Raw genomic sequence first — 554,812 nt, forward strand, 5'->3', positions numbered from 1 at the left:
TCTGTGAAAATCATTGTCTTGCTACAGAAATCAATAATGAGATGTTCCAGACTCTTCCAGCTCAGAAATAATTGAATTGTACCCATTCCATGTAGTGCTGGCAGCAGCTACACCATTTAGTTCTAAATTAAAATTACCCTGAGTGTATTATGTTAATATGAAAGCTCTGAGATGTACTGCCACTGGTTTTCATTCTAAAATATGTAAATACTGGGGCAAAGCAAGAAGGGCATAAAAGTGTTTTAAAAATCAAAGTGACTTCTACCAGATTGTCCTGTCACAATTTATTTTGACTGAAAAATATACCAAAACTGTGAGGATCTTTTACAACTTAATTACATGGATTTGAGACAAAGGTTCATTTAAAGTAAAAAGAACCGAGTGCCTAAAATTTAAGTAACACAAGTGGATGAGTTAACCATAGTTTTTAAACAAGCAAACAATTCATACCTAACTGTGAATTCTGTAGTAGCAATATATTATAAGTTAATATACCTACAATTTAGATGTGGTGAGGAGGTGCCGTTGTTGGACTGCAGTAGACAAAGTTAGAAGTCACACAACACCAGGTCATAGTCCAAGATAATAAAATGTGAGGATGGATGAACACAGCAGGCCAAGCAGCATCTCAGGAGCACAAAAGCTGACGTTTCGGGCCTAGACCCTTCATCAGAGAGGGGGATGGGGAAAGGGAACTGGAATAAATAGGGAGAGAGGGGGAGGCGGACCGAAGATGGAGAGTAAAGAAGATAGGTGGAGAGAGTGTAGGTGGGGAGGTAGGGAGGGGATAGGTCAGTCCAGGGAAAACGGACAGGTCAAGGAGGTGGGATGAGGTTAGTAGGTAGCTGGGGGTGCGGCTTGGGGTGGGAGGAAGGGATGGGTGAGAGGAAGAACCGGTTAGGGAGGCAGAGACAGGTTGGACTGGTTTTGGGATGCAGTGGGTGGGGGGGAAGAGCTGGGCTGGTTGTGTGGTGCAGTGGGGGGAGGGGACGAACTGGGCTGGTTTAGGGATGCAGTAGGGGAAGGGGAGATTTTGAAACTGGTGAAGTCCACATTGATACCATATGGCTGCAGGGTTCCCAGGCGGAATATGCGTTGCTGTTCCTGCAGCCTTCGGGTGGCATCATTGTGGCACTGCAGGAGGCCCATGATGGACATGTCATCTAGAGAATGGGAGGGGGAGTGGAAATGGTTTGCGACTGGGAGGTGCAGTTGTTTGTTGCGAGCTGAGCGGAGGTGTTCTGCAAAGCGGTCCCCAAGCCTCCGCTTGGTTTCCCCAATGTAGAGGAAGCCGCACCGGGTACAGTGGATGCAGTATACCACATTGGCAGATGTGCAGGTGAACCTCTGCTTAATGTGGAATGTCATCTTGGGGCCTGGGATGGGGGTGAGGGAGGAGGTGTGGGGGCAAGTGTAGCATTTCCTGCGGTTGCAGGGGAAGGTGCCGGGTGTGGTGGGGTTGGAGGGCAGTGTGGAGCGAACAAGGGAGTCACGGAGAGAGTAGTCTCTCCGGAAAGCTGACAGGGGAGGGGATGGAAAAATGTCTTGGGTGGTGGGGTCGGATTGTAAATGGCGGAAGTGTCGGAGGATAATGCATTGTATCCGGAGGTTGGTAGGGTGGTGTGTGAGAACGAGGGGGAACCTCCTCCCTCACCCCCATCCCAGGCCCCAAGATGACATTGCAGTGCCACAATGATGCCACCCGAAGGTTGCCGGAACAGCAACTCATATTCCGCCTGGGAACCCTGCAGCCATATGGTATCAATGTGGACTTCACCAGTTTCAAAATCTCCCCTTCCCCTACTGCATCCCTAAACCAGCCCAGTTCGTCCCCTCCCCCCACTGCACCACACAACCAGCCCAGCTCTTCCCCCTCACCCACTGCATCCCAAAACCAGTCCAACCTGTTTCTGCCTCCCTAACCGGTTCTTCCTCTCACCCATCCCTTCCTCCCACCCTAAGCCGCACCCCCAGCTACCTACTAACCTCATCCCACCTCCTTGACCTGTCCGTTTTCCCTGGACTGACCTATCCCCTCCCTACCTCCCCACCTACACTCTCTCCACCTATCTTCTTTACTCTCCATCTTCAGTCCGCCTCCCCCTCTCTCCATATTTATTCCAGTTCCCTCTCCCCATCCCCCTCTCTGATGAAGGGTCTAGGCCCGAAACGTCAGCTTTTGTGCTCCTGAGATGCTGCTTGGCCTGCTGTGTTCATCCAGCCTCACATTTTATTATCTTGGAATTCTCCAGCATCTGCAGTTCCCATTATCTCTGATATTATTTTAACCAGGTCATAGTCCAACAGGTTTATTTGAAATCACGACGTTTCGGACGAACTCTACCTGATGAAGGGGAGCACTCTAAAAGCTTGTGGTATCAAATAAACCTGGACTATAATCTGGTGTTGTGTGACTTCTGACCTGCAGTTTAGGTAGGCATGTTTATAATCTTTGTTACACAGAATATTGCACAGTATATTTTTAGTGCTCAAAAAATAGGAACTGAGAGTATCTAGGATTACTAGTACTCCCATACACTTTTGATGATCCGCGAAATTCAATTCAATGAAATATCAAAATTCAAGAAATTGAACTACTGCACAATAACCACTAGGTGGAGCCACTAACTTCACTTGTGACGTGCACACACAACTTCCTTCCCCAATAATGTCTGATATCATCCTGTAGCGTTTCTAAATGGGCACAATAACAGGCCCTTGCCTGCCTGGTTGTTAAACATCTATCACCCTGGGCTCTTATTCTTTTATCTTTAAGTTGTTGTTACAGATTAACATATATTCAGTACATTTTTTCACTTCTTTTTGCGTCTTCTTTTCTGTCCCTCTCTTAATCCAGCCTTTCTTTCCCTCCATTTATTTCTTTATCTGTAACTGATCTGACATTAAAGTCACTATGCCAACTTCCACTCCTGGTTCAGTCTATGCACTGTTCATTTCACAGTATTTCACAATTGCTTACACTGTTCGAATGGTACCTGATCCACATATTGACAACATTGTGCTATTTTGAACTCCCACCTACAGCATTGCTACTCCTTCACCAGTTACAATAAATTCTAGATCCTTATTTTTACATTAGATTTCTTCACAAATTCATGCTGAAACAGAACCAGTAACATTAAAAGTAGGCACAAACGTAATCAGCAGAATAAACACTGGAATATCTAGTCAATTGTATATTTGGGTTTCACACTGTGACATAAATAAGCAAGCCAAGTCTGTCACATGGGTTGTAGATCAGGTCTGAACATGCTCAGTTCAAATTCTTAATGTTATTAAAACTGATGTTGCAATTTTAAATCATTCATTTTCTTAAATTTTTAGGCTGGAATTTGCTGCCAAAATAGCTGTGAGGCTCACTACTATTTTTGCCTGAATGATTCAACAAGTTGAAACAAGCAACACATACACAGTAAGATGCAAGCATCCAAAACGTTGCTCCTGCGCTTCAGCCGTCACCCCTGCTCTTGTCTCCGACAACAGCAATAGGGTCCCCTTTCTCTTCACCTGTCATCTCACCAGCATTTACTTCCAGAGGATCATTAGCTGCCATATCTGCCACTTCCAGCAGGATGCCATCACCAGTCACATATTCCCCTGCCCTCCCTTGTCAGCCTTCTGCATGGACTAGGTGTTAGCAATTCTGGAAAGTGTGAAAATAGGTAAATCCCCTGGGTCAGATGGGATTTATCCCAGGATTCTCTGGGAAGCTAGGGATGAGATTGCAGAGCCTTTGGCTTTGATCTTTATGTTGTCATTGTCTACAGGAATAGTCCAGAAGACTGGAGGATAGCAAATGTTGTCCCCGTGTTCAAGAAGGGGAATAGAGACAACCCTGGTAATTAGAGACCAATGAGCCTTACTTCGGTTGTGGGTAACATGTTGGAAAGCATTATAAGATAGGATTTATAATAATCTAGAAAGGAAAAATTTGATTAGAGTAAACCAACACAGCTTTGTGAAGGGTAGGTCGTGCCTCACAAACCTTACTGAGTTCTTTGAGAAGGTGACCAAACAGGTGGATGAGGATAAAGCGGTTGATGTGGTGCGTATGGATTTCAGTAAAGCATTTGATAAGGGTCCCCACGTTAGGCTATTGCAGAAAATACAGAGGCATGGGATTAAGGTTGGTTTCGCGGTTTGGAACAGAACTTGGCTAGCTGTAGGAAGACAGAGGGTGGTGGTTGATGGGAAATGTTCATCCTGGAGTTCAGTTACTAGTGGTGAAACGCAAGGATGTGTTTTAGGGCCACTGCTATTTGTCATTTTTATAAATTACCTGGATGAGGGCATAGAAGGATGGGTTAGTAAATTTGTGGATGAGACTAAAGTCGGTGGAGTTGTGAATAGTGCGATTGCATGTTGCAGGTTACAGACGGACATAGAAAAGCTGCAGAGCTGGGCTGAGAGGTGGCAAATGGAGTTTAATGTGGAAAAGTGTGAGGTGATTCACTTTGGAAGGAGTAACAGGAATACAGAATATTGGGCTAATGGTAAAGATTCCTGGTAGTGTGGATGAGCAGAGAGATCTCGGTTCTCCTTGTGCATAGATCCCTGAAAGTTGCCACCCAGATTGATAGGGTTGTTAGGAAGGCATACGGTGTGTTAGATTTTATTGGTAGAGGAACTGAGTTTTGGAACCATGAGGTCATGTTGCAGCTGTACAAAACTCCAGTGCGGCCGCACTTGGAGTATTGCGTACAGTTCTGGTTGCCCCATTATAGGAAGGATGTGGAAGCATTGGAAAGGGTGCAGAGGAGATTTACCAGGATATCACCTGATATGGAGGGAAGGTCTTATGAAGAAAGGCTGAGGGACTTGAGGCTGTTTTCGTTAGAGAGAAGAAGGTTAAGAGGTGACTTAATAGAGACATACAAGATGATCAGAGGATTAGATAGGGTGGACAGTGAGAGCCTTTTTCCTTGATTGGTGATGGCCAGCACAAGGGGACATAGCTTTAAACTGAGGGGTGACAGATATAGGACCGATGTCAGAGGTAGGTTCTTTACTCAGAGAGTAGTAAGGCTGTGGAATGTCCTGCCTGCAACAGTAGTAGACTCGCCAGCTTTAAGGGCATTTAAATGGTCATTAGATAAACACATGGATGATAATGGAATAGTGTAGGTTAGATGGGCTTCAGTTTGGTTTCACAGGTCGGCGCAACATCGAGGGCCAAAGGGCCTGTACTGCGTTGTAACGTTCTATGTTCTATTCCCTCTGGGACACCCTTGTACACCCCTCCTTCACTCCCAACACCGTCCACTGATAGACCGATGGCACCCTCCCCTGCAAATATAGAAGGTGTAACAACTGCCTGTTTACTTCCTCCCTCCCTAGTATCCAAGGGCCCAAACACACCTTCCAAGTGAAGCAGTACTTTACATGCACTTCACTCGATCTAATCTGCTGCAATCACTACTTGCACTTTGGTCTGCTCTACGTTGGGGAAATGAAGCATAGACTGGGTGACTGCTTCACAGAACGTCTACATTCTGTCCGTTAAAAAATCCCTGAGCTACCAGTTGTCTGCCACTTCAAGACACCACCTTGTTCCCTGGCCAACATCTCTGTATCAGATTTCCTGCAATGCTCTGGTGAAACTCAGTGCAAACTGGAAGATCAGCACCTCATTTTCTGCTTGGGAACTAAATAGCCTTCTGAACTCAATAGTGAGTTCAACAATTTTAGGGCTTGAGACACCTTCTTCCACGTCTTTACCCCAACCCTGACGCACCAGGCCTTGTTATCTCATGGTCTCCTATTACAACAACCTATTATTACCAGTAAAAGTCTCCATTAGTAGCTATTCATTCCCTTATGCTGACTGTTATCCACTCCTTTGTCTATCCAATGATTCCTAGAGTCATAGAGTTAAACAGCAGGGAAACAGGACCTTTGGTCTAACTTGTCCATACCAAACAGATATCCTATATAAATCTAGTCCCATTTGCCAGCATTTGGCCCATATCCATCTAAACCCTTTCTATTCATATACTCATCCAGATGCCTTTTAAATGTTGTAATTGTATCAGCCTCCTTCATTTCCTCTGGAAGCTCATTCTATACACACACCACCCTCTACATGAAAAATACGACTGTCCTTTAGGTCCTCTTTATATTTTCCCCCTCTCACCTTAAACCTATGCCCTCTAGCTTTGGACTCCCCCACCCTGGGAAAAAGACCTTGGCTAGTCACCCTCTCCATGCCCCTCATGATTTTAGAGACCTTTATAATGTTACCCATCAGCCTCTGACAGTCTGGGGAAAACAGTCCTCTCAGCCTCACCCTGTAGCTCGAACTCTCCAATTCCAGAAACATTCTTTAAATCTTTTCTGAACCCATTCAATTTTCACAACATCCTCCCTATAGCAGGGAGACAAGAACAGAATGCAATATTCCAAAAGTGGCCTCATCAATGCCCTGCATTGCCACGACATGACATCCTAACTTATATACTCAGTGCAATGACCAGTGAAGACAAGTGTGCCAAATGCCTTCTTCACCACCCTGTGAAGATGCAAACTGCATTCCCTGAGAGCAGATTTATTTCAAAGATAATTAATTTTCAGGGTATGTAAAGAAAAGCTAGATTGTGGAACTGAATTGGGCAGCTCTTTCAGAGGATCAGTTTGAGCTGAATATCCTCCTTCTATACCATAATATCCTGAAATTCCATGGAGCAGAATCTTGTGGGGGCCTGAACAATGTGTACCAAGGCAAGAAATGTGGCAGAATTATACAAGGAGTCCAGTGATTTCTGTCTTGACATCAGGAAAATCTCACTGCATCTTTTATGCTTTTGACAAGCATCAAGGTGTGCTTCTTGCCATCGAGCAATGAGTAAACAAAACCATTAAACCATTAGACATAGGAGCACAATTAGGCCGTTTGGCTCATCAAGCCGGTTCTACAATTAGATCATGGCTGATATGGTTCTCAATCCCATTCTCCTGCCTTCTCCTCATAATGTTTGATTCCTTTGCCAATCAAGAACCTATTTCTGTCTTAAATGCACTCAATGACTTGGCCTCTAAACCTCTCTGGCAAAGATTTCCACAGAGTCACCACCCTCTGGCTGAAAAAATTCCTCGTCATCTCAGTTCTAAGGTGTCATCCCTTCACTCTGAGATTTTGCCTCAGGACCTAGTCTCTCCTACTATTGGAAACATCTTCTCCATGTCCACTCTATCCAGTACTCTCAATATTCTGTAAGTTTCAATGAAATCCCCCTCATCCACCTAATGTTGAGTACAGACCCATAGTCCTCAACTGCTCCTCATATGACAAGCCCTTCATCCTGGGATCATGCTTGTAAACCTCCTCTGGATCTCCTTCCAACGACATTTTAAATACGAGATCCAAAACTGCTTACAATATTGTAATTGCGGTCTGACTAGAGCCTTACACAGCCTCAGCAGCACATCTTTGATCTTGTATTCTAGCCCTCTTGAAATGAATGCTAACATTACAGTTGACTTCTGAACCATCAACTGAACCTGCATGTTAACCTTAAGAGAATCCTGGACTAGGATTCCCAAGTCCCTTTGTGCTTCAATTTCTAAAGCCGTTCCCCATTTAAAAATAGTCTATGTCCCTATTCTTCCTACCAATGTGCATAACCTCACACTTTCTCACACTGTATTCCAACTGCCATTTCTTTGCCCACTCTCCCAGCCTGTCCAAGTCCTTCTGCAGCCTCGCCACTTCCTCAACATTTCTTGACCCTCCACCTATGTTTATGTCATTTGCAAACTTACCAACAATACCTTTAGTTCCTTCATCCAGTTAGTTAATGTATAATGTGAATAGTTGCGGCCCCAACACTGACTCTTGTGGAACCTCACTGGTCACCGGCTGCCATCCTGAAAAACACCCCTTTATCCCTACCTTCTGCTGGCTGTCACTCAGCCGATCCTCCATCCATGCCAGTACCTTGACCCTAACATCATGGGCTCTTGTCTTATTTATCAGCCTTCTCAGTTAGTCCCTTGTAAATTTGTTCCACTATACCCATTGTGTTATGTCCCATGGTCAGTGTGTCAGTATACTTGTAAAAGACAAGCCCATGATCTCATGACAGTATCATAGCATGTGGCCTGAGGGTACAAAGGTCTTATACTCCACCTCACCTTATCTTTTGAAGTTCTGAATAAGGATTACTGGATCCGAAATAGTAACTCTACTTTCTCTCCGCAGTTAGTGCCAGGCTTGCTGAGTTTTTCCAGCAATTTCTGTTTTTGTTTCCGATTTTCTGCATCCACTGTTCTTTGGTCCTTTTTTTAAACATTAAAGTTCTGGTAAAAATCTGTAGCTTGGGATGTGGATGAGGTTGTTGACTTGCTCACCGAGCTGGTTTGTTTTTGTTCAGACGTTCCGTCACCGTACTAGGTGACATCATCAGCGTAGACCCCGATAAAGCGATGTTATTCTAAGCCATTTTTAATTTATATAGTCCGGTCCTTATTTTATAACCACTTGTGGAATGTGGGTGTCACTGACTCTTACCAGCACTTATTGCCTGCCCCTGGAGAAGGTGGCGCTGGGCTGCATTCTTGAACTGCTGCAGTATGTTGTAGGTAGACCCACAATGCCATTAGGGAGGATATTCCACCATTTCACACAGCCACAGTGAAGAAACAGCAACATATTTCCAAGATGGTGAGTGGTTTGAAGGGGGATTTGTAGGTGCTGGTGTTCCCATGTATCTGCTGCCCTTGTCCTTCCAAATGGAAGTGGTTGCGGGTTTGGAACATCCTAAGGATCATTCGCGATTTTCTGCAGTGGTAGAGTGACTGATTATTTATGCATTTCATGCCAATCAAGTGGGTCGCTTTGTTCTAGATGGTGTCAGGCTTCTTGAATCTTGTTGAAGCTGCACCAAACTTAGCAAATGGGGAGTATTCCATCACACTCCTGATTTGCACCTCGTAGTTTAGTGGACAGACTTTGGAATATCAGGAGATGAATTACTCACAAAGCCATGTACCAAACCAGTGCCCAACGGCCCATGTTCCTTGATATGGAATGCGACATTCCTGGCAGGTTTCCCGTTGTACCCATCAGCATTCTTCGGTAAACTGCCCCATTAAAATCTTCATCTGAGTACATCGCAACCAAACTTGCAACTGACTTCACCCTCAGCAAACTGCTCTCCTGATCTCTTTTGCTGGTTCCAGCCCATCTGTACCAAATGTCTCTCCACATGCAAGCCCCACCTCTAATCTCAGCTGTATTGTATCGGAGGTGTAAGGAGCTGAGCTGGAGGCTGTGTGGATGAATTGAAGTGTCACTGGGACATCCCCATTACACTCATCTTGATATTGCTCCACTGTCTGGTGATGTTGAAGCTCAGGAGTGTCCGAAAGCTAAATGATACAAGGGTAGATTGTAATGAGGGAAGGAGAGAAAGGTGAGAGATCCACACTTCCACAATATACAAATTGTAAGGTGGAAGAGATTCGGGCTGAGGATGAAGTGAGCTGTGAAAAGGAGGATTAGGTATGAGGAAATTGACAACATCATTAAATTCAGCCCGTCTGCTGAGCAAAACCTTGGCAGTGCTGTTGTGATAATGGCCAGCAGTGCCTCCTCCTGTTGAGCAAGAACATGACACTATTCCTGTCACCCCCCCACCCCAACCCCCCCACTCAGTTCTAGCCATTCCCACTCATGTGTCACCTTATGTTCTCAAGAGACAAGGAAGTGTGCAGCTGAATGTCGCACAATCTGTTTGGGTGATGCAAGTGTCATGGTTGAAAAGTTGACATTGTATGAAGACTGTGAGGTGTGGGTGTAAGGCTTGCGATAGTGCTAACTGTGTGAGAGAGAGGTGGAGCATATGAACGTTACTAATGAGTAAGATTAAAAATGTTGAAGAACGAGAGAGGATATGGTGTTTGAGGATTAAGTGAGGCTACTGTACAATTGGAAAGATATGGCAGTTAAAGTTACATTAGTTAGCCTTCATCATTCTTGTTGATCATTGAAGGTCTTGCAGGAGTATATCCAGGTCCTTGAGACTTGACTCCAGCCACTGACCTTCTCCCATTGACTGTGTGTCTGAAGACCCTCCAGGCTCCTTGCAGGCACAGGCCATTTCTTCACCTTTCTCCTCCCTCCAAGCTCTTCAATCAGATTTGGAAAACTTTGGCATCAACTTGATCCAATGTTGCGTCTGTTTCATTCCTTCTCGAGTCAGCTTCTTGCATCACTTCCCCCAGCACATGTTCTAGTCATGGTACACCTCCCCTCGACCAGCTGTAAACTAGTTGTAAGAAATGCAAGGAAGCTGTACCGTGAGTCCTGCTGCATGCCAAAATCATACCAACTTAGCGGGCAGCTTTGCTATGCTGCCTATGTTTCAGACAATAGGCACAGGTTAATCGCATGTCATGTACTGCACCCATTTTGGGAATGATTCAGTTGATAACTGAAATAACTACACAGAGGCCTGGTCCCATTACTAAGCCTCCCTTTATTTACTAATGCCAGCCAGCTGAGAGTCAATTTTCAACTCAGGAGATTCTAATCTTCTGGTTATATTTTTTTTCTTGCTCAACTGAGGGGATTCTAATTGTTTGTTTTATTTTCTTAAGTGAGGAGATTCTAAGTCTCCAGGTTATATTTTCTTTTGTCTTTATATTATTTTTTAACCCCCCCTCACTACTGCTGTACAGAAGTAGCGCTTATTTTTCCCAGCACCACTGTGTAAGTGCGAGACACAGTGAAAACACCAAGAGTACAAATCACTATTAAAAAGCCATCACCAGAAAAGACAACCATGTGACCAGAGAATTGGTAGCAAACAGATCCCCCCCCCCCACCACCAGGGGCAATGCTCACATGAACTAAAAAATGAAGGGGAGAGCAGGGATTAAATCACAATAGAGTTACAGGGGGAAATAAAACACTCCACTCCCAGTGTTGCCTACCTCTCCCTAAAGGGATCGAGAGTGTTGGTAGGGATGGCATGCTCCATCTCCAGGGACACCCGGGCCTGAACATAGCCGCCGAAGAGAGGCAGGCCATCAGCCATAGTGACCCCCTCCACAGCCCGCTGCCATCGACCTATTCATGGCCAGTTTGGCCAAGCCCAGGGGCAGACCCACGAGTAGATCCTCCGACCTGCCTGCTTCCCCCCCCCCCCCCCCCCCCCCCCCACTGCACCGGGTGCCCAAAGATCAGGAGCGTGGGGCTGAAGTGCAACCAAAAACATGAACAAAGATTCTGAAGATAACTGTAAAGGGAGCGCAACACCCACACGCAATTATGTACATGGTTCACAGCATCCACAGCACTGCAAAATAAATAGCTGGGTCAGGGGTGTGTGAACCACTGCAATCTGCAGTTACAAGGTCCTGCTGCGTGCAATGCCCTCCACCCCAGAACCCCGAGAGAAAGAGAAAGGACTCCCGTGTAGCAAGCCCTCCACTGGGGATCCCTGGCGTATCTGGGCAGTGGCTGAAGGAGAAAGGTGGATGGTATACGGGAGCAGTCCACACAGGGCCCTGCCCTTTCACATTTTTAACAGACACAATGGTGAAAGTCCAGAGGCAGCTCATGTTGGGGGGTAGAGGCTGCCAGGCGAAGGTTTAGGACCCTGGGGCCAATGTGAAATGCCATCCAAGCAGGGCCACGCGCAGACAGGATTCCACTGCACCGCTGAGCATCCTCCAACTGGTGCATAATGTCACCTCCGAACACTGCCGTTTTAAAAAAATGCTGTAAATCAGGAACGAAAACAAAGTTGCTGGAAAAGCTCAGCAGATCTGGCAGCATCTGTGGAGGAGAAAACGGAGTTAACATTTCAAGTCCGGTGACCCTTCCTCAGAACTGATGGTGGCTGGGAAAACGTCGGTTTAGATGCAGAAAATAGGGAGGTGGGTGGGCTGGGGAGTAAACGAGAGGATAGAGCCCGAAGAGAGAGAAATACAGTTGTACAGATAAAGGAGTAGCTAACAGTCAGGCTGGGAGGGTGAATAGTTGTTAATGGGGACTGCCATTTTAAGGCGCATCTTCTGGTTATATTTGTTTTCATTGTTTCTCTAAATTGACAGTCCACTACCAGGAAAAAACACCCAGGTGACCAAAAAACCAGGAGCACGCAGAACCTCTCACAGGTTTTCTGGTTATATATGTCTTGTTACCCGAATTGAGGAGATTCTCCTCTTTTGGTTATATATTTTTGTGTGTGCAGGTGTGAGACACAGTTTAAATCAAAACACCAGGTGTATACCACCACCACCAGGAAAAGAAAACACCTACGTAACCAAAGAGTCAGTATCAAGCAGAGCCCCTTAGGGACAAAGCCTACATGAAAGAAAAAGGGTGGGCTGAGGGAATCAAATCAAAATGGAATCAGAGGGAAATAAGGCACAACAAGCCCCACAGTGCTCATCTTTCCCAAGCGGCTTTGAGAGTTTAAGTGGACACTGTACGCTCCTTCTCCAGGGGCACCCAAGCACAAACATGGCCACAAAAAAAGGGCAGGACTTCTGGTTATATTGGTTAGCCAAGGCTTTCCTGATTGGCACACGTTAACAACCCCAATCAAGCCCTTTGTTATTAACAAGGTCAACCTGATCCCAATCACTACCAGAACCGAAGATAATAAAATGTGAAGCTGGATGAACACAGCATGCCAAGCAGCATCTCAGGAGCACAAAAGCTGATGTTTTGGGCCCAGACCCTTCATCAGAGAGGGGGATGGGGAGAGGGAACTGGATTAAATAGGAAGAGAGGGGGAGGTGGACTGAAGATGGAGAGTAAAGAAGATAGGTGGAGAGAGTATAGGTGGAGAGGTAGGGAGGGGATAGGTCAGTCCAGGGAAGACGGACAGGTCAAGGAGGTGGGATGAGGTTAGTAGGTAGATGGGGGTGCGGCTTGGGGTGGGAGGAAGGGATGGGTGAGAGGAAGAACTGGTTAGGGAGGCAGAGACAGGTTGGACTGGTTTTGGGATGCAGTGGGTGGGGGGGAAGAGCTGGGCTGGGCTGGTTGTGTGGTGCAGTGGGGGGAGGGGATGAACTGGGCTGGTTTAGGGATGCAGTAGGGGAAGGGGAGATTTTGAAACTGGTGAAGTCCACATTGATACCGTTAGGCTGCAGGGTTCCCAGGTGGAATATGAGTTGCTGTTCCTGCAACCTTCGGGTGGCATCATTGTGGCACTGCAGGAGGCCCATGATGGACATGCCATCTAAAGAATGGGAGGGGGAGTGGAAATGGTTTGCGACTGGGAGGTGCAGTTGTTAGTTCGGAACTGAGCGGAGGTGTTCTGCAAAGCGGTCTCCAAGCCTCTGCTTGGTTTCCCCAATGTAGAGGAAGCCGCACCGGGTACAGTGGATGCAGTATACCACATTGGCAGATGTGCAGGTGAACCTCTGCTTAATGTGGAAAGTCATCTTGGGGCCTGGGATAGGGGTGAGGGAGGAGGTGTGGGGGCAAGTGTAGCATTTCCTGCGGTTGCAGGGGAAGGTGCCGGGTGTGGTGGGGTTAGAGGGCAGTGTGGAGCGAACAAGGGAGTCACGGAGAGAGTGGTCTCTCCAGAAAGCAGATGGGTGGGGATGGAAAAATGTCTTGGGTGGTGGGGTCGGATTGTAAATGGCGGAAGTGTCGGAGGATGAAGCGTTCATCCACCGAAGAGTTCATCCACTTCACCAACACCTTCCACCCCAACCTTCAGTTCACCTGGGCCATCTCCAGCACATCCCTCACCTTCCTGGACCTCTCAGTCTCCATCTCAGGCAACCAGCTTGTAACTGATGTCCATTTCAAGCCCACCGACTCCCACAGCTACCTAGAATACACCTCCTCCCACCCACCCTCCTGCAAAAATTCCATCCCCTATTCCCAATTCCTCCGCCTCTGCCGCATCTGCTCCCACGATAAGACATTCCGCTCCCACGATAAGACATTCCACTCCCGCACATCCCAGATGTCCAAGTTCTTCAAGGACCGCAACTTTCCCTCCAGAGTGATCGAGAACGCCCTTGACCGCGTCTCCCGTATTTCCCGCAACACATCCCTCACACCCCGCCCCCACCACAACTGCCCAAAGAGGATCCCCCTCGTTCTCACACACCACCCTACCAACCTCCGGATACAGCGCATCATCCTCCGACACTTTCGCCATTTACAATCTGACCCCACCACCCAAGACATTTTTCCATCCCCACCCCTGTCTGCTTTCCGGAGAGACCACTCTCTCTGTGACTCCCTTGTTCGCTCCACACTGCCCTCCAACTCCACCACACCCGGCACCTTCCCCTGCAACCGCAGGAAATGCTACACTTGCCCCCACACCTCCTCCCTCACCCCTATCCCAGGCCCCAAGATGACATTCCACATTAAGCAGAGGTTCACCTGCACATCTGCCAAGGTGGTATACTGCATCCACTGTACCCGGTGTGGCTTCCTCTACATTGGGGAAACCAAGCAGAGGCTTGGAGACCGCTTTGCAGAACACCTCCGCTCAGTTCGCAACAAACAACTGCACCTCACATTCGCAAACCATTTCCACTCCCCCTCCCATTCTTTAGATGACATGTCCATCATGGGCCTCCTGCAGTGCCACAATGATGCCACCTGAATGTTGCAGGAACAGCAACTCATATTCCGCCTGGGACCCCTGCAGCCTAATGGAATCAATGTGGACTTCACCAGTTCCAAAATCTCCCCTTCCCCAACTGCATCCCTAAACCAGCCCAGTTCGTCCCCTCCCCCCACTGCACCACACAACCAGCCCAGCTCTTCCCCCCCACCCACTGCATCCCAAAACCAGTCCAACCTGTCTCTGCCTCCCTAACCGGTTCTTCCTCTCACCCATCCCTTCCTCCCACCCCAAGCCGCACCCCCATCTACCTACTAACCTCATCCCACCTCCTTGACCTGTCCGTCTTCCCTGGACTGACCTATCCCCTCCCTACCTCTCCACCTATACTCTCTCCACCTATCTTCTTTACTCTCCATCTTCAGTCCGCCTCCCCCTCTCTCCCTATTTATTCCAGTTCCCTCTCCCCATCCCCCTCTCTGATGAAGGGTCTAGGCCCGAAACGTCAGCTTTTGTGCTCCTGAGATGCTCCTTGGCCTGCTGTGTTCATCCAGCCTCACATTTTATTATCTTCGAATTCTCCAGCATCTGCTGTTCCCATTATCTCTCTCCCCACTACCAGAACCGCTTGACTTCATGACAAAGAGCGAATCAGCGTACACAACGAACATGTCACAAGCAGTGAGCATGCCGCACACAGTTCCACTAGATGGAGCCCTTGCACCAATGCTGAAGCAATTGTCTGCATAATTTATTTAGGATGAATTAAAATGTTTCCTCAGCATTTCCTGTCATTCATCACTGTTTCATGTTGTTCAGATGTACAAACATTTGCTTTACTCGGTGAAATCTCCTCTCTCATCTATAGGTACAAGGTGTGGAACTGGGTGAACACAGCAAGGCCAGGTAGCATCAGATGAGCCGGAAAGCTGACGTTTCTGGCCTGCTGTGTTCATCCAGCTCTCCACCTTGTTATCTCAGACTCCAGCATCGGCAGTTCCTACTAACTCCTCTGTCATCTGATGCTTTAGCCAATCCTTTTAAAGATGTGCTGCATTATTACCAATGGAATGGTCATTTTATTCACTAGATCCAGAGCTTGATACTTTTGAGCATCTATATGAAATCTCCCATCCAGCCTTTCTAGTCAAAGGGGAAAAATCCCAGTTTCTTTACATTTCTCACAAAACTCTAGAGCCCTGTTCAGTTTATCTGGGAAATGTCCTGTCACTTCCTGCCAAACCTATGATATCCTTCTGAAAGTTTGGTCCCCTGAATTTCATGTAATATTCTTCCCTAGGCTAACTGGTGATTGTAAATTGTCAATGCAACTTGATTTTGCATTCATGAAGTTAAATGAGCCTGCATTGTTCCTTTTACACCCTCCATCAACTTGCACTGCAGCTATCAAGTACTTGAGTATGTGAACATTTGAGTCTCTTTAAAATAGCACTATTTAGATATATTTCCTCTCTTTCCTCCTCAATAAGAATAAATCATTGCACACCTCTTGATTACATTTCAACTTCATGTCTTCCCACTTAACCAATCTGTCTGTGAGCTCCAGAACTTTAGTGCTATCCTGTTAGTTGTTGATCACATTTCCAAGTTTTGTCATCCACAAAGCTATGAAACTTTTCTCACTATACCCAACTCTGAGCCCTTGAAGAGCAAGCAATGGCCCAGTGATATTATTGCTGCACTGTTAATCCAGAGACCCAGATAATGTTTTTGGACCTGGGTTCGAATCCCGCCACAACAATGATGGAATTTGAATTCAACGAAAAATCTGGAATTAAGATACTAATGATTACCACAAACCCATTGTCAAAGGTTGGAAAAACCCATCTGGTTCACTGATGTCCTTTACGGAAGGAAACTACCATTCTTACTTGGTCTGGCCTACATGTGACTCCAGGCCCACAACAATGTGATTGACTTTGAACTGCCCTCTGAGCAATTGGGCAATAGGGCAATAAATGCTGCCTAGCCAGCAATGCCCTCATCCCATTAATGAATAAAAGCAAGTTCTGTTTAAAAGAAACAATAATTCACGACTAACCCCTGCTTTCTGTCTCTCAGCTACTGATTAGAATTTATCTATGTTTGACTTCCTCGGAGGTGTCCTTTGTGAGGTTCGAGGTTTGGAAAGAATAGCCTTTTCTCTGAAACAGCCAGTGTCAAGAGAGCAGGGATGAAGCCATTGTAACAGCTGCCAGGAAAGCTGGCACCGCCTGCTATCTGTTGCGCACACACTGGACTGTCAGCGTTATATATTGCTGTGGGCAATGTCTGATCAGGATTGGAGGGTTTGAGTTGTAAGCAGAGGCTGGTTAGGCTGGGATTTTTTTTTCACTGGAGTGGAAGAGGTTTATAAACGTTGTAGGGTTTTATACCATCATGAGAGGCTTGGATAGGATGAATAGCTAAGGTCATTTCCCCAGAATAGGGGAGGTCAAAACCAGAGAATATAGATTTAAGGCAAGAAGGGAAAGACTTAAGAGGGATCCAGTGGACAACATGTTGGTCAGAGTGTAGTTTGTGTGTGTAGTAAACTGTCAGAGGAAGTGGTAGCTGTGGGTGCAGTTATAACAATTAAACGATATTTGGACAGGTACATGAATAGGAAAGGTTGGGAGCAATATGGACCAAACGTAGGCAAATGGGACCTGCACTGTTCTGGAAACCTGGTTGGCTTGGATGAGTTAGACCGGAGGATCTGTTTCCATGCTGTGTGACTCAATGGCATGTTCTGTCATGACCCGTAGTCACAGATGGAAATGCTGGAATGGAATAATGGAATTCAGGAATCAGAGGCCTGAGTTATTTCAATCCTACATTGAGGATGAGTGACAGTGTGAGAGTGAGGTGTAAGGGAACAGGCGCAGCTACATCCCCAACTACAGGCATGGTCTGCTGGGTTAGGTTTAGGGTTAACCCTAAGAAAAACTAACTCTAATCCTAACGCTAACTCGAATGCTAACCCTAATCCTAAATCTAACCCTAACCCTAACCCTACCTATCCCTAACCCTAACCCAAACCCTAACCCTAACCCTAACCCTAACCCTAAGCCTAAATCTAACCCTAACCCTAACCCTACCTAACCCTAACCCTAACCCTCATCTAGCCGCACAGACAGACAGTGAGAGAATGGCGGCTGGAGAGAGCTGGGCTGGTGCTGGAGCTGGGACTGGAGCACGTCGGGCCTGTAGAGGGCTTTGTTGTGCCTGTTGAGGCCTGGGCTGTGAGATAGTGGTGACTGGAGATGGTGGGCAGACATGGTTGTGGTGGGTGGACAGGACAGACACAGTGACCATCCCAGTGTACGCCTACACCCATACCTGCGCCGATGCCACTCTGGGAGGAAAGCAGTGACACTAGAAGGGCACACACATGTATTTCCTGAAGCCTGTCATGACCAACAAGTGCTACATCTACACATTCTGACGGAGCAGTTTGATATTTGGAATAAGCACTACAATTGCTATATTGTAAGTTAACAGCTATTTCACATCGAAGTATTCCAGGGGACCACATTCCAGCTTGATATAGTGTAAACAACACTGGCTGAGGTACAACGTCCTAGCCAGCTACACAGCAAGGACTGGGAGGGGGACTTCAGATGGTTCGTGACTGGGAGGTGTAGTTGTTTGTTGCAACTCCTCCTAGTCACGAACCATTTCAACACCCCCTCCCACTCCTTAGATGACATGTCCATCCAGGGCCTCCTGCATTGCCACCCAAAAGCTGCAGGAACAGGATCTCATATTTCGCTTGGGAACCCTGCAGCCCAAGGGTATCAATGTGGACTTCACAAGCTTCAAAATCTCCCCTACCTCGACTGCATCCCAAAACCAGCTCAGCTCACCCCGGCCTCCCTAACCATTCCTGCCAACTCAAGCCCCACCCCCATTTCTTACCCTCTAACCTTATCCCGCCTCCTTGACCTGCCGTCCTCTCTGGACTGACCTATCCCCTCCCCACCTCCCCACCTACATTCACCTTTACTGGCACCACCCCTGCCTGTTTGACCTGTCTATCTCCTCTCTACATATCTTCTACTTTATCCATCTTCTATCCGCCTCCCCTTCTCTCCCTATTTATTTCAGAACCCCCTTCCTCTCCCCCATTTCTGAAGAAGCGTGCCAACCCGAAACGTCAGCTCTCCTGCTCCTCTGATGCTGTTTGCCCTGCTGTGTTCACCCAGCTCTACACATTGTTATTGCAGAAAGGCGGGGTTTACATTCTTTCATTGTGGGTAGAACTGGTGCTAAACCAGTGACTGAGGTCTGTCACAGTCTCCATGATAAGGTGGAACTCCCCTATACCTCTCTGTGAACCAAGGGTAGGCCATTCTAGGCCTGCACTCTGTTGCGCATTAAGGCCATCTATGAACTACTGTGTTCTCGTTTTAAAGTTCCAGCTTCATGGAGTCCAGTTTGCTTCATCTCCTCTTGCAGCTGACCATGGATGTGCCAGCATCAAGGCTATTAAAATGAAGCACACTTTTGTCAGTGGCCCAAAGAGAATTTCTGACTAACATCACTTCCACTTTCATCACAAACAGTTATCGCTGTCAAAGTTTCAGAAACACTCAAAAGCAGTACTCTGGAAATCCAAATAAAGTCACCAATGATTCTCCTAATAGCAGCTGATGTTTCCTTTAATCTGAAAGGCATTCCAATCCCACAGAACCATAGGTTGCTCTCTAATTAGAGAAAGATAGACAACTGCAGCCTTATCTTTCTGCAGCTGTACAGGGCCCTGGTGAGACTGCATCTGGAGTATTGTGTGCAGTTTTGGTCTCCAAATTTGAGGAAGGACATTCTTGCTATTGAGGGAGGGCAGCGTAGGTTCACGAGGTCAATTCCTGGAATGGCAGGACTATCATATGTTGAAAGATTGGAGCGACTGGGCTTGTATACACTTGAGTTTAGAAGGATGAGGGGGGCTCTGATTGAGACATTTAAGACTAAAGGGATTGGACACTCTGGAGGCAGGAAGCATGTTTCCACTGATGGGTGAGTCCAGAACCAGAAGACACAGTTTAAAAATAAGGGGTAGGCCATTTAGAACAGAGTTGAGGAAAAACTTTTTCACCCAAAGAGTGGTGGATATATGGAATGCTCTGCCCCAGAAGGCAGTGGAGGCCAACTCTCTGGATACTTTCAAGAAAGAGATAGAGAGAGCTCTTAAAGATAGAGGAATCAAGGGTTATGGGGATAAGGCAGGAACAGGATGCTCATTGTGGATGATCAGCCATGATCATAATGAATGGTGGTGCTGGCTCGAAGGGCCAAATGGTCTACTCCAGCACCTATTGTCTATTGTCTTAACTGTGGTGACTGGAGTGTCACCATACCTCAAGTAAAGACCTAGCTTAAGAAGACAGAGATTTTGTGATGACTTTGGTGACCTTTGTGGTGCCCTCTATCCTGGCCATAGCTATGATTTTTTGTAACTGATTTAGAATTGACAATTATGACACTATGTCTATCAAATCAGGCATTTGGTTTCCATTGTGATACTAGAAAAAGGACTTTTTGATTTCCTTTGAAACTGCTGGACACCAAAAAGAAATCTCAGTTCAATATCTTAGTGATTTGTCTTTTTGAAGGAGAAACACAATTTCTAAATTGAAGTTCTGAATATACAAAAGATTAAATGAGAAATAACATGTACTTGTGAAATTTTGGTGATGTCATACAAATGTAGCTATTATATTTCCGACAAGTCAACTTGTTCTGTTGTGACAGCATTGTCAAATCTGTCAAAAGTCTTTCATATATATGCATGAAAATGTCATCAGATTGTAATTAATCCTTTCTTAAACCCATATTCCACAAAAGCTACATCATTCCTGGCTTAATTCCCATCAATGATGGGAACTATCAATGGAAATGTATCTCCATAAAGCCAAATGAAGGATGAGCAGATACATTCTTTCTTCTTGTCTTTATGTGTGTCTTGCATTTTTTGATCATCCATAAATATTCCTGGCACATCTTGATGAATCAGAGACTGCATATCCTGCTGTAATTCAGCCTTTTAGCAAACAATATTAGTGCTAAAATTGTATCATATTACTGTACTGCACTCATGCAGGCATTGTACTTATCAGTTTGAAATGTTGTTCAAATTCAGTCATATCTGAAATGAAATTGGCTCACATATGAACTGATATAAAAGATTACTTAATTGACACAATAAAACCAAAATATGTGGTGTAGTTTTCCATTGTTTAAATGTTTCTTTGGGTCGCTATGTATGTGGGAATTTTATCTGTAACCCTTTCCAATGTGACTATCAAAGCATTCTAAGAGAATGGATCTTGCTAGAAATCAGGGCCTGAGGAAATCCTCCAATTGTGTTTAGCACAGAGCAGTTAACAAAAGGAAGATATCCACCTCCGGTACTGTACTTTTATTTGAAAAGATTTTCAGTGTTCAGTGATGATTCCATTACAATCAAATTGACATGAAGATGGATTATAATCTGTTGCTGGATTGCTGCAAAAGATAAATTATATGAACATGGAACAAATGAAAAGCAAAGCTATTGGCGCCTTTCTTTTTGAGGATTGATCAAAATCATTCTTTTTGGCAGCGCCTCAGCAACAAATGTGATGTTCTTCCACACTGGAGTTGTGGGCCTTGGGGTAACTATGTAGTCCAGTTCCAGAACCATGATCCCTGCTACTGGAGGGGCAGGTGGTGTCTGAGGGACTGGATAGGTGGGATGGTCAGGTTTCTACAAAGCTCTCCCATTGTTTGTGCTTGGTTCTGCCTTGGCCAGTAGGAGACATTCAAAACTACACGGGTGCATCTTCTGATATAATGGGAACTGCAGATGCTGGAGAATCTGAGGTAACAAAGTGTGGAGCTGGATGAACACAGCAGGCCAAGCAGCATCTTAGGAGTGCTCCTAAGATGCTGCTTGGCCTGCTGCGTTCATCCAACTCCACACTTTGTTATCTCGGGTACATCTTCTCTAGTTTTGGTGGTTTTGTGCAAGAGATTCTCATGCGTCAATGTGAACGTTGTTCTTTTTAGGGAGGCTTTGAGAAAGTCCTACAAGTGTTTATTCCACCCTCCTAGCAACTGCTTGCAGTGATGAAGCTCAGGGTAGTGTTTGTTTTGGGAGATTTGTCCAGGGCGTGTGAAGAAGTCATCTCATCCAGCTCAGCTGACTGACTGTAACCAGAGACCAAATGCTGTCGCTGTTGACCTGAGCGGGTCAACAAATCCTGTTGGATTTGCATGAATTTGTGCTTTCATCACTTTTAATCTTCCCTAGTGATCAGAACTCTCTGTTGCACATTATCCTAAACCCTTGGTGCATACAGGACGACTTTAACACTCCTGCACTTTGGCCATGAGCCCAGTGTGGAATCTGAGATCTTTGTCAAACTCTGTGTGCACCAACACACAGAGGGTCAATGTACACTTTCATTGTCAATGACTGCCCCACTGAAAGAAAGCTGCCAAGTAATGAGAAATAACTAATGTTGCCCAGCAACTTGTTATTTTGGTTCCTGACAGTCCATGGGCAGTGTCGTGTGGCAGAAGCAGGCTGGTAAAGGACCTTAGTCTTCTGGATGTTTCGTCTAAAGCAAATTGTTTCTTATGCCTCTATGAATGCATTGGCCTGAGTGTGTACACACGTAAACATAGAATTATAGAAACCCCAGTGTGGAAGCAGGCCGTTGGCCCATCAAGTCCACTGGACCCAACCCCCTACCCTATCTCCATAACCCTGTATTTCCCATGGCCAAACCACCTAACCTATACATATTATGGGAGGAAGTCGGAGCAACCAGAGGAACCAACACTAACAGGGGAGAGAATGTGTAAACTCTACACAGACGGTTTCCTGAAGTTGGAATGGAGCCAGGTCCCTGGCGCTGTGAGGTAGCAGTGCTAACCACTGAGCCACCATGCCACCCTACATGGCACTATGCCATCTGCTTACTGCAACTCAATGACAGAAGTTAGGGTGTGATGTTGGCTGAAAAGTCATCAGCTTGTTTCATTCCATCGGGTCCTTCATGCCTCTGGGGTGAAATGCTGCAGTAAGGAAGATGAAGTAGAGCATTGCTGTGATCGCACAGACATGCTTGACGCTAATTTGCACACACATTGCACCCATGATGAGGATCAGGGCTTGCATGCCGTCATTCAACAGGTAGAAGATGGAGACCGGTTTCTGTCAGCAGCCACATTTGAAGAAGATGCTCCGAAATCCCTTTCAAAAGAGGCCATATGCAGAGGTCACAGATGCTTTTGTATTTCTCATGCAATTGCCTTGCCGTGAAAACCATGTCCACTCTGCCTCTTGATAGGCACCATATGGATTTTGACTCTGGGAGGTGTCAGTGGAGATAATAATTCCTTATATTTCCTTATAATTGATAAAGATTCTTGCAATGACCTTCCGGAGCAAGAAAGAAATTTAGAATCGCCTCATGAGAGCAGCTTCTGACAGATTTAAGGACAGCACAGGCACTGTGGAAATTCGGTGATTTCCATTCATGGAATATCACCAGATAGATTGTGCAGTGTTGAGGGAAAAAGTCTATCGTCCCAGCATCCTTGAGCCTATTAATATTGAATTTCCTGCGGCAGTGTTTCTGCTGTTTGTCACTTTATCATGAGGCTAACGGTGATTATAGACCAGCTTAAGTGATGGTTGGTCTAGCATTCATCAGCACCAGCCATGCGGTGGGTGGCGTAGACATCCTTGCATTTCCTCACTCAAATGATGACGATGTCAAGCACACATCGATGTCTGAGGTAAGGGTGCTACCATCATGTCATGTCTTTGACTCTCTGAATAACCCTGCTGTTTGATATGACTGGGTCATGCTCCAGGCATTTGATCAAGGTCAATTAGAAATGGGCAATAAATGCTGGCTCATCTAGCAATACCCACATCCCACAGATTAAAAAGTTGAATGCTTCACAAGCAGCCAATCTGATCGTTCCCCTGTGCTGACACCACATTTTAATTTCTGACATTGAGGTTCTGAGCTGTGGGACTGCGGCCGTCCCCCAGCCCATTGTTATCAGTGGCCTGATCCAGCTGGGAACGAAGGGACTGCTCTAAAACTTGAAGGAATTGAACAGTCTTCCAATCATGTATCAGATAAAATCAGAGGAACCAATAGGTCATTGTCAAGATGGAATCTGTATCATTCACTACACTTTGATCTACTTGAACCACAAAGCAAGAGCAAAAGTAAGCGAGAGATACTGGGAACTGCAGATGCTGGAGAATTCCAAGATAATAAAATGTGAGGCTGGATGAACACAGCAGGCCAAGCAGCATCTCAGGAGCACAAAAGCTGACATTTTGGGCCTAGACCCTTCATCAGAGAGGGGGATGGGGAGAGGGAACTGGAATAAATAGGGAGAGAGGGGGAGGCGGACCGAAGATGGAGAGTAAAGAAGATAGGTGGAGAGAGTATAGGTGGGGAGGTAGGGAGGGGATAGGTCAGTCCAGGGAAGACGGACAGGTCAAGGAGGTAGGATGAGGTTAGTAGGTAGATGGGGGTGCGGCTTGGGGTGGGAGGAAGGGATGGGTGAGAGGAAGAACCGGTTAGGGAGGCAGAGACAGGTTGGACTGGTTTTGGGATGCAGTGGGTGGGGGGAAGAGCTGGGCTGGTTGTGTGGTGCAGTGGGGGGAGGGGTCGAACTGGGCTGGTTTAGGGATGCAGAAGGGGAAGGGGAGATTTTGAAACTGGTGAAGTCACCCTGCAGCCATATGGTATCAATGTGGACTTCACCAGTTTCAAAATCTCCCCTCCCCCCACTGCATCCCTAAACCAGCCCAGTTCTAACCCCCCACCCACTGCATCCCAAAACCAGTCCAACCTGTCTCTGCCTCCCTAACCGGTTCTTCCTCTCACCCATCCCTTCCTCCCACCCCAAGCCGCACCCCCATCTACCTACTAACCTCATCCCACCTCCTTGACCTGTCCGTCTTCCCTGGACTGACCTATCCCCTCCCTACCTCCCCACCTATACTCTCTCCACCTATCTTCTTTACTCTCCATCTTCGGTCCGCCTCCCCCTCTCTCCCTATTTATTCCAGTTGCCTCTCCCCATCCCCCTCTCTGATGAAGGGTCTAGGCCCGAAATGTCAGCTTTTGTGCTCCTGAGATGCTGCTTGGCCTGCTGTGTTCATCCAGCCTCACATTTTATTATCTAGCAAAAGTAAGCTGTTCATTTTTCCAAGAGTCTCTTTCTCTCAAAAGTTTACACTAATCTTGTAAATTTATTTAAATCACGAAATTGTTGCCTAGAGCACATTTAATTTATTCAAGATTTGAAAGTGAGGCTATTAAGGGCAAATCACTGCTGTGTGTAAACTCATCACTGATTGGTAATTCTACTATTTTCTGTCTGGATGAAACAATATGAAAGGCAATGAAAACAGTTGCAGTTTTGATGTAATTAAGTCATTAACTGTGTTAAAGGGCGAAGAGGAATTTTCTTCACTTCACTGATTAATGGTTCACTGGAGTTCTTTGCTCACCAGTTGGTCACTGGCATCATTCACTGTTGGCAGAATCACAAGAGTAAAGAAGTGGGAATAGTTCCCATATACTGGGAATAAATTAATACCACAAACGGAACAAATGAACGGTCTGCCTGATGTTTTCAGTGAATGTCTAGAACCATTAGATGGATGAAGTGATTTTTTTTGACTTTGCAGCCATGTGTAAATTTATCAAACCCTAGGCCAACCCTATTTATGTATCATATTAACCCAACTACTGCTCCATCTGCTGTTGTCATTACAATCCCAATCATATGTGGCACAAGAAAATCTAGACTGGTTCAGATGACCTCTGTGATTTCTCAGTTGTGCTCCCACAAATGCATCAAAGCAGTGACTGCTGCCATCTGTGCACGATCACACTGGTTCATTTCGATCCCTGATGATGGGGTCAGTGCTGCAGCCTGGCCAATAGGACTTGGTAACATGACTGTGCTTCCCCCAGGTGCAGGGTGACATTGATTGCTCTCATGTGGTACTGAGAGGCCCATATCACGCTACAGAATTCATCGACAGAAAGGGGATCCAGTCAATTAATATTCAGGTAATCACTGACGCCCTGTTTGGCTTCCGCAGGGGCCACTCAGCTTGATTCAAACATGGACAAGAGAACTGAATTCCAGAGGTGAGGTGAGAGTGACAGCCCTTGACATCAAGGCTGCGTTTGATTAAATGTGGAATCAAGGAGTCCCAGCAAAATTGGAAGCAATGGGCTTCAGAGGCAAAGTTTCTGCTGGTTGGAGTCATACCTGGGATGCAGGCAGATGGCTGTCATTGTTAGAGGTCAGTCATCTCAGCTCCAGGACATCTCTGCAGGACTTCCTCAGGGTAGTGTCCTCTGCCCAACCGTCTTCAGCTGCTTCATCAATGACCTTCCCTCCATCATAAGATCAGAAGTGGGGATGGTGTTGATGATCCAACAATGCTAAGAAGCAGCGTTCGTGACTCCTTAGATATTGAGCAGTCCATGATCAAATGAAACAAGATCTGGATAATCTCCAGGTTTGGGCTAACAAGTGGAAAGAAACATCTGCACTGCACAAATACCAAGCAAAGACCATTTCCAATAAGAGACAATCTAAATACCGCCCCTTGACATTCAATGATTTTACATCACTGAATCCCCTACAATCAACACCCTGGGGGTTACCATTGATCAGAAACTCAACTGAACTCACCACATTAACACAGTGGCTACAAGAGCAGGTCAGAGGCTAGGAATACTGCAATGAATAACTCACCTTCTGACTCTCTAAAGCATATCTTCCATCTACAAGGCATACATCAGGAGTGTGATGGAATACTCCTCATTTGCCTAGATGGGTGCAGCTTCAACAACATGCAAGAAGCTTGACACCATTCAGAATGCAGCAGACCATTTGACTGGTACCACATCCACAAGCATCCACTCCCTTCACCATTATCACTTAGTAGTAGCAATATGCACTGCCACAAGATGCACTGCAGAAATTCACCAAAGATCCTTAGACAGCCTTCCAAACCTATTACTACTTCCAAATAGAAGGACTGAGGAACACCACCATCTGCAAGTTCCTCTCCAGGGCACTCATCATCCCTGACTTGGAAATATATTGCCGTTCCTTCACTGTTGCTGAGTCAAAATCCTGGAATTCCCTCCACAAGGTCAAACTACAGCAGGTGAACTGCAATAGTTCAAGAAGGCAGCTCACCACCACTTCTTTTGAGAGGTGAACAGAGTAAACGGGCTGTGCTTATGGCCAAACAGTGGTGTATTTGAAGTTGGGATCATGTAAAATAAAGTTGGTGACAAGCAGTCCTACCTTCCTTACATTCTGTACCTTAGAGTGGGAAGGCGTCAGGCACCAAATTAGATAATTAGAAACCTGACCTCCACTGTGATAAAACAATCTTTGGGAACGTGAAGGGAAGGGGAACAGCCCAGGAGCTATTACAGTGTTGTATTGAAGAGAATGTGGCTGGCATCCTTTGGGGTAATTTCAAGATGGTACCCATTTCTTTTTGCCTCCTGCCCTGATGCTAAAGCCCACTCCGACCAAAACTGCTCCCCATCCAATGCCCCACCAACTTCATTGTGGTCTCTGAACTCGGTACAACCAAATGTCGAAACTTGCCATCAAATCCAGAAGACATCTTCCTCCTTCCTGAAGACAGCCTACATTTCCAGCATTGGCCAGTACCCACCTCTGGTGCGTGGAGGCAGGACATCCTGGCTGCATAAGCTCACTATCAAAGAATGAAGCCGCCTCCAATGTATTATTGGTGCAGCGCCTTGAACCTTCTGGTTGCCATGGCACCAAAAGTCTTTTGGACTGGTGCAGCCATATATCCCAAGTGAGAATTCATACACAACATTACAGGTTGAAAACCCACTGAGTATTGTCGGCTTTTATTTCTAGCATTTGCAGTAATTTGCTTTTATAAAATTAGGCAAACTGGATTATAGTAACCAATGAAGAAAAATTCTGCCTATACTCCCTTAATTATGGGATCATTGCTGACCATTTAGGATCAAATTCCATGAAGCCAGCAATTTTCTAATTTGGTTTTTATTTTCTGTCCTTAGAAAATGCATATTCTAGTTCAGAAGTCCAAATTATTTCTCTTTCCCTAACCAATGCCAGGCTGGAGCTTATTGTAATTGTTTCATCTGCTTCTCAGTCTTTTATCATCTACTTTTGTAGGAACTGGAAATTGAATATGAACCTTGTAGTCTAACTGGCTTTGTGTTTGACTGAACAGCGCTGATGTGTAACCTAGGGAGCTGGAGGACATTGAGGGTGGAAATTCCGATGAATGCTATATTTAGATCCCTATTTAAAGTATTTGAATCAAATTCCTGCAGGCTCAACTTTAACTAAATCATTAATTTGTTTTATTTAAAACTGATTAACAACTTTGTTGCACAGGAATTTGACATACGTTCATTTGGCATGAGTATCTTGATCACCATGGAGAAATCACCGATTATTTTAACAAATTGATTTTTACACTGCAGTGATTCATATTGTGAATGATACTTAAAATCAGTGCAATTTGAGGGGAAATTCCTGGTAAAGTGAAATTTGTATTCTTTGTCAAGTTCATAAACAATAAGATAAATAGCTAAATGATTTTTTTAAAAGATAGAACATCATAAAAAATTCCTTTTAGTGATTCATAATGCAGCAGATGTGAAATATAACCATGCTTTCCTTGTGACCTTTGCCAGCAGCCTTTGTGGCATCCATGAAATTGAATTTTTGGAGCAATTCCAAGACGTGAGACTGTTCTATAAAGTGATTCATTAATGCGACAACATTTGTCCTGTACAATCTTCAGATATACATTACCAAAGGCAAATGATTTTCCTGCATACATCTGAATCTGAAAGTGATGTGTTTAAACCTCTATTTATGTCCCAAATGTGTAATCTATTCTGACCTATCAATACACCACTTAGGGAGTACTTCATCAAGAAGAACATTACAATGAACTCCTGACTTTCTGTTCCACAGATTCAGTGAGTGTTAAAAATTTAATGCTATTATTTTATTTTATAAACAGCAGGTGGCTTGGTAGGTATCCTGGGCAACATTTCTTCTTTGATCAATGCCACTAAAGCAATTAACTGGCCACCTACCACCTACTGCTTGAAGGACCTTGCTGTGTACAATATGAACAGTGGCAACATTTCAATAATTAATTGTCTGTGAAGTGCTTTGGGATGTTTCTGAGAGTAATAATTAGATGGAATATCGCAATAAACATTTATTTTCCTGCTACATTAACCATATGCAACTTGTCAAACCATCAGCATAATATGAGTGATAGAGCCAAATTGTATTATGTCTTGTCATGTCCAAAACTGATGTAACTGTGGGATGATGCAGATAAAACTGATGTTAAATTTATTCTGATGCCACTTCTGTTCGCTGTCTTTATATATCAATGATTTGGACATAGGCATAGAGGAAGTGATATTGAAGTATGCAGATTTTATGAAAGCACACATTATTTCAAATGTACACTCAGTAGTTACGCAGAAAATATTGGAATAGCTTGGTTCAACTAAAGATCAGCTAACCGTAAGATGCTTTCTAACATTCAATTAGTCTTCTTAATAGCTTTGCATTGAATGCAACCTTCTAGTGAATAGTCAATATTTAAACACATCATTTTCTCTTTCAGCTTTGCTAATGGACATCTCTTTATGTACACAAACATTGCTGCAATTATATTATAGTTATGTTATAATTAAACAGTATTAATCTGTTGTTTCTTAACCTATTTATTGATTCAGTCTCTTTAACTGTTTTAACTGCTGATATACATGTCACTTGGTAAGTTAACATCATGGCTTTTGCAACTTGTTACTCTATTATAACATTAACATAGTGCATCTTCCTCAGTCATTATAGAATCCATTCAGTGCAGAAAGAGGCCATTCAACCCATCAAGTCTGTCCTTACCCTCTAAAGAGCACTCCACCCAAACCCACCTTATCCCCATGGTTACCATGGCTAGTCCACCAAGTCATCACATCCCTAGACACTACGGGGTTGTTTAGCATGGTTAATCCTCCTAACCGGCACATCTTTGGACTGTGGGAGGAAAGCAGAACATCTAGCAGAAGCCCACGCAGACACAAGGACGTAACTTCCACATAGACAATCACCTAATGCTGGAATCAAACCCAAGTCCCTGGTGCTGAGAGACAGCAGGGCTAACTGCTATAACCACCATGATGTCCAATTCATAATATTGTGAATAGAACACAAAAAATAGCTTTGTTTACCTATTCCTTCTCTCTCTCTCTCTCTCTCTCTCTCTCTCTCTCTCTCTGTCTCTCTCTCTCTCTGGGCACCATCTCCATTCCCTCCTTCCCTCTACCTACCATCAATATAAAAACCACCCTTTCCCAATTAATTACCAATTCTGACGAAGAATTGCCAGATTTGAAACACTAGCTCTACTTTGCACTCTGCAGATACTACCCAACATGCTGAGTTCCTCCAGCACTTTCTGTTGGCATTTTAGATTTCCAACATCTGCAGTTCTTTGTTTTTATTTGCATAAAATGGACACTACATGCTCCATCATTATTTCCCCATCCCACTGAGAGCTTTTATTCATTGATTATCATCTTCTGCTTTCTACCGCTATGATCTAATGAGCTAATTTACTATTAATTCCATAGGCCTGCCTCTCGAGTCTGCTCCTGGGCCTGGCCAAAGTAGCTATTAACACGTGCAGGCAGTGGGCTGTGGAGGACATCATGTTTTCTGTCAGCATTGCCCTTTTCTGCAGCTATGTTTGTACCAAGCTGTGCTAAAGACTGAGCAAACAGAATCCTCCAATATGGTGGCACAATAGCTCAGTAGTTAGCACAGCTGCCTCATAGTACCAAGGACCTGGGTTTGATTCCAACCTTGGGTGACTGTCAATGTGGAGTTTGCACATTCTCATTGTATCTGTGTGGGTTTCCACCAGGGACTCCCACAGTCCAAAGATGTGCAGGTTAGTTGGATGGGCCATGTTAACTTTCCTGATTGTGTCTGAAGTTGAGCAGACTAGGTGAATTGGCTGCAGGAAATGCAAAGTTACAGGGATAGGGCAAGTGTTTGGATCTCAGTTGAATGCTGTTTAGAGGGTTGGTGAGGACTCAATGGGCCAAATTGCTGCTTCTACGCTATAGGGTTCTATGATTCTATGAATACTCTCAATGACTTTAAAAGCAGGTTGTGGATTGCCTCATCTCCAATCCCAACTCCATTTTGACTTCATCCCCTCCCTCTCTCTGCACTTTTGCTCTCATTGCATTACCCTGAAGGAGCACTGCAATGTAAATTTATTACTAACTGGAATCGCGGGTGATTTGTTGGTGGGGAAAATAATTCAGTTGTACATGAAAGCAGTTTTGGATATAATGAAAAAAAAAGAAAATAATTCCATGGGTCAGTGCTCTTGTGGTGTAGCAGCAGTGTCCCTACCTTTCGATCAGGAGGTCAAGGTTCAAGTTCAACTTGCTCCAAAAATCTCTAATAACATTTCTAAACAGGTTGATTAGAAAGTATCTTAATTCCACGTGCTAGATTTTCTCTGGGGTAACTTCTCCATACAAAGTGCATTAGGATAGGACCTACGTTCATCTCTCCAACTCTTCTATAATCCTAACCACTTTTCTTGGGGCAGGGAAGGTGAGCCAAGCACACGGCATCCGAACATTATCCTAACTTCTAAGAGACAGCCTGCCATTGAAGGGACAAAAACATAGCAGTGCTACGTATCATCACTGGAGCACCAGAAAAGGAGGGGCAAGCCAATGAGCTTCTAAGATCTGAAGACATTTCTTAGACTGATTGCCTTTGACCAAGAGATTGGTCTTTTTGCAGGCGGGTACTCCTGCCAATGTTCCTGCTATGCTGTACGGCCACTAAGATGTTCTACCCACGCCAATCAGTGTGCTGACACATTACTTCTGTTTTTGGAAGTCGCTGCTGCATATGGACATTGCAGTTGGCACAGCACGAAAATATAATTGGAGGGGAAGTTGGTCCTGCCCCCAATTCAGACACTCCAGCTCCCTCTCTGCAAGACCCTCAATCCAAGAGATCCCACCCTCACAAATCATTTGCCTGGGTCCTGCTTTCTCCAGCATCCTGGGACTGTAGTGGGGAGGGTATAGGGTGCTCTTCCAGCACAGCCACAGCCTCCTCCATGGCTGTCAGTGGGACGTTGCCCCTAGGGATCTGATTCCAAGTGAAGATTTGCCAATGGCCTCTCCAGTGCCTACTCTGTGCATAATATAGCAGGCCTCTTTCGCTGAATGAGGTACAGAAGGCTGACTATCCCCCTGCTTCCTCCACAAGCTCCGGCCACAGATTTCAAATCCAGAAATTGTTATTAATATAATTGAAATTCCACTAGCTACGATTATGTGCATGCCTGTATCTCTGGATTACAAGTCTACTAACTTTACCATTTCACCAGCATCTCCCTCATGCAGTTCAGAGTGACCTGGGCAGCATGTCTTGACCATGCAAATGATTAGAGAGGACAAGTACTACCTCACTCCAATGTGACTGGCCTCAGGCAGGTTGTAAATCATGGCTTCACAACCAAAACAACAGGGTGATCTAATATAATACAATGTGAGGCTAGATGAACACAGCAGGCCAAGCAGCATCTCAGGAGCACAAAAGCTGACGTTTCGGGCCTAGACCCTTCATCAGAGAGGGGGATGGGGAGAGGGAACTGGAATAAATAGGGAGAGAGGGGGAGGCAGACCGAAGATGGAGAGTAAAGAAGATAGGTGGAGAGAGTATAGGTGGGGAGGTAGGGAGGGGATAGGTCAGTCCAGGGAAGACGGACAGGTCAAGGAGGTGGGATGAGGTTAGTAGGTAGATGGGGGTGCGGCTTGGGGTGGGAGGAAGGGATGGGTGAGAGGAAGAACCGGTTAGGGAGGCAGAGACAGGTTGGACTGGTTTTGGGATGCAGTGGGTGGGGGGTTAGAACTGGGCTGGTTTAGGGATGCAGTGGGGGGAGGGGAGATTTTGAAACTGGTGAAGTCCACATTGATACCATATGGCTGCAGGGTGACTTCACCAGTTTCAAAATCTCCCCTTCCCCTTCTGCATCCCTAAACCAGCCCAGTTCGACCCCTCCCCCCACTGCACCACACAACCAGCCCAGCTCTTCCCCCCACCCACTGCATCCCAAAACCAGTCCAACCTGTCTCTGCCTCCCTAACCGGTTCTTCCTCTCACCCATCCCTTCCTCCCACCCCAAGCCGCACCCCCATCTACCTACTAACCTCATCCTACCTCCTTGACCTGTCCGTCTTCCCTGGACTGACCTATCCCCTCCCTACCTCCCCACCTATACTCTCTCCACCTATCTTCTTTACTCTCCATCTTCGGTCCGCCTCCCCCTCTCTCCCTATTTATTCCAGTTCCCTCTCCCCATCCCCCTCTCTGATGAAGGGTCTAGGCCCGAAACGTCAGCTTTTGTGCTCCTGAGCTGCTGCTTGGCCTGCTGTGTTCATCCAGCCTCACATTGTATTATCTTGGAATTCTCCAGCATCTGCAGTTCCCATTATCTCTGAGGGTGATCTAATTATTATGCTTTTGTGTTATTTTAGTTAGTGACAAAAATGCCTGTTTCTTTCTGATCCATAACTTTTTAAATTCCATTTAACCTGTCCCGAAAATGGAATACCACTAAATGGCCCATTATTTACTGTCAAAATAATGACAAGGCTATTAATCTTTTTGTATACAAGTAAGAATCAAACAATCCAAAAGGTACAGTTTGCATTACAACCCTTCACCTTCATGAAAACACCATTTTGCTGCCTAGTTCACTATTAAACTGCAGTGAGCAACATGAAATTACAATATTATGTCAGGCATTATGAAGAAAATTCATCACAGAAAATTAGAGCTGGCCTAAGCTGGCACAAGGAGGCTGTTTTAGAGTCAATTAAGGTCTGCACCTATTTAATTAAACCTGTAATAGCTGTCAGAGATTCCTTTAATGATATGTTAACTGTTAATTACCTACAATGAACCATACTGGTAACAAAAAAAAATTATTACAAGAATGAAGCCACATTCCTTTAAGTTTTAATTGTTATTAGACATTTTTACAATGTGAAAATTTAAATTACAATTCAAAAACTTCCTTTTCTGTCTCATTGTTCTCTTTTTTAAAAATTCAATCTTTGTTATCCTCTCCTTACTTACATTTCTATACCTGGTTCAACATTGAATTCACCTAATCTAATTTACTCTTCCATCTCAATCCTTGCACTAATTTCTCAATTTTTCAATCTGATTGGTTAAGGAGAACTATTATCCTGCTCACTCAGATCCCAGACGTAACTTCATTCTTGCCGCAGCTTGCATATTTATCAAACTGCTATGCAAAATGTTATCGCAATTAAATAGCCAAGGGTAAGTCTAACTGATGGTAGATATTGTTAGATTCAAACTTAAGCAAATAATGAGTCATTGCATTTAACAGAAACAAAAGCATTTCAAGTAACTTAAATGCTAATATATATCAAGAGTTGACAGTGGTATGGTGGACTTAGATGACAGAATTTCCATGCAGAAATTAGATACTTATTCTTGTTGAATTAATAGTTTGACATGGAATAGATTCAATAATAGCTGTTTTTTGGACAGCTCCCTCAGTTCCCCTTAATGTGCTGCCTGGTAATAGTGACTTTGAAAACAGTATGGGATATAAATGTTCTTGATATATTATTTCCTCTTCAACTGATGTAAATAATATCAGTTATTGCTTGGTTTTAATTACTAGAACACATTGTTGGAATTACCCACTACCTTGGGCAGTGTGGGCAATGGCTCAAAAGTGGGGACAATGCAGCAAAAATGAAAGAAAATCAAAATCTTTACATGAAGACAAAAACTTGTGATTTCCAGTTCAAGGCTTAAACAGTGTGTTCAGAATCTCGCTAATAAGCAGTGACTGTCTCCTTTCTATGCATTTGTGTCGTGTGGTTGTTGATGATCAGTCAACTCAGTACCAGGGCATCTCTACACAAATTTCTCAGACTGGCATCTTGGGGCCAACCATCTTCAGCTGTTTCATCCATGGCTTTCCTTCCAGCATTCGGCCAGAAGTGGGGTTTTTGGCCAATGTTTGCACTCCTTTGCAATTCCTCAGATACTGAAACAGTTCATGTTCAAATGCAGAAAGAGCTGTACAAATCCAGGCCTGGGCTAACAAGTGTCAAGTGACATTCTCACAGACTGCCACACAATAACCATCTCCAATAAGAGACAATCTGACCACCACCCAATGGCACCACTGAATTCCCCACTATTAACAACCTGGGCGTTACCATTGACAACAATCTCACTGGAGTTGCCACATAAACACAGTGGTTGCAAGAGCAAGTAAGAGTCTATGAATGCTACAGCAAGTAACTCACCTCTTGACTGCCCACAGCCAATCCACCAACTACAAAGCACAAGTCAGCAGTGTGATGAAAAAGTCCCCACTTTTCTGAATGAGTGCATCTCCAACAACACTCAGGAAGCCTAATACCATCCGGGATAAAACTGCCCGCTTGATTGGCACAGCTACAATAAAACATCCATTCCCCTTGACTCTCAGTAGCAGTAGTGTCTGCTATTTACAAAGTGCGCTGCAGAAATTCATTGCATCTTCTTGGACAGCATCATCCAAACCACAACTACTGCCATCTGGATGGAGAAGGGTAGCATATACATGGGAACACCACCGCATGCAAGTTCTCTTCCAAGCCATTCTCCGTACAGATTTGGAAATGCATTGCCATTCCTTCAGCGTTGCTAGGTCAAAATCTTAGAACTCCCTTTCTCATGGCATTGTGGGAATTCCTACACTAAATGTACTGCTGTAGTTCAAGGACTCTACTCACCATCTTCTCATAGGAATTAGGCATGCACAATAAATGTTGACTGAGCCAGAGACACCCATATTCCATGAGTGAATTTTGTTTTAAAAATTGTGATTCATTATGAGCTCAATTTTCCTCATTTCAATGCAATTCCTATCTCTCCTCCTTCACCAAGAAACTAAATAGTGCAAATTCCCAACATGAAAGTCAGAGTGAATGCCAGCAACAGCTCACCACTTGTTTCTCTAAACCATGCAACTTTGTCTTCACCACAATGTCTCGTCTTACTCTGTGGTCACCTCCTCTGTCAATCTTCATCTACACAGGTTGGTATCCGAAAACTACAAACTTTCTCATGTCTTCACAATCAACTCACATTCCATTTCAGCTCTTCAGGGGTTTACTGTGGAGCGCAGAGACACCTCAGACTTGCATGCTTCTGCCAGGTTGTTTTGCACACAGGGTCACACATACATCTCTTGCATTAACACAGGATAGATCTTAAGGGTCTTAGCTTGCTTCCTGAGTGCTCACTCACTTGCACTTAGTTGTACACTGTCAGGCTCTGTGGTTAGCATTGCCTTTTTGTGTATCAGGAAAGGTGACAGCTTGTTAGAGGGTTTGGGGGACTGAATAGTCGAGGGAGTGGATTTGTTGATGTACATCCCCATGCTACATCAATGTCACAGCTACAACACATACCAAAAACCTATACAGCAAATGTATTGCATGTGCCACAATCAAATGGCCACATATGAAAGTCAAAGTGGACCAGTTACTCGTGGGGTTAAGGGGGAATACATTTGTTAGTGAGCATTGACACAGTTGGTCAAGAATTTTGTCCATTTCAAGTCTGGAGGTTAGTTACAGTCAGATCTGCAGGTCAAGTGCAACCAGCCCACAGATTCCAAGTGCATCATTGGGATGCTGTGGAGATATCATGAGCAAAGGAAGGGTTTGGATGTGCATGAAAGAGCATTTGTTGCTGATACATGAGTAGGAAAGATAAAGGCTCCCCTGTGAGTGAGTAGAAGCTCAGAGGGTAGGAAAAGTTATTAGATTGGGGGAATGAGGTAGGTAAAAGCCATTGAGTGGACATGAAGCATGTAATAGTGAGGGTTTTGGTCCATGTACTTTGGTTTGATGAATATGAGTTGAAATGAATTGTGGCTCTGAGACAGTATGGTAGGAGAGAGAGGATGGTGGCACTTAAGCCTGCACAGTGCAGAAAACCATTATCTTTCTTCCTGCACTGCTGGACACTGTGTTTCACCTGGAGCACTTCACTGACCTGGGTCACTGCTTCAGTCCGGGCTGGCTGAGATTGGTACTACAGCCTACCTTCCTGTTTAGCAGGAAGAGGCACAGCGCTACTTACCATCCTCCCATCCATCAGAATCTCCAGGTCCTTGAGGGCAAACCCAAGAGATACCTTACCCTTGGTGACAACGTTGTGTAGGGTAGTTCCTGGCTTGCAGCTGCTGAGGTGCTGTGGAGCTGGCATTTATATATAGCACTGATGGCACAAATGTTTGTATGTTCCAGCAGTAATGAGCACCTCTGTCTTTCTTACTGTGTGATTCCATGACATATGCACCCAAGAGACTGGTTGTATAATTAATGAGACGAAGACCAGAAGAGCGCATATGAGGGCAGTACGGTACTCAGTGGTTAGCGCTGCTGCTTCACAGTACCAGCAACCTGTGTTCTATTTCACCCTCCGGCGACTACTTGTGTGCATTTTATACATTTTCCCTGTGTCTGCATTGGTTTCCTCTGGGTGCTCTGGTTTCCTTCCACAGTCCAAAGATGAGCAGGTTGGGTGGATTGGCCGTAATAAATAGCCCATAGTGTCCAGGGATGTGTTGTCTAGGTAGATTAGCCATGGGAAATGAAGGGTTATGGGAATAGCGTGGGGGTGGGCCTGGGTGGGATGCTCTTTGGAGAGTAGGTGTGGACTCAATGGGCCAAATGGCCTGCTTCCACACGATAGGGATTCTATGATTCTATGTAAACCAACATGAGTCATGATGGTTTGACCACCATGAATTTCACCTATAATGCTGAAAGTTGGATAAATTCAGCCCTATGGTATATTTCTAGCATTTGGATTTGAAAAGCAGGAAGCAGAGACATTGAAAAAATGGAATTTGCTTGTCAATTTTTATTTGCCATTGTTTTCAAGGTCTGACTGTCATTTATTTTGGTTACCATGGCAGCATTATGATACACTTGTCTATATTGACTTTCAATTCAGTCAGCCTGTTGTATCATGATGACGGTTCCAATATTTGGGACTTGTAAAATCAAACAACTCATATAAAAACATGTATTTTAGTTCAAAAAGATATAAATGATTCTGAAATTTGAATATATTAAAACATTTAAGTAGTAGAGGGTAATGTAGTGATAATGTCACTGGACAAAGAACTTCAGAGTAATTCTCTATGGATGTGAATTCAAGTCCCATCACTCCAGGTTGTGGAATTTAAATTCAGTTAACTAATCTGGAACATAAACTTAGTATCAGTTATGTTAACTATGACAATTATCATCATTTGTCATTAAATCCCATTGGGCCAAAAAAGGTCCTTTTAGAGATGGAAACTGCTATCCTTACCCGGTTTGGCCTGCATGTGACTCCAGAGCCACAGCAATCCTGATTTTGGACTGCCCTTTGAAATGGCCTAGTGAACTCACTCAGATCAACAGCATTCAGGGATGGACAACAAATTCCAGCCTTGCGAGTGACACCCACGCCCCATGCAAGAAGGGAAAAAAAATTCTGACAGTGTTACAGGTCTTAAGTATTAGGCTTTGAAATAATTTGCAAAAGTCTGTCATTCTCTTAATACCAAACTGGGGTCCTGATTTTGTCCTGATTATTGAATGACTGTGTGAGTGTGCATTTAAATGTGGGTGAATCAGCAGATGTACAAGCATCTGCACTGCAAAGTAGAAGTGAATTTAAAGAAAGAAAATGCTCCAAATAAGAGTATCAAATTCTTTTACATGGCATAATCTTACAGCACAGTGTCAAGTAGTGACTGATGCAAAGAATGGGAGGAAAGCAGTAAGAGGGTATCTGAAGTGAAGCCCAGTGGACGTATGGTGCAGTAAAGGATGAGGGAAAACCACAGAACAGAAGCAACCAGCTCCCTGTGACTCTGAAAAGGGGAAAGAAAATGAAAGGTTTTAGCTACCAAACTTCGATTAGCATTAGTAACCGATGATGGAAAAAGTCTTCCATTTAATTGAACTTCTGGGCGATGTGAGAGGGACCTGAGCAGAGTGTGAATTGGACCAAGTAAAGCTGGCCGTTTAATAGATGCAGCTCTGCTTCAGGCTTCAATCAAAAACCCAGCAAGGACAAGGTCTGTATCACTGTGCACTATCAGCGGCTGTATCAACAGCATTGTCATCAGGAAAGGAATAGAAAAAGATCTGCTAGAAATAATTTTGTTAAGGACTTTGATTCTTATTCAACTTTAAGGCATATCACTATCATGGACAAAAACCATGGGGGTCTAATTATACTTTCACAAATAATTTTTGTTGCCTCATTAATAATTGCAATTATGAAACATTACGAGAACAGCTCATATGGACTGCATCATAATCAGGCAGGTGGACAAGCATCTACCAGAATTTCTATGTGTAAAGAAGACCTTACAATAGCCAAAGCACTACATTCAACAAACAGGCTGCATTTCATAAACAATACCAGCCTTCTGTTGTTAGGAGCAGAAACCTTAACTGTGGTCAGACGCAGTCTGGTTCATTACTCACATTGTTCATGTGACCTACCAGCGAGGCGACAGTCAACATGGAAAGAGGGTGGCATTTCTGTCATTGGTTCTGGTCCAGGTAAAATGGAAAAGTTCCATATTGTTGCCAGCTTGGTATAGCCAGCAATGCTGAGTGCCCTGCACATTATAAGAAAGACTATTCTACAGGTGGTTCGTCAAAGCAGCGAAACAAAAATTCTATCTGCAACTGTCCAAGAAGTAGATGCTACTGTAAAACAAGGCACATATTCTTTGGGGGATGTGCCACTGAAGAACAGGATACTAACTTTTTCATGGAAATTGTGGTTGCACAAGGCAATTTCAGATATGCAGGTAACCTGGTTACTAGTGAGGAAACTAATTTTAAAATGGATAGAGGACAAGCATATTCATTCTTTCAGATTCAACTCAGTAATTAAAGTTATGGTTTTTTCAGGTATCTTTAATCAAGCTACAAGGTGCAGAAGGTATCATCATAAGATCATGAATACAAACATAGTCTAGCAAATACTACAATGGGACAGAAATCAGAAATACTTAAATGTCAATCCAAAACAGCTACATTAAACAAAAATACCTTTGTGGTTTTGGACCTTCTCTATTCACCAGCTGCAGCAGAAACTGAAGTTAAATAATTACATGGGTCAATCTTCTTTGGAGAAACAGCATCCTGAGGACCACAGAGGGATATCACTGACCTTTCACGTCTGTTTGAGGAAAGGCTAGACAAAGCAGGGACAGGTTGCACCAGCAATGTTGGTCACCTACCTTAAATTTATATTCCAGATCTTAATTTCAAATTTTCAGATTTTGTGTAAGAGAATGGCTACAGACGCAGATAATCTTTTGGATGAAGAAAACCTAGATCTTTGTTTTTTAATCAATTCACAGTTCACCAAAAGAAGATGTTTTAATTCACATAAGACATAAAATGCTCAAAATGGTTACCTTGTCTTTCAGTTCCCTAAGTAATAAGTCATTCTTATGGTTCCTGTTTATTGTTTTTCTTTGCAGTCTTACTTGATGTGCTCCTAATTATATTTGAAATTCCCAGTTTGCCAAAAGAATAAGGAAGTGAATACAGACTGCTATGATGTTTGTACTAATTTATGGTCTTATCAGGGAACTATTTACAATTTCAAGGCATGTTGATTATTTTAGGCCATAGTGTTATTATACTTATAAAGAATAGATTTGCAAGCAAGGCACAAATCTTGGGGAACTAAACCACCAACCCCAAATGTTTTCAATGATCTTAAAACTCCAATGCTTTGTTATGTTATTTCATGAAAGCTTTTTCTATTTTTATGACTTCTGTTTTCCTCTATTGCTGTATGACCAGATGTTGACAAGTCCATTTGAGTGGCTTAGGGTGCCCTTACCTTTCAATTTTCCCTTCTCTGTTGAGAAGAAACTGGTTTTCACTGGGTGTCACTTTTATTGTCGTGATTGAAAACACAGCTTGAGAGATTTTGAAGCTATCTATTTCATCATCTCAACCAGAAGAGGAAGTGCTAACAGATTTTATCACACAATAGTTTGGACACCTGCCAATTTGGGCTGGAGTTAACCTGCCAATTTGATGGCTTTCCACATTAGTTTTGAATTTCCTCCCATAAATTTCCTGCTATCACAAACATCTACCATGAAATTGCGTGCTTTAACATTTCCCTATTTTGTTTTATGAAAAGATCCCCTGGATTTTTTTTCTTATTTGAATGTGTTTTCCAATAAGTGTGGCTCACATTTTTGATTCTTGACACAGCAGGCTGGTCAGTTTTGATCATTCAGTGTAAGTTAATGTTGCCAAGGTGTTCCATGACAGGAAGCAAAAATAATCAAGGAACAAGTTATTCCTAAACTTCTAATAAATACCCCTGTCATGATCACATAACATTGAATTTCTTCAAAGTGGCTCATAAACTAAGAAATTAGCCGCTTTTAAAATTTATGAATGATTCAATTGTTTAAAAAAAGCCTCTGGTTTAAATAAAATAAAAGTTAACTTAATACTAATCACTGCTTTAAGTTACCCACGCAAAAGTGATAAACTTATTCATTAAAAACCCACAGTGATGAAATGCAGAAAAGGATAAAAGATACTTGTAATGATGAAATTTTGTTCAGTTTTTTTCAATGATGTGTGAGCAAGCCCATAGTTTACTTGTTGAAGCATTAGTTGTCCCAAGTGAATAGTTGTATTCTGAAGCTGTGATGGATTCTTTAGTTAAATTTTTGTCATGACTATAGTAAACTACCTGGATTCCTTTTCCACAAAACCAGAATAATTTACAGGCATCTTCCTCTGCAGCTCTTGGTTTGCAGAGAGAAAAGCCCAACTCTTGGATGTTATTTATGGTAAAGTCAGCTCAGAGCAGAGCCAGGACCTGTCGTCACAGAGTCTCCTGAGATCTTTGCAGAAAATTGCTGTATTCAATTGGACTTCTTTTGAAGCCGGTCATTGTGTTTGATGCCTGTTCTTAGTGCAATATTGCCCAATTGCATTTGGTACATAACTTGCATAAGTAATGAATTAGAAAAAGACAATGCATTAAAAATCGGTTGCCATGATTCTTGAGTGCAGAGATCAAGTTATATGACCAGCTCACCTGCATGATTGTGGCATTGACACAAGTGGCTCCAGCGTTCTGCTTCTCTGTCCTCCAAGGTGCCTTTGACCCCAATACATAGCAGGCGCCCCAACCATGTCAATCATATGGTACTGCAGTTTGTTTTCTTAAAGGAATGTTCTCCCTTCCTGAAGAGGGGTCCTGACCTGAAACATCAGCTTTCCTGCTTTTCTGATGCTGCTTGGCCTGCTGTGTTATCTCCCTAAAGGGAGGTTGTTTTAAAATATTCCTGCAGTGCAGATTATTTGAACATGAACAGCAGGGCAGGCAGTAGATAATAATCTGTCACAGAGGCCATTAGTAGTGGGGGTGGGCATGAGGAGACATTCTTACACCTACCCCTCACTATATGACATACCTCCAGTTCTTCATCCATGACAAACTCTTCACTCAGAACACAGTGTTGCACAATTGCTAATATTTTCCTCTCCTCTTTGTGTACAAGATGGTTATACAATAGAAAGAAGCAGGTTGCACCTGAAAGGAGTGAATAAGAATGTATGTAGCTCTTAAGCCCTATGGTGGAGATGGTTATCGACTTCAATAAGCCGAATGCATTGGGGCACCTGGTATCTGACGCTGTTCAGAACATTGAGGAGGTAAATTTATTCCTACTTCTTCTCAACTTCTTCTACAGCCTTGTCCTGATGAACAAGCCATAGATTGTGATTCTCACCTTCTACCCGTCAACCTTCCATTTCGGAGTTCCTACTTTTAGAAACTAAAAGCTGCTTCCTGCCCTTCCTCAGAAAGAGAGGAAAGATCCACACTCAGGAGCAATAAAGAGGCCCTATCAATTGCTGTGATCCTGGTGCCATGCATAAGCAAGTAAAGATCAGAAAGATGCCACCCGAAGGTTGCAGGAACAGCAACTCATATTCCGCCTGGGAACCCTGCAGCCCAATGGTATCAATGTGGACTTCACCAGTTTCAAAATCTCCCTTCCCCCACCGCATCCCTAAACCAGCCCAGTTCGTCTCCTCCCCCCACTGCACCACACAACCAGCCCAGCTCTTCCCCCTCACCCACTGCATCCCAAAACCAGTCCAACCTGTCTCTGCCTCCCTAACCGGTTCTTCCTCTCACCCATCCCTTCCTCCCACCCCAAGCCGCACCCCCAGCCACCTACTAACCTCATCCCACCTCCTTGACCTGTCCGTCTTCCCTGGACTGACCTATCCCCTCCCTACCTCCCCACCTATACTCTCTCCACCTATCTTCTTTACTCTCCTTCTTCGGTCTGCCTCCCCCTCTCCCCCTATTTATTCCAGTTCCCTCTCCCCATCCCCCTCTCTGATGAAGGGTCTAGGCCCGAAACGTCAGCTTTTGTGGTCCTGAGATGCTGCTTGGCCTGCTGTGTTCATCCAGCCTCACATTTTATTATCTTGGAATTCTCCAGCATTTGCAGTTCCCATTATCTCTGATCTCTATCAAAGATCAGAAAGTGATGAGTCACCGAGCATGAATGATCTGCAACAGGTCAGAGATAATGAATAGTTCATCTGTCAGCTCATTGGAGGATTCAGGGACATATACATGAGGGCCAAGTACTCTGACATTCCCTGTAGTACTAAATAAATGCAAGTTTTTATAGGCTGACGTGCAAGCCACACATGAGAAGTCACCCCCCACCCAGGACCTTGTGGAACACTGTGAGGCAACTTCCTGCCTGATAATGTTTGACTCAGCCAATCTATCATTACAGCTTATTGCTGGTTGGGTTTTTGAAATTATGTCCTTTTTAAAAATATCTTACTCCACCCTTGTTAGTTTAACTTTACCTGAAAATGTGAAGATTTTTCCAATAATTATGTTGCAATGACATTTTCAGAGTGCTGGTCAACACTGGTGCATTGACTCTGCGGTTTGCTTTCAGATCTTAGGAATATGGAGGAGTCAGATTCCAACTTAGCAGAGGAGGGAACCTACCCACTCTGCAGCCTTTTGCTCCATCACCAAGTGGTCCTGCACACCTGACAACAGTACCACTGTTATCCACTCTCTTTTTATAAAGATTGTTTGAACCACTTGCATGTTCCTCTGCAACCATGTAAAGATGAGCCTATGCTTTGTGACAAATAAAGTGCTTTTGACCCGAGCCCCAAGAAGACTTTCCACATCAAGCAGATGTTCACCTGCACATCTGCCAATGTGGCATACTGTATCCACTGTTCCCGTTGTGGCCTCCTCTACGTCGGAGAAACCAAGCAGAGGCTCAGGGACTGCTTTGCAGAACACCTATGCTCGGTTCGCAATAAACAATTGCACCTCCCAGTCAGAAACCATTTCAACTCCCCCTCCCTTTACTCAGATGACATGTCCATCCTGGGCCTCCTGCAGTGCCACAACGATGCCGCCTGAAGGTTGCAGGAACAGCAACTCATATTCCGCTTGGGAACCCTGCAGCCCAATGGTATCAATGTGGATTTCACAAGCTTCAAAATCTCCCCTCCCTCTACTGCATCCCAAAACCGGCCCAGCTCGTCCCTGCCTCCCTAACCTGTTCTTCCTCTCACCCATCCCTCCTCCCACCTCAAGCTGCACCCCCATTTCCTACCTACTAACCTCATCCCGCTCCCTTGACCTGTCCGTCCTCCCCGGACTGACCGATCCCCTCCCTACTTCCCCACCTACACTCACCTCTACTGGCTCCATCACAGCCTCTTTAACTTGTCTGTCTCCTCTCCACCTATCTTCTCCTCTATCTATCTTCGATCCGCCTCCCCCTCTCTCCCTATTTATTCCAGCACCCTCTCCCCCCATTTCTGATGAAGGGTCTTGGCCCGAAACGTCAGCTTTTGTGCTCCTAAGATGCTGTTTGCCTGCTGTGTTCATCCAGCTCTACACTTTGCTATCTCCGATTCTCCAACATCTGCAGTTCCTATTATCTCTGCTTTCGAAGTATTTCCATATATTGCAATACAAACAGCCTTCCTGATCACCTGTGACACTTTTGCACTAGCTTCCTGTGTTTTATGCACAAGTATTCCCAAGTCCCTTTGTGCTGTACCTTTCTGCAATTACTCTTCATTTAAAGAATACTCTTCTCCTTCCTTCTCCCTTCCAAAATGAACAAATGGACTGACCAGAATAGATTTACATTCCACCTCCAGCCTTTCATATTTAGCTGATCTCAGCCAGAGAGATAATTACAACTAACATTAGCTCACTTCCCAACTTCCTACATGAAGGAGTCAAAAATCATCTAATGTTCTTCATTGAGAGTTTTATGTGAGGATGGGATGACTTGCTCAGCAAAGAAAACATGTTGGTGATCAAGCTTCAGACTCTCACATAAGAAAGGGTCAGTGTCGTATTACCAGACAGTGACAATGTCTACAAAATTCTACTCCCAAGTCTGTTACTGACTTCAGGGAACTGAAAAAAAATTCCTGCTTGAACACAGGCATGTATGATAGCTTTAATTGAGTATTTTACTTTGAAATAGCGAGAAAGTAAGGGATATGAAGAGCATTTGTCTGCCACATAATGCTACTGCTGCTTATTCATTAACAGTAACTCGTGTAAGAGCCCTAGAAATGGTATTTTCCTTGTCTTTTTCTTTTATGGCCATACTGTAAATAATATCACCTTATAATGAAGTATGATGGTATCAGGATATATGTATTTTCACACCTGAATTGCTAATAATCATATATCTCTAAATTATTTATAAGTTGAGTATCAAAGGGATTTTTCTGTGCGAGAAAACAATAACTCAATTCTATGGAGATATGAAAGCTAAAAATAAAAATTATTCAAACTTTGTAGGTACTGTGACTATATTTGAAAGCATATTCATAAACAACTGAGTTCTTAGAGACTTCAGCTGCAGAAATTTTTTTCCTTTTGTTTGCTTATCAAAACATCCTGGGTTTAAACTGCAACATGTTTATGATGACACAATAGAACATATTGTTAAACATTATGAGTTGAATTGGCCAATTAAGCATCACAAACCATAAAAATTATTATTGAAAGAGAAAAAAGGACTGTTGACATTGCTTTGAATTCAATAGTCTGACGATAGATTAGAGATAATAACATAAATCATGGGAGAGTGTTTGAGCAATTTATATATTCTGAATTCCATCATGAAATTATTTCACTTAGATTGTCTACACTCGAGTATTTGTTGCCTTGTAATGTTAGCTGTACAGTCTCTTAGATGAGATCAACTTTTCAACTGGATGTGAATTTGCTGCCACGCACCTTCCGTCACCCATTTGGTCACTGATGATCAGGAAACCGGGGTGGGGGGGCGGGGTTTGTCAATTAACTTATCATGTATCTTTTTGATGTTTGTGGAGCCTTGCTATGCATATTACTCATTAGCTGCCACATTGCCATACTGTACTATAATGACTAGATTTCAAATGTATTAAACAGTAGCAAAGTGCATTCAACATTGAGTTTATGAAAGGTCCTACATAAATGCAGGTATTTTCTTTTTTTCTGAATCTATTAACATATTAAATGTGGCATTCCTTGCAATACAAGGTTGAGAGGTTGATGTAAGACAAAGTGGGAAAAGAATAGCAATTAATGATCAAGGTCTGTAAGAGAGCGGGAGGCCTTGGAAAACAAGTGAGAGAAAGTAAAGGACATTAGGAGAAGCTAAAGGCTAAGTAACATGAGGCAAGTGTGCAGGAGAGCCAAAGAAAATAGAGTAACAAAAACAAGGAACCGTATAGACCGAGGCAATTCTTGTACTGCTGGTGTATGATACTCTTGGAGGTAAGTCAGAGCTTGCTTTTGTCTTTTCACATGTTCACATGGCTGGTTCTGCAGATAGAAATGTGAAATTCACCGCAATTAAAAGGAAGATTATTTTCCACATTACAGTGCAATCTAATTGATTGCTTTTTGCAATGAAAATACTGAACCAGTTGAATTTCAGATAAAAGTCAACGCTAAACTAATCGGAAAACACAAACATAATCCTAGAGCCAAATGGTCATTTTGGATGTAAGAAAATTAAGTATGTTAACAAAGTGGTTTCTGTCTGATGTTTTGTTCTTGTTGCCAAGAGTTAGCTACACTGAAGATAGAGGTTATTGTGACATGAAATTGTTTCACAAAGTACCAACTGTAGCGACACAAAGGAGGCTTTTGTGCCAATTTCTATGTGTGACTTGTTGATATGACCCAAATGGTGTAGTATAATGGCTTACATCTGTATGTTTGATATGCTAATAAGACAGTATGCATCTACACAGGAAGTGATGTTAAATATCACATAATCTTGTCCTCATTCAACGTCATGGTAAGTTGAAACCACAGTAATTATGAGGTGCATACCTCAATTTTCACAGTCCCAGCAAGTTGTAAGTCATGGTCCTCATGTGCAAAACCTGGGAAATTCAATTTTTAGCCCTATTAGTTTTGACATGAATGTATGATTATATTTTTATACAATTTGAAAGAAGCTGATCTGTCTTTAAAATGGAAACTATGTGTCTTACAAAATGGCTCCCAGAAGCGAAGGAGGACCTTTGTGGATTCAGCTGTTTTTGGTACCAGAATGTACTTCCTTCAAGAAGAATCTCAAGGGACATTTGAAATTTTCCACGGATAGATAAAAGCATATTGACAGTGGCATCTGTGGAGGTGTGGACATCTTTTCCTGTCTCACTGAAGAATCTGAAAGAATGGTAGCAATTCAAGTTAATGATAAAACATAGAAAATGCTGCGGGAATCTCAGCAGGTTTGGCAGTATCTGTGGACAGAAATAGAGTTTTTGCTTCAGTCTAAGGTACGACTCTTTTCTAGGACTGCTGTAATACCAAAAAACCTCCCCTTTTTCTCCACGATTCCAATGTATACAGTTGAGCTGAGACATTTGAAATACTTACTAAGTTGCTTACTGAGTACTGTGTTTAACCCGTCTCTTCCGAATATTTGGGAAATCTACATATACTCTTCATTAAATGTGAAGAAGGTAGTATCACACATGTCTCTATCATGGAAAGCACAAGGTGGAAGCATTTGCAAACATATTCAGCCAGGAGTGCCAAATGGACAATCCATCTCAGTCTTGTCCAGTGAACCCCAGCCCCACAGATACCAGCCTTCAGCCAATTTGATTTACACTATACGATGTAAAGAAGCAACTGAAGACACTAGATGCTGTAAAGACTATGGGCCCTGAAAACATTTTGGGAATTGTGATCCAGAACCAACAGCACCTGCGACAAAGCTTTTCCAGGACAGTTACAAAACTAACATCTTTCCAACAACGTGGAAAGTTCTTGGGAAAAAAAAAGAACAAATTCGACCAGGCTAATTACCACCCCATCAGTTTATTCTTTTAGTCAGCAGCAAACTGTTGGAAGATATCTTTGACAGTGTTATCAAACAGCATTTACTCAACATTAATTTACACACACGCATAAAACCCATACAACACACACAACCACAGAAACACACATACACAATTTATCTCATTTCGGACTTGATCAAAACATTGACAAAACAGCCGAATTCAAGAGGAAGTATGAGGTTGATTGCTTTTGACATCAATGAAACATTTGATCAATTGTAACGTCAAGGAGCTCTAACAAAGCTGGAGTCCATTGGAATATGCTCTGTGGACTGGAGTATACTTAGCACAAAGGAAGATAATTATGGCTGTTGGAAGGTGACCATCTCAGTCCCAGGACATCTCCACAGAGGTTCCTAAGGATAGAGCCAACAATCTTCAACTGCTTTGTGATTGAACTATCATCAGGTTACACATTGGATATTTGCAAATGATTGCATCATGTTCAGCATCATTGCAACTTCATAGGCTACAAGATATAGGTACAGAATTAGACTATTTGGCCCATGAAGCTTACACTACCATTCAATCATGGCTGATACATTTCTCAGCCTTGTTTTCCTGTCTTCTTCCCATAATCCTCAATCCCCCTATGATTCAAGAACCTATCTATCTTTGTCTTAAATACACTCAATGATTTGGCCTCCACAACCCTCTGTGGCAATGAGTTCTGCAGATTGACCACCCGCTGGCTGAAGAAATTCCTCTTCTTCTCAGTTCTAAAGCACTGTCTCTTCACTCTGAGACTGTGCTGTTGGGTTAGTCTCTCCCACTAATGGAAACATCTTCTCCACCTTTACTCTATCCAGGCCTTTGGGTATTCTGTAAGTTTCCAGCTGATCTCCCTTCATCCTTCTAAGCTCCACCTTGTACAGACCCAGAGTCCTCAACAACTGACGAACCCTTCACCCCGGGATCATTCTTGTAAATCCTGTCTGGATCCCCTCCAAGGCCAGCACATCCTTCCTTAGATATGGGGCCGAAGACTGCTCACTATATTCCACCAAGAGATTTATACAGCCTCAGAAGTACTATTCTGCTCTTGTATATTCGGCTTCCGATTCTAGCATTATATTTGCCTTGTGAACGCCTACTGAACCTGCATCTAAACCTTGAGAATCCTGAAAAAAGGGCTTCTAAGTCTCTCTGTGCTTCAGATTTCTGAAGCCTTTGCCCATTAAGGAGATAATCTATGCATTCTTTCTTCCTACCAATGTCCATAACCTCATACTTGCCCGCGCTGTATTCCAGCTGCTACTTCTTTCTCCACTCTCCTAGCCTGACCAAATCCATTTGTAGTGTTCCTGCTTCCTCAACATCACCTGTCCCTCTACCTATGTTTGTGTCATCTTTAAGCCTGCAATAATGCTCTCAATTTCTTTGTTCAGATCGTTAATATATTATATGAATACTTATGGTCCCAACACAGATCTCTGTGGAACTTCACTAGTCACCAGGTGCCATTCTAAAAAGTAGCTTTTATCTCCCCTCTCTTCTTACTGCCAGTCAGCCACACCTCTATCCGTGCTACAGAAACAGAAGTTGCTGGAAAAACTCAGCAGGTCTGGCAGCATCTGCAAAGAAAAATTCAGAGTTAACGTTTCGGGTCTGGTGACCCTTCCTCAGGACTGACAGTAGCTGGGAAAATATAGGTTTATATGTGAAAGTAGGGAGCAAACTATAGGATAGAGCCTAAAGAGAGAGAAGAGCCGTTGGACAGGGGATTCCAACTGTGTCACATCCACTGGGTCTTCTTTGTCTAACCTGCTTGTTACCTCCTCAAAGAATTCTAACAGATTTATCAAACAAGTCTTCCCCTTGACGAAGCCATGCTGACTCTGTTCTATTTTGCCATGCACTTCCAAACGCTTTGCAATCTCATCCTTAATAATGGACTCTAAAATCTTACCAATAACTGGGGTCAGGCTCAACTCAAGACCTTCTCAATGCTGAAGCAATTCATGTTCAAATGCAGCAAGACTCGGACAATATTCAGGCTTGTTTTGGTAAGTGGCAAGTAATGTTTACACCATGCAAGTGTTAGGCAGATGCCCGCCTCTAATAACACAGAATATAACCATTACCCATTGACAGAATAGAATCACGGGGTACAGAAGTGGCCCTTTGACACATTGAGTCTGTGCTGAGAAAACTACTTTAAATCTATACTAGTCCCATGGCCACGGCCTTGAATGTTATGACATTTCAAATGCTCATAATGGTACTTTCTAAGCATTTTGCGGTTTCCTGCCTCAATTACTCTCCCACGAAAGCATTCCAGATCCCTACCACCCACTGGGTGAAAAACCTTTTCCTCACATTTCCTGCCTCACACCTTAAAATCGTGAGCCCTTGTTATTGACCCTTCAACTAAGGGGAACAGCTGCTTCCGATCCACCCTGTGCCCATGCCCCTCAAAATGTTATGCACCTCAATCAGGTCCCTCCTTTGCTTTTTCTGCTTTGTAAAAGAAAACTGGATCCTATCCAACTTTCCTTCATAGCTAAAATAGTCCATCCCATGTTACATCCTGGTGAATCTCCTGTGCACCCTCTCCAGTGAAATTACATTCTTCTAGTGGTGCAGTGACCAGAACTGCACACAGTACTCGTGCAGTGACCTAACCAAAGTTTTGTAGAGTTCCAACATTACCTCTCTGCTCTTAGTGTCCTGTGCAGCTTCTTAACTACCCCATTAACCTGGCCTCCCTCCTTCAGGGATCTGTGACTATTCCTGATCAGCCGTTTCCTCTCCAAGTGGACATTAATTTACTCTTTCAGAAATTTTTCCAACAAATTTCCTCACGTGATGTGCAACTCATTGGCCTGTAATTCCCTGGTTTATCACTGGGAACCTTATTGAAAGATGGAACAGCATTGATTGCCCTCCAATCTTCTGGCACCTCCCCTGCATCTGGAGAGGAATTAAACATTTGGTGAGGGCCTCTGTAATTTCCTCCCTCATTTCCCACAGCTAACTGGGTTACAACTCCTCCAGCTCCTGGAAATTTGTCCACTGTTGTGGCTATTACATTTCACCGAAAGAGAACATGTTGGGCCTGTACTGTCCCCAGATTCTTTTGAATGCCCCTCTACCCCCTTACTGTTCTGCTGTGTATTTACCCACAAATAGCAATTCCCAGCCTACTTTGGCCAGGTGCTGCCTTATTTTACCAAATTCTGACTCCACTCAAAACCCTTTTTTGTAGACCGTTTTGTTCCTTTCCATAACAGACTTAAAATGTACCATGTTGTGGCTACTGTTACTAAAATGCTCCGCGCTGCCACCTCAAACACGTATCTGGCTTTGTTTCCCCAGAATTCAGGCTCATACTGCACTATCCCTTGCCATACCTCCTACATGTTGATGTAAAAAACTGTCTCGAGTACATTTCAAGAAACCCACCCTCTATAAACCCAGTATACCATGACGATTCCACTTAATTTTGGGGAAGTTGAAAACCCCAAAAATTACATTATTATTATTTTCTTACACACATCAGTGAATTGCCTCCATATCTATTGCCTGTTGACTGGGGGCCTATAATACATTCCCAGCAGTGTGACCTCCCCTTTTTATTCCTAAGGCCTACCCACAAAGCTTCAATTGAAAATCCTGCAAAATGTCATCCCTCCTTATTGCAGTAACTGACTCATTAATTAATAAGGTGAGGCCATCTTCTTTTACACCATCCTTCATCCTCCCTGAAGATCCCATATCCCAGAATGTTGAGTTGCCAGTCTTGCCACTTCCTCAATCATGCCTCCATGATTGCATCAACATCAATTCCACATGTCAATCCCTAGCCTTAACTCATCTATCTTACTTATAATGCACCTAGCATTAAATCTTAGCCTCACCTTACTTCCATGGAAGTCAGCATGGCTGAATATCATTCGATTTGTCTCCTTTACTAATGTATGCTGTGACCTATTAAACTAGTGTTCTGTGTTCACTCCCCTCTGCTGACCTAATTTAAACTCCTCTAAACAGCACCAGCAAATCTAACCAAAGGATGTTGTTTACAGTGTGGTTCAGGTGTACACCATGCTTCTTGGACAGGTCCCACCTCCTCCAGAATTGACCAAAGGATCCAGGAGTCTGAAAAGCACCAACTCCTGATCTATGCATTCACTTGCCCTAGTCTCCTATCTCCGTGCTTACTAGCATATAGTGCTGGGATTTAACCAGAGATTATAACCTTTGAGTGCATACTGCTCCAAGAGCTGTCAAGAAGCTCAACACCATCCAGCTAAAGCAGCCCATTTGATTAGCACACCAACTAATACCTTCAACTTTCATTACCTCCATCACTGATGCACATTGGAAGTAGTCTGCACCAGTCTTGAAAATACACTACAGCAATTCACCAAGGCCCCTTAGACAGCTACTTCTAAATCCATGATATCTTCATTCTAGACGGAAAAGGCAGCACGGACATGACAACAAAATCACCTGCAAAAGCCTTCAAAGACACAAACCATCCTGACTTGGATTGACACTGCTGTTCCTTCACAGTCATTGGGTCAAATTCCTGGAATTCCCCTCCCTAATGGTATTGTGGGTGCATGTAGGCACATAGACATTCAGTGGTTCAAGAAGGCAGCTCACCACCACCTTCATCGGTTATCAGAAAATGCTTGCTCAGCCAGCAATACCAACATCCCATTATTTAAATTTAAAAATGCAGTTCTATTCATATTTTAATAATTATGACAAAATTCATGGGGTAATCTGTAGCTTAATTTTAAAACATTTGTTCATGGGATTGGGGCTAGGCCAGCAGCTATTGCTCATCCTTAATTGCCTATGAACCGAATACCTCCCGTGGCCGTTTCAGAGGGCACTTAAGAATTGCCTACATTGCTGTTAACCTGGGTGGCAGATTTCTTTTCCTGAAGAATTTTAGTGGGCCAGAGGTGTTTTTAACAACAATCAACAGTGGTTACAGTTCCAGATATTCATTGATTCAAATTTCATTAGCTGGCTGCATTTGAACCCATGTCCCCACATTGTTAGCCTGGGTCTCTGGATTACAAATCTTTTGACAATATCACTGTACCAACATCTCCCCTAAACTGACAATGAGTGTAACATATAATAATACTATCCGTGATATATACAAAGTTTATACAAAACCATCTTTTCAACTCATACTTGTAATACACCCTGCAGAAAAGCAGCCGAGAGGTGAATTAATGTTGAAATTGTTGTTTCAACCTTCATTGACCATGTGGTTTTGAATCCAAAGATTTTGAAAGAAATCGAATGGCAAAAAGATAAACTTCAGCAGAAATTCAGCAGAGCGTGAAACCAAGCACGCAGCTGTGTAAAAAAATACAAGATAAGGAATCTATTAGAAACCCAATGTCGCGTACTTAAAGGCGTGACGAAATAACTGAATACAATTCATCTGAGGTTATGATCTGATTGGAACCTGCCCTGGGGTGGGCACATGACATCTTTTGTCATTAGGCTGTTCAAATACTAGAAGGCTATTAGTTGCATTAAATGTGTCTCCCTAGGGTTTGCTGCAATGCTAAAATAAATGGGGGCAGCCAAATCTTCTGCTGGAATACTTCCAGTAGGACTGCAAAATCTCGAGATAAGGAGACTTTCCTTGAATTTCTTGACTTCATTCTGAAGTTGCGTTTTTATTTCCTCACACTTTACCACATTGTATTCCACCTGCCACATTTTTGCCCACTCTTTTAGCCTGTCCCAGCTCTTTTTGCAGCCTTCCCACCTCCTCAACACTACCTGTCCTTCCACCAACTTTTGTGTCACCTGCGAACCTAGGAACAATGCCCTCAGTTCCTTCGTCCAGACAGTGAATGCATAAGATGGTTAGTTATGGTCCCAACACTGATCCCTGTGGAATTCCACTAACGACTGGCTGCCGTTTTGAAAGTGCCCCTTTTATCCCTACTCGCTGCCTTCTCACAGTCAGTCAATCCTTTTGTCATGCCAGTACCTTACCTCTAACACCATGCACTCTTATTTTATTTAGCAGCCTCCTGTATGGCATCTTGTCAAAAGTCTTCTGGAAATTCAAATAGATCACGTCCACTAACAACTTGCTTGCTTCTTCCTCAAAGAATTCGAATAGAATTGTCAGGCATGACCTCCCCTTGACAAAACCATGCAGACTCAGCTCTATTTTACCAGGTACTTCCATGTACTCTGCAAATTCATCCTTAATAATGGATTCTAAAATTTTACCAATAACTAAGGTCAGGCTAACCGGCCTATAATTTCCCTCACTACAATCTACCTCCCTGCCTTCTACAATGAGGGCATTATATTAGCCACTTATTAGAATCCTGGGTTATGGGCTATCTGGTCTGTGTGATTTATCCACCTTCAAACCTTTCAGCTTCTCCCAACACCTTCTCCTTCACGATGGCCACTGAACTCACCAGCACCTCCTTCTGTCTTGAAATCTGGTACACTACTGTTGTCTTCCACTGTGAAGATTGATGCAAAGTACCGATTCAGTTCCTCTGTCATTTCTTTGTCACCCAATACCACTTCTCCACCCTCATTTTTTTGTGGTACAATGTCCACTCTTACCTCTCTTTTACCTTTTATACCTCTAAAAATACCCATGTAATCTTTTATATTACTAGCTAGCCTATCCTTATATTTAATCCCCCTCCACGCCCATCCCATTGCATTTTTACTTCTGTGCTGGTTTTTCAAGGCTTCCCGAATCTTTGGTTTTCCATTAATCTTGGCCATTTTGTATGCATTCTCTTTTGCTCTTATGCTGTCCCTGATTTCCCTCGACAGCCACGGTTAGCTCATCCTCCCCTTAGTATGTTTCTTCTTCCTTGATATGAATTTCTGCTTTGCCTCCTGAATTACCCCCAGCAACCCCTGCCATTGCTACTTCACCATCTTCCCTGCTGGGCTCCCCTCCCAATCAATTCTGGCCAGCTCCTCCCTCATGTCTTTGTAGTTGCCTTTACTCAATTGTAATACCATTATATCAGATTCAAGCTTCCCCTTCTCAAACTGCAGGTTGAATTCTATCATATTATGATCACCTGCCCCCAGGGGTTCCTTCAGCTTAAACTTGCTATTCAAATCTGCCTCGTTACACATCACCACACTCAGAAATGATTGTTCCCTCAGGGAATCTACTGTAATCTGCTCCAAAAAAGTTCTCATAGATATTCCAGGAATTCTTTTTCTTGGGATCCACTACCAATCTGATTTTTTCAGTCCACTTGCATGTTAAAGACCCCATGATTTCTGCAATAGTGCCTTCCTTTCATGTCTTTTCTATCTCCTAAATTATTTTCTGCCCACATCTTGACTACTGCTATGAGACCTGTACATAACTCCCATCAGGGTCTTTTTTCCCTCTGCAGTTCTTTAACTCTACCCACATAGATTCTACGCCTTCAGAATCTGTATCACTTGATGCTATTGAATTAATTCAATTTCTTACTAAAAAGGATACCCTTCCACATCTCCCTGTCCTTTCAGTAGGAACTGTGTCCTTGTATACTTAGTTCCCAGCCCTGATTCCCTTGCAGCAACACCCAAGTGATACCCACAACATTGTATCTGTCAATTTCCATCTCCGCCACGGCTCACCTACCTTGTTTTGCATACAACATTCATCAAAGTACAATGTCCTCAGTCCTCCCCTACTTATAGTTGTCCACTTATCTGCTGTGCGTGAAGTTGTGTTGCTGAGCCTGTCCATATTCCCTGTCCTTTCATTTCTTCTGGAAACTTTAATAATCTCTGCTGAGTCCCCCTCCCCTTTAACTTTTTCCATAATTTTCCACACAACTGATCCCACAGCCCCTACTGTTTAGTTTAAAGTCCTATCTACAGGCCCAGTTATGCAATTCATCAGGCCCCTGGGAACAACGCTGTGGGCCAAGTATCCAAACGCAACCATTAAATTGAGTCCTTCCCTGCTTTAATTAGTTTAAAGTCCTTGTGACCACTCTATGTAGCCTTTCTGCAAGGATCTTGGTCTCAGTTCGGTCAGGGGGTGTCCGTCTTGATAGTACAGTTCCATCTTATCCCAAAACTAATGACAGTGTCCCCCCAAATGGAACATCTCCCTGTTCCCACACCTTTCCTTTAGCCACGTGTTTGATCCACTAATCTTCATATCTCTTTGCCAATTTGTACATGGCTCAGCTACCAATCCAGAGATTACAACCTTTGAGGTTGTGTTTTTAATTTTTTCCTTAATTTGTAATGTTGTCCCATTAGAATCTATTGCCTATGTTGTTGGTACTAATATGGACAGCAACAACTGGACCTGCCCCTTGGTCTCCAGTATTCTTTCAAGCCTCCAACACAATGCTGCTACCAGACCCATCTTCTCCTTCCTATGAGTTAAAATGCAAATCTCTTCACCCTGGTCCATTCCTTTGTCATGTCCTACAATTCAGCCCCTGCCACAGTGCCTTCCAATCCAATTATAGGAGCTATTATACTTGCCCTTTACTTCCTCACTGCCCAAGGCCCACACAGTCCTTCCAGGTGAAGCGGCAATTTACTTGTCAACTGAATCCATTGCTCCAAATATGTTCTGCTTCACACTGGAGAAACCAAATGTAGACAGGATTCCCTCTTTGCAGAACACCTTCCCACAGTCTGCAAGCATGACCCTGACCTTCAGGTCACTTGATCTTGCCCTCGAGTTTGTATATCTGCCCTAGGCCTGATACAATGTTCTAAAGAAGCCCAAGACAAACTTGAGGAACAACATCTCATTTTCTGTTTAGCAATGTATAGCCAGCTAGAGTCACATCGAGTTCAACAACTTCAGACTCAGTTTGATTTCACCCACCTCTTATTATTGCCTGTTTTTGTTTAATCAGCGGAGTTGGCCTTTACTCTGCTATTAACATCTACAGTGGGTGTATCTCGCCTCTTTTCTCTCCTTTCTGAAGAAGAGTTATACTTAACAAAAATCCCTCTATTTCTCTCTTCACATGTGTTGCCAGATCTACTGAGCTTCTCCATCACTTTCTGTTTTTGTTTTGGATTTCTAGCATTCACTGTGTTTTGTTCTATCAAGTGGGTTATTATGACTCACTGATGTAGCAAGCCCTGCTATTCCCGAAGCTGCAAATGAAGAAACCCTCAATAGTAAATAAGTGATGCTACAACATAAACACATGCTTCACATAAGAAAATTGACTATTGGGTTTAGCAGCTATCACCTCCAGTTTCATTTGTTGCTCACTATATCTGTTGTTACACTATTTAATATTTAGAAACAAAATTTACCTGTCCTCATAATGAAATGTCCTGAACTATTTGCTTTTCTCACCAAAAAAAATTGGTATGTTTAAAATGACTTAAGCTGTCAAATACTGGAAAACTGTCTTTTATATGGAACATGGAACATCGAACAGTACAGGCCCTTCAGGCCATAATAATGTGCCAAACATTTAACCTAAACCTAAGGTCTATCTAACCTCCGCCCTGACCTTATACTACCATACATATGCCTAACTAATAGGTTCTTAAATGCCCCTAATGAGGCCGACTCCACTACCCTCTCTGGCAATGGATTCCACGCCCCTACCATTCTCTGAGTAAAGAGCCTACCTCTGACATCTCACCTATATCTACCTCCACTCACTTTAAAACTATACCCCCTCATAATAGCTAGCTCCGCCCTAGAAAAAAGTCTCTGGCTGTCCACTCTATCTATACTTCTGATCATTTTGTACACCTCTATCAAGTCACCTCTCATCCTTCGTTGTTCTAAAGAGAAAAGCCTGAGCTCTATCAACCTTTCCTCTCATGACCTTCTCTCCATTCCAGGCAACATCGTGGTAAATCTCCTCTGCACCTTTTCCATTGCTTCCACATCTTTCCTGGAATGAGGCGGCCAGAACTGGACGTGATACTCCTGATGTGGCCAAACCAGGGTTTTGTATAGCTGGAGCATAACTTCACAGCTCTTGAACTCAATCCCTCTAATGAAAGCTAAGACACCATACACCTTCTTAACAACTCTATCCACCAGGGTGGCAGCTTTCAGGGAACTGTGGACATGAAGCTCAAGATCCCTCTGCCCCTCCACACTGCCAAGAATCTTTCTGTTAACCCTGTATTCTGCTTTCAATTTTGTCCTTCCAAAATGAATCAGCTCACACTTTTCACGGTTAAACTCCATCTGCCACTTCTCAGCCCAGCTCTGCATCCTATCAATGTCCCTTTGTAACCTAGAACAACCCTCCGCACTGTTCACAACTCGACCCACCTTTGTATCATCTGCCAACTTACTAATCTACACTTCCACTCCTACATTCAAATCATTTACAAAAATCACAAATGGAAGAGGACCCAGAACAGATCCTTATGGTGTACCACTCGTAACTGAGCACCATGTTGAATATTTTCTGTCCACTACTACCCTTTGTCTTCTAAGGTCAGCCAATTCTGAATCCAATCTGCCACATTTCCCCCTATCCCATGCTCTCCTTACTTTCTGCATGAGTCTACCATGGGGAACCTTAACAAACGCCTTACTTAAAGCCATGTACACCACATCCACTGCTCTACGTTCATCCACCTGCTTGGTCACCTCTTCAAAGAATTGAATAAGGTTTGTGAGGCATGATCTACCCTGCACAAATCCTTGCTGACTATCACGAATCAAACTGTGCCTTTCCAAGTGATCGTAAATCCTATCTCTCAAAGCCCTTTCCAATAATTTGCCCACCAATGAAGTAAGACTAACTGGCCTTTAATTTCCGGGGTTATCCCTATTTCCTTTTTTGAACAAGGGAATGACGTTTGCCTCTCTCCAATCTTCCGGCACTATACCCATGGACAGTGAAGACGAAAAGATCACTGCCAAAGGCCCTACGATCTCTTCCCTTGCTTCCCATAGAATCCATCAGACCCAGAGGACTTAGCTATCTTCAAGTTCCTCAAAATTCCTAGTACATCTTCCTTACTAATATCTACTTCCTCTAGCCTATCAGCCTGTTCCACACTGTCCTGCCCTACAACTAGGTCCCTCTCAGTTGTGAATTCCAAAGAAAAGTATTCATTAAGGATCTGTCCTATCTCTTTAAGCTCCATGCACAAATTCTCTTTACAATCCTTGATCAGCCCTACGCTTTCTCTGGTCATTCTTTCATTCCTCGCATATGTGTAAAAAGCCTTGGAGTTTTCCTTGATCCGCTCTGCCAAGGTTTTCTCATTCCCTCTTATAGCTCTCCTAAGCACTTTCTTCAGGTCTTTCCTGGCTAACTTGTATCCCTCTAGAATCTTTTCCATTCCTTAAACCTTATAAGCATCCTTCATCCTTTTAACCAGTCGTTTGACCTGTCTTGAGAACCAAGGCTCCCTCACTTGACTGCATCTTCCCTACCTGTTAGGGACAAACATATCGAGCACACGCAGTATGCAATCCTTAAACAATCTCCACATTTCAATCATGCTTTTCCCTGACAGCATCTGTTCCCATTTTATGTTACCTAGTTCTTGCCTAACAGAATTATAATTACCCTTCCCCCAATTATAAACCTTACCCTGCTGTATGCATCTATCCTTTTCCATGGCTACTGTAAAAGTAACAGAGTTATATGAGATATATAAGATTATCATGTATATATCTTATATATAAGAGTATCTTTTTAATCCTTTCTGAATAACAGCTTATTTTGTGCACTATTGTTATTTTGTTCATTATCTAACAAAAATGCACATGTCAGATTTATAACAAAATGTCATAACCAAGAGCTATTGGTACATTCAATGCCACATAAAGTTATTAAAGTGATAAATTGAAGCAATTTAGTCATTTTCTATAAGACAGGTTGACTGGATAAATCATTAGCGAGAAAGTCATGAGTGACTTATGTTCCACATCACCAGTAGAAAAAAAATGTTACTTCAATTCTGATCTTGTATTCATGACACACATCTGGCTTTACAAAATTTCTAGTTTGCAGTTTTCAAAAATGAGAAAGAACTCACATGTTCTGCTGCATAGGATGGCTTAACCAACAAATTATGCAGACCTACACTCATTGCAAAGATAGCTTTATAACACCTGACAGTACTGTTCCCAGTGGCATCCTCTTGCTTATAGCAAGGTTTCAAGATAAACGAGACGGTGTAGTTTTCTAACCACTGGTTTGTGTGGATTTCCTTTATCTATCAGAGACAATTTGGCAGGTAAAAATTAATTGTGGCTTTCAAACAACTGTACATGCACAAGATTGGGCATACATTGTTACTTTATTTGTTGCTCCAGTGCTATGCAATCTTCCTCAGAATATAAACAATGTAAATTACGCGCCACTTGAGTTGTTGATGTGGTCAAGTTTACAACTGTAACACAGATGTTGATGAGGCTCACTATAAAACATCTTGTCAAGACAAACCTCAACAATTTCAGAGCCAGGTTTTATTAATTTAGAAAAGGCTTGCAGTTATGAAGTATCCAATGAAACTGTTAAGCCAACTCAAAATATTTTGCAGCCATTAAAGTACTTCTGAATTGCAGATAAAATGCAGCAGGCGAAACAGTTCACAGCAAAGATCCACAAAGAGAAATTTTTCTTTACAGTGCTGCTCTTCAATATCAAGAAAATGTTATGTCCGCAACAATAAACAGATAAGAGGCAGATTTAATGTGTAACCTGAAATACAGCAACTGCTTTAACTTTCTGACTTGCCGGAGTAGGGCCTCCATGGTTTGGGTTTCAGTGAGTCAGGATTTTACCTTTTGTGTGTCTGATGTAATTGGCAGGTTACCCATCTGAAAGTTTGCCAGCTTGCTCAGCCAACAAAGCCTACATCCCATGAATCAATAAAAAATTGACAGGATTGACATACAGTTGCATGAGAAACCCTGAGAAAGAGGTTGTGGGGCCAGCTAAATCTGGGCCTCGTAACTGTAGGTAGTCAGGTTGTGGTGAAGTTGAGGACAGAGTGTAAATTGGAGGAATGCCCTACCATGCGGTCAGTTGGTCAGGCAAGTACGCTGATCCAGAAAGTAAGTGGATAGGCGTGTATGTGCCAGATGCAACAGTCCTTCCCTCTCTGAGACTGCTCTGATTATAGAGGCATACGCAGCTCAGTATCCAGAATGAAATTTAAAATAACCAAAAGAAGTAGGTCACATGTACTAATTATAATGTTTAATTCTTCAATCCACCATCCCCCCTTTAAAACCAGAGGTGAGTGCGGTAGCGGTTGGGGTCAGGATTCAGATTTTTAAACATTTAATTTCCTGCCCAATCACAATGTGCATTTTTTTGGGATATAAAATTCATCCCCAAAATTGTGAGCAGTTTTGGCCCTATATCTAAAGAAGGATGCATTGGTTTTGGAAGACGCCTAAAAGAGGTTTACAAGAATGATCCTGGATGAAGTGCCTGTCATATAAGGAGTAGTTGAAGGCTCTGGATCTGCACTTGATGGAATATAGAAGGATGAGGTGTCTTCTGACTGAAACTTACAGAATATTGAGAGTTGATATGGAGAAAATATTTCCACTGGTAGGAGAGACTAGGACCTGCATTCAAAGCCTCAGAGTGAAGGGAACTAAGATGAGGAGGGCTTCCCTTTGTAAGATGCTGGTGAATCGTGGTACTCATTTCCTCGGAAGGCTGTGCAAGTCATTGAGTGAATTGAAGACAGATCTGGATAGGTTTTTGATTAGTGCAGGGGTCAAGGGTTACAGGGAGAAGCCAGGAGAATGGGATGAGAAACATAACAGCCATGATCAGGTGGTGAAGCAGACTTGAGGGCAGAATGGCCTAATTCTGCTCCTATACCTATGATCCCAGCCTCTCCAACAATGAAGCATTACCAGAGTGTTAAGTTGGATTATAAAAGTAAAGTCTGCAGTCAAATGTGAACCGATGTAAAGGTAATAGAAACACAAGTGAAACAATCTAGTATTTAAAAAGAAACATTAATTCATTTATTTGCTTTATCAGCTTTTCAAAATAAAGAACAGAGAAGCATCATAGGATTGAATTAAATGTTTGCACATTGTCAGTAACTGAAATCTGTGCCACACAAAACTATATGATGTAAAAACAAAAGTAGGCCATTCAGCTCATCAATCTGCTCTGCCATTTAATGAGATCATAGCTGATCTGACCCAAAGTATTCACTGTATTCCCTCTGTGCTGCACCATTCTGCATTCCTTGAACATTTAAATAATATTTAGCTTTTCCATTCTTCCAGCCAAAATGCATAAGCTCTCATTTTCTGACAATGTACTATATCACCTAAGTTTTTGCCCACTGACTTAACCTGTTTATTTCACCTGCAGATTATTTGATTCATCATCATCACTTGCCTTTCCATCCAGTTTTATATCATCTGCAAACTTGGACAACGTCCCTTCACTCCCCTCATAAAAAGTATTAATATATTGTAAATAATTATGGGCCAGCACAGATCTCTGTGGCACTTTACTAGTTACACATTGCGATCTGAAAATTGTTTTAAACTAAAGGTTGACTCCTTCTCTGAGAACTAACACTGAAAACACCTTAAGAGGGTAAAACGATGGTAAAAAGTGAGCAACTTCTGGTGGTTAAATAAAATAATTCCCTGATACTCACATTAAAATCAACAAGTGACAATTTACTTATCTAACTCTAACGGTGAACAAATGAACTAAACTAATGACAAACATAATAAATCCCTTTTAACTACTAACTATCCCATATACAGCAAGATTCTAATGGTATGTAGTTCCAATAAAAACAAGTCCTACATATGAAATAGAATTTAATCTCTCAAAATCACAGCTAGTTTAAGTGTCTTCTGAAATTTTCTGTGCTTCTTCATCAATTCTTCTGTCAAACATGCCTTCTTTGTCGATTCTTCTGTCAAGACGACTAGCTAGATGTATCGTTGGTGCTTTCTCTAAGACATAGAGGAAACTGAGAACCTACAATTCTCTCTTCAGAGCTGAGGGCTGTTAGCTCTGGGGATGGCAACTAGCTCTAGGGTCTTTGTCTAACTGCCATCTTCTTTTATATCCTTGATGACATATCAATATTTCGTATAATAGGATCGGTCCTGTGTTGTCAAAACCATCAGATTTAAATTTAATTAGTTTTTGGCATCAAAGTGTCTGGTTCAAATTGATTAGCTAAATTCAAAAGCTTGTTGATTTGGTAAAATTTGCTGCTTGGCCTGCTAACCGTACAATGATTCAATACAAGTGTTTCAATTTAGGGCTCTCTGTGTACTTGCAAACTTTCAAGCTGCTGCTTACAGACATCCATTTGAATCTCTAAGCTCAGAAAAAAAAACACATTATCTTCTAAAGGGATGATGCAATGCTCCCCCGCCACCACCAAGCATTTTGCAAACACCAAATTCTCACTTCCCACCTCCCAATCAAGAAATACCTTACCCAATTTCACTACACCTTCCTCTTAAGAAAACGATGAGCTATCATTATGAAAAGATGGCTTCATTTTTTTCTTTCTTTTAAAATCTTAACTGCTTTTTATTACTAGGTCCATAGCTCATTAATCTAGCGTTACACATGTTATACTAATTCTCTATATATAACATTGGACATTACCATTTCTATCTGATACAAACATTTTTGTTCTAAACTTGCGCTAAAGCATCCACGATAGCATTTTGACAATCCGCAACATGTACTATATGTACATTGAATGTTTATAACATGATATACCAATAAAATAATTGGGTGTTCTTGTCCTTTTATCTTACCAGAAATGTCAAAAGATTGCGATTGGTATACGCAATTGTCTGATGCATTCTTCGCAACATAAACATTGAAATGTTGTAAAGCCATTACCAAACTAATAACTCTTTTTCATTCATTGAATTTTTTTGGGTGGATTTTGAATATTTTTCAAAAATAATTGATTGGTCTTTAAATTCCTCAATCATCCTCCTGTAACAACACAGCTCCAATACCTACATTGCTTGTATCAATGGCAACTTTGAAAGATTTCAAGAAATTTGGTGTGGCTAAAACTGATGCAGTGGTTAGCACTGCTTTTAAATTCTCAAATGCCTCCTAGCATTTTTCTGTCCACTGAAATGTCGTGTTATTTTTTAACAAATCTGTCAATGGTGCCACTACACTGTTAAAGTTTGGTACAAATTTCCTGGAGAATCCGCTCAATCCTAAAAATCCTAGCAATTCCTTCTTCAAGGATGTTCTTGGAAATTCCTCAGTGGCCTTTGTCTTCATGTTCTTCAGTGTCATCTGTCCATGTCCGAAGTTGTGCCCTAAGAATGTCACTTCTGCCTTCGCAAATTCTGTTTTTGCCATGTTTATGACCAACTTTGCCTTCCATTGAGCCTCCAAGAGCTCTGTCAAATCCTCCATATGATCTTTTCATGAATTCCTAAAGATCACAAAGTCATCTATGTAGACGGCACCATTAGGCAGTCTGGCAACAACTCTGTTCATAAGCCTTTGAAAATTGGTTGATGCATCTTTCGTTCCAAAGGGCATTGCTTTAAAATGATACAGCCCATTTGGGGATACAAAAGCAGAAACTTCTTTCACTCTCTCTAACAAAGGTACTTGCTAGTAACCGTGAAGTAAGCCCAACTTTGTGATGTAAGTGGCCTGTCCTACTTTTTCCACACAAACCTCCAGCCTTGGAATTGGGTATAAGTCAGATTTGGTCAGATTTCTAATAATTCATACAGAATCTTTGAATACCATCAGTTTTGGGAATCAAAATGAGTGGCGAGCTCCACTGGCTTTGACTTGGCTCTATGATGTCTTCTTGGACCATCACTTCCACTTCCTTCTGTGTCTTTGCAGCATTGAGAGGAGTAAGTCTGTAGAGTTATTGTTTTATCGGAACAGCATTCCCTACATTAACCTCATGTACGATGGCAATAGAACCCCATTCTATTTCTATATATGACCTCGTGGCACCGTATCAAGTCTTTCAATTCAGTTCTCTGTTCCTAGGGCAGATAGCTCACTACCCTATCCTATTCTTTAAGAACTTCCTCATTATTCAGTTTATTCTGCGATGCATCAAAATTCATATCATCTTGGTTTGATTCCTCCCTCTGAGTGGCAGTAACTAGCATCTGTTTCTCCAGTTCCCTTTCCCTGTCATAGTAATGTTTCAAGACATACCCGATAAAACTCTTTCTTATCTGACACGTTTACCAGATAATTCATCTGCCTTTTATGTATTGAAGTGGCTCTGTTTAATTCTTTCAGATTTGATATAAGTCTGACTAGGTTCCTTTCTTACATTTCTGAACTGTTGCCTATATGCTTCTAATACCAATTTGTAAGTATGCAAAAATAGCCTGTTTTACTTCATCATATTCTCCTGATACCTCCTCTGACAGCACTGCAAATACCTCACTAGCCCTGCCTGCCAACTCGGTCTGAATTAACATTACCTACACAATCTCTGACCAGTTCATCTGTTTAGCCAATTTCTCAAAGGAAATGAAAAAGGCTTCTATGCCTTTTTCATTGAAGTTTGGCAATATTTGGACAAATTTGTATATATCCCTAACAGGCTTTTGGCTATAACGGGTTTGCTCATCATCACTATCTTCCTAAATAAGGCTACCGTCTACTTTCAACTCCATTCTGTTATATCAACTTTCCTGTCCAATTGCCAACTTCTAAAGTTCAAACTCTCTCTCTTTCTCCCTTTCTTCTCTTATTCTTTTTGTTCTGCAAAACTCTTCTTTCACTTTCTTTTCCTTCAGCTAAGACAATTCTTTCCTTTCTTTCCCTTTGGCTATCTTTCTTTTTCTTCATCCTCTAACTCCAGCCTTATGAGTTCACCCTCTAACTGCAATTGTCCCATTTGCGATTTATTTTTTTCTAACTCCACTGCACTTGACCATTTCTCTGATATACCTAACCACTTGGCTAACTCCGTTACAATTTCCTCTTTCTTATCAACCCTAGTTAAACCCAATTTTAGCCTGTCTACTAATTCTGAAAGTGTCACCTTTTTCTGTCTTTCTAAACATTCTTGGCAAACTTGGGAAGCATCTTCAACTGCCAGAACCTCTTTAGCACTGTTAAGAGCCATTTCTCCATTTTTCATTTAACTACCAACAAGCAATAAGGCCCCAATCTGTTGCAAAACAAAGGTTGACATCCTCCATGAGAACTAACACCAAAGCACCCAAAGAAGGGCACTTCGCTCCATAATTTGTAAAAGGAGTGTGAAAAGTGACGTAACCTGCCTTTCAGCAACTTCTAGTGGTTAAATATAACAAATCCCTGACACTTAGAATAAAATCAACAAGTAACAGTTTATTCATCTAACAGTGAGGAAATGAACTCAACAATTAATAGGCATAATAAATTCCTTCCAACTACTAACTATTCCTGAATACAGCAAGATTCTAAAGGTATGATGCTGCAAGAAAAGCATTTCCCTCTCATAGATATAAGAAAAAAATTTTTCTCCAAATTACAGCCTGTTTACATGTCTTCGGGAATGTTCTGTGCCTTCTACATTAATTCTTCTGTCAGGAATATTAACTATCCGTGCCCTTGGATCCTCTTAATTTAGGTGGTGCTTCCTCTAAAACATAGAGGAAGTTCAGAACTGAGGGCTGCTAGCTCTGGCGGATGGCAGTTAGCTCTGGGGTTTATGTTCAGCTGCTCCCTTCTTTCATACCCTTGATGACATATAAATATTTCTTACAATAGGATTGGTCCTATGTTGTCAAAACCATCTGATTTAAATTTAAAGATAATAAAATGTGAGGCTGGATGAACACAGCAGGCCAAGCAGCATCTCAGGAGCACAAAAGCTGACGTTTCGGGCCTAGACCCTTCATCAGAGAGGGGGATGGGGGGAGGGAACTGGAATAAATACGGAGAGAGGGGGAGGCGGACCAAAGATGGAGAGTTAAGAAGATAGGTGGAGAGAGTGTAGGTGGGGAGGTAGGGAGGGGATAGGTCAGTCCAGGGAAGACAGACAGGTCAAGGAGGTGGGATGAGGTTAGTAGGTAGATGGGGGTGCGGCTTGGGGTGGGAGGAAGGGATGGGTGAGAGGAAGAACCGGTTAGGGAGGCAGAGACAGGTTGGACTGGTTTTGGGATGCAGTGGGTGGGTGGGGGGGAAGAGCTGGGCTGGTTGTGTGGTGCAGTGGGGGGAGGGGATGAACTGGGCTGGTTTAGGGATGCAGTAGGGGAAGGCGAGATTTTGAAACTGGTGAAGTCCACATTGATACCATATGGCTGCAGGGTTCCCAGGCGGAATATGAGTTGCTGTTCCTGCAACCTTCGGGTGGCATCATTGTGGCAGTGCAGGAGGCCCATGATGGGCATGTCATCAAGAGAATGGGAGGGGGAGTGGAAATGGTTTGCGACTGGGAGGTGCAGTTGTTTGTTGCGAACTGAGCGGAGGTGTTCTGCAAAGCGGTCCCCAAGCCTCCGCTTGGTTTCCCCAATGTAGAGGAAGCCGCACCGGGTACAGTGGATGCAGTATACCACATTGGCAGATGTGCAGGTGAACCTCTGCTTAATGTGGAATGTCATCTTGGGGCCTGGGATGGGGGTGAGGGAGAAGGTGTGGGAACAAGTGTAGCATTTAAATTTAAATTTAATTGGATTTTTGCTATCTAAGTGAATGGTTTGAATTGATTGGCTAAATTAAAAAAACTTGCTGTTTTAGTAAAAATTGCTGCTTGGCCTGCTGACTATATGGTCTTATGATATGAATGTTTCAATTCAGGTGCTCTCTGTGTACTTGCAAACATTCAAGCAGCTGCTCACGGAGATTCATTTTAAATTTCTAAGCACATCATCTTTTAATGGGACGACACAATGTTTTCCTCCCTAATATTTTACAAACTCAAATTCTAAGTTCTTGCCTCCCAAGTACTTGTGGTTCCATAAGTACTCTACTCAAATTTGCAACAAAATGCCCACCTTATCCCAACTCCATATTTTATATTGGTTAATTAATCCTTAACCATGTTAATATTGTTCCTCCAACACCAAAGATTATTCTCCTGTTAAAAAGCCTAATATATGGTACCTTATCCAACATCTTAAAAAATCCAAATATATTAAGCCCACTGCTTCTTTTTTATCTATGCTGCATGTTATTCCCCTTCATGAAGGTAACTAACTCTGCTTGATCATAATATATTTTTAAATGCTCAGTTGTCACATCTTTTATAATAAACTTTAATATTTTTCACAATAATAGATGTTACACTAACTGGCCTATAATTAACTTGTTTTGTTTCTTTCCCTTGTTATGTAATGGTGTTACATTTGTTGGTTTCTTTATTTATCTGGGATTTCTCTTGAATCTGAAGATTCTTGTAGATTATTTCCAACACCTGCACCATCTCTGGAAAAAAAACCCTGAAAATATTAGAAATATCCAGCAAGTCTTGCCTGATCCGCACAGCATTTCTAGAATTTTCTGTTTCTACTCCTGTCTGTCTTCTCTCTTTTCAGTAAAACAATCCTTGCTTCTCCAATCCTGCCACATAGCCACACTTCTTCACTTCTGCAGCGCTTGTAAATCCATATCCTCTCCAAAGCCTTAACATTTTTCCTCAACTGTTAGTTGGCATTTTACAGACCCTAGGAGGTGAGATGACTGTAGGGGAAGGCCTTAGCAGTGGCACTTTTCCTGCTCCCTATCCACCCCATGTTGAAATTTTACCAGTAGCAGAGGAGGTAAAGGATAGCTTGCTCACCCATGGGCTAATTCCACTCATCATGGCTTGGGATTATACTGGTGGGAGAGGTAAAGTGTGAAACCCACCAGGTGCAATCCTCCTCAGTAACTACTCCCATTCATGTTTCTTCTCTTTCTGATTTGTGTTATGCCCTGTTCATCCTGTCATCCCCATCCCACTGTCTGGGTGCAGTAAGACCCAGACTTAAATTAATCTGAGCTTCTAGGTTCTCTTCTTCAGTGGACTTCCTGCAGTCCCAGCAATGACCATTGCTCCCAGTGTCAGTACTGAGCACAATAGCTGAAGGCCATTTGATTGACTGCTCAGTGGCAGGACTTTTTTGTCTTCTTTTGGGGTTGGAAGGTATGTCTCAATTCAATTCATGGCCTGAGGAAGGGTCACCAGGCCCGAAACTTTGAGTCTGATTTTTCTTCACAGATGCTGCCGTGCCTGCTGAGCTTTTCCAGCAATTTTTGTTTTTGATCCTAATTTACAGTTCTTTTGGTTTTGCAATGTTGTTTTTCATTCCCAGAGAGCAGAATTTCATATTTATCTCTATTAAATTTAATTTGCTTTGTGTCTGTTTCCATCATCAGCCTGCTTTTATTCCTTTGAAGTCTGCTGCTACCCTGTTCACCATAGATGGTATGTAGGAGAGGTAGGCTGCAGAGATTCAAGAGTTTAAAGGAAACAAAGTCATGGGTTGGTAGTTGAGAACATGTTCAAGGACTTTGGAGAAGAACAGAAATTGTATTATGAGATTGCAATTGCCAAAGACAGGTGGGTTGGCTGTTTGAAGGTGTTGTTGACAGCAGTTTTGAAAGGATGCAGTAACTGAGGAGACAGAACAATTTACAGTATTGAAGGTATTGATTTAGCAAAGGAAGTTCAGTGGTCAGCTGTTGGGATGAAATAGGTTGACAGGATCAGGAGAAGAGTCTTATAGACAAAATATGCTTGAAGAGAGGATAGGGGGAACTGACCTAGAAACTCAAAAGAAATGCAGCTTTAGGATTAGGTGTGTAGATCGGTAAGGGAGAAACACCCACTGGGAGTTGGAAGCCTGCCGGAAACCAGGTACTTGCTTGGTCCATGGGAGGAAAGGGACCTGTGGTCTCTCAGATGAGGCCTTCATCCAAATGCACAGGGAGGGGTAAGCAGGCATATAGGAGGCACTTTCCCTCATTGTTGAGAGGCTAGAGGGTAATAACCAGTCCCAAAACTCACTGCTTCTCATCGATCAGGCTCTGCAGCAGTGCAACCAGTCCTGCGACTGCCTGTCAGACTCCATGGGTAGGTTGGCAGCTGTCAGGGAACAATAGGCCTCAGAGTCTGCAATCCATTACCCCATGCATTGGTCCTCCAGATTAAAGGAAGGGGAGGAGTCGGGTGGGTAGCCTTGATCTTCCTCGAGGTGTCGCCTCCTCACAAGATGGTTCCAGGAAGCATCCAGTCACAGGAGACCCTTCAACAGTCTCCAGTCAGGAGACTACAGCAGTGATTGGGCCCTTCATCTCCATCCAGCTTGCCCCTTCTGACTGTTGGAAGTTCAGCCAAGAAGGATAAACATGCCTCTGGGAAGAGGATCCTTTGCATATCTGGTTCATCCAGACCTATTTACTCCTGTGGTTGCCTGCCCAAATATCCAGGACCAACAGGTTTCACCCCATCTGCAGACCTGGAATAAATTTCTGCTGACTTAATGCAAACCTGCGTAAATGTCTGTTGCTGCTCATCTATTGACCTTCCCCTTAGTCAATTTTCTCAGTCCATTGTGAACAACACTTTCTTCATACCTCTGTAATTACCATTGATTAAGTTGAAGACATTGGTCTGTGTGGCTCTCCCTCGACCTTCATTTGAAATTTTGCTAAGTTGCAATTGCAACTCTTTGGGGATGCATAGCAATGGGAATTCTGATTATTGTTATGTTATTGCACATTTTAAAATTTAAAATAGCCTGTTCCTAGTTTGGCTCTGCAACGTATTGTTCCAAGGAACAATCCCCGAAGCATTACATAAATGTGTCTTCCATTCTACCCTTGCCCATCTGATTTATTCAGTAAACGTGCAGATCAAAATCATCCATGACAATATTAGTGCCCTTCCAAACGCTTCCATTTTTTCCTGACCTATTTAAACAGTGAGGCAACTTTTCTGGAGGAGCTATAGACAACTTATGGTAAGGTGAAGATGTAAAAAATGTTAGGATGTTGTTGCACTAGAGCTTCATGGTACAGACTTTTCCCAACTTAGTGCCTGCAGAAATAACAATTTGCAGGTCAGTAATCAATTAGAACCATCTTCGGCTTGGTCTGAGCTATAGAACTAGAATTCCACTTATGTGTTTGCTGGTCAATCAGAGACAGGAAGTGAGATATCAAAGAAAGGAAATCTAGTTGAATGGATTTCAGGTGGGGTTAGAATAACTGAAATGGGAATGGAATTGTGAGGTTGCAACAACCACACGAATGGAAAAGGGAATTAGGAAGGCTGCCTCCTGGATTTTTCATACACATACCTGCTGGTCCTACTGCAGGACAATCTGAAGAACTGCAGAAAGGTGAGCTCTCCCAAGAATGGGAGGAAGAGGACAACCTTGCCAAATAAGCAGATATGGATGCAAGCGACTGTAAATGTCAACAACAGCAGAAGTATATTCTCCCCAGTCTTGAGGCAGAGCAGCAAAAGAATTCAGAAGATCATGAGGGTAGAAAGGGAGAGAGGCATAACAATTTCAGGTGTCCAACCCCAAATTGTGACTTTAACATTGTATTGCAGCACAGCATAGGACAATGTACCTTGCAACTCAATTAATTTCTATAGTGTTTATTAATGTTTTTAAATGTCATTTTAAGTGATCTAAATCAGAGTACTCTCTGATGGAGTTCAAGATACACAACTTTTTTTTGATAACAATCCTGGTTTCAGCTATATTGATAAAACTGAATCAGAAACATTCTTATTGATATGTACAGGATCTTGAGGGGACTTGACAATGTTGGAAGGATGGTTCCCCTTGTTGGAGAGAATGGAACTAGGGACATTGTTTAAAAGTAAGAGATTTCCCATTTAAGATGGAGATGATAATAGTTTTCTTTCCAAGAGTTGAGACTCTGTGGCATTCTCTTCTCCAGACAGCAGTGGAGGCTGTGTCATTTAAAACATTTAAGGCAGAAGGAGTCAAAGGTTATCAGGCTAGGCAGAAAAGTAGAAATGAAGCCTCAATGAGATCAGCCATGATTTTATTGAATAGCAGAGCAGGCACAAGGGGCCAAATGGCCTCCTCCTACGCTATTTTGGATAGTCATACAATTAGACACATGTTTTCATCTTTGCAACATTCTTAAAAACGTCAAGGAGTACTTTCTAAACAGAATACAAAATAGCTGTTTTAGTATTATGTTGCCTGTTGTTACGTTTATACAGTAATTCTGTTAATAAAATTTAGTGAAATCTTAAATGCAACCTAACTAGCACAATTTCTGATTAGTACATAATTCTTCATTTTTCATTTTACATCAGCAGATGGCATAAAGGTAATTATACAGTTTTAAACAACCTCTGTATTTTGTTACTTTAATGCCATTTGGGTTTTGTACTGGTGCAAAATATTTGTGGTTTCAACACCTTTATGCAAAGTCAGACCACCAATTATTAACTAATGTAGTATTTCCAATCTTTCACAGTCACTTGAGTGGTGGTTGTGGGAACCTCACTTACATTCTGAGCTTTTCCTTTCCTGTCAAACTGTGTTATACTGACATAAGTGAATTTGGTTTGCATAAGTCAGTTGGGTAATTTAATTAGACAGGCAAATATCATTCTGAAAATGTTACAATAGGAATAGAAATTACTTTTTTGAAACAATGTGTGGCGACACACATGAGACTGAAAACCTGAATGAAGGTTCACAGTGGGTGTGCTGAGCAGCAGAGATATGAAATTGCATTTCAATCATTTTGATATAACTATTGGCATCACATGGGCCAATGCCTTGCAATTGGTTGGAACCTGGCACATTCTGTCTCAGCAGAATTTCATTCTGTACTTTAATTGTGGCAGACATTGATCGACTGACATACCAATGAGGCTGCAGATTATTCTTTAATGTATGTAATTCGAAGAATGTGAATGTTAAGAGGATGAAATAGCATCGTAACTGAGAGGAACTACCGTATTTCAAGGGAACTACAGTATTTTCAAGGGATACAAAGTATTATGTTTAACATTTTTGACTTGTTTTCTAATTTTTAAAAGGGAATTGTCAAGAATTTTAGGGCTGAGTTAATCTACAAAATCTTGCTTATTGGTTCTGATATACAATCAGCATTTAGATCATATATATATATATATATATATCAATTATATTTTTTGAATGGGTTGTTAAGCAAAATACTAAAAACACTACATACTGATTTCTCATATTAGCTGATAACTGAAAACTAAAATTGTACTTCTACAACTGTCATACCATTCCCAGGGTCAAATCACGAACACAGAGGCATTTTGGAAACCAGGCAGTTGACTTGCAATGATGATATCATATGTCTTCAGTTGATGGTTGAAATCATTTGTATGCTGCTGCAGTAACAATAGTGGCTGCTGGGAAAAGTCACGTGGCTGTCAGTGCTTGGTGCTTTCTCAATTCATGGACACAGTCTGTGCAACAATCTATTACATCTACAATTCTGTAGTGCATGTTAAATTGAGTTCTTATCCCTTGACTTTTTTTCATCAGTTTAAGGTGTTTTATGTATTGTTGATTAAAGACAGCCAATGCTGTGGGAGGGAGATCTCAGACAATTCTGTGCATGACTGACTTTGACCCAGCTTAAATAACATCATCTACAACAGACAGAAATCTGCTGATAACAAATAAGTACACTGTTATTACTATGTGCACCAGTCTGAACAGTTGAAATGGATCAGAATTTGACTGTAAAAACTGAAAGAACTGTAGATGCTATAAATCAGAACCAAATACAGATGTTCGGGCAGCATCTGTAAAGAAAAAATCAGAGTTAATGTTTCGGGTTTGGTGACCCGAAACTGAGGAAGGGTCACTGGGCTCGAAACGCTAACTCTGATTTTGTCTTTGCAGATGCTGCCAGATCTGCTGAGCATTTCCAGCGACTTCTATTTTTGTTCCAGAACGTAATTGTGAAGTTTTAAAAGTGCATCGAGCTGTGATATAAAATATTTCTATCCTTTCTATAAAGACTTTTTTTTTAAAATGTAGGATGTTCTGATGCATCTGAAATGGAGAAGCAACCACAATCTTCTGAGGACAAAGATGCTACTCTGAAGTTATAATAGATGGAGGCCATGACTAATACTTCATCATCAAGCACAGAACATTAGCTGAGTTTCTGGACTCACAATTCAGAGATAATGCCATTAGGCCATTGCCTCCCCAGTAATAGAATTGTTTAATGGGGTAACTGGGAAGCTGTGTGGTATCATCCAATCTTTGATCCACAAATGCATTCAGGATTTCTCTGATGCAATATTCTCCAGATCATAACTGTCCATATCTGTACCCCAAGATTAGGAGTGTCAAGCAACCCAGACAGTGAGATTCTCAACCACTGCTAGCTTCCAACAGGGCAGAATGCTATGTACTACACCCATGTTACTTTGACCATCATCAACGTGCAGAGTTTGACAATAGAAAAGGCTTATATTACATTAATATTCATATTAACTCTGGCCACCAGTGCCGTATTCTTGAGGTTCATGCCAGATATCCTGAATCTGTCATGATTCTTACACACTTGAGAGCTCACAGCTTCCTGCGTCTTTCCTAAGTATTTAGGCAATGCAAGGCTGGCTGCCGGGAGGTGAGGGCTCCCCCATTCAAACATGGCAATTGATGTTGACCAGGAGAGTATAACAAGGCATCATCGAATCCGAGAGACTGAAGATAAACTAACTGAAACCTGCTTCCTGGATTAATGACAACAACAACAACAAAAACAAAGTCACTGGTAAAGCTCAGCTGGTCTGGCAGCATCTGTGAAGAAAGAAACAGAATTAATGTTTCAGGTTCTGAGGAAGGGCCACCGGACCTGAAACGTTAACTCTCATTTTTGTCATCACAGATGTTGCCAGACTTGCTGAGCTTTTCCAGAAACTTCTGTTTGTGTTCCTGATTTACAGCATCCGCAGTTGTTTTGGTTGTTATCCCAGGATTAATGAGCTGGGTTTGGACTTCATATAATTGTTTAACATTGTGTTGGTAATACAGAAAACTGGCACTATGTAGTGCAAAGGTGGCATGAACCTTGTTACTTTTTTTCAATCCTTGATCCTTTGTGCTCTGAGTAAATGCGTCGTTATCCATCTGTTGGTACACTAGAAATCTTTGGGTGATCCCACTTTAAAGTATCTACATAATTCATGTTCTACTGGCTGTCAAGGTTCAAGCAACAGTCTATGAGACAGTAAATAATATTACATAGTGCTAGTGTTAAGCAGCGCTTAAGAATCTGGTAGGATATCATATCAGAACTTTGTGTAGTGAAGTGTCTCATGACAGGCAGCAGATTCAAAGGAATCTCCTTTTGCCTCTTCAGTAAGTAACCCTTCAATGTTTCACAGTGTGTGTAGACTGCTAGGTTGTTCTGAAATGCTTGAACATCCTGTAGAACAGAGGTGAATCTGAGAGAGGCAACACTTTGTGCACCTTTTCTCAATGGAACAATGTGCAATGAGCCAGGATGACCACGTGAGCTCCGCATTGTACAATTCCCAGCCTTGAATGGCAATGTATTCCCTTCAAATGCTGATAAACAGCAGTTTTATTCCTTGCAAAGATCTATAGAATTATCACTGATTCCATTCTGTCTCTCACAAGGTTGGTGTAAGTGTGGAGTGAGGTCCAAGCACATTCACCGGTACATTCCCTGCACATTGCATTTAGCCTCGGCATTGTCCTCATGAAAGTGGCAATGCCTTGGATGCAGTCCTCAATATCACACTTTAAGGATCCACAGTGTCTGAGACAATCTTTGCTGATAATGAGTTGGTTGATTGTGAGAGATCAATTGTTAAAACTTCTTACATCCTTGGGATGTTTGAAGAGAAGGTCATCTCTGACTTCGGTGTGATGTAATCTGGTCTCAAAGCAAGAAGAAGGGCCCAGACTCGAAACATCAGCTTTCCTGCTCCTCTCATGCTGCTCGGCCTGCTGTGTTCATCCAGCTCTATACCTTGTTATCGCAGATTCTCCAGCATCAGCAGTTCCTACTATCTCTTATATCACAGCAGATATTTTAACAGTGGACATGTATTTATAAAGTTTTAAGTATGATGCCAGAGGCATAAAATTCAGAAGTTCCCCACAGAGAGGAGTAGCTCAATTACGTAATTTCCCAAGAAAGGACCAGTTGTATAATTACTGAAGTGAAAAGCAGAAGATTGTGTGAGAACTGTCACTCTGAGCCATAATGGGCTGGTGACATGGATCTCACTTGACAAAATATCTTACCTGAAAATGGGTACATTTCACCCACAGTCTTTTATAACTCTTCACAGCAACTGCACTTTCTCTCCCAAAGTCCCTGCATTCAAAGAATCAGTTGTCCCTTTACTCTGACAAATTTTAAAAAACTGTCATTTGATTTACAATCAGATTCTTGGATTTTTCTTCTCCCATCACCACAGGTTTGTCTCCACAAAGAACTTTGGTACGCTCACCATTTATCTGTGCAGAACATTTTGTTTCACCTTAAGCTAAAGGAGACATTTTAAAACATAATCATCTTGTAAAGTCTCACATTTATGTTTAAAGAATTACTATGAACATTGTGGCAGATTGTGTTGTCTTTCTACAAATGATCTCCCATCAAATTGACTCTTGTTACTACACAAGGCAGTCCTTGCTTTACAAGAAAGAAATACCTTATGTCCATCCCTGTACATAAATTAAAACTCTAAAGTAATACTTATGAAGAAATATATTGAATGTGTTACATTAGCAGAATTAGAAATACAAATACATTACAAACATGTGCATTAACTGCATAAAAGAGACAGAAAAATTGCAAACTATGTTTTGACAAATGCAAGGATAACTTCCCTTGAATATTTGATGTTGAAATGTATTTAACAGAACAAGCAATATCTTTTTGTGCTAAAATTTTGCAAATACGATCTTTAAAGTGATCTTACATTTTTTTTGATAAAATAATTCAGTCATATCTTTGAATCACATCTGATCTTCTGCATAATCAGCTACTCATTCATTTGCTATTTATTGTAGTACATGTGAAGTCTACTTTTCTGCTTATATCTCTTGCCAAGAGAAAACATAATTTCCAAGTTGAATGTAATCTCTCTTTAGGATTGAACTGAAGAAAGCTCATATTATGGGAATCTTAAATCTGTCTTATTCTGGTTACTTGCAGTGTCAACTAATAACTGACAGAGTCTCAAATCTCTCATGGTGGGAAGTTGGTGTAGAGGGAAGATTTTTATTTCACACAATTGTTAAGTATTGAAAAGTTGGAATTATTTTTGTTGTGCAAAATATCTAGGTATTTATAACAAATTGGAGTTCTATGCACTTCAGTTTTGATCTGTATAACATTTGAGACAAAATTTAATCTATTCCAAACACAAGTAAAATATCTAAAAATGCTTTACAATTTATTGTATATGCAGTAATGATTTGTCGGCCAATAAGTTAAATATATGATATTGTTCCTGAACATTTACTTAACCAAATATTGTAAGGAGCAATTTAGGTTCTTTACCAAAGTGCAGGATAAATGATTAAATGAAATAGTTTTTAATTTGGTGAAAAATATGCTTCAGTCTTCAACATGTCAACTGAATCATTACTGACATTAGCCAGGTGTTGTTTAGAAAATGAGGTTAGGCTGCAGACAGGACGGTTATAGTGGCAGATCCACACTCTGGCACAAATCCATTAGTATGCATCTGGCAAAGGAAAATTATTTCCTCTACTATTTTTCCTTGAAATTTTGCCAATATCTGTGATTCAGAGTCAAACAGATCCTACAGTCCATACCTTTGTAATGTACAATGTTTTTCAATGTTTTATCCAACAGATTTTAGGAATCTTTATGTTTAAGTGTCAGCCATTTCTGTATTGCTGGCCTTTAATATTCTCCTAATCATTATTTATCAAAAACCTCTTGAACATTCCTCAGTATTATCAAAGAACTGAGCTCCAGCACTGTCAATGTCCCAGATTATGCCCAAATGTTGCTTGCACGCTTCTTTTTTCGAGTATTGCTAATTATTTGGGCTCAGTTTCCCCGTGGGACATTCTTTTGCTGCAAGTGTAGTGATGACCTTCTGCAGCCATGCTTCTGACTGTGGACAATTGCCATGATCAGTTCATTTGTATGTTATTTGGTCCCATCATGCTAGAGACCCACAGGAGACTGCAATACACATGACTAGCATGTTCATTGTCAGCTGTCTCTTTGTTAAAGCCATGCGAAGGATCCAGAGCCATTGAAACATAGGCTGAGAAGACATTACAAATGTCTCCTTTGAATGTAGATCACTAACGTGGATACGGTCACAAAGTCATAGAATCCTTACAACATGGAAGAGGCCATTTGTCCTATCAGGTCCACACTGACCCTCTGAAAAGCATCCCACCTGGCACCATCCCTCAGCCCTATCCCTGTAATCCTGCAATTTCCATGGCTAATCTACCTAGCCTGCACATCTCTGGACGCCATGGGTAATTTAGCATTGTCAATCCACCCACGCTAGACAATAGGAGGAAACCGGAGCACCTGGAGGAAACTCACTTGGACTCAGGAGAATGTGCAAACTCTACTCAGACAGTCACCCGAGGCTTCAATTGACCCTGGGTGTCTGGCTTTATGAAGCAGCAATGTTAACAACTGAACCATCATGCCACCCATCCATTTTACTCATTCAGATGACACCAAGAAATTATTCATGGTTTGTGATGAGTAATTAAATATAAAAGATATACATTATGGTATAGACCCATTGATTATGAATAGGTCCAGAGCCTATTGCTGGACTTGGATATCTAAAAAGTCATGGTGGCTGTCATGTAAGATGCTCCCCTACATTTCTACCACAATTCTAAGAGGAAATCATTAGACTTGGCATTGCACGTCCAGAAAAGCATGAACAGGTCTTTATACGTTGAGTCCTCAGAATCCACCCTTAGATTGTAAAGGAGTTCCATCACTTAGAGTCATAGGGCTGCACAGCAGAGAAACATACCCTTCAGTCCAACTCATCCATACCAACCACATATCCTAAATTAATCTAGTCACATTTGCCAGGATTTGGACTATATCCCTCTAAATCTATCCTATTCATTTACGCATCCAGATGTCTCTTAAATGTTGTAATTGTACGTACCTCCACCAGTTCCTTTCATTCTGTACACGCACCACCCTCTGCGTGGAAAAGTTGCCCCTTAGTTCCTGTTTAAATCTTGCCCCTCTCAACATAAACCTATGCCCTCTAGTTTTGGACTCCTCTACCCGGGAAAAGACATTGACTATTCACCATATCAATGCCCCTCATGATTTTATCACATTCTATCAGGTCATCCCTCAGCCTCTGATGGTCCAGAGAAAATAGCCCCAGTCTATTCAGCCTCTCCCTGTAGCTTACACAACAACACTTGCTGAAATATGTGCAGTCCATTTTTTGGTAAGAGCAATGTAATTCATTTATGAACTTGATGATCAGATTTGTTGCCGTACCGCTTTCATGAACAGCTTTTGGTAATTGCTGTCCACCAAGGAGTTCAAACCAAAGTTCAAGATTGTGGTGGTTTTCCATCACCAGCCATTGTCACTATTGTTTAAGGAATGGAGAGCATAAAACAATATCTCTTTTTACCAAGGATGACACGTCTGGCATTGAAAGTTTGAAACTAAGTTAACATTTGGTAGTAGACTTAGAAATCTTAAACCTCAACCATTACTTTGGTAAAACTTATTAAGTAATTTTGCGCATGATCCTCTGAGGCCGAATTTTGCTTAAGTTCACTGGGTTTAAAATTGTGAGCAGACTACAAATGACTAAGCAGAAATTCTGCAAGTTGGTTTTGTTTGGTTTAGCATTTTTAAAAGATGATTGTAGAATTTTCTTGTCATATTTGCCTTAAATACCATATATATGAGAAATGAGGGACAGTCCATATCCCTTCCCAGAAGCGGAGATGGATTAAATGGATTTCTATTAACAAAAGACTTTAAAGAAGTTATTCTAAACGTTGACTGAAGCGCATGAACAAAATATCAGAGAAAAGCATGAGACATTTAATAAATTATTTTGCAGGGATTTATTGCACTCACAACAAATAAACTCTCGGAAAGAAAATAGCTCCAATCAGCTCCGAGCTACTGCAGAAGCCGAGTTGCGATCGCGGTGTATGACGGAAGTTGTAGTTCGTCAGTGCCTCTTTCTGTTTCACGTGCCATAGAGCTGCCGGAAACAGGGGAACTACAAGTTCCAGCAGGCGCTGTGAGCGAGTAGACTGTCCAGCAAATTCCACTGTTTGCAGCCTCCGGTCAGGCTGGCGACAATGTTTCTCTGCTTTGGGTTTTACACATGGTAACGTGTGGCCACAGTGTTGTGAAACTGTTGGAAATGGCGATTGGTTGCAACCTTCGCATTTCAAAAAGACCTTCCTCATATTTGTAAGAGTCTTTGTGACTGCAGTGTTTGTGGTTCATTTGGTGTGCGCGTTGTTTTCTCTGTCCTGGGGTTTTATTTTGCCAAGTGGTTCTTAGTGCCTGTGTTGGATATGAACCGCCCTGCCACAGTTTTTAATCAACAGTTAAATAGGCAAACAGCTCTGTCACAGTGATTACAGCGCTCCCTACTTTGCTACACCGATCATCGAGTTGGAGACGTTGTATCGCAACCTCCCTGTCTCTGTTGGAGACGTTGTATCGCAGTGTCTGTCCACGACTTGCACAGAAGGTCTGCTCCAAGAGGGGGGAGTTTGAAGAAAAACGCGTTCAGGCAACACACTTCGAATTTGACAGTTCAGGAAGTGGTTTGAAATGGGTAATACCGCCACAACATGTAGAAGACTATCGATCTGTCAGCATTAAATTCTATTAAAATTTAGAAGAAACACCTCGAAAATGGCATCAAGTAACTCGAGTTTGTCTGGCTCATCGGTTTCGTCAGGTAAGGAAGGAAAAAGCAAAATGACAGGTTAAGATGTTCAAGTAGATGACACGCAAATTGAGTGCGTTAAAACACATTGGTAGGGATGCTTGCTGAGGACGTCTGACATTTTTGTTTAAAGATCCAATCCATGGTAACGTTATTGCCTGGAATGATACTTTTAAAAAATAACTTAAATATCATATTCAGAAAAACATTGAGATCACTCCTTTAGTAATAACTGCTTTTTGGCCTAGTTTCACATTGTTTTGATCATTTATGTTAAAAGTCACTGATCACTTCCTACGTGACCCCACCCTCTTCACCCCCTTACCCTCTTCACCCCATAAAGCATGACTTGTGTCAGCAACATTTATAACCATATGTACATACTTTAGTGTAGTGGCAATAAATGGTTATTTTAGAAGTAATTCTAGTCTGGCGTACACAGCTGCAATTCTTCATTTAAGTCTTTCTCAAACAATAATCATAGGTGACTATCAAATGAGTTTCATGAGTTGTATTATGTATTCATTCAAATCTTCTTACTAGTGTTAAATTAAACCTTTTTTAATGCAAATGTTCTGATAACAATAATTATCACATTTTAAAAAATAAAGTTTGAAATGCTTTGATTTGAGTGATACAATGATATTTTAATATCATTCATCAGTGCATTGTGATTGAAATGACCATACAGATGTGAGTAAATGCATAGCTTCTGATTAAGATTGAAGTTCTTCTCAAGTGATGAATACTAAACACTTCTCAAGGTGCTTGGTCACAACTTCAGACAAAAAAATTAAAATTTTGAAATTTATCAATAGCTGGCAACTTATTAGAATAATCAGAAAATATTACAGCCATAGTAAATTATTGCAAAATTTTTGTGCTGTAGTTAATATTATGCACAAATGAGTTTTTTAAAATGTGGAAGAGGTGTTGAAGTGGAGTGTAGATAAGCTAATTTTAATTAAAATGCTCCAAGTTACTGCCTTAATGTTGATCACCCTCCTACTCACTTGATTTGTATGAAAAATGATTAATAATAGAGAAAATGGCCTAATTTAGTGATTTCTGTTTGAAGTTGAAGCTGTAGCATGGTTCCTAACTATTTAAAATCAATTTTTATCGTATAATGAAGAATTAATGCCTAGTATGTCGAAATGTAAAGCTTGAATTGCTTTTTAAATTAGGAGTATAACAATAAATCTAATAGTGTTAATATGACGTGAAATGTGCTTTATTTTTTCTTACACTCTCATCTTGCCCTATTTTTATTTGTAGACTCTGAGTATAGTTTGTAGCCTATGATTGACCAGTTGTTTCAAACACGTCACTTCTCTTGGAAAGAAAAAAATGTCTCAACCTAATATTGCAAATCTCAAAAAAAAAATTGGTATGTTGGTTCATGCATTTATCAGGAAGTAATTTTGTGAATTTATGGACTCTGTCTCTGAAGCTTTGAGCATTTCTGAAGCTTGCTTACTTTATTATTTCTAGGAAGTGAGTAAGAGTTTGGCACCTAGCCATGATAACAGCATGGATTGGCAACTTGATGTGTTAGGGTCGTACCAGCGGCACAAATTTATGTTTGGGATTTATTCTAAAAATATAATAAAGAACTGCATGAAGTTCCATTTTATGTTGACCAAAATAATTTGTATATGTTCACATATTCTTTAAAACATCTCCAGTCTGTAGCTGGGGTCACTGCATGTTTATATTAAAAATTGAACTGAGCCTGCAGTGTAGTTTTGCTTCTTATAGAAAATGCAATTTTACTGTTATTTCTGTAAGCAAGACATAACTGCTTTATTACCACTGAGCTTTGCGTCAAAGGAAATTCTGATTGCTCCAAACTTTATCTTTGAATGTGAATAAATAAATAGATTGCAAAATTTTACAGTCTGACACCTCAATGAGTCAATTGGGAGTGTATTTTGGCACATTGAGAGAAACTATTATTTCTCACACTTATCCACATTCAACTTTTTTGTATAGATATGTTTTGTTTTATTTTAATAATGCTTTAGCTAAATTAACAGTGCAGCACTGCTTGGTTAAAATATCTTTTTAAAATAAAATTCTGCCCAGGTAGCCATAATTGAATACTATTTTCCCAGAAGTGACAGTACAAAAGATGTTGTAATAACAGTTGACTATCCATCTGCACCTTTTTTGGTGGAAGACTCCAATTCACACAGCACTTACACACAATTTTGTGAAGTGGAGGGGCATAATCAATCCAAGACTTAAAGTAATTGGTGTCTCTCGAGTCATCCATGGTACAGAGGCAATAAACAACAAGGTATGCTGAATTCACAAGGCAAAGGCCAAGAATTATGGATTCAGATGTGTTCTTGTGAGTGCACTGTTCACATGGTGTATAGGAATTATACATGACGGTTTAAAATCATTGCATCATTTTTACTGTAATAACAATGTCTACTTCAAAAAGAATTTTGCTCCCTTGTGTGCGCGCTCTTTCTCTTTTTCTTACCCCCCACACCCCCTCACAAACACACACTTTCAAACAGTTGTACGGTTTGGAAATAGGCTCTCTGTCCCACACACTCTCTGTCTTCAAGGTATGTTTTACATATATATAGCATAATGTAAAATGGTCAAAGTTATCTATGGCAAATGGGTCAACGTTCAGAGTTTCATTATTTTGATTTGAGATATAAGTATTTAGCTATGATCTGTAAATTGTAATATGATAGTAACTTGATACTACTTTTGTTGCAATGCCTTTTCATATACAATCTCAATGTGCAAAAAGAGTTTTTTTTTGTATCGACTGCATTCTTGCTGATCAATACAAATGCAATTTCTTTTCCATATCTGGAATGATTTTCTGCACAAGGAGCCTAGGTCTCTGCCAATACCTATCATGAACTATGCAATAGGAAAAAAAACAAAATATGGCAATGCTTGAAATCTAAAAGAAAGACAAGAAGTGTTGAATGCATTTAACAAGTCAGTCAAAATCTGTGGAAAGGCAAACAGAACTAAAGTTTAAGGTGTTTAAGCTTCATCGAAATTGGAAAATATACAGCAATGAAATTGATTTGATTTAAAGAAATACAGAGAAGGAATGATGGATGTTTACATTTGGTAGATGTTATGATCTGCAATTGTCGAACTGATTGTTGAGTTCAGAAGGCTGTACTGTTTCCTGAAAGCCTACTCTTGCCCTTGCCCTCCCTCCCAGAAACAAGATAGTCTTCTCCTTGTCTTCATTTTGTAGCCACCGATCTTCACATTCAATAGATCACTGTCCTGCATACTCTTTTGAGTATGATACCACTAACAAGCACATCTTTCCTTTCACTTGCCTATCAGCATTCTGAAGGGACTCTTCTCTCTGGCACACCCCAATCCACCCCTTGATTACCTCCCAAAACCACATCCCTATCACTGCAAACACAACGGAAATGTTTGACTTTTTCCCCTCTCTCTTCCCAGTGTCCACCGTACAAACAATCCTTGCAGTAACTGTGACTTTATTTGTAGTTCAATTTAGCACAATCTATTCTTTTGCTGCCAAAGCTGTATGCGATCTTCCAAATGTCAAGACAGATTGTATGACTGCTTTCCAGAACCTTTTTGTCTATTTCACCTGACCCTTGAGCTTCGAGTTGCTTGTCATTTTAATTTTTCACTCCTTCCATTATGACTTGTCTTTTTCCCCCCTCCCACAGTTGCACTGACGCTCAACAGATACTCCTAGAGCAGCATTTACATTGTTTGATTTGGCATCTACAATCTTCCAAATTTAACATTGATTCAAAATAGTTGTACTCATAACTTAGGCTCCCATTTTGTGTTTCTTGGCCAGCAGCTGTAAATAATAATTTCCAATGGCCAGCTACTCTCGACCCATTTTTAGATTTATTTTTTAAAAAATCTTTATTAATGTAGTTCCCATCATTTGACCACTTTTGGTTTCCACATTATCAAAGGCCTTCACTTTTTTTTTGTTCTTTTGCCTGCTCCACCTTTTCCTGTTTCTGTACTTGTTAAAATCTAGTTTCATTTCTTAACCTTTACCAGCCAAGAAACGGTCATCAACTTGAAATGTTAGCCTGGTGTCTGTCTCTGCTTTTACTTCCAGACTTCCTGAGTATTTCCAGCATCTTCTGTTTCAATCCAATAGGAACAGTTGGTCATAGAATTACAGCACATGGCACCAACACCATTTGGTCGTTGTTACCTGGGCTAGGAAGATATATAAAATCTCAAATGTATAATTTTGTCAGGAGTAAGGGCATTTATTTGTGGTCCTTGTGAGTGATGATAGATTTGAGAATCCTACATGCTGTTTGATGGGAAAGCAAAGTTTGAAGTAGGAGGTTGCATAGTGCTAATTTTCTCTTAGTGCAACTATCAAGTAGAAGTATCTTAGTTTTATTAAGGGTTGCATAGATTGAGCATTTTCTTTTTTCTTCCACTCAGCCCTTCCTGGAAGAGCTTGACTGAGATCAGAAACTTATTACATGGGAACGCTGATAAGAACAAACAGATCACTTAGTTGTAAATTGCATCATCGTAGTAAGCTATTGCATGACTGAATCATAAATAATGTCTTCAGAGCTATCTATTTTTAAAAAGTGTGTACTACCTCAATATTTTAGTCTTTGCTGCTTCATAGCTTTTTTTACTTTCCCTTTGTAAGCATGGTGTCTTCATTTAAAGGAAGAAAATGGGACAAACTCTTTGTAACGTCCTCTCAACTACCTTTCCTGATCACAAAGTAACTTGACTGTAGTGGTAAAGACCTGTAGCCAGAGCTAGCTGCTTCCAAAACACACATTACCCTACTAATGTGGAACAGTGTGCCCAGGTATGTTCCACACAAAAACTGCATGCAGTAATTGACTGGATTAGATTTATCCAATAAGCTTCCTGTCAATTGACAGCAAAGCAATGGAAGGACCCATCATTTGATCGTTGCTGAAACATGTGCTAACCATTAGCCTTGTTATTGCTGTGTTTGGATTCTGCCAGACCAAAGCAACTTTAGATTGCAGCACAGTTTTGATGTTGAAATGACAACAAAATGCCGAATATCAGAAAAGGGGAAGGTAGCTTCTGCCCATATCAAATCATTTTAAAATCAAACGTGACACCAAGAACCCCAACAAAACTGCAAATGGAAGATTGTTTCAGTTACTGGAGTTGTACCTGATGTAATGGAAGACGATCGTTGGTTGTTTTGAGGCCTTTTGGCACAGTATTGGGGGAAAAAAAATCTGCTGAAGTTCTTCACAGAATTCTTCTTGGCTCAGTTATCTTCAGCTGCTTTTATAAAAAAAAATGAATTGTGTACATGCTGTAAATCGGAAAGAAAAACAGAAATTGCTGGCAAAATCGGCAGGTCCGGCAGCATCTGTGGAGAGAAAGCAGAGTAATGTTTTGGGTCCAATAACCCTTCAGTGTCAATTCTGAACTCTGCTTTCTCTCCACAAATGAATGCTGAGTTTTTCCAGAAATTTCTGTTTTTTTTTTAGTATCTTCATCTACTTTGGCCTTTTTTCATTTTGTTTAAGATCGTTTGTGGGACTGATTACTATGTTTCTTGAGTGCACAACTCTGGCTTTAAATCATCTGTGATGAAGTAGTTTATGCCAGACTACAGATACAGCAAAATCTTGAAAAGATCCAGGCTTGTGCTGAGAAATGCTAACTGGCCAGTAGTAACCATCTGGAGCAAACAAGAGATTATCCATTTCTCTTTGATTTTCAACGGCATCAGCAATATTAATTAATAATTAATATTAATTAATAATTAATAATTAATAATTAATAATTAATTATCACCAACAACATCTTGCATGTGAGGAGAGGGGTCACCATTAACCAGAAACTGAACTTCACCATCTTTATCATCAACATAGGTGGAAATTGGATACTTTCAGTCAATGATTTGTTGACCAGTCATTGGTTCTCTCTTGGTTCTTTCCAAAATTTAGTAGATCTGAACTAGGCCATATTTGAGAATACTGACTCATGGCTTAGACTGGCCAGTTTCACAAATAAAATGTGCAACACTATCTCAGAGCACTTTGTTCAATCAGTGTCCCAGCACCGATCTCTGTTCGCCTGTTGGAACCATTGGTGCGCTGTGCTGGCAGCGTGCAAGATCGAGAGGACACTCTGCAAAAAGTCACTGAGGTGACTTTAATGGTTTCATCCCCTAGAATTCTTTACTAGCAAAAAAGGCAAGAGGCATGATGTTGTGGGAATACCTTCACCTTTGAATTCATCCTACTTGAGCAACATCTTTTGGGTATTCAGTACTTTTTTTCGTCATTGCTTAATTGATCGTCTGGCTTTAGTTCTCTTCAGTCAAAGAACAGAGCTGTCCATTCACCTCTAACATCCCGAGAATTTTTGTTTGCCTACAGTGGAAATTTCTTCTACTCATTGTCTTATTCTGCATGATACCATTGACAGGGAGTCTGTGGCATGTGGAACAGAACAAAAATGTGATGCTTCAAACAATTGGAGTCAAACCAGATGGTAGAAAGGCACTATTAACCTGATTATACAGAATATGAACTAATTATTGAAAATACAAATAGAATTAAGGCAAAGAGAAAATTCAAAAAGTATTTCCTTTGTTTTGTTTTAAAGGAAACCCAAACTAAGTTTCTTTGGAAGAAATAAGATTCCCAGGGTTGGAACAACTAGCTTAAAGCCAGAGAGGTTATGCAGCTGAAATTATTGCTTGTCATAATTTTTAAAATTCTCAATTCTAAATTTTTTAGTGTGGACCATATGGACTAAGACATTATTTTCACTAAGTTTGACGTGAGAAATATAACTAGAAAGAAATAGCAGCTGCCCAGATTTCTATAAATATTTCAGTGTTCTCTTTCTTTTAATTAAAAACAATTGTAAAATGGCGACTTTTACCGTTGAAATTTTTCAAATTCAGTTGTAGTATTTATCATTTAAGCTTTGAGCCCTAAAAAATGTATTTCATCAGCATTGGCATATTCTTTGAAGATACAGTTATTTGCATCATGCAAATTGACCATTTTCTTCAACTAGTCCATGCTGATATTTATTTGCTGATGAGCCACTTCGCATCCTGTTTAATTTTACTGCACCATTCTCTGTTCCTTTCTCTCTCATGTTTCAAAAACATTTTCTAAATATGTTTATGCCAGTTGCTTTAACAACTATTCCCATAACGCATTGCACTTTGTGTTCACTCCTGAGATAAAGAGGTATCTCCTGAATTCTCTACTAATTTATTGATGACTATCTTAGATTGTGCCCACAGTTGCCCTCTTCTCAGCAAAAGGAAATATTGTTCCCATATCAGCCGTGCTAAGCCATTCATAACCTTAATTCTTGAATATTTCAAAAATGTTAAGGCTTGTATCAGTTCAACCATCAGTTTTTACCAGAGTCCACACTTCAAAAGTATTTAATTCGTTTGTAAAGCATATTAGAATATCCAGTAGTCCTGAAAGGCATGATATAACTGCATGATTTTCTAATTTCTGGAGTGAAGAGCTCAGCCTGTATGACCTCTCAGTTCTGATATAGTTCTCGTAAATTATCCTTGCTCTTTCTCCGTTATCTATATGTCTTCTTTATTATACAGGAAACGGAACTGTTCAGATTGATGCAGTTTGGTCTAACCTGGGTTCTTTTTAACATAATCACTATGCTTTCAGTTAAGCTTTGAGAAAGGAACATTAGTGCTTCATATGCCTTTTTAAAATGACCATAGTAACTGCTGTTGCTATTTTTAATGACTGTATTTGTGTTCTAAGATCCTAGTATCCATCCACTCCATTTAGACACTTTTTCTTTTCTATGGAATATCTTTTTTTTCCCTTCTGCTAAAATGTACCATTACACACAGATTTGTAATGAAGCTCATTTTCCATTTGCATGCTCATTTTGCAAATATGTTACTATCTATTTTTTCATAGACTTCTTCATTAGCTAAACTTCTTCATTTGGTGTCGTCTGTAAATGTTGGAACTCCATTTCTGAATTCCAAATCTAAATTGTTCATTATAAATAGTGAATAATGGTCATCTCTGCACCTTCCCCGAAGAATACTGCTTCCTGTCTTTGCTGTGTGAGTAAATACCTTTAACTCTCTAGTTTGTTTTCTGTTTGGTTGAGAGCTTGCTATGTTTTCTACTATATGTCCTCAGAGCTCACATGTTCTGACAATAGTCATGGATGCATTATGTAGTACCTTATCAAAAACCTCTTGGAAACCCAAATATATGACACCTTGTATGTTACCTTATTTATCTGATGTAACAGTTTTTTTCATGTACAGTAGAGATACTGCCCTTATTTTTGGTCTGTAAATAATAATGGTTATGAACCATATTTATTTTTGTACTAAAAAGTCATATTAAAAAATGTATTATACATGGAACATCCGGCAGGTACTCCGAAATCATTCAGAAAGTAAACAGTAATGCTCCCATAATATGTCTGAATCCTAGTTTTAAAATAGCTTCACCTTTACACCAGGCTCATTCACTTTGCTTTGTTATGATAAATTCTGAATCACTTTGTTTTATCTGTTTGGGCTATTCTTGATGTGAATTAGATTAGAATTGCCCAAAGTATTGTCATGTAGGATCTGAAATGGCTAGCAAAGAAAGTGTAGAGTGTCTGCAGTATTAACTGAGTCTAGATTTGAATGAGGTTCCGTTAACCAAATAAGTAGCACATTTTCTTCTTGTTAAGTTGCTAATTGTTGATGAAGTGTGCTGGTTATATTTGATCTGGTTTGATTTAAAAATGGCGTGTAAAATGTTTGGAAAAGGATAAGTAGGTATTTGTCAGTAGGTGGGTTGAAATCTGTTTCAAACATATTCAAAAAAATATAGTCGCAGAATTCCATCGTCCTTTTTGTTCTATTACAGTTTTGCATTTTAAATAAACAGTACCAGGAAGGCTGTAATTGGAAGGAGCATACTACTGCAAATGCTGGAATCTGTTCTGAAAACAAATGCGAGTGATTGCAGTGGGCCAGTCAGCATCCATGGAGAGAGAATAAGCTAACATTTTCAGTCTAGATAACTCTTACCAGAGTCAAAATTGGAATGTTGATTGAATGTTTAATAGGTTTGCTGGTATTAGAGGCCAGATTTGTCTCTGAGGAATGTAGTTATTTAGCCAAGAGTTAACTTGTTGGACTTGCTAGTGCCAGGTGAGGTCAAGAATCCAATTCAAGCTTCAGTGTTCAATTTTTCAAACAAACCCAGATCATCTGTGATATTACTAATAGACATGCAAGTTTTGTCTTTTTCACTGGCAATGTAAAATAATGTTAGGTGTGTTCTGTCCAATTTAAATTGAAGATTTAAAAAAACATAATTAATACTGAATGAAATAATCAAGCGACAACAGAAAGCAAATAAAGGTGAGCACAGAAATGCAATGCAAATGACTGTGTGCATCTGCACTAAATAGGGCCTCAGGCAATCAAGGTGCAATCAAATTCAATGTATTTGCAAGGAGAAAAATGTGCTTCAGGCAGATAGCAGCTCTGAAAATGAACAGCTGTTTTGAAATGTGAAATAACATGCATAAACTGGACATATTTAATAATTTCAGAAGGAATTAATACCAGCATCTTTATTATGAATAGTAAATGCACAATTGTTTTTATTTATAATGGTTGGGACACATTGGAAAATGAAATAAACTCAGAATTGTTTTGTTTTGTGGTAAGTGAAGTTCAGTGAGTTGGTCTTGTTATGGTGCTTCTTTAGAATAAGAAAAGCATGCCACTTCTGCTATAGACAGACCAAATGTGGTAATTCACAGATTTAATACCTGACTTACTGCAGTATTGCTAATTATAATGATATTTAGTTAATTAGACACTGTAACAAAAGGAAAATATATTTGCGTTAAATATTCTATTTAATAAAGCTGTAAAAGGACACCTGGTGAAATTTTTTTCAGGACATTTTGTCACACAAAAGGTATTCAACTAAAGCTGTTCGCATTCGCATCTCTGAAGTTCAATGAATCTGCCTGTTTTTGCTAGTCAATTTGCATATACGGTTCAGAGTAGCTGAAAGCTTAAAACTTTGGTTTTAAAAGAGTGAGAATAAACTCTCTGTTTTCGGGTCTGCCTTAGATTTTAAGACCAACCTGTAAAAGCGATGTCATTTTAAAAAAAATATTCTAGCATGCAGCACTGTGCAGCTAATTCTGGAATTTCTGTGTATCTTTTCATCTAAAAAATGTTGTCACAGGTTGTAGAAACCTGGAATATTGTTCTTCTAAAGGATTTTAGATATGGGATAATCGACCTTTCAAGACTGAGATCAGTTGACTTTGTAAATTATACCCTCAAACGATATGGAACTAAGAAGGTTATGTGGTGTTAAGTACACACTGATCATGAACTAATTGGATGCTGAAACAGGTATGCTAGGCCAAATAGTCTACATATTTCCTGTGTCTCAAAAACTGTTTTACGTGATATTATAAGAAGTGTGTATTTTTATGTAGACTGTGGTATTGTGTTCAGTTACTGAAAGCTTGCTTGTTGCTCTGAGGTTATGTTGACTTCTTAGAAATTACTAAAAGAGGTAAGTATGTTGCTCATAACCGGAGATGCAATATTAGCTTTTGTTGGTGAAAAGAATAGTACTAAAAATAGATTCGCGTGATAAGGATGGGGAAAGTGCAGTTTAGTGTTGGAAATTCTAAGTCCCCTTTTTAAGTATGTGGGGAAAACTTGAGAGCTCATGGTCTCCCAAATACTTTTCAGTGGTCATGAGGAGTTGATTTGCTGTAACCGGAGATAATACTCTTGCAACAGTGCAGAAGAGATTTGAAATTAGTTGGATAATTACAGCTGTGAGCTAATGTTTCACCATTTGGGCTGGAATGCATAGCTGCTGTACCATGCTACTTTTCTCAATATTTCATATTTTTTGGGTATTTGTTTTTGTTCATTCTGCAGCATCAGTATGAGGGAGATTACTTTTCCCCTTTAGTTTTAACTCGTAGAAGTATTCTTACTAAGCTACAACATCAGTTTATGCCTGTTAGGCCCATAGTAGATGACTCTAGGAACACGAAAAGGCTGCAAGGAGCAGAGTTGGACTATGCACAAAGCTGGCCTTAATGAATAACATGTAAATTATCCTCTGGCTATCACCCTATAATGCCATCCATGTTATCCCATGCCAATCATGCACGCTACCAACAATGCACCCCCACCCCTGCGGCTCCTTGTGTTGTCCATGCCTTCACCCTAGTCACTGTACTAACACAGTGCCATTCATGTCAACTCTTGCCTCACCATTCATCCCCCTTTGCTGTTACATCTACCATGGACAGAACTCTGAACCAACAGTGAGATTAAAATACTTAAGTGTATGCTGAAGAATTCACAATGAAGGAAAAAGTGACTCCAATTAACTTAAAATAAAACAGTTCATTATTTTCAAAAACAAGCATTGGAGTTTGTTTGAAACAGGACAATAATGTGTTAGCACTTGGAGCTAGCAATAAGATTGTGAATTGAGAGATGCACAACTGTGATAATAGAAGGTTGTGAAAGTAATTTGTGCAGCACTAACAATGAGGACCAGTAATGACTGACTGTATAAAAAAGACAGTGTGAAATAGCAAGCTCTGATTTTTCTATGAACCCTTTGGAGCTTTCTCCAAAATAATTTATGACCAGGAGTTTTAAATGTCTTAATGGCTCCCTTTGGTGGTTGCTTTATGATGGGATAGTACAAATAAGCTTCTGAAAGCTTTTTATAAACTTTGATGTTTACCTTTAACAACTCCAAAGGGCACATTACTTCCTGCAAAAGTGTTCTGGGACTATATTGAAAAAGGTACCACCTTATCTGTGCAACACCACAAAGCGGGGACCTTATCCTACTCGGTGTAATTAACTTTTTTGTCATGTTCTCCAAGGCTAGCTGACGAAAATCAAAGGGGACTGATGACAACTACTGCTATATGTGAGCAGTTGCTTCCAGGAACTAGTGTTGTGCAATTTGGAATTGACAGCAACGCCCGCTACCCCCTCACCCCCCCAACCTCACCTACCTTGTGAAAATTGCAGGTGCTGTTTTTGGTAGAAGTAATTTGGACTTTTGGAACTATCTTTGCATTTTCTCATGGTTGAGATTCGTCACTAATTGAGAAAAGGTGCACTGTGATGAATGACTCGGTTGTGGTGGAAGATTGAAGTAGCGCTAGTAAAAATGAAATAATTCACATCTTAATTATTAATTTGTAAACTGTAATTACAGCAATGGTTTCACTTGTCAGTCCCAAACTGGTTTGCAAGAATTATGAAAAATGTGTATGTGTAGCTGTATTGTTTCTACCTGTTTTGCTGTGCACAAGTTTAAATGGTGACGCTTTTTAAAGTTACTGTGTTGTACGTACGCGCTCATTGGTGTCTCCTTTCTATTTTAATTTGCTTGTAGTCAAGTAGTGAAAGTATTTTATTTGCTGCTTTTAATACTGATTCTATTGTCGATGTGTAAATTAAACCTGGACACGTTTTGCCATTTTTTTTCAATAGAAAATTCAAATGTCAATATAGTAGTTTGTAATATTGAAGTCAAAAGAAACCATGCTAGCATAATAGTCCACTACTACTAAGGGAGATTCTGTTTCAGCTGAAAGATCATGGTCTGCCATAATTTGGCTAGGGAATATTAGGGCTAGTAAGTTATTGGCAATGATGTGTGTGTTAACTTAAAATATTAATAAGACTCCTGAAAACATCCAGAATGTAAAGATACCATAGAAATAATTGCAGATTGTTTGGTACTCAGATAGGACAGTGCAAGTGATTGCAATTCTTCTGTTAGCCTCAGGTAGCGCAATGCAAATGTCAAAAAGCTTCTTGTCCTTTCATCAATTCTGCTTAAGGCTTGTTTCTTAAAATCAAATGCAGAGGTTGAAAGTTCATGATGAAATATGTGATTGCTACTGGAAAAAGTATGTGCATTGAATCTAATACATTATTGATTGCTGATAATACTAAATCTGAAAAAGTATATTCCTTGAACAAATGTCTCCAGGGTGAAGTATCCTGATTACCAATTCAAATTCTGTACAACAGCAAAGGATGTACATTGCTTAAAAAAAACTTTGTCTGTGATGTTTGGGATTTTGAACCACCAATGCCCTGCTCATCATGTGAATGTGTGGCATTGTGCTTGACAGTGAAGGCACCTGACTGCATAAACTGCCCCTTAGCTGCTTATAAACTAAGTATACTTAGAGTGGCTGTTCCTGCAATTTTTTTTCCCCTGCATAGGAAAGGACTTCCCTCTATTCAGTGCTCCCTTTTAGAAGTGTGTGTGAAATTAATGGTTCACAATTTGTTAGAATAATTCAGGTGCAAATTTTTGTCACTCTCTTTGTCCTTACGAATTTGTATTTAAAAACATAGGAAGAGGAGAAGGCATTATAACCTCTCAAGCTTGTTCCAGTGACATTCAGTGTGTTTTTGGCTGATTTGCATACTAACTGCACATTCCTGTCTATGTTCCAAATATATTTTGTTGCAGTGTTAAATGCCCTCAATGGCATTTGTGCCACTGTTTGCGTACATAGTGTTTTCCAACTTTTCCCTGAAAAGCAAGGCTGTGATTTTTTTTTAAGAGTATTAAATATTTTTGTTACTTAATAATACAAATACAAAATAATGGTAAAGGAACAAATAAAGAAACCTAGACACGTACAACTAAGGAGCAAGCGTAAGCCACTTAGCCTTTCCGCCTACTCCACTCGGGAAGATGATGGCTGATCTTAACCCCAACTCTACATTCCTGCTTACACCTTATTATCACTTATCCCCATGGTAATCAGGAATCTGTCTACCTCAAAAAATATTTAAAGATTCTGCATCCTTTGTCTTTTGTGTCAGGGAATTCCAATGATTCGGAATCCTTTCAGAGAGGAAAAAAAAATAATTCCTCACCTCTGTCTCAGATTGGTGATCCCTTTATATTTTATACTGTGGCCGCTAGAGTTAGATTCCCCCATAAGAGGGAGCATGGTTTTGACATGCAGCTGGCCAAGCCCCTCACAATCCTGTGTTTCAATGAAGTCACATTTGGCTCTTCTAAATTCCAGAGGATGCAAGCCCAACGTGTTTAGCCTTTCCTCAAGGCATTCTGCTCATTCCAGGTATTGGTCTAGTGAACGTCTTCCCATACGTCAACTTTCATCTGTAAGTGTGGTGACTGTTACTGAATACGGTATGCTAGATGCAACCTCACCAGTGCCCTTTTTAACTGAAGCATAGCCTTCCTACTTTTGAATTAATTCCCCTTGAAATAAAACATAACATGTTATTAGCTTTCCTGATTAATGTCCTTGCATACTGACCAAATAAAGACAAATCTTGGGGAATTGTGAATGGAAAATTTTGAATATTTGTCTTAAGGAAGTGGAGAAAAGGAAATGGAGAAAATAAAGAGTGAAATAGCTAAACTGTCAAGACAAAATAAACAAAATTGAGGGGAGAAGTGGGAGTTGGTTGGGAACAAAGATTATGCTAATTTCAACAATTTTAAAACATAGTGCCCAGTTGAAAGATGAGGTGCTGTTAATCTATCATCAACAGAGAGTTGGCTTCTGCTAAATAGAGATTAATGTGCCAGACAAAACAGCACCAATCTTATCAGAGACAGCAAGAACTGCCAGTGCTGGAGTCAGATCTAACGCAGTGTGGAGCTGGAGAAACACAGCAGGTCAGGCAGCATCAGAGGAGCAGGAAAGTTGATGTTTAAGTTCTGGACCCTCCTTCAGAAATGGGGTGGGAGAAGGCAGCTGGGAAATAAATCGAGAAGGGGTGGAGCTGGGCAAGATAGTTGGGATGGTGCTAGTTGAGTCCAGGTAGGGAATGGTGGGGATTGATCAGTGGGGTGGGAGGGGCAGATAGGAGGAAGAAAAGCTGGACAGGTTGTGTCAAGTCGAGGAGGCAGGAATGAGTGAGAGGGTTGGACGTGGGGAAATTTTAAAACTGTGAATTCCATGTTTAGGACATTGGGTTGTTGGCTCCTGAGGTACAATCGGAGGTCTTGTTCCTCCAGTTTGTAGATGGTGTAATTGTGATACTAGAGGAGGCCCAGGATGGACATGTCACCCAGGGAGTGGGAGGGAAATTTAAAATGGTTGGCGACCGGAAGGTGTTATCAGCTGTCATGTACAGAGTATAGATGCTCTGTGAAATAGTCTGAGTCTACGCCTGGTGTCACTGATGTAGAGGAGGCCACATTGGGAGCAGTGGATACAGTAGGCAGATGTGCAAGTGAATTTCTGTCTGATATGAAAGGTTTGTTTTGTGCCCTGAATGGAGGTGAGGGGAGAGGAGTAGGGGCAGGTGTAGCACTGCCTGTGGTTGCAGGGAAAGCTGCCAGGTGTGGTGGGATTAGTGGCGAGTGTGGAGCAGATGGCGGAGTTGCGTAGGGAGTGGTCCTGTTGAAAGGCAGATAAGGCGTGGGGAGGGAAGTATCTCTTTTGTTGTGGGGTTGGGTTGTAGGTGATGGAAGTGGCAGAGAATGATATGTAGGATGCGGAGGTTGGTGAGGTGATAGGAGAGGACAAGGGAGATTCTGTATTTTGTTGGCATGTGAGGGCAGGAGCCCGGGAAATGCAACAGACACGGTTGAGGGCATTTTCAATCACCAGAGGGGTGATGTTACAGCCCTTGAATTTTGTACAGAAAGCCATTTTTGGGGCTTTTCCAGTGCTGGGGTTGGATTTAAAAGAATGGTTGCCCTGCATGTTTGTATATGAATCAGGGAAGAAGAGATGTTGGGATGATGTTTGGAGTATCGTCAGTTCTCAGTAAAAAGTTGTAGAGAGGGTAAAAGTTCTGATGAAGGTGCCCAAACAGAGGGAGAACATTGGAGGCATATAAGTAGGTCCCCTGAGTAGGGAGGTGAGGGGGTAATTTTTGGCCAAATAAGTGGGCAGTGAGATGAATGAGATGGATGAAGAGATCAGTGTCGTGTCAAGCTCAAAATATTTTGTTGTGGTGTAACAAGTAAAGGACTTTCTCAGCACAGATTGACTTCCCTTTCTGACCAGGAATAGAGAAGTGTGAAGATACAGCAAAGATTGAGCTTGGATGAAGGGATGGTGTCAGAGGGAAGTGATGGGAAAGATGATTTCAGATGCTATCCATGAATTGTTGAGCTTGCAGTCCTTCATACTTGAAAGGAAGAAAATAAGTTTTTTTTTTGTTAAAGCACTGGAGAGGTTGAATGATGATATCGAACTGTGAGTCAGGATAATTTTTAACTACAGTTAGTATTGCTGAAGAGATAGCTTGAGGGCACTTATCTGACAACACTTGATGTTGAGTGAATGTGGCTTACAGGAAAGGGTGAGGGCAGTCATTTAATGAATGCGAAATATCTAGGCATGATCAAAAACTCGTGTATCAACACACCTCTGGATTCTTTCATCCTTTCACTTAGATTTGATTGCATCTGATCCTATCGCTACTTCCAATTTTACTACTTGCTGTAGCAAACTTGCTGTAGCAAACTTCCTAGCACATCAATTAAAATGTCCTGAAGAGGTAAAGGGAATAATCGGAACAGGTGAAGCTATGCTGCCTGTTATGTCTACAGAATTGTAATAGAAATCCTGCCACAACTGTGCAAAATGCAGGTTAGACGACTTCTGGACTACTGTGAGCAGCTGTCATACCACATCTTAGCAAGGGATATATTGAGCTTGGAGAGACTGTAATGTTTAATCACCAAAATGATACTTGAACTCCAAGGGTTAAATTATGAAGAGAGATTGTACAAACCCTGTGATTAAGAAGGTTAACAGTGCTTTGATGGAAGCTTCCAGGTTATAAAGAGGAACTAAAAGAAAAGGGATTTGTACAGAAAAAATAGTAAGGGGCAATTTCTAAAACTTAGATCCTGAACTTTCAGGTGTGGCATGAGGGAACTCTCTTCCCAGAGTATTGGTAGTTCGACATTCTCCTTTTAATTTTTGAGTTGAAATTGAAATTTTATCGCTGATCAAGAATATTATCAATTACAGGGCAAAATAATGTATTTAGAGTCAGATTATGGATCTGCTGTGATCTCATTTGAATGTGAAATTGACTCAATGGACAAAATATCCTCTTCCTGTTCCTGTATTTCTGACATTTGGAATTTTATCAATGGGTAGGTCTTCCATTTTAAAAGCATTTTATTATCATATTAGTTAATTTTGTCACTACTGTATTAAGCCTTAATTACAGTTGAAGTGTTAATTTCACAGCTCTTAAATGCTGTTATTTTAAGATGTCTTTAACTCATTTATTTCTTCTTTCATGAATTTGTTCTGCAACTTTTTAGTTTAGCAGACATGGCTGTTGCTCTTGCAATTAATGTTATCATTAAAGTGAAGTTAGCAGTTGGTGTAAGCAAAGCCAAACAAAATCACATGCAAGATAATAAAATGTGAGGCTGGATGAACACAGCAGGCCCAGCAGCATCTCAGGAGCACAAAAGCTGATGTTTCGGGCCTAGACCCTTCATCAGAGAGGAGGATGGGGTGAGTGTTCTGGAATAAATAGGGAGAGAGGGGGAGGCGGACTGAAGATGGAGAGAAAACAAGATAGGTGGAGAGGAGAGTATAGGCGAGGAGGTAGGGAGGGGATAGGTCAGTCCAGGGAAGACTGACAGGTCAAGGAGGTGGGATGAGGTTAGTAGGTAGATGGTGGTGCGGCTTGGGGTGGGAGGAAGGGATGGGTGAGAGGAAGAACAGGTTAGGGAGGCAGAGACAGGCTGGACTGGTTTTGGGATGCAGTGGGTGGATGGGAAGAGCTGGGCTGGTTGTGTGGTGCAGTGGGGGGAGGGGATGAACTGGGCTGGTTTTGGGATGCGGTTGGGGAAGGGGAGATTTTGAAGCTGGTGAAGTCCACATTGATACCATTGGGTTGCAGGGTTCCCAGGTGGAATATGAGTTGCTGTTCCTGCAACCTTCAGGTGGCATCATTGTGGCACTGCAGGAGGCCCGTGATGGACATGTCATCTAAAGAATGGGAGGGGGAGTGGAAATAGTTCGCGACTGGGAGGTGCAGTTGTTTATTGCGAACCGAGCGGAGGTGTTCTGCAAAGCAATTCCTCCCACTTCCTACAGACAAAGGGGGTGGCCATGGGCCCTAGCTATGCCTGCCTCTTTGTAGGTTACGTGGAACAGTCCCTCTTCTGCACATACACAGGCCCCAAACCCTACCTCCTCCTCCGTTACATTGATGACTGTATTGGCGCCGCCTCTTGCTCCCCAGAGCAGCTCGAACAGTTCATCCACTTCACCAACACCTTCCACCCCAACCTTCAGTTCACCTGGGCCATCTCCAGCACATCCCTCACCTTCCTAAACCTCTTAGTCTCCATCTCAGGCAACCAGCTTGTAACTGATGTCCATTTCAAGGTCACCGACTCCCACAGCTACCTAGAATACACCTCCTCCCACCCACCCTCCTGCAAAAATTCCATCCCCGATTCCCAATTCCTCCACCTCCGCCGCATCTGCTCCCACGATGAGGCATTCCATTCCCGCACATCCCAGATGTCCAAGTTCTTCAAGAACCGCAACTTTTCCCCCCCACAGTGGTCGAGAATGCCCTTGACCACGTCTCCCGCATTTCCCGCAACACATCCCTCACACCCCGCCCCCGCCACAACCGCCCAAAGAGGATCCCCCTTGTTCTCTCACACCACCCCACCAACCTCCGGATACAACGCATCATCCTCCGACACTTCCGCCATCTACAATCCAACCCCACCACCCAAGACATTTTTCCATCCCCACCCTTGTCTGCTTTCCGGAGTGACCATTTTCTCCATGACTCACTTGTTCGCTCCTCACTGCCCTCCAACCCCACCACACCCGGCACCTTCCCCTGCAACCGCAGGAAATGCTACACTTGCTCCCACACCACCTCCCTTACCTCTATCCCAGGCCCCAAGATGACTTTCCATATTAAGCAGAGGTTCACGTGCACATCTGCCAATGTGGTATACTGTATCCGTTGTACCCGGTGTGGCTTCCTCTACGTTGGGGAAACCAAGCGGAGGCTTGGGGACCGCTTTGCAGAACACCTCTGCTCTGTTTGCAATAAACGACTGCACCTCCCAGTCGCGAACCATTTCCACTCCCCCTCCCATTCTTTAGATGATATGTCCATCATGGGCCTCCTGCAGTGCCACAATGATGCCACCCGAAGGTTGCAGGAACAGCAACTCCTATTCCGCTTGGGAACCCTGCAACCCAATGGTATCAATGTGGACTTGACCAGCTTCAAAATCTCCCCTTCCCCCACTGCATCCCAAAACCAGCCCCATTCATCCCCTCCCCCCACTGCACCACACAACCAGCCCAGCTCTTCCTTTCCACCCACTGCATCCCAAAACCAGTCCAGCCTGTCTTTGCCTCCCTAACCTGTTCTTCCTCTCACCCATCCCTTCCTCCCACCCCAAGCCGCACCTCCATCTCCTACCTACCAACCTCATCCCACCTCCTTGACCTGTCCGTCTTCCCTGGACTGACCTATCCCCTCCCTACCTCCCCACCCATACTCTCCTCTCTACCTATCTTGTTTTCTCTCCATCTTCGGACCGCCTCCCCCTCTCTCCCTATTTATTCCAGTTCCCTCTCCCCATCCCCCTCTTTGATGAAGGGTCTAGGCCTGAAACTTCAGCTTTTGTGCTCTTGCGATGCTGCTTGGCCTGCTGTGTTCATCCAGCCTCACATTTTATTATCTTGGAATTCTCCAGCATCTGCAGTTCCCATTGTCTCTGATACAAAATCACATGCAGTCTAGATTCTGGATCACACTGACACAGTTCAGTTTATTTAATATAGCAGACACAGTAAATATTAACATTTAATGATACTGTACTATTCAGGTGAAGCAATATTTGTAGGATCCCAAGGTGAGGGCAGGATACTCAAAGGTGACAAAATCAAAAGAGGCAAAGAGAGCTGATTACATGCTTGATCAAATGGATGTTTAACAGGCTTTAGAAGTCAAAGCTGTGGCAAAGCTCAGTTGGTCACGAAGAAAGCCAACATTTTGTGGAGAGGAAGGAACAGCGATCTGGAGTTTGAATAGTGAAGGACATATGCTTGAATATACCAAGAGAACTGCCTCAGATAATTTTGGTACCAGGCTATGCATGACGTGGAAGAGGGACATCTTTAAAATAAGGAAAATGACCTTGAAGTTGATGTTCTGGGAAACAGGAAGCTAGTGGAATGTGGCAAAGATAATGAATGATTAACTTTGTCTTGCGACACTAGTCTAGGGCACTGGAAATCAAGCCCTGCTATTCCTCGAGTCATCACAAAAGTAAAAGATTTTATCAAAGTATGCAAGTATAATTTTCTTTTAGGTCCTAACAATGCAGGCAAGTTTAACAAAGATTACTGTTTGTTTTTATTAGAAATAAAAATAAGAGTTTCTAGATACAGGTGAGCAATTATGAACTGTTGGTATTTAAATCTGCTAGCTAAAACTCTAAGCTGTTTATAAAATTCCACCTACACATACAATTTTTTTTCTCTGTCTGTCTATTATGGGTGGAGGAGGAAAACAACTGGGAAGAGTTTGCTGATCTCTGCCCTCAGGCTGGCCAGTTTTTGCAGTTCATCAATATCCCAGTTCTCCAGGTGTTTTCTTCTTCCTTGCAAGAGGCACAGAACGACTAGTTCACAAATTTAGAAGGTTCCTGACTGATTTAAAGGCTACAGCTTGCAGCAACTGGTGAGGGAAAGTAAACTGGCTTTTTTTTACTGCAGAGGGATGGGATTATCAGTGGGCCAGAAAGCGGTGAGAAGGCTATTGTCATCAGCAACTTATCATCACTCCACAGACCATTCAACTTCTTGTTGCTGGTTGAAGCGGCTTTTGTACATACCTCCCAGCGTCACCTCTTCTGCAGTAATCTGTTCCTTATAGTTTGAGCAAATACAGTGTAAACAACTCTGAAACAACAATAACAAAATGGAAAAATTGGAATAATGTATATTTTCAACATGTTGGAACTTGTGGGAGAGCATTTGAAACCATCAGTGTGTGAAAAATATTTTGGCATATGGTAGGCTGAGGTAGGTACCATAACAGAGTCATTCTAATCTAGTAAAATGCAAATCAAATGTCACACGGCTATTTATAAATGCCAGTATTATCATGAATTTGCAAAAGATACTATTGGGCAGTGGGGTAGAGTAATTAAGTTGTATTAACACAATAATAGCATTCTTGCCAGAAACTGAATATTTGGAGCTCAAGCTGAATTCTGGAAATTTGAACATGAGGCCTAGACTACTTAGACGCAAATAAAATATTTATGGCATTATTTTGAAGAAGAGCAGGGAAGTTCTCATTGTGTCCTAGACAACATTTATACCTAAACTAACACCAGTTATGCAGTTTATTTGGCTCATGATCTCCTTGTGGTTTTTAGGACATTTTATTCACCAATATTTCCTCACATTTGAAAACCAGCTACACGTCCATAATACTTCAATAGTCTTGAAACATTTGATGGTATCTTCAGGATTATAAAAGGACCACACATGCAAGTTTTTTTTTCCTCGGGCTATGACATTACATTAAATTTACATAAAACAAGACATCTATGATGATGCAGTGCAAAGAATTAAAGGAGATATTAAGTTGGAGATAACCATAGTGTTACGTAGTGCAATATTCCAAAATTAAAAGCAATATGGATAGTAATTTATTGGCACGTGTCTGGGTATGCATAGACGAGTCTCATAGCCACAGCAGCAATTATATCTGAACTGTAAAACCTAACTACATATCATAAGTAAATAAAGGACAGTTAAAATGTATTGTAATGTATACATTACATTCTGAGCCATGCTAACTGCAGATAGTATACTAGATTTCATACAGTTGGACATGATTAGAACTGTGGGTGTATGTTAGAGATATTGCAACTAAATTGGGGTTTCCTCTCAGGATCTGAAAGGAGATTTGTTCATATTTCATATTTATAACAGACTTTATTCTTATGCTTTCACACAATAATCACCTAGTCAAAAGTTAATAATTCAATTTGAAAAGAAAGTGGAAGTTAGTTTCTCCTAATGGCAAAATTTTGAGCTAGTTTATGTTTCATTACATTGTTTACACCTTTTTGGTATTCTCCCATAGGACAAGGACATTGTTGGCTCGGTCAACATTTGTTACCCATCCCTGATTGCTTAAAGGGCAGTTAAGAGTAATTGTTTTGGTCTGGAGTCACATGTAAGCCAAACTGGGTAAGAATGATAGACTTTCTTTCCTGAAGGATGTTGGTAAATGTGAGAGGTTTTTACAATAGCAAATAATCAATGGTTATTTCTTGATCATCATTGGGTTAGGTTTTTTTTAATTGTAGGCTTTTTTTAAATGGAATTCAGATTCAAATTTCATTATTTGCCCTGCTGAGGTTTAAGCCTGTATCCCTAGAATATTAGCCAGGCACTCTAGATCAGTAATGATGCCACCCGAAGGTTGCAGGAACAGCAACTCATATTCCGCCTGGGAACCCTGCAGCCATGTGGTATCAATGTGGACTTCACCAGTTTCAAAATCTCCCCTTCCCCCACTGCATCCCTAAACCAGCCCAGTTCATCCCCTCCCCCCACTGCACCACACAACCAGCCCAGCTCTTCCCCCCCCACCCACTGCATCCCAAAACCAGTCCAACCTGTCTCTGCCTCCCTAACCGGTTCTTCCTCTCACCCATCCCTTCCTCCCACCCCAAGCCGCACCCCCAGCTACCTACTAACCTCATCCCACCTCCTTGACCTGTCCGTCTTCCCTGGACTGACCTATCCCCTCCCTACCTCCCCACCCACACCTTCTCCACCTATCTTCTTTACTCTCCATCTTCGGTCCGCCTCCCCCTCTCTCCCTATTTATTCCAGTTCCCTCCCCCCATCCCCCTCTCTGATGAAGGGTCTAGGCCCGAAACGTCAGCTTTTGTGCTCCTGAGATGCTGCTTGGCCTGCTGTGTTCATCCAGCCTCACATTTTATTATCTTATACTCTAGATCAGTAGTCCAGTGACATAACCTTGGTGACACCTCTTCTCCCCAGGTGCACCATGAGAAGTTGCAAAGTATCTTATGTTAAATTATGTTTATTTGTTTGCAGGATGTGGTCTTTCTTTCCTTTTGAACTGCTCAAGCCCTTGGGTGTACGTATATCTGTAGTAATGTTAAATACAGAGTGCAGAATTTTGATTCCTAGAGCAATCACTCTCGTTCCACCTCCTGGAGTTCAGCTCTTTTTGACCGTGTTTGGGCCAAGTTTGTAATAAGGTCAGGAGCTGAGTGGCCCTGGCAGAACTCAAGCTAAACAAGAGAGAAGGTCTGTTCTGTTATACTGCTGATGATTGAGAGTAAGCTGATAGGCAGGTAACTGGTCAGGTTGATATGTCCTGACTTTTGTGGACAATCCACACTTGGGCTAATTTTCCATTTTAGCCGGTTAGATGTCAGTGTTATAACAGGAGAAGAACAGCATACTATTGTTAGAATCTTGTCAGGGCTGGGACCTTTTGAAGTATCAAGTGCTTGCAGCCATTTCTTGGTATTGTGTGGAATGAGATGAATTGGCATCTGTAATGCTGTAGGGGCTGAGATGGAACATCCAATCTGCAGTTCTGGCTGAATATTGCAGTGATGCTACTGCAGTGCAATGGATGGTATTCTTAATGTGAAGGCAAGATTTGGTCTCTACAAGGATTGAGCAGTGGTCATTCCCTTCCAATATTCTAATTCATCTGTGATAGTTTGATGAGATTGAGATCAAGAAGGTTTTCTTATTAGTTTTCTCACCACCTGCCACAGGCTCAGTCGAGTAGCTATGTTCTTTAGGACTTTGCTAGGTCAGGCACTACTACTAAACTACTCTTGGTGATCAAAATGAAGTTCCTCACCAGTATACATTCTGTGCACTTTCCACCTCCCCAGTACTTATTTCCATTAGTGTTCAACATGGAGGAATACTGATTCTTCAGCCAAGGGGTGGCAGTAGATGATGGTGAACGTACTTCATGGATTCGGAAGTCGAATGTTGAGGACTCCCAGGGTAATTGCATCCTGATTGTGCAGCACTGTGCTATCATTTCCAATGGGCCCCTCTTGCTAGGGGACAGCATATATCTATGGATATATGGTGTTGGTGGATTCTGGAACTTCTTTTTTCTTCCCTTTTGTATCATGTCTGCATTTGGTTCAGTTGTGGCAGACTGTAGCAAACTTAAGCTACCAACTTATTTTCTAGATTTTTAGCTTTTATTTCAGCACACCCAGTGCTGCTACTGGTCAATTGTTAAACAGCTCCTAGTGGCATGGGATGCTAGCACCCATTCTAGCTGATCTGCAGCACTTGGTACCACACTTAAAGTGGGATGAGGTTCTAGGAGGAAGGAACTGCTGCAGGCTGTAAGCTCGCACCCAATTGCAGAAGAGTAACTGAATGGATAGAATATTTCCCAAATGACACAATAGAGGCCTTCGTATTGAAACTACATTAGAGGCCCTGTGAGCATAGCAACAGCGCCCGCATGCCTTGTGTGGGTCACTGACAGGTGAGATCATCCTCAGAGAACATTTCATACCTTTCATGCCACTCTGAGTATGCTGCTAAATCCTTCCCATAGTACATTCATATATTAATCATTTAATGTGTTTGTGGGAGGGGAAAAATGCTATGAAAGATGTTTCTTGGTGTCTCTCGCTGCAGGATCTTGGCTAAGAGGACGTTTTGATGGAAGAAAATGTTTGGAATGAAATCAGGCAGAGATAGCAAGAACTGCAGATACTGGAGTCGGAGATAACACAGTGTGGAGCTGGAGGAAGACAGCAGGCCAGGCAGCATCAGAAAGTTGACGTTTTGGGTTGGGACACTTCAGAAATCTGAATGCTACCTGGCCTGCTGTGTTCCTCCAGCTCCACACCGTGTATTCTTGGAATGGTTGGAAAGGAATGGTTTTGTGATCACATGAGTGTTATAATAGGTATGTTTAGCTACGTGCTTATGACAGTGATTTTCTAGCTAACATTTCAGACTACCACTAACTGCAGAGATAACTGTAGGTGCACAAAAGGACTCCATTGGCCTGTTCCATTAAGTTTCTGGTTTAGTTTGTGATGGTAACTTAGCCCTCACTGCATGTTTTTTGTCCTCACATTGTTACAGTAGCTATCAGCCAATTGTAGTGTTTCTTGTCCTACATCTGGTGGTTTTTGGTGGCTTGAAGATAGCAGGACTGGCAGACTGCCTGAGAGGGAAGGCATTTAGATAAAGGGAACTTGCAGTCCTAATGTTTCAGACACTCTTAAATGCCAACTAGACATTAATGAACTTGATCGCCCTTGCAGTTGCCTTCCGACCTCTCTTTCCTCCTTTAAAATGCTCCTTAAAATATTATCACTGACCAATTTTTTCATTATCCACTTTAATATCTCAAGTGGCTTGGTGTCAGATTATTTCATAACATTCCTGTAAGGTACTTTTTATTAAAAAGTTTGTGGTCATTTGAACCTATTCTTGTAAATGGGAATTGAGAGATTTGCATTGGCTATTCTTTATACCTGCTCAATATTCCTCTCCTGACTTAACTAAAAAATTTGATTTTTAAAACGGATGCATTTTGCTGGGGAAAAAAAAAACATGCTACTGAGCCTTTCCATCTTGCACTCTTGAGAATAGAATCACATGAATACAAAATCTCAAAGGGAATAGCAATATTCATTCTACATGAAAAGAATGTGTTGATTGATTGGCAAGCGGACTTTGTCTTGTAGTTGTTATTGTGAATGCACCAAGGAACAGATAACTGATAAGGTTTTTTTTGTTTGAATGCAAACCAGGCATATTGATTGATCAAGACATTGCTATGGGGCTCCCATGTGTCAACCTGTCAGCATCCCTTCACATGTAATATAAAGTGCTGTTCTTTCGGACATTTGGTATTCTTGCCATTCTGTACCGATGAGTGCAAGATGAAAGCCAGCATCTAGGTGCAGCAAGCACATAGGACAGCAGATGCTATGTTGGCTTCCATGCAAGGGGATTTTGTTAATTGGTGGTTCCTGATTACTCTTACCTAGACAGTGAATAATTTGTGATCAATTTTCTGCTGGTTGAGTTTAAGAAGCAGCGATTTAGAAATGATACATTAGTTAAAGAGACAAAATATGAGACAAGAGACCATGACAGATGACAACCCCTCACTGATCCCAAAGCTGTTCTGCAGAATGAAGGAGAAGTGGTGGCAATTGTAAAGTTCACTGAGCCTGTACTCATTGGACTTTCAGGCTGGACAGACTGAATGCTCAGCTGGAGGGGACTAGATCAACGGGTCACAGTCTCAGAGTACACGGTAGGACTGAAATGATACATTTCTTTGCTTAGATGGTGGTGATCCTTTAGATCTTTGTATCAGCTAAGGCAGTGGAGCTCAATACACTGAATAAATATAAGAAAGAAATACATTTCTAGACACTGAAGGTATTAAGGGCCGTAGAGAGTATGCTACTGAGAGAGGATTAACCATGATCTCACTGCATGGCAGAGCAGGCTTGATTAAATCAAATGACCTATGCTCACTCCCATTTTCAATTTTTTTACAATGAAAAACTTCAACAGCATGTCACGTAAACAATTGTCAGGTTCTGTACTGTCTAGTGATTATGAAATATGTATCCTCAGTTCAGGGTGTAGGGACATTCAGTGTTGTTAGGAACAACATTCCAGTCTTTTGAAGCAGCAATAGTCAATGAGTGATGATAACATCCTGATTTGGATTTGTGTGCCTTGGAGGGAACTTGCAGATAGTTGTGTTCCTACGCACCTGCTGCCCTTGACTTTCAAGGTGATAGAAGTCACAGGTGTGGAAGGTGTCATTGGAGCACTTTTGATGAGTTACTGCAGTGCATCATGTAGATTGTTGGCATTTTCCAAGTGTAACATAAGTAAATTTGATTAAACTCTTTACATGGAGCATTCAATTATGACTACAAATATATTAGTTAGTACTTATCTCAATACATTTCATTTTTATTGTGAAATTTCCAATACGGCAACTTATAATTTGATTATGCAATAAAATATTCCAGGGCATACCCGAGAAGTGTTATAAAGCAGAATATGGTATTGAGGTATTTAAACTAAATTAAATCTTTTAATGTGTGTCCTAAAGGTCAAAGAGATTGAGAAGCTTATGCAGGAAATTCCAAAGTATAAGCAGTTACTCGGCAGCTGAAGACATGGCTACTAATGCCAGAGCACTGAAAGTTAGGGATACTCAATTGGCTAGAATTAGAAAAACATGGATATGCCTGAGGGTTGAGAGACTGGACGAGATTAGAGGAGGGTGTGACAATGGAGAGATTTGAGGAAAATATGAGAAAAGTAAAATTGATGCCAGTCATGGATGATCTTTAGTTTACGCATGGTAAAATGTGGGAAATGAGCCAGGAATACCTTGGACCTGTGAAGCTTAGAGATGGTAAAGGCATGGGCTTGCATTTTCAAGGTGGATGAACTGAGGCCGAGGAGAAGTTGATCGATGCTAGAGTCAGATTGGAGGAATTCAACCATGGAGTTCTGAGGAAGATGGGCATGGATTTCAGAATTGCTAACATGTTCAAGGACTTTGGTGAGGGTAGAGGTGGAGCTGTAACTTGGAAGGATTGTTGGCTCAAGGGGTTGGTTTCTTTGTAGAGGGGATGATGATGACACATATAAAAGGACAGTGCCTGAAGAAAGAGAACTATTGAATAACGTGAAGACCAGGAAGGAGTTTTGTGTTGTTAACGGTGCAGGGGGAATGGAGTTAAAGGAGCAGGAGTTAGATCATGTAGACTAGCTCGCATTGGGAATGCACTGTAATGAGATAGGGAAGTAACTTGATATTTTAGGTACAAAGCTAGGAGCGGGAGTCAGCTTTCTGGAAAGCATGTCCTAAAGGGCTTGCAGAAGGGTTGAAGCTAATATCTTAGTGACAAAGAAGCCCCTGAACTCCACATACTTATTGTTTGAAACGAAGATGGAAGATGCAGGGGAAAGGATGAATGTGAACGTGAAGAAGAGACACTGCACTAAATTTGAACTCTGTGTTCTCTCTACAGGTGCTGCCAAAGCTGCTGAGTTTATCCAGCAGTTTCTGTTTTTGTTTTATTACAGTGGAAAGGTATTTAAGCTGATGTACACGAGGAAGGGAAAGAAACTGGCTTTTATCTTTGCTTCCTAGGATGTTCCTGACATAATGAGCATCTTTAGCATCTTATGGTCCATTCTTATTGGGCAGTAAATGGCTAAGCTGGCCGTGTCCCATATACTTTCAAGTTTGTATCTCTTAATTTTAAAGGAGTTGAGATGAGAACTGCATTGGATAGTTGACAATTATCATTAAATAGAAATGTTTTTAGTAGAAACTATGGCATCAAAGGTAGAGATGAAGGAATAGTTTTGGATCTACAGTTGTGGAAATGTCTAAATGAGTGCAAGGCCAAAGGCTAGACTGAAATTTTAAAAGTGTAGTTCTAAGTGAATTAGGGAATTGTTTTTCCACAGGTGGACACCAAATGAGATGGTATTGGGGCATGGAAGGGAAGTGATGCAGGGAAGCAATCGGGCGTGGACTTATTGTGATTGATATGGGAGTAAAAATGTCCAATGAGATGCTAAGAGGATAGTAGCGTGGAATACGTGGAGGGAGAGATTAAGGGAGGAAAGGCAGGTAAAGTTTGTCGGTGTAGTGCAGAGAGAGGGATGTATGGAACAAAAAGTTTGAATATTCCACACCTCTCATTGTGAAATGTTCAAAGGAGGAAAATGGGACAGAGGAATGCACGATTCGGTCAAGGAATCATATGGTGATGAAAGCTGCTGTACCACCACTGGAATGTATAGCTAGCAGGAAGGTTAGTTTTCAGACATTTCGTCACCATTCTAGGTAACATCATCAGTGAGCCTCCGACGAAGTGCTGGTGTTATGTCCCGCTTTCTAGTGTGTTATGTCCAGCGCTTCATTGGAGGCTCACTGATGATGTTACCTAAAGTGGTGACGAAATGTCTGAAAACTAACCTTCTAGCTCAGCGAGCAAACTCACATCCAGAACCTCAACCTGAGCTACAAATCTTCTCAAAACTCGCTAGCAGGAAGGTGTCGTCCCTCCTTTGATTATTTTCCATCAAGGCTTTCAAGTTGGTCAATTTATTCACAAACAAAGTAATGATAATAAAGACATTATGCAAGGAAATTCACACTGTGAAGAAAATAGGGAGTGCTTGTTAGCTGTCAAGTCTGTGGGTCAACAGCCAAAATAGATGGGAAGGAGATGGGCAGTAATTACCCCAGCAGATATACTGGATGGAATGTTTAACAAGAGAATGGAGCAATTGGAGTTGTCTCTGAATTAAAGCTCCTGAGCCTGCCAAGCAAAGGTTTTCTAGGTTTATCTAGAACCTAAATAATTGAATAAATTGATTAATTGATGTAGTGAGTATCTTAATGTAAAGTAAATCAAAATATGGAGTGTTTTGCAAAAATAATAATTATTAACATTGTGAAGTATATTATTGATATTGTTGATGAGGGGTCAAATGAATTCTTTTTCTCAAAGGCTTGGTTTTGTGGTGTTCCTTTTCATGCTCAATAACTAACTTATTAACTAACTAACATATTAGTTGATGCAGTTATGTCATAATAATACCTTCTGCATTTGTATTGATATCAGGGTTATTTAGACTTGCATCAAAGTAGAATTGGAAGAATTCATCCATGTCCTCATCAATTCTGAACATTGCATTAAATTTTAAGCTCTAACATGCAAAGCATTACTTTGAGATAGCACAGTATTTGAATTGGCAACAGACATCAGAAATAAGTTAGCAACGGTTTTTTGTTAAAAGTAGTTTGCACATGTCTGGTCACAGAAACCACCCCCCCCCCCCCACCCCCCCACTCCCCACCAAACATAGTTTCCACAGATTATTGATGAGGTTCTAACTCACGTGCACAAAGCTAAAAGGATTTAATCAAGCAGTTATTTTTCCTACTGAATCTCAAACCTTAGCCTTGGATACAATTCAGCCTTTGACAAAGTGTAAATTTATGACAGCATCAACACCTTTAACCGCCCCCCCCCCCCCATATTGTAAGTTCTGAACATATGCAGCCAAAACTAGAAATTTCACATTCATATGCAAGGAATTCATTATCTCATTGATTTTAAGTTTTTTTTTGCTGTCATGTTAGCTGAGTATATACCTTCTTGTGGACAGATCTACAAGTCATCTGCTCATTTGCAATCTTTCTTGCCCCGCCCCTTGTTCCCTGAAGCCTATTTCTTGTCCTCTTGAAGTTGCCTTCTCCCCTTACCCCCGCCTTGAAATTACTCCTCCTCATCACACCCACCCCACCCAGCCTCCTTCTCTACATGGTGCCTTCCCACCATAGAATTTGGCAGATTGACCTCTTGTTAATGAAGCTGCAGCCCTGTCAAATGGCCCCACAACAGCAGATGGCCCAACCCAGCCCTTTCACCAGGTCCAAGCAGATAGTTCATGCCCCATTTTCCAATGATCCATCCCCAGAAAATTGGCAAATTGGTCTCTCTTCCTGCACCTCGCTACCCCCAGCAAAAGACTCCTACCTGGTGACTCGCTCACCAAAACAACTTCGAGCTACTTTTATTTGCCGGTTGATTCTTTTTCTGTATAAATCAGAGAGAAGCCCAGCCATGACTTGTGGTCAACTCTTCAACAATTCTGTTTATTCTACATTTTTTCCTGGTCAACCCTGTGATTGAATATTTGAGAGGTTTTTTTGGGGGGGATGGGTGGATTTGTTTGTAGCCACCATATTTTAAACAGTTGTTACTTAATGACAGGTAGCAAATTGGATTTTTTCGAAATGTGGTACACAATGTGTACTTTGTTTCAGTTACTTCTGATCCAAGGATCATGGTAAGCGATGTTGATCGAATAAAGATAGATATGAAGTCACACTGAAATCTGATTGAGTTGCTTGTTGACACCATTTCACTGTAACTTGTCTAGTTGCTGATGCCTAATTCACAGTGGACGTATACTTGATCACATTTACCCTTTCAAAAGGTAAGGTGTTAGGCTACCTGTTGATACTATAACTTCTAAAAGCAGAGAAGCGTCCCAGTAATGATTGAAATAACTGAAGAATAAGATTTTGTATTTTAAAACTTTTACTGACACAAACAAATTCAAATCAAGACAGAGTTAGTGTTACTTAACAAGCAACTAACATATCAGGCTAAACAAGAGGAGCTTTTGCAATAACTAATACAAACAAAATACATCTTACAACTCCTTTTAACTGTGCACTGCATATGTGGTGATGTGTAGCCTTACAAATATATGTCTAAATTTACTCAGAGCTGTTCAGTAGTCTCCCTTCTCGGAGCTGCACTAGGCACACTCTCTCTGTGTCTTGGCGCCGCCCTCGCCCTCACCCTCCGTCTCTGTTGGCGTGCGAGCCCTCGCCCTCCCTCGCTTGCACCTTCTATCTGTCTAACTGCCCGAGGTGTGAAAACTGTCCCCTGATATTTCAATACATGTCTATATGAATTGCTTCCCTCATCACAACCATATTACATCAGCGTGTTTTCAGGCAACTTGTTTAGTATGACATTACTGTCAGAATTTCTGTTTCATCTGAAATTAAAGGAGACATGTGAAAACATATATTGGAAATTCTAATGTCCGTAACTCAGAAGGAAAGTAATGCCTTGATCAAACAAGCCTCTGTGGAGAACCTCTTGACTTGACTGATCTAAGTTCAGTCACACAGTGTTGGGAATCATAGGTGTCAGCTCTAATCATGCTACTGTACTGAAGCTGAAGGAGTTCTTCTGTTACTGCTTAATAATCTTTTCCAATGTTGGAGGGATTAAGACTTTACGAGAAGCCTTAACTTCTTTCTGAAATCCATAACTCTATATTATTGGGATTGAAACATGGTGGTAGTGAAGAAAAGTTTAGTTACCTCGTATTAATGGTAGATTTTCTGTCGTCTCTAGTTGTAGTTTATAAAGAATATGTCGAAAACATTGTTACACAAATGCACAAATGAAATCTTATAACTTGCATATGCAGCCCTCCTCCACCAAAGGAGGGATAAAAGTTTTAAGATATCAGGAAAGGAAAACCTATGACAATTTATTTTTGCAATATTAATAGTCAGAAAACATCAACTTAATTTAAAATTGCCATAAAAATACTTCTGGCTGCAGCAAATCTCAAAGGAGTTGTATATTTTTAAACCTATGTTCTGTCCTTGGCGATTTGACAATTGCTGTACCGTGCATATTTTACTAGGTAGGATGTCACAGTATATGGGCATATGGCAGCACTTGACATTATAAAACATCATGATTTTAAAGCAAAATCAGTAAGTGTAGATTCCACTGAATAGAAATATCACACTTCATTTGCTTTGGTTGTTTCGTGCTATATAATTTAATACAACTTGCAAGAATAATGAGATTTTTTTTGTGTATCTGTCCTGTTCAAAATGACCACAATTGACCTAGGTTGATCTCAAAATAATTGATTTTTATAGTAGGGATATGGTTCAGTGCTCCATAACAGTACACAAATATAAATGCTTGCACTGACCAATTGTCAAACGTCCTAGTTTATGTGCATTGGACTGTTATATAGCTGCAGTGTTTAATGCAGTACGTGCATGTATATATTCTCCTATCTTCCTTTATGCCTTTTATTTAAATGCAAATGTTTGCACAAAGATAAACCATTATAATCACCATAGCCATAGTTTCTGAGGAAGGGTCTAGACCCGAAATGTCAGCTTTCCTGCTCCTCTGCTGCTTGGCCTGCTGTGTTCATCCAGCTCTACACCTTGTTATATCATAATCACCAAAGGGCCCAGATATAAAATGGAGTTGTGCATTGTTGTGTGATGCAACTTCTTTCTTTAATAACTGAATTGTATTTGAATTGAAAAGTCTGCACGTGAACATGTCTTTTTCTTTGTACAGATTGAAGTAAGGGGTGGCGTCTCTGGCAGTGCTACGTATAATTTAGTTTTTTTAAGCCCGAGAATTTTACAATGGCAAAGCAGCATGCAAGTGAAGACCTTAAATAGTACTTTGCTCATAAATGCTGTTCATTCAAAGTGAATTAAACCCTAGGATTAATATTTCTGATTTATTTTGCATCATAAGCTGTAACTGTTGAAAATACGACCTCATACTTTTGACTAGTATACTTTACCTTTCACTTTATTCTTACTGTATTTTTGTTATATCACCTAATGGGGATGTGAGCCAATGTCATTGTTCTTTTATTTCTCAAACTACACAAGCCTCGTAATGATGAGTTTCTATTGGGCATAGAGCACAATTTTTTTGGGGGTAGTTTAAGGGTACCCAACATCCAATCCCCCATTGCTTCATGTTGGCTCTCAGAACTAAGATGATTCTAACACGTTTATACCTCTATTTCATATTTCCTACTGGTGAATTTTTGTATACTATCAATTTTCTGATGGAATTGGTCTTTAACAGTAATGTTGAGTTATTGTAAGGAATATTTTTCGTAAGAGATCAGATGTTATGTGGCATAGACAAAATTCACTTTCTTCCATTTCTTGGGGAAAAAAAACCTCCAAGGGTAATTTTTACTGTGCATGTTTGCTGACTGTTGTAAGTTGTATCTATAAATATACAGGTCGGCACAACATCGAGGGCCGAAGGGCCTGTACTGTGCTGTAATGTTCTATGTTCTATGTTTCTATATACATGCACTGCAATAAGAAGTGGCACAGTGAAGGAGAGATCTTATTAATGATTTTTAATGTAGCAATTATAATGGAAAGAAGGTTACTGCTTGCAGCATTAATTATAACTTTTAAATATTTTGTCATTGAAGGAGTTTTCTAGTTGAAGTGAGTTGTGTTGTATTTGTACTTGCTCATAATAGAAAAATGTCTTGACAGTTTTGTAACTTTATAAAAAATGTTAATGTTGGTTAGGCATTCAAAGTGAGGTACTGGGAACTGAATGTTATTTCTATTTGTGGTTTCCTGTATGAATGACCGTCTTTGTTGGTAGTTCAAACTTTTGGCAGTCTGTTATCTTGATGACTGTCACATTGGGCCAGGGTTGGAAATATTGTCTTTTAAAAGTGACCTTATGCTTTTTAAGTCGACTGCTCTAAATTAATGTTTAAGTACACGATAAAGGAAATGTTTCAAATACAAATATTTAATAAGTTAGCCAGTGGTTCTGGGTTTTTAAGACTACAGAGGCTTAAAAAAATTGAACAAGTGAAGTGTCAATTGAATTTAATAAGAGTGGAGAAGCCTTTTGTTGTTAATAGCAGGAAATAAGTATTACCATTTCCTAAGATTAAACTTTGAATGTCCTGAATTAAAAACAAAAAATACTGGAATTACTCAGCAGATCAGGCAGAATTTGTGGAGATAACCTTTCAATTTGATCACCTTGCATCAGAACATTTTTTGATTTCCAGCATCCAAAGTGTTTTCCTTTTGTATTAGTTTTCTGGAATTGAGAGTTCTGTTCCAGTCAGCATTATTCAGCTGATTTTCCAGACATCTTCCTTTTTGGCACGAGTCCAGAATGCAAAAATCAAAGATCTTGCTGCAAGTTATGTTTACGGAATGAAATTGATCAACTTGTCTAGTGTAGACAAGGGTCATGGCAGATCATTTTACGCTGTCCAATTTTCTTTTCTATTGATTTCAGTGATTTTCAAAGAAAATGAATGCACTGGAAAAGAGGCTGCTGATTTGTATGTTGCCTGATTTATGAAACTGGCATTGATCAAGTTCATCCCTCTTAGACTTAAAAATAAATTGCATATGACAACATGCTCTTAACATGCTAAATAAATGAATAGAAACTACAAATTTCCCAAGTCAAAGAGAATACCTATAAATTGGTATGATTTTCACTTTTTGTTTGAAAAAAATAACAACTGTCTATGATTTACAGTTGGTCTATTTTATATTTGTACATCCTTCCACTGTCCCATACACCCACATTGCAACATTCCACTCCAAAATATGTGCCTGCATAAATTTCCATTTAACCCAGTGAATAATAGGATACTGTAAGAGTTGGTTAAAACCTGACGGAAATAGTTCTGTCTAGTGATTTACTTCATATGTAAATATAGAGTCATAGACATGAATAGCTTGAAACAGACCCTTTGGTCCTACTCATCCATGCTGACCAGATGTGCTACATAAATCTAGACCCATTGGCTAGCATTTGGCCCATACCCCTGTAAACTCTTCCTGTTGACATATTCATTCAGATGCCTTTAAAATGTTGTAATCATACCAGCCTCTATCAATTCCTTTGACAACTCATTCCCTCTGCGTGAAAGAGTTGCCCCGTAGGTCCCTTTTATATCTTTCCCTTTTCACATTAAACATATGCCCTCTAGTTTTGGATTCACCCACCCCAGGAAAAAGACCTTGTCTATTTACCCTATCCTTGATTCTCGTGATTTCACAAACCTCAGCCTCTGACACTCGAGGAAAATGGCCCAGGCTATTGTCCTCTCCCTATAGCTCAAGCACACCAACCCTGGCAACATCCTTGTAAACCTTTTCTGATCCCTTTCAAGTTGCACAAGATCCTTCCTGTAGGAGAGAAACGTATGCAATACTCTAACAGTAGCCTAACCAATGTCCTGTGTAGCTGCAAGATGACTTCCCAATTCCTATACTTGATGCACTGACCAATAAAGGCAAGCGTGCCAAATGCCTTATTCACTATCCTATCTACCTGTGACTCTACTTAGAAAGAACTATGAACCTGTACCCCAGGGACTCTTTGTTCAACACCACTCCCCAGGACCTTACCTTTAAGTGTATAAGTCCAGCCCTGATTTGCCTTTCCAAAATGCAGTCCCTCATATTTATCTAAATTAGAATCCATCTAGTATTACCATTTTCTAAGATTAAACTTTGGATGTCCTGAATTAAAAACAAAAAATACTGGAATGACTCAGCATGTCTATGGGCCCATGTGATCGAGATCCCGTTGTTCTGAGGTAACTTTCTTCACTGGCCACCACACCTCCAATTTTAGTGTCATCTGCAAAATTACTGACCATACCTAAATATGTTACACATAGAACCAGAGAGATGTAAAGCAGAGAATCAGACCCTTCAGTGCAACTCGTCCATGCCACCCAGATATCCTCAATTAATCTACTCCCATTTGCCAGCGTTTGGCCCATATCCCCCCTCAGCTCTTCCTATTTATATAGTCATCCAGATACCTTTTTAAATGTCATAATTGTACCAGCCTCCACCACATCCTCTGGCGGTTCAAAGGAATTGTCTGGTGCATCTGTTGTAAGCCGTGCACAAATTATCTGGTGCTTGCTCACCTAAGTGAAATTATAGTTAATTCCACTTTTTGCAGGGTATTGCCCCTTGGAAACCTCACTGGTGTTGATTTTTGCAAACAGAAAACATGGTTCAGTGTGTGTGGCCATTTTTCCTCTGTGACCATGAATTGAGTGTCATTAGATTATTTTAACATAATATGGAAGAAATTTCAGGCAAGCCTGTGAAAGGTTTGTGGTATGATGGCTAGCATTCTGCCCTGATGTTTGAGTAAGCAGGCAAGCCCAGTCCTGCTCTTGAAGCAGATTCATTTTGCTGTGTGATAATCTAATCTCATCAGATTTCTATATAAGCATTTTAATAATGTTAAATTATGAGCGGGTGCATAACAGTTTTATTTGAAACATTTTGTCGAATTAATTTTATTTCGTTCTTTAGATCTACATTCTTCAGTTTCACCTGTTCAGTTTGCCCTTGATACTTGGCTAACAATAGTGGATTTAGTAACAGTCAGAAATAATAAGAATCATTCCTGCTGAGAAGCATTGCCAGCACATATGGCATTTTGTTGGTTCAGCTGGTATAAAGTATGTTTGTTACTAGAAACCTCCAATCTGTATTGAAATACATTTTACCTGAACAATTTGTCTAATAAATTACAATTTCCTGATGTGCGAAGGTGTGTATTGCTTTTGGTTTTGATCCAAAACTACATATCCCAGCATTTTGTTTTCATTGGGAGCAGGGAAAAAAAGTGGAATAATCAGAAGTATTAAATTCAATGCTTGATGCACAGTATGCCATTTTGACATTTGGCATGTAGTCTGAAGTTGTTAGATTTTTATGTAAGGGAATGGAGGCAGGAAGAGTGACACATTCAAATGCATCACTGATTGAGTAATGCTGCTGTAACCGCAATGTACACTGTAATTGCAAGCAGATGGATTTGGAAAGGAGCAATCCAACTGGCTGAGATATTGTATAAACTGGAATTGTATGTCTCTGGAATAATTCTCATTACCACAGCTCAGATTTCTCTTCAAAATAATATTTTATCTTGCAGTGGACAAAACAGTGAATTTTGTAGTGAAAGTCAGCCTCCATGACTTGAAAATATTAATTCTCGCATCATTTCTGAAATTGAAACAGATGCTTTGTACATTAGCGCATTTGAACTAAGAAAAAGAGCATCAAGACATTCAGCTAAGTATCACAGCAATGGTTCCTAATATTTTCAGAACTGAAAAGAAATTTGATGGAGCACAACGATTGGGTTTCATCTATGCATGAATTCTTTGAAAACAGAAATAGTCTGCAGTACCAAATTACTTTTGGAACATAGTCATTTACACAACCAGAAGTAAAGAAAATGCTAAATTTAAAATTAAAAATAAGAAAATACTATTAGGACAAAATTTAGCCATATGTTGATTTCACAATGACATTCAGTTTGCAAACATTGTGGAGACTTTCATGTATTTCTCAGAACTCAGCTGTGCATGTATTGCACTTTCCTTCTGAACAGATGGTCTTCCATACTGGTACATAAAGTCATGCAGTTCAGAAGAGACCCTTTGGCCCTTTGAGTCAATATCACCAAAAATACACTGCAGCTTAAACTAGTCTCACTTTCCCACACTAGGCTCATAGTCTTGTATGTTATGAGACTTCAAGAGTTCCTCCAAGTACGTTATGAATTGTAATAATAATTGTTTTCCTTCAATTTAGTTTTAATTCAGTAGTTACACGAAGGCTGATTTTTCGCAGACCTCCAAGACCAAATTAAGGTCCTGGTATTACTCATGCCGCTGTCCCCAGAGATGGTCTCTTCATTGGCAGCCTCTAGCCTTGTTAAACCATTTGAGGGGAAATAACAGAGACCCTGCCCCATCAGAGGGCCACCAGGCTGGGGACATTTGACAGTGCCTCAATACGGAGCTCCTCTCAGAGCAAAGGATGCAAACTTAGCTCCTTTGGATAGCGGGAAGCCCAATATTGCCATTCCCTCTGACCTTGATTGTTTGAGATAAATGTGGCCATTCCAATGGGGCATAAAGTCTCTGGCAGTAATGGTCCCCTAGCCTGTCACACAAGCAGGGAGGATACCACCATTGCAATTGCAGATTCTGCATGTGCTGGGGCTGCTCTGTGAATTGCAAAATATCCGTGTGTCTGTGAGATCGCTTCTAACTGGAACCTTAACAATAATTGTTCCACCACCTCTATCGACATCTCAAATTCCTGCTTGACCCTGATGGGAGTAAATTGATATGGAGCTTCCCTATTTTCTTAGTTGAACCCCCACCTCTAACACCACTGCCATGGGCTAGAAAAAGTTGTTACATAGTTGAAATTCTGATCATGAGTTTGAAAAATTCCTTTCCATTTGGGTAATGCACTTGCCTTCAGTAATTATAGCAGTAAATATTTTGAGAATTTTGTACCATTTTTAATGCCCTGGATTTTCAGGTGGCTCCTTTGTGTAAAGATCTGCATTTGCCTTCGTGTTTTTGTTAGCTATATGTTATACAACGCATATACAATAAATGGTTTTCTTCCATGTTTACTACCTAGATAGCATGACAAACTGTAGGTTTTGAATGGCTTATTAATGTCTTCATGCTTTGCAGACCAAAAAAAAACAACGGAGGTTATTCCATTGGAGATGATGGCATAGTGGTTATTGTCACTGGACTAGTAATCAAGAGATCCAGGTTAATATTCAGGAATGTGGGTTGAACCCCACTACGTTAATTGGTAAAATTTCAATAAAATCTGTAACTCAGAGCTGATCTAATGGCAACCATGTAACCATTATAAGTGATCATTAAAACACATCTGGTTCGCTAATCTGCTTTAAGAGTGGAAACCTGCTGTCCTTGTCTAATATGGCCTAAACGTGATTTCAGACCCACAGCAATAACTCCTTAATTGTCCTTTGAATTGGCCTAGGGGACAACTAGAGATGGGTATCAAATGCCCACTTTGCCAATGATGCCCCCTTTCCATACAAGAATTTTTAAAAATTGGGGCTAACCAGTGTGGGCAGCACCAGAGGAATAGGAAAACTTGACGTTTTGGGTCGGGACCCTTCTTCAGAAATGCATTAACTTTCCTGCTCCTGTAATGCTTGGCCTGCTGTGTTCCTCCAGCTCCACACTGTACTGTCTCTGACTCCAGCATCTGCAGTTCTTCCTATCTCTTAAAAATTGGGGCAGACTTTTCCTATAAGCCACTGTACGTCAGTTGTTTTTTCCAACTACAAGTTTATTCATTTTGGTATTAAAAATAAAATGTTTTGAAAGGAATGAAAGTAAAATGTTGAGTTCAGAAAGAAATGGCTGTACTTGTACAAGGAACACAAAATTAATATATAAGGTATTTTTAAAATTTACTCGTTTTCAGGATTGGGCAGTCGCTGACTGGGACAGCAGTTATTTCCGTTCTCTATTTGCCCTTGAGAAGGTGGAGGTGAGATGCCTTCCTGAACTGCCACTGTCTGTGTTATGTGGGACCACTGACTGTTAGGAGGGACGTCCCAGGATTTTGTCACAGTGACAATGGAAGTGTGATGCAATAATGATATAGCTACAAGTCAAGATGATGTGTGGCTTTTGGGGAACTTCCCAGTGCAATGCATTCTTGTCCTTCTAAATGGTAGAGTGCATGTATTTAGAAGGTGCTGTTATAGGAGTGTTGATGAGTTACTGCATTGTTTCTTGTAGATGGTACACACTGTCATTGTGCATTTATAGTGATGAGTTGCCAACGAGGCAGGTGGCTTTTTCTTAGATAGTGTTGATCTTTTCAAATGTTGGAGCCACGCCACTCCTAGGTAAGTGGGAGTATTCCATTACATTCCTGACTTGTGCTTTATAGATGGTGGGCAAGCTCTGGGGAGTCTGCAGGTGACTTATTCACTACTGAATTCACAGCTTTTGACCTGTCTTTGTATTGACATGACTGGTCCAGCACAATTTTGAATCAATAGTAATGTTGCTGTTGACACTGGGGAATTCAAAAATGGTAATGCCACTGAATGTCATGGGAGGGTGGTTAGTTTCTGTTTTATTGGAGGTGGTCATTGCCTAGAATTTTGGTATGCTTGTTTGCTTCAATTGCAAGAATATGGAGTATATGAATGAAGATGTTTTGCTACAACTGTATAGGGTTTCATGGATGTCAGATTTGGAATTCAGTGTATAGATTTATTTTCCATGTTCAAGGAAGTGTTATTATTCCAGCTGATGGTACTGCTGAGGCTTAAGTCAGATCTCAGAATAAAACCTGGCCTAACCTGTCATGAGTTTAATTTGTTTAGTTAATTTACATGTTAATCATTGAAACATATTCACATGAGGCTGCAGATGTTCTTTAACAACACAACATTTTATTACAAACACAAAACAAAGTTGTTTGTGTGTGAATACGGTTAGAGAGATCTTTAGACCAATATCAAAGTCAAGTTTCAACTTGCTTCCCAATAACATCCATTGTAGAGACTGCAGTCAGGAGAAGTTACGACCATATATCAATTCTACAGGTTTCTACTTGACTGATTCTTTCCAAGTTCTTTTCCTTGGGCTGTGGAAGCAATTAGATGATTTTTTAAAAAATTCTGATGTCATTAACATGTCAACAATCTGACAGTTTAAATTTTTTTTTTGCTCAAACAACTTTCAGAGTTCTATTCAAACTGTCCCTGCCCCAAAGCTTCTCAATGTAGGGGCAGCTGGCTTCCCTAAACTGTCTTGCCCTCCTGCTAGAAGAGAAGTTAAATTATGTTTCTGACCTCAAGTCTGGTGTTGTCTGAATTGAGCTCTCAACAGAACTATTTGCCTTAATGTGATTACACTGCCTATCATAACCTAACAATCATAAACATCTTTCCATTGACACCAGTTATATGCTTTCTGGACAAAGTGGGATTTGGCTTATTGTTTCAGATCAATTGCTTAACTTTTTTCAAATAAAATCTTTTCAAACAGTTGTCTACGTCTTTGTTCTTAGAACAATCCAGATTCTGAAAGTGATAATATGTATTACATGCTGTTCATCACAAAAGGATGTATTTGCCCTTGGAAGTGATATAAATGAAGGTTCACTCGGCTTCTTCCTGGGATAAGAAACTGAGTAGATTAGGCGTCTGGAGTTGTTATTCTCTTGAGTTGAGAAGAATTTGATGTACTAAGAAGAATAAGAGGTGATCTCATTAATGCTGAAGGGAGTTGATAGGGTTGACATTGGGAGGTTGTTTCCTTTAATTTGGAAAACTAGAATGCTGCGACAGGATCCGGATAAGATTTTGGACTGAGAAATTTGTTCACTAAGTGGGCTTAATACGGAAAATGTAGATTAATTTGATAAGATAGATGGCACATACACCAAACCAGCAGTTATGATTTTGCACAGCATTTGATTTTAATAAGAATCCAGTTCTTGAAGTGGATCTCTGACAGCATTTGCCATTCCTTGTGCAGTGTAAACTGACCTGCAAATGTCATTGATCAGTTTCTTCAGCAGCTGAATTCACTCAACATGTTTCTAGATACAAAAAATAACTAAATTTAATAACGAATCCTATATAGTGTCAGAATTGGAATTAATTGACTTTGAATGGACTAGTCTGTTTAAACATGCTACAGAGGGCAAAATTATTGAAATTTGAAGCCAGAAAAAGCAACTTCTTGGATCTCCATGTTGCTTTTTGGCTAAGTAACTTTAAACTGAACAAGTACTGATCCTGTACCAGATGACTATAAGTTGAGCAATATTTTAAAGCCAAAAAGACACAAGTTGAAATGGAAATCGGGGAATGTTGAGATTGTATATGCATCTATGACTGCTAGAAGTTTGGCTACTGGACCTGAGAATAGTTGAGGGGATGTGTGAATGAGGTGTCATGGGAAAAGAACAGTGACTAAAAGGTAAGAGTGGGAGTAGATATAATATTTAGGCATTATAAATATTGCAAATTGTGGAATTAAAGAACTTTTATATGTCACGGTTGTCTGGGAGATGAGCAAAGTTGATTTCTTTAAAAGAATAATGTGTTACAGACCCCTAGCTAGCAGAGGAATGGAGGCAGTCTGCTTTATAATGAGTTAAAATTTTAAAAAGTGAACATATAAAAGTGAGTCATGAACGTTAACAGCATTTGAGAGAAAGAACTAAAGCAGATATCGATCTGTAACATAAGGGGAAGGAATTGTTGGAAGGTTTGAGCTTTAGGGAGAGGCTGAATAGACTGAGGATATTTTCTCTGGAGTGTCAGAGGCTGAGGGGTGATCTAATAAGGGTTTATGAAATCATGAAGTTGGTAAAATAACAGCATTTAAAAGGCATCTGGATGGGTATATGAATAGGAAGGGTTTAGAGGGATATGGAACAAATGCTGGCAAATGGGATGAGATTTATTTAGGATGTCTGGTCAGCCTGGACAAATTGGATTGTGCTATATATCTCTGACTCCATTATATTTTAGATTTGTGGTATCTGCAGTACTTTCCTTTTCTGCAACATTGAGGTATCAAATTTTGTTATAAAACACAAGTAAGCCTGTAATCATATCAGTAACACTGCTTATAAATATCACAATAGCAAATTAGCATGTGAAGAACTTTCACAACTAAGTACAAGTACTTAGAGTCATAGAGCTGTACAGCATGAAAACAGACCTTTTGGTCTTCAGGCTGCTCATTCAATCTATGCACTGCACTCTGCATGAAAAAGTTGCCCCTTAGGCCCCTTTTTAAATCTTTCCCCTGTCACCTTAAATCTGTGCCCATGAGTTTTGGACTCCTCTGCCCAAGGGAAAAGACCATGTCTATTCATCCTGTCCATGCCCTCCATGATTTTACAACCTCTAAAAGGTCACCCCTCAGCTTTCGACTCTCCAGGGAAAATAGCCCCAGCATATTCAGCCTGTCTCTATGGTTCAAACTCGCCAATTCTGGCAACATCTTTGTAAATCTTTTCTGAACCCTCAAGGTTTCACAACATGATCTCCCAACTCCTACACTCAATGCACTGATCAATAAAGACAAGCATACCAAACACGATCCAGTCCACCTATGACTCCACTTTCAAGGAACTATGAACCTGCACTCCAATGTCTTTTTGCTCAGCAACACCCCGAGGACCTTCCCAGTAAGTGTACAAGTGCTGCCCTGATTGACATGTTGATTTCAAAAATTGCTGGGTCTCAGACCTGTTAAGATGGAAGAGATCTTGAAACATTATGAATTCATTATGAGGAAAAGAAAGGTGATAAGAAGAAAACAATTCAATACAATGCAAATTTCTGAACTTATTGAGTATTTGAAAAATTTAGTTCTTTAACAGTAGAAGTTATAATTAATGTGAAAGGAATATCTTCTTTGCTTTTGTTAGCGATATAAGAGTGGTTCACTGTTTAAACAATGGGCAGGATTTTTATTTCCAAATGGAGATCAGAATCTTATTGCAAGAAGATGGTTTTGTTTTTTTTTCTTTTCTGCATGTGCTGTTTCCATGCAATCTCCACATCGGTCACCACCTCTGAGGTTGAGGTTCCCAATGTGAGCACCACAGTTACATAGTATTTCCTTTGGTGATTTTTCCCTGTGCTCTAGAAACACTAAAATCCATAGAATATCTCAGAAGGTTCAAGACCATCAATGGAGAAAGCCCTGATGAAGAATTGGAAAGGAATTGTAAAGGCCTTCAAACCTTCCAGATTGCTGTTTTTATAGTTCAAGAGCTGGCATTTGATGTTTGTTTCTGAAAACCATAAAGAATAGAATCAATGGATCTGCTGCTGGTAAGAGACTGGAATTTAATGCTGTGATGCAGGGAGCTGGCTTGTGAACTGTAGTTCTCTTGTACTCCAAACTAAACCAGCTACAATACAAAAATTACCTCCATGGTCATTTGAAATAGAACCTTGTAGCACAGAAGGGGGCCCTTACTCCCACTGTTTGTGTTCCTGCTCTTACAAAGTGTTAATTCTACCTGTGAGTTCTGATGAAAAGTGATTTTGAACCATTAACTCTATTTCTCCTTCCATGGGTGATACTTGACCATCTGCCTTTTCACATCATTTTTTGGTTTTATTTCAGATTTCACTTTTTTGTATTTGTTCCATTCACCTGCTGTTTCTCTGTCATTTGAAAAACTTGCCAGTGTGTGTACTCAGTTCCCTTTTGAAAGCTACACTGACAAAATCTGCATTTAACACCCTTTCATATTGTGCATTCTAGATCATAGCCACTACTGTGTCTTGTTTTATTTAAAAAAAAGCTCCTCCTTATATTATTATAGAAATAAAATCATGCTCCCTTCCCCAACAGCATACCACCCGGATCCACACCCCTACCCTATCCCTGTAACCCTGCAATTCCCATTGTGCAGGCTAGGTGTATTAGCAATCTAGGATACTATGAGCAATTTAGCATGGCCAATCCACCTAACCTGCTCATCTTTAGACTGTGAGACAAAACCGGAGCACACGCAGGAAACCCACGCAGACAAGGGGAGAATGTGCAAACTCCACACGTACAATTGCTCAAGGCTTGAATTGAACCTGTGCCCCTGGCACTGTGAGGTAGCAGTGCTAACCATGCTGCCCCAATACCACTAATGGTGGGTTCTGCCACTTCTACCACTGATGGTGGGGTTTTGCCCATGTTTGTTATTCTCTTTTGTCTGTAAATCAAAAACAAATGGATGAAAATGGAAAATAGGCATATAGGTCATGCCCTCCACGTCAAGGCATGTCCCCCCACTTCATAAAGATTTTCAAGGAAGTGAATCCCAATGAATGTCGCACAGTTGGCAGCAATCTCACATAAATCTTGCCAGTTATACTGTGACCAACTACACGGAGATCCGGTTTTTACTTGGTCATGTTTACTGCTGGATGTAGCAAATCCACAGTTTTGAGCTTGGTCCCTGGAGCAATCAGATTTGTGTATCAGAAGATGGCAATGCTTAAGTCTGACTAAGCCAGATGTAAAATCCACTAAGGAAAAATATGCAAATTAGGTGGCTAGCTAGTGTGCTGGGATTGTTTGCTGATTTAAATTTAAAAACGCTGTTGCAAGTAATCAAAGCTATGCTTTCGCACGATGCGCAATTGCTAAGTGTAAGGTATTGCAGGTGAATCTAAATGACAGCAATTTCCAAAAAATGGAATAGAGATTTGATTTCTTTTGTGGGATCATGTGATTGTACGTGAAATTACAAATGCTGGTAAAATAACCTACTTGATTTCACGGAATTAGACTATATAAGCTCATAACATGTTAACCTTTTTCTTGGCAAGAATATTTTGTGTTCAGTATTCAGTGGCTATTTAAAATCTGGTTTTCAGTTTTCCCTTTTGCTAGCCGCTAAACACACTGCTTGTGTTGTACCCGTGAAAGTTTCAAGTTCTTTTCTGAAATTAAATAGAGAAAATACTTTTCATTTTCTTTGTCATTCTTAAAGACACTAGCTGCCTCCTACTGTAACATGATTCTGTTTATGTAAGTAGTATGATAGTAGTTATGTGCGAATCATATCAAGTGAGAAGTAGGAGACGACTGTTGCATACCTCATGCAGTATTCAATGTTAAATTGTTCCAACACCTTTTGGAACTCTGTTTCTTTCTGCAAGCTATTACTTATTGAAGAATTGCATCATAATAGTTGACCACTGGTAGCTTTGCACATGGTGAATAAAGAATGTAGACTTAAATCTGAATGAATAGTTGACATGGTCTATTCATTAGCTGGTTGCAGTATGATTTTTTTTTACCTAGTAAGCCTTATCTGGAATTAGACCCTATTGCTCAATGACGAGTAGCTTAAAATAAGAAGCTAAATTATGTCGAGAACAGAAGTTTTAAAAAAAACGCAAATATCAACATAGAGTTGCATCATTACCCAGCATTTGCAACAATATTTAAATGTGTCTTGAATTCCAAAGCTTACTCTACATTCAAGTAATCATACAATTTTTCAAGAATTTCTGCTGTTTGCTATTTCTATTTTTCAGTTATCTTGAAGATATATTTAAAGAAATGCTAAGATAATAAAATGTGAGGCTGGATGAACACAGCAGGCCAAGCAGCATCTCAGGAGCACAAAGAAATGCTGCTGGGTTAACCAGTACACATACATGACCAATTTAAAGATTTTGATGTATGTCACGATTTCTCAATTTTTACCCTATGTGGTTTTGTCTCAGCGACTCAAAGTGTATGTTTAATGAAATTGTAAAGCGTATGAATGACCAAGCTCAATTTTTGAAATTAACTATTGTAATTTTATTCATGATTTAGATGAGAGAACTAAATGTAATATCTCCCAGGTTTTCAGACAAAACAAAGATAGTTGGGAGGATGAGCTTTGAGGAGAGCACTGACATACTTCATTGTCATTAGGACAAGTTAAGAAAGTGGACAAATACATGGCAGAAGAAGTATAATGTAGATAAATGTGAGGTTATCCCATTAACAAAAACATTACCTGAATGGTCGTAGATTAGGATGACAGGGGAGACTGGAATCAGGGGTCACAGTTTAAGTATATGGAGCATGCCCTTTAGGACTGTGATGTGGAGGAATTCCTTTACCTGGAGAATGGTGGGCGTATGGAATTCTCTGACAACAGAAGGCGGCGGTTGAGGCCAAAACATTGAATATTTTCAAGAAGAATTTAGGCCTAGTTCTTGGGATCAAAGGTTATTTGGAGAAAGTGGGAACAGGGTACTCAGTTGGATTATTGCTATGATCATATTAAATGGTGGATTAGGCTTGATGGGCCAAATGACCTACTTCTGCTTTCTTTTTCCTCTGTTTCTCTGTTATTTTGAGCATTTTTACAACTGAACTGGATGAATCTTTCATTGTTTCCGTGATTCTGCAGGGTTATGAAATGTATATGCATTGTGGATTTAATGCTTCCTATGCTAAATATTCCTCTATATCATTTTGACAAGTAAATATCAGTTTTGGGTATGTGAGCATTTCGCCTATTGAGGGAAATGGTGATTATAGAAAACTAAATGCTGCTGTCTTGGCGTAGGAGTCAAAATGAAATTGAGTTTGAAGAGAATACATTATTTCTTAGCAGTATATCACAAATGACAACTTCCTGGGAGATTAGGTTAGTATAGAGAATAGTTGACTATCAAGACTGGACGTTATAGTATAGGATGAACACAGGCCAAGCAGCATCAGAGGAGTGGGAAAGCTTGACCACAAGACCAATAGACATCGGAGTGGAAGTAAGGCCATTCGGCCCATCGAGTCCACTCTGCCATTTAATCATGACTGATCGGCATTTCAACTCCACTTACCTTTTGATGTTTTGGGTCTTTTTCTGAAGAATGGTCTCAACTTGAAACGCCAAACTTTCCTGCTCCTCTGATGCTGCTTGGCCTGTTGTGTTCATCCAGCTTCACATCATGTTATCTCAGATTCTCCAGCATCGCAGTTCCTACTGTCTCTGGAAGTTATATTAGGTTGGAGAATGATGTTTGGCCTCTGAGACAGAAGACCAAATCCAGCAAGGACTCTTGTGCATTGTTTTCTGCAAGGAAATTCCAAAGATCTCAACATGGCTATTTCTTTACAGTTCTCTGTACTCTCCATGCACATAAAGATTTGGCTTCTCTTTTATAAAACCTTCCTGGTATCAACCTAGAGATCAGCTAATTCAGTGATTAAGGAAATATGTGGGTTTGTGCTGTACTATGCAGCATAGTAGTACACCATGCAATGCATTTATCCATTGAGTTACTCTCCGATGTAAGTTTGTTGGGACAATGTACATGGCACTTTTAAAATAGAATATCAAATGTTGTTATTTACCAATATAGCAAGTAATACTGCAGTCCTGAAAGGTTCAGCATAAATTCCTAGATGGAGCGGCCTGTTTTTAATGTTAGCTTCTCAAAAGCAGCGATAATCCTTTTGCTTTATTGTTGCAATTGACCAATAGATTTATTTGTCTGAAGTAGCAAAAATATGCACACCCTTTGGATTTTGTCATTTCAAAGATGTACGTACTTATTTGTTACCATGCCTACGTGTTTTTTTTTGTTGTTCTCAGACATGTAAACCAAATGCTCAGGAGAATTGGACGAGCTATTTGCCATATTAGGCAATTAGCTTATTGCATTTACTGGAATGGTCACTTTTTTATGAATATAAAGATTATACAACATTATTCCAGTAAACTATTTGGTAGATTTTACAAAATATAGTATTTTCGTCTTGCACAATATCCTTTTTATAATAATGCCTAAAATGCATGACTCTTCTTTACCTCATTTATAAGGACATACAACATAAGTGACTTTATTTGAAATGCTCTAATATTTTTGATGTCTGTTTCTTATGATGCTATCAAAGACAGCACAATGAAAGGAGTCTGATGGTTAATGACCCTTTCTTGTCACATCTTGTTTTGTTCAAAAAGTTCCCAAAAACCAAGAGCGCTGAATGTAATCAGAGCAGATGGTCTTTTATGCTTGTACAGATTCAACATGTACTTAATGTTTTAAGCTAATTTTCTTTCTCCTGGAGATGATGGGTCTCCCAGTGAAAGACATTTTGAGTGCCAGCAGCTCTCTGGTACTTTATACAAGGAGCTGTAGAATCAGTGTTTGCAGATTATCATAACAAAATGATATGCAAGACTTCTTGTTTCAGCTTTCAGGGGAGTAGGATGGAGAGGCTTAAGAAAAAAATAATTGGACATAAAATTGTTCTGTAAATGACTTGAAATGAAAGTAAAGCATTTGGGAAATATTTACAGTCTCCCAGTGGTGTTGATGCAAATAGTTTAGCCGGAAGAGGGTTTAATTTGCTTTTGTAGCCTAAGAATTTCTGATAACATTTAGCCTGCTACAGTGAGGTTAGGTCTATATTTTATTACTCAGTGTGCACAACATTAATATAGGATGACATAAAAACAGAACTATGGATGCTGTAAATCAGAAACAGAAACCAAGCTGTTGGAAAAGCTCAGTAGGTCTGGCAGCATCTGTAAAGGAAAGAACGGAGTTTGTTTTGGGTCTGGTTACCCTTCCTTAGAACAAATTTTGTTGACGTGACTTTTTTTCTCTATTCTAACCAACCTCCAACAGCCCTTCCTATCCTTCATGCCAAAAACATGTCCCCAGGGTCTCTTGTAGCCCCCATGCCAAATCATGCTAACCCACACACCACTCACCTTTCATCTCTGTCATGGGTAGGACTCATTGAACTGATTTCAAATTAAGTCTAAGTATCTTTATAAATCTATTACTTAAAAAAAACCCATTCAGGACAATTAAATGTCTTTAAATAATGAATATTTAATCCTTTACGAAAGGGAAAAAAAAGTCATGTAATTGTAACCCACATCCAAGACAACTAATCTTTTGTTAGCTCAACAAGGTATTAATTAAACTGTGAACATAAGATCTCAATATGATTGTAAACTGTGGAAAATAGCTAAACATTTTCAGTGACAAACTATGTTTTGGTTGTACAGTAAACAAATGGCTTTTGTGACACTTGAAATATTTTTTTTTGAGCTCTCTCTAATGTGGATAGCTTATTATTTTTTATCTTTTAATAGCTAGGAATTTAGATAACTTAGCTTGAATTTTTTTTGTTCATGTGATGTGGGCATTGTTGGCTAGATTTATCATTTATTGCCCGTCCCTAACTGCCTTGAACTGCTGCAGTCCACGCAGTGCTGCTAGGACTAGTTTCACAATATTTATCTTCTGACAATGAAGTAATGGCAAAATAGCTCCAAGTCAGTCTATGGAGAACAGGCAAGTGATGGTTCACTCATGCATCTGTCCTTGTCCTTTAACATGGTAGAAATTGCAAGTTTGGAAGGTACTAGCAAACGAGCTTAGAGTTGCAGGTGATATACCCTGATGGCAATGTGCTATAGTGGTGAAATAGAGGTGAGTATTGAAGATGGTGGATAGGGTAGCAGTCATTTTGGTTACTTTGTGCTGGATGGTGTTGAGCTTTGTGAGTGTTAGAGCTACACTTTTTAAAGGGCTGGGGATTGAAATAACCTGAGGCCATGACAGTTCTACAAACTTCATCTAGTCTTCAAGAGCATTTATGACTTTTTTTTAAGAAAAACATCAACTCTGACTGTAGTTTAACGCCCTTTTTTGTAGTGAACAAGGGATCTGTTTGAACTTAGCACTGAGTTCTGATGGCCCTGCTGTTTGTTTGAGTTTGCCCCATTTGTGTTATGCCCTGCCTCCTTCTATCAGTAAAATTCGAATCTACTGCAAAAAGGGTTGGAAATTTTGGGTCTGTGTCCCACTTGCTGTTTTGGAAGCTCTGAAGAGTTTATACAGCTCCTAGAAAATCTGTGTCCCTTAATGTAAGAAAATAACTTTGCATCTGTTTTCCCTTCTGGGTAGAGGGGGGGAGCAATAATATATATTGGACTAAAGTTAATCTGAAGAGTAGCCCGTCAACAAGTGTTAAATAACTTGTACATGCATTATTTAATGCTTAATTACTGTTGTTTTGATATACATTCTTTACTTGTACAAGGATGCAATTCAAGACTAAAATGTAGTGTACCTTTTTTATTTACTCATGCATGGATATGAGCCTCACTGGCTGGGCCTGCATTTATTGCCCACCTCAAGTTGACCTTGAGGTGGTGGGAGCTGCCTCCTTGAACCATAGCAGTTTGTTTGCTGAAGGTAGGCACATGATGCTGTTAGGGAGAGAGTTTCAGGAATTTGTTCCAGTGACACTGAAGGAGTGGCAAATATTTTCAAGTTAGGATGATGAGAGGCTTGAAGGGGAGCATGGAGGTAACCATATTCCTACGTAGCCGCTGCCCATGTCTTTCTAGCTGGCAGTGTTTCTGGGTTGGAAGGTGCTGCCCAAGCAGCCATGGTGAGTTTCTGCAGTGCATTTTGTAAATAGTATACACTGTTGCCACTTACTGTTAGTGGTGGAACAAGTGAATGTCTGTGGATGTGGTGCTAATCAAGTGAGCAGTTTCGTGCTGGATGGTATCAGAGATAATGGGAACTGCAGATGCTGGAGAATTCCAAGATAATAAAATGTGAGGCTGGATGAACACAGCAGGCCAAGCAGCATCTCAGGAGCACAAAAGCTGACGTTTCGGGCCTAGACCCTTCATCAGAGAGGGGGATGGGGAGAGGGAACTGGAATAAATAGGGAGAGAGGGGGAGGCGGACCGAAGATGGAGAGTAAAGAAGATAGGTGGAGAGAGTATAGGTGGGGAGATAGGGAGGGGATAGGTCAGTCCAGGGAAGACGGACAGGTCAAGGAGGTGGGATGAGGTTAGTAGGTAGCTGGGGGTGCAGCTTGGGGTGGAAGGAAGGGATGGGTGAGAGGAAGAACCGGTTAGGGAGGCAGAGACAGGTTGGACTGGTTTTGGGATGCAGTGGGTGGGTGGGGGGGGGAAGAGCTGGGCTGGTTGTGGGGTGCAGTGGGGGGAGGGGACGAACTGGGCTGGTTTAGGGATGCAGTAGGGGAAGGGGAGATTTTGAAACTGGTGAAGTCCACATTGATACCATATGGCTGCAGGGTTCCCAGGCGGAATATGAGTTGCTGTTCCTGCAACCTTCGGGTGGCATCATTGTGGCAGTGCAGGAGGCCCATGATGGACATGTCATCTAGAGAATGGGAGGGGGAGTGGAAATGGTTTGCGACTGGGAGGTGCAGTTGTTTGTTGCGAACTGAGCGGAGGTGTTCTGCAAAGCGGTCCCCAAGCCTCCGCTTGGTTTCCCCAATGTAGAGGAAGCCGCACCGGGTACAGTGGATGCAGTATACCACATTGGCAGATGTGCAGGTGAACCTCTGCTTAATGTGGAAAGTCATCTTGGGGCCTGGGATAGGTGTGAGGGAGGAGGTGTGGGGACAAGTGTAGCATTTCCTGCGGTTGCAGGGGAAGGTGCCGGGTGTGGTGGGGTTGGAGGGCAGTGTGGAGCAAACAAGGGAGTCACGGAGAGAGTGGTCTCTCCGGAAGGCAGACAGGGGAGGGGATGGAAAAATGTCTTGGGTGGTGGGGTCGGATTGTAAATGGCGGAAGTGTCGGAGGATGATGCGTTGTATCCGGAGGTTGGTAGGGTGGTGTGTGAGAACGAGGGGGATCCTCTTTGGGCGGTTGTGGCGGGGGCGGGGTGTGAGGGATGTGTTGCGGGAAATACGGGAGACGCGGTCAAGGGCGTTCTCGATCACTGTGGGGGGAAAGTTGCGGTCCTTAAAGAACTTGGACATCTGGGATGTGCGGGAGTGGAATGTCTTATCGTGGGAGCAGATGCGGCGGAGGCGGAGGAATTGGGAAAAGGGGATGGAATTTTTGCAGGAGGGTGGGTGGGAGGAGGTGTATTCCCTGTAGCTGTGGGAGTCGGTGGGCTTGAAATGGACATCAGTTACAAGCTGGTTGCCTGAGATGGAGACTGAGAGGTCCAGGAAGGTGAGGGATGTGCTGGAGATGGCCCAGGTGAACTGAAGGTTGGGGTGGAAGGTGTTGGTGAAGTGGATGAACTGTTCGAGCTCCTCTGGGGAGCAAGAGGCGGCGCCCATACAGTCATCAATGTACGGGAGGAAGAGGTGGGGTCTGGGGCCTGTGTAGGTGCGGAAGAGGGACTGTTCCACGTAACCTACAAAGAGGCAGGCATAGCTGGGGCCCATGCGGGTGCCCATGGCCACCCCCTTAGTCTGTAGGAAGTGGGAGGAGTCAAAAGAGAAGTTGTTGAGTGTGAGGATGAGTTCAGCTAGGCGGATGAGAGTGTCGGTGGAGGGGGACTGGTCGGGCCTGCGGGACAGGAAGAAGCGGAGGGCCTTGAGGCCATCTCCATGCGAAATGCAGGTGTACAGGGACTGGACGTCCATGGTGAATATGAGGTGTTGGGGGCCAGGGAATTGGAAGTCCTGGAGGAAGTGGAGGGTGTGGGTGGTGTCACGGACGTAGGTGGGGAGTTCCTGGACCAAAGGGGAGAAAATGGAGTCCAGATAGGTGGAGATGAGTTCGGTGGGGCAGGAGCAGGCTGAGACGATGGGTCGAGCAGGGCAGGCAGGTTTGTGGATTTTGGGAAGGAGATAGAAACGGGCCGTGCGGGGTTGGGGAACAGTGAGGTTGGAGGCTGTGCGTGGGAGGTCCCCTGAGGTGATGAGGTCGTGAATGGTGTTGGAGATGATGGTTTGGTGCTCGGGTGTGGGGTCATGATCGAGGAGGCGGTAGGTGGTGGTGTCGGAGAGTTGGCGTCTGGCCTCGGCGATGTAGAGGTCAGTGCGCCATACTACCACTGCGCCACCCTTGTCTGCGGGTTTGATGGTGAGGTTGGGTTTGGAGCGGAGGGAGCAGAGGGCTGCCCGTTCTGCGGGGGAGAGGTTGGAGTGGGTGAGAGGGGTGGAGAGGTTGAGGCGGTTAATGTCTCGACGGCAGTTGGAGATGAAGAGGTCAAGGGAAGGTAGGAGGCCTGGGGGTGGTGTCCAGGAGGAGGACTTGTGTTGGAAGCGGGTGAAGGGGTCAGTGGAAGGAGGGTTAGGTTCCCGGTTGAAGAAGTAGGCATGGAGGCGAAGACGGCGGAAAAACTGCTCTATGTCCAACCGTGACTGGTATTCGTTGATGTGTGGGTGTAGGGGGACAAAGGTGAGCCCCTTGCTAAGGACTGACCGTTCGTCCTCAGTCAGTGGGAGGTCTGGAGGGATGGTGAAGATGCGGCAGGGCTCAGTGCGGCTGTCTCCTCTGGGGTTGCTGGCTGTGGAGGTTGTGGGCGGAGCGATGAGGTCGTCGGCCGTGGGCGGGGTTCCATCGGCCGTGGGCGGGGTTCCGTCGGCGTCGGCCGTGGGCGGGGCTCCGGCGGTTGGAGGATCGGGGTGGGCGGCAGCAGCTGCGGTGAGGGTGGCATGTGAGGTGTTGTACCTGGACGTGGAAGTGGTGACTGCAGCAGCGGTTCCGGAAGTTCTGTGGCCGGCGGAGGCGGATGTGACGTCATCGGTGGGGTCTCCGGCCGTGTCCTCATGGTCAATGGCGGCGGGTGCATGGTGGGGGAGGGGCAGGGACAGAGTCGGGATTTGGGAGGCGCAGGAATCCTCTTGTGGGTGGCAGGGGCCCGTGAGTTGGTTGTACTTACGATTTTTGGTGTCCAGTAAAGCTGAGTGGAACTGGGTGTTCAGTCTGTGGATCCTGCGGAGGATGAAAAACAGCAGAGGTCCTTTGCAGGCCTGGGAGAGGGAGGCTCTGAGCTGGGGCAGGCTGGATTGCAGTGCCTGGAGGTGCCGGCGCATGGCTGCAAGTGTCTGTTTCAGGACTCGCAGGGAGAAACGCGTCTGAATATTCTGGGTGTAGAGGTGGTCACGGTTGGGGCCAAATTGGGAAGGCTGAAATGTGGACTGTAGTCCCTTGGGGATGATCTGGTTCCGTAGGCAGGTGCTGAGGAAGGTGATGTGGCTGTGGTACCTAGTTTGCTTCAGGACATGGTCGAGCAGTTTCAATTTTTTCATCCCCTCACCTGTCTGCTTTCCGGAGAGACCACTCTCTCCGTGACTCCCTTGTTCGCTCCACACTGCCCTCCAACCCCACCACACCCGGCACCTTCCCCTGCAACCGCAGGAAATGCTACACTTGTCCCCACACCTCCTCCTCCCTCACCCCTATCCCAGGCCCCAAGATGACATTCCACATTAAAGCAGAGGTTCACCTGCACATCTGCCAATGTGGTATACTGCATCCACTGTACCCGGTGCGGCTTCCTCTACATTGGGGAAACCAAGCGGAGGCTTGGGGACCGCTTTGCAGAACACCTCCGCTCAGTTCGCAACAAACAACTGCACCTCCCAGTCGCAAACCATTTCCACTCCCCCTCCCATTCTCTAGATGACATGTCCATCATGGGCCTCCTGCACTGCCACAATGATGCCACCCGAAGGTTGCAGGAACAGCAACTCATATTCCGCCTGGGAACCCTGCAGCCCAATGGTATCAATGTGGACTTCACCAGTTTCAAAATCTCCCCTTCCCCTACTGCATCCCTAAACCAGCCCAGTTCATCCCCTCCCCCCACTGCACCACACAACCAGCCCAGCTCCCCCCCCCCCCCCCCCCCCCCCTACCCACTGCATCCCAAAACCAGTCCAACCTGTCTCTGCCTCCCTAACCGGTTCTTCCTCTCACCCACCCCTTCCTCCCACCCCAAGCCGCACCCCCAGCTACCTACTAACCTCATCCCACCTCCTTGACCTGTCTGTCTTCCCTGGACTGACCTATCCCCTCCCTACCTCTCCACCTATACTCTCTCCGCCTATCTTCTTTACTCTCCATCTTCGGTCCGCCTCCCCCTCTCTCCCTATTTATTCCAGTTCCCTCTCCCCATTCCCCTCCCTGATGAAGGGTCTAGGCCCGAAATGTCAGCTTTTGTGCTCCTGAGATGCTGCTTGGCCTGCTGTGTTCATGCAGCCTCACATTTTATTATCGTGCTGGATGGTGTCAGGCTTCTTGAGTGTTGTTGGAATTGCATGCATCCAGGCAAGTGCAGGGTATTCCATCACACTCCTGACTAGTACCTTTAAGATAGTGGACACGTTGTGGGGAGTCAGGAGGTCGGTTACTTACTAAGGGATTCTGAGACTTTGACCTGCTCTTGTAGACATAGTACTTATAGGACTAGTACAGTTCTGTTTCTGGTTAATGGTAACACCTAGGGTTTTGATACTGGGGGAATTCAGTGATGGTAAACACCATTGAATGTCAAGGGACATTGGTTAGATTCTTTTTTGTTGGAGATGATCATTGACTGGCAATTGTCTGGTGAGAATATTACAGGTATGGTTTTAGGGAATTGTGATACAGTTGTGTCTTTAAAGTGTAAGGAAAAGAGCGGTATAAATCAGACTCAGTTACTGCAACTGGAAGAATCATCTTTGTACTAAAGTCTGCTTCAGAGATGCTGTGGTAAATGCTGTAACTAGCTTCACCTTATATTGTAACGGTTAACATATCATTATATTTGAAGCCAAATATTTGTTACAGTGCTGTTTTAAAGTCTTCTCTTAGATCATGTCTAATACTTCATTTTCCTTGGCGATAATACTTTCAGAAGAATGAAAGAATTATTGTATTGATGGTAATGTCATTCTTTATGCATGAACATAACTAGGAACTTTGTGTAGCACTATTGTGGTAACATTATTTCTTTAGTAATGAACATATGGTAGTGAACATATTGTTGACTGATTGCGGTAATATTTGTTCATTTTTGCAGTCAGCTATCATAAAATGCCTTTGATATAATTTATATTGTACATGGTTGAGAGAGAAACAGACTTACTGGATGAAATGAGTTTTCCTTATTCAGTGTTTCTGACGCTCAGTTCAGAGTTTCAGGCACACATCAATTTTGCTTATGTTTTTGTAGTGTGTGATTAGTTTACAAGACAAATTCAGGCTGAAATATGTTGATCTTGTAGCATAATTATTTGGCAGTGCAACAACTGACTTGTTGCTGGCTTGGCGAGTGTTAGTGCACAAAACAAATCCGGTAAAGGAGCTGTAGGAACATACAGATTAAGAGCAGGAATAGGCTATTTGCTCCTTCAAGGGAGTCTGGTTTTTCAACAAGGCCGTGGCTGATCTGATTGTGGCCTCAACTCCACATTCCCGTCTACCCAATATCCTCTGACTCTCTCGTTAGTCAAGAATACATCTACCTCTTGCCTTCAAATGTTCAGTGACCTTGTCTCTGCTGCTTGCTGTTAAAGACGGCTCCAAAGACTCATGACCTGTTGAAAGAAGGATAATTCCCCTTGTCTTTGTCTTAGATGGGAGATTCCTTATTTTAATATGTAGTCCTTAATCCTAGCCTCTTCCATAAAGGAAAGTATTCTCTCAGCATTGACCATGTCAAGTTCTCTTTATAAGATCACCCCTCATTCTGCTAACCTCCAAGGGATGCAAGTCAAGCTTCTCCAACATTTCATCAATTAATTCGCCAACTACCACCACTCATGGTATATGTTCTTTTGAATTGTTCATAAAGCTTGTCATTCTAGTTATTTTAATCACATATGCAGGCATATCACGATACACCCCTTTGGGAAGTTGAACCCAAGCCAGGTCTTTCTGAGCCAGAGTTAGGGGAGGTACCACTGTGCAACAAGACCTATTTCTAAAGAGTCTATATCCTTAAATAAGGAGATCAAAACTGTACACAGTGCTCTAACACCCTGTATGACAGTTTATATTCTGTTCCCTTTGCAATACTACATAATATTCCGTTTACCTTCCTAATCACTTGTACATACGTGATACTAATACATTACTATGCATCAGTACACCCAGATCCTTATATACCTTTAGAGGTCTGCAATCTCTTTTTTTCATTTGAATAATACGCTGCTTTTAATTCTTCCTGTCAAAGTAGACAGGTTTAATGTGAATTAAAAACAAAACTGTAAATTAACATTACACTCCATTTGGCAATTCTTTTGCTCACCCTCATCGTCTATCTACGTTCCTTTGTGAATTTCTAATAGATTGTTCAAAGCTTACTTCCCTTCCTTTCTTTGTATCATCAGCAAACTTGATAGCCATAAATTCAGTCCTTTTTTCCCCTAAATCTTTGATATTAATTTTAAGTAGTTAAGGGCCCAACACTGATCCCTGTGATGTACCACTTGTTACAGTTTACTGACCTCTAAATGGACAATATATTTACTTTGTTTCCTGTTATACTAACCAATCTTCAGTCCAAGCTAATTTGTTAACTGCAGCACTGTGATCTTTTAGTTTACACATTAACCTGTTATGTGACCCTTGTCAAAGGCCTTGTAGAAATCCAAGTATAGAACATCCACTAAATGACCCATGCCTATGTTGCATGTTATTTCCTCAAAGAACTTTAGTAAATTAGTCAAATATGTCTTTTCTGTTCACAAAACTGTATTATTTCTGCTGGATTTGATTTAAGGTTCTATCAGTGTTTTGTTATGACCTCTTTAATATTAGATTCTTGAATTTTCCTGGTACCGATGTTAGTCTAACTGGCCTGCAGTTTCTCACTTTGTTTAGTGCAAGAAGTCAACATTTACTTTTGAGTCTAAAGGCATCTACAGTGTCGAGGGACTTTTGGAAATTGAAAACCATTGCTTCAGCTATCTCAACCATTACTTCTTTTAACACTCTGGGATGAAATGGCCCAGTCATATTCGACTCAACATATTAACTCTGTTTCTGTCACCACAAATGCTGCCATACCTGCTGATTTTCTTCAACAACTTCTGTTCTCACTTTTGATGTAACATTTCTGTTCTGTTCATCCTTCAAAGTCTTATCTTTTGGATTCTAATCACCTAGTTTAGGGGAAAAACTTACAATTTAATAATCATAAATTTAAATTGGTGCTGGTGATCTGAAAATATGTGTGTGGTCCAGGACCTGCTTAGAAAAATTTGAGAATTGCAATGCTGAGTTGCAATTAAATAGATGTGGACTGGGGTGGACAAATTCAGAAATCGCACAACACCAGGTTACAGTCCAGCAGGTTTATTTGAAATCACAAGCTTTTGGAGTGTAGCCCCTTCATCAGATGAAGTGAGAGGAGAGCACACACAACATAGAATTTACAGGTAGAGAGACATCAAGGACAGAGAGATCAAAAGACTGTACGATTGGTGTGAGTGGAGTGCCAAATAATAATAAGCCCCTGCAGGTGATCCAAAGTGTTAGATGGTGTGAGTAAAGTGTCAACAATCTCTCATTCTTGGATACACGCATCTCTAACAGGGACGGACGCCTCAATACCTCACTCTACTACAAGTCCACAGATAACCTCACAAAACTGCACTTCACTCGCTTCCACCTTAAACATGTTAAAGAAGCCACCCCCTATGGACAGGCCCTGTGTATACACAGGATCTGCTCAGATGGGAGGAATGTGATGGACACCTGAAGGTTTTGAAGGCCACCGCCATAAGAATGGGATATGATATTCAACTCATTAATCGCCAGTTTGAACATTCTGCAGTGAGAAACTGCAACAACCTCCTCAGAAGACAAACACTGGATACGACCTGTAAAATACCCTTAGTCGTCCAGTGCTTTTCCAGAGCGGAGAGACTACACCATGTTCTTCACAGCCTTCAGTGTCATTGATGATGTACGTCTCACCAAGATCGTCCATACGCCTCCTCTTCTCTCCTTCAAACAACTACCACACCTTTAAACAGACTACTGTTCACAGAAAATAACCCAGACGTCAAGACAACGTCAACCATAATACCACACAATCCTGCCATGGCAACCTCTGCAAGACATGTCAGATTGTCAACGTAGATACTATCATCATTCATGGGAACGCCACCCACCACGTACACGGCAGATACTCGTGTGACTTGGCCGATGTCGTCTATTCCATACGCTGCAGGCACAAATGCCCTGAGGCATGGTATAATGGTGAGACTGTGCAAATGCTTCAACAATGGATGAATGGACGTTGTGCAACAATTGCCAGACAGGAATGTTCCCTCCCAGTGGGGCAACATTTCAGTCGTCAAGGGCATTCAGCTTCCACTGTCCAGGTAAACGTCCTGTGAAGGTAAACGGCCTTTGAGATATACAACAACACAGAATCGCCAAACAAAAACTGATAGCCAAGTTCCATACCCATGAAGACAGCCTTAACGGTGATCCTGGATTCATGTCACGCTGCACGGTACCTCACCGTACTGTATCTGTAAAAACTTCCTTACTGTCCTGTTTTGTCACCATCACCTGGATAAATTGTTATGATCTTTCTATCTTAATTAGCTTTGTATGGTTTTGGATAACTTATGACTTTGTTTAAGCCCTTGGCATGCGACTGTTATACCTATTGTGTTATTCTAGTTTGTCTCCAGCACTATCTTATTTTCAATATTTTGTAATTATCTGTCTGACTCATTTAATCGGATTATAGTTTATCCCTTCACTATTTATTCAGCTGTGGACACTACTTATACCATCCAACACTTCACTAGTCTCACCATTTGTACGGTTTTTGATCTTTCTGCCTATAAATTCTGTGTTTTGTACGCTCCTCACTTATTTCATCTGACAAAGAGGCTGTGCTGTGAAAGTTTATGATTTCAAATAAATCTAGTGTTGTTTAACTTGTGACATCATTAAATTGATTCATTTATTTATTCTGCAGACTATTGTTATTATATTACAGGTGAAACTCTTAATATCTGTTTCTGTTTTTCTAGTGAGCTTCCTTTTGTCCTTTTTACATTCTTCATTAACATCTTGGTCATACTATCCTGTGTTCTTTATATTTTGTCTGAATGTCTAACCTGCTGCTCAACTTTGTGGAATTATACATGTTTTTGCACAATTTTATACAGCTTTTAATTTTGTTCGCTATTTAATGTTGCACTTGTCCTTTTGGGTCAGTCTTTCTGAGTGGAAAGTTTTTCTTTTGAGTATTCTGAAAAGTCTTTGTATATGTCTATCATTGAGTCTCTACTGAGCAACTTCTGTTTTGACTCCTTAACTTAGTTTCCCAGCTCAGGTCAGCCAGCACTGGTCCTTGTGCCCTCACCTTTTCAAATTCAGTACTTTAGTTTCAGACCCATTCTTCTCTCCCTTAAACTGGATATGAAATTCAATCAGTGTTAACATCACCTAATATGTCGGGACACTCTCACCACGAGGTTATTAATTAATCTTACCTTGTACAACACCATATCCAGCGTGGCCTGCCACTGTAAGAAACTGCCTTCCGAAACACTGCTTGAACTTTTTATTCAGGCTTCCTTTGCCAATCTGTTTTGTCCAAGTAGTAGGTAGATTAAGATCACCAATGATTATGGCTGTGCCTTTCTCAAAAGTCCCCATTATTTCTTACTGAATTTCTTAATAGTGTTGTGTATGATAGGATACCTGTAAACCACTTTTGCAAATGCTTTCTTAACTTCGCTATTTCTTATTTCTTCCCAAACTAATTTCCACATCTTGATCTCTGGAACTAATTTAATACCTCTTTATTTTATCAATACCACCCTTCATTAACAAAACTACCTTCCACGTGTTCTTAGCGTCTGGTCCTTCTGAAATGTTTTTTATCTTTTGAATATCCAAGTCTCAGTCTTTGTCTTTTTATACCTGTGTCTCTATAATGCTCCCTGATTATAAATATTTATTTCTATTTGTATTGCCAATTCATGTTTTTACGGACTCCTGGGGCACTCTCATCCTACAGTTGTAATATATTATCTGTCTTACCGTGTTTAGTTACTTGGTAACTAATGTAATTTATTTTTCCTTAATTATTTGTAATGATAAACCTTGCTGCATTCACATAAATTCAGGATTCCTGGTAAATTTTCTGATATGAATAACCGTATAACAAAATTCCCTGAATTTTAAAATCTAAAGGAGCAAAATACTCACCAACCAGTCACTTGCCTGTTTCCTTTTGACATCATGCATCTTGTGTCTCAACGCAAGGTGACTCCATAGACCGGCTGCTGTTTGTGTTTATGAAGCTCTTGACCCTTCTTCCCCTTCCACCACCACATTGCTCACCAACCCACCTCCCCAACTTTTAAAAATGAAGCTTTGTCTCTTTGCTATTCATGAAACCACTGTCCAACTTCCTTTCATTTGTGGATATTGCATTACTTCCATTTATTGTCATGTAGCATTAAAATTCTTGAGAATTTTACTGCCTTTCACTAATTGGAAGGAACTTTTGAGCAATGCATTTGATTAAAGAAGATGATGTTTGATATGCTTGCCTTTACTGATCAGTGCATTGAGTGGAGCAGTCGGGAGGTCATGTTGCAGCTGTACAGGACATTGGTTAGGCCACTTTTGGAATACTGCATGTACTTCTAGTGTCCCTGATATAGGAAGGATGTCCTGAAACTTGAAAGGGTTCAGTAAAAGTTTTACAAGGATGTTGCCAAGGCTGAAGGGTTAGAGCTTTAGGGAGAGATTGAGAGTGTGACATTGTCGAGGTTTATAAAATCATCAGGGGCATGGATAGGGTGAATAGCAAAGGTAGATAGACAGGGTCTTTTCCCTGGGTTAGGGGAGTCCAAAACTAGAGGGCATAGATTTTAAGGTGAGAGGGGAAAGGTTTAAAAGGGGCCTAATGGGCAATGTTTTCACGTACAGGGTGGTACATGTATAGAATGTGCTGCCAGAGGAAGTGATGGAGGTGGGTACAATTACAACATTTTTAAAGGGCATCTGGGCAGGTATATGAATAGGAAGGGTTTAGAGGGATATGTGCCAAATGCTGGCAAATGGGGCTAGAGTTATTCAGAATAGCTGGTTGGCGTGGATGATTTGGACTTGAAGGGTCTGCTTCCTCTGTACATTTCTGACTCTTCGACTGTAAAGCTTGATTTTCATATTTTTGTTAAAGTAAGTTGCACAATTAGAATATTTTCTTGACAGACTGGGGGATACTTTTTAAAAGCAACAATGTACATGTTTTTGACTTTGAGCCTAAATGATGCAAACTTTATATTTTTTTTGCACGTTCATTTAAACAATTACTTGAGTCTTTTGTATTAGATTGCATAGAAATGGCAGTTTCTGTTTATTTTAGGATTGTGCGTATATTTCGATTTCTTACTGAAGTGTATAAGAAACAGAATTAATGCACGTTATACACTTTATAAATTGTACCTAACCAATCCTCACTTACAAAACTTTCAACAAACACTTGATGAGATAACATTTGCAGAAGGATTACTCTGATAAATCATTTAGTCATTGGTCAGGTTCAAAATATTGTGCACTGGATACTACATATATTGGTGCACATGACCCACATACATGTTTCTTGCATTTCAGCTAGCTTTCCTCTCACCGTGAATAAACAGTTTACTTTATTTCAACTTTATGGGGATAGTAGGAATTGCCGATGCTGCAGAATCTTAGATAACATGGTTTGAAGCAGGATGAGCGCAGTAGGCCGAGCAGGAAAGTTTGACATTTCGGGTCAAGGCCCTTGTTCAGATTTGTGGGAATCTGCTATATAAAAATTAAGTGTGTTTCCTAACATTTGAAAATTTACTTCCAAGTAATGTATTGCTTCCGAACTATTTTGAGGCATTTCTAAGGTACTTGGATCATTAATTATTCTAGGTGATTTTTAAATCCTGTTTGCACGCATCGTCTGAGGTGCACAAAAGCTGACATTTCGGGCCTCGACTCTTCATCAGAAAAGGGGGAATGGGGAGAGGATTCTGAAATATGTATGGAGAGAGGGGGAGGCAGACCAAAGAAGGAGAGAGGAGAAGATAGGCGGAGAGGAGAGTATAGGTAGAGAGGGGATAGGTCAGTCCAGGGAGAACGGACTTGTCAAGGGGGTGGGATGAGGTTAGTAAGTAGAAAATGGAGGTGCGACTTGAGGTGGGAGGAGGGGATAGGTGAGCGGAAGAACAGGTTGGGGAGGCGGGGACGTGCTGGGCTGGTTTTGGGATGCAGTGTGGGGGGGGGGGGGAAGGGGAGATTTTGAAACTCGTGAAATCTACATTGATACCATTGGGCTGCAAGGTTCCCAAGCGGAATATGAGTTGCCATTCCTGCAACCTTCAGGTGGCATCATTATGGCACTGCAGAAGGCCCAGGATGGACATGTCACCTAAGGAATTGAGGGGGTGTTGAAATGGTTAGTGACTGGGAGGTGCAGTTGTTTGTTGCGAACTGGGCATAGATGTTCTGCAAAGGGGTCCCCAACCCTCTGCTCGGTTTCCCTAATGTAGAGGAAGCCACAACGGGTACAGCAGATACAGTATACCACATTGGCGGGTGTGCACGTGAACGTCTGCTTGACGTGAAAAGTCATCTTGGGGCCTGGGATGGGGGTGAGTGAGGAGGTGTGGGGGCAAGTGTAACACTTCCTGTGGTTGCAGGGGAAAGTGCCGGGTGTGGTGGGGTTGGAGGGGTGTTTGGAGCGGACAAGGAAGTCCTGGAGAGAATGGTCTCTCCGGTAGGCAGACAAGGGTGGGGATGGGAAAATTTCTTTAGTGATGGGGTTGGATTGTAGATGGCGGAAGTGTCGGAGGATGATACGTTTTATGCGGAGGTTGGTGGGGTGGTGTGAGAGGACTAGGGGGATTCTCTTTTGGCGGTTATTGCGGGGGCAGGGTGTGAGGGATGAGGTCACATCAAGCAAATGTTCACCTGCACATCCGCCAATGTAGTATACTGCATCCGCTGTACCTGTTGTGGCTACCTCTACATTGGGGAAACCAAGCGGAGGCGTGGGGACCACTTCGCAGAACATCTACGCCTGGTTTGCAATAAACAACTGCACCTCCCAGTCATGAGCCATTTTAACTCCCCCTCCCATTCCTTAGATGACATGTCCATCCTGGGCCTCCTGCAGTGCCATAATGACGCCACCTGAAGGTTGCAGGAACAGCAACTCATTTTCCGCTTGGAGACCCTGATACCATTGGGCTGCAATGTGGACTTCACAAACTTCAAAATCTAACCCCCCCCCCCCCTCCCCCCAACCACTGCATCCCAAAACCAGCCCAGCCCGTTCCCACCTCCCTAACCTGTTGTTCCTCTCACCTATCCCCTCCTCCCACCTCAAGTCGCACCTCCATTTCCCACCTACTAACCTCATCCCGCCTCCTTGGCCTGTCCATCCTCCCCGGACAGACCTATCCCCTCCCTACCTCCCCACCTAAACTCTCCTCTCCACCTATCTTCTCCTCTATCCATCCTCGGCCCGCCTCCCCCTCTCTCCCTAATTTATTTCAGAATCCTCTCTCCATTCCCCTTTTCTGATGAAGGGTCTAGGTCCAAAACGTCAGCTTTTGTGCTCCTGAGATGCTGCTTGGCCTGCTGTGTTCATCCAGCTCCACACTTTGTTATCTCGGATTCTCCTGCATCTGCAGTTTCCATTATCCTTGCACGCGTCGTCTGTTGGTTCTATATTTCAAATTAATTGGTGACCGATTGAATAACGAAGTAAATTTTGTATAACTTGAAATGTCTCCATTTTTAAGTGGTTTTATTTTTCATTTTTGTATTCCCGTGAATGGGATTATGTGGCACATCAGAATTGATATAACTCTGGAATTGGCCCCCTAACTCCCTTCAGAATTTCAATGAATTTCAGGGATAGAATTTCTCCAGTCCTTTAATGTAGTAGGATTGTTTTAAAAGTTGGGAAAATAGGGTGTGATCAACAGTAATGAGATTCTCAACATCAAGAGCAAAAAAAAGACCTATTCTTCAACCAAATTTTGAATAGTGTGGAGAGAATTTCACTGGTGAGTGACATGAGGCCTATTTGCATGTTTTACATCTCATTATTACCTAATCTTGCCTTAATTATATGCAGTTTCCCAATCTCCCACCTGCTGCTTCGAAACTAAAGAGTGACAGTTCCCAACATGAAAGGCACAGCTGTTAACCGGTGACACCAGTTCACCACTTGTTCATCTGGGCCTACGCCTTGGACGGCAGTCACTAACCTCTCGAGGCACACTCCGTGGATATTAGAATCGGACATGTATTAGCATCACTGCATCATTCATTCCACGTTTCCAATCCATTTGCAATATGCTTCTGTATTACACTGCTACACTTCGGAGCATGCATTTCATTACAATGGTGTTACAAAGGTAGTTTTGCATACTAGGACAGAATCCAGTTCATGATTGAACCAGGGTGCTCCTCAGAGTTCCTGGCTTGCTTTCTTCACGCTCACTCATTTTGCACCTAGTCAGAAACTCTCAGCGTCTCAGCCATGCTTTGCCTCTTTTTGTGTTTCACTTCATCCCCGTCAGAACTCTCATGAGATCAGTCCTTCAAACTTGTCTTGCTTTTTGGCACTGAAACAGATCCCACACTTGCAGCATTTGCCAGAAGTAATATAACAACCACAGTGCATGTGCTTCAACCAAATGCCTATGTCCCAATGTCTTTGGGAATCAGTTCTCAGGCAGTCCAGTGGAGACAGTCTTCAGTCAGGGGATTACAGTATGACAAGAACGGTATCTGGAATCAGTCCAGGTCAGTTAGCTACTTGGGATGGTCACTGTCAGGGGTCCATACTTCTGCAGCCTGGGGAGTTGGCCACAGTCAGTCCTGCAGGTTCAGTGCACCCAATCTAAGGGTTTCTGGTAAATCAGTCAGTAATGTGCAAGTGCTCAGACATGGGTCTTTTCAGTCATGATTTGGAGCATTCTGTCCGAGTTGGAGAGGGACAGAGAATCCTGGGAGTTGATTCAGTGAAAGTAAAGGGGGATTATCAAGGGTTACTGCTGTAGTAGAGAAGTTGGGGAAGTCACTTGTGGGGATTGGCAGCAGCGTGTTGGGATGCAGGGAACAATAATTGTCAAGAAGAAAAACCTGATGGATAAAGGGGACAGACAATAATACATTAGGACTTTTGACTTAATGTAGGAGGGGTGTGGCATTGTCAATAGTCACAACCACCTTGGCTTTGACAGGGGACAATGCAGCACGTGGGTTGACTAAGCTGTAGGTTTAGTGCATTTGGGGAAGAGTAGCACTCTCTTCAACAAGGTTCTTGGATGGGATGAAGCTAAAGATGAGTAACATATGTAGTTTGGTTCTTAAATAGCAGCATATTTATGAGTGTGCACTTGAATTTACAATAAAGTGATAGCTGCCTCAACTTTGTGTGCTGAAATGTGGTGTTTTTAGTTACTGTCATCCTACGTGCAAGATGAAGGGCAGCTCCTTGCCAGCAGTTCTTAAACAGAGCATGGCTAGCCTTTAAAAATGGTATTGACACTGGGTATCCCTGGGGATCGTGGCAGGTGGTTGTATTTGTACCTGTGGTGAGAGAGAAGACAGGATAAAAAGGGTGGCATAGAGACGTGGTGCACAGCTGATGAGGTGAGTTTGAGGGAACAACATGAGAAATCTTGCTCATTTCAGAAAAAAAACCCTCCATGCAACTTGCCAGTATTCACATTTGGCCGATTCAGCCCCATAAGTTGCAAGGATTTAATTTTGTGTTTTCAAAAGTTGGGCTCCCCGTTTCAGTGTATTCTAAAAGACATTACTGCGAATGGAACTCCATGTGGATTTGTGAGGCTTATATGTCTGCTCCGAACTCTTATGGCACCCAGAGTATGATTCACATCCAGAGGCAACCACAGCAAAACGTTGATGTTGCAGGCTGCAAATTTTATTGTGTAGCTGTGTTTCAGATTGTGGTCCTGATTTTTTTTTAGTATATTAGAAACAATATTTCATTATGAAGGGATGAATGAGCTATGGATATGTGCGCTAGGCTTAGGAACGTGAATCCAAATTCTACCTAGAATAGGTATGTGTTTTACCTTTACAAAATTGTGGTCAATTTTAGAGTGCTCAGAAAAGTAAAAGCATTCAGTTATTTCAAATGAATTAGTTTTCTGTGTACAAACATGTCTAATGCAAATAAGATGCCTCTTATATACTGCATTGTGCTTGAAATGTATCATATTGATGTGAAAAGTCAGCGATGACTTCTGCTGAAATGTCACTTCTTATCTGGATCGCCAGTTTTATCTGAGCACTTGCTTCATAACTATCCTGAAAGCTTGTAGTCATGTTGTGGCAAACTTGATACCCCTGACAAAATATAGACTTTTTTTCTTCCACCCCTCAGTAACTAGCTATTATGATCACCTATAGCAGATTTGTATGCACCTATTGAAAAGTGATAAGATCAAATGTGAATGTCCAGACTGTTGCATGCATGAATAAAATTGAACTGATAAAACAAGAAATTTATTGAAATACACAGCACATGAGTCAATATCTGACAGAGGAAATTAGCCCAACCATACCTGTCTGATGCAAACCTTCAGAAGATTAACATGGGAATTGCAATGTTGCATCTGTTTGCCTTGTCTGTCGTGTCCAGTAGCAATTGCCAATATAGTACACCGAAGTATGGCCATCAAGGCTCTGTCGTTGACAATGGGATGTTCTGACTTCTCCTGGATATTGAACAACTCAAAGCATGTTGTTTGTTGGAGATAGGAAATGCTTGTGTACGGGATCGTCTGTGAATATTAAGGGTCTGTTGGGTTGTTTGCACGCAAGCATGCAAGATCTTGAACCCAGACCTTCTGGCCCAGAGATAGGGACACTGCAGCTGCAATGCAAGAACCCTCAATTTTATTTTCTTTTACTTTTAATATTTTCTAATCACCCTGTTCAGAGATGCCTCTACAGCAGGTGGGACTTGAACCTGGGTCTTCCTGTTTAGAGATGGGGATGCTACCACTGAACCACAAGAACAAGGTGAAGCCATTTTGTTGATAGTTCATACCTGTTTGCTTGTGATTGGGATTTTACTTGTTTGTAATAGATATTTTCTAATCAACCTGCTCAGAGTTGTTATTACACACTTTTGAACAGGTGGGACATAAGCCCAGGCCTCCTGGCTTAGAGGTAGGGACGCTACCACTGGGCCACAAAAGCTGTCTAAAGGCTTGTATAATTAACTGATAGAGGGTAATCACTATTGAAGAGGCACTTGAATTACAATGATACCTATAGCAATTATATAACAAAATGCAAGTTACATTGACTAACTAGTTGACCATGATTACAGATGCTGCCAAAAGCCAGAGATGACATATCTCTATTGGGACTTCATGCTGGACGACGACTCTTCCTCCATCTAAAGACAGACTGGATGGGCCTTAATTCAATATCAGTTTCAACATCAACTCTTTGAGCACCATTACTTTATGCAACAGTTGACAGAATCTTACTAGCAGGAGTCTTATGTGACTAAAACGGAGGAAAATACCAAGTGTTAAAATCCAAAACTGGAATAACCTGGTTAAGTCAGTGGGCAGTAGTTGTGGGAAGGTATTTTTTTAGAATGAGTCTTTACCATACTTTTTACTGCTCTCAGTTTCTGCTGTCCACTCTGTTTTTAATGTGAAATAGTGTTCAAGATTGAACTAGGATAATAAAATGTGAGGCTGGATGAACACAGCAGGCCAAGCAGCATCTCAGGAGCACAAAAGCTGACGTTTCGGGCCTAGACCCTTCATCAGAGAGCTCTCTGATGAAGGGTCTAGGCCCGAAACGTCAGCTTTTGTGCTCCTGAGATGCTGCTTGGCCTGCTGTGTTCATCCAGCCTCACATTTTATTATCTTGGAATCTCCAGCATCTGCAGTTCCCATTATCTCTTCAAGATTGAACTTCTCTGTTTCTCATTTAGATTTAATTTGTTTATAAATAGTTTACCTAGAAAGGTTATGATAAAACTCCCTGATTTGGGTGAGTAAAATCACGACAGCTGAGCAGTTGGGATGTCTGTGGTGGCAGGTTCACTGTGTTAGCAAAAAGCTGGGAGCAGGCACAGTCACTGACCTTCGATCCCGAAACAACATCCAATCTGCACATCTGTGACCACTGTGTGTAAAGATATGTATGTTTAATGTGAGGGTATTATTGGTTTAAGCTGTGGTCAAGTAGCTTCTGGACACTCACTTGCTTATATTTGTGCACAGCCATAATAACTTATGGCACCGACTAAAGCCATTTGACTCATTGTGGTTTTTGGATACATGTAGAAGACACCATTCTCCTAGCCCTGAAAATATTTTCTCTCAGTGGAATAATGACCACAAAAATAGTGCAAGATGTTGTCTTTCGGTGTTCCTCTTAGGTCTGCGCACCTCTGAGCAGCTGTGCAGCACTCGTAAAGGTGCCTTGCATTTTCCTAAAAGATACTGCCAGTGCATTTCTGGGCAAAAAATGGTTAAATATATTTGCCATTGAAGTCAATAGGCCAAATGTAACTACGGAAAGAGCAATTGTTGGTGCTTTTTAAAAAAAAGCACAGGAAATTAGCTGATAAAATCGGATTGAGGAAAAAGTGCACTATAGGCAAGAAACGTCTATGGTAAGATTAGGTGAGCCAAAGTTGATATCCAAAGATATTTAAAACAGAAGAAGTTGGAAATGCTGAACAAGTTTGGCAGCATCTTTAGAAAGTGAAACTGAGTTAATGTTTTGGAATGAATATCTTTTATCAGAATAAGAATTGCTGAAAAGCCGTGGATTTTAAACAAATAGGGGTGTCACGGTGGCACAGTGATTGGCACTGCTGCCTCACAACGCCAGGGACCCGGGTTCAATCCCACCCTCAGGTGACTGTGTGGAGTTTGCACGTTCTCCCCATGTCTTTGTGGGTTTCCTCTAGGTGCTCCGGTTTCCTCCCACAGTCCAAAGATGTGCAGGCAATGTGGATTCGTTATTCTAAATTGGCCGTAGTATTCAGGATGTGTAGATTAGGTGGATTATACGGGGATAGGTCTGGGTGGAATGTTCTGAGGGTCAGTATGGACTTGTTGGGCCAATGAGCTTGTTTCCACACTGTAGGGATAATATGATTCTATGAAACGTGCAGAGGCAGGAAAGGTGGAGAAAGAGCAAACATGAAGCAGTGCAATGGAAAGGTGGGATTGCAAGAGAGATTAAATGACAAGGGGTCATTGGTGACAGTGAAAGGTTTGGTAATGACACAAGTAAATAATGAGAAATCTGAATGGACTGTCTTGCTCATTGGACTAAATAAAGGTGTTCACAGGGCCTGAATCTGAACTTTTTTTCTCATTTTGATGCTCACTTCCGTTACCATTCAGACCTTGACCTCTTCACTGTTTCGGTGAAGCTTAATGTAAGCTTGTGAATATCCTAAATAGTCTAAAGGGTGAACATGAACAGTGAGACCTGACTATAATTGAGCATAAGTCATTAAAGTTGGCAAGATGTTAGAGAGAGCTAATAATTAAGCACACAGTATTCTAGGCCACATTATGTGAGATATATATAGTAGTGCGAATGCTGGGAAGTTATGCTGAACTGAATTTAGGACACTGGTTAGACCATGACTGCTGTGTTGTGCACAGTTCTAAGCACTATACTTTTAGGAAGAATGTGTATTCATTGGAGGGGGAGTACGGAAAAAGTTTGAGAAGTGTTCCTGGGACTTCCATTGTGAGGAGTGATTGGAGAAGTTGGGACTATTTTTCTTAGGCATAAGAAGGCTGAAGAGAGATTTGAAAGAAGTTTTCAAAATTGAAGGATCTGGACAGAGTAGATGAGAGACTCTCCCTGTTTGCTTACAGGATAAAGAACCAGATGGTATAAAATTTGAAATGTTTTTCAACAGGAGAAGAAAATATGTCTTTCAAACATTGAGTAGTTAACTACAGAACTAACTGGTTGGCAGTGTGTTGGAGGGAGATTTAACTGAGGCATTAAAGAGAGCATTAGATAGTTATTTAAATAGAATCAGCTTGCAGAATTTTGCAGACAAAGGAGGAGATTGGCATCAAAATAAAATGTTCAGAGACAATGCTGATGCACTGATCTCTTATTGCACCCTAACAGTTTTGTGTTTCTGTAATTAATTAAGTATCTTAGATATAACCATTGCTCCCAATTTTTCCTCTTAGTTTATTTGTTTCACACAGAAGCTTTTGGCACTGATCCTCCTTTTCTTACTGCACATATAGTAGTTTCTTTTTATTGTTCAAATTACCATCCCTTTTTGCATTGCACTGCCATCCTTTTTTTTAATGATTTAATCTTACCTGAATTTCACTTTATCTCAAGACTTTCCCTTTTGTTCTAAAGCAACTCCTCACTTTTTATCCCTCTAGATTTATTTTAAAATTGGTGACCCTCGTGATGGAGTTTCATCAACCTAAATCATTATTCATTTCCTCCATTGAAACTTACTGTATCTGTTGAGTATTTCCAACAATTTTAGTTTTATTTCAGATTTACAGCATTTATTAGTGTTTTGCTCTTGTAGTATTGAAATCCAAATTTTTGTTTTGTCTGAAATAAAACATTAAGAAACATTGCTATAATCTCAGAATTCCGTGAATTGCAGAATGGTTTGGAATATCCTGAGGCTGTGAAAAGCATTGAATAAATTAAACTGTTTGCTCTGCTGATCCGTTAGAGATGTGTTTAAATTTATCATTGTAGTCTTGTTTAGAAACTGTACATTAACTCATTCTGAGGATGACTGCTATGAGTAAAGTTGCTGCTAACAGACCATAGGGCTGCTGTTTTAATGGAGAGAGACAACTGGTGGTGGTTTAACCTGAGGATCACCACACCTCAGGCGAAGGGAGAGGTGGAGAAGGAGAGTCCTTCATAGTTACCTCAGCTGATGTGAGAATTGAACCCCCAATGATGGCATTGAAATGTGTTGCAAACCAGCTGTCGAGCCAACCTGGCTAACCGACTCCACGCTGTTATGAGCGGAGTACTGCAAGGCTCAATGTTTAGATGACAGCTGTTCGCAATCTGTATAAATGATTTGGAAGTAGGGAGCAAATGTAATGTTTCCAAATTTGGGGATGATATACAACAGGTTGGAAATGTAAATTGTGAGGCGGATGCAAGAAGGCATCAAGGTATTTGAAAGGCTAAGTGAGTGGGCAGAAACATGGCAGATCGACTAAGTGTAAAGTTGTCTACTTTGGAGGGAACAAAAACAAGTGAAGTTAAACCTCAGTGGTTGCTAATTTACTGAAAAGAATTCCGATGGACAGGATGTATCTACGCCTGAACAGATTATCATAGTGATAGTCAGCATGGATTTGTCAAGGGAAAGTTATGTTGGACAAATTTGATCAGATTATTGGAGAATGTAATCAGCAGTGTTGATGAGGGTAATACATTGGATGTAGTGTACTTGGACTTTAGTGAAGCTTTTATTAAGATCCCACGTGGCAGGCCGGTGAACAAAGTAAGAGCCTAAGGGATCCAAGGCAAAATGACATGTTGGATCCAAATTGGCTGAGAGGTAGGAAGTGGAGAGTGATGATTGAGGGGTGTCTTGGTGACTAGAAGTTTGTTTCCAGAGGCGTTCACAGGGCTTGGACTCTTTCTGTATCTAGATAGTTTGAACCTAAATGTAGGGGATATGATCAAGAATTTGTGGATGACATGAAAATTTGTAGCGATAGCCATAGTGTGCAGGAGGATATTAACTGACTAGTCAGCTGGGCAGAGCAGTGGCAAATGATTTCAACTTGGAAAAGCACACACTTGGTGCGGGCTAACAAGGGAATGGTAAGACCCCGGAAAATGCAATTTATCAGTGTGACCTTGGTGCACATATCCACAGATCCCTATATAGAACATAGAACATAGAACAGTACAGCACAGAACAGGCCCTTCAGCCCACAGGTTAGGAAGGTGTTTTTCTTAAGAAAATGCTATTCACTGTGTGCGTCACTGGCTGACCAGCATTTATTGCCCATCCCTAGTTGCACTGAGGAAGGTGGTGGTGAGCTGCCATCTTGGACCACTGTAGTCTAAGTCCTGAAGGTAGACCCACAATGCCATTAAGGAAGGAGCTCCAGGATGTTGATTATATGGAATGGCGATTATATTTCTAAGACAGTGAGGGGGAAGTTTCAGGTGATGTTTCCAGGTATTTGCTACACTTGCCCATCTAGATGGAAGTGGTTGTGGATACACAGTGCTTCTAGTGGTAGTGGTATGAGTGGATACTCATGGATGTGGTGCCAGTCAAGCAGCTGCTTTGACCTGGATGGTGTTGAGTATTGTTGGAGATGCACCCATCTAGGCAAGTGGGGAGTATTCCGTCACACAGCAGACTAGTGTGTTGTAGATGGTGGACAGGTTTTGGGGAGTCATGAGTCGAGTTGTTTGTCACCATGTTCTTGGCCCCTGACCTGCTCTTGAGGCCACTATATTTATATGACAAGTTAAGTTGGTAGTGGGAGATTTGGTGATGGTAACACCTTTGAATGTCAAGGGGTGGTAGTTGGATTGTCTCTTACAGTCACTCTTGTTGGAGATGGTTATTGCCTGGCCTCTGTGTGGTGTGAATGCTACTTGCCACTTGTCAGTTCAAGCCTGGGTATTAACCAGACATTATTGGACTTGGACATGGATTGCTTCTGAATCTGAGGAGTCACGAATGGTCCAATCATCAGAGAACATCCCCACTTCTAATATTATGATTGAGGGAACAAATTATGGGATTTGTCCCTTTGTCAGCTAGGCTTAGAATGCAACAGTAATGAGGTTATCCTGGAACTATATAATATATCAGTTAGGCCATAACTGGAGTACAGAATGTAGTTCTGGTCAACACATTAGGGGAAAAATGTGATTGAACAAGAGAGGCTGAAGAGGCGATTGGCAGGAATGCCAGAGCTCTGAAGTAAAGTCATACTAGACTTGAAACATTTAGTCTATTTCTCTTCCCACTGATGTTGCCAGTTTTGTTGAATTTCTCAGCCATTTTCATTCTTGATTCTGCTACGCTGCTACCTGGGTTGAAGGGTCTCAACGATGAAGAAAAACTGGATAGGTTAGGGTTGCTTCCATCGGAGGACTGAAAGCCATGCGGGTCCTGATGGAAGGATATAAGATTATGAGGGGTACGGATAAGGAGGTACTTTTTCTAGTGGCAGAGGGTTCACTAACCAGGGGGCATAGATTGAAGATATATTGAAGGTTAAAAGACGAGTTGTGGAGAAACTTTTTTTACGTATTGGGTGATTCGAGTCTGGAACTCAGTGTCTAAGAAGGTGATTCAATCAGAAATCCTCAAATCATTTAAGCAAAATTTAAGTATTTGCTTAAGTTAACATAAGGTCCAAGGCTATGAGCCAAAAGCTGGCAAATAGGACTAACACAGTTAGACCTCTGACCAGCGCGCGCACAATGGACTGAATGGCCTCTCTCTATGGTGTAAATATCTGAGTCTGTGAAGCAAAGAATTTATTAAATGGTGATATATTGGAAAATGCTGACATTCAACATTGATGTCCTGTTGATGAATTAATAAAATCTGACATATTGGCATAGCAAGCATGAGGAAAATACGTAGTACTCTAAGCTTAATTACAATAAAATTTGACTACAGAAATGACAATGTCTTACTGTAATTGGACAGAGCCTTGGTGAGACTAGGTGTGAAAAATAGTATACAATTTTTGTTTTCTTATCTCTGGAAGGCGAATAGTTGCTGTAGAGGGAGTGCAATGGAGGTCCACCAGACCAATGCCTGGAATTGGGGAATTGTTCTGTGAGGAGAGGTTGAAAGAAGAGGGCTTGTTTCCTCTTGAGTTTTGAGGAATGAGAGGTGATTTCATTGAAGCTTTCAAAATTCTTACTCTATGGAACCGAATGGATTTAGGTAGCATGTTTCCTCTGGTTGTTGAGCTATATTATGTGACATTGAGAGGATCGGTGCAGTTGAAGCAATGCTTCAATGAGACTTTCTTCCCCAGAACATTTAACATGAGTGAACAAGGTAACTCTCCAGGCATATACATTTAAATGTATAAGTGATTTTGTTTTTAACAGTACCTATTCTTGCCCTCAATTCCCCAGTGATTATTGTGATACATGGCACATATAACTTTCTCTAAAACTCACATCAGTTAAATGACTTGTTATGCACAAGTTTCCATTCCACAACATTTGTTATTAGATCTCCTTATACATATTGTAATTGTTCCTGGCCTTATTAACAGATGCTTTTGGATTCATAAACCATCATGTTGTTTGATTCAGTCTTTTCTGGGTTTTTTTTTGGACAAGTTGCTAATTTCTCCATTTGATGCCATAGAGTAACACAGCATGGAAACAGGCCCTTACACCCAAACTGGTCCGTGCTGACCATGGTGTCCACTCAGCTGGTCCCAATTGCCTGCATTTGGTCCGTATCTCCCTCAACCCTTCTCATCCATGTACCTATCAATATGTTTTTTAAATGTTGCTACTGCACCTGCCTCAACAACTTTCTTGGGCAGCCCATTCTATATACGCACCACTCTCTGCGTGAAGAAGTTGCCCCTCAGGCCCTTCTTAAATCTTTCCGCACTCACTTAAAACTACTCCCTCTCTAGTTTTCGATTCCCCATCCCTGGGAAAAAGACTATATGCATGCAGCATATCTATGCCTCACATGATATTATGCACCTCATTAAGGTCACCCCTCATTCTCCTACGTTCCAAGGAATAAAGACCTATCCTGGCCAACCTAGTCCTGGCAACATCCTCGTAAATCATCTTTGCACACTTTTCAGTTTAGCTATAACTTTCCTAAAACAGGGTGACTAAAACTGTACTCGATACTCCAAGTGCAGCCTCACCAATGACTTATACAGCTGTAACATGTTGTCCCAATTCCTATACTCAGTGCCTCATCTAATGAACGCCAGCATGTTAAATGCCCTCTTCTTCATTCTGTACGCCAGTGATGCTGCTTTCAATGAACTATGTAATAGTACTCCTAGGTTCCTCTGTTCCACAACACTCCTGTTACCATTTACTGTATAAGCCCTACCTTGGCTTGGCTTGACTTTCCAAAATGCAACATCTCTCACTTTTCTGAATTGAATTGCATTTGCCAAATCTCAGCCCACTTCCCCATCAAGATCGCTCTGTAATTTTTGATAACCTTCCTTGCTATCATCAATACTTCCTAAATACCTCTCAAATGCACTAATCATGCCTTGTATATTCATATCCAGATCACTTATGTAAATAAAAGGTCCCAGCACCAATCCCTGTGGCACACCACTAGTCACAGGCCTCCAGTCTGAGAAACAAGCTTCAACCATCACGCTCTGCATCCTACCATCAAGCCAGTTTTGAATTCAGTTAGCTAAGCTCCCCCTGGATGCCATGCGACCTAACTTCCATGACTAACCAGCTGTGTGGGACCTTGTCAAAGGCCTCACTAAAATCCATAGAGATAACATCCATTGCCCTACCCTCATATATCCTCTTGGCTATCTCTTTCAGAAAACTGTAGTAGATTTGTCAGTCATAGGTCCTCGTGCAAAAATCCATGCTGACTATCCCTAATCAGACTCTGACTATCCAAACGTTGGTTGTTCCTGTCCTTCAGTATCATTGCCAATAATTTGCTTACCACTGATGACAGGATCACTGGCTTGTAGTTCCTTGGCATATCTTTGCTAGCTACCTTTCTTAAACAATGGAACAACATTTGCCATTGTCCAGTCTTCTCGAACTTCATCTGTGGTGTAGCGCCTATGAAATCATCATTGCACTTTTTACAAGAGATTTATCACACCCAATCTGCTGTGCATTTGCAATTTGCCATCTTAAAAATATTGTACTTCTCGGCGTAGTATTTTTATTTTCTTTCTGTAACTGATTACATGTATTGCCAGGTTTTGGCAAGCTCTGCTGGTGCAAGTATCTGTCCTTTTTATTCTGCATATTATGTACATCGGCCTGTTCTGGAGAATGTAGTATAAAAATATATTTTCTTACAACTAAGTAAATATTGCTAAAGAGTTCATTGCTGAATTTATTTGCATTCACAACAATTTTGTTAAATTGTGAATAAATCTTAGTCTATTAGAGGTCGGCATCTAGTTAAATCTTGTGGTTTATTTCATTGCTTTACAGTGTATAACTGCTTGACAAATTTTACACAATTGTATTTCACCTCTTTATTCGCCTCCTGCCTTTGAGGTTTTACCTTTTGAGATTCCATGACCTGCTGTATTCAGAAAACAATTAAATTCCACCCTTCTGTTACTTTCTATTTTGCAATTTGTCTGGTGTAATGCCTTTAAATGTCTCTGTTTATGTAACTGGATGTTTTAGGGTAAGTTTCAGTTGCTTGTGTATACAGAAAGACTGTGGTTGATATGTATGTGACGTGAGGGAAAGTTGTAATTGGTTAGTTACTCCCACGGGCTAAGTTTTCAGTTGTGCTTGTGGAAAGAATGGCAAGGTGTAGATTACACATTCAATGCAAAGAAAGTTTTTTTTTCTTATGATTTTGAAGGACAACACCCTGTTGGCAGTGCATGCAGCCAGTAAACTTAGTGATCGTAAGCCAATTGTGAAATCATGAGCCATTTTGCATACTGCATAAAACCATAGATTTATAGAGGGCGTTTCTAAGTATAGAACTTCAAACTGACTGTCTTGGAGGAAAAGTAATGTTATAACCAAAATTTGGTTGACTTTTCAAAAACAGTGTAGAGAGCAGATACTGCAGTATAATAAAAAAAAGACATCCATTTAGACAGAGCTTTTCACAACTGCCGGATGTCTTGAACTGTTTTACAGGCAGTAAAATACACCTTGAAGTGTAGTTATTGTTGTAATGAAGGAAATGTGGCAGCTACTATCAGACCATAAGAGAGAGGAGCAAGAATAAACCATTTAGCTTATCATGTCTATTCCAGCCATCATTGAAATCCTGCTGATCTGATAATTCTCAAGTCCACTTATCTGCCTTATCCCTTTTTAACCCTTGATTCTCTTAATGATTAGAAATTTGCCTATCTCTGGCTTGAATATAATTAACAACCCGGCCCTGACAGCCTCTGGAATAAAGAATTCCATGGATTCACAACCCACTTCCACTGTGTCCAATTTGGATGACACCTCACTCTAAGATATATTCCCAATGGTCCTAGACCCTCCCGTAAGAGATAACAACAACTCAACACTACCCTGTCTAACCCCCTAATAATATTGTATGTTTTGATAAGGTTTCTTGTCATTCTTCTAAACTCCATTGAGTGTAAGCCTAGCTGAATCAATCTCCTCCATTAGAAAATTCCTTTCATACTTAATGAACCTTCTCTGGATGCCTCTACTGTCAGTGTATTTTCCCTTTTGAGAAGGGCCCAAAACTGTTCAAAGTATCCCAGATGTGGTCTGTCTAGTGCCTTATGTAGTTTTAGCAAGACCTCCTTATTTTTATGCTCTATTCCATTGAAGTAAAGGCCAGTTATGTACAATGTATTAGCAAGCAGCCATCAAACTATTAATTTGATTATAATAAGGTGTGATGTGGATTGAGGGTAAATGTTGACGGGGCAACATGGATAACTCATCTATTCTTTTTTGAAATATGTATTGCAGCTGACCTTGGAGTTTTGGTTGAATGTTGCATCCAAAAGCTACCCCTCCAATAGTACGGCCCTGTCTTGCTACTGCACCAGGGCGTCATCCTTTATTTTTTTTAAAAATATGTATAATTGAACCCATGTGACAAAGGCAGTACACTGATTATGGTGATTTTAACCTTCGTGTTGACTGGGGAAAACCAAATTTGTGAAGATAACAACGAGAAAGAATTCAGAGTGTATTCAGGATAGTTTCCTGGAACGGTATGTTGTTTCTTAGGAGCATTATCTTGTTTTTATTCACAGAATGTGGGCATGGCTGGCTGATCTGGCATCTATTGTCCATCCTTTGTTTCCTTTGAGAATTTTGTGGTAATCTGCCTTCTTAAATTGCTGCAATCCATTTGTTGTCGGTACACCCACCATGCCATTAAGAAGGAGTTCCCAGTAAAACTGCAGGAATGGTGATACATTTCCAAGTCCAGGATGTTGAGTAGCTTGGAGAGGTATGTGCAGGTAGTGGGGCACCCATGTATCTGTTACCCCTGTTCTTCTAGATGCTGATAGTCATGGTACACAATGCTGCTACTGCACATTAGTGGTGGAGGGAGTGAATGTTTATGGATGCGGGTGCCAGTCAATTGGGCTGCTTTCTCCTTGATAGTGTCAAACTTCTTGATTGCTGTTCGAGGTGTAGTCATCCAGAAAAGTGAGGAGTATTCCATCAAACACCTGATTTGTGCCTTGTAGGCAATAGACCATCTTGGGGTATTAGGAAGGCAAGTTACCCACTGCAGGATTCCTAGCTTCTGACCTAGTTTTGTAAGCACAAAACATGCTTAGCCCAGTTCAGTTTCTGTTCAAAGGTAATGCCCTGGATGTTGATAATGGAGTAATCAGCGATGGATAGTGCCATTGAATGTCAAGGGGTATATGTTAAATTCTCTCCTGTTGGAGCTGGTCTTTGCTTGGCACTTATGTGGTGCAAGTGTTACTTGCCACTTGCCAACCTAAGCCTGGATAGTACCGGGGTCTTGCTGCATTTGACCAAAGATTGCTTCAGTTTCTGAGGATCCAAAATGGTAGTGGACTGTTGTTTCACATCACACAAGTTGTCACATAATATCCCTACTCCTGACCTTTTGGTGGAGGGGAGGTCTTAGACATAGCAATGAACGATAGGTGAGCAAAGGACATTACAATCAGGTACTCTTGCTGTGATGACCTATGGCTAGGTGACTGACCTGTAACAACCACAACCATCTTCCTTTGTGCCATGTATGATCAAACCAGTGAAATGTTTTCCCCTCGATTTGATTCTTATTGTTTTTTTTCTGCTGCTGCCAAATGCAGCCTTGATGTCAAAAACAGTCAATCTCTTCTCACCTCTGGAATTAACTGTTATTCATTTTTGAATCAAGACAAAATGAGGTCAAGTGCTGTGTGGTCCTGTGGCACCCCAAACTGAATATGAGTGTGTGAGTAAGTAGCTGCTGCTTAATAGCACTGTGTAAACATTCCAACACTTCACTGATGATCAAGAGTAGGTAGAGCAGTAATTGGCCTTGACTGTTTGTTTTGTTTTCCCATACTGGACATACATCGGTGGCATTGTCTATCTGAAAGTGTTATAGCTGTACTGAAACAGCTTAAGCCAGGGGTGTGGTAAATTCTGATGGTTAAGTCTTAAGTGCTTTGGTCAGAAACGGCCCATAACCTTCAAAATATTCAGCATCTTCAACTGTTTCTTCACACTAGATGGCATGAATCAATTTGGCTGAAGCCTGGGTATTTGTGATGCTGGGGGCCTGTGGCAGAAGCTGAGATGGATCATTTAACTGACGAATCTGCAATACCTTATCTTTTGCTGGGCTCGCGCGTCATTGAAGGTGGGGATATTTGTGGAGTTTTTTAAAAATTGTCCACTGCCGTTTTGATTGGATGTGGCATGACTGTAGAACTTAAATCTGATCTGTTGGTTGTAAAATTGCTTGAAACTTGTATTACTTGCTGCTTATGTTGTTGTAACTTCACCAGGTTGATAGTTGATTTTAGACTGCGCTGGTATGGCACCTGACATGCCCACTTACACCCTTCATTGAGCCAGAGTTGATCAGCTGGCATTGTGGTAATGGTGCAATGGGAGGTATGCCAGATCATATGGTTGCAGATTATAGTTGAGTACGGTTCCACTGCTCCCAGTGCTCCACAATACCTCCCAGATGTCCAGTCTTGAGTCACTGTCCAGCATACGTCATTTTAAATTGGGGACAGAAGTTGGAACTTGAATGTTCTGAGGAGGGTGGGTGGAGATCTGAGGACGGTGGGTGGAGTGTGGGGAGAAAGGGAGTGGGTGAGGGCTTCTTGCCCCTTCCCCTTCCAACCCCCCCCCCCTCCCCAACGCCATACTCCCAGTTTTGGTGACCTTTCCTCCTCGCTCTGGAGCACCCACTCCACCGCACCATGTCCCCCACCTCCACAATATTTTCCACCTCCCCAAGCCCCCCCACACCAAAGGTGAGCCGTATTTCAAAATCACATGCAGAGTACTGCATTTGCTCATGAGATCACATCTACCTACCATATTTGGAACCTTGCCCATAAACATTCCAGGATGAGTACACATTCATAGTTGTCCCCAGTCGCTGATGTCAGCAACCTCTGCCATCAGAGAAAGATGAGCAATGCACACTCACAACCACCATCGCCAGAAGAATGAGTGGGTGTCATCTTAAGATAAAGTTGTTTTTGTGTGTCGCACATTATGGTTGTTTCACAAGTCTAGTCTACTGTTCATATTCTGGCGATAGTGCTGCATTAAGCATTTCTGATAGCCATCTGGAAGATGATAGAGAATGTGACAATGCTCAAATCCCATAAACCTACATCTGTGCCAGCTGAAGTGACTTACTGAAGAAGAGCTGTTGTAAGAAAGGACAAGCTAACTTGTAGCTTCAAGAAGTCGTGATTCCCCCATGTCATAAAGTACAATCTGCCCACAACAGCGCAGTTAAGAGACTTATTATATTTGGAAGGCATAACAAATGATGCGTGTACAATGTAGTTAATAGGACAGGAAGCTGAAGAACAGGTCAGAGCAGCGATTGTGAATAGGACAGTTGTTTTAGGTGCTGTTACAGTTTTGTCAGCTGACCAACCTGTTTAATGAGTTTTATTAAAGGGGTTAAATAAAGATACCTGTGAGATTACTGTGAACGTGTCTAAGGAGGTTCTGCAAGAGTGCAAGTTTAGTTAACAACAGGGTCCAAAAGCCTCAGATGGAATAAAGGTAAAGCAGCACAGTGGCTCAGTGGTTAGTACTGCTGCCTAACGGCGCCAGGGACCCAGGTTCAATTCCACCCTTGGGTGGGTGACTGTGTCAGTTTGCACATTCTCCCCGTGTCTGTGTGGGTTTCTTCCAGGTGCTTCAGTTTCCTCTGTCAGTCTAAGATGTGCAAGCTAGTTGGATTGGCCATGCTAAATTGCCCGTAGTGTCCAGGGAGGGGAGGTAATGGCCGAGTAGTTTTGTCACGGGACCATTAAACCAAAGATCCAGATAACCTTCTGGGGACCTGGGTTTGAATCCCACCACGGCTGATGGTGGAATTTGAATTGAATAAAATATCTAGAATTAAGAAGCTAATGATGATCATGAACTCCTTGATGATAATCGGAAAAACCCATCTGATTCACTAATATCCTTTTAGGGAAGGAAACTACCATCCTCACCTGCATGTGACTCTCAACCACATTGTGGTGGATCTACTCTAAACTGCCCTCCTAGGCAATTAAGGATTGTCAATAAATACTGCCTGGTCAGCGATGGCCTTATCCTGTGAATGAATTGAAAATGCAGAGTTATAGGGATGAGGTGGTTCTGGGTGGGATGCTGTTCGGAGGGTCAGTGTGGACTTGATGGACTGAATGATCTGTTTTCAGAGATTCTACTACTTATGGTTTGAAGTTGCCATAGGCCTTCCAGACTATACGGGTACTCCATCATTAGGTAGATGAAAAGGTGTTTGTTTAACCTGCGGGTTACTGTGCCTCAGGAAAGGGGAAGAGATTGAGATTGAGAATGAGAATCCTTCATGATAACTACAACTGGTGTGGAAATTGAACCCGTGCTGTTGGTGTCCCTCTGCATTGTAAACTGCTCACCATCCTGAAAGAGCTAACTGACCCCACTAGCTGGTGAATGTAACTTGTAGGTTAAATTGATTTCATTGGGAAAGTAGAAGATCTTACATAACAGAAACCACTTGGAGAACTTTAGAACTGCATGTTGTGCTACATATCTGCCATGGGTGATGGTGATGCAGGTGGTTGTATCAGGTGTGTCTTTGTTTTGTCAGCTACTTAAAAGAGAAATGTAGCTTATTTTATTTGAATTATTATTTGGCGGTAAAATCATGTGTAATTTGTATTGTTTCTGATTCTTGTTGAAATGAAAATCTTAAAGCGTAAAGCCTTGTGCGCAATTCCTTGATTTAGGACACATTTGGGTAAACGTGGTTTACTATTTGCCCATGATGAGTGTGACAAAATTCCCTGTGAAGTGCTGAAGGCACCAAACGTTCTGGAGCTTTGTTTGTACTTTTGTACAATTGCTGTACTCAGCATTCTGTCTGTCAGCATCCGAAGGGAGGCAAAGACGGGTCATTTACCACCATGTAACAAAATTGTAGTAGCTTCACAAAATACATTTTATTCTCTACAAGATAAAATGCAAGAAAGCTAAAAGGCCAAAGCATTATTAAATAAAATATTGCTGAAAAATATGTTACTTGTGTGATACACATGTAAACTTATTTATATCCTTTCTGCACTGACAGTTAGAAAAGAATTTGCAGGAATCCGTTGTAAACCGACTTGGCGAAGAAACCTCATCCCACATAATTCCATTTGATTTTCCATTTTCATTGATCAGAAGGCCAATGGATTTTCATCTTCCTAAATCTTAGACGGATTTCCCCTATTTAACAGTATTCTATACCATCCTCTATGTGTGTACATCAAAATTATCCTTGATCCTTCTTATCTCTGAAGTATGCCTTCTTTCAAATTCACTTTTTGATCTTGGAAATTGCATAAAAGTGATCCTTCTTAGCATTTTAACCTGTGGCGCCGGTGGTTTTACATGAACATTTTAATGTAGTTGTGCAAGCTACTGCAATGCTCTAATTGTCCTTTGTGTTCAAAGTTTAGCTGTAATTGTGTGTATTTTTCAGCACAGATGTTCCTCATCTTTTGTCTGGGTGTTGCACTGTTTGTCTCAAGACTAGGTAATGTTCATACTAAAGCTACTTTTGATGCAATGTAGATTCATTTCAAATTAAACTAATGTTATACTAATGACTTGTTTGGTTAATGACCTCACTTTCGACAGCCGCCTTTCCTACAGTATTCTCCCTCATATCAGTGATCTCCATTCATGATCCACCAACAACCTTATTCATTTCACGTCCTAGAATGTCCTTCATTTTGTACGTCCACCTATACGTAATCTGGTTCATACAGCTCTCACGTGTTTACCTTGTCAACTTTCCATCTTGTGAAATAATTATCCTCACCTTGATGGTCAACTCTGTGCTAAATATTGATTGGTATTGTTTAGGAGCTCCAGTTTGGCACTCTAGCCCATGTGGAGAGTAAATAATTGATGGAGAAGTTTCAAGATTCAGTCACCTCTGATTCCTCTGGACCCTAGCGCCAGGCAGCTGAGCTTTCTGTTCCTGCTCATCCGATTCATTGCCCCTCTAAACAGTCAGGACCTAGATGAGTGTGACAATCGGCAATTGTCTCCCAGTAATCAGTATTAAAGTCTACAATCTGCATATCTTCCTTGTAAGTGTCCTTGCAGGTCATGATCCAGCAGCTAGTTTGCATACAGAAGATCTTTAGGTATAAAGCCATCATCCATCAGGTGAATGTGGCTCAGTCAGTGCAGGCATTGTTGGTTTGAGTGCATGGTGTTGGAATTGACATATTCTGAGTCTGTTGAGTTGGTGACCTTGACCTGCCAAGATGTGCCAAGGATATATCTGAGACAGTGAGGATGAAAACTTTTTGGCCTTTGTCCCTGCCTAACTAACATAGTCCAGTTTTTACCACCGTGGAGGAGTGCACTGAGGAAGCAGAGTTGGCAGACTTGCAGTTTGGTGTTCTCGGTCATATTACTATTATTCCAGAGTGAAAATTTCACGTCTGATAACATTTTAATAGAACACTTGTTAATTTGGTTTAACCCCATTGATGTTTCATGACAAGTTGGGTGTTTCAACAACTTCTGTTTTTATTTAAGATTTCCAAAATCTATGATACTTTGTTTTTCTGCTTTTTTTAAAACAATCTCTTACCTGTCTGTATAAAATGGATCAAAAACAGAGGTTGCTGAAAAAAGCTCAGCAGGTCTGACAGCATCTATGAAGAAAAAATCAGAGTTAAAATTTCGGGTCCGGTGACCCTTCATCAGAAACCGAACCTGCGGTGTTAATCCTTCTTAACATTTTAACCTATGGCACAGGTGGTTTTACACAGACATTTTTATGTAGTTGTGTGGTTTTTCTTTTTTATTCCTTTACAGATGCTGCCAGACCAGCTGAGCTTTTCCAAAAACTTCTGCTTTAGTTCCTGATTTACAGCATCTGCAGTTCTTTTGGTTTTTACTGAATAAAATGGATGTAGCTTTTGAGATGTACGTATTAATTATAGCATCTAATGGCATTGTAGAAGTTCGCTATGTGAAATCAGTGACCACCTCCAGCATTGCAATGTCACTGATGATGCACCATGACATTTGCCTTTGATTCTGATCGTCAAATCAAGTTCAGTATAAGTTTGGGAGACCCTGTCCATTTACTGCTGAAGGTGTCCTAAGTATTAAATACCAGTGTGGTATTGTAAGGTAAGAGCAGCTTTTTGAGGACTTGGTTCAATCTTGTCTTGGGGAAAACAAGGCTGAATAGCTTTCTGTCTGTTTTGATATGCAGTATTGTACTTTGTATTGATGACTTGAAGGCAAATGAAAATAACAAAGACAATATGTCGACGAATGGGGACACCAGGACACACAATTATTTGACCCCATGTGCCCTTCATAACTGACCTTTACCCATCATGTTAATGAAGAGGGGATCATATTCAGCAGTTCTGGATGCAGATGTTTTCTGTATCCAAATTGCGCAGTGTATGTTTTTTTTCACAAATATCATCATCATCATCATCATCATCATCATCATCATCAGCCAGTTGCAAGAAGTACATGCCTCCATACAACAATTCAATGTGCTAGTTTGTCAACAGAAAACATGCAATTATAAATTGATACAGAACTTAGAATGCAATTTTCAGGTGTTGTTTTCCTACTGGCCTTTATGGCTAGTGTACTTCCATTATGATGTTAGGTAGGGAGTTCCAGGATTTTGTTATGGTGATAATAAAAGAATGGTGTCATGTTTCAAAGATAAGGCAATTTGTGAAATAGAGAGCACCTTGGAAATGAGGATGTTGCAATGAACCTGCCGTCGTTTTTCTACCACGTTGCAAAGGCCACAGTTTTGGGAGGTGCTATTGAAGAAGCCTTGGCAAACTGGCAAGCTGTGCTTTTGAGAGCTGATTTTATCTGTATGGTGTCATGCATCTTGACTGTTGGAGCTGCAGTCATCCACGCAAAGGGCAACTGTTCCGTTACACTCCTGACTTGTGCCTTGCAGGTGGAGAAAGGCTCTAGGTAGTCAGGAGCTGAGCTATTCACTGCAGAATATCCAAGCTCTGATCTACTCTAATTTGTGCATTAATGCAGTGGAATTCTGTTATTACTTAATGCCACTGGTGAGTATTCCTCCTATTTCTTATTGAGTCCAAGTTAATAAGGTTTCTTACTGCCACATTCAGTCAGGCATTGCTTTGATGTCAAGACCAATCACTCCTGTTATGTTTGGAGGTTCAGCCCTCTTATTCTGGTTTGGATCAAGGTACTGATTTGGTCATGGGATGAATGACATAATCTGCACACCGTTGAGCAAATTATTTGTGGTTAAGAGTTAGTCTACGATATCTTCTATCAATTTCATGATTGAGAGTAGATTATAGGGCAATAATTGACCAGATTAGATTTCTGCTGCTGTTGCAAACAGGAAATAACTTGACCACTTTGAGTTTGTTAGGTAAATGTCAGTGTTGCACTTGTAATGGAACAATTTAGGTTGGAAAAATGTCTCATTCAAAGCACAAAACCTCAGCGCTTTGAGGCCCTGTAGTCTTTGCTTCTTCCAGTGTGTTGACCTTTCTTTGCAATTCACTGATGGATGGGTACCGCTGGCTGGGCCAGCATTATTGCCCATCACAAATGGCTCTGGAGAAAGTGGTGGTGAGTTGCATTTTTGAACCACTGCGGTCCATACAGGTAGACTGGCGTTGACATGAAGGGTGGAGTTCCAGGATTTTGTCCAGCAGTACTGAAAGAATGACAGTATATTTCCAAGTCACAATGGCAAGTGGCTTGGAGAGAAACTTGCAGGTGATGGTGTTCCTAGGTATCTGCTGCCCTTATCCTTCTCCAAAGGAATTGCTCATCGGTTTGGAAAATGTTGTGTTATCAGCCTTGGTGAATTTCTGCAATATATCTTGTAGATGGTGTACGCTTTTGCTACTGAGCACTGTAAAGGAGTGAATGAACATTTATGGATGTTGTACCAATTAAGTAGCTGTTTTGCCCTAGATAGGCGGAATGGTGGCTCAGTGGTTAGCACTACTGCATCACAGCACCAGGGACCTGGGTTCGATTCCACCCTTGGTGACTGTTTGGATTTTGCATATTCTCCCTGTGTCTGCATGGGTTTTCTCCAGGTGCTCCGGTTTCTTTGCACAGTCTAACGATGTGCAGGCAAGGTGGATTAGCCATGCTAAATTGTCCGTAGTGTTCAGTGATATGTAGATTAAGTGGGTTGTGAGGGATCAGTTTGGGTGGAATGTTCCGAGGGGAGGTGTGGACTTGTTGGGCTGACGGGCCTGTTTCCACACTGTAGGGATTCTATGTGTGAAGTCAAGCTTCTTGAGTGTTATTGAAAGTACACTTACCCAGGCAAATGTGGAGCATTCCACCACTCTTTTGACATGTATTTTTTAGATGATTTGTAATGACTTGCCTCTTGATAATACGTGGAGTGAATCAGTTTGGCTGAAACCTTTTTCTCATGGTGCTAGGAACCTCAGGTGGAGGAGGAAGATCGATTTGCCCAGTTAATACTTCGGTTGAAGATTATTACTAAAGCTTCAAGCTATTTTCAAGCTAGTACAGAAAATTTCAACCAAGCACAGAAAAATGGTTCATTGTAAAGCTAATTGGGGAACTTGCATTTTATTTTCCTGACAACTATTAACTGCAGTTTTACAGCTCGAGCACACTGATTCTATTTGAAACTATTGTAGATGGATATGGTGAGGAAACAAATGACTATCAGGTAGAATTTTTTTTTGTTATCTCTGCTTCTCATTTTGAAATCCCTTTTCCTCAGAACCTCATTGCATTGTTATCTCATTTTTGTTCCTCATAGTCACAATTCGCCTATCATTTGTGTTCATGGTGTGGTTTTGATTAAAAAGCTTTGTGTCACTTCTGGTGATTAATTTCAGAATAGGTATGCACAAGAACAATACAATAGCATTTGGTTCATTGAAAGTTTTTTTTGTGATTTGTTATATAATGTATTCATAGTAAAAAAAAATTAAATGTTTTGTATTACTTCTAATAATACCCAGACTCGCACCCGAAAACCACATTTGCCTACTTATCTGGCATCTGCTTCCCTGTTGCTTTCCTGTCCAGCAGGCAGTAAGCCAGTAAGCTGTCAAGCAAGAAACCTGCTCTAAAAGTTTAAACAATGCCCTGTAGTCAATCTTTGTAGAATATTTGGGAAATCCATGCTTTCGAGTTTTCTATACAGCAGTTCCTCTCCTCCTCTGTTCACAGTCCTGAGGAAGTTTTTAAGTCCAAAGCTTAAGCAAGGAATCAGAAGGTGCCCAGCACCTAATGATAACCAGATTCAGCCTTCCATCCCTTTGGACTGTTGCGACACTTGATAGGTGGGGGACTAATTGCTAGTCCTCAAACCCCCTACTTTACTGACAGAATGTTTCACATGCTTATCCTGAAATCAAACTGCAGCAATGCTGGTGGCTGGCTGCTTTCAGTTTGCTAGAGCTGGACATACAGTGTAATCCTACTTATTGGTGTGGGGTGGGGTAGGGAGGAGTAATTGGAGGATATGTTGAGAACACATGCTTTCAGACAAAGGAGTTGCATTTGCAATGTCATTATATGCTGGCTGTCAGTCAGAGGTTGAAGGCTACACTGTCTGTCACTTTTCACATAAAATTACACATTTTAGATCAAACACAAGGTGACTGGTGCCACTTACCCACAATGCCGAGACACTGGCGAACTTATTGTTGGTCATAAATACATCCAGAGAAATGATTTTTAAATCTTGTACTTAAAAATGTTCCTGCACCTTTTCCCTATGATAACTCTTAATAAAGCTGTTTGATGTATTGGTAATGAGTTATAGACAACAAGCAACAAAATATGAAACTAAAACATAAACAACTAAAAGTAAGGAAATGCCAGTGCACTACCTGTCAAGCACTATTTGTACACTTGACTTAATCACTTATGATGGGAACAAACAGGACTGACTTCAGGCTCTTTAAGCAGATATGGGCAGGGAGTGTTTCACAATAGTTGGCTGACGTTGTTTGATTGCCTGAAGGGCATTCAAGATACTTACAATTTCAACATTGACTGCACAGTCACTATAGTGGGTAGAAAGGAAAGAAAAATACTTTGACTTTTTCCAGTGTGGCTAAGGAAGTAGAAAATGGTTTTAATAAAAAACTTGTGCTGAAGTTCATTTTGAAGCTTTGCGAAAATTTGTAATAGACTTGATATTTTGAATATGTTGTACTTTTGAATTCTGAATCAGACTAGAAATTGAAACCACATGATGCTTTCATAACTTTCAATTCTGAACTTTGATGCATGGTGCTGTATCAATAAATAACATTTTGGAAACAAACATGAATGAGTTGGTATATTTGAGGGTGTAGTCTTCATTTTCATTTGAGTTCCCGCTTAGCCAAATATTTGCTAAGTAATTTGATGCGGTTAAGTTTAAATGAATGAGACCAACATTTGAACCCAGTTGAGAGTAACCACGTACTACCTGTAGTCAGATGTTTCTTAGATTGGTAAGAATTAACTAGACGAGTCTGTTGGCAGACCAAAATGTTTTAATGGTTATTTTTCTGTTCTAAGTCTCCATGCTACTAGGCTTACTGAAATTAATTTCAGAGGTGGGATTTTACAGCTCCAGGCTGCTGGTCCACTCTCATAATCATCAATAGGAAAGAGCAAAGGAATGCTGTAGATAATGGAAATCTTTGAAGGAAAACAAAAACACATGTGGAAAGTGCTGAACAGGTCAGGTAGTATTTGTGGAGACAACAGATTATTTAAGAGTTTTTAGTGGGTACCCTTTGCCAAATTGATTGTGATTTCCGTGACATGGCTTTGATTTGATAGAGAACTGATGCACTTGTTCTCACAAAACAAATCTTAGCTTTGGAACATTCAGCCTTTTTTTGTCTAGCTATTGAGACATTGTAAATATTGAAGAGCTTGACCTGATTTTTGTTTTATTGGTGGTTGTGTAGATCTTTTCCAGCAATAGTGAAGTTCTGGAAAGGAACTGAGAGTGCAATGAGGGTACAACACCGGTGCTGACTAGAGTATGTCCAGGCAACAAAGGCAATTAACTTCAACCTCCTCATTATGCACATGTTGCTTGGGTTTACCCCTCTGGCATCAAATTACATTTCAAAAGAAGACAAATACCAAATCTTAGCCTTTTTTTCACAGAACTGTCAGCTAATAATTTTTTTTAATGTTAATGAATTGGAAATTTTATGAGCTAGAATGGAATAGTTAGGCAACATGTGAAGTCAAATAAATGGCAAATTGTTGCGCTGTTGTCTAGTCACAAATATGCTTCACTATTCTCAGTTAGTCTGCCATCAAAACTAAAGTTTTTTTTAGAAGATTTGCAACTCGCGTTGTGGTTGAGATTGCAGACTTGCTTGCCGAGCCAGCAGATTTAATTGCAGATGTTTCGTCACCCTGCTAGGTAACATTGTCAGTGTTCCTGTGTGACGAAACATCTACAATCAAACACATTGATTCCACAAGCTAGTCTGCAACCTCGTCAAGATTTAGTTTTGCTCAATTCTGTTTTACTCAAAAGAGCAGTGTTATCACATTTATGCACTTCTTGTGATTTAGAATGTCTGTTAAAATTAATTGACTACTAATTATTTAGAGTCTATTGTATTTTTGTTTAGCGACTTCAGGTGACATGGTACAGGTAAATAACATAGTGTCACAGACCTAAAAACGTGGCTCTGTTATCTCTACATAGATGCTGTCAGGCTTGCTAAGTTTTTCTCGCTTTTCTATTTTTACTTCAAATTTTAAACATAATTTTGCTTTTGTTGTATTGTCATTTTATGAAGTACATCATATTTTCTGGGCCTGATGTGCTGAATTTCATATATTGCCATTATTAATGTGAAACCAACCAGCAGCTTGTAGAAAAGAAGTGATGCTACCTGAATTGTAAAAATCCCACAAGATGTTTGATAATTTGTAGCACATCACGCATTATGGTTGTTTTATTTGTACACTGTAGAGAAAGTTAAAGTCCAGTAGTTAATGGTGTAGGTAACGTTTAATGGAAATATGTTACTAATTAACAGCAATCAACCTTTTTGTCTCAAATGGACATTTTTTACATGGGAATTTCAGTCTTTTTTTTGAAGCATTTATTTTCTTATTTGCCTGTTCAGACTACGTTTTTCTCTCTCATATCAATCTTTCTGGTCTTCTTTATTTATTACTGTTTACCTGATTTGAAATAGAATACATTTGCTGCAATTCAGGCTCACCTTGTCTTTCTGCACCTTGCTCCTCAGTCCTTAATTCCCATTGATACTGTTGTTGCCATAGTTTTAGATACTGTGTTGTGTTTGTCATGTTCTCTTCAGCTAGAACTTCCAATAACAGTTTGAAAGCAAACAGTTTTTAGCTGAAAAAATCATAAAAATGTGACTAACTAGGTACTCAGTAACAACTGCTTCTCCAGCACGATCTGGTTCAGTAAAGATAAAATAAATGGTTGTAAAATTTTAAAGGTATAGCATCTGAAGGTAATGCTTTGAACGCAGTGGTGGTGCCCCCATCTCTGAGCCAGGAGGCCTGGGTTCATGTCCCATCTGCTCAGGCAGTGTACAGTGTCGTGTCTAAGAAGATCGATTAGAAAATATCTAATAGTAGTGATGGGCCAACCCAAATAACATGGAAAATCACCTTTTGAAATACTGCCCAAGTATGGAGTTTTATTTTCTTTGGGAAAGGGTTATTAGAAAAAAGAGATTTTATTGTTGTAGGTGTAAGGAAATGTCAAGCACTTTTTAAAAAAAGATGTAGGCAAGGTTTACCATGAAAATAAATATTGTCACATCACACATTGATTTATTCAGCACTTATTATTGTAGAATACCAAAACAACCTTGCTGAAATTATTTGGGAAGCAAAAACCACTTCTCCCCTCACTGATTAGGATAACCACTGCTGCCATGTTTTTCCTTGCCAGTTGGAATTCCCAACAGAACAACCCGCTGAAATCTAACCATTAAAGGCTAAACGTGCATCAACCCTTGACTCCTACCAAAACTGAATAAAATTCAATGCTGTATTTTTCCCTTGCTGACTGGGGCAAAAAAAGTCTTTTTGGTTGCTCAAATAACTTTTGCATACTTCGGCTGTATTATCACTCTGAGTCCAAATACGTGCCCCTTTAATGAACAGTATAGCATAGGAGAACACTGCAAAAGAAGACAAAGAAGTGGCTATTCGCTCCAAGGTCTAGCAAGCACAGTACCTCGCCTCTTGCATGTCTATTCATGCAAACGGACTTTCCACCTGCCTTGAAGGTTCTGAGAACTTAATTGCAACATTTGACTCAGGCGAGAGTTCTGCCAAATAAACCACAACTGAAACACAATGACAGCTTGTATATACTGTAGCATAGTGCATATTATGCTTCCAGTGCACTAGATGCTACACAAGTGCATTTTTGGAGGTCTTACCTTTATCTTTTTCTTATCTGTTCAAGTAGACTATAAATATTCTGCTTGATTACTTTGATGTATATAGGAACTCCCGTCAGATATGCTCAAAAATCACCTGAAAATTTGCACCACTATCATATCTGGGCAATGTTGTGACCAATGTTTCTAACCTCATTCAAATCTCATGAGTGATGGCAAGTCAGTGTCATTGTGGTTTGCAAGAGTGTGTGTACTGGCTGCGGTGTTCAACTCCACAAGTGGCTACACTTGCAGGTAAGTAATTGCAAGTGAAGTGTGTGTTTATTGAATGCTCAATAAGGGAATATTATAAACCCTGCCTTTGTATTTTATTTCTCCTCTTGATTGAAACAGAAGCTCATGTATTACTATAATTCCACCATTTTTCCTGGAAATAGTAAATTGTCACCTCAACAGCATTAAAGCACTTCACTGGATTTTAATCAAGTTAAGTATTTTTTCCTTCAGTAATCATGAATTCTGTTCATAAAAGGTTTAAAGTGTTTGAGCGTCCTGTTTAGCTATCTGTGAAATGTAATGCCACTTCATTCACTTTGCAAATTTAGGAGAGTGGTTTCTGTAATGAATTCAAGGTCAAACTTTTTGTATGAAAATATATTAATGGGACAACTGCGAATTAACCAGCTATGTTTTAAGGTCCTATGTCCTTTGACCTGCTAATTTTAATTTCTTCATTTAGAAGTACTATATCTAGGGAACATTGTTTTGTCAGGAAGTTGAAAAGCTAACAGTGTGCCCTCATGTCATTTCATGTGTTTGTTTAAATCAACCTGCTTGGATGTGTTACGAAACACCTCTGTGGACATCACTTCCTGAGGTTGGAATTGAACCCATAGTTTCTGGCTCAAAGGTAAAACATCCTTTGAGGATGTTTAACTGAGATTCACTAAAGTACTATATAATCATCTTCTAAATCTAATAAACTATGTTGATATGATATATTTCACATCAACAGATACTGACTTGTGCTCTCGGCAGTTTACACACCATAGGATTTAGAGCAAAATCAGGGGATTAACTCTCATTGACAGTGAATGCATTTCATTTTGTGGCCAGAGTATCAACTCCTTCCTCTTTCTTCTACCTCTGGTATTACACTCAATTTCCTTGATTTGGAAATGATCAAGCTTTTGGCTGTAGCTCAAAAACTTCCCAAATATTTGGAAGAAACATTTTTTTAAAGATATTTGAAGAATATAGTGAGTGGGTGCTAGGTGGAATGTATGCTGCCACTGCTTTAATTATTTAGAGCCACTTCATGTTTGTGGCTCTGTTTCATTTACATTGCTGATCGACAAGTCACCTACAGGGAGTCTATCTGGCAATGGCTGGGCTGTTGTGTTCCTTCTTCCATGCCAGAAAGCCTGAGTTTGAGTCCCAACTGCTCCTGAGGTGTGTAAGAGCAACTCTGAATGGATTGATTCTAAAATACCAATTTGGCAATGACAGCTTGCTGATTTGAAAGGCACAAAATATACTAAGCTTGGAAAAAGTCTGTCAACCTTCTCACTTGTCCTCATTTCCAAAAGTTGGGCTGTGAATATCCATTGATTTTAGTCTACACTTATAGCTTCGAGTAAAATACTGCTGAGGTTTGCTATTGCCCTCTCCAGGATGGCTGACCAGGCAGCTGGTTCATTCTTACCTCATAAATAATCAGGTTTACGGAAAAATTTACAGGCTGAAAATCAACCTTTTTGGCCATATTATAAAGGCTCCTTCCATAGTCAATAAGCCCTGTTATACATCTTTAACCCAGAGCTTCTGGCTCAGAGATAGGAATGCCACCACATCACCACAAGACCTCCTGAAAATTAAAATGAACGCCAATTTTCAAAATCTTCAAACACAGCACAAAAACTATTAATTGTGAAAGCTTTTTATCAAAAACCAAAAGCAAGCTGCATAAAATTTGCATTCAGCTTTCTATTAAGTAGTCACTAAAAATGGTTCCCACCGAATTTAAACCCACCACGATGGTGGTACAAGCTTGCAATAATTTAATGGGTAGAGACTAAAATATTTTTGGGGATATAGCCATGTTGTTTGTTTTTGTTCGACGACTTCTTTCCAACAGGAACTTTAGCCATCTTGATTGAGGCTCACTCAAAGTGTATATTTAATAAAAGGAGCGAAATGGGTGGGTTGGTCACACATCTTCCTTGCTTTTTGAAGCAAGTGAAAATGGCCTTATCATTTATAAAATTCAACAAGCGTATTCTGTATCAAATGCATAGTTAAGTTTTTTGTTTATGTTTGTGTATATATATTATGTGATTAATTTGTACAGGTTTCACTTTTTAACACTTCTATTAACTTGATTTTCTATTATACTTAAATTAATCCCCTCGTTGATATACCAATGTTTTTCAACGATATTGACAGTTGGGTATGCTGCACATCTTGTGGTTGTTGACAGTCACCCTTTATTATGCTAATGTTACTTTTTGCAGCATTTTGGATAACTTGCAGTTTGAAACCTGATGTTCACAGATTGCTTCATTTCTGACACTTATTTTATGCTAGAATTCATTTTTATTTAGCTAGGCTGGATAAAGTGATATTTTCTTCGAATTATTTATAACAGGGAGTTCTCTCGCACCAGAGACATTTAGATTTCCACGTAAGCACATGGTCATATACACCTTAGCAGTTCATATGTATCCCTTCATGATGTTTTTGTGGTTTTGTTGATCTTTCAATCAGCTCTGATGTTGAGAACCAGAAAAGTATGTTGCATTAATAACTGACTTTGCCAGTTTTTGTCTCTTAGTAACACCCTCAGACTATATTTTTAATTAAAGAGTAAAGATTTTTTTGTTGAGCCACAGCTTCAGTGAAAAGAATTAGTTAATATTATTTGGGTATTGTATTAGATAGTAATAATTGCAGAGTTAGGGAATCATTTGCCTATATTATCAAACGTAAGCTGAATTAGTTTGGCTGTTATTCTCAAGATGGCAGCAGGGTAAGCCACTCCATTGGGAGCTCCATTCTGCATGCCAGTTTGTTCTTTCTGTCTGTCTGTCTTTCTGTCTGTCTTTCTGTCTGTCTTTCTGTCTGTCTTTCTGTCTGTCTGTCTGTCTTTCTGTCTGTCTTTCTGTCTGTCTTTCTGTCTGTCTTTCTGTCTGTCTTTCTGTCTGTCCTTCTGTCTGTCCTTCTGTCCTTCTGTCTTTCTGTCTTTCTGTCTGTCTTTCTGTCTGTCTGTCTGTCTGTCTGTCTGTCTGTCTGTCTGTCTTTCTATCTTTGGCTCTCGCGCTCTCTCTATAGTAATTCTAACCCCCCGCCCCACCCCAACTGCTTGTAATCCCCTACCTAAGGAGTCGGGAAGGAGCCAGGTCGTGACCAGGAACCACATGGTGGGAGCTGAACATGTGGGTTGTGTCCTGCAGCAATGGCGGATCGAGCATGGGCCGGAGCAACGGCAGCGGATCAAAAGTGAGGCAGTGAGAGCTGGCCGGTGAAGCAGTGCCAGCGAGATTGGGCCAGTCAGACAGCCCACAGCAGAACACCAGCAGAGGCATGGCGAGGGCTGGAAAGCCCTGAGTGTGACTGCAGTGGTGGAAAGGAAGTTGGACTCTCTTGAGTTATCTTTTTTTCTTCCTATCTTATTCTAAGTTAATGTGAATGGCACCATGTATGTACAGCAAAGGTGCACACGTCACTGTATTTTAACATTAAATATGCATGACAATAAATGATTCAATTCAAAACTCAGTGAGCATGGTCAGTTTGGGGAAAAAAAAGTTGTGATGGGTTTTATTCACAGTAGCTTTACTGAGGCTGTGCTGCTCTAAATATGAAGCTATGGATAGATTGTGAGAAAACTGCTTCAAGATAAGTGGTGAAAGTTGGGTAGTGCAGGAATTATATATCTTCTGCTCTATAAACCTTTTGCCTCACTCAATGTCGAACGTATTTTGGAGATTACTTGGGACAATTTTGCCAGTAAGTGGTTCACTGTGCTATCACAACCTTTTTTGCTTTCTCTGACACCTTCAGCACCATTAATGACATAATTCCACAGTGGCTTTTTTCTTAAACTAAAACTGAGAACTGTAGAGGCTGACGAGCTGAAGCAAAAACAGAAATTTCTGAAGAAACTGAGCAGGTCCAGTAGCAAATGTGGAGATAAAGCAGTATTAATATTTTGAGCCCAGTGACCCTTCTTTAGAAAGTAGGGTCACTGGACTTGAAGATAACAAGAACTGCAGATGCTGGAGTTGGAGACAACACAGTGTGGAGTTGAAGGAACACAGCAGACTGAGCAGCACCAGAGGAGCAGGAAAACTAATGTTCCGGGTTAGGATGTCAACTTTCCTGCTCCTCTGCTGCCTGGCCTGGTGTGTTCCTCCAGCTCCAACTGTTATCACTCAACTTGAAACTCTGCTTCCTCTTAACAGATGCTGCCAGGCCTGCTGAGTTGCTCCAGCATTTGCTATTCTTGTCTTCTTTTTCTTAAGTCTGCCTCTGACACCCCTGCTTAGGATGTTATTTTGTCTGAAGAATGGGACTTTTAAAAAAACGTTAATTTACTGGACTTGGTTGTCGCTGGCCAATCCAGCATTTATTGCCCATAGCACAGTTAAATGTTGACCACGTTGTTGTGGGTTTGGAGTCACTGGTAGGCTAGACCAAATAAAGACAGCAGTTGCTTCCCTAAAGTACATTAGTGAACCAAATGGATTTTCCCTGACAATTTCATGGCCATCTTTCCTTCTTTACTGAATTCAAATTCAATCAGCCGCCAAGATAACAAAGTGTGAAGCTGGATGAACACAGCAGGCCACGCACCATCTCAGGAACACAAAAGCTGATGTTTCGGGCCTAGAACCTCCTTCAGAGCGGGGGATGGGGAGAGGGTTCTGGAATAAATAGGGAGGGGGGGAGGCGGACCGAAGATGGAGAGAAAACAAGATAGTTAGGGTGGGGAGGTAGGGAGGGGATAGGTCAGTCCAGGGAAGACGGACAGGTCAAGGAGGCGGGATGAGGTAGTAGGTAGGAAATGGAGGCGCAGCTTGAGGTGGGAGGAAGGGATGAGTGAGAGGAAGAACCGGTTAGGGAAGCAGAGACAGGCTGGGCTGGTTTTGGGATGCAGTGGGGGGAGGGGAGATTTTGAAGCTGGCGAAGTCCACATTGATACCATTGAGCTGCAGGGTTCCCAAGCAGAATATGAGTTGCTGTTCCTGCAACCTTCAGGTGGCATCATTGTAGCACTGCAGGAGGCCCATGATGGACATGTCGTCTGAGGAATGGGAGGGGGAGTTAAAATGGTTCGCGACTGGGAGGTACAGTTGTTTGTTACAGCGCACTGACCTCTACATCGCTGAGGCCAAACACCAACTCTCCGACACCACCTCCTACCGCCCCGTTGATCATGACCCCACCCCCGAGCACCAAACCATCGTCTCCAATACCATCCATGACCTCATCACCTCAGGGGACCTCCCAACCACAGCCTCCAAACTTATTGTTCCCCAACCCAGCACGGCCCGTTTCTATCTCCTTCACAAAATCCACAAACCTGCCTGTCCTGGTTGACCCATTGTCTCAGCCTGTTCCTGCCCCACCGAACTCGTCTCCACCTATCTGGATTCCATTTTCTCCCCTTTTGGTCCAGGAACTCCCTACGTACGTCTGTGACACCACCCACGCCCTCCACCTCCTCCAGAACTTTCAATTCCCTGGCCCCCAACACCCCATTTTCACCATGGACATCCAGTCCCTATACACCTGTATTCCTCATGCAGATGGCCTCAAGGCCCTCTGCTTCTTACTGTCCCGCAGGCCCGACCAATCCCCCTCCACCAACACCCTCATCCACCTAGCCGAACTCGTCCTCACCCTCAACAACTTCTCCTTCGATTCCTCCCACTTCCTACAGACAAAGGGGGTGGCCATGGGTACCCGCATGGGCCCAAGCTATACCTGCCTCTTTGTAGGTTACGTGGAACAGTCCCTTTTCCGCACCTACACAGGCCCCAAACCCCACCTCTTCCTCCGTTACATTGATGACTGTATCGGCGCCGCCTCTTGCTCCCCAGTTCATTCACATCACCAACGCCTTGCACCCCAACCTCAAGTTCACCTGGGCCATATCCAACACATCCCTCACCTTCCTGGACCTCTCAGTCTCCATCTCAGGTAACCAGCTAGAAACCGATATCCATTTTAAGTCCACCGACTCCCACAGCTACCTAGAATACACCTCCTCCCACCCACCCTCCTGCAAAAATTCCATCCGCTATTCCCAATTCCTCTGCTGGGTCTGCTCCCAGGATGAGGCGTTCCACTCCTGCACATCCCAGATGTCCACGTTCTTCAAGGACCTCAACTTTGCCCCCGCAGTGGTCGAGAACACCCTTGACCGCGTCTCCTGCATTTTCCCGCAACACATCCCTCACACCCCACCCCTGCCACAACCACCCCAAGAGGAATCCCCTTGTTCTCACATACCACCCCACCAACCTCCGGATACAACACATCATCCTCCGACACTTCCGACATCTACAATCTGACCCCACCAGCCAAGCCATTTTTCCATCCCTACCTTTTGTCTGCCTTCCGGAGAGACCGCTCTCTCTGTGACTCCCTTGTCTGCTCCACACTGCCCTCCAACCCCACCACACCCGGCACCTTCCCCTGCAACCGCAGGAAGTGCTACAGTTGCCCCCACACCACCTCCCTCACCCCCATCCCAGGCCCCAAGATGACTTTCCATATTAAGCAGATGTTCACCTGCACATCTGTCAATGTGGTATACTGTATCCATTGTACCCGATGTGGCTGCCTCTACATTGGGGAAACCAAGTGGATGCTTGGGGACGGCTTTGCAGAACACCTCCGCTCAGTTCGCAATAAACAACTGCACCTCCCAGTCGCGAACCATTTTAACTTCCCCCTTCCATTCCTTAGACGACATGTCCATCATAGGCTTCCTGCAGTGCCACAACGATGATGATCAGAATCAAAATGATTTTTTTAACCTCTTAAATAATATTCGTCTGCCTTAAAATTCCCTGATGTTTTTAACCATTCACTTACACCTCCTGCAATATTTACACCTGAAAATTATGGAAAGTCTTAATGTCTCTGACCTGATCCATGCATAGTGATATTGTTTCATTACTACATCCTTATTGGGCTCCTGCAACTCCCAATGTTGCACCAAATTGATCTATCATTAATATGTAGTCATTCATCCTGCATTCTTAGGTGCTACTTCTACCCTTGTTGACATACTGTCCACTACTGGTAACTTGTCTGTCAATCACTTTTTCCTTTTCTCCCAAACTTTCTCCTTGATCTCCTCAATTTACGAGTTTAATAAAAATTCATACAATTAGACTTGTGCTTGCACTTTACTTTCTTGCATTCATCTAATCCCTTCTTTTCATTAATTAGTGTTATTTTCTTCCTTTGTAAAATACTATGAGACCAAAACAGGTGTGGGAGATCACAGCAGGTTGGGTAGCATCACGGAGAGAAGGCAAGCTCACCTTGTGAATCTGTGATGTGGAGGTGCTGGTGTTGGACTGTCAGAAATCACATGACACTGATAAAACCTTTAGTTCTGTCAGGACTGGGACTTGAAAAGAATTTAGGGATTTACATATATATAAATATTAATCAACTAAAACCCTCTAACTGATTGAAGATTTAACAGCATCCTAGGTTTGTTTAGTACATCCTCAGCCACGTTGTGACCCTTTTGATCTTTTACTTATCAATTCTGTGTCTGATACTACCTCTCTCACTAATACCTAAAGAAGGAATGACACTCCAAAAGCCTGTGATTTCTGACCGAGTCAAAATTAGATGACTGTTCATCAGACCTGAGGTGAAGTGTGGAGGGAGGCAGCATTTATGTTACAGTTGGGGGGACGATGTTGAAATGCTGGGGGAGAAGGGATGCTGATAGTTCAGATTAAGTGATTGGAAAGTTAGAATTGCAGAAGAATGGTGTTTCTAATTGCCAGTTTGGAAAGGACAGACAGCTTCACTGGGGTGGGTGAGGACACAGGGGAGAGAGAGGGTGACAGTGAGTGTAACAAGCAAAGCTAAAAGAAAGGGAAGGAATGGGATCACAATTAGCAGGTGTTGGACTCAATATTGAGTCCAAAAGGTTGCAAACTGCCTAGTTTGAAGATGAGATGTTGTTCCTCCAATTTGTGCTGTGATTTGCTGGAGCAATCTAATGTTTCTCTATATGAAGTTTTAATTTGGTTGATTTTGTTGGTCACTTTTGACATTGTCACTTTACAGTGTTCTGCTGCATCCATATACTCTAAGTAATCAGTTTGATTCTCATTTCACTTCATGATTGTGCAGCTTTCTAAAAGGGGTGGGGTGGGAGGAAGGAAGAGTTTGATGAGTCTCAGTCAAGTTGTTCAATGGAGCAGGGAAATCAAAATCTGGCTGCCTGTAGTAGACTGAAAACCTATTGAATAAAATGTGGACACATTTGTTGGTGACTAATGATCCAGTCAGTAGTGCACGTTATAGCCCGTGCAAAGATGATGACTGTGTTTTTCAATTTAAAACTGGACAAAAAGAAAATAAAACATCATTCAAAATAAACTTGCAATCCTATATCTAATATGTCACCTGCTTTAAAGAGTTGGCATATTTCATAATTCTATTCAAGGAAATAATTTCATGCATCTAAAGGCTACATTTCCTGAGTCAGCCATATGCTCATCATAATCAGAGCTCTGCCAAACATACATTTCATAATAGAGCAATTTATGAGCTTGAGTTACAGGACATTACAGAGTACAAACTGAATAAAGAATCTCTGCAATAGCTCTTTAAAGGCACAGATCATTGCCTCTTCCATCACTTTAGTCATGATTGAGAGGAGATTGATGGGGTAGTATTTGTTTGCGTTAGATTTATCCAGTTTTTAGTGTATAGAATATACCTGGGCAATATTCCACACTGTTGGATAGATACCAGTATTATAACTGTACTGGAATAGCTTAGCTAGGGGAGTAGCAGTTCTGGAGCACAGGTCTTCAGCACCATTGCTGTATTGTCGTCAAGGCCTATAGTCTTTGTGTTATTTTGATTTTGAGGTGCTTGTGATCACAGTAACATAACATGGGCAGTTGTTGATTTTTTTGCCATATTCTCATTGTTTATGGAAAAGCAAGTTTAGATATAGTACTTCAGTTAACGTTGGTTGGCTCGTCGAGCTGGTTTGTTGTTCTGCAGACGTTTCATTACCGTGCTTAGTAACGTCCTCAGTGCAGGCTCTGATGAAGTGGCAGTGTGTATTCCCGCCTGGTTTTTAAATTCTGGGGTCCGTTGCGATGGACTGACTCACTTCCAAGTTTCCTCCATTGTGGAATGCAAATGGGGTCGAGTTCAATGTGTTTATTAATAGCCTGCTTTGTGGAGTGCCGTGCTTCCAGGAATTCTCGTGCTTGTCTCTGCCTAACCTGTCCCAGGATCTTGGTGTTGTCCCAATCAAAGTTGTGGTTCTCCTTGTCCATGGGGATTGAGATGAGTGAGTATTGGTCGTGTCTTTTTGTAGCCAGTTGGTGTTCTTGTACTCTTGTTGTTAGTTTCCTTCCTGTTTGTCTGATGTAGTGATTCATGCAGTCTCTGCAAGGGATCTTGTAGATGACATTGACCCTGTCCATGGCGTCTTTAGTTTGGGTGAGCACTTTTTGTAGGGTTGATGTGGGCGTGTGTGCCATTCTGATGCCCAGTGTTCATAGAAGTCTTGTGGTGAGTTCTGACGTGATCCTGATGTAGGGTAATATGATGAGTGTGTCGGGCCATGTAGAATCTTTTTGTGCTGTTCCTGTAGGCATCTCCTGACCCAATTCTTTAGATATCCATTATCCTTGAGCACTTGGAAGAGGTATTCTTCTTCCTCTTGACATAGTTACATGTTGCTACAGTGTGTTGTTGCCATTTTAAAAAGTGTTTGCACGCAGCTTCGTTTGTGTGTGCAGGGATGGTTACTATTCAAGTTCAATACCTGGTCTGTGTGTGTGACTTTTCGGTGCACTTTCGTTTGCAGTTTCCCGTTTGTCTTGTGCTCTACTGCAAATGAGAGATCTGTTTATATTTGCAGAAGGCTAGTTATTGCTGTAAAATTCAGGCTGCACAGTAAATATTAAATACAAAACACTGAAAGAATTTCAGTTTTAAAGAGGACCCTAATTTCCAACAAGTAGCTAGTGGCTTCAGACATTTCTTGTCATCAAAGGTAGTGAATCGAATTGGTTGAAATTTAGTTGCCAGATCACTTAAGCTATCAGCACAATGCTCCTGGGTTTCTAAATGACTAGATAGAATGGTGGAATGCATAATAAATGGTATAAAATCAAACTATAGCGAGTGATTTTCTACAAATTGGATGCAGGGGTTTTAGAAATATCACAAGGAAACAGAATATCCTTTATTGTGAATAGGTAAATGAAACAGCCTTCTGTAATCATGAATTGTCATTCTGCTTTTATATTTTCCCCATAAAAGGCCAATTGAGCATTAAAAAAAAAACTCGGTAATATTATGCCATTTGTACTTATTTCCGGTTTTTAACACACTCCAAATGCTAGGATTTCACATTTAAAATGATCAGGGCCAGTGCTGCCCTAATATCACTGCAACCACTGCTGTTAGAACAACAAGCCAAACTCTTTGCTCTGATGTGAGGACTCCTTTAGCTGTAGTAGTCGCTGCTATTGATGTAGGTTTTATCGATGGGTTTTCTGGTGTGACTGCACTGTTTCTATGTGTGAACAGATAAGGTGCATCCTAGAAAAAGTGTAAATAAAAATAAACTTTAATAACTTGATTAAATGATAATTACATCTATATTTAAGTTACAGCTGTGTATGCTTGTAATGCTGTACAATCCATTTCCTGATTAAAGTGACTACAGATTAAAAGCTTCTGTTATAAATAGAGCGCGCATTCTAGGCATGAAATTAAAACAAATATGCAAATAAACACGTGTACTTAATATCTTGATTTGTCAGTATAGAAAAATTGTAATACACTTCACATACATAATATATAAATAATACAATGACTTTAGGTGATGAAAAAAATAGATGAAGACAGAGCAGTAGCCATTGTGTACATGGATTTTAGCAAGGCCTTTAAAAACGTCCACATGGTAGACTAGTTAGTAAGGTTAGATCACATGGGATCCAGGGAGAGCTAGCCAACTGGACACAAAATTATTTGACAGTAGGAGACAGAGGTTGGTGGTAGAGGGTTGTTGTTCAGACTGGAGGCCTGTGTTGCAAGGACTGGTGCTGGGTCCACTGTTGTTTGTCATTTATACAAAAGGCTTGGATGGGAATATAGGAAGCATGATCAGTAATTCTGTGGATGACACTGAAATTGATGGCATAGTGGACAGTAAAAAAGGTTATTGAGATGTACAATGGGATCTTGACCAAATGGGTCAATGGACCAAAGAATGGCAGATGGAATTTAAATGTGAGGTGTTCAGGGATGGCATAGGGAACTTGTGTGTGGAGCCTGAGGAGGTAGGGGAAGCCCTAAATGAGTTTTTTGCTTCTGTCTTTACGAAAGAAACGAACTTTGTAGTGAATGAAACGTTTGAAGAGCAGGTGTGCATGCTGGAATGGATAGAGATAGACGAAGCTGATGTGCTGAAAATTTTGTCAAACATTAAGATTGACAAGTCGCCAGGCCCGGATCAGATTTGTCCTCGGCTGCTTTGGGAAGCGAGAAATGCAATTGCTTCGCCACTTGCGAAGATCTTTGCATCCTCGCTCTCCACTGGAGTCGTACCTGAGGACTGGAGAGAGGCAAATGTAATTCCTCTCTTCAAGAAAGGAAATAGGGAAATCCCCGGCAATTATAGACCGGTAAGTCTCACGTCTGTCGTCTGCAAGGTGTTAGAAAGGATTCTGAGGGATAAGATTTATGACCATCTGGAAGAGCATGGCTTGATCAAATACAGTCAACACGGCTTTGTGAGGGGTAGGTCATGCCTTACAAACCTTATCGAGTTTTTTGAGGATGTGACTAGAAAAGTTGATGAGGGTCGAGCTGTGGATGTGGTGTATATGGACTTCAGTAAGGCATTTGATAAGGTTCCCCATGGTAGGCTCATTCAGAAGGTCAGGAGGAATGGGATACAGGGGAACTTAGCTGCTTGGATACAGAATTGGCTGGCCAACAGAAGACAGCGAGTGGTAGTAGAAGGAAAATATTCTGCCTGGAAGTCAGTGGTGAGTGGAGTTCCACAGGGCTCTGTCCTTGGGCCTCTACTGTTTGTAATTTTTATTAATGACTTGGACGAGGGAATTGAAGGATGGGTCAGCAAGTTTGCAGACGACACAAAGGTCGGAGGTGTCGTTGACAGTGTAGAGGGCTGTTGTAGGCTGCAGCGGGACATTGACAGGATGCAGAGATGGGCTGAGAGGTGGCAGATGGAGTTCAACCTGGATAAATGCGAGGTGATGCATTTTGGAAGGTCGAATTTGAAAGCTGAGTACAGGATTAAGGATAGGATTCTTGGCAGCGTGGAGGAACAGAGGGATCTTGGTGTGCAGATACATAGATCCCTTAAAATGGCCACCCAAGTGGACAGGGTTGTTAAGAAAGCATATGGTGTTTTGGCTTTCATTAACAGGGGGATTGAGTTTAAGAGTCGTGAGATCTTGTTGCATCTCTATAAAACTTTGGTTAGACCGCACTTGGAATACTGCGTCCAGTTCTGGTCGCCCTATTATAGGAAAGATGTGGATGCTTTGGAGAGGGTTCAGAAGAGGTTTACCAGGATGCTGCCTGGACTGGAGGGCTTATCTTATGAAGAGAGGTTGACTGAGCTCGGTCTCTTTTCATTGGAGAAAAGGAGGAGGAGAGGGGACCTAATTGAGGTATACAAGATAATGAGAGGCATAGATAGAGTCGATAGCCAGAGACTATTTCCCAGGGCAGAAATGGCTAGCACGAGGGGTCATAGTTTTAAGCTGGTTGGTGGAAAGTATAGAGGGGATGTCAGAGGCGGGTTCTTTACGCAGAGAGTTGTGAGAGCATGGAATGCGTTGCCAGCAGCAGTTGTGGAAGCAAGGTCATTGGGGTCATTTAAGAGACTGCTGGACATGTATATGGTCACAGAAATTTGAGGGTGCATAGATGAGGATCAATGGTCGGCACAACATTGTGGGCTGAAGGGCCTGTTCTGTGCTGTACTGTTCTATGTTCTAAAGAGAGGACAACATAATGTATTTGAAACTAAATCCTCAGGGACAGGAGTAGCCAACTAAACTCACCAAATTTGCCTATCTTATATTGTGGTCGTATTAACTACTCAATTACAATTCACTGCCCTTCCTCTATCCTTCTCGGCTTTGGTGGCTTTTGTCAGCACAGCAAAATTGCGCCTTTTCTTAAAAGCTTCACTAAATTCTTGTGCCAACACACTTCCACAAGATATTTTTGCCCTCCAACTGGTTACATTTAGGTAAATGACATGCACCATATTCACAAGTTGCTGCACCAGAAATCCTGCTCCTTGAGCACAAACTGCACCTTCATTAAATGTGTAGAAAAGTGTGCCAAATTTCTTTTTATGTCTTAACACAATGGGATGAACCTACAGATTACCTATCAAGAGGTAGCCTTCCACAGAAGTCTGAAGTCCAAGCCTTTCCCCCAAGAATATAATGACAATGGCTATGCTATTGTAGCAAAAATGTTTAGCCCTATGTTTAGGGAGTTTTTTCATGTTGTTTTTCAGATGCATTCCTGTCAGATATTTGAGCATCTAGGGAAGGCGATGGCCTAGTGGTATTGTTGCTGGACTGTTAACTTTGAGACCTAGCTAATGTTCTGGGGACCTAGGTTTGAATCCAGCCCTGGCAGATGGTGGGATTTGAATTCATTAAATATCTGGAATTAAGAATCTAATGATGACCGTGAACCCATTGTCGATTGTCGAAAAAAAACAAATGGCTCACTAACGTCCTGTAGGGATACCTGGTTTGGCCTACATGTGACTCCAGACCCACAACAATGTGGTTGACTCTTAAATGTCTTCTGGACAATTAGGATGGGCAGTGATGCCCAAATCGTGTGAATCAATAAATGAAAAAAAATCTAGTGCAACATTCTGTCAAGTAGAAAAATGGTCAGAGAAGTGATACAAAAGATCTTGAAGAATAAGTAGCATCAGGAAGGCAAATTTTCAAGACATTCCTTAAATGTTTCTGCATCTAAGTGTTCACTGTTCAATGCAAGGACATCAAGGTATCATTTGAAACTGTCTGAGAATAGAGACTGTCCTTTATGGTTTGCCAAATTTTGTTTCAAGATGTGTCAGGTCCTTCTTCGGTAATGCTTTAAGTGTGACATTAGCTACAGCTCCTCCATGAGAATAAGGAAGCATAATGTTTGTTCAACTTCCTTTTTGGAGCAGAGCCTTGGAGTTCTGAGTCGAGACGATTGTAAGTCAGAATCTGACTCGTACAGAACATTGCCTTGGATTCAGAAGGGAACACAGTTAGATTTACTGAGGCAATCCAGTGACCTTTTTGTGAGTGATAATGGGAACTGCAGATGCTGGAGAATCCAAGATAATGAAATGAGGCTGGATGAACACAGCAGGCCCAGCAGCATCTCAGGAGCACAAAAGCTGACATTTCGGGCCTAGACCCTTCATCAGAGAGGCTCTCTGATGAAGGGTCTAGGCCCGAAACATCAGCTTTTGTGCTCCTGAGATGCTGCTGGGCCTGCTGTGTTCATCCAGCCTCTCATTTCATAACCTTGTTTATCATCTAACACTTACAAACACATCCTCACAAAAAGGTCATGTTCAGTTTAATTTCTCTTCTGTCTGGTTGAATAGCCTGCCAGCATTTGTTAAGGCTAAAACGACCAATGAGTGAAACATGAAGCTTGAAGCACAAAATCAAGGTGGTTTGGTTAAAATTTGTCTATCCCAATGCCTAGGTACTTTGTTTAGTCAACCTGTACAGGGATGTTATGACACAATTTGTTGCTAAGTTGGGTAGAGTACTTGTGGATTGGAAGGCAGAATGTTTTGAATTTGGTGTTTGTAAACAGTTGATGTTTGTAAACTGTTGGTTCTTCAATGAAAAACAACAGTAAATCACACTGGATACTGTTTACCACATGTGGAAAAAGAAACTCAAGACAGTAGAAAAGAGGTGAAAGACCTCGGATGTTTTCATTGCATAAGGTGGGCGACACAAAGTCACAGCTGATGGTTTAAGAAAGGCGCTGGGAAAAAGGATGCAGTGAAAGATGTTAAACCAGTGGGATTAGTTGAGGTAGTGAAGGAAATCCTAAGTGAATTCGAAGCTGCAGGAGAGTGCACAGTCTAGTGATGGGTTGAATAGTGAAATAGTACCTGATCTTTTCAAAAACTTCACGTGTGTGTGTGTGTGTGTGTGTGTGTGTGTGTGTGTAAGGTTTACTCCGGAAGAACAAGGCGAGAAGGTGAAGAAGTTAACATATTTAGAGAGGGGGGAAACCGGTCAGTCTGTGATAGTAAGAGATGAAAATATTTACGATACTTCTGAAATGTTGCCTCACAGTGATAGTCTGTGGAATAAGTGGAGAGAAAATTAGTGTTCCTCTGTGTAAGATAAGGCTAGAAAGCCCTATCAGGATTTGGGAAGTGACAGTGGGAATGATTGAAAGTGTGGCTATTCCAAAAATACAGTTTGTCCTTGTTAACAATATAGCTGAATCGAAGGTAGGAATGATGTCCATTGTAGCAGAGAGGCCAAAAGAAAAATAGGGAACTGAGGAATTAGAAGCAAAATACCTTGGGAAGTTTTCCAGATGGTGAGGTGACAAGATCCCTCCACCATAAGCTGAAACAAGGGAAAAGTAAAGAGAAGGATGGAGTTGAAGTCCAGTTAGCTGGCACTCTGGTTGATGAAATGGCAAAGGAAAACACCTAAGCAGGGAGAGGATCAGGCAGAGGTATTTAGTTCTGAAAGATTAATGGGCCTACAACAAAAAGATGAGATGATAAAGAATTTATATCATAAAGCCTATTTGGTGAAAGAATCAGAATGTATTCCAGAATGTTATGACCTTAAAGATAAAATCTGAAGTCAGAAATGGAGACCTTGGCAGGTTAGTGCAGATGAGAAATGGGTGGAAGTTCATCAGATTGTGTTACTGGTATGATACAGACAGGAAGTAGTGTAAGTAGCACACAGACTACCTGTAGGAGGTTAGCTAGGAATGAGGAAGCCTCGGGCGAAGATATCAGAGCATTTTTATTGGTGTGGATTACATAAAGATTTGGTTGAATTTTGCTGTACCTGTCATATATGTCGGATGGTAGAGAAGCCACAGGCTGTAATAAACCAATGCCTTTGAAGCCAATTCCTGCATTTGGAGAACCTTTCACATGGGTTATGATTGGTTGGGTAGGCCCCCCTCCCTAAAAGCCAAAAGCGGGAACCAGTGTATGCTAGCCATAATGGATCTGTCTACCAGATTTCCTGAGGCAATTCCATTATGGAATGCGAAGGTTAAAAAACGGTTGTGGGGGAGTTGCTTGCTTGCTTTACCTGTTATGGATTCAGAGAGATTCAGTCAGACCAAGGGTCCAATTTTACTGACAAATTATTTTAAGGAGGTCATGGATAGTTTAGGCATCAAACACTTCAAATTCAGTGCATACCATCCTGAATCCCAGGGAGCATTGGAAAGGTGGGATCAGATCCTAAGGACCATGCTGAAGGCTTATTGCTAGGATTAGCCAAATGATCGGGATAAAGGTATCCTATTTATGTGCTTGCTGTTAGAGATGCTCCAAAGGAATCGACTTAGTTTACTCCATTTGAATTGATATTCAGACACAGAGGGCCTTTAAAATTAATTAAGGAAAAGTTGATAGGTCTGAAGTCAGAGATTTCACTGTTGGATTATATATATGAGGTAAGTGAGAGATTAAACAGTGTAGGTAAATTAGCTAGACACCATTTGAAGGTGGTACAGCTCATTATGAAGCAAGAAGCAGATAAGAAATCTAAACCTCATACGTTTTCCTGTGGAGATAAAGTATTGGTGCTACCAATGTTATCAGTGGTAGGAGATCCCTTCAGAGCAAGATTTAGAGGGCACTTCAGGATTGAGAAGAAGTTAAGTTAGGTGATTTATCTGGTAAAGATGCCGGATAGGAAAAAATAGTTGGGTATATCATGTAAGCATATAAAAACCTTACGATAGCAGGGAAAGGAAACCGATATTAGTTAGTGCCATTGACAATGAGGAATCAAACCGAGACTGTGTGGATTTTGATGTAACTCAGAATAGATTGAGTAATGAGCAAGTTGTTAAAGAATGGGATAGGGAAGTGAGCTGCCCGCCCCAGGAACAGAGAGTTGAATTGAAAGACTTGTTACAATGTTCTGAGGACATATGTAGAAATAGGATAGGAGGACTAATGCCATAGTACATGAGGTTGACATAGGGAATGCTGTTCTGATTAAAACAACACCCTACAGGCTTAATCCTCTCAAAGCCACACAGGTTCAGAAGGACGTGGTGATGCTAGACGTCATTGAGCTGAGTCAAAATGAGTGGAGTTCACCAATCATGTTGGTTCCCAAACCTGATGGTACTCAATGATTCTGTGCAGATTATCGGAAGGATGACGCTGTGACCAAATCTGGCTCATACCTGATTCCAAGGCTGGAGGATTATGTGGAAGAAGCAGGACAAGCCACTTACATCATAAAGGACATAGTAGGAACTGCAGATGCTGGAGTCAGAGCCAATACAGTGTGGAGCTGGAGGAATCCAGCAGGTCAGGCAGCATTTAGAGTAGCAGGAAAGTCGGTGTTTCAGGTTGGGACCTTCATCAGGACTCGGGCTGTGAGCTGGGGAGGGCTGACTGTAGTGCAAGAAGATGCTGGCACATGGCTGCAAGCTTGAAGCTGAGGAACCACAGAACAAAACCATTTTAAGAGGCTCCAGTTGTACTACAGGTAACGGTTGTCGCACTTTGGGCCAAATTGAGATGGTCTGAATGTTGATTGGAGTCCATGTGGTATGAGCTAGCTGCATAGGCAGCTACTGAGAAAGGAGATGTGGATTTTTAGTCACTCGGAGATAGCAAGGACTGCAGATGTTGGAGTCAGAGTCAATACAGCGTGGAGCTGGTCCCGACCCAAAATGTTGACTTTCCTGCTCCTTTGATGCTGCCTGACCAGCTGTGTTCCTCTAGCTCCACGCTGTATTGACACTTGCATCACAAAGTTGGACTTACTTTGTGGTACGTGGCAAGTACCTTTTTCGTAGAGAGTGAAAGAAGTTTCTGTTTTGTAACTTCAAATAGGCTATATAAATTTAAAGTCATGCACTTTGGAATGAAAAATGCATCTGCCAGTCTTCAAAGACTTATGAGCAAAGTTGTTTCAGGATTGATTACTTGTACTGTCTATATAGATGACTTCGTGATCTTTAGCCATTCGTAGAAAGATCACATGGAGCATTTGGCAGAGTTCTTGGAGAGACTATGGAAGGCAAAGTTGGGCATAAACTTGGCAAAAACAGAATTCGCGAAGGTGGAAATGATGTTTTTTGGGCATAATATCAGGCAGATGGATGACACCAAGGAAAATGAAGATGAAGGCCAACCTCTCAAAGAAGGAAGTGCAATGATTTTTAAGATAGAGGGGATTCTACAGGAAATTTGTACCAAACTTTAGAAGCATGGTGACACTGCTGATGAATTTTTTAAAAAAAAAACAACTAGACATTTCAGTGGACAGAACAATGCCAGGAGGCATTTGAGAATTTAAAAGCAGTGCTAACCACTGCACCAGTTTTAGCCAAGCCAAATTTCTTGAAACTTTTCAAAGTCGTCATCGATACAAGCAATGTAGGTGTTGGAGCTGTGATGTTATAGGGGGATGATTGTGGAATTGAAAGGCTAGTTGATTATTTTTCAAGAGAAACCTCAACATGAACCAGAAATAATATTCACCATTGAAAAGACTTTATTCAGTTTGGTAATGACTTTACAACATTTTAATGCTTATGTTGCAAACGATGCATCAGAGATGGTTATATATACCGATCACAATTCTTTGACGTTCCTGGAAAGATGAAAGGACAAGAACACTAGATTATTTTGTTGGAGTCTATGTCACAAGCATTTAATTTACGGATTTGACATGTTGCACAATGTGAAAATCTTATTGCAGATGCTCTATCGCGGATTTAAAAGAAAAATGTTTATATTAGTTTGAACACTACTGTTTTAATGTATATATGTAAAATTTGTATGAGATGTGTAACTCCTAGATGAATGAGGTATAGATCTAGTACTAATGATGTTTAAGGTTTAGAAAAGGAAAAATGAAGCCATCTTTTCATAATGATGGTTATTTTTTTCTCCGAGGAGGAGGTGTTTGCGAAGTTGGGTAGAATACTTGTACATTGGAAAGAAGGACATTAGCATTTGGTGTTTGTGTAAACTGTTGGTATGTGGAAAGCAAGTGTGGTCCCTTTAAAGGATTATGTGCTTTTTCTGTGCTTAAAGATTCAAAAAGGATGTCTGTGGGTTGCAGGTGTGCAGCACACCTGAATTGAAACAGTTCTATCAAAAGGTTATATTGTTAGCAGGCAAAGCAGCATTTTTACAAAGAAACAGGTTTTTAAATTTAGCCAATTAATTTAAACATGGCCTATGGAAACCACAAACTAACTAAATTTAGATCTGATGGCTTTGTCAACCTGGAACCTATCCTACTGTAAGAAATTGATGTGTCATCAAGGGTATAAAAGATGAGGACATTTGGAAAATCAGGGGAGAGTCAACTGTTATCTGAAAAGAGTATGGCTCTTGGCTATAAAAGAATGAATCACTGAATCTCACAGAAGTCTCTAGGCCTTAGAGTAACCCCCATCTAAATTAAAAGTATCTACGCCACAAATAGTCTAAGGTTCTGACAAAAGAATTTGACAACGAAGACACAATATTCTGGAAGATGTAGCCTGTCTATGATTTCATGAGACTAAATTCTAATTGCTTTTTTGGTTTCTATAAGTGGGATTTCCATTCTTCAGAACAGCATACCATTAGAATCATGTTTATTTGTGAATAGTTAGTAGTTAGAATGGATTTATTCAGTTTGTTAATAGTTAGTTCATTTGTTCACTGTTAGGGTTTGATAAATAAATTGTTTCTGATTGACTAAAGAGTGTGTGTCAGGGGTCTATTTTGTTTAACTACTCCTTTATAACAGATTGGGGGCTCTTTTATCAGATTATAGGGCGAGGCATGCCTCTGGGTGTTTCTGGTTTAGTTATCAGAGGAGGGTCAATCTCTGCTTTATAACACTTGTAGAGCTCGTGGGACTCAAACCTGGGCTTCCTGGCTCAGAGGCATCCTGATGTTTACGTTATACACAAGTCTGCTCTCAATCTTATTTAACCATGGTGGCATTATATTCTAATTCCCTCATTTAGCATTATTGAACTAGCTTTCCCTTAAATATATCTGTGCAGATTGCCTCAAATGGGACGTGTTTTAGCAATGTATGACACTTGTCTGGGTAAAGAAATTGCTCCTGGTTTTCCTAGATAATAAAATGTGAGGCTGGATGAACACAGCAGGCCAAGCAGCATCTCAGGAGCACAAAAGCTGACGTTTCGGGCCTAGACCCTTCTTCAGAGAGGGGGATGGGGAGAGAGGGGGAGGCGGACCGAAGATGGAGAGTAAAGAAGATAGGTGGAGAGAGTATAGGTGGGGAGGTAGGGAGGGGATAGGTCAGTCCAGGGAAGACGGACAGGTCAAGGAGGTGGGATGAGGTTAGTAGGTAGCTGGGGGTGCGGCTTGGGGTGGGAGGAAGGGATGGGTGAGAGGAAGAACCGGTTAGGGAGGCAGAGACAGGTTGGACTGGTTTTGGGATGCAGTGAGGGGGGGGGGGGGGGGGGGAAAGAGCTGGGCTGATTGTGTGGTGCAGTGGGGGGAGGGGACGAACTGGGCTGGTTTAGGGATGCAGTAGGGGAAGGGGAGATTTTGAAACTGGTGTAGTCCACATTGATACCAAACTCCTGGTTTTCCTGTTGATTTTACTGGTGAGTATGCACCCCTGTTTTGGATTCCCCATAAATGGAAATACCATCTTTGGATTGACTTTTTTCAAACTCATTGATGATAATAAAAACTTGAAAGGGGACATTCTGTGGGAATGTTCAAGGAACATACTTCAGAAGAGAGTTACTGTCTTTTGGATGATAGGTTTTAAAAAAGAATTACAAGGTGAGAAGACTCTGAATGAAGTGTGGAGATGGGAGCATCTTCCGAGGCAACTAACCCCTCACCCCCGTCAGCAAGAAGGCTTGCCAGATCAATCTTTAATCATCGATCTAAGAATGAATTGGCAAATCACCTGCCTCAGTACTTATGTGGCCTGGCAAAAGCTGACAGCCAATCTGGAGCCAGCAGCTTCAGGATCTTAGGGATTGTTGCTGAAGGCACAGGTTTTTGGGTGTCAATGGGTGTGGCAAGCGTGATGGAGTAGATCGCTGAAAACCTTGCACCCTATCCCTGGCCAGGCTGGTGCTAAAGGAGGTTCCCATCAATGCAAGCAAGTCAAATCAGACACTTCCTTTTCATCTGCGAGAAAGGCAGGTGATTGGGCCAGTGGCCAGTTGATTGGGCCAGTGGCCAGTTGAAGCCTTTGTGCAGCTGTTAATTGACCACTTAAGAGGCCTAATTGGCAGCAATCTGAGAAGATTGCCTAAGGACCTTTTCATGCAGCACCGAATTACTGAGGTGGTGACAAGGGGATAAAAACTTCTTTTGGGGCCAAATGATTATTTCCCTTCTCATCAATTTCTGCACCACCTTCAGGTAGGGATAATTGTGCCCTCCATTTGTTAACTCAGATTACACAATGTCTTTAACAGTGAACTTGCTAATTTATAAAGCTAATGAACACGCACATTTCAGGCAATTATCTTGCACCTGGGGTCACTTATTTTTTATAGGGACTATTCCCTTTGTCTCTCATGTCCGTGCATTTAATTCAGGATAATGTTTGCTTAATGACGATGATTCGATGGATACAACTAAATTTTGACTATCCAAGTTGTTTGAGTGTTCTAACTTAAGTAGTTGAATAGAAATAACATGTACTTAATGAACCTTTCTAACTGTCCTGCTTGTCAGTACATGCATTGATTCCTTAAGTAACTATACCCCAAAGGGAGCATGCAGTCTTGTTAAAAGATAATTAAACTTGAAGTGAGCCTTTAGATCAGCTGAAATACCTTAATGGTAATTTCCCTTCTGACATTTGAATAAACATGGATCTTATGATATTTAAGCTCTGACGTTGACAGAGATAAGCCACGTTTGGGGTAACAGTAGATACACAAATTTTGCATACATTTCCACATGCTATGAGGTTTCAAATCCAAGGTGTGTAATTTGTTTTGCCTTCATAGATTCCCTGGCTAAAAATCAGCTTGATTGGCAGGCATGGATTGGAGGCCATTTGTTGCTACCATAATGTGGGAAGAGTCTGATCCCCAATTCTGGGGTAGGTGGTGTGGAAATTCAGCCTTGGCTTAGTCAAGAATACATTCACTCCAAACCCAGGATATGGGGGGGGGGAAAAAAACACAAGGTTGATTGTCTGTCTGGTGCGCTACTGAGCAAATGCTGTACTGTTAAAGGTGCGATGTATAGGTGGGGCATTAAATGAAAGTTCTGTCTGCCATCTCAGGTGGATGTATAGCATTGTACAACTGTGCTATGAATCGTACAAAGAAGCAGGCATAGCTCAGGCTCATGTGGGTGCCCATAGCCACCTCTTTGATTTCTCCCACTTTCTACAAAGCAAAGGAAAAGTTGTTGAGGTGAGGATCAGTTCCGCCAAGCAAATGAGAGTGTTGGTGGAAGAGGACTGGGTGGGCCTGTGGGAGAGGAAGAATCAGAGAGATTTGGGCCATCCTCACGGGGGATTCGTGGAACGCTCCTTCTTGAACAACGGCACCGACACCATCCCCCCACCTCTTTCTCTACTATATTGACAACTGTATAGGTGCTGCCTCGTGTGGCTTCAGCTGCACCAACACCTTCCACTGTCCTCCAAATTCACCCTGACCATTTTTGACACCTCTCTCCCTTTCCCGGACACCTTTGTTTCCATCTCCAGTAACTGACATCAACTTCAACTGCACTGACTCCAACAATTCCCTCAACTACACCTTCTCTCACCCGCCCTCCTGCAAAAATTCTCATCACATACTCACAATTAATCCGCCTCCACTGAATCTGCTATAAGGATGAGATGTTCTTCTCTGGACTTCCCAGGTATCCTCCTACTTTAGAGACTGTAGTTTTCCCTCCTCTGTTGTTAAGGATGCCCTCAAACCAACATCCACCCCATTTCCTGTGCTTCTGCCATCAAACCCTCTTTCTCTCCCAAACTCAGTAAGGATAGAGTTATTTGGTCTTCATGTAGCACCCTGCCAACCTCTGAATACAACACATCATCCTCTAACATTTCCGCCACCTCCAATCCAACCCCACCACCAAAAAGATATTTCTATCCCCACCCCTGTCCTCTTTTTCAGCAGGAACTTTTCACTCCATGACTCCCTCATCGGCTTCACACTCCCCACCAACCACTCCACCACACCTAGTAGCTTTCCCTGCAACTACAGGAGATGCTGTACCTTCCACTCACCTCCACCTAAGGCCCCAAACAATCCTTCCAAATCTGGAAGATAGTCATCCACGCTTCAGCTAACTTCACCTACTGTACCCTTTGCTCTCGATGTGATCCCCTCTATATCGGGGAGACCAAATGCAGACTTGAGGAGCTCTGTGTGCGCCAAACAACTGGACCTTCCAGTTGCCATCGCTATAACTCCCCCTCCCACTTCCCTGGTGACGTGCCCATCCTTGGTTTCCTCCACCGGCTCTCCTTAGGAGGTTACAGCCGAAATGCCTGAATATTGACTTCAGCAGCTTCAAAATCTGTCTGCCCCCAGCCGGTCCATCTTCTGACTCACCTATCCACTCCACCCTTCCCGGTGACCAACCACAATAACTCACTACCTGCATCCACCTATCTCCATCTCATTTACCTCACCCCAGCCCCACCCCTCCCTATATTTATTTATCTATTTCTGGGCTCTCCCTCCTCAGTCCTGACAAAGGGTTTTGGTCTGAAATGTCGGCGTTCCTGCTCCTTGGATGCCGTATGACCAGCTGTGCTTTTCCAGCTCCACATTTATTAACTCTAGCTCCTAGCATCTGCATTCCTTATAGTGTCCAAGGAGCTATGAAAGGGGTAGGTAAACATGGAAATTATGGATAGCAGGCCAGGGCGGAGAAAAGGCTGAGTGATAATAAAACCTAAGAGTGATTAAAAATGACTGAGCTGTGTTGAATGTGACCCATACAATGTGTAATGGGCCCAGGAGTATGTGAGAAATGGGTGGCCCTTAGTACAGTCACCCAGTCATAACAGAAACAGAAACAGAAATTGTTGGAAAGGCTCCACAGTTCTGGCAGCCCCTGTGAACAGCAATCAGAGTTAAAATTTCAATCCAATGACCCTTCCTCAGAACATGTCATGCCTTGCCATAATAGGACTGGGTGTGGGATGGGTTAAAAATAAAACACAAGGATGGAATCAGGCTCTGAAGATATTGAACTCTGAACTCAGAAAATGAGATAGTGTTGTTTGTGCGTGCTCTAAGGCTCGCTGGAACACAGCAACAGGCCCCTGACGCAGATGCTGGGAAAGTGGTAGTGTGTTGAAGTGGCAGGCAACTGGATTCTTGGAGTCATTTTTGTGGATAGAATGTATACGTTCTGCAAAATAGTCATTCAGACTGCGTTTTGTCTCCCGAACGTAGAGAAGTCCAGGTAATGAATCGTGTGAATACAGTACACTAGATTGAATGAAGTTTGGGTAAATTGCTGTTTCACCTGGAAGATATGTCTGTGGCTTTGAATAGTGAGGTGCGAGGAAGCGAATTGTATTTCACCTTCTGCGATTGCATGGGAAGGTGCTGTCAGGGTGGAAGGAGATGTTGTGAACTGAAGTGGACCAGGGTGTTGCAGAGGTAATAGCTGCTGTGGAAGGCTGATAAGAGAGGGGAGGGGAGGGGAATGTCTGTCTGGTCATGGCATCCTGCTGGAGTTGACAGAAATGACCACTTACAGTCCTTTGGGTTGGAGGCTGGTGAGGTGGTAGGTGAGGATGGGAGGGACCATACCATTGTGGAAGAGAAGGGAAGGGGTAAGGGCAGAAGTACAGGAGCTAGATCAAACGCAACTAAGGATGCTGTTGATCTCAATAGCGTTGAATCCATAGTTGAGGATAAAGGTGGACATGTGAGGCTCTCCTGAGGAAGGTGGCATTGTCAGATTGTGAGATGTGATGGAGACCGAGAAACTGGGAGAGTGGGATGGAGCCTTTACAGGACCCAGTGTGTGAGGTTATATGGTGTTGAGGTAATTATGAGAGTCAATGGGTTTGTGGTGTATGTCGATGTCCATCCTATCCTGAGAAATGGTAACAGAGAAGTTGGAGATGGGCCAGTGAAGATGAGGATAAGATGGAACTTGATAATTGTTTCCAAGTCCAGAAGTAGCAATGATGACAGGATCGAAGAATTTTGAGGGAGGGAGTTGAGCATGACTGGAACAAGGAATATTTCTCGTACCCCACAAAGAGACAGGCATAACTGGAGCCGTGGCAATAACCATGGCCACACCTTTGACTTGAAGAAAGTGAGAAGTGTTAGAGGAGAAATTGATCAAAATGAGAATGAGCTTGACCAGGCAGAGGGTGGTGGTGGATGGGAACAATTCAGGCCCTTCTTCCAGAAAGACGCTGAGAACCTTGAGACTAGCCTGATGGGGGATGGACATGTAAAGGAATTGCAAGTCCGGGTAAAGAGGAGGCAGCTAGAAATTTTAAAACTGATGTAAAGCATCAGATGAGTCATGGATGTAAATGGAGAGGGACTGGAGAAGGGGAGAAAAAAATCGATTGAAGGTAAGAAGAAATAACTTCTGTGGGGCGGGAACAGTCAAAAACAGTAGGTCTGCTTTAGTTGTCCTGTTTGTAGATTTTGGGGAGGTAGAAGTGGAATGTATGGGGTTGGAGGATTGAGTTTGGTAGGCTGTCACAGGGAGATCCCTCGGTGAGATGAGGTTGGTGATAGTCATAGGCACAATGCGCTGAAGCTAAATGGCAGGGTTGTGGTCCAGGGGCACAGATGGGAGGAGGCCTTTGAGACCTGGCACTCAGCCTCCACAATGTAGAGGTCAGTACACCAAACAAAAACAGCACCAATTTCCTCTACCTCCAAATGTTAACAAATTCCTTATAAAAGTTTCTGTTACTTGGATCCAGCAAGTTTGTTCATGTTTATGCATTAACTTTTGAAGGATTTTGATAATTACCAAACAAGCTTACAAATCCCAGAAATCTTATCTCTGTCATAGAAAACGGTAACAGATCATAACACCACCAGTTTGGCCAACTGACATCCCCAAACAGAAGAAAGGATTGATCACAGGAATCTGTCTCTATTTTTAACAGAACCTCTGCGTGCATTGCCTTACTGCGCTTCGTCCCCTACATCTTCCTTTTATATAGTGGGACCATAATCTCTGTTTATGGTACTGGTTCCTTGTGTTCCTTGTCTGGTTTGCGGTAGGCACAAATGTGTTTTGAAAGTGCCTGACCTACAGAGCAAGAAATAAAGCATTACACTTGTCCTGCCACTTTTGTTGTGGCTTATTTGACATGTAGCTCGGCAAAGACAAAGTTGTTGAAATATTATTTGTTCTTCTTGAAGCATAATCCTTCTTTTTCTCTGTGTTGATTACCATATAAATAAGTTGCCTCATCTAAAAGGAATTCTGATAAAGAGGTCATCTTTATGTTGAACCTCAGGAGACATATTAAATGCATATTTTGCATCAGTTTTCACTATTGAGCAAGAATTGGAGTGAGAGAACTCGAAATAAGTATTGTTGTTTTGAAAACAGTTCATTTTACAGAAGAGGAAGTGACGGAGGTCTCAGAAAACATAAAGGTAGATAAATCTTCAACACCTGATCAAGAGTGTCCCAGGATGTTGTGGGAAGTTAGGGAGGAAATTACAGAGCCCCTGGCAGAAATATTTGTACCATCTATAAACACGGGTGAAGAACCGGAGGTCTAAAGGGTGGCTACTGTTGTGCCATTATAAGGAGAAACCTGGAAACTATAGACCCATGAGTCTGACATTGGTGATGGGTAATTTGTTGGAGGTGATTTTGAAAGATCAGATTTACATGAAATTAGAGAGGTAAAGATTTATTAGGGATAGTTATCATGATTCTTTGAGGAAAATCATGTCTCTCAAACTTGATTTAAGCTGTTAAATGAAGTAATTGAAAAGATCAAGGGCAGATCCGTATACGTTGTTTATTTGGGCTTTAGTGAAGCCTTTGACAAGGTTCCACATGGTAAAGTTAGATCACATGGGATTCAGGGTGAGCTCGCCAATTAGATACAAAATTAGCTGAATGGTAGGACACAGAGGGTGGTGGTGGAAGATTGTTTTTCAGACTGGAGGCCTGAGACCAGCGGTGTTCCACTGGGATTAGTATTGGGTTCATGCTTGATTGTCATTCAGATCAATGATATGGTTGAGAGTTTTGGAGGTAAGGTTAGTAAGTTTGCAGATGACACCAAACTTAGCGATGTAGTGAAAAATGAAGAAGGTTATCGAAGATCACAAAGAAAAGTTGATCATGTAGATTGATGGGCTGAAGAGTGGCCTTGGAGTTTAATTTGGACAAATGTGAGGTATTGCATTTAGGTAATACAGATAAGGACAGGACTTACACAATTAATGGTAGGGCCCTGAGTAGTGTTGTAGAACATGGAGACGTAGGGACCTGGGTATATACTTCTTTGAAATTTGCATCACAGGTAGACAGGGTGGTTAAGAAGGCATTTAGCATACTTGCTTTCATTGCTCAGACCTTTGAACGCAGGATTTGGGAAGTCTTGGTGAAGTCATACAGGATGTTGGTGGGATTTCTTCTGGTGTACTGTGTTTAGTTCTGGTCATCCAGTTATAGGAAGAATTTTACGAAACTGGAGAGGGTACAGAAAAGGTTTACCAGATTGTTGCTGGGAATGCAGGGTTTGAGATATAAAAATAGGCTGGGAAGGCTGGGAGATTTTTCACTGGAGCATAGAAGGTTGAGAAGTGACCTTATCGAGATTTATAAAATCATGAGGGGCATAGACAAGGTGAATGACAAGGGCCTTTTTCTTAGGGTGGGAGAGTTCAAAACCAGGGGGCATATTTTTAAAGTGAGAGGAGAAAGATTTAAAAAGGACATGAGGGGCAACTCTTAATTACAGAGTTGTTCGCGTGTGACATGAACTGCCAGAAAAAATGTGGATGCATGTACAGTTACAATATTTAAAGACATTGGGTAAGTTTATGAATGGGAAAGGTTTGGAGGGATGTGGGCCAAGCACAGGCAGGTGGGACTAGTTCAGTACAGACTAGGTCTGTATATGAACTGGTTGAACTGAAGGGTCTGTTTCAGTGCTGTATGACTCTATGTTGTGTGCCATGAGTTGATACCTTAAAGGGTTGTAGCTATTCTCTTAGCTGAATGCAGTCTTAAAAAGATACAAAGCAGTTGAATTTTAAAAACCATTTAGAACCCGTGCTCTGAAATCTTCTACATATGTCCCTAGTGCCAAATACTGGCTAAGAAAATAGATTTTGACTGAGTGTTTTACGCTGTTAGAATCTCTGGAACTCTGAGCGTACTGAAGAAAATGAGTATAATCCCAAATTAAAAGCAGAAAATACTGGTGCAACTGAACAGGTCTGGCAGCATCTGTGGACAGAGAAATAGAGTTAACATTTCAAGTTCACTTACCTTCAGAAGTGCTGCCAAATCAAGCTCTTAAGGGTTTTGCTGTCAACCATTAGAAAAATCCACGAGAAAGATACATTTGCTCAGCAACGATGTTACTATGTATTCAATTCCTCTGTTACCAACTAACTTCCTAAATTTTTCTGTATCTTATCCAATTTTACTTCTGACAGTACCTTATTATGTTTTCATAGGGCCACGATTCATCTACCCCTCACATTTAAAATGATCGTTCTTGCATTGCATCCTTCCATATCCCTGTGTAATCTGCACTCCATCTGTTCCTGAAACACAATTACTCTGAATTTTGGCTTGTTGCGCCTAACCCCTACTGTTACAACCAGTCAAGGAGGTTGAGTGGCTTTTCGCCTTTCCCATTCCAAATTTGACTAAAACAGATTTTGTTTTTGAAAAGGATTTACTTGCCAATTCAGTGAGTGTTTAGCTGTTGACATGGTGTGACCATAAAATGCACAAGAAAATTTTCCTGGGTTTTCAACATGAGAAGAGGTTAGCTTTTAATGTACTTTACAGTCTGAGTAAAAAAAAATACTTTGAGTTTCATACTCACAACACTCAAAGATTGTACATTGACACAAGTAAATTGCAGAGCAGTGGAGGATAGATTAAGTAGAGTTGAGAAAAGTTCAAAAGTTTTATGATGCTAAGGTTGGTGACTTGGCTGCCTTGAAGCTCAATTCTGTTGTCCGGCTGCGTTCAATCAGTAGCCCTGTTGCTTTCACCTTTGAGGCAGAGCTAGCCAAAGTGAACTGGAATAATAGGTTAACTGGTAGGATTGGAGATGCAATGGCAGAATTTTACGGAGATATTTAATAACTCTCCACAAGATTTATTTCAGTGAGAATGAAAGACTTTGAGCAGGGTGCGTCACTTCTGCTGTAAGGAAGTGAAGCATAATGTCAAATGAAAAGTAGTAATATATAAATTGGCAGATATTATTGTGAGTCAGAAGATTGGTCAGATTTTAAGTATCAGTAAAGAATCAGTGACTGAAAAATAGTACGTATCAAATTAAACTCTCATACTTCAGTTTTGCTATTGAGTAACTAAAATGAGTGTCAGCCCTCTTGTGAGTGAGACTGGCTAATCAACAAGGGGAAATGAGAAAATGTAGGAGACAATTTTTTTGTGTGTGACTGTCTTTCTTGTAGAAGACTTGGTAAGCTTCCCGAAGAAGCATAAAAGTCAAGAGGTGAATGGGAGGGTGGAACTGAAAACAGTCATCGTTGCCACCAGTGAAAAGATGCTGGAAACATTATTATACTGGAAGGCTGACAAGTAGCAGGACCATATGCCCTGCATCCTAGGGTGTTAAAATAAGTGAGTACAGAAAAAGTAGGTGAATTGGTTGTCAGCATCTAAAATTCCTTAGACTCTGGCAGCTTTCTAGCAGGTTGGGCAAGAGTAAAGTAACACCTTTCTTCAAGAAAGAAGGGAGACAGAAAGCAGAAATTTGCAGACCACCTACAATAATATGTTGCTGAGAAATTGCTTGAATTAAGAAAGCATAAGAAATTTATTGTAGGAAATTTAGAAAATCATCATATGATCAAGCAGATGCAATATAGTTTTGCAAAAGTAAAATCACGTCATACTAACTTATGAAATAAAAGTGAAAGGTGGATATCCGTAGATGTGTTCAGAGATAATGGGAACTGCAGATGCTGGAGAATCCAAGATAACAAAGTGTGAGGCTGGATGAACACAGCAAGCCAAGCAGCATCCCAGGAGCACAAAAGCTGACGTTTCGGGCCCGAAACGTCAGCTTTTGTGCTCCTAAGATGCTACTTGGCCTGCTGTGTTCATCCAGCCCCACACTTTGTTATCCATAGACGTGTGTTCATAGATGTGTGTTTGAATTTCGTAAAGGTACTTAATCAGGTGTTCCATCAAGGCATACTACATAAAATAAGAGCTCACGTGTTACAACTATTTGAGGAGGGTATGTTAACTCCCTTCATTATGGCTAACTGAGTGGATTAAAAATATTAGATTTGTTGAAACAGGTGATTATATCGCACAAATTTGAACTGTGAATTGTATTTTAGCCCGAGTCAATTGCAAGATCTCCTTGAGTAAAAAGTGCAATTTCATTATTAACTAACGCTGAGAAAGATGATAAAATCTGATATTGACGCACACACAAACATAGGTAGAAATTTTTAAAAGGCGAGAATCTGTAGTACAAAAAGGAAGATCAAGAATAGACAGTTAAAAACAAAATCTTTAGAGTCCTTGAGGTGTTAGATTTTAACCTAGATCATGATTGTTTAGTTCATGTCTTTTATCTTCAGTAATGGTGAATTTTTTAGATAACCTTGTTCCCGGGCAGATTGATATTTCTCCATTGGCTTTATCACTGGGTGCTCTGTTGAAGAGGCTGAGGTGGAGGGAGAGACCAAGCCTTCCAGTTTTGCTGATACAGATTAATTTTCTTTTCTCTTCGGACCAGAAGTTGTTGCCTAATCTACAACCACTTATCTACTCATGTGTCTGTTTTATTTTTTCAGTCTGGATAATCTGCAGGTAATTCCTTCATTCCAATATGTGAAACTTCCAGAAAGGGACACAGAACGACTGACTGGTTTCCATTATAGTGACAGCACATCCTTTTGCGGTTTAGCCTGGGTCTTAGAACATAGAACAATACAGCGCAGAACAGGTCCTTCGGCCCTCGATGTTGCGCCGACCTGTGAAGTAATCTAAGCTCCTCCCCCTACAGTATTCCATCATTATCCATATGCTTATCCAAGGACTGTTTAAATGCCTCTAATGTGGCTGAGTTAACTATATTGGCAGGCAGGGCGTTCCACGCCCTTACCACTCTGAGTAAAGAACCTGCCTCTGACATCTGTCTTAAATCTATCACCCCTCAATTTGTAGCTATGCCCCCTTGTACAAGCTGGAGTCACCATCCTCGGAAAAAGACTCTCGCTGTCCACCATATCTAATCCTCTGATCATCTTGTATGTCTCTATTAAATCCCCTCTTAGCCTTCTTCTCTCCAATGAGAACAGACCCATGTCCCTCAGATTTTCTTCATAGGGCCTGCGCTCCAGACCAGGCAACATCCTGGTAAATCTCCTCTGCACCTTTCCCAATGCTTCCACATCCTTCCTGTAATGGGACGACCAGAACTGCACGCAAAATTCCAAATGAGGCCGCACTAGCGTTTTGTGCAGTTGCAGCATGACATCACGGCTCCGAAACTCAATCCCTCTACCAGTAAAACCTAAAACACCGTAAGCCTTCTTAACAGCACTATCAACCTGGGTGGCAACTTTCAGGGATCTATGCACGTGGACACCAAGATCCCTCTGCACATCTACATGACCTAGAATCTTTCCATTGACCTGGTATTTTGCCTTCCTATTATTCCTTCCAAAGTGAATCACCTCACATTTATCCATATTAAACTCCCATTTGCCACCTTTCAGCCCAATTCTGCAGTTTATCCAAGTCTCCCTGCAACCTGCAACATTCTTCCAAACTGTCCACCACTCCACCGACTTTAGTGTCATCTGCAAACTTACTAACCCATCCACTGATGCCTGCATCCAAGTCATTTATAAAAATGTATGTTGATCGTTTCATGAGCTCAGCTCCACTGATCTAATGATCACTGTGCTATCTGAAGCCTTTTCTTGTTGGTTTTTAAAATCATTTAAATTCATGAAAAGTCCAGGATGAAAATCAGATAATGGGAATTGAAAATGTACAGTTAATTTTTACCTTTTACTTACTGTTCATGTCACATATTAACAGGATAAGGTATTGGTTAGCTCATTTGGAGCAAAAAAAGATAATTCCGGAAACTTTCCAGAAGGCATGAAGTTAAATGCAATAGACATCCAAATAGACTTGAGGGTTTAGGTGCATAGATATTTTAAATGTCACAAACGGGTACGGAAATAATCAAGAAACCTAATGGAATGCTGGCCTTTATATCTTGAGGACTGGAGTCCAACGATGCAGAGGTTATGCTGCAGCTAAGTGCTGGCTAGACCCCATGTGGAATAGTGTGAGTGGTTTCTGAGCACCGCACATTAGGAAGGATATACTGGCCTTAGAAAGCGTCGGTTTATGAAAATGATACCAGGATTTCTGATGTTGAGGAAGCATATTATTATTAGAATTATTACACAAATTAAGCCTGTTTTCTCTTGAATTTTGAAAAATTATGGGGTGATTTGATCAAAATCTTTAAGGTATTCAAGATAAGGTGGAAATGAAAAAGTGGCTAAAGATAAACTATTTCCACTGGTTGGGGATTCTAGAACTAAAGGGCATAGTTTGAGAATTAGGACCAGATTATTTAGGTGAGACGTTGAGAAGCAGTTCTGTATACGAAGAGTGGTAGATGTATGGAACTCTCTTCCATAAAGAGCAGCTGATGCAGGATCACTTGTTTATTTTAAATCTGAGAGAAAATTTTTTTGTTAAGCAAAGATATTAAGGGATATGGCCCAGAAGCAATTATATGGAGTTAGGCCACAGATCAGTCATGATCTCGTTGAAGGTGGAACAGGCTAAAGGGATAGATAGCCTACTTCTGATCGTATAACAGAAAATAGAGATAACAGATAAATGGGTCTTTTTCAGGCTGGCAAGTGATAACTAGTGAACTTACACTAGATCATTACTGCAGCTTCAGTATTTACAGTCAGACTATTACTTGTTCAAAGACACTGAATACAAAGTAGCTAAGCCTGCTCAGGACACCAAGCTCTGTTGGAAAGTAACTTGGCAGGAACGAATGGATGATCTGCAAAGGAATATAGACAGGTCAAGTGAGTAGGCAAGGAACTGGCAGATGGACTCTAGTATGGGAAATTCTGAACTTGACCACTTTGGGAAGAATATTAACACAGCATATCATTTAAATGGAGAAAGATTTTGCAACTGCATGGCACTGAGGGGTTGAAATGCAGATAAAGCAAGTGATTAGGAAGGCCAATGGAATGTTGCAAGGGAATGGCATATAAAAGAGGTGAAGTTTTACTTCAATAGTACAGGGCCTTGGTGGGACCGCATCTGGAGTGCAGTCTTAGTCACCTTATTTGAAAAAGATACACTTGAGTTTGAAGCTGTTCATCCTTGTGTTTAAAGGGCTTATTTTATGAAGCAAACCTGAACAAGTTTAGCCTTTACCGTCGGAATTGGAAGTTTGCAAGGTGAACTTATTGAACCGTACAGAATTTTTGAAGGGACTGCTTGTTTGGATGATGCAGGAGAAGTTTCATCTTGTGGAAGCTATAACTAGGGGACACAGTTTATGAATAAGAGGCTGATCTGTTAAGGTGGTGGTAAGGATAGATATTTCCTCTCAGTAATGTCATTTGTATGTGGAATTCTCTTCCTCAGAAAAAGTGGAGGTTGGATCATTGAATTTATTTGTTGTAGAAGTGGATGTATCTTTAATTGACCAGGGAGAGAAGGTTACACACCAGATCAGCCACGACCTGAATGAATGGCGGAGCTTGCCTGAAATGCTGAATGATTTACTTCTGTCCTAAATCCTTGTTTTTTTTACATAAGCTATCCTAGACGTCTTGCGGTCTCAATACTTTTTTGAGCAGGTAGGATCTTGGTTCGTATCCCACCTACTCCAGAGTTAAGACATACCATATTAGAACACTTTGATTAAAAAGTGTCTACAAATGATTCTGTGGGATTGTGCTTAATTTCTAATTAATTGCTGTAAAATGGCTGGACTATAAAAGTAAATAAGTGTTGTTGCAATTGCATAATTGAATTAGTTTTATTGTCACATGCGCTCGAATGAGTACAGTCAAAAGCTTGCAACGTCACCATTTGTGGCACCATCTCAGGTACAAGATGCCTAGGCACAGATGCTTAAGTATTTGGCCCAAAATTGAAAGAACAATAAATAAAATTCCACCATAAAAATAAAAATGGAGAAAAGTACTTGATTTACAGCCCTTTCATCCCAGCCCATGCCAGCACTGAGCCTCCAGACTGCACCAGGCCCAGTCTCCAGACCACACCAGGTTTAAAAATTCGAGGCCTCGTGTCCATTCTGCAAGGGCCTCGTCTCCCCGCGATGGCCTCCAGTCTGGGTGTTGGTGAGACCCCATCGAGAATGTTGTGTCCGTTTTTGGTCTCCTTACTTGAGGAAGAATGTCATGGTACTGAAGGCAGTTCAGAGGAGGTTCCCCAGCTGGATTCCAGGGATGAAAGGGCTGTTGTACAAGGAGCAATTGAGTATCTTGAGCTTGTAATCATTGGCATTTTGATGAATGAGAGGGGGTCTGAATGAGCTATGTTAAATCCTAAACCATCAGGTGGATACTGAACAGATGGGCCCCCTTGTAGGACAGTCTGTAACGAGAGGTTATAGATACAGAGTGAGAGGAGGGAAGTTCAAATCTGAGATGAGGAGAAACTGTTTCTCTGAGGGTTGTGAATCTGTGGAAGTTGCTGCCTCAGAATGCATTGCAGGCAGAATCAATCAACAGATTCAAGGAAAAAAAATAGATGTGTTTCTGATGTAAAGTGGGATAAAGTGCTATGGGCAGATGATGGGAAAGTAGAGTTGAAACGAGGATAAGATCAGCTATGATCATGTGAAATGGCAGAGCGGGCACAAAGGACAGAATTGCCTACTCCCACTCCGAATTCCTGTGTTCCTATGTTAATTGAAGGGTGTGTCCTCCCAGTCTTTTTGATACTAATTTATCTCAAATGTTATTAAATTAAGCTTGCAAGGAACGGTACTACCTGAGTTCTGGTTTTTGAGCAGATCGCTTCTCTGGCCAAAGTTAGTACAAGTTATTAAAAGTGCTTGCTAACATTCTGCTTTACTCCATCTCTTTGTATTCAATAATCTAATTTGATGACCTCACTTTGATTAAGAGTGTTTTGTAAGGAAGACCATTGTGCTAATGCTAAGACACCTAAGCAAGTAATTTTATTTATTATAGCAAGGACAGATGCCAAAAGGTAGAAGCAAATGTTAAATCAACATTTAGAACTGTCAAAAGGGCACAGCACCCTTATCATGCAGTTTGACATAGCTGTTTTTCCACTTATAAAGTCTTCTATTTTTGTACAAAACTCTGAAAGGTTCATTGGAATTGTTGTATGAATGATAGGCTAATTGAAAGAGGCAGCAAGATGGGCCAGTGCCACCGAAATGAATGGACTTTCTGTAAGAGAGATCATTAAGTAGGCATGCAAAGGTGTATTTCTGTCCTGGAAGAGAAGAAGTATTTGAGAAGAAAGTTATATAGAACTACAGACAAGCATCCCCAACAACAACATTCTGGCATTTGGTATTGTGCAAATAAACAGAAATAATGAGTGCAATAAAAGCAAGATATGGAGGTATTGGTGTTGGGCTGGGGTGGACAAGGTCAGAAATCACATGACACCAGGTTACAGTCCAACAGGTTTTTTGAAAACACAAGCTTTCAGAGCCTCCCGCCTCCTTCAGGTGTTAATGAGAGAGGTAGTATCAGACATAAAATTTATAAAGAAAAATCAAATGTTCACACCACTGATGAAGATGTACTAAACAAGCCTAAGATGCTGTTGAATCTTTAATCAGTTAGAAGGTTTTAATTGAAAACCGACAGAACAGCGGATGCTGCAAATCAGGAACAAAAACAAAGTTGTTGGAAAAGCTCAGCAGATCTGGTAGCATCTGTGAAAGGGGGGGAAAAAAAAAGAGTTAACCTTTTGGGTGTGGTGACCCTTCCTCAGAACTCCGAGAAGGTTTTAATTGATTAATATATGTATGCAAATTCCCCAGTTCCTTTCAAGACACAGTCCGAGGGATTCTAAATGTTTTATCCGTGTAAAGAAGAGGTGACGTTTTAGATCAGACAGTGCATGTTAGGTGTGAAACCTTGTTTACAATGTGTTTGTGTTTTAAACTGGTTTCGAGTCAAACTAGTTCTATTTCTAAAGTAGGAATGCATAAAACACCATATTGACTGACCTGTCTACAAATTGTTTCAGAGATAGTAGGAACTGCAGATGCTGGAGAATCTGAGATAACAAGGTGTAGAGCTGGATGAACACAGCAGGCCAAGCAGCATCAGAGGAGCAGGAAAGCTGACGTTTTGGCCTAGACCCTTCAGAAATGGGGCAGGGGAAGGGGTTTCTGAAATAAGTAGGGAGAGTGGGGATGCGGATAGAAGATGGATGGAGGAGAAGATAGATGGAGAGGAGACAGACAGGTCAAAGAGGTGGGGAAGGTGAGTTGAGGTAGGGAGAAGATAGGTCAGTCCAGGGAGGACAGTCAAAGGGGCGGTCTGAGGTTAGCAGGTAGGAGATGGGGATGGGGCTTGAGGTGGGAGGAGGGGATAGGTGGGAGGAAGGACAGGTTAGGGAGGCGGGCCGAGCTGGGCTGGTTTTGGGTTGTGTTAGGGAGAGGGGAGATTTTGAAGCTTGTGAAGTCATGTTCTACTTGGGAACTCTGCAGCCCAATGGTAACAATGTGGACTTCACAAGCTTCAAAACCTCCCGTGAAAGCATATTTGTTGACAAATTCTTAAAGTTTCTGTCAATTGAGCACGATTTAAACAGCACCGTAACAGCACCGTAGATCACCAAAAGAACATCTGATTGTATATTTGATTTACTTAGAACATATAATCCCTACAGTGCAGAAACAGGCCATTCAGCACATCAGGTTCACACTGACCTCCCAAACAGCAACCCACCCAGACTCATCCCCCTACCCTATTCCTGTAACCCTGCATTTCCCTTGGCTAGCCCATACATCTTGCACATCCCTGGATGCTACGGGCAATTCGGTATGGCCAGTCCACCGAACCTGCACAACCTTTGGACTGTAGGAGGAAACCAGAGCACCCAGAAGAAGCCCACACAGACATAGGGAGAATGTGCAAACTCCACAAAGGCAGTCACCCGAGAGTGGTATTGAATTTTGGTGCCTAGCACCGTGAGGTAGCAGTGCTAACCGCTGAGTCACTGTGCTGCCGTTATGGAGTTTTTAAAAATTAAACTGTCCAGCTAGCATAAAACTTGCACTTTTGCATATGTTTCCATTGTGAATATAACTTTGTACATTTAACCTTTTAATAAATTTTCCACATCTGCACTGGAGTGAGTTCTAGTAATAAAACTATTTTAAAAAAAACTATAGTTGGGTTATTTTTTTCCATTGAGTCATACAGAGTTAAATGCATATTGAAATGGTCACGTCATCACTTTTAAAAGTTCAAACTCAGCAGAAGAAGTGGCGTAAATAGAGTTCTGAGGAAGGGCCACCGGTCCCGAAACGTCAACTCTGTTTTTCTCCTCCACAGATGCTGCCAGACCTGCTGTGTTTTTCCAGCAAATTTGTTTTTGTCCCCAGAATGTTATCTGGATTTCTGGATTAACAGTCCAGTGATAATACCACTAGGCCGTTATCTCTCCATTCCTGGTCTATTTGGGGAACCCGTATTCTATGAGGTCCACTTGGCACTGATCTCATTCCAATTTCCACAGTAATAACAGACAACATGAAAGTCAATGTGTGTATCTGGAGGCGACAACTTATTGCTTGTTCCTCTACTTCTCCAACAGTTCTTATCCAAGTGTAGCGGCAGCTTGCAGCCCCTATCCATCGTGTCAGCGTTAGACATGAGCCACGTTACCTTGGTTTAATACTGACTCATTTAGAATACAGTTCTCCAATTCTTGATACTGCCCCTTGGAGCACACCAATGTCATTACTATTGCCAAGCCACTTTATGTGCACCCATCTTTACTTGCCATACACCCTCCTTTGATGCATCAAAAGGCAGTTTTCGTTGGATGCTCACAGCACCTGCTTGGATGCTCACAACATCTTTATCTCGCCTTGTTTTAGCTTTAGGCACTTGGCTGCCTCATTCAGCACTTATAGCCTTAGAATGCTTCTGTCTTGATTTATCTTTTAGCGCAGTTATGAAGTCAGGCAGTTTGTAATGTCTCCTGGCAATGAAAAGTCAAAGGGATCCAGTGAAGTATCAGTGAACCACCTGTGTAACCTTAAATTTTCTTTATGGTTTCCACCACTGTGTGTAATGTGATGGGCTGTACATGCCTTTTGGCATTTGGTCTGGTGCACAACTGAGCTTTAAATATGTATCAGAGATAATGGGAACTGCAGATGCTGGAGAATTCCAAGATAATAAAATGTGAGGCTGGATGAACACAGCAGGCCAAGCAGCATCTCAGGAGCACAAAAGCTGACGTTTCGGGCCCAGACCCTTCATCGGAGAGGGAACTGGAATAAATAGGGAGAGAGGGGGAGGCGGACCGAAGATGGAGAGTAAAGACAGGTGGAGAGAGTATAGGTGGGGAGGTAGGGAGGGGATAGGTCAGCCCAGGGAAGATGGACAGGTCAAGGAGGTGGGATGAGGTTAGTAGGTAGATGGGGGTGCGGCTTGGGGTGGGAGGAAGGGATGGGTGAGAGGAAGAACCGGTTAGGGAGGCAGAGACAGGTTGGACTGGTATTGGGATGCAGTGGGTGTGGGGAAGAGCTGGGCTGGTTGTGTGGTGCAGTGGGGGGAGGGGATGAATGGGGCTGGTTTAGGGATGCAGTTGGGGAAGGGGAGATTTTGAAACTGGTGAAGTCCACATTGATACCATATGGCTGCAGGGTTCCCAGGCGGAATATGAGTTGCTGTTCCTGCAACCTTCGGGTGGCATCATTGTGGCACTGCAGGAGGCCCATGATGAACATGTCATCTAAAGAATGGGAGGGGGAGTGGAAATGGTTTGCGACTGGGAGGTGCAGTTGTTTGTTTGAACTGAGCGGAGGTGTTCTGCAAAGCGGTCTCCAAGCCTCCGCTTGGTTTCCCCAGTGTAGAGGAAGCCACACCGGGTACAGTGGATGCAGTATACCACATTGGCAGATGTGCAGGTGAACCTCTGCTTAATGTGGAAAGTCATCTTGGGGCCTGGGATAGGGGTGAGGGAGGAGGTGTGGGGGCAAGTGTAGCATTTCCTGCAGTTGCAGGGGAAGGTGCCGGGTGTGGTGGGGTTGGAGGGCAGTGTGGAGCGAACAAGGGAGTCACGGAGAGAGTGGTCTCTCCGGAAAGCAGACAGGGGTGGGGATGGAAAAATGTCTAGGGTGGTGGGGTCGGATTGTAAATGGCGGAAGTGTCGGAGGATGATGCGTTGTATCCGGAGGTTGGTAGGGTGGTGTGTGAGAACGAGGGGGATCCTCTTAGGGCGGTTGTGGCGGGGGCGGGGTGTGAGGGATGTGTTGCGGGAAATACGGGAGACGCGGTCAAGGGCGTTCTCGATCACTGTGGGGGGAAAGTTGCGGTCCTTGAAGAACTCGGACATCTGGGATGTGCGGGAGTGGAATGTCTTATCGTGGGAGCAGATGCGGCGGAGGCGGAGGAATTGGGAATAGGGGATGGAATTTTTGCAGGAGGGTGGGTGGGAGGAGGTGTATTCTAGGTAGCTGTGGGAGTCGGTGGGCTTGAAATGGACATCAGTTACAAGCTGGTTGCCTGAGATGGAGACTGAGGTCCAGGAAGGTGAGGGATGTGCTGGAGATGGCCCAGGTGAACTGAAGGTTGGGGTGGAAGGTGTTGGTGAAGTGGATGAACTGTTCGAGCTCCTCTGCGGAGCAAGAGGCGGCGCCGATACAGTCATCAATGTACTGGAGGAAGAGGTGGGGTTTGGGGCCTGTGTAGGTGCGGAACAGGGATTGTTCCACGTAACCTACAAAGAGGCAGGCATGGCTGGGGCCCATGCGGGTGCCCATGGCCAACCCCTTAGTCTGTAGGAAGTGGGAGGAGTCAAAAGAGAAGTTGTTGAGGGTGAGGACGAGTTCAGCTAGGCGGATGAGGGTGTTGGTGTAGGGGGACAGGTCGGGCCTGCGGGACAGGAAGAAGCGGAGGGCCTTGAGGCCATCTGCATGCGGAATGCAGGTGTATATGGACTGGACGTCCATGGTGAATATGAGGTGTTGGGGGCCAGGGAATTTGAAGTCCTGGAGGAGGTGGAGGGCGTGGGTGGTGTCACGGACGTAGGTGGGGAGTTCCTGGACCAAAGGGGAGAACATGGAGTCCAGATAGGTGGAGATGAGTTCGGTGGGGCAGGAGCAGGCTGAGACGATGGGTCGACCAAGGCAGACAGGTTTGTGGATTTCGGGAAGGAGATAGAAACATACAACCACACATCAACGAATACCAGTCATGACTGGACATAGAGCAGTTTTTCCGCCGTCTTCGCCTCCATGCCTACTTCTTCAACTGGGAGCCTAACCCTCCCTCCACTGACCCCTTCTCCCGCTTCCAACACAAGTCCTCCTCCTGGACACCACCCCCAGGCCTCCTACCCTCCCTCGACCTCTTCATCTCCAACTGCCGTCGAGACATTAACCGCCTCAACCTCTCCACCCCTCTCCACCCCTCTCACCCACTCCAACCTCTCACCCGCAGAACGGGCAGCCCTCCGCTCCAACCCCAACCTCACCATCAAACCCGCAGACAAGGGTGGCGCAGTGGTAGTATGGCGCACTGACCTCTATATCGCCGAGGCCAGACGCCAAGTCTCCGACACCACCACCTACAGCCCCCTCGATCATGACCCCACACCCAAGCACCAAACCATCATCTCCAACACCATTCATGACCTCATCACCTCAGGGGACCTCCCACCCACAGCCTCCAACCTCATTGTTCCCCAACCCCGCACGGCCCGTTTCTATCTCCTTCCCAAAATCCACAAACCTGCCTGCCCTGCTCGACCCATCGTCTCAGCCTGCTCCTGCTCCACCGAACTCATCTCCACCTATTTGGACTCCATGTTCTCCCCTTTGGTCCAGGAACTCCCCACCTACGTCCGTGACACCACCCACGCCCTCCACCTCCTCCAGGACTTCCAATTCCCTGGCCCCCAACACCTCATCTTCACCATGGACGTCCAGTCCATATACACCTGTATTCCGCATGCAGATGGCCTCAAGGCCCTCCGCTTCTTCCTGTCCCGCAGGCCCGACCAGTCCCCCTCCACCGACACCCTCATCCGCCTAGCTGAACTCGTCCTCACACTCAACAACTTCTCTTTTGACTTCTCCCACTTCCTACAGACTAAGCGGGTGGCCATGGGCACCCGCATGGGCCCCAGCCATGCCTGCCTCTTCGTGGGTTACGTGGAACAGTCCCTTTTCCGCACCTACACAGGCCCCAAACCCCACCTCTTCCTCCGTTACATTGATGACTGTATCGGCGCCGCCTTTTGCTCCCCAGAGGAGCTCGAACAGTTCATCCACTTCACCAACACCTTCCACCCCAACCTTCAGTTCACCTGGGCCATCTCCAGCACATCCCTCACCTTCCTGGACCTCTCAGTCTCCATCTCAGGCAACCAGCTTGTAACTGATGTCCATTTCAAGCCCACCGACTCCCACAGCTACCTAGAATACACGTCCTCCCACCCACCCTCCTGCAAAAATTCCATCCCCTATTCCCAATTCCTCCGCCTCCGCCGCATCTGCTCCCACGATAAGACATTCCACTCCCGCACATCCGAGATGTCCGAGTTCTTCAAGGACCGCAACTTTCCCCCCACAGTGATCGAGAACGCCCTTGACCGCGTCTCCCGTATTTCCCGCAACACATCCCTCACACCCCGCCCCCGCCACAACCGCCCAAAGAGGATCCCCCTCGTTCTCACACACCACCCTACCAACCTCCGGATACAACGCATCATCCTCCGACACTTCCGCCATTTACAATCCGACCCCACCACCCAAGACATTTTTCCATCCCCACCCCTGTCTGCTTTCCGGAGAGACCACTCTCTCCGTGACTCCCTTGTTCGCTCCACACTGCCCTCCAACCCCACCACACCCGGCACCTTCCCCTGCAACCGCAGGAAATGCTACACTTGCCCCCACACCTCCTCCCTCACCCCTATCCCAGGCCCCAAGATGACATTCCACATTAAGCAGAGGTTCACCTGCACATCTGCCAATGTGGTATACTGCATCCACTGTACCCGGTGTGGCTTCCTCTACACTGGGGAAACCAAGCGGAGGTTTGGAGACCGCTTTGCAGAACACCTCCGCTCAGTTCGCAACAAACAACTGCACCTCCCAGTCGCAAACCATTTCCACTCCCCCTCCCATTCTTTAGATGACATGTCCATCATGGGCCTCCTGCAGTGCCACAATGATGCCACCCGAAGGTTGCAGGAACAGCAACTCATATTCTACCTGGGAACCCTACAGCCTAATGGTATCAATGTGGACTTCACCAGTTTCAAAATCTCCCCTCCCCCCACTGCACCACACAACCAGCCCAGCTCTTCCCCCCCAACCCACTGCATCCCAAAACCAGTCCAACCTGTCTCTGCCTCCCTAACCTGTTCTTCCTCTCACCCATCCCTTGCTCCCACCCCAAGCCGCACCCCCATCTACCTACTAACCTCATCCCACCTTCTTGACCTGTCCGTCTTCCCTGGACTGACCTATCCCCTCCCTACCTCCCCACCTATACTCTCTCCACCTATCTTCTTTACTCTCCATCTTCGGTCCACCTCCCCCTCTCTCCCTATTTATTCCAGTTCCCTCTCCCCATCCCCCTCTCTGAAGGGTCTAGGCCCGAAACGTCAGCTTTTGTGCTCCTGAGATGCTGCTTGGCCTGCTGTGTTCATCCAGCCTCACATTTTATTATCTTGAGCTTTAAATATGGTGTTGATGGTGGAAATCCATGACGGTTGTAGAGTATTTCCACCACTAGTGAGCACATGATAATGTAAGCACGAGGCATGATGCTTTCCTAATGTGGTGAGCAACAGAGCATAACGTGCAGTAAAATGCAGCCCAACATGTTGTACGTTGTGTTTTGAGTTTTGCGAGAATGGGCTTGTTTGTTATGGTCTGTACCTTGCAGGGAGATCCTGTTTCATATGATCTGCCAGTCTTTGGGATGCACCACCTGCATTCCTAGCATCATGCAGGCACAGAAATTTAAATATCACATTTACCCATTTGTGTGATGGGCAGAATTTTTTTTTACCTCAAGAACACTTCAATCGTGTTCCACAAATGACTGATTGTAATTGCCAGTGGAGCAGTTATCTTTTTTTTATTCATTGGATATTCTAGTCAAAATTGCTGGTACTCCATCCAAGTAAATTGCTTGTCTGAATGCTAAGTAAGGAAAGGATTTGTTCTTTGGTCTTCCAGAGGTGCCTGTTGCATGACCATTGTACTAATACAGCAGCATGCCAAACAGATAAATGGAAAATGTAGAGTAGGTCAAAACAGCTAGAAATAATTACTTTACTTTTCTGAAAATAACCATTTTGATATTATTTCCCATATATTGTTTGCATTTTTGTCGCTGTCAGTTGTTATACTTCTCCTGTTTGAAAATAGGCAAAAAATGCAAATATGCAGCAAGTGCATAACACCTTGTCTTCTAAATACAGTCGGGCACAAATTAGATTCTGTTGTTTGCAGTTCAAGTGGTTTCGTATATTGCAGTGCCCCCAGGGATTCATTTAAAGCAAATGAACTGCATTGTTCTGCAGCTGCACTGAATTGTATCTGTTGCTATGGGAAGCAATATACCAGCAGGATTCTTGCATAATTAGGTATGTGCCATTGTCATGAGGTCACTATTAAGCATTTGCAATAGTCTAAAGTTCAAAAACAAAAATCAATCATACAAATTAAAACTAATGCCCCAAAATGACACCGCCATAATAAGTTTATGCTTTTTGAAAATTTTTTGGACCGTTAAATTATTCTATTCCCAAGTTGCTGTTCTTGTGTTGTTTTCTCAAACTTCACTATCATCAAGATAGTTTTGTGTATATACTCATTAACAGTAAAATTTACTTCTAATTATCTAAGCACTGATTATAACTGATATCTGATGTCACAGCTGATGCTGTTCTAGTGGTCATTATTTATGTGTAAGCTTAAATGAAATGGACCCTTGAATAGCTGACATTCCCTTCATCTGTGCTTGTACTGAAGGTAATAGAAATAATAATCTCTTGAGTATTAGAATCTTAGAACCCAGGGACACTAAATCTAATGTTTGTGTCCCCACTGTTGTCGATATTAGCCTACCTAGGATGGATCAAGTTTCAAACAGAGACATTTGTGGTGTGCATTGGTGGATAGTGTATATGTCAACTGAGGCATTGAGCAACTACAATAATCCTCAGATTTGAGTTCAATCAACCATCTGCTGATCTTCATTGATTTTCAGTAATTTTTCATTAGTATCTGGTACAAGCAGTTACATCTTGAGAATTTACTTTTAAAGTAATGACATTTTTTGTTGTATTCTGCCCACATCGCATCGACTAAAATTAGTATATTCTCTTGATGTGTTTTTTTTTGCAAGTAATTTTGGGTTGGAATAGAAATCTGAATTTAATATGAGCTTATGGATGTTGGTGAAGTAGGCAAAAACATGCTTCCACCCTTTAGCAAGACTCAGTTTCTTTTTATAAGCCATTTTATATTAATTTTCACTAAACCTTCAGTGTTCTGGATTGCTCATCCTCAGGGCCTGGTGAGTTTTCTACCTTATCTCATTTTTTAAAAAAATCGGTTTCCTTTGAAGAATATAAGAACTAGGAACCACTATTAAACTATATAGCATCTCCAGCCTGTTTTGTCATTCATTAAGATCTTAGCTAATCTTTGGTCTCAGTTCCACTTTCCCACGTGTCCACTGTATCTGTTGATTTCATGAGCCAAGAAATCTGCCTGTTTGAACCTTGAAGTATATTCAATGACTGAGTATCTGAGCCTTTGTTTTGGATAGAGAAGATTGACAAACTTCTGAGTGACAAAATGCCACCTCAACACAGCCTTAATGATCAGCTCTTAATTTCAAGAACCAAACCCTAAATGAAGAGTTTGAAACTGGAGTTTGAACCAGCCTTTCAGCATAATATTCTGTCACCATCTCCCAAATCTTCGTATTTCAATAAGACCACCTCTCATTTTTCTAAACTTCAAATTATAGTCTCACTCTATTCAATTTGTCATTGTAGGACAACTCATTCCAGGAATAATTGTAGCAAACCTTCAAGGCACTGTATGCAAAGCCAGGATATGTTTCTTTATCGAATACCAAAACCTAGCACCGTGTTACAAGTGTGGACTCACCAATGTCCTGTACAATTACATCAAAACTTTATGCTTATGCGTCAGTCTCCCTGTAATAAAAGCTATTGACCACTTCCAGTTCTAATTGCCTCCTGCATATGCATGCTAACTTGTGTTTCATATGAAAATCTCCCTGCCAACATGTGAAAATTTGTTATCAGTAAAAATGTTTCCTCGTCTTCCAACCATGTATTTTCCCACATAACAAACCATTTGCCACCACCTTAATATCCACTCACTGAACCTGTCTATAATGGCAACAAAGTGTGGAGCTGGATGAACACAGCAGGCCAAGCAGCATCTCAGAAGCACAAAAGCTGATGTTTCGGGCCTAGACCCTTCATTGGATGAATCATCAGATGACCTGATGAAGGGTCTAGGACCGTAACATCAGCTTTTGTGCTCCTGAGATGCTGCTTGGCCTGCTGTGTTCATCCAGCTCCACACTGTTATCTTGGATTCTCCAGCATCTGCAGTTCCCATTATCTCTGTCTGTAATGGTGTTATGTTACTCCTCGCAGCCTACTGTTCCATCCACTTTGTATCACCAGCTAACTTGGGTATGTTGTCCTTAGTCTGTTCCTCTAAGTCATTGATAGAGATTATAAATAACTGAGGCCCCACCAGTAATCCTGTGATTTTTTTTTTCCTTCCTTCAAGGTTCAAGTGCAGCAACAGAAGCTATGGTTGGCATGTGTGGAGCTTCCCATTGCCTTTCAGCTTACAGGGAACATTACCCAACATGGAACATTGCATTGTTACTACCTGGTACCTTGAAAATGCCCCACTTATCCTTGTTTTCTGCTTTTTATCTGTCAACCAAATCTCTTTGCTGGCAAATATATTCCCCTAATCTCATCTTTTGTCATAACTTTTTATATGACATTTATTAAATATTTCATTGAATATTTATGTCTAATAATGGCTATTTGAAGTCCTCCCTGGATGAAATCTCTTTAATTTTACGTCCCAATGTAAAAACAGATGATTCATTCTGTCTGTTATTACTTCATTCTTAAATAGATGATAGCCCTCTTCATCTACAACTAGTCCCACTCTTTCATAACTGTCTTCATACTAATTGTTTAGAAAAGCTGTTATCGTGAATATATTTCTTCTGCATTTTGCATTTCTTGTGGTTCTTTTCCTGTATAATGACAAATGTTTTGAATAACATTTTTAACCTCACATTTTTGCTTCACCTTTGCTACAACCCTTTGATTTATCTGAGGACTGCCAAGCTTTGAAACATTTCTTTTATTCTTGGTTAATTATACTTCATTATTGCTGTATCCATCACATTTAGAATTTGTCCATAACAAGTCTGTTGAACAGCAACTTTTTTCAATGAATTAATCTAGACTTGCGTACGTTTCCTGCTTCTAAAATTAAATCAACTACAGTTCCTAGATTTTGTTTTATCTAGGTTAATATCTACTTCCCAAGTATTCTTCTACCTTCAGCTTGTCATATTTTGTTACTCAGAACAATTTTCACCTCTGTGTGCCTCATTGGATACAGAAAATACACACAGATAGGAAAAGCAGAGGTAGCAGTATTCATCAGCCAGAGGGTATAGAATTATTTTGGAGATGATGAACAAGTTGAATTTATTTGTTTTGATCTGAGAACAAAAAGAATCTGGTTCCTCTTTAGGAGCTCGTTATAGTGCTGAATGATGGAGTTGAGTTTGAGGACTCTGAAAAATGTAAATAAATGAAAGTGGCATATATTGTTAGGCGGAATAACAAAGCCATTAGTGCTTGGAAATGAAGAGTCTAAATAGATTGAAGGAATAAAGGAATCTGGGGTGAAAGATTCACATAACATTAAACGTTAACAAGGCCATGTAATTGCAAAGTTCACACCTTGAAGAATAGAGCCATAAAACAGTGAGATATTAAACCTTGGTGGACAGTTCTGGTCAATGTAATGCAAAACAAAAAGGTAGAGGCAGGAAAAGGTACCAAAAGAATCCACAAGGATGACATCAGACCTGAGAAGTTCTGCATTTAAAAAAATAGCTGGACAGTCTGGAATTCTTCTCCCTCAAATAGAGAGAAGAAATTCAGAACACATGAATTAGGACTAGGCAGCAGCCTCCCAAGACTGCTGCACTGTTCAGTAAGATCATGGCTGATCTGATTTATTCTTGGCCAGGTAAGATATATACAGGACATATGTGAGGGAATCTAAAACTAAGGACCATAAATATGAGAGAGTTGTTAATAAATGCAATAAGAAAGTTGGGAAATTCATCTTTTGAAGGGGTAGTTAAAATAAGAAAGGCACAATTAAGGGGACTTTAGATTTGTACTTGAGGAAAACAATGGATAGAATGACATGCTATTAGGTTTGGAAGAAGTACTGCGCAAATAGTATGTTCATCTTTCTTGTAAGGGATTAGGAGTATAAAGAAGTGATATTACACCTACGTTTATGTGCACAGATTTAACCTACATTTATGCCTTGAAGAGTTACAAAAAAGATTCATGGGATTAACTCCTGGAATGAGAGGCCTGACTAATCTTGAAAGATTGATGAAGTGGGCCTAAAGCTTCTAGAGTTTAGAGGAATGAGATGTCAAACATATAAAAGATCGAGAGGGATGTGCAGGGTAAATACTGATCAGCTGTTTCTCTTGCCTAGAGCATCTTGAACTAGGGATCATTGTTTCAATAGAATGGTGTTACCTATTTATGCCTGAGATGAGAAGTAATATCCACCTCACAAGGTTGTGAACCTTAGGAATTATCTCAGACATGGAAGGTTGTGGATGCTCAGCTGATGAGTATATTCAAATTTGAGATTGTTAGGCTTTGCATGTTAAGGAATAGAGTCATATGAGGAGGGGTTTGAAAATTGCATTGATATAGAAATTTTGCCATGATTTTATTGATAAAGATGATGTGATAAACCAAAGGAATTACTATTGCTGCTATTTCTTATGTTTTTTAGAGCTTGTGTGAAACATGTCTGACTCAGACTGGTTGGCAGAATGCCCTGCTACTTCCTATAAATACTATGTTAAAACACCACAGCCAAATAACAGGATTTTAATATTATAACATTTGATGACTTTATATCCAGCAACATACTGAGATTAAAATCCATGTGAATGGCAATGAAGTGAAGAGATTTTTTAATGATGGGTATTTTTTAACCAATTGGCTTTAGAACAGAAAGGAGGAAGACATTGCTTAGTGTAGTTTTACGAAAGTAGTTAGGCCAAATTGGTAGCAACAGGAGAGTAGAGCATCTAGATACAGTGGCAGGAAGATTTTAAGATTATTTTAAAAATGAGGAATTAAAAAACAGTTGAAGTTATTCCACTGGAATATGGAAGTTTTGAAAAGGTTAAAGGAAAATGGGAGCAGATAAATTGGATAGAAAAATGTCAACAGAAAAGTGACAAGGATCTTTTAATTAGATTAGAACATAAAACAATACAGTGCTGAACAATCCCTTCAGCCCTCGATGTTGCGCCGACCTGTGAACTAATCTAAGCCCATCCCCCTCCACTATCCCATCATCATCCATATGCTACTCCAAGGATTGTTTAAATGCCCCAAATGTGGCTGAGTTAACTACATTGGCAGGCAGGGCATTCCACGCCCTTACCACTCTCTGAGTAGAGAACCTGCCTCTGACATCTGTCGTAAATCACTCACCCCTCAATTTGCAGCTGTGCCCCCTCGTACAAGCTGATGTCATCATCCTAGGATAAAGACTCTCACTGTCCACTCTATCTAATCCTCTGTTCATCTTGTATGTCTCTGTTAAATCCCCTCTTAGCTTTCTTCCCTCCAATGAGAACAGACCCAAGTCCCTCAGCCTTTCTTCATAAGATCTTCGCTCCAGACCAGGCAACATCCTGGTAAATCTCCTTTGTTCTTTTACCAATGCTTCCACATCCTTCCTGTAATGGGCAACACGAACTGTACGCAATATTCCAAGTGAGGCCACACTAGCGTTTTGTACACACTAGTTTTTAACGTGAAGTAAAAATTTGCAATAACGATGACGTTCAGAAAAGCAGAGAAGTTAAAATAGTGCTATAATTTCAATTCATTGATAATCTTTTGTTAATGCAATAGAATGTTCAAAGGAGTGTTGAACGGGAACAGAGTATAGAAGTGACCAGAAATATAAGGTGGGATATGAAGAAAGATCAATAAGTAACAAGGTGAAATTAGTGATTAGTTTAATAAATACAGAAAAAATAAAGAAGTAAAGAAATTATAAACTTGTTTAGAAATGATAAGGGGACATTTCTTGAGCATGACAGAATTCACACATACCAAATTAATAATTTGCAGTTTTAAGCTATATTTTCATTTTCACTATGGAATGGTTTTAATAGAAAGTAATTTAGTAATTATGTATTTTACTGATGAGGGAAATATGATAAAGCTTTTCATCTCGCTGTCATTAGTATAAACTCAAGAATGCCAAAATTCAAACAATCACAAAAACTAATACTGCAGAAAGAAAGGGTATACTTGTTAGTTGGCAAGTTAACACTGGTTGGGATATTGCCATGAAGAAAACAATGAAAGAGTGTTAGCCCCCATGTTCTTGTGTGATTTTTAAAAAAGATGTAACATTTTCCTTTAGCAGGGAAGGGGTCTACATGTATGAATGTTTCTAGGAATTGGGAATGAATGCATTTTACATGTTTGACTGATTATATTCAATGTCTTGTTACCTCAACAATTCACATATTCCAGATTGTTCAGCAAGTGCTGTATAGTGATGGACTGAGAATTGTTCAATGTGTGCAGTCCAATTATAGAATCACACCTTTAAATGGCAATCTTTTGTTTTTGTTTTGCTAGCTGGGGCCAATTGAGAATGGCTTGTCAGTTGCCTATTCCAAATAGCTGGAGGATTTTTTTTATCAGATCAGTCAATTGTTGGGGCATACAGCCAACATAACTGTCATTGCATTGTGCATGAATTTATCACCAACGTTGCTCAATTGTGTACAAGGCAGAATGTCTTTTTGAAAAAGTGACAGCATCCTGTAATGGAACATGCTAATCTCATCACCTCTGTATGCTAGCAACATCAAATGCTATGTATCACACATCTTAAGCATAGATAAGGATTATTTGCTGATGTTCTAACCTGCTAATGGAGGAAGTCAGTGAGGAAATTAAACTAACCACAAGTTTTCATGAGATAGTGGGAACTGCAGATGCTGGAGAATCCAAGATGATAATAAAATGTGAGGCTGGATGAACACAGCAGGCCAAGCAGCATCTCAGGAGCACAAAAGCTGACGTTTCGGGCCTAGACCCTTCATCAGAGAGGGGGATGGGGTGAGGGTTCTGGAATAAATAGGGAGAGAGAGGGAGGCAGGCCGAAGATGGAGAGAAAAGAAGATAGGTGGAGAGGGTATAGGTGGGGAGGTAGGGAGGGGATAGGTCAGTCCAGGGAAGACGGACAGGTTAAGGAGGTGGGATGAGGTTAGTAGGTAGGAGATGGAGGTGCGGCTTGGGGTGGGAGGAAGGGATGGGTGAGAGGAAGGACAGGTTAGGGAGGCAGAGACAGGTTGGACTGGTTTTGGGATGCAGTGGGTGGAGGGGAGGAGCTGGGCTGGTTGTGTGGTGCAGTGGGGGGAGGGGACAAACTGGGCTGGTTTAGGGATGCGGTGGGGGAAGGGGAGATTTTGAAACTGGTGAAGTCCACATTGATACCATTAGGCTGCAGGGTTCCCAGGCGGAATATGAGTTGCTGTTCCTGCAACCTTCGGGTGGCATCATTGTGGCACTGCAGGAGGCCCATGATGGACATGTCATCTAAAGAATGGGAGGGGGAGTGGAAATGGTTTGCGACTGGGAGGTGCAGTTGTTTGTTGCGAACTGAGCGGAGGTGTTCTGCAGAGCGGTCCCCAAGCCTCCGCTTGGTTTCCCCAGTGTAGAGGAAGCCACACCGGGTACAGTGGATGCGGTGTGGCTACCTCTACATTGGGGAAACCAAGCGGAGGCTTGGGGACTGCTTTGCAGAACACCTCCGCTCAGTTCAAACAAACAACTGCACCTCCCAGTCGCAAACCATTTCTACTCCCCCTCCCATCCTTTAGATGACATGTCCATCATGGGCCTCCTGCAGTGCCACAATGATGCCACCCGAAGGTTGCAGGAACAGCAACTCATATTCCGCCTGGGAACCCTGCAGCCTAATGGTATCAATGTGGACTTCACCAGTTTCAAAATCTCCCCTTCCCCCACCACATCCCTAAACCAGCCCAGTTTGTCCCCTCCCCCCCACTGCACCACACAACCAGCCCAGCTCTTCCCCTCCACCCACTGCATCCCAAAACCAGTCCAACCTGTCTCTGCCTCCCTAACCTGTTCTTACTCTCACCCATCCCTTCCTCCCACCCCAAGCCGCACCTCCATCTCCTACCTACTAACCTCATCTCACCTCCTTGACCTGTCCGTCTTCCCTGGACTGACCTATCCCCTCCCTACCTTCCCACCTATACCCTCTCCACCTATCTTCTTTTCTCTCCATTTTCGGTCCGCCTCCCCCTCTCTCCCTATTTATTCCGGAACCCTCACCCCATCCCCCTCTCTGATGAAGGGTCTAGGCCCGAAACGTCAGCTTTTGTGCTCCTGAGATGCTGCTTGGCCTGCTGTGTTCATCCAGCCTCACATTTTACAAGTTTTCATGACTTATTTTTAATGTGGAAGCTGTGCTGTGGTGATTGCATTGGTAATTTTCCAATGTTTTTGTTCAAAATATGAGGAAAGAATTAACTGAAGTAACTTTTTGCCAATTAGCTTAATAACTGTAGTGAACGTGAGGGACCAAATGGCCGCCTGCTTTTCTGTAAATGCTTTTATCAGCTGAACTCTCAAACTCTGCTTCAGTGTCCATTTCAGGGAGTTTCATGGATGATATGTCTCTGTGAGCTCTAGTGAGTTATCTCTTTCAATGCTGTGCCACTCATCTCATTAAATATGCACCATACGTCTGGTACCATTCTCATCCCTCTTTACTTGTTTCACTTAATCAGAACATGGCTTGCTAGGATTATGTGGAACATTCTAGTATGATTATACTACAGACCGCTAATCTAACCAATCCTACTGGTGGATCCTCATCTCTAGGTGCCACTGTCTGCTCTATGATTGCCCTTGTGGAAGAATATATTGTAGCGATTCTCTGTCTCTTCCAGTAATTAAATATAATTCTTAGACTTCTCAAGGAATAAAGGGATTCCAGTCTCAAGCAAGGAGCCTTTAAAAAGAAATGTCATCTGCTCTGGGGAATTTTTATATTGACAGACTTTGGAATACAAGAAGAAATGTTGTTCTTTCAGTTTCAATAATTAGATTCTGTATTATAAGTTAAATGCATTTTACTGCAAAGATAGGGATTTCTAGTGTAATAATCTAGAATGATTTCTTTGACAAGAGTCCTGAAAAATTGATTATAAATCTTCAAACTTTCGGAGTAAAATAAACACTTGCTTCTGGGCTGCTTTGATTGACAGGACATCTGATGTGGCCTTGTCAAATCTTTTTTATGTATTAGACCCCAATGTTTACATTTGCCACGATCCATTATTAACACTGAAGCCATCTATATGCCGAGCTGAGTTTCAAGCATTCCAGAACTACTTACCTCAACAGAATGCTATGTTCACGTTTTGAGTTAATTTTGAAACATTATCAAAGCACTATCCATGTTTTATATGATTCGTACTATAACTTCTTTTGCAACAGATGTACTACTTAAGGGGATTTAACTTCTTTTCAGTATCAAATGTGTTTGAGTGAGAGCCCTATTTGATCATTAGAAGTTTCTTTTTTAGTATTGAGGTGGCTTCTGATAATACACAACACATATTGAGTGAGTGATATTGGGGGGGCGAGCAGGGTGGATGGAATGAGGAATGGAGGGGAGTAATGGTTGCAAATTTAAGGATCTAGCATTCAGCATTAAAGTTTGGCCAGTGTCCCAGAAAAGAAAGGAGGCTGTTCAGCATGCTAGCCTTGATATCCTCCAGGGGTCCTGTTGTCACCTCAGGCCTGAATCTGGTATGCCCGTCTTTATTATGGATCTATCTCCACCTGCCCAGAGCACAATTAGGTCAACTGGTAGCTTTTTCAGCGAAGGTGGTCTGCTGAGTGAGGAAGTTTCCTGACCGGAGCTTTCCGCATCCTCTGAAAAGCCAGCCCATGTTATTTTAAATGCTCCAGGTGTTGATCACTTGAGTAATGAATACCTTATCCTGTGTTTTTATTCGTTTTAGTAATTTATTTTTTCTAAGCGTTGTATAGCATAAAAACTTCAACTTCATTTCAGAATGGGGAATCTTACTTAGATTGTTTAGAGTTTTTCAGGAATCGTTTTCATTTTTAAGAAAATAGAATGAAATATGCTCCCTTACATTTATCTGACAGGCAGTCACAATGTGATTTAGCCCACGGCATCAGTATTATCCAGAAAGAAAATGTTCCCTTAAACTGTCTGACTCCTTCTTCTGACTTGTACAATATTTTTGTGCCCAGAAAAGGTATTAAAAAAACACATCTTGGTTCGTAAGAGTACAATTAAATTTATCTGCCAGCATGTGTTTTCATTAGCATTTGCAATCCTCTAAGTTTTCCTCTTCTCCATTCCTCCCTTTCTGTCAAATATGACTGGAGGATTAGCTGATAATGTGAAACATATAGATGGCTGCATTTGTACCTTTTTGTGTGACACGGTGGCTCAGTGGTTAGCACTGCTGCCTCACAGAACTAGGGACCTTGGTTCAATTCCAGCCTTGGGTGACTGTGTGGAGTTTGCAAACAGTCCTCTCTCTCTTCTCTCCCCCCTCCCCCTCCCCCCACTGTGTCTGTGTGGGTTTCCTCCGGGTGCTCTGGTTTCCTCTCACAGTACAAAGATGTGCAGGCTAGGTGGAATGGCTATGCTAAATTGTCCGTAATGTTCAGGGATGTGTAGATTAGCTGGGTTATAGGGGATGGTTCTGGGTGGGATGCACTCAGGGTCAGTGCGGACTTGTTGGGCTGAAGGGCCTGTTTCCACACTGTCGGGAGTCTATGATTCTTTCACACAGCAGACCAAGCCTTGTGCAGCACAGTGAACTTCATTGATTCCGAGATAAATTAGTCATGGCATATCAGTAGAGTACTTGGACTGTGAATTACTTTCTTAAAAATTCCTCATCTGATATTAGTAGCAATTCTAAAATCCATATTAAGACTACTAGTTTTGAGATGTCAGAGGAGTAAGAAAATTAGCCCCAGTGAGGATCAGCATGTAACGATCACCCACAATACTAAGATTCATTAAACAACTAAACTGTATTTATAAGTTGCAGTATGGATATAGGGAAATTGGGATCATGGGAATTCTGTTAAAATGAAAGAATGAAGGCAGTATGACACTTTGCATAATTGTGAGAGATCTTAAGAAAACTGGGGGTGAGTTTTTTTAAGTAACCAGTTTTCAACTTGCAGAAATTGGGAGATACTAATAGTTATTGAAATGTAATGGGTGTGACAGAGCTGTACAAACAGATAAGGTGTAAAATCAGAATTGATCAAATGAAGAGCACTAACATTTCTCAATTAATTATTCTGCTGAGATAGTGAAGACACAGTTAATTATTATCAGCTGATGATGAGGTGGAGCTCATGCTGCCAGTAATATCAAGTGGAACATCATCAGCATATAAATGGATTTTTACCAGTGATGAGGGAAGAAAAATACTGAGAGGATTTGTTAAGAGATAGTAAGAAATGCCGACGCTCGAGAATCTGAGATAACAAGGTGTAGGGCTGGATGAACACAGCAGGCCAAGCAGCGTTAGAGGAACAGGACAGCTGACGTTTCGGGTCTGGACCCTTCTTCAGAAATGGGGGAGGGGAAGGGTATTCTGAAATAAGTAGGGGGAGAGGGGGATAGAGGATGGATAAAGGAGAAGATAGCTGGAGAGGAGACAGACAGGTCAAAGAGGCAGGGGCGGATCCAGTAAAGATGAGTGTAGATGGAGGGGATAGGTCAGTCCAGGGAGGATGGACACATCAAGGAGGCAGGATGAGGCTAGTAGGTAGGAGATGAGAGTGGGGCTTGAGGTGGGAGGAGTGGATAGGTGGGAGGAAGGACAGGTTAGGGAGGTGGGGATGAGCTGGGCTGATTTTGGGATGCAGTTGGGGGAGGAGAGACTTTGAAGCTTGTGAAGTCCGCATTGATACCACTGGGCTGCAGGGTTCCCAAGCGAAATATGAGATGCTGTTCCTGAAACCTTTGGGTGGCATCATTGTGGCACTACAGGAGGCCCAGGATGGAGATGTTGTCCAAGGAGTGAGAGGGGGAGTTGAAATGGTTCATGACTGGGAGGTGTAGTTGTTTGTCGTAAACTGAGCAGAGGTGTTCGCAAAGCGGTCCCCAGGCCTCTACTTGGTTTCCCCGACGTAGAGGAGGCCACAACAGGCACAGCAGATGCAATATTCCACATTAGGAGATGTACAGGTGAACATCTGCTTGATGTGGAAAGTCTTCTTGGGACCTGGGATGGGGGTGAGGGGGGAGGTGTAGGGAGAAGTGTAGCACTTGCTTTGGTTGCGTGGGTGTGGTGGGGCTGGAGGGGAGTATGGAGCGGACAAGGGAGCCACAAAGAGTGCTTCCTCCGGAAAGCAGATAAGAGTAGGGATGGAAAAATGTCTTTGGTGGTGGGGGGGGTCAGATTGCAGATGGCGGAAGTGTCAGACGATGATGCGTTGGATCCGGAGGTTGGTGGGGTGGTACGTGAGGATGAGGGGGATTCTGTTTTTCTTGTTGTTGTGAGCGGGGGTGTGAGGAATGAGTTGTGGGAAATGCGAGAGACACAGTTGAGGGCATTTTCAGCCACTGTGAAGGGGAACTTGCAGTCCTTGAAAGGATTTGTTAAGTTTTTTGATCCTGTGTTGATGATAGATTGGAGAGAAGAAAGCGCACATCTCAAAACACAATGAATCTTTTCACAACTAAATGAGACATAGCTAAATGTTCCTTATATTTGACACCATATAAGTTGTTTATGAATAAGCATCTTTTCTAGCCAGAAATTGCTCTGAGTCAGGAATCCTTACTTTTGTGACCCACATTTACTGGGTTCTTGTGCTTGCTTTCAACTCTATTTTACTAAAAAAAATGTGTGGTTAAGTTCTTATGCTTCTACTTTTTGTCCATTTTTGTTCTTTGGTTTCTCTCACAGCATTCTCTTATCAGATACCAAGTGATCTGTACCCATGTTGGGATAATTTGTCCTTATTGAATTAAGTGCACATGTGTTGTGTCTTCCTTCATTCACAACTGCCCATTTTCCTACTTCTTTCCCACCTTCACAGAATCACAGAATTATCACAATGGAATAGCCTATTGTTCACCCACTGGCCCTATTATCTATTACACTTTTCTTATCTAGCATCAATCTCCTGCCTTTCCTCATATCCCTGCACACCATTATTATCCGAGAAAATAATCCAGTGACCTCTTGTTTACCAGAGTGAACCTGCTTCCATCCCATTTCCAGACAGTGCATTCCAGACACTAACAACTCTTCTTTTTCTTTGTATTGCTCTCGCTTCATTTGCAGATCTCTTTAAATCTATGCCCTCTCATTTATGTTTCTCTTACAAGCAGAAATAGCTTCACCCTTTTTACTCTGTCTAGAATGTACATGTTTTCGAAAGCTGGAATCAGATCTCCTTGTCTCCAGGGAAATCAATCCCAACTTCTTAAATCAATTCTCACAGCTCAAGTTTCTCATTGCTGGAACCATTCTGGTAAATCATTTCTACACGATCTTCAATGCATTTGTATCTTTCCTATAATGTGGCACTTACATCTGTATGCAATACTTTTGCTGAGTTCGAACAAGTATTTTGTACATGTTCAACATCACCTCCTTGCTCAATTCTTGTCTGAAACCAGTAACTTGTATCAATTCTGGCTCAAGTTTCTAGAATTCTCCTTTCTGAATCACTCCAGGATTTGATACCAAAAAAGCAGTGATGAAACTCATGTGCAGTAGTGATGAAGTGCTGCATTGTTGGAGGTGTCATCATCTTTTGGGTGAAAAATTAAACGAAAATACCATCTGAGGTGGATGGTAGAAGTTTCCAAGGCACTATTTAAGAGAATATTAGGAAATTATCCTTAATGTTCTGGGCAGTATTTATTTCTCAGTATGAATGCATATCTGTCTTTGTTTTCCATCTCAGTTCATGTAAAAAATCAAATTGCCTGATCATAGTAAAATTGAGGTTTGTGAAAATTGTGGTGCATGAATTCGCATTTATGAGACCTACTGTACACAATGTTACCCCGTGAAGAGGGGTTAAAGAAATGTGGCCTGCATTTTTTATATTTTCAAAGAATGAAAGTGGTCTCATTGAAACTTGCAATATTTTTATAAGGTTGATGTGGGTGAGATGTTTATCCTGACCGATGAGTCTAAAACGAGAGAATGTAATCTCAAAATAAAGGACAGGTCATTTAAGCTTGAGATGTGGAGGAATTTCTCCACTTTGGTAGAATTCCAGAAGGATTTATACCAAAGACAGTTATAGAGTTGCAGAAATGAATGACACTGTATGTTATGGTGATAGTTGTTTTCTAGTCATAAGCATTGAGGGGGGAAAAAGACCCATTTTGTCAAAACTTTTTGCCTTGTACCATCAGGACAATTTACAGGAACACCACTTCTTGGGGGGGTGGGGGGGTAACCGTTTATATTGTGCAAGAGAAGAGAGCTGATTGGTTGACAAGTGGACTGCAATTGGAATTGCCATGGAGAATGCGCCCAATAATGCTGATGATAGTTAACTGCCAAATTTTGTATGAATTTGCCCTAGTTAGTTACGGTGTTGTCATGACAAATGAACTAGTGACTGGTTGTCACCAGTTTTGATGAGTTGAAATAGGTGCAGTATGCACTTTTTTCTGTTTGTAAAGCATCAGGCCCTGTGTATTAATACATGTCGCTTCTAGTACTTGCATGTTTGTCATATTTTCGAACCAAACTGACAGTCCCAAATTGGTTGTCAGCGTTAATCATTGCACATTTGGGATTATCCAAAGCTGTTTGTCTAATTTCACATGCACATTTAATTTTGGACACTGTGTTGTGGGTTTTGCAAGCATGGGCTGATTGAGTATGTTAAACATCTTTCTTGTTGTGAACTGCCAAATGGATGTGCTGTTTTGTATGATTTGCCAGTCTTTGGGACATATGGCCTACATGCTTGGCATAGCAACAGCATTGGAATTGACATGCTGAAATTACTCATTCATGTGACAGGCAGAATATCTGCTTGGTTTAATGGCAATCTTCTGTTAATGGCGAACACAACTTATGGTGAGAGATAATGGGAACTGCAGATGCTGGAGAATCCAAGACAACAAAATGTGAGGCTGGATGAACACAGCAGGCCAAGCAGCATCTCAGGAGCACAAAAGCTGACGTTTCGGGCCTAGACCCTTCATCAGAGAGGGTAATGGGGTGAGGGTTCTGGAATAAATAGGGAGAGAGGGGGAGGCGGACCGGGAGAGAATCCACTGTACCCGGTGTGGCTACCTCCTACATTGGGGAAACCAAGCGGAGGCTTGGAGACCGCTTTGCAGAACACCTCCGCTCAGTTCGCAACAAACTACTGCACCTCCCAGTCGCAAACCATTTCCACTCCCCCTCCCATTCTTTAGATGACATGTCCATCATGGGCCTCCTGCAGTGCCACAATGATGCCACCCGAAGGTTGCAGGAACAGCAACTCATATTCCGCCTGGGAACCCTGCAGCCTAATGGTATCAATGTGGACTTCACCAGTTTCAAAGTCTCCCCTTCCCCTACTGCATCCCTAAACCAGCCCAGTTCGTCCCCTCCCCCCACTGCACCACACAACCAGCCCAGCTCTTCCCCTCCACCCACTGCACCCCAAAACCAGTCCAACCTGTCTCCGCCTCCTTAACCTGTTCTTCCTCTCACCCATCCCTTCCTCCCGCCCCAAGCCGCACCCCCATCTACCTACTAACCTCATCCCACCTCCTTGACCTGTCCGTCTTCCCTGGACTGACCTATCCCCTCCCTACATCCCAACCTATACTCTCTCCACCTATCTTCTTTTCTCTCCATCTCCGGTCTGCCTCCCCCTCTCTCCCTATTTATTCCAGAACCCTCACCCCATCCCCCTCTCTGATGAAGGGTCTAGGCCCGAAACGTCAGCTTTTGTACAACTTATGGTGATACTGTTTTATAGCGCTGTGAAATAATTGGCTTCACCTATGTCTCGGACATTTGAGTTATAGAATCATAGAATCCCTATGGTGGAGAAGGAGGCCATTTGGCACAGCAAGTCCACACTGACCCTTTGAAAAGCATCCCACTCAGTCCTAGCCCCATACTCTATCTCTATTTCCCGTGGCTAATCCACCTAGCCTGCAAATCCCTGGAAACTATGGGCAATTTAGCATTGTCAATCCACATAATTTGCGCATGTTTGGACTGTGGGAGGAAACTGAACACCGGGAGGAAATCAGAGGACCACACAGACACAGGGAGAATGCGCAAACTCCACATGGACAGTCACCCAAGGCTGGTATCAAACTCTGTCCCTACTGCAGTAAGACAACAGTACTAACCACTGACTCACCATGCCACCCTGAGATTGTGCTACCAGGATAAACTAAGGTAGACTTGCCACATTCAGAGACCAAGGATTGACCACCTTAGGCCTTCTCATAAGTTTGCATGATGAACAGCGAGAAATGTATTGATCAAGGTAGCCGTTATCCCACAGGATGACTCACATGCACCAGATTACAACATCAAGGTGATATGGTGAGCAAAGTTGCTGCTAAAGCTAATATTATAGTGTATAGGATTTCTATAGTTCCAATGTATATATTCACCAGTGAAAGTAGGTTTTTGTTAAATTAGGACATTGAGGAAAGGAAACTTAGTGTATTGGTCCATTTCAAATGTCAGTTTGAGTGCAGGATGGAGCTCATTGAGACACGTAAGGACATTCTTGTATGCAGCTGCTGATTCAAGTATTACAAACATATCAAAGTATTGGAAATAGGCAAGTGGTGTCATTGCATTGAAGGCAGTTTCTGCATGAACCCAGGAAAAATGTTTGCAAGATCTGGACCTCGGAATCCGATGGCAACACCATCTGTTTGGGCGTATGTGGTGTTGCTGAAACTGAACTCAACTATGTGAGTTGCTGAGCTTATTTAATTTATGCAGTATCGCCGTATCTAGATTGCCATGACTTTGTGATGCGATGCAGGCATCTATGACACGCATGAGAAATATGGTGGTGAATAAGCTAGCAGTGACAACTGAGGACTGCATTTCTATCTATACACAAATTTTGTCTGGTCTTTGCAAATTTCTGGGAATCCTCCCACCATGCAATTGAAATATTTAATCAAAACTGGTTGTAGTAATTCACCCAACGATTTGGCCAGTTGATGTTGTCAACTGATCAGGGATAATAGGGTATGCAGGGATATCATTTCTGTGTGGTACTGGCAGTCCATTACAAATGTAGATACAGTGAAACAGGACAGACTCTGTCATACATATATGCCCTGAACTCATTGCTCTTTCAAAAGTGCAACAAATGCCTTTTTTTCTTTCTAAAAATGAAACCAACTTTATTTGTGATATCAACAAGCCAGACAGCTTCACACCCTTCAGAGAAAATCAGAGAAGAGGCTTGTACTTCATTTCAGTGAGCAGATGGGTTTTATTCGCTGGTAAGAAGAGCCCTGCATAATATCAGTGCCAGCCGCCTGAAGAGAACCAATTCACTCAATGCGCAGAAAGGTTCACTGCTTTGCAAAAATGAGGCCAAGACAAACCGTGAACTAAATTTCACAATGCTCGGGAGGAACCTGCCTGAGTTAAATTGGTTTTGAGTAAGGCTGTTTAGACATGCCCCAGTTCCAAGTCCAGTTAAGAATGGCATACACTTTGTTCATATCATTATACTACCTTCAAACTCATGAAGAAAATGTATTTCAGGCCTTCTGTCAGTTTTACTGCTGTGTATGATCATGTCCAGCCTTTGAGGCCTTGCAATGCCGTCACCCATTCGTGCTGCATGTGCGAAGCGGACAAGTTGTCCAGAATCCCTCAACCTAGACAGGACTTCAAGGATTCACCTGTATTCCGTGGGGGGCTGCCTTGTGGCAAAATATCAGGGAGTAGAGAATTTTGAACTCGCTAATAATCTCCCCGTTTGTGGGTTGAAAACGCACCGAAATCAAAGCCATGCAGAAGCACAAACCCCGCGCTTTCAGAAAGTACAGGATCAGAGAGATTTCGGTATGTTTTAGTGGCATTACTAGTTGTTGTTAATCATTGCCAAATTGCTTCTGTTTAAGTGAGTTTATGGCGCAAGCATGAGTCAAACTGGTACTGTCTATGGCGCTGTCATCTGTCGAAATAATCTAATAATATAAACGTGAAAAATGAAAGAAATTTGTATTTCAGACAAAGCATGGGATTACACAGTGCAAATTAGGAAGCCAAGATCATCATATATAAATATCCTTTGAATCTTACAACTATTTCACTTTAGTACAATCAATACATTTCAAAATGAAAATTAGTGTAGCTGGGTTTTAATGCATCCTTGAAGAAATTCAATGAAAAGATTAACTATTCTTAATTTACCTGAGAGTTCAACTGTGTATTAATTTTTTGGATTCAGACTTTATTGTATCTCTGTTTCAGTCATGCAAGTAGTCATTTGGTAGCATTGAACTTCAGTATTGTGGGAATGATGCTGGTGGAGAGTTGAGGGGAGAAACAGTGTAGACATTGGGGATTAGCATTGAATTGTTTGGTAGGCTGAGGGATCAACTTATGCTCCAATTTCCCATATTCCTATAAGTACTTATTCCATATAAGGCATTTTGAGATGTCTGATTACTGTGAGAGATATTTTGTAAGTGAACGTGCTCTCTCAGTTGTGCATCTTTCTTTCTCTCACATGAATGTGTCATCTGATTTTCATAGCTGTTTTTAAGAAAAAAAGGTAAAAGGGTTTTTCTGCCTTATCAATCTGTGTATATTGAAAATTAAATTTTAAAAGAGCAAATATCTCTCCAAGATAAACTTTGCCTGAGTGGCCTCATTTACACTGTACTGTTTCAGAGCTTGTTAAACTGGACCATTTCATTCACAACACATAGACTGGAGACATTCACATTTCACCTAACTATGGACAACACAGTGGGTCCTCCTAATGTTTTGGTGTCTGTTGAGTTCATCTTACTTTAACATTAAATGCAGCGTTTGAGAAACCAACTTCCTCAGCTGAAAGATGAGATATGAGTCTAGCTCCAAAGTCTAGACTAATCAACCCTTGTAGTTGGGAAAGATGGCTCATAATTCTGGTACAGACACCTCTACATGTTGAAATTTATGCAACTGACTGTACCCCTATCTTGGGGTGCAGAACGTCAAAAAGAAGACTTTGAGAAGCCACCCTTCAATCGAAACTGTGACAATGGAAGGACAAAGGGAGAAAGGTGTAAGGAAATCAGTATTATTCTGCTGAAGGTAAGTCTGGCAGAATATACTGAAACCACAGAACTGGTGAAGAATAAGGAAACTTCCCTCTCTTCTATATTCTGCTGACCTGAAGAACCTACCTATACAAAGTGACCTTTTCACTTGAACAATAGTGTACTCAGGTAATTGTACTCCAGTGGTGTATCATTTGAGATGTATTGGGACTCCCTTCATAAATATTCTTTTTGTCCAAGCTGTAGTTGTTTCAAAGTCGGTATCTGTAATTTCTTGTCGATGACTGACTGTATCTTCTTTATCCCGGTTGAAGCCTCATTCTAACATGTAACGTCAACATGTAACAAACTAATCTTTAACTTGCTTAAACAAAAATTTGATTTCTGATCCACTTTACCTTGAAGCATTGCAAATTATAAGGGGGCTAGTTGACCAAGTAGTGGACACGCCTGCTGGTTGTGACACTGTTTTTTCCTTCCTTGTACTCCTTCCCCCACCTTCCCCAGGTCCATTACAGTTTTTGGGATCAATGGTTGGATATCTTTTCCATTCTTTGAATGGATGTTGGCTGACCTATTGAATGTTTCTAGCGTTTTTGTTTGCACTTTCCAGCAACTGTCAAACAATGTTTTTTGTTCATCAGCTGTGCAACATCCTAGTCAAGTTATTTTATTCTTATATTTTATTTTACTTCAAGACTTCAATGTTTACTTTCTTAACCATTTAATTTTCTGTAAATTTATTGCCTTGACACACCTCAGTGATGTTCAAATAATTGTTCCTACATTTCTGGTCTCAAGGGTAAAAGTAGAACTAAAACAAGGTACAAGCTAATTTGCATTTGTTACATTATGGTGTTTACTTTCTACTTAAATTTCATTTGAATGGTATAGATACATACCTTAATATTGTTAACATAAGATATCATAAAGTCCCTCAAACTAAGGCATCATTGCAGTCACAAAGTAATAATGAGAATTAAAGTATAATTGGTTGATGTCCCATGTGAGCGTGTCACTTAAATAGCAGTTTTGAATTTCAAAGCTGTTTTCGTAGAATTGCTCTCAGACCTCAAACAATTGGAAATTGAAGCCTTTTGGATGTTGAAACCACTCCTGGAAGATTTTTGTTAAAGTTAAAATGCAAGCAGGGATTTTGGTAATAAAATGGGTAGTTATATGCCAACTAGAGACATAGAAGATTCTAACAAAAACATTTGATTGATCTAGATTGATCAGCACCTGTGAGAGTGAATAGGTAAATAATTTTTGTATAAATTTTAAGGTAATGCATTATTAATCTGTTTAATCACAGGTAATTACCAGCCTGCTGGCAAACTTTCAGCATGTTTTTATGTTTACATCTAAATTCCATTGTTTTTCCTTTTTTTTGTCAAGATATAATCAAACATAAATTGCATTTAATTTTCCTCTGCAATACTGGTTACACAAGACTTAACAAATCTAATGGAGATAAACAGCCGACTTAGTGAATACTGATAAGAAATTAAGGATCTCTCTGGGCTGTGAATATCTCATACCTGCTTGTGCTTTTCCATTCTCTGACTACATTTATGCTGATTTAAAGTACAGAACTGAAACCATTTAGAGAGAGTTATACAGCAATTCTAGCTTAGAAGTATTTTGACTTGCTATATAGAATTAATGATAACGAAATGTAAGGCTGGATGAAAACAGCAGGCCCAGCAGCATCTCAGGAGCACAAAAGCTGACGTTTCGGGCCTAGACCCTTCATCAGAGAGGGGGATGGGGTGAGGGTTCTGGAATAAATAGGGAGGGAGGGGGAGGCGGACCAAAGATGGAGAGAAAAGAAGATAGGTGGAGAGGAGAGTATAGGTTGGGAGGTAGGGAGGGGATAGGTCAGTCCAGGGTAGATGGACAGGTCAAGGAGGTGGGATGAGGTTAGTAGGTAGGAGATGGAGGTGCGGCTTGGGGTGGGAGGAAGGGATGGGTGAGAGGAAGAACAGGTTAGGGAGGCAGAGACAGGTTGGACTGGTTTTGGGATGCAGTGGGTGGAGGGGAAGAGCTGGGCTGGTTGTGTGGTGCAGTGGGGGGAGGGGACAAACTGGGCTGGTTTAGGGATGCGGTGGGGGAAGGAGAGATTTTGAAGCTGGTGAAGTCCACATTGATACCATTGGGCTGTAGGGTTCCCAAGTGGAATATGAGTTGCTGTTCCTGCAACCTTCGGGTGGCATCATTGTGGCACTGCAGGAGGTCCATCATGGACATGTTCCCAATTCCTCAGCCTCCGCCGCATCTGCTCCCACGATGAGGCATTCCACTCCCGCACATCCCAGATGTCCAAGTTCTTCAAGGACTGCAACTTGCCCCCCACAGTGGTCGAGAACGCCCTTGACCGCGTCTCCCGCATTTCCCGCAACACATCCCTCACACCCCGCCCCCGCCACAACCTCCCAAAGAGGATCCCCCTCGTTCTCACACACCACCCCACCAACCTCCGGATACAATGCGTCATCCTCCGACACTTCCGCCATCTACAATCCGACCCCACCACCCAAGACATTTTTCCATCCCCACCCTTGTCTGCTTTCCGGAGAGACCACTCTCTCCGTGACTCCCTTGTTCGCTCCACACTGCCCTCCAACCCCACCACACCCGGCACCTTCCCCTGCAACCGCAGGAAATGCTACACTTGCCCCCACACCTCCTCCCTCACCCCTATCCCAGGCCCCAAGATGACTTTCCACATTAAGCAGATGTTCACCTGCACATCTGCCAATGTGGTATACTGCATCCACTGTACCCGGTGTGGCTTCCTCTACATTGGGGAAACCAAGTGGAGGCTTGGGGACCGCTTTGCAGAACACCTCCGCTCAGTTCGCAATGAACAACTGCACCTCCCAGTCGCAAACCATTTCCACTCCCCCTCCCATTCTTTAAATGACATGTCCATCATGGGCCTCCTGCAGTGCCACAATGATGCCACCCGAAGGTTGCAGGAACAGCAACTCATATTCCGCTTGGGAACCGTGCAGCCCAATGGTATCAATGTGGACTTCACCAGCTTCAAAATCTCCCCTTCCCCCACCGCATCCCAAAACCAGCCAGTTTCTCCCCTCCCCCCACTGCACCACACAACCAGCCCAGCTCTTCCCCTCCACCCACTGCATCCCAAAACCAGTCCAACCTGTCTCTGCCTCCCTAACCTGTTCTTCCTCTCACCCATCCCTTCCGCCCACCCCAAGCCGCACCTCCATCTCCTACCTACTAACCTCATCCCACCCCCTTGACCTGTCCGTCTTCCCTGGACTGACCTATCCCCTCCCTACCTCCCCACCTATACTCTCCTCTCCACCTATCTTCTTTTCTCTCCATCTTCGGTCCGCCTCCCCCTCTCTCCCTATTTATTCCAGAACCCTCACCCCATCCCCCTCTCTGATGAAGGGTTTAGGCCCGAAACGTCAGCTTTTGTGCTCCTGAGATGCTGCTGGGCCTGCTGTGTTCATCCAGCCTCACATTTCGTTATCTTGGATTCTCCAGCATCTGCAGTTCCCATTATCACATATATAGAATTAATGTTTCTTTCAATTCCTTGTTTGATAGGAGCATAGTGGAATAAGAGCTGGGAAGTGGCAAGGTAGGATAGGTCTCGAAAGAGCTGGTGCAGATTATGTTATGCCTCACATCTAAATGCAATGAACCATTAAGAGAGATGCTGATGATATCATCATCGTAACATGTGACCTGAGGGTACAATGTTCTCAGTTTCAATTTAGCTGTGGCTTCTTGATGCCTGATATGCTGATATAAGTTTGCTGTTGTTTGTAACCAAATAGTTGAGTATTAATCTAGAAAAGCACAAATAGGGATGAAATTTTCACATTCCAAAAAGAGAGATCCTTAATTTCTTGTCAATAGTCACTAAGTAGACTGTTTGTCTCCATTAGATTTTCTAAGTCTTGTGTCACCAATGTAGCAGAGGAAAGTCAGATCACAGTTAATGATGTCTAAGATGGTGGTGGAGTAGGGGAGCTGAGCCTGGACTTGTCTGCTCCTATCAGCTTTCTTTAATTTCTTTTCCTTTCTTGTTCTTTCTATGTGTGCTCTTTTTCTTTGTTTCCTTTTTAAAGACTGGAGAATGCCATATGAAGGAGGAGGCCTCTGGTGGCAGTGGCAGCAATGACAGGGCAAGCGAGACATGGCTCTACCCCAACCCAGGGGATCCTCTTGAGCATAGAACAGACCTTGGGCTCACTTCCCTGGCTCCAAGGCACCTGCAGGAGCAGAAGCATCAGTAAAAGGGGTGGACGGGAGATTTGGTGGCAGCGTCCGAAGGAGCATTGGATGGCGAACAGGCCATCCTGACCCAGTACAAGGTGATTTACAGCGGCCTAGCATGGCGTTCTTTGGAGGTTTCTGGCCCTGTATTCCAGCAGGCTGGTGTGGTGGTCTTGTCCCGGCACGGCGATCTTATCCAGGACTGGTGGTTTCGGCCTGGCATGACGGTCTTCCATGTAAGCTTCTGGCCAGTATTCTAACAGCCTGGTGTGGTGGTTTTGTCCCAGAATGGACAGTCTCATTCCAGGTGCATCTTTAGGGTACTCCATTGTTCCTTAATCAGCTTTTCTAAATCCTGGAGCCATTAACCAAACTGTGATGAACTTAGTCTTGTTTTTTACTTTATTTTTGTGTATGTCTAATAATTTAGGTGCAGTGGTGTGGCGACTTATAAAACCTTTCACTGAATTTGCCATGTACAAGTACACATGACAATAAATTTCTATTCTACACTGGTGTGCCTGATACTGTAAAATATGTATTTACCATAAATTATAACAAATAGTGTGTAAAATCTTTTCGTACTCTTACCGGTGTCTAGTGCTTGTGTTGTTAATGGAACAAACATCAGTCGTTCCTCATCAGGTACAAATACCCTGCTGGAATGAAAAGTCCACATCCATGATTCTATGATTTTTGGGGGAGCTAGCCAATTGCTTTTGACTTCAATTACCGTCCTCCCTCACTTACAATCGTTGCTCAGTCTCATTTACAGTTGCAGGTTCTCTACATATGGAATTTACAAACTATCAAATTATATCCTTGTAAATTTCCATACAGATGTTTCATTGCATCGCTCCAAGTTCCTCCTGAAATATGGTGATGCCTTAGTCAGTGGAATCCAGCTTTCCATTAGAGCTGTTAGTGGTAACAGTGTAAGTTTTATTGTCAATCCGTCTGTATTTTGAATCTGCTAATACTACTTGTCATGCTGCATGGGTAATCTGACCAAATTATTGTGCAAAGTGCAGATGATTATCAATATAACAAGCAAAAACCTTACCAATTTTTGGCTAACCGGGGAGGATCCTAATTTTTGGACACCCGGCATCACAGCGTTTTCTTCAAGTATTTTTGGATTCTTTGTTGCACTAAAGGTGCAATATAAATGTATGCTGTTTGGATTTTCTGTTGTGTTGCATGTAATTGAATAAATCATATTCTAAAATTTGAGTAGTGATTTTCAGCAAAGGATAGTGTACAGGCTGACATTCTCTGAGATTTAAGACTGGCTGTATATGCTAATATAGTTCACTTTTTGGTCAATTGCAATGAGCAAAATTTGTTTGAAAAGCTTTAAATGTTCATAATTTCTCAATATTTTCTCCCCAAGAAAGGACAATTGAAGTGCAAATCACATATCCGTATTGATGAAGTGGAGCTTTTTTCTGTCCTCAAATGAATTGGGGAAAGATTTTCCTCATGTGCTTGGTGCCGCAAAATCATCATTTTTGAAAATAATGAATTTATGATTCTGCTATATGAGGCACTGAAAAGAAAACTTTACGGTCTGTGGTTGGAGTGGGGTTGAGGAGCTTGTCTCTGCATTTGCTCTGTGATGCCTGATAGTGAGTCATTTTGTACTAATACGGCATAGAAATTTAGAAAGTTTTATTCTTTGTACCTACATACTATTTCATCTGATGATTATCAGAAAATGGCCAGTGTTATTTTCACAGCTAGTGCTGTTCATTTACTGGTTGGTCTTTTGCTGCTTTTTAATTTCTGCTTTTTGGCCCAGAGAAGATTCCCCGTAGGTGTTCATATAAGTCACTTAACGTGAATTTCCTTCTTCATAGCTCTGAACATAGGAGGTGAAAAACATACTCCAGATGTTTATATCTTCCCTCAGTTCTTGGTATTGTTTTGCTATTTGCATGTGAGAAAAACAAAAAATTACAAATGGAGGATGAGATAATCCATTCTTACACATAATGGAAAGTTGTTGCTGGGGAAGCAAATTATTGGAAGGTAAGAAATGACATATATGCTTTCCCCTATATAAATACAGGGCACCAGTGATTTTTTTTTGAGTTATGCATTTTCTTAAAAATCTAGATGTTCTTGAACTTACAGTTCTGACACACATGCTAAACTACTTATAGTGACTAAAGTGAAGGTCCTGAGATTCTTTAGAAAAAGAAAATATTGGATTGATACATGGTTGAAGCATGGTCTGTTATGGAGGAAATTGTAGACGAGTAGTTTAACATAAGCTTCATAATTATGGAAGTCTAAAAGCAGTATTGTTCAAAGTAGAGATGTAAGTATTGAGTTATGATCATTCCAAATTACATTTGAAGAACGATTATATTTTGTGTACCAGTAGGTAGGCATCTTAATCTGCAGCGTGTGTAGGAGTTAATACAGTATTGTTGCATCCTACTTGGGAGTGGTGCATGAAACATAGAAGGCAACAATGATGCAGCGATAGCTTTTGTCTTGTAGAGCATGTATAGTAGATGGTATGTCTGCAGCCTGACCCTGCATTGTGTCATTGTCTAAGGGCCTCGTGTGGGATTTTTGACCAGATGGCCAATTAGTGACTAGGGTACGCTCCTGAGACTGGAGGAAATAATTGGAGGCTGGAAATGTTGATAAGAGAAGTGTGATAATTTTCAATTTATGTATGGAATCAGTGATACCTCAGTAGTTCTGATACAGTGTTTGGTGTGCTCGGCGCACTGGTTTGTTAGCTCGCAGATGTTTCATTACCCTGCTGGGTTACATCATCAGTGCAGCCTCCGATGAAGCGCTGTTGTGTTTTCACACCTGATATATAAACTCTGGCGTATGTTTGATTTGATTACCGTATTTCTGGTTTTCTTTCACAGTGGTGTATATATAGAGTCCGGTACTATGTGTTTGTTGATGGCCGCCTTGGTGGAAAACTAGGCCTCTAGGAATTCCCGTGCATGCCTCTGTTTGGCCTGCCCTGGGGTCCTGGTGTTGTCCCAATCGAACAAGTGGTTCCTCTGGATGATGTTACTGATGATATTACCCAACAGGGTAATGAAATGTCTGTGAACTAACAAACACCAGCTTGGCGAGCGAACCAACCACAGTGTCCACAACCCAAGCTACAAATCTACTCAAGAACCTTGGTTGGTATGCAGCTAATTTGCACAGGAGTCAGACATTAGCATTTTAAAATATCAGCGTCAGATTTGGGGGAGTTGATGGACAAATTCGCCACCAAAAGTCTCCAAAACACCTGGTCATGGAAGTGACCAATGAAGAAATAGTCATCACAGTAAATACAAAGAACTGAACCAGTCAGATGCTGTCAGAGATAATGGGAACTGCAGATGCTGGAGATTCCAAGATAATAAAATGTGAGGCTGGATGAACACAGCAGGCCAAGCAGCATCTCAGGAGCACAAAAGCTTGCTGTGTTCGGTCAGAGGCTGGTATTCTGTACAATTTCAGCTCAAAGCTTGCGATAAATGGGAGAAATAAACAAAACTATCACTAGCTCTATTTTACCTCCTAGAATGCATTACCTCATTTCTTCACACTGTATTCCATAAACCAGGTTTTTGACCGCACGCTTAACCTGTTTACGTCCCACTGCAGACTCTATCATCCTCACTACCTGCCTTTCCACCTAATTTTGCAAACTTGGCTATAGTACATTCACTTCCCTCATCCAAGACATTACTATATATTGTAAATAATTGTGGCAACAGCACTAATCGCTATGGCATGCCATAGTTACAGGTTGTCATCATAAGTGACCCCCATATCTCAATTCAGTCTTCTAATGTTAGCCAGTCCTCTTTCAATGCCAATATTCTGCCTCCAACACCAAGGGCTCTTACCTTACTAAGTACCATAATATGTGGCACCTCACCAAATATCATTTGGAAACCCAAATGTATCACAGCTATTGTTTTCCCTTTTATCCTGCTTGCTACTACCCTAAAGAATTATAATAAATTTGCTTGCATGATTTCCCCTTCATGAAGCCCTGCTGACTCTGCTTGATCATATTATGCTTTTCTAAATGCTTTGCAATTAGATCTTTTATAAAAAGACTCTACGTTTTTTCCTAATTTCAGAAATTAAGCTAGATGGCCAGTTTTTGTCTCCTCCACTCTCGAAATAAAGATGTTACATTTGTGGTTTTACAATCCTCTGAGACTTTTCCAGAATCTAAGGACTGCAAGTTTACTACCAGTGCAGCCATTATCTTCTGTGGCTGCTTTCTTCTAATGTCCTAGGATGCATCCCTTCGGGTCCAGGGGACTTAACTGTCTTTAGCCCCATTAGTTATCCATCAGTTTTCAGTAGTGATACCCTTTACGTTTATTTTGTCTGGGATTATAATGAGTATCTTCTACTGTGAAGACATGCAAAGTATTTATTCTACTCTTCTGCCATTTCCTGGCACCCTATTATTATTTCCTCAGAGTGTTGAGCTATGTTCACTTGGGCTTCCATTTTCCTTTTTTTCTATTTTTTAAAAAGGTCTTGCTGTCTGTCTTTATATTACTTGGAAGTTTGCCCTCAAAGTTTATTTTATTTTTGTTGAAAATAAATACTGCAGATGCTGGGTATTTGGAAAAGAAAATGAAAACACTGGAGAAGCTCAGCAGGTCTGGCAGCTTCCTCAGTTCTGGACTCAAAATTTTAACTGTTTTCTGTGCCAGACCTCCTGAGATTCTGCAGCATGTTGTCTTTTGGTTGTAAAATGTTGTTCATGCTTAAAACAAGTCTTCATAGCCAACCCACTGGGCCATTGGTCGAGCCAAACGTTGGTGACATATTTTTGTTCTCCTTTCTGCTCTTGCTCTATTTAGATGAGCTAATTATGAATTGCTGGCCATGGTGCTGCTGTGGACTGAGTCAATTACTCTATTTCATGAACGCACACAGTAACCTGCCTGGTGACGTTATTGACTAGCCTCCTGCACTGTGCATCCACAGTTTCCAGGTGTCTGTGTAGCATAGAAATTTTCTGATCAGCCTGGTCTGAGATTCAACCCAGGACTCCTGGCTCAGAGGTATGGACACTATTGGTAAAGTACAAGAGCCCCCTGTTTCATGGACAAATCTCATCGGCAGAGTTAATATCCCTTGGTTTATGAACGCGTGCTTGCATGTCCTTTTACATCTAGGAGGGAGACCAGCGTTTGTTATCTGTCTTTCTGACCAACTTCTTACCATAGATATAAGTCCATTTAACTGAGTAATGCTCTTTATTGATTACTTCTGCAATGTTTCTGAATTTGGTGATATCTATGATGTACAGTAGATTTTCTTTTCTTTATTCATTCACCGGATAAGGGCGTCACTGGCTAGGCCAGCATTTGTTGCCCATTCCTAATTGCGCAGAGGGCAGTTATGAGTCAGCCTCATTGCCATTGGTGTGGAGTCACATGTAGGCCAGACCAGGTAAGGATGGCAGTTTCCTTCCATCCAGATGGGTTTTTCCAACAATTGATTCATGGTCATCATTAGACTTTTATTTCCAGATATTCATTGAATTAAAATTCCACCAGCAGCTGTGGCGGGATTTGAACCCAGGTCGCCAGAACAATACCTGTGTCTCTGGACTAAGAGCCCAGCAATAATACTATTAGGCCATTGCCTTCCCCAAGATTAGTTTACAACATCCATCTGCTTGTATCTGGAAGAAGTCTGCTCCTAAGCCTGTAGTTGAAACATTGGAAAGGATGACATTTGTCGAGGCCTAGGGTGTCTGTGTGTGTTATTGGCCTGTATTTGCCATTGGCCAAGCATTAAGTTAAACCAGCATAGATGGGAATTGCACATAGGGACAATTTGGAAATGCCATCCTAGCAGATTCTGAAGGAATTGCCCAGAAAATTGAAGATTTCAAGAACCAATTCCTCCATATTTAAAACCCTCCAAAAGTCTACACCTAAATTGGAGACTTGAGAGGGTTTCGATGAAATTGAGTAAAATAGTTACTCAAGAAAAGTTGGACTATTAAATACATTGTCCAGAACCTGATTAACTATTCAAGGGACTGCATACTTACCTCTCTCATTCCCAACTATAACTCTCCTAAACCTTTAACATTCCTCGTACCTGTGCTGCAATTCCGCTGACATGCCTACTACCAGACCTGACCCAACCCTGCCATCACCTGACTGGCCACCCACCCTTCCCAGCAGAACTGGCTTCTCCCGTCTCCCTGACTTACACTAAAAGTTGTGTTACTGAGCTTGCCATTTTGGACCTTGGCACCCTACTCTTGTGTCACCCTTTCCCTCTATTCATCTGGTATTCCATGCCTAGCTCTTCACTTGGCATCCTCGCCCTAGCACACTCCCAACCTGGCACCCTGCTTAACTGGCTGTCTACTTTAGATCCATCTGTTATCCTACATACTTGGCTTCGTACTTAGCTGTGTCGCAACTCTGCCCCCATCTGGCATCTTACCCTCCCAGTACCCTACCATCACATTTGCTTTATGTACTTATACTTTGACAGTAACTGTCATTGTGATTGTCAGCGCCGTTAAATATGGCAGCTGCTGACTGCTGTGAAAAGGGCCAATGGTTTGCCTTCCTCTAACAGTTCTGCCTGTACTTTTCTGAAGCAGGCGAAAATGCAATCTCCTGTCAGTAATGCAGAGCTCTCTCTTTCCCCTTTATAAAAGGAAAGGGCAGGAGTGACGATCTGAGAGACTTCTTGGAAAATCCGGCCCAATGTCCCCACCCCTCTGAAAACCATTCTCCTGATGTTGGTTCCAACACTATCCTTGAGTCTTCCATATGACATGTCTCAAAGATTCTACTGTAGTCAAGTGAATCAAAAATTTGAGCAACTGATTTAATTTCCCAAAAAATGTTTGCAAGTGTTGAAATGAATTCAGAGTGGGATGCTGTCGAATAGCTTGGTTTTCTGTATCTGCCATTCTCCCAACACTGTTGACAGTGTGTTCCAATGAGTGAATAGAGTCTTTGGAGAATTCACATTGTTGTTAAGTACCTATGAGCGTGTGTTTTCAACCATTATTCACCGTCTGATAATACAATCACACTCGATTCTGTATGAAGCTTGAAATTAGCGAGATGTCCTTTGAGATAAATATCTTCTCATGAAAAGGCTTGGCCTGGATCACCTATTCCTTCTAAGAACACTTCAAGAATTTCTTCTATTGTAGACTGGTCGATCTCATTAATCTCTTTGTTTCGGTAGCAATATGATTGCTTTTCTGTGACTGTATGCTGCTTTGACACATGTTTTATAAGTGGCTTAAAGTGTACTAAAAAAACATTTCTTTCTAGAAGCTGGACACTATTTGTCCCTGTCAGGTTTCTCCACAGCACAAATGAGGGAAGATCTTTAGTATTACCGATGTGTCTTACACAGCGTACTACTTACACTTTTCTGTTGTAGTTTTGTAACTTAAGACTGATTGATAGGTATTGACTGATCACCTGTGATGATGTTGATTTTCTTCTTTTAGAATTGATTTGTGCAGCTTCCAGACTGCAGCTTCACTCATCATCATTATGGCTTTCTCTAGAGCCAAATCTTATTTTAATTGGAATAAATGTGATATAGACTCATCAGTAATTCAGACAATTGTTTCTCATGAACTCTGACATTAAAACAGCATAGTTGTATTTTTCACTAATCTAGAAATTATTGTTGGCATCCCAGATGCTGAACTCATTTGTTAAACATTGCTTTTTCAATGGTTTTACTTACTCTGTGGTTAATAAAAAGAAAAAAGTTGCTAAGGCCTTTTGTAATTCTTCAAAAGTACCCATTGCTTCTTTTAACCCTTAGTGAGCTGTAATGTCATCAGCGATACTCCCAGCTATGTGGAGAAGTGTATTCACTTATTCAGCTTCTGATTTACGACCTAATTTGGAAACGATGTGGCTAGTTCACTTTGATTCCTCGTCAATGGTTAGAAGTCGCCACAACATCATTTCAAATAAAAGACCGGATGAGAAGATAAATTTGAAATAGATGTTGATACATTGTGGAGGTGGAAGAACATGGCAGGTAAGGCAGCATCAGAGGAGCAGGAAAGTCACTGTTTCGGGTCAGAACCCTTAAAAATAGGTGTGCCTGGTTATAAATACGTTGCTGTTTGCTACCCCCTACTGTGTGTTTAAACATGTGACACATTGGAAGGTACTATATAATTGGAGGTTTTCCTTGTATTTATCACTCTGACCCATGACATGGGTGATCAACTTTGGGGTTTTTTGTGCAAAGTTTGAAGGAGCTGAAATATTAGTCATCAGAACTAGACCTCTAGCACAAGGGTGAACCAGAGATACATTTCTTGTTGCTTTGTATGTCTTTCACTAACTGGACTATTGTCATTGGTTTGTAATGGCAAGGACTTCAAATTCTGGAAACTAAGCACTGATTGTCAAAAGCATCAGTGTTTGTCTGAGAGAAATTATAGGATTGTCTTGTAATGAGGTTCAAATCGCTCGTGGTATACAGTGTCGATCTTCTATTTGATTCTAGTCTGAAGGGCCTGAAGAAGGGCCACTGGACCTAAAGTGTCAACTCTGCTGTCTGTCCACAGATGTTGCCAGATTGCTGAGTTTCTCCAGCTATTTCTGTTTTCATTTGATTTCCAGCATCTGCAGCATTTTTATTTAACAACTGTTGACTGTCTGTAAAGATGGGTGTTGTTTCTATATTTCATAACAATTATGCCATACTTCCACAAAACAGATTTTGAAACTAAGTTTATAAATGCCCTGTGTTCTGATAAATAGCTATTACAGAAATTTGGCTGACAGGGGGACAAGACTGACAGCTTAATGTTCTGGGTTTTTGATGCTATAGGAATGATAGAAAAGGAGGCAAGAAAGGAGGTGGCATGGCATTTTGGATTAAGGAATATATTACTGCTGTAACTAGGGAAGATATTTCTGAAAAATCATCCAGTAAAAATGTATGGGTAGAAATTACAGTTAAGAAAGGAATGGACAAGGCGGATAGAGTTAAAGCCCAGAATCAACTAGATCATAAATAATGGTGGAGAAGCCTCCACAGAATGTTAAAGGTTTGGATGGTGAAGAATTGTCAAATATGCTCACATATTCCATCACACTCCTGACCTCGGACTTGTAGACGGTGCATTGGTTTTGAGTAATCAGGATGTGACTCACTTGCCACAGTATCCCGAGCCAGTGACCTGCTCTTGTAGCCACTATAATTACGTGGCTAATTCAACTTGCTGAAAAATCAGTTAAAAATAAATGACTATTTTTGCTTAATATGATCATCTCCATAGTATGTATTACTTCAAGTTTGTGCTCTGCAGTGATGCTTTCCCAACTCAAAGGGTTGTGAATGTTAGGATGTATCCGTTGATAAATCTTCCATCATAGATTATATATTTTTGATCATTGGGGAGAATGTATAGTTCGTTCCTGATATAATCTATGGTGCTTTTGTAGTGAAAGTGGTTTACATTTTGTCGTGCAGAACAGCTTTGTTCAAGTTTTTACGTTCCTCAGGTATTTTGAGGAATTCTAGATCAGCGCTAGAATTGATGATTTGCAACTTTTCCAGAAGGCTATTCCACTTATGCAGCTTTCTTTCCTCTGCAATTGTCAATTTTTTACCCACAGTAATCTGCATTTGTTTTAATAATAGGAAAATCAGAATTGGGAGATGCAAAGATCAAATACATGTGTGCAAATGTGATGCACTTTTCCAACACAACTGAAAAGTATTATTATTCAGCTGATCAGATTGTATTGACCTATTTAGCTGAATTCAATGGACTTTTTCCCAAGACTATTAACATCCTGAGTGCTGTTGATGAGCTAATTCATAATTCATGGGCTGGAGGACACATGTTCAATTGTTGTATGCCTTCATAACCAATTAGCGTTTGTGCATAACATTGAACTGCTATCAAATGAGTATGCTGAGTCTGTGTTCTTCATTGGTTGAAAAATCAGCCTTGGGAACCCAGTTACCACTTCTGATTTTATTTTGTAAGAATCTTGCTACCAGCTTCACAGTGGAAAAATAGAGTGGAATATTGAGATGGAAGAGTTGATGATACAGCATTTTTTAAAAGGACAAAGTATTTCAAATAGTTTAAAAAGATAGACAATAGAGAAGGAAGATGGATTTTTTCGGATATGTTTCATATTGGCTGTTTGAGAATGAAAATGTTGTGAAGTAGTGTTAATGACTACACAAGCACATTAAAGAGTTATTTTTCATTGCTATAGGGTTGCATTCGTACTTTAAGATGTTCGGTAGCTTTAATATTTATATTTATCATTTACATCACTGAACTAAATGCCATAAAGAATTATTTGGCCTTATATGAGCTGGAATTTATTTGTACATACTGTTTGTATATAGATTAAAGTAGTTATCTAAATGGGAAAATGCAAAATTTAAAGTTTCTATGTATGATATGGCTGGTCAATTCAACAAGTATGAAAAGTTGAAAACCAAATTGGAAGAAACTTCTTTAATCTTTAAGATAGGTACAGCAAGAGGAAATATATTCTGTTTTGTTTATTAAAATGTACAATCAAATATGTGTAACATTTTAAAATGTTTCTGCAGGTTTGAGTATTACATTTAAGAATATATATTGTACTACAAGTGCAATTATTTAAAATTCTGGTTGATTCAGATGACGCTGTGTTATGGGTTGGGAAATTTATCTCTCATGGTATACCACCGTAATTCCACCCATTTTATGATCAATAGTTTAACCTCCTCCTGTGATCATTTATAATCAATTAGCAAAATTTGCAATTGTTTTGGAGGCAGTACGGACATACAAGTTCATCATGCAGAAAAATATATACAAACATAAGATCTGTAATATGTTATAACAATGAATATTTACACCAGAAGCAAATTAAAGATGAGTTGCGACTTCAGAAGCTTTAGTCCAAATGCTGTTGCAGCAAGAAATCTTGGACATATTGTATAATTTCAGATTGTCTTAAAATGATACCAACCATGTGCTGTATACAATTAAAATTGATTCCTTCTTCTCTTTCACAGAGACAAAAGTGTGTGAACATTGACATCTCTTCTGACCTGATAGTTTTATCTCTGGTTACTAGTATTCTTTAATCGTGTTAAATCTGGTCAAAGAGGAATGCAGTGTGTGTGCCAATTATGCTGAATTGGTCCTCTGTTTAAAATACTTGGAATATAATTTAGTCATGAATGTGTAAGCTGATCCCATAACAAAACAGAATAACGCACCTGTTCAGAATGTTGCAACTTAACTACATTGGGGTCAGGCCTGAGTACCACAATTGGACCATGGCTATTCACATTCGACAGTAACGATCTGGATGAAGGAACTGAGAACACTTGCTAAGTTTATGCAAGATACAAAGATATCTGGAGCAATAGCTCGTATTAGTGAAGCAGAGAGACTGCAGGAGGACTTCGACAGACTAGGAGACTGATCAAAACAGTAGCAGATGGAATACAATGTGGGAAAACATGAGGTTATGCACTTTGGTGGGAAGTCTAGAGGCGTAGACTATTTTCTAAATGGGGTAAGGCTTCAGAAATCTGAAGGACAAAGAGGCTAAGGACCCCTAGTTCAAGATTCTCATAAGGTAAACATGTAGGTTCAGTTGGCATTTAGGAAGACAAATGCAATTTTAGCATTGATTTCAAAGGGGCAGGAATACAAGAGCAGGGATGTATTGCTGAGGCTGTATAAGGCTTTGGTCAGACTTCATTTGGAACATTGTGAGCAGTTTGGGCAACCATACCTAAGGAAGAATGTGCTGGTGTTGGAGAGGGTCCAGAGGAGGTTTATAATACTACCATCCAGGGATGAAGAACCACTGGGCTGAGGAGTGGCAGATGGAGTTTAATTTAGATAAATGTGAGGTCCTTCATTTTGGATAGGCAAATCAGGACAGTATTTATATATTTTATGGTCAAGACTTGGGGAGTGTTGCTGAATGAAGAGACCTGAGAGTGTAGGCTCAGAGTTCCTTGAAAGTGGCATTGCAGGTAAACAAGGTAGTGAAAAAGATGTTTGGTATGCTTGTCTTTATTGATCAGTGCATCGAGTATAGGAGTTGGGAGGACATGTTGCAGCCATTCAGGATATTGGTTAGGCCACTTCTGGAATACTGCTTGCAATTCTGGTCTCCCTGCCATTGGAAAGACGTTGTGAAACTTTAAAGTGTTCAGAAAAGATTTGCAAGAATGTTACTAGGGTTGGAGGGTTTGAGCTTTAGGGAGAAGCTGAATAGACTGGGTTATTTTTCCTGGAGAGTCAGAGACTAAGGGGTGACCTTATAGAGGTTTATAAAATCATGAGGGGCATGGATAAGGTAAATAGACAAGGTCAATCCCCCAGGTTGGGGTAGTCCAAAACTTGAGGGCATAGGTTTAAGGTAAGCGGGAAAAGATTTAAAAGGGACTTAAGAGGCAATTTTTTCTCAGAAGATGGTTGCGTGTATGGAATGAGCAGCAGAGGAAGAGGTGGAGGCTGGTACAACAATGACATTTAAAAGGCATCTGGATGGGTATATGAATAGGAAAGGTTGAGAGAGATGTGGGCCAAATGCTGGCAAATGGGACTAAGTTTATTCAGGATATCTGGTCAACACGAATGAGTCAGACCAAAGGGTCTGTTTCCGTGCTGTACATTTCTATGACTCCATGACTAAATGCTAATGTAGTGTGAGAGCATCTGTTGACTCTGGCTACCAAACTTCAAAGTCATCAAACAAGCATATGGTACTATTGACTGAGATTCTGTTGTGGGAATTCCTTAAGAAATTCCCATAGCTTCCATTGGCTATATTGGTTGTCTCAAAATTTACTTGTGCCTTTGTTCTAGCCTGCTGTTGCATGACATGTAGTTTGGGTTTTTGGCTCAATTGCTTATGATTTTTCCTGCATTGCGTGGGATTTGAACTGCCCCATATAAAATGATGGGAAGAGTAGATGAAAGAGAATAGGGTGGGCCTTATACAACATGGTACAAGATTCCTCTCTTACTGTAGAAGAGCTATAGTGGAGTCGAAATACGTCTCTGTCTCTGTCTCTGTCTCTCTTTGTCTTTCCCCCCTGCCCCTCTCTCACACAACTCCCTTTCTCCCCACATGCTGCCAAATCTGCTGTTTCTCCAGCACTTGCTATTTCATTTCTGATTTCCAGCATCTTCAGTATTCTGCTGTTTTTAAAATTGGAATCCCCACAATGTGGAAACAGACCATTCGGTCCTATTAGTCCACACCGAGACCCTCCAAAGACCATCCCACCCAGACCCATCCCCCGACTCTGTCCTGTAACCCTGCATTTCCCATGGCCTACACATCTAAGTTAGCCATCCCTGAACACAATGGGAAATTTAGCATGGCCAATCCACTTAACTTGCACATCTTTGGTTTAGGGGAGGAAACCGGAGCGCTTGGCAGAAACCCATGCAGACACAGGGGGGATCATGCAAACACCACAGAGACAGATGCATAAGCGTAAGCTTAGTTCCATTTGGAAGAATCAGGATTTTGTTTTGTTTAGAGGGAAAAATGTGTAACATGGAAACCAAGATAATAAAATGTGAGGCTGGATGAACACAGCAGGCCAAGCAGCATCTCAGGAGCACAAAAGCTGACGTTTCGGGCCTAGACCCTCCTCTCTGATGAAGGGTCTAGGCCCGAAACGTCAGCTTTTGTGCTCCTGAGATGCTGCTTGGCCTGCTGTGTTCATCCAGCCTCACATTTTATTATCTTGGAATCTCCAGCATCTGCAGTTCCCATTATCTCTGATACTATTTTAACATGGAAACCTTTGTTTTCAGTTTGCAGGAGTCCTGATTAACAGTGGAAGTCTGTGAAAGATTTTTGTAGAGAAAGGAGCTAGTTCAGAGAAATCAGGAAATACATTACCTCAGGATAAGGGTTTTAGTTGAAAGTTTCAATTCAGAACTGTTTGCTGGAACAATGAAGGGGTTATTCAAAGCTGAGCAAGTCTTCAGTTCAGTTGTGTGAGTAATCAAAGAAGAAGCACTTCTAACAATATCATTACCCAGATGTTCTTTATTAAAACAAAGTACAGTATAAGATACTGCAAAATAGTAAGGCAATGGAAGTTTATCCACATTATGCTGACAATCAAAAGTGAACCAGTTTACGTGGACTTGTCTGAGAATCAGACTGAAACAGGTGACCAGCTCACACTGTTTCAACCTCCAGTTACTGATTAGATGACACCAGTCCTCAAGCTAGTGAACTGTCACTCTGAGACATGCTTGCTTGTATTTTCCCACACCAGCAGCCTGTGATCAAATCTTGACACTGTCTGGTCTTCAGCAATTGGTCAGTTTGACCACCGGTTAAAACATCACAAGTGTGACAGTTTAATCTTCTGATCATGAATGCCACTGCTTGGTTTCAATAAAACAAGACTTATCTCACTGTTTTAATGAATCTTGGCCTTAGGCCAGCTTGTTCAGGCTACTCACATAAGATATTTCCTTGCAGTTTTACTGTCTTACAAACAACCTTGTGATATTCACACAGCGCAATGTAATTAACAGCTTTCTTTGACTGACAAATGGTACAATACACAGCTTGTGTAATATATCTGATTTAACCAGACACTCTGTCCAGTCCCTATACACCTGCATTCCCCATGCAGATGGCCTTAAGGCTCTCCGCTTCTTCCTGTCCCGCAGGCCCGACCAGTCCCCTTCCACCGACACCCTCATCTGCCTAGCCGAACTAGTCCTCACCTTCAACAACTTCTCCTTCGATTCCTCCCACTTCCTACAGACAAAGGGGGTGGCCATGGGTACCCATATGGGCCCAAGCTATGCCTGCCTCTTTGTAGGTTACGTGGAACCGTCCCTCTTCCGCACCTACACAGGCCCCAAACCTCACCTCTTCCTCTGTTACATTGATGACTGTATTGGCGCCGCCTCTTGCTCCCAAGAGGAGCTCGAACAGTTCATCCACTTCACCAACACCTTCCACCCCAACCTCCAAGTTCACCTGGGCCATCTCCAACACATCCCTCACCTTCCTGGACACCTCTGCCTCCATCTCAGGCAACCAGCTAGAAACCGATGTCCACTTCAAGCCCACGAACTCCCACAGCTACCTAGAATACTCCCACCCACCCCCCTGCAAAAATTCCATCCCGTATTCCCAATTCCTTCGCCTCCGCCGCACCTGCTCCCAGGATGAGGCATTCCACTCCTGCACATTCCCAGATGTCCGGATTCTTAAAGGACCGCAACTACTCCTCCCCCCCCACCCCCCCCACCGCGCAGTGGTCGAGAACACCCTTGACCGTGTCTCCTGCATTTCTCGCAACACACATCCCTCACACCCCGCCCCCGCAATAACCACCAAAAGAGAATCCCCCTTGTCCTCACATACCAACCCACCAACCTCCGGATATAACACATCATCCTCCGACACGTTCCGACATCTACAATCCGACCCCACCACCCAAGACATTTTTCCATCCCCACCCTTGTCTGCCTTCCGGAGAGATCACTCTCTCCGTGACTCCCTTGTTCGCTCCACACTCCCCTCCAACCCCACCACACCCGGCACCTTCCCCTGCAACCACAGGAAGTGCTACACTTGCCCCACACATCCTCCCTCACCCCCACCCCAGGCCCCAAGATGACTTTCCATATTAAGCAGATGTTCACCTGCACATCTGCCAATGCGGTATACTGTATCCACTGTACCCGGTGTGGCCTCCTCTACGTTGGGGAAACCAAGCAGAGGCTTGGAGACCACTTTGCAGAACACCTCCGCTCAATTCGCAATAAACAACTGTACGTCCCAGTCACGAGCCATTTTAACTCCCCCCTCCCATTCCTTAGATGACATGCCCATCATGGGCCTCTTGCAGTGCCACAATGATGCCACCCGAAGGTTGCAGGAACAGCAACTCATATTCCGCTTGGGAACCCTGCAGCCCAATGGTATCAATGTGGACTTCACAAGCTTTAAAATCTCTCCCTCCCCCACTGCATCACAAAACCAGCCCAGCTCGTCCCCACCTCCCTAACCTGTTGTTCCTCTCACCTATCCCCTCCTCCCACCTCCAGTCGCATCTCCATTTCACACCTACCAACCTCATCCCGCCCCCTTGACCTGTCCGTCCTCCCTGGACTGACCTATCCCCTCCCCACCTATACTCTCCTCTCCACCTATCTTCTCCTCTATCCATCTTCGGTCCGCCTCCCCGTCTCTCCCTATTTATTTCAGAACCCTCTTCCCATCCCCCTCTCTCATGAAGGGTCTAGGCCCGAAACGTCAGCTTTTGTGCTCCTAAGTTGCTGCTTGACTTGCTGTGTTCATCCAGCTTCACACTTCGTTATCTTGGATTCTCCAGCATCTGAAGTTCCCACTAACTCTGTGCCATCAGTTCAGTTAATCAGCTATTGTGCTGTAACCACGCACATCCCTTCAGCAAGACATAGAAAATATTAAAGCCAGTGATCTTTCTCATTATTATGTCACTATCTGATTGACCTTTCCAATAAAGTGAGCTTCATTTTTTTTCTATTTTGGCTAATCCGCAAATTTTAGGGCTGTGATTGACATGAAGGTGTCTTTTGAGTTGATGTGGCATTATCCATACCTCCTCCAGAAATGTGTAATGCACCCTCTAAATCGCTTTATTTAAAAAAGATAAAAGTAACGAGGAGGTTGTCGGGGCATTAATATCTAAACAATGAATGTCGAAAGAAAAATGAATAGTGCAAGAAAACTAGTAAGTAGGAAATACAGTTCCTAATCTAAGATCTTTAGACTTTAACAACAGCTGGCAAACAATACCAGCTTTTGTTAAAAAAATTCAGATAGTAGCATGGCTTGAGAATGGCTTCACAAACTGGAATTAGGAATAAATGGGTCATTCACAGGTGACCAGTGAGGCACTGCAAAAATCAGTGCTGTTCACAATCTATATCATTGATTTAGATGTGGGGATCAATTGTAATACTTCCAAATTTGCTTGTAGTGCAAAACCTGGTGGGAACGTGAGTTATAAGCAGGATACAAACAGATTTCAAGGATATTTAAACAAACTGAGTGAGTGGCTAATGGCATGGAAGATGAAATGTAATGTGGATAAGTGTGAGTTAACAATAAATGTGTGTAGTATTTCTTAAGTGATGCAGTCGTGAAAAGTGCTGATGCTCAAAGGGACCTAGGTGTCCTTGTTCGTGAGTAACTGAAAGCTAACCAACTTGGAAGGCAAGAAACGTGTTTAGTCTTCGTTGCAAGAAGATCGGATAGAAAGGTAAAGAAGTCTAGCTTCACTTGTAAAGAACCCTGGTGAGTATTTGTGTAGTTCTTGCCTCCTTGTCATAGAGGGTGTACTGTCTAGGTTTGCCAGATTGATTGCTGGGAGGGTGGCATTATCCTATGACAAGAGATTTATGGAAACTGGGCCTCCACTTGCTGGAATTTAGAGGAATGAAATGCAAACTTATAGAAACTTACAACTACTGAAAGGTTTAGACTGACTGGATCCAGAAATAATTTTTCCCTGGCGTGGGGTCCACGACCAAGGCACAGTCTCAGAATACAAGATAACCCATTTAGGACTGAAGTGAACTGAGGATGAATTTCTTCACTTGGTGGGTAGTGAATCTTAGAAATCTCTGGCACAAGAGGTCTGTGGAAGCTCCGGTATTAACGGTGATAAGATTTCCAGTTACTCATGACATCAAGGGTTCTGCAGATAGCACAGGAATTCTGCTTGGAGGCGGACGATCACATATGATCTAGAATGAGAGAACAGGCTCAAGGGGCTCAATGGCCAACTGCTTCAATTTACCTATGTTCTTATGACAAACCATTTAAAATCAGAAATGTAGGTATTTGCCATGCCTTGATCTGACATTTCACGTGGGATGTTTGAGAAACCTGTAAAAGTTGACAAATTCTCAAATTTAGTTATTTTTCATTTATGTGCCTTTGAACTGTGAGAAGTGATACATCATGGGTAAGAGAAACAATTGGACACTTGAATGCATCCTGGTGACATAACTGCATTCTGAGCCTAAAAATATGCAGAAGTGGCTGTGATTAAAATAAAATACAAATTTCACTTTTTCTTCTCAAAAATAAATAAAATACTCCCCTATCCACAGCTGGAACTTAGGCAGCACCACTTGGACGCTGTGAACAAATTTTTAAAACCTGTGGAGAAGATGTGAGACGAAGATGCAGCCTTGCACTTATCACCTGGGCATGGTCCAAGTGAACTCTATGCTGGACAGAAACTCTATTATTACAATGTCCTGCAGGTTCCACTATGTGAAGGTGCTTGTGATTCTGCAAAGGACAACATGAACCTTAATTTTGGTTTGCTGGCTTTAGTCAGAAAATGCATACCACCAGGAGCAAAGCTGAAATTCTGCTCAGCATCTGCGGCTGGTGAGCCCACATGATGAGTGTTTTGTGCTAATAATGCTAAGCTTTGTAGCTTCAAATCCCTGTGCTGGTCAATGTACCATATTTCCAAGCATTTGTGTAGAGTTCCCAAAAGCACGGTCTTGCTATAGAATGATAGCTACATTTATTCCGAAGATCTGGGTTCAAGTCCCACTTGCCGCAGAGGTATGGCGTGGCATGCCACAAGTTGATTAAAAATACATCATGATTGCACTTGTGCGCAATATGAAGGAATTGTTTAGGCTTGCTTGTCAATAGCGAGTCGGTTCAAAATGACATACAATTGCAGTTTTCAATTGTATTAGCAATATAAAGATGTAAGCAAAGTATACATTAAGACATTCACTAAGACTCAAGATTTTACTTCTTGTAATAGTATAACTTAAATGTGTCCTTCCAAAATCATTCATTCACCTGCAACTCTGATTTCATTCTTAGAATCAAAATGATTCTACTATGAAACAGTATTTGTAATAAAATGCTAATTTATGTGCTAGGATACTTATGCATATTCGTGTATTTTGATGATTTTACAGAGGTTCCTCCTAGCTCTCTATGTTGGGATATGTATGAAATGCATATAAATTATATATTTGCATAAACAGTTTATAAATAATGAGGGAATCAAAGAATTTAAGAAAATATGTACTAACTTTTTTAACAAGCAAATCTCTTTTTTATTTTCTAGATGCTGAAGAGTATCAACCACCGATATGGAAATCCTATTGTAAGTTAAGAATCTGCATGAAACATATACATGTTTCTGCATAGAAGTAAGCTATAATAAAGCATTAATGTTAATGTATACTAACATAACATCAGCAAGTTGATTATTTTCCTCTCCATTTTAATGTCAGATTATCAATGTAAGCTTTAATTTCAGTTGTAATTAAGTCCTTAAGGAAATTTTAACAGATGTACTTGACATTAAAAAGACCATTAATTCTTCTGAAATGGTGTTTTGTAATGTAGTATTCCATTTATACTTCAAAATTATTCATAATAGAAGGCTGCTGCAGGTCTGATTTGATTATATTTACATCACTGGGCAACTTCAGAGTTCTGACAATAACATAGAAGTAATTAAATTTAGCAACTCTCTAATTTTATTTAATTTATCCTTTTAGATCTTTACCCTCTCATCATTACAGTGAGTTGTGGTCTGTTCATCCTGTGACTATGATTCCCGGGATCAATATATTTTAACACCTTGTTAATTTATCTAAATGACTCTCAGTTCAAATGTAATGGAAGTCTTCACTATCTGTTGGCGATAAGGATTTGAAATGAAATAGTTTTAGGAGTTTGAAAGGGTTATGGCTCAAAACTATTTCTAATTTGACATGAATTGAAACTGTATCTAAACTGTTTTCTTAGGTCTAAGTTGGTGAATATTCCGATAATTGCACCTTTATAATGTTTACTTTTACAGTCCACTTTTTAATTGCCGTAGTCCCACGTTCATCATTGGGTAATTAAGTGTACAATAAAGGTAATGACAAACAGAAGATGGCAAGAAGGAACTGAGTGTACAAACTTGGGTCTGCCAACAACTGAGGCCTGACTTTTCAAAAATATACAGGTGACAACTGAAGACTTCTGAATGTGAGCACCTTTAGCATTTGTTATAGAACAGATGCTTCTTTGGTCAAATGAAAATAAATGTCTCATCAGATAGCTATTACAGAGTCTTTGCAGTCAGGTGACATCTCTTGGAACCAGAATATTCAACTATTTGATTATCCGAAAGAATATAATGTCATGAAAGCATGATGGGGTTGCTGTGTTACTTATGGATGGTTTCAGTACAGCTGTGAGAGGTGACCTTAGTTCTGAAGACAAACTGTTTGGGTAGGGATTAGAAGCAGCAAAGGAAGAATTCAAATGTGGAAATAGTTCTTAACACTTTACCAGTAACAATATTATAGGATGAGGTATACATGGTAAAACAAAATGGTTCCCTAACAAAAACACGGCAATTATCATAAGTGACTTTAATCTAAATGTGGATTTGACAGATCAAATTGGCAAAGCTAACCTGGTAGAATAGTTCATAATGTGTTTGAGATAGTTTCTTAGAGCATTATGTCCTAGAGCCAACCAGATTTGAAGCAAGTTTAGATGTGGCAGTGTGCAATGAGACAGGCTTAATTAATGACATCACTGTAAAGGAGCCTTTGAAAGCAATGATAATGGCATGATTAAATTTGGCTTAAGGGAAAGAGTGGGTCTAATGACAAGTGTTTTAAACTTGGCAGTGTTTGTTGACACCCACAAAAGCAGGCAACTATCCATATGCACCAATACAGAAATGCATATATACATAATTTCAGGCACAGTTACCATCACATAGAATGTATGGGTCACGTGCTAAGTACTGCACTGCATGTGCACATTGAAGCACTTTTGAACCAGGGTTCAGTGGTGGAGAGTCAGAATGCACAAGGATGGAATTGAGGTGTGGAAGGAATTAGGGCTGTGTGGTGAGGAGACAGCTATGAGAGTTCGGTGGGTCAAGTTGAGATGCCAACTCTCCTGGGTTCCTGCCCAACCTTCTCTCCCCGTCTCATTTCCTGGGTTCCGTCCCTTCACCCCACCGCCCTCTGACCTCTCCTCACCCCACCATCTCTTCCCCCAGCTCCACCCTCACTTTTCCTCCACAAAACCACACCCCCCAATGTAGCTAACTAAAGAAGTTGAATATAGTATCAAAAGTAAAAGCATATGATTCTGCAAAAAGGAGATGGACAGAATTTAAAAAGCAACCAAAGATAACTCAAAAATGAATGGAGAAACTAAGTTTGTGGGAGAAAGCTAAGGCAATGGCAGAAACATTAAAAGACACAAATAACAACTCAAATATTTGTAAATCAAGAGGTGAAGGCAAGACAGGAACATTTTAAACAGTTGTAATCAGGAAAAGTGTAGCGAGCAAACTGTCAGAACTACTAACAGTTCAAAGTGTCTAACCGTACAGTTTCCACTCACCTCAGTACTGGTGTTAATCTCAAAAGGAATTGAGACTAATTTTTTCCACACCAACCTTTTGAAATACAAATTTCACTCTGTAATCTTCTATACGCTCTTCCAATGTGCATGTGATTCATCTACCAATCAAGAGCTTTGATGGTCTTTTTAATTTTGCCCGCAAATGCTCATAAGTTCTAAGCAGAACTTCTTACTTTGTCTTATCAATGTCATTGCCGCCTACATGGATCAATGACAAGTGGATCCTTCCTCTCCCCTCGCACTTTCCAGTCCCACCCAGGCAGGAAACATAAACATCTGGACCCTTGTTCTCAGCTAAAGAGAAATGTGTCTATCTCCAAGATTATACTATTTATTAGAACTGTGATGGCAATATAAACTTTTGAATGGCTTCCTGTATATCTGTGCCATGACCTGTTCGAACACTCTGCAGTGTTCCGCTTTCATCTGTACAGGTTGCCAGAACGTTCAACATATTGCACTATAGTAAAGGCTGATTCTCTTCTACTTCTGCCCTTTTGATAATACCTGCCTCACTGGCAGTCACACTGTTCTGTCCCAGATCATTGAACAAACCTGAGTATCCTACTCCAAGGGGTGTGACGATCTCTTGAAACAATGTGTCCTGGTAACATTCCCTTCTCTGACTGGTCACAGCATCTTCAGCTTTGCTTCCAGCTCAGTGACCAAGAGCTGAAGACCCTTCAGCCTCAGGCATAATTGCAGATATGTTTGCCACAGGAATATCCATGAGTCCCCACATTCAGCAGCTGCGATACATTTCCTGTCCTGCCACCTTTGTAGCATTTAATTAATTAACGTCCAATTTGTACTTCAATTTTTGGCATTTCAATAAGTGTTTTTCTTAACCCGATTGGTTTATCTTAACTAGGAAATTTCAACATAATAAGTAGTAGTAAGCCTTGCCACTATGAATAACAAATTATAATTAGTAGATTGACCCAAATTCTGAAAGATAAATGAGAAAAACACACATCAATTAATCAACCATGTTCTAGTGATGTTATAGTTTTAGTTTATCTCAAAACATGGTTGGCCCAATCGCAAACCACAGATTGACATGGATAAATGCTGCATTCTGTCATTGGGTTATCCTGTCCCCTGCTGTTTTTATTAGGGTTTATCCTGTGATGAAAGCTTGGAATTGGGATTTAGAAGAGTGAGATTCCTGAATTGCTGAACTGTGTAAAATCCTGACTAGAGTTGACAGGGTGAATGCTGACAGGCTGTTTCCCCTTGTGGGATAGACCAATCTAGGGGGCAAAGTTTGAAAGTAAGTGACCTCCCATTTAAGATGAGCTAAGGAGAAATTTGTTCTGCAAGTTGCCAATCTATGGAATTTGCTTCATGATAAAGGAGTGAGGTCACTGAATTATTTTTGATAATAGAGATGGATTAAAATCTTGATTGTAACCTTTGACACCTATTTCAGAAAGTAGACAACAAAGCATGACCATAATAGCCATGATCTTATGAAATGGTTCTGTACTGATATGAACAGAGAATAGTTGATGAACAGGGACTGAAGAATAGAATCAAACAGGTCTTTTTCTGAGTGGTAGGCTGTGACTAGTCTCAATGCTCAGATCCCAGCAATTTACAGTATATATTCGTGAATTAGATGAGGCAACTAAGTTTAATATTTCCCATATTTGCAGACAACGCAAAGCTGGGTGAGAGAATGAGCTGTGAGGAGGATGCAGAGATGTTTGTTTGAGTTGAGTGGGCAAATTCACGGAAGATGAAGTATAATGTCAATAAATGTGAAGTCATTCATTTAGGTTGCAAAAAAGGCCCAATAGATTATTATCTGAATGGCGATGTGAAGGTACGACGAGAGCATGGGTGTCCTCATACACCAGTCACTGAAGGTGAGCTTGCAGGTGTAGGAGGCAGTAAAGATGGCAAATGGTATGTTGGAGTTCATGTGTAGGAATATATTACTAAAATTGTACAGGGCCTTGGTGAGATGGCATCTGGAGTATTGTGTGTAGTTTTGCTGTTTGTCTGCTGAAGGGCATTCTGGCTATGGAGAGAGTGCAATAAAGGTTCACCAGGTTGATTCCGAGGATGATAGGATTGATAAATGAAGAAAAGATTGGATCAATAAGGACTATATCACTGGCATTTAGAATAATGAGGGGTCATCTCATAGAAACATATTAAATTCTAAGTAGGATAGACAGGGTAGATATTTCCAGACTGGCAAATTCAGAACCAGAGGTTTAAGGATAAAGATAAACCATTTAGGATTGAGATGAGAAAAAATTTCTTCATCCAGAGAGCAGATTTTTCCGCCACAAAAAATATCTGAGGCCAAGATATTGAATATTTTCAAGAAAGAATTAGATAGAGGAGTGGCAGTGGTTAGCACAGCTGCCTCACAGTGCCGTAGACGCAGATTCATTTCTAGCTTTGGGTGACTGTGCGGAGTTTGCACATTTTCCCTGTGTCTCCATGGGTTTCCTCTAGGTGCTCCAGTTTTCTCCCATAGTCTAAAGATGTGCAGGTTAGGTGGATTAGCCATACTACATTGTCCCATAGTGTCCCTGGGTGTGCAGGCTAGCTGCATTAGCCATGGTAAATGTGGAGTTTCAAGAATAGGATTGGGGTTTGGGTCCAGGTGGGGTGCTATTTGGAGAGCCCCTGTAGACTCAAATGGCCTCTTTCTGTGCTGTAAAGATTCTATATTCTTGAAGTTAGAGGGACCAAAGGGTATGGGGAGAAAGGAGGAACAGGGTACCGAGTTCGATGATCAGCCATATTGAATGCCAGTTCAGACTGTCCTGGTTCCCTGTGGATGGGGAAAACAAAAGTTGTATTTCTAACTTTCACCCCTGCTGGAAGTCATGTTTCTGCAGCGTAGTGATTATCATGTTTGCCTTAGACGCAAAAGGTGGCCGGTTCGAAACCGGGCAGAAACAGCAAAGTTTGCTCCTTTGTTACCCATGACGGGCTTCTGCATTGATGTAGACTGAGTTATCCTGCACGTTGTTCTTGTCAGTTACCCTTCTTCGGCGGTACGGTGGCTCAGTGGTTAGCACTGCTGCCTCACAGTGTCAGGGACCTGGGTTTGATTCCACCCTTGGGTGACTGTCTGTGTGGAATTTGCACATTTGCTCCATGTTTGTGTGGGTTTCCTCTGGTTTCTTCCCACAGTCCAAAGATGTGCAGGCTAGGTGGATTGGCCGTGCAAAATTGCCCGTGGTGTTCAGGGATGTGAAGGTTAGAAGGAGTATAGGGAGATGGGTCTATATGAGATGCTCTGAGGGTTGGTGTGGACTGGTTGGGCCTGTTTCCACACTGTAGGGATTCTGTGGCCTATGATAATGCCAGATGGTGCTGTCCTAAGGAGGTAGCTGAAGCCAACTGCTATGACAGAGTGGAAGGAGGTTTGCTCTATACATACATATTCTGTTTCAATGCTCATTGCTTATGATAGGATACAAAGAAAAGATATTTCATTGTCATGCACTTTAATGAGTGAAAACATTTAAAAGGAGAAAGTAGATTTTTAAAATTTATTCATGGGTTGTGGACATCACTAGCCAGACCAGAATTTATAACCCATCCTCAATTGGACAGAGGGTGGTTGAGAGTCAAACACATTGCTGTGCATCTGGAGTCACATGTAGGCCAAACTAAGTAAGCATGGCAGTTTTCCTTCTCTAAAGGGCATTATTAATCCAGATAGGTTTTGCTGGCAAATGACAACAGTTTCATGGTCATTATTAGATGCTCAATCCTAGATTTTTAAAATTTATTTTATTGAATTCAAATTCATCTGCCATGGCAGAATTTGAACCTTTGTCCTTAGAACATTAGAGATAACAAGGTATAGAGATGGATGAACACAGCAGGCCAAGCAGCATCAGAGGATCAGGAAAGCAGACGTTTCGTGTCTGGGCCCTTCTTCTGAAACTCCCGAGAACATTACCTGGGTTTCTTGATTAATAGTCTAGATAGTACCAGTAGGCCATCACCTCCATAATTGGAGTGTACGACAAAAACTGATCCTGTGACAGTTTGATATTTCTGGTAAATGGAGAAATGTAATAATTGATTGGGCTTGTATCAGAGATGCCCAATATTTTGAAATATTCTAATAGGAAATTTCTTCAATTATTAGAAACCTGCAAACAATTTTCAAAAAGAACAAAATCAAGCAGTGTTTAATTTTCATTAATTAGTTATTTTTATTCATTCACCTCATTGCAGTAAGTACAGCTTTTTCAGTCTGCTCTCGGATGAGGCTGAATAAGTACCCATTGTTTTGAATAGGTGTAAAATGAATTCTGACGTATGCTGTTTATCTGGATAATTGCTAGTGCTGCATTTATAGAGTATTTTTGGACCTGCTGATAAGCCTGCAGTTTTCAGTCTCCCTTCAGTCGCATTGTATTTCATCCAGTGATTTTACTGAGAAATAAGCAACCTACTTCCCTCACTGGAAGACCGAAACATCTGTTGAAACTTGTAGTTTAGCTCAAATTGCTCTTCCGAGCTAGGAATCTGTTGCTGTTCATGTGCAGCAACCAATTCCTTAGCTGCTGTTTTGATTACCCAGTTGAAGAGGCATTGCTTGGACAAACGATAGTTGATTAACCATTTTAGAGCCTTTTTTTTCATGACGTAACTGTGGAGGCTGACAAAAAAAAATCTGCTTATGTCTAATTCCATGTTTTGTTTTTCCTGTATCACCCTGTTGTCAGAGTTTATATGTCTCAACCAGACATGACTGACCAGCAACTGCACCTATTCCTATTGTCTTCCATCGGCATATTGAAAGGATTTACAGATCTTACTTTTTCAGAAACCCAACGCCAAACCAAACATGAAATAGAGATATATGTATGGAATTTGGACAACCAACCTTATTGAAGGAGGCATGTTGGCCATTTCAGTGTCTTAGTGATGCAGAATATCTCACAATTTACTTCCATTTAAATGGTGAAACTGACAACATTTTTGAGAAACCAGCTTCAACGTTCTGACATCCACATTTAACTGTGGTTTGTTAGGCTGCGTGTGAGCAAATCTCATGGGAGATGCATGTTGCCAATGTCAATACATCATCAATTCAATAAGAATGATTTTACTTTGAGTTTGGAATTTACCTGCAAGTACATGAATTTCCTGGAGTTTTTGGAATTTACCAGTGATAGCAAAGTGAGCACATCATGGTAAGGGGGAAAGAGGAAGTTATAAGATAAATATTGCAATCAATATTGAAACTAAATGCTTTATTAACTAACTACGTGAAAGACTTTATTTTGTAGTACTCAGCCTGAGAATTAGCATTTATCACTTCCGTTCACCTAAACTCCACCTTGTAAATGTGATCTATCACATTGGCATGGTTGCCACGGTTGCAGTTTTAGTTTTGATCTCAATTGAGGACTAAGGTGAGCCACGATAGGAAGAGTACTAGCAGCAGGCGCAACATGAAGAACATACTCCTGATGGACCTGCTACTTCATAAGAGAGCACATAGGTGATAAGAACACAAAGGAAGTGACAATGCAATGTAAACGGGTACAGGATGAGCTTCCTGGGCATGTTGTATTAACAGCATACCAGGATGCTCAGTTTCATGTGAGATGGTGGCATACATTTGCAACCTGTTGAAAGAAGATATATATACAAGTGGATTGGAATGTCACACTTCGCACGTACCAGTCTTTGATCTTGGTTCCTTTGGGTTCTGTCAGAGTCACTTACAGGATAAAGTTGTTGCTGGCTTCCAAGTCTGAGGATTGATGCTATGCTTTCCAGGGCAAACAATTGTGCATACTTTGTCACCAATAATGCCAGTCAAAATTTGTACATGTCAGATTTTTGGCTTTGACTGGCTTCCCACAGATGTGAGGCTCAATGAACTTTGCAGATGTGACATCAAAAGCACATGAACTATCTCGAGGTTATGTTTTCATTGCAAGGGTTCCGCTCCATCAGTGTGCAGTTGGTGTTCACCTGCCGAAAGGTGTTTACAAAGCTGTTTGTACAAGATTGACAGTCAGCTGTTACCATTGTAATCCACAGCATGATCACTTCACCCCTTGGACTGGGCCCACTGGCTGGTTGCTTTGAGGCAAGGTTTATCCACTTAAGACGAGGCTGATAGGACTAGTGAGGAACCCAACCAATGATACCAAGGAGTAACATATTGAAAGACGTACAGTAATGAAATAGGTCACTGACCAAGGCATTTCACCAGATCTGTAGTGCCCTTCGATACAAGCTATGGTCTCCAGAATGAACATTGTATGCTGCAGTCTTTACAAGATTGTATAAAAGCAAATGTTTGATATCTTGCTCCTCCTGAATATAGAGCATAAAACTGCTTCAGAGGAGGAAAAGGGAGGGGATAAATTTTGAACAGCAGTGGGGTGCACACTGCTACGTGGTTGAGTTTGTTTTTGTGGCTAGGACCCATGAGTGCACCTATGTGGTAATGACATGGAATACCTACATTTATTTCTCTGCATTCACTCTTTTCCCCCAAAACAAAGCAGTTCTGTAAACAACCACACATCCCTTTCAAAGGACCCCTTTGCTCGGTATTAAGTGCTTGCTTTCCATTTATCGCAAGTGTAAGCAGGACAGTTGCCAGGCAGCAATCAAATTTGGGAAGAATTAGAATGTGGCATCACAAATATTTTCATTTGGCTTCAAAATTTAATGTGGACTGTTAAGTGCTTTGTAGTGCTTGGGAATAGGCCAAAGAAGGCAGAATAAGGAGATTGTTATGATATACACATTAAGATGATGTTGAATGTACCACTGTACCCATCTTTTTTTGCCGTGCTTAAGTTATCAAACTGCTTTTGTCATCACATCCAGGACCATAACGCTGCATTCTTACCATTCAACTCTAGCTCAATCTCCAGCCACAATTTCTTCTTTTCATTGCCAGACTTTTCTTCTCATCAGTATGGAACGGTATCTCTTTATGGGTTTTGACAGCCATCACCATTTCTAAGGGGAGACACAGACTTGGTATTTCATTTTAACAGTTGTTTCCATTGTTCTACCACATCCAGAATCCATCAACTGTTATCCGTGCCGTACCCCTTTAAATGTCAGCATTGAAATCCTGTCATGCAGATCATCATGACAGCTGTTCGCCCTAATTGGCTGGCTGATCTGGAAGTTAGATGCAAATGGCTGTGTTTAAAAGCCATTGACAAATGCACTGCATTTGGTTTTGAATTTCCACATGCCTCTAAACACCCCTACCTTATCCCATCATAGTACTTAATGACGATACCCTGTGGTTCCTGCCTGCCGTTTTCTCAGAGTCAGAGATGTATAGAAGCAGACCCATTGATTCAACTCATGCATGCCAACTAGATTCCTAAATTAATCTAATCTCCTTTCCCAGCATTTAGACCATACCCCTTTAAACTCTTCCTATTCATGTACCCATCCAGATGGCTTTTAAATGTTGTAATTGTACCAGCCTCCACAACTTCCTCTGGCACCTCATTCCATACACACACTACTTTCTGCATGAAAAAGTTGCCCCTTAGATCCCCTTTAAATCTTTCTTCTCTCACCTTAAACCTATGCCCTCCAGTTTTGGACTGTTGTACCCTGGGTAAAAGTCCTTGATTATTCGCCCCATCTGCACCCTTCATGATTTCATAAACTTCAACAAGTTACCCCTCAGCCTCCAAAGCTCCAGGGGAAATAGCCCCATCCTATACAGCCTCTTCTCTATAGCTCAAGCCTTGCAACCCTTTTTGAACCCTATACATTTCTGTGCAAGAAGTGCATTAATATATACAGAAATGGTTAAAGTTGGATAAAATGTTTTTTCTTCATTCATTCATAGGATGTGGATATTGCTGACCAGGCCCAAATTTATTGTCCATCCCTAATTGCCGAGAGGTCGGTTGAGAGTCGACAACATTGCTGTATGTCTGGCATTACATGTAAGGCCAGACTGGGTAAGGATCACCGATATCCTTCCCTAAATGACATTAGTGCATGAGATGGATCTTTCCTGTCAATCAGCAGCAATGATGGTCATCATTAGACTCTTAATCCCAGATTTTTATTGAGTCCAGGTCCCCAGAACATCACGTGGGTCTGTGGATTAATATTCCCATGAGAATACCACTAGGCCATCACATCTCTGGAGGATCGATTGTTATATTTTTACAACAATATAATCCCAACAATTCATTGGATTTTTTTGAGAGAGATGTTGTAGTTTAGGAATCCTTACTAACAAAAAAAGTAAACTCTATGTAAATTGATCGTGATGTCTGTGAAATTATGAAGTCATAGCCATTCTGGCAGCATGGTGATATTACATCATTCTGATAATGTAGCAAGAAATATTCACTAACCTGGAGTTCTACCTGTGGCTGAGAATCCCATAATGTATGTTGCTTTACTCTAATGTTAATTGAAATGTGTTGTGTAGAAGGGGGAGCATAATAAAAAAGGGAAAATCTCCCTTATAGAGGTAAATTTCCTGGGAAGTGAGGAACAACTGTTTCAATTTCTAAAAAAAATAGAAGCTATAGGTGTAATACTTGGCACAGATGACATATAGTGCCTTGCATTTATCTACGAAATAATACAAGACACAGCCTCTAAGCATAATACTGTTCTCAGATTTGTAGAAAATCTGCATGATATCCAGAAAAACCGAAAGAGCTGTGGATACTGGAAATCAGAAACAATATCAGAAATTGCTGGAGAAGCTCGGCAAGTCTGGTAGCATCTGTGGAAAGAAATAAGCGTTAATATTTTGGGTCCAGTGACACTTCCTCAGACTGATGGTAGCTAGGAAAATGTTTTTTAATGCAGAAGATAGGATTGGAAAAGGGGGTAATGAGTAAATGATAGGTGGAGATAGAGCTCAAAGAGAAAGAAGAATAGTTGGGCAGTCAAAGGATAACTACCAGGCTAGAAAATTAATAGCTATTAATGGAGACAATCTGTGGCTAACAAGGGGTTGTGAGTAGTAGCAGACTGTGTAATACAAAGGCAAGGTAAGTGGGTGTTCAGTAAAGACGTGGGAGAAGGTGCCTCTGGACATAAAATTGTTGAACTTGATATCGAAGGCTGTAGGCTTCCTAAGCAAAAAATGAGGTGCTATTCTTCCAGCTTGTGCTGAGACAGAAACAAGGCGGTGTATTGAAATGGCAGGCAACTGGAAGCTCAGGATCGTTTTTTGCGGACAGGACATATCCGTGTTGCAATATCCACTTCTTAATCAGATTCCAATCTCAACTGGATTTTCAGCTATTGTACAATGTTCTGCCCCAGCCTCCAAGAAATAATCAGAGGGTTAGACATTTTATTACAGATAGGGAGCAAAACTGTCAGGCAGCTAGGATGGAATTCATTAGCAATACTTATACCGAAAGAATAGAGTGAGTAATCGCAGAGGATTTGTTTTATTCATGTGATATGGATGTTGCTGCCTTAGCATTCATTTATTGCCTATTCCCGACAACTTTTGAGAAGGTTATTGTGAGCCACCTCTTGAATCATTGCAGGCCAAGGGTTAGTAGGCTCATGGTACTTTTAGAATGGTAGTTCTGGAAGTTTAGCACAGTGAGACTGGAGGTTGTGGATAGAGTTCCAAATCAGGTTGCTGGTTGGCTTGGAGGGAATTTGCAAATGGTAGTTTTCCTATGTATGTGCTGCTTTTGCCGTTCTAGGTGTATCAGTCGAAGGTTTAGAAGAGGGGCTTGACAAGTTTCTTGGTGAGTCACTGAGTTATTCTTATAGATGGAAAACGGTACTGCCAGTCTGTGTCAGCGCTGGTAAGTATAAATATTGAAGATGGTGAATGCCTATCAAGCAGTGTGCATTCTTCTCAGTGGGGTTGAGCTCCTTGTGTGTTGTTGGAGCTGCATTCATCCAGGCAAGTAAAGTGTATTCCATCCTGCCCCTGAAGTGTACCTTGTAAATAATGGACAGACTTTGGTGAGTAAGGTGAGTTACTTGCCCCAGAAATTCTAGCCTCTCATGTAGTCTTATGATTGCAGTACTTATATGGCTGCAACAGTTCAGTTTCTAGTTAACAGTAACCCCAAGATGTTGATAGTAGGAGATTAAGCAATGATCATGCCATTGTGCATCAGGGGAAGATATTTGGAAATTGTCAGTGCCTAGTTCTTGCATAGTATGAATTTTATTTGCTGCTTCTTAGCCTAAGCCTGAATACTGTCCAGGTCTTGCTGCAGAGAGATTGATACTGCTTCAATATTGAGGAGTTGGGTGTTGCTGAACATCGCGCAATCCATCATCAAATGTCCCCACCTCCAACGTTATGATCATGAAGTCATTAATGATGATTGGTCTTGGAACATTACCCTGAAGAACTTCCATCTAGAAACACGATGGTAGGAGATGCTTGCAAACTCCACCACCTGTAAGTTCCCCTCCAAGCCACCCACAACACTGACTTGGAAATAGATTATGATTTCTTGACTGTCTCTGGGTCAAATTTCTGGAGTTCCCTCCTTAAAAGCATTGTGAGTCTATCTACAGCAAATGGACTGCAGTGGTTCAAGAAGGCATCTCTCCATCACCTTCTCAAACAATTAGCAATGGACAATAAATTATGGCCCAGTCAACAAAGACAAAATCCACTAAATAAATATTGATTTTGTAAAAAGCCTGTTATAGATCAACAATAGATGAATTAATGATCCAAAGATTAATATTAAACTGAAAATAATTTTATATTTGTTTTCAACTAATTCTTCTAGAGAAGGAACAATTTTAGTCAAATTAAACAAACATAAACTGAAATTATATAAAACAACCAGCTATAATTTGTTTTTTAAATGAATCTTGTGAATATCAGCTACTCATTAAGAAAAGAATTCGATCATACCTGCCTTCACAGTGTACTATCACTATTCAACCATAAACTCTGAATGGGTCTTTACACTCGGCAACTCCATGAAAGCAAACTAAAAACATGCTGCACAATGTTACCTCTTTCCCCACTTTGTACATAGTCTTACCCAGTAAAATAATTCCAGTAAAAATATAATTTTAAAAATATTGTAGCAGATTTCCATTTACCAGACTGTTATTTTACAAGTGTAAATGATTGCACCTGGAGGTCCTGAGGAACTCTCATTGTAGCACTCCAAAGGAATTGCCTGGGAAAATAAAGATTTTGTTGGGAAATTCCTGTATGCTTGGAATCTTTTGAACATCTCTGTAAAAACTGGGGATTCAGTGTTCTGATGAAATGAAGTCAACAGGAAAATCTGGACAATCGAAATACATAGTCTGACTGCTGAATCACCATCAAACAGACCTTGTAGTTCCCCGACACACAACCCCCAGACCCCTGACCTAAACAGAATCTCCTGTCTGAAATGCAAAGCTCCCTTATTTCATAAAATGGGCTGGGGTGGCAATGTGTGTGGAATTGCTACTCACTAAAAACTCTGGTCCAGTTTATCATAGGGAGATGATTTTAGTGAAATTGTCCTTTTTATAGACGTTTATGGCTTCATTGCAATTACACAGCAGGGAAATTTCTCGCACAGGAGTTCAGAAGCAAAAGAACTATTAGTCTCTCACATTCCGAGTGAGTGGCACTGAAAACACAATCATTGCTGCTTCAGAGCTAACTACTTGAGTGCATGAAAGATGACTGACTTGTCCATATTTATTTATTTTCTTGCTTCTTTCTATTGTTTGTGAAAATAACCAGGCTTTGCTCATCCTTTTGAGTTTCCACATTGTTAACTAAAGGATTCACCTTACGAATAGCAGCATCAACTGAAAATATCTCCATATTTAATTCCTCTGAACGTTTCAAGCATCAAGTTGAAAACTTGATTTAACCTTTCATTTGACATACTGGATGGCTTTTTGTACAGTTCTAACATTTTTGGTCTTCCTTCTGGATTTCCATGTTTGCAGAACATTTTATAGAATGTCATACTTAGCATCTTTAGATTTAAAATATTTTCAAGTTCATTAACATCAAACCAGTCAGGCATTACTTTCCTTTCGTATCAAAGGATTGTGCGCTATTGTTTTAAAATGCGCACACTATTAATATGTTCAAGCAGAAAATACTAAGGTTATAAACATATTTTCACTGCATAGCACAAGCTCACTGATGCATTCATATTATATGGCATGATAATGCCTTTGTTTTAGTTTTTCCCTGAGTAATCTCCATGTACAGAAATATCAGTACTCCTTCAATTCAGACTTCTATTCTGACTTTTCCTGCTATAATTGCACCACTATCAGCGGGTATCAGAGGCTGTAAAATTGAATTCACTTGTGTACATTGTTCTAACTTAGTATAAAAATTGAATAATCTCAACAGGCAAATGACCACTGAGCGAAAGGAACGCTGGGGGTTGAGGGGAGAAATTGTATTTAGGAAGGTACAGAATTAATATACAATATGACATTACCTTGCATGTGGCACTGAACTGTCTGCATTGAAATCTGCGTAATTACAGAGAAAAAAAAATGTCTAAATCACCAATTTGTGATATCGGTATTTAATTCTGGTGATGTGCTGAATATTATGTAGTATAGTGTATTTAATGTGCTAACGTTATTTTATGTTTTTGGACAGTGTATCAGTTACAGCAGGAAGCCCCACGTCCGAAGAGAATTATCTGTCCTCGAGAGGTCAGTTGAAATTTGGACTTGAATAATGTGACAACACAGTTTGAGCTTTGTTTAGCATTGGATGTTTTCACCATTACTATTGATACAGAAGCATGTCCCTAGCTTTTGGTGTGACCACCAGTATGGTAAAATGATATATTATTTTGCCATGTTGCAATGTTGACACCTGAAAATAATTTTCAGAGTCAATGATGCAGAAGATGTAGTGTAGTAAACCAATAAGTCCTTGCCTGAGAACTTCACTGTTCATCTTTTGAAGTTTATAATAGTGTAAAACAGTTTCATTAATAATCTCCCCAAGAATAATTTTAAACCGGTATGATTCTCATAAAGTTGTATATCATGTGACAAGTTTGACGTTGGTAATGTCAGCTACTTTAATTATCATACTTGTTTTTTTGGCATAATTTTCAATCTAAATTATTTTATAGACTCAGTGCTGTGTTAATGTTTAAATAACTATTTTAATGTCGACTTTTTAGTTTCATTAGTTTGTTAATGATCTGGAATTATACCAAATTACAATAGATTTCCTTCAGTAATGTGATCGTTTCTATGTGCATCCATATGTTGGAATGGATTAACATGAATTTTGTAAAATTACAAAACAATATAAAAATATTAACAGATTTTCACAGAAAAACATTTTCTGTTTCATGACTTTTAATAAGACCCTATCCATTAACAGGTATAGCTGTTATCTTGTCATTGAGATCTTTGTCGTCTTCACTTTCAACTGAATCAATGCAAATTTACAAGGCTTTGCTGGTGGTTCAGGCTGTGAATTTTGATATATAAATTTGCGCAGCATTTCACAGTGCAACTTATTTGGAATATTGAAATTGTGTAAATTTGCTTTTGTGCTTTATTTCATGAGCTCTGTTCTTTGATTCATACTTTACCTAGATAAAATGAGTTTGCAGTTATTGTTCTTCTAAATAATTATTATACAATAATGGACTATTGTTGCAGGCTTCAAAAAGTTGATTTTTATTTGGATAAAATGTTCTACAATTCTGTCTGTCTTGCATGAATATTTTTTGCTGGACCTTGTTAAATGCAATATTTTGCAGAGGGCTAACCTTTGCTTGCTAATAGTTGGCCAGATGTTCATTTGCTTGCAGTAAAATACTAAGGATAGAAAATCCTTTTGGGGGTTTCAGTAGAAGCATGTTTGGAACACTGCAACCTGTACTCTGTCTCATTTGCTCGTTACATATCTCCTTGTGAGTTACACTGGGTCCCTTTTCACATTGAATTTAAAATCCTGATTTCCACTTACGTATCCCTCCATGATTTCAAGCTGTCCAACCTCTGCAATATCTTCTCCTTTCTATTACTTTACTGTCATTTAAAACACAACTGAAACCTTTACATAACAGTGTGGAGCTGGAGGAACACAGCAGGCCAGACAGCATCAGTGGAGCAGGAAAGTTGACATTTCTGGTTGGGACCCTTCTTCAGAAACGGAAGGGGGAAAGGGGAAGGGGGTTCTGAAATAAATAGAGGGGGTTTGGGCTGCGGAATGTAGGTGGGATGGTGATAAGTGAGTGCAGGTAGATTAGTGGTGGGGATTGGTCAGTGAGGTGAGAGGACTGGATAGGTGGGAGAGAAGAGAGACAGGTCAAGGATGCAGGCATAATCCCACTTTCTACAGACAAAGGGGGTGGCCTTTGGAATTCGCATGGACCCAAGCTATACCTGCCTCTTCATAGGATACATGGAACAGTCCCTCTTCTGCAGCTACACTGACACTATCCCCCAACTCTTCCTCCGCTACATCGATGACTGTATCGGCGCCACTTCGTGCTCCCACGAAGAGCTTGAACAGTTCACCAATTTTTCACCCCAACCTCAAGCATGCTTGAACCATCTCTGATACCTCTCTCTCCTTCTTGGACACCTGTGTCTCCATTTCTGGTGACCATCTTGAAATTGATGTCTATTTCAAGCCCACCAACTCCCACAGCTACCTGGACTACGTCTCCTCTTATTCACCTTCCTGCAAGAATGCCATTCCCTACTCTGAATTCCTCAGCCTTCACTGCATCAGCTCCCAAGATGGGCATTCCACTTCCGAACATCCCAGATGTTGTCGTATTTCAAGGACTGCAACTTTCCCTGCCTCAGTGGTCGAAAATGCCATCGACTGCATCTCTTGTGTTTCCCGCACCTCAGGCCTCACACTCCCTCCTCACAATAACAGCAAAGACAGAATTCCCTGTGCCCTCATGTATCACCCCATCAACCTCTGGAATGAATGCATCGTTGTCCGCCACTTCTGTCACCTGCTATCTGACCCCACTATGAAGGATATATTTCCTTCTCCACCTCATCTACCTTCTGTAGGGACTGCTCTCTCCGCAACACTCTCATTCGCTCCACACTGCCCACTAGCTCCCCCCCGGCACCTTTCCCTGCAACCACAGGAAGTGCTACATGTGCCTGTACACCTCCCCCCTCACCTCCATCCCAGACCCCAAAAAAACCTTCCATAACAGACAGATGTTCACCTGCACATCTGTTAATGTGGTCTGTTGTATCCGCTGTTCCTGATATGGCCTCCTCTACATCGGAGTGAACAAGCGGAGGCTTGGAAACTGCTTTGTGGAGCATCACTGCTCAGTTCGCAACAAATGACAACACCTTCTAACTGTGAACCACTTCATTTTTTCCTTGACCAACATGTCAGTCAGCAGGTGGTGGTGCATGTATAGAATGAGCTGCCAGAGAAAGTAGTGGAGGATGGTACAATTATAACATTTCAAAGGCATCTTGATGGGCACATGAATAGGAAGGGCTTAGAGGGATATAGGCCAAATGCTGGCAAATTAATTTAGGATATCTGGTTGGCATAGACGAGTTGGATTGAAGGATCTATTTCTGTGCTGTACAATTCTATGACTTTATGACACATTTTGTTTGTTCCATTCTGTCCTTTCATCCTCGCTTAAAAGGTTTCTTTTGCGATACTTTATACATTAAATGTACCATGTACAAACAAGTTGTTTCATGTCAAATTTAAAATACAATAAAAAGAAAAGAAATTCCCAATCTCATAGAATCATTCAGCATACTAAAGGGCCATAAAGTCTGTGCTGACAAAAACTACTCTAAGTCTACACTAGTCCCACTTTCCAGCACTTCGCATGACATTTCACGTGTTTATTTAAGTACCTTTTAAAGGTTGTGAAGTTTCCCACCTCAACGATCCTCATTGTCAGTGAATTTCTGATCCTCACCACCCTTTGGCTGAATTTTGTTTTTCAAATCCCCTCTAAATGTCCTGCATTTTAAATTTAAAATTATGCCCTCTAGTTATTGACCCTTTTTAACTAAGAGGAACAGCTCCTTTTTAACCACCCTGTCCATGCCCCTTATAATTTTATATGCTTCAATCAGACTCTTTCTCAGGCTTCTCTACTTCAAAGAAAAACACCCAAGCCTATCCAGCTTCTCTTCAAAGCTAAATTGCTCCGTCCTTCGCAACATCTTGGTGAAGCTTTTCTGTACTTGCACTAGTGCATCAGTTCATTTACTAATGATTATAAACAAATACCCCTCAGAACTGTGATTCAAATGGTGTAGAGTATAACAATTTCTGGTGGTATCTCTGTAGTTACTTTATTGTGCAATTGTTTGATAGAAATATCTATGGCAGTTGCCATCTAGTGGATTTTCTTAACATTACACCTGGACTTCCTGGTGCAAGAATCCAGGGTGTATTTCAGAACTGATTTTCTAATATTTATGTACATTTCTAGATTCAAAATTTATCAGTGATGCTTGGTAACACAAAAGGAAATGTATAAAAATGTTGTTTAATTTTGTATGAGAGATTGAATTCCTAAAGTTGTACAATATAGAAATCCATTAAATTATTAATTAACCTTTTAACTTTTTGAAATTTGAATGGCTATGAATATAAAAGTTAATAGTTTTCAACTAATCTTTATGAAGTTGAGCATGACCAACTGTCAAACTGCACTGGAAATAATCATCTGACGCATTCAAATGTCCTTCCTAGTGTTGTGATAACGGCCACTCTGGATACATATGTCTAGAATCACCGTTTAGATCTGCTTGTCATTGCTTCCTTTCTGAGCCTGCTGCCACCATCTTTCAACAAAGTCAGAAGTTAACTATTTATGCATTTCATTTGCGGTTTGATAGGTTTTTGTGTGCATGCATCGTTTGCATTTGCACATGTAACTCTGAACATAATTATCTTTTGTGGAGAACCTCATGATACCCGAGGCAACTTGTTAAGATGATATACATACGACATAAGGATATACTTGTGTATGTATATATTAATAAAAATGCAAATTATTTCTTAGTTTCAGAATCTGGTGATCTGGGTAACCTTTGGTTGGTAACAAATTTCATGCATTTAAATGTATTAATAATGTATGAGATGAATCCAGAGCAATTAATTTAGCAAAATATGTGTAAAGCAAAGCCATTTCACAGAAATGTCGTGTTGTCATGTAGCCCAAAATGCTTTGTACAGGCCAACAACAACTTGTATTAATGTAGTGTATTTGAATGTCATAAAATGTGACAAGGCGCCTTACAGGATGAGAATTGCCAACAAGTCAACAAAGGAGACATTGCCACAGATAACTAAAAGCTTGGAAAAAGGGGTAGGGTAAGTTTCAAGTGCATCTTAAAGAAAAAAAATGCCTTAAGCCAAGGATTTCCAAACTGTTGTGGCCTGGATCACCACCTGCCTTTCATAGATGCAAAAGTAGGCATATAATTTGTCTAGTCTAGATCTGACTCCAGGACAGAGTACAGTATCAGTCCAGGGCATTATTAAAATCTCTTTGAAAATATATTGTGGGTTTCTGCATTTTTCTAACACTTAACTTGTGGTCTAAATATTTATTGTGTGTGTATATATTTATAAAGTGGGGCCATCTTCCATATTAAAAAATGAAATTAGTTTTTGAAGATTGCTGTTGTCATTTGGCATTCAGTTTCAAACTGTGTATAATGTTTTGTCTTTGAAGTATTTTTATAAGCATACAGTGTGTAAATTGTTCATGAGAATACCGCTGGCAGGTTAGGTAGCAGATTCCTTATTTACCTTTCAGATCACTTTTTCTTCAAAGGCTAATATAAGTATATGTTGCTAATAATTTTCTTTGGTTTACAGGTTGAAAACAGGCCAAAGTACTATGGAAGAGAGTATGTAAATCATTTTCATTTTTGTTTATATTTTAGACTGTTTTGCAAATAACAGAGCCATAAGTATTGTAGATCATTGTTGCTGGAAAAGCAGTTATGCTGAAGAATGACGTATTTACATGGTTTAAACATGACTATTTCATTTTCTAATGTGGCTTATAGTGGGATTATGATGTGCATTCTTTAACAATATAGTGATGTAAAAAGCAATCTTGTACCATGGCACACCAGAAATAATTTTGATACTACATTGCAGCAGAACATGTTTCTATATGATAACACACAATTATGCCCTGATACCAGGGATGAATAAGAAAAACAGTGGTAAATCTGAGTGTTCCCTTTAAATTATATTGTAGCAGATGCAAGAATATCTTCAGTTTTAGCTGTTACTTGACACAAACAACTTGTTTCTCAAATACCGTTCTCTAAGATCACCTATGACTGTTATTTAATTGTCGTCACAAAAGAATTGAATTCTCTCCGAGTTCTCCAAAATGCAAATCTATGCTTGTCGATTTCCTTGTATTGTCAAATTATTTAGGGGAAAAAAGAACAATAACTTTGTCACTGCTGTCATAGCTACTGTCTTCTTTTGATTTCTATCATTTTACTTAGGGTTGCTGATTAATCGTACTCCCCAGCTTGTGTCAGCTACCTATTCCTCTTCCAATCCTGTTCACCTGACATTACTGCCTCTTTGATTAGATTCCCTACAGTGTGGAAACAGGCCCTTCGGCCCATCAAATCCACACCACCCCTTGGAGCATCCCACCCAGACCCATCCCCTATAACCCACATACCCCTGAACACTACAGGCAATTTAGCATGGCCGATCCACCTAGCCTGCACATCTTTGGACTGTGGGAGGAAACTGGAGCACCCGGAGGAAACCCACGCAGACACGGGGAGAAGGTGCAAACTCCACACAGAAAGTTGCCCAAGGCTGGAATCGAATCCAGGTCCCTGGTGCTGTGAGGCTGCAGTGCTAACCACTGAGCCACCGTGCCACCCCACGGACTTAGACTTTCCAGCTGTCCTTTCTGGCATTTCCATGTTAATCACTCGTCTCACCATTGACCATATGTTTTCAGACTTTTCCAGCTACTTCCTTCAATGTCCTCACAATCTTACAGACCTCCTAAAGTGTACTCTGTCATCTTGTCCTTTCTTGTTTGTTCCACTTATGCATTTTCATATTCACATATCATTAGTAACCATTGTTTCTCTTTTCCTGAAGTTGCTCAAGTTTCTGGCCTTTATAATAAAGTCACTCTTTCAACTGTTGATTGTGCTTTTCAATTTTAGCAATATTTTTCTATTACATCAAGCCTCAGTGCATTCTTTAAATTATTCCAATGGAGCTGAACGGCTCCTCCGTTTCTATTTCCACACTTCCATCTTCTGCAGTGTGTCCACTTACATTCTCCAAGTAAGTATTATACTGACCTTTTTATCTTTTTGGACTGTTTTCACCTCTTTAACAGTTCCATCTTTTGTTTTTAGCATTCTTTGTGTTTTCATTCCGCCACCGAGGTTATGTTCCAGGCTTTTTTCTCCCTGATAACATTTCTCTCACTTTTCACCAGTTTTGCTAATCTAACCTATCACCAGCCTTTTGTGCTGCCTGTCATAACTGCTTTTTCTCTTAACTATTTCACCATTTGATCTCTCAATTCCCTGTTCAGTTTATTGAGCTTCCATCAACTGATGTTCTGGCTACATCTTGTCCATCTCTGTTTTGTTATCCTTGCAATCAGCTCTGTCATCAGTGCTCAATATTGGTACACAACTACTGTAAGGCGTCTAAATTAGTATGGAGAAATTATGTCTAAATGCTGTGACTTTTTTGTTACAGTATGACCAGTGGTGACTGGCAACTTAATTTAAATACTATACTTAACAATTAACTAAGCATGTATAACTTTACCAGAGAATCAAATCTGGTGTCACTAAAATGTTTTGCTGTAAAGGCCTGTTTAAGCACTAAATAACAGTTCAACTTCTCCTGGACAGAATTCCAAAGGCAGTTAGCTTTGCAAAGCAAAATGTGATGACCAGTGACATTAATGCAAGCTTGAGATTGCTTTTCCTCATCTTTTTATTTTAAATCCTCTCTTTCTTCTTTCCATTCCAAACCTTCTGTGTTTTAGATGATTCACAACTGTGGAGTTGGTGAAATCTGCAACTTCTCCTATCCACAGACACTGTGATAGTTAACATTTTATTTATCACTGTTCTTTTTTTCAGCTAAGTGAAATGTTTGCAAATGCTATTCTAGTTGATGCCACAAAATAATTGAAAGTGTGGTTTCTGTTCCTTTAAAAATAACCATTCATTTTTCTATAGATCAGGAATGAATGTGGCAAATTTGATAACTCTTTGTTCAGGGTGGATTAGTATGAACAAATAGAGTGCATCTGTATTTCGACAAATTTTGCATGGCATTCTATTAGCTGTAACTTGGGGTCACACTGTACCATTGTCCTTCATCTGTTTTTATATAACTGACATTGAGCCTTATAATTAGTTGATAGTAATTCGAGCTTGAAGGTTACCTTGTAGATTCTTATCACCCTGAGTAATGCTACAAACTATAATAATGACCATTATGGCAACGCCACATTTTCAAATTTAAGAAGTGATGTTTATGGATCTCATTTCATGTAGACAATAAGTTCAAATTGAATTATTTGAATGAAATGACGATTGTGATTTGAGCATATATTTAGACAGATAATCATGCACCTATTTATATAATACTCATCAGGATAAATTTCAGTAGTCAATGGCATGGCCTGTTGTATTCTCTAAACATTTTTTAGATCTGAACGATTATACACCTAATTAATCATCGAAACAGATAGCCGATCAGCATGGTTCCGACATGTAGATTGTAGATCAAATTATCTTTATTGACCATGTTTTGCTGTACTATACTTCTGCTTTTTAATTAGCAATACAGTTACAATTAGCAAAATTGATCTAAACAGGCAGATTTGTTACTTCTCAAGCAAGTGAAATATAGTGGTTTGCAATTTAATTAGATCAAGTTTGGATTTATTGTAAAAACATAATTTTTGGAAAATTGTTCAAGGACTTCTGAATCTACAGAAAATGGCTCAACAATATTTGTTCTAAGTTTGCAAACAAAATTACAAAGTGAAATGGTTATTTAGCTAACATGTTACATGTGTTACTGTGATCTCATCTCATGGGAGCCTATGGTAAAGTGACATTAGTTGTTCCATTAAAGTTCCATTACTGCGCTTTTTGGAAATAAGTTTGGCAGAGGGTTTTCTTTTTGTGCAGAACATCAACCCTGCCACAATTAACATTGTTTCTTCATCTAAGGTGGTACCTTAATTCCTTTGTCTCTTTTCTGATTTTCATAGTGTTTTCTTTTCTTAGGTTCCATGGGATGATATCACGAGAGCAAGCTGATGAGCTACTTGGTGGCATTGAGGGAGCTTACCTCATCAGGGAGAGCCAACGTCAGCCTGGTAGCAACACATTGGCTCTGAGGTACTTGCATGCTCCTGATCTCGATGAACTGAATAAATTATGTTGAACTTTTTTAAAAAAAATGTGACAAGCATTAACCTTGTTTTTAATTTCAGGATTCATTTGTCTAAAATAAGAAAAATAGAAATCTGTTTATATTTCAGACCGTTCTCACTGCTGAGTTGTGATTTTTCAGGAGCCCAACTGTCTTTAGTTTTTGGTGTTTCATTCCCTCTCTTTCAAAGTATCAATCAGGTCACCTTGACTCAGATCTTTAATGCAATAAATCCCAGCAAAAGTACAAGATGACATATAGACAGTATGCAAAAAAAAACCATGTCCTACAATTTAAAATGAATTAAAGAATGTTCAGATCGTTTATAGCTCTAGATTAGACTAGGGCCTTAAATCTTGTTTTGCTTGCATACCTGACTCAAAGGGAGTATAGAAACATGACAGAATTATGGTGTATATCCAATTGTGAGCCACTCTTCGTAGGATAATAATATTAGAATTGTGGACCAGGGAAATAGAACTTTCAAATTTACTCATCTGATGTTGTTATTGCAACTAAGTTTTGTTAGTTCTTGTATTCCACACACCATACTACACATATCCAATAGATCTGGTTTCACTGTGGGCAACCCAATGTCTGACACAAGGAAACAAATTAATAAATGGTTAAATTTCTAAAATACAAATCCCATTATGTAAAATTTAAATTGAATTGAATGAATATGATAATGTATGACATGACATTAGGGCAAAATTATTGTTCAAGTTTCCATTTTATTGTGAAAACCTAACTAGTTTGATAACTTCTACCTAGTCTACCCATGATTCCACCCCACACTGGCCGTACTATCTGCTGAGGTGACCTTGTAAAGTGATCAGTTGTAAGATGCCTGTTGCTAGCAAATTATTTAAAGTATTGAAGAGGCTTGTATTGGGACCATTGACCATGGACTGCCTTGTTTAACAAACTTTGCAGACCTGCATCCAAATTGGCAGACTCCTCCCATTACTGGTCAAGCAATATTTCAACATAGTTTTATGCAACTAACCAGATTCTTCATGACTGTTGTTGCATATGTCCTATTCAAGATACTTAGTAGCAGCAGAGGCTCTGGGTTGACGATAAAGCAACCATGACCTTTGGAATTATACAACTGGAATTTGGGTCTCAAGGAGCCTTGTGTTTCCAGCTAAAAGAAACATCCTACTGACTACCAGCCGGCTAATCAATTCTCACATAACTTACACCAAGTAGTAAGGGAAATTTGTGTTTTTTTTTGACAATATTTATTCGTAGGAAGTGGGTGTCCCAGCCAAGGCTAGAATTTCTTGCCCCATTCCTCATTGAGTACTTCGTCACATACCTGACATCCCTAGTGCCTTGCAGACTGCAGAAGTACTTGGAAAGTCAGAAAGTGAGATAATTGCTGCAGAGTACCAGGCCTCAGGTCTGCTGTTGTATTCACAGTAAGGCTGGTTTCACTTCTGTTTCTGATCAATAGCAACTTGTTGATGGGAGATTTGGTCCTGCCAATGCTGATAAATATGAAAAGAAGAATGTCAGAACCTCTGTTAGAGATAGCCATCATTTGGTGCCGGGGTTGCATAAATCTGATTTGCCACATATGGTACTTAGACTGAAAGTTGTCCCAGTTTTGCTTCATTGAGGATGGACTGTTCCTCAACTGAGATACTGTGAATGGAATTAGAAACTATAAAAATGTTAGAAATGTCTGCTCGTTTGACTTTGGAGAGGAGTGGAAGTAATTAGTGAAGCAATTGAACGTGCTAGAGCCCAGGACACTACGCTGAGGTAGGAGGGCTCTTGTGGTGCAGTGGTCACGTAACTATCTCTGAGACAGGAGGCCCCGGTTCACATCCCACCTGCTCCAGGGGTTTAATAACATCTCTCAACAGTTAGAAATATCTACTGTCAGAAGCTGAGAAGGGTTCTTGTGATGCAGTGGCAATTTCTAAAGTCTGGAACGGGAAGCCCGAGTTCAAGAGGTGTGTAATAACATCTCTGAGCAGTTGATGAGGAAATGGTGATGATGAGAAGCTGTTAGGTAAGAATCGAGCCAGGGAAAAGCTTTCCCCGATTCACATTGATTTCAGTACTGTCTGGTGCCGTGATACCACATTGATCAATTGTTCCTTTGAATTCAAAGGCAGCCCCTCTTGTATCACCATTGGAACTTGCCTCAATTGTCTGTACTTGGGCTAAGGTTATAATGTGGTCTTTGTGAAACTCAACAAAACACCAATGAAGAGTTTACCGGTGATTAAATGTCACTCAGTAGCACTGTCATCACACCTCACACCATTTTTATGTTAAGTAAGTGTAGATTAATGGAGCAATAAATGGGGTCAGATAGAATTTGTACTGGACTGGAAGTACCTGAGCAATTTCCCACATTGTTGAATGTTTGTCAGTTTAGCACATTTTCTGGACCAGCTTGGCTAGAGGCCTGGTTCGCTCTGAAGCAAATGTCTTCAGTACTATTGTCAGGATTTTGTTAGTGCCCATTGCCTTTGATGGATCCAATCTGAACAGCTATTTTTATATTATGGGGAGTGAATTAACTTAGTTGAAGATTGGCATTAGAGGTGGTGAGGACTCCAGAGGGAGACTGACATGAATTATCCACTCCATGTTCTGGCTGAAGGTGTTTACAAGTGTTTCAGACTCATCTTTTACGCACAGAGGATGAGCTCAAGCACTATTGGACTTTTTAAAGTTCGTGGCACCTCCTCCTTCCTTTACTTGTCCTCTCCTGTTCACAGTTGAACTGAAGCACTGTTGATCTTTCATCTGATCATTGTTTATGAGTGCAGTCTGAATGGAAGAGCTCAGTACCCAGCAGAAAGAGCAGCTTGGTTGCACTATTGTGGACAAACTGGACAAGTCCTTGATACTTATCACTTTTCATAAGTTAGTGGCTTTCTGCTTACAAACTTACCTGATGCTGACAGAGCAGGGAATTAATGTACTTAATGATGTAACGTCTTCTGAAAGCAAATTTTTCTTTTCCCCCCCACGGTGAGGGCTTCCATACTCAGGTAATGTGTCTCACTGCCATGATCAATGAAATGGACTGAGAAGAAATATACTAACCCAAAAATGGGCACCCTTGAAACACCATTGTCCCTAAGCAGCCGTAGAATTTTACACCCATACAGTTTGTAACCACATTTGGAAAGGAGGTAAACATAGAAAAGTACAGCACAGTACAGGCCCTTCAGCCCACGATGTTGTGCCATGGAATAATCTTAATCCAAAAATAAAATAACCTAACCTACATTCCCCTCAATTCACTGCTGTCCATGTGCATGTCCAGCAGTCGCTTAAATGTCACTAATGACTCCACTTCCACGACTACCACTGGTAAACTATTCCATGCGCTCTCAACTCTCTGGGTGAAGAACCTCCCTCTGACGTCTCCTCTGTACCTTCCTCCTAACACCTTAAAACTATGACCCCTCGTGGCAGTCAATCCTGCCCTGGGGAAAGATCTCTGGCTATCGACTCTATCCATGCCTCTCATTACCTTGTACACCTCGATCAGGTCACCTCTCTTCCTCCTTCTCTCCAGAGAGAAAAGTCCGAGCTCAGTCAACCTCTCCTCGTAAGACCAGCCCTCCAGTCCGGGCAGCATCCTGGTACCTCCTTTGCACCCTCTCCAAAGCATCCACATCTTTGCTATAATAGGGCGACCAGAACTGGACACAGTATTCCAAGTGTGGTCTCACCAGGGTTTTGTAGAGCTGCAGCATAACCTCGCGGCTCTCAAACTCGATCCCCCTGTTATTGAAAGCCAAAACACCATATGCTTTCTTAACAACTTTATCCACCTGGGTGACAACTTTGAGGGAACTATGCACTTGAACACCAAGATCCCGCTGTTCTTCCACACTGCTGAGAATCCTGCCTTTAATCCTATATTCAGCATTTAAGTTCGACCTTCCAAAATGCATCACTTCGCATTTATCCAGGTTGAACTCCATCTGCCATTTCTCAGCCCAGCTCTGCATTCTTTCAATGTCTCGCTGAAGCCTGCAATAGCCCTCGATACTATCAAAGGCACCTCCAACCTTTGTGTCATCAGCAAACATACTAACCCATCCCTCAACCTCCTCATCCAAGTCATTTATAAAAACTACAAAGAGCAGAGGCCCAAGAACAGAGCCCTGCGGGACACCACTCAGCACTGACGTCCAGGCAGAATACTTAACATCTACAACCAATCTCTGCCTCCTGTCAGACAACCAATTCTGTATCCAGACAGCCAAATCACCCTGTATCCCATACCTCCTGACTTTATGAATGAGCCTGCCCTGGGGAATCTTATCAAATGCCTTGCTGAAGTCCATGTACACCACATCCACTGCTCGACCCTCGTCAACCTGTCTTGTGACTTACTCAAAGAACTCAATAAGATTTGTAAGACATGACCTGCCCCTCAGAAAGCCATGCTGACTCCCTTTAATCACGCTATGCTTTTCCAAATAGTCATAAATCCTATCCCTCAGAATTCTTTCCAAAACATTGCTGACCACAGACGTAAGACTGACTGGTCCGTAATTTACAGGGATTTCCCTATTCCCTCTCTTGAAAAGAGGAACAACATTTGCCTCCCTTCAATCTTCCGGTACAACTCCCGTGGAGAGTGAGGAAGCAAAGATCTTTGCCAGCGGCTTAGCAACCTCCTTTCTTGCTTCCTGGAGCAACCTAGGATAAATCTGGTCTGGCCCTGGGGACTTATCATTCTTAATGTTTGCCAAAATTTCCAGCACATCAACTTCCTCAATCTTGATCTGTTCAAGCCTGTTTTCCTGCTCCTCAAAGTTCTCATTCACAACAAGGTCCCTTTCCTTAGTGAAAACCAAAGCAAAAAACTCATTTAGGGCTTCCCCTATTTGCTCAGATTCCACGCACAAGTTCCCTACGCCATCCCTGATCGGCCCTACCTTCTCCCTGATCATTGTCTTATTCCTCACGTATGAGTAAAATGCCTTCGGGTTCTCCCTAATCCTCCCTGCCAAGCCTTTTTCGTGCCCCCCCCCCCCGGCCCTCCTCAGTCCACTTTTGAGCTCCTTCCGAGCAAGCCTGTAATCCTCTAAAGCTGTGCTAGACCCTTGCTTCCTCCACCTTGCGTACGCTGCCATTTTCTTTTTGACAAGAAGCACCTCTGTACCCGTCATCTAAGGCTCCTTAATCTTACCCCTTCTTACCTGTCTCAGAGGAACAAATTTATACATCATTCGCAACAACTGCTCCTTAAAAGGCCTCCACAAGTCTGCTGTGCCCTTTCTGTGGAACAATTGCTCCCAATCTGTACTTCCCAACTCCTGTCTGATAGTGTCACAGTTTCCTTTACCCCATATAGTCTGATGCACTGTTATGGTATATCATCATATGAGAGGACCAAAGTTGAAAGTGCTTTGAACGCAATCCAGCCAAAGCAGAGTGCACAAGTATAATTACCCACGATCTGCAAACAGGAAGTTGATACCGAATGTATGGTTTAAGCTCAGTAGGGCTTATGGAACAGTGAAAACAGTACGCAAGGAAAAGGGAGATTGCACACAGAAGACAGGGCAATGGAGCTACAGCATAGTCACTGTCTTTGCAAAAGAAATGGGTAAAGGAAGCCTGTTAAAACTTTTCCTTTTCCTCCACTGAGCTCGAAAATTCATTTCCATAAAATAGAAATGATTGTGATAAACTGGGCTTGCATCCTAGAGGCCTGAAAAGAGGATTAAACAAACACATTTTAGACTAAGAACCAATTTGGTGTACAATTAAGATGATGGCAGGACTACAAATGTGTCTCAATAGGGAGAACATCTGTTTAATGATGCGAGTGAGATTGTTTCAGCAAGACGGCTCCATGTACACCAGTAATGCTGTTTATTATTCATTGTTATGGGCACGTAAGAGTAGGAGTAGGCCATTCAGCCCATCTAGCCTGAGCCACATTTAGTAAGATCAAGGCTGATCTGGCTCAGGCCCAACTCCTCTTTCATGCTGTCTCCTCTTAGCCCTCCACTCCCCAATATTTCAAAAATAAAATCTTTCTACCTCCTCTTCAAATACTGTCAGTGAGATAACCTCCTCAGAATTCCAGACATTCAGAACCCTCTGGGAGGAGAATTCGTGTGTCAGTTTTAAAGGAGTGTCACCTTTCTTGTTTCAAGATACCCCCACTAGGAAACAACCTCTCAGTATCTACCCCAACAAGCCCACTCAAAATCTTGTTTCAATAAGACTACCATCATGCCTCTAAACTCCAATGAATAAAAGTCTAACCTGTTTAGCTTGATTTATTTCTTGATAAGTCAACCTTTTCAATCATTCAGCTTACTGAATCTCTTTTAAACTGCCTGAATGCCAATCTAGCCATTTTTTTTAAAGGTAGACACCATTTTGGTTTTCAGTTTAAGATCTTTAGACTAGTTCATGTATGAACATTTCTGTGATTATTGTCAGCTGACTCTTGTCAATTATTCAGCTCCATCCCACACAAAAAATCATGATATTGTTGAATATTAGCATGGTGCTTTAAGGACAAATATTGGAGATTGGTAGGGATATCAAGATATTTTAAATTTATTTTTTGACATTTACCAACTTAAGGTGCATTGAAGCCAATGTATTTTTTAAAATATAGTAAGTATATTCAGAAAATGTGGTGTTTTGCATAATTTGGGATTTGATTTCTACTTATAGAAAGGCCTTTGCAATCATATGGAATAATATAAAGTGACCCTTACAGTACCTTTAGTAAATGCAATAGCCAAGGAACATTGATTATTTTTCATTTTTAATCATATTTTGCTGTGTGTGCTGCATCATTGCGAATGCAAAGGTGTAAATACAGTGTGTTAAGTTTGTAGGTGCAGTTAAAAAAGAAGAAATTGAATTCAGGATGGAAAGAGAAACTAAAATAGAGAGCCACATTTTCCTTGGCCTTGGGAAATCTGATCTACTTTTTCAGCTGACATGCTGCATTCCTGGCACAAGTGTGATTTCACATTTTATCTTAGTCTTTTCATACTGAGGTTCAGTTCACAGTGCAATTTGACAGCTGTGATGGAGTACACAAGTGTGTGTGCTGAGTATAGGCTGGCTAGAAGGCCAATCCTGGTCCTTCAACACATTGTCCCAGTTCCCAATAAGATTTAAGGGCACTCTCCCCGGTTTCCCTCATTGCCATGCCCATTGTGCCTGCCCATTCGACATTGGGTTTCCTATGCTATCTCTTTGGCGCAATGCTACATTCTGTGCCACAATGTCTCATACTCAATGCAATCCTATTTCTATGCCTGCCCCTCTCTCCATGGATCCTCTATCAGCATTTACCCAATGTACGGTCCTCAGATTCCATGTTGTACCAATGGGATAAAATGAGTTTCCCCAACATTCTCTGTGTTTGAGAAGGAGAAAACAGAGTTAACGTTTTGGGTCCGGTGACCCTTCCTCAGAACTGAGGAAGGGCCACCGGACCCAAAACATTAACTCTGTTTTCTCCTTTACAGGTGCTGCCAGACCTGCTGAGCTTTTCCAGCAACTTTGTTTTTGTTCCTGATTTAAAGCATCCGCAGTTCTTTTGGTTTTTATTCTCTGTTAATTTCAGTGTTACTGAAAGTTATTTTATGTTCCTGTAAACACATGCCTTCTTCATATTGGTGACACTGAGATTATGCTATGTGGAAAAATTGTTGTAAATATTGCTAATCCTACTATCTGGTGTCAACAAACCAGAAACCACATGAAAGGGACAATCCATTAGTGCAGTTTAAAGAAGCTGTTGTTTATTTTCAGATGAATTGAACACTTACTGTGCTGAAACCCATTATCACTTGAAACTGTTTAAACAATAGACTGCTCTGTGAGATCAGAATAATAAAAGATTTTTTTATATCAATTTCAAAGAAGAGTGCTTGACACTCAATCAAAGGGAGTAACAAGGGTCACTGAACCCAAAATGTTAACCCTCGTTTCTCTTCACAGAAGTTGCCAGACCTGCTGAGCTTTTCTAGAAACTTCTGTTTTTGTTCCTGATTTACAGCGTCTGCAGTTCTTTCGGCTTTTAATGAAAGGAAATAGATGGTGATCCATTTTTAAAAGTATCGAATCAGTTTTTAAAAATTAATCAGCCAGTTTAAATTGTAGTGGAAACGATGGACGTACAGGCCTATAGGAGATTCTGTAATATTTTGGTACATTCTACACTAAAAAAAGTGCATCAATTCATGTAACAAATTGGCATCGATAATCACTCACCCCCACGTCCCCAAGCCCGGAGATGTAGGCCTAGTCTTCCTTATGTATATCCTGCGATGTTTTCACCCCAGGCCTGGTTCCTCTGTCTGACTGTACACGTGTGGCATGTACCGGACTGTAGCTCATCTGTTCTGTTCTAGGCGTCTCGGGAGATTTTCCTCCTCCTCCCTTTCTTCCAGTGGTAATGCTATCAAGGCTACATCCATCTCGGAATCCGAGGTTTCCTCGGAAGGGGGAGAACCTGTGGGTCTTGATAGACCTTCTGGCTTTTCCAAGAGGCCAGGTATGTTTTGCTCCTGCCCTTTTTGTGAGATAACAGCTTTCAAGTGATCTACATATTTGTTCATGACTGCCTCACCTCCTTGAACTTTGTATGTCATTGGACCTGACCTCTCATTGACCTCGCCTTGCTCTGATACAGGCTGTTTCCATGGTTCTGGCGCCAAATTTTGTCTCCCAAATTAAATTGTCTGTTTGGTTCAGAGGAAGTATGTAGACAGCATTGGCGCTCCAGCTGCCCTTTCACCCCTCTCCTTGCGCCCCCAGGTCTGGAAATATCAGGTTTGACCTGGTGCAGAATCTCAGCAACTCTGCTGGAACTATCCCTGTTGTTGCACGCGGGGTGGTCCTATAATAAAACGGGAGCCGGGACAGTTTAGTATCAATTGACGCTGTAGGCTGCTTCTTTAAGCCTGCCTTTAAAGTTTGGACCACACTTTCCGCCAGACCATTGGACAACGGATGGTATGGAGCTGTCCTTGTGTGCTGAATGCTATTTGACTTTTGGAAATATTCAAATTCCCTGCTGGTAAATTTAAGTCCCATTTATCAGTGACCAGTTGCTCCTGGGAATCCATGTATCATGAACGATGCTTGCAGCTTCTCAGTCGTCATCCCTGAACAAAATTTATGCATGTTCAGCCACTTTGGGTGTTCATAATTCATAAATTTTAAGATTATGTGAATAACAGCAAGCCCTTCAGTTCCTTAAGTCTATTCTGCCGTCAATTAGACTAGAATCATAGAATCCCTACAGTGTGGAAGCAGGTCATTTGGCCCATCGAATCCACACCGAGCCTCTGAAAAGCATCCAGCCCAGACCCCCCAGCAACCCTATCCCCACTATACTATGACTGATTTGATATCGTAATTCTATTTCCCTGGCATGCTTCCAAAACCCTTAAGTATAAATGTCTAACAAAACCTATCAATCTTTAAGTTGAAAATTTTAAATGCCTAGCTGCAACAACTTCTTGGGGGGGTGATATCAAATTTCTAGCGATCTTCATATAAAGAAGTGATTTCTGACACCTTCTCTCAAAACTGAGGTTTGATTTTAAGGCCACACCCTTTTTTATGATACTTTCATATGAAGAAATAATATGTGTAACCTATGAAGTCCTTCAGTTGTGCATCTCATTTAGATTACTCCCTTATCTGCAGTATTCAAGGAAATTGAAGCTGACCCAATGTAACCACTTTTCCTCAGCATTTAATCCTTTTATGCATGGTAACATTCAGGTGAATCTATGTTGCACCTCTCAAAGACCAGTATATCCTTCCTGAAGAACCATACCTGAACTGAATGCAATAAACTACATAGGGGTCTGACCAAATTCTTCACAGCTGTAGCATAACTTTCATCCTTTTGTGTTATATTCTGTTGAAGTAAAGCCTGGCACTACAGTAACCTTTTAAATTGTTTCTATATCTGTCCAGAAGTCAAAAATTAAAAAAAAGTCTGGGCTGAAATTAACAGTTTTACTGAAATATACCAAAACCAGTCAGGTATGAAGAAACCCTGACACAATATGCACCGCTTCAGTGCAGTTGATATACTAATCAATTGCTCGGTGTTTATAAATGCAAGTTTCATGCTATTAATGTTACTGCCTCATTAATTCTCCTTCCTTACCATTTCGACTTCAGGTTTGCAATTTTAACTAGCTTTTCCTTCAGGAGCATTATCCTTGATATTTTATATTATCCCTCAGCAGCAAGCTTTTATGACCAATTGTTCCATTATCCTTATCTCACACCTGTCAGTTCTAAAACTAATCTACCTTCAAATAACATACCTTCATGATATGTTATTTGACTAGTACTCCTAGGGCCAAGACTGATGGTCTGGGTGGCTGCAGGATTGGCCCTGAAAGTCCTTGAACATGGACTAAAGATTCCGTAAGATCTCATGACTTCAGGTCAAATGTCGACAAGTAATTCATAGCCTTTTCTTTATTATCATGTTTTCCCTCTTTCAATCACTGAAACAATTGTGGGAGATGTTGACGGCATACAATATACTCTGGATATGAGCTGTAGTGTTCGTTTATTTTTATTCATTTAGGGAATGTCGACTTCACTGGCTTAGCCCGCGTTTATTATCCATCGGTATTTGCCCTCAAGATGGTGATGAACTGCCTAAGAAGCCTCGGTGAATTTCTGCAGCGCATCATGTGAATTGTACTCACTGGAGGGAGTTGTACTCATCCAGGCAAATGGGGAGAATTCTGTTACTCTGATTTGTTTTTTTCAGACGGGAACTGAATTACTCCTACAGGATTCCTAGCCCCTAACCTGCTTTTACAGCTGTGGTATTGATGTGGCTAGTCTGGTACAGTTTCTAGTGAAAGGTAACCTCCAGGATATTGGTAGTTAGGGATTCAGCAATTCTAATGCATTGAATATTGAGGGATGACAATTAGAATCTTTCTTGTTGGAGATGATCATTGCCCAGCACTTGTGTGGCATGAATTTTACTTATCAATCCAATCTTGCTGAATTTGGGCTTATTTGCATTCGATATGTTTGTATTTGTGGAATCACACATGGTACTGAAAATTAAGCATCCCCATTTACGACCTTATGATGGAAGGAAGGTTATTGAAGCAGCTGAAAATGGTTGGGCATAGGACCACTACCCTGAGGAACTTCTGCAGTGATGAGCTTGGGCTGAGATGACTGACCTCCAATATTGACAGTCATTTATTTTGTATCATGTATGACTTCAATCAGCAGAGAGATTTTCACTGATTCACGTTCACTCCAGTTGCACAAGGTCTTCTAATCCCATGCCTGATCAAATGTGACCTTGATAACAATGGCAATCAGTTTCAAATCGTCTCTAGAATACAGTTCTTTTCTGCATTTTTGTGTCTAAGTTGCAGTGACGTCAGGAGTTATCCAAGCAAATCCTGAGCAAATCCAAACTGAGCATCAGTGATCAGATTATTGCCAAGCAAGTTCTGCTTGATACTACTATTTAGGCCCCATTCCGTCACTTTACTGATAACTAGAAGTAGACTGATAGGTGATAATTGGCCAGTTTACATTTGTTCTGCTTTTATATAGGACATACCTGGGCAGTTTTCACACTGTCAGTTAGATGCCAGTGTTGTAATCATACGGGAACTACTTATCTGGGGGTTTAGATAACGAAGTGTGGAGCTGAAGGGACACAACAGGCCAGGCAGCATCAGAGGAGGAGGAAAGTTGACGTTTTGCGTGGGGACTGTCCTTTAGAAATGCGGGAGGGGGAAGGGAGCTCAAATAAATAGAGAGGAGGAGTGGGGCTGGGGCCAGGGAAGGTAGGTGGGACGGTGATAGGTGAGTGCAGGTAGGCCGTGGTGGGGATTGGTCAATGAAGTCGGAGGGGCAGATAGGTGAGAGAGAAGATGGACAGGTTGTGTCAGGTAAAGGGGGTGGGGATGAGAGGGAGGGTTAGACATGGGATGAAGCCAGGAGTGGGGAGATTTTGAATGTGCTAAAATTCACATTAAGACCATTGGGCTGTAGGCTCCCGAGGTGGAATTTGAGGTGCTGCTCTTCCAGTTTGTGAGTGGCATCATTGTGACACTGGAGGAAGCCCAGGATAGACACATCACCTAGGGAGTGGGAGGGGGAGTTAAAATGTTTCGTAACAGGAAGGTATTATTGTTTGTCATGTAAAGAGCGCAGATGTTCTATAAAACTGTCTGCCAGTCTCCTTGGCCTCACCGATGCAGAGGGGGCCACTTTGGGAGCAGCAGGTGCAATAAACCAAGTTGACGGATGTGCAGGTGACCCCATGTCTGATGTGGAAGGTTTGTTTTGTGCTTTGAGTAGAGGTGAGGGGGGAGGTGTAGGGGCAGATGTAGCACTTCCTGCGGTTGCAGGGAAAGATGCCGAGGGTGGTGGGGCTAGTGGGGAGTGTGGTGCAGATGAGGGATTCATGGAGAGTATGGCCCCTATGAAAGGCAGATTGGGGTGGGGAGGGAAATATCCCTTTTGTTGTGGGGTCGGATTGTAGGTGGCGGAAGTGGCAGAGAATGATACGCTGGATACGGAGTTGGTGCCTCTGTCTCTTTTCATCTGGAGGTTTGGCAAATTTTGGAATGCAAGTCTTCAGTAATATTATCAGGGTCCATAGCCTTTGCAGTACCCAATGTCTTCATTTGTTTCTTAATATTGCATGGAGTTAATTGAATTGGCTGAAGTGTAGAATCTCTGTTGCTGGAGATCCCGGAGGAGGATGGGATGTATCACTTCTCATTGCAGATTGTGGAACATAATTTAGCCTTGTCATTGGCACGGATGTGCCAAACTCAGACACTATTAAGAATAGGGATATCTATGGTGCATTGTCCTCCTGCCTGTTATTTAATTGCCCACCATTCTTCATGACTGGATGTGGCAGGAACTTACAGATGTTTTTTTTTTAAAGCTATGGGATTACTTCAGTCTGTTGATTGCATGTTGTTTATGCTGTGTGACACACTGTTGTAGCTTCATCAGGCTGATGCCGTATTTTTAGGACCATTTTGTGCTGTTCCTGGCGTGTCTTCTGCACTGTTCATTGAACATTGGTCTCGTGATTTGATGGTTATGTGGAGTGGGGTATTTGCTGGGGCATGGGGTTGCATTTGAATTCTGTTCTGCTGCAGCTGAAGCCCCACAGTTCCACATGGATGAGCTTAAATGGCTAGATATATTCAAAATCTGCACAGTGGTACATAGAGTTTCTCTGGGAATGACCAACATGGACTAATGACCCCATCAAGTTCCATGCCATCAGATGAAAAATGAGCATATCAACCTCTGTAATATCTATTGTGCACAGTTTTCATGAAGACCAAGTCGTATCATGACATTGAGGTTATCCTCCATGTTGTTGTGTGGGACTACCACTGTGCTGTCACCTTTTCTGAATGTGCCTAGGGATAGTAATGATAGTGTCTTGTACATAAGGTGCATCTCGGTGAGTGTGACTATGTCAGGCTGTTGGTTGAAAGGTCTCTGTGACAGCTGTCCAAATTTTAGTACTGGCCCCAACTGCTAGTAAGGAGGACTTTTCAAGGATGATAACACTGATTACTGTTCTTTCTGGTGCCTTGGTCAAAGCTGTGTGGTCTGAACTATATTTCTGTCTTTTTAGTCCACCTGAATGTCTTGGTTGTCCATTTCAGAGAGCAGAGTCAACCACATTGTTGTGAGTCTGGAGTCACATATAGGCTAGACCAGATAAAGATAGCAGATTTTCCTTCTATAAAGGACATTAGAAAAGGAGATGTATTTTTAGGCTGTCAACAATGGTTTCATGGCATCATTAGACTTTTAATTCCAGACTTTTAAAGATGAGTTCAAATTCAGTCATGGTTTCTAATCCTTGTTTCCAGAGCTTTATATGAATCTTTGGCTTGCTAGTCCAGTGACAATGCTAAGCACCACCCGCTCAGCCCCCGCATCAAGTGGTCTTTCCTAATATTGACTTTGAGCCATGAAAGGCCTAGTTGTTGAGAGCTAGTTTTGTGTTAGGCAATAAGAGAACCAATTTGAGGACATCATCCTGCTGTAGATTCACTGGTTCATGGAAGCATTGGTAGGAATGTGCAACCCAGTACATTTGAGACCTGTTCTACTTTCAAAGTGTAAACTATTGGACTAGAGTGCTAAATGGGATTGCTTAAGTGATCATCTGGCAGCTCATATGGTGGTGTGGGCTATTAATGGTGGCAGTATTATATATGATCATAATCTGAACCGTTTTGGTCCATCATATTCCTCACACCTGTCAGCATGAAGCTTATTGACTTACTCTAGTCCTATGAGGGTACAAAAAGAGCATGCTTGGAGCAGCACTTAACATGTTTGAATATGAACTGTTAACCTAGTGAAGATTCAATATAGCATTAGAGCCTATTAAAGAGAAATGCAGCTTGATGTAGATGGAGATCTGTAATCTCAATGACTAATAGAACAAGTGTAGCCTTTCATGTGCAGTCATGTATAAGCATTTAACCAGGAGAGTTAACAAAAGTCCTCTTCCACATATATAAAACCAGATAAAACTGAGGCATTTGCAATCATCTTTATGCAGACGTATGGCATTTTTGATCATTCTCAGTCACCTTCTTAAATCCCTATGTTTGTTGATATCGGTGTAAAATAAACTTGGTCACCTCCATGTCAAGAAACAGCAAAATCCATCTGCCCTGTCAGAATTATTTCAATATTTGAAAGCCTGTAGTCATCAGAAAATATTGGAAGAAGTTGCCAAAAAGTGTTATTTTCCTGCTTTTCCTCAGCAATAACCAGCTGCCTCATGCTTGTTTTGGGCTCCAACATCATCAGAACCTCGGACCAGATGTTACATGAGCTGAATTCTTATGGTGAATCTAGAAAGTTGTTCTTGACATTATAACTGTATCTTTTTGGACGTGGTGCCAAGGAATTCTGGTGAAACCCAGGATAGTAGGAAATGGAGGAAATTCATCACCGGCTGGAGTCATACCTGTCACAAGAAAGTTGGTTGTGATTTTTGGAGGCCAATCAATTAAACTGCAATGTGTCACTATAGGACTTCCTCAGTGTAATATCTCCATGAATGACATTCCCTCCATGATGAGGTCAGTTTGGGATTGTTTCCTGATGATTTCACAATGGTTAATAAAACCATTGTTTGTGAAACCAGTCAGTGGACTGGTCCATGTTCAAGAACTCAGTGACCAACCTAAGTGAGTGTGCCAGTTTTGCCACAGACTTCATCAGTAAGTCTGTAGAGGACTGTGTGCTAAAGAAGTTAATCTGAGTGTCACCCAACCTAAACCATGGATGAACCGGAAGATCCACTCCCAACTGAAGTCCAGGTCTGAGATGCTTAAGTCGGGTGACCCTGACCTTTGCAGAAAATCTAGATACAAATTTTGCAAAGCCTTCAGGGACACCATGGGACAGTATCAAACTAGAGTCCCAGACTAACTGCACAAACACACATTGACTATGGCAAGGCTTACATGATATAATGGGTTACAAAGCAAAGTCAAGTGGAATTGCTGACAACAATGCGACCCTCCTCATTGAGCTGAATGTATTCTTTGTTCATTTTGAACAGAAGGTCAGTGAAATGATATAACTTGCCCCGACCGTCTTGGCTGCACCTGTATCACAGTCACTGCACAGGCCTCTGATCAGCCGCCTTGAGAGTGAACCCACAGTAAGTGACTGGCTGGGATGGAGACCCAGACTGTGCACTCAGATCCTGTGCAAATCAGCTGGTGGGAGGTTTGCAGACATAGATCAGAGAATCATATAATCCCTACAGTGTGGAAACAGGACCTTCGGCCCAGCCCAGCCAATCCACGGCAACCCTCGGAGCATCCCACCCAGATCCATCCCCAATAACCTATCTAATCTACACATCCCTGAACACTAGGGACAATTCAGCATGGCCAATCCACCTAACCTACACATTTTTAAAATGTGGGAGGAAACCAGAGAGGAAACGCACGCTGATGCGGCAAGAATATGCACACTCCACACAGACAGTCGCCCGAGTGTGGATTCGAACCCACGTCCGCTCTCCATGCTATGATGTGAGGTTCTCACCTGCCTCAAGAAGACAAATATCATCCTGGTGTCAAAAATCAATCAAACGACCACCCAGTAGCTGTGATGGCCATTGAATGAAGTGTTTTGAGAGGTTAGTAATGGCATACATCAACTCCAACCCCTCAGGTTGCCTTGATCCCCTGCATTGTGCCTACCATGGCAGTAGATCCACAGCAGATGCCATCTCCCTGGCCCTACACTTATCTCTGGAACATCTGGATAAGAAGGAAATCTACAGCAAACTCCTATTTATTGACCCTCGCTCTGCCCTCAGCACCATGATTCCAACCAAATGTATCTCCAAACTCCAAGACCTAGGACTGTGCTCCTCCCGCTCCCTCCTCCCCCTCTCCCCCTCCTCCCCGTCCCCCACCTCTCCCCGTCCCCCACCTCTCCCCGTCCCCCACCTCTCCCCGTCCCCCACCTCTCCCCGTCCCCCACCTCTCCCCGTCCCCCACCTCTCCCCGTCCCCCACCTCTCCCCGTCCCCCACCTCTCCCCGTCCCCCACCTCTCCCCGTCCCCCACCTCTCCCCGTCCCCCACCTCTCCCCGTCCCCCACCTCTCCCCGTCCCCCACCTCTCCCCGTCCCCCACCTCTCCCCGTCCCCCACCTCTCCCCGTCCCCCACCTCTCCCCGTCCCCCACCTCTCCCCGTCCCCCACCTCTCCCCCTCCCCCACCTCTCCCCCTCCCCCACCTCTCCCCCTCCCCCACCTCTCCCCCTTCCCCCACCTCTCCCCCTCCCCCACCTCTCCCTCTCCCCCTCCCCTCCCTCTCCCCCTCCCCCTCCCCTCCCTCTCCCCCTCCCTCTCTCTGCAACTGGATCCTGACTTCCTGAAAATCAGACCACAAACAATGAGGATTGGCAACAGCACCACCTCCACGATAATCCTCAAGACCAGTGCCCTGTAAGGCTGCGTACTCAGCTCCTTATACATTCACAACGGTGTCACCAAATACAGCTGTAACTCCATTTACAAATTTGCAAATGACACCTCTAGTGGGTCGGATCTCAAACAACGACATGACAGAGTACAGGAAGGAGATAGAGAGCTTAGTGGCCAGATATAAAGACAACAATGTCTACCTCAGTGTCTGCAAAATGAAGGAACTGGTGATTGACTTAAGGAAATGGAGTGGAGGACGCAACGCTGTCTACATCAGCAGTGCTGTGGTGCAGGTAGTCCAGAGCTTCAAATTCCTAGGCGTAAGTATCATCAATAACCGAGCCTGATCCATCTATGTCAATGCTACAGTCAAAGCACACAAACATATCTATTTCCTCCGAAGAGCAAAGGAAATTGGGCATGTCCACAATGACTTACCAATTTTTATAGATGCAGCATAGAAGGCATTCTATCCAGATGCATTGCAGCTTGGTGTTGCAACTGCAGTGCCCAACACTGCAAGAAATTAGAGTAGTGAACACCACTCATTGCATTCCAAAAACCAGCCTTCCTCCACTGATTCCTTCTACACTTCCACAGCTTCGGGAAAGCAGCCAACATAATCAAAGACCCTTCCCTCCCTGGTTATACTCTCTTCCACCCTCATTCAACAGACAGAAGATACAAAAGTTTGAAAACATGTACCAACAGATTCAAGAACTTCTTCCCTACTGTTATTAGAATTACGAATGAACCTCTCATTTCGAATTGATCTTCTCTGTAGCTGCAACACTATTCTGCATTCTGTTGTATTACTCTGATGTACTTAAGTTAAATATGATTTGTCTGGTCAGCATGCAAAACAATACTTTTCTCCGTATCTCAGTACATATGACAAAATAAACCAAATCAAAGTTTATTCCACTCCACTCATTATTTCTTAGGCAATGAAGTAATCCATTCCTGCATGCTTATGTGTGGTGGGAAAGTTAGGTGTCAATAAAGCATAAGGCATGACTATCTCCAAGGAAAGTCTTAATATCTGCCCATTGACATTCAATGTCAATGCCCTAGCTAAATCCCCCACATTTTGGAACAAAAACAGAATACTTGTATTCTATGATAACAAAGTGTGGAGCTGGATGAACACAGCAGGCCAAGCAGCATCTGAAGAGCACAAAAGCTAACGTTTCGGGCCTAGACCCTTCATCAGAAAAAGATGAAGGATCTAGGCCCAAAAAGTCAGCTTTTGTGCTCCTAAGATGCTGCTTGGCCTGCTGTGTTCATCCAGCTCCACACTTTGTTATCTCGGATTATCCAGCATCTGCAGTTCCCATCATCTCTGAGACTTGTATTCTGTTGTGGTTCTCATGATCGCTGAACATCTTGAAGTATTTCACAGCCAACAAATTACTTTTTGTAGAAAATACAACAATCATTTTAGCACACGGCAAACTCCAACAGCAATGTGATAATAACTGAATAATTTAGTTCTGTGATGTTGAGGGATAAGTTTAGGTCATGAAATTGGGGATAAATCCATTGCTCTTTTTTAAAAAAATGCTGCCATGCAATCTTTTACATTACCACAGCAGGCTTCATTCTAACATCTAGTTTGAAAAAGCACCCTCAGCAGCACACTAATCCCTCAGTATGACACTGGAGTATGACCCTTGGTATTAGTGGAATGGGACAAGAAACCAGACCCTTGTTTTACAAACATGAAATTTATAATTGATGTTTTTGGGCATTCTTAAGATTTAAGCTAAAATATAGGGCGGCACTGTGGCTCGGTGTTTAGCGCTGCAGCCTCATAACACCAGGGACCCGGGTTTGATTCCAGCCTCGAGTAACTATCTCTGTGGAGTTTGCACATTTTCCCTGTGTCTGCGTGGGATTCCTCCCGGGTGCTCCGGCTTCCTCCCACAGTCCAAAGATGTGTAGGCTAGGTGGACTGGCCATGCTAAATTGCCTGTAGTGTTCAGGGGGGTGTGTGTTATAGGGGGATGGGTCTGGGTGGGATGCTTTAAGGGGCAGTGTGGACTTATTGGGCCGAAGGGCTTGTTTCCACACTGTAGGGAATCTAAATCTAATATAGTAGTGAAGTGTGCTATGTGAATCAGCTCTGAATCCTGCTTGTGACAATAAGCCTGATTGGCTGGTTTGTTATGGTTTTAATGAAGCCCAGATTGATTTACTCTGAAGAAAGTGCAAGATTGCTGGGGAAAAAAAAATGGTAAAGCTTTAGTCTCATACTCCTCAGGACATTCACAAGAATACCAACATAATGGGGATCGACATTTTAAAAATTATTCTGTATGAGAAAGTCGAGTTGATTGTTTTTCAAGTAGACTCTGGTAGAGATATGGCCATGGATGATTTACCAGGTTTCTGGTGATTGAGCATTAATTGCCAAGCTTTGTTTAAATTTAAACCAGGAAGTTGACTCCATTTATACACACGTTTATATATGTTTTGTAATTAATGAGTGTATATGATTTTGGTTTGTATTTCTTCATTGATCTAATTTTTATTTTATACTTCAGTTTATTGAAATATGTTTTTGCAAGATAAAACATTTTTTACTTAACAACCCCCCCATCTCCCCAATAAAAAGTTTGTAATATTTTGTAAATTCCTCATGTTATGTTTCTCAAACATATTATTTGCATCATGTTCACCTAATTTTCTATTTGTAGCTGTATTTTACTTGAATTATGCTCTAACTTAATTTAGTTGCTGGGGACACTGCTTGTAACTATTATCGTTTTGTTTTCTTTGTAGGTTTGGATATCAGACCTTAAACTATAGGTTGTTCTATGATGGAAAGCATTTTGTTGGTGAGAAGCGTTTTGAGTCGATTCATGATTTAGTGACTGATGGTTTGATAACACTGTACATAGAAACTAAAGCATCTGAGTATATTTCAAAGATGACTACAAATCCCATCTATGAGCACATAGGATATGCCACGCTGTTGAGAGAACAAACTTCAAAAAGACTGAATAAAGCAAGGCATGACAGTAGGAAGATGTCCTTGGTGAATGATGAGAACAGTTCAGTTGAAAAGGTAAGAATTTCCATTTTTTTTTGTTGCTATGGCAATGGTTATTTCATTGTGTTATTTTTACAGTTTCATGGTTTCTCCATTCTGTTACTTATGCCCTGCTTTATGTCATTAACGTCATATGTTTTGAATTTCATGGGGTAATATTCTGTGATTGCTTTACAAATACCTCATCTATATTACAAAACAAGATGCATTTGCAACATTATATCAATTAGGTTGTTATGTTACCTGTGCTGCACTGCTCAATCTTCACTTTATTTATTGGGAATGTCAGTTTAAGGGTCACGTTAAACATTTGCTAATAGTGAATAAATCATGCATGAAATAACACTTTGTAGTTGTCTGACACTGATATATATGTGGTTGAAAGTGAGACAGAAAATCACCTCAAACTCTGTCATGGAGGTGCCAGATACCGAGACAATTTTTTGATCAATCATGGTTATACTTCTTTTGAAAACATTTTCAAAGATTTATGATCCACTGAATGAAGAAATTTTCCTCCATCTCAGTCCTAATAATGAGCATCCTCTCTTGAAACACTGCCGTGCATTCTAGATTCCTTAGCCAGGAGAAACTATCTCGATGTCTGTTCTGTCAAGCCCTTTCAGGAGCTTGTATGTTTCATGTTGATCATGTCTAATTCGATAAACTCCAGAGAAGAACAGACTCACTTTACTGAGCCTCTAAAACCAGGAAACAATCTAATGAATTTTATTTTTGTTGCCTCCAAGCTGCATAGAAAGTCAATATTATAGAATTTCACTGCATGCCGTTACTTTTACCTTACTTCCAGTTATAATAGATGGTATTTGGTACATTGGAAAAATGCAGGACTCGGTTGGTTCATCTGCTTCCTAATTGTTCTAAGAGAACATATTTTCATTACTGTTTAACTGTGTGCAAAATATAATTCCAGTTCTGTAGCAAGTCTAAATAGCCATCATCAGAAATTTGCTCACCTGAAACAAAGTCAGATTTGTTAAAAATTAACTGAGCAGTTAACTGAGGACTAATGCATTCAGAAGTCTATGTACGCCAGATAAATTATCCTCATCAGTCGTCTCTCTCATCTCATCAAAAAAATTTGAACAATTTAATAAAACATGATTTTCCATTTAGCAAGTCAATGCTGTTTTCCTTCAATTACTCTGTTTTTGCCTAAGCAACTACTGATTTTGTCCCAAATCATTGTTTCTAAAAGCTACCCCACTACCAAGTTTGACTGGGTTGTAGATGTTGGACTTATCTTTGCATTCCTTTTTGAACAAAGGGTTGATATTGTCATTCTCACATACTCTGGTACTACCCTTATATCAAAAGAGGGTCAGAAAATTCTGGCCAGAATGTCTAAGTTTCCACCTTCAAGTTTCTCACTAATTCTTGAGTACATTTCACCTGGTCCTGGTGTCTTATAAACTTTAAATAGTCATCGTGTCCAATACCACCTCCTTAGCAAGATTAAGCCAATCAAGTCAGTACTACAGAACCCTTTCTTCCACAATAGCCTCGGTAGCACTGTCTCCCTTGGTAAAGATACATGTGATGTATTAATTTTTTACGTCACCAATCCTGCTGCATCTAAAACAACAGTTTATTTTCCTCCTTTTCACATGCCATTTTCTTAGAATGTGTTCAGCAAATCAAACTATTCAATAAACTGTTAGTAGCACTAGATTAACCTTCCTTGCACCTTGTCTCTTGATAACTTTATAAGCCATGTTGGTCAATTACAGTATTGAAAATTAAGAAAGAGTTCAAGGTTTGCAAAAGTCTTTGTTTAAAAACATGCTTCATGTCTTCAATGTAAAGGGCTAGTTCTAACTTTAAAACTGTGCCCCTTGATCTGAGTTTCCTCATCAAAGGAAATAACTTTATTTAACCCATTAAATCTCTATTTATGCATCTGAGCTATTCAGAATCAAGGGAATACAAAGCAAGTGTATGTAACCATCCTTGTAATGTAACCCTTAAGCCAAATCTGCACAATACTCCTCCTTAAGGCACATAACTCCAGCCTTCTGACCAAGACTATCTGTAACCAGCGTTATACTCGGAGCACCAATCCAAATACAAAGATGTTTATTCTGGATCTGGATAAATTTCCTGTGTTTTGATAGAAACCACTGTATATTGTCAGTATTGCTCTGCAGGCCTGTTTCACCATTCTTGGTCATGGTTGTTCATTTATCTTAATGCCATTTTTGCATGCTATCCCCATATGCCTCACTGTCATTAATATGTAGAATTCCTTTGATCTCTAACTTGAACGTATTCAGGTTTTACCACATCCCTCTGTGATACTCACTCCAAAGATACCCAATGTGTGAGTGACCAAATTCCTCCTTATTTCCAGTTTTAAATGGCTTGTCCCTTGTTCTGAGACTCTTTTGTCTCGTTGTATTCCACTCCAACCCCAGACATGTGAAACATCCTTTCTGCATTGCCATATCGAACAGTTTAAGCATTTGCAATCTTCAACTAATTACCTTTGTTTCTCAAAAGTTCAGAGAATACACACCCTGTTTCCTCAATCTCTCTTAATAGGACAATCCTGCTAGCGTAGTAATTAGTTCCCTGCACTATTTCTATGGGAAATAAATTCCTTCCATGAAAGTGGACCAGAACTACACAGAACACTCCTGGTATAGTTTCAACACTGTTACATATAATTGAAGCAAGGCATCTTTACTCCTAAAATCAAATCCCCTTACAATGAAGGGCTTAGGTTTAAACGATGATGAACAAATCCAGCAAGGTCCTTTTGAACAGCAACATTTGGCAATTCCTCACTATATAAAAAGTAGTCAGCACCCCATTCCTCCCGTTAAACTGGATAACTTCACACATCTGTATTATGTTACATCTTCCATGTTCTTGTTTCTTTGCTCATAATGCATAACAACTTAACTCATTTTGAATCATGAACAAATTTGGAAATCCTACTTTTGGTTCCCTTATCCAAATCATGGATTTATGTTGCGAATAGTTGGGATGGAGGTATTTATCTTTATGGACCCCATTACTCGTGCCTGCCAACCTAAGAATTGCTTGTTTATTCATATGGCCTGTTTTCTGTTGTAGTGCTAAACAGAGGAGTAGGGCTAATTAGGGACCATAGAGGGGACATAGAAGCGTTGAGCACTAAAGGAATCAAGGAGGTTGACATTCTCCAGACCATGGAGACAGATACTTTGTCACTAGAAATGCTTAAAATTGTTAAGGAAGAAGTATTGGGTAGACTATGGAAATGGACAATGGAAAAAGGTGGGTTGATTTAACAGGATAAGCATGGATATCTAAAGGGGAAATTAAATTTAACTCGGCGTTTTTTGAAGAGGTAACAGGGTCAATGAAAGCAATACTTTTGATGAGTTGTACATCCAGTATTTGATACAATGCCACATAATAGACTTGTGTGAAAAGCTATAGTTCGTGGAATAAAAGGGACAGTGATAAGGTGGACAAAAATTTGGCCAAGCTATAAGAAACAGTTGTGGTCAATGGATATTTTTCAAGTTGGAGGAAGGTTTGTGGAGAGGCTCCCCTGTGGTTTGCTATTGGGACTCTTGTTATTGCTGATATGTACATTAATAATCTAACTCCTGGTGTGCAGGAGACAATTTCATAATTTGTCAATGGTACAAAACTTGAAAACTATATAAACTGAGGAAACAGTGTATAATCTGTAAAGCTCATAGATAGTTTGGTTGAGGGGTGGGTGAAGTTCAGTGCATAGAAGTGTGAGGTGATGTATTTTAGTAGGAAGAACATGGAAGGTGTTATAAAATAAGGGATAGAATTCCAACGAGAACAGAGGAGTGCAGGGATTGGACTCTGTATCTGCGTAGAACATTATGTGGCAAGACAAGTGTGTAGACAGCAGTTAATGAAGCATACTATATCCTCGACTTTACTGGGAGCAGAAAGTACAGATAGCAGTCCAGAACCTGTAGAATTTTTAAGGATGGCCAGCAATGTATCCTTTATCTGTACAGTATCATGTTTGAACTCTGAGGTGTTCTTCTTTAAGTCTCGAAGATTTGTGAACTTTCATTCCCTCTCATTTCTCCAATACTGCTTTTCGAGTAAGGTGAGAGGGAAATGATTTAAAAGGAACCTGAGGAGAAATTTTTTCATGCAGCGAATAGTGCGTGTATGGAATAAACTGTCAGAGGAAGTGGTAGAGGGAGGTACAGTTACAACATTTAAAAGACATTTGGACAGGTACGTGAATAGGAAAGGTTTGGAGGAATATCTGTCAAAGGCAGGCAAATGGGACTATTCATCTTAGGATCACTGGTTAGCATGAACAAATTGGACCAAATGGTCTGTTCCATGCTGCATGATTCTAACTGAAACTAATTTCAATATTGCTTAAAAAAAAGGGGACACATTTAGTTGGAAGTTTTCGTGATGCACTCATCTGGTTATTTTGCCAGAATACCAAATCATAAGAACATAAGATCTAGGAGCTGGAATAGCCCATTTGCCCCTTCGAGCCTGCCCCACCATTTAATAAGATCATGGCTGATCTTTTTGAGACTCAGCTCCACTTACTCGCCCACTCACCATAATCTTTAATTTCTTCACTGTTCAAAAATTTATCTAGCCTTGCCTTGAACACAATCAGCAAGGGAGCTTCAACCACTTCACTGGGCAGGGAATTCCACAGATTCACAGCTCTTTCGGTGAAGAAGTTTCTCCTGACCTCAGTCCTACATCTGCTTCCCTTTGTTTTGAGGTGAAGCCCTCTAGTCATAGATTCACCTGCTCATGGAAACAACCTCCCCGCCTCCACTTATTCTATTCCCTTCATAATTTTGTATGTTTCTGTAAGATCTTCCCTCATTCTTCTGAATTCCAATGAGTATAATCCCAGTCTATTCAGTATGTCTTTGTAATCCAACCCTCTCAACTCTGGAATCAACCGAGTGAATCTCCTCTGCACCCCTTCCAGTGCTAATATATCTCTTCTCGAGTCAGGATACCAAAACTGCACACAGTACTCCAGGTGTGGCCTCACCAGGACCCTATACAGCTGCAGCATAGCCTCCCCTGTTTTTAAACTCCATCCCTCTAGCAGTGACAGACAAAATTTCATTTGCCTTTTTAATTACCTGCTGTACCTGCAATCTTGCTTTTAGCGATTCATGCACAAGGACACCCAAGTCTCTCTGCACAGCAACGTGCTTCAATTTTTTACCATTTAAAACATAGTCCATTTTGCTGTTATTCCTAACCAGAATAGATGACCTCACACTTATTAACATTGTACTCCATCTGCCAGACCTTTGCTTACGCACTTAGACTATCTATATCCCTCTGCAGACCTTCAGTGTCTTCTGCACACTTTACTCTACCACTCACCTTGCTGTCATCTGCAAATTTTGACACACCACAGTTAGTCCAAATCATCTATGTGAAGTGTAAACAATTGCGGTCCCAACACTGATCCCTGAGTCATGCCACTAGACACTAACTGCCAACCAGATAAAAAACACCCATTTACCCCTCCTCTTTGCTTTCTACTAGTCAACCAATCCTCTATTCATGCCAATACATTACCTATAATACCATAATATCTTATGTAGCAGCCTTTGGTGTGGCACCTTGTCAAATGCCTTCTGGAAATCCAGATAAACTTAAACTACATCCAGCGGTTCCCCATTGTCCACCATGCAAGTAATATCCTCAAAAAATTCCAACAAATTAGTTAGACATGACCTACCCTTCATGAACCCATGCTGGGTGTTCCCAGTGGGACAATTTATATCTAAATGTCTTTCTGTTTCTTCCTTAATGATAGATTCAAGCATTTTCCCCACTACCGAAGTTAAGCTAACTGGCCTATAATTACCTGCTTTTTGTCTACTTCCTTTTTTAAACAGTAGCGTCACATTGGCTGTTTTCCAGTCTGCAGGAACCACTCCAGAGTCTAGTGAATTTTGATAAATAATTACTAGTGCATTTGCTATTTCCCCAATCACCTCTTTTCGTACCCTGGGATGCCTTTCATCAGGGCCAGGAGACTTGTCTACCTTTAGCCCCATTAGCTTGCCCGGGGGCAAGGGGCAGTCCAAGGGGGAGACCCATATTTGTACTACATGAGAGGATCCAGCTGATTGGTTGGTAAATGGAAGTTAGTCAAGGTGCTGGCATGGAGAATGTATCTATTAATCGTGACTGAGAGCTAACTGCCAGGTTTTTAAATTGATCAGGTTGACCCTGATTGGGAAGGACATTGCCCTGAGAATTGAACCAGTGAATGTCTGTTACCTATTTTGTTGATTTTTAAACAGGCGCAATGCACATACATGTTCTTTCTGTCTGTAAATTTTGTATTAATAGATGTAGCTACCAGGACACATCAAGCCCTAAATTATTATCCTAAATTAGTTGTCAGTGAAGTCTTCACACTCTCAAGATTATCAAATAAATGTTGTCCAGTTGCAGAATCATAAGAAATATTGGATATTATGTGTTTTCAAGCATTGCAAATAATGGAGGAATGCAATGTTTGATACAACCTGATAGTCTTTGGGATTTACAGCCTACTTAGCTGGCATCAGACCGCCACTGCATTTTGTCTATCACATTATCTCACGTGTCTTTTTTAAATTTCTTCATGGAATGTGGGCATTACTGGCTGGGCCAACATTTGTTGCCCATCCCTAATTGTCACTGGTTTGCTTGTGCCATTTTACAAGACAGTTAACAGTCAGCCAAATTGTTATGGGTCTGGAATCAAAAGTAGGCCACGCCAAGTTATGAAGTCAGTATTCTTTTCGCCAAATGAACAAAATGAGTTTTTTAAAAAATTGACCGTGGTTACTGTTAGACTAGCTCTTAATTCCAGGTTTTCATTGATTCAGATTTCATCATCTACCATGATGGAACTTAAAGCCATGTCTGCTGAGTATCAGAGATAGTAGGAACTGCCGATCGTGGAGAATCTGAGATAACACGGTGTGAAGCTGGATGAACACAGCAGGCCAAGCAGCATGAGAGGAGCAGGAAATTTTGACGTTTCAAGTTGAGACCATTCTTCAGAAGGGTCTCGACCTGAAACGTCAAACTTCCCTGCTCCTCTCATGCTGCTTGGCCTGCTGTGTTCATCCAGCTTCACACCGTGTTATCTGCTGAGATTCAGCCTGGCTCTCTGATTTACTAATCTGGTGATTATACTACTGTCGCAGTGGCAGAATATCTTATTGACCTGTCTCTGGCAATTAACTGCTTACCAGCATTAATAAGTATGTTCTTCATGGTAATATCCCTACCAATGTCAATTGCCAACCAACCAGCACTCTTCTCCCGTGCAGTATAAATGTTAACTTTCCTTTGTATTTGCTATTCTTATGACACATTCTGATGAGCACAAGATGAAAAGTTTCAACCAAGTACATATTATTTCAGCAATACTCAAGTTCATTCATATTCTATTCTTTCTATCTTAGCTCCTTTGTCCTCCTTTACTGAATCCTAAAATCTGTACGCTTTTAACATTTCTTGGCAATTTTATGAACCTCCTCATTTGACCCAATACAATCTTTAATTTCCTTTGTTATCAATGGTTGACTTGCTATCCTTGTCATGTTTTTCTGCCTTGTATATTATGTAACACATATTTATAGTACACCCTCAATTAATTCTTTAAGTGCTAGCCACTGCCTGTCTACCACCAAATGTTTGAAAGTATTTTCCCAATCCACCATAGCTAACTTATTCTTCACATGTTTCTCTGTTCCTTTGTTTCAATTAATGACCCAGATCTTGGTTGAAACAATTCATTTTCAAATGTAATTTTTTTTCATGTTATGGCCACTCTAAAGATTCTTTTGCAACAAGATTATTAATTAGCCCTTTATCATGGCACAACACTAGATCTAAACTAACCTAGTCCCAAGTTGGTTCCTCAACAGACTGCTCTAGAAAAGCATCTCATACACATACTAAGAATTCATCTTCCACAGCACTGGTGTTCATTAGAATTTCCCAAAGGCACCCATGATTACAATCTTTCCCTTGTTACAGGCACCTCCAATTTATACCAGGCCCCACATTACCCTTCTACTTGCCACACAAACAACTCACTACTCTTTGCTGCCTCATTCCCTTGATTTACTCCACCCAAGTAAATTCTGCATCTTTGTTTTTTTTTTCTGTAAAGACCCTGTCTCACTAATGTATCAATCCTATCTTTATTAGAACCACTACCTCCTCATCTTCTTAAATAATGACTATTCTTGAAGATTTAGATCTCAGCCTTGGCCACCCTTCAGTCATGCCTCCACACTAGCAATTAGAGCATACCCACTTATTTCCACTTCTGCCATTATTTCACCTGTATCTGAATGCTGCATGCATTTTCAACTTCCTTTTATGCTACCCTTTTAACATTGGTCAAAAAACAGAACAGATTTGTTTCACTGCCTTCCACTTTTGTTTACTACTTCTGTACTTCCCATTATCAAGTTTGTTTTAATAAACCAAACAACTATTGATACCGTAGATCTGAAAGGAAAATGCAAATTGTTTGCGAAACTCAGCGGATCTGGCAGCATCTGTGAAGAGAAAGCAAAGTCAACGATAAATTACTCTTCAACTGTATACCGAATTTGTTCTCCTCTTTTCTGAAGCCCCTCTCAGGTTTCCATCCTCCTGACAAGCTAATTTTAAACCTTCCCAATAGCACGATTAAATCTGTCTGCAACGATACTAATCCTGGTCCTGCTAATGTGTAACCTCTCCTTGTTCAGCTCCAACATGCCCCAGAACCGGTTCCAGTGATCCAGAAATCTAAATCACTTTCTCCTAAACCAGATGCTTGTTCATTCCCTCAGGCATCTTATTTCTATGGTCACTAGCATGTGGTCCTGGGATTAATGCTGAGCTTGTTGTGTTGGAGGTTGTGCTTTTTTACTTTTTCCTTAACTGCCTAAACTCTGCTTTCAGGACCCTGAGTAGCCTTTCTACCCATTTTATTGGTACCATTGTAAACCTCGACTTGTGACTGCTTACCACCACCACCACCACAAATGCCACTGCTTGCAAACAATAAATGTCATGCAGCCCCTCTGTGTAAACCTTCACCTCAACAGTAGAGTGCTAAGGCACCATCCTGGAGTCACATCTACAGTTACAGCAACAACTGTATGTTTCCCCAATAATTGAATCTTCTGCCACTATTGCCCTTCCATTCCTCTCCCCATTCCTTTGCACAACCTTGGTATTTGGGAACTTGCTGTGTGAATAATTAAAACCATGGCACCATGCTGTATTACTCTGTGGTGCTTTGTTCTAGTATCTAAATGTGTTGTGCTGCCAACTTGTGTGTGTGTGTGTGTGCGTATAAAGCAGTTCTAGCAACTGTAACTGACTGATCTAAAGTTTCTGAATTGCACATAAGAACCTCAATTTAAAATTTCCATCCAGACTTCAAGTTATTTTCTAAAGGTTGCATAGTTTTTGTTCTGACTTGCTGCTATTGACGTTGGATTGAAAGAGCAAGGAAAGGCTATTTATGAAGAAATCAATCATGGCTTGTATTCTGAGAAGAAACAAAATCATTTAAAAATAACAAATTATCAAATGTTGCACAATGTTTAGCTACAAAAGTGAGACTTAAATTTAATTTTGTTTTATTAATAACTGCTGTAAAACCATAATTCTGAGATAATTTGGCAGGGATTATGACGTCCATGGTTCTCATAGGGTATTATAAATCGTGCCACAAGCATAACTCATTGGGTCACTTTATTCAGTTAAGCTCATTAAAGGTACTTGTATTCTACATAGCCGATTCATTAATAGCTAACTCCCCTGATACTGGAGGTAAAATTGAAATCCTGTATGCACTTGAAAATGCCTTTCAAACATTACTAATGATGTTTCTTTGTTAGTAAAATGAGCTGAATGTAAATTATATTTGATGTGTTCATTATGTTCTTCAGTACATTCCCGTGCTTTATATGAAGGTCATCCCTTAAGCTGGAAAAAACACAAGAGCATGTTTAATATGGTGATGAGTGGCATTTCTGGTTGATGTAAATGAAAGCTCTGAATATGTTTGCATAGTTGAGAAATTCAAGTATATTTTCTAGTAATAGCAAGTAAAATATATTCTTCCATATTACATTTAGTGGGCTTTTTTTTAAAACCTTCTAAATATTCTAACATTGGTGCTAATTTTCTTTCCTGTTTTCCTATTTAGTAGATGACATTTCATGTCCAAATATTTCCATAAGTAACTGTGGCCCTGTAATACCTTGTCCTTTTGGTGGTTGTTGATGTGTATGCCTGAACACTAAGTGTTGGGAGGTTATTCAACAATTGGATCATTACAGCTGAGACGTAACACGTCCTCACTGCATATTTCCAGCAGCTGTCAGTGGAGAAGAATTCAAAATGGCAACTCTGCCTTGTTTATCTTGTCCCTCACCTAGGAAACTGGAGTTTCCTTTGCTGTTGCAATATCAGTATTATCAAGAACTTACTTTATACTGTTGCCAAAGAAACGGATGTAGTCCTTTTCAAAGTATCAAGAACTGTCATGAAGTGCTGTGTCCTGAAGCCTGCATCGGAAGTAGTGGCAGTAACTGTTAAAAACACATGTATTTTGTTGTGCCTGTTGCCATGTTGCATTCTTTTCCAGCTATGAGCAGGCAGAGCTTTTCACCACAGTGTTAGATACAGATAACGAGGACAAACCTTTGCTAGCCATTTTGGAAAGTCCTTCAATCAGAGGTTAAACCTCTAATTATATATGCGCAGTTATTTGTTGTTAATTCTGTGGAAATATTTGAATGGAAATAAATTTGCACCAAGATTCTTGTGAGTTGAGGAAATTCTGCTGGAAGACGATCCTCTGTTTGAATTGAGTGTTAGGAGCTGTCGGTGTCAGGACAGCAGGTAGAAGTATTGGGAGCCAGTAAACAAAAGTGTCTATCTTTCTCTCTTTGTTCCCCCTCTGGGAGAAAGACACACAACCTGAGAAAGATTGACAGAAAGAATTCTGATTTTAAACAAACCATTGAATTGAAAAATTAGCATTACCACACAGAATATGTCATCGGTTTTAAAACTCAGAACAGAAATTGTCAATTTAACTCATTCTTGAAATTTAGACTCTGGAAATTTCTACTTGTCTATTTTCTTTTTCCAACCAAAAGTATCTATGTCAAACATTTTGTCTTTTGTCTCTCTTAATTGTGATTTAGTACTTGGATTTTCAAAGCTATACAGTTTAAGTTACACTTTTTTTTTCTTTGCTTAAAATTTGCTTAATTTTAAGTATGCTACACTGAAGTTGTTCTCTGCCGCAGCCAAAACTGCTTGTGAATAGTGATCTGCCCAGCAAATTGGACGTTTTGGTCATCTCAGATAACAAGGTGTAGAGCTGGATGAACACAGCAGGCCAAGCAGCTTCAGAGGAGCAGGAAGGCTGATGTTGCAGGCCTAGGGTCATCCTGTTGGGATATCCAAATTTTGGAGTGTCACAACTATCAGCATACTATTCCCAGCTAATTTGTAGCCATTTCTGACATGAAGTAGAGTACTAGGAGGATTGTATGGAGAATAAATATTGCAACAGACCAGTTGAGCCAAAAGGTCTGTTTCTGTGCTGTAAAATTGTAACAATTTATACCATAGCACCACCTTGTGGCTAAAATCTGTACCTGCCTACAAACAGAAAGCATAGTTTAAAAACAGTCAATTGCTCCACCTTTTCTCACCGTCTCTCAGGTTTATTTATCTATTAGACTATATCGGGGTTTGTTTTACATGAATTCAGAAGTAAAGCAATTACATTGGAAGTTGCTACCTCAGTTCCGTTTAGCTGTGTAGAATAAATAATAGCAATACATTATCTGAGTTTGTTAATAAACAAATAAAATCTAAAGACCAAGGGCTGGAGAAATTCAGCCAGGTCGGGCAGCATTTGTAGAGAGAAATAGAGTTAATGTTTTTATTTAACCTTTTCCTCACCAGTAACAAAATAAACATTCAGTATTTTTCATCAATATCAACCCAGAAGATCACCCAGAAACAAATAAAACATTGACATGCCTGTAAAAGTACAATGCAGCCTGGTTAAAGTCTATATAGAGACTTATTCCCAATTGTTTGGTCACATTATCGGCCCTCTAGTCCTCACACCTCATCACTCCACATTTATTCCCATGCCTGCACCTCTATGCTGAATCATGCCTGTGACTCACTAGGCCACATTTCAACACAATGTCACTACCACCCATACCCAGTAGCCCTGCATACCCTCCATGCAAACCTAATCACTTACTGTCCACCTACACAAAAGCAATGAACCATAGAATAGGGGTTGAATGTGAATGTGAAACTTCTTAAAAAGCAAATACCCATTCATAATCATTCCAGACTTAAAAGAAAACTGGTGTTTCATTGGTTACTCATCAGAAGTGTTCAGTTAGTAATCCCGAGGCCTTGGCTAATGTTCTAGGAATATGGAATCAAATCATAAGACCATAAGGCAAAGGATCAGGAGTAGGCTATTCAGTTGCTTGAGCCTGTTCTGCCATTTAATAGGATCATGGCTGATCTGACATTTCTCACATCCATTTTACTGCCCTTTTCCCCTTAATTCTTGATTCCCCTTCTGGTCGAAAATTTATCTGTCTCAGCCTTAAATATACGCCAGGATTCTGCCTCCAGAGCTGTCTGTGGCAAAGAGTTTCAAAGGCACTTAACCTATGGAGAGAAGAAATTCCTCCTCATCTCAGTCTTAAATTGGTATCCGTTTATTTGAGGCTATACTCCTTGGAGCTAGACTCTCCCATGAGAGAAAACACCCTCTCAGCCCTTTAGGAATCCTACAATAATATCACTGGTGTGCACCATATACAAGATGCACTGCCGTGACTCATTGAAAACTCTTCCTCAGCATCATCTTTACCCAGAACCTCTGAAGGACAAGAGCTGTAAAAGCATGTGAATGCCACCACATGCTAATTTCACCTCTGAATAACACACCATCCTGACTTGGAACAATATCATCTTTCCTTCAATGTCATTGGGTCAAATCCTGGAATTTGCTTCTTAAAAGGACATGGATGTACCTACACTCCGGAGACCGCAGCAGCTGAAGAAGGCAGTTCACCCACATCCTATGGCCAAACAAAACAAAATGCACTACATACATCTTAATTTTGTGCAAAATTGTATGACTGTAAAAGCATTGATAATGCAATGTTCAATTTTCTGTACCTGAGCCTTCCACTGATGAAAACAAGCTTTTAGAAAAAGAAACACTGCTCACTTAAAATGACAAAGCGTGGAGCTGGATGAACACAGCAGGCCAAGCAGCATCTTAGAAGCTCAAAAGCTGATGTTTCGGGTCTAGACCCTTCATCAGAAAAAGATGAAGGATCTAGGCCCAAAAAGTCAGCTTTTGTGCTCCTAAGATGCTGCTTGGCCTGCTGTGTCCATCCAGCTCCACACTTTTGTTACCTCGGATTCTCCAGCATCTGCAGTTCCCATTATCTCTGATCACTTAAAATGACTGCTGTCATCATGCGTCAAGTCTGGGCAACCCACACAGAATTTTTTTTAAAAAACCCAACTGTCTCAGTATGTACGTTTCTAATTAAAAAGCACTAAATTCAATAAAATAAAGAAAATTGCAAATCTTGTTTTAGTCACACTTTTTTATTGTGCCGTAACATATTGGAGATAAGGGGCTGCTGGTGTACATAGAACATTACAACGCAGTACAGGCCCTTCAGACCTCGATGTTGCGCCAACCTGTGAAACCAATCTGAAGCCCTTCTAATCTATGCTATTCCATTACCATCCATATGTTTATCCAATAACCATTTAAATGCCCTTAAAGCTGGCGAGTCTACTACTGTTGCAGGCAGGGCATTCCATGGCCTTGCTGCTCTCTGAGTAAAGAACCTACCTCTGACATCTGTCCTATATCTATCACCCCTCAATTTAAAGCTATGTCCCCTCGTGCTAGCCATCACCAATGGAGGAAAAAGGCTGTCACTGTCCACCCTATCTCATCCTCTGATCATCTGTGTATCTCTATTAAGTCACCTCTTAACCTTCTTTCTCAAGAAAACAGCCTCAAGTCCCTCCGCCTTTCCTCATAAGACCTTCCCTCCATACCAGGCAACATCCTGGTAAATCTCCTCTGCACCCTTTCCAATGCTTCCACATCCTTCCTATAATGCGGCGACCAGACTGTAAGCAATACTCCAAGTGCGGCCGCACCAGAGTTTTGTACAGCTGCAACATAACCTCATGGCTCCAAAAATCAATGCCTCTACCAATAAAATCTAACACACCTATCAACCTGGATGGCAACTTTTAGGGATCTATGTGCATGGACACCGAGATCTCTCTGCTCATCCACGCTACAAAGAATCTTACCATTAGCCGAGTACTCTGTATTCCTGCTACTCCTTCCAAAGTGAATCACCTCACACTTTACTGCATTAAACTCCATTTGCCACCTCTCAGCCCAGCTCTGTAGCTTATCTATGTCCCTTTGTAACCTGCAATATTCTTCCACACTATCTACAACGCCACCGACTAGTGTCATCGCAAATTTACTAACCCATCCTTCTACGCCCTCATCCAGGTCAAACAGCAGTGGCCCCACAACAGATCCTTGCGGTACATCACTAGTAACTGAACTCCAGGATGAACATTTCCCATCAACTACCACCCACTGTCTTCCTACTGCTAGCCAATTTCTGATCCAAACCGCTAAACCACCCTCCATCCCATGCCTCTGAAATTTCTGCAGTAGCCTACCATGGGGAACCTTATGAAATGCTTTACTGAAATCCATATACACCACATCAACCTCTTTACCCTCATCCACCTGTTTGGTCACCCTCTCAAAGAACTCAATAAGGTTTGTGAGGCATGACCTGCCCTTCACAAAATCGTGCTGACTATCCCTAATCAAATTATTCCTTTCTAGATGATTATAAATCCTATCTCTTATAATCCTCTCCAACACTTTACCCACAACCAAAGTAAGGCTCAATGGCCCATAATTACCAGGGATATCTCTACTCCCCTCCTTGTTCAAGGGGAGAACATTTGCTATCCTTTAGTCTTCTCGCACTATTTTTGTAGACAATGACGACATAAAGATCAAAGCCAGAGGATCTGCAATCTCCTCCCTAGTTTCCCAGCGAATCCTAGGATAAATCCCATCCAGCCCAAAGGACTTATCTATTTTCACATTTTCCAGAATTGCTAACACCTCCTCCTTATGAACCTCAATCCCGTCTAGTCTAATAACCTGTATATCAGTATTCTCCTCGACAACATTGTCTTTTTCCTTTGTGAAAACTGATGAAAAATATTCATTTAGCACCTCTCCTAGCTCTTCAGACTCCACGCACAAATTCCCACTGCTGTCTTTGACTGGCCCTAATCTTACTCTAGTCATTCTTTTATTCCTGACATTCCTTTAGAAAACTTTAGGGTTTTCTTTGATCTTACCTGCCAAAGACTTCTCATGTCCCCTCCTGGCTCTTCTTAGCTCTCTCTTTAAGTCCTTCCTGGCTGACTTGTAACTCTCAAATGCCCTAACTGAGCCTTTATGCCCTATCTTTACATAAGCCTCCTTCTTCCTTTCAACAAGAGATTCAACTTCTTTGTTAAACCTCACTCGACCACTTCTCCCTCTGATGAAGGGTCTAGGCCCGAAACGTCAGCTTTTGTGCTCCTAAGATGCTGCTTGACCTGCTATGTTCATCCAGCTTCACACTTTGTTATCTCGTCCTCCCTGCCTGACAGGTACATAGTTATCAAGGACACACAGTAGCTGTTCCTTGAACAAGCTACACATTTCAATTGTGCCCAGCCCCTGCAGTTTCCTCCCCCATCCTATGCATCCTCAGTCTTGCCTAATCGCCTCATAGTTGCCTTTCCCCCAGCTATAACCCTTGCCCTGTGATATATACCTATCTCTTTCCATCGCTAAAGTAAACATAACCAAGTTGTGGTCACTATCACCAAAGTGCTCACCGACCTCCAAATCTAACACCTGGCCTGGTTCATTACCCGGTACCAAATCCAATGTGGCCTCGCCTCTTGTAGGCCTATCTACTTACTGTGTCAGGAAACCCTCCTGCACACGTTGGACAAAAACTGACCTATCTAATGTACTCAAACTGTAACGTTTCCACTCAGTATTTGGAAAGCTAAAGTCCCCCATAACAACTACCCTGTTACTTTCACTCTTATCCAGAATCATGTTTGCAATCCTTTCCTCTACATCTCTGGAACTTTTCAGAGGCCTATAGAAAACTCCCAACAGGGTGACCAATTCTTTCCTGTTTATAACCTCAGCGCATACTACCTCAGTAGACGAGACCTCATGAAACGTCCTTTCGAACACAGTAATACTGTCCTTGACTAACAATGTCACACCACCCCCTCTTTTACCACCTTCCCTGATCTTGCTGAAACATCTAAACCCCGGAACCTGCAACAACCATTCCTGTCCCTGCTCTACCCATGTCTCCGAAATGGCCACAACATTGAAGTCCCAGGTACCAACCCATGCTGCAAGTTCACCCACCTTATTCCGGATGCTCCTGGCATTGAAGTAGACACACTTCAAACCGCCTTCTTGCCTGCCGGTACACTCCTGCGATCTTGAAACCTTATTCATGTAGTGTTCTGTTTGGAAAAGAAAATGGAGATACAGTGGGAATATACAAAAAAGCAACAAGTAAAGAGAAAACTTCATGGACTGAGTATATCAAGGATAGCGAAAGCTCCTGTCTCCCAATTTCAGTCATTGCAAACTAGAATTGAGAAACAACCTGGAAGAGAAATCAAAATATTATTTATAAACTCATTATGCCTAAACAAATAGTACAGCAGCTAAACAGTTGGGACTTGGATTTTACTCCTTCAATATCGATTCAGTAAAACTGTATATACTGTAAAACTGCCCTTCTCATCTGGACTGTGCTAACACCAGAGAACTAAACTGGACCAAACGGATTAACACTCTGATCTCAAGAGCAGGTCAGAGCCTAGGAATTATGTGCAGGTAACTTGTCTGTCCTGCAGTTCATCTTGCATTTGATGCACCCTACCACCACTGTGCATCAGTGGTGAAGGGAGTAACTGTTGAAGGTCATGGATGGGGTGTCAATTTCTTTTGCTCTGGATGGTGTCGAGCTTCTCTAGTTCTGGATGTGATTTTGCTCGCTGAGCTGGAAGGTTCGTTTTCAGACGTTTCGTCACTTTTTTTATTTGAAAAAATATACTTTATTCATAGAATGCACAAAAAATAAAACATTTATACACCTACCCAGTCATGCAAGCTGCTCCAGGTTACCCAAGGGGTACATGCACCAACTAAAGGCAAAAACAAATCGAAGGAAAAAAAGCAAAGAAAACACCCCGGCAGTCATCTCCCCACACAGTCCCCGTTGGCCCCCTGACCAGTTGGGGAAGGCGCCAGCTGGGCCCAGTTACCAGATAGGGCCCTTTTTTCTATTCTGGACAAGGGGTTTCATACGGTGGTCTTTCCCTACCACACCTTGGCAGCGGCTGCCCCAAGCTTTAGCGCGTCCCTCGGCATGTAGTCCTGGACCTTTGAGTACGCCAGTCTGCAACACTCAGTCGGGGTCAGTTCTTTCAGCTGGCAGACCAGCAAGTTGCGGGCAGACCAAAGAGCGTCTTGCACCGCATTGATGGTCCTCCACGTGCAGTTGATGTTGGTCTCGGTGTGCATCCCAGGAAACAGCCCGTAGAGCACGGAGTCCCATGACACGAGCTGCTTGGGACAAACCTCGACAAATACCACTGCATCCCCCTCCAGACCTCCTGCGCGTAGGCACACTCTAGCAGGAGGTGATCGACAGTCTCGTCCCCCGCAGCCACCTCGAGGGCAGCGTGCGGTGGCACAGAGATTCCGGGCGTGCATAAAGGATTTCACTGGCAGAGCTCCTCTCATGGCCAGCCAAGCAATGTCCTTGTGCTTGTTTGAAAGTTCTGGCGATGAGGCATTCTGCCAAATGACTTTGGCAGTCTGCGTGGGGAACCACACGACGGGATCCACCCTCTCCTTTTCCCGAAGGGTCTCGAGGATACTACACGCTGACCACTGCGTGACGGCCTTGTGTTCAAAGGTGTTTCCTTTCAAAAACTTCTCCATGAAGGACAGGTGGTACGGAACGGTCCAACTACTCTGAGCGTTCCGCGGCAACGAGGCCAAGCTTGATGCAGCCACACACAAAGGTAGCCATCAGGGCGAGGGTGGCGTTTGGTACGTCCTTTCCCCCGTTTTCCAGGTCTTTGTACATGGTGTCCCTGCGGACCCGGTCCATCCTTGACCCCCCCCAAATGAAGTGGAAGATGGCCCGGGTGACCGCAGCGGCGCAGGTCCAGGGAATAGGCCAGGCCTGCGCTACATACAACAGTACCGAAAGCCCCTCGCACCTGACAACTAGGTTCTTACCCGCGATGGAGAGGGACCGGACCATCCAGCTGCCCAGCTTCTGCTTCAGTTTGGTGATACACTCCTCCCAAGTCTTAGTGCACGCCCCAGCTCCACCGAACCAAACGCCCAGCACCTTCAGGTAGTCTGTCCTGACTGTGAAGGAGCGGTCGTCCCAGTTCCCGAAGAACATGACCTCGCTCTTACCCCTATTGACTTTGGCACCCAAGGCCAGTTCAAACTGGCCGCAGATGTCCAACAGCCTACTCACCGACCAACGATCAGTGCAGAAGACGGCGACATCGTCCATGTACAGGGAGGTCTTGACCTGAAGGCCTCCGCTGCCTGGGATAGTCACGCCCTTCAGGCTCACGTCCTTCCTGATGGATGCAGCGAAGGGCTCCACACAGCACACAAACAAGGCAGGAGACAGCGGGCAGCCCTGCCTGACTCCAGATGTGACGGGAAAACTGTCCGATTACCACCCGTTGATCGAGACTGCACGAATGACGTTGATGTAGAGCAGCTGGATCCAATTGCGGACGCCCTCCCCGAACCCCAATTCGGAGAGGACGTCCCTCATGTAAGCATGAGAGACTGTCGAAGGCCTTTTCCTGGTCCAGGCTGACGAGGCAGGTGTCCACCCTCCTGTCCTGCACATAGGCGATCGTATCCCTGATGAGCGCGAGGCTGTCAGCGATCTTCCTGCCCGGCACAGCACAGGTTTGGTCAGGGTGAATCACTGACTCCAGGACAGACCTGACCCAATTGGCTATGACCTTGGCCAGGATGTTGTAGTCCACGTTCAAAAGTGAAATGGGACGCCAATTCTTAATTTCTTCCCTCTCCCCCTTCCTCTTGTAAATGAGGGTGATGATGCCCTTCCTCATGGATTTGCACATTTTCCCTGCCCGAAGTGCACTATCGTACACCTCCAGCAGGTCCTGGCCGACCAGGTCCCACAGAGCGGAATACAGCTCGACCGGTAAGCCGTTGCTCCCGGGAGTCCTATTCCTCTCCAAGGACTTCAGGGCTCTGGTCAGCTCGTCCAGGGATATCGGCCAGTTCAGCCACTCCTTCGTGCCGTCGTCCAAGACCACCGTGAAAGACGACAGGAATGACTCGGAGGCCGTGCTGTCCGTGGGCTTCGCGTTGTACAGTCCGGCATAGAAGGATCTGCTGATCCTCAAAATGTCGGGCCGAGACGACATCTCCAAGCCATCGTCCTCCTTCAGCCGGCTAAGCACAGAGCTCTCTTTGTGCACCTTCCGAAAGAAGAAACGCGAGCACGTCTCGTCCTGCTCCACAGAGCGGACCCTGGACCGGAAGATTATCCTGGAGGCCTCCACGGCGAACAGCGAGGCTTGCTGGCCCCTCACCTCGCGGAGGTCCTCCGTGACATCGACCCTCATTGACTGCAGAAGGAGCAGGTTCTGCATCCTTTTCTGGAGTCGCGACAGCTTTCCCCGCCCCTCTCTCGCCTTCCGAACATCCTTGAGGACAAAGAACTTCTTGATGTTCACCTTCACTGTCTCCCACCAGTCGCCCGGAGACTCAGAGGGGTTTCACGGTTCTCCAACCGGCATATTCCCTCTTAAGCTCCTCGACGTTCTCTGGGGTCAACAGAGTCGTGTTGAGCTTCCATGTCCCCTTGCCGGCCGGCTGGTCGTCCCGTAAGTGACAGTCGGCCAGCAGGAGGCAGTGGTCAGAGAAGAACACCGGCTTGACGCCGGTGAACCTGACCGAGAACGCCCGTGACACAAACAGGAAGTCTATCCTTGAGCGAATAGAACCGTCTGGCCGCGACCAGGTGTACCTCCGCTGCGCTCCGTCTGCAGGGGTGCTGAAGACGTCGAGCAGCTTGGCATCCTTCACCGTGCCCATCAGGAATCTGGACGTGACGTCCAGTGACTCCCCCCACCTGCTGTCCCCACGCCGGATCTTCCATCTGCATCGATGATGCAGTTGAAGTCTCCGCCTAGGATGACCGGCCTGGACGTAGCCAGCAGGGGTGGAAGCCGCTGCAGGACAGCCAACCGCTCATTGTGTACCGCTGGGGTGTACACGTTGATCAGCCTCAGGGGAGCGTTCCTGTAGGTGACGTCAGCCACCAGGAGGCACCCCCCCCACCACCTCCTGAACTTGAGAGATGGTGAAGTTGCGCCCCCGCAGCAGAATAGCCAGGCCCGAGGAGCGACAGTAGTTACCTCCCAACCAGATCGAAGGCCCACAGGTCCAGGCGCCGGACCATTTCCCGTACCTGCCGAGGTGCGGTATCCCGCACTCTGCGGAAACAGGAGGTCCGCCTTGATGGTGGTCAGATAGGTCAACGTGGACACACATCTCGCGATGGACTTGACGCTGCGCACATTAATGCTCGCAACTCGTACCCCCATTGTGGGCAGTGACCGCAGTACCCTCCCCAAGTCCTAGGTCCAGCCCCTCCATCTGTCCTGTCACGCCCATTGCCCGGACTAACTGCTGGACGCTCTCCGGGCTCAGGAAACCGTCCGTGCTGCCTTCCGGGTGGCATCCCACCGTCGGGGGTGCAGAGGCAGGAGGGTCCGGCTCTGGGTCAGGCTGGGGACGCGCTGTTTCCTCCTCCCCGCCTGGAAGTTCCGGGGGGCCCTCCAGTGCCCCAGCGGCACTTGACTGGGTGTCGGAGGGAGCCTCAGGACACCTCCCGTCACCTGGAAGCGTGGTGCTGCTTTCCTTGATTTGTCCCTGGTGTATAAGGTTAGAGGAGGTGGACGGGTGGGAGGCCCTACAAGGGTAAGGTCTCGAGTTTACACAACAATCATTTCTATAGCTGAGGGATGTAAAATAAAGCCACTCCCTTTCCAGAAACCTCTGCTCCGAGGTGCTGCTGTTTGAGGTAAGCTTTTTAAAGATTTAAAATCTCTGACTCACCGGCTTCCCAACAGGCTCCTGGTCCAAGCTCCCGCCTGCGCCGCTGTAGGCTTTATTCACCTTTCCTTCAGCCTATTCAGCCATTGTCTATAATTTATGCACACTTCTACTCCGGTCATTGTGCTCCTGTAAGCCTGTTAGAATTGTCCATTTTGTTTTATTTTTTGCCCCTGTGATCTTCCGAGCAAACTAAATCACTTCATACTTCACCACATTAAATTGCATCTACTATTTGTTTGCCAATTTCATTAATCAGTCTAAGTATTTTTGAAATTCAGCATTTTCTTCCTCCAAGCCCATAATGTTTCCAAATTTGTATAATTGGCAAGCTTTAGAACATAGAACATTACAGCACAGTACAGGCCCTGCAGCCCTCGATGTTGTGCTGACTTGTGAAACCAATCTGAAGCCCATCTAACCTACACTATTTCATTATCATCCATATGTTTATCCAATGAACATTTAAATATCCTTAAAGTTGGCGAGTCTACTACTGTTGCAGGCAGGGCATTCCACACCCTTACTGCTCTCTGAGTAAAGAATCTACCTCTGACACGAATGGTGTTCCGGACCCCCTGACCTGGGGCACAAGCACTTGCCGCAGCCATCGTTGCAGGTTGGCTGCTCCCCTGAACCAGCATTAGGCCGAAGCCAGCATTAAGATCCACTGGTTGCAAGGGTGCACAGCCAACCCGACGTCTTCCTTTCACCTCCAAGACAGCGCTCTCCTCCTCTCGGTCCACAAGAGAGTGGGTCTTTATTTTGTTCCAGATGTAAGCTGGTTCACTGAGCTTGAAAGCTAATAAAATGTGAGGCTGGACGAACACAGCAGGCCAAGCAGCATCTCAGGAGCACAAAAGCTGACGTTTCGGGCCTAGACCCTTCATCAGAGAGGGGGATGGGGGGAGGGAACTGGAATAAATAGGGAGAGAGGGGGAGGCGGACCGAAGATGGAGAGTAAAGAAGATAGGTGGAGAGAGTGTAGGTGGGGAGGTAGGGAGGGGATAGGTCAGTCCGGGGAAGACGGACAGGTCAAGGAGGTGGGATGAGGTTAGTAGGTAGCGGGGGGTGCGGCTTGGGGTGGGAGGAAGGGATGGGTGAGAGGGAGAACCGGTTAGGGAGGCAGAGACAGGTTGGACTGGTTTTGGGATGCAGTGGGTGGGGGGGAAGAGCTGGGCTGGTTGTGTGGTGCAGTGGGGGGAGGGGACGAACTGGGCTGGTTGAGGGATGCAGTAGGGGAAGGGGAGATTTTGAAACTGGTGAAGTCCACATTGATACCATATGGCTGCAGGGTTCCCAGGCGGAATATGAGTTGCTGTTCCTGCAACCTTCGGGTGGCATCATTGTGGCAGTGCGGGAGGCCCACAACCAGCCCAGCTCTTCCCCCCCACCCACTGCATCCCAAAACCAGTCCAACCTGTCTCTGCCTCCCTAACCGGTTCCCCCTCTCACCCATCCCTTCCTCCCACCCCAAGCCGCACCCCCCGCTACCTACTAACCTCATCCCACCTCCTTGACCTGTCCGTCTTCCCCGGACTGACCTATCCCCTCCCTACCTCCCCACCTACACTCTCTCCACCTATCTTCTTTACTCTCCATCTTCGGTCCGCCTCCCCCTCTCTCCCTATTTATTCCAGTTCCCTCCCCCCATCCCCCTCTCTGATGAAGGGTCTAGGCCCGAAACGTCAGCTTTTGTGCTCCTGAGATGCTGCTTGGCCTGCTGTGTTCGTCCAGCCTCACATTTTATTAGCTTGGAATCTCCAGCATCTGCAGTTCCCATTATCTCTCACTGAGCTTGAAGGTTTGTTCCCAGATGTTTCGTCACCATTCTAGGTAACATCAACAGTGAGCCTCTGGGGAAGCGCTGGTGTTATGTCCCGCTTTCTATTTATCAGTTTGGGTTTCCTGTGTTGGTGATGTCATTTCCTGTTCTTTTTCTCAGAGGATGGTAGATTGATTTGGAGCCAATGTGTTTGATGGAGTTCCGGTTGGAATGCCATGCTTCTAGGAATTCTTGTGCATGTCTCTGTTTGGCTTATCCTAGGATGGATGTGTTGTCCCAACCAAAGTGGTGCCCTTCCTCATCTGTATGTAAGGATACGAGTGATAGCGGGTCATGTCGTTTTGTGGCTAGTCGATGTTCATGTATCCTGGTGGCTAGCTTTCTGCCTGTTTGTCCAATGTAGTGTTTGTCACAGTTCTTGCAACGTATTTTGTAGATGACGTTTGTTTTATTTGTTGTCTGTATAGGGTCTTTTAAGTTCATTAGCTGCTGTTTTAGTGTGTTGGTGGGTTTGTGGGCTACCGTGATGCCAAGAGGTCTGAGTAGCCTGGCAGTCATTTCTGAAATGTCTTTGATGTAGGGGAGAGTGGTCATGGTTTCTGAGCCCGTTTTGTCTGTTTGTTTGGGTTTGTTGCTGAGAAATTGGTGGACTGTGTTCATTGGGTACCCATTCTTTTTGAATACGCTGTTTAGGTGATTTTCTTATGCTCTTCGTAGTTCCTCAAAGTATGGTAGCTACAGCTGCTTGCTGTTTTGTTTCACTGGGGTAGCGCATTGAAAATCAAGCTTTGCTATTCCCAGACTCATCACAGAAGTTAAGAATTTAATCAGAATATGCAGAGTTGTCAATTTAACAGTCAGACCCAGGTTAACAGGCAAAACCGATCAGGTTTCTGTACCCAATGAAAACTACTCTCTGCTATTAATAAATGGATTCTAACCACAAGTAAACAACTGTGAAGTGTTGACATAAAACAAAGTGATCAAATCTCTAACTCCGTGCTAAACAACACCCCTGTGCTTCCTATAATTTATTTTTCTTCCACACAAATGTTTGTGGTCTGTGTGTAGCAGCGATTGCCAGAGCCAAAACTTGCTGTTGTGACCCATGTTGGCATGGTGACTGCCACGTGCTGAACATCAGAGTGGCACAGCCTCGAGGAAGCAATCCGCGCACCACCACCACCTTCCTACACATACATGCAGACCATCTCAGAGAGGCAAAAAAAAATTGGTGTTATGTGTGAAGAGGGAAACAGTTCTGTGGCCCAAGGCTACAGTATCTTCTGAGATAATCCTCTTGCTTGCCAGGATTTTCTGTTCTTTGGTTTCCTCTTTTCACTTCTGCACAGGAGGCCTTGGTGATTCGTGCATAAATTCCCAAGTTTCTGTGTAACTGGTTAAAGGCGAGAGCTTAGGGCAACTGGTAAGGGAAAACAAACAGGCTTTCTTTCAGACTTCAAGCTTTTTACTGGAGGGAAAGACACACCATCTTGGTCTTGCAGCAACCAGAAAGCTTTAGCCAATATTGTGCACTCCCACAAGCTGTTCAGATTCTCAAGAGCCAATTGGATAGGTATTATCAGGCTGATTGTCGCTATCATCTACAACTGGCCACAGCACCGCAATCAATCAGCAAACTGGTGCCAGCCCATTTGCAAGCAGTCACCCCAACTACTTGAATAAAGCAACAATGTAAACACAATTTACCTACTTTTTTATAAGTATTCCTTTCGCAGTCTTTTACTGTAAAATAGGTGATTTTTGGTTTCAGTCTGCAATCAAAAATACAAAAAACAAACCTGAATGAATTACCCAATCAGAGACAGTAAGAACTGCCAATGCTGCAGTCAGAGATAAGACAGTGTGGAGCTGGAGAAACACAGCAGGACAGGTAGCATCAAAGGAGCAGGAAAGTTGACGTTTCAGGTCGGGACCCTTCTTCAGAAATGGGAGAAGGTTCCCAACCCGAAATGTCAACTTTTCCGCTCTTCTGATGCTGCCTGTCCTGCTGTGTTCCTCCAGCTCCACGCTGTCTTACCTCGAATGAATGACTGATTTATTGTCACTCATGTCTTGAAAATCTGGTGAAAGATGTTTTGTCTCCACAATCTGGTGCCATTTTGAGTTACAATAAGAATTTTTTAAAAAAACTCAAAAAAAAAAGTTTATCTTTTGTTCACATTGGGGTCTCAAGCACATTCCTGAAAAATGGAAGACATAAGATCCTGTTGTGGCTGACCAAAAAGGAGCTTAAAAGAGGGAACCATGAACACCTGGCTTGAACATAATAAACTCTGAGACATTGCTAAGAGAGATGATAGAAGATATAACCTGTATATCACATAAGGATTGCAACTCAGCAAAATGACCAGTCCTCTTTAGGACCCCCACAAAGCTAATTTGTTCAAAGTCTCAGCTGAGGGAATCCTGACCGTGTTTCCTCCTCGCAGTGTTAGATGGCTGTGGGGCTGCTATGATTCGTAAGGATACATTCTCCCCTGCTTCTTCACATGATGCAATGTCAGACCTTGCCATCAAAAAAAAATCTATGCAATGATTTTTTTCCAAAGCAGTTCCACACATGCCATGTTACTATATGGTTCATTAGTTCTGTACATAATCTTTACTTAGTGAATGGGGATAGAAAGATCATATGTTCGCATATTGTGAATAAGGTGCATTTAGGCTGGGTAGGAGATCATGAGTTGATATCGGTGAGATCTTTTGCATTTGCCTTTGAAAAGTTCCTAAGTTGAGACTATAGCTTTTGACTCACTGAGATCCAAGAACTGTGACTGATGGAAAAAGCAGCCTGACTCCATGAAAATTTTTGGGAGGCTAGAATGTTTACCACTGTAATGGAGATGGCCATGTTAGGAGTTCAAGGTGCCTGCTCACTACCTGCACACTTAATCCCCGCTGGTGAAATTTGGGAGCTCAGGAAATGAGAATCCTGGAATTGGGTCACTCTTCCATTGTTGAACGGCTTAGGATTCCTCCTGATTCTGAGAAAAATTGGTTGGTAATCTTGAATATCGTGGGTGAATTTTCAAGTGGACTACAATTACATTAGTTATAAACTGGGGCTATAATTTGTTGTAACAGGACATGTAATCATTTTTGCTGCTGGTCAGACTTGACCTTGCACATATGGATTTTTACATTTTTGTGTTGCAAGTTGCTGAAATTGTATGCAGATAACGTTACAGAGAGAGAAACTGGAGATCTGTGTGAGCAAGTTGAAGCTTTGTGAAACTACCAGTACAAGGATAAGATGGAAATTTAAATTTGATATGTTTGAATTGATAAATTCAATGTCAAAGATCGATTATGAATAAAAGAAGGATTGGATTGTTAGAGATTGTAAGTGGGGACATAAAGGAAAAACTTACAAATGTATCAGAGGTCATGGGAACTGCAGATGCTGGAGAATCCAAGATAATAAAGTGTGAAGCTGGATGAACACAGCAGGCCAAGCAGCATCTCAGGAGCACAAAAGCTGACGTTTCGGGCCTAGACCCTTCATCAGAGAGCTGACAAATGTATTTTTTTTAAATTTTTGATATCTCTGGTAAGAATTAAAACCTGAAGGAATGAGACACTGCACTTAGCAGAATTAAGTTTCAGTGCCAGGGAAGCTACTTGGCATAAATTAACACTTAACGTGTTGTGAAAAAGCACTTAAACTGAAATGGAAAATCTTAACCCACTGAGTTTGCACTGAGTCATATCTAGTACCCACCTGCAGCAACTCCATGCTGTTCAATACATTCCACTTGAGGAAGATAGTGAAGTATCATTTTTGTGAAGTGTTAGCGAGTTTTGAGTTTCATGCAGGAAGTACAGCTGTTCGTGGGTGGCACTCTGTCGGATGGCATTGGTTTCCCATCTTCGGGCCAGTTTTAGCGCATTGCGCCCATAGGTGCGAGCGAGTTTTGAGCTCAAAACTTGCTAACACCTATGGGCGCAATACGCTAAAACTGGCCCGAAGATGGGAAACCAATGCCATCCGACAGAGTGCCACCCGCGAACAGCCGTACTTTTTGTGAAGTGAATGGCATAGTGATTTTACTTCTGAACTGTTCTGACTAGACTCGAAACATTAATCTGCTTTCTCATCACAGATGCCGTCAACCTGCTGAGTTTCTCCAGCAATTTCTGTTTTTGATTTATATTGCTGAGCTTGATCTTAGTATGCCTGGAATAATTTCAAAGTTTAGAGATAACAAGAAACTTGAAAGAATTTTAAACCGAGTAGGGGACAGTGTAAAAAAAGAACAGACAAGATGGTTTATTGGACAGATTAATGGTTGATGTGGTTCAATGCAAAGAAATGTGAGGTGATGCATTTTGGTTGGAACATTGCAAATATAAAATAGGGAATACAAGGAGGTGAGGGAGCAGAGGGATATGGTGTATGTGTGCATAGATTATTGAATGTGGCAAAACAAGTGGAGAGAGCAGTTAATAAAGCACAGTGTCCTCACGTTTATTAATAGGGCCATATAATACAAGACCAAGGAGACAATGACGAGTTTGTACAAGACACTTGTTAGACCTCAGGTGATGTATTGTATTGTGTACAGTTCTGCATTCCAGGAGGGATGTAGACAGATTGGTGGGGGTGCAAAGCGATTTACAGGAATAGTTGGAGCAATAAGGAACTTCACTTATGAGGATAGATTGAAGAAATTGGGACTGTTCTTTTTGGAAGGAGGAAGACGAAGACAAGATGTGTCAGAGATTTTCAAATTTATGAGTAGGTGTGATAGAGTGGATAGGCAGTCCCCATTCCTGCTTTAAAAGAAACAAGATTGAGAGTGCAGAGATGGAGTGATTTGCAAAAGGAGTAGTGTGATCTGAAGAAAAATAAAGTTCACAGAGCAACTACTTAAGATAAGGAATGCAATACCTAGAGGTTGGCAGAGACAGATTCAATAGAGACTTTCAGAAGGCCATTGGATGATTATTTGGATTGAAATAATGTGCAAGAATAGATGGGAGAAAAGAAGACGTTGGCACCAGCTGATGATGCCTATTTGAAGAGCTGATGCAAATATGATGGACAAAATGACCTATGACACTATAATAATTCTATAATTCTGTGATGCCAACCAAAAATAACTGTCTAATGATTACAAAACCTGAGTGTACCAACAATAAATACTAAGATTGCACTACAATCTGAAGAACTGAAATTAAATGATCTGTGGTTCGCATTGACAGATCACCAAATGGTGTAATCATCTTACAAGTATGACCTGTGTCTGTCAAAAGTACAGACTACGGACCAGGATGGTAATAGCATAAAACCTGTGAAATTTAAACAGTGATAATAAAGTGTGAAGCTGGATGAACACAGCCGGCCAAGCATCATCTCAGGAGCACAAAAGCTGACGTTTCGGGCCTAGACCCTTCATCGGAGAGGGTTCTGGAATAAATAGGGAGAGAGGGGGAGGCGGACAGAAGATGGAGAGAAGAGAAGATAGGTGGAGAGGAGAGTATAGGTGGGGAGGGAGGGAGGGGATAGGTCAGTCCAGGGAAGACGGACAGGTCAAGGAGGTGGGATGAGGTTAGTAGGTAGGAAATGGAGGTGCGGCTTGGGAGGAAGGGATGGGTGAGAGGAAGAACAGGTTAGGGAGGCAGCTCCGGAACCCAATCCCTCTACCAATAAAACCTAACACACCGTAAGCCTTCTTAACAGCACTATCAACCTGGGTGGCAACTTTCAGGGATCTATGTGCATGGACACCAAGATCCCTCTGCACATCCACGCTACCAAGAATCTTTCCATTGAACCGGTATTCTGCCTTCCTATTATTCTTTCCAAAGTGAATCACCTCACATTTATCCGCTTTGAACTCCATTTGCCACCTTTCGGCCCAATTCTGCAGTTTATCCGAGTCTCCCTGCAACCTGCAACATTCTCCCCGCCCGCCTCCCCCCCACCAACCACTCCACCAACTTTAGTGTCATCTACAAACTTACTAACCCATCCACCTATACCTGCGTCCAAGTCACTTGTAAAAATGACAAACAGCAGTGGTCCCAAAACAGATCCTTGAGGCACACCACTAGTAACCAGACTCCAGGCTGAATATTTTCCATCAACCACCACTCGTTGCCTTCTTACAGCAAGCCAGTTTCTAATCCAAACTGCTAAATCTCCCTCAATCCAGTGCCTCTGTATTTTCTCCAATAGCCTACCATGTGGAACCTTACTGAAGTCCATGTACACCACATCAACTGCCGTTCCCTCATCCACATGCTTGGTCACTTGCTCAAAAAACTCAATGAGGTTTGTGAGACACGATCCGCCCTTGACGAATCCATGCTGACTATCTCCAATCAAATTGTTGCTTGCTAGATGATTATAAATCCTATCTCTTATAAACCTTTCCAAAACTTTTCCTACAACAGACATTCAGCTCACAGGTCTATAATTACCTGGGTCATCCCTACTGCCCTTCTTGAACAAGGGCACAACATTTGCAATCCTCCAGCCCTCTGGTACTAAACCTGTAGACAATGAGGACACAAAGATCAAGGCCAAAGGCTCCACCACCTCGTCCGTAGCTTCCCAGACAAACCTCGGGAAGAATCCCATCTGGCCCAGGGGATTTATCTACCTTCTCACCTTCTAGAATTGATAACACCTCCTCCTTACTAACCTTAATCCTTTCAATTCTAGTAGCCTGTAGCTCAGCAATCTCCTCTACAATATTCTCCTGTTCCTCAGTGAAAATAGATGAGAAATAATCATTTAGCACCTCTCCAATCTCCACAGGGTCCACACACAACTTCCCACTTGTGTCTTTGACTGGCCCTATTCCTATCCTAATCATCCTCTTATTCCTCACAAACCTATAGAAAGCTTTAGGGTTCTCCTTTATTCTACCTGCCAATGTCTGCTCATGTCCCCTCCTTGCTCTTCTTAACTCTCTTTTTAAATCCTTCCTAGCTAATCTGTAACTCTCCATCACCTCATCTGAACCATCTCGTCTCATCGTCACTTAAGCCTCCCTCCTCCGCTTAACAAGAGATACAATTTCTTTAGTAAACCACGGTTCCCTTGCCTTATCGCTTCCTCCCTGCCTGATAGGGACATACCTATCAAGGACACGCAATATCTGTTCCTTAAACCAGCTCCACATTTCGATTGTCCCCATTCCCTGTATTTTGCTAACCCATTCTATGCCTCCTAAGTCTTGCCTAATCGCATTATAATTGCCCTTCCCCCATTTATAACTCTTGCCCTGTGGCATGTTCCTATCCCTTTCCATCGCTAAACTAAACATAACCGAATTATGGTCGCTGTCTCCAAAGTGCTCACCTACCACTAAATCAAACACCTGGCCTAGTTCATTACCAAGTACCAGATCCAGTTTGGCCTCTCCTCTTGCTGGCCCTTCGACAGACTGAGTCAGGAAACCCTCCTGCACACATTGGACAAAAACTGATCCATCCGATGTACTAGAGTTATAGCATTTCCAGTAAATGTTAGGGAAGTTAAAGTTTCCCATAATGACCACCTTGCTCTTTTCACGCCTGCCCAGAATAGTTTTGTCGATCCTCTCCTCCACATCCCTGGAACTTTGCGGGGACCTATAAAAAAAACTCCCAGCAGTGTTACCTCTCCTCTCCTGTTTCTGACCTCAGCCCATACCACCTCAGTAGACGAGTCCTCATCAAAAGTTCTTTCAGCCACCGTTATACTATCCTTGACTAGCAAAGCCACACCTCCCCCTCTTTTAGTGCCCTCCCTGACCTTAATGAAAGATCTAAACCCTGGAACCTGCAACATCCATTCCTGACCCTGCTCAATCCATGTCTCCAAAATGGCCACAACATCGAAGTCTCAGGTACCTATCCATGCTGCAAGCTCACCTAACTTATTCCGGATATTCCTGGCATTAAAGTAGACACACTTCAATCCAGCTTGCTGTCTGCCAGCAAACTCCTGTGACAGTGAGGTCCTGTCCATGTCCTCCCTACGCTCGTCCTCCTGTGTACTAAGACTACATCTCAGTTTCCCATCCCCCTTCTGAGCTAGTTTAAATCCACCCGAATAGCACTAGCAAATTTCCCACCCAGGATATTAGTGCCCCTCTGGTTCAAGTGGAGACTGTCCTGTTTGTAGAGGTCCCACCTTCCCCAGAATGAGCCCCAATTATCCATGTACCTGGAGACCTCCCTCCTGCACCATCCCTGCAGCCTCGTGTTCAGCTGAAATCTCTCCCTGTTCTTTGTCTCGCTATCACGTGGCACGGGTAACAAACCAGAGATAACTACTCTGTTTGTTCTAGCTCTCAGCTTCCTCCCTAGCTCCCTGAAATCCTGCCTGACATCCCTATCCCTCTTTCTACTTATGTCGTTGGTGCCTATGTGGACCACGACTTGGGGCTGGTCACCCTTTCCCTTCAGGACCCCAAAGACACGATCCAAGACATCACAGACCCTGGCACCTGGGAGGCAACACACCAACCGTGAGTCTCTTTCATTCCCGGCAAACCTTCTATCAGTCCCTCTAACTATTGAGTCCCCACTGACTATCTCTCTCTTCCTATCCCCTCTTCCCTTCTGTGCAAGAGGGACAGACTCTGTGCCAGAGACCTGCACCCTAGTGCATGTTCCTGGTAAGTCATCCCCCACAACAGTATCCAAAACGGTATACTTGTTTTTCAGGGGAACGACCACAGGGGATCCCTGCACTGACTGTTTTTTCCCCTTTCCAACAGTTACCCAGCTTTCTTCATGCTTAGGAGTAACTACTTCCCTGTAACTCTTGCCTATCACTGACTCTGCCTCCCGAACGATACGAAGTTCATCCAACTCCCGCTCCAGTTCTCTAAAATTATCTAACTCAATATTGAAGGTTGTGGAAAATGAGGTGCTGTTCTTAAAGCACTGCAGGCCTAAGACAGAAATGTTGTCCAAGGGAACTGGTTGAATTGGCAGGCAGCTGGAAGCTCGGGATCATTCTTGCTGACAGGATATAGGTGTTCCACAAAGCCTAAGTACCTTTTTCTAGCCACCATCAGTTCTGAAGAAAGGCAACTGGAGCTGAAATGTTAACTGTCTTTCACTCTCCACAGATAGAACATAGAATTGTACAGCAAAGGAATAGGCCATTTGGCACACAATGTTGTGCCAAACATGATGCCATTTAAAATTATCCTTTCTGCCTATCCGTGGTCCATATCTGTCCATTCCTAGCATTTTCACGTGCTTATCTAAAAAACCCTTAAATGCACCTATTATGTCTGCCTCCACCATCATTGGCAGTGTCTTCCAGACTCCTACCAATCTGTGTTTTAAAAAGAAAACCTTGCCCCTCACATCTACTTTGAACTTTTCCCTAGATTTCGACGTTTCAAGTCTGGGAAAAAGGTTCTGACTGTCAACCCTATCTAAGCCTCTCATAATTTTATAGACTTCTATCAAGTCTCCCTTCAGCCTCTGCCGCTCCAGAGAAAACAAACCAAATTTTCTAGCCTGTCTCTATAGCTTATACCCTCTAATCCAGGCAGCATCCTGGTAAACCTCCTGAGCCTCCATATCCCTCCTGTAATGTGGGGAACAGAATTGAATGCAATACTCATAAGTTTGGCCTAACCAAAGTCTTATAAATCTTAAACGTGACATCCTGACTCTTGTGCTTAATTCTCCAACAAATAAAGGCAAGCATGCCATTCATCTTCTTTATGACCCTATCTACTTGTGTGGCCATTTTCAGGGAGCTATTGACTTGAATCCCAACATCCCTCTATACATCAATGCTGTTCTGGGTCCTGCAATTAACTGCATACTTTTCCTTAACATTTGCTCTCCCAAAGGGCATCACCCAATCTCTGCCTGGATTAACCTCCATCTGCCGTTTTACTGCCCATATCTACCACTGATCTATATCCCACTGTTTTCTTTGACAATCTTCTACACTATCCGCAACTTTGCAGATCTTTGTATCATCTGCAAACTTACTAACCCACCCATGTACATTTTCACCTGTCATTTATGTATATATCACAAACAGCAGAGATCCAAGTATGGATCCCTCCTGAACACCACAGACCTCCAGTCAGAAAATCACCCTTCCACGACTGCCCTCTGCCTTCTATGGACAAGCCAATTCTGAATTCATGTGGCTAATCAGCATCAATATCATGCATCTTAGTCTTCTCGATGAGCATACCATGAGGGACCCTGTCAAAAGTGTTACTAAAATCCATGTAGACAACATCTACTGCTGTACGCTCATCGATCACCTTTGTCACCGCCTCAAAAAATTCTCACAGACTAGTAAAACATGATCTGCCCTGCACAAAGCCATTCTAACTGATCCTAATTAGGCCATGCTTTTCCAAATGTACATAAATCCCATTCCTAAGAATTCTCTCCAAATCTTCCCAGTCACCGATTGAGACTCACCAATCTGGATTATCTCTCTTTCCCATCTTGAACAAAGGATCAACATCAGCTACTTGCCAGTCCTCCAAGACATCTCCAGTGGGTAGCAAGGATACGAAGGTCTTGGTCAAGACCCCAGCAATCCCCTCTCTCGCCTCTCTCAATAACCTCAGGTAGGTACCGTCAGGCCCTGGGGACTTACCCACCTTAATGCTCTTCAAGAGACCCAACATACTTCTTTCTTGATCTCAAAATACCCTAGCATATTAGCATGTGCCACACAAATCTCATTACCCTCCATATCCTCCTCCTGGGTTAATACTGATGCACAGTACTCATTTAGGATTTCACCCACCCACATACTCTGCCTCCAAGCACAAGTCCCCTCCTTTATCCTTGAGTGATCCTACCTTCTCTCTTATTTTTAATGTATGTACAGAATGCCTTGGGATTCTGTTTAGCTCTGCTTGCCACAGTCATTTCATGACCCCTTCTTGTTCTCCTAATTCCCTGCTTGAGTTCTTTCCTGCTTTCTTTATATTTATCATGGACCCTATCCAATTTTAGCTTCCTAAATGATACTAGATCTGAGTTTCTCCAGCAATTTCAATTTTATTTTTCAGATTTCAAACAGCTGCAGTTCTTTGTTTTATTTATCTGTATCTCCATGTTCACTTACATACTTCCAATTAGGAATGGGCCATGAATATTGCCATGGACTTTTGTTGGATCTGAACAATTGTTTTTGTTGAATTTTGACATTGTAATGGCACCCAAGCTAAACAGCATTTAACCATGCAAGCACATCTAGTTTACAAATTCAGTTTTGCTATGCGGTGCATGACTGCTTTGAAAATGATTCTTTTATGGGTATAATTTATGAGTTAATGACAGTTTAGTTCTCTGTTCCAAACCTAATCATTGAAAACATTAACATATTGTGTTATAAGGTTACAAAAGGCTTTTGAAATTTGAAGACTCATTTTCAGCATTGACTTGGGCAGTTATAGACTCCAGGTTATGTTACAAAGTAATTTTCCAGAGAAAGGTTCTAATAAATATCAATGAATAAGATACTGAGGAAGCATAATTAAAATGACATCAAGTTTCAGTTTTCATTTGAAACCAGCAAGGAGTCTGCCAGCATGTCTGCATTTTGTGAGGTTTGAATGGTGGCCTTTGCAGTATATTTTAAATTGTGTGACCTAAGGGTTCTATTTTGTGTTGTTTGATACCAAAATTGTAAAACAAGTGCTTACAATTTTGCTGAAATAACACCAAATTATTTTCTACTTTAGAATCTGTTGACAGTTTCTGTGAACTGTTGAATTGCCAGAGCTATTTCTTGAAAATTGAGTGACTAGACCTCATTTTACATCTGATGGGATTCACTAATTACTAGATAATAAAATGTGAGGCTGGATGAACACAGCAGGCCAAGCAGCATCTCAGGAGCACAAAAGCTGACGTTTCGGGCCTAGACCCTTCATCAGAGAGGGGGATGGGGAGAGGGAACTGGAATAAATAGGGAGGGGGAGGCGGAAGCGGAACAAAGATGGAGAGAAAAGAAGATAGGTGGAGAGGAGAGTATAGGTGGGGAGGTAGGGAGGGGATAGGTCAGTCCAGGGAAGACGGACAGGTCAAGGAGGTAGGATGAGGTTAGTAGGTAGGAGATGGAGGTGCGGCTTGGGGTGGGAGGAAGGGATGGGTGAGAGGAAGAACAGGTTAGGGAGGCAGAGACAGGTTGGACTGGTTTTGGGATGCAGTGGGTGGAGGGGAAGAGCTGGGCTGGTTGTGTGGTGCAGTGGGGGGAGGGGACGAACTGGGCTGGTTTTGGGATGCGGTGGGGGAAGGGGAGATTTTGAAGCTGGTGAGTCCACATTGATACCATTGGGCTGCAGGGTTCCCAAGCGGAATATGAGTTGCTGTTCCTGCAACCTTCGGGTGGCATCATTGTGGCACTGCAGGAGGCCCATGATGGACATGTCATCTAAAGAATGGGAGGGGGAGTGGAAATGGTTTGCAACTGGGAGCTGCAGTTGTTTATTGCGAACCGAGCGTAGGTGTTCTGCAAAGCGGTCCCCAAGCCTCCGCTTGGTTTCCCCAATGTAGAGGAAGCCACACCGGGTACAGTGAATGCAGTATACCACATTGGCAGATGTGCAGGTGAACCTCTGCTTAATATGGAAAGTCATCTTGGGGCCTGGGATAGGGGTGAGGGAGGAGGTGTGGGGGCAAGTGTAGCATTTCCTGCGGTTGCAGGGGAAGGTGCCGGGTGTGGTGGGGTTGGAGGGCAGTGTGGAGCAAACAAGAGAGTCACGGAGAGAGTGGTCTCTCCGGAAAACAGACAAGCGTGGGGATGGAAAAATGTCTTGGGTGGTGGGGTCGGATTGTAGATGGTGCAAGTGTCGGAGGATGATGCGTTGTATCCGGAGGTTGGTGGGGTGGTGTGTGAGAATGACGGGGATCTTCTTTGGGCGGTTGTGGCGGGGGCGGGGTGTGAGGAAAGTGTTGCGGGAAGTGCGGGAGACGCGGTCAAGGGCGTTCTTGACCACTGTGGGGGAAAAGTTGCGGTCCTTGAAGAACTTGGACATCTGGGATGTGCGGGAGTGGAATGCCTCATCGTGAGAGCAGATGCGGCGGAGGCGGAGGAATTGGGAATAGGGGATGGAATTTTTGCAGGAGTGTGGGTGGGAGGAGGTGTATTCTAGGTAGCTGTGGGAGTCGGTGAGGTTGAAATGGACATCAGTTACAAGCTGGTTGCCTGAGATGGAGACTGAGAGGTCCAGGAAGGTGAGGGATGTGCTGGAGATGGCCCAGGTGAACTGAAGGTTGGGGTGGAAGGTGTTGGTGAAGTGGATGAACTGTTCGAGCTCCTCTGGGGAGCAAGAGGCGGCGCCGATACAGTCATCAATGTACCGGAGGAAGAGGTGGGGTTTGGGGCCTGTGTATGTGCGGAAAAGGGACTGTTCCATGTAACCTACAAAGAGGCAGGCATGGCTGGGGCCCAGGCGGGTGCCCACAGCCACTCCCTTAGTCTGTAGGAAGTGGGAGGAATCGAAAGAGAAGTTGTTGAGGGTGAGGACAAGTTCGGCTAGGCGGATGAGGGTGTCGGTGGAGGGGGACTGGTCGGGCCTGCGGGACAGGAAGAAGCGGAGGGCCTTGAGGCCATCTGCATGCGGAATACAGGTGTATAGGGACTGGACATCCATGGTGAAAATGAGGTGTTGGGGGCCAGGGAATTGGAAGTCCTGGAAGAGGTGGAGGGCGTGGGTGGTGTCACGGACGTAGGTAGGGAGTTCCTGGACCAAAGGGGAGAAAATGGAGTCCAGATGGGTGGAGACGAGTTTGATGGGGCAGGAGCAGGCTGAGACAATGGGTCGACCAGGGCAGGCAGGTTTGTGGATTTTGGGAAGGAGATAGAAACAGGCCGTGAGGGGTTGGGGAACAGTGAGGTTGGAGGCTGTGGTTGGGAGGTCCCCTGAGGTGATGAGGTCATGAATGGTGTTGGAGATGATAGTTTGGTGCTCGGGTGTGGGGTCATGATCGAGGAGGCGGTAGGAGGTGGTGTCGGAGAGTTGGCGTTTGGCCTCGGCGATGTAGAGGTCAGTGCGCTATACTACCACTGCGTCACCCTTGTCTGCGGGTTTGATGGTGAGGTTGGGGTTGGAGCGGAGGGCTGCCCGTTCTGCAGGGGAGAGGTTGGAGTGGGTGAGAGGGGTGGAGAGGTTGAGGCGGTTAATATCTCGACGGCAGTTAGAGATGAAGAGGTCGAGGGAAGGTAGGAGGCCTGGGGGTGGAGTCCAGGAGGAGGACTTGTGTTGGAAGCGGGAGAAGGGGTCAGTGGAGGGTCGGCTAGGTTCCCGGTTGAAGAAGTAGGCGTGGAGGCGAAGGCGGCGGAAAAACTGTTCTATGTCCAACCGTGACTGGTATTCGTTGATATGTGCTGGTAGGGGGACAAAGGTGAGCCCCTTACTAAGGACTGACCATTCGTCCCCAGTTAGTGGAAGGTCTGGGGGAATGGTGAAGGTGCGGCAGGGTTCAGTGTGGCTGCCTTCTCTGGGGTTGCTGGCTGTGGAGGTTGTGGGCGGAGCAATGACGTAGATGACATGTCCATCATGGGCCTCCTGCAGTGCCACAATGATGCCACCCGAAGGTTGCAGAACAGCAACTCGTATTCCGCTTGGGAACCCTGCAGCCCAATGGTATCAATGTGGACTTCACCAGCTTCAAAATCTCCCCTTCCCCCACCTCATCCCAAAACCAGCCCAGTTCGTCCCCTCCCCCCACTGCACCACACAACCAGCCCTGCTCTTCCCCTCCACCCACTGCATCCCAAAACCAATCCAACCTGTCTCTGCCTCCCTAACCTGTTCTTCCTCTCACCCATCCCTTCCTCCCACCCCAAGCCGCACCTCCATCTCCTACCTACTAACCTCATCCCACCCCCTTGACCTGTCTTTCTTCCCCGGACTGACCTATCCCCTCCCTACCTCCCCACCTATACTCTCCTCTCCACCTATCTTCTTTTCTCTCCATCTTCGTTCTGCCTCGCCCTCTCTCCCTATTTAATCCAGAACCCTCACCCCATCCCCCTCTCTGATGAAGGGTCTAGGCCCGAAACGTCAACTTTTGTGCTCCTGAGATGCTGCTGGGCCTGCTGTGTTCATCCAGCCTCACATTTTATTATCTTGGATTCTCCAGCATCTGCAGTTCCCATTATCACTTCACTAATTACTACTCTGTTTTGATATTGGTGTGATTGCAACTGATTTTACTTCTGGGTAGATCAGTCCCAAGATGAAATAGAATTTTGTTTGTTTAGTCAGTGAAAATGGTGGTGAAACATATTCACACAAGGCTGCAGATTTTCTTTAACAGCTGATTTTTACACAAAATAATTGAAAAGTTCAAAAGAACAACCTATCTAAATATGGAAAATAGCTAGCAAGATCTAAAACACACATTAAAATAAAGTTGCAACATATTTCCCAAAGCTATCCATTGAAGTGACATGACTCTAGAGAAATTATATCCCTATCTCAACTTCTCTGGTTAACTGAGTCCTTACAGTTTCTTCACTGTGCACTATGGAGACAATTCAATGAGCCCTTTCTGCATTTACCAACATGAACATTTATCAAATCAGAGAGTCTAAATTGTCTCAGTTCTCATTTAACTCAATTCTCATTTGTAAAAACAGAAAGAACTGCAAATGCTGTAAATCAGAAACAAAAACAAAGTTGCTGGAAAAGCTCAGCAGGCCTGGCAGCATCTGTGAAGGAAAAAAACAGTTAATATTTTGGGTCCAATGACCCTTCCACAGAACTGAGGAAGGGTCGCCGGACCCGAAACGTTAACTGTGTTTTTTCCTTCCGAGATGCTGCCAGGCCTGCTGAGCTTTTCCAGCAACTTTGTTTTTGTTTCTGATTTACAGCATTTGCAGTTCTTTCGGTTTTTACAAATGAAACCATTCAAGTAACTGGTTCCTGATGCACTCCTTGGAGAGGAGTTGCTTTTAAACTGGACCCCGGTATCTTTGAACTCAACTAAAAATGCCTCTTCAATCCTCGATTTTTCTGAACTGAAACAAAGCTAATTACCTTCAGTATTTGCTTCACCTATCATAAAGCCAACAGCATAAGCGTCTTTACCAGTAACATGACTGGTCTCTGTTGTCACATGCTTTAAAAAATGCCAGATCTAGGTCTCTGTTCAGAAATGCCTCTGCAACCTTGTTTTAATTCTTCACAAACATAACCAACACTGATCTATCTATTTTGAAATCCCAACTTTGAAAAATATCATTTATCTAAACATATTATGCACTTTCTGGCACAATACCACATGCCACATGCTAGTGAGGCGAGGAATAGGGAGAGAGAGGAGTTGAACACGTGGCTACAGGGATGGCGCAGGAGGGTGGGTTTTGGATTCTTGGATAATTGGGGCTTTTTCTGGGGTAGGTGGGACCTCTACAAGCAAGATGGTCTTCACCTGAACCAGAGGGGTACCGATATCCTGGGGGGGACATTTGCTAAGGCTATTCGGGTGGGTTTAAACTAATTCAGCAGGGGGATGGGCACCAAAATTGTAGTTCGACTATAGAAAAGGTTGAGAGTAGGGAGGTCCAAAATAAAGTTTCAGGGAAGCAAGATGGCACCGGCAAGCAAGAAGTTGGTTTGACGTGTGTCTACTTCAATGCCAGGAGCGTCCGGAATAAGGTGGGTGAACTTGCAGCATGAGGTAGTACCTGGGACTTCGATGTTGTGGCCATTTTGGAGACATGGATAGAGCAGGGACAGGAACGTTGTTGCAGGTTTCAGGATTTAGATGTTTCAGTAAGAACAGAGAAGATGGTAAAAGGGGCGGAGGTGTGGCATTGTTGGTCAAGGACAGTGTTACAGTTGCAGAAAGGATGTTTGGGGACTCGTCAACTGAGGTAGTATGGGCTGAGGTTAGAAACAGGAAAGGAGAGGTCACACTGTTGGGAGTTTTCTATAGGCCTCCAAATAGTTCCAGAGATGTAGAGGAAAGGATAGCAAAGATGATTCTCAATAGGAGTGAGAGAGTCAGGGTAGTTGTCATGGGGGACTTCAACTTTCCAAATATTGACTGGGAACACTATAATTCGAGTACTATAGATGGGTCAGTTTTTGTCCAGTCTGTGCAGGAGGGCTTCCTGACACAGTATGTAGATAGGCCAACAAGGGGCAAAGCCACATTAGATTTGGTACTGGGTAATGAGCCTGGCCAGGTGTTAGATTTGGAAGTAGGTGAGCACTTTGGTGATAGCGATCACAATTCTGTTATGTTTACTTGAGTGATGGAAAGGGATAGGTGTATACCACTGGGCAAGAGTTCTAGCTGGGGGAAAGGCAATTACGATGAGATTAGGCAAGATTTAGGGAGCATAGGATGGGGAAGGAAACTGCAGGGGATGGGCACATTAGAAATGTGGAGCTTATTCAAGGAAAAGCTCCTGTGTGTCCTAGATAAGTATGTACCTGTCAGGCAGGGAGGAAGCTGTAGAGTGCGGGAGCCGTGATTTACAAAGGAGGTGGAATCTCTGGTCAAGAGGAAGAAGAAGGCTTATGTTAGGATGAGATGTGAAGGCTCAGTTAGGGCACTTGAGGGCTACAAGGTAGCCAGGAAAGACCTAAAGAGAGAGTTCAGAAGAGCCAGGAGGAGACGTGAGAAGTTGTTGGCGGATAGGATCAGTGTAAACCCTAAGGCTTTCTATAGGTATTTAAGGAATAAAAGAATGACGAAAGTAAGATTACGCCCAATCAAGGATAGTAGTGGTAAGTTGTGTGTGGAGTCGGATGAGATAGGGGAAGCACTAAATGAATATTTTTCGACAGTATTCACTCTAGAAAATGACAATGTTGTCGAGGAGAATACTGAGATACAGGCTACTAGACTATGTAGGATTGAGGTTCACAAGGAAGAGGTATTAGAAATCCTACAGAGGGTGAAGATAGATAAGTCCCCTGGTCCGGATGGGATTTATCCTCAGATCCTCTGGGAAGCCAGGGAGGAGATTGCCGAGCCTTTGGCATTGATCTTGAACTCGTCATTGTCTACAGGAATAGTGCCAGATGACTAGAGGATAGCAAATGTGGTTACCCTGTTCAAGAAGGGGAGTAGAGACAACCCTGGGTAATTATAGACCAGTGAGCCTTACCTCAGTTGTTGGTAAAGTGTTGGAAAAGGTTATAAGGGATAGGATTTATAATCATCTAGAAAAGAATAAATTGATTAGGGATAGTCAGCACGGTTTTGTGAAGGGAAGGTCGTGCCTCACAAACCTTATTGAGTTCTTTGAGAAGGTGACCAAACAGGTAGATGAGAGTAAACCAGTTGATGTGGTGTATATGGATTTCAGCAAGGCATTTGACAAGGTTCCCCACAGTAGGCTATTGTACAAAATGCGGAGGAATGGAATTGTGGGAGATATAGCAGTTTGGATCGGAAATTGGCTTGCTGAAAGAAGACAGAGGGTGGTAGTTGATGGGAAATGTTCATCCTGGAGACCAGTCACTAGTGGTGTACCGCAAGGGTCGGTGTTGGGTCCACTGCTGTTTGTTATTTTTATAAATGACCTGGATGAGGGCGTAGAAGGATGGTTTAGTAATTTTGCAGACGACACTAAGGTCGGTGGAGTTGTGGATAGTGACAAAGGATGCTGTAGGTTGCAGAGAGACATAGATAAGTTGCAGAGCTGGGCTGAGAGGTGGCAAATAGAGTTTAATGCAGACAAGTGTGAGGTGATGCACTTTGGTAGGATTAACCAGAAGGCGCAGTACAGGGCTAATGGTAAGATTCTTAGTAGTGTAGATGAGCAGAGAGATCTCGGTGTCCATGTACACAGATCCTTGAAAGTTGCCACCCAGGTTGACAGGGCTGTTAAGAAGGCGTACAGTGTTTTAGCTTTTATTAATAGAGGGATCGAGTTCCAGAACCAAGAGGTTATGGTGAAGCTGTACAAAACTCTGGTGCAGCTGCACTTGGAGTATTGTGTACAGTTCTGGTCACCGCATTATAAGAAGGATGTGGAAGCTTTGGAAAGGGTGCAGAGGAGATTTACTAGGATGTTGCCTGGTATGGAGGGAAGGTCTTCCGAGGAAAGGCTGAGGGACTTGAGGCTGTTTTCATTAGAGAGAAGAAGGTTGAGAGGTGACTTAATTGAAACATATAAAATAATCAGAGGGTTAGATAGGGTGGATAGGGAGAGCCTTTTTTCTAGGATGATGACGGCAAGCACGAGGGGGCATAGCTTTAAATTGAGGGGTGAAAGATATAGGACAGATGTCAGAGGTAGTTTCTTTACTCAGAGTAGTAAGGGAATGGAACGCTTTGCCTGCAACGGAAATAGATTCGCCAACTTTAGGTACATTTAAGTTGTCATTGGACAAGCATATGGACTTACATGGAATAGTGTAGGTTAGATGGGCTTGAAATCGGTATGATGGGTCAGCACAACATCGAGGGCCAAAGGGCCTGTACTGTGCTGTAATGTTCTATGTTCTATGTTCTGAACTTCAGTCTGGATCTTCAGATTCATAGATTGATACATCAAAATTCAATAAAATTATTTCAAAGAAAGGCTAGATTGTACATTGAGTTTTGTTTTAGTCTTTTATAGGATATTTACATCATGACCGGGCACTATTTACTGCCTGTTCCTAACTGCCCTAATAAGGTTGTGATGAACTGCAACCTCGAATTGCAGCAGTCCTTGGGTTATACCCACAGAAAGGGAGTGGCAGGACTTTTGACCCAGTGACAGCGATGGGACAGCGTGTGGTTTAGAGGGGACTTGCAGGTAGTCGTATGCCCATACATTGCTGCCCTTGTCCTACGCGGAAGTCAATGTCACAAGTTTAGAAAGTGCAGTTGAAGAAGGCTTGGTGAGTTTTGCAGTGTATCTAATATATAGTACTCATGGCTGATATTGTGCATCAGTGGTGACAGAAGTGAATGTTAAAGGTGGTAGGATAGGATGTTTGATTCTGCATGGAACTGAGGTTCTTGAGTCTTCTGGGCGTGCACCCACCTAGGCAAGCAGTGAGACGGAGGAGATTGGGGTTGGTATTCCACCTTTTGACTTGTGCCTTGTAACTGTTGGACAGACTTGGAAACAGGAGGTGAGTTACTTGCCACTGCATTCCTAGCCTTTGGCCTGCACTTGCAGCCACAGTAATTCTATGGTTGCACCAATTCAGTTTCTGATTAATGGTTATCCGAAGGATGTTGACATTGGGAGACCAGTGATGGCAATGCTATTGAATATCAAAGGGTGATTGTTAGATCTTTCCCTTGTTTGATATAGTCATTGTCTAGCACTTGCCTTAATTATCACTTTTTAGCATATGTCTGGATGTTGTCCAGGTCTTGTGCATTTTCACGTATACCAAAAGGAATAACAAATGGTGCTGAACATTGTGCAATCATGAACAACAGCTTCACTTCTGATCCACCTCACCAGTTAAGGTCGGCTCTCTAATCTATACTTAGACTAACAAGCAGTTAAGCAGCCTTGGCAAAACCCAAGCTAAACATCAGTGGGCAGGCTATTCCTTTGCACGAGCTACTCGAATAACATTGTTTATGAATTGTTTCATCACTTGAGACTAGTAACTGGCCAGGTTGGCTTTGATCTACTTTTTTGTGCACAGGACTCACTTGTGCAATTTTTCACATTGTCAAGTTGATGTCAGTGTTGCACCTGTACTGTAACAGCTTAGCTAGTAGTGCAGCTAGGTCTGGACCACAGCACTGCAGCACAATTGTTGGAGTGTTGACAGACCCCAAAGCAGCATCAACTGCCTAGTGTTACACAAAGTGAATAGAATTAGCTGAAGACTAGCATCTGTGATGTTGAATACTTCAGTTGAATACCTTTGCAAAATTGTAAAATGCCATGTTTAGGGACAGATCGTAAGATTTTGGGACACTTCTGGCATTTTTCATCAGAATGGAGAGAGTCAAAATAAAAATGTAGGCCTTTGTATTTAGGACTACAGAGATTACCTGTCCCACTTCTTAGCACCGTCTGCCTTTACTTGGCCTCAACCAATTTGTCCTGAAATTAATACCCCACATTAGATTAGATTCCCTACAGTATGGAAACAGGCTCTTCGGCCCAACAAGTCCACACTGCCCCTTGAAGTGTCCCACCCAGACGCATCCCCCTATAACCCACACACCCCTGAACATTACGGGCAATTTAGCATGGCCAATCCACCTAGCCTGCACATCCTTGGACTGTGGGAGGAAACTGGAGCACCTGGAGGAAACCCACGCAGACACGGGGAGAATGTGCAAACTCCACACAGACAGTCGCCCAAGGCTGGAATCGAACCCGGGTCCCTGGTGCTGTGAGGCTGCAGTGCTAACCACTGAGCCACCGTGCTGCCCCGAAACTAAACCTAACCACAAAATTGACCATTTAATATTGGATGTGATTTGAAATGTTTCCTCCACAGATCTGCTGCTCTAATTTAAAATCTTGGTTAGAGTTTCTGTACTCGATACTCTGCTCCTGCCTTTCTTCATTACAATAGAATAGAATAATCTAAGAACATACATATAAATGTTTCATTACTTGAAAAGGCATGTACTCCTGTCCTTTGAGGTAATGAGTCAGTTGTTGAAAGACAAGTACGTAGAATAAGTAATTTGCTTTACTGAAGAATTTGTTGGGAGTCACCTTGCTATATTATCTTAGTGCAGGTCCCAGCTGTAGTCAGTAACTTGGTGCTGCTTATTCTGTTCTTGGAGTAGATTCATCAATTTGCCATATATCAACAATTCTTATCTGCAGCACAGAGTATGGAACAAACCAGCAACATCAGATACTATCTTTTCCAAGAGTGACAGTAGGAACATATTCAAGGTTGAAATATTTAATAATGCACCAATTGGTGATTTTTCATACAGGAACAGAGGACAGGTCCAGAATGGTTTCCGGCCTGCTGCTGTCAAAAGTAGATTGGAGGTGAGGACAGGAACTGGGCCTTCGACCCTCCAAGACTGTGCCGACCATCATGCCGTAATTAATCTAAAAGCAAACCTGCCATTTTTTGATCTGTAGGCTTCTATTCCCTCCCTATTCATGTACCCATCTTGGTGTTTGTTGAGTATTTTCAATGTGCCTGCTTCCACCACCTCTTCTGGCAGTGCATTCCAGGCTCCTACCATTCTGCATAAAAAACCACCCTCACACAATTTCCTTAAACTTTCCTCCATTCACCCTTTCTATTCCTCTCATGATTTTGTAGACCTTTATCAGGTCTCCTCTTAGCCGCCGTTTTTGCTGGAAAGACGATCCTAGTCTTTTTAATCTTTTCCTCATATTCAGTGCCCTGGAGACCAGGCAACATCCTGCTGAACCTTCTCCATACTTTCTCCAAAGCTTTCACAGTCTTGTGGTAGTATGGTGACCAAAATTGCACACAATACTCCAAATGGGGCCTAGCAAGGGGTTTGTACAGCTGCAACGTGTTTTTCCAACTCTTGTACCCTATACTCCAGGCAATGAAGGCAAGCTACCTGTGTTGCCACTTTCAGGGAATTGTGGACCTGCACGCTCAGATCCGTCTGAATGTTAGTGTTCCTACTACAAACAACAAAGGATCTAAGACTGACCCCTGTGGAACACCACTCATTACCGGCCTCTATTCTGAAAAACATCCTTCCACCACTGTCATCTGTCTTCTATGACCAAGCCAGTTTTCTATTTCTCTCGCCAGCCCATCCCGAATCCCTTGCGATTTTAGTTTTTGTACCAACCTGTCATGTGGGACTTTACCAAATGCCTTACTAAAGTCCATATAAACCACATCCACAGCCCTTCCCTCATCGATTATCCACATTACCTCTTCAAAAAAATCAATCAGGTTGGTGAGACATGACCTTCCCCCTGACAAAACCAAGCTGCCTATCCCTAACTAGTCCATTTTCCTCCAAATGCACATATATCTTGTCCCTCAGTATCTTTTCCAAGAGCTCCCTTACTGCAGACTTCAAGCTCACAGGCCTATAGTTTCCTGGATCATCCTGTATCCTTTCTTAAATATTCACTAATCTCCAGTCCTCTGGAACTTCACCTGTGATTGAGGATGTGAAAATATCTGCCAAGCCCCAGCTATTTCTTCCCTTGCCTCTCTGTGCGAACCTAGGGCAGATCCCATCTGGTCCTGGGGACTTGTCTTTCTTAATGCAATTTAGGATTCCCAAAACTTCCTCTTTCAAAGTCCTGTAGAGTATTCACACACTCATCCCTGACCTCAACATTAGTCACGTCCTCCTTCTTGGTAAAAACCGATACAAAGTACTCAGTCAGGATCTCCTCCACTTCCTGTGGCTGTACGTACAGCTTCCCTCCTTTGTCCTTGAGTGGGCTTACTCTTTCCGTTGTTAGCGTTTTACTCCTAATATATGCATAACAAGCTTCAGGATTTTCCTTGACCCTGTTTGCTAAAGACATTTCATGACCCCTTTTTGCCTTCCTAATTGCTTATTTAAGTTCCTTCCTAATTTCTCTGTACTCTTCCAGAGTTTTGTCAGTTTATAGCTGCCTAGACTTGTCATATGCTTCTCTTTTTCTTTTGATTAACCTTTCAATTTCCCTTGTCATCCACGGTTCCTGAATCCTGCTATTCCTCTCCTTTAGTTTTGCATGGACGTGCATGTCCTGCACTTTAGTCAATTGGTCTTTAAAAGCCTCCCACAAGCTAGAGGTAGCTTTGCCCTCAGCTAACTGCTTCCAATCCACATTTTCCAGATTCTGTCTAAGTTGGGTGTAATTGACTTTTGCCCAATTAAGCACCCTCACCCGAGGGCCACTTGTGAAATTTGCCATGACTACTTGAAGTCTTATCAAGTTATGGTCACTAAGCCCGAAATTCTCTCCGACTGAAACATCAATTGCCTGTCCTGGCTCATTCCCTGGGACTGAGTCTCATAGCCTCCTCTCTGGTTGGATTGTTAATATACTGCCTCAAAAAGTCCTCCTGGACACAACTAACTAATTGCTCTCGATCCAAGCCCTTGGCTCTAAAGGATTCCCAGTCAATAAGAAGAAAGTTGAAGTCATCCATCACAACTACCCTGTTCTTTTCACACTTTTCCAGTATCTGACTATGTATCTGCTCCTTTGTCTCCTGTGGGCTGTTGGGAGGTTTATGGAAAACTCCCAACATTGTGATTTCACCCTTCCTACTCCTGAGTTCCACCTGTAATGCCTCACTGCAAGATCCATCCAATGTGTCCTCCCACAACACATCTGCGATGTGATCCATAATCAGCAGTGCAACTCCCCCACCCCTTCTGTTTCCCTTCTGTCTCGCCTGAAACAGTGATATCCAGGAATGTTAAGCTCCCAGCCCTGTCCCTCCTTTAACCATGTCTGTGTAATGGCAATAATATTATAGTTCGATGCGGTAATCCATGCTGTTAGTTCATCTGATTTATCTGCTATACTTCTTGCATTGAAGTCAATGCACACCAGTCCTCCACTCCCTCTGAGTGCTACTTCCCTCTGCCTGCTCTTGCTCTGTGTTATGCACGGACAGCAATGGGGGAAGAGACCTGGTGTATTCTTAAAGAGTCTTGCATATTTCTACATGTTCCACCATAGGAATTCCTCATCAAAATCCCACTTTAATGTACTAACACTTTGGAACTTCCATTCCTGCCAAATCATTATCTAGAAGTAAGTCAACCCCATATTTTCACAGTTTTGGATATTAAGTTATATTCTAGAACATTTTGTACAAAGCAACAGGTGTGTGTGCTCTCCAATCTTATTTTTAAAGTCTTTGCTTTTTAACGTGCTGTCTAAAGGAAATATTACACTTTTCTCCACCAAAAGAATTTGAGTAGCAGCTGTACTCCTGAACATAGTTCTGGATTTAACTGTATACTTTGAGGAATAGGAACATCCTTTAAGTCTCTCATTTATTTGATTCAGCTGCCCCTGCACTTTCAGCAGTGTATTCTTTTGTTCTTATGAGAGTAGTTAAAAGTATAATTCAATCAATTGTGTGTTAATGCCAGGTGATCTCCCTCACCTTCCTCTAGATCACTACGTATTCTTCCTTCTCAGAAAATAATTGAATTACCTCTTGCATGCCTCAAATTCAAGGCCTCTACCAAACTTTCAGGGAATACAGATTTTAACCACTTGCTCTGTGTTTTCCTCATCTCGCTATTGCGTGTTTGGCCAATCAACTGAAATCTGTATCTACTTGTATTTACGCCCTTCACAAGTGCAAACAATTTTTCTATACCTGCTCTGTCCAGATTCCCCCGTGATTTTGAATACCTTAATCAAATCTCCTGTTGGCTGGTCCTTCTCCAAGGAAAACCAGTGACTTCTGCAATTTAAGTAGGTGAAGTTCTTCATTCTTGGGACTACTGTTATGAATCTTTTCTGCACCCTCTCTAAGCCCTCTGCATCTTTCCTAAAGTTTGGCACCCATAACTCAGAAAAACTCAACATTTAATTTGAAGGTTTCTGGTAGAATTTTAGGAGAGAGAAATATAGGAAGTTAACAGCAAAGACTGCACTTCAGTTGCTTAGCCAGATATTTTCCAATTGTGATATACATTTCTGCTGCTACCATCTTTTCAAACCATGAGTTCCTAATCCCATCACCACCAGTTGAAAAAACATTTGCTTTTCAACTCCCCTGTAATCGTTCTGTGAATTACTTTATATTAATGATGTAGACGAAGGCATTAAAAGTAATATTAGCAAATTTGCTGATGACACAAAGTTGGGTGGCAGTGTGAAATGTGAGGAGGATGTTATGAGAATACAGGGTGACTTGGACAGGCTTAGGTGAGTGGACGGATGCATGGCAGATGCAGTTTAATGTGGATAAATGTGCAGTTATACACTTTGGTGGCAAGAACAGGGAGGCAGATTACTATCTCAATGGAGTCAAGTTAGGTAAAGGGGAAGTACAATGAGATCTACGTGTTCTTGTACATCAGTCAATGAAAGCAAGCATGCAGGTACAGCAGGCAGTGAAGAAAGCTAATGGCATGCTGGCCTTCATAACAAGAGGAATTGAGTATAGGAGCAAAGAGGTCCTTCTGCAGCTGTACAAGGCCGTGGTGAGACCGCAACTGGAGTATTGTGTGCAGTTTTGGTCTCCAAATTTGAGGAAGGACATTCTTGCTATTGAGGGAGTGCAGCGTAGGTTCACGAGGTCAATTCCCGGAATGGCAGGACTATCATATGTTGAAAGATTGGAGCGACTGGGCTCGTATACACTTGAGTTTAGAAGGATGAGAGGGGATCTGATTGAGGCTTATAAGATTATTAAGGGATTGGACACTCTGGAGGCAGGAAGCATCTTTCCGCTGACGGGTGAGTCCAGAACCAGAGGACACAGTTTAAAAATAAGGGGTAGGCCATTTAGAACAGAGTTGAGGAAAAACTTCTTCACCCAGAGAGTGGTAGGTATATGGAATGCTCTGCCCCAGAAGGCAGTGGAGGCCAACTCTCTGGATACTTTCAAGAAAGAGATAGATAGAGCTCTTAAAGATAGTGGAATCAAGGGTTATGGGGATAAGACAGGAACAGGATGCTGATTGTGGATGATCAGCCATGATCATAATGAATGGTGGTGCTGGCTCAACGGGCCGAATGGCCTACTGCAGCACCTATTGTCTATTATTGTCTATTGTCTATTTGATCCATGCCCCCTAGTTATTGGCACCCTGAGCTGAGGGAAACAGGTCCTTCAATTAAGTTGTCATTTAGTCTCATCAAAGAACAAAGAAAAAGCTGTTTCAGGGATAATGGGAACTGCAGATGCTGGAGAATCCGAGATACCAAAGTGTGGAGCTGGACAAACGTAGCAGGCCAAGCAGCACCTCAGGAGCACAAAAGCTGATGTTTCGGGCCTAGACCCTTCATCAGAAAAGGGGGAGGTGTAGAGGGTTCTGAAATAAATAGGGAGAGAGGGGGAGGCGGATCGAAGACGGATAGAGGCGAAGATAGGTTGAGAGGATTGGTGGGGAGGAGACAGACAAGTTAAAGTGGTGGGGAAGGAGCCAGTAGAGGTGAGTGTAGGTGGGGAGGTAGGGAGGAGATAGTTCAGCCTGTGGAGGATGGACAGGTTGAAGGGGCGGGATGAGGTTGGTCGGTAGGAAATGGAGGTGTAGCTCGAGGTGGGAGGAGGGGATAGGTGAGAGGAAGAACGGGTTAGCGAGGTGGGGACGAGCTGGGCTGGTTTTGGGATGCAGTGGGGGCAGGGGAGATATTGAAGCTTGTGAAGTCCACATTGATACCATTGGGCTGCAGGGTTCCCAAGCGGAATAAGAGTTGCTGTTCCTGCAACCTTTGGGTGGCATCGTTGTGACACAGCCCGAGGCCCAGGATGGACGTGTCGTCAAAGGAATAGGAGGGGAAGTTGAAATGGCTCGCGACTGGGAGGTGCAGTTGTTTATTGTGAACTGAGCATAGGTGTTCTGCAAAGCGGTCCCCAAGCCTCCGCTTGGTTTCCTCAATGTACAGGATGCCACAATGGGTACAGCGGATGCAGTATACCACATTGGCGGATGTGCAGGTGAGCATCTGCTTCATGTGGAAAGTCATTTTGGGGCCTGGGATGAGGTATGGGGGCAGGTGTAGCACTTCCTGCAGTTGCAGGGAAGGTGCTGGGTGTGGTGGGGTTGGAGGTGAGTGCAAAGGGAGTTACGGAGAGACTGGTCCCTGAACCAGTTTGTTCTCAAAGTTAAACTTCTGCAATTCTGGCAACGCCTCATCAATCTTATCTGTCCTCTCTCTCCTTCCCATAATGCACTCTTCTGGCTGTACACTTTATTCAGGGTTTAACCTGACTAATGTTCTGTACAGTTCAAGCATTTCCTTCCTGATCTTGGAGTTTATGCCTCAGCTAATATAAGAAAATAAAATATTTCATATGCTTACCTTCCTCAAATGCATTGTTTTCACTCGACCAGCCAATTGATGTCTTTCTGCAGCCAATAGCTTTTTCTCCCCACAGTTAACCACTGAGCCAATTTTTATGTCATATGCAAATGTCCTGATCAGGCCAGTTAAATCATTGAAAGACGCCACAAAAATTAAGGGACCAAGTATTCCCTGTGGAATCCCACTGAAAACAGTCCTTCAGTCACAAAAATATCTGCCAGCCGTTAGCCTTTGCTTTTTGCAGCTGTCAGTTAAAATCAAGCCTTCCCACTTTCCCCTCGGGTGTCATGAGCATTTGTGATTTCAACCAATCTGCAAAATGGAGCTTTGTCAAAAATCTTTGCTCAGACACTGACTTCCCTTAATGGATCTGTGCTGGTATTGTTAATTAACCTGAGAATCTTTAAATAACAATTTGTACAGTCGCACTGAATCTTCTCTAATAACTCCCCTAGTCATCCTCTTGCATTGAACTTTTTGAACTTTTCTTGACTCCCTGCTGTATTGAGCTCTGGGTATTTGAGTCAAACTTTCCTTTCTTGTTTTATCCTCTCCAGTGTGCTGTTTCCCTTTCGGGGAGATGTAGATTTGGGAATCCCACCTTTTTCTGAATGGTCACATTTGCTCTGAGTTGTCTACCTCCTTGAATATCTCCTGTTGCCTGATGCTGAACTGCTTTGAGTTTATTCTGATTAAGGCTGCATTTTGTTGAGCTGCGACTGTCAGAGCTACACTTGCTGCCCTTGCTATCAAAGTGCCATCACTTAGCAATGTGCCTCCTTCAAAGCAGATTTAAAGAGGACCTGAGGGGGAACTTCTTCGTACACAGGGTGCGTGTGTGGAACAAGCTGCCAGAGGAAGCGATGAAAGTGATCAGTTATAATGTTTAAAAGGCATCTGGATGAGTATATGAATAGGAAGAGTTGAGAGGGATATGGATCAAATGCTGACAAATCAGACTAGATCAGATCGGAATGTCTGGTCAGCACGGATGAATTGGACAGAAGTGTCTGTTTCCATACAGTATGACTGTAATAGGAGCAATAAAATAAAATCAGTTAAAATTCTGGGATATCACTTTGCTCACTGAACCATTCCAAACATTTAACCATCCTGATCTCACCTCATCAGTGCTTCCTTCCCAGTCACTGCCTCATTTTTCACCATCCCCAAGAATGAGAAAAGGGTAAGTATTTATGAGCAAAGCTCATGCTCGCTTCCAGTTCCAAGTACACATTAATTTTTATTGCTGATACACTATCGTGGCACAACATTCACGGTAAGTTAAGAGCTACTCACCTTAATAAAATGTCTTCCCTAGTTTAAAACTTTTATTTCTAGTCTGTTTTTTTGTCTTCTTCAATGCATCTAACTGAATTAGAAATACAAAAATAAAGGTGGCTTTTTGGTCAGTGTCCCTAACACCCATCCAGCTTCCCTCTTTAAAACTCAAACCAGAGCGCTGTCTATCTTATTGAATTTGCTTTAGACTGGTTATATTCTCCCAATATATTTTAAGGTGTTGAGAACGTAATTACTGGACAAGCTGGATTATTATTACAACCTGGCTTGATAGACAATATGCAAAAATATACATTACATAGTAGTACCAAAGGTGAGAAAATAAGCAACAGGATTTTAGGATTAAATTGAAACACCAAAAGAACCTTTACTCTACAAACTCAAACAAAGCAAACACAAGCAGTAATGATTTGGTATACTCAACATGATAATGATCTAGACAGTATAAACTTTTACATTAATCTCAAACTAATAATTTAATCCAGTTTAATCTTTTTACCGAGACTCTCGCTTGGATAAGCTTTTAATCGTAGTCATGTATGGGAAAGCAGTACCTTTGTGTTCTGGATCAGGCTGCAGTTCGGGTCTATAAGGGCAAAGTCACCATAGTCCTGTTGGACTGTAGGACTGCTCGTTCATTAGATGAATGGTGATAGTTTAATTTGAGGGTTACCACACCCCAGGTGAGGGGAGCGATTGAGAAGGAGAGTCCCTCATGGTAACCTCAGCTAGTAAAAGAATTGAACTCACATTGTTGGCATAACCCTACCAATGTCACCACCTAGCACCTTTGTTTTCAATCCGTTGTCTCTTTCACCTTTTTATATTCACTTATTAATTCTCTGCAGTCCATTAGCATCTTTACTTCTTTCTCCTTATACCCCAATTATTCAGATGCGGTAGGCACATCACCCAAAGACAGTGCAATACAATCAGTTGCATTCTTCAGTGTCTCCTTGCAGGACCAGGTTAAACACAGCAGAATAGAGTAGAACTGATGACCATTAGGGAAGCTTGTGTGTCCTGTACAATGAGGAAATGATTTTCTGGGTCATGAGGCAGTGTCTGTGGCATTTAGTGTCCATGATAATGGTGCTGTGTTTTTTAATGTGACTGCTGAATAAATGATGGTATGTTTTTGCCTTATACCCCTTCTTGAGTTCCATTTCGCCCTTCTCCGATAACCAGGTGTAATATGCAGCTTGAAGATGGCACCACCATTTCCTTTTGTTTTCCACTGCACCAGTTCCCTTGCCCTACTCTTTCCCTTTGAGTTACACCTTCCAATACCCAACAACTGCTGCTGATCCAGGCACCACAGCCTCAGGAGAAAGTGAGAGGACAGTAAGGTCCAGTTGTTTAAATGTGACACAGCCATCAGTTCAGATACCGATACAGAATATACATTGGAGACTATGCTAGAAATGAGATTAGGCACGAATGAACTGCCATCCAGACCTGGGGTTAAGAATTTTGAATGTGTCAGCTTCTTAAAAGGTAAGGTTACAGATGAGTCTGCTGCAGAGGGTTCGGCTGAAGATCATAACGGGGCAGCAGCATATAGGACACTCTTGATCTTGCACATTGGGCTCCCATAGCCATTTTCAGTTTCCTTTCTGGTCAGACATCGGGTACCATTTGTAGATGAAAAGCCTAAGAACCTAATGCAGTTATCATTCATGTAAAATTGATAGTGAAAATTTCCTATTCATAACATCCAGTCAAAACACTTAAGTCTCCTCTGCTATGTAGAAAGTCAAGGGCAGCACATTCATCAGAACACCACCAGTTGCAAATTCCATTTCAAGCTACACACCGTCCTGACTTGGAACTATATTGCTATTCGTTTTCTATCATTGGGTCAATATCCTTGGACCACCTCCCTAACAACACTGTGGATGCACCAAGTCTTCAAAGACTGCAGTGTTTCAAGGGGGCAGCTGAGCAGCACCACTTTCATGGTGATTAGAGATGGCCATTAAATGCTTTCCTTGCCAGGGACACCCACATGTCCAAAATGAATTTTTAAAATGTGATCCATCACTTATAAAGACAAAGACTTTGTTCAGTAGCCACATTAAAGACAGATAATCCTTTATAATTTCTTTAAAATGTCAAACTGTGAACTCAGAAATCCCTGCTGCAAAAGTGCCTCTGTAACTTCTGGAACTCGGGTAAGTATTCCTATTACATAAATCAGCTCGTGGAAACATCAAGAAAGAACTCTGCTGAAATATTGGAATAGGTATTCTTGTTAACTTTTCTAACCAACATGAGGTAACCTTGCAATCAAAGCGGTCCAGTGAATTTTTTTTTAAACTCATTTACAGCTTAAGCCTTTTTAATCAAGTTTAAAGAGTGGGAGATTTAAAAAGGTTCTCATCATGACACTTAAACAGACCTTATCTAAATTTCAAAAGTGATGATGTGCACCCCATGTATTTGTGATTCCCTTTAGCAGGTTGAGGCCCTTGAGTCAGTCAAAATGCAGTCTGTTTGAACTCAGCACTTAAGTTCAAAAGATCCTGCAGAATTTGGGTATCTTGCTTTTGTGAATAATGACTGAACCCCTTCCCCCACCAGTACAAATTAGGAATGGGGTTGGGACTCCTGGAATCGGGCCTCACCCATTTTTAAATGCCTGCAGCATCTTCCCAGCTCTTTGAAAGTTAAAATCAGGAGCAGTTTTCAAAGACTTTTCTCTAGTGAGGTACTATGGATATTTAGTGCTATTATTAAATTCAAAATTACAACCAGATACTGCAGAAACCAAACATTTCAATCAAGGATTCTTTGCAACATAGTAGACTGTATGCATTTGCCCGAATGCAAATTACTTTGTGTTTCAATTGATAAGTCGCGGAGGAGGTAGAGTTAGCTGCTTAATGCAATTGTAGGTGACAAACTGAATCTACTGTGTAATAATAAGACAGCATGTTAAACAAATCAGCAAATAATTCTGTAAAGATGAGCTTACAGAAAATGTAGAGGTAACACAGAGCAAAGCGGAAGAGCACAGCAGGCCAGGCAGCGTCAGGCAGGAAAGTTGATGTTTCAGGTCGGGATCCTAGAGAAATTTTTTTTTCTCTCTGAAAAAGGGTCCCGACCCAAACCGTCAGCTTTCCTGCTCCTCTGATGCTGCCTGGCCTGCTGTGCTCCTCCAGCTCCATGCTGTGTTATCTCTGACTCCAGCATCGGCAGGTCCTACTAACTCTTACGGAAAATATATACCTGTTCAAAGATTAGTATAGAAATTTGAAGCAACTTAAACTGAAGCTGGAACCGGTGAAATGCCCACATTTAGCAAGGATTTGGCAACAAAACAAGGTGATAATTTAACAGCAGTATTTTGCATTTATTGCAGTTTCATCAACATTCTGTACTCTGGAAATTGCCCATTAACAATTTAAAGCAAGCTTCTGTTTTGTACAGTTGTTGACTCTTTTATCAACTGGAGAAATGTGCATAATTCTTGTTCTTCTGCGCAGCTGAATTTTAGTTCCAGGTAATTTTAAACATCAGCAAATAAATTACTACGAAAAGTATTGATAGGTTTCTCTACTCAACTAAAATGTTCTGCTTTTTACTGATTTGTTTTTAATGCAACCTTTGACTCTAAAGACTTGAAATTAATGCCAAGGGTTAAAACAAACAATAAATCTCTTCAGAGCAAAGTAAAGGGTACAGGACCAATTGAACTGATGTGTCCTATCGTTTACAAAATATTCCTGTGTTTGTACAATAAACTCCACCTCCCTTTGTGTTAAATAAATATGTAAATAGGTCACAAGTTTTCTTTAGCGTCAATTTCCTCGCCCATTCCTATAGTGTGTTTTTATGTAGTTTTTTTGGTTGGAATATTTTGAAATACATAGGCGTGTCATAATTTTATATTAAAATAACATGGTGATAACTATACAATATCTGTGGTAAATGTTCATGTATTATTGCTACTGTAGCACCACTGATGTTCTGGATGTGAGTTTGCTCGCTACCACTGATGTTTGTGGAAGCACAATAATGTTGTGTACCTCCACTCTAATATTCTAGCTCTGATCTATATAATTTCACATTGTGTTCAAAGATTTAGGGCTATTATTTTGGTATAAAGTGGTGTAATTCTCATAGGTCAGTTGTAATCCATGCATTTTCACTATATTGTTTTGCATAGTTCCTTGTTATCGCTCTTGCATCATTCAATTCATTTTATCAAGTGGAGTAGTATATATTGTAAATTTTCAAGATTACTATAGAAACCTAAGGTTAAAGAATAGCTTGTAGTTGCATTAAACCCCATGACAAAAAATTCATCTCTTGAAAATGAAATATTCCCTGCCAATCTGGTTGACAAAATTCACAGGCCTGAAATAAGTGTATCTAGAAAAGCCAGACAGTGTAAATGGAGCAGATACTGGAGATTTGAAACAAAAACAGAAATTGATGGAGAAACTGAGATAATGGGAACTGCAGATGCTGGAGATTCCAAGATAATAAAATGTGAGGCTGGATGAACACAGCAGGCCAAGCAGCATCTCAGGAGCACAAAAGCTGACGTTTCGGGCCTAGACCCTTCATCAGAGCTGTTGAGTGTGAGGACGAGTTCCGCTAGGCGGATGAGAGTGTCGGTGGAGGGGGCCTGGTCGGGCCTGCGGGACCAGAAGAAGCGGAGGGCCTTGAGGCCATCTCCATGCGGAATGCAGGTGTACAGGGACTGGACGTCCATGGTGAATATGAGGTGTTGGGGGCCAGGGAATTGGAAGTCCTGGAGGAGGTGGAGGGCGTGGGTGGTGTCACGGACATAGGTGGGGAGTTCCTGGACCAAAGGGGAGAAAATGGAGTCCAGATAGGTGGAGATGAGTTCGGTGGGGCAGGAGCAGGCTGAGACGATGGGTCGACCAGGGCAGGCAGGTTTGTGGATTTTGGGAAGGAGATAGAAACGGGCCGTGCGGGGTTGGGGAACAATGAGGTTGGAGGCTGTGGGTGGGAGGTCCCCTGAGGTGATGAGGTCATGAATGGTGTTGGAGATGATGGTTTGGTGCTCGGGTGTGGGGTCATGATCGAGGAGGCGGTAGGAGGTGGTGTCGGAGAGTTGGCGTCTGGCCTCGGCGATGTAGAGGTCAGTGCGCCATACTACCACTGCGCCACCCTTGTCTGCGGGTTTGATGGTGAGGTTGGGGTTGGAGCGGAGGGAGCGGAGGGCTGCCCGTTCTGCGGGGGAGAGGTTGGAGTGGGTGAGAGGGGTGGAGAGGTTGAGGCGGTTGATGTCTCGACGGCAGTTGGAGATGAAGAGGTCGAGGGAGGGTAGGAGGCCTGGGGGTGGTGTCCAGGAGGAGGACTTGTGTTGGAAGCGGGTGAAGGGGTCAGTGGAAGGAGGGTTGGGTTCCCGGTTGAAGAAGTAGGCATGCAGGCGAAGACGGCGGAAAAACTGCTCTATGTCCGACCGTGATGGAGAAACTAGCAGGTCTGACACCAGAGATAGTAAGAATTGCATATGCTGGAGTCAGAGATAACACAGTGTGGGGCTGGAGGAACACAGCAGGCCTGGCAGCATGAGAGACACAGGAAAGTTGATGTTTCAGGTCAGGAACCTTCTTCAGAAATGAGGGGGGGGAGAGGGCTCTGAAATAAATAGTGGGGGGGGTGGGCTTGGGTGGGGAAGGTAAGTGGGATGGTGATAGCAAGTAAGTAGTGGTGGGGATTGTCAGTGAGGTGGGAGGAGAGGATAGGTGGGAGAGAAGACAGGGACAGGTCAAGGAGGCGGGAATGAGAGGGAGGGTTGGTCTTGGGATGAAGTCGGGGGTGGGGAGATTTTGAATCTAGTAAAGTCCACATTGAGACTATTGAGTTGTAGACTCCCAAGGCAGAATATGAGGTGCTTCTCCTCCAGCTTCCAGGTGGTGTCATTGTTATTAGGTCTGACACCATCTGTGGGAAGAAAGCAAAATTAACATTTCAAGTCCAGTGACTCTGCATCAGAAAATCTTTTGTTGGCTTGGAGCACATGAGGCACTAGTACAGTTTTTACGTTGGCTCTATGCCAGGGCTTCTGGGCCAAGCCGTTTGAAAAGATTTTAATATTTATGCAACAACATGCCACATAACTGGATATTTGTTCTATTAGATTACATTTACTTATGAAAGAAAGTTGCTCTGTAATAATCATTTCCCACCAATAGGTATTGCTATTCTGCCACAAAAGAAGCAGCATTAGAAAATATTGAACTAGCTAGTTCTTCAATTTCTGAAATTTATATTTAAATATATTACAGGAGTTTAAAATAACCTTAGGTTTGCTTTCCATTCAGATTCTGTCCATTATTTTTGTTGTATGTCATTGATTAGTTTTAGAATTTTAAATTTGACATAATACATGAGTCTGAGCATTGTTCAGTTTATCTGTTTAATCCATTATTGGTGTTGAACAACTAAGCCCAGGTGACCCATTCCCTGTATTATCATTGACTTCATGTACGCAAGTACTAAAAGGTGATAAATACATGACAAAAGATTTTCTAGTCTGTTGTTCCATTTACAAAAGTTTAGTACCACAGAATAAACAATGTATCATTGAATCATCAGCCTTATGCCTCATTGCAGTGTTTGCATGGGTTGTTACTGGCTCACCTTTATATCACACTACAGTGAACTAGCCCGTAGTTCCTAGCTTAATGGAATAGAGGAAGAAGGGATAGGGTAGGCTGAGAGTGGTGGCCTGCAATTCAGTTGCAGCTGATGGTCCGTGGTGTTTCATGAATGGTCAGTTCTTGGCTTTTTATTGATGAATAGTTTGTCCCATTTGGTGCTCTTGTAGTGTCACGCTATAATGGAAGGTGTCCTAATGGCAAAGATAAGACTTCATCTTCTTAAGGACTGTATGAATGTTACTTCAACCAATGCTATCATATAACAATATGTTTGTGACACTTGCATTGGTGAGGACAAAGTCAAGTGGGTTACGCCTCTATGTTGACTCCTTCAAAACCTGATGCAAGACTAGTTTGGCAGCTTCTTTCAGGGCTCTGCCAGCTCAGCCTGGAGGAGTACTACTTTGTAAGGATTGTTGATGGATTAATTAAAGTCCCCCACCCAAAACACATTTTGTTCTCTTGCTTCCTCCAGGTGTTCACCATGCAAGAGTTGAAGCTAGGCAATGGGTGGTGATTAGCAAAGGCTTTTCCTAGTATTGTTTGACCTGAAACTATGAGACTTAATGGGACCTAGTGTTGAATCATTCTTATCTGACGGGACATGTTGTGTTTTCATCTTCAGCAGATCGGTTCGGTTGGCACAACACGACATACCTGATTGTGCAGCATAATTTGAAATGTCACCTGATTAAAATGTTTCTAAATGCAGTTATGTCAGATTTTTGTTGGCTAAGGTGTTTCTGTGAAAATTCTCCTAACTTGGAAATTAATCTTCAGGCACCAGCAAAGGGAATCTTGTGGCGTAGAATGGTTTGGCCTTAGTAAAGTTTTGCCCTGTGTGATTTCTGGATAATTCCCAACATTTCAATGCTTACCACACGTTTTTCACAAAATGATTCCATTTTGAAGCTTTTAAAGTTGTTTTCACAACAAGACCACAGGGTAGTGGGGTATTATGAGAGCTGGAGCCTGTTACAGAGAGTGCATAGTTGTAATAACTTAGTCAGAGCTCTATGGCAACAATCGTGGCCTGAGGGTTTGTGAGCCCAACGTTTCAAATGGTGACCCCACTTGGGGTCTTAACCTCCATCCCAATTCGGAAACCATCTGATAGTTTTATCTGAGATTTTATTTGCTGTGTTTTGTACTGACTGGTGGCTTCCTCGGCTCTTTCAAATTCAGCGAGATATTGTGGAACTGGAATCATGTAGGTCGGTCTGGACAGGTTCATCAATGGAAATTTGTGAACCTATTGGATGTTAGCCACAAGCTACCAGGTTTCTTGAACTTAGTTTCAAAACTTACTACAACAGAATTTAAACTAGTAGCTTCTGGTAGGCTAATTTGTAGCCAGTAAGTTTGTAAATACAATTCTTGCTGTCACCCTGCTTAGCAGCTTACTCATCCAGTCCCATCGCATCCAGGACCTTTTTCCTTAAATTCCCCCACCCCCATCACACCTATTTTCTCAACGAAGGTAGCCATGTATTTGCACGTATTTCCTGTTGAGCTCAGACCTTATCTCTGTTGCAAGCCATTATGCAGCATGGTGATAATTTTTAAAAGAAAAAAACATCTTCAAGTCTCATAACACAACTGTATTTTAAACAGGGCTCTCTGCAGAAGAACAACCAACTAGCATTAGTAGTTGCACCTGCCTGCCCCAAAGCCCAAACCTGCATATTCCTTGAAATTCATTACAGGTCATTTTCATCATATTTTTGGCACATTAAACTTGGCTTCAGAAATTCTCATAAAAGCACCAGTACATATTCAGATTATTCAATTCAACACAACAAGTGTGAACGTCGCCTTTTCAGGATCCTTCAAATTATCAATTGCCATTCAGCTATCTCAGCATTCTCAATAGGAGTTCACTTATCTGCTCTGTGTGGCTTATAGCATTGTGACAATCCCAAGTAAAATTACTGTTTCACTCTAATTGTGCTCACTGTCTTTGCTCAACCTCATGACCACCTTCAACATTATTGACCACTCCATTCTTCTTCACAGCTCCATCTCAATAGGTCATGCACATGGAATTAGAATTAGGTTCATTGTCACGTGTACGTAAGTGACAAGAGAAAAAGAATACCGTGAGAAGCGTACAATGTCGCCAACACATAGCACCATTTTAGGTATAAAGTGCTGAGGTACAGACCTTAGGTGCAAAAATAGGTAAAATAAAGAAAATCATTAGACTACGTTACAGATATACATTGTATATGTTTACAATAGAAATATAAGAAATAAGGCCAAAAAGATAGACGTTACAATTTTTCTATCAGGGCTTCCATGTGGTCTGACTGGCCTCTGGGCCTCTGGCTATCCCCACTTTGCTCTGGTCCTGCCGGCTGCCATTCCCACTCTGCTCCAGGCCGTTGGCTGCAGGCCGCCCCTACTCCACTCCAGGCCGCTGACAACCATCCCCACTTCATTCAGGGCCCTCTGATCATTCCAATCCAGATCCACTTGCCATGTCCACCCCTCTGCAGGCTACTGGCCGCCCCACACTGATCCAGGCCTTTGGCGGAAGAGGAAAAGAAACACGAGAGAGAAAGAAAAAGAAATGGAATGGATGGAGCAGATGGGCTCCACTGTAGTGTCCTACCCTGCCACCATCTTGTTTAATAACTAAGGACTACTCATTCATTGTTTTGTTGCAACCTGACTACGACATGGTAGTATGTCTGTATGGATTTTAGTAAAGAATTTGGCAACGTCCCACATGGCAGACTGGTCAAAAAAAGTAAAAGCCTACGGGATACAGTGTAATGTGTCAAATTGAATCCAAAGTTGGCTTTGTAACAGGAAACAAAGAGTAATTAGTCATGAGAAATGCAGAGTTACAGGGATTGGGTATGGGCATGGGTCCGAGTGGGATTTTCTTGGAGGGTCAGTGTGGACCTGATGACCAAACAGCCTGCTTCCACATGATAGTGATTCTAATTCTAGTTTTTCTTTCAATTCCATTTTTGTTTCTGATCTTTCTCTTCCACATCTAGTTTCCTTCTGTCCTAATGCCCCAGCAGTTTTAATCGCACATTGAACATGAGGAATTGGTGAACTGGACAGTTACAACGTTTAAAAGACATTCAGATACGTACATGAACAGGAAAGGTTTGGAGGGATATGGGCCAGGACCAGGTAGGTGGGACTGGTTTAGTTCGGGATTATGGTAGACATAGACTGGCTGGACCGAAGTGCCTATTTCTGAGCTGTATGAGTATGAATCTATGACCAAGTTCAGAAGGTTAAATAAATTCTTACTTCACTCCTGATGTTAGTATATCAGAGTTTGAATGTTTAGTAGATGTAGTTTTTCCAATGCAGTATGCACTTAATTTTGTGTGATGAAATAAACAAGCCAAATTTATTCAGATAGCAAATAAGGTGCTTGTTTTTAATGATTTTGTAAAAAAAAAACTTTGCCTTTTAAACATGTTTATGCTTTTAAACAAAAACCTGTCCTGAATGCCGTGACTTATGCACACACTGGCATGCAAGAAAAGCAAACAAGTTACAGAGTCAGGGGCAGCTAAAATTGGAAAATAGCTAAGTCCTTATATAAAAAAAATTGTTCCTTTAGTCATCTGGAATTTCAGTGGCTCTGTGACGAATGTAAGTTGGCTATCCTTCCAGTGCTGTAGTTGTGCTATGACACTTGAAATTTTCTTTTTATCAAATTCTGTTTACTGTGATATATTGTAACCTGTACCAGGGATAGTGTTTGAGTTGACAAGACGATTGTGAGAGAGAGAGAGAGAGAGAGAGAGAGAGCTGCTGTTCTATTATTCCACTTTGTAGGCCTTCTTGACATCATTGACATCTGTAACAAACACAGACAAGCTGAAAATTTTAGTTCTTCGCATGTGGGGTTCTGATCGCGCAAGAGCTGGCTATTGACCCATAATAGAGCGAATCCATATTAACAACGGAGTTTTAATAAAGCTGTCGATGCTATTGAAGGAGATGTCATTTCCCTTTCTGCATATTGGTGACCTTTCTGCAGATGACCTTTCTGCTGGCATTTCCTGATGAAAGAGTTTAAATGATCTTGACGCAAATCAATTCTTAAGCAACGTTGTTTAGGCAACCATTACATAATTTCCAATGGAGAATAACCAGCTTGCCAATCAGGTGATTTCTGCAGCCAATTTAAAACAGTGTTTCGGTTTATTTAAGATGTTTTCATTCAAACTAGAAAATTGAATGAATTAAAGATTACTAATCGATAAACAGCAACTTCTTATTAACCAGCAGCTGTGGACCACAAGTGTGCCAGTTGATCAAATATTCTGGTTAGCAACTGCAGCCTCACAGCACCAGGGACCCAGGTTCGATTCCAGCCTCGGGCAACTGTCTGTGTGGAGTTTGCACATTCTCCCTGTGTCTGCGTGGGTTTTCTCTGGGTGCACCGGTTTCCTCCCACAGTCCAAAGATGTGTAGGCTAGGTGGATTGGCCATGCTAACTTGCCCATAGTGTTCAGGGGTGTGTGGATTATAGGGCATGAGTCTGGGTGGGATGCTCCAAGAGGCAGTGTGGACTTGTTGGGCCAAAGGGCCTCTTTCCACACTGTAGGGAATCTAATCTAAACAATGTAAAAATAAGTAATAGAAATGTAATGCAGGGAGTATACACATCAGTGTTATACTTTATTTACTGCATAAATCACTTAATAATGTAATTTTTCCTTAAATAAAACTCCGCGGCAGGAAGTCTTCTCACTCACCCTCAACTGATTACTTGGACATCGTGATAATACCATAAACTTCTGGCATTTGAGGTACATAATTTTTGCCAGTTTTTCAAGAGTGCCTGTTCATAACATGCTGATTAAAACAAAGTTTTCTGTATTACAACTTCATGACATACTCCTCAATATCACTGTCCTTCTCTGAGGTAACCGTAACACTTTTCTCAAGCTGAACCTTCATGGTGCACAACTCCATTTTGATTGTGAATTTTTTTTCACTCTCATGAACTCCGTTTCCAAGGATGTTGCCTTTCAGCTTTAGAGTACAGTGTTGTATCTGACCACTTTTATATCTGAAAACCCTCACAACCATATTTATGTTTGTGTAGAGATTGACATTTCCTATATATTTTTCTTACTGCGTTCCTGGCTCCTTCAGGAACTGGAAATTGTTTGACTATAGCCGCACACAAGCACGCACATCACTACCGGCACTGCTGTCCTTATCCAGTTGTTTTGGCTATATTACTACTTTAGTTCAAAGTTGCCATTCTTTAAAATCCAGCATTTCACCTTATTTTGCATGTCCTTTTGGGCAACAATCTGAAATAAAGTTATATTTATTTCCCCAATATGTCTATGTTATCAGTCTTTTAACCATATTTCCCTTCATGTTTCCTTTCCTTCTTTCTACTATCTTTTTCTTGTTTTAACCCCTTCATTCTTTCTCATGTTTTTTCCACCTAAATAAATCTTGTAAAAGGTCTTGGTCGTCTTGTTTTTTTTAATTATTTCTTCTGCTTCTGGTTTGTCACTAATATACAACAAAGTTCTGGAAACTCAGTAACTTCACAATATCTGGTGTTGGAGGAGGGAAGTGGGGTTGGCAGTGAACATTACAAGCCCAACATGACTGTTCTTTGAAGCTGAAATGGGAGGTGGAAAAGTGATTGGATTTTTTTCTATTTGTGGGATGTGGGTGTTCCTGGCTGGCCAGCATTTATTGCCTGTCCCTAAGTTGCCCTTGAGGAGGTGGTGGTAAGCTGCCTTCCTGAACCACTGCAGTCCACTTCCTCTGGGTTGACCCACAGTGCCCTTAGGGAGAGATTCCAGTATTTTGACCCAGTGACAGTGAAGGAACAGCAATATATTTTCATGTTAGGATCGTGAGTGGCTTGGAGAGGAGCTTAAGGGTTGTGGTGCCCCCATGTATCTGCTGCCCTTGTCCTTCCAGTTGGAAATCATCATGGGTTTGGAAGATGCTGTCTGAGGACTTTTGGTGAATTTCTGCAGTGCATCTTGTAGATAGTACACACTGCTGTTACTGAGTGTTAATGGTGGAGGGAGTGATGCATTGGAATATCATTGCCAATCAAGCAGGCTGCTTTGTCCTGGAATGTTTTAAGCTTCTTAAGCTTTGTTGGGGCTGCACTCATCTAGGTAAGTATTCCATCACGTTCCTGATTTGTGCCTTGTAGATGGTGGACAGGCTTTGAGGAGTCAGGAGGTGACTTACTCGCCGCAGCATTCTTAGCCTCTAATCTGCTCTTGTAGCCGCTGTGTTAAAGTGGTGAGTCCAGTTGTGTTTCTGGTCATTGATAACCCCCAGGATGTTAATAGTAGGGGATTGTGATGGTAACACCATTGTTTGGGTAGGGACAGTGGTTAGATTGTCTCTTATTAGTAATAGTCACAGCCTGGCATGAATGTTACTTACCACTTGTTAGCCCGCATCTGGATATTGTCCAGATCTTGTTGCATTTGAACACAGACTGCTTCAGTATCTGAGGAGTTGCGAAAGGTGCTTAACATTGTGCAATCATCAACAAACATCCCTATTTCTGACCTTACGATGGAGGGAAGGTCATTGATGAAGCAGTTGAAAATGTTTGGGCCGAGGCCACTACCCTGAGGAACTCCTGCAGAGATGTCCTGGAGCTGAGGTGATTGACCTCCAACAACCATGACTAACTTCCCATATATCAAGTATGACTCCAACCACGGGAGAGTTTGCCTCCTGATACCCATTGATTCCAGTTTTGCTAGAGTTCCTTGACGTCACACTTAATTGAATGCAGCCTTGATATCGAGGGTTGTCACTGTCTCCTCACCTCTGGAATTCAGCCATTTTGTCTATGTTTGAACCAAGGCTGTAATGAGGCCGGGAGCTGACTGACCCTGGTGGAACCCAAACTAAGCGTCACTGGGCAGGTTATTTCTGAGCAGATGCTGCTTGATAGCACTGTTGATGGCACTTTCCATCACTATACCAATGCCGTTTATGGTGTTGAGAAAGAAGGAAGGGCAAGGGAATAAATAGGAAGGTCAAGGCAATGTTACAGGATGTGGTGAGTTGAAACATGCCATAGAACAAAAGTCCAGGGGAGTGTTGATAGTTTTTGACAAGAGACAATGCATAAATCCAGATGTTGGTAGCAGTATCTTGGTGAGTTTCCTCTGGGGGCTCCGGTTTCCTCCCACAGTCCAAAGATGCAGCAGCTAGGTGGATTGGCCATGCTAAATTGCCCATTGTGTTCAGGCATTTGGAGATTAGATGGGTTATAGGGAATGGGTTGGTGTGGACTTGGTAGGCTGGAAAGCCTGTTTTCCACACTGCAGGGATTCTATGACAAATAAATATGGGCAGCCTAACCCAAAAAAAAACATGAACCAAGATACAAGAATTGGTGAGAATAAAAGGGTATCTTGTAATGGAATACAGAGTTCATGGTCTGAAATTAATGATCTCCATGCTGATCTCCAGAGGCTGTATTGTGGCCACTATAAAGTATCTAAATAGAAAATGAAGTGTTGTGCCTCCAGCTTGCATCAGGCTTCATTGGAACACTACAACAGACCTAGTTCAGAAATGTTAACATGTTATTTGCTGGTTGATGTCACCTTTTTATTTGATAAAGCTGGCTTTACCTAGGCACTGTCCAATTCAATTGTTACACTCTGTCCTGAGAATAAAAATCGTGGATTTTGCTCAAATCTCATAATTTGCATCAAGCCTAGATGGTCAAATTATCCAAGCTAAGGACTCTGGCAAAAAGATTTTTTTAAAGGAGGAATCTTTAAAACAAGAACAGAATAGTCATCTAATTGTAAGCAGATTTTATCCAATGTAGAATTAATATTTTGCAACAATTTTAAACTGATTCTGATTTCGGCATGCACCATAGTTTAGCTGCATGCTCCATAGTTTAGCTCAGTTGGATGAATAGCTGGTTTGTAATGCAGAGTGATACCAACAGTATTGGTTCAATTCCTGCATCAGTCGAGGTTACCTGAATGATTCTGCTGCTCAACCTTTGAGGGCAGCACGATGGTTAGCATTGCTGCCTCTCAGTGCCAGGAACCTGGGTTCAATTCTAGTCTTGGGCAACTGTCCGCATGAAGTTTGCACATTCTCCCAGTGTTTGCAGGGAGAATTCCTCCGGGTGCTCTAGTTTCTTACCGCAGTCCAAAGATGTGCAGGTTAGGTGGATTGGCCATGTTAAATTGTCCCATCTTGTCCAGGGATGTGTAGGTTAGGTGGGTTAGAAATGGAAAATGTAGGGGAATAGGCTAGGTGGGATGCTGTTCAGAGGGGCGGTGTGGACTTGTTGGGCTGAGTGGCCTGTTTCCACACTGTAGGGATTCTATGTCTATGTCTAAATGATCAGTGGAGTTTAAAGCATTTTAAGTTCAGCTCTTATCATTTTAAAAGTAATTTTTATTGCTCAATCATATGAGAACTGCAATAAAAGCGAGTATTATTTATTTAAACTGCAAGGAATGGGAATCATTCAGAAAATCCAGGGATAATCTAGAGAAATTATCTCTGTACTTAACTGGTTCTCCCCTGTTTTTTGTTGTGAACCATGGAGTCTTAGAGACGCAAAAGAGGCCCTTCAGCCCATTGAATATGTGTTGACTTACCTGAATGAATCCCACTTTTCAGCACAGATCCAAAGCCGTGAATGTTCTAACATTTCAAGTGCTCGTCATGTACTTTTTAAAGGCTAAGGTTTCCCACCTCTACTTTCCTCCAGGCAATGCATCCCAGCTTTCCACTGCCCTCCCAGTGAGAAAACCTTTTCCTCAATTCCCCTCAAAATCTCCTGCCTTTTACCTTAAAATTATACCTCCTGGTTTGTACCCTTCAACTAAGGGAAACATCTACTTCCTATCCACCCTGACTGGTGCCCCTCATAATCTTATGCGCCTCAATCAAGTTTCCCCTCTCTGACTTCATTGCTCCAAAGAAAACCATCAACCCTATCTCGCCTTTCTTCATAGTTAAAGTGCGCAATCCCAGGCAATATCCTTGTGAATTTCCTCTGCACCCTCTCCAGTGCGATCACATTCTTCCTCTAATGTGCGAACTGGAACTCCAAACCTTAATGTCAGCTGTGGTCTAACCAAGGCTTTGTACATTTCCAGTAGGCGCTCCCTGTTCTTGTAGTGTGTGCCATGATTATTAAAGGCAGGTGTGCCATATGCCTTCTTAATACCCTATTGACCTGTTCTGTCATCTTCAGGTATCTGTGGATATAGACCCAAGATTACCAGCCCTGTTCCTCTAAGCTTCCAAGTCTCCTGTTATGCCTTCCAAAGTGTAACACCTCACATTTAAAGGGTTAATTTCAACTTTGCCACTGAACTGCCCATCTAACCAACCTGTCTATATGTTCATGTAACCTAAAACCTTCTGGCTCATGATTAACCACCCAGGTCAGTCTTTGTCTTCTGCAAAGTCACTTATCAGACCCCCCACATTCTCATCAGTATCATTTAAATATATCATGATCACTCGGGGACCTGAGACTGTTCCTTGTATGCCATTGGACACTGGACTTCAGTCACACAAACAGCCTTTTGCTACCACCATCTGTCTCCTATGGCTAAACCAATTTTGGACCCATCTTGCCAAGTTACCCTTGTTCATACAGATGATATTGTATAATGCTTCTGTAAGACTTGCAGTGCTGAGCATTCTTATGCTTTGGTTATTGAGCGGAAACTTGTTGGAGGATTTTTAAATAATTATTTTGCTCTTTTGCCACCAGTGTTGGGGGTTGCTGTTAAGCAAACTGATAATGGGGAGGATTGATAAAACGTGTGCCTCTACAGATTATTTTGTGATGTGTTTATTTTCCATTTTGAGCCTACAACCCCCATTTCTTACCTGGAGAATTCAAATATTCAATATGGTGAATCAGAAAAGGTTCATGTATGAATTTTTGCTATTTTTGTAGGTTAACATCTCAACTTAATTTTGCACAAAGCAGATAAACTGTTCAGTGTGAAGTACTCCACATAACAGTATTTAACTGAGTTTCAAAGTTTCATTCGACAAAACCCTACTCTTACTTCAACCTGCAACTACAGAGGGTGGATGGTTTAATTCTTAGATCTTGAAACTTGGAATGTACTCTAATCTGAGAATGTGTTTGGGAGGGAAGTATAAATTACAGAGGCCAGTGCAATCATTTTAGGCAGAAACAAAAAGAGGAAAAAAAATGGGCAGCATGGTGGCTCAGTGGTTAGCGCTGTTGCCCCAAAGTGCCAGGGACCTGGGTTCAATTCCAGCCTCAGGTGACTGCCTGTGTAGAGTTTTCATGTGCTCCCCGTGTATACATGGGTTTCCGCCAGGTGCTCCGCCTTCCTCCCACAGCCAAGAGATGTGCAGGTTAGGTGGATTGGCTATGCTAAATTGCCCACAGTGTCCAGGGTGGTGGAGACTGGGTGGATTAGTCATGGGAAATGCAGGGTTACAGGAATAGCGGAGGGTGCTGGGTCTGGATGGGATGCTCTTTGGAGGGTTGGAGTGGATTTGGTGGGCCGAATGGCCTGCTTCCACTGTAGGGATTTGATTCTGTTCTATCCCATGTGCATTTCCATTCTGTATCAGTTTCCCATGTGGTCCTTGTCAAAGACTTTGCTGAAATCCGAAAAAACTACATTGACTTTGTGCATGAATCCCAAAAAAAATTGAGAACTCACACTTCCTAAGCTTCAAAATAATTTGCAGATTTACAACAAAACTCTTCTAATCTCTAAGCTGCACCAACTAATCTTTTCTGCTGAGTTTTTTTTCCCTAAATTTTCCAGTAGTCTTGTAAGGAGTGAAAACTAAACTTGCTTGAGACCCAATCAAGTCTCCTTGAAGATGCCCTAACAGCTTTCGGTCTTGGTACTTACTAATGAAAAATCAATCCTTGGTTATTTTGAAAGGGAAACAAGCTTTCAATGTTTATTTTACATCTCCAAATTACAGAATAAATATCTAAATATGTAACTATATATACATAAATATACGAATAACCCCTATAGGTTTGTCTTCACTGCTCTCAGACTTGTACTGAATTAGGGAAGGTGATAGCCTAGTTGTATTATCACTGGACTGTTAATCCAATAGACCCAGATAATGTTCTGGGGACCTGGGTTCAAATCCTGCCATCGCAGATGGTGGAATTTGAATTCAATAAATATCTGGAATTAACAGTCTAATGATGACCATTGTTGATTGTCGGAAAAATCCATCTGGTTCACCAATTTCCTTTAGGGAAGGAATCTGCCATCCTTACCTGGTCTGGCCTACATGTGACACCAGATCCACAGCAATATGGTTGACTCTTAACTGCCCTCTGGGCAGTTAGGGATGTGCAATAAATGCCGCCTAGCCAAGGATGCCCTCATCCAGTGAATGAATGAAGAAACAATAATATTCCAGAAGATTTCTTAGACCTTGATGTTCTTTTTTCAAAAGAAAACCTTCGTGAAAGAAAGAGGTTTCATATATATACTCGTCATTCGCGATGGTGGTGGCCAGCACACTAATGTATAGAAAAACTAGCATTACAGTTTCCAGTATTTATCCAATTAATTTCATTCCATTTGAAAAAAGTAGTGAGAGTCATTAGACATACCAAAGATTGTGTGCTGTAACAACATCACCTTTGATCCATAGACCTCTGTTCCAGGACTAACTGTTCTCCTATCCAACCTGTTCTGGTACAGCTATAATTCTGGCATCTACCCAACAATGTGAAAATTTGCACAGAGAAACTCTGCCCAAAATGGGGTAAATCAAATTTGACCAATTATCACCCTATTTGCCTGTTCTCAACATCAGCAAAATGATGAAAGAAATCATCTATAAGCAGCATTTATGGAATAATACCTATTGTGTGATGCAGAGTTTGTATTCCGACAGGACTGCTCCCTTCTGATCTCATTACAGACATGGTTCAAGGTCCAGCAGAAGAACTGAAACTGGACGTGAAGTGAGAATGACTAAACTGGCTATCAAGGCAACATTTTGGCCAAGTGTGGCATAAAGGAGCACTACAAAGTGGAAATCAGGAAAACTCTCCAATAATTGGAGTTATTCCTATCTCAAAGAATGATGGTTTTAGTGGAGATTAATCATCTCGGCCCAAGGACATCAGTGCAGGAGTTCCTCAGAGTAGTGCCTTAGGCCCAAACACCTTCAGTTATTGTATCAGTGCCCAGTCCCACTAGAATAATCTCAAAACTGGGAATGCCCACTGATAATTGCAATGTTCACTGCCATTGTTGTCTCCTCAGATTCTGAAGCAGTCTGTGTCCATGTGTGGCAATACCTGGATGACTTTTTAGATTTTATTTGGTTTGATTTGATTTAATATTGTCATATGTGCCTAAGTGCAGTGAAAAGTTTTGTCATGTGTACAGTACATGCAGATCATACTGTACAAAGGTCATTACGGTAATAGAACAGAGCAAGGAATACAATGTAACAGCTGCAGAGAAGGTGCACAAAGAATGAGATCAACATTAAATTTAAAATTTGAGATGTCCATTCAGAAGCCTAATATTGGCGGGGAAGAAGCTGTTCTTGAATCTGTTGTGATGTGGGTTTAAGCTTTTGTGTCTTCTGCCCAACTGAAGAGGTTAAAAGAGATTATAGCCAGGGTGGGATGGGTTTTGATTACGTTAGCTGCCTTCCCAAGGCAGCAAGAAGTATAGATGGACTCATTGGATGGAAGCTTAGCTTGCGTGATAGACTGGGCTGTGTTCATAACTCTCTGTAGTTTCTTATAGTCTTGGGTAGAGCACCTACTGTACCAAGCTGTGATACATCTGGATAGAATGCTTTCTATGATAGTCGGAACTGCAGATGCTGGAGAATCTGAGATAACCAGGTGTGGCGCTGGATGAACACAGCAGGCCAAGCAGCATCAGAGGAGCAGGAAGGCTGCGTTTCGGGCCTAGACACTCCTTCAGAAATGGGGGAGGGGAAGGGGATTCTGAACTAAATAGAGAGGGAGGGGGAAGTGGATAGAAGATGGACAGAGGAGAAGATAGGTGGAGAGGAGACACACAGCTCAAAGAGGCGGGGATGGAGCCAGTAAAGGTGACTGTAGGTGGGGAGGTAGGGAGGAGATAGGTCAGTCCAGGGAGGATGGACATGTCAAGGGGGTGGGATGAAGTTAGTAGGTAGGAGATGGGGGTGGAGCTTGAGGTGGGAGGAGGGGTTAGGTGGGAGGAAGAACAGGTTAGGGAGGCGGGGACAAGCTGGGCTTGTTTTAGGATGCGGGGTGGGGGCAGGGGAGATTTTGAAGCTTGTGAAGTCCACATTGATACCATTGGGCTGCAGGGTTCCCAAGCGGAATATGAGTTGCTGTTTCTGCAACCTTCGGATGGCATCGTTGTGGCACTGCAGGAGACCTAGGATGAACATGTCGTCTGAGGAATGGGAGGGAGAGTTGAAATGGTTCGCGACTGGTGTTCTGCAAAGCGGTCCCCAAGCCTCAGGTTCGCACTAAACAACTGCACCTCCCAATCACGAACCATTTCAAGTCCTCCTCCCATTCCTCAGATGACATGTTCATTCTGGGCCTCCTGCAGTGCAACAGTGATGCTACCCGAAGGTTGCAGGAACAGCACCTCATATTCCGCTTGGGAACCCTGCAGCCCAATGGTATCAATGTGGACTTCACAAGTTTCAAAATCTCCCCTCCCCCCACCGCATCCCAAAACCGGCCGAGCTTGTCCCTATCCCCATCCCCCACCCGCATCTCCTATCGACTAGCCTCATGCCGCCCCCTTGACCTGTCCATCCTCCCTGAACTGACCTATCTCCTCCCTAACTCCGCACGTACGCTCACCTTTACTGGTTCCATCCCTGCCTCTTTGACCTGTCTGTCTCCTCGCCACCTATCTTCTCCTCTATCCATCCTCTATCTGCCTCCCCATCTCTCCCTATTTATTTCAGAACCCCCTTCCCCTCCCCCCCCCAACCCCTCCTGAAGAAGGGTCTAGGCCTGAAATGTCAGCCTTCCTGCTCGTCTGATGTTGCTTGGCCTGCTGTGTTCATCCAGCTCCACACCTTGTTATCTCAGAATGCTTTCTATGTTGCATCTGTAAAAAAATCGGCAAAAGTTTTTATGGACATAACAAATCCTAGTCTTGGACTGATAAGTTGCAAATAACAGTGCATTCCATAAGTGCCGGTTTATGAAATGAGGGAATCTAATCATTCATTACTTGACATTAATGAGCAATAACTATTGACCTAGCTGGTGATGCTCACAAACTATAAAAGCAGTGATATAAATTGAATTGTATTAAATTTCCAAGTGTAGGTAGTTGCTTCTTCTGAATGATGAAATCAGGAAAATGTATGCTTTGAAAGATGAATAGTTCTTTGTTTGCCGAAAGATGCTTACAGTCTATTGACAAAGGAACATAACATTTCATGGGAGAGAAAGGTTTATTTTCTCCTTTTAATATGTATAATTGAGCATCGGATAATGTGGTTTAGTCTGATAGTTGACAAATCATACTACTAGGAAAAACAAAGACGTTTTAATAGATTGAAACCCACATGGAATTAGTGTGAAAAGGGGCACATTGTCCCACAGAATGAGGAGAGATTGGCTTATTTACTCAGTTCCTCACACAAGGTCATCACTTTCAACACATCAACATAGCTGCAATTCTGCAACTATTAGTGGCTGAAACAAAAACAACACTGGTGGTATGCAGGAATTCTGCTTGCTGTCACTGTCAGCTCAGCCCTGTGATAAAAGGAGATGCAAGTGGTCAGGTGGAGGGGAATTAAAATAAATGTTGAAATCTTCCCTGATCACTAGACGTGTTGCTAAGTGAGCAGCAGAGCCACGCAAATCAGGAAGGTTTGATCCCTGATCTAAAGCAGGCTACCTGTGATCAGCAGAAATAACTTTTTATACTCTTGAATACCGAGCAGAATATTTCACTGTTGAGACATAGCTATAAAAGGCTGTTTGATGACATGCAAGAAGTCAAATAGTATTTATCGAACCATACTCCAGCAAAATGTCAGTAATTTTAGAGAGAACCTTTGTGAAATGAAAGCAAAATATGACTAGAAATATGAGGGCAGGTAATGGCCTAGTGGTATTATTGAAGACATAATAATCCAGAGACCTAGGTAATGTTCTGGGGACCCGGGTTCAAATCCCACCATGGCAGATGGTGGAATTTGAATTCAATAAATATTTAGAATTAAGAGTTTAATGATGACCATGAATCCATTGTTGGGAAACCCATCTGATTCACTAATGTCCCTTAGGGAAGAAAACTGCTGCCCTTACCTGTTCTGGTGCATATGTGACGCAGACCCACAGCCATGTGGTTGACTCGTAACTACCCTCTGGGCAATTAGGGATGGGGAATAAATGCTGGCCTAGTTAATGATGCTCTCTCCCTATGATTGACTAAAGCATGCTTTCCTGCAAGAGACTTCAAATTTGCAAATAAACCTTACTAGCTGCTACTTTGTAGCTCATTGTTTATTTGTAAATTTTTTTGGAACATAGCATAGCAGAATGTTTAATTAAGATAACACTTTGGAATGTGCCTATTTAGAACTTGTAACCTGTTGGATATTCTTTTGCTTCGTTAGCCATCTTGTCCAGTTGCAACTCCTTGCTTTATACTTCTCTGGTGTTCAATGGTGATCACATTTGCATTCATCCACAGATTGATGATAGGATCATTTTACAATATAAAGTCACCAAGAGCCTTCGGGGTTTATCTGGACACATCACTGGAATAATAATCCCGAGGGCAGGCTAATGCTCTGGACACATGAGTTCAAACCTCACCATGGCAATTAGTGAAATTTCAATTCAATTAATAAAATCTGGAAATGAAATTAGTAACAATGACCATGGAAATATCATCAATTGTTATAAAAGCTCATCGGATCACTAATGATGTTTAGGGAGGGAAATCAACCATCTTTATCCCGACTAGCTGTCAGACAGAAAGCAATGTGGTTGACTCTTAGCTGACCTCTGAAATGGCCAGACAACTCAGATGAAGGACAATCACAGCTGGGTAACAAATGCCAACCTTGCTAATGATACCCACATCCCAGGAAACAAACTATTTCTAAAATCTGCGACTTGTGAATAGACCAAGCAAATTAGCTTGAAGAAACATTACTGAGCTGTACGGAGTCTCAATCGGGAAATGCAAATTAGAGAACTTAATGCCAAACTATGTACACAGTGTGAAAACCTGGCCAAATGTCATATTCTCTTTTTAATTAAAATAATGAATGCTGTATAGTGGATTATGACACAAATTTGCATTTTCAAACTAACCTCCTTCTGTGTAAAGATATCATTAGTCCAGCTATTGAGTAGGGGATAATAGGGTTTATTTGGGTGCAGGGAGGACTTTTTTTGTTGACAGGAAATGGATAACAGAGATAAATGGGTCATTTTCAAATTGCCAGGGTTAACTAGTGAAGAACTATAAGGATTAGCGATGGGGCTCAAGTTGCTTGCACCTATATGAATGACTTATGCAGAGTCTGAAAATAATGCACAGTTTCTTTTGTTTCTCATTTGGGGTGGCATGGTGGCTCAGTGGTTAGCACTGCAGCCTCACAGCGCCAGGGACCCAGGTTCGATTCCAGCCTCGGACAACTGTCTGTGCGGAGTTTGCACATTCTCCCCACATCTGTGTGGGTTTCCTCAGGGTGCTCCAGTTTCTTCCCACACTCCAAAAGATCTGCAGGTTCGGTGGATTGGCAATGCTCAATTGCCCGTAGTGTTCAGGGGTGTGTGGGTTATAGGGGGATGGGTCTGGGTGGGATGCTACAAGAGACAGTTGGGCCGAAGGGCCTGTTTCCACACTGTAGAAAATCTAATCATTCATGAAATGTGAGCATCTACTGTTGTCGTCAGTGAGGTAGTTAATGGCTGCAGTCCACAGTGCTGCTAGCAAGCGGCTTGCTTGTTTATGATCCTGACAGTGAAAGAACAGTGATATGTTTCCAAGTCGGATTGGAGTCAACTTGCAGTTGGTGGTTTTCCCATGCGATCTGCTGCTGTTGTCCTTTTAACTGGTGAAAGCTGCAGAATTTTAAAATGCCAATGACAGAAAGCTAGACTGGAATATAAGCCGTAAGCAGGACGCAGAGAGACATGCACAGGTTAAGTGAAAGGAGAACAAGATAGTAGATGGAACATAATGTGGGCAAGTGTGGTTTATATGCCTTGATGGTAAGAATAGAAAAGCAAAATACTTTCTAAACAATGTGAAACTACTTCATGTCAAAGATCAGAGTGTTTGGATGCAACTTGAACTAGACATACAAAGTTAGCATTAAGTTATAGAAGTTAATTCAGAAGGCAAATGGCACATTGGCTTTTATTTCAAGGAATCATGAATATAATTAAACAAAAAAACTTTTCTACAATTGTATTGGTCTTTGGCAAAATCACACCTGGAATTCTCTGTGCTGTTTTGATGTCTATAAATAAGAAAGGATGCACTTGCATAGGAGGTGCTACAGCGAAGATTCGCTGGATTGGTTTCTGAGATGAGGAAATTAGACTATGATGAGTGTCTAATGAATTGGGACTGAACACTCTGAATTCTACAAGAGTGAGAGGTGAGCTCATTGCAGTATACAAGATTCCAGAGAGCTTCAACATACCAAACGCACAGATTTTTCCCCTGGCTGGGCAATCTAGAACACAGGAACATAGATTCAGGCTAAGGAGTCAGTTATTTAGAGCTGAGATGCAAAATTGATTCGCTATGGGGTTGGGAATCTTTGGAATTGTCCGCATTGGAAGCTGGTGGATTAAGTATAATCATGGCTAGGGTAGACAGATTGTTAATTTCTTAGAAAATCAACTGGATGCCAAGAGAGTGTGGGAAAGTGAAGATCAGCTATGATCAATTGAATTGAAAAAACAAGCTTGGGAGGCCATATGGTCTACTGATGCTATTATTTATGTTCCCTTGATCTTCTGCGTCAAGAAGAATACTTCTAATTTTGCCAACATGTGCTCATGACTGAAGTTCTTGATCCCTGGTATTGTGCTGGTAAACCTCCTTTGAATCTTTCCTAAGTTTTTTTCATGTCTTTCCAAGTGTGGTGCTCAGAATTTCCCACATCAGCTGAGGGCTAACCACTGTTGTGTAAAGCTCTAACAAAATCTCTACTTCTATATTTTTATTCTTCTGTTGGTAAACTCAAGTAATCCGATATTCTTTTGCAGCTACTTTATCATTTTTTCCTCCCACCTTTTAAGAAATTGTATGCGTGGATACGAAGATGTCTCTGCTCATCTATACTTTTCAGAACAGTGTCATTAATAGAATATTGTCTTGCCGTTTAAATCCTCCAAAAATGCATCGTTTCACTCTTCTACATTGAACTCAAGTTCCTATCCTCCTTCCCATTTCACCATCTGTTACAAGTCACCTTGAAAGCTAAAATTATCCTCATCACTACTAGCTTGTCAAGTTTGGTATCAGTGAAAACTTTATAGTATTGTTCCCTACAGAAGCCTAGATCATTGATTTTTTAAAAAAAGTGAAAATAGTAATGGATCCATAACTGATCCTTAGACAATACCAGGTAAATCATCAAAGCTGGAAAAGGCATCTCTCCATATGAACCTTTGCTTTCTCTCGATGTTGTATCAATATTGCCAATTGTCCCTTACTAAGTGGACTTGCATTTTTGAAATAAGCCTTCTGTATAACACTTGAACACTGTAGAAAAATTACATATTAATCCATTTACTACCTTTATTAAACCTTTCGGTTACTTCATCAAAAAATTCATTCAGTTTAGACACTTCTATATCCTCAGAGATAACCCTCGTTTTTTCAAAATCTCCCCAACCCCAGCCTCACCCCATGTCCAACCCTCCCTCTCATCCCCACCCCCTTGACCTGACACTACCTGTCCATATTTTTCCCCACCTATCTGCCTCATCCTTCCCACTGACCAACCCCCATTACGCCTACCTGCATCCTCCTATCACCATCCCAACTACCTTTCCCCAGCCCCACCTCTCTCCTCCCTCTATTTATTCCCCAGCTCCCTTCCTCCTCCCCAGTCCTGATGAAGGGTCCAGGCCTGAAACATTGACTTTTCTGCTCTTCTGATGCTGTCTGACCTGCTGGGTTCCTCCAGCTCCACACGGTATTGACTATTTTATATCCTTCCTGTGCAAAAGTCTACACAATACAGCAACTACAGCCAAAGAAGTTGAGCAACGTATTCAAATTTTCTGTTATAATCTATCCTTCTAGAAGCAAAGATAATGACTTTTTTAGATCCTTATCCATGTGCACTGTTACCATTTAACAGCTGGTTGCATTGCCCCTCTGGCATAGTTTTCATTTCCAGAGATTTCTTGAAGATTTATTGGTTATCTTGGGATCCTTCATTTTATCATCTTTAACTTTTGCCAGGAATTCCTTCTTTTCCTCTTCTGACCATTAGACATTGCCGTTACAAGTGCGTTTTCCTCAGCCTTACTAGTAAAATATATTACTTCAGACTTTGCTACGTTTAACAAGTATTTCTGTCTATCTTGCCATAGTGCTATGGCCCCTTAGACAATTTTCCTTCACCAGTATGGAGTCCCCAAGTGACTCAAATCATGATTGTGCGCACATGCTCTAGAAGTCATTTGAACCTCTAAGGTACTGCAAATCTAAATTTTGTAATCTTGGTGTTTTATGTGCTCCAAAATCTGCCGTTATCCCTTGATACTGGAAAATTTTTTTATCAATACTTATGATATTATATTGATTCTAGGGGAAATATTGGCTCATAAATCTTAGGGTGAAGAATGGTACTAAAAATATTTCTCAACATCTAGTTTCATTCTGATGCATTTAAATGAAACATTAACATCAACTATGTGAGTACATGCAGATCAGCGTGTTACAACATCGTAGAAGGCAACAATATATACAAGTAGCACTATATTTCTTACAATCAGCATTATATGCTTAAGAATTATGTTTTTGCTTTTACTAAAATTTGCTATAGTTCTGTATTTAAAAAAAACTTATTAGATTCTTCATGCATTGCAGTTTTAACACTGTAATACTTAGGAAGTGTAACAGATCTCTGCCTTTGCACATCATTTTGTTTTTAGTTTTACCACACTGTCAATTTTGTTAAATTGGCTTGTATGATTTCTGAACACTATGCAGAAGTGCAATTTTGAAATGAGGACTATTGCAGAGTCTTATGAATCCTTTGATAATGTTATCATATGGGATATAGATATAGTTTTGCACTTAAATCTTTCAGCTCAATCAGAATGTCTTACAACTTCTTTGTCTGATTTGTTTTTTAATTGGATGCAATATTTGACCAGTACTATCTGAGCTAGTTCCTTTTAGCGTGGTATTATTGCATAACAGATTGGCCCTTTGAAATCTGCTGTGGCCTCAGAATGCAGAGCAACCACCCCCTGCTTGAACTTTCTGTAACGTCTGTCTAGAAACAGTTGCTAAGGTTTTGCAGGGTTTATGAATGTGTGTTTTTGTCTGCAGCACACGTCTGCCTTGAGTGCTCACTCAGACCTTTGCTAAGCTCATTCAGATATAGAAGCCCCTTCATCTCACAAGACAGCCATTCAAGTCATTTGCCTGAGGATTCAGCAGAATGGAGTGCAGCTGCTCCCACTCTGGTTGTTAACATTAGAAGCTGTTTGGCAAACTTGAGGACGTTTAAACTTTACAGCTGACAAGATAGAATACGTATTTTAGATCGTAAAACTATGCCTTCTCAGGAACTGTGGTTAGAGAGTGAACAGACATGTTCTCCTATTGTGCACAAATCAAAAAAGGACGAGAAGCATCAAGAGCTTCTGTCAGTGGCTCTAGGAATAAAAGTCGTTAGAAGGAATACAATGTTATGGCAACCTCTGAAACTTTTTGCCTATTCACAGATCACCTCACTTATCAGAAGAGCTGCCTTGAAACAAAGTGAGAACCACTTCAATTATGAAAAAGCTCATAATTTTAAGGTAAGACTGACATTTAAGTGATGAATACAAAGCAGAATGGGCATTAATTGTTTTATACTTCATGTTTATGGAACAGTGCTGGGCACTTATGTAATGCGTAACTGTTTATACTGATTTCAACTTTTTAAATCTTTAGACAATTCCAAAAATGCATTGTTTTGATTTTAATGACATACTTACAAATTAGGGCTTTTTTAACCAATAGTTATTTAACTGCTCTTTAACTGGATCTAGTTAAAGATGGATTGTGCGACTGTGATCAGAAGTGCTTCTGGAATAGAAAGTTGTAAAACAATGGTAGTCTTGCTGGTGTTAAAAGTACACCACAGTTACTGCAGCTGCCATCTCTTAGTGCTCACTGCTGTTCGTTACACAAGATGTTATTAATTTGCTTTGTAAGCAACAGTTTTCTAGTTGAGCCAATCCCTAGCACTTTCTTCAACAAATAAGCAAACATTTTAACCGATAATTATAATTAGGTTTCTTAATGTAATATTAAACACTAAACAAAAGTTGCACTTAGTTTGTTAACCCCTTCAGCCTTATTTCCTGATCACTGCAAGTTTCATGTAACTGGAGACAGCGGGGATACGGATTTGGTCTTTGTGTCTTCGATGCTATTTCAAAATAATGACTAGGAAATGCACAAGATTTATTGAGGAATGGCTCTCTCTTATATTTTGTTTGGGGAAAGTAAATGTTCAGAGTCAATATTTTCTCAGAATTATGTGACTGAATTAATGTTGACCTCAAATGTATTGTGCCATCGCACTACCTGTTTAAAACAGAAGTCAGCAACAAGATAACCGTGGGTGTGTACTCATGAGAAGTCTACCTTGGCCTAACTTTCTATAGATATGTTTGGTGTCTCAAATTTCAACGTTCTTGTAGTAAACATAATAAATTGTATTTGTAACCCATGACACAACATACCCTCACAGTTTAGAAGGAGAACTTTTCAAACTACTGAGACTGCCAGCGTTTTGTCAGAGCAACCCAATTAGTCCCACTTCCTTGCTTTAATGAAATAATGCTGCAGTAAAGCAATTATTCATCCAACCATCCTTCGGACAATAGGTGAAGTAAGTGACTGGTGTTTGTTCTAAGTGAGAAATTCAATTGAACTCCAGTTGACAAATTCCACATCTCTAAACTGTTTCATCCCTTGCAATTTAAATATCACATGGTCAGCATATTACTTTTGCTTGAATCGACTCATTTTGTCAATGCAGCAGTTATAGCCAAATGTGAGGATTTTGGTACTGAGATGAGAATTGCTGACATTCTGAATAACCTATTGAAAAAAAACAATTCTTGCTCTATTCTCTAAGAAGCAGTTGGCTTTCAGTTCTTTCATGAATTCTTTGCAAATGTTAACATTTTCAATGGAGAGTGAATTTCTTGTTGCAAGTGAAACTTTATTCAGTGTCCTCAAACTTTTCATTGTTTTGCTAAACAGATCATATTCTCCTCAAAGAAGTAATTTCTGTACATTCTGGCTAAAATCAAACTTTGGTTTTAGAAATGGATCTTTTTTTTCAGTTATGTATGGTTATTTCTGGAACACAGAAATGTTATGTTCTATTTTTAAACTGGTGAAGACTCAATTCAAGCTTGGCTTTGTACACACTGAAAATGTCAATGAATAGTAAATTGATGCTTTTGTATCATGAAACAGAAATTATCTGAAAATATGTCTTCATTGGCAACCTTGCAGCCAATTATTCTAATGTTAGAGTTCATAATTAAATAATTTAATGGTTTCACAATGTTACGTCTTTAAATAGCTACAATTAATAGTGAATATACTGTGTTACTCAGACAAATACTGATATACTGCTTCCAGTAGTCATTACTGGAGGTTAGTGTTTGTCTCAGGCCCATTATAATCAAAAGAACTACAAGAAAATAATGTACAGTGAGATTAACCATTTAACTGAACATCAAGTGTAATAAATTCAGTAAAGATTTACCAGTCCAGCTTTTCAATTTTAACTGAATGTTCAAACATTAAATATGAAAAATTATATAGGAATAGACTCTGAAAGTTTCACGTGTCTCTTTGCTTATTAACAAAAGCAGAACAATCAGGAAGCACCCAGCAGGTTACTTTGTACACAATTTTTTGAAAGGATATCCTTGTCTGAAAATATTATGATGCAAGTTTTACTATAAAATTTTGCTTTGCTTTCAGGTGCTAATTGCTTGCTGTGTACATTCATCATTTGGAGAGGCTGGAATAGGCTGGGGCATTTTTCCCTGGACCGTAGGAAATTGAGGGGGTGACCTTATAGAAATTTATAAAAGCATGAGGGGCATAGATAATGTGAATAGCAAAGTTATTTTTCCTATAGGAGGGGAAATTCAAAACTAGAGGGCATAGTTTTAAGCTGAGAGGGGGAAAAATTTAAAAGGAAACTGAGGGGCACCTCTTTCACACAGAGACAGGTGCATATGTGGAATGAACTGACAGAGGAAGTGGTAGAGGCAGGTACAGTTACGACACTTGGACACTTACATGAATAGGAAAGGTTTAGAGGGATATGAGCCAAACATAGGCAAATGGGATTAGTTTAGTTTGGGAAACCTAGTAAGCATGGATGAATTGGACCGAAGGGTCTGTTTCCACTCTCTATGACTGTATTTCTGTTTGAGTTCAGCATGCAATATGTTCTTTTAACCATTCCACAAGTAGCCCATTTTGTAGAAAAAAATGGTATTTGATTAATGTTAATATTTGCAAAGATGTAGTCATAAACAATTTATTAGTGACAGCTGCATCTTAGAGCATTGAATTATTTTAATGATTCATAAAGTAATATCCCAATATCTTTGCACCATTGTTCAGGTTTGTCTAGCTAGTAGTTTGATAGCTCATAGTTCTGGTAGTTCACAGTGAATTTACTGTATGGAATAATATAGGGACATGTTCTTTTAGAAAGGGTAATAGACAATAGAATCCATCTGAAGTGGTCAGACATCACATGAACATCTTGTTCAGACAAGTTACAGCGTAGTAATGATGGCATTATGTGTGTCTTCCTAGTTGAAGATGTATAGGAGTACAGAGGACAGGAAGAGGTGGTATTAAAGCAGGAAAAAGAGATCAGGAATTTCAAGTCCATAGAAACTTTTCTTACTAAAAATGAAATATGAATCCAAATTGAAGACAGAATGGATCGAGAGTAATTTTTTTTTCCCCCTTAGATCTACGACATTTGGCATTTTGGGTATGTTATGTCTAAGGTTAAAATCAAAATACTACAGATACTGGAAATCTGAAACAAGCACAGAGAATTCTGGAGAAACTCAGCCGGTCCGGCAGCATCTGTGGGGAAAAAAGTAGAGTTAACATTTCGAGTTTTGTTTGAAGAGTCATACCAGACCTGAGATGTTAATTCTGTTTCTGGCCACAGACGCTGCCAGATCTGCTAAGCTTCCCCAGCATTCCCTGTGTTTGCTTAGACACCTAAGGTTATCCATCTTGGAGTGAAAGTGGATAGATCAGAGTTTTTAGTTAATGGATAGATTAGTGGAGATGCAAAGCCAGATAGCAATCCATGTACAAAATCCCTAAAATGTTATTATTACATAAAGAAATTAGTCAAAATAGCCAATGAATGTGACCATTCCAAATATAGGATTAGAATATAAAGGGAAGAAAATATTCTTAGTATTATACAAAGATCAGGTTAGAGCTGGGTAATATCCTGGCCAATATTCATCTCTCAATCAGCATCATGCAAAAAAAAACAGATATGCTGGTCAGTATTACTCTGTGTGTGATCGGCAGTTCCTGTGTGCATATTTTATTTTTCGTCTTTTTCACAGGATGTGGGGTGTCTGTAGTTAGGCCCAATATTTATGAACCATCCTAATTGCCCATGAGAAGTTGGTAGTGCTTCTTGAACCACTAGGTACATCTGCATTGCTGTTCAAAAGAGAGTCCCAGGATTTTGACACTGAGACAGTGAAGAACTGGCAATATAATTGAAGTTTGCATGGTGTGTGGCTTGGAGATGAACTTGCACGTGGCACTGCTTCCATTTATCTGCTGCCCTTGTCCTTCAGTGTGGTCGATGTAGGTTTGTGGAAGGAGCCTTGCTGAGTCACCGGGAGTACAAAATACCCCTGTCCCTATTTTGTATGGGCCACCCCCTGATTTTTAACCAGCAGTCCCTCATTCTAGATTCTTCAAGAAGAGGAACGATCCTCTTCATATCCACCTAGTTGAGACCTGTCAGAGTCTTTTGTTCTTCAATCAAAGTAGCATAATCTCTAGTGGATACAAGCCTAGCCTGTCCAATGTTTCCTTATCTAGAAAAAAAAACAAATTTTTCCAGTCTTCAGGAGTACTGCTGGAAAATTGGCTGGGCCCTTAGCCTATGGTATATCCAATGCCTTCTGCCATTTCTTAATAATGTGAAGAATAACTTGAATTGTTTCAAGTCAAACATCTGTGATAGATGGATCACCAACTTGGCACTTAGCTGAAGATGGTTACAAAAGCTGCTGTATTTCATTATAATAATGACAGTTTCAAAGTGTTATAACTGTAAAACACTTTGGGACACTATGAGGTCATGAAAGGTGCTACATAAAACAGGTTTTTTTTAATTTTTCTTTCATTATCCAAAATAGAGTGGATATGATCTTGATACAAGAGACCTAGATTTTTGTTTTAAAAGAATTAATAAACACCAGTAGTTAAGAAAAGAATGAAGCCATAAGGCTTGTGGTTTAAATCAAGGGACATGAGCTGTAATAATTACATTTTATCTTAGTTAAGTCAGTCACATTAAAAATATAATAAACTCAATTAGTTATACTCCAAATCAAATGTCTGAACTCCACTTTTCTTCCTTTACCTTGGGTTTGCATCCCAAAAGTTTTGTCAGATATACTATTTATCAAAATGTGAAAGATTAGTCTGCTTAGTGTATAATCAGTTCACATGGACCGAGATTTCTTAATACTTCTGTTTATTTCAGTCAGGATTGTCTCTTCAAATCTCCTTCAACATTTTTATCTGCAAAATTCTTGTTCAAAATAGGCACTTTAAGCATAGGTAGCTTGGGTCAGAATTCACCTGGTTCTAGCATTCTTTGATTGTGCAGTTTTGTGTCCAAATTTCTCTCTCCTTAACATGGCTATAGAGTCCAGACCTGAAATGTCAGCTTTCCTGCTCCTCTGATGCTGCTTGGCCTGCTGTGTTCATCCAGCTCTGCACCTTGTTATCTCAGATTCTCCAGTATCAGCAGTACCACACTAAATGTGATATTACATTGAGACATACCTGCCTCTTAGGCTAATTTTCAGAAATCCCATGATGATTTCCATGGACATTTATGGACTACTGCATTTGTTTTCACACCTTCATAGAATTAATTGGCATTAAAACAATTTTAGATTTGTTGAGAAGATGGAAGGCAATATATAATACAAGTTAATTTTTTAAAAAATTAAATGTTTATCACTTACTTTGATTTGCACGTCCAATATTGGACATTTCTATGTTTTAACAGCTATGAATGCCAACAAGTGTTGGCATTCATAGGTTACACAATATTTTGGTTGGTTCTATTTTATAATTAGTTTTTCATGAATGTAGAATTAGTTTCTACACATTATAGCCTTTACAAAAAAAGTAAAAGAAAACATTGTTGTCCTGAGTTGAGGCAATGAACTTCTGTGCTCATTCTTAACATAGTTGGCATTTAATGTAAGTTAGTCAATAGATCTTATTGTTGCCATCCTGCTGAGTTTCTTGCTTCTGGTGCTGACTCGTGAAGCCAATCATATAATTGGCCACTGATACCATGGCAGGAATGGTAAATGTCATCAAACCTGCTGAGGAGTTGATAGATTTGATCCAATTACTGAAATAGTTTAAAGGTTTGTTACGTTTAAAATCTCAACTTTGTAATGAACATAAGAGGGCTGATTTTTTTTTCCTTTGTTGTTCAATTGTTCGTGGAAGGAAACTGGATGGGGCTGCCAGTTGCCAAATTGTTGTCCCAGAAACTGCTGTATTAGGTTTTCTCCACTCCTAATGGTAATTTCAATCACCACATCTTCACCATGCTTTCTGCAAATATCAAGAAGAGGGAAGGATTTGGGGTCTACTCCAATTGGAGAAGAAATGGTTGTAGGGAGAGTAGTATAATGACCAATTAGATTAATATTTGAAACGAATGATAATCTGAGTCTATGAAGAGCCTGCGGTGCAGTGATATTAGGCAAAAACAGTGCTGGAAAATGCTGAAAACTTCAAAGATTACTAGAAACAGTCAGTAGATCAAGAAATCTAACTTTGTTAAATCTTTGTGAATTCTGACAAAGGGCTGTATCTAAAACATTACCATCCTGTATTTTTGGGGAATGTGCTGCCTGACTTGCTAAGTTTCACCACATCAGGGGAAGCAATGGCGTAGTGGTATTATCACTGGACTGTTAATCCAGAGACCCAGGTAATGTTCTGGGGACCTGGGTTCGAATCCCACCACAGCAGATGGTGGAATTTGAATTCACTAAAAATTTCTGGAGTTAAGAATCTAATGATGACCATGAATCCAAATTCCGATTGTCAGAAAAATCCATCTGGTTCACTAATGTCCTTTAGGGAAGGAAACTCCAGACCCATAGGAGTGTGGTTGACTCTTAACTGCCTTCTGAGCAATTAAGGATGGGCAATAAATGCTGGCTTAGCCAATGATGTCCTCATCCTATGGATGAATAATAAAAAAAAGAACGAGACAGATTTTTAACAATTAATGAAAGTGCCACAAGGAGTTTTATATCCCAGAGCCATTATTTGAACTTGAGTTCCACCAGCTGCTTTGGTGGGCTTCACACCTATGTACTAGACTATTAGCTTGGATACTAGTCCATTGACATGACAACAATGCCACCATTTCCCCTGTAAGAGTATAAATGCACAGTAGCATAACTGCTATTATGTAGGACTTTGGTAAGGTCACATCTAGAATATTGTGTGCAGTTGATCTTCTTACATTAGCAAATACGTACTTGCCCTGGAGCAGAACATTCCTAAAGCAGGGGTCAGGATCCATTGTGAGGCTGGATGAACACAGCAGGCCAAGCAGCATCTCAGGAGCACAAAAGCTGACGTTTCGGGCCTAGACCCTCTCTGATGAAGGGTCTAGGCCCGAAACGTCAGCTTTTGTGCTCCTGAGATGCTGCTTGGCCTGCTGTGTTCATCCAGCCTCACATTTTATTATCTTGGAATTCTCCAGCATCTGCAGTTCCCATTATCTCTGTCAGGATCCATTTTCGGTTCATAAGCTAAAATTTTGGTATGCCAAGCTCTGCAACAATGCCATGGAGCTGCAGTCAGGTCTGTAATAGCTGTGCTCGTATGCAAACAGACACCAATCTCACAGGCTCCGCTCCCTCAGTTCCCTTCCTTGCCTTCTCTTGTGTTTCTCACTGAGGGGTTAATTTCCAAGCTTCAGAATGGGGTCATAGTGGGCAAAATGTTTGGGAAGCATAGCTCTGGAGGAAGTGCAGTAAAGGTTCGCTATATTTATTCCTGAGTTGTGAGGGAATTGTCCTATGAGGAGACATTAATTAGATTTAGTTTACATTCCCAGAGATTTAGGATAATGAGAGGATCTGAATTAAATACATAAACTTCCTCTGACTTGACGGGGATATCAAGAAAGTGTCTCATCTCGTTAGAAAATCCAAAAGATGTTGTCATACTCTCAGAAAAAGGATTTGGCCATTTGAGACTGAAATGGAGGAGAATTTGTTTCCACCTCAATGATTATGAATCTTTGAAATTGCCTATCCCGGAAAGCTGCAGATTTCAGTCGCCTATGTCTATTCAAGACAGAGATTGATAGATTTTTAGGTGCTAAGGGAATTATGGGATACCAGCAGATACCCAAAAACACTTGTCTCGAATTAGTGTGCTTATTGCAACAGTCACTCTTTAACTACAAGATTTCTATTCATTCTTTCACAGAAGACTTTAACAGAATCAAAACTTCTCACTTTACTAAAGGCTATATAAAGCTGTCCAAATACAAAAATTGTCCCGCCAATATAAATAGAACTTTTTTGACTCTGGCCTGTGACTTGAATATACATAAAAGATATGAACATCTATTTGAGAACTGTTGTAACCTTGAGTTGATAAGGCAGGTTTACTTCTAACAAGCACAATATTATTTGAAGATTTAATTTTCTTGAAATGTGCCTCTTAATTTTAGCATCTATCATCAAAGAAAACATCTCCCCAGCGACCAGTGTTGCTCCATAGATTTCTTTGTAGAGATTGAAGTTTCATAGCAGTGTTAGAGCTATTCTTTTCTTGAGTCCAGGTTTTTTTCAGTTTTGAGTAAATCTAATCTTCATGTTTAGTTTTTGTATAACAAATTGTGTCAAATAATTACCCCACTTTCATGCTGCAATTAACCAAATCCATTGTCTCATCCTCCCCTGTAATGCTGTCCACATTCTAGGCAAATTCACTCTTCCCATTGTCATCCCTCTAATGTTATTTCTATCTCATTCCTTCCTTCCAATTTCTCATGGAAATAATTTCTCCAGCTGTTGTTTCCTTTCACACATAGACACCGACATACACTGCAGTATTACCAACCATTGGCAGCCAGACATGATGAGCCTAAAATAAAGCGCTGCAAGTTTGTTAAGGCAGAAATGAATTGCTAGGCACAAAAAGCACTATTGTTTAACAAAAAAATAGTTTTCTCTTGGGGCCAGCTGTGGAAAGAGTGGAGACAACACTTCCTTGTCCTGTAAAGACAGTTTCATATGTTGATCCCCACTATGTGCTTTATGATCAGCGCTGCAATGTGCTCCATCTGTCAGACCATCTGGCTTTATCCTTCATTCCTTTGTGCACCTTTTTGTTTTTCAGGTCCATACGTTCAGAGGTCCTCACTGGTGTGAATACTGTGCCAACTTTATGTGGGGTCTAATTGCTCAGGGAGTGAGATGTTCAGGTAGGGTCTTATTTTCTTGTCTACATTGAGCTATCCTTTTTTTCAAAATAATTTACAAAAGCACAGATCAGTCAGCAAGTATTGTACAGTAATATATATCTTTTCTTCTTGATCAAGATATGTAAACAACCATTGTTTAAGAAAGCAATTTGAGCTCTGGAGGAAAGGTGAATTTAGATTTGAGTAAAACCAATAAAGTGTGTGCTATAAAAATGTTTCTGCATGAAAGTGTGTTTTTAATCAGTTATTGGAAAGTTATCAGTCACTTTTAAGAAAGCTGAGCTCTTTAAATGCAGATCTTTAAATAATTCCTGGTGAAACAATATTACAAGCAACTGACTATTTTGCAGGTAGCAATGTGGAAACAGTAAAATGTAATAAGCTTTCTGTTTCATTTCATTATAGAGTAAACTCTTTCTTTGACCAATTAAGGCTAGGACGTTTCTGTACTTCTTTTCTTCCAAAGTTGTAAAGAGTACAGCAACATGTTTATGACCTGTCTATCTTAATGTGCATTTAACTCTACTAGGTGCAGCCGTTTAAATTTTAAACTGAACTGTTATGTGTTACTGTGAAAGTTAATTCCTTGCTGATGATTTCTAAAAGTAAAAGAAGAATGACACTGAAAAAATGTAGGCTTTTATTGAGTGGGCCTGAATTGTTGGACTATTTGATGCCCTTGGGTTGTTGCAAGATCATTTTACCCAACAATCAATACACTCTACTGAGCCAAATCAAGATTGTGAGAGATATTTGTATCTAATTAAACGCTGTTCACTCTGTACACTTGTAAGTTACTGTACAAATAATGTGAAACTCTCTACTTTTAGGCTTTTATTTTACATTCTAATCTTCTTTATGAGAAGACCTAATTTAAATGATTAAATTAGGGTTGTTGTCATGGGTGACTTCAACTTCCCTAATATCAGCTGGAACCTCCTAATAAGTGCAAATAGTTTGACTGGAGCAGACTTTGTCAGGTGTGTCCAGGAAAGATTTCTGACTCAATATATACATAGGCTGACTAGAGGAGAGCCCATATTGGATTTGGTGTTTGGCAACAAACCAGGCTAGGTGTCAGATCTTTTGGTGGGGGGGGGCATTTTGGTGACAGTGATCACAACTCCTTGACCTTTACTATATTCATGGAGAGGTACAAGAGCAGATGGTATGGGAAAGAATTTAATTGGCGGGGGTGGGGTGCGAACTGTGGAGCATAAAGTGGGAACAGATGTTCTCAGGGAGATGCACAACAGAAATGCGGAGGTTGTTTCGGGATCACTTGTTAGGAGTACTGGATAGGTTAGTCCCACTGAGGCAAAGACGAGATGGTAAGGTGAAGGAACCTTGGATGACGAGGCATGTGGAACACATAGTCAAGAGGAAGATGGAAGATTACTTAAGGTTGAGGAAGCAAGGATCAGACAGGGCTGTAGACGTCTACAAGGTAGCCAGGAAGGAACTGAAGAATGGACTTAGGAGAGCTAGAAGGGGGTATGAAAAAGCCTTGGCAGGTAGGATTAAGGAAAACAGTAAGGCATTCTACACTTAGGTGAGGAACAAGAGGATAGCTAGAGTGAGGATAGGGCCAATCAGGGATAGTGGAGGGAACGTGTGTGTGGATTCGGAGGAGGTAGGGGAGGTCCTTAATGAATACTTTGCTTCAGTGTTCACCAGTGAGAGCGAACTTGATGTTTGTGAGGCCACTATGAAACAAGCTGATATGCTTGAACAGGTTGATGTTAGGAAGGAGGATACGTAAAAATTTTGAAACTCATGAGGATAGATAAGTCCCCTGGGCCAGACAGAATATACCCAAGTTTTCTACGGGAAGCGAGAGAAGAGATTGCTGCGCCTTTGGCAATGATCTTTGCATGCTCACTGTCCACTGGAGTAGTACCAGATGATTGGAGGGTGGCAAATGTTATTTCATTATTCAAGAAACAAAAGAGAGATAATCCTGGGAATTACACACCAGCCAGTCTGTCTTCTGCGTTGGGCAAATTATTGGAGAGGATTCTGAGAAACAGTGTTTATGATTTTTTGGAAAAGCATAGTTTGATTAGAAATAGTCAGCATGGCTTTGTGAGGGGCAGGTCATTCCTCACAAGCCTTATTGAATTCTTTCAGGGTGTGACAAAACACATTGATGAAGGCAGAGCAGTGGATGTGGCGTATATGGATTTTAGCAAAGCTTTTGATAAGGCTCCCCATGGTAGGCTCATTCAGAAAGTAAGGAGGCATGGGATTCAGGGAAATGTGGCTGTCTGGATACAGAATTGGCTGTCCAGTAGAAGACAGAGGGTGGTAATAGATGGAAATCATTCAGCTTGGAGCTCAGTGACCAGTGGTGTTTTGCAGGGATCTATTCTCAGACCTCTGTTCTTTGTGATCTTTATAAATGTTTTGGATGAGGAAGTGGAGGGCTGGGTTAGTAAGTTTGACGATGACACAAACGTTGGTAGAGTTGTAGATAGTGTGGAGGGCTGTTGTAGGTTGTAACAGGACATTGACAGAGTTGGGCAAAGAAGTGGCAGATGGAATTCAACCCGGAAGCGTGCGAAGTGATTCATTTTGGAAGGTCAAATTTGAAAGTAGAATATAGGGTTATTGGCAGGAGTTTTGGCAGTGTGGAGGAACAGAGGGATCCGGGGGTCCATGTCGACAGATCCCTCAAAGTTTCTACCCAAGTTGATAGGGTTGTTAAGAAGCATATAGTGTGTTGGCTTTCATTGGCAGGGGAATTGAATTTAAGAACCACGAGGTTATGCTGCAGTTCAGTAAAACCCTGGTTAGACCATACTTGGGATATTTTGTTCGGTTCTGGTTGCCTCACTATAGGAAGGATGTGGAAGCTTTAGAGAGAGTGCAAAGGAGGTTTACCAGGATGATGCCTGGACTGGAGAGCAGGTCTTATGAGGAAAAGTTGAAGGAGCTAGGCTTTTCTCACTGGAGTGAAGAAACATGAGTGGTGACTTGATAGAGGTGTACAAGATGATGAGTGGCGTAGAGAGAGTGGACAACCAGAGACTTTTTTCCCAGGGCAGAAATGACTATTATGAGGGGGCATAATATTAAAGTGATTGGAGGAAGGTATAGGGGAGATGTCAGAGGTAGGTTCTTTACACAGAGAGTGGTGGGTGCATGGAATGCACTTCCCATGGTGGTGCATTAGGGACATTTAAGCAACTCTTGGATAGGCACATGGATGATAGTAAAATTAAGGATATGCAGGGTAGTTTGATCTCAGAGTAGGATAATAGGTCGGCACAACATCGTGGGCCAAAGGGCCTGTACTGTGCTGTACTGTTCTGAGCATAAATAACGTCCTTCACGTAATCAGTGCCCAAGGCACTGAAAGAGACAACATTGATCTGATTGATGGCTTGACTAAGCAAAAAACAGAAGCTCAAAATGAGCTTGTACTGGAATGGAGCCGCTTCCTCCAAGGTTTCCTTGAATTTATCCAGTGAGTAGTTTGGCCACACACAACAAGATGGTTTAATATTCAATCACTGGCCTTTGCCAAGTTAATTGATTTCCACCAAATCAGTTGTGATGCACGTGTAGCATCAGCATATCTGGCCCAACAAAGGGGCTTTTACCACAGTTCTTCATCCTATTTGCTGTTCAGCAGCTCCATTGAAAATGCACGTGTGAACATTGCCTGAGAACAGTACTATGCTCTATAAAGGGGCCCTGTTCATCAAATTGCTTGTCAGCACTCACTGTTGAGCTCAAAAATGGCTTGGTGAGGTTACTGGATGGCAATGGATACTGCATCAAGGAATTAGCACTGACAAGATAACAGTGCAGTTAATTATTGAGGATAACAAAACAGCACATGAAAGTAGCGTTATCAACAAGTTAAAAATTGTAAATAAGTCAAAAGTGCGTAAAAATGTTGGTTCAAAATATACTCAGGTGTTTCGTGGAAGTATGTGAGGCCCAAAATACCTAGTTTATCAACTTCTTAACCATGAAATGCCTATATTCAAAGGTAGTTTTGAGTGTGTAATTTATTACTTATAAATTGTTTGAACATAGTAACTTTTTTCTGTATTCAGTTTGCAGTTTCACCAATTTGGTGGTGAGAACCAATTGTAGAGTGCACCAACACACACTGTCAGTTCTGATTACCCACTAAGACAAGAAATACAGTGGGAACTATTAATATTTTTAAACTTACTTTTTATGCAGATACTTGTTTTAATAAGTGGTCATTGGTCCTTGTGGTAGAAAGATTATGCTTTTAGAATAATCTGTCACTGTAGATTTGTTCGACACAATATCGCTTGTTAAAATAATCTACTGGATTTAAGGTAGTTTTTTGCAATAAGATAACGTAGTTGCAACAGTCACTTAAAAATTACAATCATGACAGAGGCTTAATTAGTCTACTACTGCTTCTATTTCATGCGCTCCCAAAGAAAAGGTGGAGACTGTTAAAAATTCAAAATCAAAATAACTTGCTTTTACTGTCTCTGTCTCTTTTATTCCCTTCTCCTGTAATCTTAGTTGTATTCCCCAGGCTGTATTTTGTTTTTTTTTGCACATCTACTCTAGTTTACCTTTCTTGTTTCTCACTTCCAAGCCTGTAATCTGTGCATAAAGATTGTTCAATTTGGTTGGTTGGTGAGACTTTTTGTTAGTGCCCCACTTGCCAATCCCCTCTAGAGGGCACTGTACAGGAATGGATGCCAAATAAGGAAATTTGCGTGGATATTGTCAGAAATCACACAAAACCAAGTTATGGTCCAACAGGTTTATTTCAAAACACAAGCTTTTGGAGCCTCAGTCCTCTTTCAGGTGTCAGTTACAGAGGTAAAATCAAACACAGAATTTATAAGTAAAAGATCAAAGGATCACACCATTGATAAGGATGTACCAAGCTAACCTAAAATGCTGTTAAATTAGCATTAATCAGTTAGAAGGTTTTAATTGATTAATAAATATATATGTAAATTCCTGAGTTCCTTTCAAGTCATGGTCCTTTGAGAACTAAAGGTTTTATCAGTGTAAAGAAGAGGTTACATTTCAGGTCAGACAAATGCATGTGAGGTGTGAGACCTTGTTTAGAATCTGTTTGTTTTAGTTTAGAGTCAAACTGGTTTTATTTTTAAGTAGGAATTTTAAAAATGCCACGTTGACTCACTGTTAATAAATTGTGCGCTTTTTGAACAAAATAACATGTATCTGCAAATCCGAATTCACCCCATAGATTCACATCTTCCGTCTTTGAGCAGCTGACAGTGGGCACTATTCCTTGGCCACTGATAGCAATGTCCAGCCCATTGTGTTTTTCTCCTTCAGATCTGGTCTGTCATGTGTTTTCAGCATTTTCTGGTTTTATTTCAGTTTACCGGCATTTCCAGTTTTCCCTATTGTACATCTGAAGCAAATTGTACTTCTGCTTCTTTTGAATCAAAGGTTTCAAGACCCGTATTGCTCAAAAATGGAGTTCAGCACTTAAATAACCTAGTTAGATGGAAACTGCGTACATGTCTGTTAACTAAAAGCTCTAGTAACAAGTTACCAGACACACTCATCCACCTAGTCAAACTCGTCCTCACCCTAAACAACTTCTCTTTCGATTCCTCCCACATTCTACAGACAAAGGGGGTGGCCGTGGGTACCTGCATGGGCCCAAGCAATGCCTGCCTCTTTGTGGGTTACATGCAACAGTCCCTCTTTCGCACCTACACTGGCCCTAAACCCCATCTCTTCCTCCATTACATTGATGACTGTATCGGCACTACATCGTGTTCCCAAGAGGAGCTCGAACAGTTCATCCGCTTCACCAACACCGTCCACCCCAACCTTAAGTTCACCGGGACCATCTCTGATTCCTCTCCCTCCTTCCTGGACCTCTCTATTTCCATCTCTGGCAACCACCAAGTAAACAATATCCATTTCAAGCCCACCGACTCCCACAGCCACCTAGAATATACCTCCACCCACCTTCCTGCAAAAATGCCATCCCCTATTCCCAATTCCTTCGCCTCTGCCGCATCTGCTCCCAGGAAGAGGCAATCCACTCCCGTACATCTCAGATGTCCTCGTTTTTCAAGGACCGCAACTTCCCCCCCCTCAGTGGTCGAGAGTACCCTCAACCATGTCTCCCACATTTCCCGCAACTCGTCCCTCACACCCCCTCCCCGCAATAAAAACCAAAAGAGGATCCCCCCTTGTACTCACGTACCACCCCACCAACCTCCGGATCCAACGCATCATCCTCCGACACTTCCGCCATCTACAATCCGACCCCACCACTAAAGACATTTCTCCCTCCCCACCCTTATCTGACTCCCTTGTCCACTCCACACTCCCCTCCAACCCCACCACACCTGGCACTTTCTCCTGAAACCACAGGAAGTGCTACACTTGCCCCATATATTCTCCCTCACCCCATTCCAGGCCCCAAGAAGTTTCTCCACATCATGCAGACATTTACCTGCACATCTGCTAACGTGGTATACTGCATCCGCCATACCCTTTGTGGCCTCCTCTACATCGGGGAAACTAAACGGAGGCTTGGGGACCGCTTTGCAGACACCTGCACTCGGTTCGCAATGAACAACTTCACCTCCCAGTCGTGAACCATTTCAACTCCCTTTCCCGTTCCTTAGATGACATATCCATCCTGGGCCTCCTGCAGTGCACTACAATGCCACCCGAAGGTTGCAGGAACAGCAACTCATATTCCGCTTGGAAACCCTGCAGCCCAATGGTATCAATGTGGATTTCACCAGCTTTAAAATCTTCCCTCCCCCCACTGCATCCCAAAACCAACCCAGCTCGTCCCCGCCTCCCTAAACTTTTCTTCCTCTCACGTATCCCCTCCTCCCACCTCAAGCCGCACCTCCATTTCCTACCTACTAACCTCATCTCGCCCCCTTGACCTGTCCGTCTTCCCCAGACTGACCTATCACCTCCCCACCTCTACTAGCTCCATCCCCGCCCCTTTAACTTGTCTGTCTCCTCTCCAGCCATCTTCTCCTCTATCCATCTTCAATCCACCTCCCCCTCTCTCCCTATTTATTTCCTCTCTGATGAAGGGCCTAGACCAGAAATGTCAGCTTTTGCGCTGCTAAGATGCTGCTTGGCCTGCTGTGTTCAGCCAGCCCCACACTTTGTTATCTCAGATTCTCCAGCATCTGCAGTTCCCATTATCTCAGACACACAGACCTGTTGGCTCTAGCATAACCAGACATTGGCAACTGAGATATAAATGATGTATTTGGATTACTGGAAACACAAGAAATTTAGTAGTTAGGTGTGCTTTGATTAAAAATATTGTTTAAGATCCTAATCAAAACAGACAAGTCTGGGTGCATTATGTATGACAATATAAATTCATGCTTCAATGTTCAATTGAAACAAGTCAAACAAGTTTTGTCTTATTATGTTAGTACAGAACAGTAGTTCAAAATCGTATAACTTTCCTTTGAAATGGAGAATGGGAGTAACAAAAGATGTTATTTTAATACTTCCCTAACCACCGTCACCCCTCCCCCAACTGACTACTCACAAGATGACAGGAAAATGTCACTCGTGAGTGAGACAGGGTTTATAGATATAGAGAATGAATATCATCCCTTAGTTGAGGAGGGTAGTTGAGAAAACATACTGTTTGAGGTTGTATTTTATTGAACTATGTGAGTTCTGTGTCAGGGATTCAGCGAAAGTTCTCAGATGAGTTGGAAATTTCCATGCTGTTAGAATTCAATTATCCACTGAATCCAATGACTTCCTAAGTGTTGGTTTCAGAGCTGTGGGAAAGTCCTAAGAGCTGTAGGAGTCAGTATAACCCTAGTGCCATTAATTGTTCAGTACACCTGAGAGTAGGAGTTGGAAACTCCACAGGTAGAATTTTCTTGATGCAGTTGATTAAGATGTGATCAAGGTCAAATAAATTGCTGGTTCTAGCTTGGTGACTGTGGCTATCAGTGAAAAACTGGAGTTGTGTCTGCGTGTAAGTATTGGAGAGCAGTTCCTGGAGTCCAGGAGAATGTAAATCTAGGAAAACTTGAGCAGTCATTACAGTCCAGGTTAGAACAGCTTTTGAGAAGGAGTGGCCTAGACAGAGTAGATAGGGTGAAGCCACATCCAGTCATAAAGGCAACAGGAATGAGACAGCAGAGATTTAAAGTCATATGCAAAAGAAGTAAGGGTGATGTGAGAAACATTCAATTTTATTCATCAAGACTGAAGCAAACAATAAAAAAAAGGAAACTGACACAGGGACAGAAAAGACTGCTTGCCTTTTGAGCAATAATTTTTCAGTCAATAATGACAATTGCATCCAGGACTCATCTGCTGGAACTGGACATCAAGTAAACCCCACCTGGTGTAATGCCTCACTGGGGTAGCGTGCTGGAAATCAAACACTATTGTTCCTGGGATTGTCATAAAAGTTGAACTTTTAAAAGAAATGTATAAAATCCCCAAATTACCTGCATTTCAGACCCGTGTTGATAGAAAACATGTACAGGTTTCTGTACTTAAAAGAATCATTGTTTAGTACAGATCATGAGATTCCAGCAACAGATAAACGAGCTAAATTAATTTGAATCAACTCTACAAATCTGAAACTCTAAGCTCCCCCTTACCTACACATACATACCGATGTAAACAAGGAAAAACAATTTTCCTCCTGCCTACGTGGAAAAAATAGTTCTGTAATCTTTGTTCACCAGATGTTTTGAGTTGATGCTTGCTGATTCAAAGGTTTTTCCTGAACGTTTTTCTGAGTGTTTCCACTGGTTTGCAAAAGGCGCAGTGTGGTTGGTTCACTTATGAGAGATTTGTGACATATCCAGTTCAAAGTCACAATTTGCAGCTACTGCTGAAGTATCGATAGGCTAGTTTTCTTCAAGTTGGAAGTAGTTTGCTGCAGAGAACTGAGTAAGTATTTTTGGCCGCTGCAAATCTTTTAGTTTCTCAGCCAGCCTGACCAGCTTCTGTCTGTCTTGTTCAGAGCCCAAGCTGTTCAGCTACCCGACAACTGATCACATGGTTGTTAGCAGGCAGAGGATAACTGGTTTCTAGTCCAGAAATCAACAAGCTTCACTGACACAACCTGTCAGCTTTCGTTCACACATTGCTGGAACTCACAGCTACTCAAATCTCTTACTTTCAAAATGTATAGGCATCCGTTTTTTTATTTTAACAGTTCCTTTTCATTTCAGACATCAGTTTAAAAAAAATACAACAATAAAATGTGTTCTTTACACTGGCTTGTTGTACTTGACCATGTTGTGCTCTTTGATGTTGATGTTGATGTTGATGTTCCTCAGGTTCAGTGACCTCCTCAGAAGACTGCTGCTGCTCTCCTAGTGCTGCAGTATCCATCACATTCCCTCTCTGCTTACTGCAGCTGTACAGATTTAGGAATATATGGCAGACTCCTCCTTCTGAAGTGCACTGTATGGTCTATTCCAACCTGAGGCCCCCCCAGACGAATCCAAGCAGTGGAAACTCAGACTCTGAAGGCCTATCATCTGCTCTACCATGATCCTAGTTGAAGAATGGGCTACATTGTATTTAGGCTGTGCCTCAGCCTGGGAGGTGCCTAACAGAGACATCAGCCATGGTCGCAGAGGGGAGCCCTTGTGTCTCAGTAGCCATCCTTGTATTACACTTAGTCCTTGAAACAAGCCAGGAACATAGGAGTTCTCAAGGATATAAGTATCATGGCAGCTCCCAGGATGATGATCCCACGTAAATTGCATGTTGATGGAATGGCACACTTTTCTTTGATAAAGTCGACAGTGTTATGATATTATGCTCTCAATGCAGTGTGTACTCACACTTGAGGAAATTAGCTTTGTTGCCAAAGCCTTGCTATGGCATTGAACTCCTCATGATGACTGGTGTCATCAAGATGGCAGCACAGGTAGGCCTCATTGGCCATGACTGCTTTGCTCTTTTCTTGTTTTTTCTTTACTCAATGCCTACTCCCATGTACCATCATTGGCAGCAAGGCAGTGGAAGAGGGATGAAAGCACAGGCATTATTGATGATGAGATAACAAGGTGTAGGGCTGGAAGAACACAGCAGGCCAAGCAGCATCAGAGGAGCATGGAGGCTGATGTTTTGGGCCTAGACCCTTTGTCAGAAATGGGGGAGGGGAAGGGGGTTCTGAAATAAATAGGGAGAGATGGGGAGGTGGATAGAAGATGGATAGAGTAGAAAATAGGTGGAGAGGAAACAGACAGGTCAAAGAGGCAGGGCTGAAGCCAGTAGACGTGAGTGTAGGTGGGGAGTTAGGGAGGAGATAGGTCAGGCCAGGGAGGCTGAAAAGGTCAAGGGGGCGGGATGAGGTAGGTAAGAGATGGGGGTGGGGCTTCAGGTGGGAGGAGGTGATAGGTGGGAGGGAGGACAGGTTAGGGAGGTGGGGACAAGCTGGGCTGGTTTTGGGATGTGGTGTTGGGGGAAGATTTTGAACCTTGTGAAGTCCACATTGATACCATTGGGCTGCAGGGTTCCCAAGTGGAATATGAGTTGCTGTTCCTGCAACCTTCGGGTGACGTCGTTGTGGCAGTGCAGGAGGCCCAGGATGGATATGTCGTCTCAGGAATGGGAGGGGGAGTTGAAATGGTTCGTGACTGGGAGGTGCAGTTGTTTATTGCGAACTGAGTGTAGGTGTTCTGCAAAGCGGTCCCCAAACCTCCACTTGGTTTTCCTGATGTAGAGGAGGCCACAACCGGAACAGTGGATACAGTATACCACATTGGCAGATGTGCAGGTGATCATTTACTTGATGTGGAAAGTCTTCTTGGGGCCTAGAATGGTGGTGACGGAGGAATTGTGGGGCAAGTGTAGCACTTCCTGTGTTTGCAGGGGATAGTGCCGGGTGTGGTGGGGCTGGAGGGGAGTGTTGAGTGGACAAGGGAGTCACGGAGAGAGTGGTCCCTCCAGAAAGCAGATTAGGGTGGGGAGGGAGAAATCTGGTGGTCGGGTTGAATTGCATACGGCGGAAGTGTCGGAGGATGATGCGTTGGATCCAGAGGTTGGTGGGGTGGTACGTGAGGACAAGGGGGATTCTCTTTTGGTGGTTATTGCGGGGAGGGGGTGTGAGGGATGAGTTGCGGGAAATGCGGGAGACACGGTTGAGGGTGTTCTCGACGACTGAGGAGGGCAAGTTGTGGTCCTTGAAAAACGTGGACATCTGAGATGTACAGGAGTGGAATGCCTCTTCCTGGGAGCATTTGCAGCAGAGGCGAAGGAATTGGGAATAGGGGATGGCATTTTTGCAGGAAAGTGGGTGGAAGTATATTCTAGGTGGCTGTGGGAGTCGGTGGGCTTGAAATGGATATTGTTTACTTGGTGGTTGCCAGAGATGGAAATAGAGAGGTCCAGGAAGGAGGGAGAGGTATCAGAGATGGTCCTGGTGAACTTAAGGTTAGGTGGATGGTGTTGGTGAACTGGATGAACTGTTTGAGCTCCTTGTGGGAGCACGATGCGGCGCCGATACAGTCATCAGTGTAATGGAGGACGAGATGGGGTTGAAAGCCAGTGTAGGTATGGAAGAGGGATTGTCCAGCCCCACCGCACCCGGCACTTTTCCCTGCAAACCTGCCCCTATACCTCCCCCCTCACCCTTCTCTGATGCTACTTGGTCTGCTGTGTTCATCAGGTCTACACCTTGTTATCTCAGATTCTCCAGCATCTACAGTTCCTACTATCTCTGAAACATCATCAATGATGAGCTGGCACAGGACTGAAGGCTGTCTTTAAGCTATATCTTTCTACTGTTTTCTTTGTTTAAAACTATTCAAATAGTGCTGGATTGTGGCAACAGTGGAGAAGCTTTTCACTATATTTTACTGATTTTCTCACTGTAAAATATACTTGACAGTAAAATCATTCATTCATTCCTTGGGGACACAGATGAAGTGGTGTGATCTGACACATTGTGTCGGTAACAGTCTTGATGCATTTATTAGTCGAGGCTGCGAGATTCCACACAAATGCCAAAGTGATCCGTGGAAGGAGCCAGTTGCACAAAGGTTTAGAGTAGTTGTTAGCTCGATGGCCACAGGTCCCACTACAGCAATTGACATAGTTCTGCAACAGTGTCCCAGGACATCCTCTGCCTGTGGCGACACTGTGCCTCACTCACCTGGAGGAAATGGTGTCAAGGACAGAAGACTCTGGGCCTTCTGTACGTCTTGACTCCTGTGAGGGGCCCTTCGCCTTTGACCTCTTCTTGTGGAGCTCTTCGGTAGATGTGGAGATTGCTGCTGGACTGACTGGTGCATCTGTTCTTTCACCTCCTTTGTGCTTTCATTGCATCACAGCAGTAGTGATAATAACCCCTTTGTGGCTAGATCCATCAGTTATGTTTACATTGAATCTCTGTGGGGAATGTAAGAAATGGAACAAGTTCTCAGTAAAGTGAGCAGTCAGCATTTGTACCACTCACAATGATAGTTTAGCATACACTTCTCTATAGTGTGCCATGGATATTCTGACAAGGAGGGTCATGGGATGCCCCTACGTTTAGACTTTACAGGTGACTTTGTTCCATGTTGCAAAGAGACTGTTGAAGATCATAGGTGCTAGGTCAGATAAAGTCACCATCATCCCAGAAGGCCATAGGGCTGCTCTCCCATAAGAGAGAGACAACTGCTGGTGCTTTAACCTGAAGATCAGCGCACCTCGGACAAAGTGTGAGGTTTAATAAATAGGACCTTGATGGTAACCACAGCTAGTGCAGGAAATGAACCCATGCTGTTATCCTGCATTGCAACCAGCCATTTAGTCAACTAAACTAACAGACCCCCTGCACTCTACTTATTATAAGTGCTATACAAATATTGGCACCTTCTTCTCCCAGCTTCACGTCATATAAGAACATTTTTGTGAACACTTGCAGCTCAAGGTGAGACAGAATCAGCTCCATACCCCTTGGTAGCCTTTGAGATCTTGCTGCCTGTTTGTGCTTTGTGACCTGGATGGGTTTTTTTTTAAATTACCCATAATTATTTCTTCTCGTGGAGAGGACTGTCTTCAGTCTGCACTGATCAGTAAAGTAGTCAGAATTGGTAGTGAACAGCATTTGAATCACACAAACCTGTACGCTGCATGCATTTCACACACACAGTTGCATTAACTCTAATCTGTACTGCAAAAATTGCTGATTAATGCAATCGCCACTCAAGAGCCTCACATAACTCATAAGTGGAACTTGTGCTCAGATGGACACATTAACCTTTGAAACTTGCAAATTCATCCAACAGTTGGGGCTACTCAGTATATACCTGACCAGGTAGTGCCAGACCTGTTGAGTTTTTCCGGCAATTTCTGCTTTTGTTTCTGATTTCCAACATCTGCTGTTCTTTATTTTTTTTTACTCTTTAAAAAAAGCATAATGAGAAGGGAGATATGAATAAACCGACCTCCTTGAATTGGTTGGATGGTTTACATTGTTGTTGATTTCCGTATAAGGTTTCCTGTGCATGGGCGGAACTCAAACTCCTCCTTATCTTCATACACAGACCTTTCTCCTGCTCAAGTAAAGAATACAATTGTGGCATAAATAAAAAGGCTGACGACCAGCACAATCATGGCCTGTAATAACAAAGTGTGAAGCTGGATGAACACAGCTGGCCAAGCAGCATCTCAGGAGCATCCCAAAACCAGCCCAAGATAATGAAATGTGAGGCTGGATGAACACAGCAGGCCCAGCAGCATCTCAGGAGCACAAAAGCTGACGTTTCGGGCCTACACCCTTCATCAGAGAGGGGGATGGGGTGAGGGTTCTGGAATAAATAGGGAGAGAGGGGGAGGCGGACCAAAGATGGAGAGTAAAGAAGATAGGTGGAGAGGAGAGTATAGGTGGGGAGGTAGGGAGGGGATAGGTCAGTCCAGAGAAGACGGACAGGTCAAGGAGGTGGGATGAGGTTAGTAGGTAGGAGATGGAGGTGCGGCTTGGGGTGGGAGGAAGGGATGGGTGAGAGGAAGAACAGGTTAGGGAGGCAGAGACAGGTTGGACTGGTTTTGGGATGCACTGGGTGGAGGGGAAGAGCTGGGCTGGTTGTGTGGTGCAGTGGGGGAAGGGGAGATCTTGAAGCTGGTGAAGTCCACATTGATACCATTGGGCTGCAGGGTTCCCAAGCGGAATATGAGTTACTGTTCCTGCAACCTTCGGGTGGCATCATTGTGGCACTGCAGGAGGCCCATGATGGACATGTCATCTAAAGAATGGGAGGGGGAGTGGAAATGGTTTGCGACTGGGAGGTCCATCATGGGCCTCCTGCAGTGCCATAATGATGCCACCCGAAGGGTGCAGGATCAGCAACTCATATTCCGCTTGGGAACCCTGCAGCCCAATGGTACCAATGTGGACTTCACCAGCTTCAAGATCTCTCCTTCCCCCACCGCATCCCAAAACCAGCCCAGTTTGTCCCCTGCCCCCACTGCACCACACAACCAGCCCAGCTCTTCCCCTCCACCCAGTGCATCCCAAAACCAGTCCAACCTGTCTCTGCCTCCCTAACCTGTTCTTCCTCTCACCCATCCCTTCCTCCCACCCCAAGCCGCACCTCCATCTCATACCTACTAACCTCATCCCACCTCCTTGACCTGTCCGTCTTCCCTGGACTGACCTATCCCCTCCCTACCTCCCCACCTATACTCTCCTCTCCACCTATCTTCTTTTCTCTCCATCTTCGTTCCGCCTCCCCCTCTCTCCCTATTTATTTCAGAACCCTCACCCCATCCCCCTCTCTGATGAAGGGTGTAGGCCTGAAACGTCAGCTTTTGTGCTCCTGAGATGCTGCTGGGCCTGCTGTGTTCATCCAGCCTCACATTTCATTATCTTGGATTCTCCAGCATCTGCAGTTCCCATTATCATCAAAACCAGCCCAGTTCGTCCCCACCCCCCACTGCACCACACAACCAGCCCAGCTCATCCCCTCCCCCCACTGCATCCCAAAACCAGCCCAACCTGTCTCCGCCTCCCTAGCCTGTTCTTCCTCTCACCCATCCCTTCCTCCCACCTCAAGCCGCACCTCCATTTCCTACCTACTAACCTCATCCCACCTCCTTGACTTGTCTGTCTTCCCTGGACTGACCTATCCCCTCCCTACTTTCCCACCTATACTCTCCTCTCCACCTATCTTCTTTTCTCTCCATCATCGGTCTGCCTCCCCCTCTCTCCCTATTTATTCCAGAACCCTTTCCCCATCCCCCTCTCTGATGAAGGGTGTAGGCCCGAAACGAAAGCTTTTGTGCTCCTGAGATGCTGCTTGGCCTGCTGTGTTCATTCAGCTTCACACTTTGTTATCTGGGATTCTCCAGCATCTGCAGTTCCCATTATCTCTGATACAATCATGGCCTGTTGTGGATTTGAAAGAGAGTGTCAATTAATATAAAGAGTATATACAAAAATGAGAGGCTGGATTTTCTGGTGGCCAGATAGCTCTTTCTGCAGCACAAAGCATAGGCATCATGTCCCTGCACAAATGCGAATGTAGCAGATTCCAAGGAAAATACCCAGGAAATGAAAGATTCTCAATTGTTCCCTCCAGAAGTCTCCATATAAATCAGAGAATTTGGAACGTTCCACTGCAGTTAATAGTTCCCCAGAAAAAGTTAGACTAGGCTTTTAATTGTCGAATCCTTTGTAACTATTAAACTGACTTTCCCCCCACCCTGCCCTCTCAATCCAAACTTGTACATACCCCAAAATTAAACCTCCCACAGAGCCTTTACCCATGCTATGACCCTGACCTAACACTCGTTTTCTCTCACTACGATAGCCAATACCTTTCTCCTCCTGGGTGCTGAGATAACCTTTAGCCTTGGACATGAAGATACCCCTCCCTCCCAGGAGCTGACAGCTGCCCTCTCCACCCCAAGACCTGACATTCAGCACACCAACTGCACTGTACTCTGTACTGTCTCTCACTTAATTTAGATACTGACCTATTCACAGGAACTGTCAAAGTGGCTATCTGCGAAAGGGTTAGGGTTAGCACTGTGGCAACCACCACCATGTCAAATAGGGCCTGGTTTGACTACCCCAACTGTTCTATACTACAGACGAGTTGTTAGATTTAAAGTAAACTCTGAATTTCTGCAGGAACTGTGATCAAAATCTCCTGACAGCAACAGAAAACTCTTAACAGAAAGATATATGACTAGAGTCGCAATCTGACCAGTTGGAAAATGAGGTTGTCTTTTTCACTGGACCAATTTTTGGCGTACGGTATTACAAAATGAATGATTTGTAATGAACACCAGATTTGGGTGGGGAATTTTGAGTTTCTTCAGCATTGAAGATTTCTCGTGTCCAGATGCAAATCCATCTATTGGCCAGATTGTTACATCAATGTGATATGTTTACATTGAGTGAACACATGGTAAAAAAGTGTGGCAAGAATGTGACAACAGGAAGTCACATCAGACAGGAATTGCATATAGACAGGATGGTATGTGGGCATCTAGGCCAGTGTTTATTCCTCAGGTTTGGAAGGTGCTGTTGAAGGAGGCTTGTTTAGCAGCACAGTGCATCTTGTAGATGGTGCACGCTGCTGTTGCTGTGTATTGGTGGCGGAGGGAGTGAATGTTGGAGGAGTTAGATAGGGTGCCAGTCAAGTGAGGTACAAATTAGAACTCTCATCCTCCTTTAAATAGCCCCTTACAAATATACACAGACGAATATTTTACATACATTACACACAAACTACATATTGTAGTGTTTTATAGCAATGGTTTATAACTGTTTATCTGTAGCTACTTGTAAAGAATAATAATTCTAATAGAGAACAGAAGCCTGATCCATGCTTTCTATCAAGTTTTTGGTTTGAAAATCAAGTAAATTGGTAAGTTTTGTGTACTTATTTTAAAGCTTTTAACTTTTGTGATGACTTCAGGAGCAATGGAGTTCAATGCCTAGTGAGTCTTGACACAACCCATTTCGTATCTCTCGCTCTATTCTGGTTCATCCATGATCCCTGAATTTACTAATCCTTATTGGTTCACAGCTTAGCAAGGACTCTTATTTTAAAATCCAGATTTTTGTTTTCAGATCTTTCCATGTCTCACTCCTCATCTCTCTAACCTCCTCTCAGACACAATGAAATAATACACCTCCCTGTGGTATTGCCTTGCTCTAATTCTAGTTTTATTTACATCTCCACTTCTAATCACTCAGTTGTTGGTGGCTGTACCTTCAACTGCCAAGGCTGTAAGCTCTTGAGTCTCCTGTTTAACCCATTCTGCTTCTCTTCTTTCTGTGAGGCACTCTTGTCTTTGACTAAGATTTTGTCATCTGTCCTTGTATATCATTATGAATTTTGATGTCAGATTTTGTTTACACATCAGTGAAATGTTTTAGATGTTTTAGTACATTATGGGTGTTATTCAAATGCAAATTTTTACTAAAATCACATGGGATGAGAAATTGTAAATGTTTGTTCATGTTACTTGGATACTGAGAGCTCCCTACAACTTCAAAATGACATTTGGGTTGCCTACACGCACTTGTGATGCTGGTTACACATCAGACACTGTGTTATGAGGGTGTTAGCATTGAACAGTAAATTTCTTCTGGAAATACACCAAGAATGCAATTCATGGCATCAGTCAGTACACAATGCTGACTTGAAACTGGTAATGGAATTCTTGATTCCAGGACTCTAGCTGCAACTGTCTCATAAATAATTGATTTCTGTTGACTTTTATTTTGCTTCTACAACTGTTTTCTACAGTGTTTCATGTTGTAGGAATAAATAGGGTTTGGAGTGGCAGACGCTGAAGAAATTTTTTTTTACTGACTTCAAGGCTTCTGCACAAACCATTGGATGCACTGACAGGATGTTTTTCCTGAGCATACAACATGATTGTGAGAATGCATAAAGGCCACACAACATATGACAAGCTGCTGCAGGTAGGCTCTCAGCATGAGGCAGCATCTTTCTAGGCTTTCAAAGAGCAATTTTTTAAACCTGAATCTCAGTGAGAGATAATGCATAAGACTTGTGTGCTCTACCAAGGATGTCCTCAGTGATATCCATGATTTGCTGAACTCATAACTGCCAACTCAGAGCAGGGCAAGGATCATAATAATGTGGCATGGTATGGATTTTCACATCTTTAAATCTATTCAGGTTGCAGCTGGAGATATTTGATTACGTTTTGTGGATTTCCTTCCACTGTTGTATTAGAGGTTTGTTGCTCAAAGAAAGCTAACTGTATTTCATTGTTGCATGCAAAGAGAAGCAGGTGGAGTAAGCACGTAACTCCATGATATGGGGCATAGTTGACTGTGACTGACTTTTCATTTTCTATATGTCAGCTCTACATTGGGACTAAAAAAGATCCTACTCGATCTCGATTCAGCTGGCATGTAGCTTTTGGCAACGCACCTTGCAGGCCCAGTATTCTAGCAGCAACCTGTATTAGCTGTACTTGACACACCATGACAAACCAAAGGATGGTGACTGGGCAATAGCTGACCTTGGAGGATCACCTTGACCAAGAATGATTATAGAATGCTCAATTGTAAACTGCAGCATCACAATATGGGAGGCAGTAATTCTGCTAGGGAATACCATGAGCTGTGGTAGAATAACATGGGTAGAAGTGCATTGGTGTCTTCCTGGCAATGGATAGCAGAATCATACTGCACTTCCTCTATCTTGGAAATCCTAATATTCTGTTGGAAGACAGGTTGCTTTCCTGCTGTGATACCATGTGAGTCCACTGGCCCAATATTGTCCGCAGCTATGATGTCAGCAGTCTGAGCTTTTCTTTACATGCTTAAACTTTGGTGCATGTTCTTCCGGAAGCTGGTGACCATGACTCTGAAATTGTGGGATGATATATCATCTTAATTACTGTCTTTTTGCTCTTCCTCCATTGCTTAGTCTGTAAGGAGAAAGACTGAAAGTAAGGTTATGATTTGGTGGGTTGGGGAGGATTGGCAAAGGTGGTGTTATAAGGAACAAATTGCATGCTAAGGTCAGCCACAACTTACAAGTTGGAAGAGATTGTGATTTGAGGGTAAGACAGAGTGCAGATTATGTATGAGCAGATCATAAGACCATAAGACACAGGAGTGGAAGTAAGGCCATTCGGCCCATCAAGTCCACTCTGCCATTTAAATCATGGCTGATGGGCATTTCAACTCCACTTCCCTGCACTCTCCCCGTAGCCCTTGATTCCTTCTGAGATCAAGAATTTGTCAATCTCTGCCTTGAAGGCATCCAACGTCCCAGCCTCCACTGCACTCTGCGGCAATGAATTCCACAAGCCCACCACTCCCTGGCTGAAGAAATGTCGTCTCATTTCAGTTTTAAATTTACCCCCTCTAATTTTAAGGCTGTGCCCACGGGTCCTAGTCTCCCTGCCTAACGGAAACAACTTCCTAGCGTCCACCCCTTCTAAACCATACATTATCTTGTAAGTTTCTATTAGATCTCCCCTCAACCTTCTAAACTCTAATGAGTACAATTCCAGGATCCATAGCCGTTCATCATACGTTAAACGTACCATTCCAGGGATCATCCGTGTGAATCTCAGTTATCTTTGATTAGTTACAGCCCCATTACTAACCGTGGTCTCAACAGTCTCTGCCTCATTACTAATCACCACAATCTCCTTCAGTTAACAGTATGTAGGCACTCATGCCCCTGTCCAAATACCTCCTGTTGCCTATGATTATGAGCCACTACAGTCTGCAAAATGGAGAGAGAGATGTCAGTGAGTATTGTTCGGTATGTTTAGATGATGTGGCTGTAACAGCTGAGCAGCTGAAAGCGCATACAAACTGAGAGGTGTGGGTGTGCCAATTACAGCAATTTTGTCAGTAGGCGTTCAGTGGGTTGAGATACCATCGTGCATATGTACAATCACGTATGATTCCTAATTGATAGAGATTGGTGATGGTGAGTAAAGGAGGGTGTGATGAGTTGAGCAGTTTGAGGGTAATGATGCAGTTGATAGAATTTGGCATTTCAGGATGTATTAATTGATCTAGTGAAATAAGACCATAAGAAACAGGAACAGGATTAGGCCATTTGGCTCCTTGAACCTGCTCCACCATTTAATAGGGGCATGCTGATCCAACACTCCTCAAGTTCACTTTCCTGTCTTTTCCCCATAACCCTTGATTCCATGACTGATCAGAAATCTACCTATACATAAGAAATCTGCCCCACAGCTCACTGTGGCAAGAAGTTCCAAAGACACTCAACCTGATGCCCCTTTATCCTGAGACTATGCTGTCTGGTCCTAGGCGCTCCCATGAGGGGAAACATCCTGTCAGCAATTCCCCTGTTGAGCCCTTTAAGAATCCTGTATGTTTAAGTAGATTCCCACTCATTCTCCTAAATTCCAATGAATCGATCCCCAGCCTGTTTAACATTTGCTCATAATATAATCCCTTTATAGTGAAACTATCCTAATGAACATTCTCTGAACTGCCTCCAATGATGTTTTACCTTTCATTGTAAAAGGAATCGTTGAACTTTTTGCAGTGCTTCCTTCATCCATGTTCTTGGAGCATGACTGTTGGTATTGACCATGGCTATTCTTTTACATTGGCCTTTGAGCATGGAGGATCCCCTTGCAAATTAAACTATCTTTCCTTTGTCCACCTCCTTCATCAAGGTCTCCAGTGTAATATCTGAAAACCTAGAAATCATGTTCTCTTATAATGCAGCACTCTTCAGTGTTTCTCAGATTAGAATCTCTTCCTACATAATTTCAGCACCTGCTCCAGTCACAATATGCCTTTCCTTTAGGTACATAAGAACCAGGAACAGAAGTAGGTACAGGTAGTCCTGCTGTAACACATGTTTCATCAATGCAAATTGGCTGTAACGCGATTGATGAATAGTAGATGTTGTTTGGATAACACAAACTTTTCTGCTGTACAGATATAGTAGTTTTCTGTAGCAATTTCCCTATAACGCAGTTTTCTATGGCAATTTTCTATAGCACGAGGTCAAGCAGGAAAGCAAATAACGCGTTATAGGAGAACTACCTGTAATTCATCCCCTCGATACAAGTATGGTTGATCTCATCTTGGCCTCAACTCCACTTTCCTGCCCGCTGTCCATAATTTTTCAATACGCTAATAATGAAAATTTGTCTGTCTCCTCCTTAAAATTTACTCATTGTCCCTGAATCCACCACATTCTGAGGTAGTGAATTCAACAGATTCACAGGCCTTTGAGAGAAGCAATTTTTCTTCATCTCTGTTTTAAATCTACTACCCTTTACCCTAAAGCTATGCCCTCTCATTCTAGATTGCCCCATGTCAAGAAACACCCTTTCGCCATCTACTTGTCAATCCCCTTTAGCACCTTGTATAACAAAACTAAACTTCTTCTTATTGTTCTAAACTCCAGAGAGTACAGGCCTAAACTGCTCGCTCACTCTTCATAAGACAAAAGCTCTCATGCCTGGAATCAATCTAGTAAACTTCCTCAGAACTGTCTCCAATGCAACTACCATCCCTCCTGAAGGGGACCAAAATTGTACACAATACTTCAAATGTTTAAATCTACTAATGATTTGTACAGTTGTAGTAATGCTTCCCTAATTTTATAATCTATTCCTTTAATAATAAATGCCACAGTTCCATTTGCCTACCTTATTACCTGCGTTATCTACAGATTAGTTTTCTGGGATTCATGCACAAGGACACCCAGATCACTGCACCAAAACTCTGAAGTTTCTTTCCATTTAGATAATGTGTGACCTTTTTGTTCCTCTCAGCAAAATGGATAACATCACACTTCCCACATTACACTTCATCTCCAATTTTAAAAGTTGTTTAAGAGATAGCTCGTACATATGGGGATTGTATGATAAATCATTTGTGTATTGCTTTTCATTGTTTTCATTCAATGCTGGTTATATCTTTCGTTAGCAGTATTGTATCGACCAACCCACAGAACTGCTTTCCTTGCCAAGTGAAACTTACCTGAAATGAAAGTTTTTTTTTAAATTGTATAAACCAGTGAAACTTGAAGATTTGAGGATTGCCCACTGTTGTTCTTTATATGAGCCAAAAAATGTAAGCATTCCACAATTTTCCAGTAACATGCCAGAGATCATTGGCTAGAGACAAAACAATGTGAGTGACAAAATCCTTTCACTTTCTGCTCCCTTTGTCAATTTTGAAATTTTTTTTTGCCATTGACTCATGAAGAAGGCATTAAGAACATGTGTAAGACTTTTGCCTTTATTTGAAACCATCTTTTCTAATACAGAAACAATAACACAATATAAATGAATGTGTAAGTTGCAACTCTGACATGATGTTACAACCCAGTTACAGTTGTCTTTAATTTGAACAGAATATTTTAAATTGAAGTAAACAAGTTTATAATTGCTGACCATGTTCTAACAATTGCCAAAAATACTGTAAAAAAGGACCAGATGTATGTTGATAGCTTTTAACTTAATACTAATCCAAAACTACAAAAATAATTTCGTTAAACAATTTAAAATAAGTGAAAAGAATTGTGTTAATTGCCTTTTCCTCCTCTTGCCTATTCTGTAATTTTCTAAGAAGTTATTGTTCCTTGACTTTTGATTTGTCATTTTTTTTAAAAAAAACCCTTCCTTACTACTACTTCCTCCAGGCATGCACCATTCATTTAAGAATTTTGAGTGAATTGCATGAAATTGGTTTGCCTTAAGCAGGCCAGTACTAAAATTGTAATTTGCTGGGGTGTGATCTGTTACAGTGATGTCATACTTGAACAAACATTTAGAAAAACTATACATTTGTGATTGACATTGCACTAAGTATATTTCTGAGCCATATCATAAGAACACTGCATAATTATACACCTGTTGGTTTTTGTTCCAGACTGTGGACTGAATGTACATAAGCAGTGTTCAAAATTTGTACCCAATGACTGTCAGCCTGACCTCAAGAGAATCAAGAAGGTGTACAGTTGTGACTTGACAACTCTTGTAAAAGCACACAATACCCAGCGGCCAATGGTGGTGGATATGTGTATTCGAGAAATTGAAGCACGAGGTTTGAGAATACTTTTCATAGTGCGGCAAAATATGAAGTTACTGTAATGTTTGCTTGCTTATAGTGTATCTAAATGTACTAGGTGCAGGTTAGTTATGCCTGTCTTACATTGCCATGGAAACAGGCAGTTTCTCTTATATTTTAACAAGTACTATACAGTCACATTTTTGTTTTTGTTATATTTCCATTTTGTAGTATCATATCATAACCACAGTGAATATTACCAGAATCCATAAAGGCGGATGATGGTGTGGGTAAACAGTCAGGAGGCACTGAAGGAAGGCCAGTGCCCTGCAGCTAGCCAAGAAGCACCATTGAACAATTCTATTGGTTGTGCATCTCAATTTGTTGCTATTTATTGTAACTGTTGTAGAATCAAAGAATAGCACAAACATATCAGAAATAATGGATGGATTACCTTCTTTTACTACATAAATGGTACCATTTAAGTGCAGATCGTGTTCTTTGGAGGAGAAGGTCAAACAGTGTTAAGAAAGGCACTATATATAGTACTTATGACTGATTGCATCATACAAATTGCAGGACAAACACAGCAGGCCAAGCAGCATCTTAGGAACAGGAAAGCTGTGTTTCGGGTCTAGACCCTTCATGGCTTTCTCTTCAAACACAAATATTGACTGGCACTCTCATTTCATTGTCTGTAATCTGTAGTGATCATTAGATAATAGCTTTTCTGTTATGTGAAAGGAGGATGTATATTTAGCATGTAATTCCAAAGGTTGTGGGTGAAGAGAGCATTCTATACTACAACTATACATGGGATGAAAATATTGCAATGCAATTTTTTTGGAATGTTTGTGAGCTTATGTTCCAATCAAGGTTTAAAAGTTTACTTTAAAATGTGGAATGTATCCTTCTGTTTCAAGAAGTATTTACCTTGAAGAAAGTATTATTCTTTTCAACATGTTTGATTTTTAGAAGATAGGAGATGAAATTAAATAGGGCCTGTTTTTCCTACTAAAATCAATAAGCTAATTAATAGGCATTTTGGCTTTTTCGTGCTGGAGTATGATTGTGAATTCTTGATGCTTGTATTGCTTGCAACATTAGAACATTCATGGATGTGATTTCAAAACGTGCACTTTATGCTTCTCTACCACCCTACTGTACATAAGAAATAAAAGAACAGTTTTCATTTTGTTCAATAGGTTTGAAATCCGAAGGGCTTTACAGGGTCTCTGGTTTTACTGAGCACATAGAAGATGTTAAAATGGCATTTGACAGAGGTGAGTGCAATGCTTTATCTTGTGGTTTTACCTATAAAGGAAACATATATTTCAAGTTATCAGTTTTGTAAGTTGTCAAGGCAACAGTGAAATAACAAGAAGATTCTATTTTATACTTGGGGAAGATTTCCTTTTCTGTTTGTAGCAAGATCTTAAACACAAATTTGACAACTCTTTTTATGGTTTGCACTGTACACACCAATTCACATCTCCGTTGTTGTTTATTTAGTTTTATATCTGTCATGAAACTCCATACACTATTTGACCACAGTTCAATTCCAGGGCATCCTCACTTAACATCAGGGTTGTGTACCTGAAAATCACAACTTTAATTCAGTATTAATTCTCATAGAAAGTAATTTTTGAGTGCTCTGTTCCAGAGGAATCAAATTAAAATCAGAGATAGGCTTTGTAGGGCCTTACATAGCAAATGAGAATAGGTAAAACACATCTGTACTCTCTAAATTGAGAAATGCTGCAAGTAGCTTTATTCCTACATTGATTTTATTTTGACAGACATTTCATTTACCAATTTGAGAATATAAAAGAAAAAATATAACATTGAACTTACAATTTCTCCTGTGATGGGCTCGCCAGGAGTGAAGCTGCACTGGATGCCTGTTTGCAGAGTGAGGGCTGTGTGGGTGGGTGTCTGTTGGGTGGGGTGGGGTGGTGTGGCTGTTTCTTTGGACTTTGACATGGTCTTTGGGATATTGTGTTCTATGCTGCCTGCTAAAGCTACCCCTTGCTCCTGTCTGCATCATGGTCACAGCTTATTGGCATTCTTATTGGGTCCGCAGAGCCCTATTCTGCTGGGGTTCACCTCAAATTGCTCAATGAGACTGAGCTTCTTTACTGGTTGCCAAGCTCTCTTCAGCTGCTCCTGACTGACAGGCTCATAGCTGGGCTCGCTGGCATCTCCTTTTCTCTTATGGTACTGGATAGTGTCGCAGAGTTGCTGCAGCAAATCATGGCTAGCAGCTACTGAGAAAACCTGGGCAGGCTGATGGATTTTTGTTTGGTTAGGGTCATAGACGATTCAGATGGAGTTAGGTGGCTTACCTGTATTTACCACCAGTAGTTGGCCGCAGTCTCGCACAAGACCTTACTATCTCAACTAAAGCCTTGGGGGACGGATAGGGGAATTTAATTGCTGTCTATTACAAGCTCCCCTTCACCGGTTAATTTTCGAGTAGAATCCCTTATTGGAGATATTGGGTGAATTTGCATACGTACTAGATTACTTCTTACACATTTTCTGAAGAACTAAATTTTGCGCAGTTCTTGAACTGTCAATGAATGTTAATGTACAGTTGCACACATGGCAAGTTGCCACAGTAGCAAAATGATAATGACTAAGATAATCTGTTTTTATGCTGTTTATTGAGGGGTAAATATTGGCCAGGACACTGCAGATAACTCCCAAAGTCTGCTTCAAAGTAATGCATTAGATATTTTACAGCCTCCTGAGAAGGTAGTTGAAGGCTCAGCTTAACACAGGATAGCACTCCCTCAGTACTAGCCTGAAGTATCAGCCATGGACTTTGAGCTCAGATTCTGGAGTGGCAAAATAGTTGTTGTCTCTTGAAGGCTGGTAAAATGATCATTCAGGTGTTCAAACAAGGAAACAAAATTAGTAGTTATTGCAGAGGGAACAAATCTCTGCCCATCACTAAGATTGTTTTGTTTATCTGTATGAAGTTCTGAAAGAATGATAAGTAGCTCATATTCTTTTTAAGGCAACTTGTGTAAGATTTGAGTAGTTTTCTTTATTGTAGTATGTTGTCTTTTTAGATGGTGACAAAGCTGACATCTCTGCTACTGCATATGCAGACATCAACATCATTGCCGGTGCACTTAAACTGTACTTTAGGGATTTGCCTATTCCTGTCATCACCTATGATTCATATCAAAAGTTCATTGAAGCAGCCAGTAAGTATCACGTGAATTTTAAGATCCTGTCCAATGGACAAATGGAGCTGATGAATAATGGACAAGATACTGAGATAGGGATACTCTGTATTAATGCTAATTCCGATATTGCATGCATTTTTAATTTTTAAAGCTATTTTGTCAAAAAAATAGCTGCAAACAAAGATCACTAGAGTAATTCTTCTGTATCTCACTAATTTTGTTACCTCACAGTGTGACAGTTTGTTCCAGGTGGAGCTATGATTCAACAGTTAGATGCTCAGTGCCACATCTCAAAGGTCCAGCACAGGTGGGCGGCTAAGCCTAAGCAGTGTGTTTTGACAGTCAATTCGAATGTCAAAGGGCATCACAGTTTACATTAGAACTAGGAGCAGGAGACGGCAATTTAGCGCATTGAGCCTGCTCCATCATTTAATACATCATGGCAGATCTCATCTCAACTCCACTTTCCTGCCCTCTCCCCATTATCCTTTTACCCTCAATTTCTCCTCCTTAAATGTACTCACTGTCATGGCTGCTACCGTACTCTGGAACAGTGAGTTCCAGAGATTCACAACCCTTGGAGGAGTAATTTCTCCTCCTTTCTGTTTTAAATTGCTCATCTTCTTTGCAACCTATTTTCCCAACTAATGTAATCTGCAAATTTGGCTATTATACACCCATTTCTCCAACCAAGTCATTAATATAGCTTGTAAATAGTTCAGGCCCGAGGATCGAACCCTACGACACCCCTATTTGTTGCACCTTAGCAACCAGAAAACATGTTCTTATCTCAGCACTCTGCTTTCTGTTGGCAGCCATCCATCTATCCAAGCTAACATGTTACTCCTAACCCTGTGTGATCTTTAGCCAACTCCTATGCTTACTGGAAAAGCATAACAGGAAATCTAGTCATTTCTATTCCATCTCTAAAAATGTCATGCCTCAGGCTGTCTCAGATAGCCTGACAATAGATTTACATCTGCTGCTTGAATATTGATTATAGGAGTGAGGTATCTGAGAGCACAGTGGCACACTTTCACCTGTACCCCAGCAAGAAATTAGGCCTGTCTAAGTTCTTAAGTAGTCAATTAACAGCTGTTTTAAGAACTCTATTTGCCTCACCACAATAATACACATGGCTGGAGAAACCAGAAGGAAGGCAGTCGACCAGGTCTCACTGTAGAGATAAAGATGGACAGGAATGGACAGAGGTAACTTTCTTTGGAGGGATATTGGGGTAGCATATGCCCATCAGGAACACCCCAGAGGTGCCCTGCCTCTGTATTTCCCCTTGGCCTTTAAAGCCTGACCACCCAGCCTTCCATGGGGAAATTTAATCTCTCTCCAACCATTGTGCCTTGATTTAAAGTCATGCATCCATGTTCTTATTTCCTGGAGACTCCAATCACAGCAGATTAGTCAACAGTTGCAAGGGTGGTAATTCTTGTCCCTGAAGAGTGGAAGTCCTAAATTAGTCTCATTTAGACCCCTCTAACATCCTATCACTGTGTGGCAGCAAAGCTAAATTCAGCGTGGTGTTCAACCTAGTTTTCAACTGAGGGCAAGAGGATCAGCTCCCGACATAAAATTCATCAATGTTTATTTTATGACTATTGTGTATTTGCTCTCAATTAGAAATCATTAACCCAGATGACAGACTGGAGGCCATCAATGATTCCTTAATGTTACTCCCTCCTGCACATTATGAGACACTGAGGCACTTGATGACTCATCTGAAAAGGTAACCTCGCTTTTATCCTGGAGGGATGATTTCTGCATTCACCTGAAAAGAATTAATCATTTAATTTTAGAAAAGGGAAAGGGTTAATGCACCAAAATTATGCAAACTCCTTGGGTTAAAAAAATCAACATTTAATCAAGTTCTTCAAACTTCATCTGACTGATCCATAATCTGCACTGATGTTTACACAACTATTCAATGTTGCAGTAAATTACCAATCCTACTAAATTGATGATTCACACAAAAACAATTGAATTCAATGGTAATGGAGATCTCATTTTGCTTTGACCTCAACATTTGTCCATATTCTTTGTGAACATGTGAACTAATTCAGTACAGCAAATGTATATTTCACTTTAATACACAATATTCAATCCACACAACAATGGCTTTAAGCAGCAGATGCCAGGTTTATCAAGTGCACAAATCTAGAATAATGGAAACCATAGGACTGTTTCCAAAAATCTTTGGTCAAATTAAAAGAAAATTTACTAATAATTTTTTCTTCTCTTTGTTGTCATAGTTAAGCTTTAAAACAAATATCAGATAAAGCATGAGAGCATACATATTGTGTACGTCTTCATCTACGGTGACATGAGTTACCATGACAATTACCATGAATGTTGCCTACAATCTAATGTGATAATTTGAAATTATATAGAATATTTCTTTGCTTTTAAGATGCATTACAAGGAAGCATAAGGAGACAGTTCACCAACAATAGTCCCAAACTATTGGTAATCCTATGCAAAATGTCTGTTACATTATGCAAATACTTCTAACAAGCCATTCTAAAGCCGTATTACAAGACTGACTGAGATGATCAATATGTAAATTTACCTATAGCTCTTTGTTTCTTTGACCTTATGTTTGCTGGAATACATTGGTTACTAGTCCAACAATGCCTTGATTTTCAAATTTCTGTCCTTGCATACAAATCCCTCTTGGCTTCACCCCTCCCCATTATTCTAAATTCTCCCACTACATAATCTCATAAGAGCACTGCTTTCCTTCAATTCTGGAATCATGTGCAGACCTCCTGATTTTCTTCAAGCTTTTGATTATGCCCGCCTGGGCTTTATGCTCTTGGATTTGCTCTCAACCTGCTTCATCTCTCTCTCCACCTTCAAGATGGACTTTAAAACTTATATATTTGGCCAATCTTTTGATCACCTTAACTAATCACTTTATGTGGCTCTTTGTCAAATTTTGTCTGATATATTAGGTCCTTTAGAACATTTTTCTGCATTAAAGGACCTACATATGGTGTTGTACCTTTACTTATTGCAATTATTATTCTGCAGTATTTGAATTCATTCCAGTTCCTTTTAATGATGAAAATCAAATCACATGCACAATTCCATGAAGTACTACTCACAATGAAAAATGTGTTGATAGCTATTTAATCAGTTCTAAATATTCTTCAAATCATGTTTTACAAATATTGTCATAGTATGTCACAAATCAGAAACTAACAGGAGACTATTTTAGCATTGCACATTGCTCTTGAAGTTAACCTGCAATGATGTATTAAATTTGCTCAAACCAGTTTAGTGATTGTCATTTTTTTTCTGATTCATTTGTTCTCCTTCATTACATTTGCATCCCTATGGTTTAAAATAATTCCTCTGGAGCTTTCATTGACCAAATATTTCAACAAAAAAATGCTTTTTATTTTAGAAAAATTATTGAACTTATTTTCATGAAATTATCCTCACTAATCAGAGGCACTGTTTTAAGAAAATATGAATTTCAAAACATTTTTATCTAAATTCTTAATTCATTTTGTTTTTTATTCACGAGAGTAGTCATTAATTATTTCTGTAGGAGAGCAGGATAGCTTTTCATGACTATCACCATAGTTGTTACCAACCCTACTCTGAGGGTAGCCAACTAACCAGAACAAGCCTAGAGTTCCGTTTGTCTTTTATTCTGAGGGGAAAATGGAGAGTAGATATAAATGTAATTCTAATGCATCTCAACGAGAATACTGAGAGAAACTCGGACGTTGTAGCCTTGCCTGGCAGCTGCAGGGCTGGCCTTGAAGGCCAGAGCTGGATTTTACAGTCCCCACATAATTAGTTAATTATTTGCCTAAGGCAATAAAACAGAAAATGCTGGAAATACTTAACAGGTCAGGCAGTATCTATGGAGAGAAACTAAGATAGCATTTCAGGTCAATCACGGAGTTCATCGTGAGTTCTGTTAAGTTTTTCCACAACGTCCTGTTTTAATTCAAGCTTTCTAGTATCTGTGTTATTTTACTTTGTTGTAGTTGCCCAAGACCAGGACTTCTGTCAGCATCAGACAATTCCTTCCACCCCCTAGAGCTGCTGGCCAGTTAGACAGCTGGCAGCTCCTCAGTCTCAAGAATGCTACTGAGATCAGTGGCCACTGCAGGGTCTGTAGTAAACTCATGGCTAGAAGCAGCATCGTAGCACTAGGTAAGTGGGATGGGCATGTCAGAAGAATCAGATAGTCAGCAGGAGTAAGGATTAATGGCTCACTCGGTGTTAGAGGAGCCATTTGGGATTAAGCAAGCATGGACAACCTGTAACATTGAAAGACCCTTAGTGGAGCATAGGCTGCCCAAACAGGAGGAATTTCCCCTGTTAAAGTATATGTAGTGACCTCACTAATTGGCAAGGGCCCCCTCCCTCCTCAACACCAGTAAAATGTCAACAGTGGCTGGAGAAGGCCCTTAAGAGGCCAGCTTAGTTTTTCAGTTGGCTTTACAGCAGACAAGCCACCCAAAACACCTCCTTTGCACCTAGTAAAATTCCAATGGGGACAACAACCACTGCACCCTCCTGCCTTCCTGCTTAATTTTACACCACTATACTTAATACCAATCTACCCACAAAGGGGACATAAAGTTCCAGCCAGTGTTGATGATTCAATTCATAGGTGTCCAACCTACAACTATCTAGTTATGATGTTTACTTCACTTGACAAAGGGGTAGCACTCTGAAAGCTTGTGATTTCAAATAAACCTGTTGGACCTGTGATTCATGAAGTAGAATCTATGCTTCCAGCACTCTAAGCTTACTAAACTAAAAGCAGTTAATGCATTAACCTGAAAATCAGTTATATATCTGAACACCTATGACTGTATGAAACAACTATTCTTTGTGATGTAACATATTTTGTTGGTCCATATTGCTGAGCAATCAGATTCACAGTAATTATCAGTGTATGATTTGCATCTCTTATCTTTAGTGCCATGCATATCCATGTGCATGTGACCGTTTGTTTTTGACATTTAGCATGTATCTTTTTTCTTAGAAAGTGAGCTACTAACATGTGTATTTTTATGGCTTGTATCAGTTGTTGGTTTGCTTGTTGAGTACAACTAGTTTGAATGATTATCCATCAACCTTATCTCTTTTCCCTTCTGGCATTTGTTTAATAGCATTCACTAAAAAAAAGCTGCAGGTAGTGTGTTATGCTGTTATGTGCTGCCACTATGTTTGATTGTCCTACATCTTAGAGAAAATCACGTGCTATGTGATTCATCATAGTTGTGACAATAAACACTTCTGTTCAGTGTCTAAACTGATAATCATGGCTGGTCAAATAATTTTTTACCTTATTTAATTGATATGTGCAATTGTGTGAAAACTTACCAACTTAGTAAACTTCTAATTAATACAGTAGCTAAAAAGCAAACCTTTTCTGCCCTCAAACAACATTTTAGGACTTCCCACTAAAAAGTGTAATGGGCTGGCAAAAAATTAAGTCAATATTTATTGTATTGCCTGTTCTTTGTTTTGGTCATAATCCTATACTATTATTTTATTGCTAATCTCACACCTTCTGACCTCGTATGAGGCCTGAACTGGAAACTGTATAATTTTATTACAAACTGCTGAAATATTGATTGAAAGGAAGAGAATTTAGAAATCTGTGAAATAAAGTTAATTTTGTGTTCCGTCACAATTATAAATTTTCTAGGTTTTTCACTGAATTTGTATTTGTTGATGTATTGAAAATCCGCTGCTACTTTTAAACAACATGAGAGCCTTAGTTTAGGCTTATGAAAGTTTCCACCTTACCTGAAACAATACAAATATATAACAAAGTATAGACGTTGAAAAGTATTGGAGTGTTGTTTAATCACAAATGTATCTAACAGATTGATCCCATTCTTTATAGGGTAACTATGTTTGGAAAGGACAACTTGATGAATGCTGAAAACCTTGGAATTGTGTTTGGGCCTACATTAATGCGACCCCCTGAACAAAATACACTGGCAACTTTGAATGATATGCGATACCAGAGACTGATTGTTCAACTCTTGATTGAAAATGAGGATGTATTGTTCTGAGAGAAGAAAACAATATGAAGTAACACCAGCATTGTAGTTGCTGTTTGTGACTTAGCTGCAAATGGCACTGGTGCTACTATCTCCTTGCACAATTGGCTACGTAAGCTTAAGTCTGATGCTGCAGATGAGTACTAAAACATTTCCTGTAGCCTGCTTGTTAGGCAGTACATGTTTAATTAAGAGTTGAGGTTGGGAAGGATTATCCTAATATTCCATATGTTTTCCCACAAAAATAGTTTTTGCTGTATAACATAACTCTTAAGTAAAACTGGTGTGTGACTACCACAAGCTACAGAGTTGATATCTTGCTTTTTAAAATCGAAGACAAATATCCTCCTTTGGTAAAGCCAGTAGTCAGATTTCCACTCCAAAGTTAGCTTGGTGCAGAATTAGTGTTTTTTTTTAAAGTTATAATTATATTGTTTACCTGTTTCATTTCCGAAATACATCACAGAATTTTGAATTGCACTAAGTGTCTATACATTAGCATATCAATTAATTTATACCTATACATTTTCAAAAAATCATTGTCCATTAACTTGAATAGAAATTTGTGCTACATATAACAAATTATCAATATACGAGAAATGATCAATTTTGCAATACTTACAGGAAATAATGCCGGTCACACGCAGCAGTGAAAAGATGATATTCAAACAGTAATTTTTAATTATCATTGTACACTTCTGCCCTTTTCTGCCCAAAACTTCCCCATTGTATTTACATTCAGCTCACAATGAGAACTGAATTAATTTTCACATTGCTGTATTTATGACTGCCAGAGTAATGAATGGAAAGCATTTAATTTGTATATATGTATATAGCTGTGTTTAGTTATCATTTTGGTAATGATAGAAGAACGTTGCCAAATTAAGAAGGAAGGATCTTCTGTATTTCTTCCATTTTATTTTTCCTTGTGAACATTAGCTATATTCCTGGTTATTATGGGCCATGTGGGCTGCATTTCAAAACTGTTGAACTTCATACTTTCTTCGCAAGTTTCTTTCATACATCATTTTGGTTAGAGAAAACTTATCAATCCTTTCATGTTTTGCAGTGGCATATTAATAGTTTTCTGTGGTTCCCTTGGTGGTGTTAACTCATCCCTTTCAAACAAATATATTTAAAGTAGATTGAAAATGTTTTAAGAAGTGTTCTGTGATATAATTTTGATAGTTTTCAAATGCAAATTATATGTTTTAACTAAATCAAATGCTGCAAATGTTTAATAGATAACTTTAAAATTCTTCTGAGATGTAAATTTGCATTGTTTAGTGAACTGAGCATAGTCACTGGTACCTCTGTTTAAAATATTTTGCTTCAAAAGCTTTTGGCTATTTTATTTCTCATCAATGAATGTGTAAAATGATGCCAGATTTACTTTGTAAATTAAACAATGTACTGTGAAAAATTTATTAAATGTACTATTAAATTTAAATCCAACAAGTTACTGACTTTTATCAATAAATGACAAAGAAAGATTTGATCTTTAGTGAAATTTTCTAATGCCATGCCAATTGATTAAGGTATAACTTTTTACATGAAGATAAACATTTTGTTGCAAGATTCAGTGCTCAGCTGTGCATTTTGTTTTGCCACTTCTGAAACAGTGTACACGTAGTCTGATACCTCAGCACAGTATGTCTGCTACACTGTAGGTATTACTGCCTCTTCGTTGAATCATGAAAACTGAAATCCTATTTGCCACTCTGAGTGCCATAGTTACAATGTTTAAAAGACACTTAGGTAGGTACGTGAATAGGCAAGGTTTGGAGGAATATGGGCCAAGAGCAGGGAGTTGGGATTAATTTAGTTTAGGATTATGTTTGGCATGGACTGATTGACCATTTGTCTATTTCCATACTGTATGACTCTATGACTATTCAAAACAAAGCAGGACAGTTCTTCTGTGTTCTCGTTAATATTAACCCAAAGTCTGGAGAAACTCAGCAGGCCTTTCAGAAGCTGTGTAGACAGAACCAGATGATGTTTAAAGACGAATGACATTATAAAGCAATGAGAGGTCAAGAAGAGCATTTGGAACAGAAATGCAGGCCAGAGAAATCTTAAACTGAAAGAAGAAAAGACAAAGGAGTGGTGATATTATAGAGAAAACATGGAGTAGATCCAGAGTAAGTGATAATAAAGATGTGTTCTAACTGAAAGCAGAGTCATGAAAAACAAGATGCAGACATTAGGGAGTTGGTGGGGTCGGTGTAGGGCAGTAGGACACATTGCTTCCTATCTCCGGCTAGACTGCGACTACAGGACTGAACATCAAGCCATTGTTTCAACTGTCACTGACATCACCTCCTCTGAAGATCTTCCCTCCACTGCTTTCCACTTTATACAGCCCACTCTACCTTCTTACCAAACTCCACAAACAGGGCTGCCCTTGCAGACCCATAGTTTCAACCTGTTCCTGCCCTACTGAAATTACTTCATTTTTCCCCATCTTGACTCTCTTTTTCTCCCTTTGTTTACTGTTTTCCCAAACACATTCATAAGTCTTCTGATGGTTTATGTCAGTTTAACAATTTCCAGTTTTCTGGTTGTAACCACCAACTCTTCACTACACATCTACAGCTTACTTCCCCACAGCATAGTCTGGGTGTCTTCACTTCTTTGAGACCTGAGCAGTCCAATCACCACCACCCTCCTCTGCTTGACCCTGTTCATTCTTAGTGAATAATTTCTCCTTCAACTGTCTCAATTTACGTATTAAAAAAATGATTATGGGCCCTAGTTATGCCTTCCCTTTTGTGGAGTGTGTGAAACAGTCCTTCTCACAACTGTTTCTCCAGTACGTCGGTGACTATTATTACTGCCTCCCGTTCTCATTTGGTACTAGAAGAATTTGTTTAGGGTAGATTGAAGAGAACCCTCTTTTCAGCAAATGAAGGCTATCTGGCATGTAGTTGAAGACACTTGATATATTGTGAAGGCCCAAGGATAAGTGAGAAGGGGATCTAATAACGTTCTAATCTAATGGGATTATGTAAAACTGTCCATGCACTTATCAGTCACATGATTAACTTGATTGGATGTGTATTTAATCAATTAATAATGATTGATTAATCACAGCCAAGGGCAATCTAAAAGCAAATTCATTTTAAAAAAAGTGGACATGTCCCATTGTTCAGTGGAGACGCCTCTGCACTGCCCAAGGTTTTCTCTCCATGAGTGTAGAACAAACTCTTTGATGCTGGAAGTGGACCTAAGTGTGCAATGATTCATTTTTGCATTCCAAACAAACACCATCACTAACTTTCTACTTTCAAATTTAACTTCAGGATTGGAAAAGATCTCCCAATAAAGAATGATGTGGAGGTGCTGATGTTGGAGTGGGGCAGATAAGGTCAGAAGTCACACAACACAAGTTATAGTCCAACAGGTTTATTTGAAATAACAAGCACTCAGAATGTTGCTCCTTCATCAGGTGAAGTGAAGAGAAACTCACAGGCACAGAATTTATAGGCAGAGAAATCAAAAGATCATACAAATGGCGTGAATGCAGTATCAACAGGTTGAATAACAAGTCTCTGTTAGGCGATCAAAAGTGTCAAATGGATTGAGTAAAGTGTCAATAGCTGAATAACAAACAAAGCGATGACCTACTATCTGATTAAATAAGGCAGAGAGATAATTACACTAAGTTAAAAATAAGGTGGTGCTGGAAACAAACCAAATGGTTGGAATAACACGATAGATATGAGTCACATACCAAGGGTGTCACCAATGTAACAAGTAAGCCAAAACTGCACAAATTAATTGGAGCAATCATAACAAGTTATCAAGGTGTCAAACAGGACAGTAATGAAGATTTTACAATTACAGAACTTTATGGTGGGATTACATGTAGGGACATGACCCCAAGATCACAGTTCAGGCTGTCTTCAGAGGTGCTGAACTTGGCTATCAGTTTCTGTTCGGCAATTCTATGTTGTGTATCTTGGAGGATGCTTACCTGAAAGTTGGAGGCTGAATGTCCTTGACTGTTGAGGTCTTCCCCCACTAGGAAGGAACAGTAGGAGCCTACCTGATGATTGTCACACGGTGTCCATTCATCCATCGTCATAGTGTCTGCATTGTCTCGCCAGTATACTATGCCTCGGGACATCCTTGCCTGTAGCGTATGAGGTAGACAACATTTTCTGAGTCACTTAAGTACTTACTCTGCATGTGGTGGGTGGTGTTCCCACATGTGATGCTAGTATCCATGTCAATAGTCTGGTATGTCTTGCAGATGTTGTCATAGCAGGATTGTGTAGTGTTATGGTCAATGTTGTCCTGAAGGCTGGCTAGTTTTCTGCAAACAATGAGAAGTGGGATGACCCTGGCAAGATGTTTGTTATCATCGATGACATGTTGAAGGTTGCAAAGAACATGGCATTGTTTCTTCACTCCAGGGAAGTACTGGACTTTGAAGGGTATTCGATAGGTCATATTCTGTGTTTGTTTTCTGAGGAGGTCATTGTAGTCAGAACTGGAGATTGATGAGTTGAGCATCACTTCCTGCTCTTATAAGGGCATCTTTCAGCATCTTTAGGTGACTGTCATGTTTTTCCTTGTCTGAGCAGATCCTGTGTATATGCAGGGCTTGTCAGTAGGGGATGGCTTCTTTAACGTGTTTCAGATGGAAGCTAGAGAAGTGCAGCATCATGGGATTATCCATGGGCTTGTGGTAGAGTGAAGTACTAAGGTGTCTGTCCTTGAGGGAGATGTGTGGGTCCAAGAATGAGACTGATTCTGAAGAGTAGGCCATGGTAAGTCTGACAATGGGATAAAACTTTTGATATCGTTGTGTGGTCATTTCAGTGATTCCTCACTGTGAGTCCAAACAAACAAAATGTAGATGTGTCTGGTGTATAGCATTGGTCAAAGGTTCTGTGCAGAAAAAAAGTCTTGCTCAAAATTGTGCCAATGAAAACCCTGGAATATAGGGGTGCTACTGTGGTCCACATTGTTGTTCCATGTGTCTCGATGAACAGTTTGAATGTCAAAGGTGAAGATGTTGTGGTCGAGGATGAAGCAGATGAAATGTTGGATGGCACCTGGAAATTGGCAGTTGTTGGTGCTGAGTATTGTTATGGAGAAGAGTTTGAAACCCTCTGATAATTAAACCAAAACACAAGCCCCCAGTCTGTTATGGTAGGAGCAGAGGTTCCTTTCTATAATTAAACCTGAAACACCCGATGAAGCGTGCCTTGCCTGTATTAGTTGTTAAAAAGAGTGGTTACATGTAAAAAACTCCCTGATATTCATTTTATAAGTAACAATTTGTTTATTTAACCCCAGCAGTAAACAAATCAACAGAATTACTAACAACATTTATCTTCATAAATGTCTTGGTTGAGGAAGTGGAAGGGTAGGTTAGTAAGGTTGCTGATGACACAAGGGTTGGTGGAATTGTGGATAGTGTAGAGGGCTGTTGTAGGTTGCAGCAGGACATTGACAGAATGCAGAGCTGGGCAAAGAAGTGGCAGATGGAATTCAACCCGGAAAAGTATGAAGTGGTTCATTTTGGAGGGTCAAATTTGAATGTAGAATACAGGGTTGATGGCAGGATTCTTGGCAGTGTGGAGGAACAGAGGGATCTTGCAGTCCTCGTACATAGTTTCCTTAAAGGTTCTACCCAAGTTGATAGGGTTGTTAGGAATGCATATAGTGTGTTGGCTTTCTTTAGCAGGGAAGTTGAGTTTGAGAGCCATGAGGTATTGTTGCAGCTCTATAAAACCCTGGTTAGACCACACTTAGAATATTGTGTTCAGTTCTGGTTGCCTCATTATAGGAAGGATGAGGAAGCTTTCGACAGGGTGTAGAGGAGATTTACCAGGATGTTGCTTGGACTGGAGGACAGATCTTATGACAAAAGGTTGAGTTAGCTAGGGCTTTTCTCATTGGAGTGAGGAAGGATGACAGGGGACTTGATAGAGGTGTGCAGATGATGAGAGGCATAGATGGAGTGGATAGTCAGAGACTTTTTCCAAGGGCAGAAATTACTATTACAAGGGGGCATAATTTTAAGGTGACTGGAGGAAGGTATAGGGGAAATGTCAGAGGTAAGTTCTTTACACAGAGTGGTGGGTGCGTGGAATGTGCTGCCAGTGGCGGTAGTGGAATCAGATACATTAGTGATATTTAAGTGACTCTTGGATAGGCACATGGATGATAGTAACATGTAGGGTATGCAGGGTAATTTGTTCTTAGAGTAGGATAATAGGTCGGCACAACATCGTGGGCCAAAGAGCCTGTACTGTTCTATGTTCTATGTAAACCAAACAATTTCCCCTTAACTACTAACTATTCCCTACACTGAACTAAATTCTACTGGTACGCTTTCATTAAACAGAAGTCCTGCTTAAATAAACCCAAGTAATAAGAAAATAAATTAAAATGCAATCTCTCAAAGTCTATGCACCTTTCTTCTGTTGTACTCAAGTCATAAACACCTTCATTCCACTGATCTGGCTGTAAAGTCTTCTGTGAGGACTCTTAGCTAGAAGTGCCATAATATCTTTTATGGATAGATGGTGCTTTCTTAGAGAGCTTAGCAATTTCTTGTGAGAGCTAGATGCTTATTTCTCAGATAGTGGTTTGCTGTCACCCTGATTTTCAAAAACCCTCTCCTTGTATACCTTGGATAACATATCAATTTTCTTACAATAGCATTGGTCTGAGTTTGTCAAAACCATCAGATTTAAATTCAATTGGATTTTGATTTCTAAGTGTTTGGTTTAAATTTATTGGCTGATTCTAGCTAGTTGCCAAAACTTCGGAACAAGCCTAAGGTTTCCAATCACACAACCAATTGATATATGTTTCCATTTCAGAACAGGCTGTACATCTTCAGCTACATACAGACACATTTTTTTCCCTGTATAACTCTCTATGCTTTACCTCTTAAAGAAACCATGCACTCTTCTCCCTTATCATGTTCTACAAACAAAATTCCAGTTTCCTACCTTCAAATTCATGATTACTGTACATAACTTCATAACGGTATGACGCCAATAAAGAGGAGACGGAAAAGGATCTTTTAACTTTGAGTGATGAGAGTGAGATTGTGAGAGAAGTGGAGGGGGTGTGGGGTGGAGAGAGGGAGGAAATCCTTCACAACTCCAAAAAAAAATCCTTTTGATAACTGGGAGTAAATCATCTTTGTAACAAGTAAGATATCATTCAGCAAAAGAAAATTTCACATCTAATTCCGTAGAAAGCTTAAGCAACACAGTGGAGCCACCAGAGATATGTTAAAAAGCTTGCATTAATCATCCAACAAAATGGCACTGCTTCAGATTATTCATTAACACAGATTTCACAGAAGCACAAGAATGGCATGACCGTTTGAGTCAATGTTGAACTGCAGATCATTTACCATTATAAATCCTGTCACAGCACCACCTCTAGGAATAAATGGTATTGCAGGTAAGTATTGGTATAAATGGTTTTATTCTGAAACTTACAATTCACTGAAATGCAAGCTTGCAATCAACTTACTTTATTAAAGAAATGGACTAGGCAAATCTTGATGGAGAAATAATGCTGCATGAAAAAGGCACACTGTAATTTACACAGCAATTGTCCAGCAAATGCAGGGATTAAAAGAAATTCGGTTGATTTACATTGTTTCACCACAAAACAATCACATTACAAGCCCTATCTTTCTTGTAAGGCATGGTAGCAATCAAGGATATAAGTACTTTCTAACATCCTGAAAATTGTTATTGCAATGCCAGTCAGTCGGTCTCCCTGGTGAAAATGAGAAATTTCAAACATTTTTCTTGTATTTCATGAACCTTCAGACTTTTAAAAATTCATTTTTATTTGCTTTCTGCATTCCTTAAACCAATCAGTCCTTCCCACTTTTGTGTTCTTTACCTGTTTTCACTCTAATTTGCCGACCATTTTTCTCTTGTTTCTTTGTCAAGTCTTAAATCTCTTTAGTTAAAGAGATACAGTGATGTTGATCATTAAGGATTGGAGGATCCAGATGCCTTTTTGCACTCGCCACATCATTATCAATTCTAACCTTCAGCAAAATAAGGCACAAAATATTTTAAACATGTTCAGGAAAAATATGTTGAGGTGTTTTGTTATAAGATGCCATATTCCATTAAGTATGACTCATTATTTTGTTTCAAGTAGTGTGATGCAGAATGAAGATTTATAGCAAGTGACATTTTCCTACAGGAGAGTTAGAAGGCACTAAGGGATTTTATAGAAACATCAGTCCATCAGCCCATTTGATGCCTCAAATGCACTTGCTGTATCTTAGCAGGAGAAACCTTAAGCATCTGCTAATCCCTGTTGCCCTTTAATGAGGAAGTAAAACAACTAACTGCCAAGTAAACTAGTACCTTATTATCTGATCTTCTGTACCATGCTTTTCCTGATACTATCTCACCATTTCCTTTTATTCAATGAATTGGAATTTCTTTCTTTCAATTCTTTTCCATGATATGAACTTTGTTGGCTAAACTGGAATTTATTACTGAGCTCTAATTGTATTTCAGAAGCTAATAGAGTCTTGCCTAATTCAATTGCTGCAGTTCTTCTAGTATAGCTAGGCCTATGCTGCTGTTAGGGAGTGAGTTCCAAGACTGTGGTTTAGCAATGACAAGGAACAGAAATATATTTCCAGGTTAGTATGGTGTTTGACTTGGAAGGAAATATGAATATAGTCATGGTCCCACATACATGCAGCACTTGTTCTTGTAAGTGGCACAGGCATGAGTGCTTAGTGCAGCACTTGAGTTTAGATTCCTGACCCAATTCCTCCTGCCTGCTCTGTTACCGTTGTTTCCTGGGATCACCAGTTGAAGGCCACTGTTAAGCTCACATCAATAACCCAGAAATCTCCAAATTATCTCAATGAAGGGAGAGGAATAAGAGTGAACAATTTTTCGGACCCGACTGTTTATCTGCTGAAAGCCTAATTCTCAATCGTGCCCTTCATTTACTAATTGTATAACTTTTAGAGCCCTGATGCCCTTTCTATGTGCTATCTTTTGATACTAGGATAGAATCTGAATTTTCTTAGATAGTAGCCCTCTGCTTTGCTGAAGAGAATCCCAATGCATGGGAGACATTGTGTATAAATAAGAACCCTTGAGCAACAAAACTGAACTAGCATCAACTGGAAGTCCAAACACAACTACTGGTATTATTTTTTCCATTTACTGTTTATCTTTATTTTCCTTTCCTTTCTCTGTCAGTGAAACCCTCCCAGCTGCATACAAAAGTTGTATGAAGGTAGCACTGTGTCAAGCGTGGTTGCTATCTAAATGGCTAGCCCTGTTTCAATACTGAGCTATCACAATGCTTCCTTCCTCAGGAAGCATATAAGCATTGCATCCCTTTCAAGGTTATCAGAATGATACCAGGGCTTAAAGGGTTAAATTATGAATATAAATTGCATAAGGCCTAATTGATACATTTACAATGATAAAGGGATTCACGATACAGATAAATGATTTCTTCAGGTGGGAAATACAAAGCAAGGGATTGATCATAAAATCAGAGGCAGTTGCCTTAGGAGTGAAATCAGGAAGCATTTATCCATTCAAAAGGTAATAGAATTTTCTCACCCTAAAAGCTGTGGACACTGTCTATTGAAGGTTGCTCAACTCTGATTGTTAGGTTTTTTTGTTTGGTGACAGCTTGGAGGGAATGTTAATTCTCGTATCAGGTAATGATAACTCTCCTGGAGACAAAATGCACATTAGACCAAGATGTATGGCAACTCTCCTTCCTCTTACAAAATATTCTAGACTCATTTAATGTTGTCTCTTATCATGGAAACATGGGGGAAATCAACACTCATCCAGCAATCACAGAAACTGAGAGGGAGAAGATAGAATAGGTGACGGTATTACCGCTGAATAAAAGAGCCTACAGAGGCATTCGGGACGAGCTGGGCAGAATTGACTGGAAGACGAGCCTAGCAGGAAAGACAGTGGAACAGCAATGGCAGGCATTTCTGGGAATAATTCAGGAGACACAGCAAAAATTCATCCCTAGGAAAAAGAAGCATGGTACAGGGAGGATGAGGCAACCATGGCTAACTAAGGAAGTCAGGGATAGCATAAAAGCAAAAGAGAAAGCATATAATGTGGTGAAGGGCACTGGGAAACCAGAGGACTGGGAAGCTTACAAAGACCAACAGAAGGCAATACAAAAGACATAAGGAGGGAAAAGATTAAATATGAGGGTAAGCTAGCCAGTAATATAAATGAAGACTGCAAGAGTTTCTTTAGTTCTATAAAGTGCAAAAGAGAGGGAAAAATGAACATTGGACCACTGGAAAATGACAGTGAAGAGACAGTAGTGGGGAACAAAGAAATGGCTGAGGAACTGAATCAGTCTTTACTGTGGAAGACACAACTAATCTCCCAAAAATTCAAGAGAGTCAGGGGCAGAGCTGAGTATGGTAGCCATCACCAAGGAAAAGGTGCTAGTAAAACTGATTGGCCTCAAGGTGGATAAATCACCTCGAACAGATGGACTACACCCAAGAGTTCTAAAGGAAATAGTTGACAAGATAGTAGAAGTGTTAGTGGTGATCTTTCAGGAGTTGATAGAGTCAGGGAGGGTCCCAGGGGACTGGAAAATTACTAATGTGATATTCCTGTTTAAAAAGGGAGTGAGGCAAATGACAGAAAATTACAGGCCAATTAGCCTAATCTTGGTCGTGGGAAAGATGTTGGAGTTCATTTTAACGGATGAGATTTCTGAATATTTGGAAGTGTATGGTAAAATAGAGCAAAGTCAGCATGGTTTCATCAAGGGGAGGTCATGCCTGACAAATCTGCTAGAATTTTTCGAGGAAGTAATGAGCAGGGTAGACCATGGATGTTATCTACTTGGGCTTTAAGATGGCCTTTGACTAGGAGCCACACAGGAGGCTGCTGAGTAAGTTAACGGCCCACGGTGTTAGAGGCAGGGTGCTTGCACGAATAGAAGATTGGCTGTCCGGTAGAAAGCAGACAGTAGGGTTAAAAGGGTCTTTCTCAGGTTGGCAGCCGGTGAGAAGTGGTGTTCCACAAGGGTCAGTGTTGGGACCACAATTTTTCACTTTATACATTCATGATCCAGATGAAGGAACTGTGGACATTCTGGCTAAGTTTGCAGACAATACAAAGATAGTAAGGGACAATTCCCTCTGAACTAAAGTGACAAAAATCCAAGAGTTCATGGTAAACACATAGAGCATCTTTACAATCTCTACCACAAAACCTGATAAGAAATTAGCCTGGAGCCAGACAAGTATATATCACAAGGAAGTCATCCATTAATATTCTGGAGGTACAATTAATGTGATTGAAACTATCTGGACACTGGAAACAAAACCATTGCCTCCATATGCATTTGATGCACTATAAATAACTTTCCTTTAAAAGAACCATGACTTCCGAATTTCAATACTTTAAGACAAGGGGATTTTTAAAATAATCTCATCAGGCAAGGTTAAACTTAGTAGAGGTAACACACACAGACCTGGCTGTATCTTGGAGCAGCACAGAGACTCAGTGGTTAGCACTGCTGCTTCATGGTGCCAGGGACCCAGTTTTCCATAATTTGCAGAGGTGGGGAGGCTGCAGAAGGATTTGGACATGTTAGGAGAGTGGGCAAAGAAATGGCAGATGGAGTACAACATGGGAAAGTGTGAGGTCATGCACTTTGGTAAGAAGAATAAAAGCATGGACTATTTTCTAAATGGTGAGAAAATTCAGAAGCCTGAAGTGCAAGGAGACTTGGGAGTTCTAGTCCAGGATTCTCACAAGGTAAACTTGCAGGTTCAGTCAGTAGCCAGGAAAGCAAATGCAATGTTGGCATTTATTTTGAGAGGACTTGAATATAAAAGCAGCAATGTACTACTGAGGCTTTATAAGGCCATGGTCAGGCCACATTTGGAGTATTATGTGCAGTTTTGGGCCCCATATCTCAGGAAGGATGAACTGGTCCTGGAGCAGGTTCAGAGCAGACTCACAAGAATGGTCTCAGGAATAAAAAGCTTAACATTTGAGGACACTAGGACTACATTCATTGGAGTTTAGAAGGATACGGGGGGATCTAATTGACACTTATAGAATACTGAATGGCCTGGACAGAATGGATGTTGGGAACATGTTTTCATTTGTAGGAGAGTCTAGGACCTAAGAGCACAGACTTAGAGTAAAGGGAAGGCCTATTAGAACACAAATAAGGAGAAATTTCTTCAGCTAGAGAGTGGTGAATCTATGGAATTCACTGCCACAGAGGGCTGTGGAGGCCAGGTCATTGAGTACATTTAAGACTGAGATAGATAGGTTCTTGATTATCATGGGGGTCAAGGATTACGGGGAGAAAGTGGGAGAATGGGGTTGAGGAACTTATCAGCCATGATTGAATGATGGAGAGACTCGATGGGCCAAATGGCCTCATTTCTAGTCCTATGTCTTATGATCTTATGGTCTTAAACACCTTTAATCATTATTTCCTTTCTGTACCTCCTATGCAGTGATTTGCCCTATGTGTGTTCTTTAGACTATATGACACAAAGTAGTGTTCCCTGATTACTTAAAAAAAAGCAATTGAGAAACATTCACAGAGGATTTTTGTCCCACATACTATTCTGTGTAAGTGCAGCATGGTCATTTACTGGATGGTATGATCCAGGAATCCAGTACAGGAACTGCAAGCAAAGAATTTTTGTAGTCCTTTATATGTTAAATATATATTGAATCAACTACCTCTCACTTTATCTTTTATTTTATAAATACAGGACCATTGTACTGGTTTGTAATATATCCATAAATCTCTGCTCTTTGCATAATTTTTGAATAAAAATATTGTGTATTTGTAGCACTGAAACAGATCTATTCTACAGTAATATATGCAATGTTTGTTATATTAAATAAGCATGGCAAATTATTAATCAAGCTCCAGCCCATGCAGCTATTTCAGAAATGTTTATGCTCCATTCCACATATTCTGAAGCACAAATCTAAATATTTTCAATAACTATTGATTCATTGATCAATTTCAAATACAATTCTTTGTAAAGTATTGATTCACATAAGTTTATTGTTAATCCTTGTGTTAAGATTAACAGGATTTATTTCACTCATACCAAGCAGATTAGTTAGACAGGAACATGTATTTCAGAATCAGTCCAACAGTGTTATAACTCAGTATCTAATTCATTGCTTATTTAATGGAACCAACAGAAAGGATAACCAATAACTAAGATTTTACATATTGGGCACAAGTTTGTTATTTTTGGAACCTTAACATTTTAAAATATAACATTATAAAACTAATCAAATAAACTCTTGAATTAATCATTCATGCTTTAAAATAGTATCAAATGAAATACTCATTTTATTGTCATTATTAGAATATATATCATAAATAATCTGCCCATGAAGTAAAGGCAAAACAGTGTGGATGCTGGAAATCTGAAACAATCAGAACACTGGAGACACTCAGCAGGTCTGGCAGTATCTGTGGAGAGAGAAATAGAGTTAATGTTTCGAGTTTGGTATGACTTCTTCAGAACTATGAATTGTATAGCTGAGATTAATATATATAGAAAACAAGACTTCTTTCCTCTGATGTTCAATTCTGTGTTGTTGGCTAGAGCTCTGTTCCCTCCAAGCTGCAAAGGTGCTTGGGTTATGCATGCAATTCAAAACTCAACATACAGGAGACAGAAAGCCATCACACAAGCAGCCTCTTTCAAGAATAATAGTGTGAAGCTGGATGAACACAGCAGGCCAAGCAGCATCTCAGGTGCTGTGTTCATCCAGCTTCACACTTTATTATCTTGGATTCTCCAGCATCTGCAGTTCCCATTATCACTGATACAGCAGCCTCTTTCAGCTTTGCAAATGAGCAGTACAACAGACAGACGGCACTACAGATTTGTGATTCATTCCAAAGCATGAACTTTGAATCGGGTGGGTGTGGCAATGCTTACTTTTCGTCAAGTATTGACTCCTCTTCTATGACTTTGGCAGCACTCCAGTACTTAACCCAAGTGTACATCCTTCCTGTTTGAACCTAAAGAACTGATTACTAAATGCCTCAGTAAATTTCAGTGGAGTTAATAGCATTAATGAAATCAGTGAAGTTCCGAAGGATACGTCTTTTATTCCAAGACCAGTAGCTCAGATGTCAGAAAAATCAATCCCCTCTGAACTAAAGTGGCACAAATCCAAGAGTTCATGGTAAAAACATAATGCATCCTTACAATCTCTACCACGAAGTCTGTTATGAAATCAGCCTGGAGGTTTGCCAGTCTATATCACAAGGAAGTCATCCAGTAATATTTTGGACGTGCAATTAATGTGATTGAAACTATCTGGACACTGGAAACAAAACCATTGCCTACATATGCATTTGATGCACTGTAAATATGTTTCCTTTAAAAGAACCATGACTTCTGAATTTCAAGACTTTAAGACAAGGGGATTTTTAAAATAATCTTACGAGGCAGTCTAAACTTAGTAGAGGTAACACATACAGACCTGGCTGTATCTTGGGGCCGCACAGAGACTTATTGGTTAGCACTGCTGCTTCATGGTTCCAGGGACCCAGGTTTGATTCCACCCTTGGGTGACTGTGAGCATTTTCACGTTCTCCCAGTGTCTGTGTTTCTGCTGGGTGCTCTGGTTCCCTCCCAATGTCCAAAGATGTGCAATGCTAAATTGGCCAGTGTTCAGGGATGTGTAGATTATGTGTGTTAGTCATCAGAAATGCAGGGTTACAGGGAAATGGTAGGTGGATGGGTCTGGGTGTCATGCTCTTTGCAGGGTTGGGGTGGACTTGTTGGGCTGAAGAGCCTATTTCAACACGGAACATATTATTCTATTTGACCTGGGCATCCAGTTTTTTTTTGAGGTTTTGCATGACCATTACAATTGCTAATCACTTCCTTTATCCTATATCAGGAAATCTTCTAGAACTGTGCCCTTACTCAAGCATCTTCCCATAACAAATTTTCAGTTTCTACTGAAACATCAGTGTTCAGTTTGTTAACCATTTTACACTACTGTAGGTATTTAAATCATTAATGAAAGTAATTAACAATACCTGGCATTGCCTGCATATTATAATTGAGAAGATGCCAATCATTAGTTGTGGACCAAGTACAATTGCAGGCAGATAGAAATCCTGCCTGTTACTGCTTTGGGGACATCCACAGCAGTATTTTCCCTGCAGGCTTCAAGACTTGTTATTAAGTTTAAGTGAGACTCAGAAGTCTGTACAATAATAGGAACAGTCAGTCACCCTCCTGACATTTTGTTTGATCTGGATAGTAAATGGTAAAGCATGCTCTTTGGCCATTCAATTAAGGGCAATGAACTGGATAGTAGTAATGGAAATTCCTTACAGATAAACGATGGAAGGTGTGCCCTCCCTCCAACTGGTCTAACCAACTCCCTACAATAAGACTTTAAGTGGCTATTAATTAGTTGGGGGGTACACTGGATGACGAGTGTGAAAGTCAACAGTAATTGAGCTATGGAATTGTGAGGAAATTGTATCCCAATCATTTTTATATGTAGTTCTTAAATGTAGTCCCTTGTAAAAGAATTGTTTTGCAACTAATTTATTCCAAATTAAACATTGCTACAACAAATAATAAGGTGTGTCACTATATTCTCATTTGCAGTTTTGGAAAGATTTATTAAAAGTCTGGCACACCCTGTTCTACAGTTTACATTACCTGAACTGTTTGTATCCACTTCAGTATTATGGAGTAGCAATGTTCAAAGCAACAAATGTTCAATGAAAACTTAGAAGTTAGCATATATGTGCAAAGCGTTTGTCAGTCAAGTGACATAAATTGAAAAAGATGAGGCCCGATATTCTATCAATAAAGCTGATGTATCGTGGCATCTTTCAATGATTTAAACACCATATTAATTCAGCAAAGTAGCCTTAGACAACAGGACCACGTAGACAGCTGGTCAGATTGACCAAACAATGCCAATAGAATTCAGTCCAGATAAGTGTGGGGTGCATTTTGGCAAGATTATCAAAGTAAGGGAATATACAACAAATGGTAGGACCCTGGAAGGACTGAGGACCGGAGGGTCTTTAGTAAGCACATCCACTGCTGGATAAAGTGGTTAAGAAGACATATGGGATATTTGGCTTTATTGGTTGAGACAGAGTTGAAGAGCAGGGGTGGGGGATCAAATGATTGAGATGTATGAAATTATGAAGGGCAGAGATAGTGTCAAGATAGAGGGATCGATGACCAGGAAGCATAGATTTAAGGAGGAGGAGGTTAAAGGGAATATGAGGAAAATATTTTTCACCCAGAGGGCAATGGGAATTTGGAGCTCACTGTCAATAATAAGTAGAGGCAGAAACCCTCATAACACTTAATTAGTATTTGGATGTGCACTTGCAATGCCAAGGTGTGCAAGGCTATGGCTCACGTGCTGGAAAGTGGCCATAGTTATGTGGCTGTTTTTGATTGTCACAGACTTGATGGGCCAAAGGGCATTTCTCTGTGCTGTAGAACTCCATGGCTTCAAGTATATAAATCACCTTGTTACTTCCAGAAGTTAATTTCTCAAAGGGTACTTTCTGATTTTAGCTGGTACAACTACTCAGCTCTGATCACGTGAAAGAGTGTGTCTTGGGCTTGCTTTATTGGGAATACTCAAAATGCGTACACGTTGCACACTTCCAGAGATTTCTGATATGACAGCCCAGGCTGGATGGCTATATCCTGAATAATCAGGGCTAGCCCCTCTGGCTTGTTGAAAATGTGCTTCTCTTGTTTTGACCCAGCCTGAAGATGATTTGCAGCATAACCCAGCAGACATATTGAATAGTTGTGGACTGCTGGACACTACACAAACATTGTATCATAACAGAACTGTTGTAAAAGGAATGGCATTCCTCCTCAAATGACAATGAATTGAATGTGTATAAGTAGAAGCCAGAGAAATCACCATCCTTACAAGGCTTTGAATTCATCCACAACATTTCAATAATTCCTACATAGAGTAATCATGGACAGTCTTCTTCAAAATGTATAGACACCAGTTGAGACTACTATTCAGCTATGTCCCGCGGACTCTGTTGCATTCAAAACTGAGCCTTAATAATGTACGTCTAATAGAGAATGAACATACTCATTGTGAAAAAAATCAAAGAAAAATGTTCCTAATTCTCCTTTGAATTTTATTGCATGTCAATACATTTTGCTAAGTTAGTCTAAACAAACACCCAAGAAGCAGACTAAAATTAAAACCAATAAATGTGCAATATCTTTGTGGCAAAAGTCATGGCAATGATGCCAAGCTATTGGTTTGTCCAGGAGGTTCTGTTATAGCTGTCTGCCCTAGTTGCATTCTCAACTGAAAGTAGTTTTCACCAACGAAAGGCTTAAAATATCAAGTGCTCACATCTCCTGACCTGCTGCTGGCAACTTAAGGTTTAATAAGAATCGAGAGAGTCAGCTCACAGCATTTGTAGCTCTACCTTTGAAAAGACCATCACAGATATCACCCATTAACTGATGTGATATTTATTCTACTAGATATCAGGATCTCATTCTTAATCCATGCATCCATTCTCTCTGTGACCAAAGACAGTGTCATCAGTCTGTAATGATATTGCAATAGTCTTTTATAGCACATTCATGGTGTCTTTCAACCAGAAGGCCCACTATCAAGTCTTACCAGAGGGGTGTCACAACACATCAGAACAAGTTATTTAAAAAGATGTACAAGGACGTGGTATAGCACTAAATTAAGCATCCAGTATTTGTCCAAGTCAAATAAAAAGAGGTGTTGAGTTAGGGTGGAGATGTGAGTCATATGTAGCAATGCTGGCTGCTATCCCTTCTCTCTGGCATGTTGTGTGTTAAGTTTAATAGCTGTAACTCTACAGAAATCAGCAAATTCAGCAAGTGATCCAGAATGGAACCTAGGCAAAGTACAGACTAGAATAAGTCTACCAAACATTGCATTTTTTGTTCAAACTGGGAAACTATTGGTCCCTGATCCACTTTACTGCTTCTCTGTATTTTAAATTCAGAAATTAACTATTTTCAACAATATTTTTCCATGACATGCAATAGTTTCTACATGAAATGTAAATAAGTTAAAACCAGCATTTCAGTACAAGACAAACTTGCTTACTGAAGCTTTTTAAAGAAAGTTGTTTTACTGGGATATTTTTACTCCAGGAAAATGTGCAATTTGACCTTTTGTTCTTATGTATTTGCCACAGGAACAAAGGTGTGTGGGTCAAAATGTATACTTTTATTCTTAGCTATTTGCTACAGGTACAAAGCTTTGTGGGTCAAAATAACACTTAGCAAGAATTTAGTCCAACATGTCAGTGCATTAATGAAGAACAACTGTGATTGTTAAAGAATCCTTCAGATGAAATATAAAACCAAGACTCTACAGAATAAACACAGCAGGCCCAGCAGCATCTTAGGAGCACAAAAGCTGATGTTTTGGGCCTAGACCCTTCATCAGAGAGGGGGATGGGGAGAGGGTTCTGGAATAAATAGGGAGAGAGGGAGAGGCGGACCGAAGATGGAGAAAAGAAGATAGGTGGACAGGAGCGTATAGGTGGGAGGTAGGGAGGGGATACATCAGTCCAGGGAAGACAGACAGATCAAGGAGGTGGGATGAGGTAGTAGGTAGGAAATGGAGGTGCGGCTTGAGGTGGGAGGAAGGGATGGGTGAGAGGAAGAACAGGTTAGGGAAGTGGAGACAGGCTGGGCTCTACTCTCAGTGTCATTCATTGCACACTGCTTCTAAACATTTGTCACAATACCTCCTTCTTCTGCCTAGCTGATAGTCGCAGGATATTGACCACCACAATGGAGAAACAGGTAGCTCCACCAGAAATAACTTCCTTGACTCCTGAGAATGTGAGTATGGATACCTTAGAGGAAGCAGCAGCAAGGTTACCTCCTACACCCCACCAGATCATATTTTAACACCTATGTCAGAATGTCAGCCTTAGAAGTTTGGGACAAAATGCAGATCAGCTCCTCACTCTGAGAGTTCTGCAACTGACCAAGGAAGAAATACCTTGGAGAGCTGCCAGAAATGAGGCACCTAGTAAACCCAGGCAGAAAATAACTCTGCTGATATCAGCAATCAGGGATTTCATACCCATGCACAGAAAGCAACAAGAGCACCGGACGAGTACATGAGATATAGTGCCATTCACAGCCTAGAGACTTCAGTGTAATAACAATATGAGGACTCAGTTGCCTCACGCATATGACTCTTCACTTGCCACCATGGGTGGGTACGCAGCTGCCAGACAGAATGAAGTTCAGCACCCTCGGTGTGTACCAGAGAGGGGCACATGTCTCAACTCCATCACCCCAGCTATTGGTCCTCAGGACTGAAGGAATAGTAATGGAGGATGGGGAACTTGCACATACTCTAGGTGCCAGAGTGACACAGATGACATAGTGACATAGACAGTGACCTAGCCTCACAGCACCAGGGATCTGGGTTCAATTCTAGCATCAGGCAGCTGTGTGGAGTTTGCATGTTCTCCCTGTATCTGCATGGGCTTCCACCAGGTGCTCGGGTTTCCTCTCAAAGTCCAAACACATGCAAAATTGTCCTATGGTGTCTAGGGAGGTGTAGGCTAGGTGGATTAGCTATGGAAAATGTGGGGTTATGGGGATAGGAAGGGCAGGATGTTCTTCGCTACTGGCAAGATGATCCTCAATGTGTCTTAGCTGTCCCTGAATAAACCTCCAGGGAAAACAGGTTCCACTCCAGGTGTGCTTCCTCCACTTCAGCTGCAGAATCTGGGACAGAAGCTGTAATGGGAGACAGGGAAAGAAGAAAACCAATTGAGGGCACTTGGTAACATGGATATGGGTGATAACACACTAAGTTTAAAATATCATACTTGTACATATTTGACAGTATTTGTAACTGTGTCTGTTTGTGACAGCCCGTATATTCCCAAATGTAATTGAGTCTGCATGATTTCTTTTTGTATTTATTAATTTTGTGGGTTGTGGAAATCACTGGCTGGCCAACATGTATTGCCTGTCACTAGTTTCCCTTGAGAAGGTGGTGGTGAGTAGTCTTCTTGAAACTGCTGCAGTCCACCTGCTGTGGGCTGACCCACAATGACTTTGGGGGAAAGGAAGGCAGAATTCCAAGATTTTAACCTAGTGAAGGAATGACAACATATTTCCAAGTCAGGATGGTGAGTGGCTTGGAGGAGAACTTGAAGGAGATGGTGTTCCCATGTATCTGCTGTCTTGCTGTCTAGATGGAAGTGGTCTTGGGTTTGGAATGTGCCATCTGAGGATCTTTAGTGAATTTCTGCAGTGCATCTTGTGGATAGTACACACTGCTGCTACTGAGCGTCAGTGCTGGAGGGAGTGGATGCTTGTTGATGTAGTGCCAATCAAGCAGGCTGCTTTGACCTGGATAGTGTCAAGCTTCCTGAGTGTTGTTGGAGCTGCACTCATCCAAGCAAGCAGCAAGTACTCCAACACACTCCTAACTTTTGCCTTGTAAATGATGGACAGTCTTTGGGGAATCAGGTGAGTTACTGGCCACAGTATTCCTAGCCTCTAATGTACACTTGTAGCCATTGCATTTATGCGGCAAGTACAGCTGAGTTTCTAATCAATGATAAACCCCAGGCTGTTGATAGTTGGGAATTCAGTGATGATAACACCATTGAATGTCAAGGGGTGGTGGTTAGATTGTCTCTTATTGGTGATGGTCATAGCCTGGCAATTATGTGGCACAAATGTTACTGGTTACTTGTCAGCCCAAGTCTGGATATAGTCCAGATCGCATTGCATTTGGACATGGACTGCTTCAGCATCTCAGCAGTCGTGAATGGTGCTGAACATTGTGCAATCAGTGAATATACCCACTTCTGACCTTATGATAGAAGGAAGGTCGCTGGTTGCGCCTAGGACACTACCCCGAGGAATTTCTGTCGAGATGACCTCCAACAACTACAACCATTTTCCAACGTGTCAAGTATGACTAACCACTGGAGAATTTTCCCCCGCTACCCTTTGATTCCAGTTTTTCTGGAATCCTTGATACCTCACTCAGTTGAATGCAGTTTTGATGTCAAGGGCTGTGACCCTCACCTCGCCTCTGGAATTCAGCTCTTTTGTCCATATTTGAGCCAGGGCTGTAATGAAGTCAGGAGCTGAGTGGCCCTGGCAGAATCCAAACTGGGCATCACTGAGCAGGTGCTGCTCGATGGTACTGTTGCTGACACTTTCTATCACTGTACTGATGATCGAGAGTAGACCAATGGGGCAGTAATTGGATGGGTTATATTTGTCCTGCTTTTCATCATGCATTACTTCATGTCCACTCAGGACCTATCACAGATTGACATCGGTGTTGTGAGGCTGCTGCAGCATGTGGATGCAAGATGAACAAGGAATATTCAAGAGTAGGCATTCTGTTGATATCATTTGTGTCATCCTGAAATATCTCCATATTTTCCCTGGGCCCTGGGTCCAAAAGTACTGGTGTGATTGAGATGGTCAGCGGTACCTGGGATAGGGCAGTAGGGCACACAGTGAGCCAATGCATTAGGAATTAGGATACCATGGATCTGTGCCTGTACAAACCATAAGTTCATAGAATGTCCATTCCCACAAAGCAGTCTCCACCTTCACAGGTCAAAACAATCACCCCACCACTCTGCATGCAGTCACAGCTATTTTCCTTCTGATTGCATACTTTTATATTCTAGAATCCTGGAAACAGTCAGTGATCACTCTTCAATCAGTGGATTACAACCTCTGCACCTACATGTTTGTGGAGCCCTGAACATCCAGATCTATTTCTTGACAGCCCTTCCCATAAAGCCAGTCAGTCTTGCATCTCCCCAGCCAACATGTCTACATGAGTCTTCAACTGCCCATATTATCTATTCAGCCCGACCGAGATGACCATGCTAGGCGAGTGGTCATACATTACTGTGCCCCTAAAGCTGGGGTGAGCCTTATCATGGACAAATTGCCCCAATGCATTACCCTACCCCACCTTCCCCCACCTTCCCCCAGGCCTGCAGTTCCCAATCCCCATGAAGAGGGTCCTAGTTTCCTTCCCCCAACAGTGGCTGTTCCTTGGTCCTCCCCTCCCAATAAGCCTGTTCAGCTTTGTCTGCTGGGGCCCTCCAGAGAAACACAGCTGGACAGTCCTGCACAATAAGTTCCTGACCACTGACTGAGGTCTGTACATCTCCCTAACCATGTTAACTCTACACCCTAGACTGGTCACTATGGAGCCACCGCACTGACGGTGAACAACTTTCTGGATGGTAAATGTAAGGACTCCCTCACCAAGAACATCTCAACTGGATGCCCAACCATGACCAATCCCCTGAAGCAGTATTGGAGACTTTCATTTATCTGCTGTGCCTCCATGGACTTTGCTGACGCCTGCTCCCCTAAGATTTTGAGGTGTGCCTGCTTACTTGCTGTGTATGTAGTATATTTTCCATTGTAAGCTGCTGGCACACGGTGCAGGTATGAGATTGATGTGGCACACTGTTCGCTGCAAAATTTACTACCCTGTGACTGAGGGCTGCTGAGCAGCACAAGAGGCTGTTTGATTATTTAGTGCACTATTAAGCACAGCAGAGCTAGTCATGGGTCAACAAACAAGCAGATAAGAAAGCAAGTGAGCAACCATGAGATGCAGCCTGCTTGAATCTCTAGTTTGGGTGCCTGTACTTACAGCAAACTGTCAATGCTAATTACCAGTGCAACATGCGCTGCAAGTCTGTGCTGCCTAAGTGACCTACAAGTGGATCGGAGAGATGGCATGTTGGCAAATGTCAAATGCCAACGTCCACGAATGAACAGTGCTAAAAGCGTTCAGAGCTAACAGCTAAAAGCTTTAACTGAGTCCACGAGTTCTTTATTCAAACTGCAAGTGTGCTAACTGGTAAAGTGATTAATGTTTTGTTCCAGTCTTTCACAAGAACAATCCTCAGAGTATATGAAACTGTTAAAACTGTAGTACCTACCACCTGAGAGATAGGTGATAAAGCTTAACAATTATGACTTAGGAAAGAAAGTTTTTTTAAAAAAAAGACATTTGCTGAACTTGCCAGGCAGAAAAAGTTATTAGTTTGATGGCTTCCTTTATTAAATTTACAGCAAACTTTTTTAAAAATGATGAAAATTTGAAGTAGTTCAAGAATAACATTTCAGTATTAATTAAGTCTTACTTGGATGAATGTCAAATATCTATAACTAAAGTAGCAGCTCTGGCAGATACATATGATATTGCTCACCAGTAACCAGTGTTAGATATTTGTTATATATAGAAACCAACATGGTAGCTGGATGAACAGCCAGGACTCTGGCTCTAAAAAGAAGGCACAGCCTATGTGTTAGCAAACAGGATAACAGAGAATATAAAAGTGATAATAGGAAACCAGGTGTGTCGTTCATTGCCACAAAAGAGTGGAACAATAAGCTGGCAGCAGTTTAGGAACACATAATGAGTCTTCAGAAAAGACAGCACTAGTAAAAGAAATGGATACTAAACTTGCAACACATGTATGCGACAGGAATTTCCACAGAGAAAGCAGCATCAGAAAGCAAGCCTTGGAATTAAATTCACTTAATTCAATATTTTTAACACTATGAATTGTTATTACCCTTGGCATCATAAAGGAGTTTATTTTTAAATGGGGAAGTCACTCTACATTTGCGCAAGAAAGAACCTAAAAGAAAGACTGTCATCTTGAAAAATACCGGTTCAGCACAGTTTATTGTAAGCAAAGTATCTGGAATGTTTTTCAGAAGATTTGCTGGAACAAAAATGTGATCATAAACAGGTTGGTGATGTAGCTTTACCACGTATAAAATCTTAATAAGCTTCTCAAAAAAACCAAAGGGTCATCAATAAAAACAAAAATAAATTTTGGTGAGAGACAGAGTCTGAATGTCATATGCCACAACATTTGTTTAGCCAGACATCTGGGGGGGGGAAAAATAACCAAACACACTGTTATTAAGCAAAATATTTACAAATATACAGTCCAATTCCATAGAATAGTTTGACACCTTACCAACCTTGTATCAACACAACATGTCGTACATGTTCAATCTGGTATTGTCCGGACCCTAAAGGGTCCACCAGACACTTTATGCAGAAGGTTATACACAAATTTACCCATGTATCCCACAATACCAGAATAGTCCAATTACTATCGACACCAGTTGGTACCAAGTTGGCAACTTATTAAAGAATGAGCAGTGAGACTTTGATACTAACAATACTATTCCTAATCCTGCCAATCCCCTTTATCTTTACAACACTTCCCTGAATGTCTTGTAACTTTAGTTTGATTCGAAGTGCAGATGGTCAGTCAGTCTTTGCTACGCTAATCACCACTACCCTATCTCCACAAAGGTCCAAGAGATGGAGCAGTGGGTAAGCCCTGTTTTTAGGACCCTTTTGAATGATTTTGTGGAACTTTCTGTAATGCTGGCCAATCAGGAAGACTTGCTTATTGGTTTGAAACATTTGTCAATTATTTGGATGGCTTGTTAATGTTTGCTTCTTTGTGTAGCAGGGCCTACATGTCTTTGTCTGGTTTTCAGTTGAAAACATGCATTCCTCCTTTGTTTGGTTGCACTGTTAATGAGATGTGTCCTTTTACATTATGCTAGTGTCATTAGCACCTGGCTGCTGTGTATAGTCTCCTGGTTTGTAATCTGTAGAACTTTACTTGGTCAACATGTGACATAGCCTAGCATCTCTTGCTGTTTGGTCAAGTCAGCCAAACAGAGGCGGAAACAGGCTGCTGAATTCTATGCACCATTGCCTCTGATGTTCGCTGCTGTTATTCTTGTGTTCAGAGGGTTATTTTGGCTCTGGCTGAGGGTATCCTGCTGTGGGTGCGGGGCACTCACCATGACCTCAGCTACTAGAGATACTGATCACTGGAAAAGAGCATGAAGAATGGTAGGTCACCACTGCAGTACTACCATGATGGCAGCTAACTGTCTTGGGGATATCACTTTTGATCTGTCAATACATGATAGCCCTCAACAACTCCCAGAGGAGAAGGGGCACCTGGAGGAAGATCCAACTGCCTCATCCCACTCTCACCTCACTACTACTGAATGGAATCCAAGCCCAGAGTGACGGAATGCTGGTCCAAGCACTTATCTAACAATGACTGACTGTTCTACTGGAATAGCACTTCATGGAGGAAGCCATATACTGGCATGCCTGAGACAGGGCAGAATGCATGGCCTGGATGGACTGAGCATTAGCTCTGGCATGCATCAGCCGTTTCCCTGCTTGCCTGTTTCCAGAAGGTTACTTGTAGCCATGACAAGTGGCCCATCATGAGCACTGGGATTTGCACAGGAGCAAGTCTATGGCAGTCCTCAGACTGTCAAGTCTTTTGACTGTCACCATCAACTGCTGTGACACATTCATCAAATTGTGATCCCAAGTCTAATCATGAGCATGCTCCTACTGAGGTGACTAGCTCTGTGCCCAGGGAGTGTAAGTGATAGAGGTAACAACGCACCTTGAATCTTCAGCCTCATTTACACATAAAAGTGGAGTGCTAACTTACTCAACGAGTGGCTGTCTCTACAGAACGTGGGGGCCTGTAGTGGAGAACACAAAAGCTGCAAATAGTAAGCACAATCCCTGTTCCCATCTCTGGATTACATGTGCTTTCTGTACATCCAGTACTCAACACCAGTTTGGATGTACACTCGTCTGTTGCCTTATGACTAATGCCTCCCCAATTACGATTGTCCTCTCCTCGACAGTTGCATCAGCACCTCTTCTACAAGGGTAAAAGTCGGTTTTGAGACTCCTACTCCCATCCTCACTGGTCATCTAGCCTGATGTGCTATTTTGTCCTGAAAGCTCACCTAACAATTGAAAAGCTTCTCACTGAGTAGCTAACCCCAATATATGCCTGCAGCCTTATGACAGCATACAACCACTCTCCAGTAACGGGTTAACACAATTTCCTGCAACTTGCACAACTTTGTCTGCCAGAATGGGTTTCCGTTTATTCAAGGATCATTTCACATCTGGTGGAAGCTTTTAGACGGCAAATTCTTATCTGACATAACTCTCTACATGCACATATATATTGCTCAATGCCCTCATGGGACCCATTCACTGTAAAACATAACCTGTGGAGCACTGGATATTACTAACTCTTTTTCAGCACTGGACCTAGTTTTACTTGTGTATTACACAGCTGCTAACCTCCATGGTGTTCTTGGACCACATGCCAACTTGGCCATGCAGTAAGTTCGGCTGGTGCCATTGCTAAGAAGCCGTATCTCCCTCATTTCCTGGAAGACCTGGAGGAAACCTGCAAGATATTGCTGAACATAACTGAATGGGGCCATATATTGTTTACTCAAACATTTCCTAGTACTTTTGGGGTGTTGCACCATTTGAGGTCCAAAAGCGGGGGGGGGAATAAGTGGCAAGGGCAACAGCTGTTTAAGGTCCAGAGTTGCAGTCCTCAAAAAAAAAAAGCTGCTGCTTGCTCACAAGGGCTGGATACTGTCTGGGTGCCACTTATGAATGATTTCTGGACCTTTAACCTTAAAATCTGATGGCAAGGTTGTTAATTTTCCGCTTACATATGCAGCAAATAGTCAAACTCCACCCATCTCCAAATCAAACCGACTGGTTGCCGTCCAATTGCAGGCAGCCAACTATTCCTCAAGGGTCTCCAATGGTCTCCAGCTGTGACACTGGAAGACCAATACAGCTACAAAAATATTCTTTAGTCTCACCTTCATAACAATTCGTTCCCTCATCATTTGTGAATCTGCAGGGTGGAATGTTATTAAACCATATTGCACCCACACACTAAAATATTCCCATTTAGAAAGATGTTTCACTCCCTATCCCATGGTTCATTATCAAATAATATAGGTATTCTCTCTATTTTTTACAAATTGGGTCCTTGCCAGAGTCAATCAATTGGATGGACTCTATCTGACATACTTTCAAAGACTGACTCCCAGTCTTTGCTATACGCAAACAGGCGTCATGTGAATACTACTGGCAAAACATCTTCAACCACACCCTTCTCAGAGCACCAATCATGCCACTCTCGTTGACATGCCATAGTGTAGCCTATATCTGAAGTTCTTTTGGTCCATTTTGGAGTTGTTTGTCATGAATAAAGAGGAGGATTTAATTACCCTTTATGAACTCCAGTCCCTTCTGTATCATATTTATCAAAAACATTGCATGCAAAGTACACATGATATCTTGAGTAAACACTTGATTCTTGTTAGCTTAATTGTTTGGCTGCATGAGTCTTTTATCCTGGATCTTTCCCACATCACTTCCAAAAAGTATTCAGATGCTCTATTATCTCAATGTGTTAATACATTTTCTACATTTATTGTTGGTTCTTGCTAGCCATGCTGTGAATGCTACTCCTAGTAATTCCTCATTTCCTTCCTAATTTTAATTGATATTTATTTTCCCCCAACTGTTCGGACATTTTTACTGTTTTCCAGTACTAGTTCCAGTACTAGTTAATATTTGATCAGGTAAATTCCATCAAACTTTTCTCAGAGGAGCCTTCTCCCACATGCAGTAAACAATTATAAAGCACCACTACAGTTATGAATAATAGTGGACAATTTAACAGAAATTATGAGCATTCATCAGTGTCACCATCTTCAATCATGGTGGATCCCAGAACATCAGTGCAAAAGGTAAGTTTGAAAGGTTTGCAAACATCTTCAATAAGAAGTGCCCAGTAGTCCATCTTTTTGGAGTTTGTTTTATTTTGGAGTCCATTCGAAACCTGTACCATCACAGATTACGGTTTTCAGACAATTCAATTCACTACATGTGACTAAAGAGATGACTAAGGACACCGGATCAAGCAATGACCCAAAGGCTTTGACAATACTCCAGTTTTAATGGTGAGAATTTGTGTTCTAGAAACCAGAACAAGCTACACTACTGACTAACCTGTTCTAGTGCAAACACAGCACTGGTGTCTAACTGTTATGATGGAGGAATGGTTGAATCCCTCTTAAATTTAAACCAAAACACAAGGTCCAACCTACTTTGACAGGAATAGAGGTTCCCTTCTAATGATTACTCCTCAAAACACCCAGAGAAACTTGCCTTTCCCCTTATAATCTATTAAAAGAGTGGTTAAAAGAAAGAAAATCCCTGATCTCCACGTTACAACGAACAAGAAAGAATTTATTTAACCCAACAATGAACAAATTAATAAAATTACTAACAAATGATAATTCCCCCTTAGACTACTAGTTACTACCTAACTGGTCTAAATTCTGCTGGAATGCTGTTCAAATAAAAACAAGTCCCACTAATATAAGCCTAATTACTAAAAAGCAATAATTTATAACTTACTCTCTCCAAGTTTGCATGGACTTCTGTTAATTCTACTGTCATGGATGCTTTATCTGTATAATTTCTTCAACAATGACTTTGAGCTAAAATATCATGGTGCCTTTGATATATTAGATGGATTTTTTCCAAAAGCTGAATGGTGCTAACTCTGGCAGGTGGCAGTTGTTTCTGTCTCTCTCTTTAAGACGACATTTGGCTCTCCAATTTTCAGATGCCCTTGTCTTATATACCCGTAATAACAAACAATTTCTTATAATATGATTGGTTTCAGGTTGTAAACACCATTAGATTTAAATTCAGAGATAACAAGGTGTAGAGCTGGATGAACGCAGCAGGCCAAGCAGCATCAGAGGAGCAGGAAAGCCTAGGAGGGTCTAGGTCCGAAGTGTCAGCCTTCCTGCTCGGCCTGCTGCGTTCATCCAGCTCTGCACCTTGTTATCTGAGATTCTCCAGCATCTGCAGTTAATACTATCTCTAGCTTTAAATTCAATTGGCTTTCTGTATCTAGGCTCTTTGTTGAAACTAATTGGCTAAATTTAAACTTGACTTGGTAAAAAGTGCTGTTTAGCTGTGCTATTTAAAATGTTTCCATTCGGGCACTCTCTGTGCACTTGCATTTATAAACTTCCAAGAACAGATAAAGCATAAACTCTTAAAAAGGACCACAGCATCTTTTTCCCCCACACGATCATTTTTCCCCAACAATCAACAAATTCTAACTTCCTGCCTTCCAATTCATGAATTCTCTACCCAACGTCATAACACTGTGAATGTGCAAAATTGCCCAGGTATGTCCTCTCCCCACGAAGCAGAACAAATCCAATCCAGTCAAATAAACAAAAATAAAATAAACAGCTGCAGATGCTAGAATTCAGAAACAAAAACAGAAATCGTTGGAAAAAACTCAGGTCTGGCAGCACCTATGGAGGGAAAGCAGAGTTAATTTTTCAGGTCCAGTGACCCTTCCTCAAAATATATTCTGTTTTTAATTCAGTCAATTTAAGTCCTGTAAGCCTATTTGAAATTATAGAAGTGGCAGAAAGTATTGCTAATATTGCTCTGAAGTGACACTTACCAACTGCCTAACAATGCTAATGAGTACCGAATGTGGGTTCTGCAAGGCCTGGCCTGAAATTGTAGAGGTGAGGTGAAAAGTAAAAAGTGGTTAGCACTCAACGCCAGAGTTCAATTCCAGCCTCAGGCGACTTTGTGGAGTTTGGACATTCTCTCCACATCTGACAGAGCAGCCAGAGGAAGCCTGGTTTCTACCCACAGTCCTAAAATGTGCAGGTTAGGTGGATTGGCCACACTTAAAACAAATTGCTCTGTGCTTGGGCAGGATAGGTGTGATAGTCATGGTAAAATCCCATGTAGGATTACAGGGATGGGTTGGCGTGGCAGGTCTGGATGGGAAGCTTTTTGGAGGCTCGGTACAGATTCGATGAGCTAAGTGGCTTCTTGTTGCCCTATAAGGATGCTACGATTTCAAGGCAGCATTTGACCAAGTGAAGAATTGAATTCGCCAGATAACTAATGTAGTGACAAAAGGTGGTCAGGGGTTGAAAACGTGTAGCTTGCCTTGTTTCCCCAAAAGATTGTCCACCATCTACGAGGCATAATCCCCATCTTCCCGAATCAAAGCATGGCTCCAATACTCAGGAAACTCAACACCATTCAGGTCAAAGCAACCTACTGGATTGGCACTCCCTCTAACACTGATACTGCATGTCACTGCCATGGTGCATCTACAAGATGCCTTGTAGCTATGCCCCATAGCTTCTTTGACAGCATCTTCCAGACATGACTTGCCATACCTCTCAACCATGAGAGCAGCAATTCCCAATCATTTCCCACCATGACCCTACTTTGAGACTTCAAAACTATCAAGACCCTTCACTGAGAACTGAGATTGGTGTCCTCGGTTTGGTCATGGAAGGTGTTTCTCACTTATTTCCACCTTCACCCTGAAGTTTATTTATGTGCAACAATATATCCCTCTTTTCCAGACAGAAACAAGCCTTTGGACTTTCTTATTCGTTTTTACCCTCCCTCACAATTGAAGTCTGACCAGCCCAGGCCCAATCTAAAACCTCGCGGCCCCACACTGGGAGAGGCCCAGAGCACCCAGATCTGACTTACTTACCTGCAGGAGCAGCAGACTCGCACCACCACCAACTCCCAAGATCCTCAAGATGCAGGAAACCTACAAATGAAATGGAGAAAACATGCTGAAGGGAAGGTTGAAACAATGCAGTTTCAAGATACCCCACCCCACCATACTTCTAGCAAATGTCCAATCTATCGAGAACAAAATGAATGAATTCAGATCTAGACTTACCATAAGGCCATAAGACATAGGAGTGGAAGTAAGGTCATCCAGCCCATCGAGTCCACTCTGCCATTTAAATCATGGCTGATGGGCATTTCAACTCCACTTCCCTGCACTGTCACCGTAGCCCTTGACTCTTTGTGAGATCAAGAGATTATTGATCTCTGCCTGGAAGGCATCCAACGTCCTAGCCTCCACTGCACTCTGTGGCAATGAATTCCACAGGCCCACCACTCTCTAGCTGAGGAAATGTCTCCTCACTTCAGTTTTAAATTTACCCCCTCTAATTCTAAGGCTGTGCCCAAGGGTCCTAGTCTCCCCACCTAACGGAAACAACTTCCCAGCATCCACCCCTTCTAAGCCATACATTATCTAGTAAGTTTCTATTAGATCTCCCCTCAAACTTCTAAACTCTAATGAATACAATCCCAGGATCCTTAGCCGTTCATCGTACGTTAAGCCTACCATTCCAGGGATCATCTATGTGAATCTCTGCAGGGGATTCTTACCTACCACAGGAAACTGAGAGACTGTCATTTCTCTGCTTTACATTGTGTTGGCTCACCCCTGCCATTCCTGACTATGCCCTACAAGCTCACGGGTTCTCCATATATCGGTTAGACCACACAGTGTCCTCTGGCGAAGGATGGTGGGGTATGCTTCCTGATCAACACTTCCTGATGCTTAGACATAGTGACCCTGGTAAGCCACTGCTCCCCAGACCTTGACTACATTACAGTAAAATGCTGTCCCTACCACCTACCTCGAGAGTTCACCTCCACCATCCTGACAGTATCGACATACCACCCCATGTGGATGTGAAGAATGCCCTAGGAATGGCTTACACCACCACAAACAATCTAGAGACAAAACTCCCCAAGACCTTATTCATTGTGGCTGGCGAGTTCAATCAAGTCAACCTCAAGACAGTGAGGCCAAAGTACCACCAACATATCGCCTGACCCAGAGGGCCGAACATTCTGGAGCACTGCTGCATACCCAAAGACACCTACTGCTCCATCCCCCACCCACACTTCGGAAAAATCAGATCACAGCTCCCTCCTCCCAGCTTAAAGTTAGAAGAGGAAACAGCAGGAACCTTCACAAAAGGAAGTACAATGCTGGTTCAAGGCTGTGAAAGACCATCTCCAGAACTGCTTGCATTCGGCGGACTAGACTGTGTTCAAGTATTTGCCAGAAAACCTAGACAAGTATGCCACCACCATCATGGACTTTATTTGCAAATGTGTAGAGGACTGTGAACCAAAAGAAGTCAATCCAAGTATTCCCAACCGTAAACCTCGAATGAACCAGGAAATCCCCTCCCTACTGAAGACCACATGTGCAGCATTCAAGTCAGGTGACCTGGCCCAATGCAGAAAATCCAGATTTGATCACCGCACAGCTATCAGGGATGCCAAGAGTCAGTACCCAACCAGGTTAGAGGCCAAACCTACCAGACAGACTCCCTTCACCCATAGCGAGGTCTAAACAATATTACGGGACACAAAATGAAGCAAAGCAAGATAGTGGACAAAGACACATCCTTCCCTGACTCGCTCAATGCCTTCTGTGCTCAGTGTGAGCAGAATGCCAGGGGGGTGGTGACACCTGACCCAACAGCCCCAGACGCACCACTTCTCTCTGTCTCTGTTGCAGACATCAGATCGGTCTTCCTGTGAGTCAAACCAAGGAAAGCGACAGGCCTGGATAGTGTGATCAGAGATAAAGGGAATTGCAGATGCTGGAGAAACCAAGATAACAAAGTGTGAAGCTGGATGAATACAGCAGGCCAAGCAGCATCTCAGGAGCACAAAAGCTGACATTTCAGGCCTAGACCCTTCATCAGAGAGGGGGCTGGGGAGAGGGTTCTGAAATAAATAGGGAAAGGGGGGAGGCGGACCGAAGATGGATAGGGAAGATAGGTGGAGAGGAGAGTAGAGGTGGGGAGGGGAAAGTCAGTCCGGGGAGGACGGACAGGTCAAGGAGGTGGGATGAGGTTAGTAGGTAGGAAATGGAGGTGCGGCTTGAGGTGGGAGGAGGGGATAGGTGAGAGGAAGAACAGGTTAGGGAGGCGGGGACAAGCTGGGCTGGTTTTGGGATGCAGTGGGGGAAGGGGAGATTTAAGCTTGTGAAGTTCACTGACACCATTGAGCTGCAGGGTTCCCAAGTGGAATATGAGCTGCGGTTCCTGCAACCTTAGGGTGGCATCATTGTGGCACTGCAGGAGGCCCAGGATGGACATGTCTCCCATGACTCCCTTGTCCACTCCACACTCCTCTCCAACCCCACCACACCCAGCACCTTCCCCTGCAACCGCAGAAAGTGCTACACTTGCCCCCACACTTCCTCCCTCAATCCCATCCCAGGCCCCAAGATGACATTCCATATTGTGCAGGTGAACATCTGCTTATCTGCCAAAGTGGTATACTGCATCCACTGTACTCGTTGTGGTTTCCTCTACATTGGGAAAGCCAAGCAGAGGCTTGGGGACTGCTTTGCAGAACACCTCTGCTTGGTTCGCAATAAAGAACTGCTCCTCCCAGTCGTGAACCATTTTAACTCCCCCTCCCATTCCTTAGACGACATGTCTATCCTGGGACTCCTGCAGTGCCACAATGATGCCACCTGAAGGTTGCAGGAACAGCAACTCATTCCGCTTGGGAATCCTGCAGCCCAATGGTATCAATGTGGACTTCACAAGCTTCAAAATCTCCCCGTCCCCCACTGCATCCCAAAACCAGCCCAGCTCGTCCCCGCCTCCCTAACCTGTTCTTCCTCTCACCTATCCCCTCCTCCCACTTCAAGCCACACCTCCATTTCCCACCTAACCTCATCCCACCTCCTTGACCTGTCTGTCCTCCCCGGACTGACTTTCCCCTCCCCACCTTTACTCTCCTCTCCACCTATCTTCCCTATCCATCTTCGGTCCGCCTCCCCCTCTTTCCCTATTTATTTCAGAACCCTCTCCCCAGCCCCCGCTCTGATGAAGGGTCTAGGCCCGAAACGTCAGCTTTTATGCTCCCGAGATGCTGCTTGGCCTGTGTTCATCCAGCTTCACACTTAGGCCTGGATAGTGTTCCCAGCTGAGCACGCAGATCCCGTGGGGACTAACTGGCCGAGGCTTTCACCAACATCTTCAACCCCTCCCTTCTATAAGCCAAAGTCCCCACCTGCTTCAAGAAGGCCACCATCATGCTCGAATGTAAGAAAACACATGCAGTGTGCCTTAATGACTACTACCCAATAGCTCTGACTTTAATAATCATGAAGTGCTTCAAGGGGCTGTTCACAGCCCACATTAACTTCAGTCTCCCAGCCTGTCTCAATCCCCTACAATTTGCCTTCTGATGTGATAGGTCCACAGCAGATGCCATATCCCTAGCCCTGCACTCATCCCTGGACCAGCCGGACAAACATGCCTACGTCAGATTCCTGCTCATTGACTTCAGGTCCACCATCATCACCTCCAGACTGATTTCAAAATCCAGTGGCCTTAGGCTCCACTCTGCCCTCTGCAACTGAATCCTTAGCTGTCTGACACACAGACCAATCAGTGAAGATATGTAACTGCACCTCCTCCACAATAACACTTAACCCTGGAGCTCCCCAATGATATATTCTTAGTCCCTTACTGTACTCTCTGTACACCTACGACTGTGTTGCCAAATTCCAAACAAATGCCATTTACAAAGTTTGCTGATGACATCACTGTGGTAGGACAGATACCTAACAACGACCAGTCAAAAATACAAAAGGGAGAGAGAGGGTTTGGTGATGTGCTGCAATGAAAAAACCTCTCTCAATGTCAGCAAAACTAAAGAACTGATCACTGACTTCAGAAAGAAACGAGAAGAACATGCCCCCATCTACAACAATGGAGCTGAGGTTGAGGGGGTGAAGAGCATCAAGTTCCTTGGAGTGACAATAACAAACGTGTCCTGGACTTCCTACGTGGATGCGATAGTCAAGAAGGCACAACAACGCCTCTTCTTCCTCAGGCAGGTCGAGAAATTTGACATGTCCGTAAGGACGCCCACTAACTTGTACAGATGCACCACTGAAAGCATACTGTCGGGTGCATAATGGCCTGGTATGGCAACTGCTCTGCCAAGACTAAGAAATTACCAAAGGTGGCGTGCATAGCCCAGACCATCATGGAAGCCAATCGTCCATCCTTGGACTCCATTCACACAACTCTCTGTTGCAGAAAGCCTGCTAACATCAAAGACCCATCCCACCTCGGTAACGATCTCTTACAACTTCTTCTGTCAGGCAGATACAGAAGCCTGAACATACACGTGAGCAGATTCAAGGACAGCTTCTTCCTGATCATTATTAGACTGATGAATGGACTCTCTAGCCTCAGATAATGCTGATCTTGAAGCTGTCGGTTGGTTCACCAAGCTAGCTTGTTTTCATGCAATTGTTTCATCTCCTTCTAGGTTACACACAGTCGGTACTGTGTAGCCTCCGCTTAAGTGCTGTTGTTCTGTCCTGGTCTGAATTTATATGGTCTAGTCTGTCATGGTGGGCAGTTTTATTTGTAGCTTTGTGCCATAGTAGTATGTAGATGTCCCTCTATGTCGGAATATATTGAAACGAGGAACAGTTGATCATGCTGTTTCGCAGCAAGTTAGTGCTCATATATCCCAGTGGCAAGTTTCCTGCCCGTCTATCCTATGTAGTGTTTCTCGCAGTTGCTGCATGATATTTTAGATATCACATTTGTCCTGCTCATTGTCTGGATGGGGTCTTTTGTCTGTGAGTGTGACTGTCGAAGTGTGGCTGTTCCTTAAAAGAGGAGGAGTCTTGTAGTCAGTTCTGAGGCATTTCTAACAAAGGGGAGGTTGCCACAGTGTCTTCTTGGTGTTGTTTGTTTGCCAGACATTGGTGGACTAAGCTGTTAGGATAATCATTGTTTGCAAAGACTATGTATAGGTGCTCCTCTCCATTTTTTGCGCAGCTCTGGGGTATTGCAGTGTGTTATCGCTCATTTAAACAGAGTCTTCACACAGCTCTGTTTGTGGCCGCTGGGGTGGTTACTGTTGTAATTCAGGGTTTGGTCTGCATGTGTAGTCTTACACTGGTAAGGAATTCCCTGTTTTCCGTTCTTTCCACCATTACATCTAGAAACAAGAGTTGGTTGTTGTTCTCTTCTTCCCAGGTGAATTTGATCACGGTGAATATGCTGTTAATAAGGTGGTGTGTTTCTTCTAATTTTGCTGGTTTAATGATCACAAAGGTACCGCCCATGATTCTAACCTATAGTTTAGGCTCGATCTGGGGAACAACAGCACTTCAACAGAGGCAACACAGTACTGATAATGTCATCTAGAAGGGAGACAAAATGTTTGCACAAATGTCAGCTTGGTAAACCAACCAACAACTCCAACCACAACCTGAGCTACAGGTTTTCATTAAAACATTAAATGCTGATCTTGCCTAGCGCACACTCTATCCAAGTAACATGTATTCCTCAAAAGTCTTTTTGATCTGTACATCCTGGCTTACTATGGTCTGCCTGTACTGCTTGTAAACAAAGCTTTTCACTGTACTTTCGTAAATGTGACAATAAATCAATCATGTTATAAAAAGACTGCATTATGTATTAAGATGCTTTAAGAGACAACATAAGGTATTCTATACATTTATTAACATTAATAACTTTGTTTTAAAATTAAGAAACATACAGAACAAGGTGACACAGCTCTTTAAATTTCAGCTATCCCATTTCACCGAGTTTTACTGTTGCCCCTATCCAACTATATTTTGAACAGCATTTCTGTCTACCCCACTGGCAAACCACTACAACATTTAATTTATAAATTCTGTTATACTTGTCTTGAATCTACTTTGATAATTTCCCCAAATGCCTGTGTAATCCTGGTTTGTCTTAATCTGAAATTATAAATCAATTATTACGTTATACATAATTAAACGTTCAAAAAGGTTTCTACGTAAAACCTAGTTTTTTGTACAAATTATATAAATCCAGTTTCGGTATAAAACACACGAGTGTTTAATGTCCAATATTTTGAATAATTTATTTAGGAAAATTGGTTTGGTTTCAAACTTAAGTGCTGTAAACTAAGAACACATTCGGGATAAAATACAAAGCGTGAAGATCAACTTCGTACGCACAGAACGCTTTGCAGACACTTTAATGTTGAGCGTCCCTCTCCCTAACCCAGAGGCCGGTTCGAAGCGGATCAGAGCCCAACCGCCGCAACACCATCTTGACAGCGCATCACTGTTCGAAGCGTAAAACCCACCATTCGGACGTTCAAAATTGACCTCTCCTCTTCATCAGTGAACATACTGGAATTCACCTACCACTGAAAGAAGACGGTCGAAACTCTCAAGGTTCGTGGAAACAAAAGCTTACGTGGGAGTTTGGAGGCCTCACGGCGGCGCGCGATTCAGATACAGCACCCGTGTACCGAGCCGGAACCCGGACCTGGACAGGGAGCTCACCTGAGAAGCACGTGGGCCCTGTTTGATTGACAGGTGCGGTGTTGCCACCCTCGCGGGAATGAACCAATTGGACCGCGCGGCACCTGCGGCAGGTTTTGCAGCCTGGCCAGGAGAGGGAAGGGTCACTTAGCGATAGGCGTATTCAAGAAGAGACACTGCGTAGGGTAAAGCAACAACTTTTACCTTATCTTCAACCGCCACTTGGAGCATAAACCACTGGAGCAAAGTGCGCGGACTTGCAGCAGGCATGGACTGACGATCGTGCGGAAAGAAAAGGCCATTTGATCAGTTGACTTGCTAAAATCAATTCTACTGTAGATCGTGTCAACACGTAAGAGAGGCAAACAGGTGAGTCTGGTAAATAGAAGTGATGATGTGGAATTCCTCATTAAAACGGTGGATGTGGCGTAGCGCTATATTTTTGTGATGAAGTCTTGCGTAGACGTAAAATTATTGCTGTGCTAAGACAGGCTGTCATCTTCAGCCCTTCAAATGATAGTATCTGTGTTTTAAAGCTGATCGAGGGTGTGAAGAGGTGGCCAGGAAATGGCTGACGGTGGGAAGGCCAGTTGGTGGAAATCGATGACCCTGAAGAAGAAGCCGAAGGAACTGACGGACAAGGGGGCAGGGCAGGAGAATGTGCAGTCGTCCGCAGACAAAACAACGGCCCTAGAAAGCAAACATCCTAATCTCATCGATGATAAAGAATACGTAGACCCCAAATTCGAAAGAGGCTTTAACGAGAAAAGCACACGCAGGAATCTGAAAATATCCCGCTCTGGACGTTTCAAGGAAAAACGCAGAGTGAGGGCTACTTTACCAGAGAGCCCCAAGTTTTTTGAAGGCAACGCGAATGGGAATACAAATGATGAAAGCTAATACAAAATACAGTTTCTAAAGACGCCGTCCGTTCGGGTGTATTTAAAGACTAGTCAATGAACTCCAAATGGAAATCTTAAAGTCCTTAATTTAATAAGATGAGGTGAAATTAAAGTGTCAATTTATAATACCTTGAATATTTCATGAATTGTTAAATATTTATTTGCTGTAATACAGATACCTGATGTAAATTGATTTTTACAGTCCTGTAAAGCTTTTCTCATCAGGTGCAGAGACAGTAAAATTCACTGCGACTGAGAATTAATGAAGAAACGCTTGTTCTGATTCAGAACTTCATGAGTGGAAAATGATTCAAGTTATTAGTTTGTAATGATAACTCTACCTTTAGTAAATATTTTTGTCTGTGGCTGTTATGAAACTTTAAGACTAAAAACAGCCTGAACTTCCCACCAAAGCAATTGTTTATATTTTGAGTTTTAAAGGGGTTAATTTTTTTTAAAAATAAAAATATTTTCATGAATTTTTAATCTGTATGTTTTCATAGTTGCTGAATATTGTTGCCTCCCCTGAAAGGTTCAAACAAAGGTGCATTGCTCCCTCTGGCCTGTTATAGAAGTTAATTATTTACTAAACTATGGCTTAAGACCAAAATGCAACACACCCTGTAACCCAACACACAGAACCTTTTCTTTAAAGGATGGTGCATCTGGAGCCTTGCCACAAAATTTATAGGCACCTATTTGGATCATTAGGCATCACTGATTACCTGGGGAAATTTTGCAGACAATTTCTTAATATGTAATTGGGAATTATTCTTCCGGTGAGTATAGGTCAGCAAAGGTGCAGGTAAGTCCCTGGGTTTGAGATGTTGTAGTAATTTTGCTGGGAATGTGTTTCTCCCCTGTGATCGCAGCTATTAGAAGTACCAAATGGAAATATGGACTGTTGTTATTTGTCACGTATACCTGGTCCTAGTTCATGGGTCAAGTGGCATATGTTAAGGAAGTTTAGCAAACGTACCCTGGCTGCAGTTGTACACCTATTTATCATGCACTTTTTGAACTTTTGTGCATTGGTACAATAGAATATACACATATTGGTAAATCCCTTTTCTGTAGACTTAAAGAAAAAGGTATAAGCAAAAAGCAAGTAGAATAAGCACTGGCATGACTGTTGTGCTTTTTCATCCCCTCCTGAAATGGTCAGTATTGAAGTGCTATGATACTTTCACATTAACTGTTGAGAACGTTCCCCAGCTGTTAGAATTGTGTGAAATAATTCACTGTCAAAGGGCAAAGATATCTATTTGTAATCCCGTTCATTTACATCTTTGCTCAATTTGTTCCAGGGAGTTTGCTACATATATTTGTTAATGGTAAGTCAGCCCACAATGATTCTTTTTATCTTTTACAGAGAACAAGATTTAACAGCATATACTTTACCGCAAAGATGAGCTGTTTTGCAGCACACCATTTTTGAATAGTCAGCCAATGGTATTGAAAACTAAAAATTATACCCAAACCGGTGGGTTTTCAGGATGACTTCGGCACAATTAGAAAATAACTCCATCATGATGAGGAAAAGCCTCAGTGATAACTCAATGGGGAACCTAAACGAGTCTGCACTTCATTTTTAAAGGAATATGGGCCAAATACTGGTAAATGGGACTAGGTCATATTGGAATGTCTGGTCAGTGCGAGCTAGTTGGACTTAAGGGTCTGTTTCCATGCTGTATGACTCTCTGAATGGGATGCGATGTGGAAAAAATGCAATTTTAAGTTTGTCGTGAGGTACAGGATTGATAGTTTGAAGATCATTGTCTTTAATATTACCCCAAATAAATCAAAAAGAATTTTATCTGAGTAGATTGTAGATATATTGCGCAGAAACTTATATAGTGAATAATATAATTGACTGCATCTAACCATTTGTATATGTTGTGCTCCAATATAACCATTCTGTGAGCAATGTTGACTAATACTTGTTATTCAATGAGATTGAGAGAATAATTAGCGAGGCATTACATGACCTTGAGCTTTATAAACAGACACTTTGAGTACAAACCAGGGAAATTGTGCTAGGCATTAGGAAGCTTGATGTGGCCACAACTAGAGGAATATGCTCACTTTAGGAATCATTGAAGACCCTTGAGAGATTCCAGTGAAGATGTACCAGAATGGTTTCAGGGATAGAATTTAAATGATCCAAAGGAGATTGAGAAACAGTTTGATAGGGGTGTGGGAGATAATGCAAAACTATAGGAACAGCATTCCTTTAATTGCTGATTTAAGGACTATTGGGTACCTGTTGAAGATTTTGGACAAGAGTTGCTGGGAGATGCAAGGTGATATGTTTTACAACAAGTGGTAACAAATAGTCACCTGCCTTTAAGGGTGGTGTGAGTGGAAACATGAATGATTTCAGGAAATCAGATGTGTACTTATGGGAAATAAACTAGAAGGGTATATGGCAATAGAACAGGGAAATGGGACTAATTAGATTGCTGTTCGAAGAGGTGAAATAGACTAGGTGGCTGAAAGGCCTTTTAAGCAGCAAAAACATTGATATTACAGAATATCTTGAAACTAGTGAAAATTGGGTGTATTTCTTGTGCAGTAGAATTATAGAAATAGAATTCTGTCAGTGGTTAACATATACACATATTCTAAGATTCTTTGTGTAAGATAGAATCTCCCATAATAAGTGACTAAAAATGAGTAGTTTCACTGATTTGTTAGAAACTTGGGAAAAAATTACATATAACTTGGCTGTGTCAAAGTATTCCTACCAAACTCTGCAGACAATAGCATAGATATTCAGAACAACAGAGGAAGAAAACTATGGAGCAGGTGTTGCTCTGTTTCTTGTATCCTCCGAATTAGAAGGATGAAAGGCCTTGTGTCAACATACCATCCAAACATAACGTCCTCCTTGTAGGAGAAAATTTTTCAGACAGATGCTTCTGACAAGTAATTGTATTTCATGTCAATTTTGGACTTGTTTAATTGTTTTAATGAAACAGAAGATAGCTAATTAAAAGTGTTAGACAAGTAGTTGTATCATATGATTTGAGAAATGCATACACGTGAAACATAATTATTTTTTGAGTAAAAGCAATTTGAATTAGAACTGTTTCCAGTACGTCTAGTATCAGTCAGGCATATTCAGGTGAGGAATAATATGTTTGTGCATAACAGTTGAGTGTATATATACTAATAACATCTGCCTGTGTCTAGGTATGGTTAATTTCCACAGCGATTTAATTTATTTTTTCTATAAGACACTGCACTATATTTTCTTACTGCAAATAAAGCCAAAGTTGTAAAATCTTGAATTTGAATTGATTCAGATGAAAATGATACATTGGCTGATTTTGCTGCAAGTATGTCATGGGAATAAAATAAATTTGCTGTAATGTATTATATTTAATGGTGTTCACGGTACTCTTCTTGAGTTGCAAAATATCTATCACTATATTGTTAATCCAGATAGCCTAGTAATGTCTGGGGACCCAAGTTCAAATCCCACCATGGACAATGGTGAAATTTGAATTCAATAAAAAAAAAAATCTGGAATTAGGAGTCTAATGATGACCATGAAACCACTGCTGGTAATCAAGCAAAAACATCTGGTTCACTAATGCCCATTAGGAAAGTAAATTGCTGTCATTACTTGATCTGGTCTACATGAGACTCCAGACCCACAGCCATGTAGTTGACTCCTAACTGCCCTGCTGGCAATTAGGGACTGTCAATAAATGTTGGGCTAGCCAGCAACACCCACATCCCATGAATAACTTAAAACAAGACTTCCTTTTTTAATTATAACTAATGGATACATGCACAAAATGAGCAAAGTGTCTGCTCACTTTCTGAAATGTCAGATAAGTCATTGGAAGACTTGCCTCTCCTGATGCCTGAGTTTATTAGATCATTTGAGTGCAACACAGACAGGAACACCAATCTTAGTTTAACATGATTGTCCTTCTCAAAGCTCTTTAGTGAATCACTTTTATTTGTGGCATATGCAACTGACTGAAAGTTCAGGCCTACTGTTGAAAATTTCAGATTTGTTGTTGTTATTGAATGGTAAATGGTATTCACATACTTGAACTGACATTGAAGAGATTACTTCAAGAGAATTTTCAACAGCACAGTTAAGAATTTCAAGATGATTACACGTTAAATGCATTGCATTGAACCATATTGCTACTGTATTTCAGAATGCAACATTATTTGATCACTTATGTTCTAGGCATTCAGGTTCCTCAACAATTGATAAACATTGAAAACATAACTTTTTGAGAACCAGATGTGAAATTCCACAGCATTTTGCGGTTGGGTATTATTGCAGTATTGGCCCAAATTTGTTGTCAAAGTAACAGTTAATGTACTATTTAATCGTATGTTTGAGAGACATCAAGTGAGGGAAAATATGTGAAATGGAAAGCTTTTATTCGAGTTGTGCTGCCGTACTGTTAGCAAAAGCATCTTACTGGTCACCTCCCCATTCAAATGAGCTGAATGCCATAAAGGTTTGTAGTTTCATGGTAGATTTGAAGTAAGTTCTCTAGAGAAAGTCAACGTGTTTAAAATTTGAACGTATTAAAATTTTTAATAAAGATTCAGTTAATTACAGTAAGTTACATTGAGTCATGGTTTTTTCAGTTCATTATTTGTGGAAATTTTAAAAATACACATTGAATTAAATCCTTCTTTTCCTATCTTTATCTGAAATGGACTTCACTATTCTAACATACACCTCCTCCTTAGTATATGCTGTTAACCTAAGAATCCTTACATCTGGTTACTTTAAGAGATGCATAAGCAGGTTCTCCTGGCCACTCAAATCCAAGACACCCTTAAAATGGTGAAAACGCCATTTTGAGGGCATGCTGTTTCCACCTCGCAGCAATTCGGAGAGCAAAGTTTTTGTGAATTTAGATAGGCAATGATAAATTTAATTGCAGGTACTGTTTTTCTTTTGGCCTGCTACAGTAATTTTTGTGTGTGTCCATAAAGGATAAAGCCTATTTTATATTGTTACAGGAAGTGGGGAAAAAATTCTTACAATGCAAAAGGTGTGTGCAATGATATCTAAAAATATAAAATGCCATGCTATAATTAGTTAGCAAGAAATCTTTAAACAAAAGCACATTTTCCAACCTCCTTTTTGAGAGCTTGCAATGCACATTCTATATCTCTTTGTTACTTAAATGTTATTCATTTCAATGTTAACTTTGTTCAGGTGCTCAGCATCATTGCTTTGGATCAGAAGTTTCAGTTCAAGTACACCAGGACTAGGTTGCCATTACAGTACTGTACTGAGGCAGAACAGCTCCATGATGATATTGCATTGACTTATGCAAATTTCTTCCTGAAACAACAATAAGAATAAATAACACAAACGAAGTTGCTGGAAAAGCTCAGCAGGTCTGGCAGCATCCGTGAAGGAGAAAGCAGAGTTAACATTTCGGGTCCGGTGACCCTTCCTCAGAAGCCCCAGTTTCCAGTTCCCAGTTCCAGTCCCAGACCACTGTTATGAAGAAGGGTCACCGGACCCAAAACGATAACTCTGTTTTCTCCTTCACAGATGCTGGCAGACCTGCTGAGCTTTTCCAGCAACTTTGTTTTTGTTCTTGATTTACAGCGTCTACAGTTCTTTTGGTTTCTAATAAAAATAAATGAATAGTCATTTAAATAGTCATCCCAAAACCAGCCCAGTTTGTCCCCTCCCCCCACTGCACCACACAACCAGCCCAGCTCTTCCCCTCCATCCACTGCATCCCAAAACCAGTCCAACCTGTCTTTGCCTCCCTAACCTGTTCTTCCTCCCACCCCAAGCCGCACCTCCATCTCCTACCTACTAACCTCATCCCACCTCCTTGACCTGTCCGTCTTCCCTGGACTGACCTATCCCTTCCCTACCTCCCCACCTATACTCTCCTCTCCACCTATCTTCTCTCCATCTTTGGTCCGCCTCCCCCCCTCTCCCTATTTATTCCAGAACCCTCACCCCATCCCTCTCTCTGATGAAGGGTCCAGGCCCAAAACGTCAGCTTTTGTGCTCCTGAGATGCTGCTGGGCCTGCTGTGTTCATCCAGCCTCACATTTTATTATCTTGAATAGTCATTTATCTTGTTTATTGTTTAGATCTTGCTGTAATTCAATTTGTTGCTCTGTCTGCCTATATTTTAACATTATTTACACTGTTCATTAGGTGCAAAGTACTTAGCGACATCTTAATCATTTGGTGAGGAGTTCTCCAAGTCAAGTTGACTTTTTAAAAAAATGTTACAGCTTAATGTTCTACTGACGAAAAAGGCAAGCTTGTCTTAATGTTTTGCCATCTATCAAAATTAATTTAGAACATCATATACAGAAATTATTTTAATAAAAAATAGTTGGTAGTGCAGAACTTGCTGAAGATAAAAGGCATTCTGTTGAAGCATTTTAATCTTGCATTCAGACACAAGAATAGCAATACATAGGGAGCAACAATTTATACTACACTTTAAAAAAGCATGCTGATTGGTTGGCAAGTCGACTCTGATCCCTTTCCTTTGCCTGGACATGTTCTTTCTGTTTATGTTGTACCTTTTTAAATTAAACAGAGCTTGGGGGCCAGTAGTTCCCTGGTTTATCCTTTTCTGGTAATACCTTGAACAATACTCTGATGAATGCGAGACAAGTCTTCAACGTGTCTCTGAATAAAACATGTTAATATGGATAGAAAAATGCAGATTCTGTAGTTTTTTTTTAATGTCTATAAAAAGAAAATAGTGAAATCATGGAATGACACTTCTACATTAGATTAATATTTCTGTTAGCCTGTTATCTCGTTTTGACTTGAGGGCAAATTATGACAATGCTTAGGGTCTTACTTGGAACAAAATGATATCCACAAGCCACTACATGTAGATAATTACACTTTGCAAAGACTTTTGAGCTTAGATTTTCCTTTCCTTGTCCACGCAGGACAATGGCATGATTTCTCACCTTTGCTCTAAACTCGGCTCATTTTCCTGCATTCAGAGGAAGCCTGTCTCTGCTTCCTAGGAACATCCACATGCTGCAGCAATAAAATATATCACTTAAAGAGACAGGGGTGGAGAAAAGAAGTTCGTGTAGGCTTTTGCAAAGAATGACATCCAGAACGTCAGGTATTTGAGACCATCAGAGAGAGAGAGACTACTTTGTCTCTCTGTTCTCACAGTTCACAGCCCTTCTGTTGTTTCACCAAGGTCTAGAGCCAGCTTTCTTTCCCCGGGTGATCGGGGAAAAATAAAAAGCAGCAGAAGGTGGAAGCACAGGTTGGGTGGGAACATGAGTTTTGCCTCCCTATGATATTTGTATTTATTAAATGGAAAAGAGAGGAGCTTATAGTCCTGGTTGGACCTGGACAGTTGGGACTGGGGAGGAACAGTAGATTTCACTGCCTGAGTGTTCGGTTGTTTTCATCTTTGAAGGATGGAGAAATAATATTGAGGCATTGACTTTTTGGCATTAACATGCAGCATATCTTGTCATGGGATGCTCCTTTAATCTTAAATGAGAATTGGTTTCATGTAAATGATGTTAGAAGGCAATTGTATCTTCACATAAATTCACAAGTCTGTTGACAACTGAAATATCATTTCTGTTTCCACTCCAAATCATTCTACAAATTGATTTTTTTTAAAAAAATCCTCATAGAATGTGATCAGTTTTGGTTTGGCCAGCACTTGTTGCCCATTCTGTATTATTCTTGAAGGTAATGAGCTAATTTTTCATGATTGACCTTTTAACAAGGTCATACACCAGCAATTTTTCTGCTAAAGTCTATTGGCACATTTAAAGATGGGAGTAAGATTTTGAAAAATGGTAAAAAGAGCCAATTTGTTTTTATTCATGTTTGTGCACATAAACCTTGTAAACAAGCATACAGTAGAATATAGGTTAAATTCAGTTCTACCAGCCAGGAAACCTTTTCTTGGAGTGAATGAGACTTGGAGAATCAAATTTACAATAGTGTAGCCCTAGCTTAAACTTACACACATATAAACTTTAACTCAACACTACAACACAGCAGTATTGAATTTAAGTTATGTCAAAGATTTACTTTGTATTCTGAAAGTTGCCAGGTTGTGCATTTTAACTGAACTTGAAACTGAACTAAATAAATGTGCATAACAAACAGTATCTAAAGCAGAAAAGTCCAGTCTGCATCCAGTTTCTAGTAATTCAAGACTCTAGGCAGAACACACATGCTATCACAGACAATTTAGTGTTCAGATCAAGATTAAAAGACAATTCAAAATTAAAATTTGAGAAAAACAATAATAAAACCAATAACCTGAGAAGCTCGGAAAAACATGTCATTTCAGAGTTATTAAATTTTCCAGGTTTTATGGTAAATGTACAACATAATAATATAATGATTTGCATCTTTGTTTCAAATAAATAGTTTTCCCTTTAATGCTTAGCATTTTAGAAGTCAACTGTTGCCCTAATCATTTTTATGGATGACCTTTGCTGTTAATTGTATAATCTCACAGTTTGTTTATACTTGGAATCTGTCATTGCAATTTGCCATTGCTAGTGTCTGGTGACAGGATTGGTAGCTAGGTTTTTGGAGAGGGATGTTGAAATTAATTTTATTTGGATTACTGAATCAAGATTTTTATTTACCCTGATATGCCCTGTGTATGAGAAAAGAATTATCTGAAGGAATGAAACTGTAGGTTTTTGTTTTTATCTATCCATGAAATATGGCCTTTGTTGGCTAGGCCAGCATGTTTTAACCTATTTTCCTAATCAACGTGTGCAGAGAATGTTACTAAACACCTCTGGAGTAGATAGGACTTGAACCAGGACTTCCTCGTCCAGGGGTAGGGACACTAGCACTCATTTATTGCCCTTGGGAAGGTGATGGTGAGCTGCCGCCTTGAACTACTGCTGTCCTTGGGTGGACTGTGCTCTGAATCTCTATCAGCAGAAAGGAAATACGTGATTTGCAATGTGAAAATTTCTTTAAAAAAGCTTGAAATTCAGTTATTGATTTGAGTTATAGAAAGAAAGAGCCTACTTTCTAAAAGGCAGCATTTATTTCCTTCACCAGTTCATAGATTGAAATAACACAAGAGAGTCTGTCCTTGACCAGCTCCCTCAGAGCCAGTTCTGTGTGAACAGAATGTCTGACACTCCTTATTTGTCAGCCAGGGCACTTAGATTTGACCAGATTAATATCGCCAGTCAGGGAACTCCTATGAGGTTGCACTCACTGCGTAGATTACACAGGATTGAGGAAGGAGAAGTGTTATAGTGAGGAATACAATGAGTAGCTACTTGAACTAAACACAAGCAATCCTAACGATATGGGAAACTGCAAAGAAAAATTTTCTTTAGTTTATTGAAAAACTGAGGGTATTATTAGATAAAGTTCTAAAACATGAGCACTCGGATCACAGTGCATGGTCAACCTTCAATAATTCATTTTGGGATATACTATATGCAAACTTTAAGCAGCCTATGAATTTATTTAATCGCAGGAAGGACCCAGCACCAAGTGTACGGTTGAGTGTGAACACAACTAAACACTGGGGCACAAAGTCTTGAGAGGCTGCTACCAATTCAAGCCAGTTCATATTACTTAAATCAAGATTGCATTTTTACGGTGAAAGTGAAAGTGAATTTTCCTTGGAATGGGTGTTGGAATTGTATCTGGAAGTGACCTAGAACTGGGAACAGAATAATATGGAGGAGGACATGAAAATAAAACCAAGAACTGCAGATCCTGGAAGTCTGAAACAAAAACTGAAATTGCTGGCAAAACTCAACATGTCTGGCAACATCTGTGGACAGAAAACAGAGTCAATGTTTCAGGTCCAGTGACCGTTCATCAGCTGGACGAGGGGGCTGTCCAAGGTTTTTTGATCCAACACCCATGACATGAATGCAGGCGGTGGACAGCAGGAGACAGACCCTGTATCTGCAGGGACGTCCAGATTTCTCAAACAGATTGAGAAGGAAATGTGCCATTTAACCAACAGGCCAATGTAGTGTGACTTGGAGAATCTGGATTCAATGCTCAAGGAAGTTCAATCAGCTCTTGTACCTGGTCAAGATTAGTGAATGCATCATCAAACCCCATATTCAAATATTCTACCACTGCACCAATAGCCTCAGACACTGTTCAATGTACCAATCTCCCATCAGTCACCTGCCAACAACCTCCATGAGCTACAATTCATACCTGCCATTCATTGCTTCCTCTCATTCTCACACAATTAGCAATTCCAAACATTTCTAAAACATAGTTTGCACACATCTACAACAACCACATCAACCAAGAGCATTATACCGTATTCATTAGCATGGTTCCCTCTCTCCTGCAGGGCAAGGAGCAACCCACAAACATCAATACCTAACCAGCAGGGAACAAACATGTTTGTGTGCCATCATTTCAGTGGGGAGATAATGCAAACCATGTAGATATGGGTTCATGTTATTACTGCCTGAATCTCTTGGGCTGTATGTGGAACTGGTGTACAATGAATTAAAACTGATCTTTCCTGAATGAGGGTGCATTGTGAAACAGGTCTAGGGTAAGGACAAGAAATGAGGATCATTCATTAATGTCTTAAGTGTTCTGGAACTGTTAGTTTAGCTCCCATTTTAGGGTAATACAGTAGTTGGAAGAACATAAGTGAATGATATAATCAAGTCAACAGAATGATGGGAAATGTTGTGGTAGATAAGGTGCATCTTGGTTCCATGCTGTAACTTCATGATCACTTTTGTGAGCCTTTGCATTGAGCTTAAAGGTGGTATTGTTAAAGAGTTTTGAATGAACTCTTTTATGTTGTTCTGTTGGATTGTGTACTGTGACAAGCTTGAGTTTACATGGTTAGTCATAAACTCAAAAAAGAATTGTGTAATAAGAACAAAAAAACAAAGAAAATTACAGCACAGGAACAGGCCCTTTGGCCCTCCAAGCCTGTGCCAGTTAGGATCCTCTGTCTAAACCTGTCATCTATTTTCTAAGGGTCAGTATCCCTTTGCTCCCTGCCCATCCATGTATCTGTCTAGAAACATCTTAAAAGACACTATTGTGTCTGCGTCTACCATCTCTGCTGGCAACGCGTTCCATGCACCGACCACCCTCTGTGTAAGGAGCTTTCATGTATATGTCCCATAAACTTTCCTCGTCTCACTTTGAACTCATGACCCCTAATAATTGAGTCCCCCACTCTGGGGGAAAAAGCTTCTTGCTATCCACTTTGTCAATACCCCTTAGGATTCTGTAGACCTCAATCAGGTCCTCCCTCAATCTCCGTCTTTCTAATGAAAATAATCCTAATCCACTCAACCTTTCTTCATAGCTAGCACCCTCCATACCAGGCAACATCCTGGTGAACCTCATTTGCACCCTCTCCAAAGCATCCACATCCTTTTGGTAATGTGGCGACCAGAACTGTATGCAGCACTCTAAATGTGGTTGATCCAAAGTCTTATAGAACTGTAACATGACCTGCCAACTCTTGTACTCAATACCCCGTCTGATGAAGGAAAGCATGCTGTATGCCTTCTTGACCACTCTATTGACCTCAGTTGCCACCTTCAGGGAACAATGGACCAGAACACCCAGATCTCTCTGTACATCAATTTTCCCCAGGACTTTTCCATTTACTGTGTAGTTTGCTCTTGCATTAGCTCTTCCAAAATGCATCACCTCATATTTGTCCGGATTGAACTCCATCTGCCATTTATCTACCCACTTCTCCAATATATCTATATTCTGCTGTAATCTCTGCCAGACCCCCTCACTATCTGCCACTCCACCAATCTTCGTGTCATCTACAGACTCGCTAATCAGACCACCTATACCTTCCTCCAAATCATTTATGTATATCTCAAACAACAGTGGTCCTGCACAGATCCCTGTGGAACACTACTGGTCACAGGTCTCAATTTGACAAACCCCCTTCCACTACTACACACTGTCTCCTGTTGCCTAGCCAGTTTTTAATCCATCTAGCTAGCACACCATGGGCCCCATGTGACTTCACTTTCTCCATCAGCCTGCCGTGGGTAGCCTACCTTTGAGCTCCTACTTTTTAACTTGGCTCCTAACTCCCTAAATTCTGCTTGCAGGACCTCATCCCGTCTTCTACCTACAAATCCACATTTGATATGTGCGAGGCTTTTAAAGAGAGGTTGATTAACGTGCAGGAGAGACATGTTCCTGTGAAAATGAGGGATAGAAATGGCAAGATTAGAGAACCATGGATGATAGGTGAAATTGTGAGACTAGCTAAGAGGAAAAAGGAAGCATACATAAGGTCTAGGCAACTGAAGACAGATGAAGCCTATATGTACCATGACAACTGGCTGTTTGCCCTCCCCCTTCAAAATGTTCTGCAGCCAATCTGAGACATCTTCGACCCATGCACCTGGGAGGCAACATACCATTCGGGAGTCTTGTTTTTGACCACAGAACCGCCTATCTACTCCCCTTACAATTGAATCCCCAATGACTATAGCCCTTCCACTCTTTTGCCCGCCCTTCTGTATGGCAGAGCCAGCCACGTTGCCATGAACCTGGCTACTGCTGCCTTCCCCTGGTGAGCCATCTCCGCCAACAATATCCAAAACCGTATCCCTGTTTTGGAGGAAGATGACTGCAGCGGACACCTGCACTGCCTTCCTGCTCTTTCTCTGCCTTTTGGTCACCCGGTCCCTTTCTCCCTCAGCAATCCTAATCATCAAGGAAGATTTACCCAACTGCTCATTTTGTATTGTATATCATAAGACTGTTAAAGACCAAAATACTGCAATCGTTACAATGGATGCCTGTGTACTTTAGTGTTTTAAAGTAATAAAGCAATTAGAGCAAGAAAATAATATCAATCCTCACTATTATTGATGTGGCCATGTAGCCAACAGTTGAAAGGATTGAATATGAAAGTATTTTCTTACTTAGTCCTCCTTCTCAAACCCCTTTCATCCTAAATCTCTTCTGATTCTCAGGTTGAAGTTAGTTAAACACATTATTCTTACTCTCCTCTTCTTTCACTGCAAAACAATCCTCGTCCTTTTTCTTTTCAGATACCCAAGAATTATCATCTGGCCAGGAAATGGTATAGGATATTGGAATGGAAGTGGAAGCAGAGACAGTGGATAACAATCAACTGATCTCACATCAGCAACCACCGGTTCAGATATTGGTGCTGCATCTACTCTAACAGCATTGAAGCAGGATGTACAGATGGTGCATCACTGGAGTCAAGGGAAAGAGTAATTCATGTGCCAGCTTCCTACAGGTCAGCAACCTGTATAATATGTATCAAAAGAAGAAAAACTAGAAAAATTCACTAGACATTCTTGGAATTCATTGATGAATAGATTACGAAGGGGTCATAGAACATAGAACATTACAGCACAGTACAGGCCCTTCAGCCCTCGATGTTGTGCCGACCTGTCACACCAATCTGAAACCCATCTAACCTACACTATTCCATGTACGTCCATATGCTTGTCCAATGATGACTTAAATGTACTTAAAGTTGGCAAATCTACTATCGTTGCAGGCAAAGCATTCCATTCCCTTACTACTCTCTGAATAAAGAAACTACCTCTGACATCTGTCCTATATCTTCCACCCCTCAATTTAAATCTATGCCCCCTCGTGCTCACCATCACCATCCTAGGAAAAAGGCTCTAACTATCAATCCTATCTAACCCTCTGATTAATTTATATGTTTCAATGAAGTCACCTCTCAACCTTCTTCTCTCCAACGAAAACAGCCTCAAGTCCCTCAGCCTTTCCTCGTTAGACCTTCCCTCCATACCAGGAGTACCAAACATCCTAGTAAATCTCCTCTGCACCCTTTCCAAAGCTTCCACATCCTTCTTATAATGCGGTGACCAGAACTGTACGCAATACTCCAAGTGTGGCCGCACCAGAGTTTTGTACAGCTGCAGCAAACCTCTTGGTTCCGGAACTCGATCCCTCTATTAATGAAAGCTAAAACACTGTATGCCTTCTTAACAGCTCTGTCAACCTGGGTGGCAACTTTCAATGGTCTGTGTACATGGACACCGCGATCTCTCTGCTCATCTACACTACTAAGAATCTTAGCATTAGCCCAGTACTTTGCCCTCCGGTTACTCCTACCAAAGTGCATCACCTCACACTTGTCCGCATTAAACTCCATTTGCCACCTCTCTGCCCAGCTCTGCAGCTTATCCATGTCTCTCTGCAACCGACAGCATCCTTCGTCACTATCCACAACTCCACCGACCTTAGTATCGTCTGCAAATTTACTAACCCATCCTTCTATGCCCTCATCCAGGTCATTTATAAAAATGACAAACAGCAGTGGACCCAACACCGACCCTTGCAGTACACCACTAGTAACTGGTCTCCAGGATGAACATTTCCCATCAACTACCACCCTCTGTCTTCTTTCAGCAAGCCAATTTACGATTCAAACTGCTATATCTCCCACAATCCCATTCTTCCGCATTTTGCACAATAGCCTAATGTGGGGAACCTTATCGAACGCCTTGCTGAAATCCATATACACCACATCAACCGGTTTACTCTCATCTACCTGTTTGGTCACCTTCTCAAAGAACTCAATAAGGTTTGTGAGGCACGACCTACCCTTCACAAAACCGTGCTGACTATCCCTAATCAATTTATTCTTTTCTAGATGATTATAAATCCTATCTCTTATAACCTTTTCCAACACTTTACCAACAACTGAGGTGAAGTGCGTTTTCCGAGTCTTTACATCACTCAATGTTTGTGTACTCTCTAGCATCACCACAGACCAAGGACCAAGTGATACTGGTGTTATATGAGGCTGGTTGTTATCATCATTATCAGTGGGGGCCCACTGATGTTGTTGATGTTATAGGATTTTGTGGACCGGCTTCCCCCCGTTTTTTATTTTTAAATATATTTTTTGGTGGGGTTCGTCTGGTCCTTGTCTCGGTGGAGGATCTTATCTCATCGATTACGGTTTTTGCTCACTTGTCACTGAAGAGTTGTAAGAGTTCAAGTGCCATTGACAGAGTGAGTCTTGATGTCTTTTGGGCGAACGTATCATATCTCTCGAGGCCAAGGAATTTCATGAGGCGGTTATTCATATCCAGCCACTTGCCTCGTGCGCCCATCACGAAGCCAAAGTATTTGGGGTCCACACCCCCATCAATTCCGTGACCTCAGCATTCAGGTGTTCATATTTCTCTTGTTTCTCTCACCATGCTGTTTCCAGTGCTTTACTGTCATTCTCGTACCGCACTGTGACATCTACAACTGTGATCTTCTGGTCTTTTCTAAATATGAGATCGGGTTTCCATAGGGAGCCGTCTTTAGCAAACAGCCTGGGGTCCACGTACGATGCATGTGTCTGCTTATGATTATAATAAAGGGTTTTTTTTCAATATTTCCATTCGAGGTTTTTTGAAAGTGCAAGAGTAACGTGGCTCACCCCAAGGCTGTTTGAAGTTACAAGACACTGGCAGTCATTGTTTGACAGTGAGTTTCATCTTCAGCAAACAAATGGTTAGCTTTGAATGTGTCTCAGGTCAGTGAATAGCGGGTATTATATTTCTCTGCTTCTGTCCTGAAAATTCTCAATGGTGTTAATAGGTATCTCTTAAGTGGATAGCCCCGTTCACCAAGTAACTTGCCTTGAAGGCAAATGGTGAATGAAAAGCTGAGGTGGCTGGGAATGCCTGATACTGAGGTACTGTAACTACTTCCAGGCTATTGATCGCAACCATGCAGTTTTCATTGGCAGTGATTGTAAATGGGTTTGATGTTGATGGAGCGAAGATTACTGGCTAGTCTGTGAGACCCTTAACAGACACATGTGCATCTGGAGGAGTGCAGTGATCGCCCCAAATCCCAATGCTCTTTCTGACTGACTGCTTGGATCAGAGCAACAAAATTGCTGGCCCTGCAATTATATTCGACTGAATGCAAGAAGCCACATATGTTTCCAGTGGATCTTTGCAGTTAATTGGATGTGTAGTTATTAAAGACCATGGTAATCTTTACAAGCACTGGTGTCAGGTAGCTATCAATACAAATGGGGCTCAGCATAATGGTATAAAGATTTAGGGAGAGGCGCAATCCAACATTCCAACATCTGAAGGCAGCTCATCCTCTGTCTATGTACCCTTGCTGCAGGGCACTTTTTTCTCTGCACTAGCACATTCTCATGCGTCACTTTACAGGTGGTTGACTCTACATATAGCATGCAAGTTTCTGTTACCCAGATTCCTTTGGCTGCAACAACTCCTCTTGAGGAGCTGCTCCTCGCTTGAGGGACTGGCTCTTGAGTGGATAATGCCTTTGGTAAGTGGGTCTGCTGATTTTAATGGTCACTCCCCCAGATGCCTTCACTGACTACTCCATCTCTCCCTACCCACTGCATTTCTTGATGTATCCAACTGTCAGCAACCAAATATCACTTTGGAAACTTGAATCCAAAACTCTGACACCTGAACTGACCATAATGCCCCAGCCTTTCTGCAGAGGTACACAGCCTAGTGCAGTGGCTGTTGAATGCAGCAATGACTTTCCTTACTGTCTGGTGTACCTGCCAGGGCTCTGGAGGCCCATGACTCATTATAAAATATTGGAGTGATCCTGTAATATCCCAATCAGTTGTCCCTTTAATTGTCTTAAATTTTTTTGTCAGATCCAGTTGTCATTCAAACTAGATATGCTTTCTGCTCCTCATAAAATCATTCCCTGACATAATGACAAGGAAACTCTGTTTCAACACCACCCTGCCTCATCAACATATCCACCTCCAAGACCATCCATAAAGGGGCCGGGAAATTTTAGCCAATGTTTCTGTTTAAAAACATACTCTATTTGATTAAGTGTATTGAATAATTTGGTCTACTTTTATCAGATTTCAAATTGCATAAAGTTGTCAAGTAGAAATAGATGTTCTTACTATGGATGCCCCATGCTCTGCAACATTTTTAATTGAAGGTAAGCATTTATTTTCTAACAAAAACTACTGGTCACTGGACCTGGTAACCAAGCATTTCTTTGCAAGGATGTCAACTGGTGCACTGGTGTTATGATATTGTTATCACTTCCCTGAGTGAGATACAACAGGCAGGACAATGTCAAGTGAAAGATTAAAGTGGCAAATACATCTGCTGCGAGTAATTCTGCAGAAAGATGACTCCATGGAATTGGTTTTGCTAAAAACAAAACTAGTTGACTATCTGGAAAAGGGATTGATAATTCAGGCATTGGAAAGGCAAATGCCAAAGGAATTCTCCTGCAGATGCAATGCCTAGAGCATAGTCTGTCATAGAAAACACTGTATTTTGACAGTCCGAACAATATAAATCCATGTGGCATACCATAGCTCTGGCCATTGGCGCATGCTGAATTATGTCATTATCAAAGTGAGGATTTGCCAGGATGTTCACATCACCTGCACCATGACAGGTGCTTTTCCCTAATATGTCTTTTTTTCTATCAATCTGGCTCGAAACATTAGCAGCAGCAGAAGGGCTGCCACAAGGACTGCAGTGTTGATGGACTTGAGGACTCTGAAGAAAGATTTGCTCAATCAGTGCCTAAGAATCAACCAGATGATTTTCAATAGACAGGATCCACAGGAAGTAAGACCTGATCTGCTCTTAAAGCCATCATAAATGGCATTTGCAATGAGATTCTTTCAATGTGAGTTTGGAACTCGAAAAGCTGTTCAGTTACCACAATATAGCTACTAATGCTATTTAAAAAAGGGTTCAACTTGCCCTGGTGATCCTACATGATGATGGTTCTCTAGATTGAAGCCATGCTGCACATTTTACAAAGCCTCCAACATTGAAACTCAGAGGCAGAAAGATGGAGCGCAGACTCGTAAGAAAGTCAGTGTGAGAGAAACAATCTGATGGTAATTGTTGCTCTTGGAGGTTTTGGAGTGAGATCTTTTATTCGTTCACAGGATAAGGGCATCATTGGCTAGGCTAGCATTTATTGCCATCCCTAATCAGGCCAGATCAGGTCAGGATGGCAGTTTCCTTCCCTAAAGGACATTATTGAACCAGATGGGGTTTTCAAACCATCAACAATGGATTCATGGTCACCATTAGATTCTTAATTCCAGATAAAACATAGAACATAGAACAAGAACCTAATAGCACAGTACAGGTCCTTCGGCCCTCGATGTTGCACCAACCTGTGAAACCAGTCTGAAGCTGATCTAACCTACACTATTCCATTATCATCCATATGTTTATCCAACGACCATTTAAATGCTCTTAAAATTGGCGAGTCTACTACTGTTGCAGGCAGGGCATTCCAGAGCCTTACTATTCTCTGAGTAAAGAACCTACCTCTGACATCTGTCCTATATCTATCATCCCTCAGTTTAAAGTTATGCCCCCTCGTGCTAGCCATCACCATCCGAGGAAAAAGCCTCTTACTGTCCACCCTATCTAATCCTCTGATCATCTTGTATGTCTCTATTAAGTCACCTCTTAACCTTCTTCTCTCTAACGAAAACAGCCTCAAGTCCCTCAGCCTTTCCTCATAAGACCTTCCCTCCATACCAGGCAACATCCTGGTAAATCTCCTCTGCACCCTTTCCAATGCTTCCACATCCTTCCTATAATGCAGCGACCAGGATTGTACACAATACTCCAAGTGTGGCCACACCAGAGTTTTGTACAGCTGCAACATGACCTCATGGTTCCGAAACTCAGTCCCTCTACCAATAAAACCTAACACACTGTACGCTTTATTAACAACCCTATCAACCTGGGTGGCAACTTTCAAGGATCTATGCACAAGGAGACCAAGATCTCTCTGCTCATCCACACTACCAGGAATCTTACCATTAGCCTAGTACTCAGTATTCCTGTTACTCCTTCCAAAGTGAATCACCTCAAATTTTTCCACATTAATTTCCATTTGCCACCTCTGAGCCCAGCTCTGTCCCTCTGTAACCTGCAATATTCTTTCACACTATCCACAACTCCATCGACTCATCCGCAAATTTACTAACCTATCTGCAAATTTACTAACCCATCCTTCTACACCCAGGTCATTTATAAAAATGACAAACAGCAGTGGCCCCAAAACTGAACCTTGTCGTAAACCACTAGTAAATGAACTCCAGGAAGAACATTTCCCATCAACCACCACCCTCTGTCTTCTTACAGCTAGCCAATTTCTGACCGAAACCATTAAATCACCCTCAATCCCATGCCTCCGTATTTTCTGCAATAGCCTAATGTAGGAACCTTATCAAATGCTTTACTGAAACCCATATACACCACATCAACCGCTTTACCCTCATCCACTTGTTTGGTCACCTTCTCAATGAACTCGATAAGGTTTGTGAGGCACGACCTACCCTTCACAAATCCGTGTTAACTATCCCTAATCAAATTATTCCTTTCTAGATGATTATAAATCCTATCTCATATAATCCTTTCCAACATTTTACCCACAACTGAAGTAAGGCTCATTAGTCTATAATTACCAGGGTTGTCTCTACTCCCCTTCTTGAACAAGCGGACAACATTTGCTATCTCCAGTCTTCTGGACTACTCCTGTAGACAATGATGACATAAAGCTCAAAGCCAAAGGCTCTGCAATCTCATCTCTGGCTTCCCAGAGAATCCTAGGATAAATCCCATCTGGCCTAGGGGACTTATCTATTTTCACAGTTGCTAACACCTCCTCCTTATGAATCTCAATCCCGTTTAGTCTAATAGCCTATATCTCGGTATTGTCCTCAACACCGTTGTCTTTTTCCTTTGTGAATACTCATGAAAAATAGTCATTTAGCACTCTTCCTATCTCTTTGGACTCCACACACAACTTCCCACTACTGTCCTTGACTGGCCCTAATCTTTCTCTCATCATTCTTTTATTCCTGACATACCTGTAGAAAGTTTTAGAGTTTTCCTTGATCCTACCTGACAAAGACATCTCATGTCCCCTCCTGGTTCTTCTTAGCTCTCTATTTAGATCCTTCCTGGCTAACTTGGAACTCCCAAGCACCCTAGCTGAGCCTTCACGCCTCATCTTTACATAAGCCTCTTTCTTCCTCTTGACAAGAGATTCAACTTCTTTAGTAAAGCACGGTTCCCTCGCTCGCCCACTTCCTCCCTGCCTGACATGTATATATGTATTAAGGACACTCAGTAGCTGTTCTTTGAACAAGCTCCACACTTCAGTTGTGCCCAACCCCTGCAGTTTCCTTCGCCATCCTACGCATCCTTAGTCTTGCCTTTTCCCCAGCTATAACTCTTGCTCTGCAGTATATACCTAACGCTTCCCATCACTGAATTCAAATTCCACCATTTGCCATGGCAGGATTTGAAACTGGCTCCTCAGAACATTGCATGTGTCTCTGGATTAACAATCCAGTGATGATATCACTGGGCCGTTGCCTCCCCTTGGTTCTCCAGTGGCACTGAGTCTTGGTCGGTTACAGTGTGGGTCTATGAGCTATAGGCTGTGCACAGGAATTGAAAGAAGAAAAAGGCTGCAGCCACCCTCAGAGTGGGTAGAGTGAGTGACTCAACCTATGAGGGAACGGGCTACTGCTAACACCTAATCAAAGGGCTTTTAATGGGTAAGAATACGATATGCAACAGTTATGAAAGACTGCATACCCTCAGCTACCCTATGGCATCAAACCTTTCTCTATGTTGTCCCACCTTGGCATAGCCACTGATGAACAACTCTTTAACATGTACATCTCTGTGCATTTTAGGGATTTGAAGAGGGTCAAGTATGTCATCATAACGCAGTTCATGTGCGTGCTTTGTCAATTTTGCTTCCAGTAAAAAGCTGCTCGTGCAGACCTCCCTCCTCGGACCCTCATCTGTGGCCTTGAAGAGGTGTTGGATGTTGCTAAGATATGTTTAATGTCTGCACTGAAAAATTCTCAAATATATGAGAGTTATAACCAGGAACATTTATGCAGAAAGTGATAGTCACATACAAACTTCATCCATGCTACCAAAGTGCCCTCAATGGGATTTGTTATTTTTCTTTCTCCCAAGACATCTTGGTCTAGCCTCTGGTTCCACAACTGGAGTAGAGCAGTTTGGAAGTGGAACCTGTTGGTCCAGAGGTTTGGAGGGGTGACATGTGTGGAGGGAAGGGGGTGGTGGCGAAGTGGGGGTTGTGGTTGCAGTTCTTGCCAGAGACAAGGAAATCGTGTGTCGCACAATAGGGCTGAAAATGGACATGAGAAATGCCATTGGGGTGGAGTAAGTAATTATTGCTGTAAGTTTGATAAAGTAGGCCAAAAAACTCAGTTCTGAGGATAGGTCACTGGACCCAAAACGTTAACTCTTTTTTTCTTTCACAGATGCTGCCAGACCTGCTGAGCTTTTCCAACAACTTTGTTTTTGTTTCAAAAAACTCACTTGGCCTTGCAATAAAAAACAACATAAAAATTGATACAACTTGAACTTAGCCAAAATAATGTAAGTATCAACTCAATTAATCCCTAATTAGTTTCTTAATCACAGTTTGCATTATTAGAGTTTTGGTTTATCTTTGAATCTTACAGACAAGTAATTTTACATTGTGTACCCTGTTTTTACTGGTATAAATGAAAAAGTGAAAGAAATCTGTTCATCTGTTTTTATTTTCCAAACATCTGCTTGGAATCATTGTCCAAGAGTTGGATCACTTAAGTGTGTTTTAAAACTGGGTGTCTCCTGATTTCAGGATTCCAGGTCCCAAACCCAGGTCTTCTGATTTTTCTCAAGAATTTTAAGGAGCTAAACTGGTTTCGGACATGAGCTCGGAGGCAGCGCTCCGATTTGACCAATTCCATTGCTATACCATGATTTTCAGAGAGTTGGCTTTTTAGAGTTGTGGTTTATGGTACCCAAGAGGTGTCATGAACTGGAACCTGCATGAGGAGGACCCTTTGAATGGTTAATCAAAAATTCCTCTTCATGTCCCGCAGACCCTTAATGCTGTATGTGCCATGTGGATATGATATTTTCATGCCCAATCACCATTGCATAAAAGCAAATAGTCTTATAATGAAAGTTGAATATCTTAAAAAATTTTTTAAGAAGAGTCATACATTAATCAGATTTTGTACTATGTTTAAAAATAAGCCTCTTACTACAGGCCAAGTAAAGTGTCAATGATTCCTTTAAAAGGTTCAACAGTTGAAACTGCAAATTTCTTGAAACCACTGAAACTTATTCAAATAAGTATTTTGAAATTAATAGCAGACATCAGAGACCAAAGTTGTTAATCAAGCAGGGTCTTAGCTCTTTCAAGAAACTACTGGCTATCTGGTGGGAGATGTTGGCATCTTGTTTCCCTTCAACTGTCTGGAAGATTAGATGAAAATCATCTGGGGCAAAGGAATAAAATCTTGGCAGTTGCATCCCATAAGTAATACTAACTTTTTTATCTATCTGGTTTCTGCAAATTGAACAGCATTAAAATCATAGCTGTTACTTTTGATTATTCCAAACAGGCTGCTGGGACAAGTATTACATCCGAAATGGGAACAATGCATGATTAATCAAGCTCACATAACCAACTAGTGTTAATATGTCAATTCAATTACCAAAATAGCCATTTCCACTCATTGTATTGCTATATAGAATAAAGAATGGTGAAGTTCTGATGAAGAAACACCAGATATGTTTAACACTGCTTTCTTTGCACAGATGCTGTCAAACCTGTACAGTTTTTCCAGCAATTTCTGTTTTTGTTTCACATCTCCTGCACTCGCAGTTCTTTGTTTTATTATAAAAGAAATGTTCACCAGGCTTCATAAATTAAATCAATAAAGTGAGTTTGTTATGAACAAACTTATTGTTAAAATAAGTGACAAACATTAGTTAACATCTAAAGTATGCCCCAGAATTAAAACCATACCTATATGAGATGTAGAGATGTATAGACATGTAGAGATAATCATTCTTTTTTTAAAATAAGTTCAAAAGTGTAAAAACATAATCTCTGTGGACCATGTATCTGGAAATAAAGGATAAAGTGCAATACAATAAGGCATAGGAATAGAATTGGGCTATTCAGCCAAGTCTACTTCACGATTCAATAAGATCATGGCTGATCTGACAAAGCTTAACTCCACTTTCGTGCCTTTTCTCCATGACTTTCATTCCCTTACTGATTAAAATCTGTCTATCTCAGCCTTGAATATATTCAATGACCCAGGCTTAAAAGCCCTCTGTGGATTGCTGGCAATTGTTAGCATAGATTTCTAGATTTCTCAAATCTATGTTTTCCTGATAAATAAAGCAATAATATCAGTCTTATCTCATCAGAAAGTTCACTTAGAAGCTTCTTCAAAGTCACTTTTATCTAGTAAAAACAGCATGTGGCTTACAGCCCAGATTAAATGATAACCTTTCATTTCTAAGAAATCATATGATATAACATCTCTGCCTATCCAGCAAATTTTGCAACCAGTCCAAGATCTTCTATTTTTTTCACTTAGCTTAATAATTTAAATGTGTATTTTGAGCACCAGAGTTGCTAGGTCACTGATTGTCTATCATCTCCGAGGTAGGCTCTCCTCTTGAAAAGGAAAGGAAGGCGCATCTTGGTTACGAAAAGCGTGATGACTATTAAGTGGTTGTGAATGCGTGGGTCAAGCAAAAGTGGGCTTGCAAAAACTTTTTCACAGGGTGAGGGGACCTCATCCCCAGTGTAAAACTCAGACCATTGTATCTATCACACCATAATCTAATGATATATATTGTACTATTTTCAGATTTTAGTACCACAATTCACAATCCTATTTAGAAAATTATGCTTCATAGCTTGACTGAACATAAAATTCCTTTAGTACAGAGTTGCGTAGCTACTTGCCTTAGAACAGAAAGCATGCTGTCTTTCATAAGTTTTAACAGTAAGGTCAAAGTGCATTTCTTTTTGCAAAATTATTTTTTTTTAATATTCTCCTGGGTACAAACATATCAGTCACTGTAATAAATGGTCTAGCCATCCTGAACAATTCCAACTTCCAATGTGAGGAAGAATCAAATAAACTTATGAAATAAAGCTTGAGTGCCATTTCTGACATTTTTCTGTTAAGATCCTGAAATTATGGCAAACTGGTAAGGCAATTCTCATGGAAAGTCACTCTTAGGAGTGTGGTCATATTGTCCAATATCCAATTATGCAAATAGCCTAGCCACAATCTAATTACTGTATGCTTGTGACTTGAGTGTGAAGTTCATGTCTTATAAATAATATGAGACTATGCTTTGTATATGTAATCAGCCATTTGCCATTAATAAGCAGCATGTTGCTAATCTAATTACAAGCATATCTGAAAACTGCATCAGGAACTATTAAATGTCAATGGAATTGCTAAAAAAAACCTTTGGATGCACGCCTCTACAAACCATTTAAGGGTCATGCTCATGGTGAGTGGAATAAGTGTTTGTTCTTTCTATATTTATTCATGGAACACAGGTGTTTCTGGCATTTATGATTGTAGGCCATATATGAACAACAGTTGAAAATGATCTGAATCCCTTCACTAGTATGTTTATCAATTCCAAGAAATTTGTTTACTTAACGCTGCTGTGCAGACTTACTTCAATTCTTAGGGACAGGCAGCACACCAGGTGTCTACCTATTGCTGAAGAATAGCATGCAAGCTTTGTGTGTAGTAGCCTGTGGCGTTACCTGGTCCCAAAAATCAACACAGGTTTGTTTAGGGAGTGCTGCTATACAGACATTTCCTGCAATACCTCTGATTCTATGTTCTATCAATTTCTGTTCACAACCAGAAAGGGATCAACAATCTGCAAACACAAAGTTATGTATTGATTGCCAAAATAGGCAAGAAAAGAGCATCAAATACCTTTTGCTTCAGTAGCTTTTTTTTCCAAAATTGTGAACGTACTTACTCATTATTTCCACCGATGATTGCTAAATCACCTTTTTCAACTTTTGCAGGAGATTGGTAGTGACCATGGAGAAATAGGTTAAATGGCCATTTATACCATTTCTCAGATGATTCTACCAAAGCTTCCATGGGCATTCTGTTTAACAATTTAATATTTTAAAATCCCCAAACCTAAAATTTTTTTAAAATTCCAAAAAATGTTAAAGATTACGTAGTAATTGGACACAGTCCTCAAGAGATAGGAAAGGGTATGGTTTTCCCTTAAGAGCAGAAAAGCTAAAAAAATGAAAGTCAGAGTGAAGACATATCAGGAGCAAAAGTTGTACTAATTCCTCCCCTTTTCCATCCCACACAATCCTCCTCAAGCGACGCCCTAAATTCTTAGTCTTCAATCTAATGAGCCATCCATCTTGCTCATTTGTCATAACTTTAGAAGAAGAGATGAAGAAACCTGAGAAAGTTGATGTTTAAACTGGGCTTTTGGAGTTGATGCAGCTAGACTAGCAACATAATGGTGGATTAATGGATGTACAAATATTGACAAATCATTAATGAGCAAAAATGAGCAAAGTTGAGCATCTGTAAATCAACGTACTTTCTAATATTTAAAAGATCCTGTAAGTGAGAAAAATGTAATTTTGTTAGGTGGATGGTGAGTCAGACAGATGTCGAATTTGCTAGTGACCTAAGTTTCAAACGTTTCTGTTTGCACGCTTGAGTTTCATTTAAATGCCAACTTAGCCAGACAGATTTGAAGTGATCATAGAATGGCTTCAAGTCAAGACAAAAATTTGATGGCTCATAAGACTGAAGATTAAGAATACTGAAGTGTGGTTTGAGAAGAACCATGTAGGAGGGTAAAGGGGAGGGATTAATATAATTTTGGGTCCACCCAATTTACAGAATGTGAGAAGGTTTGTATGCTTTTGGAGAGAGCAGATATACCTGTACCACCTCCTAAGTCTTAGTAATCATACTTGACCAAATGTAGTTTGTATTTAATGCTATTCATGTAATAAACCTTCTTGTTATGTGAGAAGCCTCTTCTGTGGAAACTTTACAGCAGTGTCGCCTGTGCCACTAATCACTAGAAGTCTAAGACAAAACAAAAATTTATTTTTTCTTTACAGGTGGTCATTGTATTTGCTTTTATAAAACTACAATGGAATATGCCTCCAATACCCTCTAGGCATTCCAGATCATAGCCACTTGTTGTGTACAAAGGTTTCTTGTGTTGTTGCCTTTATCTCATTAATTTCTGATGAGATCAAGAGTGCCTGTGAAGAAATAACACCTACATTACAGTTATATCAGAGGGTGTAAAATCCATAGTTGAACCTTTGGATGCATGCCTCTACAAACCATTTAAGGGTCATGCTCATGGTGAATGGAATAAGTGTTTGTTCTTTCTATATTTATTCATGGAACACAGGTGTTTCTGGCATTTATTTCCCATATGCTACTTCCCTTGAGAAAGTGGCAGTGAGCTAGCTCCCTGAACTGCTGTAGCCATTTGGGTGTCGGTGGATGCACGGGCTGCTAATAGGAAGGGAATTCCAGGATTTTGACCCAGTGGCAGTGTAGGAATGGTAACATGGTTTATTAAGGATTGTGTATGACTTGCAAGTGGTGGTGTTCCGTTACATCTGCTGTCCTTGTTCATCTTTGTGATAGAGTTTCTGGGTTTGGAGCATATGTCCATGGAACCTTCATGAGTTACTGCAGTGCAATTTATATTTATATATTTTTATTATATTTTTATTTTTATTTATATATATTTATATTTATGTCCATGGAACCTTCATGAGTTACTGCAGTGCAATTTATAAATGGTACACTCTGCTGTCCCAGTGCTTTCATGGTGAACATGGTTGATGGTGTATCAATCATGTGGGCTGCTTTGTTCTGTATCATGTTGAGCTTCTTAACCATTGTTGGAGCTTACAAATAAATATCTCCATGGAGAATGGAAATGTGCACACAGACACAGTTTATTTTGTTTGTGGTTCAATAATCAAATTGTGGGATACTTTAAGTGCGAAAAGCATCTAAAGTATATTGTATGCAGGTGCTCTAAGTGATTAGGTAGGCAAATGAAATGTTAGCATTTATTGCAAAGAGAATAGAATGGGGCATTGATGTGGAATATTGACCACGGTTTTATTCTACTTCTCACAAAGGGTATTAGTGCTTTCAACTCAATTCAGAGAACATTGCAGAGATAGTAGGAACTGCCGATGCTGGAGAATCTGAGCTAACATGGTGTAGAGCTGGATGAAAACAGCTGGCCAAGCAACATCAGAGGAGCAGGAAAGCTAACGTTTTGGGTTGAGACCTTTCTGAAGAAGGGTCTTGACCCGAAACATCAGCTTTCCTGCTCCTCTGATGCTGTGTGGCCAGCTGTTTTCATCCAGCTCTACACCGTTTTATCTCAATTCAGAGAACATTTGTTTGACTGATTCCTGAGATAAAAAGATTTTTTTTAAAGGAAAGATTGAACAAGTTATGATTGTGTCAATTGGAGTTTAGAGTAATGGGCAGTAATCTTACTGAAGCCTGTAATATCCTGAGGCAACTTGACATGATGGTCATAAAAGGAAGTTTCCCCTTGTAGGAGAGATGAAAATTATAGGGCAACATTTAAAAATAAAAGATGGAGATGAGGAGAACTTTTTCAGACGGTAATGTAGAGGCCACAATCAGATCGTAATCGTGTTGAAAAGCAGAAAGCGCTGGGGCAACTCGATGAGTCTGGCAGCATTGTGGAGAGAACAATACAGTCAATGATCAAGTCCAGTGACTCTTTGTCAGAATTGGGAATGTGCTTGTTAAATGGTGGAGCAGGTACCAGGGGTCAAATGACCCTCTCCTTCTTCCAATTCATATGTTTATCTGTATTAATTCATTCAAAAAAATACAGAATATCCAATTCAATGGAGAGAGAGCAAGATGAGCCAAATCTGATACATAGTGGGTTCATTATAATGTCACCATAGACAAAGTAACTCAGGATTAATTTGACAATTTCTTTGTGTCAGACGCCAAAGACAATGAATTTGATGTTTCATAATGCTTTGATTTCACGTGGTGTGGGTGTTGTTGGCTAGGCCACTTATTGTCCATCTCTAACAGTCAACCATTTTTCAGTGGGTCTGAAATTACATGTAAGCCAGACTAGATAACGATGGCAGATTTCCTTCTGTAAAGAACATTAGTAACCAGGTGGGTTTTTATGATAATCAGTCGTAGTTGCATGGCCAGCGGGAGGATAACTTTTTTTATCGGAGTTTTCTTTTACTAAATTCAGGTTTCACCATCTGCCATGCTGGGATACAAATATACGTCCCCACTACATGAGCTCAGGATTCTGAATAATTGCTCCTGTGGCATTGTTGTTGTGATTAAAGATATTTTTGTACAATTAATTTGTTTAAGAAATTGTGTCACATGAATAAGAATTACTCTTTTTTCACATTTCAAAATGACAAACCCCCATCAGTTTGAACCAAAATTGTAATGGGGTCAAGAGCTGAGTGGCTCTTACAGACCCTAAACTGAGCATAATTGGGCAGGTTGTTGCTAAGCGAGTGTTGCTTGATCACACTGTTGAGGACACCGTACATCACTTTAGTGCTGATTGAGAGTAGACTAGTTGGTGGTAACGTGCAGGCTGGATTTTTTTATACCTGGTCAAATTTCTACATTGTTGGGTAGATGACAGATTTGTAACTGTACTGGAATAGCTTTGGAATGGCATGGAAAGTTCTGGAGGATAGGTTTTCAGTACCAATGTTGGAATATTCTCTGGGTTCATAACATTTGCAGTATCCAGTGTCATTCCTTGATATCACGAGGAGTGAATCAAATTGTCCGAAGACTGGCATCTTTGATGCTGGAGACCACTGGAGGAGGCTGAGTTGGATGATATACGCCATTGAGTGTTTTGTTCTGCCCTGTTTTTCTTGAAAACAGATGTTGCAAACCTGGCTTTGAGGTGTCTTCTCCATGCAAAGCAGAGTAAATAATTTTGGGTCTTTTTTTAAGTAGATAAAAGACTGCAGCATGGATGGGGTCGGGATCACACAGATCCAGGGTTTTAGTTTAGCTTTCAGTTACAGAAGTTGGGGTTTTTTGGAGGTGAAGCTGCTAGATACAGCTTTAACTTTGCTGCTGCTGCAAAAACTTGAGTCCTCTCTCTGCTACTAGATTCATTCTGTCAGTGTTCCTTCTCCTGGACTGGAGAAGGTAGCAAATGAAGGAAATCTGTTTTGCTGAATTTGCCTTTGTCACAAGTGTGTTTTTGGGATGATGCTATATTGGAACAACTGATGAGTGGTAATTAAAGTACAAAATATTTTGTGAATATTTCAAGAGAGGTAATGCTATGCCAGTTTTTTGTTTGTATTTTAACTGTAGTGTAAGAATAAAGTGTGTTCTGTTTAAAGCCTGGTAGTTCGACCAATCAAATCATATCTGGAATGCTGGGCCTTACAATTGCATTTAAATAAGATAAAAGTTAGTGTCTAGGCTATTTCCTTGATATGTTTTGAAGGGATCTGGTCTAATCAATAATACCAGGCACCTGTTGCTGCAACAGATTGTTGCAAATGCTTTTGCTTTATCTTTTGCACTGATGTGTTGTGCTCTCCCGTTATTCAGAACGGTGATATTTGTAGAACCTCTTTCTCTTGTGAGTTGTTTCAATGCCCACCACCATTCATGATTGAATGTGGCAGAACAGCAGAGCTGCTGACCCTTTGGTTGTTAACAGCATATTGCTGTCCATCAGTTGCTGATCATGCTGTTTGGTAATAGTTCTGTGAGCTATCCTGTGTTATAGCTTCACCAGATTGACATCTCACTTGGTTTAGGCATACCTGGTGCTGCTGTTGGCGTACTCACTGACACTCTTCATTGGGCTAGGTTTGATTCCCTGGCTTGATTGTAATGGTAGCATAGAGGATATGCCAAGTAGAAATAGAAGCAGGATTATTCGACCCTTTGAGTCTGCTCTGTCATTCATTATAGTTATGATTGATCATTCACCTCAGTAGCCTGTTTTTGCTTTTCCCCATATCCTTAGCCCCAAGTGCTATGTCCAACTTCTTCTCGAAATCATAGAGTGTTTTGTCCTTGACTGCTTTCTGTGATGTTGAATTCCACAGGTTCACCACTCTCTACGCAAAGAAACTTCTTCTCATTTCATTTGTAAATGGCATACTCAGTTTTTCCCAGGCTGTGATTCCTGGCTTTGGGCTCTCCTGCCATCAGGAGTGGGAATAAATGGGTTCTTTTCTCGCTATCGGTTACTAGTGGAATACCACAAGGATCAGTGCTTGAGCCCCAGCCATTCACAATATACATAACTAACCTTGATGAGGATGCAAAGTTTCCAAAAACTGGGCATTTTTCAATTTTTCAATACTTGCTTGTGGGGTGGGTGGGGATTGTGAGTTGTTAAAAGGACACAAGGAGGATGCAACGTTATTTTGATGCGTCATTTGAGAGGGCAAATATTTGGCAGATGCAGTGCAATGTAACATTCATGGTACAAAAGTGTCAGGCAGTGATTATCTTCAACAAAATATAATCTAACCACCACCTGTTGACAGTCAGTGGTGTTACCATCACTGAATATCCCACTATCAACATCATGGGGATTACCTTTGACCAGAAACTCAACTGGACTCACCATGTAAGTATAGTGGCTGCAAGAGCAGGTTAGAGGCTGCGAATGCTGCAGCAAGTAACTCACCTACTGACTCCTCACAGCCTGCCCACCATCTACCAGGCACAAGTCAGGAGTGTGATGTAATACTCCCCACTTGCCTCGATGGTTGCAGCTCCAGCAACACTCAAGATGCCTAACACCACCCAGGACAACACAGTCTGCTGGATTGGCACCACATCTACAAACATCCACTCCTTCCACCATCGGCACGCAGTAGCAGCAGTGTTTACAATCTATAAGATGCATTGCAGAAATTCACCAAAGATCCTTGTATAGTATCTTCCAAACACACGACGGCTTCTATCTAGAAGGACAAGAGCAGCAGACGCATGGGAACATCACAAACTGCAAGTTCCCCTCCAAACCTCTCACCATCCTGATATCACTCTTCTTTCATTGTCACTGGGTCAAAGTCCTGGAATTCCTTCCTAAGGGCATTGTGGTCTGCCCATAGCCAGTAATGCCCGTGTCCCAGAGGCAAATATAAGGTAGTGGCTAAATGTGAAGTTATGTACTTTTCAGTGTGAAGAACAAAAAAAATCAGGGTATTATATAAATGGTGACATATTTGGAAATGTATGTGTACAAAAGGATCTGGGTGTCCTTGTACAATAGTCAATGAATTTGACAGGTAGAGGAAGCAAACAATTAGGAAGCCAAATGGTATATTGGCCTTCATTGCAAGAGGGTTTGTTTTGGGAAATAAGAATGTCTTAATGTAATTATACAAGGCCTTGGTGAGATTAAACCATGATATTGCATCCTGTTTTGGTCTTTGTACTTAAGAAGGATATACATGTTATAGAGGGAGTACAGCAGAGGTTCATTAAGTTGATACTGGAGAAATTCGTTTGACTGAGCCTGTATTCACTAGAGTTTAGAAGGATCAGAGAGAATCTGATTGAAATGTATTAAATTCAAATTAGGGCAGCACAGCGGCTCAGTGGTTAGCACTGCAGCCTCACAGTGCCAGGGACTCGGGTTCGATTCCAGCCTCGGGTAACTGTCTGTGTGGAGTTTGCACATTCTCCCTGTGTCTGTGTGGGTTTCCTTCGGGTGCTCCGGTTTCCTCCCACAGTCCAAAGATGTGCAGGCTACGTGGATTGGCCATGCTAAATTACCCACATAGTGTTCAGGGGTGTGTGGGTTATAGGGAGATGTTTCTGGCTTGGATGCTTCAAGGGTTGGTATGGACTTGCTGGGCCGAAGGGCCTGTTTCCACACTGTAGGGAATATAATCTAATCTAATAGGGCTGGTCAGATGCCAGGGAGATGATTTCCACGGTTGGGGACCCCAGAACCAGTGGTCACAATCTTAGGATGCAGGCTAGGCTATTTAGGACGTGATGAGGCAAAATAACATCTCATAGACAGCGAACCTGGGGAATTCTCGACTGCAGAAGGTTATGGAGGCCAATTTATTGAATATGACCTCATTGAAAGCTGTAAACCCAATCTCTTCCTTATGTGTTTGAATGGGGTTGCCAACTGGAGTTAGGCAAGGACTGGGAACAATCACAAGGAAATTCACTACTAACAGTTCTGTACAACTAGCTCATTTTTGGTGTATGGGATAGCATTAATCTAAACAGAAGAGAGCTTAGAAAAAAAACCCCTGTATAAAAAATTTTGAGACGGTTCATTTGTTTTGGCTTACATGCATAGTCCTTTCTGATTGTAATACATGTAAATAGAACAGTCAACTTATGCTTTAGAATTGCTGTCAGCTATATATTGATATACTTCATGAAAAGAAAGATAACAGCAGCAAATGGGACCTGATCTAACAAAGCTTCCATTGAAGATTATAACAGATTGTGACTTGATCAGTCAACCACAATAGCAACATTTATTATGCTTCATAATTCTGCTGTGTTTTAGAGCACCATTGTTAACTATGCTAAAAACAAACTTGTACAATGTGTTCTTCAATTAACACAGTAAATTATTATTGGGGAATATTTCTTCTTGGTACAAGTTGAATTATAGCATGATCTGCAGTATATTTTTTAAAAAGGAAACAACCTTTCGCCAGATAGCAACAGGGATTTAATCATTAAAAGTGAGAAAAAAGGGCAAATTTCTTTACCTACCCCGATCCTTGGAAAAGAAACAGGAAGCAATCAAAATGGAACAGTTCCCAACGATTCCCCTTTTAAATATTGTCAGTTTGATGGTGGAAGAGGCTTTCTCAGCATTCAAACAGCATCTTCACTGAGAAATGCAAACTGATATCCCATGCTATTCACATGGTGTTGTAACCTTTTATTGAGTGGAGTAGATAGCTGATAAATTGCACATGCAGTTGTTGGAAAGCTAGCAGCATTATTGCAAGTGGGAGAAAACTCCTTTTATGGAATAGGACTGGTAGATGAAAATTAAAAGGATCTGCTATTATGCGCTCCCTTCCCAGTGGCCAAGTGCTTGACACATTGTCACAATATTTCACAATACTCCTACAGAACTACATTGTTTCTGACATGTTTCCTGAGTGACAGACAATAACATACATGTAGCTGCCCACCAGTTTGTAGCAAATTTGTATCGAATAGTTTGGATTCTACCAACTATTCTGTCTTCTGTCAATCCTGATGTAGCACCAGAATTGTGTTGCCATTTTTTTGTTGTTTCACGTTTGATGGATCAAAGCTCCAGTTGGTAGCAATGTGCACACAAAACATGTCCAATTTAGAAGTGGGGGAAGCTTTTCATTAGTGCAACCACTGTCAGCTGATAGTACTGCATCAATAGATGGCCGATTAGGGAGGCTTCTGGCCAACAGGACGTCTCTGGATCATGGATACAACATACCTACTTCACACATTATCATTTATATCAGGCTTCAGAGCATAAGGTGGCATGGGTGTTTTCAAAATTAAGCTTTACTTGTAATGACTTCACTTTAGATGAGATTCACTTTAATCATATGTGCATCATCAATATTTACAACAATGAGTTTAGTCATGGAGCACAATGTACTGTCACACCTTGTGTTTGGCATAGATTGATGAGGATTGGTGAGTTCTGGACATTGCCTTTGTGGAAGAAATAGTGTTCTGATTTTGTGGTCATTCCTTTTGGATGTTAACATTAGTGTCCAGTATTGTATTTGCCTCTCGATGGGACATGCCTTAAATAAATGTAGACTCAACTGTCCCTTTATTCTGCGCATGATAAAAGATATTGCCTGAGATCACTGTCAATGGGGATAATTGAACTCCAAGTCCTGAAAGGACCTAGTTAGTCAACACTCTGAGATGGACATTTAGATAATGCTGTCACCACCCTTTAACCTAGATAATAAAATGTGAGGCTGGATGAACACAGCAGGCCAAGCAGCATCTCAGGAGCACAAAAGCTGACGTTTCGGGCCTAGACCCTTCATCAGAGAGGGGGATGGGGAGAGGGAACTGCAATAAATAGGGAGAGAGGGCGAGGCGGACCAAAGATGGAGAGTAAAGAAGATAGGTGGAGAGAGTATAGGTGGGGAGGTAGGGAGGGGATAGGTCAGTCCAGGGAAGACGGACAGGTCAAGGAGGTGGGATGAGGTTAGTAGGTAGCTGGGGGTGCGGCTTGGGGTGGGAGGAAGGGATGGGTGAGAGGAAGAACCGGTTAGGGAGGCAGAGACAGGTTGGACTGGTTTTGGGATACAGTGGGTGGGGGGGAAGAGCTGGGCTGGTTGTGTGGTGCAGTGGGGGGAGGGGACAAACTGGGCTGGTTTAGGGATGCAGTAGGGGAAGGGGAGATTTTGAAACTGGTGAAGTCCACATTGATACCATATGGCTGCAGGGTTCCCAGGCGGAATATGAGTTGCTGTTCCTGCAACCTTCGGGTGGCATCATTGTGGCAGTGCAGGAGGCCCATGATGGACATGTCATCTAGAGAATGGGAGGGGGAGTGGAAATGGTTTGCGACTGGGAGGTGCAGTTGTTTGTTGCGAACTGAGCGGAGGTGTTCTGCAAAGTGGTCCCCAAGCCTCCGCTTGGTTTCCCCAATGTAGAGGAAGCCGCACCGGGTACAGTGGATGCAGTGTACCACATTGGCAGATGTGCAGGTGAACCTCTGCTTAATGTGGAATGTCATCTTGGGGCCTGGGATAGGGGAGAGGGAGGAGGTGTGGGGACAAGTGTAGCATTTCCTGCGGTTGCAGGGGAAGGTGCCGGGTGTGGTGGGGTTGGAGGGCAGTGTGGAGCGAACAAGGGAGTCACGGAAAGAGTGGTCTCTCCGGAAAGCAGACAGGGGAGGGGATGGAAAAATGTCTTGGGTGGTGGGGTCGGATTGTAAATGGCGGAAGTGTCGGAGGATGATGCGTTGTATCCGGAGGTTGGTAGGGTGGTGTGTGAGAATGAGGGGGATCCTCTTAGGGCGGTTGTGGCGGGGGCGGGTGTGAGGGATGTGTTGCGGGAAATACGGGAGATGCGGTCAAGGGCGTTCGCGATCACTGTGGGGGGAAAGTTGCGGTCCTTAAAGAACTTGGACATCTGGGATGTGCGGGAGTGGAATGTCTTATCGTGGGAGCAGATGCGGCGGAGGCGGAGGAATTGGGAATAGGGGATGGAATTTTTGCAGGAGGGTGGGTGGGAGGAGGTGTATTCTAGGTAGCTGTGGCAGTCGGTGGGCTTGAAATGGACATCAGTTGCAAGCTGGTTGCCTGAGATGGAGACTGAAAGCTCCAGGAAGGTGAGGGATGTGCTGGAGATGGCCCAGGTGAACTGAAGGTTGGGGTGGAAGGTGTTGGTGAAGTGGATGAACTGTTCGAGCTCCTCTGGGGACAAAGAGGCGGCGCAGATACAGTCATCAATGTACCGGAGGAAGAGGTGGGGGTTGGGGCCTGTGTAGGTGTGGAAGAGGGACTGTTCCACGTAACCTACAAAGAGGCAGGCATAGCTGGGGCCCATGCGGGTGCCCATGGCCACCCGCTTAGTCTGTAGGAAGTGGGAGGAGTCAAAAGAGAAGTTGTTGAGTGTGAGGACGAGTTCAGCTAGGCGGATGAGAGTGTCGGTGGAGGGGGACTGGTCGGGCCTGTGGGACAGGAAGAAGCAGAGGGCCTTGAGGCCAACTCCATGCGGAATGCAGGTGTACAGGGACTGGACGTCCATGGTGAATGTGAGGTGTTGGGGGCCAGGGAATTGGAAGTCCTGGAGGAGGTGGAGGGCATGGGTGGTGTCACGGACGTAGGTGGGGAGTTCCTGGACCAAAGGGGAGAAAATGGAGTCCAGATAGGTGGAGATGAGTTCGGTGGGGCAGGAGCAGGCTGAGACGATGGGTCGACCAGGGCAGGCAGGTTTGTGGATTTTGGGAAGGAGATAGAAACGGGCCGTGCGGGGTTGGGGAACAATGAGGTTGGAGGCTGTGGGTGGGATGTCCCCTGAGGTGATGAGGTCGTGAATGGTGTTGGAGATGATGGTTTGGTGCTCGGGTGTGGGGTCATGATCGAGGAGGCGGTAGGAGGTGGTGTTGGAGAGTTGGCGTCTGGCCTCGGCGATGTAGAGGTCAGTGCGCCATACTACCACTGCGCCACCCTTGTCTGCGGGTTTGATGGTGAGGTTGGGGTTGGGCCCCAGCTATGCCTGCCTCTTTGTAGGTTACGTGGAACAGTCCCTCTTCCGCACCTACACAGGCCCCAAACCCCACCTCTTCCTCCGGTACATTGATGACTGTATCGGCGCCGCCTCTTGCTCCCCAGAGGAGCTCGAACAGTTCATCCACTTCACCAACACCTTCCACCCCAACCTTCAGTTCACCTGGGCCATCTCCAGCATATCCCTCACCTTCCTGGACCTCTCAGTCTCCATCTCAGGCAACCAGCTTGCAACTGATGTCCATTTCAAGCCCACCGACTGCCACAGCTACCTAGAATACACCTCCTCCCACCCACCCTCCTGCAAAAATTCCATCCCCTATTCCCAATTCCTCCGCCTCCGCCGCATCTGCTCCCACGATAAGACATTCCACTCCCGCACATCCCAGATGTCCAAGTTCTTTAAGGACCGCAACTTTCCCCCCACAGTGATCGAGAACGCCCTTGACCGCGTCTCCCGTATTTCCCGCAACACATCCCTCACACCCGCCCCCGCCGCAACCGCCCTAAGAGGATCCCCCTCGTTCTCACACACCACCCTACCAACCTCCGGATACAACGCATCATCATCCGACACTTCCGCCATTTACAATCCGACCCCACCACCCAAGACATTTTTCCATCCCCACCCCTGTCTGCTTTCCGGAGAGACCACTCTTTCCGTGACTCCCTTGTTCACTCCACACTGCCCTCCAACCCCACCACACCCGGCACCTTCCCCTACAACCGCAGGAAATGCTACGCTTGTCCCCACACCTCCTCCCTCTCCCCTATCCCAGGCCCCAAGATGACATTCCACATTAAGCAGAGGTTCACCTGCACATCTGCCAATGTGGTATACTGCATCCACTGTACCCGGTGCGGCTTCCTCTCCATTGGGGAAACCAAGCGGAGGCTTGGGGACCGCTTTGCAGAACACCTCCGCTCAGTTCGCAACAAACAACTGCACCTCCCAGTCGCAAACCATTTCCACTCCCCCTCTCATTCTCTAGATGACATGTCCATCATGGGCCTCCTGCACTGCCACAATGATGCCACCCGAAGGTTGCAGGAACAGCAACTCATATTCCGCCTGGGAACCCTGCAGCCATATGGTATCAATGTGGACTTCACCAGTTTCAAAATCTCCCCTTCCCCTACTGCATCCCAAACCAGCCCAGTTTGTCCCCTCCCCCCACTGCACCCACACAACCAGCCCAGCTCTTCCCCCCCACCCACTGTATCCCAAAACCAGTCCAACCTGTCTCTGCCTCCCTAACCGGTTCTTCCTCTCACCCATCCCTTCCTCCCACCCCAAGCCGCACCCCCAGCTACCTACTAACCTCATCCCACCTCCTTGACCTGTCCGTCTTCCCTGGACTGACCTATCCCCTCCCCACCTCCCCACCTATACTCTCTCCACCTATCTTCTTTACTCTCCATCTTCGGTCCGCCTCGCCCTTTCTCCCTATTTATTCCAGTTCCCTCTCCCCATCCCCCTCTCTGATGAAGGGTCTAGGCCCGAAACGTCAGCTTTTGTGCTCCTGAGATGCTGCTTGGCCTGCTGTGTTCATCCAGCCTCACATTTTGTTATCTTGGAATTCTCCAGCACCTGCAGTTCCCATTATCTCTGATACCACCCTTTAACCTCCTCACTTTCTACCTTAATTGATGTTCGCACGTCATCCAGGATGCTAGGCACTTCCTATTTCACTCCTCCGTGCCCATTACTTTTGGCATTTTGAACTAATCTCTTCTCCACCTTCTCTTAAAGGAGAACAGAACCAGATTCTCCATATTGTTGAAGTTCTTCATCCTAGATCCATACTCATAACTCTTTTCCATACCCTTTCCAATGCTATCACGTTCTTCCTAAAGTGTAGTACCCTATGTTGGACACAATACTCCAGGTGAAGCTGAATTTAGTAGAGGTTTACCAAAACTGCTTTGTACTCTGCCTTTATGTTGTTGTTGTTGATTACCTTGACTGAGTGTTGCAGACTGGCACATTCCAAGGTCCAGAACTACGTGCTGAGGGATGCACTGAAGCTTGGGGCCGCTGCTGCCACAGTGGGGAAAGATCATTGTCTATGGTCTTTCAGCCAAAGTAAATGGTGGTCCATCCAGTTATCGGACCCCCATCCCCACCCTGCATGGCCCCAGCAGCACCCTCCCCCTCACCCCGTCAATGCATCAAATATAAGTAAATATAATCTTGTACGAGTAGGAAATGGGTTTGGTTTGTTTGCCAGATAAAATCACACTCCAATGTTTGTTTCTTCATATGTTACTGTGCAGAACCGAACTGCTTTTGTAGCTATGTATGTATATCACAATATTTTTAAGATTAAAGTATATTTTTGAAATTCAAAAAGCATTCTGTCTTTATGTCATGAATTCTGTATACCTTATTAACCATCTCGACCTGTTCGCTGCCTTCAATGGTTTTTGTATACACATCCATTTGTCCATATTCCTCGGATTCCTTTTAAAATAATATAGTTATTCAAATTGATGCCAAGCAAACATTTACATCCACCTGAGGTATCAAAAAGCTCTCCTTTCATACTTCCAAACCCCAATTAGTATAAACAATTTAATCAATCAACTTGATAAGAAAATCCTTCCACACTCAGAATCAACCGAGCTGACCATCTCTGCACAGTGCCAGGTTTTCTTTAGATAAAAGAACTGAAACTGTTCAGTGTGCACTTGTAGCCTACCTAATATCTTTAATAGTTTTAGCAAGACTTTCCTATTTTTATACTCCATTCCCTATAAAATAAAGGCCAACAGTCCATTTGCCTTTCTCATTACCTGCTGAACTTGAATGCAGGCTTTTCTTGCTTTATGAACTCCTCAATCCCTCTGTGCTGCAGCTTTCTGTAATCTTTCCTCATTTGAATAATATTCAGCTCTTTTATTTTTTTCTGCCAAAGTGCATTTTTGCTCTTCATATGTTATCTGGCAAGTTTGCGCCCACTCACTTAATTTATTCGAATCCCTCTGTAGTCTCTTTGCGTCTTCTTCACCACTTGCATACCATCTCTGAACATATCCTGTTCATTACCTTTGCTAGTTTGGTTTACCCCATCTAAATGAAGCTTAAAGTCACACACACTTAGTGCACTACTTTTTTATATGTCCTCATTATCTTGAATAATTCTCTGTTCTACAGAACAGCTACTGTTAGAGTAGTCCTGCCAGTGCCTTCTTCCCCTTGTTTTTTCTAAACTCCACCCAAATTTATTCTACACCAACTGATCCAAGATCATTTCTGGCTATGATATACTTATTCTGTCTTGTACTAACCAAGCTATCACACCACTCCTTCCTTCCTTCCTGTCATTGAAAAATCAAATACCCCGGAATACCAAGTTTACAACTTTAATCTCCTTATAACAATGTCCCATTATGGGTATTATATCGCATCTATTAATCTCTATTTGTGCTGTTAATTAATTTAGTTTGTTCTGGATACCATGTATATTTAAATAAATTGCCTTTAATTTTGTTTTTTTTAAGTCTTATTTCCCCCTTTGATCCCATTTACTGCTGTTGTCATATGCTTGTTCACTGTATCCTTTCCTGTTCCATTCTGGGTATCAATATTAAAATAATTGTCCAGCAAAGCCAATATATCCTTTTACTTTGTAAGCCTACATATCCCTGCTACTGAACCCTTCCTGCCTTTGTTATTCCCTACTGTACCTGCATGACCTGATGTGTTTTGTTTGACTTTTGGCTGAAACTATTAATAGAGTTAATAAAGTGAGTGGATGTACACAAGATGATTAAGATGGATCATATCAGATTTCAATGAATTAACTTGTTTTTTTTACTTCTGTTTTCTGTGCTTTCATTCTCCTTGATGTGTTTTGTTTGCCTGTATTCTCACTGCAGCCAGTTCTCTGACAGAACATAAATTTTAACTTGCTTTCTTTGGGTCTGCAACAAAGCAAATCATGGATGGATGAAGAAAGAAACAACATCAATGTCGTTGTTGTTTGTATCTAAATTTATTCAAAACAGAAGAAGATTCTGTGTGATGCACTAGATTTATAATTGTCTATTATTTCAGAAATCTGGATCTCAATTCAATCCATACTGATAAAATGAAAGTCAACCACAGATCAGGCCGGCTCTGATCACTCTTTTGTAGCGGTGTAACTCATGCCAATGAACCAGAAAGGTATTTTGAGCATATCAGACAAATTTCATCAGTTCAGATATGTACACTATAGCTCACATTGCTCATGTTATCATAACATCCCCTCTATTGGCAGGCTGAGTTCCTGCAAGCACAAATCATCCAAATTTCTTCTGGAATCTTAATATCCCTACAGTGTGGAAGTAGGCCATTCGGCCAGTTGAGTCCACATCAACCCACCAAACAGCATCCCACCCAGATCTCCTCCACCCCTGTAACCTTGCACAACTTATGGCTAATCCACATAACCTTCACACCCCTGGACACTAAGGGCAATTTAGCATGGCCAATCCACATATCCTGTACATCTTTTGACTGTGGAAGGAAACTTGAGCACCCAGAGGAAACCCAACAGACACAGGGAGAATGTGCAAACTTCTCAGACAGTTCTCCAATGGTGGAAGCGAACCCAGGAACTCGATGCTGTGAAACAGCCATGCCTCTGACCCACTGTCCCACTGTGCCACCCATAGATTCCATAAGTTCCAAATGTGAGTGACACACACACATAATATCACTTCTTAAATTATGTCATAAAACAATACATGTATGATCTTTTAATGCAACATTTTATTGACTACAAGCCAGCCAGTACACTGAGCACAATCATATTTCTCCAAACATTTCACTTTTAATTAAAGCTTTGCATGCAATTGAAAGTTGTTACCTATGTTACCAAATATGCATGATCATTAATGAAAGTATGGAATCTCTATTAATTTTCACTTTTGTTATCTCTACATTAACCAAAGACCTCATTTACGTCTTGGTTTATTCACAGACACAGATTAAAATCCACAGCTGAGTTGAGAGTGCCTGCCCAGATACCAAAGCAAGACTTGAGGAACATGATCCCAAGAAATCTAGCAAAACTGAAGTTAATAGTTATTTGGGGGAAATCTCCAGGTGCACAAAGAAAGATGGTTGTGGTTGTTGCATGCAATTATCTTGGTGACTTGGCATCACTGCAGTTCTTTGGGCCAGGAGAGATATTTTTGGAATCACCCTGTTTCAGACGTGTTATCACACACCTGTGGAGCAGGTGATCTTCACAGCCAGAAACAGTAACACTGCGGCCCAAAAGCGCCTCCTTGGGTCAGGAATGTCTGAGGCATAACTAACTTAGGCAGCTCTTTCAATAATTCCCCTCTCTTTCTCATAAAATCAGTTGCTAATGAGCAGCTTTCTGTTTGACACACTAGAGTGAGCTTTGCGCTTTCTTTCTCTAAATGGATGCATTAAACAGGACAGATCCAGCGTTAATTAGACATGTGACAAGGCTACAATGTGCTATCAAACATTCCCAAAACATTAAGGATACAGGCTTAATGTTCTTCGTACACTGTCCGCAAGTCCATAAGATATAGGAACAGAATTAGGTCATTCAGCCCATCAAGTCTACTCTCCCATTTGATTATGTCTTATATGTTTCTCAACCTGATTCTTCTGTCTTCTCCTTGTAATCCTTGATCTCCTTACCAACCAAGAACCTATCTATCTCTGTCTTACATACACTCAAAGACTTGGCCTTCATGACTTTCTGCAATGAGTACCACAGATTCATTGCCCTCTGCTGAAGAAACTCCTCCTCATCTCAGTACTAAAATGTCATCCCTTCATTCTAAGGTTCTTTGAGGGTCCTAGTCTCTCCGACTAGTGGAAACATCTTCTTCATTTCCACTCAATACACGTCTCTCAGTATTCTGTAATTTTGAATCAAATTCCCCCTTCATCCTTCTAAACCCAATCAAGTACAGACAGTGACCTCAACTGCTCCTCGTGCAGTTTCATATGACATGGGGCCTAAAACTGCTCACAATATTCCAAACATGGCCTGAGTAGTGCCTGGTACAGCCTCAGCCACACATTTCTGCACTTGTATTCTAGCCCTCCGGAAATGAATGTTAACATTGCATTTGCCTTCCTAACTGCCAAGTGAGCCTGCACATAAACTTTGAGAATCCTGTATTAAGACTCCTAAATCCCTTTGTGCTTCCCCATTTAGAAAATAGTCTACACCTCTATTCTTCTTGTCAAAGTGCATAAGGTCACACTTTCCCACATGGTATTCCATCTTTACCTCTTTGCCCACTATCCTAGCCTTTCCAGGTCCTTCTGCAGCCTACCCACCTCCTCAACACTATCTCTCCCTCCATTCATCCTTGAGTAATCTGCAAACTTAGCAAAAATGCCCTCAATTACTTCATGCAGATCGTTAATGTATAACTTAGAATATCCTTTATTGTCATGTGCATTCATTGTATAATACAGTGAAAAATGTGTACTGTCACCATATGTAGGCGTCATTCACAAAACATGGAGCAAAATTTTTTTAAAGAACTTAAGAGTCCAACTTTTCCTTTTCCACTGCGATAGCATGCTGCTGCCAGAGTCCTGGTCCATGCCATTTCAGTGAGAGTGTCCGGCTCCAGGTTTCCCAGCCCATGCTATGCTGCTGAAACTGACCCACTCAAGACTATACCAGCCCAAGCCATGTCACAGCCAGGGGCCCTCTCCACACCAAAGCGTGAGTCTCACTCCAGGCTTCAATGTCCGACCAACTGACTCTGTAGCCATGCTGCCTCTGAAGACACCATCACTGCTGTGGAGCCCTTCAACACCACCTCCTACATAATGTGAATAGTTGTGGTCCCAACACTGATCCCTCTGGAACTCTACTAGTCACCTGCTGCCATCCTGAAAAAGTCCCTTTATCCCCATTCTCTGCTTTCTGCTAGTCAGCCAATTCACAATCCATGCCAGAGATTGCTCTTCATGCCGTGTGTTCTTACCTAATTTAGCAACCTCCTATGTGGCACCTATTCAAAGGCCTTTGGAAATCTAAATAGATCATGTCAACTTGCTCTCCTTTGCTTAACTTGGTCATTACCCCCTCAACCAATTCTAACAGATTTGTCAGGCATGATCTCCCCTTGATGAAGCTGCACTGACTCAGCCCGACTTTACCATGCACTCCCAAGTACATAGAACATAGAACATAGAACATTACAGCACAGTACAGGCCCTTCGGCCCTCGATGTTGTGCCGACCTGTCATACTGATCTCAAACCCGTCTAAACTATACTATTCCATGTACTTCTATATGCTTATCCAATGACGACTTAAATGTACCTAAAGTTGGCGAATCTACTACCGTTGCAGGCAAAGCGTTCCATTCCCTTACTACTCTCTGAGTAAAGAAACTACCTCTGACATCTGTCCTATATCTTTCACCCCTCAATTTAAAGCTATGCCCCCTCGTGCTCGCCGTCACCATCCCAGGAAAAAGGCTCTCCCTATCCACCCTATCTAACCCTCTGATTATTTTATATGTTTCAATTAAGTCACCTCTCAACCTTCTTCTCTGCAATGAAAACAGCCTCAAGTCCCTCAGCCTATCCTCATAAGACCTTCCCTCCATACCAGGCAACATCCTAGTAAATCTCCTTTGCACCCTTTCCAAAGCTTCCATATCCTTCTTATAATGCGGTGACCAGAACTGTACACAATACTCCAAGTGCGGCTGCACCAGAGTTTTGTACAGCTTCACCACAACCTCTTGGTTCCGGAACTCGATCCCTCTATTAATAAAAGCTAAAACACTGTATGCCTTCTTAACAGCCCTGTCAACCTGGGTGACAACTTTCAAGGATCTGTGTACATGGACACCGAGGTCTCTCTGCTCATCTACACTGCTAAGAATCTTACCATTAGCCCTGTACTTTGCCTTCCAGTTACTCCTACCAAAGTGCATCACCTCACACTTGTCTGCATTAAACTCCATTTGCCACCTCTCAGCCCAGCTCTGCAGCTTATCTATGTCTCTCTGCAACCTACAGCATCCTTCGTCACTATCCACAACTCCACCGACCTTCGTGTCGTCTGCAAATTTACTAACCCATCCTTCTACGCCCTCAAGCAGGTCATTTATAAAAATGACAAACAGCAGTGGACCCAACACCGACCCTTGCGGTACACCACTAGTGACTGGTCTCCAGGATGAACATTTCCCATCAACTACCACCCTCTGTCTTCTTTCAGCAAGCCAATTTCCGATCCAAACTGCTATATCTCCCACAATTCCTTTCCTCCGCATTTTGTACAATAGCCTACTGTGGGGAACCTTATCGAACGCCTTGCTGAAATCCATATACACCACATCAACCGGTTTACTCTCATCTACCTGTACTCTGTATTCTCATCCTTAATAATGGATTCTAAAGTCTTACCAATGTCTAAGGTCAGACTAACTGGCCTAAAGTTTCCTGTCTTCTGCCGCCCTCCTGTCTTAAACCGTGGTGTTACATTAACCAATTTCCAGTACTCTGGGATACCCCCTAACTCCAGTGATTCCTGAAAGATCACCACCAACACCTCTACAATCTCCTCAGTCAGCTCCTTCAGAACTCTGGAATGTAGGCCCAATCCAGGTGATTTTTCACCTTCAGACTGTTGAGATTCCCTAGAACCTTCTCCTTCATGACAGCCACCACACTAACCTCTGCCCCTGACTCTCTTGACATTCTAGTATGCCAACATTGTCTTCCAGCATGAAAATTGATGCAAAGTACTGATGCCATTACTACTTCTCCAATTGCATTTTCTAGTAGTGCAATGCTGACTCTTAGCTCTCACTTACCTTTTATACATCTAAAGATGTTCTTGCATACTTCTTATACATTAATAGCTAGCTTATCCTCATTTTCACCTTTCCCCCACCTTACTGTTCTTTTACTTGTCTTCTGCTGGTTTTTAAAAGTTTCCCCATCATCTGGCTCCCAATCATTTTCACCACATTGTATGTTTTTCCTTTTGCTTTTATGTTGTTCCTGACTTATCTTATCAGTCATGGTTACCTTGTTCTCCTTTAATGTATTTCTTCTTTCTTGGGATACATTTCTGCTGTGCCTCTCTAATTACTCAGAGAAACTCCTGTCCAACCATTCTCTCCAACGGTAGGTGCAACAAAAGCTGAATACTGAGCAAAGGCTCCTCTACACTGTCCTTGACAAACTCCAAGGGTAGTTACAGCACAGGAACGGGCAAAATAACTAGAATTGGAGGATTGTAAAGAGTTCAAATACCTATAAGGATTGAAAGGCCACAGTTACAAGAAAGTGGTGGATATCTCGGTGGCTCAGTGGTTAGCACTGCAGCCTCACAGTGCCAGGGACCCTGGTTCGATTCCCACCTCGGGCAACTGTCTGTGTGGAGTTTGCACATTCTCCCCGTGTCTGTGTGGGTTTCCTCCGGGTGCTCCGGTTTCCTCCCACAGTTCAAAGATGTGCGGGCTAGGTGGATTGGCCATGCTAAACTGCCCACACAGTGTTCAGGGTGTGTGGATTATAGGTGAATGGGTCTGGGTCGGATGCTTCAAGGGCGGTGTGGACTTGTTGGGCCGAACGGCCTGTTTCCACACTGTAGGGAATCTAATCTAATCTCCTTGCCTAAGGTAGAGTCTTCTTTGGCCACTGAAGGTACAGTACAATGAGGACAAATAGTGTGGGTCACTGAAACAAAAGCAGGAAGTGCTGGAGAAACCCAGCAAGACTGGCAGCATTTGTGGAGGGAACAACAGAATTAGTGTTTCAAGTCCATTGATCTTTGTTGGAACTGCAAGCACTCAAGAAAAGATGTTATTTATGTTGATGATGGGGTTTTGGGTTTGGGGTGGGGTTAAAGGAGTGAGATGGATGTGAAATGGTGACCAGTGAGAGAGAGAGAGAGAGGGGGGGAAATAAGAAAGTAGAAGAATAGATTGCTGCTAATAAACTAGGGAAGATGTTATTGTTGTATAGGAGATAATGGAAACGTGAATGGTTGAAGATGGCTTAGTTGTGCTCGGAGCAACCCATACAGGACATGGGGATATTAATCTGGGCGATGAACACAGACGGAGGTGTGCCCTTTCTGAAATTGTTAAACTCAATGTTGAATCCTGAGAGCTGTAAGGTGTTGTTCCTCCAGCTTGCGTGGTGCTTATCCTGGAGCACTGCTCTATTTAAAATAGAAATGCTAATCTGGGAACACAGTCATGTGTTGAAGTGACAGGCAACGGGAAGCTTAGGATCATTGTTAAGGACAAAGTGTAGGTGTTCCACAAAGTGGTCACCCAGGCTGTGTTTTTTTTCTCTGCAGTGTAAAGTGACTGCATTGTTAGCAGCGAATACTGTAGAGTAAATTGAGTGAAGTGCAGATAAACCACGTTTTACCTGGTAGCTGTGTCTGGGGCCTAGGATAGTGAGGAGGGAGGTAGTAAACTGGCAAGTGTTACACCTTCTGCAATTGCATGGGAAGGTGCCATGGGGAGGTGTTGAGCATGGAACAGGAATGGACCAGGGTGTCATGGATGGAATGGTCCCTGTGCAATGCTGGGGAGCATGATATGTACCTGGTGATTGCATCCCGCTGGAGGTGATGGAAATGGTCGCTTATTATCCCTTGAATACGGATGCTGGTGTGATGGAAAGTGAGGACAAGGGGTCCCCTACTGCCGTTGTGGGAAAGAAGAGAAGGGCTGAGGGCAGAAGTGTTGGAGCTAGGCCAGACATAGCTGAGGGCCCTGTCAACCGCAGTAGTGGGGAATTCTCAGCTGTGGAAACCTTTGCAATGTGATGGTGATATTACAATTTTCTTGTTCTCTTACCTCTCAATTGTTTGCCAATGGTGTATGTATTTAGATGGGCAATTTTTTTAACCCTTTTGGATAGTGCGACTTTGGCACAGAACAGTCATTCTTCCGAATTTAAATCTGAAGAAAAAATAAACATTTATTCACACGACATCTGGAATGAAAACACAATGAAACGCTCACTCCCTCAAACACACACACATAAACAATAAAAAATGCATTTTAAAGTTGATGTGTGCACTTAGGTTATCATGTGCTTAAACTGATCCTTGGAAGGATAAAATCTGTCATAGGAAGCTTTTTTCAATGATGTGATCATATAATTATTACTTCCATTGCCTACATGAATGATTTGAAACTAGAGGCCATTGCTATACAAAGAAGGACAATTGGTGGAAGTTCTTACCTGCTTGTGATAAACTGGCTTCTTCATAACTCTCCTTATTATGTTTTGAGTTTGCAGATGCTAGGTCTGGGGTGACCTGCACTAAATTTAGTTTTCAGTAAACATACAGATAATAAAAGCTGTATATTCTGTAATCTCATATATTGAATGACTTTTACATTTTAATGGCTACCCAGACACATGAATTAGTTATTGCGTACACAAGTCAGATCGGCTGACCAACAGTAGCCATTTTTGCAGCACATTACGGTTCATTTTTAAAAGCAAAATTAATAATAAAACTGTGTATATTGAATAGAGCTTGTGTCTTAACATTTAGGAATATGACATATACTGACAATGACACCACAGTGAACTGAAGCCAAAAACAGAAATTTCTCATAAAACTCAGCAGGCCTGGCAAATTCTATGGAGACAAAGCAGAACTAACTTTTACTGATCCAATCCTCTTTCTCATCTGGAAACTCTCCTTCACTGATATTATCTGAAAGTACAATATCATGGTTTCACAAGACCCCACCTTTTCCAATAGCACTCGTGTTTCCTCTGATTTGTCACATGCTTGCCCAATTTAGCATTGGATGAGCAGGAAATTATTTTTTTGAATTATAGATTGATAAAATTAAAGCCACTGTCGTTGCAACTCTCCGCAACAAACTCAACTTCCTAGCCCCTGACTATGCCTCTCCCTTTTGACCATCTAAGGCTGAACAAGACTGTTTTAACACCTTGTCATCCAGTGTGACACTGAGTTTCAACCACATACCTCCTCCATTACAGGGGCTGTATCTACCAGTGTAACGTCTCTTAGTTTCACACTGCTTCAGCTCAAATGCTGTTGAAGCCTTGTAGATGTTTTGTAACTAAAGACTATTATTTCAGTGGGCTTCTGAGGACATTGCCCTCCATAAACATGAGCCCATCCAGACTTCTGCTGCCTGTGTCCTAATTTGTATCAAGTTCAGTTCACCCATCATCCCTGTGGTTGTTCAGTTACATTTTGTGCCAGACCAGCAATGTCTCAACTTTAAAAACTCTCCTGTTTGCGACACTCCAGTGCCTGGCTCTTCCCCACCTCTATAACTTCCTCCAGCTGTGATAACTGACTTATTTCATCTTTGGACTTTTATGCATCCCCAATTTTCATCACTATTTTTGATGACTGTCCTTCAACTTTTTAGATCCTGAACTCTAGAATTTCCCCCTTTCACCTCTTTCTCCTTGTTTAATGTGCGACTTCAAACATGTGGCTTTGATCACACTTAAGGTCACTTGTCCTATATCTCCTAATGTGGCTTGCTGCCAAATATTATTTGCTAAAACTTCTGTGAAATATCGTAAGGCATCTTACTATGTTAGCTCCATATAAATATAAGTCGTTGCTGAAAGCCATATCATTACAGGTTGTAAAAGCCCTATCTGACATGAGCTTTGATTTCAACTCCATTTTGAATGGGTGTGTCTGCACAACAAATACCATGGGTAAATGGCATAAAATTAGATCATAAGATTTACAAAGGATATCACAATGACTGATAGGGATTGGAAAATGAATTACAAAATGTAAGCAGGTGCAGCAAGTAACTAGAAAGGCAAATAAAATGTTGGCCTTTGAGTCACAAAGAAGGGAAGTCTTACTACAATCATAAAGGGAAGTTTTGAAGCTATAGCAAGAGTACAATATTTATTTTGGTTTCCTTTTCGAGGAGGGATATATTTGCATTGAAAGGAAATAAAGGAAGGTTTATTAAGTTGATTCCTGGGATGTAGGGGATGTCTTATTTGGTGAGGATTGGAAGTTTGGAACTATACTATTTGGAGTTTAGAAAAATTAAAAGTGATTTTCGTGAAACATGTAAGATTCTAGAGGGTTATAACAAGTAGATGCTGAAAGGATGCTCTCCCTTGTGTGGAAATTTGAAACTAAAAGAGAGTCCAAAAATGAGATGCCTTTCATTTAAGAACGAAAGGAAGAGGAGCATTTTCTCTTAAAAGTCGGGTAGTCTTTGAAATTCTCAATACCAGAGAAAAATAGAATTTGGGTCCTGAATATATTTTAGTTTGCGTTAGACAGACTCAATATCCACAAGGGATTTCAAGGTTTTGGGAGGGCAGGCAGGAAAGTAGAGTGAAGACAACAATTGGATTAGCTACAATCTTAATGGAAGATGGAGAAGACCTGGATAGATATAGGTTTTCTCCTGTTCTTAAATCAACACATGTTCTAAAATCAATTTGCACAAATGCCAAGCATCCTTGACTATGCAAAGAGCATTTTGGCACTATATGTTAAACCTCAGCAATATCACGTGAAAAACATTAATACCAACATATACACTAAAGGTACCCAATTCTACATCAACACCACTTCTCTTGACACCATCTCTGAGCTAGCAGACTGCTCATCCAACATCCAGAAGTGGATGGACAGAAATTTCTTTTTGCTCTGACATTACGTAGGCTAAACCAAACCTTGAAATCATATTTAGCACGAAGATACCTTCCAACCACATGTGCATGTCATCACTAAAACTGCTTATTCCACTTGAGTGTTGTGTGATGTTGCGCAACTCCATCCTGTCTTAGTTCATCTATTGGTGAATGCTTTGATACACCTTTTTTCCTTCTAGATCTCCCTTTTCCAATAACAGATTGTCTTACAGCTACCCTCATTGCATCAACATATAAATACCATGTTGAAAATAAATTGTTTAAAACATCAAATTTGTTGGTATGTGATGCAGTTGGGATAACGCTTCCTGATGCCCTCCAATACTGACCTTGTTGTAATTTGCAGAGTCAGAGAAACGCATCCACTTAATGTGAGACAAATGGATGCGACAAAAAAAACCTCAATGCATCTCATAAGACAAAATTAAAGGATTTGCTGTGGTGAAGGGAGTGAGTTTGCTCGGACCTTGTTCTCCTTTCTCTTGTTGCATTCCATTCGGATCCTTTTAGAACGTTGTTGATCAGTGAAAGGATTTTCTTGGAAGAAATACCTCAGATTTCTTTGGACAAACTCCCATAAACACTAGGTCCCATGAACTCCCATAAACACCAGAGCCACTGGACAGAATCATAAAGGGACTTAGTGAGATGGCCTATGGCAAGGTATGTGACAGAATCAGTGGACAAATGCAGTAAGGCCCAACTCAACCTTAAGATCATCATATAAGATTCTAGAGGGTTATAACAAAGTAGATGCTGAGAGGAAGCTTTCCCTTGTATGGGAATTTACAACTAAAAGACAGTTCCACAATGAGATGCCTTTCATTTAAGAATGAAGGGAAGAGCAGCTTTTTCTCTTAGAGGTCTGGTAATCTTTGGAATTCTTAATACCAGGGAACAATAGAATTTCTCTTATGCTTTTCATGAGTAGCATGATAAAATTCTGAAACACACAGATACAGAAATTACTGGACAAAGTCAGCAGGTTTGCCAGCATCTGTGGAGTGAAAGCGGAGTTAATGTTGAATCTAATGACCCTTTTCAGAACCATGAGATGCCAATTGACAGGGATTCCAACTTGTTAAGTGCCTTGTTAACACCACGACTCACCTCAGTAATATTCATCCTCCCATTTTACCAGGCTCACCAAAAAAGCTAGATATCGGGTTGGGTTGGGACTTGTGTAAGCAGAATCTCATGCTTTAATGGGTTCAGCCACTAGAAACAGGATAATAGATAGTTGTGAGCACAGCAACATGGTTCAGTTAACATTGGGAACTGCTTGAAGAGGGGCACTTGCAGTCATCTTCAATCTTGCTGGAAATCGGAAATATGCAAGGGGGAGAAAACGTCTGCAAGTACACTCAGAGTGGGTGAAGTAAATGATCCAACTTGTGAAGGAGGGGGCTGCAGCAATCATTGTTTTCAAGGCTTTTTAAGAGACACACATTGGGTTAAGATTAGGGTTAGGGTTAGGGTTAGGGTTGGGCTCAGAGTTAGGGTTAGGAATAGGGCTAGGTTCAGGGTCAGGGCTAAGACCAGGTTTAGAATCTGGGTTAGGTTTAGGATTATGATTAGGTTTAGCCTTAGGGTTAAGGTTAGGGTCAGGGTTAGGTTTAGGGTTAGGTTTAGTGTCAGGGTTAGGGTTAAAGTCCGGATCAGGGTTTGTGTAAGTGCTTGGTATTGGGTCAGAGTTGGGGTCAGGATTAGAGTTGGGGTCAGCATTAAGGGCAGGGTTAGGTCAGGACACCTTTGTCAGACTCCTTCTCATCAACTACAATTCTGCATTTGACACCATTATCTCCTTCAGACTGATCTCAATCTCTAAGACCTTGGTCTTGGCCCTGTCCTTTGTAACTGGATCCTGAGCTTTCTGACTCACAGACTGCAATCAGTGAAGATAGACAACTGCACCTCCTCCAAAATAACACTCAACACTGGAGACCCCAAGGATGCGCCGTCAGCCCCCTGTGGTACACCTCGTACACCCACAACTGTGTTGCCAAATTCCAAATGAATGCTGTCCACAAGTTTGCTGCCGACACCACAGTTAAAGGAGGATGGATATCTAACAATGACAAGTCAAAATACAGATGGGAGATAGAGGCCTTGGTGACATGGTGCAATGAAAGCAATCTCTCTCCTAACTTTGGCAGAACTAAAGAACTGATCATTGGCTTTGGGAAGGAAGGAGAACACACCCCCAGCTACATCCATGGAGCTGAGGCTGAGAGGGTGGACAGCATCAAGTTCCTGGGAGTGACGTTAGCCAACAACTTGTCCTGGACTTCCTACATAGATGTGATGGCTAAGAAAGCACAACAACACCTCTTCTTCCTTAGATGACTCAGGAAATCTGGCATGTCCACAAGGTCCCTTACGAACTTCTTCAGATACACCATTGAAAGCATATTTTCTGGGTACATAACAGCCTGGTGTAGCAACTGTTCTGCCCAGGGCTATAAGAAACTACAGAAGGTGGTGTGCACAGCCAGGTCATCGCGGAAGCCAAACTTACATCCATGGACTCCACTCACCCATCTCATTGCTGCAGAAAGGCTGCCAAAATCATCAAAGACCCATCTCATCCTGGTAATGACCTCCTATAAACTCTTCTGTCAGGCAGAAGATACAGAAAGCTGAACATGCACACAAGCAGGTTCAGCAACAGCTTCTTCCTGGCCATTGTTAGAGTGATGAATGAAATCTCTGACTTCAAATAATGCTGATCTTGCTTATGTTGATCTTGCCTTCCGCATGCCCCATGCGATGTAACCTGTATGCCTCTGTCTAAGTTTTTTTTCACCCTATGATCTATATGTCCTTTCTTTCTGTGATCTGGTTGTACTGCTCGTAAACAAAGCTTTTCACAGTACTTAGGTACATGTGACAATAAAGAAATCAAATCAAATCATATCACCTGAAAGGTTTAGTAAGATTGGGGTTAGGGTTGGGGTTAGGGTTCGGGCTAGGGTTAGTTTTAGAGTTAGTGTTTGGATATCACCCCCTGAATGGTCTTGCAAATGGGCTTGTAGGATTAGGGTCAGGGTTAGGTTTAGGGTCAGAGTTAGGGCTAAGGTTAGGATGAGGTTTAGGGTTAGGTTTAGGTCACCAATATCTGAAAGATCTTGTATGCAGGTCTGTATGGTTAGGGTTAGTGTTTGCATTAGGTTACCATCCCCAACTGGTCTGGCACACAGGCCTGTAGGCTGCATACTCCCTGGCCATTTGACTGCATTTACTTTCTCTGTAAGTGGCACCTGCCTGGAAAATTGTTTGTCAGCTACATATTTGGGCACACAGTGATCCAAACATTCAGAATCTTTGTCCAGAAGGATCAAAGGGGTCATCAAAAGGTGTCAGCAACACTCAATGCATATGTACCTTGAAAATAATTGATATGGTAGGCTCTCAGCACAAACCATAATCCATGAAATTTCTTGAAGAATCCATAAACTGCTGAATGATGATGTGACAATGCGTTGAATGCCTACAAAGAGAGGCTCAGAAGTGGATGCATGCAAGTTAAAGTCTATAACACGTATGTCAAAAATCTGGTTAACCACATATCCTTCTTTGCCTGTGCTATCTAAGTGCCCTCAATATGTTTTCTTTATCTCTCCCTCCCACTGTACTAAGGTGCATATCCTGGGTCTGCAGCTAGGTTGGAGTGAGACCACTCTGATGCAGGGGCCATTGGACCCAGGGGTTTGGCAGGATGACCCCAATGGTGTTTGTGTCTAGGCATGTCAGCCATGCCCAGGGTCTTCTTTGCCAGAGGCCTATTGACCTTCCTTGACTTGAACAACCAAGGGGTGGAGGACTTGGACACCTCTACAGTGTCATGCATGTGAACTGCTGAAGGGCATGTGTATTGTTCTTCCTCCAGCTGGATGCCTCCCGACATTGTCCTGTCTCCTTATGAGTAGATGGCACCTGGACTGAGGTCAAGGATTCCCATGCCCCTGTCACCATGCCTTTGGTTCTGGGGATCAGTAGCTGGGGCATGGGTGTGTAGTTGTATGTACCTCTCCAGAAGTTCCTGAGGATACTGGACCTGTGTTCCAGTGGCAGCACCCAGGCAGTCAGACAGTCACCTGATTTTGCTACACTGATGCAGCTCCTGGGTGAGAGCAGCCCTTGCATTTCACATGCCTGTCTGCCACTGCTGTTCGGCCCAAGAAGGTGCTTGGTCTCAGGTAGTGTTCTGAAGCTGTCTCAGTGAGGTACTCCCCAGATTGTTCGCCCTGAGGTGTCAGTATCTGGGAACTTGGGAGGTTTAGGATAAAGCCTTGCTGATGCTTCCTCTGAGGCCTGGAAACATGTATCCTCAGAGGTTGAGCATGAGCTTCTGCACAGCATTCCTCCACAGATGCCAAGAGCAGGACTGTAGAACCTGTGAGGCAAAAGAGAGAAGTTTCCACGTGGTTAGATGTGGTGTCTAATGATTGACTGTGTGTTTCATGTGACAGTTATAGTGGAGTGAAGAATTGTACTTACTCATTTGGAGGGGCATTGATATTTCCACATCGCCGCAGGTGTGGTCCCTGTCCTCTCCAGCAATGTACAAAATTCTGTCCTCTGCCTGATGAGGAACCAGACATCAGGGACCCTCCCCTGTCAAAAAGCCCTCTGCCCTGTTATGAGCTGTCTTCTCCTGTAGTGAGACAAACAGAGAGGAATGAGTGAGATGGCAGTGTGTGGCGTGACTGTTAGCACTGATCCATTTAGGGGAAGGTGGTGAGGTATTCTGAAAGACTAAGGAGGTGGCACAGAGGCAATGCAGGGTGGGTGGCTGTAAGGTGAGAGTGCAGCACAGCAAGAATCTTGGTGGCAGAGACAGAGTGCATGTGAGGTGGTAGAGATAAGTGTGGGCAGTTACCCTGGTGGAGCAGAGAAGGGCATGGACATTTTTACAGAACTGTTGGCTGTTCCTTTGCAACCTGGGGACAGCATAGACCCAGGCAGAAACCTCAGACTGGATGGCAGGTTTGGGTGATGCAACTTCCTCTGCCAGTCCTGCAGGAAGAGGCAGACCCTCTTCTGTCCCAACTCATCCACCAGGACCTCCGTGCCATCTCCCCCTTTTCTGACATCTTCCAACTTGCTCATGAGAGCAAACAGCAGTTTGTGAATGCAGTGTTTTAAAGATGGCACAGGTGCAAGGGTTGCTGGTGTATCAGTGGCAATTCACACAATGGATAGTTGTTCTGGGAAGGGCATGTGGTAGGAAATTAGATGTGATATAGGGGTGGTAATGTAGTGAGAGAACTCTCCAGGTTTCATTGTAACAAACTCTCCAAAAACTCAATGCAACTCTGTCTTAGCTACAAAAGCATTAAGTTCAACCCATTAATGCAGGGAAGCTTGGTATAGGGAGCTCCCACACTTGCAGGAAGCATTCTTGCCTCTGAATCAGAAGGCTGTGGATTCACATTTTACTCCAGGACTTGAACACAGAAAAGAATTTAGGCTGACACTCCAGTAAAGCACTGGGGGATTGTTGCAGTTCTGATGGTACCATTTTTCAGATGAAATATCAAGACAAGGCTATCTGCTGGCTCAGGTGGATGTAAAATATCCTATAAGCAATGTTCCAAATAAAAGCAGCAGAGATATCCCAGAGGCGCTGACCAATATCTGACCTTCAATTAGCATCAGGTCATTATCACACTACTGCTCGTGGGAGCTGGTGCAAATTCATGTTGTATTTCCACTGTTACAACAGTAACTACACTATGAGAGAACTTCCTTGGCCGTCAAGAGCTTTGGAGCCTCCCAGTGATTGGGAAAGGTGCTATATAAAAGCACATATCTTTGTCTCTAATTCCCCCTCACCATGACAACATTTGCTTTAAATGGTATAGGTGGAGGCCCTGATGCTCACAAGACATATTAACATTTTTTTTTAAACAAAAGATGCTTAACACCAGCTGTTCCATCATTTCCCATGGGTTCACCAATCTCACAATGGAACTATGGTAGATGAGTAAAAAATTTTCGTTCCTGTTGAATTCACTGCGATTCAGTCAGAAGACTGCCAGCAGATGGAAACAGTTCTCCTGGAAGAAAGACAAAATTAGAAATTTTCTTGTAACCTTGCAATACATTTTATTGACCACAGCGTGAAGCCAGCTCTGTACTATCGAACAGCATTTACAACTTTAGCTCTCCAGCAGTACTTCCAAAACTCTGCACTTGCCATGCAGAAGTAATGATTTTCTCAAGTGGTGTTAGTTGTCAGTTCCTAATTGTGTGTTGTTTTCTGTTTAGAAAACACATTTACATGTAGGTCCTGATTATGACTGTAGCAGATCCCCAAAGTTGCGGAGAGTGTTGGGAAAATGCAGGTGCTGAATTAGAGCATTGCTGCATTAGCAGGGCAATCAAAGGCTGATGCCTAGTGCATCTAGCCTAGAGAAATTGAAACAACAGAGTGCTGATTCAGCAAATATGTGAAGGTTGTTTTTGCTATGTTGAGGATGCCCTCCACTGGCCAATAACCTTCATTGCTAATGTTTAAAGATTAAGAATAATGACTGGGCTGAGATAATAGAGAACAGCTGTCTGCTGAGCTGCAGCAGCATGGCGTTCATTCGCAAGAAGAGGTAAATTATTACCAAACAAATACAGATTGCATTGGAGACAACGGACTTAAATTATTCTTATGTGAAAGTATGAGACCTTTTGGTTTTTTGTTACATAATAAAGGATTTAAATGGGAATGATCAGGACAATTTCAAGGAGAATCCTGGACATTGTGCCCATGATTTTTGAAAAAGCGCAATCAGCAGATATGAAGCAATGCTGTTACATGTAGCCATAGCATGAACCCTAAATATAGTTTTATTTGGAATTTCCCTCAAAACATCCCAAGATGAAAAAAAGACCAAGGCCTTATATTATACTATAATGGATAAAGTTTGCTTTTTTGTTATTTGTTATAGATCAGTCAGTGTAATTCAACAGAAATGTAAATGATTTGTGAAGATTATGAGACCTTTCCAGTGATTTGGAGGTTGCAAAAATCAATAAAATTACTTCAAAAAAATACATCTAGATGAATTCTGTAACTAGCACTTCAGTATAGGCAGGGGCATATTGGTATCAGACTTGATTTTCAGCTGGAAAAATATAGAAGATTAAGCTTGAAACTATACATTTCTGAAATAATTGGTCTCTTATGGTTTTAGTATACTATAGGTATTTTGAATTGATGATCAGCTTGTAAAAATCTCATTTTTGAATTAGAATATAAAGAAAGCAAGTTTAGAAGTAATTCACTAGAGGATTGTGCCATTAGGTGCCATGTGAGTGTCTTCATCCTAGTTTCTGAGTTTGGTTATTGTAATCAAAATGCTTCCATTCATTCTGATTATTACAGTTGTAAAATACTTCATCTTTAGTAGTAAGCACAAATTTCCTATTTTCAAAATCAGATACTTTCAAAAACAATTTTTAATTTTTTGAGGATTATTCATTGAGCTTTTCAGGAAATACTCACATCAGCAATTAAATTATGTCTTAACATAACTATTTTATAGGCAAATTGTAAAATTCTAAAAATAATTTATCAAATTTGTGTTTTTTGCATACAGAAGGTTGGACAGCAAATGAAAGGCACAATACATGCCATAATTTTCATTTCCTGTCCTCTTTGGTCATACTCAAGAACCTGTGTGATTGCAGTGTCCTATATCAATCTTATTTTGACCATGCCTGAGTTTGATGAGTTATATCATTTCAATAGCTGAGTCATAAATTTAGCTGTGGCTTGACTCACTTGGCAGGCCTTTGTGTGGAAAAACACAGGCAGGGAGATAATAAACAATGCAGATCTCATAACCTGCTTGTAGACCTTGGAACTCTATTGCTGTTGTTATTGGAATACAGCAGTAACAAGACCTCCAGCCTCAAAAGAGATTGGAGGATGTAATTGAAAGGTAAGATCTGTCTCCTATGGACTTCAAATACATTATGTTTTCCTCCGTCAGATCTTCAATCTAAAATGGAGAGGCATCTCCAGCATCCCAAGTGTCCCTACATCTCAGTAGTCAATTTTCAAGCCTTGAGGAAAGCAAGACAGGACAGTAAGGCATCTGTTACTTTATTAGCATGAGTTTGTTTCTCCAGTATTTATTATGGATGCATGAATTCCTCTCTTCTAAGGAAGTTCCACCAAATTTGGGACAAGGGTCTCAAACACATTTTTTTGCTATTTTCGGTGGTTTTATTTTCCATTAAAGAACAGAAAATTCAGGCTAATTTAAGCCTATACTGGAAATAATTGATGCATCTTAATGTACTGAATTTGATATCAAAGTAACTCAATGATGTAATGGAGGCTGGCATATAAATAGAAGAAATTAGGGGTGAGAGGGGTCTAGATTTTTCTGAATAAAGTGGTGCAAACATCCAAACATGGAGCAGGAACAGGCCACTTGGTTCCTCAGGCCTTCTCTGCAGTTCAATAAATTGATTAAGCTTGATCAACACCAATTCCACATTCCCACCTACCCCTGCTGAGCTTGCTTATCGAGAAGCTATCAATCTTTGCCCTAAAATCTCTGCTTCCACCATTTCTCAGAAAGAATGACACAAAGCTTCTCACAACCATTTATGAGAAAACGTATGACTTCTCTTGTGTTTTAAATGGATGTCTCTTATTTTTAAATGTGACCCCTAGTTCCTGATCTTTCCATAAGAAGAAACAACCTCTCAATATCCAACCTGTCAAACTCCTTCATGGTCCTACGTGCTTCAATCAAATTGCCTTTTACTATTCTAAACTCCAGCAGACGTAAGCCTAATATGCTTAATCTTTCCTTATCAGACAACCAAATCATTCTGGGTCTTAGTCTGGTCAATGTTCACATCCTCTCTTAAATAAAGTGATCAATACTCTATACAGTAATCCACATGTGGTTTTACCATGGCCTTGTATACTTGATGCATTACAACCCTATTTATGTATCAAATTACCCTCGTAATAAATGAAAACATTCAATGACTGTATCTTGTTGCGTTTCCTTACTAGTCTTTTGTGATTATTGCACTGAGCTCAGTAATTTATCACCACTTTGATAACATGCTTCTCATTTATGCTTCCAGCTAAAACAGACAATTTTATATTTTCCCACATTATATTCCATTAGCCAAATCTTTTCCATTTAGTTAACCTATCTATATGCTTGTTGTAGCTTCCTTATGTCTTTTTAATACAATATACATTGCACTTATTTTTCAGGTGTACAATTGATTGTAAACCTAATAATTCGACAGTGAGATGGCCTGATATATATCTATATAGGCATTGTAGCATTGTTTTTGTAAGTATCACAGGCATGAAGCAAAAAGGCATTAGGCCCTTAAATATACTTTTGCCAGAGTCCCATAATTAATGAGCTACAGCCTACTAAATGCTTCTCCTAGAACTATTTGACACTATAGAACTGTGGGTTGGGGTGAAGTAGCTTTATATTATATTTCAGTGTTTAAACTATTGGGCTTTGAGCTGTCTCCTCATTTCACTTTTAGCTGGCTTTCCTGTTCCACACCCTCTCCTTCACCTGGTCTCTCAACAATGTAATGGAATCGGAGGCCCATTCACAATGTCTCAATGTTTCATTCAGTTTACAGAAAGAACTAGCTTTTTCCATTACAGCATGTTATTGTTTACACTTAACAATGATGCTGGAGACTCTAGAGTGCGGGAGATTGAAAGTGACCTTACAGAGATTTGTAAAATCATGAGGGGCATAGATAAGGTGAATAGCAAAGGTTTCCATAGTGTAGCAGAGTTCAAAACTAGGGGGCATATTTTAACTAGAGTGGAGAAAAATGTAAAAGGGACCTGTGGGTCAACATTTTCACACAAAGTGTGGTTTGTATGTGGAATGAACTTCAAAAAGAAGAGGAACAGTTACGACATTGAAAAGACGTTTGGACAGGTACAGGAATAGGAAAGGTTTAGAGATATATGGGCCAAAAGCAGGCAAACGCTGCTAGTTTAGTTTGGGAAACTTTGTCGGCATAGACATGTTGGACTGAAAGGCCTGCTTCCCTGCTGTATGACTCTATGACTTTCTGGCTGCATTACAGCTTCAACAGATTTAAACAGGCACCCAAAATGAGGCTTCTGATGGATTTGGTTTTCTGTATCACATGAGATGCTGTCATGGCATTGCGTATCCCTTTGGTAGAAAAACCCTTACTAGAGTCAAAGTATATCAGAGGAAAATTCTGTTTTATGACACATGGATGTCAGGCTTTGAGTAATGATAGTAATGATAGCTGAGAGAGTGAATGGCATCTGCTAAAGATTTCTGGGTCTTTTTTTGGTTCCAGGTATTAATGTACAGATCAAGATGACTGGCATTGCATACTAATTGCATATTTGAGCAGAAAATTGCCTATCTAACCAGCAATACTGGGCAATATTTAAGTGAGTTGACAGAGTTAGCAAGCACTGCACCAGCAGACAACAATAGCAGTCATTCCATGGTAGGAGAGGTCACTATCCTGTGTGGAGATCTATAGGCAAGGATGAATTAACTTCAGTTCTCAAAATGCAGATGTCTTTACAGGCTGTAATTCTCGTGGGAGACAGAGACCATCCTTTGTAACTTACTGGCTGGGGATGTAAATTGAAGTGGTATTCATGACCATCTAATGTCACTTCAAGTTGACTGTGGCCTTGAACCTTGATGTATTTGTGTCATTCCAGGAATCAGCCACAGATCTTATCGGCATATCTCAAAGTACAGCTCACTATCTATCACAGAAAGGTAATCATAGATGCAGGTAATCAAATTACTTAAAGGTTTTGAATTCAAATGATGTTAGGTTAAAGATCCAAAGGCTTCATGCTGGATTCCCAAAGTTTAAGGTTGATTGGTTACAAATATGTAGATATCAAACTTTTGTTCGAGAATCAATGAATTGGAACATTTTTCATTCCATCAATGTCCAACCTGTGTATCGCCAACATCAAAGGACATTTAACTGTGTGCCCACTATCCTTGGATTAGTCAAAGTTTTTTTTTAATGCACTACCAGATGCCACAGATGTTCTGTCTGCCACAGCCATCGGCAGCATGGCAACTTAGAGACAAGGGATGGCCACTGAAGAGATGTCTCATAGGCCTGTTGATAACTAAATGTAAGTAGACTGAGATACATTATAATTTGGAGATCAAATGGAGTGAACCACATTTGTTGATGACAAGTTTCAGGATGTGTCTGAGGATGAACAGGAAGATACTATTGAACCTAATGGGAATGAGACAGGTGTTCTCAGGTGTGCAAATGGTGTAAATGAGAAACTGCTGCCACCACAATTTACAAAATGGAAGAAAGATACTCTCAACTGTTATCAGAGATATTGGGAACTGCAGATGCTGGAGAATTCCAAGACAATAAAATGTGAGGCTGGATGAACACAGCAGGCCAAGCAGCATCTCAGGAGCACAAAAGCTGACGTTTCGGGCCTAGACCCTTCATCAGAGAGGGGGATGGGGAGAGGGAACTGGAATAAATAGGGAGAGAGGGGGAGGCGGACCGAAGATGGAGAGTAAAGAAGATAGGTGGAGAGAGTATAGGTGGGGAGGTAGGGAGGGGATAGGTCAGTCCAGGGAAGACGGACAGGTCAAGGAGGTGGGATGAGGTTAGTAGGTAGATGGGGGTGCAGCTTGGGGTGGAGGAAGGGATGGGTGAGAGGAAGAACCGGTTAGGGAAGCAGAGGCAGGTTGGACTGGTTTTGGGATGCAGTGGGTGGGGGGGAAGAGCTGGGCTGGTTGTGTGGTGCAGTGGGGGGAGGGGGCGAACTGGGCTGGTTTAGGGATGCAGTTGGAGAAGGGGAGATTTTGAAACTGGTGAAGTCCACATTGATACCATTAGGCTGCAGGGTTCCCAGGCGGAATATGAGTTGCTGTTCCTGCAACCTTTGGGTGGCATCATTGTGGCACTGCAGGAGGCCCATGATGGACATGTCATCTAAAGAATGGGAGGGGGAGTGGAAATGGTTTGTGACTGGGAGGTGCAGTTGTTTGCAGCAGTTGTAATCAGGGATAGTACAATCAGGAGAACAGACACTGTTTACTAAAGCCAGGATTAACAGTCCGAAGATTGAGTTGCCTGCCTGGTGCCCTGGGTTCAAGTTATCTCATCTGGGCAACAGAGGGACATGGAGTAGTTGGGAAGAGATCCAGTTGCTGTCATCTATGCAGGTGCCAAATACAGGTAAACAGAGTAAAGAGATTTACTGAGGGAATATGAGCTTAAAAAGCAGAACCAAAAAGGTAACAATCTCCCCGAATACTACCTGATCTAGGAACCAACTAGGAACCGCTTTGCAGAACACCTCTGCTCAGTTCGCAACAAACAACTGCACCTCCCAGTCGCAAACCATTTCCACTCCCCCTCCCATTCTCTAGATGACATGTCCATCATGGGCCTCCTGCACTGCCACAATGATGCCACCCGAAGGTTGCAGGAACAGCAACTCATATTCCGCCTGGGAACCCTGCAGCCTAATGGTATCAATGTGGACTTCACCAGTTTCAAAATCTCCCCTTCCCCAACTGCATCCCTAAAGCAGCCCAGTTCGTCCCCTCCCCCCACTGCACCACACAACCAGCCCAGCTCTTCCCCCCCACCCACTGCATCCCAAAACCAGTCCAACCTGTCTCTGCCTCCCTAACCTGTACTTCCTCTCACCCATCCCTTCCTCCCACCCAAAGCCGCACCCCCATCTACCTACTAACCTCATCCCACCTCCTTGACCTGTCCCCTCCCTACCTCCCCACCTACACTCTCTCCACCTATCTTCTTTACTCTCCATCTTCGGTCCGCCTCCCCCTCTCTCCCTATTTATTCCAGTTCCCTCTCCCCATCCCCCTCTCTGATGAAGGGTCTAGGCCCGAAACGTCAGCTTTTGTGCTCCTGAGATGCTGCTTGGCTTGCTGTGTTCATCCAGCCTCACATTTTATTATCTTGATACTCTCAACTGTTGTTGCTTCATTGCTTTAGTTCCTGCTGTGGAAGCTGCCTGACGCAAAGTGCACTAACACCAAACATGGAAGGCTTGTGAAACTAATGTTAGTATGCCTTAAAATCAGTGGCCGTTCACCAACTTCCGGTCAACAGCCTAACCCTGTACCACCTGGGTGTCCCAGCCCAGATATGGGGGTTGTAGGGAGGAGAGCAAACTGACCATAACACTGTGGTCCAGGGAGTCATTCAAGAAGGGAGGGGAGAAAAGAGAAATGCAGTTGTAATCAGGGATAGTACAATCAGGAGAACAGACACATTTTACTAAAGCTAGGATTGACAGTCCGAAGATTGAGTTGCCTGCCTGGTGCCCTGGGGTCAAGTTATCTCATCTGGGCAACAGAGGGACATGGAGTAGTTGGGAAGAGATCCAGTTGCTGTCATCTATGTAGGTGCCAAATACAGGTAAACAGAGTAAAGAGATTTACTGAGGGAATATGAGCTTAAAAAGCAGAACCAAAAAGGTCACAATCTCCCCGAATACTACCTGGTCTAGGAACCAACTGGCACAAAGTCAATAAGATTAAAGAGATAAACACGTGGCTCAAAGATTCTTGTGGGGTTTGACTTCATGGTACATTGACACCAGTGCTGGGGAAGGAGAGAGCCATTCTATTGGGACAGACTCCATCAGAATCACACTGGGACCAGAATCCTGGCAAATTGCATAGCAAGGGGTATGGATAGGGCTTTCAATTAAAGCGTGCAGGGGTCATCGGTTCATTGGTGTGGAAGATTAAGGAAAATGGTAAAGGGGAGAGAGCTCAGTACGAGTTACTAAAATTTCCAGAACAAGTAATAGAATAGAAAAGGTTTACCAGAATGTTGCCTGATTTAGAAGGTTGTAGCTATGAGAAGAGATTAGACAAACTTCAGAGATAATGGGAACTGCAGATGCTGGAGAATCCAAGATAATAAAATGTGAGGCTGGATGAACACAGCAGGCCAAGCAGCATCTCAGGAGCACAAAAGCTGACGTTTCGGGCCTAGACCCTTCATCAGAGAGGGGGATGGGGAGAGGGAACTGGAATAAATAGGGAGAGAGGGGGAGGCGGACCGAAGATGGAGAGTAAAGAAGATAGGTGGAAAGAATATAGGTGGGGAGGTAGGGAGGGGATAGGTCAGTCAAGGGAAGACGGACAGGTCATGGAGGTGGGATGAGGTTAGTAGGTGGATGGGGGTGCGGCTTGGGGTGGGAGGAAGGGATGGGTGAGAGGAAGAACCGGTTAGGGAGGCAGAGACAGGTTGGACTGGTTTTGGGATGCAGTGGGTGGGGGGGAAGAGCTGGGCTGGTTGTGTGGTGCAGTGTGGGGAGGGGACGAACTGGGCTGGTTTAGGGATGCAGTTGGGGAAGGGGAGATTTTGAAACTGGTGAAGGCCACATTGATACCACATGGCTGCAGGGTTCCCAGGCGGAATATGAGTTGCTGTTCCTGCAACCTTCGGGTGGCATCATTGTGGCAGTGCAGGAGGCCCATGATGGACATGTCATCTAGAGAATGGGAGGGGGAGTGGAAATGGTTTGCGACTGGGAGGTGCAGTTGTTTGTTGCGAACTGAGCGGAGGTGTTCTGCAAAGCGGTCTCCAAGCCTCCGCTTGGTTTCCCCAATGTAGAGGAAGCCACACCGGGTACAGTGGATGCAGTATACCACATTGGCAGATGTGCAGGTGAACCTCTGCTTAATGTGGAATGTCATCTTGGGGCCTGGGATAGGGGTGAGCGAGGAGGTGTGGGGGCAAGTGTAGCATTTCCTGCGGTTGCAGGGGAAGGTGCCGGGTGTGGTGGGGTTGGAGGGCAGTGTGGAGCGAACAAGGGAGTCACGGAGAGAGTGGTCTCTCCGGAAAGCAGACAGGGGTGGGGATGGAAAAATGTCTTGGATGGTGGGGTCGGATTGTAAATGGCGAAAGTGTCGGAGGATGATGCGTTGTATCTGGCGGTTGGTAGGGTGGTGTGTGAGAACGAGGGGAATCCTCTTAGGGCGGTTGTGGCGGGAGCAGGGTGTGAGGGATGTGTTGCGGGATATATGGGAGACGCGGTCAAGGGCGTTCTCGATCACTGTGGGGGGAAAGTTGCGGTCCTTGAAGAACTTGGACATCTGGGATGTGCGGGAGTGGAATGTCTTATCGTGGGAGCAGATGCGGCGGAGGCGGAGGAATTGGGAATAGGGGATGGAATTTTTGCAGGAGGGTGGGTGGGAGGAGGTGTATTCTAGGTAGCTGTGGGAGTCGGTGGGCTTGAAATGGACATCAGTTACAAGCTGGTTGCCTGAGATGGAGACTGAGAGGTCCAGGAAGGTGAGGGATGTGCTGGAGATGGCCCAGGTGAACTGAAGGCTGGGGTGGAAGGTGTTGGTGAAGTGGATGAACTGTTCGAGCTCCTCTGGGGAGCAAGAGGCGGCGCCGATACAGTCATCAATGTAACGGAGGAAGAGGTGGGGTTTGGGGCCTGTGTAGGTGCGGAAGAGGGACTGTTCCACGTAACCTACAAAGAGGCAGGCATAGCTGGGGCCCATGCGGGTGCCCTTGGCCACCCCCTTAGTCTGTAGGAAGTGGGAGGAGTCAAAAGAGAAGTTGTTGAGTGTGAGGACGAGTTCCGCTAGGCGGATGAGAGTGTCGGTGGAGGGGGACTGGTCGGGCCTGCGGGACAGGAAGCAGCAGAGGGCCTTGAGGCCATCTGCATGCAGAATGCAGGTGTATAGGGACTGGACGTCCATGGTGAATATGAGGTGTTGGGGGCCAGGGAATTGGAAGTCCTGGAGGAGGTGGAGGGCGTGGGTGGTGTCACGGACGTAGGTGGGGAGTTCCTGGACCAAAGGGGAGAAAATGGAGTCCAGATAGGTGGAGATGAGTTCGGTGGGGCAGGAGCAGGCTGAGACGATGGGTCGAGCAGGGCAGGCAGGTTTGTGGATTTTGGGAAGGAGATAGAAACGGGCCGTGCGGGGTTGGGGAACAATGAGGTTGGAGGCTGTGGGTGGGAGGTCCCCTGATGTGATGAGGTCATGAATGGTATTGGAGATGATGGTTTGGTGCTCGGGTGTAGGGTCATGATCGAGGGGGCGGTAGGAGGTGGTGTCGGAGAGTTGGCGTCTGGCCTCGGCGATATAGAGGTCAGTGCGCCATACTACCACTGCGCCACCCTTGTCTGCGGGTTTGATGGTGAGGTTGTGGTTGGAGCGGAGGGAGCGGAGGGCTGCCCGTTCTGCGGGGGAGAGGTTGGAGTGGGTGAGAGGGGTGGAGAGGTTGAGGCGGTTAATGTCTCGACGGCAGTTGGAGATGAAGAGGTCGAGGGAGGGTAGGAGGCCTGGGGGTGGTGTCCAGGAGGAGGACTTGTGTTGGAAGCGGGTGAAGGGGTCAGTGGAAGGAGGGTTAGGTTCCCGGTTGAAGAAGTAGGCATGGAGGCGAAGACGGCAGAAAAACTGCTCTATGTCCAACCGTGACTGGTATTCGTTGATGTGTGGTTGTAGGGGGACAAAGGTGAGCCCCTTACTAAGGACTGACCATTCGTCCTCAGTCAGTGGGAGGTCTTGGGGGATGGTGAAGATGCGGCAGGGCTCAGTGTGACTGTCTCCTCTGGGGTTGCTGGCTGTGGAGGTTGTGGGCGGAGCGATGAGGTCATCGGCCGTGGGCGGGGTTCCGTCGGCCGTGGGCGGGGTTCCGCCGGCCGTGGGTGGGGTTCCATCGGCGTCGGCCGTGGGCGGGGTTCCGTCGGCCGTGGGCGGGGTTCCATCGGCCGTGGGTGGGGTTCCATCGGCGTCGGCCGTGGACGGGGTTCCGTCGGCGGTTGGAGGATCGGGGTGGGCGGCAGCAGCTGCGGTGAGGGTGGCATGTGAGGTGTTGTACCTGGAAGTGGAGGTGGTGGCTGCAGCAGCGGTTCCAGAAGTTCTGTGGCCGGCGGAGGCGGATGTGACGTCATCGGTGGGGTCTCCGGCCGTGTCCTCATGGTCAATGGCGGCGGGTGCATGGTGGTGGAGGGGCAGGGACAGAGTCGGGATTTGGGAGGCGCAGGAATCCTCTTGTGGGTGGCAGGGGCCCTGAGTTGGTTGTACTTACGATTTTTGGTGTCCAGTAAAGCTGAGTGAAACTGGGTATTCAGTCTGTGGATCCTGCAGAGGATAAAAAACAGCAGGGGTCCTTTGCAGGTCTGGGAGAGGGAGGCTCTGAGCTGGGGCAGGCTGGATTGCAGTGCCTGGAGGTGCCGGCGCATGGCTGCGAGTGTCTGTTTCAGGACTCGCAGGGAGAAACGCTTCTGAAGGGTCTGAATATTCTGGGTGTAGAGGTGGTCACTTGGTTTGTTTTCACTTGAAGGAGAATGGCAACTACATGCCTTTATAATTACTTTTACTCATTTGCAATACTGTAACATCTGATTCCAGCATCTCCCTCTCAAACTATTATGACCACTGCCCCCAAGGGGTTCCTTCAGCTAAACCTCACTAATCAAGTCTGCCTCATTACATATCACCAAATCCAGAATTGCCTGTTCTTTCGTGGGTCTACCACAAGCTGCTCCAAAAATCCATCTCATAGGCATTCCACAAATTATTTTACTACCAACCTGATTTTCCCAGTCCACATGCATATTAATGTCTCCTGCGATTATGGTCGTGCCTTTTCTATCTCCTGATTTATTTTCTTCCCCACATCCTGACTGCTACTAGGAGGCCTGTACACAACTCTCAACAGGGTTTTCTCTCCTTTGCAGTTCCTTAATTCCTACCCACAAAGATTCCACGCCTTCTGGCTCTATATCACTTCTTGTTATCAACTTAATTTCATTTCTTATTAGCAAAGCAAGGCTGGCCCCTCTGTCCATCTGCATGTCCTTTTGATAGGGGGTATATCCTTGGATATTTAGTTCCCAGCCCTCGTCCTTTTGCAGCCAATGCTCTGTGATACCCACAACATTATACCCACCAATTTCAACCTGCATTACTAGGTCATTTACCATGTTTCATATATTGTGCACATTTGTATACAACACCCTCCCTGCGTTCATTGCCCTCCCTTCACATAGTTGTCCCCTTAATTACTGTGCCTAAAGTTGACTTCCTGAGCCTTTCCATGGAAATCTGAAGCACAAAAGGGAATTAGGAGTCCTAGTTCAGGATTCTCTTAAAATTAGCTTGTAGGCTCACTTTGCAGTTAGGAAGGCAATTGCAATGTTAACATTCATTTCAAGTAGGCTAGAATACAAGATCGGGGTGTGCTGCTAAGGCTATCGACAAACCCCAATTTGGATATTATGAGTAGCTTTCAGAATCAGAATCCTTACAGTGTGGAAACAGGCCCTTCGGCCCAACAAGTCCACACCGAACCTCGGAGCATCCCACCCAGACCCATCACCCTATAACCCACCTAATCTACACCTCCCTGAACACTACGGGCAATTTAGCATGGCCAATCCACCTAACCTGCACATCTTTGGACTATGGGAGGAAAGCAGAGCACCCGGAGGAAACCCATGCAGACACGGCGAGAATGTGCAAACCCTACACAGACAGTCACCTGAGGCTGGAATTGAACCCGGGTCCCTGGTGCTGTGAGGCAGCAGTGCTAACCATTGCGCTACCGTGCCGCCCCAATCAGTGATTTCCTCAAAAACTTTAATCAAGTTTGTGACACATGGCCTTCCCCACACAAAGCTATGCTGGCTTTTGCTGATAAGGCCATTTTTATCCAAATGTGAGTAAATCCTATTTCCCAGATTATCTCTGTTGCCTTTCTTAAACAAAGAAACAACATTGGCTAATGTCCAACCTCTGGGACCTTTCCCATGTCTAAAGAGGATTTAAAGATTTTGCACAAGGCCCCAGCAATTTCTTCCTTTGCCTCCCTCAGTACTCAAGAATGATCCTGAGGATGAAGGGCTTGTCATATGAGGAGTGGTTGAGGACTCTGGGTTTGTACTCTATGCAGTTTAGAAGGATTGGTTGGTGGCGGGGGGGTGGAATCTCATTGAAATGTACAGAATTCTGAGAGGAATAGGATAGGATAGATGTGGAGAAGATGTTTCCACGATAGGAGAGACTAGCACCTGAGGGCACAGCCTCAGATTGAGATGATGGAGAATTTCTTCAGTCAGAGGGTGATGAATCTGTGAAACTCATTTCTGCAGAATGCTATGAAGGCCAAATCACCGAGTACATCAAGACAGAGGTAGATCAGCTCTTGAAGAATAAGATGACCAGGTTTTAAAGGGAGAAGGCAGGAGAATGGAGTTTAGAAACATATCAGCCATGATCAAATGGTGGAGAGGACTTGATGGGCTGAATGGCATGATTCTGCTCCTATATCATATGGTCTTATGGTCTTACGCAGGATTGGGCATGGAGCTCCCTTTTGGAGATCATTAGCTATATGACACTTTCTTTACTGTGCCAAAAAAGTGGGGGTCAGGTGCAAGTTCACATCGCATCTGCCTCATTCCACAGGAAGCTGTAAAATACCCCTTTGTTGGGAAAATTTCTCCTGGGCAAACATTTTCATTTATTTTTAATGATGTGTTCTTTCCATATTTAATTTTGTTACAAAATTCAACTTATCTCCTTTTCCATAAATCTTTTGTCCTACATCACTAAGATCCAGGCATCATGAGTTTTCAAGGTCAGTGCATTCAAGTCATTACAGTGTGCTGTGCTGACGCAATGACGTTGCACTGCTTTCGCACAAATTATATCCTAGCTGCCTAGACACGTACAAACTATTTTGTAGGATACCTAACATGACTGGATGCAAGTTATTTGATTCAAAACTGCTGATCCCAACTCGACTTGGTCACCTTCAAGAAAGAAATGTAGAGTATTTTTTCTCCATGACTATTGGTCCGTTTATCTTAGGTGTTTCATCAAATGAGTATTGTCCAGTTAGGATTTAATCTTGTTGCTGATATATTTGTCTCCTGTTCCTGCAGTTTTGTATTGCATTGTTTTGATTTTCACTACTCAGTGTCATAATAATGCTGCTGCTGGTAGATTAATCCCAAATTCATTGACAGAATGAACGAGAACCTCTCAACCAAAGAACTTAATCAGTTAAAATCAACAAAGCTGGAAATAGAAGCAGCAGTATTTTTGGATATGAATACAAATTTGCATTTTAAATTTGCAAAGCCACCAAGAGTGTGAAAGCTCTTTGGAGATCCACCTATAGCATAAATTTGTGTACGAGCGTAGAGGTATAATTTGCAGGCTCCGAGAATGACACAGCAGAACTATAATTCAAATCAGACAGCTTCTCATTGTTGTAAGTTGTTACAAGTCATAAATGAGTATCTGTAACATTATAACTTCAAAAACTTTTAAACAGAAAACAATATATTTGTATGTCGGAAATCAACATTTAAACCTCACCAAAATATGTTTACAAAACAGTAGGAGGAGCCCTTGTGGAGTAAAAACACAGAATAGGCTCTTTGGGCCCCATTGGCATTTTTCTATTCTGTAGAATAATTCTAACATGAAAAACTTTATAATCACTAATCTGGTCAAGGGCCAACAGCTCTGAACATTTACGAGGTTTTGAATTTGGCAGCTGAAAGCAAAATTTAAAAGTACTGCATTGATTGGATGAGAGGATGTAATTTTTACATGGTAACTAACTGAATGGTTTTCAATTTTGCTGGAGAACGATTAAGTATCTAAATATGCTTGAAATATCCTTTAGATGCCATCACATCATGTAGTCAATACATTTTATCATAGCTTGGTTACAATTGAGAAGGCCATTTGGTCTGTCATGGCTGTGCTGACTCTCCTGATTTTACAGGTAGTGATCCAATTCCCTTTTGAAAGTCTAAATTAAACTGCCTCAGTCATACTTTCAGGCAATGCATTCCCGATTCTAATCACTTGTGTGAAAACATGTTTTCTGAAAACATTTTTCCCCACGTTGCCATTGCTTCTTTTGCAAATTACCTTAAATTTGTACCAACTGGTTCTCAACACTGAACTTCCCCCCAACTGGAAAATTTTCTCCATACCTATTCCATCCAGACTCCTCAGGGTTTTAAATACATTTGTCATATCTCCTCTTGACTGTCTCTTCTCCAAGGAGCCCAGATTCTCCAATTTCTTTTACTATGACTTTTATTGAAGGAAACATTTCCATGAAACTTTTCTGCATTTTCTAATGCTTTTGCATCCTTCCTAACATGTCGTGCCTAGAGCTGGTTAGAAGACACTAGATGAGACCAAACCATACAAGTTTCATACAAGTTTAACATAACTTCCTTTGCTCTTGTACTCTATGCTCCTGTTGATAAAACTCAGGGATTTCAAGACTAGAGGGCACATTTTTAAGGTGCAAGGAGAGAGATTTAAAAAAGACTTGAGAGGAATTTTTTTTAAACAGTGGGTGGTTTGCGGGTGCAATGAATTCCTGAGGAAATGGTGGATATGCGTACAATTACAATGTTTAAAAGGCATTTGGATAAGTACATGAAAAGGAAAGGTTCGGAGATATAGGGGCCAGGAGCAGGCAGGTGAGACTAGTTTAGTTTTGAGATTATATTCAGCATGGACTAGATGGATTAAAGGGTCTCCTTCCATGCTGTATGACTCAGGATGCCATATAGTTTACTCACCATGCTGTCATGATTTGTGCACTTTACACTTTGTTCCCTATGCTCATGCACCCCTTTAAAATTGTATTCTTTATTCTGAAGCAGCTCTGCAGTTTTGTTACCGAAAATGAATCTTTTCACACTTCTTTGGGTCAAACTTCATTTGTCACACGAGCACCTATTCCACACACCTGTCTCTGTTCTTTACAAGTTTGGCAATATCCTCCTCACAGTCCACATGCTTTCAAGTTTTGCATCTTTCCAAATTTTGAAATTGTGACCTGTACATCAAGGTCTAACTTTTTAATATAAATATGAAGAAGAGAAGTGGTCTTAACTTTGATCCTGGAAAAACCTATCATTCGTTTCCATTTTCATATCCATGTTGCTACATTCCTTCTAATTGCATGAGGTAAAGCTTTGTTCACAGCTCAGTTCTGCATCGCATTATCAAATGTTGTTTGGAATTCCATCTACAGCATATCAATAGCATTGCCTCGATCAACCCCCTCTGCTACCTCAGCCAAAAATCTCAAGCAAGTTATTGGTCAATATGGGAACTTCCGATGCTGGAGAATCTGAGATAACAAGGTGTAGAGCTGGATGAACACAGAAGGCCAAGCAGCATCAAAGGAGCAGGAGAGCTGATGTTTCAGGTCAGGACTCTACTTCAGATCCTTCATTTTCTGAAGAAGGGTCCACACCCGAAATGTCAGCTCTCCTGCTCCTCTGATGCTGCTTGGCCTGTTGTGTTCATCCAGCTCTACACCTTGTAATCATTGGTTAATAAGACATGCGTTTAACAAATTCATTCTGATTTTCCTTAATTTAACGTGCATTTGCCCACATGACTTTTCATTTTGTCACAATTTTTCATTTCTAAAAGCTTTCTGAACACATTGGTTAAATAACTGACCTTTCAGTGTTAGACTTACCATTTGCAGTTACTGAGTAATTGGAACCACTGTGATTTAATTTAAAAAGCATTATGGCCAGTACCCCTGCAGTTTTCACTCTCATTTCCTTCAGTATCCTTCAATGCATGGGATCAGATCCTGATACCTTATATACTTTAAGAATAGGTAGTCTGTCAATCATCTCCACCCCATCAATGTTAAACCCTTTAAATTTTTGAAACACCTCCTCTTCACCACGACCATTATTTACCATAAACTTGTTACCAATATTTTAGATAGTAGCTTTAAACAACAATTTGAACTTAATATTCCAACTTTAATATAATAAAACTTGCCAAGATGCTAAACCGGTTGTTATCAAATACTGAATTACTTCAGGAGGTGTGAGAAAAAATGATTAAAAACATGGTCAAAGATGTAGGTTTGATGAATAATTCCCTATAACACTCCAATATAAAGATGGGCTGATGGGAAGAGGTGATTCACTGGCTGCAATGGGATAGCTAAGAATGGAGAGGCTAAGTAAGCGGGCTGATACGGTCTGGCTCTCTGAATCAACATACAGGATTCTGACAGGACTTGACAAAGCAGCTACAGAGATTTTGTTTCCCCCGGTTGTAATCTCTGGAATATGACAGCGAGGAGTGGATAATAATTAAAGAATCAATCATCCAGGATTAATTTGGGTAAATGATTCATTAAGGTCAAAGTAACAACTTGAGATTCATGATCTTGACAAACCAACTGCACTATCATTCTTAAAGACAGAATAGAGGTGATGTCAAACACATATACTGGAAGTGCTTATTAGGAGTGCTTATGGGCTTAGGTGGCCACTCTGTCCCTCAAATGCCTACATTAATATGAAATTCTGTCTGCTCCAATTATTTTTAATTCATCCGTAAGATGTGGGTGGACCAAAATTTATTGTCTATCACTACATACATTTGAGAAAGTGGTGGTGAAAGATCAGTAATGGTGGCAGGCATGCTAAATCCTTTCTTTATCACCTTGTCTACCTGTGACACAACTTTTTAAAGAACTATGTACTAAACCCCTAGGACTCTCTGTTCAGCAACACTACCCAGGGCCCTACCATTAACTGTCCTGCCCTTGTTTATTTTTTAACCAAAATGCAATACCTCAAGTTTATTCAAATTAAACTCCACCTGCCGCTCCTCAGTCCATTGGCCAATTGATCAAGACCCCTTTGTAATCTTAGGAGCCTTCTTCACTGTGCACCATGCCACCAATTTTGGTGTCATTTGTAAACTTACTAACCATGCTTCCTAAACTCCCATCTAAATTGTTTATATTAATGACAAACAAAAGTGGACGCAGCATCAATCCCTGCAGAACACTGCTGATCACATGCCTCATTCTGGAAAACATGACCATCCTGTGTCTCCTATCATCAATCAATTATGTAACCAATTGGCAAGTTCTTCCTGAATCACAGGTGATCTAACTTTATTACTTAGTTAATCATGCAGAACCTTGTCAAAGGTTTTATTAAAGCCTGTGTAATCAATATCTACGACTCTGCCCTCATCAATCTTTTTGGTTACGTCCTCAAAAACTGAATCAAATTTTTCAGACATGATTTCCCACTCATAAAGCCATGATGACTATTCCTAATTAGTCCTGTCTCTCCAAATGCATGTAAATCCTATCTCTCAGAATCCTCTGAAAAATATACCCACGACTGATGTTAGACTAACCGGTCTAAAGTTCCCACGCTTCTCCTTATAGATTTTCCTAAATAAATGCACAACATTAGCCACATCCAGTCCTCTGGGACCTCACCTATGGCTGTAGATGTTACAAATATTTTTGCTAGGGGTCCCACTATTTATTTCCTAACTGCCCACCATGTCTTGGGATACACTTGATCAGGTCCCTGGAGAAGTATACTCCTTTATGTTTATTAAGTCCTTAAACACCACTTCTTCTGTAATGTCGACTGTTTTCAAGGCATCAATATTTATTTCCCAGAGTCCCTGGCCTCCATTTCCTTCTCCACGATAAAAACTGACACAAAATATTTGTTTAATATCTCTCCCATTTCCTGTGGTTGTAGACATAGGTGACCTCGTTGATCTTTAAAGTCCTGTATTCTCTCCCTTGTTGCTCTTGTGCTCTTAATGTACTTGTAGAATCTCTGTGGATTATCCTTCCCTCTTAAGAATGCCCCTAGACGCCTTATATTCTTCAAGAGATTCACTTGATCATGGTTGTCTATGCCTAATATATGACACCTTCTTATTTTTAACTATCAGCCCAAGCCTGGATATTGACCAGTCTTGCTGCATTTGAACATAGACTGCTTCCATATCTGAGGAGCCACAAATGGTGCTGAACATTGTGCAATTATCAGTGAACATCCTCACTTCTGACCTTGTGATGCTTGGGCCAAAGGCACTATCCTGAGGAACTCCTGCAGAGACATTTTGGAACTGAGATGAATGATCTCCAACAACCACAACCATCTTTCATTTTGCCAGGTATTATTTTAACCACTGGAGAGATTTCCCCTGATTCCCAATGACTCCAGTTTTGCTAGTGCACCTTGATGCCACACTCAGTCAGAAGTGAAATTTTTGACAAGGACTGTCATTGGTATTGTCACTGGTATTTAGCTTTTTTCTCCATGTTTGAACCCGGCTGTGTTAGGTCAGGGATAATAGGAACTACAGATGCAGGAGAATCTGAGATAACAAGGTGCAGAGCTGGATGAACACAGCAGACCAGGCAGCATTAGTGGAGCAGGAAGGCCTACATTTCGGGCCTAGACACTTTTTCAGCCCCTTTTTCAGACCCATTTCTGAAAAAGGGTCTTGGCCCGAAACATCAGCCTTCCTCCTCCTCTGATGCTGCTTGGCCTGCTCTGTTCATCCAGCTCTGCATCTTGCTATCTCTGTGTTAGGTCAGGAACTGAATGGCTCTGGCAGAACTCAAACTGAGCTTTAGTCAGCGGGTTGTTAGGGAGCGAGGGTTGCTAGACAGCACTGCTGATGACACTTTTGATCATTTAACTGATGATTGAGAGTAGCCCAATGGTAGGCTGCCAGTTAAGATTTGTCCTGCTTTTTGTACACAGGGCATACCTGGACAATTTTCCACGGTGTTGAATAGATGCCAGTGGTTATATTAGAATAGTTTGGCTGGAGCACACGTCTTCAACATTATTGCCAGAATATCTGCAGTATCCAGTTGCTTCTGACTGTTTCTTAATGTCATGTGGAGTGAATTGAATAGATTGATGTGTGACATCTGTGATGTTGGGGACCTTTGGAGGAGACTGAGATGGATCAACAATAGGCACTTACGGATAAAGATTGTTGTGAATGCTTCAATCTTATCTTTTGCTCTTCCATATTTGAGAATTGGGATATCTGTAGCGCTTCCCCCCCCCCACCAAATTCCAGTGAGTTTTTTTAATTGTCCAACACCATTTACAACTGGATGGAACACAACTGTATTGATTAGATCTGATCTATTGGTTCTAGAATCACTTGTTTCTGACTATTAACTGATGCTTATGCTATTTAACATGCAAATAATCTGAGTTGCAGCATCGCCAGGTTGACACCTCATTTTTTGGTATGCCTGTACTGCTCCTGGCATGCCCTCCTGCACTGTTCATTGTTACAGAGTTGACACATGGCTTGATGGTAAATGGTCAAGTTGGGAATGTGCCAGGCATTTGTATGTAGATTGCATTTGAGTACAGTTCTACTGCTGCTGATGACCCACAATGCCTAGTGAATGTTCCTACATCTGTTTGATGTCTATCCAATTTAGTATGGTAATGGTGTCACACATCACAATGTAGGATATCCTCAAAGTCAAGACGGGACTTGATCTACCCAAGAACTACAGTGGTTCCTCCTACCAATACTGTCATGCACAGATGCATCTGCAGGAGGCAGATTGGTGAGGATGAGGTCAAGTATATTTTTCCCCATTTTTCAATGCTTCACTGCCTGATGCAATCACGTTCTTTGGGACTTGATCAGCTCGGTCAGTAGTGGTGCTGTCAAGCCACTCCAGGTGACGCATGTTGAAGTTTGTATGTCATGAGAATGTAAAAAAGCATTGTATAAATGCTGATTCTATTTTTGCAGTAATATTTCTCACTGTTCTCTGTAATATAAAGTTAATTTTCTGCTCAAATTTTATAGTTGTACTATAAAATGTTTACAACACTTTGCCTTTATTTAGCATCTTTAATATGGAGCCATAACTTAAATGGATGCCAAGATAGGAGTAGGAAATTAGCTAAGGTGATCAAAAGCTTAATCACAAGATTGGGTTTGAAGGAAGATTCTAAAGGAAGAAAGGAGGTTTGCAAGGAGGCTATGATAGGAGTTCCAGGGAATGGTATGTAAACCCATGAAGGCATGGCAGGTTTGCTGAACAAAGAGAAGTTAAACAAAAGGTCTGAATCTGAAGAATGGAAATGGTTGAAGGAGCTTTGTAGCTCTGAATTCTGTCACAGAAATAGGGAGGGTGCATCCTTAAACATACAGACGGACATTTAATATGTTAGCATGAGACAGTAAGAACTGCCAATGTTGGAATCAGTGATAACACAGCGTGGAGCTGGAAGAACACAGCTGGCCAGGCAGCATCAGTGGAGCAGGAAAGTTGATGTTTTGGGTCAGGATCATTCTTCAGAAATGGGGCTGAAGAAAGGTCCTGACCTTCAACGTCAGCTTTTCTGCTCCTCTGATGCTGCCTGGCCAGCTGTGTTCTTCCAGCTCCACGCTGTGTTATATCTAATATGTTAGAACATAGTATTCTGGCTAACATTTGCCCTGAACCAACATCTTTAAAAAAATTCCTAATCATTCTTTTCAAACTGTTAGTAGAAATTAGCTATGCATGGATTGGCTGCTGTGCTTGCCAACATATAAGTAACTACAATGCAGAGTGATTTATTGAAAAAAAATGTTGTAACATTTCCAAGAGACATGGTATTTCATAAAATACCTGCACGACTTCCAGTGACTGTGGTGTGTGAGGGAATGTTATTGAAATCAACGCTCTTGATCATTATGTAGTGTTATTTGTTTAAAATGTGCGTGTGTGACTGAGTGAGGACAAGACAGGATGAGTAATTAAATAATCTACTGACACTTTCTATATAAGTTCACAAATGAATAATCAATGAATATTCACAAATGAATATTGGACAATATTTCAGGTACCTGGGGAACGGTCCTTACCAAAATTCACTAAAACTGCTAAACATTTTGCTTCGATCTGCTCATATTCAGCAATCCTCAAATGAATAAATTGCAATATTGATTTTGACAAGACTGTGTGAGGGTCATGAATTAGGACAAGGGGAATTTATAACTTGCCCTTGAATCCTCATTCAATGTTTCTGTACTTTTGGCAAGAGTCAAAATCATAATGCAATTGTCCTTGGTACAGTTACACACATTTGTTATGCAGCTCAGTGCAAAGAAAAAAGGCTTCACTGATGTTGTACAATGTAACAGAAGATGTAACTGAAAATAATAAAATGTAACCGCAAGATTCTACAATTTAAAAGTAATTGTGTACACTTCTGAAAACTTCACTTATCTGAATCAGAGGCTGTGATCTACATCTCCTGTGGCAGCTCTGGTCAGATCCTTTACTGTTTATCTTTAGGGACATGCATAACCCAAATTACTGGGAAAAATAAGTTCATGATTAAATGTTACCACCTGGAAAAAGCAGGTAAAAGTCACTTCACAATATTTCTCTATGCAACTAAAATAAGAACTTTTGAAAAATCAGTGAATTTTCCTCTCCTGCATTTTTCTTTGTTTTAAAAAAGTAACTTTCTCATTTTCCCAGCGATCTTTTCAGGCAGCATATATAAGTCAGGAGTGTCACTCCACTGTCCCCTTGCTTCTACTATCCCAGTCCCGCATCACTCTTTTTTTCCCTATTCATTTGTGGCATGTGAGCATCGCTGGCTGGCCAGCGTTTCTCGCCCATCCCTAACTGCCCTTGATAAGGTGATGGTGAGCTGCCTTCTTGAACTACTGCAGTCCTCCTGCTGTGGGTTGATCCATAATGCCATTCTGGAGGGAATTCCAGGATTTTGACCCAGCAACAGTGAAGGAATGGCGATATATTTCCAAGTCAGGATGGTGATTGACTTATACAGGAACTTGGAGGTGATCGTGTTCCCATACATCTGCTGCCCTTGTCCTTCAAGATGGAAGTGGTCATGGGTTTGGAAGGTGCTGCCTAAGGATCTTTGCTGAATTTCCGCAGTGCATCTTGTAGATAGTACACACTGCTGTTACTGAGCATCAGTGGTGCAGGGAATGGATGCTTGTGGATGTAGTGCCAATCAAACGGGCTGCTTTGTCCTGGATCATGACAAGCTTCTTGAGTGTTGCTGGGGCTGCACTTACTCAGGCAAATGGGGAGTATTCCATCACACTCCTGCCTTATGTCTTGTAGATGGTGTACAGGTTTTGAGGGATTAGGAGGTGAGTTACTCGCCATAGTGTTCTTAGCATGACCTTTGAATAAGATAATAAGGTTAAAGCTTTAACTGAAGCCAAAGACAAACAATGGTTTCCTTCCACTAGGGCAGTTTTTTGATCAGTATGTTATTTACTCAATGAAATAGGAAGAATAGCTGGATCTAATTTTGGGACTGTGCGTATCAAGTGAATCAAGTATTTGTGAGGAAGTACTTAGGGAACAATGATCATACTATCAAGTTTAGGTAGATATGGAAAAGGACAAAGAGGTAAAAATGCGTAGATGGAGAGGAGCTCATTTCGGTGGACTGTGAACAGATCTGGTCTCACAAATCAATAAATAGCAGGCAAACTGACAGAACAATGACTACACTTGTAAGGCATCTGACTTGTGTACAAATGAGCTACATTTCTGTAAAGGGAAGAAGTACAGCAAGTAAAGTCGGGGCACCCTTGATGACATGAGAACAAATCTCAAAAGTTTTTGTAGGCATTTAAATAGTAAGAGCTAAGAGTTCAATAAGTGTAATAAAAGGAGTATGGATGACTAGGTACGAAGGCTGCTTGAAGACAGTGGGCACGTTCAAAAGTGAATGAATTGCATTTGTCTTTACTGAGGAAGAAGATGTGGCCAAAGAAATAATGAAAGAAGAGGTGGTTAAAACACCTAATGGGCTAAACTTTGATAAAGAGGACAAGCTAAAAAGGCTGGCTTTAATTTAAAATACAGAAATCATCAGGTCAGATGCAACCAATGATGCTGAGGGAAATAAGTGAGGAAATCACAGAGGTACTGGTGATAACATTCCAATCTTCCTTAGATGTAGGGATGGTGCCAGAGTATGGGAGAAATGCAAGCGTCAAACCTTTGTTTCAAAAATGGTGGAAGAATAGAGCCAGCAGTTATCGTTTGATCAGTTAATGTCAGTGAAGGGGAAGCTCTTAGAAGCAATTTTCAACATGAACAGTTACTAAGGCAAATATAGAATAACTAAGGAAAGCTAGCAAACAGTTGTTCCAGATTAATCATGTTCAACTAGCTTGATTACAGCTTTTGATGAGGTAAGAGTGATAGTAATGTGATGAGAATATTGTAGTTGATGAGAGGTACATGGACTTTCAAAAAGATTTTGATTATATATTCTGGTTTCTCCACAGTTCAGTACTAGTATTTTGCTTTTCTTGGAATATATGAACTAAATGTGAGTGCACAGGTCACAATTTCCAAATTTCAAATAATGACATGAAACTTGAAAATAATTGTAAACTGTGAAGAGAATGGTAAAAGACTTCATAAATGGGATTGTGGAATGGGTGAATATGTGAAAGAAAACAATACAGAGAGGAGTGAAGCGATATATTTTGGTAAGCAGAACGACATTATGCAATATAAAAACAAGGGCACAACTCTAAATGGTGGTGTTGGGGTGGGTCCTTTTGGGGGGAGGTCCTTTTGTAGTATATTGCTAGTGTTCCTTTCTATGAGCCAGGCAGACCAGGTTCAAGTCCTGTGTGCTGTGGAGGTGTGTCATAATATGTTTGAACAGGTTGGTTAGAAAAGTATCGACTCTTCTAATTGGTATGCAGAAGCAGATGAACCTGGGACATTGTGCACAAATCAGTGGCAAAGCAGGTTGAGGAAATGGTTAAGAAGGCTTTTTTTAATAAAAAAAAGTCATTCACTCACAGGATGATGATTTTGTTGGCTGGGCCAACATTTATTTCCAACCCCAGTTGCTTATGAGAAGGTAATGGTGAGTTGGCTTTTTTAACCGCTAGGTACTCCCACAATGCCATTAGGGAGAGTTCCTAAACCTTATAAATGGAGGCAGAGAGTTCAACAGCAAAGAAGTTACAATGAATTTTTTAAAATGTAGCAAATGTTGGAAATTGGAAATAAAAACAGAATGTGTTGAAAAACTCACCAAGTTTGACAGTACCTATGAAGAGAGAAACAGAATGAGATAAACTGGCGGTATCAAATCTTTCTCCTCTGGACTTCCATTTTGGACATCAGTCTTCAATATTTCAGAGTGTGCTCGATGGGCAGAAACTACTTGCAACCCTCATCAATGGAAGTTGGCATTGGACATGCACCACCCTCACTCCACCTTTAAGGTACATCCCAACTCGCTTAGAATACAGAGATAGTAGGAAACGGACAATGCTGGAGAATCTGAGATAATAAGGTGTACAGCTGGATGAACACAGCAGGCCAAGCTGCATCAGAGGAGCAGGAAGGCTGACATTTCGAGTCAAGAAATTTCTGAAAAAGGGTCTTGACCCAATACATTAGCTTCCTGCACCTCTGATGTCACTTAGAATACAGTTCTCCACTTCAGTACTGCACTTTGGAGCAGAAATGCACTTTTCATTGTATTGCTACAACCTGAACATTTTGTGCATGGGAACAACTGCCCATCTCATGGATTGGGCTGGGATACATCTCATGGCTTTTTCATTGCTCCATTAACAGTCATTGGCAGCTATTTAGATGCTAACAGCATTTCTGCCTTGCTTTGCCTTTTTGTGCTTTACCTCCTCATCCACATGTTAAAAACTCATCTGTGTTTCCTTACTGTTTAGTGGAGACACAAAACCTGGCAGCTTATCATTGTTGTTAGTAGTCATTAGACAAGACAGTAGACATGTTGCTGTATGACACTGTGCAACATCATTGTCAGACCTGCAACATATACGACTGGCTTACACGACAAATAAACTGCATGTGCCCCAACGAAAGAGCCATGTTTCCAAGTCTAATGGTTCTAGTCCTAAGTCAAGTCAAGGGGGACTGTTGTCAATCAGAGGGTCCTGCCACAATCAGTGAAGAGCAGTGTATGAGCTCAGTCCAGGAGCTTGGACACAGGCAGTCAGTCATTTGGAACTATCAAGGTCAAGGGTTCTGTATCACTGCAGTATGGGGAGTGGGCCATGGCACCCTGAAGCTCCACTGCAACCAGTCCTGGGATTTGTCAGGGATCTGCAGAGAAATCAGGCAGGGGTTTTGTCATTCAACAATCAGGGCAGTCCTTCCAAATCAACTGGGGGAGATGGCAGTAGTGATGGGCCATAGTCAGTCCTGGGTCAGCTCAATGAAAGTCAAGGATGGTTATCAGGGACCACTATTGTGCTGGGAAAGTCAGTTCTGGGTGTAGTGATTGTAATGAGGTCAACCAGGTGGACCCCATAGAATGAGATCCTGATTGGGGCTGTTAATCTTCTAGATGTGAGTTTGCTCGCTGAGCTAGAAGGTTAGTTTTCAGACGTTTCGTCACTTTTTTTTATTTGAAAAAATATACTTTATTCATAAGATGTACAAAACAAACATATTTATACACCTACCCAGTCATGCAAGCTGCTCCAGGTTACCCAGAGGGTACATACACCAACTAAAGGAAAAAAAAACAAACAAAGAAGAAAAAAAAACAAAGCAAAGAAAATACCCCAGCAGTCGTCACCCTGCACAGTCCCCGTTGGCCCCCTGACCAGTTGGGGAAGGCGCCAGCTGGGTCCAGTTACCAGATAGGGCCCTTTTTTCTATGATAATAAAATGTGAGGCTGGATGAACACAGCAGGCCAAGCAGCATCTCAGGAGCACAAAAGCTGACGTTTCGGGCCTAGACCCTTCATCAGGGAGGGGAATGGGGAGAGGGTTCTGGAATAAATAGGGAGAGAGGGGGAGGCGGACCAAAGATGGAGAGAAAAGAAGATAGGTGGAGAGTAGAGTATAGGTGGGGAGATAGGGAGGGGATAGGTCAGTCCAGGGAAGACGGACAGGTCAAGGAGGTGGGATGAGGTTAGTAGGTAGGAACTGGACGAGGGGTTTCATACAGTGGTCTTTCCCCACCGTGCCTTGGCGACGACTGCCACAAGCTTTAGCACGTCCCTCAGCACGTAGTCCTGGACCTTGGAGTGCGCCAGTCTGCAACACTCGGTCGGGGTCAGTTCTTTCAGCTGGCAGACCAGCAAGTTGCGGGCAGACCAAAGAGCGTCTTTCACCGCATTGATGGTCCTCCAGGCGCAGTTGATGTTGATCTCAGTGTGCGTCCCGGGAAACAGCCCGTAGAGCACGGAGTCCCGCGTCACGGAGCTGCTCGGGACGAATGTCGACAAATACCACTGCATCCCCCTCCAGACCTCCTGCGCACAGGCACACTCCAGAAGGAGGTGATCGACAGTCTCATCCCCCCCGCAGCCACCTCGAGGGCAGCGTGCAGTGGCACAGAGATTCCGGGCGTGCATAAAGGATCTCACTGGCAGAGCCCCTCTCACCGCCAGCCAAGCAATATCCTTGTGCTTGTTTGAAAGTTCTGGCGATGAGGCATTCTGCCAAATGACTTTGGCAGTCTGCGTGGGGAACCACACGACGGGATCCACCCTCTCCTTTCCCCGAAGGGTCTCAAGGATACTACGTGCTGACCACTGCCTGACGGCCTTGTGGTCAAAGGTGTTTCCCTTCAAACATTTCTCCACGAAGGACAGGTGGTACGGGACGGTCCAACTACTCGGAGCGTTCTGCGGCAACGAGGCCAGGCCCATCCTTCGCAACACCGGGGACAGGTAGAACCTCAGTAAGTAGTGACACTTGGTGTTTGCGTACTGAGGATCCACGCACAGCTTGATGCAGCCGTACACAAAGGTAGCCGTCAGGGTGAGGGTGGTGTTTGGTACGTCCTTTCCCCCATTTCCCAGGTCTTTGTACATGGTGTCCCTGCGGACCCGGTCCATCCTCGACCCCCAAATGAAGTGGAAGATGGCCTGGGTGACCGCAGCGGCGCCGGTCCAGGGAATAGGCCAGGCCTGCGCCACATACAACAGTACCGAAAGCCCCTCGCACCTGACAACCAGGTTCTTACCCGCGATGGAGAGGGACCAGAGCGTCCACCTGCCCAGCTTCTGCTTCAATTTGGTGATACGTTCCTCCCAAGTCTTAGTGCACGCCCCAGCTCTGCCGAACCAAACACCCAGCATCTTCAGGTAGTCTGTCCTGACGGTGAAGGGGATGAAGGAGCGGTCGTCCCAGTTCCCGAAGAACATGACCTTGCTCTTACCCCTATTGACTTTGACACGCGAGGCCAGTTCAAACTGGCCGCAGATGTCCAACAGCCTACTCACCGACCGACGATCGGTGCAGAAGACGGTGATGTCGTCCATGTACAGGGAGGTCTTGACCTGAAGGCCTCCGCTGCCTGGGATAGTCACGCCCTTCAGGCTCACGTCCTTCCTGATGGATGCGGCGAAGGGCTCCACACAGCACACGAACAAGGCAGGAGAGAGCGGGCAGCCCTGCCTGACTCCAGATCTGACGGGAAAACTGTCCGATTCCCACCCGTTGATCGAGACTGCGCTAACGATGTTGGTGTAGAGCAGCTGGATCCAATTTTGGATGCCCTCCCCGAACCCCAATTTGGAGAGGACGTCCCTCATGTAAGCATGAGAGACCCTGTCGAAGGCCTTCTCCAGGTGTCCACCCGCCTGTCCTGCACGTAGGCGATCGTATCCCTGATGAGCGCGAGGCTGTCAGCGATCTTCCTGCCCGGTACAGCACAGGTTTGGTCAGCGTGAATCACTGACTCCAGGACAGACCTGACCCGGTTGGCTATGACCTTGGCCAGGATGTTGTAGTCCACATACAACAGTGAAATGGGACGCCAGTTCTTAATTTCTTCCCTTTCCCCCTTCCTCTTGTAAATGAGGGTGATGATGCCCTTCTTCATGGACTCGCACACTTCCCCTGCCCGAAGTGCACTATTGTACACCTCCAGCAGGTCCTGGCCGACCAGGTCCCACAGAGCGGAATACAGCTCGACCGGTAAGCCATCACTCCCAGGAGTCTTATTCCTCTCCAAGGACTTGAGGGCTCTGGTCAGCATGTCCAGGGATATCGGCCGGTCCAGCCACTCCCTCATGCCGTCGTCTAAGACCTCCGTGATAGACGACAGGAACGACTCGGAGGCCGTGCTATCCGTGGGCTTCGTGTCGTACAGTCCGGCATAGAAGGATCTGCTGATCCTCAAAATGTCGGGCCGAGACGAAGTCACCGAGCTGTCGTCCTCCTTCAGCCAGCTAAGCACAGGGCTCTCTTTATGCACCTTCTGAAAGAAGAAACGTGAGCACGTCTCGTCCTGCTCCACGGAGCGGACCCTGGACCGGAAGATTATCCTGGAGGCCTCCGCGGCGAACAGCGAGGCTTGCTGGCCCCTCACCTCGCGGAGGTCCTCCGTGACATCGACCCCCATCAACTGCAGAAGGAGCAGGTTCTGCACCCTTTTCTGGAGTCGCGACAGCTTTCCCCGCCTCTCTCTCGCCTTCCGAACACCCTTGAGGACAAAGAACCTCTTGATGTTCTCCATCACCGTCTCCCACCAGTCACCCGGAGACTCAAAGCGGGGTTTCACGGTTCTCCAACCAGCGTACTCCCTCTTAAGCTCCTCGAAGTTCTCTGGGGTCAACAGAGTCGTGTTGAGCTTCCACGTCACCTTGCCGGCCGGCTGGTCATCCTGTAAGCGACAGTCGGCCAGCAGGAGGCAGTGGTCAGAGAAGAACACCGGCTCGACGCCGGTGGATCTGACCGAGAACGCCCGTGACACAAACAGGAAGTCTATCCTTGAGCGAATAGACCCGTCTGGCCACAACCAGGTGTACCTCCGCTGCGCTCCCTCTGCAGGGGTGCTGAAGACGTCAAGCAGCTTGGCATCCTTCACCGTGCCCATCAGGAATCTGGACGTGACGTCCAGTTGACTCCCCCCACCCGCTGTCCCCACGCCGGATCTTCCATCTGCATCGATGATGCAGTTGAAGTCTCTGCCTACGATGACCGGCCTGGACGTAGCCAGCAGGGGTGGAAGCCGCTGCAGGACGGCCAACCGCTCACTCCGTACGGCTGGGGCGTACACGTTGATCAGCCTCAGGGGAGCATTCCTGTAGGTGATGTCAGCCACCCCACCACCTCCTGAACTTGAGGGATGGTGAAGTCACGCCCCCGCAGCAGAATAGCCAGGCCCAAGGAGCGACAGTCGTTACCCCCGACCAGATCGAAGGCCCACAGGTCCAGGCGCCGGACCATTTCCCGTACCTGCTGAGGTGCGGTATCCCGCGCTCCTGCAGAAACAGGAGATCCGCCTTGACGGTGGTCAGGTAGGCCAACATGGACACACATCTTGCAGTGGAGTTGACGCTGCACACATTAATGCTCGCAACTCACACCCCCATTGTGGGCAGTGACCGCAGTACCCTCCCCAAGTCCAAGGTCCAGCCCCTCCATCTGTCCCTTCATGCCCATTAACCGGGCTAACTGCTGGACGCTCTCCGGGCTGAGGAAACCGTCCGTGCTGCCTTCCGGGTGGCATCCCCCTGTTGGGGATACGGAGGCAGGAGAGTCCGGCTCTGGGTCAGGCTGGGGACGCGCTGTTTCCTCCTTCCCACCTGGAAGTTCCAGGGGGCCCTCCAGGGCCCCAGGGGCACGTGACTGGGTGTCGGAGGGAGCCTCAGGACGCCTCCCGTCACCTGGAAGTGGGATGCTGCTTTCCTTCTCCCTTGAGATCTTTAGCTTCTGCTTTGGGCGGGCCCTCTCCGAATCTCCCTCGTCAGAGGAGCTCTTATAGCACCCCTGTAGCTGCCTCTTCCCGCCTGATGGTTGCGGTTCCTGGGCCCGCCAACGCACCTTCCTCCTCGCTTTCCGGGCCGTCGTCCACTCCCCTGGGTCGCCTGTCGCCGCCTCCATCAACTCCGGGTTGTCAGGGGGAGCGGAGCCTGGAGGGGCGCTTTGCTGGCCTCGGGCCCATCCTGCGGGGCTGGGCCCCCTGCATGACCTGGCCCTCCTGCACATTAGTGGGGTCCTTGAAGGGCCCTGGTGCCTTCCTCTCCTCTGGGAGCGGGGGGGGGCTGGCCCCGCATTGCCCCTGCCGGTGACCTGGGCATAGGTGGTCCCCCGCTGTGGGCATGCCCTATAGAGGTGGCCCGCTTCCCCGTACAGGTTGCAGCTTTTCTCTTGTGGGCAATCCTTCGCAAGGTGTCCCTCCTCCCTGCAGATGGTGGCTTTCCAGTCGGCCACCACGTGACCTGACCTACCACAGGCATGGCAGACTTTAGGTTGCCCTGCATAGGTCAGGTAGCCCTTGCTCCCGCCAATCGCGAAGCTCGACGGTGGGTGTACAATGTTCCCATCCGCGCCCATCCTCATCGTCACCTTCACCTGCCTCTTACTGGTCCAGATGCCAAAGGGGTCCATGATGTCAGTTAGGTCCCCTTCCACCTTCACGTACCTTCCGAGGAAGGTCAGGACATCAACTGCTGGCACATGCGGGTTGTACATGTGTACAGTCACCATACGGCTCCTCTGCGCTGGCATCACAAACAGCGGGACAGCGGTCATTACAGAGAGGGGGCCCTCACCTCCTTTCTCCTTGAAAACCTCCAGGAAGCGCTCGCAAAGCTTGGCACTCCTGAAGGTTACATCATAAAAACCTCCTCCGGGGAAATCCTGCAGGCAGTAAATGTCCGCAGCAGCGAACCCGTAACAGTCCAACAGGACCCTCTTCACAAAGAAGGTGCAGTCCACAGGTGCACCTTCATCCACCTTCTTCACGGAAACACGGATGGTGTTCCGGACCCCCTGACCTGAGGCACGAGCACTCGCCGCAGCCATTGTTGCAGGTTGGCTGCTCCCCTGAACCAGGGTTAGGCCGAAGCCAGCATTAAGATCCACCAGTTGCAAGGGTGCACAGCCAACCCGACGTCTTCCTTCCACCTCCAACACAGTGCTCCTCCTCTCGGTCCACAGAAGAATGGGTCTTTATTTTGTTCCAGATGTCAGCTGGTTCACTGAGCTGGAGGGTTTGTTCCCAGATGTTTTGTCACCATTCTAGGTAACATCAACAGTGAGCCTCCAGTGAAACGCTGGTGTTATGTCCCGCTTTCTATTTATCTGTTTAGGTTTCCTTGGGTTGGTGATGTCATTTCCTATGTTGGGGATGTCATTTCCTGTTGTTTCTCAGAGGATGGTAGATTGGCTTCAAATCAATGTGTTTGATGGAGTTCCGGTTGGAATGCCATGTTTCTAGGAATTCTCGTGCGTGTCTCTGTTTGGCTTGTCCTAGGATCGATGTGTTGTCCCAAGCAAAGTGGTGTCCTTCCTCATCTGTATGTAAGGATACGAGTGATAGTGGGTCATGTCTTTTTGTGGCTAGTTGATGTTCATGTATCCTGGTGGCTAGCTTTCTGGACAAACATTGGAGGACAGTTCTAACTGTAGGAGGAGGAAGGGAGTCATCGATTTTCACAATCACGCTGGGGTACAGTGCAGCATGATGGTTGGTATGGATAAACTGTTCTAAACTAAAATAATCTAAGCTAAGCATTCCCTTCCAACCTCATACAAGTTGTGAATGTGTACAACAAAAGGAAAACAGCTGTAACCATACCTGGATGGCAGAGTTGATGTTTCTTTTTTGTCTGAGCACAAAAATTCTACTTGTGAGTGATTTCAGGCACTTCACGGGGGTAATTACATTATTCAGGCACTTTCACAATACAGACTGAAGATTTCTGTAATCACAGTACCCTGCATTTGGTATACATCAGTTTCCAACTGCATGGGCTTCACATTCTGGTCACAGACAATCTTGGCTATGTCATTAGTTGTTATGGATTGATCAAATCATCTGTGTGAAGCAGAAGTAATCAGAGGCAACCTTAAAATTGTCACCTGTGGGCTACAATACACAAAGACAATACAAGATCTCACAGACTGGAGAAGGGGCTATAGACATGACTTTATCTAACCCTAAACTGCAAGCATTTGCCCACAACCTCTTATATGCAATGCTGCCTTTCTTGTGTGATCTGGGTAGTTGGTATGCGGACCACGCATCAGCGATCTTACTGCACTCACAAGCTCCAAATACATTGGCACAGCATGCTTTGTGTTGCACTAATCAGAACAAGGTCCTTTAAGTAAAGATCAAAGTAGAGGTGCTTCATGGCCCTTCTTGTTAGAGTCCTCCATGCCCCATTGTCATTTTCAGTTGCGTGTGATGCAAATGCTGACTGCTCACATAATGAAGGACCTGTTCTGTTTCTAATAATGCCCACACAAGTTCTTTGGAAACACAGTCAATTAATCCAGTCACAGCAGATGCCATCATGACTATGGATTAGTTGCTGAGATCCTTCATTGACTGTACACGCATTGCTCAAAAGACAAATGGTTTCTGACTATTCCCAGAAGTAAATGCAACATTTTCCCTTTTTTTTCTTATCTATCGCTGTTGTTCAACAAAGTGAACATTTTCAACTGTTTGAAGGCTTTCCAGCATGTGATGGTCCCACTTTGGACAATAGAAAGGTGTTATGCTATACTGGGCATTAGGGAAAAAGTAACACTCTCTTAGACAGGATTCTAACAAGACATGGCACTAAAGATCAGTAACCTACGTTTTTTTGAATTTTGTAGTTACAATGACAGCTCATTAGACAGGCAATGATGTAAAATAGCAATGTATTTACAAATGCATGCTTGATTTTGCAATTAAAAAACACTTATGTACTCCAAAGTTTTTCCTTTTCATTTCACTCCGATTACATGCACTGCGAAGGGCACCCCTGGCTGCGAACACTGGAAATGGTGCATTGCTGAGATTAAGAATCCCAAGAGGTTCAAGCAGTGGCAAGTGCTTTTGCTATTGCTGGGAGTTTGATAGAAATGTGATGACTACATAATGAGGTGAGTTGTAGAGAATTGCCTGAGAAAGTTATTAGATCTCTCACAGAGAAACCCTCCATAGAAAACCTCAAAATTGACATTTGGCTAATTTTTGATAGAATTCAGCCCTGGGTGTTGATGAGTGTCAAGGGTGATGGATAAGGTGCCAGTTAACTGCTCTATTGTGTCCTGGATGGTGTCAAATTTCTTGAGTGTTTTTGGAACTACACCTATTCCGGTAAGTGAAGAGTATCCCATCTTGATTTGTGCCTTATAAATCATATAGCCATGGTATGGCTGGTCTAGCTTAGTTTCTGGTCAATGGTAACTAATTATGAAAGTAGTTGCATGGAAGCCAGACTTCAGTTATGTCAATAAGTTGGAGAAACTGGTATTGTACTCATTGGAGGAGAGAGATTGAGGAGATTTGACAGAA

At 42.0% G+C, this 554,812-nt stretch overlaps 1 protein-coding gene across 1 annotated transcript; it reads left to right on the top strand.

The window, feature by feature from the left end:
* The first annotated feature begins 80,438 nt into the window (after nucleotides 1-80,438).
* chn2 (chimerin 2) lies at nucleotides 80,439-428,174 on the top strand. The gene is made up of 13 exons (XM_048521130.2): nucleotides 80,439-81,109; nucleotides 261,676-261,714; nucleotides 276,589-276,644; nucleotides 281,806-281,837; nucleotides 285,249-285,362; nucleotides 305,180-305,465; nucleotides 385,380-385,457; nucleotides 394,366-394,450; nucleotides 417,291-417,464; nucleotides 418,634-418,711; nucleotides 420,506-420,643; nucleotides 422,261-422,366; nucleotides 426,522-428,174. Exons 1-13 carry the CDS (start codon nucleotides 81,064-81,066, stop codon nucleotides 426,691-426,693), a joined length of 1,404 nt encoding a protein of 467 aa, XP_048377087.1. The 5' UTR covers nucleotides 80,439-81,063; the 3' UTR covers nucleotides 426,694-428,174.
* The last annotated feature ends 126,638 nt before the right edge of the window (nucleotides 428,175-554,812 follow it).

The sequence above is a fragment of the Stegostoma tigrinum genome, chromosome 2 (assembly GCF_030684315.1).
Source record: "Stegostoma tigrinum isolate sSteTig4 chromosome 2, sSteTig4.hap1, whole genome shotgun sequence".
Classification (NCBI taxonomy): domain Eukaryota; kingdom Metazoa; phylum Chordata; class Chondrichthyes; order Orectolobiformes; family Stegostomatidae; genus Stegostoma; species Stegostoma tigrinum.

What these genes read in the sequence shown, in the direction of transcription:
- chn2 (XM_048521130.2), top strand. Translation starts at nt 81,064, where the DNA reads ATGGCATCAAGTAACTCGAGTTTGTCTGGCTCATCGGTTTCGTCAG. An exon ending in AGAACAGTTCAGTTGAAAAG is followed by an intron (nt 305,466 to 385,379) that starts GTAAGAATTTCC and finishes GCCTATTCACAG; the next exon opens with ATCACCTCACTTATCAGAAG. An exon ending in TAAAATGGCATTTGACAGAG is followed by an intron (nt 418,712 to 420,505) that starts GTGAGTGCAATG and finishes TTGTCTTTTTAG; the next exon opens with ATGGTGACAAAGCTGACATC.